We start from the raw sequence: 482,244 nt of genomic DNA on the forward strand, positions 1-482,244 counted from the left end.
CGCGACATTATTCCCCATCCGTGGCCTCTGCGTGTCTCTGCAGCTGCGAAGGCCTCCCCTCTGCACTTAGCGCGGACCTCGTGACATCACATTGGAGGGCCTTGCACGTCACAGGATTTCCACTACCAGGATTCTGCTGCTGTTGCCAGCATGGACCTCGTGAGATCACATTGGAGGGCCTGGCCTGACACAGGTGTTCCACTCGCAGGATTCTGCAGCTGGTGCTAGCGTAGACCAGGGGCGTAACACAGGCCCCCCGTCCCGCGCTCCAGCGCCCCCCTGACTCGGCGGAGCCCAGCTGCAAGCAAGCCTCTTCATTCCCAGCCAGCCGGCCGAATACCTACACTTTTACATGTTAATGTATTCCGTCGACATACAACATACACACATTTACCTGCTTATCGATATTAGTACGGGTGAAATGGGCAGAGCAGGAAAAGGACTCTGTCTTTTCCTTCATGCCCAAAGAAGACAAAGACATTGTCTAGTTACGCTGGCAGCTGCCCCCTACTTCTTTTTGTTCCCCCTCTCTCTTCCCTCTCTTACTGTCGCGCTCCTCCTCATTTATTAAAACCGAGACTTCAAGAAACTGGTATTACCTTCTCTTTCCTCCTTTCGTTTATTTGCTCCTCTGTGAAATGGATCCAAAAAAGAAAACCACTTGCTGGATAGTCGGCTTTTTCCGACATTTTTTCAGTTTCTAAGTGGAGCCTCGGGGTGGAGAGAAATAAAACATTCAAAATATGAAAAATAACTAAGTAACTAACTAAAGCAAGACAGAGTGGTTGCAGGGTGGCCAGATTGAGTTATTCACCCCTAAACACATTAGCACCACTTTACAGTGTTTTCAGTGAAGCGCTACTTATGTTTTCTCCTAGCTCTTTGAACAACATTGTTTTTCCTGGGTGGGAAAGTGCACTATTCCTGGAGGTACTGAAATACCTGCTTGATGGGTGAATTGGAAAACAAAATGCATACTGCGGCTCTGTATTCACAAACGTGGTCTTTTTAAACCACACTGCTTACGTTTTGTAAGGATATGAGCAATGGGCATTGAAACGGGTCCCTTCTGGACCCTGTAGTCATGGACTTAACTTTTCAGGCAAAAGCACTCACTAATTTCTGAATAATGAGTGTAAAAAGAAAAAGGTAACCATGTTGTTCCTAGCTACATTTCACATGCTTTACTTAACTCCTTCCGTGCTCATGACGGAACCACGCCGTCATGAGCCACGGTTGCCGTGTGCTCATGACGGAGTGGTTCCGTAATGCTGCGGCCGTTGGCGGCCGCGCCGCACACGCGGCGCTAATTCCCCGCCTGTGCGGGCGATTAGCGCTGTGGGCGGAGTCATGACGGAACCACTCCGTCATGAGCACAGCCCAACCGTGGCTCATGACGGAGTGGCTCCATCATGAGCACCGCGCCACCGCGCTGCCCCCCCCCGCACCCTCCAGCGCTGCGGCGGAATTTCCGCCGCAGCGAAGGGGTTAATATTGCATTCTCTATGAGTGTTTGCTTTTTCTAGGATGTTGTTAAAAAAACATTTAGGCAGCATATTGCTCCTATTTAGTGTGTCATTTGAATTAAGTTGCATCCAATTGTTTATAGCGGGTCAGTGCAGTGCAAGTTTCTCTCAGGGGGACAGGATGTGGCACTATGGTCAGAGCTGCTGAATTTGGAACTGGGGAACCAGGTTCAGCCTTCATGACCAGTCCACCAGACCACTCCGCCTGAGGGAGCACATTCCCATGCTAAACCTTAGAAGGCCCCACAAGATCTTAAAATCCCTGGTGTCTTAGCACCAGCAGGTGGACCCTAGCAGTGGCAAGTGTAGGTTAACCTTGAAGGCCTGTCCGCCACAATTCATTCTGAAGTTCACCTCCAGTCTTGCAGGCAGGCCTATGAAGCAGCACACCATAGAGTGACAGTGACTCTGCCACTGAGGTCACAGGATCCTTGAGCAGGGTGGCTCTAGGGCAGTGTGACTGCACCAGGCGCTGACTAGCAGCGGTCCGTGCAGGTAATAGCAGTGGGGCAGAGGGGCCGGTTAAGGGGAATTCTAAAGGATGATGCAGAGGGAAAATTAAATAATTAATTTTCCCTCTGCATCGTCCCTCTAAATCCCCCCCTCACACGAGCCCACCGCTGTTACCTAAATGGACTGTGGCTGGTGCTGACTTTAGGTGGGGGTGCCGTGTTTGCAAGTATAAAATGGTTTTAAAAACACTTCCTGGCTTCCAACTATTTTCGGCAACAATAAAAATGTCATAACTCCAGTAATTAATGTTCTTATTAGAGAGATGGTGTTTTGTCTAGTGGACGTTTTGACTCATGGAAATGAAGTGCAGAGGGTTAATGTGCCTACTGCTAAGAACATGTACCATGCAGATCACAAAGTGCACATAATGTAAATAGGTCAGTGGGTTACTGCTTTTGTCAGAGAGACCCTATTGTTACTTGCAGTTAATAAGTTAAAATCCCAACATAGAACAGTGAACTCTTAATTGTTGTGTAAGAGCTGCATGCAAACTGCAAGGTATAAATTAGAGCGTTATGGTTTTTTTCCCAGTTTTTGATTATCCTAATGTTGCAGAAAAAGGGTTGGTTTGGGTAGAAATCAATTCTGATTATTAAAGAGAACCACCAACCATGGTATTACGTTTTAAATTGTGAGTTTGTGTTTCTCCAGACCAATCACTATTAAACTATGCTGCCTACTAGTATGGTTGTCATGTGACTCCTCAACCTTGTAGTCCTTTGTCTTATGTAACATTTCCTATACAGTGATTTACACAAATAAGATTGATTGTCTCTGTGTAATATGTGTGATGTAAAATGCTCTAACACCCTACATTGGTATTAGTGGTGCTGTAAATTTTCTGATACTTTATTATTTTGTGATTTTTACACATGCTAACAGTCTCGGCAAAGATTATTCCTTATTAGTACCAGTGGAACATACAACTGCAGCAGTGAGAAAAGTGACCAGTCAACCTTTGCAAAGGGCCCTTCACTTCACAGCAGCACAAGTCACATTTTTTTAGGAACGTTTGATCCGTTTGAGCTATAAACAATTTACTAGTTAAAAATCATCACATTATGCAGATGATGTATTATGTGGCAAATATGGCAGAGCCATAATTATGTGGAAAACAATTGCAAAGTAGGATATTTTGCCATTCATGTTTTAACTGCTCTTGTGGAAAAAGGGAGAAGTGCTGATGACAGAAACAAATGGCTTGCGATTCCACTTTTTTTTTTTTCTTCTTTTTATTAAACATACTCGACATAGAGGTACAGTTTCACTCAGATCGGTTACAGGGAACACAGCAAAACCAAGGTGTACATGCATAGTAGGATGATATTTGGAAGTTACGGTGAGGGGGGACTATCACATTCGGGGTCGCCTGGGGGGGTGCAAATGTTGCCACGGTATGCGTTCCAGGGAGCCCAGATCCTAGACCACTTTCGGGAACAACCCCTAGCCGTATATACTGTCTTTTCCCGCAGCATACACCTGTCAAGATCTTTTTCCCAATCCACGACCCTTGGAGCATGCGTAGCCCCCCAGAGTTGAGAAATATTTCAATCATGCAGCCCAATGTGACCCATTGTATAGCGTGTGAGTTAAGGTCAGTAGGTTCCGAGATATTAATGAGGCATCTGGGGGCCTCGGGCCTCACAGTGAGTTCCAGTGTTTGGCTCATAATGTTGTGGATATTGCACCAGTAAGTCTGTATTGGGTCGCAGTGCCATATTATGTGCATGAACGTGCCCAGTTGGGTGCATCCCCGTCTGCAAAGCCCGTCCGTTGGACCACCCATGTGTATCAGTTGGGGGCCCGTGATGTAGACTCTATGCAATATTTTTAGCTGCACTAGACGGAGGCGCGCCGGGATGGCGACAGTTTTGGTGGAGGAGACTACAGTCTGCCAATTTTCGTCGTCCAGTTCGATACCGTCTTCAACCCTTTTCTCTCGTAGGGCCAACAATGGGTCATCCATATTGTTGATGAGTTTCCTATAGGTTAGGGATATGGCCTTCTCGGACAGATGACCATCTAGTAGCCTGTCCTCTAATGGTGAATAGTCAGGTGGGGAAGTGTCACGGGGCAGAGTTGTTTGCAAGGCGTGGCGTACTTGTAGGTAACGAAAACGCTCTGTCTCCGCCATGTCATATTGTCGTTGAAGGGATTCAAAGGACTTGATGCCATTTTTATCCCACAGGTCTCTGATGTGGGAGATGCCAATTCGGTCCCATTTATCAAAGCCTTGTGAGGTGCCCAGGTCCCCGAGTTTCTGGGAGTCCCACAGGGGTGTGGATAGGGTCAGTCTATTGGTCCAACCCAGCGACGCAGTCGCCACATGCCAGATATGGACAGTATGTTTGGTGGGGCCAGTGAGGGGGTATCTGTTAGGCTTGGAGTAGAGGGTCCGGGTAAAGGAACCGTTTGGGAGGAGCAGTCTGTCCATGCTAAACCCTGGGTAATCGGGCCGACCATAGTTGCTGTGATTTATTGCTGTTAGGTGTGAGGCCCAATAGTATTTCTTGATATCAGGCAATCCAATTCCCCCATCAAACCAGTTGAGGGTGAGTTTTTGTAAAGCAATACGAGGCCTTCCATCCCAGAGAAGGTCTCGTTGGAGCCCCTCTATTTGTTTGAAGTACGAGTTTGGTACTGGGTCTGCCGAATTTTGAAGAACATAGAGGAAGCGGGTTAGGGACATCATTTTGAAAAGGGCCGCCTTGCCCAGCAAGGAAAGAGGGAGTGACTTCCAATTTACGATATCTTGTTTTAGTCGTTGTATTGGGGGAGTAAGGTTTCGGGTAAAACGAAGAGTCTTGTCCAGCGAGATGAAAATACCCAAATATTTAAAGCCTTCTGAGACTATTGGTATGGGGCAGCCTCGGGGTATCGGAGGGGGCCTCCCACACAGGACATACAGGAGAGATTTCTGCCAGTTAATGCCGAACCCGGAGTATCTACCGAATACGGCCAAGATGTCAAATACAGCGATAAGGGATCTTTTGGAGGATGCAAGGTATAGTAGTATATCGTCCGCGTATAGGGATATACGGTCCTCCCAGTCAGCCGACCATCGCAGTCCACGGATCATTGCATCCCTACGGATCCAGGCCGCAAGGAGCTCAAGAGCTAAAGCGAACAGTAAAGGGGAGAGGGGGCATCCCTGGCGGGTCCCTCGGCTAAGTAGAAAGGATTCAGACTTCCTGTTGTTTACAACTACCTGAGCCATTGACAAAAGCCCGGTCCAAATCCCAGCTTAGTGAGCACGGCGAAGAGATAAGGCCATTCAAGCGTGTCAAAGGCCATAGTGGCATCCAGGGAGACCACGATGGCGTCTTCGCGCAAAGTCGATGCCCTGCCCAGGACCCCGTGTAGTCTACGTAGGTTCAGAGCGGGTTCCGCCGAGGCATAAACCCCGATTGGTCAGGATGCACCAGGTCCCTTATCACCTTAACCAGTCTGTTGGCGAATACCTTGGCTAATATTTTGGGCTCAGCGTTCAACAATGAAATAGGCCGATAGGAGGCACAGTCATTTTTAGGTTTCCCTTCTTTATGGACCGTAACAATGGTTGCGATTCGTTGGTCAAGGGGAAGCGATCCCTGTTCTAGACTAGTCTCAAACATAGATTTCATATGATTCCACTTTTAGGGATATTTGGGACATTCTGTGATTGGAAACGTATCCCACTTTGTGAATGTATTTTCGTGTCAATTACTCATAATAAACCTTAAGTAAACATGTGTATCCATTGGTTAAAATAAATAACGTAATAAGCTGCAACTGGTCAGTGAAGTGGGAAACGAATACAAAAAATTGGGATATTTTGCTCTTCCTGCCACACCTCTGACTCCGCCCACTGATCCAATGTACGGGTTATTCCTGCCCTCTGATTCTCCGCCCACAGTTCCCCTACTTTTTTTCCCCCACTTTGACCACTGGATATCACATAGTGTTGGTGTGTGCCCTGAAATAAAATGCCGGCCTCACATGTTTACTTTGTGGGTTATATGAATAAATTCATGGGTAAAAAAATGCATAAGAAAATCTGCCACTGAAGTTTCAGTATAATGGCTCTGAAGATGATATAATAAGCAGAAATCTGTTACAGCCTTCTTACAAGTTCTTTGTTGTTAGAGAGCAAAACTGGCAGCAACTGCAAACGCCACTTCCATACTCTAGTCTATGTACACCACACCCACGATTTTGCCTGGTAGTGGTACTTATATGTGCACTAATTCCATGCGGTGTTACTGAGTGCAGTAAAACTGTACAGAATTAGCACATATACAAATACACCATATGTGTGTCTACCAGAAGTCACGCTAGTGGGCATCTTGATCTGTACAACAATAGTTCAGGGACAAGGGAGGGGGGGGGGCTCTGTCTACATTTAGTCCATGCCATTCCAATTAGTGTCATGGAGGCAGAAGACTTCTCAATCATGGCGCCATTTTGTGTGTTTTTTTTTTTTTTTTTTTTTACACTGTGTCTTTCAGTGAAGGAAAGGCTGGTGGTTATCATGGCATGGTGGTGCTGTCTGGATTCATGCTGTGCATGGAGGACGCTCTGTGCAGTACTGTGCTGGCATGCATGGTGGGCGCATTGTGCTGGCATGCATGGAGGACGCTATGTGCAGCAGTGGGCTGGCGTGCATGGAGGATGCGCTGTAGGCGCAACCTACATCGTGTGCCGGACAGAGTGCTTTATTTCCAGGAAGGTACAGAATTTGCAACTCTTCGTTGTGTGTGCTTAAGTGTCTGGTTCATCTCATCATATCACACACCAGACCATGTGCCTGGATTGCCTGGGCATGACCCTGATGAACGTGTACCAGAAGGGGTGCTCCTAAGACCCCGTGGTTTCCCTGTGTTATTTCCCATTCATCGCTTGTACCTTCCTGGCACCATCACAGGCCTCATCACAGTGGACCATTTACCCTCTTCCCACCTGGCCCTCCCAGAGATGTCATGGAGCCTGGTAGGTGGGTGAGTAAGTGACTAGGCTAAAGGAACACTTCTGAGAAGGTTCGGAAGCAGGTGAAGCCACTGAGTGACCCCCTTGTGCTTCTCAGAACTGGGCTGCTGTCAGAAGGCTTGGGCGGACCCCTGTTTCTAACCAGTTATTGCCCCAAACCTGCTTCTGCTTTACAACCTATTGGTGAACTTCTTGAGTGTCGCCAAGACCCCTTTGTTTTCGTCTACCTCTTGTTTATTTAGAATACTTATCCCCACCTGCTTTCCTGGGATCCAGACTAAGTGTGACCTTGACCGCGTGTAGCCTAGTATCTGGAGGGAGGGGCTGGTGATCTTCCATCCAGGGTGTCGGGGACAGTGGGTTTAAATAGGAGGGTGGTGGGAGACTTGGAGCCATGGGGCTTTAGTGTGTTATCTATTGACATGCCGGGTATTAGTGGCACCACATATGGGTGTCGGTGTGTATGTGTACAAGAGTGTCCGGTACAGACTGGGCTGGTACCTGCTGCATCGTGTAACGGTGCAGAGTTAGTGTGTGGGAGTGATCGTCTATGGACCATCTGTGATTAACGATACTAAACGGCTGTGATGGTTTATATGTTGATTTACTGTTTTACCCGGGTGTCCCCAGCCTGCGGTGCTGCTAAAAAGTGTTATCATTCTTTGTATGTACATATTACTGATGCCGTTGAGGCCTAAGGTGCACCCTTAGACTGTGTGATATTGCAGTAATAGGATTGTGGGGGTGGGCTTGAGACTGACAACGTGTTGCACCAGATACGGGTGCTGTGTGGGGTTTAAAATACAACTTTTTCTCATGTGTGCATATATATTGAAATCCTATCAACACGATTGGGCCTAGTAATGCTAAGAATATTGGCAAGTGTGATTTATGCCCATAAATACAAGATATTCATGTTGCATTGATTATTGTGTGTGCTGACTAAAAACAATATTTGGTGTGATGTCTCTCGTTTGTGACGTGCCGTGTACTTACCATGGTGGCATGCTATGCATTTGCTTTACACATTGCTCAGTGCCAAGCTACCCGAGGGTGAGCGTGGGTAGTACAGTTTGTGTAATAACCTGCCCTTGACAGGAGCGGTGGATTCTGCCTGGCTGGGGGTACCCCTTCAGCCAACCAGAAGGTGCTGGTTCCAGTAGTAGTCCCATTCAGAAGTTAACCAGGCTGGGATGCCAGCAGGTAACCCTTTGTTAGCCAATGGAGCTACTAACTTTCCTCAGCAAAACGACAACTTTTAGAGGTTTTGCAGCTAACCCATATATAAACCTATGTGCTTAACAATATAAAGCTCCTGGCCCTAGGGCTCTATAGGCCTTCCTTGGAGTAGACTTACACATACTGGTGGCTTTGCCATTAGTTATACTGGTAAAGTTGAACTTGCAGGGAGACAACTGTCTTTCCAGTCTCCAGGGGCGTAACACAGGCCCCCGCAGCTCCTGCGGTGCAGGGGGACCCCCAATCTCCAAGGGGCCCCCTCAGCACTGCACTTCTGCCGGAGAGCTCCAGATTGAGTCCGGAGGGGGCCCCTCCACGCACCCTGCAGGGGGGCCCCCTCAAGTTTTGTTACGCCACTGTCGTGGACCTCGTGACATCACATTGGAGGGCATTGCACGTCATAGGGGTTCTATTCACAGGATTCTGCTGCTGGTGCCAGCGTGGACCTTGTGACATCACATTGGAGGGACTGGCCTGTCACAGGTGTTCCATTCACAGGGTTCTGCTGCTGGGAAGGCGCGGACCTAAGGCTGATTGTCACAACTTGCTTGCACACACACATCCATACTAACACATACACAGACACTTATACAGGGGTGTCACTTCTGGGTATCTCGAATACTCATTTTGGCATATCCACTCCTATGAGCTGCGAGGTCTTACATCGTCTTTAGAGAGAGGGGTAGTAGCCATAATCTTAAAGGACAGCTGGGACTTCGTTACTATGCGTCTGGATAACTTTGAGGGAGCTGAGGTCCTAAGTTTCTCCTTGAGGAAGCGGAAGGGCAGCTCTCTTTCTGGAATACTGTGCTTCTGTCCTACGGGCTCTGCGGTTTCATTTGTGCAAATGTTCTCCGTTTATATTTCAAATGTATTCCTCTCACACTCCCAACTTTTTTATTCTGGGTGATTTTAATATTTGAGACAGTGCAATACTCGAAGGACCAACAGGGTTCTTGTGAAATGCTGGGAGTACAGCAACTTGTTTCTCGGTCCACCATCAGGAGAGGCATAAACTGGACCTTAGTTTTGCATAGGGAGACCTTATTTCCATGGGGGGCTGTTACACCTCTGAGTTAATTAGACCAGAAGGGTCGCCTTCTATATTAAGTGTCCAAAGTATTCAACTCCAGGCTGGGGGTCTACAAAGCCAGTTCCTCGTAGAGCATGGGCCAAACTGGCCCACATAGTGGAAACTAATACTTCTGATCTGGGAGCATGCTTGCATAGTGAAGTGTGAGGTCGAGCCAACTACAATGGAGGATTACAGAGGCTCTAGATAAAGCAACATCTCTTAAAGAGGTCAAAGCCTGCTTAATAACTTCTGCACCTTGGCATTCCTAGACTTTAAAACAGGCTAAATTAGCTTGTAAAAAGTCGGGGAGAAAATGGGACATGTCTTATTTAGCGGAGTATAAACAACAATTAAAGTCTGCCTTAAACAGCTATGAAAATATGTGTGCAAGGCCAAAGCCATTCTAGGAGCTTCAAACAGCACGAAAAAGATTTTTGATATTGCTCGTGAGTTATCAGACCCAGAATGCACTAAGCAGGCCTTCTCAGACTTTGTGTCACCTTAACGATTTTACTCGACAATAAGATCAAGAACATTATTATACATATAAATCCTCCCAGATCCCCTTTGTGCTTTTCACAGGTGGAGGATGCCACTTTGGACCAAATCATTGCAACCTGTACAAATAAATTTGAATCCTTCGAAATGTTGACCGAGGAAGTTTAGGGCCGCAACAATGTCCTTCTCTTCGGGATATTTACTAGACCCATTACCGCCAAAAGCCTGGAAACTGTTAGCAGATCATGTGTTTCCGCCACTCTAATCACCTTTTGAAATGGACTACGTTCCTTGCGCCTTGAAAAGAGCACTAATAAGTCCTATTAAAAAAAACCTTCAGCGGACCTGTCTGATCTTAGCAACTACAGGCCTATATTTCAGTTGCCTTTCCCAGTTAAAATTCTTGAACGATATGTCAGCAAGAACTTATCTGCATATCTGGAAGTCCTCGACCTCTTAGAGGAAGTATAATCTGTCTTTAGGCCTGCTCATGGCACCAAATCCGCTTCAGTACTGGCTTTGGATGAGTAGTGGATCAGGGACAAATGGCAGCATTGGTGCTACTGGATCTCTCAGCTGCCTTTGACACAGTTAACCACAAGATCCCAATTTCCGGATCATGGGAGATCGGGTAGGTGGGCGAGTACTTGACTGGATCCAATCATATGTAACCGATAGAAGACAAGCTACATTGCGCACCTTTTTTCGCTCTGTGTTTAAATCAGTTGGACATGAAGTGCCCCAGGTCTCAGCACTAAGCCCAGTTCCTTTCAATATATATCTGCGCCCGCTTGCGCATCTTATTAGATCTTAGTGTATCAACTTTGTCAACTACGGTGATTACAACCAGCTGATCCTTTCTTTGGATAACTCTCAGTCAGAGCTACTGGATTTGTTTCACAACTGCCTAAGAGATTTTGTGAGCAGCTCCTTAAAGTTTAATGTAGACAAAACTGAGATTCCCTGTTGCTCGACTGATAAGCAAGACGTCTTTCCAATTTCCATCCTTGGTCGAACAGTGTCAGCCTGGTGGTGTCATCCACAGTCCATAATTTAGGGGTCTACTTTGACAACAATTTATCCTTGAAGCCCAATGTTAACAAGGCTGCTGTTACTTTTTTTGCCCTGCTCCGCACTTTTAGTAAAAGCTTACCTGTTTTATCACCATCTGCAAGGGTATTTGTAGTACCGTGTACGATCCTGAGCAGACTTGACTATTGTAATGCTCTTTTGTTAGGTGCCCCAGAATTCCTAATCAAAAGACTCTTGAGTACAAGCGAAGGCCACTAAGCTCCCTCTGGATGTACCTGGTCACTGTTCGTCTTCTCGAGCTCTGGCAGGGCTCCATTGGCTTCCAGTGAAAGACAAGATTGCGCTCAAATCATTATGTATTTTTAGAGCAATTCATTAAATTGCCCTGTTTTGCTGCAAAGGAAATGTAACAGTTATATATCGCCGATAGATCTTCGCTCCTCAAACCTTCTATGTATTCCTAAATTTCAGAAAGGTAGACAGGGTGGCCAAGAGTTATCAGTCAGGGCCACACAACTCTGGAACAATCTTCCTTCTTGTAGGAGAGTAGGATCTGCTTCTTATAGTTACCCCCACTTTCTGCTGATGTTTCATTGTGTTCGACTTAGTCTGGCTGGGATCCTGCTATCCAGGACCCCAACCTAGCTGCTTTCTCTCTAAATTGATTGCATGTACTTTAGGTACACTTCAGATTGGATTCTGGGGTACCCTTATAAGTCCCTAGTATATGGTATACTATATACCCAGGGCATAGGTACCCCAGAGGCCTCCCAGGGGCTGCAGCATGTATTATGCCACCCCTGGGAGACCATTCAAAATGACACAACAGGTCTGCTACAGCAGCCTGTGTAAGGTAGTGCATGCACCCCTTACTTCGATATAGGTTCACTATATCTATCCATATCACTGCACATATAAACCTATCAGTCACCCCTATGGCAGGCCTTATTAATTCTGAAGGGAGGGTGCTGGGTTTTATGCGAGAGGGTGCAACTGCATGTGCAGAGCCCCTCTGCAGCCTTCTGAACCTCTATTACGGGGTTGTTTGTGATGCAGCCTACCATATACTCTTAAGTACATTATAACCTCGCGGTAAATGCTAACTTTAAAACGGCTGCATGGAAACATGTTGTGTTTGGTGTCAAACACCTTGGAATCAAACCTCCACACCAGTAACTGGGAGAAATATGACACCCGGTACCAGCTTTGCAAGCCCTTTCATCACAAAATGGATGCTGCCAGCCACAGACACGAGTCTGCCCTCCTGCTGCTGGACGAAACTCCGGCAGGGGACGGCTGGACAATAGGTTTCCTGTCACAGGGAGGCTTTAGTCACAGAAAAACAATCAATGTTATCCTATGGAGGAAAATAGTGTTATCGGTTAGCAGGTAAGTACTTTGTTGTGTGAGTTGGTATTCCCGGGTTAGACTCAGGGGTCCCCCAGGGTCAAGGATGCACTCTTGGTACACCCTCAGCAGCACTACGGCAGCTGGGTACAGAGTACTGAGGCTCAATGTTATCTAATGGGGGATAGGGGGCCTTCGGTTGGTGGCTGCTGACGAGCAGGCCACTGGGTTGTGGGAGCAAAGCTCTTGGGTTTAAGCTCGGGGGAAATGGGGGTTTAGGCCAGAACAAAAGGTGCACCCTCAGCAGCACTGGGGCGGCCGGGTGCCGAGTGCTGTTTTGGCTTTGGGTGCCCCGTAGCTTTCGATGGGGAACCTCCGGTTTGCAAACACACTGCAGGCTTGGAGACGAAGGTCTTCTGGGTGTGACCACCACTTGGAGAAGTAGGTTAGGATACTGGGGGTTGGTTAGACACCGTCGGTTGGGCCACCCAAGGCCGTGGGGCATCGGGTGCAGGGGTGCCTTTTAGGGTCGGATCTTCTTACCCATCGCCTGGTCACGGTTGGGGGGGACCTTCCGTATTTAGGCTGCAGGCGTTGGCTGGAGGCAGGTCAGGGATCACTGGTTCGCGGGTCTGGATCGCTAGTGTGTCCTCCTCTTGGTATTGGGCCACTCGAACTCGGGCCGGGGAGTCAGGTGCAGTGTGGTGCAGACTCGCGGATCCTTGCTAAACTGGAGTCTGTTGTTGGATTTGAACGAGTCCGGTGTTCACGGCAGACTATGGAATTGAAGGTGGGCTGGTCCTCCATGTTTCTCGAGGTTGCTGGCTGCAGGACACACCGGGATTTTGCTGGAGCAGGTTCGATGTGGGGGCAGGACAGTACGGCTGGGGCCAAGTCAGTGGGCATCCTCCTCTTGTTAGCTCCGGCACGGCGTTTCAGTCCTTCTTCTTCTTTTCCTCTTCTGGTTTCTTGTCTGAGGAAGCACAGTTCAGGGGTGCCCCTAAATACTAGATTTAGGGGCATTACAGGTAGGTAAAAGGTTGGGAACAATGGGTCCCTTCCCTGGGATGGGCACACCCCTTATTATGGCACTCTCCAGTGACAGGGGGGCGTAAGCCTTTCCCTGGTTGGTTGGGTCCCCTCATCTGCAAGATGGCGGGGACTGAAAGTTGTGCTTCACCTCAAGCTCCCACCACCATATACTCTTAATGGCTGCACTGCACTTACAATGTCTAAGAATGGACTTAGACTTTGTAGGAGTACAGGGCTCATGCACCTATACCCTCATCACTGGTATAGGGCACCCAGCTAGAGGGGTGACCGACCTATGCCAGGGCGGTGGGTTGTAGGCATGGCACACAGGGATGTGTGCCACGTCGACTCTTCACTTTGTTCTGCACCAAAACATGCAGCCTCTAAGGGTGGCACAATTAGTGCTGCAGCCTTAGAGGTCTTCCCTGGCCACAGTGCCCTTGGTACCCATGGTACCTTTAACAAGGGACTGACATGTGGCCAGAGAGGTGCCAATTGGGGGTACAAGGTACAGTTTTGGGGAAAGAACACAGGCCCTGGGAACCTGATTGGCAGGGACCCAGGGCACATCAAGTCAAAGTGCATCAGTAGTCTGGCAAAAAGTGGGGGGCTTACTTCAACAGAAAACCAGCTTCCTGCACTTAGTCATATTTAAAAGTATTTCTGTATGTTTTCATAAACGTGCTGATCTGGTGATCAGTGTGCGGTTCTATGCAATAGTCCCTATTTCATGCTTTTTGCTGATATATAGAACTATAATGTCCAGTGTTACCAATGTCATATCTGGTTCCCATGTGATCTCAGTTAATGAACTCAAAATATTTTTTGTATCCTTTATATAGGATGGATGGTTAGACACAAAAGGTTGCAGTAAAATGTCCATATATTCCCGGAGTTTTTCAGTCATGCCACCTATACTTGAGACTTTGGGTCTTCCCGGTGGAAACGGGAGATCCTTGTGTATCTTAGGAAGGGTGTAAAGGCATGGTTATCTTGGACGGTCCACCCTCTAGTATGTGTATTTGTCGTCATCTAATAGATACCTGTCATGCCACTGTTTCAGTGATCTATTGATTTTAGTTGTCATGTCCCAGATTAGATTACCAGTCATGTTTCCATAGCACAGAGGGTCATTCAATTGTGTTAGTATATCATGTTCATAGTCCATATTAATCATCACCACGATGTTCCCCCCCCCTTTGTTTGGTTCACGAATAGTGATATCAGAATCTGTTTTAAGTAATCTCAAAGCTTCATGCTCGCCTTTGCTAAGATTATCTCCCCTCATTTGGTGTAGTCCTCGTCTTTGACTATACTTGTCCAAATCACCCAAAATCAATCTGTGAAAGATGTCTATGTTATCCCCTCCTGGCACAGTAAGTGTCCACTTGGACTTATTCCTAAACCCACTTGTGGCATTCAAATCCATCTGTACATTCAAGTCATCTAATATCTTCCTTGTAGTGGTGGGATCCCCTTCATAATCAGAAATAGACAACAGGGTTTTAGTGTCATATGTATCATGTAGATAGAGCACTGGACACAAAATTAGTTTGCAATGTATTGTAGATTTTATTCCCTTGAGGATTAGGTTTGACATTTTTTTAATCTTCAGACGTCTGATAAATATAAACAGATCTATTTTCATGCTGTAAATATCCCCAGAACTCCTTGGGCAAAAGCACATTCTTTTCGGCAGAAGTGAAATCGTCAGAATTTAAAGTTTTTGCCTGATTGATCACAGAGACATCATCTAATTTTTTCTCTCCCATAATCTTGTTTACATGCCCTTTCTTTCTACCTCTTTTTTTCCCCTCTTGAGTTTTTTTGTGGTATCTATATGCCTTGTCTGTTCCCGATTCCCTCTCTTGATCCTTTGTTCTTCTCTTAAAAAAGAATTTTCTGACGGGGTCTGTCGTGATGTACCTTCCTCTCCCTCTCTCACTCTCACTAGTTACTGGGGTATATAGTGATGTATAGCTTGAGCCTACTGATGCTAACTCAGTTGTCTTATCTCTCGTGTCACTTGGAATTAGATGGTCATATTTCTTGGAAAAAGTGAAAATTCTACTACTGCTCCTGTAATCTATCTCATCCTTTTTAAATGTTTTTGCTTTACGTTGTTTTATCTCATCCTGATGTTTGGCTATGATCGCGCTCAGAATTGTGTAAAGTTTCTCAGTTGCATGAACAAGAGTGAGATTTTTAATCTCAGATTCAAGTTTGACAAATGCTGTCTGTAATTCAGATACCTTCCTGTCTGCGTTTTCAATGAGGATACCCGCTAGATTCATAGAATTTGTTGTTAGCTCCTTCTATCAGACAAACAGCAGGTCTTTACCCACATCATCCTAGGTTGGGATGATTTGTGATCTCAACCTTCTTGCGATCCTATTAAGTTTTACATATTGCTTTAGTGTTGCATCGTCCTACAATTTTGACATTTCCTTTTTCTTCAGTCTCTCAAGTCGTATACATGTATAAACCTCTGTGCTGTGGGTTGCCACTCCTTGCTGCCTCCCCAACTGTACTACCTCTGCATAGGTTGCTGAATAGTTCCTCTGTTTCTCTATCTCAGTCCATCGTATTATCCATATCTATATTATTTACGTGTGTCTCGGGCTGCCCCTAGTAAAAGCAAATCTGGTCTCGTATTGGTGATCAGAAAAGGGATCTGGCACTCAAGATGTTATTACCCACAATATTTTGCACGATGACAGTGCTGATGCAGTGCTCACAAAGGTAGTGAGATTCAACCCACTCCCCAATCATGTGATCAAGAGATCATTGTAAATATCAAATCTTAGCAAGCACATGGTTGTATATAATGTTTACAGTATTATTTCCAAGTTGTTTTTTAATTGTGCAGACTGATCACTTCTTTGTTTCTACCCATAACGCTCACACGTGTTTCGTCATTATTGGGGATTAACCCAAGACTTCCCCAGGGCTAAAACATATAGAGAAAATGTGCTTGGTTATAATGTTACAACTCTCTACATTACCAATTGCACCCTTAATTTAGTGACATTGGTGTCAATGTATATATCGCCTGATGTCCCTGTCCATGACATATGTGTGGAAACCCATGCACAATATATTATATATACAGGTGATATATAGCTACAATGATACATCATCAACATATATGGTCTCATAGACTTATTGTGTATAAAATAGGGGTTCTAATTGACACCTTCACGATTGTGGAAAATAACATAGATGGCAGTACACAATGTGCCGATCCTAAAGCATGTATCCTAGGTCATCATATCTCAGTGCTTAACAATAGCACACATTATCACTACTAGTACAACACCTATCGATGAAAAATAAAAAGTACCTGTCTGTTTCAAAAGAATATCCATATTTAAAAGAAGGGAATCAAAACCCATGGAATGATCACTTCATGTTGCAATAACTAAAAAAAGCGAATCCCTTATTATTGTCCTGACTATATGCATACATTGTTGACGGTTTTACTTATATCCCGGAAAAAATCAGTATAATGCACACTTCAATTTTCCCTGTGACTATGTAAAGTAGCCATCAGACGCTACCGATAAAACTCCCAAATGTACGGAAAATCAGAATCAAAACCATAATGCACTCACCCCTTAATGTCATCAAGTGTCCGTATTCAAACGCTTAGCTATAGTCACTTAAATTAGTGCTGGAGGGATGATGGAAATTCAGAGATCCCGATCCTTAAAAAAAGAATTATAGCAAACAGTAATATTAATTACTTATCCTGTACCTATGCTTAAAATATCAGTGTTCCCCATCTTAATGAATCAAAACAAGCCCCTGTCTGCTTACCATTTGTGAACATTTTGGTCTGAGTAACGATGAGCGTGTACACTTGAGAATCTGCGTACAACTCAGGCGCCATCAAACACATCCTTATGTGTTGTGATGATGAAGACGGACTAGCCAGAAATGCCAGTGCGGATGCTTACCACGAAAGGCCGCCATCTTGGAATAGGCAAAAGAAGCCTCAGGATTATAAAACTATTTTGAAAAATAAAATGTATCCAATGGCCCTGATTGTTTTCTATTTGTGGTGAGGTAGAATTAATATATTCACCTCCATATATGAATATGTTAAAAGCATCAATATAATTCCTCTATCTATAAGGTGGCGATATCGATCATGAGTTTGAGGACAGTTGAATTAGGCCTCAACACGGATCATGAATAACATTATTTTTCGGGAGAATGAGCCAATGACTATGGGTAAACGTGGGGTCCTAAATATGAGACTCAAGAAGGCAGAAGTTGTTGGTGCCCTTTAGATTACATTATTTTATTTTTTTTAACGACCAATCACCTTTAAAATTCACCATTCAAATGTAACAAAAACATGACAAGAAACATATGTGCACACATACACGCAATGATGAAGTAGCTATTTAAAAAGATGAAATACAAAACTGTGTAGATTAACAACAATACCAAAAAAACAGAAGGAAAAAAGCACCCGTTCTGTAACCACCCACTTAAAAAACCCTTTCCACTACTTCCCACCCACCGAATAAAACAAAACAACTAACCCCCATAGCTAAATGGCTTTCTTTGCAAAAGGCAGTTAACTCGAGATAAACAGATGGGACAATTGGTGCTAACAGTAATATGATGTTGACGACCTTTAACGACATAACTACGGATACTATGCTTTTGCCACCACCAACAAATTCAGGACAGCCAACGGGAATAGTTTTTATGATGTTGAGAGAAGAACATAACTGAATAAATACCACCTTTTGTAGATAAGTTTCACACAAAACTAGGCAGGAAATACACTGAAGAACAGTGTTTGAGCGCTGTGGTGGTCTTTCAGCATTTGCATGCCAACAAATTACATAAACGCGTCAGTAAGCAAAGCCGTTGACACTACCCTCAAACAGGTTGTGTCTTTTATTTTGGAAAGCATTATCTTTAGGGAGCCAGCTACCCGAAGCGAAGGACGATGTCCAGTGGTCGAAGGAGTCAGCACCAGCGTTAGCCATGCTACAATTAGCTGAAAGGCCGGCCACTAAAGAGCACACCACTGATGCAAAAGCGAAACACACCCTGTGGATCAGAGAAACATGCTGAAAGCCACAAGGAAGGTGAGAATTTTAGAAAAAGGCCTCAGGGGGGTCAGAAGGGAGGCTGGGAAGATCACCACACTAGATTATTCACATGGGGTTCTCCAAGTATTCTACTAAGATCAGATGGGAGCCCCGCTACAATTTCCGAGAAGAGAAGGAATCTCTCTTATAGAGAGAAATATTTCAATTCAGGACAGGAGATCTTAACTCAGTATAAAGGTCTCAAATATATCAAGACCTCTTAAAGCAAATGATTATGGCTTCATAAATAGCATACAGGGGGTGGTGCTTTGTAAAGATGTATCAATTCCATAATTTCTCATCATATTTACCAAAAAAGTATACTCAGACATTTATATTACTGGCACCTATAGGGCCAGTATTTCGATATATTAGAGAAGCAGTTTTCTCTTTTTTCAATTGGTCCTCCTGGGTTGGTGTACCATTTCAAATGCAGCATGCCATATGTATGTGGGCAGGTGCCACCCCAATCACTGGACAGTTTTAAAGCCCCATTATTAAGCAGAAAGACACGTTGTCCTTCCCAATTTCCAGAACATGACAAATCAGTGTAACTACTATGGTTCGACACCGTTTTAAACCCAGTGTGGCATTGATTGCTCAGCAACTTGGTCTTTACAACAGCTACTAGCATTAAAAAGCAAAAGAGAATAGTTGTGCAGTTAAATAAAGTTATCTCATTTAAAAATATATATACTTGTGTGTGTGTGTGTGTATATATATATATATGTAGGTGAAGCGATGGGTAGAACACATTAAAAGTCTTTTTAGTTGACCCCCTATTTATACTGGGGGCGTCCCGCGAAAGGAAAACCTAGAAATCTTAAAAAGAATTAACAGCAAAACCACGCACTCAGCCAAATGCCTTTTGTACAACAGAAAATATAACTACCACTGCAGCGTCTAATGCTGCAGCGCCACGTGTCGATGAGCTAACCCGCTAACTACAAAACCTTTGTTTTATAGAAAATGAAACACTTGAATCACCATGCACGAAATACCAAATGAACAACTAGTATTAACATTTCACATTATGAATATCGTCTCCAAAAAGAAGCAGTTGAATGGGTGCGACCCACACACGCGCACACACAAGACTCCATTCAGTCGGCTGGGTGGCAGAGAAGATGTCAAGACTGGGCATGGGAGATCCATTGGCTTTCCATGGGTCTCCGCAAAAGTTCTTCCACATGTCGGGCAACATCCATGGTGTCGTCAATGTCGAAGTCGCCATCCGGATCCAGAATTGAATCAGCGCTTTGAGTGTAGATATTATAATGCTGTTCGGAGCACACTGCGGGTGAGGGTGCTTGATCCATGTAACTGCCTGTCGGTGTAAGTTCAGCAGAGGATGTCGCAAAAGCTGGCACAACCTGCTTGATCTGTGGCGTCACATATCCGTCGTTACCTTTCGGAGTGCACAGGACCGGCGTGTAGTATTTTGAGTACACTTCATCCTTGGGCCTGTCTGGGTACACGTAGATAAGGTAATTTAGATCTCCTAGTCTATCAGCCAGAGATCGCACAGAAAAGTCCCGCGTGGTGAATGGCATCAAGTTCCATAAGCTCCTGTCGACTGACTCAAATTTCCATGCTATTGTTATGCCCCCGATCTCCGAGTCGCTAAACCGTAGAAGGAAAGTACCATCTCGCTTATTCACCAGCAAATCATGGGCCTGGGTCTTATTCACAAATCCTAGGATTGCTCCATCATTCCAATGTGGTTTCAAGTGTTTTTTTAACACTTCCATGACTCCGTCAAACCATTGCCAGAATGTGTAATTACATCCAGGTAGATTTTCCCGGTTGAATTGTGACCAAGACACTGTCATGTTGCTGTAGTCGTCTTTATGACTGCTAGTGCTGTTGAATAGTTTCTGCGCCAGGAACACAAAGTTTTCATCTGACAATCCTCGATTACTCTGCACTTCAGCTTTAAATTTGATATTCAGAGCTTCACATAACTGTGGCCAAAGCACTTTGTCTGGCACAACAAATGGTACACGACCAGATTCAGAAAATGCGTTGTCCCATAATACGGTAGCTGTGGCATTGTTATCCTGGCTTCCGTGAACGATTACAACAACTGGTAGTGACAATGTCTTCACTTGAAACACCAGTTCGTTTCCGCCCACACTAAACTGTGACTCAAACAGAATTGTGAACTTTTCTTCTGTTACTGATTCGGCTCCACGGCGGTCTGACCGTTTGATTCTCTTGAGAGACATATTCCGAAAGTGTGCGCTGAGAGTTCCTGTTGCTTGATGATACTCCATTACACAACAGTTGTTCAGGATCTCACCACTGCTCTCATTTCTGGTGTTCTCGTTCTTCAACAGAGCCTTGGCCTGCTGTTCGCTGATGATTGTCGCTTTCACCTGGGGTGGATTCATGTGCACATTTAATTTTCCGCCAACCAATAAACGCACTGTAGCCACAAACTTAGTCTGCGTCTTCAAGACTTGAGGCGGCTGCTTCTCTATGATAAAAGTGCTTGTAACAAGTGCTGATATGATGTCGGTGATTGTCGCATTGAGTTCTGCAAGCAGCTCTTCCACTGGTCCTGGGATGGGGAGTTGTTGGCAGAGATGCTCAGCCCGGCGGATCTGCTGACGATTCTGCCAAATTAGTTCAGCCAACTTTTCGCACCAAGTCTGAAGTACGTCCAAGCTTCCTTCTGGAGGTCCACCATTCCCTGCGAGCTGCTGACGTCGTTTCCATTGGATCAGCTCATCGTCTGAGATTATAGTCTGTTGTTTTCGTAGGAGCTGTAACGTCTTCTGGTGCTTTTCTGATAAGTCCAGTCTGTACTGCTGTAGTGTCTGTGCTTCCCTTTGTAACCATGCCTCTAATGATGCCTGCCTTTGCTGCAGCGTCGCTTCTCTTGAGACACGCTCCTGGGGACTAAGCTGGGGCAATTGAGCAAACTGAGCTTGGATACGAAGACTTTCTTGGTACTGAATGATGAAGTACTCCTGTGTCTGCTGGAGCTTCTTGAGGCCGTTCTCAGTGTCTTGCGTGATCAGCCTCAGCTCCTCGAATGTCTGATTGATCTGCAAGTGTTTCTGAGACAGCACATCCACAATACCACCCACTGGAGAACCAGAATTTGTTGCTTCTCGTACAAGCCTCTGTTCGTGATACAATATATGCCGGATACATCTGACAAGGTCAAACGGACAACGCTCGTAGCTGTTCTTGAGTTGTGTTGCGTAATGCCCCAATTTGATCTTCAGTAAAAAGCCATCTTCGCCGACTTGATTATCTGCTTTTTTCTGTAGCTCCTGTATTAAGCCTTCCAGTAGCTGCGTGGCTTTAATACTATCTTGTGGATTTTCCAGATCCACCGAGTCCCATGCTTGACTCTCGATCCACTGTGATAAATAATGGCGAACCTCTATGGGAAAGTGTTGGCCATACAGAGCCTGCATTTGTCGCAAGGCATCGCCCTGCAGCTGCTGGGCCTGGATCCAAACAGCCATTGCGTAATGTTGCCACTTTTTTCACTGGCAGCCTCGGCTAGCCTGGGAAACAGGCAACCGCAAGGCGCAAATAAGCACAGTCCTCAAGCGCTGCTCCCCATAAAGCATACACGTTTATTTCAGGCTAGGAAGTTAGCAGCAAATCTGCTGCGGCAATGCTTTCGTCTCCTGCCCCGGCCGCCGTCGCCGTCCAGTCTCGGGTTCGTTCTCCCCGTCGCCGGTGCTGTTTTTCCTCCTCAGCCACCGTATGCTACGCTCTCTCAGTCTCTAGCTCCCTTCACGATCCCCGCCCTTCTGACCGCGGACCCCGCCCCCTTCCTCTCAACCGTCAAACCCCTGTGGTTCTTTTTCCCCGTGCTCCTGAACGCCGCCAAGGGGCGGCACCTTCAGCCTTTTAAGAGAAGTAGCAATTACATTATTTGTGTTCTATCTTTAGGGTGACCAGATTCTCAAAACAAAAAACGGGGACAGGTCATAGACATAGAAGTAGGACTACGGTTTGCAGTAACCATCGACATAAGGGTAGGACTATTTGACAGCTGCCATGGACATAGAAAAAGGACTAGAAAGACAGCTCCCTCCACAGACCGAGATGAAGCATTACAGACGACAAATCAGAGGTCTTTTATTGGCTGTAACCATTAATTCCATTTAAACAGACTTTGCCTCAACATTTGCTATAGTTGGTGACCACGGCTTTAGTGCTGGTGGCGCCCTGTGCGACAGTGTTTGTTGGCGCCCCCCCAAGACCACCTCCACCACGGATTCTCTCACTAGCACCCTTTAACAGTGACCAAGTCTCCATAACCACACTCTCTCAGATGCATTGAATTAGTTATATAGCGCCACTCATACCAGTGTAGGGTGTCCGAGCACTTCGCATCACACACACATTACACAGAGACAATCAATCATGCATGTGTAATCAGTGTATAGGAAATGTTACATAAGCCAAAGGACTAAAAGTGTAGGGAGTCACATGTCATCCATACTGGTAGGCAGTATAGTTTAAGAGTGCTTTGTGTGGAGAAGCACAAACGCAGAGTTGAAAAAGAAACAGCATAGTTGGGAGTTTTCTTTAATAATAAGAATCGATTTCTAGCCAAATTATCCCTTTTTGCAACATTAATCAATGCTCTAATAATGTATACTTTGCAGTGTGTATGCAGTTCTAGGATGAAAGTTAATAGCTCACTATTCTATATCAGGACTTTAAGTTATAAATTGCAAGTAACAAAAGGATATCTCTTTTGAAAGCAGTAATCTGCTGATCTGTTTACATCATACGCACTCTGTAATCTACTTGGTACAGGTTCTTTGCAGCAGGCATGTTAACCCTCTACACTAACTTCACCGAAGTCAAAACCTCAACTATACAAAATGCTGATCTCTCTCCAGGAAGATTATTAATCACACGAGTTATCTTGACATTTATGTGAGGCCTGGTAATTGCTGGGGGTAAAGAAACGCTGCAGCAGGTGCTTCAAAAGCATAATAAACTAACACGGCGCCCCCAGGAAGCCAGCCCCCGGTGCGGTGGCACCGCTCGCACCGCCCTAAAGCCGGCCCTGGACACGAAGTACAAACAGGTTACTGTTTCTAAACAAGGATATAAGCAGGTCCTGCAAGTAGGCTTTTACAAAATAAAGACATTCAAAGACGCACTGCCATCAGTAGCTGTTGGAGCAGGGGCGCTGCATTAACAAAACAAAGGTATCTCTGGAAGCACCCTAAGTGACCGGCATTCAGGTGTGAATGTATGCAGATTGCATCCTTTGACTTCTCGGCAGGGAGACAGAGGTCGCATTCAAAGCGCTGAACCTCACGCTGTGGAATGAAAGGAGCACCTCTCCCCACCCCCCATCCCATTCAAAGCCCGATTTCCCTTCCTGCTACAACGCTCACCTAAACGTCACGCTTTAATCAGTGCAAACAGAGCATGCACGCGCATGCTCAAACAACCGAAACAAATAAAAAACCGGGACATTTGTATGTTTAACCCGGACACTGTTTAAAAACCCGGACATTTCATTGAATTGGAGAAAAGTGTCGGGACACGGGGACACTTCTCCAAAAACGGGGACCGTCCGGGGAAAACCGGGACGTCTGGTCACCCTATCTATCTTGAATATGAACATTACCCAGTGGCGTAGCTAGGGGGGGGCGAGGGGGGCGGACCGCCCCAGGCGGCACTGTTTTGGAGGCGGCGGCCCATTGCGGCGGCCTTTATAATTTATGTGGGGACCAGGGGCGTAACACAGGCCCCCGCATCCCCCGCGTTGCGGGGGGGCCCTCGAGCTACAGGGGCTCCCTCGGCACACAGTACATTTGCCGACAGTAGGGTACTTTTAAAGTTATTCCCGCCGCCGCGCCTCATAAATAAACCGGCGCGTACGTGATGACATACATTATGCGCAGCACGCAGCGGCGTGGTTTTCAGCTTCAGGGGGAGGCATAGGGTGGGGCAAGGCTGGGTCAGTGTTGTCTGTGTAGGATCTCGAGCATAATCCCTCGAGGCTGCAACTCCTGCTAATGGCTCTGCATACACTCACCCAGGTGCCAAAGTAAGCTGAAATCCCGTGACGCTGAGCAGGCGAAAAGAGAATTAGGTCTATGCCCGAAAGTCACAGCGGTAATTGGTTGGTGATGGCCTTTCAGATGCATCGGCTGGTGGTCAGAGGGGTCGTGAATGTAGATCAAAGCTAAGGTTAAAGGGCCATTTCAGAGAAACACCATCCCGGTAACGCTGCTGCTGTAGAGGGGTCCATTCCGATGGGACAGACATGCCATGGACAGAGGGAGGGGGTGACTCAATTAGACCCAAGAAGCTTTTACCTGTGCCTGCTGCCACCCCTTCTGAACATCGCCTGTCACCCCCTTTTCCCAAACAATACCTTGTAATTCAGCCGCCAGCTCTCCAAACGCCACATTTCAAGGACAGATTAACTTCTTCCAAAGGGAGGGATCCAGTCTCCAACTGGGCCACCCCAGCACATTTACCAGAATGAAAGTAGAATTGTGACGCAGTCCTGTGGCCTCCTTTTCTCCAACAGCCAGCCCTTTGCCCTCTATAGTTGTTCTTAGATCTCGGTGTTGCAGGTTCTGTCCCCGGCTTGGCAGATTGAAACTCCACACAAATGGAAACTTCCAGGTGCCAAGACTATTGGTAGGGGTATTTCATTATTTGTATTTATAATTGCAGTTTATACAGCGCAAACTTTACCCAAGGCAATAGCGCTATACACGAGAACCAGGCATTCCACATGAATGCCTTAAGTTAAAATGTATTTTTTAAAGGTACGGGGAGATGAGGATGAAGTGATATGCCCAGGGTTACAATATTGTTGAGCCGATGCCGGGACTCTAATTTGGTTCCCCATTTCCAAATTCTGCAGCTCTATCCAGTTAGGCAGGGCTTTAAGTGGGCCAGGTCTCACCGGGTCTGAGCACCGGCAGTTTTTTTTAAGGAGGCATCAAAACTGGTCTCTATCGGGCTCTGTTTTGTGTCCTGGCACAGGCGGTCCATTTTTTTTCCGGACTCCAGTGACCGCAGGCACATCGATGTGCGTGTGGTGAGGGTTGTAGGTGAAGGGAAATCCTTTAAAAAGAGTCATTTTCTCTCTGGATTTCCCTTTTTTTTTAATCTCAGGAGAAGCAACATTGCCGTGGTGTCACCAGAGCTTTAAGTGGAAGTTTTTTCAATATTAAATACAAGCCATAATTGCTGCTTATTTATCTTATGCAACTACCATTGACAAAGCCAATAGTCCTGACTTGTAGGTATGATGTGACTTGTTGTATCATATATCTGGATGCAATGACAGGAACAGCAAAATACAAGTCGTGCGGCACGCTTAGCTGATATGTTTTTAAGCCATGCCCTTAATTACATTGATCTAGCCCCTTTGAGAGACCCCCCAGTTTCTTCATCCCACTTAAAGCCCTGGTTACACTTAGTTCACTTTTCCCAATGTTTGTCTCAAAGCCCTAAATTGAGGGAGTTCCGTATTGGGCATGCCTGAATTTTATGGTTAAAAAGACAAACCTATTTGGAAGAATGCATTCTGCTCTTAGGTTAGTGATTTGAGTCCTGTGCGCCTTAAATGTGTGCGTTCAGCACTGCAGCAGTAATTATCACCTGCATGCACACATGCACTTTTGGAGAGTCTGAAGAGGGACACCGGGTAGCAGGAAGACAGAGAATCATATCTACCTTTCCGATCTGCTTTGCAGTAAAAAAAGGCCACTTTTCAACGTGGTTTTGCCTCCCACCCGCTCTTTCCGGTTTGACCAAGTGCTGTGATCCTGGGCAAATACTTAATTTCACTGGGCCTACTTCTATTTATTGTTACATATGAGAGCACATTCAAACTTGTGAGTTATGGATTGTGCGCAGTGCAAACATTTCTAATAAACTGTACTACAGTGAAATGCAGTTGGCAGAGCAGATGTGTGTTGCAGTTTAAGACCACTGCTGGCAGCTGTTACATTTCCCTGGTTGCTAAATTAGAGGCCAGTTCAAGAGCTCAGCAAGCTTGTGAAGGAGAGTTGTGTTGGCAGGATGTTGTTTTCCCTGCAGTCTGCCTGCGTATCGAGGCCTGCCAGCCCTCACCTACTCAGGTGCTTGACTAGTTATTTACATCGAGGGACCCTGGCCGACGGTCCTAGAGGAGAGAGGCATGCAGCCACCTACAACCTGCTACTTATCTCTCAGCACTGTGTGAAGCTTACTTGCCCACCCTGACCAACAACCTGGCCGAAGAAAAGACGCTCGCTGGGCTTCTGGTGGCACAAGAGGTGAGAGTCCAGCAGAGCACAGAAGGTGAAGTGCTGGATAATCATGGGGTAATAATCATGTCTTTCAGAGTGTGTTTGTGGGTGTAAAAGACATCATATGGCTATTGAATGTTCTAAACCTATTCTGGTCTTTGTTCTTCAGGTAACCATATATACAAACATGATATGCTTTAATTTAAAGATGCTCATAGATCATGCAAATTTAAATTGATGGGAAAATGAATTATTTTTTCTTTTACGTTTACCTTATGAAACTTCAACTGATTAATACAATCAAATGTAGGTTGTGTGTGTAACTAGAGAGAGACAGATTTGTGCCCTGTTTTGTGCTTTGGGAATTACTGATTTCTTTATTCATAGTGCCATGAGGTCCTAACCAGCAAATAAAGGACTGTGTGAAAATGCAATAGTCGTCTTAAAAAACAGCTGTACTTTAGTGATCTTCTATTTCAAGGATTTTGCAATAGTTTAAAAGGTCTTTTTTTTAGAGCTTTTCATTGCTCAATAGGGTGTAATTTCTGATATTAATGTCTTTCTGTGGACTACATTGCTTAGTTTTACGCATGCAAAAGGAGTTTCTCGTTACTCAAATGGGTGTAATTTCTGATATTTATGTTGCCTTTGTTTCTATTGCTTGATTTTCCTTGCGAAAAAAGTGTCACTCATAGTTGTTGAAATGTCACTCATAATTACGCTGACATTATAAAAATGTCACACTTAGCAATCTGAAACCTTGGCAGCTATGCTTCCTTTATGTCCGGCCTGCTACTGTTAGCTGTACTTCCGGGGCCAGCTGCGCCCCTCCACGTGCACAAACCATGAGCTGAACATTGCAGGCATTGCCCTGTAGAAACGTAGACATGGCCGTCGGTTGTACAGTGGGGTGTCGGAGAGCATTCCATAAAGTATAGAACCCTGCGAATGCTGGTAATTTCTACGTTTTTATTTCTTTATTTGAAATTTTATACCACACGCAGACGATGTTAAAGTACTCTACAGTTTTTTATTTTTACAAAAAAATGTGAGAAATGATTCCAAATAATAAACATACATATTTACAAAGAAATGTTCAGGATGATGTCAGAGCATTTTGCAATTTGTAGATACATATTTTGAGAAATGCATCCAAGTCATATAAATCCATGTTAGCAAAGACGTGTTGTCTTATAGTGAACGTTAAGTAGTCAGTTTGTTCTTCACGCTACAATATTTGATTTAAGAATGACACTGCATATGTGGCGGTGCAGGTGCTGGAGAGAGCTGCAATTAAATGTCACAAACGTAAGTGTTAGGTATTATGAGGCATGAATATGGAATTGTATTGGATAAATAGAAAATCCATATTCTGGGTGCTGTTATTGAGATGGAGTAAGGGCCTACTTTGGAGTTTGGCCGATGGGATGCTCAGACACAAATGTATTACAGGTGCATTGTAGCCTATAGCCTTTGTATACAGAGCACAGGATATGTGCCACTGTGTGGCAGAGTATTCCACTCACCAATCTCTAAATAAGGCCATACGATTTGTTTATGTTGAATTTCAGAGCTACAAGCATCAGTGCTTCTTTGATTCTGGGGTTTCTGTTTTGCACAGTGACGTGTAATTGCTGATGCTAGGTAGGTTGGTGAAGGGCTTTGAAGGTTATGCACACTGTCCTGAGTATGCAGTGTTTCTCTACTGGGAGCGAGCTCAGACATTCTCTAACTGATGAGCTGTGGTCTGCCCTTTTCCATGTTTGCAGTAAGCCTTGCTGCTAAGATTAATAATAATGTTGGGGAAGCCAGGCTCGATAGGCCAGTGAGTAGGGCAGTTTCACATACCTACCTGATGACATCTAGAGAATGGACTAAAGTTTGCAGATCTTGTTTTTAACATAAGGCACCAACGCATGCACAAATCTTGCACGGAAACAAGATCTGCTATTCTCGAGTTAGGGCACGAGATAGGGGTTGCCTTAAAGCTGGTATTAGTGTTTGAGTTGGAGTGACAGCCAATATTAGTATTAGAAAGAATTAGGTTACAACTAGGATGAGGGTGATGGTTAGATGAATGGGATAGGGGTGGAACGAGAACTGGAGTTATTAGCATCGCTTGGATTAACAATAGGTTTAGAGATACATGTATGATTATGCTTAGATTGCGGGTTAGTTTTAAGGTTTGGATGAACACAAGTGTTTCGATTGGGTCTTACCGCAGGTTTGTGGTTAGGGTTTGTGTTCTAGGTTTAGAGTTACAGTTAAAGTAATTGAGCCAACAATTGTGCAAGGAGGAATCCAGACTGCTTAACACCCAGCCTTAGCACAAAGGCCAGCAATTTACAAATAAACATAGAATTGTCAGAGACTGTATCAAGCTCTGAAAACTATAAAGGGCCTACCACAGCAGGCTTCTTTTTTTGGTCACTCTGGTGAGACACTAAAAACACACACAACATGCGCCCCTCTTTAAAAATGCTAATGAGTAAAATATCTGGTTACCACATTATCAGGCCAATACCTGCCTTAATAATGTCCAGAGGGCTTGTGATACATTCATATGGGAGGGGGACTAGAATTTCGTTGAGTCAGAGAAGGTAATAACCAAGAGAAACAGGATTGGGAACACCCAGTGGTGCTCGAACAATTTTCAGAGTGGCGTCGCTGCCATCAGTGCTTCATCACTGAATTCACAATGTTGAACATATATCATTAAAGCATGGTGTGTTCGCGCAGTGTCATTTATAGACAGCACAATCTCCATTGAAGTGGTCACTTAACTTGCAAAGACATACAATTTTACAGATAAAACTAATGTAGCGCACAAACGATGTGTGGAAATCGGGTGTCAATCAATCAAACAAACAGGATTTGCATAGCGCTACTTATCACTTGTGAGGGTATCTAGGCGCTGGAGGGTGGGGGCGGTGCTGCTGATTAGGGACGTTAATCGAATAACCATGTTTTTAGGCCCTTCCTGAAATCCTGCAGGGTGGCAGTCTGTGTGTTCTCCTTTGTACTGCCGGTCACCGGTGTATTTAACTGTGTAGCCTTGGACGGTGTCATGTATGTGCATGTAACTTGCATGATCGAGGTAACTATTAGCGGCGATACTATGTGTCTCTCGGTCCTTTTCCCCAGCACCCCTCATCCCCCTCTCCAGGGGCGGCAATCTGAGGGATAGCCCCGGGCGCCACAAGCTCTAGCTACACCTCTGACATTACCGCCATCTATATTAGAACAGCTGAGTTCCTATTATTTATATGAGGACACATGTATGCACACAATATTTCAAATTCGATTAGTTAGATCCAATATTTATGAGGTAAATATACATTTTTATGTTGCTGAATAGTGTCAAGAAATGATGGGATAATGACTCTATAGTACAGAGTACGTCCAATATGGGATTGTACTGAACGAGAATATGAGTCGGTATTTATTATAGAATAATTGCATTTTCAAGTTAATACAATGCTAGGACAAAGTTATGTAACACTGTGATGACAAACTGCTTGTGAAAAATTACTTTATGATTATATTACAGTGCGATGATAAACTCTATGTATAAGGGTTGCAGCAATCCTAAACAAGATAGCAATGATGAACATTGGATAGCGCAATAGGGTGATATGAATAAGCAATTATCAATGAAAGAGGTAGGTCATGCTTAAAATTCACATTAGATATAATATGGATGGCACATAATAGTCTTATTGAAATTTTAATCGATGACATGGAATCCATCTTGCTTTCTAGTAAATGTGAAAATCTATATCTTATTAGGTATGGCCTTTACAAGCCACACACCCGTGGGTCTTTATTCACATTACGGTAGTTTTAGGTACAATTTATGGAGGAATATAGAAGCTGGAAATATTTAATTATGGGAGTAGAAATGTGATGTAAAGTTGGAATAGCAGTTAATTAACTGTCCGTTAGGTAACAGATATTCAAAGATTACAGACGTTTTTCAGGACTAGTCATTGTAGCCTGTTATAATAAATAGTGAAATTATATGGATGCTTTTAATATATTCATATATGGAGGTGGCTATATTAATTCTACCTCACCATAAATAGAAATAAAATCAGGACCATTGAGCAGATATCATATGTCAAAATAGTTTCATAATAATCACAGAACTCTATTTTGGCCTATTTCAAGATGGCGGTCTTTCGCCGTAAGCATCAGTGTGGGCTTTTCTGGCTAGTACATCATCGCAATACATAAGGATGTGTTTGGCGCCGAGTTGAACCCAGATTCTCAAGCGTACACGCTCGTCGTTACTCAGACCGAAAAGTTCACAAATGTTAAGCAGTCAGGGGGCTTGTTTTGCTTCATTAAGATGGGGAACACTGATTTTTTTAAGCCTAGGTCCAGGACATGTAATTAACATTCCTGCTGTTTGCTAAATGGTTTTTTAAGGATGGGGATCTCTGAATATCTGAGACCCCTCAGCACTAATTAAAGTGACTACAGCTAATCGTTTGAATAATGACGCTTGATTACATTAAGGGGTGAGTGCATAATGGTTTTGATTCTGACTTTGCGTACATTTGAGTGTTTTATCTATAGTGTCTGATGGCTACTTTGCATATTCACATGAAAAATTGAAGGGTGCACGGTATTGATTTTATGTGGGACGGAAGTAAATCCGGCAACAAGAGATGCATATAGTCTGGACAATAATAAGGGATTTGTTTTTTTAGAGTTATTGCAACATGAATGGATTATTCCATGGGTTTTGGTTCCCTTCTTTGAGATACGGAAATTCTTTTGAAACAGACAGGTATTTTTTATTTGCCATTGAAAAGTTTTGTACTAGTGGTGATAATGTGTGCTATTGTTAAGCACTGAAATGTGATAACCTATGATACAAGCATTAGATAGGCCCTATGTGGAAGATAACATAGATGGTGGTACACAATCTTCGAGGTGTCAATTAGAACCCCCTCTTTTATACACAATAAGACTGAGACGATTTATGTTGATGCAGATGTTGTATCAGTGTAGCTATTTATCCACTGTATATATAATATATTGGGCATGGGTTTCCACACATGTCACGGACAGGAACATTAGGCGATATATGCATTGACAGCAATGTCACTAAATTAAGGGTGTAATTGGTAATATAGAGTTGTAACATTGCAACCAAGATAATTTTCTATATGTTATTTTTTTTATCCCTGAGGAACGACGAAACACAGGTTGGCTTTATGGCTAGAAACAAAGGGATCAACAGGCTTAACAATTAAAAAAGAACTTGGAAATACAGATTGGGATTTTTTAATATATCTATATGGACTGTAAACATTATATACAGGCGCGCGCTTGAGGCTAAGATTTGATGATCTTTTTAATAACAACTCGACCATTTCTATGGCTTCTATTTAGGACACACTGGTGTAAAGTGCCTCTATGTCAAGAGTTACTAGAATGTCTCTGTTGTCAAAAGGGATGTTCTCCATCTTACCAATAAGGTCACCTGTAGTCCTGAGGTAAGATGGAAATGTTTTGACCACTGGGCAGAGGTACGTTTCTACAAATTTAGATAATGGTTCCATCAGAGCGTTGATAAATGAAACTATTGGTCTTAAAGGAGGATCTGTCACATTCTTGTGTGTTTTAGGGATGCCCTATAGAGCTGGAATTACTGAATTTTCTTTTAATTAAAAATTCATGTTCCTTCTTGCAAGAAGGAACATGTGAATAAGTTGACCACCCGAGTAGAGCGCTGTATCTACCTCCCACTTTCAATGGCGGGCCGCATTGCTGTTTTAAAAATGATTGTTCTTCCCCAATTTGTATATCTGTTTCAAAGCATCCCTATCCCATTAACGAATTTGTTCTTTGCAACATTGCAGAGTATATTAACACGGGTCATTCGGGTTGGTAGGCAGCCTCAGGTTGGGTGGAACACCTTAGTATTTGTGTACGAACACGGAGGTTTTGCAGTTCCCCAAATGCATTTATATTCTCTAGTCGCGCAGTGTAGCTTTCCCCGACACTGGTATCAGATGCCCTCATACCGTACACCAAACACTAAGTAGATCTTGCAGCCCCAACACCCTTAAAGGCATTGTTGCCAGCAGGTCTCCCACCAGACGCAAATGACATGCAGACGCTGTCTACAACCAGCTAAAGCGGCTGATTCGGATGCTGGGTGAACAGCTCCTATACTCTCCTGCGATCCTCCTAGCTGACAACCCCAGGCTGCCAATCACACAAGAACGGTTGGTCCAACATACATTGACGAAATATACACTACATACCTTTGGAGATCTTTTTTCTGTCGGGCATGTGTTCTACCATATGGAGGATATATGATTTCAAGATGCTCCCTAAATGGATAATTTTGTGTTGCAACAGCGTCAGAGGGCACTCAGGGCTCGGATCCAATCTTACCCGTTGGCCCCTGATGAATTTACACCATTGACATTGATGATCGATGACATGAATGTGGATAGGCTAATCTCCAAAATATATCACACTGTTTAGATCTTTTACCAGCCCACGACTCTAGACTTGGAGCTAAACGGGAGACCGATCTGGCACATTCCTTGACTGATAAGGTTTGGTCTGCTTGTTGCTCGCAGACGCCCCTGGTTTCCTTTAATCATCGCCATAAGATGATACACTATAAATTCCCGTATAGAACCTATGTCACACCCACCAAACAAGCCAGGCTTAGTCCCTACCCGATCATCCGATTGCCCAAAATGCTAAACAATTACAGCAGATGATGCACATATGACGTGGACATGTTGTAGAATTGCACCATATTGAAGGAAAGTCTTTGATAAGCTTACTATTATGAGACACATCACCATCAAACCGACCCCTGTGCTAGCTCTATTGGGCTACGTGCAGGACATACCCAAATCCCTGCGCCACCTTGTCCCCATTGCATTATTTCTCACCAAAACGGGACATAGCAATACACTGGTGGAAAAAAAACACCTGCAACAGTGGCATGGATTAAAAGCCAAATGCACTGTGACACTAATAGCAAGCTATACGCATCCCTGCAACCACTTCCCTCCAGACCGAGGATATCTGGCACTGAGAGACTATCTCCTGACATTAGACTCCTCGGAGACCACCCAACCTCCATGAGCGGCCACACTCATGGACTATGAGCACTTTTTGCTCCACCCCTGAGCCTGCCAAATACATTGCCTATGCGTCTCATTCCTGTACCCTTACAAGATGAACTGTGGTGTTCTTAGACTTATTATTGTCATACCTATTTGTTTTTCCGTTTTATGTAAAATGAAACAACAACTTTTTTATGACTACTCCTTTCTCAGGAGAACATCTTTCTGTTTATGCTATCATAAAACCAGAAAATAAAGTTAAAAAAAAAAGGAAGTAGGCTTTTCATTTTATACGTGAAACACAGGTGAGTCCATTGTTGGACTTGTTTGCATCCCCAGAAAATGCTGTCCTGTTGCATTTCTGTTCATAGTAAGGATTTGTGGTCGGCGGATGGGATGTTAATCCAGTGGCCACCAGGTATTCTGTTTGCATTACCCCAATATCTCTCCTTCTAGAGATTTTACAAAAGCTTCTGAACAAGCAGGTGCACGTAATTTTGGCAGCTCCATTTTGGTCTGACGCAAAGTCAGCTGAGAACATTATGTCTCATGGTATGGAAATTTAGTGGCTAGTCCTTCAAGGTTTGGGAAGTTCAAGTGAGGTGGCAGTGGACATTTAGGCCTGTAGGAATCAATCAATGTTGAAAGTCTACTCAAGACACAGGAACGATTTTGAGTTGTGGTGTCAAGATAAAGGAGTAGAAGCAAGGTCCTGTCATCAGTTTCTTTTTTTCATATCTCTTTATTCAACATATTAGAGCAGGTTTGTGCTAGAACTCATATAACACAGCTAGGGCCAGATGTACGACCCTTACATTTTGCAACTCGCAATTTGCGACTCGCAAAATGCAATTTACAACAGTGTCTCAGACACTGCCAGCGAACCCTAATGGTCGCAAATTGCCTGCTTCATTAATATTCATGAGGCAGGTGCTATTTGCGACCCCATTAGGAATGGCCAGCACTCACAGGGATGGTGGCCTGCTGGTCTGTGACTGCTTTTTTAATAAAGCAGTTTTTTTAAATGCTGCCCGTTGTCCTTAACGCATTTAAAAAAGAAAAATGAAACGTTTGTTTCATTTTTTAAGAGCAGGCAGTGGTCCCTGGGACAACTGCCTGCTCTTAAAAAATATTTTCGCACACACTCACAAAGGGAAAGGGGTCCCCTGGGGACCCCTTCCCCTTTGCAAGTGGCTCACCACCTACTTGAAGTAGGTGGTAAACTGCAAGTGTTTTGCGGCCACAAATGAGGTTCCAAAACAATGGTACATCCCATTGTGACTTGCTATTAGGAAGGGACGCCCCTTACTAATAGCAAGAGTCGCAAATGCTATTTTGCAAATCACGACTCGCAAAATAACGTTTGTACATGCCAGGACTCTTTTTTTGCGATCACAAACAGATTTCCCGTTTGGGACTGCAAAAAACAGTCATACATCTGGCCCCTAGTTCCTTATTGCGGGTTTTGGTAAGAGTTTATTTTGTTAGAATTATACCCCTCAACACTGTTGGAACAATGGGCAGCAATTAAATGTTTCATGAAAACAAATGGGGAGATCTCTAAAATAATCCCGCAAGATTTGAAATGTTTAAACAGTTTCAGATTGTTGAGGCCAGTCGTTCATACTCTGGTACCATCTTAGGACTTTTCAGTGCTTATTAAGGGTTTGCAGGCGAGCATTTGAACCTTCAGAAACTTATGACATTTTCAGGGTATCAGCAAAAGTGTATTTTTGGTTGACTATAATCTCACCTAAGAGGTTGGGAGAGATAGGGGCACTGGTGAATATATACCCCTACTTGAAGTTCCTGCTTGACAATATGGTTTTGACACTTGACGCTAAGTGTAGTCCCAAATCCAGAAGCATTTTCATTGTTCTCAAGAGACTTTCAAGGGAATATTTTGTCAGTGATTGAGGGAGATTTGGATATTCCTGAATCACTGGACATTAAGAGTGCGTTTTTAGTTTATTTAAGAAGAACTAAGGATTTTTGTTCTTCAAAGCTTTGTTGGTGGCTTATGGAGCTACGAACTAGAGGAATGAAATGACAACAGGGACCCTGGGTAGGTGCTTAAAGCAGGCAATCAAGCAAGCTTCTATCTAAATAGGCTGTGTCGTTCCATATTGTTTGCAAGGTTGCTTTACCAGGGCAGTATCCATCTCTTGTGCAGTCAGGTGGGCTTGTTGGGCGACCACTTGCGCCACTCCTAACACTTTCGTAACAGACTATTGAATGGATTTCAATAAGAATTTTACTGCAGGAGTATTTAAAGCTGCATTAATGTAATTGCAAGCATATTCATGGGAGGAGTGAACTATTTAAATAAAGAGCATATGAAAGGTTATAAGTGCACTGGGGAGTTTTATATAGTCTCATTAGTAAAGACTGGGATGAGGAATGAGGAGGTAATGAACCTATTACTTACCAGTAATCTTCATTACTCTGATTCAGGAGCTCCTAGTCTCAGTCTGCTTCTCTTCCCTCCCTCCCGACATGGCACCAATAACTTTGAAAGCAGAAACTGCAGAGGGAGGGTCCTTATGAGACGGATGAAAACTAAAGATGGACTAGTTTTAAAAAGAGGCCTTTTTCAACAAAAGAACAGCACAAAAGAGATATATTAATTTAAGGGGAACTGACATTTGGTATACAGTGCTAATTCTTAAGATTAGCTTTAACCTTCCTTAGTACGAACTCATAGTTCATTTCAATCCGTTTTTTCGCATGAAAGGTAATAGTGTACCCAAGATATTTAGCAGATGGAACTACCTGTTGATATTTGGTTTCTGGCCCTGAAGACAATCTGTTTTATTTTTATTCACCAAGTACCCAGACAATTTCTCAAATTGTGCTGCTACTTGTTCTATTCCATCAATAGCGATACTGTCATGATGTCAACCACATCTACATATTTGAGGACCTTGGTTTTGTGACCCATAGTTTCATATGCAATGATATCCTTGTAAAACAGTAAATGACTTAGGTTCTCGATGCAGTGAAAATAGAGGAGAACAGGAAATCACTTGTGGGTGAGGACCTCTGGTAATCTGTACTTGGGCTGATATTTTTTCCCATTATTAGCACATTTGCAGTGGGTTTCCATTAAAGCACATGTAGATTACAAATATGTTTTGGACCAAAACTCTTCTTTCACTTTATCTGCCAGAGGCATCACCAGTCTATCCGATAGAAAGCCTGTTCTGCAGTGACAAGCATGATTGCTAATGTGCCGTCCCAGAATGCAGCAATGTCAAATAATGCAACTGCTCCATTAATATGATGAGTTGTGCCTTGACCATGGACAAATCCATGCTGCCATGGAGATTCAATATCAGTAATGACCCTCTCAATCTAATTTACATTATTTTAGAATATATTACTGTGCAATGTTTACACAGAAGATCTTTTTTTAATGTTTAATCGTTTTAATATTTTAATTGGATTTTAATGCCAAACTAGGCACCAATCACCCAGTGCTTAGCTGTTCAAAGCACACCAGAAGGATCATATGGCTGGCAATACTGACCGAAGGAGTGAAAACTTATACAAGTACCTATCAGAATTTAAGTTGTATAACTCAATAGAATTATAGGGAGATATTGACACTGAAAATCCAACATTTACCGATCATAGATTGTATCTTTGTCTCCCCCTTATGGGCATGTTACCACGCTCAGTAGGTATTTCATCAAGTACTTTTAGCAAACTAGGCACCGCCGCCATGGGAACGCCAAATGACCGCCCACCAGACCAAGAAGTAACTCACAATCTGGAGGGCGGCTGGTGATGAGATTTGACGGTGTGCGTGCGGGGTGGTGGTGTGGCAGCCAGCTCCCACATAACCAAACCCATAATCAGGCACCAAACCCATAATCAGGCCCTACGTCTGCTTCAGTACCGGCCCAATGCTGTTTTGTTATCTCGCACCCCTATTGGTTTGAGGGTTTTAATTAATAGTTTTGTCGACTTAATGAACAATTTAGATTTGGAAACCGATATTTCTAAAAGGAAATATGATATGTGGCTCAGGAGCACGTAAAACGGGCCTCTTTTGTATCAAGGGTAAGCATATTGTGCGGGTTGTTAATTTTCCAAAACTAGGATTTATATTTGATTCTAAATGCTCGTGGATGCCCTGTATATCTATTAGGTGTATATGTTTAAACAACTCTGTTGGGGCTCTGTTTGACTTTGCAAAAAGAGTAGACAACAAACCGATCCGGCCTCTTCTGTAAGCCTGTATGTAAAAATGTTTATCTGTTTTAACGTATAGTGCTGGAGTTTGGGGCTACCGAACATTACCAAGTGGCAGGTTTAGTAGAACCGATTATGCCAGCATTTGCTTGGTCTTCCCCCATCAACTCCTCACTTCTTCCTAAATGAAGAACTGGGTAATACTTATGTATCAGACTTTTTTTAAATGATTTGTATTGATTTTCAACAGTTCGTGCTAATAGGTTAGACTAGTAATGATATGCACATTATTTCACATACAGTTACAAATACAGACTTGGTGGGGTGCTAAGTAATAATGATAATATTAACCATGCAACAGTATTGTCATTCTATGTCGCAAATATATAGTCTCTAACATTAGTAACATTAACAGTGGCATCTGTCCGTTGCTTTCCGTTCGTGTCTGTCATGTGTCTATGTTGTGCGCCCAACCCAACATAATCAGGTGTATATGTGTGCCTACTAGGCAATATTGAGTAGGGAGTTCTGCGTTTTGTGCCGTTATATATGGCTCCACCTATACTAAACCTGGATGCTCAAGTGTGGCCTGTATACATGCGTGTTATGCCGATCGTACTCCTAATGTGTCACTATGGAGGCGTAGTTTGGTGATGTGTTTTACGATGGGATTGGGTCTGTAATGTTCAGCTTTGATTCTATGGTGGTTAAATAATCTTGCCATTGAATGGAGTTCGCCGATGGGGGCAGTCGTGTAGCATTAGTCAATTGGGTCTTGTGCTCTGCCACTAATGCCCTGGGGAGGTCTAAAAGCCACGCCTGCATGCTGGGGCCCGCAGATGACTTCCAGGTCATAGCTAGATTGCGTTTAGCCAAGCCCAGTGACAGATCTAGAAATCTGCTAAGGTTCTTGCGTTGTGCATTGCGTTTTGTGATTCCGAGTATCAATTGTAGGTCCCGGGCTTCTACTGGGGTTCCCGCTGCTGCCGTCAGTATCTCAGCTATGCTATTCCAAAATGTCCTAAGTTGGGGGCATCCCAAGACCATATGGGGGAATGTGGCATCTGCGGCTTGGCACCTGGGGCAAATGGCGGTGGAAGTAGGATACATGCATGCCAGTCTATGCAGTGTTGAATATGTGTGATGAAGGTAATTGAATTGCATGTATTTCAGTCTAGCGTTCGTGGATATTGGCGTAGGATATCCAATGCACTGTGTCCACTGCTTATCAGTGACACTGGTGTCAGTGCTGAATCCTAGTATTCACACAGCGGTGCCAGCAGGGGATCGGATCTGAGGGAGTTGTAGATGTCTGTGATTGCTTTCCTGCCCTGTCCATGTGTCAGTAGTGTTTGTAGTGCAATGGATGTGGTAGGTTCAGTTTGCGCACTCCCCCATACCGGGAGGAGTTGCTGTGTCAGTGTTGCGCTGAGCAAGAAAGTTCCTGGTGGCACTCTGTAATCATCCATCAAGACTACAAAATAGCATAAGTTCGAGTCCACAAATAGATCCCCCCCATATGTCGAGTCCTGTGTTCTGCCATACTTCCAGTTCTGATCACTTAAGCCAAGTGTAAGAGCCAGGGAGCACTTTGAGGGGGCAATCTGGGGCATACGGTGAAGATTGGTGGCTCGACAGCACATATCTCGACCAACTATTATGGGCCGCCATCATCAGAAGGTTGCCCCGCTTCTTTTGCAGTGCTCTTTAGGAACCGGACAGCCATTCCAGCATGGCTGGCTGTCGCAGTGGCATTGGGGAACTAATTCGGCGAGATTACTGCTCGCCAACCATCTCATAGGCTATTGGAGTTGCGCCGCAGCATAATGCTCGTATTTATGTGCCCCCAACCTCCTTCTGAGAGGGGGAGGTATAGGTTCTGGAGTGACACTCTGGCCCTGGGGCTGCCCAAAATCAGATCAGGGACACCAGAAGCGACTCGAAGTCCCTGAATATCTTGTGCGTGAGCCTGTAGGGGAGAGCTGCAAAAAAACATATGAGTCTGGGAAGCAAAAGCATCTTAGAAATGGCAACCTGACCATAGGAGATAATGGTAGTTCCGTCCAGAATGGAAGCGCGTCTCAGGCTCAAGTAATTAGTTTGACCAAGTTACCTTCTATCAGATCTGCCGGAGAGTGATAAATTTGAACTCCCAAGTATTTAAAGGAGTCGCAAGCCCAGGAGAGTGGAGTACTGGGTAGAGTTCTTCTCTAATCTATGGACAGTGGCTTCATTGGTAATACTACGGACTTGGACCAGTTCACCCTCAGGAGAGAAATTTAGGGCATGCACATCCAGTAACTTCATTAGGTCCTGTAGTACCATATTTTGGCAACGAAGGTAGGCAGCGAAACGATGTGCCATTGCATGTATTCTAGTATGCCCCAATCTAGGACACAGCTACGGAGCACACACGCCATGGGCTCCAGGGCCAGTGCGAATATGATGGGCTATATTGGGCATCCCTGTCTCGTTCCTTGTTCTATTTCAAAGGTGGGAGAGGTGGCGCGGCCTGTCTTTACACTAGCTTGCTGTTTAGTGTACAATATCTTCACCCCATCGTAGAAACTTAGGGCCCATACCAAATCGTGTCAATACTGCCAGTAAGTATTCCCATCCCAGGGTATTGATTGCCTTTTTGATATTTAGAGCAGCTATCCATGGCAAATCGACTTCTGTACGTGCCCATCTCATAACTTGAAGAGCCGTCGTAGATTTAGGCCAGTGTTTCTCCCTGGAATCAACCCGTTCTGGTCAGTATCGACCAGTATTTGTACAGCTTCCATTAACCTATCGGCCAATATCTTGCCCAAGATTTTGTAGTCCGAATTCAGTAAGGACAGCGCGCACTACGAGCCCATTTGAAGTGGGTCCCTGCCTGGCTTTGGTAGTACCACCAGTATTGTCTCTCGCAGAGAGGGTGGAAGTGCGCCATGATTGAACGCCTCCTTATAGATGGTGCATAAGCGGGGAATCAGCTGTTCAGTGTAGGTCGCGTAGAACTTCGACGGCCATCCATCTGCTCCTAGGGCTTTGCCTCTTGCTAGCTGTTTAATAGTCTCAGAAATCTCAGCTTCAGAAGTGGGAGTCTTGAGCATTGCATATAGAGTCTGCGTTATCTGTGGCAGGGTTGCATGTTCCAGGAATTGCTGAATTTCTTGTGGATAGCAAGGGTCAGGCACTTTATAAAGGGAGGCGTAGTACTTATAGAAGGAATCGCTAATCTTTTTCTGCGTATTTACCAAGTGGCCATCTGAGGCCCATATGGCCGCAATGGGAGGTTGTGAGAAGTCACTTTTTAGTATCCACGCCATGTCCTGCTCGCTTTGTCACCTTTAGAATGTTGCCGGGCCAGATATTGCTTGTAATCTAGAGCACAGAGTCTGTCTTGCTTATGTATCAGACTTAACCCCTTCAGCGCTGCGCGGATTCCCCCGCGGTGCTGAAGGGTTCGAGCGCGGGCGGGGCCATGACGGAACGGTTCCGTCATGAGCACAGCTCAACCGATGCTCATGACGGAATCGTTCCGTCATGAGCATGGAAAGGGTTAATTAAGGTTGCATCATTATTGCTCTGGGTCTCTGTCTGGTTAAATAAGCATACCACTTTTAATCAGGAAGTTATTACAGCCTGCTTGAACTGCGAGAAGGGTAACGTTATCCCTTCGCTAAGTTATTTATTTTATTTTTTATTTTATTTTAGGTTTTTATAGAGCGCGTAGTCACCCTCGAGTATCCCAGCGCTGAAACCTCGGACTCCTAAGGAGGGGGCAAAGAGAGGCTGCTGACGAATCAGGGGAAAAGAAGAGTTTTGAGGGACTTTCTGAATCGTAGGAGGTTTGGTTCAGCTCTGAGATTCGGGGGGAGCGCGTTCCATTTTCTAGCTGTGTTGACGGAGAAGCGGCGGCCGCCTATGCGGGCCTTCTTCACCCTGGGGACAATGATAAGGTTTCCCTGTTCTGACCGGAGCGCTCTCGTTGGTCTGTATGGAGTGATCCAATTATTCAGAATAGGGGGGCCGGCGTTGTGCAAAACCTTGTGGGTCAGGCAAAGGGCTTTGAAAACGACTCTTTCCCTCACGGGGAGCCAATGAAGTTTCCTCAGAGCTGGTTTGGCTGATGTTCTAGCTGGGGTATTCGTGAGTAGGCGCGCTGCGGCATTCTGAGTTTTTTGCAATATTTGGAGAGTGGCTTCCGGTGCTCCGAGGTAAATGGCATTGCTATAGTCCAGTCTGGATAGAACTAAGCCTTGAATCAGCAGAAGACGGGACTGGGATGGTAGTAGCGGGAGCACCTTTCTACAAGATCTAAGTAGGCCATAGCAGATGCCAGCTGTTTTCCTAGCCTGAGTCCTGAAGGTGAGATCTGTCTCCAGCCATACTCCCAGACTCTTAACCTCTGTCTTGGGAGTAGGGGGTTCACCCATACAAGCGGGCCAGAGATTGGAGGGAAGGCTCCTAGTTTTGTGGCCTAGGAGCAAGATCTCTGTTTTTGACCCGTTTAGTTTGAGGTCTGAGTCATTCATCCATTGATGGACGTTGGAGAGGCAGTCTCGAAGATTGGCGGGCTCTAGCTTGGGGTGGGAAAGTGTCACCACCAGCTGAGTGTCGTCAGCATAGCTGACGATAGTGATTCCGAATGGTGAGACCAGCTCCTCCAGTGGGGCCATATACACGTTGAAAAGCGTGGGGCTCAGTGAGGAGCCCTGAGGCACTCCACACCGGAGGGGGATCGAGGGGGAGCGGCTTTCTCCTTCCCAGACTTGGAAGGAGCGTCGGGAGAGGAAGGATGCGAGCCATTTCAGCGCGCTGTCTTTCACGCCGATGTTATCCAGGCGCTGGGCTAGGACATGGTGGCTGACAGTGTCGAATGCCGCGCTTAGGTCTAGGAGGACCACTGCCACTGATCCTCCGGTGTCGATAATTTCTCTTGCCCTCTCTACGGCAGCCAGGAGGGCGGTGTCAGTGCCCTGTCCTGGTCTAAAGCCTGTCTGGGAGTTTTTAAGGAGGTGGTTTGCTTCTAGGAAGTGAGATAGCTTTTTGTTTACAAGCTTCTCCGCGACCTTACCTATCCAGGGGAGGAGCGAGATGGGTCTGTAGTTGGATAGGTCCGCGGGGTCTAACGAAGGCTTCTTGAGTAGACCTTTGACGACAGCCTCCTTCCAACTTTGTGGGACTTCTCCTTGGACAAGCGAAGTGTTAATGAGGGCAGTAAGTTTAGCTGTGATGGTCCGAGTGATGTCTTTAGCGAACCGTACGGGAACTGAGTCACTGGGGGCACCACTCTTAGTAGATGCTAGGGTTACTGCCACTTCCTCCTCGGTGACTGGTCCGAATGACACTAAATGAGGTGCGTCGGGTTTATCAGGGGCGTTCCCTAACGCAGGGGATGAATCCTTTACTTTGTCTGGGGTAGCGGAGTTGGTAGCAGGAAGGGAGGAGAGAATTTTTTTAATCTTATCGTCGAAAAAATTGGCGAGGTTGGTACATTTTTCTACGGCTGCTTTGGGGTCCATGGGTATCTGCGGGGGGGCTGGAACATGGAGAAGCTCTTTGAGGATAGAAAAAGTCTCTTTGGCTAAGCAAGAGGAGTTCTTTATTTTTTCCTCATAAAAAGAGCTTTTTGCGTTATGGAGGGCTTGTTTATAGGCTTTCATAGCTGTTTGATAGGCGCTTTTCTCCGTCGCCAATTTGTTTTTTCTCCATGTACGCTCTGTCTTTTTGCACTCCTTCCTTAGCATGTTCAAGGGCGGGGTGTACCAAGGAGCATGGTTGATCCTTTTTACATGCTTAAGGGAGCTGGTTAGCGGGACAAGGCTGTCTAGGGGGTTGGAGAGCCAGCTGTTGAATTCTCTATCGGCGGTGTTAGGGTCGGTTGAGAGGGGGCCAGCGGATTCCCGTAGTTTTGCTTCCCATTCTTCTGGTATTAACTTATGCCATCGTCTAGTTATGTCCAATCTATCTCAAAAGCCATAGGATGGATTGAACTGTTTAAATCTCTAATAGTTAACTAAAACAGATACTCCCAGAGCTAGAAAGCTTTTTATGAGTTATTGTGAAACATCCAGGGAGCAGGAGAACTTGAGGAAACCCTTATTGTGGGAATATGTCAATGTCCAAATGCCATTAAACCTACATCCTTTTTTTGACCTGTGTAAAAAGCCCCTGGGAACAATCACTTTTAGCTCAATTTCAGCTTGGAACAACAAGATCCCAGCTTTGCTTTCCCCCGAGAACAATATGACAAAGAATCTGTTTTTATTCTGTCCCAGGGATGAGACCTCCATGCAAACTGTATAACATTTTGTTTTTTTTCGGTGAACATCACGAACTTCAAAGCAAGAAGTTTTGAAAAACCTTCGCTGCTAGGCCCCCTGCACCCCCTCCCCCCCCCCCCCCCCCACACACACACCCTTCCTGTGCTAAGCCTCTTTTTTGGCTATTTGGGGTAGTTCGTGCTTAGGCCCCTGTAACTTTTTGACCACATAAGGTATTCACGTCAAATTTGTGTCCTTTTCTGTAAACATCATGGTGATTTTAAAGGTACCCAGGGTTTATTCATTCCCCTGGAGGGGACCCAGAAATGAGCCAAAATACAGCTAAATGTTTTTGTTTTTTTTGGGGGAAAAATGGGAAAAAAGTTCTGCAGATGAAAGCGCCTGTGTTGTTTTCCCCCTGTAAATGGTATTAACCAAGGGTTGGTGGTGCTGAAATCAACATCTTCCCAGCTTTCAGAGACTGACAGACTTTTGTCAGAAAATCAAAACGTTTTACACAGTTGCGGCATTCTACTGGGACTCAGCCCATTCTTGCTATTTTTTGTGCGTTCAACCTCCTTCCAGTAAATGGTAGAAATGGGTATGAAAGCAATAATGGATCCTGGAAAGCTATACGTTTCTGAACAGTAGACACGTTCTGAATTCAGCAAGGGCTCATTTGTGTAGATGCTTCAAGTTTTTTTAATAGAAACTACACAGTTGAAAATAGGAAAAATTGAAAATTAGCTAAAAAAAAAAGCAGCCATATGTGCCAACGTTTTCACCTGTAACTTCTCCTAAATATGACAGATTTTTTAAAGCAATATACCATTACATTTGCCAGACCCTTTCGGTTGTGGGGATATATAGGACTTGTAGGTTCACCAAGAACCCGATGAACCAGGAGCCAATAACTGAGCAGCATCTTGCAATGGTTTTTTATTGTGTACCAGGTACATAGTAATTCATTTGGGAAAATATAAACAGTGAAAAGTGGATATGAAAGACACTTATGTATTTCTGGAATGGAAACAAAATATAGAGTTTAGAAAAAGTAGCTATTTGCACATCTCTGAAATTGTTGATACCCATACTAGCATGTGAATTATAGGATATTTTTCAAAGCAATTTCTTTTTTACACATTCATACATTTGGAAGGCAGAAATTCATCGAAAGTCAATAGGTACTAACAGGTGCTCTACAATTCTGTGTTTCCCTAAGTCTCCCGATAAAAGTGGTACCTCACTTGTGTGGGTAAGCCTAGTGCCTGCGGCAGGAAACGGCCCAAAATGCAACGTGGTCACACCACGTTTTTACAGTGAAAACTGGCCCTTTTTTTATAAAGTGCCTAGCTGTACATTTTGAACCCTAGCTCTACCGGCACCTAGGCAAACCTAGCAAACCTATATATTTTTGAAAACTGGAAACCCAGGGAAATCCAGTATGGGGTGCATTGTCTGGCTCTCACCAGGATCTGTTACCCAGAATCTCTTGCAAACCACCAACTTTGCCCCAAAAATACACATATTCCTCATATTTCTGTGATGGAAAGTTCTGGAGTCTGTGTGGATCCTCAAAATTCCACCCACCCCGCATTCCCCAGTGTTCCCATGAAAATTTTACCTCACTTGTGTGGGTAGGCCTAGTGCCCGCGAAAGGAAAGGGCCCAAAAAGCAACGTGGACACACCACACTTTTACAGTGAAAATTGACCCTTTCTTGGCAAAGTGCCTACCTGTAGATTTTGATCCCTAGCTCTGCCAGCACCTTAGGAAACCTAGCAAACCTATACATTTTTTAAAACTTAACACCCAGGGGAATCCAGGATGGGGTGACTTGTGTGGCTCTCACTAGGTTCTGTTACCCAGGATCCCTTGCAAACCTCAAACTTTGTAAAAAAAAAAAAATAATAAAAAAAACTAATTTCCCCCGCATTTCTGTGATGGAAAGTTCTGGAATCAGCGTTGGTCCACAAACTTCCACCCACCCGGCATTCTCCAAAGTGTCCCGATAAAAATGGTACCGCACTCGTGTGGGTGGGTCTAGTACCCGTGACGGGCAAGGGCCCAAAATGTAGTCTGGAGACATCAAAATTACCTATCACAAAACAACCTGGTTTTGCAATGGGGGGGGGGGGCACCTGGGCTTTTGGCTCAGGCTCAGCGGCCATCTAGGGAAACGCACCAAACCGACACATTTCTGAAAAATAGAGACTCTGGGGAGTCCAGTGAGGTATGGCTTGCGTGTATCCCCCAAAGTTTTCCTACCCAGAATCACCTGCAAACTTCAAATTTAGCTGTAAAAAAAATGTCCTCACTTTTCTGTGTGGGATGTTGGACTGGAAAATACTTCCGGTCGACTCCTCCTATTAGCATTATGCTTAAGTTAGCATTTGAGGCACCATTTTTGCCCTTAGCTGGCATTTTGTGCCATGTTCAAAATGAAGCTTCTGTCTCATACTGTCTGCCTCAGCAGAAAAAGTAGCCTCGATTGTTTCTTCTTATTGTTCATAGTTGAGCTTCGTTGCACTAATGAATAGCTCTGTTCTGTGTTTGCATGCCTTTCTTCATATGTAGCCCGGCTCCCATTCTCCGAGAGACGGGCACAATCTGAATAACCTTGAAGCTAAGATAAGGTGTTCCTGGTCTCAGGATGGTAGCTCTTCCTTCTGTGCCTCCTTTGTTAACCTGCTCCAACTGGAAATTTCCTGTCTGGGCGGGTCCTGTTTGGTATTGGAAATGTATAACATCTGATGTTATGTTGGAGAGGTCAGTCCTTCGGCAGCTATCTCAGGAGGCTGGTCAGACCGGACTCCACTCGAGCTCATACTAGTAAAATAACTTTGGTTTATATTCTCTACCGACTCTTCATTTGTATGGAAGGCTGAGAGGTGGTCGCGAGTGACCCGGGTGGCCCTAATCGAGTCACTTCCTTCAGTTGGCGCCTGAACAGGGAATCAGTCAGGCTGACCCATCCTTGCCCGTGGACGGATGAGGAGGACCGGGCCACGTCGGGGAGGATTGGGGATCCCTGCACGGTAGAGCCTAGTACTCGCAGCTGCCCCGCCTGTCTGATCGGGTGGTGCCTCGCCCAGTAGTCATCCCGGCTGGGGTCCTGAATGGCGAAACCCTCGGAATTGGCCATTTGGTCTGAAGAGTCGGCAGTGGAGAATAAATTTGTTCAACCTGTGTGCACCAGGTGAGTTTGTCTTGGTTTTTTGTGAATGTGGTGCCATTTTGAATAATCGTTGGTATGGTCTGAGGACCATTTGATTTGTACTTGGGAGGTCTGCGGACCGATTTGGATACAGAGTGTCTGCGTACACTTTGTCAGGCAACATAATGGATTTGGCTTACTTTTGAAAATGCCTGGGATTTGGCCTGCTTTTGGTATTGAATCTGATTTGTTTCTTTGGTGCAGTCTGAGGACTTACTTTTTGTTTCCTTTGTTTGATACGGTCTGAGGACTACCTTTTGAAAGATATTTGCGAATTATTCATCTGGCACGAATAGTGAACCTGTCCCCTCTTAAGAAGCCCTGCTTGAGCAATTTGTGTTGTTTGGGTACCGTTGTTGTTCCGCTGATGCTCGATTGGAGGAAATACAGCCTGCGCCTCAAGAAGGCACCACAAACTTTGACGTGTATGTTAAGCATGGCCTTGGCCCTATTATGTTTAGTACATTATGGCACAAATATACGAGGGACAATGCCGAGTTGCAGTGGCCGCTAACAGGTACCTTTGATGAACAAAAACTGAATTTCCTGCAGGATAAATTGTTTGCAAAACAAAGTAGGCAGTCTATGTTTGATTATCTTCAGGTATGGCAAAAGGAAGCTAGGCAAAGACGAATGAAAGCAGAAAAAGAGGCCCGAAGAGGAAAGATGCAGACAGTGACCCAGAAAGCAGTCACGTATGATAGAGAGAAAATAGAAAAAGGTATAGAGTGTGCTGATAGAATCTTTCGATTGGAATATGACAAATCCTATGTTGCCCGAGAGGAAGGCGATACATTCGTGGAGGAACTGTTAGACACTCGACCTCCACCTCCATATGCCCCTCAGAAAATATACCCTGCTGTCACGCAGTCCCAGTCTTCTGCCACTCCTGCCTCTACCTCTGGTTCTCCTGCTCTTGACCTGTCTGCTTCGACTACAGCACCTTCTGTTCTTTCTCTGGCTTCACCTGCCCCGGCTGCGACAACTGCAAGTCTCCCTGCTAAACCTGTTGTTTCAGCTTACTCACTCTCTCCATCCCTCACACACTCAAAACAGCCATTAATAACTCTGGTGCCTGCCCCTTCAGCTATTGTGTCTTCCCTGCATCTCCCTTCCCCAACCTTGCTGAGTATTGGGATGCCAGTTCATGGACTGGACGAGGGGGACTGGGTGACTGCACAGGAGTAAATGGGGCGGGTACTGATTCGATCTGATGTGGGTGATGCGGAGAAAAAGATGGTAGCTAATCAGGCTGCCCAGTGGGCTCCGAATCCGATTTACAGCGTGCAGGATGTGTGGAGTGTGTTAAGAGTATGAACCGTTTGTACAGCAACATGCCCTCAAGCATATGTCGGCTACGTTAATTGGGTTGTGGGAGCAGTGTTTCAAGGGTGTCGCATCTCAGAGTATTTGACATCCAGGACTGTGTGTACGCTGATGACGTGGCCCCTATGACATTTTTAGTAATGTTGCAACACTGATTGGTTAACGAGGCAGGTTACATCAGAAGAGCCCGACAACAGGGTCCCAGTATCCGATGAGGGAAGTACATCCTATTTTTCACCCTGAGATACCGGAGCTGCGTGATCAGCATGATGTTGTTGTCAGACAGCGAGTAGAAGCTCATTTTCAAGAACAATGGGTTTACACTCCATGGAAAAGGAGTGAGGTTTTGTCTCTTAAGACTCAGTTACCTGAACCTAGGAAAAATCAGACTGCAAATTTTAAACAATTGACAGAGGCTGCATCGTTGACAATGATGTCGTTGGCAGACATTGAGATGTTTTTTGGTTTGGTGGTACCAGTTGATATTTTGCGACCGGTGCAGAGACAGAATTATGTTGTGGAATTGGGCGGCACTTGGGACGAGATCAGAGCATGGGATAAGGAGAGGAAGCCTGGTGAGAAGCCTAAGGCTGGGATACTAACTTTGCCTGGTCACATTATTACCTACATGCACGCTCTTATTCCACCTAGAAGTTTAGATTAGGACAAGTGTACTGCTCGATTTTCCCGGCCTTTCTTGTGTTAAAGAGGGACCAATATGACTTCAGTCTCTTTCCATTCAAGTTTAAGGGTTAGAGTAGTGTATAGAGCCTATTTACTAGGCACTTCAACATGATCCTGTGTTCTTCCCCATAGATCAGGGCTTGCACACATAGCCTAGGGGATAGATTCGTTAGTATTAGGGGTAACCTGTCCTGTAGTGAGGGTATTTCATGGAGCCGTGCTGAATTCAGGCCTGGTAGGCCTCAATCAGGAGAGACTCCATCTTTCTTTCTGCTCTGGCAGCTTGGGATGTTTTTAGGTCGAGGGTGATGTTTTAGTTATGAGGTGTTATTCGCTTGGAGAGAACCGGTTCAGGCCGGCCCTTATCGAAGGATTGTATTTTTCTTCATGCCGAAGACACTACATCAGGCCGGCCGGCTGGGAACGTGTCCTTGGCACGGGGAGGTACAAGAATTTGGTGGGCGGCAGGTTACGGGCTGGAATTTTCCATGAGGAAATGCACATCTATATTAGTAAAAGTTTGAGGCAGATACTGGCACTTGCTTTTAGTCCATAGGCGGCACCTGGCCGTTAGCAGTAAAGCTACTACTTATTCCAGGGAAGACAGATGACAAACTTGAAGGTGGAGAAAAACCGAGAAATAGATATTCCAAAGAGAAGAGAGTAGCCGATGAGGAAGAGGTCCCAGTGACTCGGAGAGGGAGACGGGAGTAAATCCGTGATTGCGGAGGTGTGACTTCCAGGCGAAGCCGAGGCGCAGACGAGAAGGGAACCTAGATGACCATTGAGTGCAGGCTACATACGACCAAGGTGATGTCAACCCCTTACTGTTAGAGTGTACAACTTAATCTTTCACTTTTCTTTGCAGGTTATGTGATATGTATTATGTTCCGTGAGCGTGCATGTAGTAACTAAATAAAGTATTCAGTTTGTAGTAAAGCAATATGTGCTACGTGTTCTTGTATAAGAGGGTAACCTATTCTTCTAGTCAGCTGTGACTTGACATGAACAGATGTTAATCCTGATCAGGTAGGTGGTAACTGAATAAGGGAGAAAGGAGCCCCTCGAACTGGGGAACAGGTTGTGCTCAACTAGCCGTCTTTGTGTGATCTGATACATAGTAACACTGATTCCCTTGTTGTTAACTCCCTTGTTGTATGTCGTGGTAATTATAGGATGAACTCGTAAAGGCTGCCGTCTGGGCAGGAAGTCCTGGGTCCGTTTGGGACCGCGAGGCTGTGGCTGCCGTCTGGGCAGGAAGTCCTGGGTCCGTTTGGGACCGCGAGGCTGTGGCTGCCGTCTGGGCAGGAAGTCCTGGGTCCGTTTGGGACCGCGAGGCTGTGGCTGCCGTCTGGGCAGGAAGTCCTGGGCCCGTTTGGGGCCGCGAGGCTGTGGCTGCCGTCTGGGCAGGAAGTCCTGGGTCCGTTTGGGACCGCGAGGCTGTGGCTGCCGTCTGGGCAGGAAGTCCTGGGTCCGTTTGGGACCGTGAGGCTGTGAGGTACATGTATGTAATAGGAATTCCCTGTCCTTAGGTGGTATATATGTGGTTATTTAGGTGTAAATAGGCCCTAGGGAGGGGGTAACGTTCTGGTTTGGGTTAGAGAGGCTCTGTTGAGCGGGTTCCGAAAACCCAAGCAGAACATTTGGCGTCACGAACCGTTTACGAAACCTGTGTGCGTTGTGTTGTATTGTGTTTGCTTTCGGCGCGTGCGTGGTTTTGTTTGCATTTTATTTTTGTATAATTGTGCGTGTAGTTTTTTTGTTTTTCTTCTTTTTTTTTTTTTTTTTCTCTTCTTCTTTTCTTCTTTTTCCTTTTTCACGATGTTTTCTAGAAGGTCTAAATCTACTTTTAAGTTGCCCGTTGATATTCCCGGATGGGATTCAACGCCTTATGAAGCCTTGGCCCGTGAGTGGGCTGATTCTACTGGTTTGAGTGAGAATTGGAATTCTTCTTTGGAGCTGGCAGAGCCGGCTAATGTGATTGCTTGTTTGCAGAAGGCACCCGTATCGAAGGGTGAGGAGATTCCCATTTTGGGGCGCAGAGGTTGGATTGTTTTGTCTGCGTACAGGATTCTACATGAGAGATTGTTGAAGTTACAGACATCTCTTAAAGATGTGGAAGCGCACTTTGTTGAGATTCAGAATTCTCATACTTTGTTGCGGTGTCAAAATAGGTTGCTTGCTGATAAACTTGAGACTTACCAAACTATTGCCGAACGGGCGGCTGTGCGAATTGCTCGTTATAAATATAAGAACAGGCGCGTCGGGTTTCGACGCGAAAGGTGCGTCTGGTCGTGGCGACAGCCGGGCTGGATTGGAATCCTGATGAATGGGATGGTAATATCTGGAACTCGACTGATTCTTGTTCCTCGGGTGAGGAGTCTGCCAAGCGCGAGTCTTCTCGCTCCCGCCATGATTGTAAGTCTGCTTCACGCACCTCTGATGGTGCACCCCGTGATTACGCTCGTTCTTCGAGTGGGATCAATGCCTCTTACACTGATTGTCCCTCTACGAGTACTGATCGGGCTCCTTGTGATGCTCGTCCTGCGGTTTCTGCGCATCCAGTTTTCCGTCGGAAGTTGCAGCAGTCTCCCAATGCTCCGCAGGGTATTTCTTTGGACTGTTTAGAAGACTTTACTCAACAGGAAATTAGTGATATTTTGCAGCGATTTCGGCAGCGAGCTGGTGAGTCCTTGCTCACATGGATGGTGCGCCTTTATGAACTGGGCGCTGCTGGTATTATGTTGGATACTGGCGATTGTTTAAAGTTCTGTTCCTTGAGTTTGGATTCTACTGTGCAGGATCATTTTCGTAACTATAATGGTGGTGGTCAGATTTCTTTACTCCAATTGGCGACTGAGGGTTGTAATCAAAAATATCCTACTGAATCTGACTGGCCTGTGAATGACAAGCCGTGGTATACTTTGCGTGATGCTGCTCAACGTCTCAAAGAGGAGGTGATGAAAACGGCAATTTTTTTGGGTACTGCTGACAGATTGCTTGATGGTTTGTTGACATCTTCTGTGCGGAACCGTATCATTCGATCTTCCCCTGTTGCCTATAAGCAGGTCATGATGACTTTATTGATTAATCAGACTGGTAACGTGTTATCTACGGTTTTGGAATCGGTGCGCCAACTCGGTGAGTTGGGTGAGTGGTTTAAACCTGAACGTCAGTCCCGGCCTGACACTCGTACTCCTGGTGAAAATAAACTTACTAGACGTGATATTTTTTCTGGTCTTCTGGCTGATGGTGTGCGGAGGGAGGACATTGATGGTGAGACTACCGCTCGTTTGTGGGAGTTGTTTCGCAAACGTGGCTTGGATCGAAAGGAGGGTGCCCGGCGTGTTCGGACCACTGAGTGTGATCGTGCTGGTTCTGACGGTAGCGGTGATGACGACCGCCGTGGGCGCTCTGTTCGTCGTGATGATCGACGTTCTGTACGTGATGTGTCCCCCCGTCGAGAGAGAGACAGGGAGAGAGAGGGGGAAAGAGAAAGGGGGAGAACTGACTATGTTTACAGCAGACGTAGAGATGATAGGGATCAATCCCCTGAGTTGAGGAGGAGAGAGGATCGTCACAGTTTGGTCGATCGTAACCCGCAGTACAATGCAGAAGATACGAATCCGTTCCGTACTGGGAATGGATATGAACAGGAGGTACCGATACCTAAGAAGCGTGAGAGTCTTTATCCTGATTTATCCTGGTACACAGAATGCAGTAAGAATGATTAGGAAATAGGTCAAGCTCCGGTACACAGATGGGCTCACAGAGATAATAGACCCTATGTAGATATTGACATTTATTGGAGACATCGTAATATCCAAAGGGCCCGAGCATTGGTAGATACAGGAGCGGAGGCCACTCTTATTCATGGAAAATCGAAGAAGTTTACAGGTCAGCCTTTTACTATTACCGGATTAGGTGGAAAAGAAACCCCTGCAGTTCAAACTTTGCTTGAAATGAGAATAGGTAGAATTCCTAGAAAAGAGTATTCTGTACTAGTAGTGCCACTCCTAGAATTTATAATTGGGATTGATATTTTGAAAGGAATGACTTTGCATCTAGATGACGGATGTTACCAATTTGGAACAACACATTATATATCGTCCAGACCTATACGGGTTGGTCGTTTAAGAATGCCCCCCATACAAGTTCCCCAGGCGACAAAAGTGGTTTGTCAGAAGCAGTATCGTATTCCAGGTGGTCATGAGGAGATTAGTACCACTATTCAGGAGTTGGTGGATGCAGGAGTCATAACCCCAGTTACTTCTGCTTGGAATAATCCTGTTTGGCCGGTGCGTAAGAGTGATAACTCTTGGCGCATGACCGTTGATTATCGAGAATTGAACAGACACACACCCTCTTTGGCTGTTGCAGTACCGGATGTTATTACACTAATTGAGAGAATCCAAAAGCATCCAGGTACATGGTATGCGTCCATTGATATTGCTAATAATTTCTTTTCGATTCCGATTGCCCCAGAGTGTCAGGAACAATTCAGTTTTACGTGGAACGGGCGTCAGATGACGTTTAGAAGTCTTCCCCAGGGCTATGTGCATAGTCCTACGATATGTCACCGGCTGGTGGCAGAGCATTTGGCTGAGGTACCGGTTCATCCCCAAATTCAGATATGTCATTATATTGATGATGTTTTGATCCAAGGCGAAACACAAGAGGAAGTTCAGACCCAATTAGACAGAGTCATTGAGTGCCTGCGTGAGAAAGGTTGGGAAATCAACCCAGATAAATTGCAAGGTCCGTCCCAGGCTGTAAAATTTGTGGGTATTAATTGGCATGAAGGGCACCGTGAAGTGATCCCTCAGGTTAAACAGAAGATTCTTGATTTTGCAGTTCCTAGAAATAGGAAAGAAGCCCAGAGCTTCATTGGTCTGTTTGGCTTTTGGCGCCAGCATATTCCTCATTTGAGTCAAATATTGGCCCCCTTGTACCGGGTCACGCGTAAAAAGAATGCATTTGAATGGGATAAACCACAGCAAGATGCGTTTAGTCTGGCAAAAGAGGCAATTCAACATGCTCTGGATTTATGGCCTGTACGTGATGGTGACGTGGATTTGAATGTGTCTGTACAGGGCCTTTATGCAAATTGGAGTTTGTGGCAGAAACAAGGCAGGAGTAAAGTACCGTTAGGTTTTTGGACCAAAAGGTTACCTGATGCTGGTGAGCGTTACACACCCTTTGAGAAACAGTTACTTGCTTGTTATTGGGCTCTGGTGGATACCGAGCAATTGACTTTGGAACATGATATAGTTCTGCGTCCGGAAATTCCTATCATGCAGTGGGTTCTGAGTTCGCCGAAAACTCACCGAATTGGACACGCTCAAGAGGCGAGTGTGATTAAATGGAAATGGTACATACAAGACAGGGCACGTGTGGGCCCGAAAGGAGTTGGTTCTTTACATGAGCAGGTGGCGCGTGCGCCATCGACTGAGACTGAGAGTGAATGTTCCGTACCTTTAGCACAGGAGTCTCCTGTCAAGTGGGGTAAGCCTTTTGATGATTTGTCCGCAGCGGAAAGAAACCATGTTTGGTTCACTGATGGTTCAGCGAGGTTTATAGGGATGACACGGCACTGGAAGGCGGTGTCCTATAATCCGATTACACAGAAATTGTTGAGCACAACTGGTGAAGGTAAAAGCAGCCAATTTGCCGAGCTTTACGCTGTTTACCAAGTTTTGAAACAAGAGTTACCTGGTACATGTCATATTTTCACCGATTCTTGGTCTACTGCCAATGGACTGGCTGTTTGGTTGCCAACTTGGCATTCCCATAATTGGAAGTTACATTCCAAAGAATTATGGGGAAAAGAGTTATGGCAAGAAATTTGGGAGATGCTCCCACAGAGTACTGTTACAATCTTCCATGTGGATGCTCACACCCCGATAGATTCTCTTGACAAATTTTTTCATAACATTGCAGATGAGAAGTCTAAAATTGCTGAGGCAGTGGTGGACAGGCAAGATTCTGATATTGCGGGATTGGCGAAATGGGCACACCAGAAGGCAGGACATTTTGGAGAGAAGGCCACTAGCAGGTGGGCTGCTGATCGAGGAATTTATATTCCCCTAGATTTAATTAAAAATGTTATTTTACACTGCCCCGTTTGTCAGCATATCAGACAGCGTAAGGTGCCCCAAATTGTTAAAGGTCATTTACATCGCGGAAAACTGCCCGCTCAAATTTGGCAGATTGATTACATTGGTCCACTTCCCATGAGTAGGAATTGTCAATATGTTTGCACTATTGTTGATACATACAGTGGCCTGCTGGTAGCCCTTCCCTGTAAGCAAGCTACCCAATTGAATACCATTAAAACATTAGAATTGATTATGATGTACTATGGTGTGCCATTCCAAATTCAATCTGATAATGCATCCCATTTTCGTGGAAGATTGGTACAGGAATTCTGTGCGGAAAACAATATTGAATGGATATTCCATATACCCTACTACCCACAGGCCGCCTCGGGCCTGGTGGAGAGATTGAATGGCCTGCTAAAGGACCAGCTGCGTAAGTTAACAGATGACAAGTATAAAAATTGGCGAGACTTTTTGCCCCAAGCACTATTGATTTTGAATAATCGTCCTTTTTTAAATGCTGAATCTCCACTTATGCGTTTGTTTCCCCCGAATGTTGAGGCTATGCCTAATGAAACCAGAGAAACTGTGATGTATTGGGACATTACTCCCGGAGCTTTGGCTCCATGTAGAGCGACCCCAGGGTCGGCAGGTTTAGACTTGCATGCTATGGATGACATTGTTATAAAAAGTAGAGATCGAGTCATCATAGAGACAGGTGTTGGTGTTCAGATACCACCTGGAAATTTCGGATTGATCGCCCCTAGATCGGGGCTGGCTGTAAAAGGCATTCAGGTGCTTGGAGGAATTATCGACAGTGATTATCAGGGAGAGATTAAGGTGCTCCTGCTGAATAGCAGTGAGGTTGACTTACTGATACATCGCACTGACCGAGTGGCTCAATTACTCATAATGCCGGTTTTCAGTGGTGCATTAATGAAAGGCACTGCTCCAACGTTGCTAACTGTACGAGGCCAGAAAGGTTTTGGCTCCACGGATAATCCTGGGGCCAGAGTTTGGGTGCAGTCGCCTAAGAATCCCCCTGAACAAGCAGAGGTCATTGCCACCGGTCAGGACAATACCATTTTGGTTATGAGACCAGGGAAAGATAGCTGGGAAGCGGTCCCGGCTGATAAATGTTATTTACGAGAATGATTAATGCTTGTATTTGGTTCTCTTTCAGATCATTCTTTGGATTGTTGCTGCAGGATGTGTCGGAGCCGGACTGTTTTCGGACTGGTACGACGAGAAAGGAGGGATCCTATCAACCCGGGATGAACTGGGAACCCGAGTGTTGCGTTCCTTCGCTGCGTGGGATTCATCATCGAACTTTTGGACAGCACTAGCTAAAAGGGTGACTGACGCCCCTCACTTCTGTTTGACACCGATGAGATCTGTACATGACATTCTGGCGACCTGTCTGGTTGCTGTCCCCGCCTCATTGGAAACTTTAATTCATATTTTTAATGTTTCGAAGGCTCGCCCCAATATTCTCCTGGGTGATTTTGCTACCCATGTATATTGCCCCCTATGTATTGAATTGCCGAACGAGCAAACCCCCATCCAGTCCCAAATACTTACTTATAATATCACACAAGGTGATTTGTGCTTCTTTCTTACGTGTAATCCTAGTGCGATCTCTGAATGTCTACGCCTCAAACTAAAAGGCGCCACTTCATTTACCGCTCATGAACGGACTTTGTGCTTTCAAAGGACACCGACCACATGTGTTTCAGTTCAGAACAATATGACTTGTAATAGTTTGGTAGTTACCCCCAGTCACTATCGCACGATGTTACTACCTGCCGGATGGCTTTTCTCATGTGGTAATACTTCCTGGCCATATGTCCCTGCAAACATTTCCGGAGGCCCTTGTGCCATTACGAGACTCAGTTTGCTGATGTTCGCATCACATCCGAATGCCAACTCTCGTGTGCTTCGAGATACTGTAATGTTACAGGAGGATTGTGACCCATCTTTGCATTTATATTCCAAGTTTGAATACCGTAGCTTAGCTGTTTCAATTATTGGTGTTCCTGCTTTGGCGGTTTATAATGCCAAATCTATTGGGAAAATGGCCTGCTGGATGGTGAAATCTATTAATCATACTTCTACAATCTTGTCTGACATGCTATTAGACGCCCAGGGTGAACGTAGGGCCATTTTGCAAAATAGAGCAGCCATTGATTATCTTTTGCTTAAACATGGACATGGTTGCTCCGACTTCGAAGGTCTCTGTTGTTTTAACTTGTCTGACCATACACAATCCATTTGTGCACACATCGACAAGTTGCGTGACTTAACAGAAGAAGTTAGAAAACACATTGACCAGGGCTGGTTTGACTGGCTCTTTAATTGGTTACCCGATATACACATGCTACGCCAAACATTAGGTGGTATTTTGATTGCTGTTGCTGTTTTGATTTCTATCTGTTGCTTTATTCAGTGTATTCCTTCACTACTTCAATTCTGCACACTTGGTACTAGACATAGATCAGTTAGCTTTGTTTCATATTATTCTTCCACAGATGTTAGCTCCATTTAATGAATGTATAATAGACTGAAGTCAAGGGTGAAATGTACTGCTCGATTTTCCCGGCCTTTCTTGTGTTAAAGAGGGACCAATATGACTTCAGTCTCTTTCCATTCAAGTTCAAGGGTTAGAGTAGTGTATAGAGCCTATTTACTAGGCACTTCAACATGATCCTGTGTTCTTCCCCATAGATCAGGGCTTGCACACATAGCCTAGGGGATAGATTCGTTAGTATTAGGGGTAACCTGTCCTGTAGTGAGGGTATTTCATGGAGCCGTGCTGAATTCAGGCCTGGTAGGCCTCAATCAGGAGAGACTCCATCTTTCTTTCTGCTCCGGCAGCTTGGGATGTTTTTAGGTCGAGGGTGATGTTTTAGTTATGAGGTGTTATTCGCTTGGAGAGAACCGGTTCAGGCCGGCCCTTATCGAAGGATTGTATTTTTCTTCATGCCGAAGACACTACATCAGGCCGGCCGGCTGGGAACGTGTCCTTGGCACGGGGAGGTACAAGAATTTGGTGGGCGGCAGGTTACGGGCTGGAATTTTCCATGAGGAAATGCACATCTATATTAGTAAAAGTTTGAGGCAGATACTGGCACTTGCTTTTAGTCCATAGGCGGCACCTGGCCGTTAGCAGTAAAGCTACTACTTATTCCAGGGAAGACAGATGACAAACTTGAAGGTGGAGAAAAACCGAGAAATAGATATTCCAAAGAGAAGAGAGTAGCCGATGAGGAAGAGGTCCCAGTGACTCGGAGAGGGAGACGGGAGTAAATCCGTGATTGCGGAGGTGTGACTTCCAGGCGAAGCCGAGGCGCAGACGAGAAGGGAACCTAGATGACCATTGAGTGCAGGCTACATACGACCAAGGTGATGTCAACCCCTTACTGTTAGAGTGTACAACTTAATCTTTCACTTTTCTTTGCAGGTTATGTGATATGTATTATGTTCCGTGAGCGTGCATGTAGTAACTAAATAAAGTATTCAGTTTGTAGTAAAGCAATATGTGCTACGTGTTCTTGTATAAGAGGGTAACCTATTCTTCTAGTCAGCTGTGACTTGACATGAACAGATGTTAATCCTGATCAGGTAGGTGGTAACTGAATAAGGGAGAAAGGAGCCCCTCGAACTGGGGAACAGGTTGTGCTCAACTAGCCGTCTTTGTGTGATCTGATACATAGTAACACTGATTCCCTTGTTGTTAACTCCCTTGTTGTATGTCGTGGTAATTATAGGATGAACTCGTAAAGGCTGCCGTCTGGGCAGGAAGTCCTGGGTCCGTTTGGGACCGCGAGGCTGTGGCTGCCGTCTGGGCAGGAAGTCCTGGGTCCGTTTGGGACCGCGAGGCTGTGGCTGCCGTCTGGGCAGGAAGTCCTGGGTCCGTTTGGGACCGCGAGGCTGTGGCTGCCGTCTGGGCAGGAAGTCCTGGGCCCGTTTGGGGCCGCGAGGCTGTGGCTGCCGTCTGGGCAGGAAGTCCTGGGTCCGTTTGGGACCGCGAGGCTGTGGCTGCCGTCTGGGCAGGAAGTCCTGGGTCCGTTTGGGACCGTGAGGCTGTGAGGTACATGTATGTAATAGGAATTCCCTGTCCTTAGGTGGTATATATGTGGTTATTTAGGTGTAAATAGGCCCTAGGGAGGGGGTAACGTTCTGGTTTGGGTTAGAGAGGCTCTGTTGAGCGGGTTCCGAAAACCCAAGCAGAACAGACAAGTTAACAGCATGTTGTCAGAAGAAAGATGAAAGTGTATCTGTTTTTTTTACTAGGTTTGAAGGTGTGTTTTTGGATTTCAGTGGACAAGATTTGTGAATGGAAGGAGGTGTCCGATTGTTCGTTAACAGATTTGTTACAAACCTGCTTCCCGAGATCGCGACTCGGTTACAGGCTTCAGAGAGCACTTGGACTACCTCCTCCCCATCAGTGATATTGAGTATGGCACAGTATTATGAGCATAGGGAGAACAAAGAGAAGGAGAAGGTAGAGAAGAAAAATAAGGAGTTGAAAATGAAGGTGTTGATTCAGCAGGTGCCCACGGGAAACGGTATGGGACGTGGCACTGGTCCGGCCCGACGGCTGCCCCGCACTAGCAAAAATGTTGCGCCTGTGAGGCCGAATCAGTGTGCATACTGTAAGAAGGAGGAACACTGGTGCAGTGAGTGCCCGTCGTTGCAGAAATTCGCGGCTCCTAGAGAATGGGGTCGTGGAGCAGGTGGTCATGACGGGGTTCAGGCAGATGAGACGTGGCAGGGCCGCTCTGGTCCGAGCTATTTTGATGACCCTCGAGGGAAACCGTATTATCACTATGATTTGGACAAGTAACGGCGTTGTCCTACAGTTAGGGCAGCCAGGGACCAGTTGAGATACCTGTAGATCAGCGTGGACCTTATGTTACTTCTGACTTGCAGGGCTCAGCTAAGCAATTCTTTGTGGGTACAGGCGCAATGAACAGCTCTGTTTCTCATTCTATGGTCCCCCGGGCAGCTCTGTCTGGCCATAATAATGTTTCGGTAGGCTTTGCTGGTGTGCCGGTTGTGAGACCCATATCCAAACTCCTTGCCTGGACCATTGGTCCCTTTACTGTTGTTTCACCATTTTTGCTGACGTCCAATTGTGGTGAGAATTTGATGGGATGGGATTTGTTGAAGAAGTTGTATGCTGCAATTTATTGTTCTCCGGCAGGTGTCTATGACAATGGGTCCTAATGTGGTTAGTACTAAGTAGTGTTTGTCCAAGGATGCGCCCCTCCCTCCTGAATTTAAGGATCTGCCGCCCACGTTGTGGGCTACAGGTGATACGGACGTATGACTGTTGCAGATAACTGCAGTTTCTATTAAAGTCAAAGACAATGCTGTTTTGCCTCGTATTTCTCAGTACAAAATTCCGCAAGTAGGGGAGTGAGCTCTATTTCAGATTATACAGGTCTTGATTAAGTCAGGGGTTGTTGAAGAGAATGGATGCGAACGTGTGTAATAGCCCTATTCTTCCCATTCTTAAGAGGGCACCCTCGGGCTCCTCTGATGACCATCATGATGTCTATCGTTTTGTGTTCAATCTGCGTGAGGTTAATAAGATTGTGGTCCCTCAGTTCCCACTGGTCCCCTACATCACTGCCCTTCTGACAATGATTCCTTCTTCTGCCAAATTCTTTTCTGTCATAGATTTGAAAAATGCATTCGTTAGCATTTCGATCCATCCAGATAGCAGACATATATTTGGATTTGCCCTCACCGGCAGAAGCTTTAGATTCTGTCGGGCTCCTCATGGCTATACTGAAAGTCCTAGCATATATAGTCAAGCTTTAAAAGGCCAATTGGATTCCCTAACACTTCCTCCAGGTAATGTATCACTGCAGTACGTGGATGATCTCTTGATTGCTTCTGACACTGAAGAAGGTTGCAAAGATGCAACGGTTAAATTGTTGCTACATTTGGCTCATCACGGACATACAGTGTCCCTTTCACAATTCCAATGTTGTCGACAGGAGGTCCCCTACCTAGGTCACCTACTGTCGATGGAGGGAAGGAGACTAACACCTGAACGCATTAGTGCATTTGTCAAAATGCCCATCCCTAAGACTCAGAGGGATGTGCGAGCTTTCACTGGCATTACTTCGTATTGTCGGCACTGGATACCTAACTTTCTTTACTAACAAAGCCGCTATTGCAGCTAACCACTAAAGTTGTGCATTAACCCTTGCCCTGGACGCCTGAATGTCAACAAGCTTTTGAGCAACTGAAAGTTGCGCTTTGCTCTGCCCCTGTGCTTGGTACGCCGGACTACTCTAAGCCGTTCGTGTTGCATGTACACGAGACGGCTGGTTGCGCGCTTTCTGTCTTAACACAAGCCTTTGGAGGTAAGCAGAGGCTGTGTGCTTATTTTTCTGCTTTGCTTGACAACATCACGAGAGCCCTCCCGAGCGGTTTAAGAGCAGTCGCGGCCCTGGCTGTCTCTGTCCGACAATCAGCAGGGCTCGTCCTTGATACCGATCTCAGTCATGGTACCTCATGCTTTGGATACACTTTTGAACAAAACGAAGACACAGCACCTCACCAGTGCATGTCTGACTGGTTATGAACTGACCCTCTTTGCACCACACGTCACGATCAAAAGATGTGCCACCCTGAACCCAGCCATGTTGCTACCCCTCCCTTCTGAGGGTGAGGAAATAGACATACATGATTGCATTTTTCGGACTGAGGAGGAGACGAAGGGGCAGGTAGACCTGACTGGTGTTCCCCTATCTGAACCACAAGGGGAGCTATATGTCGATGGCTCTTGCTTCAAATTACCGGATGGCACAACAACTGCCAATGCCATCACTACCTTACACACAGTAGTCGAGACATCACAAGTTTCCTATCAATCGACCCAAGCTGCAGAGTTAGTTGCCCTTCTTCGAGCTTGTGAGCTAAGTGAGGGACTGACTGTCAATACGCCTTTGGAGTTGCACACAATTTTGGGCGGCTCTGGGCTGAGTTGGGATACCTGACTTCACGCGGGTTAATGATCCAGAACGGCCCATTGATAAACAGACTTTTGTCAGCCCTGACACTCCCCAAGAAGTTAGCAATAGTAAAGTGCATCACCCACAAGGCAATTACTTTTGATGTGGGGAAGGGAAATGCATTTGCAGATCAAACAGCTGAGGAGACGGCTCGAACGAAGATGAAAAATATGTTTGTGGCAGGTCCTGCTAGATGGGTATCCAAAGTTATTATGTTTGAAAATACACTGGATAGTGTTAAAGAAATACAGAGTGAGGCAACGATTGAGGAGTTAGCAATATGGCAGGAAAGCACAGCACGTTTAGATGAGGATGGGTGCTGGGCGGATAAGTCAGGAAAGCAAAGGGGGATGCTGCCAGACGCTTTTGTCCTCCCTGTAGTCACTATGGCGCACGGGCCAACTCACATTAGCACCAAGGGCATATTCAAACTACTAGACCCTTTGTGGCATAATGATAACATCCCCTGGACCGCTACTCAATTGGTAAAATATTGTATGGTAAGCATGATGTATAATGCCCCCTGGTAATTTTACACACCCTTCCTTCCCCTTTGAAATCCTTGAGATGGAACGGGTCAATAATTTGAAATATGTGTTAGTGGTTGTTTGGGCATTCAGTAAATGGGTTGAGGCATACCCCACTAAGGAGAACACAGCCTTGGCGACAGCGAAAGCCCTCCGAAAGGAGTTTTCCCTCAATTCGGTTTACCCCGTTTGATCTGGAGTGACAATGGCAGTCACTTCAATTCAAAATTAATCCAGTTGGTGTGTGATGGCCTACACATCAGGCAGAAGTTCCATGCTGCACACCACCCGCAGTCAGCAGGTTTGGTTAAGAAGTACAATGGTACTCTCAAACTGAAAATGGCAAAAATTAACGGAAGCACAGGATTGAAATGGCCAGATGCTTTACCGTTAGCTCTTCTGTCAACCTGAGCCACGTCCCACACTAGGATAGGATTGTCCCCGTATGAGGTCGTGTTTGGCTGCACAGCAAATGTTTGGGGTGTCCCGCGTCCAAAACGTTTCTCAGAAATTGAGTATCCTCTATCTCTATGAATTGACAAAAGTTTTGCGTTCTATTCATCAACAGATCCAGGACACCTTTCCATCGCAAACAGAGCGGCCCGGGCATGATATCCGACCAGGTGATTTCATCCTTGTGCGGCATTTCCAGAGGAATTAAAGTTTGGACCCTCTTTGGAAAGGGCCACTGCAGGTGTTCCTCGCCACTAGAAGTGCTATAAAGGTGACCGGTCGCAAAAACGGGATCCACACCAATCACTGCCGCAAGGTACCGTTGCCTCTCCCCTATGATTGGTGGGTGATTGATGGCATAGGTGACCACAAGACGGAGTAAGTACCACGCTTCATCCCTTTTTCGGATGCCCGATTGACGTGGGTGCAAACGGAGGAGGAGAACAACGCAGTTTTGAAGGAGGCGATGCCCCCTGAAATAAGGGCCATCCAGGATTCTCCTTCAGCTGGCCCACCAGTGCTTGAGCCCCAGTCCCTTGACCCCTCTGAATTTGAGCCCCTGTTTACTGATCACTCCATGCCCAGAGTGGCTAGGTACAATTTACGTCCCTGACCGAAGAACAGTGCACCAAAGGAAAAGTCAGATTAGTAGGGATGGACTGCTGGATGAAGAATAGGGTGCATGTACCCTGTCTGTAGTACCAACGATAGGTTAGGGAAAGGGACATTGGTGCATTGTCCAAGACACGGGACAGGATAAGCTGAGGATGTCTTCCCGAAAAGGGGTGGTACCCTATCCTGAACTACGTGGGAGTTCTTCAAAAGGGCTGTGATCGCGCTGCCCCACTGTAGATGAACCGTAGATGAATAGTAGGAGTCTGCCAGCGAAGGCCAGAAGGACGCTGGGAACTTTTTGCCCATCCTCCTGGTGTCCTTGTCACCAACCCCATTGCATTGTGTTTTTCCCCTCTGATCACCATGTATCCTTTTGGTCGCCTACTTGTTTAGGAGGAACAACTTTTTGCAGCACCACATTCGGAGAGGGATGGGGTTGGTTGGTCCAGTTGGTCAAAAGGTGGTAAAATGATTTTATAGTGATTGTCCTGATTTCCCTCATAGCAATACTTGGGATCTAGAAGAGAAATATCCTGTGCAATCTTTGATTGGTACAACACCTGCTCCCCCTGAACATAAGGTGAACACAGAAAGACATATGTAGATAACGTGTTCCTCCAAATGTTGCATCAAGCCCATGGTACGTCTAATGTCACAAATTGCTGGATTTGTGGGTTGCTCTCGTCTGCAACACACAAGAATGATGGTATTACTGTCCATGCTTTTTTATTAACTCGCAAGCTGCGAAGGTTGGTTTCAGCTCTTTACTATGGTATACACTCATTATCATTCTGATACTTTGAATATGACATTAGCCGAGTATGAAACTGTCTTGGAGTATATACGTGTACATCAGGGTTTTACCCCAGGGGAGCAAGGGACACCAGATAAATTGTCCCGAAAGCCTGCATGAATGCATGAATGTGTACGAAAGAGAACAAAATGTAACATGACTTCAAAATGAAATGTCGGATTTCTGGTGTTTTAATGTCACTGAATATTTCAAGTCCTTTCAAATATGTAATATTACTCATGATGTGGCAATGCCAGTGCCGGTAGTTAACACAACAGCGAGTTTCTGTGTTAAAAGGAAAGGAATAGTCAGGGTGGGGGTGAGTAATTGCAATTACACCTACGTACTGAGCACTGTAAATAGCCCACCTCTGCTGCCCCCTCACAATCTTTATTTTGTTTGCGGGTCCCAGGCTTAAGTTTGGCTTTCTCGGGGATGGTCTGGAATATGTTCTCTCTCTTTTCTCCTTCCCCCAGTGTATATAGCGCCATCCAATTATCATAGGGATACCCAACTGTAGTGCAGGAATGCTCGTCTGTTTCGTGTTAGACCAGTTATTCACACAGCAGACATAGATCAGATGGACACCACTTTGCAGCAGTTCACTGATGCTATGAATGGTATTGTTCCCTTTTGGGGACCCATGTCCAATAGTCTCAATATTCGAAGGTTCACTAGAGTGGTGGAAGGAGTAATAAATGCAACGGCTGGAATTCTGACTAATATTACAGCTGAGCTTCAGGCTACGAGACTCATTGCTCTTCAAAACCGAATGGTGTTAGACGTCATCCTTGCTGATCGGGGTGGGGCCTGATGCGTCATCGGCAGTAGCTGCTGTGTATACATACCGGACCTCGTCTGAATGTATATGCTGCTATACAGAAGCTCCATAGGCTTGCTTCTGACATACACCAAGAGAATGGTATGTGGTCTCTCACTGGGTGGTTTTGGGGCCTATTCACAACTTGGGGTTGGAAGATTATCATCTTCCTGGGTGCCTTAACTGGTATCATTTTAACATGTTGTCTGTGCCTACACTGCCTTCCTGCCTGTTGTGCTTGCTGTGTACTAATATTGACACCTCACCCCAAACCCCTGGAACATGACTCTTAAGAATAAGGCCATGGTGATGCAGGACATCCACAACATGATGTGCATTGACAAGGGCATTTTTGAGTATTAATGGTGTATGTCTAGATTTGTAATATACTCATTACTTACAGCAGAGAGTTTCAGCTTTCACTAGTAGCAAAATGAGTTAGCAAATGCTAAAAGGGGGGTCTGTTGGACTGGAAAATACTTCAGGTCGACTCCTCCAATTAGCATTATGCTTAAGTAAGCATTTCCGGCACCGTTTTTGCCCTTCGCCGCCCTTTTCTGCCATGATTGATATGAAGTCTGTCTCATACTGTCTGCCTCAGCAGAAAAAGTAGCCTTGATTGTTTCTTCTTATTATTCAAGGTTGAGCTTCGTTGCACTAATGAATAGCTCCGTTCTGTGTTTGCATGCCTTTCTTTATATGTAGCCCTGCTCCCACTCTCCAAGAGACAGGCACGGGCTGAGTAACCTTGAAGCTAAGATAAGGTGTTCCTGGTATCAGGATGGTAGCGCATTCTTCTGTGCCTCCTTTGTTAACCTGCTCCAACTGGATATTTCCAGTCTGAGCGGGTCCTGTTGGGTATTGGAAATGTATAATATCTGATGTTATGTTGGGGAGGCCAGTCCCTCGGCAGCTATCTCAGGAGGCTGGTCAGACCGGACTCCGCTCATGCCCATACTAATAAAATAACTTTGGTTTGTATTCTGTACTGTCTGACCGACTCTTCATTTGTATGGAAGACTGAGAGGTGGTCGCGAGTGACCCATGTGGCCCTAATCGGGTCACTTCCTTCAGGGAAAGTTGTGGGATCATCAGGCTGACACAAATTTCCTACCACCTAGCATTCCCCCAGGTCTCCAGATAAAAAAAGATACCTCACTTGTTTGGGTAGGCATAGTGGCTGCAACAGGAAATGGCCCAAATCGTACTGTGGAGACATCAAAATTACCGATCACAAAACGACCTGGTTGTGCAAGGGGGCACCTTGTTTTTTGTCCCCGGGCTCCGCGGCCATCTTGGCAAACCTATCAAACCCACATATTTCTGAAACCTTGACACCCTGGGGAGAGTAGTGAGGTATGGCGTGCATGGATTCCCTAACCTTTTCCTACCAAGAAACCCCTGCAAACCTCAATTTAGCTGAAAAGAAATTCACTTTTTCCAAACATTTTTGTGTGGAATCACTGTGCCGGCACAAATGTCCTACCACCTAGCATTCCCCTTGGTCTCCAGAGTAAAATGATACGTCACTTGTGTGGCTGTCCAATGCAGAATCAGCTAAAAGCGTATTTGATTTTAAATATAGCACTTAGAATTTGCAGTACTATACCCTTGATCCATATGTTTTTGGCCCTTCCCAGTGACAGGCCTTTGGCCCACCCACACAACTGAGGTATTATTTTACTCGGGAGAACAAGGGAAACCAGGGTCGTAGCACATTTGTGCCAGCATGGTGATCCCACACAAAATAGTATGGAAAAAGTGATTTTTCTGCTAAATTTGGGTTTTGCAGGGGATTCTGGATAGGGAAACATTGGGGATCCACGCAAGCCATACCTCACTGACTCCCCAGGGTATCAAGTTTTCAGAAATGTGTGGGTTTGGTAGGTTTCCCTTGATGGCCGCTGAGCCCGGGGCCAAAAAGCCAGGTGCCCACCCCCCTGCAAAACCAGGTCGTTTTATGATAGGTCATTTTGAAGTCTCCACAATATGTTTAGGGCCGTTGCCTGTCGCAGGTACTTGACCCACCCACACGACTGCGGTACCATTTTTATCAGGAAACCTGGGGGAACGCTGGGTGATAGGAAATTTGTGTCAGCCCAGTGATCCTACAACTTGATTTGATTTGTTTCAGCAAAATTTGAGTTTTGCAGGGGATTTTGGGTAGGGAAACGTTGGGCGATCCAAGCAAGCCACACCTCCCTGGACTCCCCAGGGTGTCTAGCTTTCAGAAATGTATGGGTTTGGTAGGTTTTCCTAGCAGACCGCCGAGCCCGGGGCCAAAAACTCAGATGACCCCCTTGCAAAAACAGGTTGTTTTGTGATAGGTAATTTTGATGTCTCCACAATACGTTTTGGGCCTTTGCCTGTCGCAGGTACTTGGCTCACCCACACAAGTGCGTTACTATTCTTACCGGGAGACCGGGGTGAACGCTGGGTGGTAGGAAATTTGTGTCAGCCCCGTGATCCTACAACTTTCCTACACAAAAATTTGAGAACATTTTGATTTTTTTCAGCAAAATGTGAGGTTTGCAGGGTATTCTGGGTAGGGAAACGTTGGGGGATCCATGCAAGCCATGTTTCCCTGGACTCCCGCGGGTATCTAGTTTTCAGAAATGTGTGGGTTTGGAAGGTTTCCCTACATGGCCGCCAAGCCCGGGACCAAAAACTCATGTGACCCCCTTGCAAAACCAGATAGTTTTGTGCTAGTTAATTTTGATGTCTCCACAATACTTTTTGGGCCCTTGCCTGTCGCAGGTACTTGACCCACCCACACAAGTGAGGTACCATTTTTATCGTGAGACCTGGGGGAACGCTGGGTGGAAGGAAATTTGTGTGAGCTCGGTGATCCCACAACTTTTCCAAACGGAAATTTGAGAAAAAAATTATTCAGCAAAAGTTGAGGTTTGCAGAGGATTCTGGGTAGGGAAACATAGGGGGATACACGCAAGTCACACCTCCCTGGACTCCCCTGGGTGTTTAGTTTTCAGAAATGTGTGAGTTTGGTAGGTTTCCCTAGATGACTGAAGACCCTGGGACCAAAAACGCAGATGCCCCCCATCTATCAGAAAACGACCTGATTTTGCAAGGGTGGCACCTGTGTTTTTGGTCCCGCACTTTTAGACATTTGTGTGTGTGTGTGTCAGTTCATGCACTAGGGACCTAACATATTTGGGAGTAATTATGCCCTTAACTTGTGGTTTAAGGATGTTAGACCTGTCAGCCCTTTGGGTGGTCCCTCCTCATCATTATTTATTTTGTCCCACTTCTGCCTCAAACCCTGTTATAATTTTTCCTTTTTGGGAACCACCAGACTTTTTAGTGTTGATGCAGGGTCGGGGAGCCATTTTCCCTACCCCTGGAACTTCTGTCTGAGGGCCTGTGAGACACAATGGTGGCCACCCATTGTCACCTGTGACATAACCAGAACCCACTGGAGGTTTCTAGAACCTCCTGGAACATTCTAGAATCCTGTGATAGTGGGAGGCAGTTTAGAATGTTGAGAGGCCATCTCGGAGTGGCAGTTGGCAACTGACTGGAGAAGAGAGAGGACAGAGATAGAAGGAGGTCGGAGTAAGGCAGCAGAGGTGGAAACCAGTGCTTGGAGTGGGGTCCAGAAACCCACCCTTGATGCTAGTCCCTACTGACCAAGCCCAGCCTAAAGCCCTGTGTGGGACCAAGACCAGAAGAACCATCTTAAGGAACTGAACATTTGGAACAGGCCTTAAAGAGGAAGAACAGCAAGCTCCTGACCTGTTCAGCGGTGTCCTCCTGGAGTCCTGACGTCGAGAAGCCTGGAGACCTGGGGCCTGAGGTAGAGAAGCGGCGCTGACAGAAAGCAGACATCGTACCCGGAGCCGCCAGAGGTCGAGTGAGGGCGCCGACGGAGGTCGTGGAGAGGCGCCGGAGGTCGAGTAGAGAGTCACCCGACGGCGCCGAGCGGAGCCGATCATCGTGAAAAGGACAGTAAGTGGTAGAGGGGGCGTCTGAGGCCCCGTGGAGCCCTAAAAGACCATCCTAGGGGTTAAAGGGGTGTTAGGACCAGCCTGGGAGTGCCAGGGGTGAACTGAGACTGGGACAGTGACCTCCGTACAGGGCTGTGTAGTTTGGAGGGCCAGATCTTTAGGTTACCCTTGTTCTGCCTCAGCATAGGCCCCAGCCTTGACCAATCTAGGTGGGACACCCCCATGCCATCCAAATGACCATAAGCTGTGTATGGGCAAAGTAAGACCAAGTGACCTCATGAAAATGATCTGAACTGTAATTGTCATTGATTGTTTTACCTTATTTATTGAAGGTGCTTTATTTATTGTCTTCCACTAATTTATTCTTGCACTGTATTTATTGTCTGACTGTATTTATTTGCCGTCTGTATTTATTGCACATCTATTTATTCTTTGCTTAATGATGACCTGAACCTATTTGTTGAAATTCCGAAGTAGCATTGTTTATTTGACCTGCTCTTTTGAAGGAAAATCCTATTGTATTGTATTTATGATGTGAAGCCTGCAACTAAGAGAAAATAAGATAAAGACATATATATTTTCATCTTGACTTCCATAATTTTTACGGTGTAGTGTCGTTTTTGGAACGGATGAACGCATGGTTATTGTGAGGGTGTGACGTACGCTTAACACGGTGCCTGACCCCCAACCGCTCGAGCCAAGCTACCACTGTGCTGGGAACCTGGTGACTGCTAACCCGGTTGCCCGGTTTCCAACATAAAATTGGTGTTCAGTGGTGGGATAGAGCTGTGCTTGCGTCTACTCGACAATAACTTTGGGTAGTCCATAGGCCTACACCGGGAGTTTTCTCCAAGCGGACTTCCTGATTTTGAGTTTTGTTTTTTCCAAATTTACTTCTGGTGGTGGGAGGAGGTATTACAAAAGGTACCCCCCTGCATAGCTTCTGTAAGCAACTGTCTTCTATCCTGAGTGGGCAAAATGGAGTTTGTGTTGGAGGATGTGGAAACTTACACTGTGGCCCAACTCAGAGAGTTTTGTCAGCGAGAGGGGGTGTTTTGTCCCCAAGGTGCAAAGAAGGGTGAGCTCCAGACCAGCTTGAGGGCTTGGGGGGAGGCACGACGAGAAAGTAAAGTTGAGAAGGAGGACAGGGATGGAGAGCCTGACAGCGAGGGGGCTGGTTTGTACCAATCTGAGGTGGGGAACCTATTAGCGGGGCCCAGAACACTTTCAAGGAAGGGCAGCAGTGTCTCTAGCAACGGCTTATTAGAAGCAGAATTAACTGACCGGAGGGAGAAAAGACAGCTCACATGGGAGTTGGCGAAGCTGGAGAAAGAAAAGGAGGAACGGAGGATGGCTCACGAGTTGAGGCTCAGGGAGTTCGATCTCCAGATCCTACGGGTCGGGGCACACACTGTTCCTAATGGTGGCAGCGAAGAAAGAGAAATCACCAGGGAACCCAAACCCTATTTGCCAAAAGACATAGTAGCCAGCTATAGTGCGGGAGATGACATCGCCAAGTGGCTAGCGGCCTATGAAGTCTCTTTAAGAGTCCATGGGGTTCCAGAGAAATATTGGGGAGGGGGATTGTATAAATACATGCCTCCAGCTGGCAGGGATACATTATTGGCCCTGGAGCAGGATGAGCAGACCCACTACCCCACCATGAAAGTGGCGCTCGTGAGGAAGTTTGGACTAACACCCGAGAAGTACAGACAGAAGTTCCGGGGTAGCCACAAACTGGGCACACAGAATTGGGTGGATTTCCTGGACTATGCAAAGAAGGCATTAGAGGGTTGGATACAGGGCAGCGAGGTGAGGGATTACGAGGGGTTGTTTGATTTGATGTTGAAGGAACATCTGCTCGAAAAATGTTTCCCCGAACTGCGTCAACACCTGGTGGATAGCAAGCTGACCAATCCCCGGAAGCTTGCTGAGGAGGCGGACATTTGGGCTAGTACCCGGGTGTCCACAAGGGGGACTGGAGGGGACTCTCAAAAGACCGGACAGGGCGCCCCCCCAGAAGAAAGAGGGAGGGGAAAAGAAAACGGAGTTCTCTAAAGGCCCCCAAAATAGTTTCCAAGGGAAGGGAACGGGATTCACCCCTAGGGCTAACCCACCCAGAAACCCTAATCCTGGCCAGAGTCAGCAGCCAAGGGTTGTCCATTGCTTCGAGTGCGGTGGTGTCGGACACTATAAGGGAGATGTGAAGTGCCCGAAAAGACCACCCCCTCCCATCGGAGGAAAGGCCCCCGGAGTAGCTAGTGTAGTGCTCGGGGAGGAGATGCCTTTAGATAAGGGAAGGGAGTGGGCGGGTGTCACTTTAGTGTCCCTGGGAGAACGGGAGATGGTTCCTAAGATCCAGGTGCCCGCAAATACCACAAAGTATGGGCAGTGGGTCACCATCAACGGCCAAAGAGGGGAGGCTCTGAGAGACACAGGAGCCAGTATGACTATGGTACGTAGCCAACTGGTGTCTCCAGAGCAGGTAATTCCCGATGTACTCCACCCTGCCGCGATGGCTGACTGCAGAATGGGCCACTATCCGGTGGCCGAGGTTCCATTTGAATGGGAAGGGGTTGCAGGGTTGCTTCGAGTTGCCGTAAGCCCTGCCGTGCCAGTCGATTGTCTGCTGGGGAATGACATGGAGCATAATGCTTGGAAGGAGGTGGAATACCGGACTCATGCTGAGATGCTGGGTACACCTGACTGGGCCTGTGTCAGCACAGGGTCTGCGACTACCCGGAGGGGGAGTTCGTTTAGGCGGGAGCCTGGAACAAAGGCACCGCCGGCTGCCGACCAAGGGAAGAACCGAGGGCAGGAGGAGCCTGCCTCGGCATCCGCGCCCCGTGTGACGGATAGGCCACCGGAGGTGGTGGACCAGGAGTCCGCGGAGGGGGATGTTACCGAACTGGAGAACCTACCCATCCCGGCCGAGTGGCACGTGGAGGGAGGGCCGACCAGGGAGGAATTCTGCAAGGGCCAGAGGGAGTGTCCTACCCTTGAGGGACTGAGGCGACAGGCCGAAGCCCAGGCAGCAGGGAACGTTGAGGGGAATTACAACATTTACTGGGAGGATGGCCTCCTCTACAGTGAACCCAAGGCACCCATGCACGGAACGTCACGGGCCTTGGTTGTCCCTCAACGTTATCGAGCCTTTCTCCTGGAATTGGCTCATGAGATCCCCTTGGCAGGACACCTGGGGCAAGACAAGACCTTTGCCCGGCTTGTCCCGCACTTTTATTGGCCTCAAATGAAAGTGTCGTCCGACACCTACTGCCGGACGTGCGTGTCTTGTCAAGCCAGTGGGAAAACAGGGGTGAAGCTGAAAGCTCCCCTGGAACCACTTCCTGTCGTTAGCACCCCCTTTGAAAGGGTGGGCATCGACATTGTGGGTCCGTTAGATCCGCCTACTACAGCTGGTCACAGGTTTATCCTGGTTCTGGTGGATCATGCCACACGGTACCCAGAGGCTATACCTCTGAGGACCATTACTGCACCTGTTGTGGCTAGGGCCCTGATGGGAATCTTTACCCGAGTGGGTTTTCCCAAGGAAGTTGTGTCTGACAGGGGGACCAACTTCATGTCAGCATACATGCGGGCCATGTGGAAGGAGTGTGGAGTGACCTACCGGTTCACCACTCCTTACCACCCGCAGACCAATGGTCTGGTGGAGAGGTTCAATAAAACCTTGAAAGGCATGATCAGAAGTCTGCCTGAAAGCCTGCGGAGGAAATGGGACGTCCTCCTACCCTGTCTATTGTTTTCTTACAGGGAAGTGCCACTGAAGGGAGTGGGCTTCAGCCCCTTCGAGCTTTTGTATGGGCACCCTGTGCGTGGACCTCTCGGCCTGGTGAGAGACGGATGGGAAAGAACTCCCAGAAAGCTTCCCCAGGACGTGGTGAGCTACATGCTGGCCTTCCGGAGCCAAATGGCTAAGTTGTGGAAGCAAGCTTCTGACAACTTGGAAGCCAGCCAAGCAGTGATGAAGGCGTGGTATGACCACAATGCTCACCCGGTGGAATTGGAGCCTGGCCAGAAGGTGTGGGTGATCGAACCAGGAGAGCTTAGCGCCCTCTAGGATCGCTGGTCAGGACCCTTTGAGGTGTTGGAGAAGAAGGGTAAGGCTACCTACTTGGTGGATCTGAAGACCCCTCGCCAGCCCCTACGGGTGCTGCATGCCAACCGCCTCAAACCCCACCATGAGAGGCCCGAAGTCATATTGCTGATGGTGACTGACGGAGCAGAGGACGTGGAAAGCGAGCCTCTCCCTGACTTATTTGCGTCTCAAGAGAAGGATCGGTTGGTGGAGGGAGTGATTCTCTCCCCGTCCCTAACTCCTGAACAGCAGGAGGACTGCCGCCAGGTCCTGCGGCAGTACTCTTCGTTGTTCTCCCTTGTTCCGGGTAGGACTCACCTGTGCGTCCATGATGTGGACACAGGAGACAGCCCACCTGTGAAGTCAAAGATCTACCGGATGACAGACAAGGTGAAGGCCAGCATTCACAGTGAAGTCACTAAGATGCTGGAGCTAGGAGTGATTGAACCTTCCAGTAGCCCCTGGTCCAGTCCGGTGGTATTAGTACCAAAAGCTGTACCACCGGGTGCCCAACCGGAACTGAGGTTCTGTGTGGACTACCAGGGACTGAACTCAGTAACCAAGACTGATGCTCATCCGATTCCGAGGGCGGATGAACTGATTGACCAGCTGGGAGCTGCCCAATATCTGAGTACCTTTGACCTTACTTCCGGGTACTGGCAGATCTCTTTGACTGATGGAGCTAAGGAAAGGTCAGCCTCCTCCACGCCCAAGGGCCACTACCAGTTCTGCGTGATGCCCTTTGGGCTCAAGAACGCACCTGCCACGTTTCAGCGTCTGGTGAAGCAGATCCTCACTGGAATGGAGAGTTTCTCTGCTGCTTATCTGGACGACATTGCCGTCTTCAGTAACAGCTGGGAGGATCACTTGCGTCACCTGCAAGCTGTTCTCCAGGCCCTGAAACACGCTGGTTTAACGATTAAGGCCAGTAAATGCCAGATCGGGCAGGGGTCGGTAGTGTACCTTGGACACTTGGTGGGTAGGGGAGCGGTGCAACCCCTCCTGGCGAAAATCGAGGCTATCATGGCCTGGGAACCCCCCAAGACTCAGACTGAGGTCCGAGCTTTTCTGGGCCTCACCGGATATTACCGCCGCTTCGTGAAGGGGTATGGGACCATTGTGGCCCCCCTTACGGAGCTTACGTCCAAGAAGCAACCTCGACGGGTAGTCTGGACGGAGGCTTGTCAGCAGGCCTTTGTGAAACTGAAGCAAGCCATGTGCGAGGCCCCGGTCTTAAGGGCCCCAGACTTTTCCAAGGAGTTCATTGTCCAGACGGATGCATCGGAACATGGCATTGGGGCAGTGTTATCGCAACTCAATGAAGAAGGTCTGGATCAACCCGTGGTCTTCCTATCCCGGAGACTACTTCCCAGGGAACAGAAGTGGAGTGCAATAGAGCGTGAAGCCTTTGCAGTGGTATGGGCTCTGAAGAAGTTGCGGCCATACCTGTTTGGCTCGCACTTCCTAGTTCAGACCGATCACAGACCCCTTCGGTGGCTGATGCAGATGAAGGGGGAGAATCCCAAGTTGCTAAGGTGGTCTATCTCCCTACAGGGAATGGACTTTCAGGTGGAACATCGGCCTGGAGTGGACCACGCCAATGCAGACGGTCTCTCAAGGTATTTTCGCCTTAGTGATGAGAACTCCCAAGGGGTTGGGTAGCTCTCCCCACTTTCAGCTGGGGGGGACGCGTGTTAGACCTGTCAGCCCTTTGGGTGGTCCCTCCTCATCATTATTTATTTTGTCCCACTTCTGCCTCAAACCCTGTTATAATTTTTCCTTTTTGGGAACCACCAGACTTTTTAGTGTTGATGCAGGGTCGGGGAGCCATTTTCCCTACCCCTGGAACTTCTGTCTGAGGGCCTGAGACACAAAATGGTGGCCACCCATTGTCACCTGTGACATAACCAGAACCCACTGGAGGTTTCTAGAACCTCCTGGAACATTCTAGAATCCTGTGATAGTGGGAGGCAGTTTAGAATGTTGAGAGGCCATCTCAGAGTGGCAGTTGGCATCTGACTTGAGAGGAGAGAGGACAGAGATAGAAGGAGGTCGGAGTAAGGCAGCAGAGGTGGAAACCAGTGCTTGGAGTGGGGTCCAGAAACCCACCCTTGATGCTAGTCCCTACTGACCAAGCCCAGCCTAAAGCCCTGTGTGGGACCAAGACCAGAAGAACCATCTTAAGGAACTGAACATTTGGAACAGGCCTTAAAGAGGAAGAACAGCAAGCTCCTGACCTGTTCAGTGGTGTCCTCCTGGAGTCCTGACGTCGAGAAGCCTGGAGACCTGGGGCCTGAGGTAGAGAAGCGGCGCTGACAGAAAGCAGACGTCGTACCCGGAGCCGCCAGAGGTCGAGTGAGGGCGCCGACGGAGGTCGTGGAGAGGCGCCGGAGGTCGAGTAGAGAGTCACCCGAGGTCGAGGTGAGGCGTCGACGGGGGAGTGAAGTCCGCCCACCGGAGTCGCCGGAAACTGAGGTGAAGCGCGCCGGAGGTCGGGAGTGGAGATCGCACTCCGGAGACACCCGGAAGCGGTGAGACCGTGTCCCTGCGACATCGAGCCGAGACCGTCCAGCGACATCGAGCCGAGGCCGCCCAGCGACATAGAGTCGAGGCCGCCCAGCGACATCGAGTCGAGACCGCCCAGCGACATCGAGTCGAGACCGCCCAGCGACATCGAGTCGAGACCGCCCAGCGAAATCGAGTCGAGACCGCCCAGCGAAATCGAGTCGAGACCGCCCAGCGACATCGAGTCGAGGCCGCCCAACGACATCGATCCGGAGCCGCCTCGCGGCGTCGACACGGCGCCGAGCGGAGCCGATCATCGTGAAAAGGACAGTAAGTGGTAGAGGGGGCGTCTGAGGCCCCGTGGAGCCCTAAAAGACCATCCTAGGGGTTAAAGGGGTGTTAGGACCAGCCTGGGAGTGCCAGGGGTGAACTGAGACTGGTACAGTGACCTCCGTACAGGGCTGTGTAGTTTGGAGGGCCAGATCTTTAGGTTACCCTTGTTCTGCCTCAGCTTAGGCCCCAGCCTTGACCAATCTAGGTGGGACACCCCCATGCCATCCAAATGACCATAAACTGTGTATGGGCAAAGTAAGACCAAGTGACCTCATGAAAATGATCTGAACCGTAATTGTCATTGATTCTTTTACCTTATTTATTGAAGGTGCTTTATTGTCTTCCACTAATTTATTCTTGCACTGTATTTATTGTCTGACTGTATTTATTTGCCGTCTGTATTTATTGCACATCTATTTATTCTTTGCTTAATGATGACCTGAACCTATTTGTTGAAATTCCGAAGTAGCATTGTTCATTTGACCTGCTCTTTTGAAGGAAAATCCTATTGTATTGTATTTATGATGTGAAGCCTGCAACTAAGAGAAAATAAGATAAAGACATATATATTTTCATCTTGACTTCCATAATTTTTACGGTGTAGTGTCGTTTTTGGAACGCATGAACGCATGGTTATTGTGAGGGTGTGACGTACGCTTAACACAGTGCCTGACCCCCAACCGCTCGAGCCAAGCTACCACTGTGCTGGGAACCTGGTGACTGCTAACCCGGTTGCCCGGTTTCCAACAAAGGAGCACTAAATTAAACTTAGAGATGCATTTCTGAGACCGTCTAGAATCAATAAACAAGCATTGGCATAGCCAATAGGTCTTGCCTTTGGGACCTTATAAGTGTTTATTTATCCAGCACAATATCCTTGGTGCAACAACATCAACTGTTGCATGTATAAACACTTATAAGGTCCCAAAGGCGAGACCTATTGGCTATGCTAATGCTTGTTTCAGATGGTCGGTGCCAAGCATGACTTTCAACCATTATTATAATTTGATGTATTTTGTTTCAGGTCCTCTTTTTGGTCGTGTGAGGGAAGTACGTTTGTTAGGTGGTGTACCAATCTTCTAATATCACTCTTTTGATTTAAATCATAATACATGTACAGTTATAAATAGTTATTAATTTGTGCAGGTGGCTGCAGGTCGTTTGGCATTGCAACTTAATTTTGGGGACTGGAACTTTTTGTGCATCATCAGATTTTGACCGAGAGCAAGAAAGAGCAAAAGAGAATTAGGAGAAAGAAGGAGGAAGCAAAATATGAGAAAACAGTGACAAAGGGAGAAATCTGAGATGAGAAACAGACTGCAAAAGTAAGATAAAGAGACAGGATGTGCAGGGTGGTGAAAGAAAGTGGCATGAGGTGGAAGCAAAAAGATGCTACATTACTATGCAATAACCACAGCATTTGCCAGGGCTGGTGACAGACTCCTTAAAAATACTTTTGGTCCGTGCACTTACTTTTTATCCTTTTTACTGCACTTATTTTTTATCATAAAAAAAAAAAAACTAAGCTCTGGTTATTGAAGATGAATAACTTGCATACATTCTCCCGACAGTGCACCAGGGTGTTGGCCTCTCCTTTCATGTACATATTGAGGCTTATGCCCTGGCTAGCATGGAATCAAGTCACTCCAGATCATTATGGACTCTGTCTTCAGCCCTGTAAGTATCCCTACAAATTATTTGATTTCAGATATGTTAGTCTAATTAGTTCAATGAAAGCAGAGAAAGACCATAACACCCAGAGTGTGTTGGGTGATCACAAGAAAGTTCAGGACTGGACACAGTGTGTTTGTGATGACTTGGAAAGAGGTGGGCATCCTACCGACCCTTTTTGAGACCCTTACCGTCCACAGAGTAAGAGGCCGTGTAGGGGCAAGTCCATCCGGGATTGGTCACTGCTCAGTTACATCCCCATATGGGAGCCTGAGGGAGTTCTAGGCACTTGCAGTAATGGACGTTAGTCTGGTCTATAAGACTGTTTTCCAGGGTTTAATGGGATGTTAGTCTTAACCTCATAAACGCTGTTTTCATTTCAGTATACATTTTGCATCCAATAAGTGTGACAAGAAAAACTTATTTTTTACTAAAGTTGCAGTAGTCTGGACTTTCTTCAAGAGGTGGGAAGATTAGTCTGCATTCAACTAGTCTAAACCCGAATTACTAGTCCTCCGGATCTTGTTTTCCTTTTACTTATGCCCACTATTGATCACCTGCAGTTTTTTGCTTTTCTTTTTTTTAATTCTAGAAAAGTATATTTAGAAACTGGTCTTAATGTGCTTGATCTGAGGAGTGAAAACGTGTTTTCATTGTGAGTGTTTCAGTCGGTTGGTTACTACTGATGGTTCGCTGACAATCTTTATAGAAATCGGGGCTCTACTTTGTTGCTTGGATAACACCCACTTTACATGTTGGAGATGCCACTTTAAATCTGCTGCCCTAACTTCGTTCTGACTTGTATTTAAAATGTATGTCTTCTATTGAAATGAGTGTCACTCCACACAATGCAGTTTTAGTCATTAAGTGTGGACGTAGCTATTAATAGTAACTTGTTCTGCATGTTGGAAGTACTGCCGATGCTCAGTCCCCTCTGACATGTGAATGATGACCCCCCCTACCCCAGCCCTTCTGCCTTTAGAGACGCCGCCACTGCCCCTTTTCCACTGTGCTTTTTGCAGCACTGGCCCTCTAGTGGCCACCCGTTGGAGCCTCCCCCCCCCCCCCCTGCTCTGCCTCCCTCGTGAGGCCGCGCCTCAGGGAGGGGAGGCCCCAATGGGAAGACCGCGACGGCGCCCCGTTAGTCCTTCGGGCGGTTGGGGGGCCTGACCAACTGGGGGTGTGCCATAACACGCTCCGCCCCCGTTAAAAGGGGCGGGAGTATTAGACAGATCACGTGATCCAAAGGAGGATCTGAAAAAAATGTGCCGCACTGCCGGTCATCGACCCACCGTGCGTGCTGGCTCGCAAGGCGGGCGAGCAGCGAGGGGCTGCTTGCCCTGGATCGCCCGTAAGATAACCCACTTATCGTCATACTTATGTTGTATGAAATAAACCTGCAGCAGTTCTTCACCCATAACGAATGTGTCAGTGTAATCTTTGGGTGACGTCTGTGCATGCGTGTTGAGTGTAGCGGATTACGGTGTGGTCACTATGTTAGTGAAATGTGTTGACATACTGTATGCACAGAACACACGTGTTTAAGGTGCGTAGAATGCAAAGGACGTGAGTTTACATACTGTACTAGCAGGGCACATAAAAGGTACTTAGAGTATTTGGAGAGAGTAGGGGCAGCCCAGGCAGGAGGGGCTGGGTTTGGGCAGGTTGAGGCTCCTCGCTCCTGTCACATGGCTCTGTAATGAGATCCCTCACCTTCTGAGGTCCCCGGCCGAGGACACACGCAGACAGACCGGCGAGCCCAGCTGCAGCTGCACAGAGAGGATGCTGCTGTAAGGGAGGTCCCTTTGCCGCCTTCTCCGCCCTCACACCGCTGCCACCTCCCACCGCCGTGCTCTGTGTGTACACCAGTAAGAGGAGCTGTGAGGGGGCGGTCCGGGCAGCCCTGCGTGCTCACACAGCGGGAGCCTAGGAAAGCTGCCCTGGCCCTGGGCAGAGCAAGGAACAAGCACTTCCTGCTACACACCAGTAACTTTTTTTCTGTGCGTGATGACGAATTCCCGCCGATCCTTTATTTTCTTATTTAGTCTTTGCTTAAAAAGCAGAAATTGTTAAAGTTAAAGTGCGGCATCTTACCGACAACGGAGCTCCAGCAAGCTCTTTAAACAAGGAGGGAGGGGGAGAAGGGAGGGGGGAGTGAGAATGGAGAGCATGGTGGAGGAAACAATGAAACCATTAACAGCGCGGCGCTTGTAAAAGGGGGCCATGCTGATTATGTATGCTGATTATGTATGCTTGTGTGTGGGTGTGTGGGTGTGATGCTCGACCTAAAAAGTAGTCCCTAAAATAATATATAAACACTCACAGTAGAGGATGTGGTCCGTCGGCTAGACTGCCGACTTTGGTGCTGGAAACCAGGGTTCGAGCCTCGGGGTCGCGTCCACATCCTGTGATTCTGGGCAAATCACTTAATCTCCCCGTGCCTGAATAGGAATTGTAAATACGGTGCTCATGTACAGCGCTCCAATACCTTCAGGTCGAGTTCGCGCTATATAAAAGATGCAAAAAAAAAAACCCCAAAAAAACAGTGTAGGGAAACTGTAGTTGGTCGGTGCTGCTTCCTACAAAAACGGAAGTGACATGTCGGATCAACAGCCAACAGTAAGCAAGATAAGAAGAGCAATGCCAGAATCAAACAATGGCATGCGACAGGAGAAATTACCCTACATATTGTGTTTACTATAGATCTTGCGACAGCGCATGCGCTGTCTATGCAAGACCTAAAAAATGAATGTGTGAGGTAAAGTGTGGTGTGTAAGACATTATAGAATATATTTCTTGAGCATGTTTATCTTATGGAAAACAGTTGAGCTATTCAGGCCTCAAAGGTAGCATCACAAAGGTCTTGTTAAGAATACATCTTCTTAAGAAGACTGAGGCATGGAGCATTATTATAAAAACATAAAGAGTAAATTAAGGAGAGGATGTAGTCTTACGGCTAGAGCAGTCGACCTCGAAGTTGGTGAACTGGGTTCGAGTCTCGGCAACATCACTCAACATCCTGTGATTCTGGGCGAATCACTTAATCCCCTGTGCTTAACAAAAAAAAATGAATGTGTCCTTCTGTAACAAAACTCATGCTCATGTGAAGTTCTCTGATACCCGATTTCTCGGGTCTAGTTCGCGCTATATAAAACTCTGGAAAAAAAAATGTGTTTTAAACTAAACTATGTAGATAGAACATACTCAAGCATTCAAAATATTATGGGTAATACCAATATAGACTTACTTAGAAACATCCTACATCTGCCCAATGGCCACATTGGTTGTAAAAGTCATGTGCCATTGTAATTCTGGTTTCCAGCTAGGACACATTCAGGAACAATCTAAAGTCTGTTTCTTCCATTTGGTCTGAAACCATGAGTGGGATATTGTAAAAATCAGCACCTGTCGGTTTTCCTCTTTAAAATAAAAAACATCGTGGATTCCAGAGTCTTATGTATTATGATGCACTTCAAAAACTACACCTGGGTGTGCTTAATCTTTCCAATACATTTCTGGCTTTCTAGATTTCTAATGAAGAAAGAAACAAGCTCAAAAACTTCAACCCGTTGTGGCTAATTTTACAAATGTTGGTTAGCACTTGCGACACCCCACACTATATAACCTATCAAGTATGTGTGATTGTTATTACATAACATTAGTGATCATTCTTATTTGTTCTTTAGATGTTTTCTGTATTTTACGTGAACATTATACACATCAGTGTCCCTTTGTCACAGCTTTTAAATATTTGCTCTACAATTATTTATTTGCTCATGCAAGTCATTTACATTAGTAGTTTACATTGTAGTATGCCTTATTGATATTGTGGAAGTGTTTGGGGAATGGCTCTTTTGTATTGATTTTAAAATAAGTTCTGTTTCTTTCAGATTAATTCGTGTGACCATTACGGCTTGATTTATCCATGGTTAACTATAATGTTGCCAGAATCATTACGTGAAGCATGTAACCTGGAACTTACCAAATTGCAGGTAACGAACCAGCACAATGCACAAGCCCTTCAAGCTATCAACATCTACTAAATATCGTACGTATGTCTTAGCACGAGTAAAATGCTTTATATGCGGCCATGCTTTCAGATTTGAAAATCTTGTTTACATTTTCGGGTGGCAAGGTAAGGGAGGTAATATCAATTTAAAGAAATAGATAACTATCAGAAAGATGACTGCTGTTACTGTCTCATATATATATATATATATATATATATATATATATATATATATATATATATATATATATATATATATATATATATATATATATATATATATATATATATATATATATATATATATATATATATATTATCGTTTATACATGCCTGACAGCTCAAAACATGTAGTTTGGAATGCCTAAACAAGCCAGTAGCTATCCCTTTACAGCTTTCCTTGTTTTTATTTGTCATAGATTATGCATAAATAGGTGTGTTGTCATGGCCTAAGGCACTGGACTGGGAGAATGGAGTAAAAAAATGTTTTAAAAAAAATTATCTGGCCTAAGAGAAACCACGGACGTGGATTACCTTGCTCATGCCACCCATCACATGCTTAAGTCCCTAGAGCCCCCTAAGGGCCCCAAACTCTGTTCATTATTCTTTTACATTGTGTTCCTGGAAAGAGACACCTTTGTAGCTGCACTCCATATTTGCCTCTTCTTTCAGAATATGTTTTGTTTACTTAACTGTTCTTTAAGCACCTTCTGAGGCTCTTCTTGTGATCTATTCGGCTAGTGGCCCTGGTTTCTTCTCATCTCCTCTTAAGGAACCCTTTCTTCAAGAGAAATATCCATACTCAGGGCATTGGCACACCCAACATTTGTTTTTAAATTAACATGCGTTGTGTGCTTTATACTTTATTTTCAATTAGAAAATGAAATCTCAATTTTAATGTGACTCAGAGGCTGCATTTGATTGTAAAGTATGGTACCAAAATATTGTAGATTCAATATCATGTTGCTAAACTATTGTAGATTCAAAATGAAGGGACTGAGGGCTTTTCTATGAGGTCCAGCGTATGCGCCCAAGTAGTAGATGCACACAAGAAAGTACGAAGTTCCTCAGTGGATCACCAAAAAGAAATATTTTGATCTATTTGGTTTCCTAAGTGGAGACAGATAGGCAGGTAGTGCTTTAGGAGGAGGGGAATTTCTCCTTGTGGAACTAGGGCCATCACACACCCAGCAAGCTAGGTGTCATGCTTCATCATATGGGCCTGCTCCTCGTCGGGTCGGCGCTGCAGTACCCGACGGGCTCCCATAAAGGGGCTCTTTAGCGGAGATCTTTTGTTCCAGCCGTAAAGGTGCAGTGGGGGTAAGGGGCCTAGTGAGTGTAGATGTAAGTGAAATTATTAAAACAGATGAGGGGATCCCGGGGTAATTTTATTTATTCTGGTGGAACCCCAGTCTGATTAAAAGAAAAATAGGGTAGGGGACAGGCAAGCCAAAATGAGTCTAGAGGCGCTCTACTCCCAGAGGGTCAATATGTTTCACGCCTTGATTAGTCAAAGTGATCTAGTGGCGATTCATCAGGACCTATGGTGATTACTATCTACACAAGTGGTATGTTGGGACATACCTACCACTATATGACGGTACGGGAATGTTACCAGTTTGTTTGCTGGCACAACCTGCATAAGAAACAAATCAAAATGACACAAGGTCGTTTCAGAATTAGCGGGGAACCCCACAAGTTCAATACACTGTCTAGAATGTAAAGGTGGCAACATCATTAGTGCCTAATCAATAATAGTGCCTGCACGTGCATACTGTTGCACGTGAAAAGTGATTAATTAAAATAGCAGTGTATATCATTATATCCACGTGACGTGACTTGTTGTGCAAAGCTCTGTGGGTGAAGAACAGGCTGTAAATACAGTTGGTGGTGTAAAATAATTATCATGGTGGTGAAGTAACAATTGTGATATGTGACTCACCTAACTAATTTGAGGATTGCGCTTCATCAACTGCAGCGGAATACAGACATCTGTATTGGGATGTCTTAATGTGGTAAAGGATTAAAAACACACACAGGAGAAATTGTCAAATTCAATGCGTGGGAAGCGATATCAAAATGCTACTGCAGAGTCCCTGTCCTTACGGGGCTGTGTCAAGGGTGCGGGTAGGAGGGAACGTTATGTCAGAAATGTACGTCCGTCCTTGGTATCAGTGCCCCCTTAAAAATGGCGTACTTTCAGGAGAGCCGGTCTGATCACCGGTCGCACAGAGGTAACCCGCAAGTGAGGAAAACCGCTGACCAACCCGGTGTGGACAAGCACGCAACAAAGTACCCGACAAGGGAGGTCCTAATCCAGGTGCAACGGTCGCACAGTTCAGATCCCAACAGGGCAGCCCATGTACCAGCCCACTTACCTCCGTCGTTGCCGTAGATCGGGGTTCAAACGGGAGCCTTCGAAATACTCACCAGCTCCTTGTAGAAGCGTTGTGCTGGACCTACCCCATTCCGCTGAAGCCGGGATGGTAGCCGGTCATGGTGCGAGGCCACCATAAGTACTGTACCATGCTGGCGGAAGGGGAGGGTTCAAGCTGTCAATTAGCTTCAGCTGTGACTCGTCTGTGTACGCGCTGTGAAAGCGTAGTGAAACATGTCGGCCATCTTGGAATATGTTCAGTTACAACATCACAAATATAGTTGTGAGTTGCCCAAATGTTATCAGGTTGGCGTAACGGGGTAAACCCTCACCAGTGTTGTAGATGTTTTTTAGGAAGTTCTTTAGGAGCGGCGGAAGCGGACAAGCAAAAGACAAGAACCTGAGCGGGATACATCAGATGGGACAGTACGTATATTTCTAATTGAATTGATCCGCCTAGTGAGTTTATGCGTAAATATGCAGTGTCTGACCACAATATTGGATCCGTATATCGGATGAGGGTGTGGCAGGTCGTGCAGACACACATTATCATGAGTTCAGTACAAGTTTTTGGATGACGGGAAAATATATGTAGTTAGGTCAGCCATGTTGGTGTGTGTACTGTTGTGGTCATACGCCAGACCCCGCATATGTTTCTGGAGTCCCCAAGCCATTGCACTCCCTGCATCCTGTTTATATGCCCATGCAATCCTTGATCGAGCACTCGGGGGGGGGGGGGGGGGCTGCTGGTAAGCACAAAATGTAGGTGGGCTCAGTTAAGAAGAATACTATCTGTTGTGGGAATCTTTGTCAAGGGTGCCCGATCATTGTCCCTCATATCTTTTGCTTCTAAGGTTGGGGAACCCATACAGGCATTAAGTCAGTAAGCTCCAAGGGATTTCGTCGTTGAGTCCCTGATAATCGAGACCCAGGCGATGTACCCATCTTTGCTCAATCCTGAAGAAGGCAGTTTGGGTAATCTTAGGGTGTGCTTCCAATACCAGCCAACTTAAACTCTCAGGGGGGTGTTTCTGTTCTTTGACGTGTGTGTACAGTTTTGTATTTGATTTCTGGCAGCGGATGTTGCTCTTATGTTAAGATATCCTTGTCTTCACGGTCCTCATTGTCATCCCGACATATTGTTTGTCACAAGGGCACATTAGTAAGTATATACAATGAGTTGTATTGCAATTAGTATGGGTGGTAATCTTCCTTGTAAACGAATCAGATAGAGATATCTCTTTTGTAGGTCTCGTTTGGGGGCAAGCTGCACATGAGCCACAGGGATAATGGCCCTGAACTGGGGGGAGATTCCACAGTTGTCGTTGTCCACTTATCCCTGTTTGTCTGGGTCTGGTATGAATGAGCGTGTCTTTTAAGTTTTGTGTCCGCTTGAAGGGGAATCTGGGTCTAGGGATTGTAAGAGAACCTGTATTCAGAATACCCCAATGTTTATTGATGATTTTCTTGAGTTGGTTTGACCCTGGTGTGAAGGATGTCACACAGGTCAGGATATCACTGGGTTCTCTTGGTCTAGTCTCCAGCAAGGCTTCTCGATTGTTATTCCTGGCCCGCTTCATTTATCTTTTCACTTGTTGAGGGGGATATTATTACCTGATCAGGTTCTTTGCTAGGGATTGTGCCTCAGTTTTAAAATCACTGATAGAGCTGCAATTTCTCCTAATGCGGAGAAATTGGCCGAATGGCAGGTTATCTCTTAGTGCCCGAGGGTGGTGGCTGCTGTATAGCAGCAGGCTATTCCTGTCAGTCGTTTTTTTGTATAGTGTTGTCTGTAGTTTACCATTGTTTTTGCGAATATGGAGGTCCGAAAAGGGTATATCTGTTGCTGAGATTGTGTGGGAAAATTTGAGGTATTCATTTTTGGTGTTGACCAATTCGCAGAATTTGTTGCATGTGTCTAGGTCACCTTTCCAAAAGATGAGGATATCATCAATGAATCTCTTCCACAGTCTCAGGTTTTTCACATAGGGGTTGTTGGGGTTGTGTGATGTGCTCCCCATGGAAGTACCCTGGACTGGTGGAAGAGTTGGGTCTTATATTCAAAAAAGTTTTCAGTCAGTGCTAATGTAGCACGTGCCATTATGAAGGTAATGGTTGTGGGTGATGTCCATTCCACCTGATTTAGGGCTGTTTCAATGACGGCAAGTGTGGCCCTCTGGGGGATGTTGGTATAAAGTTGTTCCACATCTAAAGTCATTAGCAGATCGATTTCGTGTGTCTCATTCACCTCCCCTATTATGCGTAGGACATCGGTGGTGTCCCAGACGTAGGACGGAGTCAATTTAACCAGAGGTTGAAGGAAATGGTCACAAAACTGTGACAGGGGTTCTAAGACCGAGCCTATTCCTGACACAATTTTTAACAATTTCACTTACATCTACACTCACTAGGCCCCTTACCCCCACTGCACCTTTACGGCTGGAACAAAAGAACTCCGATAAAGAGCCCCTTTATGGGAGCCCGTCGGGTATTGCTGCGCCGACCTGACGAGGAGCAGGCCCATATGATGAAGCATGACACCTAGCTTGCTGGGTGTGTGAGGACCCTAGTTCCACAAGGAGGAATTCCCCTCCTCCTTAAGCACTACCTGCCTATCGGTCTCCACTTAGGAAACTAAATGGATCAAAATATTTCTTTTTGCTAAACTATTGTAGCCAAAATATATAACACCAAAATATTCTCAATGTAAGTGTACATAGTTAAGTATAGGTACACCACCATCCTGAAGTAATCGACGTCTTGATTACACCAAACAGGTACGGACCACCGCATGGATAGTTAATTCTTCGGTTTTATTTTCATTTTTTAGCAGATTCAAAAAAGTGCAAATGCAAGTGCAAAATACAAAATCAATACGAGCAAGTGCCCAGCATGACGCGTTTCGACTGCACACAGGCAGTCTTGATCACATGACGCGCTGGACCTATCAGTGCACTTAAATAATACATTTAAAAAAGCACATGATTACCATTGCCCAATCATAGAGAATTAAGTTACAGAACTGGTTTTGATGGTATCTCCCACACGGGAGTCGTATGTTGAACATAAATATGCAGCTAATACAGTACCAAACAATAATAAGAACATAGTGTTTTTAAATTATGTAACCAGCCTATACATATTCAATTTGAAGCATTAGAGCCAAGGTTATTTCCACACTTCTAATTGAAAAAATCTCTATTGGAAATAAATTTCCGCCAAATAAATAACCACCATCACTGGCCTAAAAACTCATTAAATATATGCATCAGATTCCGTATGCATGGTAAGTCATTGTGTGCAAAAATAGTGCAAAAAAGTGATCTAGTGCTAAAGTGCAAAAACATACAATTTCAGTCAATAAAATATAAACAATCAAACATTCAAAGATTGCAGCAGATAATCAACGTCCCTCATGTAATTTCCTTATCTTAAATCTTTCAGTTAGTATCATCACGTTAAGTTGTCACGTCCCACTCTTCAGTATTAATACCCAGATGTTTCTAATGACAAAAAGGAAAAATAAATGAATTTACAGATATTTGGAAGCTAGTGATCATCTGATTATCACTCTACTTCCTAAAACCAAACATAAACTATTGTGGATATTTAAGAAGATCTACAAAAATTCAATTAATATATTTTTATATATCAATAGCTATCGGTCCAGACAGAATGCATATTACTCAAAAAACTCTGATATATAGTAAATCAAAAACTGGACAAGATTCCCCAGGCTTTAAAACTGGCCAAAAGCTACTATCACCACTTAAGAGATCTAAAAAAATCCTAAAAAGTTTTTTGTATAAAAAATCTAAAACTTATAGAAAACTTTAGTCATAAAACGGTAGATAAAAACCATTGATAGTAAATCTGGGATCCAAGATAGTATATTAAATAATGTTAAAAACCAGTTATTAATTAGAGAAAATTGTGCAAATCATCGCTGTTATTGAGACCGTTGGGCATTTTAGTGTCGAGTAGCAAAATAAATTCCGTTTCAATTTGTCTCAGTCTTTTTTCTCTGTTGCCACCTCGAATATTCTTGGGCACTGCACTGATAACAAAATATTTGAGATCCTCAAGATTGTTATTATGAACAAGTTTAAAATGTCGTGCCACAGGATAGTTAGAGTCTGAATTTACCACAGCTCTAAGGTGTTGTAGAATCCTATTAAAAACTTGCAATTTTGTGCTACCTACATACAATAAATGACAGGTGCACTCTAGAACGTAAACGGCATGATCTGTTCTGCAAGTATAATGTCCTTGTATTTTAATAGGTTCACTACCAAATGCAGTTAAATATTCCGTAGTGTTTCTGCCAAACTTACAAGCACGACATGAACTGCATTTAAAGAATCCTGATCTCAAAGTAAGCCAGGTATTCGAGATTGTCACTTCAGGACTATTTCTCACTAATGCATCTCTCATAGATGGAGCTCTTCTGAAAGTTAGACTGGGAAGCTTTGGTAAGATTTGTGACATTGTTATGTCAGACCGAACAATTGGCCAATTTTTATAAAGAATCTTACGAATCTTTCTCTCCTGTCTGCAAAAGTTAGTGATCAATCTGATATTATCAATAGATTCCATAGCTGTTACTTTCGTGGCTTCTTTGACCTGGACAATTGACGAGATTTCAAACTCCTCCCCTGTCTCACAGGCAACTTCAACACTATTAGCCTTGTCTCTCGCTGTGACCAAATCAATATTCTTATATCCTCTTTGTAAAAATCTATTGAAAGCCTCTTGCTGACACTTTTCAAGGTCCCCCTTATGGCTACAAATGCGTTTTATTCTCAAAAATTCACCAAAGGGGATACTTCGTATCAGGTGTTGAGGGTGTGAGCTGCTAGCATGTAATACAGAATTTCCTGCCGTGGGTTTCCTATGTAGCCTGGTATGTATTTTATTCTCTTTTATATATATTTCTACATCCAGGAATTGTACTTTTTCATTACTGATGTTAGAAGTAAATTTCAAATTCAAGGCATTATCATTCAAATCATTAATAAAACCAATAGCTGACTCAGGTGAACCCTTCCAGATTAAACAAACATCATCAATGAACCTCCACCACTGGAGAACATGTTGATCAAATCTCACTTTATGGGTGCTTTTGAGGACATGCTCCTCCCAAAAGCCCACGTGCCAACACGCGTAGCTGGGAGAGAAGCATGCCCCCATTGCTACTCCGCGTAGTTGTTGGTAAACCTCCTTGTTAAAAAGGAAGTAATTACGAGTTAAACAAATTTCCACCATCTTGGTCAACATCTTATTGTGTTCATACATATGAATGCTCCTTTGATCCAAAAAATGGCGAATTGCGTTAAGTATAGGTGTAAACGTACCTTCACTCTTCAGAGTGCATAGTTGTTGAGTTAAACTATACTTTTCTAAGTGCACCTACCAACCTTGACAATATCCAGACAGTCAATATTGTAAATACAATATTCCTGTAGGTCGATATTAATGTCCACTTTATTCTAGCAAAGTGTTGTAAATTACTATTTACAAGCCTGTGACAAGCCTCCCCTTTCAAGCAAGTACTCTATTGGAAACCTAGTGCTACTTCTCAGAAATGAGTCTTTGTCTGCAATTTGATAAGATTTTTAGTTAATTTGTCTGCGTGAACGTTTACCACATTCATGCATGCACTCTTGTTAGCAGAGTTTTTGTACAGCCCAAAAGGCTTACTGAATAGGAGTAAAATATAAAAGGCAATAACAATAGGGATATTTCAGTAAACAAAAAAATTGAAGAGCGATGCCCTCTTTTTGCCTGAATAGGCAAATTGCTTACAATAGAACAGAATTCATAGAAAAAGAAATACATAGAAAGGAACGAGGAATACCACACTACCTTCTTTAGTTCCCTGAAGCACCTTGTGTATTCCTTCTAACCATGCAAGCCTGATCTCATGGCATGCTTTGGCACAACTGGAGAAATTTGTTCTGTGACAAACGTCACTGGTTTCTCAAAGATGGATTTAAGCACTGTGCAGACCATCCTGTTTTAGGCTCCGTGGGAGAGGACCAAGAATGGCAGGGCATTACAGGAAGGAAAACATGAAAAAATGTCTTCCTTCCGTAAATAATTCAAAGAGCTGCTTTCTACATGATCTGTAGACCTGGACGTAGGCCTATTAGAAGCACATGGCACATGAGATGGCCATAGTCTAGACAGATCCCCCCCAGTGGTTTTTACTACTAAGGTCCTATTATTGGGTGTCTGTTAAAGTAGGACCTATTTTAGCAGTTTAAGCTGATAGAAAATAGTCACTGCACAGGAGACCAGAGGAGCTAGAAATAAGCCAGCAGGCCAGTGGCAATGCTGTAAACCCTTGTTGACTATTCTTTTAAGTATCAACGTGGTGTCTACCTGATACTCAGTCTACGGTCATTGACTGCCGTCAGTGTGACATACTGGATACTCCACTATGGTCCATATCCCACCTAAGGGCTATGAACCTGGTTACCATCCTTAACAAATTAGATGTCCAGCCACTGCCTAGATGAACTAGGCCTAAGGAAAGGCCCCAGGAGCTCCCCTCTGAGCCTCTTCCGGGACCTGAGCATACTTAACAATGGTGTTCCAATTAGGTATCTATTCAAGAGAAATTAAGATTAAGATTTCCTTCGCATATAATGGTATGCTTAATAAACCATATTAACCAACAGCAATGAGCCATGTAAAATGTAGGTAAGTCAGTACATTTAGAAGTAGCTCCAGCATTCATGAAGAAATACAATTGCAATGGATAAATGAAATGAGTAACTTTCAATACAACTAAATCCTGGAGGGTGTGAAATTACACCAGCTCGTTCAACAAGGGTTACTGAGGATTTACATTTAACTCTTACTTCGAACATAAATAAAGGAATTTATTGATGGCCCCAAATCCTCTTCAAACTCACATTTACTGTGAAAATTATTGAAAATGAGTGATCGCCGTTGGCTACTAATGTAGGTTCATGGAATGTGGTATAGCCCAGGGGTTGTGCTAGGACATCAAGTGAAGACTGTGTTCTAATAGACTTTAGATAGGTCTGCTCTGATTTTCAGTACACCCTTTATAATGAGAAACCAGTGTTTGATGGCATGGGTTGGCATACATCAGTAGCAATAAAAGGAGTTCAAGGCTCGGAGCTCAAGCATGGGAGACTAGACGTCGTAGCCATGTTTGGGTGGTAAACGGCTGCCATAATTGGGTAGCAGTGGGTCTCTCAAACTCCCCAGGCTCGGTTCTCGACCCTCTAATTGCTAGACTAATGATGGCTAAAAGACGCATAATAATACTTAATGGGGAAAAATGATATACCAAGGTTGCGTCCTCGACTAATAAATGGCGCTACTGACATGTTATGAAAGAGTCATTCCAAAATGAACTGCAAAAAACCTCTTCAAGTCTGCGTCTATTCATTCTCAGAACCTAGAACAGTGTAATAAAATACCATTTTAAGGCTGCTAACATGCATTTCTTGTTTTATCTCTCCAGGCTCTGCTATGTGGTCCATCAGTTGACATCGTTTCAGTTATTCCTTCCTTGGAATCCATGCCTGTAGACAATAACGCAGCTCTTAGCATTCATGTTCTCTGTAAAACGCGACTGGGAAATTATGAGAATTCCATCGACAGTCTTTTGGACCGGTGTCCTGAAGCCGTCATAACGTATGCCTGCCACGAGTTTAAGGACGGAAGACAGGTGGGATTCTGAAAACCCTTTTTTTTGTTTTAAGCATTTTGTACTGTGTTTGGGTTGTGGAGCATCCACTGCAAAAACAGCAAGGTGGTGGAATGAATGCTTGTATTCATTTCAGCCACTGGTGATTGCTTGCGCTGCATTCCAGACCACCATTTTTCATCCACGGTGACACTCTAGTCCAAGACCTGCCTTATGCAAATCAGTCTTGGTCCTTCTGCAGTAGGAACTGTCCAGCCTAAACTGCCAGGCTAGGTTCCCTCAGATAATCTGCAAGCAGACAGGTTTCCACCTACATTTGGAGCTGCCAGCTAAAGAGATAGGATGTTTGTGTGGTTCCTGGTGAACAGATCGATGGAAAGCCCTACCATTCCTGAACGTCTGCGATGTGAATGATGGTTTACACTCCTGCAGTTGGAATCAGGATGGGTGTTTATTACAAGTAAAGGGAGTCAGAGAGAAACACTGGACTGGATCTCATTCTCTGAATGGATTCATCACGGGTCTGGGACGGCACTGAACAACATAAGAGCTTGAGGAATGGAAGGTTCCTGAACTAGCTGCAGGGGAAAATAAGGACTACACGTAACTATGATGTTATTTATTTTAAAAAAAAGAAAATGTTGTCCTCATCTTACCAAAGACATTGGCAGGTTTAACCAGCCAACTTCTTGTTGTTACTGGGCGCCCTTCGGCTAACTGCGTTAGTCTACACCAGTATGGCCTTCCTCACGTATTTGAGGTCTGGTGTAATCATAGGACCCAGGAGGAGGACCACCATTTAACAAATTAACAATCGCAGGCGCCGTCCCCGACTTAACAATGGAAGCCAGATATTTTGTAGGTTATCCTCTCTACCATCATGCTCTAAACGTGCCATGCTTAGGGCAGCTTTAAGCCAGCCTTCTCTGCCCGGGGGAGTTGGATCTTTCCACCTTATGCAGATCTCCCTCCTAGCCAACAGTACCAGGTATAACAACACGCCCGTGTGGATTTGTGGGAGCACCCCATTGGTAGAATCATTTATACCAAAAATCACCAAGTGGAGATCCATCTCTGTCTGTTTCAAAAATAGATGTTAAAGAGTCTCCCACATTTTTCCAAAAGGAGCTTAACTCCTGACATTCAAAAAAGATGTGAATATCGTCAGCATTAGCAAGTTTACATCTAGGACAGTTTGGAGCCGGGACCCGGGCAAACTTGGCAATCTTGGCCGGAGTATAGTAGAGCCTATTGAGCACAAAAAAGTGGTTCTTCTTTAGACTGGCGGGCTTTATATATTTATAAAGTAACTTAAGTGACGGTTCAAAAAAATCTCCAATGCCATAGGCAAGTGATGTTTGATTCCAAAGCGATGTTTGAGGGGGGATCTCGAGATCCTCTTCTTTCATGGAACCTTGTTTACCAAAAAGATATTTCTTTCTTTTTTGGCAGGGGGTCTTGTAGTATCTGCTCGAGTTCCCAACTCCCAATAATTTCGCCCGCTTCTGCCTCATACCATGATCTTAATTGGAGGAACTTCAACCTTGAAAATGTAGGACCAATCTTAGCTTGTAAGATCTCCCATGGAAGAATCCCATCTGGATCCACCAGATCCGACCACTTCACCAAACCGGCACTTTTAATCTGGGTAGCTAAACTATCACACAAGCAAAGAGGGGTCCCCGGAGAGTCCCAAATAGGGACAAAATCAGAAAAATAACCTATGCCCCAAGTGCGTCTAACTTTGTACCAGATTGTCAAGGCAGTCTTGAGAACCTTAAGGCGAACCCGTTTAAAAAACCTTGTGGCCCCAAATTTATATAGAAACCCTCCTTGTCCACTACCTCCCTCAACCAATGCTATTTCGCCCAGTAGTCTACCCCACGTAGTTTCCTCTGGGGTAGTCAACAGCATCCTAATGCCCTTGAATTGAAAAGCCATCAAATACCAGTTGATGTCTGGTAGGGCCAACCCACATTTTAAGAGTTTCCTGCTTAGTTTTTTCAATGACATCCTCAACTTTTTTGTCCCCATATAAAACTACCAATTTTCCCCTGGATCTTACTTATGTTCTTGTGGGGGAAAGTTAAGGGAATTGCATTAAAAATGTACGTCAGCTTTGGTAAGACACACATTTTCACCAGATTTACCCTCCCATGGATGGTCAAAGGGAGCTATGAAATTATTGGCCAGAGTGAACTGCTAAGACATAGAAGCAATGCGGGCGGTCTGTTTTCGCCCGTGGATGTTGCTATGTTGAATTCCAGAAAAGACCAGGTTACCAAATGGAGACCCCAGAACGCCATCGCAAACCAGACAAGTCAGTATCTGAGACGGTACACAAGAGATTGATACTCTTAGGTATTGAGAGGGGAATGTAATTCGAAGGAACCTAGAGACAAGACAACAACAAAAGTGAGAGACAAATAGGGGTGAAATTGGCATAAAGCAAAGAGCTGCAACAACTCCCATGTTGCCAGGCTAAGATTCCATTTCAGAATGGCCTTAAATATTGCCGCTACCAATACCCCTTGGAATTTTGCCAGAATCCAGGAAGTGAATGTACCAGTCTGTCAGTAAGTGGTCTTGTGTTTTCAGTGTGATTAATTCTCATTGACCCATTATCCAAAGTCACCAGCCCCCCCCTGTTAGCCCTATGCTTGATCACATCATTTTACTGAGACACAATGTAGCCAAGGGGAACGTTTCCGTTTTCTTTGCCTCAAGTTTCCGCAAGTGGGATCCTATTCAAAGCAAGATCCTGGTACATCCTAATATTCACATATAATATTTGGTATTCGTGGTGCATGTGAAACTGCATTTTAAAGTACAACTTCTGGTTTACTCGTCTAGAAGAACACTGTAAATAAGTGTACGTTATTATAACGAACAAATTCGGCTGCCTAACTGTATTTCCTCATTGTGTTGCTCTCATGGGTCTTTACAAAGCCTCACATCCTATACAAACGGTTATTAATTGTTACAAAGAATGCTGGGGCACCATAAGTATTAGTGAAGTAGTGGAGCCGGTTACAAGAAGTATAGTTAATTAGAACAAGTAGGTTGTGGGTAGTGGGTGTAGCTACTCGCAGCTTGAGCTGTTGGGCAAACCAATGTGGGAGCACCACACTCATCCAGAAGGAGGCCGTGGGCCGGTGTTCTTCGGTCTTTGGCTTGTTTGCCTGAATCCATTTTACTTACTGGCCTCCTGGACTGTTATTCAGGTTTCGCTATCCGCCCATGGCATTTGGAAGATATGTACATTTTTCTGAAGCTGAAATTGGTGATGGTGTTAAAGTCCTTTTAAGATCTCACCTATAGATAGCTTTAGCTGTCTAGTGAGCGCTCTTTTCGTCAGACACCCCACACTACGCACCATTTGCAAAATACATAGGCATACACATAATGAAAGTGGCTTGTGCACAGCCCTAATGTGGCTCAGCTGGCTTTGGGAGCTACCCATCAGCCTTTGCGTCGGCCCAAAATATTTAACGGATGTGAATCACTTTAAAAAGCAGTTCACTCGCGCAATGCCTTTAAAGCCTTTTCAAAATATGTCTTAGTGCATCCTTTGTTATGGGGAGGAACTCCAGCCCCAAGCTCAGTCAGTGTGCCGAATTTTTCTCCTACATTTCTCTCTCCCCCACTCTTTAGTTGCAGCCCAGAGTTTTAACATTCCCCTCTTTGTATCTTTAAAAAAAATGATTTCTGTTATGGAGGACCCGGCTGCTGCGGGGTGCTACTGGGCTGCTCCATTTGTATTTACGGACTTCCGTGTACCTGCTTTTGTTTATTTTACCCTTCTAACAAGGTAGACACGGTTGGGCTGATGCTTCAAGATAGAGGTCATGTGAGTGTGTGGAAACATATACAGCAAGGTGCTCATTAATCCATCTCACTTCACAAACATGCGCCTGCAGAATCGGATGGATTGCAGAACAGTTCTCCCTGCCATGGGAGTGTCTTTACCCTCATAGACTAGAATCAAAGGAGCAGACACTTCTTCTAAATTTGTTTTAAAAATAAAAACACAATCTTGGTACCAGTTGTATCTGAGAATCCCTGAATCTAAGCTTATTGGAGCAAATGAGATGGGGCAGGTATTGAAATGCGACTGCACACTTGGTGAGTTCATGGCCTTTAGTGAGAACTACCTGCAGGTTAAAGCCTGCATTGGCTGTGGCAAGAAGGGCGTTGAATAGCAGCTCACCAGTATCCCTAGTTCAAGTTCAATGTTTGTTAATAATGCATGGATTTACAGTGCTCTCCACTAACCTATTGATTCGCTGTCTGAGACTGTGGGTGGGTATGGAGGGGAGGTGGGGTTTGAGCGCTGGAGGGAGGTTGTTATTCAGTTTCAAAGATTAGGCCCTTTGATAGGAGAGACAGATCATGCTTTTAAAATAATAGTGATCCTTCAAATCTGTGCAGCAAACAGGAAGAAGTTTTCTGATCGACAGCCTGCACAGAAATAGTCCTCCCTTTTGATCTGCTTTTCAAGCAGCAATGTGCTGTTCATTTTGGGCTGTGTTCACGCCCTACTTAGTTACACACAGCCAGCTATCAGTCTGAGTGGGTTTAATAGCAGTTTTGATTGTCGGATACTATGGCATGCTGGCAGTCACCTGTGGTGGAAGGTCCTTCAGTGCTCTACTGCTGCAGCTGTATGACGCCTGAGCCACCTGCTGCACGAGAATCGCCCTGACTTTGGGGGTTTAACCCCTGCCCTGGTACTTGTTCTGTGTATGGCTAGCTTCAACTGCAGATCCCAGCCCCATTGGTGTTGTGGTTGGGAAGCTTTCACTCATGCTGCCTGTGCTGTAACTTTTCTGTGTGGTGGTGGCCTGTGCATTACCTGTTCTCGTTGTGAGGGACGCTTGCACGGCTGATACCGGAGTGTGGTGCTTTCAGTATTCGTTGGATGGTATGGTGAAGAGAAGGTTGCACTTTGCTGCCTGCGCAGTGCATTTTATATGCATGTGTAATGGCAATTTTCAATGCGCTGCACATGTGAAGGAAGCTTGCCATGTTCCTTGTGTAATGACTGGAACCATGCACTACTACTACTACTACTACGCGTACAGTACAAAATATGAACAGTGAAACTTCACACTGCAGACGCCCATGTGAGCCCTCTTCTGTGTCTTTCTGCATCTTCAGGAGCCTTTCACTATAAAAGGGAAAACCTGGAATTCCCAGTGCTTTTTTATCTATGGTGTATTACAGTGGATGATCTGGATTCAAGGTCAGCCCAGGCTCTTGTATGTTGTTTATAAAGCACACCTGCACAGCATCAACATGCATTCTTTGGAGGGCGCTAATTTCCTATATGTTCGGTAACTGCGCAATTTGTAAAACATTTGGGGGCCTTTTAGGATGGCGGGCCTAGCAGTGCTGGGACCGGCCGCTAGTGGTCGGCGGTCGCGCACCTGGAATTAGGATGCCACCGTGGCGGTGGCATCCCCTATTCCCAGCATTGTGGCGGGCGGTGCTCACAGCACTGCCCGCCACAATGCTGGGAATGCACGTCGTGCATTGGCATGCACAAGGTGACATGCACCGTGCGGTGCCTGCCACTTTGTCCATGCCAATGCAGGGGGGTACCATAGGGATTCCTTATTTGCATGGAGCACGTCCCCATGCATATGAGGGAGCGCCCCCAAAAGACAGTGCTGGCGCATTATGTGCGCCAGCGCTATCGGTATTACAGAAGGGGTCGCACAAGCGTCTGCAGCCGCATCTGTTATACCAAAGTGCCCCGGGGGCGCGCAAAGTGGGATAAACACCTGTTGTGCCCCCGGGGCACTGTGTGTAATACAGCCCCTAATCGTATTGTTATTTATCAGGTGCAGTCAGTTTCAGCGTGTTAGATCTGCTAACGTCTAGTGGCATAAAATGATAAGCAGATTTTTACCAGCAGTACCCACTCAACCTTGCCTGCCATATATCTGTTCTTGATATTAATAAAAAGATGTGGGACATAACAGAAAAAAACGGTAAAACTGTTGCGCTCATTCATTTTTTTCATTTTTGCTTGAGTGTAAGAAATGTTTTAATTCCATACTTTATTTTGTCTTTTTCAATGGACTAGGCTCTTTGGTGGAATAAGTTGCTCCCCGAGCTTTGCAAACGAATCCGATTAAACGGAGGTCAAGATCAGGCCCTCATCTCTTGTTTGAAAGGTAAAAAAGTAAATATGAATGCAGATTGCGCTGATGACAATCAGTATCCTCGTTGCATATATTTGTCAAGTAAAGGCTTTATTGGTGGACTTTATTTCCTGACCCAGCTTTTGTTTTGTAACAACAACGCTGCATGTGAAGGAACTTGTTTCTTTGCTTTGTTTACCTCTCTCGGTTGCACTTGTATTTCCAGTATTCGTACAAAGTTAGAAGCGTAAGAATATGCAGCATTATTCACCCTTCCTCCAAATTCGTGGTCTCAGCAGGACAAGCGGCCCAGAGAGGATTTCTAACCAGCATAACAAGCATTGGCAATGCCAATCGGTCTCGCCATTAGGATGTTATATGTATTTAGCTATGCAGCATATTAGCGTGGGTGCTGAATCACTTTTGCACTAGAAGTCAGGGTAATTGCTTATCAATAAAGAAGGCACGTTTCTTCTATACTTTCCCTGTCCCTCCATTACCGCCCAGTGCATGCGACCAGGATCAAACATGCAGAATCAGTCATACGTTGACACCTGCAGAAGTGCACAAAGAATTTGAATTTTGTATTTTCTTACATTGTCATCATCCAGTTGTATATCGTACTTCTCTCAGAGAATAAAATAATCTCATAAAAACAATTGTTTCCAGGCTCGTAGCATGCCATAGACATCTCTTCTGTTCACTTCAAAACATCGTCAGCAGACCATAAAAGGACATAAGCAAACCTCCCATGACGTGGCAAGTGTACACTTCTAAGATACACTAATAAGCCATTAGACAGTGTGAAATTAGAGCACGTGAGTGAAATTGTGCTAAAATATCATATGGAAAAAATAAACATTGTAAAAGAAGCTATATTGTAAAAGGCTGAATTAAGGTGTGTCCTCTTGTTTACCATTGTTACAACAAGCATTGGCAAAACTAATAGGGCTGGCCCTTGTATAGTGCACACAAAAGCACAACATGCACGTGCGCGCGCACACACACACACACACACACACACACACACACACACACACACACAATATACCCTTAACATGCATTCAGGCACAAATGTACACTAGTACTTATACAGTCAAATATTAGCACATATTGACATACAAGCACCAACGGTAAAACAAATAACACCTAAGTAGTCAAGAACACACAGCAGATGCACAGAGTCAAATATAGACAATGCACATGTATGCAAACGTACTGTCACAGATACATGCCTAAAGCTAGACATGCACACACAGGGGCATGGATAATGAGTGGCTGCTGGGTGAGATACTTGAAGTCAGTGACAGACCTCTGGATGGCTGTTTAAGCACATTCTACAGCTGAAAAAAGCAATGTGTTCTTGTATGCCAAGCATCCGGGGGAAGTCATTTGGGTCAGAGTGATGGTCTGAGTTTCATGGGAGTGAATATGATGGTGTCATGGTAAAGGTGTGAGTCTGATACTGTGATGCTGCATGATGCAGTGAGTCACTTGTGGTGAATCGGAAGCAGTAAGTGGAATGTAGTCAGTGTGGCCTGGCTGTGTATGACGTGTATTGTCTAACGATGCCTTTTGTAATGTTTGGGCACACGGAAGAAGAGTGAGCTAATAGTTTCAACAAAAGGAGAGAATGTGGCCTAACGGCTCGGGTGGTAGACCTGGGAGCTGAGGGACCGGGTTCCAGCCTCAGCAGGGATGCTGGACATTTTGTGATTCTGGGCAAAGCACTTAATTTCCCCGTGCCTAACAACAATGAATGAGTCTGCCTGTAACGCAACTGGTGCTCATAGATATTGTCTGGAACGGAATCCCTTAAATGTGCCCCACATCAAAAATAAAACCGCTCATCCACTCTCGGTTATGTTCTTTGCATCCTGGTATCTGCAGTGTTTCTCTTATTGTATAAACAGGATTACTACTACAAATCCCAGATCACACAGGGAACAAAACTGGGCGATCTTCTCGCACCCGGCATTGGACAATTCAAAAACTAGGCTAGGAAATGGATCATCTGAAAGTTGGCTAAATTGGATAGCAAGGTTTCATGACAATGGTGTAGAAAAAATGCCCCGCATCGCATTTCTTGCACAATAACGCTGTGTGTTGTGTAATTTGAGTTATGAACAAGTAGCTATTAAAGTGGGCCGGGTCCTGGCGGTGCTCATCACCTGCAGTTCTAAAAAGCAGGTGCCGAGACGGGTCCTATGTACGGCTGTTCATTTTTGCCCTCAGGGTGAATAAAAAATCCTAACTTTGCAGCAGTACCACTTTTCACTGCCTTTGATGTAACTTCGAAGAGACTCGCTGTAGTCTCATTTCAGAACTGAAATATTTTCAATATTAAATACAACAAACCAATCGTTTTTGCTTATTTGTCTTACGCAACTAACAACCACTGACAAAGTCAATAGTCCTAGCTTGTAGGTGTAATGTTACTTGCCATATTATGTATCGGGATGCAATGACAGAAACAGCAAATACCAGTAGGGAGACACACTATGTTAAAGACAGGCTTTTAGCTAAGGGTGTTTTTAAGCTATGCCCTTAATTACATTGGCCAGGCCCCTTTGAGAGATGCCCGCACATAGTTTTTTCACCCCACACCAATTATTAATATACGCCAATATATGTACATATAAACCATGTGCACCAGAATGAAGTGGCATACTTTACTTTTATGATCGCTCTTGGTTAGCTAGTTACTTCAAAAACTGGCAACGCTGCTCAGTGGCTGCTCCGATGACAGCCCTGAAATGGAACATAATGTGCAGGTCTATGCCTTGCCCTTCTCACTCGGTGTGGCATTCAGTCTCGTGTGAGCGAATGTTCAACCCAGCCTCTGCATTTTTGCGTTTTACTCGCAACGGAGAGACTTGGCATTCTGGTACATCCAAAGATCTGACAAACTTTAATGACTCCAAAGACCCACAACACTTTCACAAAATCCTACCACCCAACCCACACCCCGACTCCTCAAACTGTGCAGTCTATAAACCTCCATACTGCAGCTTCCTGGTGCCTGACACTAGAAACGTGTCTCTTGCTGAAGAGTCAGAAGATCCACAGTGACCGCCAACCCCGGCTCACGTCAAGGAAAGGGCAAGCACACCCACCCACTAGTCATCGCACGCGCCTGCCATGTTAAAAGTAACCGCGGTAAAAATAATTACAGCGAAAAATAGCATTTACATAAATTCCTGAAAGCGGTGAAGTGAGGAAGCCCGGCTGTAGGCCGAAAGCGTGCAGCCATTACTTTGCAGACTCCAGAAGCTCACTCTCATCTGCTGGCTGGCTTGAGAAAAAAGTAAACACAACACCAATTCCCAGTATAGCCCACTCACTCGAACCCAGTCCATGCTCACGGGGCTGAAGCGCCGACTGAAGTTATCCGCCACCAGCACGACTTGCAGGGGCGGCTCCTCTTCCTGTTGAGCTCCAGCCAACCCCAGGTACTTGTGCTGTTCCCTCTCCGACTTTGTACAGTGGCCGCCATGTGTAGCTGAAGCCGTAGGCCATGCGCGATGACGTCAAATAGGATCTGCTATTAGTGACAGGGTGCCGTGGACAGGGAAAAGAGACTACAGCATACAGACATGAAAACAAAAACGTCTGTAGTGCGCATGTGTTGTGCATGTTTTGGTCAGGCAAAATGTCTCGGGACATCAAAAAAGAGTGCGATCACCCAGCCAATCCAATAACAAACAAGCATTTCTTAATGCAATAGGGCTCGTATTTACGCGAGACCTATTGCATTGGAAACGGGAGCATGGGGGTCCAGGAAGGCACGAACGGGAGTGGTGGGGGTTGAGGGGGGAAGCCAAAAAGTCACAGACTGCGGGAGGGGGCAGGGGGCGACATAGGGCCAAAAATAGTTTTGGAGTAAAGGGGTCAATAGCCAGGGAAGGATATAAATAACAACATGGCCGTCAGGAGGAGGGACTACCAAGTCGAAAACGAATCAAAATGCAGCATTTTTGCTTGAAGCCAATCAAAAATATGGCTGGGAAGTGGGCGGAGCTTTCCCCCACTGTAGTGTATACTGCATGCCTCGCAAAGCGAGCAGCGCAAGCGCTGCAGCGCTAGGCGAGACCTAAAAAGAAAGGGTTGAAGATCGGGTGCATTGAAGTCCTCCCTGTGTTATAGATCTACCAACATTGGTTTCTTTGGGTTTTCAGTCCATTCCCTCTACGAATTTACATCATCATTTTTTTCGCTAAACTCTGAATTCTTGATTAAGGTGCAGCATTTTTCTACTTCTGTTCTTTTCTTCAGCTCCCTTTGTTTCCAGGTCTTCTAGGTTAATCATGCACTTTCCTGAACCCCCTCATGCCCCAATTAACCTGCCTCAGGCGACGTTGGATTTCCAGTCATCCACTTTCCAAGACTAATCTGAATGGGCTTTTTATGGATCTACAGTCATCCATTTCCTACGGCTGATCTGGAGAGGCCGTTTTTGGAATGCTCTGGCAGGCAGCATTCTTTTTCCAAAGTAACGTTAATGAACTAACCAGATACACCTTCTAGAGCTTAAGGATACTGGAGCTTTCTCTGAATTGCTCTCTTGACCTGAGACCTGGCTTAAGGGTTCCTAAGGTGTAAGCGAGGACCAACACAACTAAATCCGACTTCAAGATTCTCCCATCGGTCTAATGACATGGATTCCTTGCTTTCAGACCAATGTATAGGTGTGTGTCGGGCCAAAGGCCATTAGGGCGTATAGCAAGGAGCGCCAGGACAAGGCTACTCTAGGAGCTTTTGTGGTCAACAAAGAGACCAAAGCTGCTTTTGCTTTGAAACACCAGTGATACTGACCTTGGCAAATCACTGGAAATCGTCAGATTGCCAAAACAAATGAGAAGGGGGAAAGCTTGGTGTTCACCGTCCCTAGTAACAAGTTGCCATTCAGTCTCTCCAATTATGGTCCTGCTGGTGAGCAACCGAGTTGTAGGCCGAGATAAGAACCGGTGGCCCAGTGTTTGCAACTTTGCCAGCTGCTGTGGGAGCTATCTCTGGTTCACCAGATGGTACTCTGGTGCTGGAAATGCAGGGATTTCCCACCAAGCTCAGCAAAATAATTCTCTGTCAGTGTCTTTCCATGTTATATATCCATATTTTCATACAGATGCAAAATCGCACTGCTGCAAATTGACTCTCTAATAGTGTGGGAAAACATCAATTGCAATGGCGACGTGTACAGAGACACCTTAGAAATGTTACCAGGTGTGGTAACAAAAGAAATAGCAATGCAGTGTAGGAACTAAATCCAAGGAGCTTCTTCAAAGTTGACCCAATGAAATGTTTCTCCTGGGGCCCAGAGGACCTCTTGTGAGAGTTAGCTAGTGTTATAGGCAAAGGGAGGAGGGGAGAGGATATGGTCTAACGGCTAGGGCGGTCAACCTCAAATCTGTGGAACCGGGTTCGAGTCTTGACAATGACTCTCAACATCCTGTGATTCTGGGCGAATCACTTAATCTCCCCGTGCCTAACAAAAATGAAATGTGTCCTTGTATAAAGCAACTGGTGCTCATGTAATGCGCTCTGATACCTGATACCTTCGAGTCAAGTTTGTGCTGTATAAAAATCTGAGGGGGAAAAAAAAAAGACAAAAAGGGACCAAATGTCAGCCAAACAAATGACCAACCAAGAACATTCAATTGTGACAATAGGCAGATGCAAAGGAAAGATCTTGATTAGATCCAAACTGCATCTTCACACAGATGTTAGAAACTTACCGAACAACAAAGAAGAGCATTGCAAAGAGTTGCACTGACCTGCAGAGGCAGCCCCTCCATTAGGGCAGGGGAGCCCTGCCCGCCCTGCCACCAGCCACAAATAAAATGATGAAAAAGCAGGTTTCTAACCCGTTCTGCTATTGTTTTATTTTAATCCCCCTGGAAATGCGCCCAGGACTCTGATGAGTCGTGGGGGCGGGTCCAGGGGGATAACACTGTGGTGAGGGAGTGCTGGTTCACTCCCTTGTCCCTTCCCTACGCATGAGGTGTTTGGCCAGCCATTTTAGGCCGGCCAAACACCTCATGTGCAGTGAAGCTTTGTCTAGCTCCAGCTGCGTTGCTGGGGCTGAAATAAGCAAACACCGGCTCCCAGTCTGCCTGGGAGCGCAAAGTTGTAGCGCTCAGGCCAATCCTGACGCTGCTTGCCTGCAGTGTTATGATTGGCCGTAGTGCAGTCTGGGAGCCTGTCCCAGAAGCAGTAAGAGTGGGATGGAGCAGACGGTGGGGGCGGCAGCAATCATGTTAGTTGATTTATTTATTTTTTATTCCACCTGAGTATGACCCCCCAGCCCCCCCCCCCGTCCCCCAAGCTCCCTTCTCCAGCCCGCCCAGTCACTTTGGCAGGGGACGGCCGTGACTGCTGACATGGATCTAAAATAGAGTGAAGTCTTAAGACTTAGTATATCTATGTTGTTCCAGGAACCTACAGAAGCATGACCAACAAGGTAACATGGAAAAAGTATGTTGGATTCAGGGATGGAGGCTGAGAACATGAAACAGTTCGTGTGAAATCAGAGGAAGAAACTTTACTGTCTTGAAGAATAAGCTAGTTCTCAGAAACGTATTATAATTAGTGATGCTGGATATTAATTTATCGAGTTTTGTATAACACAAACTCGACCCAAGGCATCAGAGCGCTTCACAGGGTTGGCTTAGCAGCAATTACATGCGTTACATTTGGAGTAAATATAAATAAAGAGTGACAGTATGTAAATGAAGTATACGGAAGACATCTGGATATGCGAGTGCACAAATTACATATGGAGTAAATAAAAATAAAATATATAAAGGAAAATTTACAGCAGACAATAGTATTGATACAGTGTGTGTGTGTGTGTGTGTGTGTGTGAGTGGGTGTGTATGCGTGTCTGTGTCTGTGTGTCCACACAAAAAGGTTGTCTTCATGAGCACGACCTCCCGGGTAGTATCTCTTTGCAAACACAAGGACTGCAGCCAGGTCAGTGTCAAGCATTTTATTCCAAAGTACAGGCTTTACGCGTTTCGAACTAAGAGTCCTTGATCACAAGCCATTGCACACCGAATAACTGCCAACAAATGTAGAACTCTTGCGTGATTTAAATGTCCAAGTTCCCGCCTCGATGGGCCGGGCTTCCCGCCCATGTGGGCCGCTAAGCATTGTGGAATCCGCAGTTCTACACATATTAATAAAACCCAAGTGGGTGTCGTAGTGTCCTGTGGATCAATGTTCATAAAAAACCACAGTGGGCTGATAAAAAATGTAGGAAACTGAACTGTTGCCCAATACGTCCATCGCTTTTGAACTCTCCGTTCCATTCCGGTGCCTGTGTTTCATGCGTCGCAGATCCGCTGAGATGCGGCGGGTCCGTGCTCGCAGCTGAGCAAAGCCGCTAATAAATCCACACAAAAAGGTTGCCCTCATGATTATGACCTCCCAGGGAGTATATCCTTCCAAACACAGGACTCCAGCCAAGTCAGTGTCAAGCATTTATACCAAAGTACAGGCTTTACACATTTCGAACTAAGAATCCTTGATCAAAAGCCATTGCACACCAAATAACTGCCAACCAATGTAGAACTCTTGCGTGATTTAAATGTCCAAGTTCCTGCCTCGATGGGCTGGGCTTCCCGCCTATGTGGGCCGCTAAACATTGTGGAATCCGCAGTTCTACACACAATAATATATATGTATGTATATATATATTTATATAAAACGGCATTTGAGGTAGCTATAGGGCCTGATTAAGAGTGCCGCAATCCTACATTGCTACACTGATCGTGGTGCACCAGTGGCGGTCCACCACCCGCCGGATTATGACTCGTAGTCGTTTCGGCGGTGGACCGTCGGCTGCGCAAGGGAACCACCATTCCCTGGTGGCGAAGGGGCAATGCAGAATACTGAACAGGACTGGCACAGTCCCGCCCAGCATATTACGAGTTTCTCCACCTCCAGTCTTTTCATGGGCATGAGTCCGCCTTGAAAAGGCTGTCGGTGGGGAAACAAAGGGGGCCCTACAGGGTCCCCATGCCCCCGCCATGGGGATGCATTCAGCGGGGCACAAAATGTGCCCCCTGTCTACTTGCACTCCTAGTTCCAGCATGAACTACACAGTCCATGCCGTGCTGGAACATTTTGGCCATTCCCATTGCGGTGCCTGTTTTTCAGGCACCGCCGTGGGAAAGGCAAAAATACTGCCCACCTGCACGAGTTGAACTTGTGATCAGGCAGGAGTCCTTTGCGCAGCTTGGGTGCTGCTGCACCGGCGGAGAGCCGGCACAACAGCGCCAAAGTCGTAACATATATATATATATATATATAAATATACATTATTTATATATATATATATATATAATATATAGTGCTTTGCAGAGTTAGCACAACAGCAAGTGCACGTGTTATATGTGGAGTAAATAAAATGCATAAAACAATATATAAAGGGATTTTGTGCCAGACAGTGGTATAGATGGACAGTATATATTCTGAGGCAGCTAAGGTAGGGTATTGTGAAACTGGGGAGAAGAGGCACAGTTTACCCCGAGGTAGTGATGCTCCGTTTTATTTAGAAGGTGCGTGTGGGTGAAAACAGACCAGTTGGATGGTTTAAGGCAGAGGGTTTGGATATTTGTTGAAGAGAAGTTATTCCAGTTTTTTCTTGAAGGGAGGAAATAATTGATTGTCACGTAAATCCTAACGCAACAAGTTACAGATTATAGGAGCATTCCTGGGGACGGAGCGGGTGCAAGATTTCTCTTTCTTAAATGTTGGCAGAATCAAAAGTAGACTGAAATAGCTTCGAAGAGGTCTCTTTTGGCCGGCTTTTGATAACTTATTTACAAGGTAGGCTGTTTTTTCCTTGTAGAGAGCTTTGTTGGTTATGCAAGCAGTTTTCAGTATAACTCTTGCCTTGATTGGTAGCCAGTTGAGTTTCTTGAGAGTGGCATTGATGTGGTCGAAGCAACTCTCCCCCTGCAGTAGTCTAGCCGCTGTGTGGCTTTAACGAGGGCTAGGTTTTTTTGGGGGGCACCCGTAATCATTACTTACTGAAGTCTAGCTTGGAGAGGAGCTTGACTTTTTTAAGGTGTTTCCGCGTATAGAGGGCACTTTTAGTAGAGGCATTAATATGTTCTTTCATGCTCAGGTGTCTGTCAAGTGTAATCCCCAGGGATTTAACAGAGTTGGAGATATTTTGAAGTTTATTGTGGTGAGGTTGTCGAGCCAGATATCTACAGCAAAGGACTTCTCTTTGGGTTGGATGGAAAGGCGTTCAGTTTTTTCTGGGTTGAGCTTAAGATGGTTGCTGGTCAGCCAGGATTAAACCAAGGAGAGAGTGCTATTTAAGGGTTTACTGACAAAATATTGAGTACAAAATATGTACTTAAAAAATATTGAGTCCAAAATATCAAGTTTAAAAATATCAACTCCTTCTAATTAAAATCACAAAAATATCAATTAAAGTATCGTTTTCACTAATCTAGTTATCTAAAATATTGTTTTTTAAATATAATAAATTTAAATATTAAACATTAATTAAATAAAAAATTAATACTAATATCAAATATATTTGAAAAATATAACAATGAATTAATAAATGTTAAAAAACCATATATTAATGTGTATATATATATATATTAATGTATTTGCATATATCTAATTTATAAATAGTATTACATTAATATATTTTGATATTATCTTTTAATCCTTTTTAAATGTAATAATATAACAAATATATATATATATCCATTAACAATATATTTAAAAAACAAACCATTTTAATTACAGATAAAAAACTCAAAAATAAAGTTACAATTTACTAAATATAAATAAAATATTAACAGGATTAATAATTATGAATGTTATCATTTTAAATAACCAAAGACATATGAATATAAATGTAAAAGTATGAAGTTAACCCCTTTTAAAAAAAAAATAATACATATACTATTCCCACTACAACAACTAAATAGTACACAATGGGGTCGATGATGTCGTTAGGAAGGGCTTCGGATGGGATTCGGTATTGTCAAATCCGATTCAAAACCCTTTCTTCCTACCGAATCGTACAGTTTTCCCTATAGCCGATTACGATGCTCGGAAACCTTTCGAGCAGACCGAATAGGTTCCAAAAGGCATCCGGAAAGCCTGAGTCTTTCAGAGCCGATTCGTACAGCTCTATGGGCACGGTTTCCAGACGATCGATTACAATGACCGACTCGGACAGCCTTTCTGATTTGGTTTGCCCGAGACAAAACGGCTACCGGAATCTGTCTTGTGTTTTGGGCCCCCCTTCACCCGGAGATGTCCGAATGTAGCCCTTGGGGGTGCCCAAGGGACCCCTCTTCCCAACCATGCACAATGTGGGAGGCACCAAGGGACGCCCGCCACAGGATGCAAGGTTTTTCCCAACCACCCCTTTTTTTCAGTGGGAGCCTGTGTTTGCTTTCGGGACACAGGCTCCCATTGAAGTCAATGCGAGTCCAACCGAACGAAGCTGTGAGGCATCGTGATCGGTCTTCCAGACTCACAGGACCCGATTCATTTGGAAATTAGTTCGGAACTGATTAGTTCAGGACAGTTTCCGAACGACATCGGTATCGGTTCCAAAGTGTCGTATGCAGGAGCTGTAAAATATACAAGTCCCACTACGGTCAATGCAACAGTAGTTAAAGTGTTGGATTGTAGAGGGTAAAACGTAGTATCACCACTGCAATCAAGGATTGCAACAGTAGGGAAAGTGTTGGATTTTGGTCGGGTAAAATTTACTATTCCCACTCGAGTCAGTTCAACAGTAGGTTAAGTGTTGGATGTCAGAGGGATAAAATGTACTATTCCCACTCCACTCAGTACTACAGTAACAGTAGGGAAAGTGTTGGATGTCAGAGGGGTAAAATTTACTATACCACTTTAGTCAGTACTACAGCAGGGAAAGTGTTGGATTGCGGAGGGGTAAATTTTACTATTCCCACTCCAGTTAGTGTAACAGTAGGGAAAATTATTGCAGAGGGGTAAAATTTGCTACTGCCGCTGCGCTCCGTGCAGCATTAGAAACAGACTATTTCACTTCAGGTAAAATACAGGATTTAAAAACTATAGTAAATAAAAATATTTAAATAAAAAAATCTATATTTTTTAAATGAACAAATTAAATATTTATTACAATGTTTAATACATATTATAAATTAATACAAATAATTTTTGTCTTCAAAGTGCCAAAATCTATTGTCAAAATAATAACCAATAAATGCAATATTATTTACAATTAAAAAGCTTAACACAACACAATAATAATTTACAGTTAAAAAAAATACTTTTAATGTTCTTACTTACATAACTTTATACTCAATATCTCTACAAGCCACACACCAAACATCTAAAACGTTTATTTAAATTTATACTATTTACACATTTTACATAATTAAATATCTATCAAACTAATTATAATAATTAACTACTAATAAAACAGTGATATTCAATCACCTTTCCACCCATTATCCATTTAAAACAAACAACCCACTCCTAAAATATAAAAAAACAAATATTAATGAAATTACATAATTAATAATCAATTAAACAATTCATATTACTAATTATCCAAGAATAAATGAATTATATTTAAATAACTTACAATCCTTTACCCCTACAAATAAAACTTACACTTGTAATCTAAACTATATTTTGATTACACATGTACATAATTATCATTTAAACATTTTTTTAAATTACCTATAATTATAATTTCCTACACATCCTTTACCCATACAAAAACCACAAACCCCCCAAAAAATATATATTACACAAATTACATAATTATCAATTCAATAATTATTTATAGTTAATAATTTTTAAATAATTATCATTTACTTCCCACCTATCACCATACAAAACCCACAACCCGCACATTAAATATAACTTTAAAGAAGTATTTAGACAGTTACCATAATGATCAAATAAATAGTTAAAAATTATTTAATAAATTATAATTAACTTCCCACCTTAAACACCTACAAAACACAAAACCCACACCTCAAACTCAAAAAAAAATGTATTAGACTATTTACATAAATAATTCATTTAAATAATTAATTATAATTAATTTACTTCCCATCCTATAACCCTACAAAACCCACAACCCGCACCTAAAACGTGACAACTAAAACTATTAATTATACAATTAACATAAATAATGAACAATTAAATAATTGATATTAATATAAAATTATGTATTAATGGTAGTTAATTTACTTCCCACCCTATACCCCTACAAAACCTAAAACCCACACCAGAAACGTAACTAAAAAAAAATAATTATACAATTAACATAAATAATTAAGAATTCAATAATTAATATTATACACATTTTATTATTTTTAATGAATTTACTTTCCACCATATTGCCCTATAAATCCCACAACCTGCTACGGCACTAAAGATAACAAACTATTACATTAAATCTAAAAACTACCATCAATTTACAAACTATATTAAAAAACGAACAATATTTAAACAAACATGTTAAAACATATACCTATTCTATATATTAAAATACACAAAAATAATAAAAAATCGATATTAACAACAATATTTTTAACATTGCTATTACTTACCTTTAAATCTATATTCTTGTCCACGATATTCTTGCTCACGATATTTCTGTTTTGCGATATTTCAAAATCGATAATTGTGTCAGTCGATATTATTGACTCGATGTTTTTTCTGAACACCCTATTTAAATGCTGAATGTCTTTGACTGAAGAGGTTTTCAAGTAGAGTTCGGTGTCATCAGCATTAAATTGATAGGCAATTCCGCTTGCTTCAGGATCATTGCAAGGGGTTTTATATAGAGGTTGAATAGGGCAGGAGACAGGATTGGCCCTTGAGGGACTCCTTGGGAGGCTGGCGTTGCATTTGAGGTAGAGTTGTTTAGTTTGATTAGCTGTGAGTGTTGTTTCAGGAAAAAAGTGAACCACCGAAGAACTATTCCATTGGTGTCACCCTGTAAGAGGGTGTTTGGTAGGATGTCATGGTTGACAGCATTAAAGGCAGCCGAGAGTTCTTGGAGGACTAGGAGGCAGGCCTGTCCATCATCCAGAGGTCTGTGTATGTTGTCTATAATTTTCAGCATTGCATTCTCAGTACTGCAGCCTCTCCTGAACACAGTTGTGCAGGTGAAGTGGGACACGTAGAGTTGCTACAACAATAATATGTATGAAAAACTGTTCTTGGTTTCCATGCTGCTACGAAGTTGTCTCCTAGCCATTGACCAGTGCGAATGGGAAACAACACAGTTTAGGAATGTTGACCCCCTACCATCCCAATAATGAACTGCAGTGAATATTTAGACCCTAATTGCAGTTGGGCCCGCAAATCAAGATCACTCGATTGCACATGGATCAGAATTCACTATTTACCACAGTCCCTGCAGTTTCCCTCTTGAGAATATCAGCAGGTCAGGTCTGCCTGAAATTAAATGTAGTATTCCCTTCTAAATCTGGAATTTGGTGCTTAAATTAAGTAATTTTGAATGAAATTCTTTATTTTCCTGAGAAAACTACCCATAGTGTTGATGTTTACTGTGATCAGTAAATACCTTCTCTTTTTCCAGCCTCCTTTGAATCGGGGCCGAAAGCTCATATTCAGGGTTTTTTTCTGACCTGATTTCTTATGGCCTGGGAATGCCTTACTCCTAAATTTACACGGTTAAGTCCAACTTTATGAATATGGCCCTCAGAGATCTAGGGATGGCAATCTGCTACTTTCTGTGGTATAATGCATGCTCATAATGTGCTGTGAATGAATTAGTAGCTCTTTTGTTAATTTAGAAAATGAATTATAATGATTTAAATTCTAAAACATCCCATAAAACCTACGTTTTATATTACTCAAACAATATAAGTCGCTAGAAGACTATGATTTTTCTGAATCTACTGTATTTCCCTCCAGCCACAGATGGATCCTTGGTTTCAGTTTTAATACTGTTTTTTTCTGTTTACTTGCAGAAACGTTATCGGTTGTTGCCATGGAATTGGATCTCCGAGACTTCCTTAGTGTTTGTCCAGATGATGGGAATGTAGCATTTTTCCTTCCCTATGCAATGCACCATAGTGCAGAAAGATTGGGTACTTAGGATATCAGCAAGGAAACAAATACATCAAAGCACAACACCTGAACATAAGCTAAACGGCATGCAGCAGCTGGCCCTTCAGTGCTGAACCATGCTGTGAATTGCAGGGCCAAATGTAGCTTTGGCTGGGACCAATCAGTGTGCTGGGTTTGCATAGCATCTCAGGTCTGACCTGGTGTGTTCTTTGCAGTATGCCAGTTGTATCAATCCAGCACAGCACACAGACAGGTGGATGGCTTTCATTAATTCTGCCTCATGAAAATACACGAATCAGAGTTTATTCTGAAGAAGATTACAACCAGCTGGCAATCTGAGGATGAAGGCTTGTTTGGAATTGCAGACATCCACATCTACGTCTCATTGTAAAGTGGTGGCGTTGCTCTTATCCATTAAATGGGATTGCTTTACCAGGTGAATGGCAAATTGCAAAAAGGATATACCTTTGGGAGGTCAGCGGCCCCTGAGGCCATTGTCTACACCATCCCTGCTGCCCCATGATGCTCATACTGCCATACTGGATGTCCAGCATAGACATTGCATTTTTGATTTTCTCCTTCAGAAAGCCGCCTATTTTATAACGAGCAGGATTTGCAACAATATACAGACAGACAAATGTCAGGCCCATTATTGATTATTTGAAGCATAAACATATTGGAAATAGAGTAAGAGAATGTGTTGATTGTTACTTACTCTATGTACTTGTCCCTTCGCAGTGTATACCACAACTTTCACTGAAACAAGCACAAATGCACCTAATAAGCTGTGCAGACTTTCGAATGCAGATCTGCCCAGTTGTATGGTATGAAATTTCTTCCAAGTATTATAACATCTCAAAAGTATAATAATTAAATACAGAAAAAAGTATTATTTGAAAACTATGTAAAGTATCAATGCAAATACTATTTCATATAAATACATGGTTGACTGAACTGCTTTAAACCTTGTTATCGTTTTTTACACATTTTGTTGTGTTAATGTGATACACTAAAAATAAACAAAAAACAATCAAACAATTACATTTCATACGGATATTTTCATCAACAGCAAGAAAACAATATGAAAGGTTGATGGAAAGGTCATGGACAGAGAGGGAAAAGGAATTGGAGATTAAGGAAGAACAAGGGTTTGAATGGTTTAAGAATGAGAGAGCGGTTTATTTCTCAATATGTTTTTTTTCTTTCTCTATAACAGACCAAATCCAGAAATCATTTCCACATATGCCTCACTCTTATCCTGAAGCATATTTCCAATGTGTTTCTAATCAACAAGTATATCCTTGCTCCTAAGTTGTTCTTCCGTTTTAGTACATTTTCTACCATCACTTATATATTTGTCCATACGTTTTCTGCAATACTTTTAAAACATCTTCCTAAAAAATAAAGAGCAGCAAATGCATTACAATTGTTACCATACATTTGATTTATTGACATAAGACAAACAACAGGTGAAAAGGATAGAGAGTATTTTTTTTTAACAAATCCAAGACGTTATGTTTCGCCCAAGCATTTGGGTTCCAAATGACTTTGGAAATATGGTCAAGATTCTAAAACACTTCACCAAATATATGCACCTCCCATCTGTTTTCACAGTAACCTAACACATCCGTCCTGTCTGTGTCCGCGAAAGGCAGACACAATAGTAAATCAAGGATAAAGATTAATCTTGGAAGTGGACAAAAGATATTCATGTCTTATATTCCTCCAAATGTCTAAGCAAACACTGCTTCTTTCTCAGTTGTCTAGGTCTCCACTCTTTTCATCCACTTACTCCTCACTCTTGGCACAGTCCTCTCATAAATATTTCCATTCCATTTCCTTCACTGCCTCAGAACATTGAACAATTTGCTTTTATTTCACTCCTTGCCATCCTTCAATTCCATCACAACAGTCTAGAATTTTTCCAATATCCTCGGTTTTGTTTGAAATCTTTATTTCGGCTCAGACAGCCATACAAGAACATAATATATAAAACAATTCAACAGCAATAAAACATCAATTGTGTTCAATAAAAACATAACAGAGTCCAATCAATCCATATGATTAAAAAGAAAATAAATATTAAATCATTAAAAATCAGGTACATAATAAATATAAAAGAAGTTAAAAACAAGCAGCAAGAGAAAATACTCTAAATCCATCAGGTGGGCATCCTCTGCTGCCTAAGCCTCCACATAAACATCAGGAATCTTGATACAGCATAGATGACACATTGTCTTGTGTCGCTTCTTAATATTCTGGGTGCTGTCCCATAGTCCCTCAGCCCCAGGTAACGACAAGCTGGTAGAATCCACTTTTTCCTTAATTCCTGGTAAATTGGACAACAAAATAAGTGTTCTGTCGATTCTACAACTCAGGCGATCTAATAGGAGCGCGATTGCCTCTATCCCATGCAGCCATAAAGGAGCGAATGGGTACTGTCCCTAAGCAAAATTTTATGAATAAGGTCTTCGCAATGGGGGGGGGGTCAACCTTGTCCAAAATTGATTCTAGACTGTAATCATCTTTAAAGCCCAAGCATGACATAGTTGATGGTCCCACAGTTTTCCGCCCACAATGCAGCCCCCAATACCTGGGCCATATAAATCTCAAGAGCTAACGAGATTGGACGGACAAAGGAGCTACGCTGGGCACTCAGTATTCCTCCACAATACTGTTCAAGCTTGAGAATTTGCTTCTGGACTTGGAATGACCAATCAAAGTGATCTGAGAGAGTGATCCCTAAATAATGAAATGCCCGAAAATGTTCCAAGCTTTCACCATTAAGAGTTGGATTGGAACATGATATTGGGCAAGGGCACCATGTATTTGGTCTTACCGAGATTGATCTCTAGTCCCCGTTGTCTGTAGAAGACCCCAAAGCAGTCCAAGAACTTGCACACTCATGGGAGATATGGATAGCAGAAGAGTATCATCCGCATACAGTAGGGCTGGAATCTTATTACCAGCTAAGCATGGGACATCACCCTCGCGTTTCACTTGTTCAGCTATTAGATCGTTGATATAAAGGAGAAATTGCGCTGGAACCAACACACACCCTTGTGTCACTCCCCGATTAGCGAGTATCTGGTCAGTTAGCTCCCTCTGGGGCCCACATTTGACCTGAGCACAATGTTTCATATGTAATCTGATGATAACCTGGAGAAGATGGAGATTGCCCCACAACCCCAGTAACCCCCTCCATAGGGACTCTCTAGGGATGAAGTCAGAGGCAGATGTAAGATCCACAAATATAATAAAGTCTGCCATCCCTCAAAGAAACATACTTCCAATATAGTAAGTGCAGGTGAAAACCTGATCAATTGTTCTAACCCCGTCTCTAAAGCCAGCTTAGGTGGTAGTCAGGATATGAGTTGATCATCCACTCACTCAGCCTATTAAAAACGATACGTCGTGAACAGTTTTTGGGAACTGTAGATGTGACTGATTGGCCTATAGTTAGCAGGTGAATAACTACAGCCCTTCTTAAAAATTGGGACAATCTCAGCCCCAGATCAAGCAGAGGGCTGAGGCGCACCAGCCATTAGTGTGTTAAAACAACAGGACAAAATAAGGGCTTCATACATCCTTAAATAGCTTAAACAAGTCTCAAAGGCAGTTTATCCAGCCCTGGTGCCTTATTGGAGGCAATCAATTCCAGGGATTTAAGAACCTCTGGCCTGGGCTGAGCCTGGACCACAAGCTGGGCTGAATTAACGTATATTCCCTGGGCAGTTCCCAGACTACATCTCCAGAACATAGCTTGGAAAAATGCTCAACCCATGCATCTGCTGCAATATTAGTGTTGAGCGGTGGGTGGGTTCCCAAATCGTCACCATCGACTATACCCCCAAAAGTTATGATCATTCTTGGTTTTAATGGCATACAGCATTGTGGCCCATTTAATGCACTCCTTTTCTCTTTTTGTTTTCAACATGGTTGCTTTGTAGAGTAACCTCGCTGCCCGAATAGCATCACTGGACCCTGCTTTAATGCCCTTGACAATGCTTGCCTGGCATCCCTACATGATTTAGTGTACCATTTGGCCACCTTGTTTCTTTTCATGCTACCTTTCGACTCTTTAGTACGTAAATTCCTAAGGGAGTCAAACATGTAGTTATGAATTGCGCACAAGTTTATCAAAGAATCTGGGTGCTCACTTGTCACGTTTCCAGCAACCACAGCAACTAATCCAAAAACCACAACCTCTACCACTTTCACCAGGGTTGCTGATGACTCAGCAACCACACTCCACTTAAGCCTATGCCGGTTATTTCAGGGGACCAGCCTTTGATCTAACACCTCATTTTGGGCTCCTTGAAGGCAACCTCCCATGTCTAACAATGTTAAGTCCAGGCCATTATGATCACCATCATGCCTTGGAATTTCTGCCACATCTAGCAAATCTGCCACAACCTAACACCCAAAAGGATGTAATCGATAAGGCTTGTGCACTGGGGGTGATGATACGTATCACTCCCCTCCCTGTCTTATTTTGTTCTTCCATTACAAGTCCTAAGACCATTGTTAAGGGTGAACGCATTCAGCTGCAATACAGCTGCAGCCCACCTTTTCACAGGGGAGGGATTAATACCAGGAACCTCCCCCTGAGACCACCCCCCGGACACTATCCTCATCACTACCAAGATCCTCTTTGGAGTTAACAAGGGTTCAAATCTGCAGTTGAAATCACCAGCCACTATTTTAAAGACATCCTTATTTAAGCCTGTTAAATGACCATTAATTAAATCAATTGCTTGTATCGCCACACTACTGCCTCCTGGTCTACAATACACATCGTACAAATAGTATACCCCACCACCTAGGAATGATAGCGAGACACAACAGGTATTAGGACTGCCCACATCAATTTCCTTAAGCATACATTGCAAGGTAGTCTTTACCCAAATTGTTAATTCCCCCCGACGGCCTACGTTTCCCTGTGGTAGTAGCAGCCAAAAAAGGTCAACAAACCGAGCATGTAATTGCTGAACTAGCGCCACGTCTCCTGGGACAAGCAGATATCAAATCCATCCTCAGACCTGCCCCAATTGGGGCACGTAAGCTTGGAGGCTTGGACCAACTCATTCCAAGAAACAAACTTGGTAACATTAGGAAGAGGAACAATGATCAAGCAGTCCTGGCACTACCAGTGACAAGGGAGATTGGTCGAGGGTGTCCTTGGTGAAATTTGGTATTCAATTAATGGTTGGAATCACCTGAGGGCAGCATGGCTCAAGAAAGGACACCGATGATACATCTGAATGCCCAAAACTAATCTCACCCGGGGAAGAAACCAGCAGAGTACAAAGAGAAGAAGAATATGTTAGCAGAGGTGTCAAATGAGGGATATCTATAGGGCGAATTATCATAGTGGCTGGAACCATACAAGAACCCTCTCTCCTTGGCAATCAGTGTCCTCGAGGCTGGCAAGTGCTGCACACCTATTCCCAATCAAGAGCTGGCTCTGCGATTGTTGTTTGGACTCCACTCTAGGAGACCATGTGCGTCTTGTGGCCAGATGCCTAAAAAAAAGCTATAGGCAGGACCTTGACCGCTCCTGATTTAAATGGTCCAAACTTAGCCTGAAACAAAAGATCACCCACAACCGATGGATCCTGGAAATTGACAATAATACAATTGTCCTGGAACTCCCTCAGAAACGGTCCAAACCCCCCACCCTGTGTACAAAAATAATCTCTTCCTTCAAGTTGCGTGGTGAACCAACTTTACTACAAATCCAACGGACCATCTTATTTTTCAGTGTTAGGGTCAGATCAGTAGCCCCAAGTGTTAAGCATGAGACATTTGCTAAAACAAGCACATATGGGCAAGAGGGGATAGGGTTATCATTGGGAGTGGACTCAGAAAGTTGAGGCCCAGTTACAGAAGCTGGGCCACCGCCCTTAACTAAATGCCCATCATGCATTACTTTCTGTCCTAGGGCAGATGTTGGGTGAGAACCCTCACATTGTGTACTTGCGTGATGCCCTCCCTGTAGGTTCCTGGCATCTGGTCCAATGCCTGATCCAGAAGCATATGGAGGTTTTTGATCTCCACTCAATGGACATCGGCTTGGAAAGAGCCGATGTCCACTGTTCGGCCTTATTAATAAGGGAGCTCAAATGGTCCTCTTCGGCTGTCAAACGATCTTACAAAGGACGTAGTTTAAGATCTGTGCGTTCAGATAGCCTCCCACAAATACTCTCCCACAGGTCCCAGGGGTCTGTGTTAAGTTCTTGGGGACTGTGGATTACTTTAATTTACTGCGCTGGACATGTTTTGGGTAATTTACTTTAGTCTTGGACGGCCCTCTCCTGCGCTTTTGTGTCTGCCCATGTGTGGGGGACTATGAAGAAGAATGTGTCATTACTTGATCCATTAAGTCCCCCACCCCCTCCTTACACGGCACGTCTTCAAAGGTAGTAATTGTGCCAGAGGCACCCACTCCTTCAACAGGGTCTCCATTCCTGGTGGCGATAGCACAGGCATCTGCATCGCTCTCAGCAGTACCACGGATATCTACTGAGGCTTGAGGCTCAAATGTGGATGAATCACTCGACTCCTCAGCAGTGATGGAAAGCCTACGTTCTGTAAGCTGGATCTCTTTTGAGATGGCATCTACTGCACAAACTAAAAAACTGTTCTATAGTAGTTCGTGAGGATGATTAGGCAGGCAAAATAGCCCCATCTGTTTCTTTTTGTTTACTGAGTCGCTCGAGAGGGCTTGGAGAACTATACGAGGAGGAAAAATTAGAACAATAGGTTTGAGGTTCACTATACCCCGTAACACTCCTCTTTCGGGTGATGACGGCCCAGGCACTCTGTCTCCCGAGCATGTCCTGCGGGACGATTCCCAGCACTATAAACCCAATGTAATCAAGCCCTTCTCTCGGGGCCAGCACTGGTTTCTGGGACTGCAAGCCCCCTCCCATACACCTCGAGGCCCACACACAGCGGCAGTGAACAACGCAGCGTCCCATGCTGCGGGAGGATTCCAAGCGCTATAAGCGTGACGTAATCAAGCCCTTCCACACTGGAGACCGTCTGAGACTCGAGCTGCTGCACAAGATGCGAGCCTGGGAGGGAACCAGCTGCACTCTTGGTGGTGAGGGACACGGGGAGAGCGTAGAACTGGCACTTGTGACAGGAGAGGGTGGCAGATTCACTCCCACGCTTTGAGCCATCACACATTGTGGTGTTCTCAGGGTATGAAGAGGCAGGAACACGAAAGAAGGAAGATGCAGGTAAGGTTTATTCAACCTCAGCCACCAACAACCAACGTCATCTGACCAGTTATAGAATCACATTGGTCATCACACAAGTACGTTCTTAAAGAATGTATTGTGAAATTCTATACAGAGATTCTATGTGTTAATAGAGCAATCAGTTAATATCACACATCTTCCTCCTGAACAGTAAAAAACAGAAAGAAAAGACAAAATAAAGCATAGCAAATCATAGGAGGAAGATGTAAGAAAACAAGTACAAAGAAAATGTCATACATAATCTATCATATACACAGGGAGCCTGCGCAACCTTTGACTCCTTTCCCTAACAAAATTTTGAAAGTTAGCAGAACCAGAGGAAGAATACAGTGTACCAAACGATTTGGAATAAGAGTCAACAGCATCACTATGTGTATCAATTTGTGGAACATCAGGATTGACCACTACTATACAACTCCTATTCCATATTCTCCCATCTCCGATCTTGACAGCATTCTTGAAAATTTTAACTACAGGTCTAACATTGGTATACTTGGACCAAGGACGGCAACCAACAGGAGCTTTAATCTTTACAAGATCACCGACTTTTACCTCCTGCGATTGAGCACATTTCTTATCATCAAAGTACAATTTTCTGTTCAACTGTTTATCCAGTTCTCTCCTCCTCCAATCTCCTATCTGATTGTCAACAAAGCCTTTATTTACCCTCATCCAACCTGGACACAATTTTGAGTTGGGAATCCTACCTTTAAAAAGTTCAAAAGGAGATCTCCCAGTAGTCAAATGTGGAGACATACGATAAGCAGTAATCCTGTCCTGAAGAGCCTTTTTCCAACTCAAACCATTAGCTCTGGCTAACTGTATACTTTCTTTGAGGGTTTTATTGACTCTTTCTACTGCGCCATTAGTTTCTGGATGATAGAAAGCACTCTTCTTCTGAACAATGCCACAGTAATTTAAGAAACTTTTGAATTCATTTGAACAAAACTGAGTACCATTGTCAGAGAGGATACTGTTGGGAAAACTCTCCCTCTTAAAGATTTCCTCTAAGAATTTAATCACAGATCCCGTAGAAGTTTCCCTAACAGCACCTACCTCAATCCACCTGGAATACAAATCCAAAACAACAATTAAATAGGGAGTGTCGCTTACACCGTGTAGTGGACCAACAATGTCAATGGCAACCTCATCCCACGGATGGTTAGGTAACTTCCTGCAAACCATGGGCATTTGCTTAGTCTTCAAAATGTTGTCACTGGCACAACACTCAGGACACTCACGAACCAACCTCTCAATATCTATATCCATGCCAGGCCACCAAAATTGTAATCTAAGTAACTCTTTTGTTTTAACTATTCCAAGGTGACCATTGTGAGCAAGATTGAGTAATTTGTTCCTAATACCCTGCGGAGGAACTAATTTTGTGCCCCGAGCAAGCATACCATCAACATCTGAAAGTTCCTCAGAGACCAAGGCCCAAGGCTTCTGCAGACGCTTGTTGTTCATTAACATCTCCATCACTTTCTTAATAACTACATCCTTATCAATTTCAGCCTTCCAATCAACTTCACTTACAGCACCATCAGTAATCTCACACACGTTAATCATATCATCATCAAGACACTCCTCGTCCGCAATGCATTCATTAATGTTAACCAATCTAGAAAGACAATCAGCTGATTTATTGACAGCACCAGGAATGTAATCAACTTCAAAGTTAAATTCTTGAAGAGAGATGATCCACTTCCTAATCCTTGACGAAATGGAATCTAGACCCTTCTTTGAAAATACCTCTCTAAGAGGCTTATGGTCAGACAACACATTCACCCTTGTGCCCCAAATTAAATTCTTAAACTTCTTTAGCGCCCAAAATATGGCCAAAGTCTCCTTTTCTATAACCGAATAGTTGAGTTCTGACCCTCTAAGACATCTGGAGGCACAAGCAATAAAACGTTCCTTTCCATCTCTCTTTTAAAGTAAAATAGCGCCCAATCCCTTCTCACTTGCATCAGTCATGATGCAAGTACAATCACCCGGAACAAATGCTTGAAGAGATGGAGCTTTTCTCAACTCTTCCTTAATGGAAGCAAATTCCTTCATACAATCATCCGACCACTGAAAAACTACGCTTTTAGCGGTGAGTTTCCTCAAGTTTTGTGTCTTATCAGCATAGTCAGGAATGAATTTACTATAAAATTCAACCATCCCTAAAAAAGAAAGAAGCTCTTCTTTATTGACTGGCTCTGATATATTAACGATAGATTCAACTAATTCTTTCTTCGGAAAAACACCCTGTCCGTTAATCCTATGGCCGAGATAATTGACCTCTTCAACACCAAACTTACATTTCTCCTTTCTAAGAGATAAGCCAGCCTCTCTGAGTCGTTCTAACACAGCACACACCCGAAAGTTGTGTTCTTGCTTTGAGCAACCAAAGATCAACAGATAGTCTTGATAACACCTGAAAGTCCTCTAAGAATCCTTGACATAATCCGCTGAAAAACCGAAGCAGCAGAAATAAGACCAAATGGCATCCGACAAAACTTATAAGTCCCTATAGGAGTCACAAAAGCCGTAAGCTCCTGCAAGGATTCATCTAACTCAACCTGATGATAAGCTGATGCCAAATCAAGGGTAGTGAAATATTTTGCACCTACCAAGGTACCAACCATCTCATCAATATGTGGCAAAGGGAACCTGTCTACGATTACCTCCTTGTTCAAGGAGCGCAAGTCTATGCAGAGACGTAATTCTCCACTAGCCTTCTTAGCTACGACTATGGGAGCCAACCACTCTGTGGCTTCTACTGGTTCAATGACCCCCATGTCCACTAATCTTTCAATCTCTTTTTTAACACCAGCTTGTTCATTCAAAGGGATCCTCCTGACTTTCGCGACAACAGGGACAGCACCTTCCCTTAACCTGATGCGATGTTTATATCCCTTTAGACAACCAAGATTGTCTGTAAACACATCAGTAAATTGATTAGCAAACATAGAGGAAGAATCTTCCACTTCTTGAACCTGAACTTGTGGAGAAGCATTGAGATTCAGACGAACACCAAGTAAGCGTTGATGGGGCCACCCAAGAAGTGAATCCCCACGTGTTGTCACATACACTTTTCCAGCAATCATCCGTCCACACAGCTCAATGGTAGCTAAGAAACACCCTGACATCTTAATTGGTATACCTCCATAACCTAATGGAGCAAGATCACTTCTAACAAGCTTAACTTTGTTATGAAAGTGTTGCCGGAAAACATCTTCACCTATCATGGTCAAGTGGGAACAAGAATCAAACTTAAAATCAAGTGATGAACCTTCAATTTCCACTAAGTGAGAGGGATGTTGTGTTTTTTGTCTATTGACCTGAAAGGTAACAACTTTCACCTGTGGTTGATTTTTTGTTGTTGGAAGATCACCTCTCTTCACTCTACTTTTACAACATTTTGCAAAATGGCCTTTCCGACCACAGGTGTTGCACACAACACGTAACGCACGACAAAATGAAGCATTTGCAAGATGACCTAATTGCCCACACCTAAAACATGTAGGTTTCTTATCAAACACAGACATCCCTTTCGAAGCAGACACAGAAGCATTTTTTTCCCTTATCATTTAAGTTTTTGTCTTGGATCTGGCATACAACTTCTTCTACATTTGTACTAGTTGTGGTAGGTTTGCTTTTTCTCACTACTTAGTTCATCCACACATTTCATCATGTGTTCTACTTGCTTTGCAATAGTTATTACTTCCTCTAGAGGAGGTTCATCCTTTAGCCATAGTTCTTTTCTAATGTTGTCATGAGCACACTTCAAAACAAATTGGTCTCTGATTCTCTCTACCGCAGGACCAAACTTTCAAGAGGAAGCCAGTTTCCTTAGGGCTGAGACAAATTCCTCAACTGATTCATCCTTCTTCTGTTCACGAAGACCAAAGTGATACCTCTCCATTATTGTGCTCAAACGTGGAAGGTAGTGACGATCTAGTTGTAAAATACATATCTCATACTCATTGAGATTCCTTTGTTCAGCTGCACTGAGTTCGGGTAGATGCTCTAGAACTTCCTGCCCTTCTCCCCCAAGACAGTGTAACAATAAAGAATGTTTACGTTCAGCACTTAAATTTGTGCCACAAACTCTTGCGTAATTTACAAATATTTTTTTCCACTTCTGCCATTTTACATTGGGCTCCCCTGGACTAGTCAGAAAGAAAGCCGGTTGCGTTACATTCTGCATTTTGTAATGAAGTTAAACTACAAAAAAAAATAAAAAATTAATTAATAAACAAAATAGTGGTAAAAAAACCTACTTAAAGGGTTATCAACAACAATTTTATATGCACAAGGAAATAAAAGAGTATTTACTTATGCTTAAAATAAACTGTAATTCACATACGAATACACTCAAATTATTGTAAATAAAACATAAAAATGAATAACCTACAAACATGCAGTAAAATCTTTAGAAGGCAGACTTAATTCTTTCCTAAGTAAAAGATGTGCTACTTATCAAACACCTGCAATAAATCATGCACAAGCATGAGACCAAAACCTTTCAAAGTAACCCGATACTCCTTTTTGTTTTTTAAACGTGTGCCAGTCACCGAATTTGCTGGCAAAACACAAAAAACGCACTAATAATATAGCTGTATATAGTGCACAAAGTAAGAAAACAAATTATCCATAGGCAAGTAGTAGTTACTGTACTTCAATACTTCTTATCGTTGAAGGTGTGGCAGTCACCGAGTTCTCTGGCTAAAAAAAAACTGCACTATTAACCTACATGGAAGTAGAGCACAACGTGACAAGAAAATAACCATGAGCAAAGACCCTTTAAATACTTGCGTACGGATCACGATAAATAATACAGTCTTGTATCCTGATGGCAGTACAGTCTCTGGTATCCTGATGAGAGAAATGGCCGCTCGCTAACTTACAGAAAAGCACAGCACATTACGCCGTACTTTTAATTTAACAGCATTAAATACTGCCCAACCAACTAAAATGGATGCCTTTCGTGACGTGAAATACAGATTGATTGCCCCAATCTGTCAAAATGGATGTGGTGCGTGACGACGCACGGGCACGTCCTATCACAGCTCCTCTGCAGGCTTCTCCAATTACGTCAGTCAGAGGCTGGAGCGCATGAAAGTCTCGGCCGAAGAGGCCTAACTTTTCTTTCTTAAATTTTGAACATTGGAACACAAATGCGTTTCACTACTCAGCCCACCCTCTATCCTCCTCACCATTCAAATCTGCTCAAGACTCGGGACGACTTCTACTCCGAGAAGCAGATACTTTAATCAGCCGCTGGAGAAGAAGATTCTTCTTGTTTAAATAAGATACAGCCGCTGGAGGAGAAATACACAAAGAGGAATGGCAGCGCCATCTGGTGTTGAGGTGAATCAACTCCCTCGCTCGTCGCCAAGAAATATGTGGTGTTCTCAGGGAATGAAGAGGCAGGAACACGAAAGAAGGAAGATGCAGGTAAGGTTATTTCAGCCTCAGCCACCAACAACCAACATCAACTGACCAGTTATAGAATCACATTGGTCATCACACAAGAACTTTCTTAAAGAATGTATTGTGAAATTCTATACAGAGATTCTACGTGTTAATAGAGCAATCAGTTAATATCGCACACATCTGAGGGGCTTAGGCAGACATTAAGAACCACAGCTTTCCCCACCCGCATTGCCAGTATCCTGCACAGAATTGTACTGGTCGGAAGAGCAAGTGATAATTAATCACTGCTGTATCTAAGGAAGTCTGTCCTATTTGCGGGCCCAGGAAGGGTATGGCGGTCTCCGCCCACTTAAATTGGTACTAGACACGTAACTGGGAAGGGTGATCTGGGGGGACGGTGAGACTCAAAATCTTGAACTTCTGTAGGTTGACATTCAATCAGACAAAATCCCAGAATCACTGAAGCTCGTTTATTAGCGCAGGCATGGTAGCGGCTCCTCCATTCGGGCGTGGGGGCGTCACCCCACTGCTTTCTCGCAGTGCGAAAAGCAGAAACATAAAATGGTAAAATTACTATTTTATGTTTCTGCTTCTCGCACTGCGAGAAAGCAGAAATGCCTGGTTGGGGGCAGGGGGGTGGGTGGTCCTGCACGAGGGCAGTGGGGGTTGTTGTGGGTACTTATTGTTTGGTAAAGCAGTCATGCGCACTCTACATTTTCTCTATGTAGTCACAGCCTACATAGAGAAAATGGCCTCCCAACAGGCGCCCGGCTGGGGCGCTGTCCACTGCACCGCACTAATCACAACGCTGCCATTGCAGCGTTGTGATTGGCTTAGGGAAGAGGAGGGAGGCTGCCTAGGTAAAACGCAGCCAGGAGCAGCAGGAGCTGAGGTGAAAGGTGCGTGATCCGGAGGAAGGTTAGTTTTTTAAAAACATTTTTAATTGCTGTCACCCCGCGCGACCCCTCCCGTCTTGCCGGCCGCAACTGTGAAGGGGTCTGTGAGTTCCACAAGTACGTCATCAGAGAATAGGCTGATGGTTTGCAAATCGTCCCCAAAATGTACCCCTGATATAAGAGGATCATTTCTGACATGTTTGACCAGAACTTACTTTGTAAACAAAAAAAGTGCCAAAGCTCTCCTCAGAAGGCCACTACAGCTTCCACCACACATTGCCCTGCTATGCTGCCAAAGATAGTAACAACACAACTACATACCCTCCCACTTCTACAAGTGTGACAATTCGGACTATTTGAGGCCCCCAAAGCGATAAGAATGGCTTGGGCGGCAGGTAACAGTCATTTTTTGATGAATATATGTCCAGTGTTTGTAAATCGCAAACAATTACCCGAAGGTGTCAAGGCGCTGGGGGACGTCGGGAAGATTAAGCGAGCTATTGCCCAGAGTCACATGGTGCTGGGCTGATCTGCCGCCGGCACCGGGGATCGAACCGTGAGCCCCCAGGTTCCAGAGTCAGTCACCCTGGCCGCTGCGCTACACCTCTTCCACTATAGCATTATTAATTAACTGTTATTGTGGTCTTGTCCAATTACCTAGACAGCGCCACCTTGTGGCAGGCTTTCCCAAGCGCCGGTGCTGACAATCAAGTGCCGGTGCAAGCACCAGAAACCACCAGCTCAAATTAAGCACTAGTGTTCCATATGAACAGCATACAGGAATGACATTATTGGACACCCCTGCTGCATTCTTCTCTGAATGGGAAAGGAGTCAGGGAAGAATCCATTCATTTGCAACGTAGTTCTAAGGGAGCTGTATCAACACAGGATCCTGACAAACGCCTTTTAAGCGTCTATAGCGAGTTACATTGCCTCCCACTGGGACCTCCGTGCCTTCTCAATAAGATGAAGTATCCATTTGGTGTTATCCCCACAGATTATATTCAGAAAGAAGTCCAACTGATCTGGGTCTTTCAGAAGAGCCATCTAGGGATTCAATCTAACTTCAAATTTGCTAGTAAAGAGTTTAGCATCTAAGGATCAGCAGGATGGGTTTATATGAACTACAGAGCTGTTTATTCTTCCCTGATTTGGGGATGTGTGTAGGCCTCCCACATAGATTATGTTGACGTCCCTTGTCCACGAAAGAGTTGAAAATCTGAGTGAGAATGGGAGGTACAGTCTGACAACAAATCTTATAATAGGGGTGTAAAGCAGCCTGTGCCAAGGGAATTAAGAGAATTCAGCCTTGCCATGGCAGAAATTTCTTTGTCAAGTCTGGTAACTTTCTTGAGGTTTTCAGCTTGGCTCTGGGTTAGTTTGATTTCCCGAGTTTTCTTTAAATATGTGGCTATGCATTGGCCATTCAAATTTTGGAATGCATATAGAGAGCAATAAGTCCCTGAAAGTTGTTGCAATATGTTTATCACCAGATGTCTCCAACCACTCTGAGTTCAGAATGGTGTGCACTCTGTTATTTACTTTAGAACGCAATTTGTGTGCGAGCATCTTGCCACACTTGCCCCCCACAGAGAATTTGTGTTTCAGATGGAAAAGCGTAAATTCAGCCCTGTCTAAGTCCAGTGACTTAATCTGTGTCTGTGCTGCATCTAGTTTACGTCGTATTCTTGCGGCCCCAGTTTATAGATGGCTTCTACTTGTCACTTGCCTCTCTAGCTCCTCTCGTTTCTCTATTCTTATCCAGTTATGATTAGCTGACACAGCTATCAGGTCTCCTCCAATCACTGTCTTCAGTGCTGCCCAAAGTGTGTCTATTGAATCCGCTCCTGTGTCACTGTCTCTAATCTAACTATAGCAAGCTGTGTGGACCACTGTGATTTCTCTTTCTGTTGACTGATACTGTCCCACAGTCTCCAAATTCCTGGGACTCTTCTCTCTCCTCCACCCTAAGAATAACAGATAGTGGAGCATGATCTGATAGGACATGGGCTATATACTTATTTTCCGAACATGTTTGTAGCACAGGTGTACCTTAGAAATAGATAATACACACATTTTTTATGAGAAACATGTATAGTCCCTGTGATCGGGGTATACACATTTCAACAGATCATCCAGGCCACTTTGCCTTAGCCTGGCCAAGCCTTTGGAAGAGAAGGCCCCGGTATGACTGAAATGCTGGCCTGACCTGTCTAGGTCGCTATTCATTGCAAAGATGTAAGTCACCTCCTACCAAAAGGGCACAATCAGGGGTTCTATTCTTAAGTAGTATGCTAACATTCTCCCTTTGATTCTTTCAATAATACCTAGCACCTCCCCTAGGAAAGTTGAGATACAAGTATAGCAACCCCTTCTCTTTTTGCCACCCCTGAGGATAAGTGTTGGGGAAACCAGGGTGATTTTAATCTATTCCAGTCCTTTGGTAAAAGGTGTGTCTCTTGGAGTAAGCACTTGTCTCCGGACCCTGTTTTAATGGGAACAATATTGCAGGTTTCTTGATCGGGTTATTCAAGCTTCACACATTGAGGCAAATTATTTTGATATCAGTGGTATCAAGTCATACGTAGCAATATCTGAAAGAGACAATTAGTTATGGATTCCTCACCTTAGAATTACCCCCAGGCGTCAGACTGGATCCAGAGAATTTTTTCCTCAGCAGAACCACTGCATGGCGATAGGTGGCATCGGCCAACTCCGCGTTCGTCGTTGGCGTTGTGATCGCCAGAATGACGTAGCGGTATCTACTTAGACGTCGCCCTTGTGCACTGATGTCAGTTCTTTCTTTTTCCGCACCAGACAGCACAGATTCGGCGAAAGCAGTACCCCGAGTCACTTTTTTACTTTGTTTTTGCGACTTTTGTCAACATCTTTTTTGAGTTGATAGACTTCTGGTGCACAAAGGGATGTCACGTCGGACCGGTTTCAACGTTTGCGACTCATGTTGCAAATTAATGTTGGTTACGAACCTGCACCTCGTGTGCCTTTGGTACCTGGAGCGTGACCACAAACCGAAGTCGTGCTCGGATTGCCTGGCCATGAACCCAAATTCTTTGCGAGAGTGATCCTGAAAGCTTCGAGGCTTGGCAGTCAGCTCTGCGGTGTTCGAAGTCCCAGTCGAAGGGAGGTCGCGGGACCGGTCGCAGAGCCACCACCACTCATCATCAAAGTCTTTGTCTTTGGGTAAGTCGAAGCATAAGAAGAAGGCGAAGGAGCATTGTCGCTCTTTCGCATTCTCCCCGTCCGTCGGCCAACGTTGGAAGTGGAAGGTAGTCATCTGGCTCCACCCGCGGAGCCTGTTGGGTCAACTCAGGCCTTCCCTCCCTTTCCAGGGGCCAGAGCAACCCCTGCCCAGCTTCAAAGCTTTTACGAAGCCTTGCATTCCATCTTAGGGCAGCCCGACTCCGAAGGCGTGCCCTCGGACTCCATGGACTCGGTTGGGGCCTCTAGGCCTTTGATGCCGGCGGTGTAGGGCCCCAAGGATCCAGGCCTGGATCCGGATCGGCGCCGGTCGACCTCGTGACACCTTCTCCGGTGCCGAATCCAGTGAAGACCCCACCACCGCCTCCTCCGACAGCGGTTGTGTTCCTGGCCGGCATCGACCCCGGCCTCCCCCTCGATGAGGACACAGAGGCGGACCGACGTCGGGAGCGGCGCCGACCGGCACTTTTGTACCCCTGTTCTCTCCTGATGTTTCCTACCACCCTGAGTGGCTACCAGGAGAGGGTGAGGAGGACTGTGAGGGGTCTGTGGACACTCTTGCAGACCAGTTGGAGGAACCGGACTGGAGAGAGTAGTTGGGTGAGGCCAGTGATCTGGATACCTCCCCAGACCTTGGCATGCTATCTCCCCCTACCGTGGCTATGGAGGAGGGTACACCGTACATAGTGGTTTTGCATAGCGCAGCCGAAGCCCTACACCTCGAGCTTCCTACGGTGGTGGTCAGGACTCACCTCCTGACAGAGGTGCTTCAACAGGCAGCGGCCTCTTGGGCGCCCTTGCTGCTGTTCAATGAGGCCCTTACGGACATCCTTTTGCGCACTTGGTCCAACCCCAACACAGAGGCTACTGTGGACAGGATGACCCCATTTTCCTGTCTTCCCATTCTACCCCTGGGAGCTTGGTAGTCCAAGCCTCAACGTAAAGGCGCATTCCCTAACACACCACTTGATAGGGAATCCAAGAAGCTGGACCACCTTGGGAAGAAGATGTGTTCTTCCTCCAGCTTGGGACTGCGGTCGGTGAACACCGCAGGTCTATTGGGCCGTTACTCCCACTCGGTGTGGCACACAGTTGCGCAGGTGCTGCCACAGTGCCTGGAGGAGGCCAGGGCCGTGCTCTCCCGTGCTGTTGCCAATGGGAGGGACGCAGCAAAGTTCACCATCAGACTACAGCTGACCTCCTGCATTTGCTGGGGTTTACCATCAATGTGCAGAAGTCACACCTGATTTCCTCTCAGAAGCTCCTTTTCATCGGAGCGGTTCTGGACACAGTGTGGTTTTGGGCTTATGCAGCCGAGCAGCGAGTCTGGGATATTCGGGCTATGATTCCGATCTTTCAGCCTTTATCCTGGGTTTCGGTCAGAATGACCCCGAGGCTACTGGCCCTCATGGCTTCCTACATCCTGCTGGTGGACTATGCCAGGTGGCATATGCGGGCTCTGCAGTGGGACCTTAAGTTCCAGTGGGCACAGCATCAGGGGAATTTTTCCGATTGCCTCCAGATCTCGGAGGGCACTGCACGCCAATTGCAGTAGTGGCTAACGAACCAGGATTGGGTCGACGGCAGATCCCTCTCCCTTCCCCAACCAGAGGTCACGGTGGTGACAGATGCATCACTGCCGGGGTGGGGGGGGCCACTTGGGAGAGGCAGAGATCAGAGGCCTCTGGTATTCGGCGGAGTCTGGGCTCCATATCAACCTTCTGGTGCTTCTGGCGATTCATCTTGCACTGAAGGCATTCCTTCCCTCTGTCTGGGGAAGAGTGGTGCAAGTGTTCACGGACAATACCACCGCCATGTGGTACTGCCATAAACAAGGTGGGGTGGGGTCGGGGACCCTATGTCAAGAGGCTCACCGCCTTTGGACATGACTAGAACATTAGGGCATATCCCTGGTGGTTCAACTCAGCCGCAGCTGCATGATGGATCACGAATGGCGTCTTCACTCTGATGTGGTGCAAGGTCTCTTTCAGCAGTGGGGAGAGCCTTGGTTAGATCTATTCGCCACCGAAGAGAACGCGCAATGTCAGCAGTTCTGCACGTTGGAATTTTCAAGGCGGCACTCGCTAGGCGACACTTTTCATTGCGAGTTGAGTTGCGACCTCCTATACGCCTTTCCGCCTATACTACTTCTGCCCAGAGTGCTGAAGAAGATCAAGCGCAACCGGCCCAAGTCATTCTTGTCTTCTGTCGCAGTAGCAGGAAACGGTCCTCCACCTGAACCTGTCCAACCCCCACCTCCTTGCGTGGAGATTGAGCGGCGACAGTAGACCGATTTCAACCTTTCTCCCGAAGTCTGTAACGTTATCTTGGCAGCCAGGCTTCCCTCCACCAAAACGGTATATGCCTGTAGATGGAACAAGTTTGTGGCATGGTGCGCAGCAAAGGCTGTGCATCCCCTTTCTGCCCCCCTTTCAGAGGTTCTCCTCTACATTCTTTGTTTGGCCCATCAGAGCTTTGCTCTGGGCACTCTCAAAGGCTATCTTTCGGCCATTTTGGCATTCCTTCGGCTGCCTGACCAGCCTTCTCTCCTCAAGTCCCCTGTTGTAAATCGCTTCCTTAAGGGCATTACTCACATGTTTTCTCCAACTCCTTCTGTGATGCCCCAGTGGGACTTGAACCTGGTTCGTACACACCTTATGTGTGCTCCTTTCGAGCCGCTCCATAACTGTCCTCTCTACAAAACCTCCTTTCCTGGCTTTTCATCCGGACAAAGATTTCCTCAGCACTAGGCCTTCTTTCCTTCCCAAAGTTTTTACCTCTTTCCATATAGGATAGATCATCACTTTGCCCACCTTCTTTCTGCCTCTGCATCCTTCTAAAGAGGAAGAGAGGCTCCACCGTCTGGATCCAAAACATGCACTTTCATTCTGTCTGGATCGCAAAAACAATTCCGGGTGGATGACCAGCTCTTTGTTGGCTATGTGGGCACCAAGAGAGGTTGGGCCGTGCAGAAACTAACCATCTCCCGATGGGTCGTTCTTTGCATCAAGATCTGCTATTCCTTAGAGAAAAAGGAACCTCCTGTGGGGTTGCGTGCCCATTCCACCAGGGTGACGGCAGCCACTACTGCTTTGGAACCTGGAGTCCCCCTTCTTGACATCTGCCAGGCAGCTACGTGGGCTTCACTGCACAAGTTTACCGAACACTACTGTTTGGACAGCCAAGTCCGGAGAGACAGCTTCTTTAGCAGTTCAGCTCTCCAGGACTTTCTGGTGTGAACTTGGTTCGCAGACCCACCACCGGCGTTGGTATTGCTGGGGTATCTACTCTAAGGTGAGGAATCCATAACTAATTGTTTCTTTCAGATGAACAAGTTACTTACCTTCGGTAACAATATAACTGTAAGAGACATAGATTAGTTATGGATTCCTTACCGCCCCACCCATCCTCCCCGTTCTGCAAACTGACTTCTAAGGTAAGGGACTCCCTTTCAGAGCCCTAGTTTTCGTCCACCAGTGGTCAGTGTCTTACATGGCTCTGCGCTTCAGCATGGAATGTTGTGTGAAGATCTGACGTCAGCGCGCGAGGGCGGCGTCTAAGTAGATACCGCAACGTCATTCCGGCGACCACCATGCCAACGACGAACGCAGAGTCGACCGACGCCAGAGGACCTGCTGAGGAAAAAAATCTATAGTTACCGAAGGTAAGTAACTTGTTTGTTAGCCCCATGTACTCTTGGAGGGGTGTTGAGACTAGAGTAAGTAAAGGCTGCGCATCATTGAAATTCTAAGTGTGAATTGAGGGCTGTAGAAGGAAGGCTCTGTCATGTCCAAGCTTGTTTGTATAGTTTGCCCCTAAACAACCCCCTATACACAAATGTCTTGATTACGCCCATCAGATAATCTCAACACCCGGCACTGCAAAAGACTTCAACACAGCACCTTTAGAAAAGGGTTTTATTTTACAAAATGCAAGGACTCACTCTCTCTTTTAGAATAAGGCTTGGGGTTTTATTTTGCACAATGCTCTCTAACCTAAAGGCTTTCCCAGATGTCAAATGTACAAGATTCAAATACACAAAGAGATATATATGTTTTTATGCAAGCAATAATAACACACTTGATAAATATAATACATGAATAATACTGATGAATGAACAAGCAGCAAATAATATGAGATAACACTCAAGCAAATATACTGGACGTCCTGCAAAAGATCATAAAGATATATATATATATATATATATATATATATATATATATATATATATACACACACACACACACATATCAGATGATTACTTTGGATGTGCACCTCAACTCACTCCTACATCACAAAGAAAACACCTCAAATGATCAAAGCCACTTGCCAAACATCACAATGGCAATAACCAAAACTCAATACATCATCTGGTGCAAACACCGCATCTCACCCACTCCTGACTGGGGAAGTTAAAACAGCCGGGGTTTGAAAGCCTCAGCAACCAGGGTTCCACTCTGAGGTGGACGCGTCTGCCCCCACTCAGATTCCAAACTCCCGGTTTCCAAGTCAGCAACCCTCAACTTTAAACACAATCTAAGGTTTGAGAAAGACGTCCCCCCCCCCAAGCCAGAGGAATCTTACCAGAACTGGCCAGGTTCCAAGCAAGCATTCCCACGGCAGGAAGGAGCTCTCACGTCTCCTTCTCCAAATCTCGCATGTTCAAGCCTTTATCTTGAAGCTCACAAAAGCCTTTCAGAGTACATAAACAATCCCTCACAAAAAACAAAAATACCTTGAACGTGAATAACCCAAGCAACTTGCAAGCGCTGCTGTGCACGCAGAAAAGCTGAAGCAAGGCAAAGCCAGGAAAAAAGGATGACATGAGGCCATGTCAAAGCTAATAGTAAGAACTTCATAATTCTCATCAATATACAACGAAATGCACAACTGCTTATAGATTCACACACTTCATCTCTCAATGTACAACACCGAGCACGTGTGCATTACTGCCCACAACACTGCCCCTCGAGACCAAAAAGTACATTCCACAACTCTTTCTCCCTTTCACGCTTTCAAATGCACATCCCACACGTTCTATTCTTGGCAAGGCTGTCCTACTCTGTGACAGCTCCCACTGAAAGACTGCAAGATTGCAAGAAAGAAACTTGTAAGAGAAGCAGGCATATGCAGGACCGTCGTACATCCAAGCTAGGATATAATAACACACTAAAGTCAATTAAAATAATGGTAGTCAAAGGTCATCACTGGGTGTCAAACCACAAGAGTGCCTCTAGAACTACAACAACTAAAACAATATAACATTCAACTACTCCATCATGGAAAATGTCAATTGTTGTCCTGCGGGCAATGCCCTGGTCGAGAATCGCCTGTCAGGCATCTGTAGGAAAGTAGCCTCCATCAACTACCTCACCTGTATATTGTTTTATAAGAGCAGGGGACCCTAGGCTGCGTGCAAACCCACTACTTTCAGTGTTAGAAATTGGGTCTCGAGTTGGCAGAAGTATGCACCCTGTCAAAGTAGGGACCACAGTCATAGTCGGGATAAGCTAGATAGACACCAAAAGATAACCTGCGCTCACCCTCTAGTAGTTTGGCACAGAGTTGCCGGGCTTATTCAAAGAGGCAATGTGTAAAGTATTTGCTCAACACACACAGTAACTCAATGGAAAAAACCCAAAAACACTCCACACAGATTTAGAAATAGATTAGATTTGTATGAGTAAAACAAGACCAAAACAACAAAATCATAATATTAGAACTGGAGTTAATAATTTATAAAAATTAATTAAAAATCTAGTGCTTAGAGTTAAATAGTGCTTTGGGTTTACTTGAGGTCGCTGTGGACCGTGGTGAATTCAAAGTTCAGGCTGACTGTGATGGAGGGCAGGCCGGCTACAAGACTCGCGCGGTTCAGGCTCAAAAAGTACCTTCAATGGAGAAAACATTGAATTCTCGATTCAAAGGGGCGCCGCGCCAATCCTGTGAATGCAGGCAAAGTGTCGGTCTGCACAGTTGATGAAGGCTTCATCGATGAACTCATAACCCCTTTATGTCATCAAGTAGCACTGTCTGTGGTTGTTGAGCCTCGCAGTCCTTCGAAGTGATATCGTCGATTAGCTCATGCGTCGGCAGCCAATACATTGGTTCCGATTGGTGCAAAGTTGGCACTACGCCGATTTTCATGGTTCTTGATAGCAAACATCACCTTTCGAGGGCCCAGGACCGGAGTGGCACAACCTGGAAGGGCAGGACTCACAGATGGCAGTGTCCTGGTGCTGTTGCAGAGTTGAAGGAAGTCTTTGACGGCCCTAAGACTTTAGACTAGGGGGCAAGCCAGCAAGCCCTTGGAGTCACTCTGGGTTGAAGTGAGATGTCCTTGTCCTCAGCAGGGCAGAGATCAGCAGGTCAGCACAGCAAAGCAGATAAGCAGCACTTCCAGAGCAGTAGTCAAGCCAAGTGGCAATCCTTGTAGCTCTGCAATCTTTACTCCGGGCAGAGTTCTTCACAGGTCCGGTACTGTACTTTCTTAGTAGGGTCAGACCTCAGTACATATACCCAAATGTGCCTTTGAAGTGTGGGTGACTTCAAAGCAGGCCCTTGAAGTGCACAGGTCCCCTTTCATCCCGGCCTTCCAGGCTACTGTGGTGGGGTTATCAGCCCTTTGTGTGGGACACAGGACAATGCCCATTCAGGTATAAGTGTCCGCTCCCCCCTCTCATCCTGCCTAGTAAGAGCTCTCAGAATGGAAGTGAATTTTCTGGCACATCCACCCTTCCTGTGTATGTGGCTGTCTAGAGAAAATGCACAAAGTGTAGCTGTCAACCCTCCCAGACGGGTATTAGAGACAGCCTGCAGGGACACTAAGCTAAATTAAGAACTTTCTAAAAGTGGCATTTCTTAAATAGTAATGTTCTATCCATCTTTACCACTAAAAAGGATTTCTCATTACTAGTCCAAAGATATAAAACATGATGCAGCTACTTCTATCTAATCCAGAATTACAGCTTAAAAGTGTATTAAGGAATCCCCAATGCTAGCCTATGAGAGGAGTAGGCCTCACAGTAGTGGAAAACCAATTTACCAGTCTGTCACAACCAGGACATGTAAAACTCAAACGTACATGCCCTTCCTTATACTTATTAAGCCCCCTGCAATTAGGGCTACCTAGGGTCTACCTTAGGTGGACTTATGTGTAATAGAAGGCGAGTTTGGCTTGGAAAGTGGTTTTAAATGCCAAGTCGAAGTGGCAGTAAACTGCATACACAGACCTTGCAATGGTAGGCATGAGACCAGTTTGAAAGGCCACTTTTGTGGGTGGCACAACCAGTACTGCATTCCCACTATAAGCATTTAGATGACAGGCCCTCGCTATATGGTATACTATACCCTGCAGCACAGTGCCTGATACCCTCTGGGTAATAAGCAGAGTTATAAGGTACTAGTTGATTGATTGATACCACTTTACAAGGGACTTATAATTAAACAAAATATGCCAATCATGTGTACACCAATTTCACTATGTTTAGGGGAGAAGCACATGCATTTTAGCACTGGTCTGCAGTGATAAAGGGCTCAGTCCTAAGGCCAACAAAAAGATTCAGCCAGAAGAGGAGTTGAGCAGGCAAAAGGTTTTGGGGAGACCACCCTAAGAATGACAGGTCCAACAATTGGTCTCACCCAGGTGATTCTGCTGCTTGGCAGCTCTCTGCCTCTAATAGGCGGTCTAGAACTATGTCTGTTCTTCTGCTATCGTGCTGTGATCAGGCTTCCTCCCCTTTGATGGTATTGACAGTCTTTGCTAGTGGTAGGGGCATCTGGTAGGGGCGAAGTCCAGACCTTTTTAGTCTGTATTGAGTCACATCATCAGGAAGGTCTAATACGACCTGAGCGTCAGACAGAGATCTGACCTAGTGCAGCATGGCTTCCCAGCAGAAGATACGTCTGAATGTGTGACCCCAGCTGTATGAAACATGAGACGTCCTTAGTCCTGAAGCAATTGATGATTGGTATGAACTCTCTGCGCCATTGAAGACTAATCAGGGAGAGCTCCTGGAACACTTCAGCCCCTAGCTGTCTGAGCCATAAGGACAGCGTTGGCAGCATACAATAGTATGGGCAGACTTTACCGTCCCATCTGGGGGCAATCCACTTTTGACTCCAAAAGGAGCTGCTCCAAGCTGTTGACATATAAATGAAAAAGAAAAGGAGCCAAGATGCAGCCTTGCTGAACCCCTGCCTGTATTGAGAACTGTCGGATAACCTTAAGGTCTTTTGTTTAATGAACCTCCGCCTTAGTATCTCTATGGAGGTCCTTCAAAAAAAGAACAATATCTCTATCCACTCCAACTGACAACATGATCTGCCAAAGCTTGGTTCTATTAACGCAATCAAACACGGAAGACCGGTCCATAAAGGCCAGGTGGATAGTACTAAGACGGGCAAAGGTGTACTTGTTAAGGATCATATACAAATTCAAACATTGGTCCACCATTGAAACTCCAGCGTGAAAGCCATACTGAACATCTGATAACATAAAGCCCAATATTATTGGGGCCCAAAAACTGAAACACAGTGCTCTTATTAACCCACATAGTGCGCCCCCTAGTATTTTGGAACCAGGGACTAAGTAGGAATATTAAATTGTGTGTTATGTTGGATAACCCATAAGTTGTGTCATATAAAGAACATTGAGGTGCTTGGTATTCTTGACTTATAATTTGGATATGGCCAGATTGGAGGCTCCATCATACAGGAATTAATAAGCACCATATGCTTTTTATGGGCTTATTGTTGTACAATACCCTATATAGGTATTTTTCTTCACTGATCACTGTTTTGAGTTTAATTTGCAAAAACCGAACCAGGAGTTGCACTTGTAAAATAAACTATTGGCATGGAGTACTATTGCAACTGAGTTACTCTTCAAGAAGTATACTGTGGATGTTCTGGGACCGGAATTTAGGTCCACTTATGGCTGAGCAGCTGTCAGAATGGCACGCACACTCCTTTGAAATGGTGAGAGACCTCTTCCAGGATGTCCAGATCATTACATTGGAGCAAATTGGTCAGGACTGTACATTACCCCGGGACAGCTACCAACATACAGGCAATTGCTGGTGGCACTTCAATCATTATGGGGAGCACTGGACGAAGAACTGCCTACCCATGCAGTGATACATATTCAATACTTCATGGAGGGAGGTCGACACCTCATTGCATGGATATACAAAGCTATTAGAGAACATGCAGACATCCCTCTGGTTTACCTTTGACATGTTTGGGAGGAGTTCTTAAGACCTCTTCACGACACCAACCAAGTGGTCTAGAGCCATGGAGTCCCTTAAGACTGTTTCAAGGAACACTTGTATCCAAAATATGATTCTCCATAGGGCTTATTGTGCACCCTCTCGACTAAATTGTATGTTCCGCACAACTATTTCACTTGTCCTAGATGTCTCACATAGGTTGGTGGCCTTCGGAATATGCTCTGGTCCTGCCCCAGCGTAGCAAGCTTTTTGGCACACAGTACATGCTTCACTAACCAAGACCACAGAACTCACCACATTAAATTAATGGAAGGCCATAACCTTAGTTATTTTCTGAGATAAAAATATATGAAGGTATGGGTGCCCTTCGCCAACCACACCCTCCTGTTGGCCATGCGTCTACTAACCATGCACTGGAGGGCCCAACACCCCCTGGCTCTCTCATAATGGCGCAAGGCACTACTCAGATGGGGAGAGGCAGAAAGCCCTGCACTGTATTGGAAGGAAGCCCGTTGTATACACCGGTGCCCTATAGCCGCTGCCTGGGATGCTATGCTCATGCAGTAAAAGAACCTGGCTGAAGAGGACCCCCTTCCCTCACCATCCCAGATTTAAAGGCCTCTGGTCCCCGGCTACCCACCCCCTTCATCATAATACGCCAGGGTTCAGACTCACTCCGCAACCCCCCCCCCCCCAAAAAAAATTCTGTTTCACATCATTATACCATTATTGCTTGTGCTCTCCCTGTTTTTTTTTCAAGTTCTACAACCCATCCCCATTATTCATTGGGTTCACCCCTCAGCCTTCTAGGACTCATAGTGAGGCAATTTTATAGCATCACATAGCTGAAGGATTTTAACATTTTAGATCACTACAAGCCAGAACAGATCACTCCTAGCCTATTGTTTGTGCAGGTACTGAACCTTGGTCTATTCCATGTACTGAAGTTGAAATGTATCTGAAGATTGCTCTCCGTTTTTGGTCTTATCCTGCTACAACTGTTAATGTCTAAATAAGAATGCTACCCATTTTGGTTCGTATCCTACTAAAACTGCTGTCTAAAGTTGATAAAACCCAATAAAAATTGTTTAATCAGGAGTAGTGGAATACCCAAATCAAGCTAGTTTGTGAGCTTTTGTCAATCTCGTGGCATTCATGTCCCCACACTGGGTTGCCGTAGCTTCCCTAGAACACTCATAGAATTCTCTGTAAATTCAAAAATAGTTGGTTATGTGCTCCAAACTTAGGTATAAGCTGTGGGACGCACATTTACAAATGTCCTTTTGACTAAAAAGAAGTATGTGTTTATAGACGTGTTCTAACAAGTTAGAGCAGCGATTTCAAAGAAATTCCAAGGAGAAAAAAAGGTGACAATTTTCAATTTAACCCTTAATTCTAAAGGGAACCTATCTTGATACATGTACAATCACATATTTTTAAAGGCCTCTCTAAATGAGTCTGAACAACAAAACCCCTTTCACAAACTCCCTAGGTAATATTGAGTTTACTTCCTTTTTAGTGTAAAGAAATGTCAGTTTTTTATTAAATATAACTTCAAATGTATAGAGATGTTACCCTTCAATTTTCATAGGTTTCAGGACTGCCTATCGCTTGTAAGATGACCTAAAAATGACAATAACTTCATTAATACTTCAAGCTATAATTGTATAAGTGAGATAAATTGTCTCATTGTATTTTAGAAACTCAAAGCCAAACATTATTTTTTTTTCATACATATGTATTTAACTTTTTGTTTATTTTATGACAATGGTTTATTGACAGTGAATTTTGTGCTCTGCATGCACTACATAATACACAGGTGACACCTCATTCCCATATTCTGCACTGAACTTTCCTTGTACAACAATATAATTATTTTACTTTTCATGTTTCAAATCTATTGTAATAATTGCAGTTTATGCGCATTTCCTTGAACATACTGGTGCCATGTATTCAGTATTCCTCAAAGACACTACTCATCATCTTGAAATGTAAGCACTGTGGATGTCTCTCCAGGCAAAAAACTGTCAGTGGTTTTAATTCTGCAGTCTTCACTAGTTTGATGTTCTGTTTTGATCTTCTTCACTGCAACATTTGCTAATTGGTTAGGTGAGTTGCAATTCTTCGCAAAATAGATGGTTTTTCTGCATGAGAAAATACATTTTATAAAGATGGTTAGAATAATCAAAAAAAAAATATTGAACATTCAGATCTTCAGTAGTGTCATTTCACTTGATTTATTTGAGGACTTTTTACATTTGACATTGCGTGTATGGCTTTCCATATAAGAGCAAAAAATACAGTCCCCAAAATTTGAAAACATTAAATTTTTAACTGAATATGACTCCTTCATAATGATCCAAGTATGAAGGTAGAGGAAATGCCATATGCAAACATATCCCTGCTAGTGACTATATTTGTGCTCTCAAATAAACCTATGTGGCATTTTATTTTAGTATACTAGAGACTACTACATGAAAACCCCCTTTAAATATTAACTTTTTATGTGCAGGTCTTGAAATGGCCCTACGGCTTACCTGAGATCTGTATACAGATCGGATTTGTCTGCTTAACTAGCATTTCAGTCACGTGATCTCAAGCACTTTATCTTTATGAGCAAATTATATTGACTCAATGAAAAGAAAGGTGACTAAGGCCAAATATATCAGTTTCCAATCACTTCTAATCGCCGATTGAAATACTAATTCCAAATAACCTTCACCAGCCTAGCATTCTTAAATTCAGTGTAGGAATTACCTCAAATGTTCACGTTATAAATGTGCCATTGTTACTCTTATTTAGCGCCTTATAGTAATTGGCAATTTAAGATATTTCTCACAATAACTCTTAACCCTCGGTTGCACAACACGCATAAAAATCATTACTCCATTTTTCACAGATTCACAACATGAAGCATGAGGTTATTTTGAATCTCTAAAAATAAATAAAGGTGTACATCTTTATTTATGGTTCGAGAACAGGCATGACACACTTCTGCTATTCATGTTTTTTTATTTTCATAAATTCATATTTTTTTATATCTTTTTCATGCTTTCCCTATTTGCCAGGCCACATCTTCAATAATAAAATAACACAAAAATGTGGAACAACAGCTGATGATGCTGTTAATCTTATAGTTATCCATTATGCTGTTTAAGCATATGTGAACGTCTGATTCAAAAACAGATTACTTCACTTGTGTTTTCAGTGCTGCTGTGGAAAATGTTATTGCATACAATGACAATAACAGTGATCTCTTGCTTGCCTATGATGCATTGTGGGATTAAAAGTAGCTTTTCTCACTGAATATGGCACACAGAACACCACAATTGTGAATAAAATAGTGCCAATGTCTGTCATGACTATTGCACGAAGGAACAAACTGCACTAAGAAGAAGCTGCCACGTGGTATTGAAAAGGAGTATGCAATTTGCATATTTATAGTGAATTGGAGGATTTAACGTTATTGTGATAATTTGGATGAGCATAGTCCATTTAAAGCTGTTGAAAAATCCTAGCAGACTACTGGAGTACATTTATTGTCAGAAACAGATCCCAGAAAATGAACTGATTGCATTAACCAGATGATACAATTCCTCCTATCCATTAGAGTTTAAGAATGTGGCAGGCTTAACTTGCAAACTGCCTACCACATTTCATACCTATTCATCAAACAGTGCCAAAAGTATTAGCAAATCAGAGCTTTTATGCCCCTTCCTTTAACTTTGCCTCTCCCCTCCCATGATGGATCTACACAAAATTTAACAAGTACCAGTAAGCAATACATACTGAAAGTTTGTTTAAGTCCATGCAGTGTTGCAAAATGGTGTCTAACTGTACAGCAAATTAACTCTTTATGACACCTCTTTAATTGTGTGCTCAGTGACTGATAAGGTGAACTTGTTTGCTCAGCTTCGTCAAACGTTACTAATATAAACAAATCAGAGAATGCCTTTTCAACTGTGAAGATATCTGCAATATTTAACTCATCAAAATTTGGTCAACACTTTTTTGTAATACTACTATATATCAAATAACTGAATTTGACACAAATGCCTATGGTCATATTAAGTTAGGTATAAAAACTGAGAACAAACTCTTTTGGGAGCTAGAATGAAAATGCTTACGTTTTTTAACACTGTCTCTTATCTTTCCCTGCCAGCCCCTGGAAGAATCTGCCGAAATGTGACATGCTGAAGCCTAGGTGGTTGAAGAATCATCAAATGGGCGCCTGATTTATTAGTAATATTTACAAGGCTTTTCAATGGACATCAAATCTGAACGTTTAACCATGCAGTCTGTATGGCCAACTGTTGTAACTGAATCTTTCAGAAGTTCTAGTAAATTTCAAAAGTTCAGTATATAATTATTTGTACCTCTACTGAGATCAACAATTAACATGACATATCTCATTACATCTATTTCTAAACTTAAACAACCCTTACACATAACATTAAAAATTCCTTCAAAAAAACTCTTAAATTTGTACAAGTTAAAACAAACTTTCTTCCTGAGGAAACCTTATAAAACCTATAAACTGATCTCTATCCGTTAATCTTTTTTTATATATAGTAGGTTTGAAAAACATTTCTGTGGCTCTACCAATGCTGTATATATAGAAATTACATGTAAAAAATCTTGATTTCCTTCCCAACATTAAGGACATAGGGCGGCATCCTGCGTTTGGCCTGCCATCTACCTGTATATACCTTCAAGGGGAGGATACCTTATCTTAACTCTAATATACATCTTCTTACTTTATGTTCTAAAATTAATGACTAGTAAATTTGGGGCTGATTATAAGTTACTAAATCAGGGAAAGTGTTATAGAATTTTAAGCCCACACAATGCTTGCTATCTAGAATGTAACTTCATTTTGGGCCCGCATTTCTTATGAAAAGTCTTAATTGCCCGGTTGACCATCCCTGTAGATATCCAACCTACACTCAAATCTTTCTAGCGCTAGTTGAAGATTTACCATAAAGGTAGAATACTTTTTAGGCACAATAAAAGTTTCTGTCTCAAATGTTTCATAGAGAACCGCTAGGGGCGTGCATTATACTATATGCCCAACTAAATATTTATGCTAAAAACTTGGCTAATGTACTGGCATGAACCGGAACAGATGAGCCAAGCATGCAGATTCTTCGAAGGATCTCACTCTCATAGCTTTTCATAAAAGGCCATTTATTAATGGGAGTATATTCAACTGCATAAGATAAGACAGAAGGGATTTTGGTTTTAAATCAACAAATGGCTAAAATGTCTCTTTCCCACTGCAATATAAAACCTGTTAGGGGGCACCGGGAAAGGCATGCGCTTCTATTCCCTAATTATTCAAAATGATGTTTATTTGCAAAGTCTTGCAAAAATATTCTACAAAAGTAGGTATACTGCTTAACCTGCTCCAGTCACTCAACCACTAAATATCTTCTGAACGATTTACAGTGTTTCCTACCCTTTAAAACAACAATTTGAGTTTTGGATACATTCAATTTAAGAAAATTTCTCTTTAGCATGCACGTCCAAAATATCAAGATTGCACTGCAGAGCAATCTGCGTTAGGTCAAAGATAACTGTATTTTCAGTGTAGATCAATTTGTGGAGGGGGTGAGACTAAAATATAGGCGGGAGGTTTTGTGCCTGTAAAAAGAGGGCAGGTTAATTGTGAGGGAATAGAAAAAACAAAATAGTGGCACCAATAGGCATCCCTGTTTCAACCTATTTCTTATTTTTGGCGTTGAACCCTTACTCCCACCTAACAGTATTTTACATCATGTAGATGGATGCAGTGTGAATATTAATCTTAGTAGGTTAGATGGGATGCCTAATGTAGCAGGTTTATTCCACAAGATAGGCCTATCCATCCACCAAAAGCAGATGAAAAATCATAAAAAAATTATAAAGAATTTGAGATTTAAAAGTTACATATTTATCAATAAAAATTTGCAAGATTGCTATGTTGTCCATAACTGAATATTTTGGTCTAAAACCAGATTGTTCTCTTCCCAAAAGTCCAGTCTTGTAGATGACCTAGAATATGTCTTGCAAGCATTTTTCAGTCACATCTAATAAGGTAATTTGCCTATAGTTCCCTGGATCTGAGTGAAGACATTTCTTGTGTATAGGAACTACAATACTGACCACCCAAGACTTTGGCGTGTTCTACAACAATGTACAAATTGTAGTAGCAAAAATGTGTCCCCTGTATCCTGATCACATTTTAAGAAGTGCTGATAACACCAGTGGCAAAACTGCAACCATTTAAGGAATAAAGGAGTGATTCCACTTGGCTTTACAGGATGTGGTTCATGTTTATAGTGGTGGAAGAAAGACCATAAATGGCCACAAAAGGCTAGCAAGTTTAAACCTAGCATGACAGTACCATGACGAAACAGTGTTGTTTAACGTGTTGAATCACCAGCGAACAGGAGGAATAAAAATATGTAAGTTGGAACCAATATAATTTTACTTGAGAAGAACATTCATCCAAATGTGATAAATTATTTCGATGTTGAGAACACAAAATTTAATTGGGGCCCGAAATGGTTGTGTTTACACAGAGGGATAAAGCGTGGTGGTGCGCAGAATATATTCAGTTGACAGCCATATAACCAAACAGGATTCTAAAGAAAATAAAGTTAGGCTGAATCTGTTTGTTCTCATCATTTTCATGCAGGAGTTGTGAAAAAGTATGGGCCTGGGTTTAAAGCTGGGTGGTCACAGAAAGTCCTCCGATTTCTGGAGGTAGTATTAAAGCTGGAATTTACTCTATGGTAGAGCAAATACTGCCTGTAAATTCATATCATGATTTAGCACATTTTCTACACACTGCAGGTTTACTGTACCAGCCATCTAAAATCCAGGCCCAGTAACTCTTCATAGACAACAGTACAGCAAGACATAAAGGGACTGCTTCTCTATGAATTAGCAAGAGTGTACAGATGCTTAATAAGTGTTCAATAGTGAGGAAAATAAAATCCTTTAAAAAAAGACCAGCACACTGGAAGTTAGCAAAATGGGAAGTGAGGTACACACTGTTACCCAATTGTAAATAGATGAAAGAGGTTCTATCTGATGATCTCAAGAGGATTATACAATAGGAAGAGAGAGAAAGACCAATGCCAGTGGTATGAAGGCATGTACTTAATCGATAGTGTGCGTACCTGTGTACATTGCTCTCAATAGAGACATCAACAAAAAAGAACAAATTTAGGTTTAGGTTAGTAAACAAGTGTGCATTTTGCATTATGAATCTTACGGCTTTAAACTTTGGACAGTATGGCTTCCATTTCAAGTGGTCTCTTGATTCCGTGGCGGCCAGTAATAGCAGTTACCGATCCATCAAAATTATAAGTGTTTTACTTTCAACTGCTGAAAATAGCTGAAATCTCTGTGTGAAAGTCCAGGGAAAATGAGGGCTCCCTGGGGTTCAAACCCAGGATTCAGATTCCCCGGATAATTCCTCATTTGTTAGTAGACTAGTAGGGTCAAATCATAATGAGCAGGATTTTACCCACCCCAGAATTACCAGTAATCAACCCCCAAGCGTGCAACAATGGGGTCTGTAATTTCAGGGATGGGGAAAATCAGGCCCATTTTCCATGCCATCCCTGGTGAAGGCCTTGCCCTGATACATTGAAAGAGAGTGATATACATATTTTGTTTGCATAAATGGCATTCCTTATGTGAAAAAGCTTTTAATATGAGGCAAAGTGGATGGAATAGAGCCAAACACATAGGAGTATTGTTTTTCAGCAAAAGTGTAGGATCAGTGAAGCGGAGGTGATAGTAAAACAACAGCATTACACTTTTAAAAGGTTTGGGTTAGACATCAGGTAGGCAAGATGAAGATATGTGGGATCAGTGCAACTGACCAAGGAAGACATCAGGCAAACTAGATGGGCTTAGTATTAGCCTTTTCCTCTGACCCTCTTTCAACACCATAGTGAAGATTATTTCATGTTTAACTCATTACCTTCTTTCTCCATCACAGTATATGTAGTTTCCATACCCGCATGGATGTGATCATTCACATGACAATGCAGCAGCCAGGTCCCAGGATATGCAGCTTTCATTTCCAAAGTTTGATATGATCCCGGGAAAATGTTAAACACATCAGAGCGATGCGCTCCAGTGGTCTAGAAGGAAACACAGACTGTAAGAAGATTCCTTGATAGCTAACATGTTGTTCACCATGTTTATAACAAAATAGATTTTCACTCCATTATTTTTTTGTTAATAATCCTGTGTGTGATCTGAAGGCACTTGAAAGAAGGGAATAGAGGATGTGGACCCACACTATCACTTTAAGGAATTGTCTGACAGATATTGGGTCCTAAATATTTCTTAGAAAGTATTGCCCCTAAGGAGCTAATAACAGAAAATCTACATCCAGTTGGATGATATCTTTGCAATGTTTTACAGTGGTATTTTGGGCAACATATTTCTGTCAAGATATTTCTGTACACATTATTCTGTAATACAACTGAAGGGAGTATGTGATAAAGATTGATTTCGGCTGTTATATGTGTTTATTTGGTTATTGATCAATACTTGGTTTATTAACTGCATTCCAAAAGTAATGCATTGTATGCATTTGAACTATGTGGGTGAATTGAGAAAAGATTCCTCAAAAATAAAAAATAAAAAGTTCACAAATTATTATGTTATATATTATTTTATATTATATGTGTGTTATATTGATCTTCGGAGTTTGCTTTGATTTTGTGCTCTTGTTATGCAGGGCTGAACCGTACTTTAACTTTTTTTGTGGAGCCAGAGCAAAGTAAATCATACAATATTTCCCCCATAATTCAGGCAGATAAAGCAGATACTATAGAAATTAGAATGGTGGGAATTGGATCCTGATTACAGTGCTACCACTACAAATGGAAGAAGAGTCTAGGATCAAAATGTCTTCCTTGCTTGAGCCTGCAGAAGAATCTTTCGAGCCTCAATATCTAATTTTAATGAAAATAGAGAACGTACACACTTGTGCACTTTCTGGTCACGAGTAACTGACCCAAAAGCCCTATACATAATCATTAGAAGCCCTACAAATGTGTAAAGAGAAATTGATAAATGAACTACAGTTACAAACGTTTATCCAAATCCTTTACAATTTGAGCATTGGTATTCTCACGGTCTAAATTATATTAATACAATAAGATTATCTCTTGCATTAATGACATGGAGTGAATGAACGAACTAGCAAGCCAAACTACCTCCAGATGTTTCGAGGTATGAATTACTGTCTCCACTCCCACAGAACATTTTGAAAAAAAAAGGGCCAAATATTTAATTTAACATCATGTTCTTCACTAGAAGTTGCAAAAAAAATTGGCTGTCCATTGTTATGCTTAACATTGTTTATTACCCTTACTGCATGCCAATCAAGCTTTCCTACTACCCTGCTATCTTTGAAAAAAAGAGGGGTCGAAACAATGCCCCTTTCAGCAAAGCTTCCCCCCAAAAAAGTGGCTTTATTTATTGCAGACAGTATGAGACTAGTGTGACCCATCATTTCATTGGTACCCCCAGTATGAAAAGAATTACCACCATTATTTCGAGACAGGCGTTATGTGAGGGGCCATCAAGATCATGTCAAGAGTGTCCACAATATGCCTAGGATTATCACCACTAAGCGTTAGGCCATAACAATTAGGTCAACGATGCTTCAACAGGGAAATATCACTCTCAAACACATAAATGGTGATGGGAGTAATACTTGAAATTTGTTTGACCACTGACAATCGCTTGGGGTAGCATTCCAACCCATAAGTCTTTTGCCCCCCATAGAACCTCAGATTGGATCCAGCCAAGACTAGATTAGACTGTTCCTTCTGGGCAGGGTAAAGACTGCTTTTTAAATGGCTGGGTCCAAACTAAGGTGGCATGATGGGCAAAAGAACAATGGGCTTGAATGCTACCCTGAGCAGTTGCCAGTTGTTGGATGTATTGCTAGCATTCCTCCTATCACCTTTTGTGTGCTTGAGGGTAATTCTTTCCCTGTTGTGGCACCTTTGACCTAGTAATTATGGCCGAACACATATAATGATTGTAATTATAGGCATATTATGTACACCCTTGACATGATGGTGATGGCCCCTCACATAATGCCTGTCGTGAAATAATGATGGAAATTCAATCCTTATGGATGGAAAGATTCTGTGGAATGGTTCGTTGAGCACATAACGTGTCTGTAGACTTGGTTGATGGACCAGAAATGGCCGATATGGAATATTTCTTTGAAAAATGTATGCTCCCTATTCAGTTGGCACCTCAAAATCTTTTTCTACAGGATCTACTGTCTCACAGGGGGTACTTGTTTCCTTTTCTTACTATTCCTGTAAATACACACGTGGAACATAACACATACTATTTAAGTCAAATAGATTTTTAAAGAATCTGTGTTTTACTTGGATGTATTTTTAACCGATTGGTCTCTGGACAAGTCATTTAAAATGCTAATATATGTGCTAAACTTGAATCACTGACAAAAGAAGTGCGGTCACTCCGTATTCTTTCAGGTCCTTCTCACTTTCAACACTAATAACACAATTGTTATCTCTTCCTGAACTACTTGTTTTACTCTTTAGGCAGCATTAGGTCAAGGATGTCTGCAGTCTGCCAAGAGTTATCACAATCATGACAGGAGTGGGCCCCATCGTGACAGCGACAGACCTCATAGGCCCATGTGGTATTAGGAGTCAGAGGGTGGCCATTTGATGTCAGAACACTTACAGGTACAGGGGCACCACACACACGCACACACACTGTGCTCTGTCAATCACAATGTGAGTCTATTGTTGGCTGACTGGACTTTAGGGCACGGACGAAGGCTGCTACACTACACACCTGAGGGCTGTGACTTCAACACGTGAGGGCTGTGACTTCAATCTCCAGCTCCATATCAGAGATATAAAGCACAACCCCCTCAAAAAGCACAAACTGTTCATTATCCAGATCTGGGAATAACCATCACACCAGAGGTGTCGCGGGGCAAAGTTTGCTTAATGTCTGCCACTGATACTTAGGCGGCATTACATAACGTTTTTTCTCATTATGTCTCTTCATACAGAGAGCAGTTATATGTATCTAAATATATATATAAATACATTTTTGTCCTGCTCCAGTCCGAAGAGTCTAGCCCAAATGGCCTAGACAGGAGGCTCACTGTAGTGGGGAATATAAGCAACCCCAGAGTCGTTTCAGCTCTCTTGTGGCTCCTCTGTGAAGTGCAGCTTGAGGCCCATGCCCCAGTGAGTACAGGTCACATGTGTGGGCATACCTGTCACACGTATTCATATAGTAATGTGTTGTGCAGTTTTGTGTAATATAGACTAAGACCAGAGAGTGGCTGAGTGCTTTACACAGTAGCTCCTATAGAGTTAACAATTCAATCATTTTTGCAGACAAGGTGAACACATCTGAAGGTGCAAGACCAGTTAAGAGATTTGTCTACGAGGATAACTATTTAGTGTACAACAATGCAGGCTACCACCTTAAATTTGTAAATAGTTAAAGTTTAGTGATACAAAAGAGAGGATCATGTGTTCCCAGCCGAAATATGATAGACAGATTATTTACAATATTGTCTAGGATGTCAACTTTGCTAATAGCCAGAATGGCTTATCAGAGTTGCAGACACAGTTTGTTTAATCTACTAAGGGAGCTGGAAATGCAGACTGGAAATTAAGACAATTTTATATTTCTCTTTTAAAATATTGTATGATAGTATTGTTTCAGGTTCATATGGGACTAAATGTCATATTCTTGGAGCCTTTCTTGGGGAGAATTGTTTCAGTGTTTTATATTGTCTCAAAATTGTGTTAACAAACAAGAAGGAGCGTGTTATGACTTCTCAAATTGTGAAATTCTTGGAAAAAACTGAGTTTTCGAGTCAAATATTTCAGAGTTGCTTCATGGATTGATATATGCTTGATGCATGCAAGCTTGAAGATGCTCCCTGACTCATAAACCATTTAAGAGAAATCAGAATGGGCAAGATATGATAACATTTACTTGAACCCTTGGTCAAAGACTGCTGCAAGTGTATATTGGGTACTCAGGCGGCGTGGCCAAACGCTGATGGATTAAGGTGCAGAAATCGGAATCTGGACTGTAATTTAGGCTGAGGGGGCACCCATACGGTGGAGGGAATCCTCCAGTGACCGCAAAAAGGCAGAAAATGCAAGTTGACAGATCCATGCGACTCAGAACAATGGCTCGGGATTGAATTTGGTGGCCGTCTTTCTAGGATGGCAGCCTGTTGGGCTACTCCCGATGATCCAGCAGGTGCAGGGTAGTGGACTGGGAACAGAGGCGACCCTGCACGTGGTGCCTGTGGTGGGATAGGATAGCCGCCCAACCACACCCTGTGACTGTCAGCTGTGTGGAGTGGCGAAGGCCGGTTGGAGGTGCCTGGCTACGAAGGCGTCAGAGACGAGTGTCAAAGAAGAACAGACAACGCTACACACTGTCTGGCTCGTTTCCGTGAGTTGGGGAGCTGATATGAGTACTTGGGGCCCCTAAAGGACAGGGCCAGCACTGCAGATTCCCGACTGAGAGGGGATGAGTGCCCAGAGACTCTTGTCTTTGCACCCCTGGGTATGGGGTTGATCTCTGAGGTCTTAGTTGCTGTCCCTGTGCAACGAGGAGGGAGGCGTTTGTCCTAATGGATGGGAGGAGGAAACGGCACAACAGGTACTGTAAAGGGGACATGTGGAGTAGGCGTGTCCTGAGGGCTGTTCTGGGTAAGATACTGGCAACTAGGCATTGTGCTACGAGGGAAGAGCTCTGCCCCACCTACACTCCTCCCCCAGGGTGGTGGGACAATGTTGTGCTCCTGCCTATCGGTACTGCAAGGCGGGTATAATCATGGGCAAAGCCCGCAGAAAAAAGGAAGCGAACCTCGAAGTGCTGCCCTCAGTAGAAGTAAATGATTCTGCAGGAGGTGAGGGACCTGCAGCCCGACAACTAGGGTCTTCCAAAGGAGCCATCCTAAATGTCATATTTCAGGCAATAACTGACTCCAGAGTAGCGCTAAAATCTAAAATAGGCATGCTTTTGGCAGATCTGGGGCTCCTGAGAGAGGACCACAAGTGCCTCATACAATAAATCACAACCATAGAACGGACACTGGTAGAGGTCCCCCCAGAGGTATAGACACAAACGGAACGCCGCACCTCAATGGAGACTAGGGTCAAGACTTTGGAAAACGGAGCAGAAGACGCAGAAAAGATATCCCGAAGAACAACATTCAAGTGATAGGTCTGCCTGAATGCGCAGAGGGGTCTCACATGCTGCGCTTCCTTGAACAATGGTTGAAAGACGAAGTTGCACAGGAGGGACTAGCCCCCTTTTTTGCCCTGGAGAGAGCGCACAGGGTCCTTGCAAGGCCACGGCTGTGGTGGCCAGACTATTGCACTTTAAGGACCCAGACCACATCCTCCAGCAAGCCAGTTCTTATGGAGACCTGAAAGATGGGAACAGCTGGGTCGCGCTATTCCCAGATTTCACCACAGAGGTCCAAAAACAGAGGCCCACATTCCTAGAGGTTAAGCAGTCCCTCTGTCAGATGGGAGTCAACTATGCAGTGCTATTCCCTGTCAGACTGAGAGTGACAACAGCAACAAGGGTGCAGTTCTGCCAAACACTCCATGTGGTTTGAGAATGGATTGACCAGCACCCTCTACCTAAGGGTAATCCGGCACCGAGGAGTAGTAGATCATTGAAAAACAAGCTAAGGCACAGAGCGAGTAGCCTCAGCAAAGTAGACCCCTCAAGAGCAAAGGCTCAACATGAATAGCTGAGTTCGGTGGAAGTGGTGGCAACGATGAGTAGTCAGGAGTGAGCCCCACCATCAACATTAGAGGAAGACGAGGCCAGAAACTGAGACTCCGATTACAGATCAATTTCCACATCGCACTATTCTGCCTTTGGTGATGCCTGGAACGGCTGATGGACTACTATAAAAATAAATGCTCTCAAATCTCCTGGCTGCAGCTTCTGAAGGAGAGTCACTATTTGGGTGCCCCACAAGTCCTCTGGAGAAAAACTTGATCCATTCATTGGCCTGACTACGAACGCTGCATGACACTGAATGGCGAAACGTCTGGCGGGGAAGCTCGGACTTGCCCACCCCTCCCTTAGAGTTTCATGTGGGTTACACCCATGCCTGGTTGCAGCTGGAAGGCTAGTTTGGATGGGGGATGTTGTCTTCTTGTCTGGGGATTAGGGAGTTGGGTTGATTGTTACTCTGTTGGTTGCTGTTTTTATTTGAGCCGCATCCTAAGAGGAACAACAAATAAGTCCAGGTCCTGAAAGAGCTAGTTATACAGTGGTGGCAGCACTAGAATGAGTATACAAGCTATGGCAAAAGCGCATTTCCTGCGGACAAGAATTTGTCCTATCATAAAATGAGGGGGGTCCATATAGCCCTATTACAGGAAATATTTCTCACGGCTAAGGAAGGGTTGGCACTACAGAGGCAATGACATGGTCAGACATTCTACACTACCTACTCCCCATTCACAAGGGAAGTACTTATCTGGGTACATCCCAGGGTACCCATTCGGAAAACTGGGGAACTAGTGGATTCGGTGGGCCATTACATTGTGGTGATAGGATGATTAGCTGGACTAGACCTGGCAGGGAATAGCGTCTATGCCCTGAATGTGGACCAGGGAACATTCCTTGAGGAATTGTCTTGGATGCTGGCACCATACCTGGTGCAGTCGGACCTGATAGGGGAACTTACAACTGTGTTGCTGACCCTACACTGGACTCCCCGGTTAGTAGGATGGCTTCTATATTTGCTGGATGGCAGGCCCAAATGGGACTGGTAGACTCATGGCGCCGCACCCACCCGGCAACCAGGGATTACTCCTTTTTTCAACCCGCCATGATTTGCACATGTGCGTTTAAACACCTTCCTTTGCTCCCCGGATATTCATGAGACGATACAAGACACTGAAAACTTATCAAGGACTATATCGGATCATAATCCAGTATTATTATATCTGAAGTTGAAGCAGACTCAGACCTATGTGGAAACTGAACCTGAGTCGTTGGAAGACCCAGTCTTCCAATCCACGACTGGGACAGTATCGACAATATTTCGAGGACAATACTGCCACTGCATTCATCAAATCAAATCAAATCAAATTTATAAAGCGCATGGCTGCACTAGCTAGTGCGTCCCCACGCTGCGACAAGAACCCGTTCCAGGCAGAGGATAGAACAGAGAGATGTAAGATAGTGGAGTTACCAGATGGAAAAAGCCACGTCTTGAGCTTTTTCCGGAAAATAGTCTCCAATGATTCCAGCCGGAGCTGTATCGGAAGCTTATTCCAATGAGAAGCTGCTAAAAAGCTAAAGGAGCGCCCGCCCATCCTGGCTCTTCTGATGATCGGGATGCTGACCTGACCCGTCCCACTATATCTTAAGCCCCGCTTGGAAACATGCGGGGTAAGAAGGTCATGCAGATAGGAGGGGCCCTTCTTCTGCATAATAAGATGACTGACACACATAGCTTTAAACAGAACACGTTCCCTCACCGGGAGCCAATGCAGGGAAGCCAGGGCCTTACTGGATGAGGCTCTGCTCGGGAGCATTAAAACGAGACGCGCAGCCGCATTCTGGATGCGCTGGAGTCTCTGAACACATTTAATGTTAGCTCCTAAGTACAGAACAGTCCCGTAGTCCAAACAAGGGCGTGGACCATCGTTTTTCTTGCTGACACCGGGAGTACATCTAAGGTCTTCCGGAGAGTGCGCAGGACCCCAACACAGTTTCCCGTCACTTGCCTGGTATGAGTCTCATAAGACTGTTTGCTGTCCAGCCACATCCCCAGGTTCTTTACCTGGTCCTTAGGAGATGGAGTCGGGCCCAGGGTTTGAGGCCACCAAGCAGAGGACCAGATCGAGGTGGCCTTACCTATCACTAGAACCTCTGTTTTATTGCCATTAAGTGTAAGGCAATTAAAGGCCATCCAAGACGTCAACTCTTGAAGACACATTGAGAAGTTTAATGCTGCCTCCTCAGAGTCTTGAGTAAAAGTCACCACAGGCTTTGTGTCGTCAGCATTTGACACCACATTGACTCCAAACTTCCCAACACTCTCTGCCAGGGGGGTAATGTAGAGATTAAAGAGAATTGGGCTAAGTGTGGAGCCTTGTGGGACCCCTTGGTCCAGCTTGAATCCCACAGCTTGAATGGGACACCTTCAAACAGAGATGCTGGTGCCTTTGTATTGCATGTAATTCTCCTCTATTCCCTTCTGTAGTAATTTGACTAAGAGCTTGAAACCTATTTGTAAGCTCTAACCGGGTTTTCAGTTTGTGGGCTGTATGCACTGGTTCCATAGTTGGTGCTAGTGAGGTCAGAATTAGTGGTTTAGGGCTGGACATCCCCCCCTCCTCCCCGCTTCCCCCATCTTCTTTAGCCAATATTTTGAAAAAAGATCACAACAAAGGCATGATTATAACCGTCCCTCCCAATTTCGCTGGTTCCCTTTGGCTCCATGCGCTCACAGGGCCTGAATTCCCCCAATTATGGTGGACTAAAATGTCAGTGGGGAATACACTTTTTAGGCTACTCTGCTGGAAGTGAGCCCTATCTTTTTCCTTGATTAACAACGGTTCCAGACTTATTTGTTTATTTTGTTTGACTATGTCTCCCGCCGTTGTGGGCTCTGGCAGCCGCCACATCTTATCCAGGGTGGGCACGAGTGGGGCTTTACCATGGCCTACACAGGGATCTACAGAGGCCTGGTCATGCGGTGCCTGACCCTAAAATGGCGGCCACCTCTGCCTTCGTTTCCTCTGCGGCCTAAATAGCAGCCCAGAGCTCCTTCTCTGGATTGTTTTTTACTCCCCCCCCCTCCTTTACCTCTGCCCTCTAGTGGGACTTGTTTGTCCGCTACTTAACTATGCAACTGTAGCCTATGTATCTGTTCATAACTGTTTTTCCTGAACGCTGAGACCTGAGTAATTCGGCTGATGCCCGGTGGAGCTGCTAGACAGCTACAGAGGAGATTGGCCCTGGTTTACCCCTCAACCATCACCTACCCAGCCGGACATTGGGCACAGTTTTTCCTCGTCTCCCGATATGCAGCCTCATGCATCAACCCAAAATCCAGTCGTTAAAATACCGATTCGCTAATAGCTCCCGGTATTAAGTTAAAAATACCCAATCCCAATGCATCAACCCAAAAGCAGAAATCGCTATTTAAGGAATCCTTAAATAGCGATTCTTTAAATAGGGATTCCTTAAATACCGATTCCTTAAATAGGGATTCCTTAAATACCGATTCCTTAAATAGCGATTGCATTTAAGGAATCCCAAAGTGAGATTCCTTAAATACAATGCATCAAAGTTAAAAAATTAGCGATTTCGCTAATAGGGGGAGCAAATTACCATGAAGATGAACTGCATGGTAATTTGCAAAAACTTTGAAAAATGCACTTTTGTGCATTTTTCAAAGTTTCATGTTGCGCACACACATGCCCTTAGAGCATGTGTGTGTGCAACATATGTGCACATATCATTTTCAGGGGTGCTATAGGGTGTCATTTTGACACCCTTGCACCCTTGAAATTGCATGAGCAATTAGCGAGAACCTACTGGTACTCGCTATTTGCTCATGCAATCTCCGATTCATTCCTATGGGCCTGGAGGCCCATAGGAATGATTGGGACGGCATTCCTTAATTGCTACTCGCTATTTGCTAGTAGCAATTAAGGAAAGTTAAGGAATCGCTATTTGAATAGCGATTCCTACATGCATAGCCTTTTGCTATTCCTTATTAGCGAATCCTTATTTTTCGCTAATAAGGAATCGCAAATGCTAATGTTGATGCATATGCCCCATGGCTCCTTCCTCCCTACCCTCCTATGAAGTCCCGCAACACTGTTTTGTTTACTGTACCTTACTATTTCATTGTAACTGATGTAACTTTTAACGCAACAATCCTCTATTAAAGAGCTCTGATTCTTCCAGGTCTAGCCAGCGCTATATAAAACTTTTCAAATCATATCAAATCACAACTGTTTTTCCCTGAACGCTGAGACCTGTGCAACATGACTGATGCCCAGTGGAGCTGCAAGACAGTATTGAGGAGATTGACCCTGGTTTCCCCCTCGACCGTCACCTACCCAGCCGGACATTGGACACAGTTCCTCCTCGTCTCCCTGCTATGGCTCTTTCCTCCCCTCCCTCCTACGAATTTTCACTACATTGTTTTTGTTTACTGTACCTTCCTTTGCTCCTGTAACTGATGTAACTTGTAACGCAATGATCCTAAATGTAAAGCGCTCTGATACCCTCTGAGTTCTGGTTCGCGCTATCTAAAACGTTATAAATAAATAAATAACATTTCTAAGGGAGTATCTGCTTTTCTTGCCTTGAGTGTTCCTAGGGTCTGCGTCTTTTCCCCATGAGTCAATCGCCCCCTGCTGTGCTGACTTCCTGCTGGGGACCCTCATAAGTGACACTGGCAAACAGCACGCATCTGGGGGATTTGCTCTGGTGCCTGACACACCTGCCGTGAGGATCGCAGAGAATTGCCCTTCTCAGCAGACTAGAGTTGTTGGGGCTTCCAGCATGTGCTGACACTTCTGGAATGACCCCGTAATCTAGTCTGTGCTTCAGCGTGACATTCCTGCCTGAGCCCCCGGGCAGCCCATTGACATGGTCTCCAACTACTGCCCTGCCGTGACGTTCCCAAAAAAAAGAAAACTGCGTGGCTACCACCTGGGTGCTGCAAACTCTACAGACCCACAACAAGAATGTGTCAGGAAGCCACCGCCGCCCCACACCCCGTAACTTTCTATGCAATTGCACTGTTTAACTTTCGCCCGTAACACCGGAGAAGCAAGCAGCTCGATACCTGCGTGTTAGCAAACTGCCATGTTCCCCGCTACCTCACTGAAGCTGGACACAAAGGATGTGCAGGTTAGATAAATCACACGCACAATGTGCACAATTTAATGACAGCAACAAACTATATACAAATTTTGACCATAACACTTATTTTGCTCATTAGAATTGGCAGATTTGGAGCTTACATGGGAATTCTACAGGCACCACTGACATTTCACTCAGAATATAATTACCTTCTTCAGAAAGGTATCTAGTTCATTCTTTATAATAACTATTTCAGAATTGGTCCAAAATTATATATTTTTAAACTGTCCCATTTGAACAGTGTCTAATGCTCTTTGCTTATAATTAGTGAAGTCCGCAATTCGCAAGCTCTGCCTAGGAACCAGCTCCCTCTTCCACCTATGACCTGCTGTCTATTGAAATTGCAAGTAAAAAGTGGGTGCCTTATCATTTTCATCTTGCAGTGGCATGATCTGGGACGTCATACATGTGATGTGTTTGAAAAGGGACTTTTGTGAAACATAGACCACTAATATGCTGATGTTGCTTCTAATGCTGATTTGGTAATGGCACCTGCTTGTAAAAACGTTTCATTAAATATTAAGCAAACATTTCTTATAGTAGGGGTATGAAACACGTATGCAAATTTGTATAATTCAAATCTGGAAAGGTGATTATGCAACATAAATTAGAAACGTTGGGTTTTATTTACAAACATTTTGCTATGAGTAGGTGGGGCTTACTGTTGTGTTACTCCTGGCTTTTTCCTGGAACTCAGGAGGAAACCAGGAGTACTAGCAATAAATCAAAACAAAATCATCGTGGACTAGGCCCATGGTGCTTAAAGTAGTGTGATAGTTATATTTTACACCAGGCAATGGATAGGAACACACTTTGGGACTTGCCCGAGTGAACATTGATGAATGAATGGTCTCCATGTTTCTTTCTGCTAGGATGAATGATCATTAATGACCAACTATTTTAAGTCTTTTTATGTGACATGCTGTAAACCAGAAAGGTGATATTGTAAAATGATTTTGAATAAATGTAAGTGAAACATTTAAATGTAGGACATTTACCTTATACTCAAAACTATGCGCATGGAAATGCACTGTGTGCAGATCAACTTCGTTCCCCAGTCCCATGAGATGCCAGTTCACCACATCTCCAACGGACATGTTTAGGCCATGTAAATTTCCATAGACTCTTCCGTTGATACCTAGAAAAAGAGACATATGTTATGAGCAATCAAATATTTTACTCTCCAGAATTGACATTCAGTTTTGTTGTATTGCCTGATTGTCTTCACTCATCAAAGGCACTGGTCAAACTGGATTACTGTAAATATCATGAAATGTGTGGTTTTCAAACAAGCAACAAGTGACTAACTGTAATTATATCAAATGTACATTTCTAGAATGTTCTGTTCTGCAAATGTGTCATGAAGCTATGATAATCAAGCAAATAGATCCAACATAGTTAAACATCTGTTTAAGAGTATCAGTTAGACTTATCAACTTCTTGACAATTCTGGTATTACCCAAAAGAGCCTTACACACCCCAGCAGATGGGTAACTAGGCCAATTGGAGAAGATGAGACAACTTTCCAGTTCTTCATTAACAGACAAAGATTTACGTGTTGCTATGCCAGTATACCAATTTCTTTAATATTTGTGTCTTAAAATGATATTCAACAAACGTATTACTCTATTGATTGGGGTAAAAGATGCTGACAACTCAGATTTTGTCATCACAGCCAGTCTAACTTTTACATTCCTTGCACCAGCAGACTTTTTAAATTTCCTCATCGTTGTAGCATCCCTTTTCCTAGTGCAATATGTAGAGATAGCACATGAAAAGGCACATTAATTCACAGTTATCTCGTTTTGTCGAGTCCCAGAAGCTTCTACACTCATCTCAGTCGGGCTTTAAGGCCGGCTTCTCGACCAAAACGGCACTCCTTGGAGTCACGGAACGACAGCGACATCATTTAGATTCTGGAGACACGGTGGTCCTCGTACTACTTGATTTAAGCGCAACTTTTGACACGGTGTCTCACACCGTGTTAGTGGAAGCCTTACAATCCTTGGGTGTTCCTGTGCCGCCACTAAACTGGCTTATTTCTTTTCTCACTGATCTGACGTTCCAGGTCTTCTCCCCAACAGCCAGCTCTGATATTCATTTTCCCCCTATGGGGTACCCCAGGGCTCCATTCTTAGACCTTTATTATTTAATGTGTATGTTAGACCTCTAGCTAACATTGCAGAAGAAGCTGGGTTGTCCCTGTTCTCCTATGTGGGCGACACACAGATAATCTTCTCTCTTCCTGCAGAGAGGGTGTCTGAGACATCTGCTCTCCAGTTGAGGTTCAGTAAAATTGCATCTTGGATGCAGGCAAATTTTCTCAAACTCAATGGAGAGAAAATTGAGGTCCTGATTTTGGGGAAGAATAAAGATCTTTGGGGCCCCCAACATTGGCCTACTGAAATGGGTGTTCTTCCTCAACCTTCACACCAAGTTTGCAATCTAGCCTTCATCATTGATGATTCATTATCTATGAGACACCAAGCCAGGAAGGTGGCTGATACCTGCTTTACCATACTGAAATGGCTTAAAAAGGTTATCTGGATGCTGCCTAGTCCCACCCACAGAACCGTAGTCCAGGCTCTTGTCACCTCTAGACTGGACTACTGTAATATTCTTTATCTGGGGTATAATAAAGATGTGACACGCAAGCTGCAGGTGGTTCAGTACTCCGCCGCCAGACTGATTTTTCAGGTTCCCAGAGCTGCCTCTTATCTTTGGCTCTCTGCGTGACCTTCATTGGCTCAGGGTAGAGAACCGAATTATGTTCAAAGCCCTGAGCTACATGTTTAAATTCAAACCTGGAGCGGCCCCCCATTACCTATAGGCTCTGGTGCGCCCTTACTTGCCTTCACGTCCACTCTGTTCTGCCACCCAGGCAAAATTCTCTGTTCCTAGAACTAGACGGTCACGCATGGGTGGTCAATCTTTTGCCTGCTTAGGCCCCCTCCTTATTGAACTCTCTCCCCGCGTTGCTCCGCAATGAAACTGTTTATGAGAACTTCCCTAAATGCTTAAAAATTTGGCTGTTTAACCAATAATCTCTCCCTTCCTTTCTGCTCCTTTCAGGCTTGGTGCTGGGAAACCCTTTTTGGGTAGCTGTTGCGCCTTATAAATTAAAATTAACATAACATGACATAACATAGCACATTCCATATAAAAATAGCTTTTTCTAGGCCCAAACCACCAGGGCTTCTGCCCTCAGCCTTCAATCTGGAGCTTCTGGCCCCCTGCTCTCACCCTTTCAGCCCATCTTCAACATGCTTTGCTCACTGTTAGCGTTGATACATCAGTTCACCGCAGAAATAGCCATCAAGAAGGGCCTGAAAAGTCAGCTGATATGTAGAGTGGCTAATCCATAACATTTGCAGCAACACACGTGGATCACTCCAGCCCCTCCTACTCCTCACTCACTGTGGCTGAGGAAATGAGCCCAGAAATGTTCCACACACTACAGCCACTGGTCTGGTTCACTCACCAGGGACAGAGGAAATGAGTCCACAAATGTGAAAAATCAATGCTGGTAGAGTCCAGATAGAGTCATCTGTACCAATTTCCATCTTAGTGTTGGCTCTTGAGCAGAAACAGCTGGAGATGAAGCCTTGGATGGTCAGCTGATCACGACAAGTGACCAAGGAAGACACATGAGCTGCTCCAGCGCCACCTCCTTAGGCACCACGGATAGAGAGAATTAATCCATAAATGTGGAAAATCACCACAGGTAGGGTCCAGATAAAGTGCACCGTGCCAGTCTCCATACACTGATCTCCACATCAGCTGGTGGACAGAAATACCTGCTGACCAGGCCTTGCACTCCTTTAGTCAGGTTGAGAAGCCAATTGTAGCTACTCACATGGCCCGCTACAGCCCCTCCTCTTCACTCACCAGGTATAAATCAAATGAGTCCACCAAAGTGCAAAATGTTGGTAGGGTCAAAATAAAGTGTATTATATGAGTCTCTTCACATGGATCTCTGTGTTAGTTCAAGGGCAGAAATAATCACCAGCAACACAATACCCAGTATGTCTCCTCTGCCCAGGAGCTCCCTGTATTTAGCGTCTGGGAAAGCGGAGACGGTCCGGAAGAATGCAGATAAGATTCTTGCTTGGAGTCGAGTGGTGTGTGAGCTGCTCTCTCTCTGAAGAGTAAAAGCCAAACGAGACATCCGGGCTTGGGTACAGTTTTTGAAGGACCACGCCCAAGATGGCTGTTGTTTTAACTGCAGCAACATGAACACCTGCTTCAGCCCCTCCTCCTCTCTTATCAGGGTCAGTGGAAATGTAGACACGTGCAAAACGACGACATTTAGGAACCAAATACAAATTCCACATACCTGTTAGGTTTTGTGTTTGTTCCGTCAATGAATTACATTGATACACAATAAGAAACTGTTTACTTTCACACTAATGTGCATTTATGAAGAGTACTGTACTTCAGGGACTGCACCTGTGCAGAGAGTCTATAGGGGGGCATTAGAACTTTACAGCACAGAAAGGACTCCGGTTCTTTAAGGTTCTTTAATTTCTCATATGGGAGGGAGGGACAAATTACCCTTTCTATTACTGAGAGAGCACCAACTATGTTCACAGGGTAAGTAGAGAGTTACAAATCATTAGTTTAATACTGATACCGTATAGCCATACCAATGAGGAACTTGCCTAACTGCACTCATATAAAAGCACTGGTAGAACAAACTAACCATATATACAATTTCAAATGAAAGGAAAGAAACAGTGCCCAGTATTCATGGTCTGCGATTGTGGAAACCATTCAAACATATGACATGAACTCATTTTGCATTCCATTGATGAAAGAATGAATTATGTGGAAAGCAATAATCTATTTATGGCTGGCTAAGAAGCCATGGTATACCAAGAGACCGACTTAACAACACCTTACCCTTACTCTCTATCAAATTTGTGACATTGAATTTGCGGTCTCCAAATTCTTTAAGTCATCCGAAATAATTTCTTAAAACTTGTAGCACAGTAATGAGAGCAATGTTTAGCTCCTGTGTACTAAAATATCACTCACAACCTAATGTTCCTATTTTTGAGGCTTTGGGGCAATTTACAAAGACGTGAAAAATCTACTTTACAGGCTCAAAAATGCCTGTGCGACTATGCCCGACTTCAGTGTAGGAGAGGTCCATCCAGTACATGAAAATACTGCCACACAAAATCATTTGGATTCTTGGTCTTCTGGAACCACGTGGCCGTGCACCATGCTTCATAAAAGTATTTAGTTGTTTGAATAAATAAGCAGCATCCCATGATTCACCCGAACCAGGATTTTAGGACTAACTCTTCGGATGTGAGATAAGAAAACTCACAACATTAATATGAAGAGGAGATGGCTCAAGGGATCTTAAAGTGACTAAAAAGAAGCATGCCACTTAGAACACAAAACCTAAACAAACCAGAAGGGCATGCATTTTTGACTGGCCCTTAATAAACAATGCGTTTTACATTTGAGATTGCAGCCTCATTTCAAGAATCAATAGGAGGAGAGTTGCCATAATCTTTAGACACTATTTAGAAGTAAAACAACTTCGCATCTCTCCTTTTAGAATGAATCAAGTCCTTGCAAGTAAATATTGCAATTTCTAACTCAGACCAAAAAAGTATAGATATATTTATGGGCTCCCCTAAACAAATAAAGAGATTTTCGAAGAACAACTTCTTGAACCTTCAAAATTTCTTATGAGAGTCCAACTTGGATCATGTCCATATGTAGGTTTACAACTTCGACAGACCTACACAATCATTTAGAATCTGACTGGTTATAAACAATTAGTCCAGAAGCCACCTACACTAAAGGCCTCATTTTGGTCGATATTGGTATTCATTCTTACTTTAGAGATTGGACAGCACTATCACTAAATTGAATTTCATCTCAACTAACAATAAAATTCAGTAGGCTTTTTGAGAAGTTAATTGAGGACAATATGAATTGCTCTTTAAATTTATGCATAACCGTGGTAGCCTTCTCCTATTAGGTTTAACTATCACGAAGTATAACTTGAATACTGCACCTAGTGGAGGCTGTTGCACTACTAAACCAGACCAAAGGGAAGATAAGCAAGCTATCGCACTAACTTCTGCAGCAAGCGGGATGTATAATATACCAACCAACTAGATAGGCCATGCTTTAAAAATTTGCAACACACAAGGATTTATGGCCCATCTCCGAGATATAATGCCATTCTTAGTTAACTTACAGCCAGTTGTTTTGTACATTTTGCCCAGTATATCAACACGGCCGGACTGGGAACCGAAACCAGCCCTGGCAAACGGCTCGGCCAGACCACCGGTGGGTTGTGTGGGCAAGTTGGAAGCACTACTTCCGTCTCACCGCTACAGCTTTTGGTGCAGTGGGACGATATTGCAGGTTTGCTGCCAAAACTGGGCCCTGGCAACAAAAACAGCCTCCCTGGGGACCAAAACCTGCCCCTACCCTAGCGCCCACCGGGAAAATGCCCGCTGCCTGCTACAGCCAGTCTGGCCCAGTATATCAACTAGCAAATTAAATTAGTCATTTTTACACAATGCCCGATACCAATTACCCAAACCAGTTAATTTACTTTTAATTTAAATATGCATCACCGCTTGCGTCCCTTGACTAATTTCCTGATGCACTGCGGTAAGAACACTAAACGTGATGATGTTTACCATGCATTTGGTTGCTTTCTTGAAATTCCTCATCTTCTTTGTTCACAAGTTCTGGATGGGCCGAATAGGTCTGTATATTTTCATCCAAATACCAAGAGTTATTTTCATCAAAAATCATAAATAATAGAGCAAAGCGTTTTATCTTGTTTATTCCAAAATAGTTCAATAGCTGCTTGCGACAGACAACAAGGGGACCCACTAGTCCACTGTAAGTGTCCTGAAAAGAGAAATTATTGATATTAATAAGCGAGTAATTTATGTTATTTCTCCTAATCAGACTGACTAGATAGAGTCTTCATGAAAAGAAGCACTGACAGAGACAATGGATCTGGCCTTGATTTTTGTTTTTATTGCAAGCGTATGCTAAAAATAAAAAATAAAAATATTTTTGATTTTAAGGCTTAGCACAGGAAAATAATATTGTAATTGATCCAAAGAACACATATTATTGGCTTTGAAATACATTAACATGAAAACATAACTTAAAAACAAATAATGACTACAAAACATACATAAAAAGATAAAGAATGGAAAGGTAAAGGCATTTCAAAGTAAAATATTGGCTCACCAGTCCTAGCTCTTTTTTGCGCTACCTTTGAGGCAGATGTGCACTTGTATTCTGGAAAAACAGCTGCCACTCACAGTGCAAAAGAACCAATTGCTAAACAGGGCTGACCAGATGCCCCATGCCATATTCTTTCATGGGCAGCAAAACAATGAGGATGACATTTGAACAGACGAGTGGAGGAAGAAGCCTGAGTCGAACCCTCTCTCTATATGTTTGGAGGAAGAAGCCTGACTCAAGCCCTCTCTCTCTATGTAGGTTTCTATCATTTATTTTTAATTCAATAAATGAGGCTGACAGTGCACTTAAGCTGCCTATAGGAAAGACCTGTAAAATGCTGTTAAGTATCATCCATTAGTTAAATATTTTATGATAAGTGTACATTTACCATGCCTGCTGTTCGTGCTTCTGCTTTATTACACTCCCTGGGTAGTGAAGATTTGTGCTTGGCAAGTGCCATAAGTAGCTTATTATATAAATACTTGATACACTATTCTTTCTGTTTAGGTTGCAGGCACTCTGCTCCATCTAGAAGTGTCAAAGCAAGGATTCTGCTCAAGCTTCCAGGTAGATCTGCTCACTCTCAGCATAGACGTTAATTCAACTTTGCCTTATCCTGAGACAGTTCTTAATTTGTAAAGAAAATAAGTGCCAGGGCTCTAGTCAGCAGGCCACTTCCTCTTGCATCGAATAGGACACTTTACCATGCACACTTTTACTCCGCGTGTCATTACCCCGCAGTTTTTACACTGCAAAATCTTTTACAACGCAGGGCTTTACAACGTAATCCATTACAACGCATTCCCCATTACAATGCAATTTACTATTCTAACTCCACCGGGGCGTTACTTTGGGGAATGCGTTGTAATAGTTTGCGGTGTAAAGCCCTGCATTGTAAAAGATTTTGCGGTTTAAAAAATGCAGGGTTAATGGCACTCGAAGTAATGCATGTGGGGTAAAGGATTTTTCCCGCTTGCATTGCCCATTGCCATTGTCAATTACAGTAACATCATAACTAATTAGTCACACTCCTACAAGTGTTACAATTCTTACAATTTCAGGACCCCATAGGTAAAATAATGACTTTGGCAGCAGTTATTAGTCATTCTTAATGTAGATTGAATTACTTAACAACAGTTATTATGCTCATCTCTGAATTAAAAAAACAGCTCCACCATGTGGCATACTGTCATAGGTACCGATGATGACAATTAAGTGCTGGTGCCCAGCACCGGAAACCACTGGCTCAAAATAAACACTGCCTGAGCATGTCCTGTAGTTTTCTTGACAAAGATGTTAAACAACATGTGGGAGCCCTCGGAATGTCATTGTACCAGGGGTTTCAGAGTATGCTGCATGGTTCCAGCACAAACACATCTCCTATTGCTCTGGACCGATAGCTCAGTGGACTAATGTACTAACTGCAGGGTTCTGTTTTTGGCCCAGTGCTTAATATGTAACAAAAAGAAAATAAATATGTGTCGAACATCTCCCCTGACTTCCAAAGATGGGAAGACCAGATGTATGTATGACAGTTTGTGTCTGGCAGAGTAGCCCACTCAAGGGCGTAGCTACCATTAATGCACTGGTACTCTGGGTACAGAGCCAAGAGCGGACCCATTGATCCCTGATAATTGCCGTATTTACTACCCCAACCACAGTCAAAGGAGCCATTTTCCTTGCTTGCACAAGGGATAATGGCATCCTTGCTATGCTACTGAGCCTACCCTTCCCTGCGGCATCCACATTTATTTGATTTAGGAGTCAGTGGAATTTGGAGGCACGTTTTGCTAATCGATCAAGCTGTGTGGACCTCGGATGGGAATGCAAATGGGACCCATGCATGGTGTGGGCCAGGAGGAGCTGTCTGAAATTCGGGAAGAATTGTTGCACTCCCAACCTTCAATGTCTAGGCCTTCAGATCTGCTCACAAAACAAATTGAACTCTAACTGTGCAGGTTCCAGCCTGAGTGGAATTGATACACTAGACAGCATAGGTTATTCATTCATCCATTGTTCTGCTCTGTGCAATGTCTTATTGAAATCCAGATGCTATCAAATTTGACCTAGTTCCAAGAAAAAATGGCTGGTGGTGCCCACCAAGCAACAAAGAGCACAAATTACTAGGGGTGGGCGAAATATCCCATCTCGGGAATTGGAGGAATTTTGTTGGCTGCACGTTCGTGGAGTTCCAGCCAAATTCCTCCAAATGCCCTGCGGCAGAATTTATTCTCGCACGTGGCTCGAGGATAGTGAGTTAGCAAGTGTGAGTAAGATTTGGCATCCCCTAGTGCGATTTCCAGTTGCTAGGAGGACAAACAGCTAGATTTTTCTGGCGTGGGCAGTTGCGACAGGTCGCAGTCAGAAGACTGCCACTCGAGTAGATTATCTACTCAAGCGCCAGCATCTCGTGCGCTTCGAGGTGCTGTTTGCACTTTTTTTTTAGTGAGGAACATGCTCCCCGTGATTAATCACCTGCGTGAGCAGTGTGACTTGGCTGTTTCTTCCCTTTGGTGGAACTTCGTGGAATCTCATGTAGTGGAATCTCATGTAGTTGTTATGTAACTCAGCAGAATTCCGTGGAGTCAAATTCTGCAAGTTCTGTCCACCCCTACAAATTAACCACTGTTTGTCCCCATGGTCACAAGTTTTGATACCACCGGGCCCACTCATCCTTTTGATGTTGATAACATTAGTTCTGTTGCGGGGATTCTGCTCATACACAGAACTATGCACAAGAAAACAGGACCTCAGTAAATAGGGGTGTACCTCCTACCACCTTAGTACCCAAAATCCCAACTGACTAGCAATAGTGTCTCATTCGGTCTCCTACAAATATCAAGAAGCTACGAATGTTTAGACAAACAAGAACACGAGCACTCCCGACTCACCTCAAGCGTTGCGGGAACAAGACAATCTTTTGCTCTCTCGTACTTGTCCACAATAAGAATAATAAGAGTCACTAAATAAGTTTAAAAAAAATATTTTGACTATAGTGATTCATAAAACAGTATGCGAACCATGACCAGCAGCAAAATGCATACAGCTAGCATCATCAGCATTGTTAAAATACCATAGAATACAAAAGGTGTCGTCATTTTATAAAGGCTGTGAAAAAGGCAAAACAGCTAAGCCTGATCACCCTCCTCTTGGAAGTAAGAAGTTATTTAATATAATAGAAGATCTCTAGGCGTTTTTAGCAGATCCTCTACCTGAAAGCCTAAACGCAAAGGTTTACATCATAGGAACAGCAGAGCTCAGCTCCATGGAACGGCTTTCTTCGAGTGTGCTTAAAAAACATGCAACAACGCTATATCGAAGCACGATTCTTCCATATTGCAGCTGTTGGTAACATGTTTTGTCTAGGTAATAGGGACTGACCAGAACAGAATAAGAGACATTGTTCATCGACCTTGCACATTATGTTCAGACAGAATTGAAGGAAAATCCGAGAACGTGAAAAAATTATCTGTTATTATGCACGGGGCAGAGACAAAGGGTTGCGAAATAAACTCTAGCAGAGGCGTGCGCAAAAGCAGCAGCATACGGCAAGCAATCTCATGCTAACTTAGCAATGTCAACAATGTAACTAAGGGCCACATAACCCCATATATCAGTTCCACTGAGTTGGGTAACAAGAGCTGTTGTCTAATGATAGTGACAAGAAACCCCTTGGGGTGAACGTTCAACTTACAAATACACATTTATGTTAGAATATAGAATAATGCTGCAAACCCAAGGAGTTCAACTGGAGACATGATCCTGGCTATAAGAAATAGAAGCTTGCTGCACACGGTGTCCAATGCTCCTAATAGGATTGGTAATACCAAGGCTGCTAGCCTGCATGATAAACCATACATACAAGGTCACCAGAAACCAAGTCCCTATTATTTCAGAGCTGTCCGTAGGCCTAAACCTTGACAGAAGTTTATCAACAAGCATACATGTATCGGTGTGTATGGCATTCGTATGTTCTAAAGCTTTGATAAAGAAGACCCTTTTAACGATAGGCCAGAGATCGGAAGAGTTGCTCATAATTAGACCTCTGATTTTTTTTATATTCATAATTTTACTTTATAGCACTTTTCCTAATGGAGAAAGGATTTTCCAATGTGAATTTCTGCCCTTTCAATGTAGATCTTTATTTGAGTGGATCGACTATTTCTTCTTTTCTGTTTTAGAGCACAAATCTTGTTTTATAAGTTATCATTAAATTGCATATTGCTATTTCAAAGCAACTTCGTCACCTCCCCTTCCCCCCTTTAGGAAAGTGCTGCATCGCCTTGGCAAGGAAACCACATAGATCCCGGGAATTCCAACAAAAGGGTATACCACCAAATGCTGGTTCGATTAGAAAAACGGACTGGCTGATATTTATGTGTGTTACTCAAAGAAGGGAATGAGGAGTTTAGGTAGGGAGCTAACTGCAAGAAACACCAATTGTGTTGGGTGGTGCCCTTCACCAAACTAGGAGGAAGAGAAGAGTAATGGCCCATATGGTAGTCCTCCATTATGGAAATCATGGTTATCAATCCAAGAGGAAAAAACTATTGGAAGGAGACAGACAGCATGGCAGAAAGGTAAGTGGCAAGTGATTCTGCGTTGGACAAGAGAGATGTGACTCAATTGTTTTCTGCATAGAAGTGGAAGCTATTAGAAGCCATCAAGGTGACCCGCCATCGAGGGTAAAGAAAAGTAACATACCAGTCGAGAACCACATGCTAACAGACACATAACCTTCATGGCTGGGCATAGAGTCCACAAGCTTCCCTAGAAGTACCACTTAGGCTAACACTGATGTTTTGTCATCCACAATTATTCACAGCCAGGCTGAAAACAGAATTATGGCGCCCACTCTTCTCTTTATCACCTCCTTCCCCAGTTTCTGCATCTCAACCTCCATGTCACAGTTATTGAACTAAGTTAAGGGAACATAAGGAGCCAGTTAAACTGAGTAAACAATTCCTTCTTTGCTTCAGCCATTCCCAGGAGTGCCTTTCGGTTGTTGACTTTGCTCATGGTCACAAAGTCCAAAACAGTATTTCTCCAATCTTGGAGATCCTCACTACTTCCCACATCCTCAGTTTAACCTCAAGGAGAACCTAATATGTAGGAACATATCCATCCGAGAGTTTTAATCTTCTTCCGAAGGAACCCCTAATACGCTTTGAGTCTGGGCTTGGCTTTGGTTTTGTAAATCTCCATTTGGTTCTGTAAAGTGATAGAAGTGAGGACACATGATTGAAAGATGGGCAACAAATAGTCACAGCGTGGACTTCCCATGTGGTCTTTTCCTCTGTTGAAGTAGCTGATGTTTCCACCATGTAAAAGGCTCACTTAACCTTCATTTACTCTGGTATCCTGTGCAAAAACCATAGTTCTTAGTGCACCAAAAATTTGGTTGCTTAGCTTGTTGCTCGTTCTGTGGAGTTTCTGCTTTTTTTTTTTGCTACACCAGTTCGCAATGCTGCATTTGAATCTAATGTCCATGACCTCTTTGCTTCTTTTAGAGTTTTTTTCTGGTTTCCAGTTTTCTGTTCTCTAAAGGTTCTGGGGTTTTCCTGTATGTTTCCTGCCTTCATCTAGAACCTGGAGCCAGAAGTAGGAGAAGAAAGAACAAGCCATGTCTTCTTCATAGAAAATTGCATCTAGAGATGTTCAGAAGATCTGCCCTTAACACTTGGTCCCTGTCCAGCTCCCTTGAGGAGCTCTGTGGTGAGGTGACTGAGCTGCAACCTACTGTTCTCCTCTGTGATCATAAATGTGCCCCAGTGAATGCATGTCTGCCCTGCTAACGTTGGCCCAAAACCAGTGTGCACCTCAAGATCCTAGAGCACAGGCTGTAGGGACAACCATGGTTCCACTATGAATTTCCACATCATCTCACCCAGAAAATACTGTAGTGTTCCTTACTCTGTGTTTGTGATACTGACTCTAAGACCCCATCCACTCATCTGAAAGACCACTGCCACCCGAGAACACAAAAGATGAGAGAGGCATTGTTACAAAGGCAAAACATTTGTCGGGTTCAAATCCCACAGATGATGGAGGACAGCGATGACAGAAATGGCCAGTCTTTCACTGGATGGTTTAGTAGATTATTTTATTCATTATTTAATACACAACAGCCAACGCGTTACACCCTTGTGCGCTTCTTCAGGGCTGCAAATAACAATACAGACATAATCAGCAAAACATACTGTTTAATAAAGTAATTTGGAATATTATTTACATAATTATAAATCACCGTATACCGAGACCAATCTTATGACTTTAATATACAAAAGCAGACATAAAGTGCAAATTTGCAATACAACCAAGACGACATCCGTGGTGCAAGAGTCAAACAATGTGTCCAATAAAATATATACATTTTGGTTACTAAAATTTGTATACACTGAAAAAACTGCTTACATGTAACAAAAACATATTTTGAACATTCATGTTTCAGCCACTAAAGATCAAGAAATGGCTAACTAAGGAAGGAAAGAAAGAAAACAGTAGGTTTAAGAAATGCTCCTTATATGCCAAAGATTCACACAAGCTCACTAAATGAGAGGAGAAAAAAAAAGAAAAAGAATGTGGATATTGACAAGAGAAAAGAAATCTCGATGCTATGAATAAAAAAGAAAGAGACCCAAAAACACAACAAAAAGAAAATTGAAATAGAACTGAACCCGAAAGTCAACAAAATTAAATCCAAGTTACTTCATTTGCAACCCCCAACGGGGCACAGACGGTCGATCATTTTTTCAGTTAAAGAAACCACTCACAGGTTATATGTAAGTCAAACAATTTGTTAACCACCAAGTAAATTGTTCACACCGTCGAGAAAGGGAAATCCAAATAGTGTTAGCTCAATTCGGTTGGCACTTTCTTAAGTGTTTTACTTCAATCGCAGAGTCTAAGAAAAGCAGGGCACAAATCCGATAAGAGTTTACATACCGGTTGCGAAAACATAAACCAAGCATGCACTAACTCGTGTACGGATCTAAAAACACACTGTACCTGAAAAAGTGTTTTCAATGTGCAATGATCCGTAATAACTTATCCCATTCAGGGACCAGGGTGTATGGGGTATTGCGCGCTCAATCACCAGCCTGTAGTCAAAGTGAATGCGCAAAATTACACAGAGATCAAAAAGACACTTTAAGTTAAAAAATAACATTATAGATTATGACTAACCGAACTAGCCCAATACCGGTTTGGGGCTTCTCATCACAAATAGCATGTCTCGCCTAACCTCAATCATGCCTTACAGGTCAACATATCGGTCTACAAATCAGTAATGTTGTAGACACGCTACACCATTTAACGTTTAGAAATAACATCCTAAGCACATCAGTTAATCTCACTATAGCGGTGCGAAGTTACAAAACACCCAGATGCCCAAGTAAATCCTAAGTAAAACACTAGCATTTAGAGCACCCATTGCGCAGAGTACAACGCCCAAGCACAACCTTGTTTAAACATTACCTCTTCACGCGTCCATCGGGGAAACTCGTGTCACGTCCAGTGTTTCAGGAAAACTCCTCTCGTTTAGTGAGCTTGTGTGAATCTTTGGCCTATAAGGAGCATTTCTTTAACCTACTTCTTTCGTTCTTTCCTTCCTTAGTTAGCCATTTCTTGATCTTTAATGGTCGAAACATGCATGTTTCAAAATGTGTTTGTTACATGTAAGCAGTTTTTTTCAGTGTATATGAATTTTGTAACCAAAATTTACATATTTTAATGGACACAATATTTGACTATTGCACCACGGATGTCGTCTTGGTTGTATTGCACATTTGCACTTTATGTCTGGTTTTGTATATTAAATTCATAGGATTGGTCTAGGGATATGGTGATTTATAATTATGTAAATAATATTTTTTAAACAGTATGTTTTGCTGATTATGTCTGTATTGTTATTTGCAGCCCGGACGAAGCCCGCAAGGGTGAAACGCGTTAGCTGTTGTGTATTAAATAATGAGTAAGCCAACTGCTTCTGGACCACACACGAATGCAGCTGTAGTAACACAAACAAAAACAGTCCCTTCGCAGAAGGATGATGCTGACTTAGGGAACCTGTCTAGTGAATTTACACAATCGATTTCGAGCTCTCCGGATGTTGACAGGGTGGAAGTAGTAAATGTCGCAATGAAGGATAACAACTGTAAAAACTGCCCTTTAGTCAGACAAGCCAGTAAATCTATTCGCGGACAAGGATCCAGAGGCTTGGGTCAGAACGCTGTGCAAGCTAATCCTCCGGCCTTTCACCTTCCTCCCGCAGCTGCCCCTTTAGTGGTCGTCCTGCTGAACGTTCCACCACTGCGGGAAGCGCAGTCTGAAACTACTGACCAGTTGTTATTAAAATCTTTGCACTGGTTTAACAATCGTCTTAAGGATGTTGGGATTTGGGAGGAGGGAGTTGACAAGCACATGATTATGGCCAGACGAACTCCGTGGATTGGCCCTTCGAGGAAGGAAGGGAAAGGTGATTGTGTTGTTGTTAATTTTAACAATGTTCAAATAACCAGATTTCTTTGGGATAAATTGGGAGGGATGCCAGGAAGACCACTAGGGTTTTTTTTTATAAATCTGGGCCATACTATTCTAATGTGCTGTATTCCCATGGGAAGGATCAGCAACTTTGGGCACCTCTTGGCATAGCACATAGACCATTAGAGGTCCCTTTGACCAATAGATTTGCTCCACTATCCGACCTAGCCCTATGTGATTGACTACACCTACCAACCTCGACTTGGGCTGAGCACAAGGATAGCTCTCCTATCTTCCCACTAACCCCTCTCAAGGGAATCCACAAAGTAGAGGATAAGAGCCAGGTGTGTGCGAAATCCGTATCATGTGCGGGAAAGTCTGCTGATATAACTCCCTCCCCAATTTCCCTGCTATCCTGGAATATTGCCGGTTTACCTTCAAAAACTTTGTCCGCTGATTGGTCATGCTTTATTGAGGGGTATGACATTATTGCCTTTAAAGAGACCTGGTCAGTAGACATGATCTACCGTCCAGGTTATCTAGCTTTTGGTAAAGCGGCTGTCCCAAATAGTTAGGGAAGATCTAGCGGGTAATTGATTATATGGGTAAAGCAACAGACATCGTTTCAAATAGCGGAAGTACCAGTAGATAGCCCAGACATTCTTGCTATTAAGATTTGTGCTGAGGGTGAGTTAGACTTTATCTTATTTAATGTATATGCGAGAGGGATTGCGGGTGGGAAAGCGTCACCAACTATTGCCCTCCTGGATGAAATTATTAATGACTTAGTTGGCACAAATGTCCTGGTGGTTGCAGGTGATTTTAATTGTACATTTGAGCCCCTAAGCCCAGACGCTATAGCTTCAGTATGGAGGAAGACCAGAATTGGGGGATCATCAATCAACAAGTGGACAGAGGCGGCGCTACAATTAAAAAGTTTATCCCTCGGGAGGGGGCTAAGGGCTGTTAACGGGAGATCCCCCTCAGATATAGATGGTACTAATACGTTCTCTACTGGGACTAGAAGAAGTAGAATAGACTATATTCTCATTAGTCTACAGCTCTGGCCTAGACTTGTGGATATGATGGTACACCACAGACCGGAGAGTGACCACGATTCATTAGTACTAACCTTAGCTAGGATGGGGTTGGACCCCATAATGGCTGACATGAAAACTGCAATAGGAGAAGTAACTATGTCACAAGACTTCCGACGGTCGTAGAAGATGAAGGCACCCTCACGCAGATTAAGGCAACGGTGGAAGAAAATTACTAAGGCTCGGCTCATCAGATTCTCCCGATAAATCCTTCTTAGATTTTAAGAAGGCTCATGAGGATCTATTTGCAAAATTTAAGACCCTGTTTACAAAAAATAAGAAACCAATTAGGTACTATATAAAAAAAATCGGCCAATTGGTACAATGAGGCTTGCGGAGTTGCATTTAAGCATCTTTCAAAAGCAATCAAGAAAGGGGTCCTCAAGAGGTCAAATTAGCAAGGGTACATTATAAAAAGGCACAAATAAAGGCGAAGAAGGATTTTGATGAGGACAGATTGGTGAGCTTAACTAATGCTAGTAATAGGAAGAATTGGTCAAAATGTTGGCAATTAGTCAAATGGGGCAGTGGTGTGATAGGGCCCACACCAACGAACAATGTACCTCCCGAACTCTGCGTGGAATACTATCAAGCTCAATTTGTCTCCTCGTCGAGCATTTTTATTGACTACCCTGTGGTGAATTCTGATGTTTTTTTAATTTTTGACAAAGGGGAGGTAGAAAGGGTCCTGGACGGGGTTCCAGCAGGGAGGGCACCTGGCCAGGATTGTATCCCGGCCGATATCTATAAAAAAGATAGAAAAAACTGGACTGAATATATTTTTATCATCATAAATGGTATTGCTAGAGGTGTGCCGATTCCAGATACTTGGTGCGGGGTCGAAATCATTCCCATATACAAAAAGGGTGACCGTGCCAGACCTGGCAACTATAGGCCGATAAGCCTAATTGATACCTTACAGAAAATAGTTGCCAGATTTGTGCTAGGTAGAGTAAATGAATGGATATTAGACCAGAATGTATTAGCTATCTACCAAGCGGGTTTTCGACCCCATGTCAGTACCATCGACCAAGTTTTTAGATTTATGATGACATACTGGAGCACAGTGATCCTAGCAGGGGGAACCCTATATGCAGCATTTGTTGACTTAAAATCAGCGTTTGACTTAGTCCCACGCCACAAGCTATGGGACACACTAAAGGAGGCCGGGATGCACCTAGAAATCTTAAGTTTTATCATTAAACTGCATGAGGCTAATTATGCTCAGGTTAGGTGGGGACAGCAGGGTGAATTAACAGATCGTTGCCCAGTTTACAAGGGAGTGCGGCAAGGGTGTGTCCTTGCTCCTACCCTATTCTCCTTGTTCATAAACAAGGTTATTTCGTATTATACTAATTTTCCAACAGATGCTCCAACTCTTGCCGGCTCAAGGGTTCCGCTCTTAATGTTTGCAGACGATACTTTAATTTTATCTAAAACTCAATGTGGTCTGCAACGTGCCCTCGATAGATTTATAGAGTTCTTCAACGACCAAGAACTTGTAGTGAACGTTGATAAAACCAAGTTCATGGTGCTGCATAAACATAAACTCATTAAAGGGAGAGTTGAAATGAATAAAGCACTTTTGGAACAAACTGATACTTTCACTTATCTAGGAGTGACAATGGGTAGGAAGATGAACTGGACACCCCAATTAGATGTTTTAGTTCTCAGGTACAACCAGTTAGCAGGCGCCCTACTTAAAGAACATCGACTTTCAAATACCAAACCGGTGGGGCCCGCTTTATTCGATTTATAATGGGAAAATCAGAGCTTCCATAATATATGGTGCAGAACTCTGGGGGTTTGAAAATTTATCACCCCTAGTTCTTGCACAAAATAAGTTTCTGAGAACATTGATTGCCTTCCCCAATCAACCCCCATCAAGCCCCTGATGTCTGATCTGGGATGTACCTCCTTCGATGAGGCTGCGGGATTTAGACCCCTAGCCTACTGGAGGAGGCTTTGGACTACTCCTGAACTGACGTCTTACGCCAATGCACTAATGCATATTAGAAATGCCGATCTGTCCTCTAAAATCAAATGGCTCCAGAAGATCAAGGGTAATTTGTTTGACATGGGGCTTCGCCATTTGTGGGAAGATCCTATAGGGAACTTATTTCCCAATAAAAATGAGTACAAAGAACTCTAGTGGGCTATGATTACTAAAAAGACACTGTCAGGGGTGAGCAGTAGTTCGCTCACAGGTATCTTTCTGGAGCATAAGCCTGCAATGGAAGCAGAAGCTTACTGGAATCTGATTACAAAACCTGGTGATAGCAAACTATATCACCAATTCAGAGTAGGCTCTCTCCCCATAAGATTATTCACTGCAAAGTGGAATAAGGCTCATGATACCAATTGCCCTTCGTGTCCCTCCCAGGTTGAGTCGATAACCCATGTACTGTTTGTGTGCCCGGCCTATAATGGCCCCCGTCGAAGGTGGCTCAAGCCACTGTGTTTGAATCTAGGTACCAGATCGTGTATGACAGCTCTGCGTATCTTGGTATCAAATACAAGTCCAGATATTGTGATCGCGATGGCGAAATTTCTTAGCTGGTTTTGGGCACTGAGAAGGAAAAATTTGGAGGCTGGTCCGGTATTTGTACATACTATCTGACTATGCTATTGGTAAGCAGGCATCCCTTTGTCGAATGTGTAAGAATTGGTTTTATGGATGTATTTACATATTTACTATTTTAGTCAATGAGGTTAGGAAATTCGATATAGTTGATATTACATTTTCTAAGGAATGTACGTTTTTAGGGTGCTATCGCTTTTATGATATTTTATGACACTTTTATGTTTGTACTGTGTCTTTTATGGTTGTAAATTATCGAATAAAGACTAATTGACTGACTGAGTAAAAGAATCTACTAAACCATCTAGTGAAATCTGACCATTTCTGTCATCGCTGTCCTCCATCATCTGTGGGATTTGAACCCAACAAATGTTTTGCCTTTGTAACAATGCCTCTCTCATCTTTTCTGTTCTCATGTTGTATTTGAAACCATAGTCGGTGGCTGGTTTCTGGAGGTGGGCATTGAATGTTAGCAACTATACAGAGCAATTTTGAATTATTTATAACAAGCACTGGTAGTTGGTGCAGCATTATATACCGTGCCGCCGTGCTTGCATGTAGTAGACCACTGCCACTCGGCAGTTGACAGAGGCTTCTTGGAAGATCGAAGACAAGCACAGACTGGGGCAGGTAAACTCCATGAACCGAACAATTTAGACACCAGAGCACTTGACTCTTAAGAGAGTGATCTCTGGGTCACCAATTGAGAAAGAAGACACTCACTGTATGCACAGTAGAGTAGTACCTAACTTAGATATTCCCTGTAGCAGCTAGTAAACCCTATAGTTATGATCTCTTGCTTTTCCGCAAGACCTATTTGTGAAGTATTGCATTGTTGGTACAGTAAAAAAATAATTTGGTATACGTAAAAGCATTGACTGACCAATCATTTATTAAGTCATCTAGTGAAACGAGTTCTGAATCTCTAACTACACACTACATCCCTGAACAGACCATGCACACCTTGCTACCTTGAGGGTCAAGTATTAAAGTGGTATACTTGGTGCTCAGTTTCCAGTGTAATCAGTAGAACAGTCCTGAGACATCGGATGTAAACTGACTTAATCTCTATGATTGACGCCTAATAGCTCCCACATGCACTCGGGTCCTCAGACCGGTTCTGACAGCCATTGTGGATTATAAAAATATTACGGCAGAACGAAAAGTTCTATACTGGGAGTTCAGGGCCAATCTGATTATATATTCTCTTTGTCAAAGGAGCCATGGTAATTTCGCTTAAAAAGCTAATGGAAATCTACAATCTGCCTTAAAGTTGAAATATAGAGTTTCTTACATTTAAGGAATTGTTCTTCGGGTGTAACATATCACAAACAAGTTTCAGATATACTAGCTTCAAAAATGTACAAATGAAAATACTAGTCTCCTGATCAAACACAAATGGGGCTTTCAAATAAACATTTATTTTTTAGATTGAAACCTACCACACAGCACAGATGTCTGGTTTGCTAAAGACGTCTTGGGGACATTCAGAAAGCTTCCCTGGGAATGCATTCCACCCATTGCTTACCACAGGCTTTGTTGTTTGTATCTCACATTTCTGACTTTCTATTTGCTGACTTTATATGTTTTAGGCTGTCCAGGGTTAGGTTGTCCCTCGCAAGGAGCAAAGCCATTCACATCACCGTCCTTTGTATTCTTTCATAAGTGTTTGTTTCTGTAAGCAAGCCTTTAACTCTTGTTTTTATCTTGTCACATTTGTTGTGCATTCAAAGACTGAGGTCAATTGTCATGCGGTCTTCCAGGGGAGCTTTGTGTTTTCTTTTATTTCTCTGACTTCAAAGTGAGAGGATTTATGTGACAAATATGCTGAATACTGGGGGTGGGAAAGGTTATTTTTCTAGCACACAACAGCATTGTGCAAGTATTTCAGAACATATCAGAATTAAGAATGCACAAATGAATCCCGTTTTTGTTAATTCTGAAGTCTGTTGGAATCAAAAACTTTAATATGATCAAAACAAATCAATACCCTAGGTGATGCCATTTCCACATATTATCGTTTGTGCGCTGTATAGTTTTATTAGTAAAAGTGTATGTCTGTGCAAATGTAATGGTCATTTCAATTGAAAATATGTTGTCTGTAATGACAGTGTGCTACCACACCGTGCACACTCCACTGTAGTAGTAGTAAATACATTTATTCTGTAATTTTTACAATAAAATATCACACATAAAAACATCATCTAAAATACATCTTCCATTACAATATGATGCAGTAGAATCACATCTTCTATAGGAACAGATAAAAATGTGATAAAATATATTAAAATCAGTTAAAACTATACTTGACTGCATACCTATTCTTCATAAAGTACTAGTACATAACAAGACCATTTATTGTAAACAAGGATTTCAGTAGCTCTATAATGATTTCATGCTCGCATGGCACTTGATTGTGGAACACTAAAGTAATTTTAACCATTGTTAATAAAGTTGCACCTTATACACCAGGTCTACAACAGGCATCTAGAATGTCGAGAAAACCACACACTCAGTATTTTCAGATTGTAATATGTGTATTTCCGATGTATATCGTAACAAGGCTAATCGCCTACATATCAGGACAGTACACTTTGGCCTGGGATTTGCAAAGAGGGAGCAGAAGAACAAAACATTTTCTACGCTTTCAGTGCAAGACAAGCAAGCATGACATAGGGGTGATATACTACTTGTCTGCCACTTATTCTTATGCTCATTCACTGTTAGAATTCCATATCTGAGTTTCAGGAAAAGCGATCGAGCCAATGGTGGTTCAACATGATCCAGAAATTGTTCAAAAGCTGGAAAACATTTTGCATCCATAATTCACCCTGTTAAGGTACCGTATGTCATTGAAAGTAACCATTGCTTCTAAATAAAAGCCCAAAATCTATCCTTCAGATGAGAAACCATCACCTTGCTAAGGTTTTACGGTTTATCCTACACATCTTGCAAGCCAAGGTCTTACAACCAGGTTTTGATGTGTTTAAATCAAGGAATTACCAATTATTTGTCCATCTCTTTCACTTCAGCCACTGCCTGTTTCACCGTGATCTGCCACTTGCACAACCATAGCTTTAACCAATATATCGAGTTGCATGGGGGTTAGTGGGGTACTTGTGGGCAAAGCCAATAATGATCGCATAAATCTGTTCTTTTTAACTCAAGGGCCCTATTTTTGTCATGATCCTATAATTCAGCCCCGCACACTGCTGCACCCAGTCCCTTGGCACAATAAATGTCAAAGACCAAGGATATAGGACAGAAAGTAGACGTATTTAATTTACTCCTGGTTGCAGATTCGATATGCTGTAAGGACATTTGGCTTTTCAGAATTTGGGGGGCCCACGATAAATTACTTGACAATCTTATGCCTCAGTAATCAAATTCTTTGACCTGTTCCAGAAACTTGGTTTTGGTAACATTAGTCTCCAAGCCAAACTTGGAGCATGCCGCCGAGAATTTGTCTAGGATGCTCTTCTATCCCATTGGTGTTTTTGAGATTAATAGAGTATCGTCTGCGAATAAGAGTGCCAGGATCTACTCCTTCGCTAACCTTGGGCAATAACCATTGCAGTCTTAAAAGGTATATGGTTAATTTAGCCATTCCTGTCGAGTGTGAAGAGGTTTGGCGGTCAGAAAAACACCCCTTATCTTACCCCTCTCATTATGGCTATACGATCTGTTAGCTTGCCCTCCTTACCCCATCTTACTCGGGCATAATTCCCCTATGTAAGTGTATAAGCAAAGGCAAAAGATTTAGTGGCACCCCATTTACTTCAAAGTGGACTATAGCTCCCTCTGGGGATCAAGTCAAAACCTGACTTTAGATCCATGAAAACCACATATCCTTTATTAATGACAACAGTTTCCATAATATCAATAGTAACCAAAGTATTTGATCTGTGGTATTTGCGGATGCCTGAAATCCAGCTTGTAAGTTAGCCAATATTTGCTTATCATCTATCCATGATTTAATTTTTCCCAACAGTTTTTTACAGAAATGTTTTTGGGCATTATCAATCAGGCTTATGGGCCAATAATTAGTGGGGTCGCACCTATCCCCTTTTATAAAAATTGTAATTATTTCTACTCCCCTCCAGGTCTCAGGTAATATGCCCGTTTAGATATAGCATTCAATATTGCATTTAGTAGATATCCCCACATAACTGGTTCTGAACAATACAATCCCCTGGTATCCTCTCTAGCGCCAGGAGCTTTCCCATTTTTCATTGATTTAATAGCCGCTAGTGTTTCTGCCATAGTGAATGTAGCTATTATAGTCAGGCCTCCCTCCTTCCACAACTCTATTACCTTCAGCCATCTCCTCAATTGAGTATATGCTGGTAAAGTGTTGTTCCTATCTATTGGGTTCAATGTGCAAGTTATCCTCACTTACATTAAAGGGTACCCCTTTGGCAAGCAAATGCCAGAAAAATCTAGCATCTTTCATTCTGGATGCAAAAACTAGCTCTTTCCAACAGGTTTCTTCCCGCTTTTTCCTGGCTAGGGCCTGTTTCCTTTTATATATCTTCCTCCCAACCCTTATAGCAGTTCTGCACTCATTTTTTATAGCCTTCTCAGGTTTTGTTTAGCTAGGTTACAAATATTATCAAACCACTCCATGTCCTTTGTTCTTATCCTCTGCACCTTGATAGTTCTAAAAAAGTGCCCCTGAATAGAATCAAGGAGATTATCAAAAGTATTTATAATGACACTACAGATTGTTCAGACTTCCCAAGTATGTTTAAAGCTGCGGAGTATATATGAGTATGAGTGGAGTATATATGAGACAGTATGGTCTTATCGGACTCTATGAATGGCCACATTATTCTCCTACAGTTATTTGAGGAAACAATTGGTGGGCTACATGTACCTGGGAGCTAGATGTCATTTGAAATGATGGGTATTTCAACTCTAATTCCAGAGCATTATTCTCACTGTCTGTCCTATCAGTGACCATCATGTCTTGGACAACGGGCAATAGATTTAAATTCAGTAATATATAATCGATTCAACTCTTAGAATTGTCATTCTTATAAGTAAAACTAGCTTCTTTATCTGAATTGGTGTGCCCATTACAAGCACAAACACCCTGCGCTGGTGTGAGGGATGCCATTTAGAGTGCCACCCTAAAGCATTTCTTAAATGGGGGATTTCATAAACTTAGGTATACCCCTCTCCTCCTCTTCTATTTGCGATTCTGAATACAATCTCAAGGTTCAAATGTTGTAGTAAAGTCTCCAGCTAATATAGGGTGGCTTACTTTATTAGTAGTCTCCAAGAGTTTCCCCACAGCTTTTACAGTTTCAGGATCCTGATGTTGGCCAAAAAAAACGATTATAAATATTCAGGAGCCTCACTGCAAGGGACCCTTTTATACTAGTTATGTCACGAAGAAGAATATCTTCGATTGAGAGCTACGTTTTTTTATCTTCCACGCAATTAGGTTTTGACCCATATCGGTCGGCCTCCTGATGGCCATTCTATTGGGGAATGCTCCGCCTCACTGCTAAAATGTATAAATCCTGTTCTAAATAGAGGTTGAAGTCCCTATATCTCTAGTAGAACACAGATATGAAAATGATCAATGTACATTCCCCACTCGGGGACATCGATTTTAGATCTTAGTCCTGCTACATTCCAGCAAAGCAATTTGATTAGGATCTGTTCCCTATTTCTGTGCAGGGATAAGTGTTAAGGGTGTTCCTCCCCAATGTGTTGTTACCTCCTCCTCATTACTCAATCCCTGATGCATTTGTGCAGTAGTGGTCAAGTACCTTACTGATTATATTTGTCCCATCTTATAGTGAATTCATTTTGTTCTGTACAGAAATTGAGGGCACAGCATATCCAAACCACCTGCTATTGTCATATTTGTATATACAATATGTTCTTGTTGTAGGGGGATGGGTTGATGCCTTACTATTATCGCACACCCAGATCTCTTCTGCAGTCAGTCAATTTCATCGAGATCTACAGCTTGTTGCCTCTCTTTTGGCACTGCTGATCCCCCTGTGAGCCCTTCTCTCTTTGTGGCCAGTATGATTTCACTCGGTGTACAATCACTACATTTAGGGTACCCTACGGGAGGACTAAATTTAAATGTATTAGAGAGCCCTTAGTCGGGGAGGTTTGTAGGTCAAAGTTTACTAGCCCATATGCGTATTCCTCTTTGCTCAATTCTATGGCTATGTAATCAATCTTTCCATCCTGCATGCAACAGCATTAACCTTTACTAGATCTGACCTAATTACTGAAAAGCAGTGTCTGTTATTCCTTATCCAATGGATAACTTTGTTTTTTAATGATCTGCTGTCTTCTCTAATTCCAACTGTTAACCTAGGGACATTGGTCATATATATCCTTCTTGTTGGATTCCTTAATGGACCATTCCTTGGTGGGGAATTACCACTCTTTATTCACCAGGATCCTAAGTCCCTTAGGACTTCCTGTTACCTCCAGCCTGCCAGATCATTTGATGGGTATCGAGATATAATACTTCCACCCTCTACATTCTCTCCTCCCACTACTGAAACCACTCATGGGGAGTTGTTAGGCATGCTCGTGCAGGGCTCAGCGACTCTTTTCATGATCAGATAAAACAAGATAGGAAAAAACTGTGGAACACATATAAAACAGAAATTAAAAAGTGAAGTGAGAAAATGGAAGTAAAAGAACAAGAGACCAAAGAAAAGGGAGAGACGTTTGTGAAAAATGGGGAAGTAGAACAATGTGTAGAGGTGCAGCTGCTCTCTGCAATGGCATCAAGAGTAGATTCATGTTCAATCGGCTGCTTTGAAAAGGGCTATGGAAAGCTTTAGTTTTCTGGTTTTGCACTTCCATGTAAAATTCATGGCTGTGACAATTTCAGCCGCACATATCAACATTTAATTAAGAAAATGGTTCTGCACCAGTCATAACATGCAGAAAATAGTTGGGTTCTCATTACAAGTTGGGCAGGAGATGGGGTGACAATACTGGGCTCATGAACAATGATTCTGGACAGTACTAACATACCAAATACTGGATATTACAAGTTTGAGACCCAACTGGGGAACAACATGTATAGATCCGGGAATTGCTAGGGCCATATCACATGTTTTTCAGACTTAAGGGCCATTTTCTGTTCAAATTTCCTCTTGCTATCAGTTGGAGGGAACGTGAGCTGAAAAGTAAGTGAATTTACAGGGATACGAGTATGCACTAGTAAAACCGGGAATTGTGTAGGGTGGTGATTTCACGGACTCCTACGGAATAACCACTCTGCCTAATTCAGAACGAGAACCTTAGTGTTCTTCCCTGTGCAATGCAACTACACAGAAAAGCTCTACTAAAGATAAACATGAAGAGAAAGAACTTGCATATATTTTGCAATTTGTATGGGTTAGAGTACAGTGAAAATGATCCAGTTATGTGGTGAAAATGATCTTGCTACTTGGTAAAAAAGTATTTGGTTTGTGAGAAAGCTGTGTCCTAACTTAAGCTGCTTACCACTCTTGGCTTATTGTACTGCTGAATTAAGTCTCACAAGTTGTTAATTCTTTGAAATTGCAATAAAATAATTTTGACAAAAAAAAGGTATTTGGTCAGGGGACAGTAAATCGAGAAACTTCTTAGAGGGCAAAAATCAGGAACTTTGCCAAATTTAGCAATTAAAAAAATGAGTACTATAATTGTAAGTAATTTGTTCAGCTCATAGTTGTGAAGTTATTAGAGCCTGCCCCAAAGTGTGCTTTTGGTCTTATTAGCAGCACTTTAATATCTAACTGCTAAAAATAGATGTTATTAGCCAATAAAGTTTTACCCATTTTATCAGCCTCTGAAGGATGACAGGCGGCATAGTCTGAGGTTCAATTTGTAAACACACAAGGTGCATTATTCCACTTTCCTGCTTTACCAACAAGATCCTGCATTAATGATGCCTATGCTTAGCATCAGTAATGTACATTTCCCGAACTTTGTCTACAGTATTATGCAAATATATGCATAATGTTTACTACTGCAAGTGACCCTCCTAAGAACTTAAATAGCGATACTTATATGCTAATTGGCATGAAATGAAAAGCCAGTTTGGCTTGTGAAATGCAGTTTTGCCACCAACACTAATGTAATTTGGTCATTGTACAATGTGCTGGTTTGCTTAAAGCAAGGGAGTATCTATGCCACCCCCTCGATTACCTTTGCTGGTGGCACAGGGTTATCCTCTATGAAACATTGATGGTTATCTCTCATGTTTTGAAATCAGCTGCTGTGTTATTGCTGATGCTGGGACTGAATGTGAAGCACAAGAGAAGGTACAATATATTTGTCCTACTTTCCTTTTGTTTAACCACTTGCTTATTTGTTTATACAAAACTGGGGTTCTCTGGCATTTTAATCACTGCTTAAGTGGGCACTGTCCTGCCTAGGCGGCACCCTGGCACAGCAGAACATGCAGTGGCAAAGCCAATACGTCAGATTTATTGTTGGGGGTTAATTACCATGGCCCTTGTTATCAAGACCCACAAATTCTATCCTGCAGACTTCCATCCAGTGCAGATATACCCTGGGCATCTTCCAGTATTTAAGCAACACATAACTTCACAGTGAGACAGTTTGGGTGGCATGTAATTGTTACAATTTGCCAGGATAGATAAAGGAAGCAATACATCCCTGACAAACGCAGAGACCTGAGGGATATATTACACATTTGCACAATGATTTAACTGAATTAAAAGTTGGTGGTGCAAGGGAGAAACTTGGTAAGAGTTTTTCCTCGATAGATAATTACTTTTCGGCGATAAGTATCAGCTTGTTAGGATGAATACTAACACCAATAATTTCTCTTGCTGCTGGTATATTAATAGTAATACTGACATATAAGTGTTGTAAGTGTAAAGCAAAAGACAAAATGAAGAGCAGGAAAAAGGAAAAGAGATGAAATAGAGTTAGAACATAAAAAGGGAGCTTACTATGAGGTATTGAGAGATGTAAAGGGTGTTAGACTAAAGCAAATGAGAAAAAGTGCATTCTGAAAACAATCAGATCATAATCAGATTATGTAGATTGTGTGATGGCTTGAATCGCCATCAGATGAGGGATTGATGGGGCATGATTTTTGAGAATAATCATGTTTGATCAAGTCTGCTCATAAGGGTATTATTAATAAACATAATTAGCAGTGTGAAAATTATTAACATGGGAGACTTTTGAAAGTACAACGTGAAAATGTGCAAGAAAGGCACGACACGTGTAGTAATCAGAAGCTGCAACTGTCAACGTGCAGAAAGCATAGAAAATATGAAGTATTTTAGAAGAACTAAAAGGATACGAGAGAGAAGGTTGACAAATGTGCTAAATAAAAATTATAAGTAGAATGTTGATAAATAATAATAATAACAATGATTAGAGTACATTTTTTCATGATTATATTTTTGCTTCAAACCAAGAGAATTATTTGATTCAAATAATAACTCATATTTTGAAATTGGGTTACGCTTTTGAAACGAAGTAGAATAATGAATTCTTAATTTCCGTTTTCTTATGTATTCTCTTCATTTCTCAAATAGTAATTTGTGTGTTTTATTCCTCAGAAAAATGAAGATTTATGTTTTTCCTATGAAGGCCTCAAATCCATGCTAGAGTTATTTTCCTTTTGTTGAACTAGACCTCAGAATGAAAGCACTTTCTCCTTCATTATTTCCAAATTGCTGATTTATTTGTTTAGTTGTCCTAAGCATATCACTAGAATTTCCTATTCACCGTTAGAGTATTTCTTTCTATGAATAATTGTGTTGACTATGTTGCAAGCTGATGTGGAAGCGAGCATGAAGACATGAAGAAATTTCATATTCCATTCCTACTTCCATGGAGTGATGACATCTTTCATTTTAACAATAGACTGTCTTGTTAAAGTTCTGGATGACATACCCTAGAGAATGATCATCTCATGAACTTAAACAATAGAATTGTGTGGAACTGTGAAAATGAAACATTTGGGGGCTGGTTTATGAAAATGTTGTGGTATTGATAGAGCGCCATGTTATTCAGAAAATTGTAGGGGTGCATCATAATCACAGGTAGTCCGCACCCGCATATCTAGAGAAATGTATTAATGTGTGGTCATTAGAAATGTAGTTTTAAAGTAGCATACATTAGTGCGAATAGAAATGTAATCATTTCATTTATGGAGATCAATGTAGTGTTTAATCGAAAAAGTATTTTAGATGATGCATATTGAATTAGTTCACGTACAATGTGACACATTAGGTTTAAACGTGCTCCATATTAAAGTCTGCACGTATAGTTTTGTTTATTCATGTAGGAAGTGTAATGAAATCAATGCTTATAATGTGATCTTAGAATTGTGTGTTTAAACGTGTAAAGGCCTGATCGCATATACGTTTAAGAGAAAGGCTTATTTGTTTCTCATGTTAGCTGAATATTGTAGACAGAAAAGTGTTACCTTGGGAAGGCTCTCAGTTAAAAGCAGTTAGCGAATTCTGCAAGTGGAAAGTTTTTCGATTATTCGTTTCTGTTGCAGGTGCAAGGACACATAGCTTGTTTGGAAGACTAACCCTTTGTTTTAGGAGTTAAGATGGTAGGAGAAGCCAACATGGAAGTACACTGGAATGCAGATACGATACTTTCGACAGAGAAGGTGTCTGGGACCCAAGGTCACTCCAACGGTCTTTGGATGAAGTAAGAGTTTCGATGGAAAAATAGAGAACGAAGAGCTGGCCGAAGAGGTGTAACAAGGGCGTGTTATCCTGTTTTGTGATTTTGTATTAGTACCTGAAGGGTGGAGCAGTTGAGGATTAGATGGGAAGCTAGAAGGAGCATCTCAGAATGAGCTCTATAGCTTTGGCTATTGATTTAAGAAAAGTGAGTGCACTTCTAAGGAAGTCTTCACTACTGACACCTTTCCTCTCTTGCCTGGGAATAATGCTAAGTAGGGAGGTCACCTTAGAGATAGTGTAGGGATAGACTAATTGCTTTTTCTTTTTAGGTTAATGAAGTCTAACATAGAGATTGGAGCAGTTATTGGTTGCCTGATGCTTTAGAGTTAACTATTCTTCTTATTCTGAGTCGGATGAGACTCCTGCGTAGGATATTCTTTGTATTAGTGGCCATTTATTTTCTTAACCTCGTGATGAGGTGCTTGTGTGTGCTACTATTTTTGGCTTTGTAATAAACCCCTATATTTGGAATTCGGAGTCAGTGATCTTTGGAGTATAAATTGAAGTTAATTGCCTATATAGAGAAATTGGATGTTCTTCCCTTCACACTATTCAGCAGGTAAAAAGGTTCAGTCGACCTGAGGATTCTTAGAGATGGTAAGATACGATAAGATAAGAATCCAGTTTTATCAGTATAATTATTTTCCATGGGAAAAGAATTTGACAGTAGCTGTTTCTAAGAGAAGAGAGCCTTTTGCTACTGTATTCTCTCTATGCTACTCTGGCTGGCTATATTCCTTGCAAATACTGGGCGTTACATTCTGTCAGTCCGAACCTGATTACCTTGCACTTCATCGGCTGGTGATATTGCTCAAGCTATACCTTCTTGGCTGAAGGGTTAGCTATTTCTGACTACTGCACACTGTGCATTAATTCATTGACTCTAGATTTGTATGAATCTTGTATTGCTTACTGATATTGCAATGTATTGTTTCCTTTGTTTTTCTCTCTCTGTATCTCCTCATACTTGTAATTTAATTTTTGATGTGCTTGCCATGAACTATATTTCATTATTGTGATTTTACCTGTAACATTGAACATATCTTGAATTGACATTACTAATGTATTTGGTGTATTGACCATTCATATTCTGATGATTTAGATAAAAGTGACTTGAAAAGTATACAGAGTTAGACTTATTATTTAATTATTTGACATTGATGCATACTGTGACTGTTATATTTGGTTAAGCTTTTTCTTCATTATAGGTCCTCATGAAGGAAATAGCATCTGTCTCTTATTATTTAGGTCCTATTAGCTCTCCAAAGATCTATCGAAAGACCAGATATTAGAAAGTGGTTATTGAGTTTCTATGGACTCAAACTCTTAGATGTAATAAAAGTTTCACACCTGGTATTAGAGATATTGTGAAGGAGTATAACATTTACAGCACTTCTGCTTTATCAATAGATAAAAGAAGCAATTCACACCATGGGAAAGGATGTTTCTTCCTTCCTTCCTTTTATACTAAACACGTCTCAAAATACAGTACAGGATAGAAACTGAAGACACACTTAATTTACCTTCACTTGATCCACCTTTGAAAAGTATGGCCATGTCACACAGTCACATTCACCTTTTCCGGGGCCAGATCTCTCTGGGAGTTTCCAAATATATGTTTCCACTTCTCCTGAATTATTAAAAAGTAACAGTGATTAATGTTATGTGTCAATACCAGCCTTTACAAGATACAACACTGCATGCTTCTGTTGGGACAGCAGCAGCTTGGAGAGCATCCTGTGTATCAAAGTCCAATGGTATAGTGCCCAGACCTTTACTTGTGCATTGATATCTATAGCTATATATCTATAGCTATAGCTATATTTATATATCTACATATCTACATAAGAACACAGGTGTAGCTTTACTTGCAAATCAACAGACATCCCCTGAGAGTCCAGGCAGACATCTGTTCTCGGTAGTTGAGGGGTCTAAATGTGCATTGTTTGATCAAGTTTATGCTAGACAAGACGAGTCGTCTCCAGGCCCGATTACAATTGGGGTGTACTGGGATACATATCTACTACTCACTAATAGCAGGCCAGGTGCAGCAACAGAAGACTTGGAAAATGCAGCCAGAAAAATTACACGGGGATCGGTGTGCAAGTTCAACCAAACCTTGGTCGCTGCCCAAATCCTCTTCTATTGCACAGGGGAGCACATAACATTCACTCCACCTCACACACGCCTACTCTGATGCCCTCTCCACCCCAAAATCCTTCGTTCACCCACACAGTTCCCACTTTCATTTGCCACCTGCTGATAGCAGGTGTTAAATGAGAACATTAATCCCCATGCATGCTGAATTTCAACTAGAAAAAGGGGACTACTTGAGTAGTCCCCATTTCAGGGGATTAAGCCATAGCAGCTGGATTTAGGTGCAGAGATATTATTTCTAGCCACAGAGTACCCCTTCATGAATCCAGCTGACTCGTAATCCAAGCCTTAGTCCTGTGCCCGGTGATGATGTCTAAAAAAAGCAATGGTGGGTTCTGTTCTGCAGGCTTTAGTCATAAGTTCCTGGATCTTGAATTAAACATTTTCCTTGACAGGCAGTCAGTAGACACCCTTCAAAATTACATTGGTAGGTGCTTCTGTTAATGAGGGAATTCTAATAACAATATGTAATTTAGCTAATGCAAAAGAGGAATTGCTAATAATACAGTTAGCAAGTCAAAGGATCCTGGTGAATTTTTCTGATTTCCACATTTTTGATAAAGTGGTACTTCATGTTGTGTATCCATTTCAGACCATTACAAAACAATAGGGAACCCAAAAATCAACGGGACCTGGGTCAGGTAAGTTGCAAAAGCAAGATTGGTCCAAACGGAATCTCTTGAACATTAAACATCTATAGCACCCAGACGAAATGATTTTTCAGAAAAGTTTAGAAAATCTACTTTTCAAGTTTATGTTTTTTTGTACCAAAAAATCACTTTGTACATCATACTTATAATAGAAAGGTGCTCCAAAACAAGCGGATGGAAGCAAGTGCTCAGAGGAGTGCCCGTGGAAGGTTGGGAATGAAAAAAAACAGTGCAATGAAATTACAATATTTACAAATGAATGGAAGAAAAACCTGTCTAAAACATATTCTATATTAATCTAGCATAATCAACTGACAGACGATACAGTAAACAAATTCCCATTATCTAAGGGTGGATGAAACTGGAGTACAGATTGATGTGAAAAGTCGACGTTTCGACCCCAATGCGAATGGAAGAACCGATAATTCCTTAAGGAGGGGTCTTCATCAGGACAAAGGGAGCAACCTTGCCCACTGTAGCCAAAACAGCAGGGATGGGAAACGATGGGCCCCAAGGCTTCTGGACAGAAGAATGATGAATGCAAGCAGCCACACAGTGGTCCATCATGATTAAGGGAAACAAGGCCGATGTGAGAGAAAAAGGGCTGCAAGCTGCTAAATGCCCAGGATTTCAATTGAACATATCCTTAGTATTTAAATCCAATGCTGTGAGAGGCGATTTTGAAAAACCCGAATGAATCAGGTCCGACTTTCTCATATTTAGATTTCTCTGGAAAAGGCTTGTGCCTCTGCAGGGCATGCAAGCCAAAGGGGCAGAGACATGGACAATGAAAACAGGACAGTAGTAAAACATGGCTCCATCACGTACATTTTTAGTGGTGAGGATATTATCAACAAAGAGAAAAGTGTTGCAGCATATGGTGCTACAGTTAAATATAACTATGACACATCCTAATTTTCTAGGCTGTAGTGTGTGCTTACACCATTAAGAATGACTGCAGGCAATGAAAAGGATCTTGTAGATCCAAGTGTCAAATGTTTTGACTGATCTTGGAAGATCAGTTAAGTACTTACACAAGAATTAACTTGGTTGAGGATGTCAATAAGGCTACTTTACAGTTTGTTTGTAGTAATATGATAGACAATCACATTGAAAGAGGAAAAAGATGAAGTGTTTGAGAAGAATGGTCTGCAGTTGAACGATGAGAATTTTCTATCAGACATTTTGTCCAGATAATGTTTTCTGGTTGGGTTCTCTGGCCTCCAAACCTGTCCACTTCATCGTCCCGCCCTACTTATTCAGTTATTCAGACTGCTCAAACAATTGGGTACCTTCAGAGATTCAAGAGGCAAAATTAACTCTCTTTTTGAATCACCCTCCTTTAAAACTGCTCATGTTCAACAGCAGTCATTCTCAGGTTTACTTATGTGTAAATAACTCCTGATGGATTTGAGATTAAAACCCACACTGATGTCCTTCTGCAAGCACCTAAAATCTAATCTCTTCTGAAAATATTTGTCATGTAAGACTCCCGCCTCCCGTTTCAACTTCTGTTTTTTTATACCTATTGTTCTTCCTCTTTTGTTTGGCTCTTTTCCATCCTCTATTCCCCCTTTCTCTCATCTTTTTTTGTTTATATATCTTTATTAACATTTAACATGGTTATCACAAGACATTTATACATTCTCGGAGTCATACACTAAATTATGTCATATAATCATAGACGCAAGGATTGATGGGCTGTTTACGTTCCACAGCTTCGTATTAGTTTCATAACGAACACTCTAGCCCCATCGACGTGGGCTCTGTGGCATCAATCCCCTGTTCTATAGAGCCTATCTGCCTTGTCCAGTTCTTTAGTACATTCAAAAACATTTCTTCAACAAATTACCCGAACTCCCGTAACCCCCAACCTATAGCTTTAGCCCTCCCCAACCCCCCTGTCTGGCATACGTCTCTATAATATAGCATCTGGGTGTCTGCTAATTGTACATTTCACTGCGTCATCCAGCACCTCAATCATGTATGTTCTCCTATATCCGTCGGTTATCTCCCGGCTCACTACCCGACCGCACAATTCCAGTAGCCCCCTCCCATGGTTCCTCATCTCTTCCATAACTATTAAGATCTTCTATCATCACCTTCCACGCCCTCAGATCATCTTCGAGCCTTTCATCGTGCCTGACCTGTTTCATGCGGATCACCTTACATCTTTTGTGTGAGGTATGTCTGGTGTATATAATTAAATTGGATCAGTTTGAACCGTGCATTTGAGCTCACCTGTTTAACCCCCTCGTGGTTTTTGGTCCTGTCAGTTTCTGTTATAGTGCCCTCTGCCAGTGCCAGTGTCTCCATCTGTCCTGAATCGGCAGCGCCCGGACCGTCTTATCATCCCGAATAGCTTGATATAGGTGGGATATCAATCTGCGCCCTTTAGATATCGCTATCAGGGTCTGTAACACCCTGGACACGTGGGGTTCTTCGGGGAACATCGGCCAGATCTCTCTAGCTACCTGGGATATTTTTGTATACTGTAGGAACTGTCCTGGGCCCAACGTAAAGGCCTCAACCACCTGTTTGCGCATGATATATTGTTTATTAATGTATATGTCACCCAGGGTAAGGCATCCCCCCTCCCACCATCTACGCACAGACATAGATGTGGAGATCGGGAGAAAGGGACAAACAGCCCAGAGGGGCATATCCGGGGGATATGGGGCCCTTTGCAGCACTCTTCGGACGACAAACTCCCAAACCTCTGCCACATGATGTATGATATGTGGGCTCGTTGACGGTATCTGTACCCCCGTCATTAGCAATTCAGGGAGTGTTTCATTTCTGTAGGTCCTCGCCAGCAGGGCCTTCTCCCAGTTCCCCTCATTATCTAACCAGTGTACCACATGTTGCAGCTGAGAAGCTACGTAATAAAATTGCAGACAAGGAACCTCTAGCCCTCCATTCTGCAAGGTTCTTTGGAGAGTGGCCAAGCTCACCCGCTTACACTTAGGCCCCCACAGCTTGTCGGTCAGAAGTCTATCTAATGTAGTAAAAAAGTGTTGGGGGAATCTTTAAAAAAGAGTGTTGCATTGTATAAAGGCATCTGGGCAGGACGCCCATTTTTGAGAGGGCTATTCTTCCCGTAAAGGACAGAGGCAAATCTCGCCAAAAGCGCACCAAGATTCGTAGTCCCTCAATTACCTTTCCGATGTTAAGCGTCAAATATTGTTCGGCCATTTCCATCAACCTAACTCCTAGATATTTAGGCGCAGTTCTTACCCATGGGAGCCCCACCCTTGGTAGTTCTCCCTCCGGAACCCTTTCTGTCATCTTGTCCTTGCTTTGTGCCCTTCCACATCTGTTGTCTCACAAACCCTCTTAGATTCTCTCTCAGTCCACTTGCTCTCATTTTACTCTCCTCTCAACCATTTTCTTCCTCTTCCCCTCCTCCTCCAACTCTCTCCTCTAGCACTTTCCGTGACATCCCTTACTAGTCATGTCCTCCTTCTTCCTTCTGTCCTTTCAGGTCCATTACTTTCATTCTTCCCATCAGATGTCTCTCTCCACCTCCTATCATTCTCCTGACTGACTCTGCTCTTTGCCTTTATTCTTGTACTACCAGTCTCTCTGCCTTCCACTTGCCAGTCGATGTTCCTCTTCCTTCACCCCTCCCTTAGCTCATTCCTTTCTCTACCCTCTTCTCCTCCTTCCCTTCTTTTTGTTTGCCTGTCTCTCGCCATCTACTGTCTCTCCCCGTATCCATGAATCTTTCTTCCCCGTGCCCCCTCTTCTCTTCCACTCACGCTCTCTTTGTTACTTTCCTCCTCACATCTCTATAACTCGTTCCCTACTCTATCCATTCAATCTTTCTCACTTTTGCTACCTCTTCCACCACCCATCCCCATTCATCCTCTCTCCCTTCATTCTGAGCTCTCTGGCTTCCCATTTCCTTCTTTCTGGTTACTCATGTGGTTGTAACCAATTCAATCTTCATGAGTGATCTTACCTTTATTATGCTATCCGTTTGACATTCAGTTTGACTTTCTTCTCTTAGATTTTGTTACATGAAAGACCTTTACATAATCGCTGTTCCCTGCTGTGGCATAGCTAGGCCTTTTACCACCTGTGGCAGTCCCGGCCTTTGCTGCCCCGTGGCAGCCATAAGAAAGGGGGGAGCGGGTTGGCCACCGCCACCAAAATTCATGCCGCCGGGGGTGATTCCCCACCCTTGGTATACCACTGGTTGCCTGTAAAGCACTCTCATAAATTTCAGAGTCTAGCACTCTATAAAACTGTTAACCTAATTAAAAAAATACATAAATAAATGAATGAATAACTAAATCCAGAACACCATAAAATTAAATGCTCTAACACATGATTTTAACTGAAACAAGTGCCAAGGTGTGCCTCCACCCTTCTTGCTTTTACTCTGACATCACCATTGGCTTGATTCCCTTCCGTGTTTATGATCCATATTCACCTGATCCTATGACCTTCCTTTTAGATCACCTTGATTCATTTCCATCGCCATCACCTGGTAATTGCTGAAAAACTCAGCAGGAAGCATTGAATAAGGTCATAGGTTAAATGTCAGTGACCACCATCATAAAGGCTTTTCTAGTTGAGGTTAATAGATGCAGAAAAAAAATCTACCTGGCAAAATAAGTAGCACCTCAAGTAATCTGTTCAACTACAGATGCATTCATGTAGAAGGGATTGGTAAGGGGTACCTGGCATTGTTTCTTTAACCGTAGAACTGTCTGTCTTTACACCTTGGGCATGGATGGAGTAAGGTCTGCTCGCATTGTTTTTAAAAACAATGATAATTTTTTGTCCAACTTTTGCACGAATCATTGGTCCTGTCAATGAAGTGAAAAGAATAAGTAAAGGCGGGGATCATGAATGCAGTACTTAAACATACAAAGCAATTTACAAATTCAAACTATAAACTGAAGGATATGAGCAATGTTATTTAAAAGTGAAGTCCTCATTATGGAGCTTCTTCACAGAGCATTGGACAGTTAGCTTGAACAAGAACAAGAAAAATGCTAAACCAAAATGCACAAGGTATTACAAGCTCATTATTGAGGTGCACATGGAAATAATGCAGTGTAATCAACAAGAAATAGCCAGTACATGCTCCAGGTAGGACAAGCACAAAAAGGCCAAGTATGGTGTGGTGGTATTTGATCTATTATGACACCAATAGCTCATGAAAGTTTTAAAGTCCACAACTGTGGACCCCGCCTACTGTCACAAATGTCCTATGAGAAGACATAAGACAGGAAGGGTGTATCAGACACCAAATAGTTGCCTTATTGCCATTCCCCATCAATCCCGGCTTTCCAGTATGTTGCACATTAGCCTATCATTGACTGCTAGGTTTTCCTTCCCCTACCCCCTTTCATCTATAGCTGCCTAATTACCTCGGCTGGACAGAGCAGTTCTGCTCACTCTTTCAGACTCACTCCTGGGTGCCCGACTGAGACTTCCTTCTCCGGCTCATTTCCCCGGTTTCCACTCTGACCACAGATTTTAGTTTCTGTTCCCTAACCAAGGTGGTTTCTGCCTTCGGCGTTTTGTTGCCGGGGTCTTTATATTTGGTCGTGAGCTGGTGGCATGCAATCTGACCACCTTGAATGCCACACAGCATCCAGGACCGTTCACTGTGTGATAAGAAACCTGTGCAGCTAAAGGTATCCCTTCCTGCCTGTAACACACAGACCATTGCACCATGGCTCAAGGGTGCCTGCATTGGTGCTAGGCAGCTCACAGTGTGCTAGTGCAGGAAGTGAGCAGGAATGCATCATATCTTAGTAGATATGGCACATTACTGCTCTCTCCCGGTCACACTGCACAGCTCAGCAAGTTGTCTTGCTGCGTTGCATGACTTTTTTTGTAAATCTGGGCATTAGTGTTTCTGGTTGAGTTTCAGAATATTCACAATGAGGCAGTAGGTAGCTGGATGGATGGATGAGCGAGTGTATGAATGGATGGATATATGAGTTAAGGAATTTGTGTATAGATAATGACTAAGTGAGCATATGGCTTGATAAATCGTTTAGTGCATAGGTGAAAGGTCGAAATAACAAGTGCATGGGCAATTGAATGAATAAGTAAGTGCATGAAGAAGTAATTGAGTTCATGGATGAAAGCAGGCAGGTGACAGCAGTCTTAGAGGAAGAGCTCTCAGACATCAGTAGTGATAAATTAAAATAAAATGTAAAGTAATACCAATATAGTCCTAGTACTAAGCATTAGCCAAGGGCTAGACACACTTATGACAATGGTGCCCACAATATACAAGTACACCAACTTTAAAGGAGTTTCACACAATTGTTTTGTCAGAATGCTAAATTGTTGTTCAATCTTCGATTACTCCTGTGGTTATTAACATATCTCTTTTGTTATGGATACAACACACTTTTAACACAAATCGATTCCTAGCCTGTTTTTTTTGTGACAGATTGAGCTTAAAGGCACGGCAAGTGTTTTTCTTGGCGTGCACTAGTATCTTCCAAGAACAAGTATATTTATATATAGCCTTTTTTGGGAATGCGAATTTCAAAATTAAAAGCAACACTTGTAAAAAGAAATGGTTGCTTGAACTATGATGAAGAAGAGCAAGTAAGTGCATTGTAGTAATCAAGTCCACTCTGTTGTGATGATTCAGGTAGGTTTATTTGAAGATGGAACAGGATCCCAAGTAGATTAGATTAAGATAGTATAAAGACCAAGTCTAGATCAGATAAAGACCCCACCAGGAGCAGCCAGCAGGCAGCTCAGCCCCAGTCAACTGACATTACTCACTGGAGATTCCCAACATTCTGACTGCATCATCACATGAACATTCCACTGGTGGTAGACTGGCATTGCATCAACATTAGCAAGATATAACATATCTCCCTTTCTTTACCGAAAAACAGAAAACTAGAAACATAAGAGAGAACCTGAGAATGTGACAGCAAAGTGATTATAGAAAACAAGGAGAACAACGATCATAGAATGTGACACCATAGTGATTATAGAAAACAAAGAGAACAACGATTATAGAAAACAGTGTGAGAACAGTCATGGAGAAAATAACCTGAAAGAAGACTCCAACATAGAAACCAACATAGAAAAACAACGATAGAAACATCATCCCATCTTGCAACGGGAAAATAAACGAATGTAGAAACTCCAAAAGACTGCCCCAATACATACCCACTGGCCAGAACAGGAATGTAAAAAAGCAGAAGAGGAATGAACCAACAAAACTTAGAGCTACAGGATGTGGAAACACAAAGAAAGAAAACACGGTATAAACCTAGAAAATGCAGAATCCACAAACAACACAAGAACTCTGAAGGAAACAGAAAAGGACATAGAAAAGAAAACACGGTAAAAACCTAGAAAATGCAGAATCCACAATCAACACAAGAACTCAGAAGGAAACAGAAAAGAACATAGAAACAACAAAGAGAAAATACAAGAGTAATTCCCCTTCTAAACACCACCATCTTACAGCAATGACAAAAATTGTAATGCAAAGATAACAGTGCAAAATAGCAAATAAGATATAATTTCAACAAAGCATACTTAGCATTGAAAATTTGAAATATATTCAAAATAAAGTAAGCTAAGTATGTGAACTAAACTGGATGGGTAAGAACCCTTGACAAAACTCTTCAAAATAGCGATGTGTTGTGCACAAAACAGGAAACACTACCTACACTAAAATAAATGTAAAAGCAAACATTGTGTGGGAAACTCCAACGTGCACCGAAGACGTAACTGTGTTCAGGTCGAAACCCACACTTATGCAACAGGACTGAAACCCTTACATAAAATTGACAGTGTGTGTGGGTCGGAACCCCCACATATGCAACCGGACTGAAACCCTTGCATAAAATTGAGTGTTTTGAGTCGGAACCCATAAAATTGATTCATGCGAAAGGACTGTAACCTTTGCATAGATACACCTTGTAGACAGGTAGATTCGAAAGCGTACTGGTAAAACCCGTAAATTGATTTATCCGGAAACACTGTAACCTACGCATAATTGCCCGTGTCATGGACTAGTCGAAAATGGAACAAAACCCCTTTACAACATGTATGACAATAAAAACTAGTAGTACATTTGTTCACGTTCCATATGACAGTCTGTCAAGGTGTGTGCAACCTCTAAAAAAAACTAGTGACAATGCAAAACCTGCATACCTTTGTGACAAAAGAATGACTGTCTTTGACTAAGCTTGATGTAAGAAAGAGAACGTGGATTAAAATACATTCAATATAAATACATAAGCGTCATATTACATTTTGTCAGTAGATGGCAGTACAACACATGGCAGTGTATATGGAAAAGCTTAAAAGGAAGATTTCACCATGTTTAACATTACACGCTGCACTCGAGTACAGAAATGCCACCACCAAAAAAAAACAAGTCACTGTTCATAATCGAATGAGACTTGGTTCCGATAACCCTTGCGATAGCAGGTTTTTTCCCATTACCTTTATATTGAAGAATATAAAACGCTGAAAGAACATAAAACCTCTGTCAGCTGATAGAGTTCAAACCTCCAACCTTACTGACATCCACGAGCAGACAATAAGTTAAGCAGAGCATCTAATTGCTGCTTCCACAATCGCTCTACTAACCACATAGAGCTTGATTTAACTTTATTGACACACACCAACTGACAAACGTGGTTGGCAAAGAGAAGATAGATGGACATTTCACGTTACGAAACAAACACTCTGTATGGTTGAATACTCCAAGTCCAAGATGGCGTGACGTTATCCACGTTGTGCAGGGTGGTTCGCGGCACGCCTTTGTCTCCAAGCGTCGGTGGAAAACTAAAAATAATGTCATGAGGGTTCTCGTGCAGCTCCGCGGGGCATCAATAAGACGGTAAGGTTGCGCGCGCTCACTGTTTTAAACTTTGAAAAGCCGCCCAACTGTTTTGCCAGCAAAAATGTAAAAGAGACATTTTATCTTGTAAAACACATTTTAAACAGAAAGTGTCTCACAGATCCTCTCACACACAAGGAGGGAAACTCATTCAAGCAAAATAGCGTACATCCAATTCACGATGAGTGCAGCTCCAGTATGATTGAAAAGTCAAGGAGAGGCATCAAAGTGTTAATATAAGAACAGCAGGTCCACTGCAGGTTGAGGTAAAATAACAGGCTGGCAATAGGACAGACAGGCGGTAACTTTCTTTTGAAAGAAAACAGTTTGGCCTCACAAGAAGGTACAGCAAAAGACGTGTAGATAGCTGTGATTCGTTGAGTAGCATAAGAAGTCTTTGTTTTGCTAGACCATGACCATGACCTGAGTTCGTATCACTGGAAGGCACTGGTAGGCAAATTACCTTGTTGCATACATCTGGAAGGCACTGGTAGGCAAATTACCTTGTTGCATACATGTTGAAACGTTGTGAGGCTGAGAGCAGGAAGCAGATAGGAACTGGTACATAGATTTGAAAACTCTCTGCGCTGTGTAATGTGGAACTGGCACATTGATTTGAAAACACACGTGCTGTGCTGATAGGAACTGGAGTTTTGAATTGAAAGTACAGCAAAAGACACATAGAAATAGCTCTGGAAAATAGATGCCCAAGACTGAAAGTAGACTTCACAGAGGGTTTTCCTCACAGGAACAACTGGCAGATAACATTTCCCAGACGTTAGGCTTACCCTCACATGAAGGCGCAGCATCGATAGAAGACTTGAAAGTGTTGGCAGGCTTACTCTCACTGAGGGCACAGCACTTGCGCAGACACAAAGGAACAACTGGCAGACTGGTAGTGGGCGACCGATGGGAGGTCACTGGTGGGGTCAGGATGCCAGTTGAGATGACTTGAGTTGAGTTGATATTTTGAAGTTGCTTGAAGATCTTGAAGAGGTGACAGGAGTAGGTCCTTGAAGTAAAATCGTCGCCAAAATTCTGTAGTAATCAAGTCCATTCAGTAGTGATGATTTAGGTAAGTTTATTGAAGATGGAACAGGATCACAAGTAGATTAGATTAAGATAGTATAAAGACCAAGTCTAGATCAGATAAAGACCCCACCAGGAGCAGCCAGCAGGCAGCTCAGCCCCAGTCAACTGACATTACTCACTGGAGATTCCCAACATTCTGACTGCATCATCACATGAACATTCCACTGGTGGTAGACTGGCATTGCATCAACATTAGCAAGATATAACATGCATCATAACACTTGTCTTGACTACTTATTTTTCAGTAAAATTGTCGTTTTATGTTTGATGTAGCAATTGTTTGCACTTAAAATATGATTGTCTTGATAAATCACAGTTGGGAAACATTAAGATACATTTGCTCAGTAATCTAGATCATACCAGGAATAAGCCTTTGTTAACATGCACAAAATAAAAGAAAATGTGATGCTTTTAGTGGCTGAAGCCTTATTTTCAAGATGGTGTCCGTATTTACCCAACAATTTCGGCCCGATTGTGAAAACAATGCACCTTATGCTACGCGATGTAAATATTTCGTGTAAGCCTAGCCCCTGGAATTATGCGACACTCCAGTAGCAGCATTTACAGCATACTCATGTATTGGCCAGACTTGCCAGATAATTCAGTATTTTCTGCATAAACAAACAGGGGCGGCTCCTCTGCTAAGGCGGAGGAGCGTTGCCCTGCTGCTATTTGGACAGGAAAAATAAAATGATAATAACGTAGTCATTATTATGTTATTTTTTGGAGGTTCGTGGCTTGGTTAGGGTGGGTTGTAGCTTGTGGCACATTGGGAGTGGTTTTCATACTCCAAGTGCCCATGACTGATTGGCCAGCCATCTCCGGCCGGCCAAACAGTCATGCGCACTTGGCACTTTCCCCACCAGGCTGCATTACGCAGCCTGGTGGGGATCATGCCCGGGCCCTCAGTCGCCATCTGAGCGCTGATCCACGGAACTCAGACCAATCACAATGCTGCATTGCAGTGTTGTGATTGGCTATCGGGGGCCTGGGTGCTTCCTGGTTCCAGGACTTGCCATTGTCGGAGAAGCGGAAGAGAGATGGGACCGGCAGATTAGGTAAGTGGTATTTATTTGTCCTGCACCCTCCCCCCACCTCTCCACCCTCATTCCCTGCAAGCCGCTACTGTAAACAAAACATATTTTCCCCTCTGCAAGCTCAAAAGTGACTTTAAATGCTGTGACATGGGTTGCTTTGCAGTGCAGGCCTCTTCCTGCTCAAAGGAAACTTGCCTTTCAGTTGCTGAATGCTGTATTTAGGCGTTAACCTAATGCTAATAAGATGAAACCTTTGTCCAGACATTGATAACATACTAAAAAGTGACAAAACAGTAAACACTGCCAAAAAATGTGCTCCGCTATGCCACATCATTTGCCTTTTCTTCCCGCAAAATGTTGGCAACCCTGCAGCATAATTTTGGCCTTCCTGCCTCATAATTTGAGTGACTCGGTCTGTAAGGTAGATTAGAACATTGGAATGTTGGAAGCTCCATTGAAAACAATGGAGTGCTCCGGGCTTATAATGGCTGTTATGAGCCCAAAGCTCCAACATTCCAATGTTTGTCTTTGTTCACAGCTCTGGCTGTGAACAAAGGCTTCAGGGAGCCTGAGGGGATTTGAATCCTGTCGCGCTCCCTGAAGGCTTTGTTTTATTTGTTAGAACATTCTGCCCTCTAGTGGCAGAATGTTCTAATAGCCTTATAGCCCTTCGTAGCAGGGCTATACCAGCTATTAAAGTCCCGCTGCTTTGTTAAAGTCCCTCGCCTTCGGCTCTGGCCTTTAACACTACAGCGGGCCTTTAATAGCCGGTATGGCCCGCTATGGTGATGTTGAGAGAGAAATAGTCCACGGGCTGATGGAAAATGCGATTGAAGTTGCCTCAAAGCAATGGCTGATCGGGGCTGTCCCAAGGCAACCAATGGTTGGAAACAGATGACCCAATGCTCACTCTCTAAGAATGAATAAGATGCAGTGCCATATTGTTACATTGTATACATTACCTAAAATACCCAGATGCTCCTCCTCTGCTTTCCTTTCTTTGCGAGTGCTGAAACTCCTGTCGGTATATTCGCGGTACACAGCCTTCCTATACGTTGATCCAATGAACTTATCGCCTTTATTTAAAAACACATCCCCGGGGCTTGGAAAAAGCAGACAATGATAAAGAGGAAATCAGTGCACTGTAAAATTTAAAACAAAGTATTTACATTTTTGATTAATTCATTCCATTAAAAATGCTAAGCAGTGCATGTTGACTTGGCAGTAGAGTCTGAAAATTTTAATAATCACAAGTGCTTAGCAGAATAATGCTGTAGTAATTGTAAGTGGTAGAATGGAAAACACTAGCGCCTGGAAGCCTAAAATAGAATGAATGACAAGCTTCTTTCATTCCTAACACTACCTTGTGAAAAGTCCCCCTCTGAATTCATTTTTTTAATGTGTTTATTCACCAGAGAGGAGCATGTCAAATAAATACAATATGACTATACAATATATAAATGATGCCAATTTGATACAATAAAAAAGATTGGAAATTCATACATTAGTATATATAAACTGTAAAACTTGAACCATTAATATAAGTTAGTAAATTGCTACATCAATTAATTACAATATTCCTTCTTTTTTTACAATGGGTGGACATCACTATGATACTAAAGGTCACAGTCAGACTCCTGAATTATATTCCCTGTTTAACCAATTTGATAAAGGGAACCAGATCTCTTTTCCCCACTTCCTAGCTAGTCACCCCTTACCATCATTTAAGGTTTGTTCTAGATTGTATATCGCAATTAATCGGGCCAACCATGCTTAAAACATTGAGGGGTCACGGTCTTTCCATCATGATGCAATGAGCAGTCTAGTGATTGTAACCGATATAAAAACGAAACTCGTCTGCCTTGAATCTAACAGACTGCTGTTATCTTGACCCATAACATTAGGGAGGGAGTAAGACAAACCCTCCTGCCAAGTAGCTTCTCCCAAAACTCCTCCAAACCTTTTTTTTAAGGGTAGTAGATTATTACAGCCATAGGACATATGAACCACCTCAGCCGGGCCATTCTCACACCTAGGACATCTATCATTCTCCCGCTTATTCCAGCTGAACAATTTGGCCGGGGTGAAATATAAGTTAAAAGCTGTTTTAAAATGTTGTGTCTTCAAATTGGCTGAGAGAAGGTTTTTTTGGCCAGTTCTAGTGACATATCTAAGTCCACATCTCTATTATCAAGTTCAAAAGCCCATTTTAATTCAGTTTTCTCTATATCGTCTGGGACTTGATCCAAAAGTATACTGAATAGATGCTTTAACTTACAATCCATGTTATCAATTGCCTCGAGCAGGGGGATGTTTGTCGAAGATAATCCCGATCTGAGTTTGTTAAGAAACTCCTTAACTTGAACATACTTAAAATAAGATCTGTCTGGTATTTCATAATCCCTCTGTAATTCAGAAAAGGAGCGCAGTTGATCTAATAACAAGATATCCCCTATCTTAGTGAGTCGGTGCTGCTCCCATTGTCTACCCATCACATCATAAAAGATAGTGGGGAAAATACCATACCATACCAAGCAATTTATAAAGCGCTTGGTTACCACCAATGGCAGTATCCCGGCGCTAAGTGGTCAGAAAGGGAGGGAAGGGACACACTAGGGTAGTTCAAAATGCCGATCACCAGAGTGGTGTTTACCTACTGCATTTTTCAATCTTCATAAACTTTCGGATGTCCTCCCAGATTTTCTAGACATTGATGATCATTTTAAATCAAACCTTCTTAAAGTAGCTGGGCTCCAGTTGACGAAGTAGCAAAGCCTCTGCCGCTTCTCCGACTGCAAGCTCATAAATAGTTGGGGGATCCCGGGCCCTTCAGAACGCTTGTTGAAGCCTCTCTCAAAAAAGAGTATGCTCATCTGCTGTAGTAGTGCAGCCCAGCAATAAAACATAAGGTTAGGGGCAGCCTATCCACCCCGTGCCTGGGGGAGAGCAAGAAGTTTCAAAGATCTTCTAACCTTGCCATACTGCCAAATAAAATTTATGAACATGGAGTTTAACATCTTCAATATAGATCCTTAAATTTCTATAGGTAGGGATCTAAACAGATATAATACCTTAGTTAACATTACCATTTTCAGAATGTTGATCCTGTTGATAATAGTCAAATGTAGTGCATTCATACACCTCGAGTCGGATGACATCTTGCTAAGCAGAGCGTTAAAATTAAGTTAAGTGATTGTCTCTACATTTGAATTAATCTTTCTACCCAGATATGTAGCGGTGTCCACCCGCTAAGTATCCTGGAAGGAGTTACTATCTGTACATATTATCTGGGTCTTTGCTTTATTCAGTAGTTATCCTGAGCTATGACCTGAATTCAAGTGTAACTGCAAAGTGAAACAAGTATTGGTAAATGCATTAGGTTTCGCCTATGTGATTAATAATACATTGCTTTTTGTCATAAGTTGTAGTTTGATGAATAGTTGTACAATATCATTTATTGAAACTGTGTTGAAGTGTTAGGACTTGTTTTTTAAGAAAGGCAATATATTGTGTTGTTACTTGTTTTATTATAAACAAAACAACAGTAAATTAGCAATACCAAAAGTCTGGAATAAAAGAAGACAATGAAATCCTTTGAAGCTTGGTTTATTAAGAAAACAGACAGCTCTGCTGGTAACTGTGGGATTTTTGGGGGGATGATCCCCATGCACTTGTCATCGCTGCTCAGGCACCTGTCTCCTTACGGTGGAAATGCACTGTATTATTATTAATTGTAATGCGCTCAGGGGAATGGGGCTGCAGGTTTATCCTCGTGAAGGGTAAGTAGTTGATTCGTGAATGCACTATGAAATTATTAGGCCCTGTTACACCACAAGTTTGCCCAAAAAGCCCTTTTAATATGGACTTCACCTGCAACAACCATGCATAAAATTCATGCAGCTGTGACAACAATATTTCACAAGTTGAATTGTGCCAAAAACAAGAAAAGTATTTGCAAGGCGTGGTGGGCAATAATGTAATAAATTAAAGAAAAGGCCAAAGACAAAGCAAAACCATCCTGAATACGCATAAAATGTGTGCTGCTGGCACGACAATATTTGACAGAATGCATAGTTCAAACAACTAAATAATTTGTTTAAAGGCCTCGGAGTGAAAAATGTGGAAAAAACGTCAATATGCAGACAGCCAACACGCTTAAAATGCATCCTGCTGCCCCAACAATATTTCGCAGAGTGCTTGATAAGGAACGAGATAAGTACTTTAAAGGCATCGGAGGAAAATATTTGGAAAAAAACAAGAACATGCAGGCAACAAAAACACACATAAAATGCGTGCTCCTGCCATGACAATATTTCACAAAATGAATATTCCCAAAACAGGAGATAATTATTTGAAAGGAGCCAGCGGCACAAATGTAATAAATTAAAGAAAGCTCCATAGTTAAAGCAAAAAACATGCAGGCAGAAAACAGGCAGAAAATGTGTGCTGCTGCCTCAAATCAAGGTTTTCCCGAATGTGTAGTACAAGGAATAAACTAATTAATTCAAAGGCATCACAGGGCAACTTTTTTCAATGAATCAAAATCTACAGTCAGCAATCACTCATTAAATGCATGATGCTGCCATGACAATATTTCACTGATTGCGTGGTAGAAAACACGATATAAGTAGCTCAAAGGCATAAAGGCATAAATGCATGGTTCAACATATGACATATTATTTGCAAGACATCAGAGGCCAAGAATGTAACAAGCTGATTCGAAATGAGTGCAGACAGGACGAAAGAAACAATAAAACACAAGCTCACTCTAAATGCGTGCAGCCATGGAAACATAACAAAATGCAAACAGTAAATGCTGTGCAGCCTGAACCAAACATTCCAGCCTCCAAAGTGGATGGTAATGAGTAGTTGGAGCTAGGGAAACTGATAAGAGAAATACAAAAGGGAGAAAAGGCTACAACCAATAAAACGGAGGAAAAGTGAAGTGGCAAGCACACTGACCAATAAGAAGAGAAGGCGGGATGTAAGTCCCTCTTAAGATATATTACATACAAGAGATTTCACAGGCACAGCACAAGTGCTGTGCAGCCTAAACCTAAACATAATTGGTACATTTTGTGATTTCTTTAAGAAAACCAACAAACCATGCAATTGCTGGCAGACCATCACTTGTGGACATGGGTGATATATGGTATCCAGCTACTGTGTCCGGGCATTGGGGGAAACAAACTGGGAGTAAGGACAGGAGATGTGAAGTGAAAGCAGCAAAGTAAGACATATATGCCAGTTATTATGGATTACGTTTTCCCATGGCACTGGTGTGTTGAGGAATGCTATTGAAAATGGCACATGAAATTGACCCAGGATGTACCATGGGAAATGGAAATGAATGGGTGGAGTGTGATGGTTGAGATTCTAATGGAGAAGGAAACAGTGTTAATAAATTTTCCATCCTGTGTCCTGAAATATGAAAAATCAAACCAGGCACCTGACTATAATGGGACTGTAGAGGCCTAGTCATGGAGTAGGGTCAGTTAGGGGATGCCAGGAATTGGTTCGTCCAGTCTTGCTTTATATCTTCATGTAAACCTCTCTGGGCTGGATTGGAAATAGCCAGGGAAGGTGTGTGATCACCATGAGTGTGTACATCAGAATGGTTTGTGCAGCCTACAGCACAAAGAAATCTGTCCCTCAACTAACAAAATAAGATATTTTATTTCTCAAACTGAAGGGATGAAATGTTGATTTGACTCTACTGAGGTCCACACAGATCTCCAATGAGCTTTGTTATTAGCAGGAGTGTCCATGAATGGATGAGATCTACCCGTGTCTCAAATCTCCACATAGCTCTCAAGTCACCTGCTACTTTCATGAGGTAGGGCTGACCTCCATTACATACATTTCATTCTTATTCTTCCCAAAATTACGGCAGATCTCTTTTTGAAGTTTTAGATTTACTGGTTACAACCAGGGAATTACTCCTTAATATAAGGGAACATGGTATATGTCCGAGATGTTTACTTTTACTTTAAATATCCTTCTATATTAATTCATAACACTTAAAATAAAGAGGAGGGAGACAGAGCGAGAGAAAGAAAAAGAGAGGTTATTTATTTTATTTATATAGTTTTGTTAAGCTCAGAAGATGTGTGCCAGAGGTCAGTACGCATGTGGGATATAGGAACACTATCAAAACAATATGATGAGAAAACTTCATATATTATGAGAATCTGGATATAGTGATCAATGACATCAAGGACAAGAAAAATACAGTAGGGGATAAATACAGTTATTGCATTTATGCAAACTGAGGGCCAGTTCATCTGGTAAATCCTGGCGCCAAAACTGTCCTACTTGTGGAGGTGGCACTATCGATTATACAGGATGAATCTCTCTTTATTAGGGAGGTTTGGAGTACATCCTTAAATATGTTCATTGTTGTCTGTAGCTCCAGAGTTTCGGTATGACTTGCGGGAAAGCTTGTTTGATGGTTCTTTGTTTCAGAGTTTTGGGGATTTACAGGCACAGTCTGCTCTTGCTTCGGGAAGTACTTGTGTCTTTAGAAATCTAAATCTTCTACGCGAAGTAGTGTCTCTTTAACATTGTATAGTGTGGTTGGCCAACACCCAAGGATCAGGCAGGACCCCATCACAAGTGACCTTTGTGGAAGCCACATTAACCCGTCACCCCACAATCCTCTCTGGAGTTATTGGTGTAGGAGGCGTTTGAGCAAATGTAGGAGGGGACCTCTAGGAAATGTAGGAGGGGACCTAGAAGACCACTTAGTAATGAGGAATTACTGGGTGAATTGATAATTCAGGTCCCAATTACCCTGACATTCCTCATTAACACCCCAGTATTTAACTTGGAGATGTTGGCTGCTTTTGGTATCTGAAATCTACGGGTGGAATTGAACGTGCCTGCAAATTTACTGAAGATCCCGTAATCCTAATAGGGCCAGTAACTCCCATTACTAGACCCCTTTGGCATTAACAGTGCACATTTAATTGACCTCTTTGTTTATATCAATATCGTAAATAAACTCAATAAAAATATAATTGTATGCAGGACTGACAATTCCAGAGGGACTCATATGTCAAATTTGTAAAGATTTGAGCTGAATGGTAAATAGAAACATTTCTGGAAAAAGTACTCTTATTTTCATTAGAAACATTGAACTCTAATCTGGTTCATTACCCTGCATCACCATTATTTAGATTTATTTCGTCATTTTCTTGTAAATTGTTACCTTTCCTCATGAATTTGATGTCTCTCCCTTTCCCAGGCCCTGCTGGGTGAATAGTCCCATTCAATTTCCTCAGCAGCAATGTAAATGGTCTTTGTGGGTAAGTAAAGATCGGGAAGGGACCAGTGGCAGTTCTTCACTCTGTAGTGCTGCTTCATGCCACCTGTGAAGTGGTCTGTCGTTAAGCATGCCACTTCGAAAACACCTAGGGAGAGAATGCAAACACAAACTCATGTTCACAGTCCTTGTGGCCAACTGCCATCTAGCATTCACTTGTGAATTAATCAAATTTGTTTTAAGTAAACATCTTAGACATGCCCTTTCTTTGCAAAAAGAATACACTGCATGCAGAAATGAAAGTAAGGCCTTACTAGAGGCTGCTTTAGTATGCAGCCTGCATCCTACAAAACACAACTCATAAAATATAAACAACGTGCACATGTACATACAGAACAAGGCTTTTGGTCATCGCCTTCGGAATCTGGCTTGTTTGGATGAGTCCTCTTGAGGCACTGGCTCCCTGGCTTGTCCATCATACCTTGGGACCAGCCCACGGACATTTCACTGATGCTTACACTTATGCTTTCATATATTCTATAAGTGATGAGGCAAAGAAAGTAGACCATTTACAGTCCTGCTGCTCAATGGGTTTGAGCTGTCAAAACACACATACAGGCACACTAATAAATATATTGATACACATGTTGTAACACTTCTATCTTCGGCATTACTTTCTATTGCCCGGTGTCTGTTATGAGCAAGACATGTGCAGGATTTGGGGCTCATTCGAATGGTGAGCACCATGTGCGATGCATTGTTGTCACAGCATGCGCATTATGCAGCCCCCCACTACCACGAACGTTTGCTAGTGCGGAGCTGTGACGTGGAAGTGCTGGTGTCTCCACTCAGAGGCACTGCGGAGCTATTAGTGTGGTTCCTTGTCCCTGCACATGCAGAGTAACTTTCAAGCTGTATTAATGGTGGTCAGCCCAGAGCAGGATCTAAAGTGCATTCTGAGGCCAAGCGCCATCGCATACAGCTCATACTAGCACTCCAACCCATACTGACATCACAGAAACCATGGAGACCCCACCAGAAATAGCACTTCAGTCGTGAGGGGTGTATGTGTCAGTGAACCACTCCGCAAAGTGTAAAAACTCCTAGTACGAAAGGACACTACAAGTTTGAGTCCCCAAAGCGTGAACCCACTACAGTGACAGAGAACTGTTGGGATCTCTGACCGGATCCAAGGCTGATTACAGTGCACAAAAGAGCGACTGGAGACCTTAACCTCTGCTTGACAGTGAAGGGGACTAAGAGGGGTTTATTTTAGAAGAGGATACACTGCTAACACACTCTCTATCATAGCTGGCTGAGAGACACCAACTAGTGAGTGAAGCATAGTCTTACAATGACATCACCCAATGGCAGCCTCTGTGTATGTCCCCATCAATCTACCAAGATCATTGAGGCCCAGACGAAATGTGATCCTTAATGAACTCTGCGCTGTCTACCCATTTGTTCTGTACTCTACGCCCTTATGCTGGCCCTTCCCTTTCAACTATGAGTGTATAACGATCCTGTTTCCCCTACCCAGCCCTTCCATCTAACAATGACTGTAGGCTTTCAGTTTTTGGGCTACGGGTTTCCGCCCTGGCTATCTCTTCTCACTCTTGTGACTATAAACGGAGTTGCCCGGCGCTTTCTTATCCCTAAATCTCTGATTTGTACCCTGTGAGTGTGTTTTCATTTGCATTTTCTGGGTGTATCAAGTCCTCTGTCCCCTTTGCTCTGACTGTATGGCATGTAGTTCAGGTATGAGGGTCTATGCTGTGCCTATATGTGGGGTCATTTTGTCTGAGATCTGGCTTCAACCAGTATTGTGTTCTGTTCTGTCTACTGTGACTGCACGGGGTGAGTTGTGTCTAAGTTCTCACTTATGAGGGGCTACTCTGAGATTTGACAGGATAACAGTTTGTTATCTGTGCCCTTGCTGTACAACTGCCTATTCTAAGGGTCTGTCCTCTAACGCTGACTCGTGGAGGGTCTGTTGGGTCTGCCAGGGTCTATTCCCCTGTTGTAACTGTGGGCCAGATGTACGATTCATTTTTGCATGTGCAAACGGGTTTCCATCGCACCCATGCTCCGCCACACCATCTACTGCTCCCTGGCAACCGCATTGTTCCCCGACAACTGGAAACACGCAGAGATCAACCCCCTCCTCAAGAAACCTTCGGTGGACCCCACCGACCTCAAAATCTACAGACCCATCTCCCTGCTCCCCTTCCCAGCGAAAGTCACAGAGAAAGCCATCAACAGCCAACTCGCCACATTCATCGAAGAGCACAACATCTTTGACTCCTCCCAATCCGGCTTCAGAAAAAAACAGCATGGAAACCGCCCTCCTCACCGCAACAGATGACATCCACACCCTACTAGACACAGGAGAAACAGCAGCCCTCATCCTCCTCGACCTCTCAGCGGCGTTCGACAGTCTCTCACAGCACCCTAATACGCAGACTCCACAACGCAGGGATTCAAGACAAGGCCCTCAAATTGATCCGCTCCTTCCTCTCCGGCAGAGCGCAGCGGGTCAGACTCCCCCCTTTCCTCTCGGACCCTACACCAACCACCTGCGGAGTCCCCCAGGGGTCATCCCTCAGCCCTTCAACGTCTAAATGGCTCCGCTCGCCCCCATCGTCAGTACCTATGGACTAAACATTGTGTCATACGCAAACGACACCCAACTCATTCTCTCCCTATCCAACAAACCCAACACCGCCAGACACAATTTTCGAGAAGGCATGGAAAGAGTCGCAAAATGGATGAAAAACAGCTGCCTTTAACTAAACACAAACAAAACAGAAGTACTTATCATGGGCCCACACCCCAACGCCTGGAACGACACCTGGTGCCCCCCCGCCCTTGGAAGTCCTTCCACCCCCACGGACCACGCACGCAACCTGGGAATCATCCTGGACTCCGAACTCAAAATGGACCGCCAGATCAACGCCGTCTCGTCCTCCTCGTTCCACACCCTCCGCCTCGTATGCAAGACCTTCAAATGGATCCCCCACGAACACAAAAAGACCGTCACTCACGCCCTGGTCACCATCAGACTCGACTATGGCAACGCACTCTATGCCGGAATAAACAAAAACCTCACACGCAAGCTACAGAACACCGCCGCAAGACTAGTCCTCAACCTGCCAAGACACTGCCACATCTCCCAGCACCTGCGCACACTCCACTGGCTCCTCATCGAAGCTAGAGTCACCTTCAAGATGCTCACCCACGCTCACAAGGCCCTCCATGACACCAGACCAGCATACCTGAACAGCCTACTCAAATTCCACGCACCCCAAAGGACCCTACGATCAACCCAGCTCTCCTATGCCGTGGTCCCCCGCACCAGTAAGACCAGATCAGGCGGCCGCTCCTCCTTCCTCACGAGCCAGAGCCTGGAACGCCCTCCCCCTCCACCTCAGACAGACAACATCTCTCCCCATCATCACAAGAAACCTCAAAACCTGGCTCTTCGACAGATCCTCTCCTTGATGGACTGGAACCTGCGAAACCCCCCTCCCCTAGCGCCTTGAGACCCTAACGGGTGAGTAGTAGGACTTAACAAATGCGCGATTGATTGATTGATTAATTGATTGATTGACGGTGATGCTAAGGATTAGGGTACAGGCAAGAGCTGAGGCTATGGTTGGTTGTATATTGAATCTAAGGAGTAGAACCATAAACCCAGTGTGGAAATGGGATCAGACAGTGTTTATATCAACACTCCATTGAGATACATGTTAAATAACTGTTTAAATGACTTGCCCATATCGGGTTTCTTTATACTATGATCAATGAATCGAAGAAGGTAAGCACACGGTATCTCGTAATAAGAGATCGATTTTATCAAACATTATATGGGTGAATGATTCAAATATAGCAGTGGTGCTCTACACAAAGGGGTAAACACGCAGATTCATTGTTTAAAAGCAAAATACCAAAACACAACCCAGAAGTGTTTGAAGAACAAGCAGCGGCAATAGACTCAGAAGTAAGATGCAAAGTGCCTAAAGCTATTAATGTCCATTACAGAGGCACGCTCTGCTCAAGAAACCTTGAAGTATATCTGTAAAGGGCTTATGGATCAATGGCATTTCAACCACTTGGTGACTTTCTGGTCATCTTCATGATGGGGAAAGCATTCAGAGCATTGTAATTATATACAAAGATATACAAAAGGATTTTAATAATTATTTGGCAAATGGAAATTTGTAATGCAACAAAAGTGGCCACTTGTGCTCACATGGCCTGATTCGTCTAACCGATTCCATCCTAAGTCTTAAAAGAAAGGTGTGATAAAAACAACACTGCACAGAAATGCAGGGAGTAAGTGGATCAATCCATTAATATGAGGGTGAAAGGGTGGAACTCATTCGGAAAACAAACATTTATATTAATTGTCTCACTAAGGGCCATATGTAGGTAGCATACAATTTACCACTTCTTAAATACCGAACTTTACCGATTCGGTATTTAAGAAGTGGTAACTCTTTCCATTCCATTCCATTGTATGTAGGCAATCATTCGGTAAATATTACCGAATCGGAGAAATTCGGTAATTACCGAATCGGTATTTACCGATTCGGTAATGAGGCATACCTTCCCATTAATTCCTATGGGCCTGGAGGCCCATAGGAATTACCGATTCGGTAATGGGGGGAGCACATTCAAGGGTGGCAGGGTGTCACATTGACACCCTGTTGCACCCTTGATTCCTGCATGTGTGCACATGTGGCGGACATACATGCCCTAAGGGCATGTATGTCTGCCACATGGCGCTCTTTTTTCAGCAAAATATTGCTTTTTGCAATGTATTCGGTATTTAACACCAACCTATATTTGGTGTTAAATACCGAATTTCAATTCCCCGACAACACTCATTAGTGTTACCTACATCTCATTTCAGGATTCGGTATTTATTACCGAATCCTGAAATATGCCCCCTACATAGCAAATGCCAAAATACCGGTCGGTAACGGGATAATTACCGAAAATCGTCCGTTACCGACCGGTATTTGGCTTCCTACATATGGCCCTTAATGAGAGGATTCTGGGGATGCGGAAAAAAAAACTGTGTGCCTCTGAAAAAACCAATAAACAGAACAGAACAACGATAACAAGAGCTGCCCTTAAAACAGCGGGAACCTGGGCTCATAACATATTTAGAACAATGGTTCACCTGAATTTCATTTCGGCAAATTCCTCAGTAGGCCAAAACAGATTTTTTGGCAACCTACTCAAGCAAACAACAAAACCTAGCTTAAGTCTAACTCCTAAATTACTTCCTGAACATTCTTTAAGCCAGGGAAGCCACTGTCCATATATAAGCGCTTCACTCATGGTTATTCCATACCACTTGGGTGGTAAGTGCGCCTTCTCAACCTTTCACCCCATTACATGGTTTATTTGTATAGTTCCTTTTCTATAAAGTTTAATTGTCTTATCCATTTTTCTGGCACTCGCACCATCCAAGTGAGTACAATCAATCATTGTCCTTTTTCAGCAACATTTGGTGTTATTGGCCACTCATTCTTCAGGTGAGTGCTAATGTATATCCCACCTTACATATTGTATGCTTTTTGCAACACTGTGTTCATGGTTTTGTGTATCATGCCATCAGGTACCCTGAGACTTAATCGACCCTGTGGCTCTCCTGTTCTCGGGTAAATATTCCATCTTTGATGGAAGGTCATAGCTCACAGTGCCATATTACGAGTGTAACTTATGAACTGCAAGTAACAAAATAATGGCTGACAAAATCAGTAACCCACTGGACTGACAAAATCAGTAACCCACTGAGCTATCCACCCAAAATAAATTTATGCATGATACAGTGAGCTGCATGTTCTTTGCAGCAGGCATGTTAACCCTCTGCGCTACTTTAGATGAGTCAAAACTGCCACTAGACATAACTCTGATCCCTCTCCAGCAAGAGCATTAGTCACTCGAGTCATCTTGACACTTTTATTGTTGCCTGAAAACTGTTGGATATAAAAGGAACAATGTAGCGGATGCTTTTAAAGCAATGACAATTTGCAAAACTCAGTGTCCTCAGCTCAGCGATAAACTGACCCCCTGTAACTAAACCGGCCCCACACTTCCAGCCTCACACAGAAACGCCCGATGCCCACCACGGCCAGAATGGGCTTTGCATGGTTGAGATTGATGAAGAGTAGCAACGTACCAATGAGTACGTTTAAGGTGCGCCGTGAATAGTTAGGTGTAATGGAAATGGAAGAGGGATGGGCAGCGATGTCAGGTACTGAAAGGGAAGCTTGAATGGAAAAGGGAGGGTCCAAGTTGAACACAGAAAAATCACTGGAAGAGCTCCTGCAATTACATTGGGATACAACTAATCAAGGTTAATACCATAATGCCAAGTATATTCATGATACAAATAGCTCACAACTGGTATATGTAATGATTGAGACACCCTATTGTGGATCCGACACAGTTGGTTTCACAGACAGTATGCACAATGTCTATTGGGAAGCTTAATAACTAATACTCAATATGTTTGCAATACCATTGCTTCACGATAACAATTTGCAATGACTTCATTAAAACTTAATATGGATCCATAATGGTTAATTTCGGGTCACTGACAGTTCACACAATGTCCATTGGGAAACTTCATATCTGAAGCTCATGGTAGAGGCATGAATTGTAAATGAATATGATGAAAGGGCCATGAGACCATGTGGCCTTCAAGCGGATAATAAATCATTTGACTCACAACCAATATAAACAGTGTCTTGGAAGGAACTTCATGTTTTCAATTTGGAAACCGCGGGAGACATAGATTATAAATTAACATAAAGGGACATATTTAGGAAGTCTTGCATCACGTTTGCCCCACGCAAAGTGGTACATGTGTGTCACAAAGGGAGATCCATTTGCCTTCACATTTATGCAGTATTCAGGACATGTTACCTCCATGTGGTAAAATAACTCTTTCTATCACCTGCCAACAAATATATGTTTACTATGTGGTTTGGGGGTGATAAATGTGAAACCAGGGCAGCATTCTTTTTTTGTGTGTTGTATTGTACTGTTGTGTTGTTGAATTCAATCCTTCACTTTATGCCATGCTGTCCAATGTAAACTATGATAGATTAAATTACATTGATAGAATTAAATTTGGAAAAGTGTTGATACCTTTGTTTGATGGAGCTGTGTTTCAATTTCTTTGTGTTCAGAGTTAGGGGGCATTCGGAATAGTTGCTGCATTTATAATGTCCTTGAATGGGTTGGGAGTTCCACATCCCTATGATGGAATTACACATGGATTCCAGCTGCATGCTCTCTCTAATTGATCCCCTACATTCTTTTCTTTATAGAATGAAAACAATGGTGCATCATTGACTAAATTGGCCACTATCAATATTATCCAATGTTTGTGACAATTTTAACAATTTTTGTTGGCGCAGGGAGTAAATGTGGTAATGCGTGGTATTCGTTTTATTTATGTCTTCCTTCTGATTTCTATAAGATTTTCATTTGTTTAATAGCTTTAGTGACAGGTTGGTGGGGATATCCTATGGATTTCAGTTTTTCAATAAGGATTTGGGCTTCCCCAAAATATTCCTTCTTTCAAGTAGAGTTCCTCCTGATAGGGAAGAACTTGGCATACGAATGGTAATCCTTGTTTGCCTGTGGGTGGATACTGGAATAGCCTAAGTCAGTGTTGCCATGTTTGGGTTTACAGTAGAGTTTAGCGGACAGTTTTCATTCATATGAGATAATCTTAAGATCCAGAAAAGGGGGTGAAGGTGATTTTGAGCCAATCAAGGAAGGATAGCAAAGTATCTACATGCCTTCTCGATATTAAAAAGATGTCTATGTAGCATTTCCATAGATGTATGTGATGTGGGTATGGATTTCTCTCTGGTAGGGGAGTTGTTTGGTTAAGACTATTTGTAGTAATGACATTGGAAAATCTCTGTGCGTTAGTACGAGAGTTATTCTGGACTCCAATATACTTTCACAATAGAGAGGCCGTCTTCTTGAAGTATATTAATGTAAACATGATTTGATGCAGAAACGTTCAAAAATATTGTTTGACATCACACTGTATATCCTCTGTCTGGTTGATCAGATCAAAGATGTCCCAAACAGTGTGTTGAAGAGACAAATGGTTACAGAAAACAACTGAATCACAGCCAGACCCTATGAGCCTCCTGGGTGCATGTTCTGTGTTCTTATGTATTTTCGGATTGGCTGGTTTGTGTGGGTTTTTGTTGTTAAGGAATAAAGACTCATTCTGTCTTAAAAAGCCAGTGTTGAGTGCCTCTTTTGTGAGAATTGTGAATGCTCCCTTCTTTCTCTTCTGTAGAATTATGACCCAGTGCCTGATATTCATTATTGACTAGCTGACCAGGATTTCTTGTCTATATTTCGTTTTGTGTATTTTGAGGTCACCCGTTATTATGGTTTGATGATGATATCAACATTATCTCATAGAGACTGTAAGGCAGTATGTTATTCTTTTGAGATTTTATATGGAACATATTCATAGTATTTTTTATATTTGGTTAAGTCCTTCAACCTCAGTTTCCCACGGGTCAATACCTCTGGTGCAATCAATGATTTGGGGGGATTAAAGGTTGAGAGTGGACGAAGTTTAAGTCCTGTGTTATTAATGGAAACAGGACGTGTTTTACATTAAAAAAAAACTTTAAGTCCTACCCAATGAAAAATTGTACAAATTGGCATTTAGTTTGAAAAAATCCACCACTTCAGTATTCACAAGGGAAATACCCTTCCTTAGAAACATAATCTCTGATTCCTTCAGTACACGTTGGGATAAGTTGATGCTATGCCCTTTCAGTCATTGTTTTTGCACCTTACATTACCGCCGACCCTCTTCCGTTTTCATTAAGCATGAACATTCACTCTGCACTCTAAACCTATTCATCGATACATCGCTACACTTCTTCCATTTCGATTACGCCACGTCCAAAGCCTATGTATTAATACAACAAACCTGTGTATTAATACAACGCTATCCTTCAAAATGCTAATTCTAATTGATCACTCCCACAATAATTTTTAGGTCGAGCATTCGAGACCTCTTGTATATACTTTAGTATATACTTACATGTGTATGTACTTTGTGGGCTCTGGAGATCAGCCCTAAGACTTGTCTGCTTCCACATAGGGACGTTTTTTCAGTTCAACTGCCTCTATTTAACTGTCTTGATAGAAAACGACCAGTAGAGGTTAGAAAAATACCATAATTGCTTTCTGTAAAGGGACTTTATTTTTTTTATTTTTCTGGCAACTTCCTCTATTTAACTTTCTTGAAACAAAACGACCAGCAGAGGTCAGTAAAATACCAGAATCACTTTAGCATTCTCTAGATTCCAGTCCATAGTAATTGTCTTCCACGAGCACCCGTAGACAATAATATTTTTTTAACATTTTGTATTTTCACTGATATGACCACCGAAGGCCCTGATTTCATATTAAAAACAGAGCTTTGAACTATACCATTTCCTGCTGAAATGCAATATTTCTCTCCATGTGTTCCCATACCTGGCGTGTCACGCAGTTTGGTGCTTACTTTCCCTCCATGTTAAAGAACTGTAGATGTTTCAGCACCCAGGCTAATGTGCTGCATAGCTAAATACATATAAGGTCCCAAAGGCGAGACCGATTGCTTTGCAAATGCTTGTTTCTTTCTGGGGCCGTACACAACATCTATCATGTTAAGTGTGTTTGACAATCCTTCCTTTTTAACTAGGGTTGAACCACTTCTTCCTCACAGATAAAAACTATTTGTCAGGCGTAGGCTCTAATTGTTTTAGTGCTGCGTCATGCAATTTTAGTAGAGCTGAATACCTACCCTCCTGGCGAGATTACTTTCTTCTTCTGACGCACACCTCGATTTTTCAATGTAACATTTCCAGCTCCTCTCATCCATTGAGTCTATTAATATGAATGTTTGTTTTCTGTATGATTTCCATCCTTTTACCCTCTTTTTGATGCCTGTATCTTCTTTCGCCCTGCCATTCCATTTTCAGAAAAAAAAACAGCTTCTCCGTCTCCCCTCCCCCTTCTTTTCTTGTTAGGTCTAGTGGGGAGTCAATTAGAGGAGTCAGATCATGTAGGCACATATGGCAAATTTTGTAAAACAAAAATCATTACAGATATTTTCAAGTTCTTTTTGCATATATCTTTATAGGCAAAGTCAATGCTTTAAATGTTTTCCTCGTCCTGATGATGTCCAGCAAAACATGAAATGTTCGATGTGCCCTAGACGCATACGGGCTTTAAAGGTATACTTCAAGTTTAATGAGCAGAATTTGTCTTTACAATTGACATTAATAGCTTTAGGCACTCTGCATTTAATTTCTTTTCTACGGCCGATTCTAGTGCCTCACAGATTTCTGATGTGTTTTTTAGTTTTAAACTGTTGTTATCACTTTGCATGTTCCCTTGTTTGTGTATAAGCACTACTTCTATAATTAAATGTAAATGTAAATGTTGTAGACTTGTAAAGCACACAGCTGCCCCAGCAACGGGGCGTCCCGGTGCTGTAGACCGCTGGGGAACCCGTCCTGGCTATCCCTGTGAGATGGTCCCTTTCTGGGTATCTCCACGGTGAAACCAGGCATCCCCGGCGTCTGTGGGGGGCCGTTGTAGAGATGAGGCAAGCTTAATGCCCAGAGTTGCCGAGTGTGTTCCTGGTTAGAGTAGGTACCGAGGCGAGAATTATCGAGTCCGTTTTGACCCTGGTCCACGACCCTGCCGCGTCGGGAATTGAACCCTGGTCCCTGGCCGATTCTCTGCTTACGGGTCTGCCGCCTCTAACTAGTGAGCCACACCTCTCCACGAGTGTATTACTCAATATTACCGCAAGTCATTTAAACCATTATCTAACTTGTACCTCGTTAGAACACTGTTGATTTAAGGCAGTTGAATCTGTTGTGTGTCAGGAGATTGAAGTAAAAAACATAAGAACCTAAAAAAATATTGACTCCATAATATTGACTATCACCTTATCATCAAGGTAAGTCTATAAGGGTAGTAATACGTTTTCTACTCTAAAATACACATTTATGTACCCTGTGTGTCTATATATATATATATCTATGCATATATATTGGCACGGAACATAAATGTGGAGTAAAGAATAGTAAATCTACACTTACCTATATATACTTTCCTTGATTTGGTAGTAGTTGAAGTCTTGGAGACAATATTTTTGTAGGCTGAGCTTAAAGACTCATTATTGTGGTACTACACCTAAACATTATAGTCTGGGTTAGGGCTGATGCTCTATTTTCATCAATATGACTTTCCTTAGTATTGATGCATCATTTGTATGCAGCTGTAAAAAAGTGTCATTATAAATTGCTGATTTTGTATTCACTGTTGTTCTATGTCTACACTATAGCAGTATTAGTTTCTTCACAGATTCTTTTGCAGGACCTCCATGGATAATATGCTGCCTCTACAACTTGTACAAGATGTGCAGCATTGCTTTTGTTTTCTCTTGTCCAATTGAATCAGTGATGTTTCTTACAGAGGTTTGGGGAGCTTCCCAGACATGCAGAAAATGGAAGAGTTAAGTGGTGAACTGTGAGGAGACCACAACTTTGATCATCTCCCTGTTTCTCCATTAATTGGTATCCTCTGTCTTTACTTAGCTAACCTCAACCTGGTCCCCAGTGGGGCATTCTCAGAGGGTCTCAGCCTGCCCACACAGCCTTTACTGCATTGCCTGCTTTGACTGCAAGGCAGTACTGGGTTCTGTCTCCTTCTGTGCTGGCTTTTTATGTAACAGCGACAACACTTCAGCAACCAAGCTCAACAGCCACGTCACCCAGACCCCACTTCTTCGTCACGGAAAAAGTGCATTCTTCCGTTTTCTGCATTACTAGGCAACTAGAGCATGAAGTGTAACCTTCAAAAGGCATATATTGTCATGCACCACTGTATAAAACTACATCATAGGACTTTAACTACTTTTAAACTTCCAAATTTAGAGGAAAGTCATGCCATTATTAAATTATTCACCTTCACTGTCCGGTGCCATGGTGACTGTCAAAGACGAATGTGGAAAAAGACTGACAGCGTTCCGATGTGTCCCTTTACTTGATAGAGTATTTCCAGAGAAGCTTATCCCGTGCATATCGACTTCATTGCCCATGCCAATGAAATGCCAAGAAACACTGTCTCCTTCGCACATGTCCAGTCCAGGTTGGTTGCCATACATATAACCATTTATAGCTGAAAAGAGAGTTTTAAAAAGGTGAGAGGAAAAAATTAAAATCCATTACTAAATGTGATGGACATGCACATATACTATCTGTGTTTAAGATTGTGTTCTATTTTTTCCTACTCCACCTACGTGGCATTAGATACATTCTATGATGAAAGTAGAGGATGGAAAAGAGATCGGGAAGACAACTGTGAAAAATTGTCCACTCAGTAGCAAGACCAATCAATTTACACTCTCCATCAGTAGTGCCTTTTTGTCAGAACTCAAAATGACAGCATATGGCAGGTGTTTCTTATCTTTAATATTTCTAGGATGATCATAGGAGATGTTTGAGAGTGTAAGGTTTGTGGAATTCAAGTGTAGTCAAGGGAGGAGAATTGAGTCCCTCTTGTCATGGATGGACCTCCTGAGTCTTTCTTACCAGTGCATGGTCTCCAGCCTCACCATTGGAGTTCCAAGGTCAGGCTAGATACCATTGAAAATCCACCCAAAAATGTAATAAGAAATTAAGACATTTTGCAGGTGTTGTGAGCATAGGCAACTGGTGAAAAGCAGGTTGAGTTGAGCCAATGCGTAGGCTATTACAGTAGCTGTCCTTGCCCATAACAAGACCATTGATTCGGCCTTTGGTTGTGTCAAAGGGAGTGCAGATGATTTTCCATATGTTTAGTAACTATATACTTGCGGCACTGGTCAAGATAAAGGTGTCCATATTCCTAATTTGGCCATAAATACTTCTGAGATCCGTCATGGGAAAAATTAGTATGTGACATTTTAAAAAAATGGGGTTGGATAAAGTGGGGAGCTGTTGTGTGAAAAAAGAAAGAAATCCAGTTTTGAAGAGTGTCACATGAATAAGTGGACAGCGATTCAGTGGTACGTAGCTTTAAAAAATCCGAGAGACAGGATTAGAGGTGGGTACAAAATGATCAGAAAGAAATTAAGATGTGGGTGTCCTCAGATTGCAGGTGATAAGAGACACCTAATGATAATGAGGGGCAGAGCGGTATGATGGAAAGAGGTGCTAAACGCTTGAGTTGAGATAGAGTGCAGTTTTAGTATAGTAGAGGGCGGCAAGGCCATAGGGAAATGCGCAGAGGAGGGGATGTGCTGAAAGGGTGTTTTCAAGATGGGTGAACACAAGTTCTTCAAAGGTCTTTGACAAGAATGGTAGGTGGGGGAGACACAGCAGTAGTTGGAACTCACATTGAGACAATAAGGCTTTAAGTAAGAATTTTCTCTCTGTGAAATGTCTTTAAAAAACAGGTGACCTTGAAGGATCAACAGCTGTAAAGACCATCCTAAGTGTAGGTGTGATTGTGGCGCAAGGTGTCTCAGAACTGGTAGAGGGGGAGACACCCTCAGTGGGTGGCTGGATTCAGGGTTTAGATAGAAGCTTGATCATGAAATAATTACATACTGAGACAGTGTCTGCCCTCAAAAGTAAGACAAAATACAGGACATTGCATGTCTCACTTTAACATTTCCTGGCGTTCTTGAAATAGAGGGGTTTGAAGCTGATGCAGGAGGCTGTTTTGTCAAGTGTATGCATGTACGTATATATGTATGCATGTGGTATGGTATATTGCCAGACTAGCCGGAAAGGAGTGGACTTCTATACAGGGTCACAGACAAGCATAAACATGGACATATTGTATGGACTAAGAGTTTTGCCTTATAAAATTTGGAACCTTCTTGTATTGGTATGCCTGAAATGCTAACAAAATGTATTTATGTTTAAAAAAAATTAAAAACATGTTTCGTAAATGCTTCTGTTCTAAGAAATCGTCTCACTTGAGTTCTCACTTAATCATAAGGTGCATATAGCATCTGAAGGGGTCCTTACAGTGCATCATATTAGACTCTTGGAAGTCAGGGTTCTCCTTGTCTGTGACATTAGAATGTTTTGCAAACATCCCAATATTGTCATCCAGGTACCAGCTCAGATTTTCATCAAACACTGTAGCGAGCAAGGCAAAATTCTTGTGTCTTTTGCTTCTTGTGTCCTGTGGGTAAAAATAAGCAAATTACAATGAAAATATACCTAGTAAAATAGTTTAAATTGCTTGAATTGCTTTAAATCTGTGAATCAGTACTTGATCCCTTAGAGGTTTAGCCTTTTGATAGTGATCCAACAGCCCGTGGGGCTGCACAGGCCCTGTTCATGAATGCCTAACAAAGAACTAACAGCCATATTTACAGATCCTCTCTTGTTGTATGGTATTTTGGTCCAAATTGCTCCTGCCGGCATCCCAGAAGACTATACTACTGAAAACTGACCCCAGAATATCATGACACAAGAGTATCGAGGAAAGAATATCAAGGGACAAAATACCAAAAGGACTCTGCATATAGGGAAGTAATATTTACTATTTCAGAAACAATCCTGAAAAGCAGGTATTTCTTTCTGAAATATAAAAAAAATGGCTCTGATGTGCTTGGACCCAACAGCCTATGCGTGGAGTTCCACTGATGAACTTTCCTGCCTGGTGCCTCCATGCCCTTCATGGTAGACTTCGGCAGGAAACATCCGCGTCAGAATGCCTGTCCTAAGCATAGTGGGGGTTCTGACGGTAGCAGCCCGATACCGGCCTGAATTTTTCCCCCATCTGTAAATGAGTCATGGAACCCTGACTGTGGCAGATGAGGGCATCAGCCACTTACAATGGTTGTCCCGCTTCTTCTAAACCACAGAACAGGTTCCCATTGCACTTTCAGAAAAGTTTGGGAACAGTGAGATTTGGAAAGACCTTTTGATTTTATATACTTATATAGAATTCCTACATGGACTTCTTTTCTCATCTGAAAGTGTAGTGACACAAACTGCTATAGTAGCCCGCCACCATTAATCTACATGGGGATTTATTAGACTAGAAGTATGTTATTTGTTTATTGTGTTAGTCAACAAGCATTAGACCTGGCACACTAGTTTGGTTGAACTATTCAAACTCAGCAAACCTTTCAATAAGTTATATACTTATATAGAATTCCTACATGGACTTCTTTTCTCATCTGAAAGTGTAGTGACACAAACTGCTATAGTAGCCCGCCACCATTAATCTACATGGGGATTTATTAGACTAGAAGAATGTTATTTGTTTATTGTGTTAGTCAACAAGCATTAGACCTGGCACACTAGTTTGGTTGAACTATTCAAACTCAGCAAACCTTTCAATAAGTTATTAAATTTGTAGCAGATAGATCATATCCAAGTTTTACTGAACAAAAGGTAAAAAGCTCACAAACACAACTGCCTGTGGATAGTTACAGTAATCAATACTTGGCTCACTAGTTATATGCATATTATGCACCTCTGGATGGTGCTTACCAGGTTTGGCACACACTGCCCTAGAGTTTGAAAAAAAAGAAAACACAGCCCAAAAACAGATGAAACTACACACCAACATCTTTGTCATAACTGATTTAAAAGGCCCACATCCTGCTCATGATCAACAGCACCACATGGTGTAACCTCACCGTTTCAGTTCCAATCAGTGCTTATTTTTAGCCGGTGGTTTCTAGTGCTAAGCACCTGCACTTTATAGTCAAAACCGACTCTTATAACAGCTGCCACATGGTGGCGCTGTTTGTCGATTTTTGTGAGAAGCACAACAGTTGTTTAATAATTAAATCTATATTAAAATCAGTAATACATGTCACCCTAAGTTATAAGAATAGCTTGGGCAGCATATAGTAGTCATTTTAAAAGTATATTTTAAGTCTGAATTGTCACACCTGTATGAGTGTGATGGTTAGTTGTGATGGTACTGACATCGGCAGCACTAGTGGGGGCAATTGGTGGTCCAAGCTGCAATGGCCTCCTGACAAGGGCCCTGGAACTTATTGTTTTACAAATGAAGTACTGGTCCCAATATTGCATTGCCAGTGGTCAGGCACGTGAGGCCCTTCCTGAGTTGTGTATGTACAGGCTTAGTCCTCTGTATAAATCTTTGGACAGACAATCAGGGCATCCACCTCCTCTCATTTGGCTTGCAGGACACAAAACAGAGAGGACCACTGCACATGCACACATAGATGCACACTAGAACCTGACAGCCCCATCAAAACATGCACCCACTCTCTGGCCACTGTGACCACATCCACAGCGAAAGAAAACTTACAAATAGTTATGCTCCGCATTGAGGTGGCACAAAACCCTCAAAAAGTTTGAAAAAGTCACAAACAGGAAGAAATAAAGACGCTAAATTGTAAAAATGTTTTCTATATTTGATTGCGAATTAAACAAAATATTTCAATATTTGTTCAGTGCATACTCATTTTAGCATTTTTGTGTAATGTTTTGAGTTTCAAATCATAGAAATTATTTAGATCGTGGATCACAGGCTTACAATAATGACTCAGTGGGGGGTCCCCGAATTCCAGTAATGATTCAACAGAAGGTCCACAAAAGTAAAAAGGTTAAGAACCGCTGACCTATAGATGTAAAAACTGAGGATGCCTTTCTCCAGAATGAGACTCACTCTTAGTGACTCGTGGTATTTGATGTGATGATGATATATCGTGATAGGATAATTTTATTTTGAGAGCACTGGCATGTCGAAGCTTCTTGGTGCTGAAGCTCTTAATGTAACAATTATTTTTTAATGTGGCAAGTAACGGCTGTCCACTTTGAGTAAATCTAGCTAAATGGTATGACCTGGAAGGGCATGATTAAAATTGTCTGTCTTATGCATCGCTAACACAAAATATTATCCATGTAGTACTTGTGTGTATTCAAAGGAAACCTATGCATTTTAGTTTCCTGAGAATTAAGTTTCGATGAAATTAAATGTGTGGTATACTAGCTACTCTCACAATTACAGACCATCTTTAGAATTTGTAACATTTGGAATCGAATCTAAAGACACTTAGGGCCCGATTACAATCTTGCTAGGAAAGCCCTCCATATGGCTCGGATCCAGAGGGCTTTCCGAGCGAAGCGTGCTTCGGGAGTCCGACCGAGCAAGTACGATGCATCCGTATACTAACAGAGTCGGTTCGCTCTGATTCCCATTGAACTCTATGGGAGCCTGTGTACCAATGCGTAGACAGGCTCCCATAGCAAAAATGGGTGGTTGGGGAAAAGCGTACACCCTGTGGCGGGCACTCCATGGTGCCAGCCACACTGTACATGCTTGGATCAGGGCAACCCATGGGTGGGCACCCCGCTGTGACTGATTTGGAGGGTCTCGGGTGAAGAAGGGCCTGCTATGGCCCCCCGAAGTATGATTCTGACAGCTGTTTCGTCTCGCTGAGACCGAGTCGATGCGGCTTTTCTAATCATGCATCGTACTCGCTCGGTCGGAATCCAGCTCCATTGAACGACATGATTCGGCTACGAATGAGTCGTACAGACAGGATCGGATTCGGAAACTATTTGGTTGACGGGTACACAATCTTTGCATCGTACTAGGTCGGTCGGACCTGTGTACGATTCGGTTGGAAACCAGGCCTACGATTCGGATCCAGGAAAGACAAATCCGATTCAGAGGCCATTCGAACGACATCGTAATCGGGCATTAGTGGTAGAGTTTCATTTTCTGTGATGTTTTATGTATGTGGTAGTTTTTATGACATTTCTGATTGCTACTTGTTTGTAACGGGTATTCAACCTTTTTCAGATTTATGTTTTATTAAATGGTTTGTCTACCGCTTTGGGTGGTAAACATGAAAAATAATAAATAATTTTTTTTTCATGCTTAATTCTGAGGAATAACCCATCGTAAGGCATACCATTTTCGTGCAGTCTAAAACGAATAGCGAAGTTCTCATCTATTTATGCAAAGAAAGCAAGTGGACTTAGCATGGAGACGAGCAGTTAGGGTGTTCCAGAGCTTGGCAGCTGTCACAGATAACACCCTTCCACCTAAACTTGCAAGTCTGTACTGTAACATTGCCAGTAGATTCCGATTAGGTATGAGGAAGATTGACAATTTTGTAATGTAATAAATATAAAAATAATTCCTATATGTAAAGCGCAAACATATCAACCCCTTAAGGGTTTCAAGGCGCTGGGGGTCGGACTCGTAGGGGAGATTAAGTTGCACTGGGGGCCATAAGGGAGATTAAATGAGTTATTGCCCAAAGTCACATGATGCTGATCTGAGCAGCCGCCGGCGATAGAACTGTAAACTACGCAGTGGTAGCTGGCATGACTAGAGAGTGGAGGGGCAGGCGCGGGAGGGGTCACGGGGGGAATAAAAAGAAACGTACCTTGTGACTGGGTCCTGCGTCTCTGCTTCTGCTCTCTTGCCTCCGACTTCAGGAACAGGAAGCAGGCAGCCAGGCTCCCTCCCCTAAGCTAATCACAACGCTGCAACACGGCGCACGGGGCTGGTGGGGTGGGAATGTTTTCCATGCAGGCTGTAATGCAGCTTGCGTGGAGAACAGGGAAGGTGCGCATGATTGGGAGGGCCGACCAAAAAGTTATTGCGCACTTAGTAGGGGGCAAACCACTCCTCCCCTGCCCTGCTCCGAGAGCGAAGCAACCGCACCCACCCACCCGCCCCAAAGCAGCAGGAAGCGTACCATAAAATTATAATAACTCTAAGTTATTATCATTTTATATTTCTACTTGGCACTGCTTACAAACAGTGGGGCCGCCACTAGAACCACGTGTTCCAGAGTCATCCGCTCTGGCCGCTGTGCCACACCTCTCCTTGAGAAATAATAAAATCACATCACATCAGCCACTGAAAAGTCCCTCGCCTCTGAATTTACACGTCGATACCCTGGTACATGAGGGTTAATGAGGAAAGCACATATGGTGTTAATGTTAAATCATAAATATTCTGGCGCACTAAACCACCGCAAGGTCACGTGCATTTAGCTTGCAATATCTGTTTCTTTACCTTCATGGTGCCTTTCTTACAGACAATGAGAGGGCCCACGAGGCCGGAATTCGTGTCTTTAATCGCATCCACTGCTGAATAGTATAGCCAGGTCACACAGTCGCTGTCTTCAGAGGTGGGGCCCACATCTTCTGGAATGTTCCACACGTAGGTGAATGACTTGCCTGGATCCACGTGCGCGCTAGGAGCTGGGTTTGCATGAACACCTGCCAGACACACAATATAAAAGTACAGTGAAAAGTACAAGCCATAGCAGAGTTCATTTTAATGGATTGTGTTACTTAAGTTTTTCTTCTGTATGTTTCATTTAGAAAAGCTGAAATTATAAATAGTCTTCCCTGACAAAAAGATACAATTCTTGTCAGTAGACAGTTGTGAACCGCAGTTATTCACCTTGGACGTGCATGAATGCGGGTTCGGTGATGAGGAAGGCTTGGAGTGATGAAGATTACTGCTAATTTAATTGGACCATTCCCGCCTCGTGTGTCTTCCTCGTGACAGCCCTTCGTGAAAGAGGAACTGCTCGAGCGGTATATGGAATTCAGGGAATTTAGCTGTAGAAAGCACGCACAGACTGCAATATAGTGCATTAAAACCGGAATGAGAGAAATTCAATCAATTTTGTGTACCATAAAAGATTTCCTTCCCAAATAAAGTTGCTGAATAAATGAATGAATCAAAAGGGCACAGAGTGTAGTGTTGTATCCATCCCTTAAAGATACTAGCTAAAACTCTGACCAGAATACTGTGTGTCAGTTGTGGGGCAGACTTTACTAAGGGCAGATCTGTGAGTATTTAGAGGTTCAAAAGTAACAAAGCTGGACTCTGTAACCTGAAAACAGCCCGATGAAGTCAGGGAACCCTGATCCACTGGAGAGAGCGATCAAGGATGGATTCAAAACCGATAAATCTGGACTTGAATAATCAAGAGAGGGAAAGCTAGGGTCTGAAGCAAATGAAAAGCAGAGGAAGGAAAAGACACCCCTATATGATGAAACAGTCTACAAAACAGATCAGCAACATGACTCAACAAAACACACAATTCACTGATGCTATGGACCAAATATATGAATGCGGAAATCATCCTGCTGGTGCAATGGTGGCCACAGATTGAGCCTCAAAGGCTTGCAGTAGATGCCGGAAACATGAACCCTTTACAGATGGACCACAAAACTTGACCTGAGGTGAAGAAAACTAAACAAATTGGTAAATCACCAAGACTGGGGTTTATGTTTACCTTTGAACACCTTGGATACCTACTAATTTAGACTTAGATAATTTAGCTTCTACCCATGAAGCAGTACACCTCCCTATCTTTTCTAATATCAAGGATCTCACCACAGACCCTTTGCTGTCTTTAATCTGGTCAGATCATCTGGCCGCCAATTCTCAGGAACCAGGACACATTTTTTGTAAAATCTACCACTGCCTGGAGCAAATTGCAAAACTGAAACATTACTACCAGCTCTGCAAGGTCACTAGAGCAGCATTTTATTCTAATAAAATTGCTAGTGCCCAAAATTAACCTAAGATGCTATTTAATGCAGTCAAGGAACTTTCGCACCCCCCCCAAAATATCTCCCGCTCCTTTACTGTCCCAGAACCAGTGGGAAGAACTGGCCAAATTCTTTGATAAAAAGGTGGCCCACATTTAGTCACATCTTGCGAATGCTCCTAAGGCAGTTGCACAGTCATCTAGCACTATTGTTAGAAGTGGTACTGAGGAAGACTAGGTACCCATCTGGCGTGTCCCTAGTGCTGCTCCCCCTGATAGGCCTCTTGCAATTTTTGTCCATACTATAGTTGATTAAATATGGTTCTCCACTGGACCCACTCCAGCCAGACAGACTTAGTTCTATAGACCCCGATTTACTCCTAAAAGTGATTGGAGTTTTGAATTTCTCACTGAGATGAAACATGCAATGATCTTACCACTGCTAAAAAAGCCCAACCTTGACCCGACTAGTTGGTCTAGTTTTAGATAAATTTCATTGTTGCCTATTCTCTGTAAGATACTGGAGAAACATGTTAACTTGCAGCTTAAGAATTTTGTGGAGGATCGCAATGGTCTGCATCCATCTCAATCAGACTTCAGGGCAGGGAACAGCATGGACTCCGCCCTCCTAGGGGTCATGGAACATCTTAGAAGGCTCCTTGATGAGGGTGGACCAGCTGCACTGATTTTTATTAGACTTAAGTTTGGCTTTCGAAATTGTCTCCCATTCCACTCTCCTGAAAGGTCTCACATCATTCGGTTTGCAGGGCACAGCACTAGCTTGGTTGACCTCGTTTCTTGAAAGTAACTCATTTCAGGTCTTCTCTAACAGTGCTAGATCAGAATCCCATGCTCTCTCCTGTGGTGTTCCTCAGGGCTTGGCCTTAAATCCAATGCTTTTTAATATATATGTCTGCCCTCTTGAGGAAATGGTGGAAAGCTATGGGTTTACCTTATTTTTCATATGCAGACGGTACACAAATTATCTTTGCTTTGCCATCTGTATAGGGAAACTGTACCGGATCTGTTAATTTATGCTTGAGTAGGATTTCCCTTTGGAGGAGTACAAACTCAAGCTGAATGGCGAGAAGACTGAGGTTATGGTCCTAGGAAACAATCCCCATCTATGGGGTCCTCAGTCCTGGCCAATGGCCTTGGGTAATCTGCCGGATTTGTCATCTAAAGTAAAGAATCTTGGCTTTTGGCTGGATGTGAGACTAACCATGAAGCCGCAGGTGGCCAAAGTGGCAGCCACCTGCTTCGCTGTACAGAGATGGGTTTAAAAGATCATTGATATAACACCTCCTGCAGCCCAAAAAACTCAAATTCTAGTGCTGATCTTGTCCAGAATAGACTATGGGAACATTCTATACTTGGGGGCTGAGAAGTCAGTTATTCGTTGCATTCAAGTAGTCCAAAATACTGCGACCAGACTACTTTTCCACCTCCCCAAGTATGCGTCAGTATCAAATCTGCTCCGGGAGCTCCACTGGTTGTCCATAGAGAAACAAATACAATTCAATGCCTTGTGCTATATGCCCACGGCTTGATTTGGCATGGCCCCACGGCTTGATTTGGCATGGCCCCAAGATACTTCCAAGAGCTGGTGGCACCTTACCAGCCCGCACGGTTGCTCCGGTCATCCAGTTAGTCCCTCTGTGGAGTGCCCAGAATCTGCCTAACATGCATGGGAGCTGGAAATTATCATATCTTGGCACAAAGTTAGGGGATAACCTTCCAGAAACACTGCAAAGCTTTTCTTTCCTAACTGGGTTTCGCAGGGGATTGAAGACCTGGCTGTTTTAGCACGGGCTGCTTTTCTTTTTACCTTAGTGGATCTAGTGCCGGGAAACACCTTGGGGTAGCTGTGCGCTTTATAAGATGCAATAATAATGATAATAATTATAAGACACAATAATAAGTCTTATTTTTTTCATGTATTTAAGTTATTTTTTAGTTAATATTTATTTAACATGCAGTGCACTTTTATTAAAACAACTGAACTATTGGCTTTAAAAGAAAATAACCAATAGACCTTGCCGCATAGTGAAATCTAATCGTCAGTAGTAGTAGGGGAATGCAATGAAACATATTTAATGCCAAAACCGAAATCTGAGTCATTCAAGCTAAATTGTTTACATTGTATTATATATCTCTAACTTTGAGCTACTTTGCATCAAGGGGCCGTCCTGTGTGTGGGACATGGGTGTTCCCATATAACTACCCAAGGGTTTTGATGCAAATCCCTATCTATTAACATTGCTAGACATGGATTTGCACCTAAAATTATGGGTCCTTGAGGCAGGCATACATTTGGAGCATAGTTTAAATGTCTCCAAATGCTGAATGTGTGCTGCCCTGTACAGCACATAACCAGTGTGGCAAGAGTTCTAAAGCATGTCAAAGTATAGTATTTTGGACTGAAGGGGTACCCTTCCAGTATGAAACTCATGTCCCCCATCATACAGAAACCCTTGGATTATGGTGCAAGGGTGTCTGTGTGTGGCGTAAGGTGGTCTAAGAGCGGAAGTACTAGGGGAGTGAACAACAGTGGAATATCTTAATATCTTAATATCTATGGCGCTCTCCTGCTCTCACCCTCTCACGCAATAGACCACAGCCCCTTTGATGCGCAGTGTGACTTCAAGGTAAATTTGCCCCAGAGATTTTGTTATGGGCATCCCGATCCTCAGTATCTTCGCATCTGGCCCCACCCTCCTGCTTGAGCCTAAGACAGGATTATGATCTGTTGAAGGACTGCAAGATTTCTCTGCAAGGGTGTGTTTCTGCATTCTGAGGGCTGAATTTCATCCCCCACCCATAACTTGTCTTGTACAAGAGAGAGTTTGCAAAGGTAATATTGCAGGTACACTGAAATGTAAGGGACATTTTACTGGATTAACTTCAGTACTTGGTGGATGCAGGTGGACCAAAACTATAAGTAAAATTATAGTAGGATTCAAACAGGTTTAACATTAATGGCAGACATAAAGACATTTCACATTTAAATTCCATATTATTTCTGCACTGTGGCAGTAGACTGCCACATATGGTAATATCTGATCACATATTGCACGGGTTGACATCTATCATTTATCAGTATGTAAAGGGGATGACCATCCACAGAAACCCATCTTCGGCATTTGTAAGAACTGAAAATGACCAATATAGAGATCTTAAGTTTGTAGCATTAAAATAGAATGATAGTGTGCTCACCTTCGGCCTTGACCTCGGTGTTGTATAATGCACCTTCACTGTTCTTGCTGTAGCTCACACCATGAGCCTGGATGCTGAAAGGATGGCTTGCTTTGTTTTTGAAAGTCACAATGAGGACATCTCCCACTTCCGCTTTTATGAATGGCCCTGGTAACAACAAAGCAACCATCGCCATTATGTATATACAAACTGGATGGAATACTGAATAACACAGTCCACGTATTATACTAACATACATACATGCAGACAAACAGTCCCCTAGGCTTGTCTGAAGCTTTGGCGTGGCCATGGGACAGAACGCTTGCTTGGCCATTCTCAGGTTTATGAACCAAGAAGCAATTTGTAGTTAGGAAGACATGCATGTACTCTAAGAAAGTGAAATCACGGTATGTGCACCTCCTAGTGGTATTACTTCGCTAACTCCATTAGGAAGGAACAAGTCGACCATTTTGTTTTATTATAAAAACATGTTGAGACAGGAGTGTAGGTGTTTCAGCTCTTTAGCCGAAGGAAAACAATTTCTGATAAAACTGTCATATCTTCAAGGCAAAAATGTCGACATTTGAGCCCAATTGCTTGACATCCGTTTTGACCGATACAATTTCAATTAGGATTTCTCCAAGTTGTGCATCAAGTAAAGTAATCAAAGATTGTATATTCCATACCCCCAATAACATTATCATGTGCATGCATTTGGAAAACATAGAATTAAGGGGCTTACTTCCAAGGCCCATGCGCCACTGGTGCGTTACTTTTGACATAGGGAAAAGTGTGGCAAGGGTGGCGCAAGCGGTTTGTAAATAAGACTTAAGGACATATATATTTTCCCATTGTCAAAAAAACGTTCAAGGGTCACAGGGTAAGCAGGAAATATGGGGCCCAGTCTTGAGGCATTTTACTCCTGATGTGCCGGGCCCGACCTACTATAGATCCTGAGGATCCAGACCAAGAACCCCTTCTGCACTTGACTCTCAGTGGTAGCCCGGGTCGAGCAGTTCACAGCTTCCCGGGGAGAAGAGAGGGGGGAGGGCTGGAGCGGTTTAAACACATAGTGATCACAGGCTCACAACTCAAAATACATTCAACAGGATCAATAAATGCTTATCCAGTCAAATACTTGATTTAATGAAAAAAGGAATATTTATATACAAACAAACAGAAAGTAAAATACAACATTCACAAACAGTACACGCAGTCCCCTGAGGTCAGAACTCTACTATTTTATAGGCGGGTCCCTGAGTCCCACTCCCGTCTCCTAGCGGTTGTGGTTATTCCCAATTCACCATTGGCAACATTCAAGTTAAGCCCTACTAGCAGTCCGAGTCTCAAGAGTCCCACTCTGACACCAGGCTAGTTCCCCTAGGGACGTCTGGTCTGTCAGTCAATCTTAACCGCATCAGACGGTTCAGAGCGACTGGAGTGTCTAAGCGTGCCCCCTTTGTGGGTGCTGAAGTTACAGAGGCTGCCTTTGGTAACTCTCACACACGTTGCTCGGTTGGGGCTATGGTTGTGTGTCCTCAAGTTCCTGACACAGTTCTTCAGCTGCAGCTGTTGGGAGGTTCCAGATGCTCCTCTGTTGCTGGTAAGATTCTTATGATCCTCCCCACAGGTTCGGAGGGAGTGGTGCAACACTCCTGGTGCTGGTCCTCAGACACAGCTTGGGCCCACTAAGGTCACCAAGATGGCCTCCTACTGATAGATTTGAAATTCCTTTCCTTTAGTCACATCCGCCATGTTGTGTTAGGTTAGCAGTGTGTGGCTAAATTATATGCACTGATGTTCGTGTTTGTGGCCTATTGAGTTGCGCCTGCAGTATAAAGGCCTGCTTGACTAATGTGCCTCCATATTGGATTTCGTAATTATTGCTAGACTGTCTGTTTTGCGCTCATGTCAGGCCCAGAACTGGAACAACTTGCTTCAGCAGAACATTGCATTTTGTTATATTTTCTGTACATGGCCAAGGTTGTAGCTGTCCTTGCTAATGATAATAAGATTGTTTTACATTCCATTGGACACACTTCATGATGTTCTCACTTTGGGAAGACGCTGAGATTCTGCACAGCGGCCTTGGATGCTGATAACATGACCCACTGGCAGATGCGGGCTCATCTCTCTGTGCCTCCTTTGTTCGTGTCCGGCTCCGGCCGGTAGTTTTCCACTGTGGGCGTGACCGAAGTCTCCCGAAAGGTTTATCATCTATTAGCAAGTGTTGGGTCATCAGTCCTCTCGATGCACTCCTTTGGATGAGGTTCTGACGGGGCTCCTCCATAGAGATTTATGGTAATAAATGCTTGTTGTAATTTCTCCACTGTCTGACCGACTCTTCATTGGGGAAGGCATAGTAGGTGGTTGTAAGTATGACCCACGTGGCCCTAAGCAGCCATGTCTCTCAGATGGTGCCCGAACAGGGACTCCGCGAAAGGGCTTCCTCCCCCATAGTCAGGGCATAGGGGTTTGGTTCTTGCAGCTGCTTCGCCTCCCCGATTGGGCGGATCCCCGGCTAGTGGCCCTTGGCCGGAGTCCTAAAGGCGAAACCTTGGAGCTGACCGTTTGGTCCGAAGAGTCGGCAGTGGAGAATAACTTGTGGGACCTGTGTGCACCAGGTGAGTGATTGGATTCATGGAAAATGGCGCCATTGTATGGAACTTGGTGGGTCTGCGGACCATTGAGGAACACAGAGCGCTTGTGAGCAGTCTGCCGGACCAACTGGAAATTGGCCACTTTGTAAAAGGTCTGGGACTGTTCGCAGGTAATCTGCCAGACTAATGTATTTGGTGAGTTTATTGAAGATTTTTGGAATAAGACACACGGTGTTCACAGTGAAGGTGCTGGGTGTGAACAAACTGCCGGAAAGTCTTCGGAAAGGTCCGGGGCAGGCTTCGGAAAGCTCTGGGAAAGGTCTGGAGCAACGCTAGACAGAAGGGTCCCAGGGAGGTCCGGGGAAGGTTTCGGAATGGTCCGAAGAAGGTCTGTGGCGGAAGTCTGTCTTTTGGTCTCTGGAGCAGTCTGCGGACTGGCTCGTTTTGGTCTTGTATCGGTCTGGGGCTGAGGCCAGTCCTCTGGTGTAGAAACTAGCCGACGGGCTGTGTCCTGTGTTGTACTTGTATGGTGAAGACACGTGTTCTGTATCGTATCGACACTAGCCGATGAGCTGTGCCTGACACCTGTGACGGTTTTGAAAACCGATCCTGGTCTTGTATCTGACGGGTCTGTGGACTCGGGTATGATTTTAGGAATTGTTTTTCTTTTTTGAGTATGGTGCGATATTTGGGTTGCTGAGTTGGGTGACTGAAGTTGAGAGTGGTGTGGTTTGGAGATCAATGCAGATGATGACGAATGACGTGAATGTATGTGTGAGAAGTGACTGAATCTTCGAACAGTTAGTTTCGCTTTGTGGACGATCCTTGTTGCTTTATTTTTTCCTTCCTTCTTTTCTTTCCTTTTGTGTTATAATTGTGTGTATTGTTTGATTGCTAGAAGACGGTGCATGCATCCTATGTAAAAATGCCTTGTTTTAGTAAGTTTGGATGTTTTGGATGTCGCTGTTGCTCCGCTAATGCCCGGTTGGAAGAGAGCCCTCCCGCACCTCCGGAGGGTACACCGAGTTTTGATATTTATGTCAAACATGGTATTGGCCCTGTTATGTTTAATACATTATGGAATAAATATTCCAAAGACAATGCTGAGCTGCAATGGCCACTTACTGGTCCGTTTGATGAACAGAAAATTAATTTCCTGCAAGAAAAATTGTTTGTTAGAAAGTGTCGACAGTCCATGTTTTATTCTCTGAGAGTGTGGCAGGAGGAAGCGACGCAACGACATTTGAGGGCAGAGAAGGTGGCTAGGAGAAGAGAGACGCAGACCATTACACAGAAGGCGGAAGCCTATGACAGAAAAGACCGAGAAAGTTATAGAACGTGAAGACAGGAGGTTTCGATTACAGGTCGATAAAAGCTATGTTGCTAGGGAGGAGGGGGATGAATTAATTGAGGTACTTCTAGACTCTCGCCCACCACAGCCTTATGCCCCGCAGCATATATACCCCACAGTCCCCACTTCCCCTGCCCCGGCTGCGGGGGCTGCCCCCTCTGGCACCCATAACATTACTGCATCAGCTCCCCGTCCTCAACAAGTGGCTGACGCCGCCACTTTTCCTGCAACATCCCTTCTCTCTATTGATCCTTCCCTCGAGCCTGTCTTGATCGTTTCCCCTCCCTTTACACCCCCAGTTTTGAATGCTTATGCGACAGTGCCTATCTCTGCATCAGCTTCATCCTCCGCAAGCACCACGCCCCAGTCATCAATGCATACAGAGACCCCCCTGCACGTGGACCCCCCCCCCCCCCCCCGACGCCGGCTGGCTAGCAGCGCCGGATTGTGTGAGGAGAGTACTAGTGCGTTCAGTGATGGGAACAGAGGAGAAGCAGGTTGTAGCGAATCAGGCAGCTCAGTGGGCTCGGCACCCGATTTATAGTGTGGAGGATATCTGGAGTGTGATGAAAGATTATGAGTCTTTTATACAGCAGCATGCTCTTAAGCACATGTCGACTACTCTGATTCAGTTTTGGCACCACAGATTATTTATGACATTCGAGACAGAGTGTACATGATGAACATGGCCCCGAACAAAGTTTTTAGTAATGTAACAACCTTGGTGGGTTATAGAGGTCGATTACGTCAGAAGGTCCCACTACTAGGGACCCAGAACCCTATGAGAGAGGTGCACCCCATCTATCACCCTGAAATGCCGGAATTGCATGACTCTGCAAACACTGCAATTAGGCCGCTAGTTGATGCTCGGTTTCAAGAACAATGGGTTTACACTCCTTGGAAGAGGAGTGAGCTTCTTTCCCTGAAGGGCCAGTTAACAGACCTGAGGAAAAATCTGACTGCATATTATAAGGAACTGACAGAAGCAGCCTCTTCCACTGTGATGACATTAGCTGACATAGAGTTATTTTTCGGCTTTTTGGTACCAGTTGATATATGGAGAAAGGTCCATGGGCAGGACCATACGCAGGAGTTGGGTGGTACATGGGATGAGATTAGAGCATGGGATAAGGAGCGTAAGCCCGTCGCGAAGCAGAGTGAGGAAATACTAGAGTTACCGAGACGTATCATCACCTACATGCACTCCCTTATCCCACCGAAGAAAGTAGACTGGGATAAGTTTACTGCATGTCGACAGAGAAAGGACGAAAGTTTGTCTGATTTCTTTACCAGATTTGAAGGGGTGTTTTTAGACTTTAGTGGCCAGGATTTGGCACAGGAAGGTGGAGTTTGACTATTTATAAATAGATTTGTCACTAACTTACTTCCTGAGATTGCCGCTCGATTACAAGCTGTGGAGAGTACTTGGATGACGTCCTACCAGTCAGTGATACTGAGTATGGCTCAGTACTACAAACATAGAGAGAATGAGGACAAGGACAAAGTAGAGAAGAAAGCAAGGGACCTAAAGATGGGGGTATTGTTACAGCAGGTTGCGAGAGGAGGCGGTAGAGGACGTGGTTCAGGTTTATGTCCACGAGGCCCCAGGTCTAGTAGGGGTGGTGCCTCAAGTGCGCCTTTGGGAATAAATTAGTGTGCGCACTGTAGAAATGATGGACAGTGGCGGAAGGAGTGTCCCGAACTGCAGCTGAGAGGTGAGACCCCGAAAGACAGAGGCTTCGGGGGGAGGGGACGAGGAGACATGCAGAGGGAGAATACAGCAGGAAATGGACAGAGCAGGAACTACTTTGATGGGTTAGGGGGAAGTCAGTACTATCATGACGACTATGACATGGATGGAGTGATGGGACTCTCACACAGCTAGGACAGCCAGGGACAGAGCGAGGGACCATTTCCGGTGTCTGTAGATCAGCGTGGACCTTATGTTACGGCGGATCTTTAAGGTTACACCGAGAAATGTTTAGTTGATACATGGGCTATGAATAGCTCTGTTTCCCATTCCCTGGTCCCGGGGGCAGCTCTGTCTGACCAGAACAACATTTTGGTGTTTTTTTCAGGTGTACCGGGTGTTAGCCCCATTTCCAAGCCCCTTTCTCTGACTCTTGGTCCATTTACAGTTGATTCACAGTTCTGATCGATGTCAAATTGTGAGGAAAATTTAATGGGACTGGACTTGTTTAAAAGATTACATGCAACTATATATTGTTCTCCAGATGGTGTTTACATGACTGTCGGTCAGCGAGTCGTCCTTGCCAAACAATGCTTTGCAAAAGACGACCCTCTTCCCCAGAGTTCCATGAGGTGCTGCGTGCGTTATGGGCTACAGGTGACACAGATGTTGGGTTGCTAAAGATTTCACCTGTTTCTATACAAGTTAAGCACAATGCCAGGTTGCCTCTGACTCCCCAATACAAGATCTCCCAGGCAGGAGAAAAGGCCTTATTACAGATTATAGAGGTTTTGATCCAGTCAGGGGTAGTGGAGGAGGCAGTATTGAATGTGTGTAACAGTCCTATTCTTCCCATTCTTAAAAAGGCTCCCACTGATTCTTCTGATACAGATCCAGATGTTTACCGTTTTGTAATTGACCTGAGAGAGGTCAATAAAGTCGTGATTCCCCAATATCCTGTAGTATCTGACATCACCACAATACTGACTGTGATCCCACCAACTGCAAAATTCTTCTCCGTCATTGATTTGAAGAACGCCTTCTTTAGCATACCAATCCATCCAGACAGCCGCCATCTTTTCGGGTTTGCATTCGCCGGCCGGAGTTTTAGATTCTGTTGTGCTCCACAAGGCTATACCGAAAGCCCCAGTATTTACAGTCAAGCTCTAAAAGCACATTTGGACTCCCTGGAACTCCCTCCTGGTAATGTGTTGCTGCAGTACGTGGACGACCTGTTGGTGGCTTCGGATACTGAGGAGGGTTGTAAGGAAGCTACGGTTAAATTATTGATACACCTGGCACACAATAGGCACAAGGTGTCCCTTTCTAAATTCCAGTATTGTCGACAGGAGGTCTCCTATTTTAGTCACCTACTGTCGAAGGAGGGTCGCAGACTAACACCCGAGTGCATAGCAATCATTACTAACATGACTGTCCCTAAGACACAACGCGAGGTACGTGCGTTTCTGAGTATAACTTCATATTGTCGTCAGTGGATCCCTAACTTTTCCCCACTAACGAAACTCCTTCTTTACTTTACCACTAAAGATGTGCATGAACCTTTGCCCTGGACACCTGCATGCCAAGAAGCGTTTGAACAATTGAAGATTGCACTTTGCTCTGCACCTGTGCTTGGCACTCCTGATTACCAGAAGCCTTTTGTGCTTTACGTACATGAGGCAGAAGGTTGTGCGCTCTCTGTACTAACACAGCGTTTCGGTGGTAAGCAGAGACCCTGCGCTTACTTTTCTGCCATTCTTGATAACATCGCCAGAGTGCTCCCGAGCTGTCTGAGAGCTGCAGCGGCGGCTGCAGTGTCTATCAGACAATCGGTAGGGCTCGTTCTTGATACTGACCTTACAGTGATGGTACCTCATGATGTGAACACACTGTTGAACAAGACAAAGACACAGCACCTCACCAGTGCACGTCTTACTGGATACGAACTAACTTTATTTGCTCCACATGTCACTATCAAAAGATGCGCTACTCTGAACCCAGCCACGTTACTACCGCTCCCTTCGAAAGGAAAGGACAATGATGTCCATGATTGTTTATTTCGGACTGAGGAAGAAACGAAGGCATGGGTAGACCTGACTGATGTTCCCTTATCTGACCCCCAAGTGTCACTCCTGCACCTTGACTTACTTGTGTAACCACAAACGAATGCCAGCATCCACGGGAGCGAAGATCAAGATCTCGACTCTCCCCTAGAGTAGGACCATCTACAGAGATATAGCCACCTGAGAGACGGACAATACTCTAAGGAAGAACCGGGACACGAAAAGAACCTCAAGGAAGCCCTCCAGGAAGACAGCGATTTCTCAATGGGTAGGTGTAGGGAACTAAGGAGCAGCGCTGTAGAGGAGATAAAACAAGAAACAGAGAGAACAGACAATGATTAATCCTGTTTACAGACAAGGTGAAACAGCAGAATGTGTCTCTCTCAACTAATAGGAATGGTTGTGTACCTCCACAGACTCTGTAATAGTACGAAGAGGTTAGACTTAGGGGAAATGAAATTTCTCTTAATAGAAGTACCAAAGTTCATCCGGAATCAGAGAGCAACTCCCAGCCAAAGGAAATCAAAAACGCAGGTTTTCAAAGGAGCACAGAGTCTGCTGAATAAAGTTTGTTATGTTGTTTCAACGAGCACAGTTCAAGAGCACTTTGTTACCCATGTGAGGTTTGTCAGCAGCAGTCCAAAACTTCATTAAAGAAAGGAAATACAAATCCTCTGGAGGTTCTCAAACAAAGAAAAAAAAGGAAGAATATGCACCAGGTATGGAGGCACCTTCACTCCAGGAAACCCACAAGAGTAAAGCAGTAGAACCGCTATCCAAACACTGCGGTATCGTAAGATGGTTCGGGTTTGTCAATAAAGTAAACAACAAAAAAAAATTGTCACGCGAGCAATGCGTGTCACGTACCCGTATTGTATGTTGCCGTACGGATCCGTGAGAAGTGTCTTTAGTCCCGTTGAGGATTTGTTTTCAAGGGGGACTCAGGTACAGGTGAGGACAGAGCCGGATAAGTTTGAGCCTGGAAGAGCGTCTTCGTCCGGCAAGCAGTCGAGAGAGCTTTCCGCCAGAAGGGGGAGGGGTCGAGGATTGACCGGCACTGCGGATCGGACTCCGGTGATACCAAAGGGACGAAGCCAACCCGCGGCAGTCAAGGAGGACGAGTGCTCGAAGGGAAAACGGACAGGTGAGCAATCCAACGTAGCAGGTTCCACCGCACTCAGCGAGTACAGCATACAGGTCCAGGGCGAGGCAGAAGTCCGGTAGCGCACAAGAGCTTCGAAAGCCAAGCGCTGGAGTTAGGGAGGGTCTTGTGTTTAAAGAGCTCTTGACCAATGAGCTTGCTTGAGGGAGACTGGGGCGGTACACAACCCTGCATTCCAGTGAGGGGCATTATGGGAGTTGTAGTGGGTGTGTGGGGAGCCTCGCTACGGCACAGGTAGAGGATCGTGTAACACCAAGGAGAACTATATGTCGATGGCTCTTCTTTCAAATTGACGTATGGCACTACCACTGCAGCATATGCGATCACCACATTACACACGGTAGTTGAGACATCCCGTGTCCCTTATCAGTCAGCGCAGGTGGCAGAGTTGGTTGCCCTTCTATGGGCTTGTGAATTGAGTGAGGGATTGACTGTTAACATTTATACCAACAGCTATTACGCCTTTGGCGTAGCGCATAATTTTGGGTGTCTCTGGGTGGAGAGAGGGTTCCTCACATCTCACGGGCAGAAGATACAACATGGCCCACTGATACTTAGACTGTTATCGGCATTGACACTACCTGACAAGCTGGCAGTAGTAAAATGCAGTGCACACAAAGCTGTGGCGGACGATGTTGGGAGGGGAAATGCGTTTGTAGATCAGATGGCCAAGGAAACGGCCAGATTAAAGCTGAATACAATGTTTGTAGCAGGTCCTGCTAGGTGGGTTTCAGACAATGGGATGCTTGAGGACACTGTGGAAAGTGTGAGAGAAATACAGAAGGAGGAGACTACGGATGAACTGGCAGTGTGGGAGGAGACGACAGGACGCTTAGATGAAGACGACTGTTGGACTGATTTGTCGGACAATCGTAGGTGGCTACTGCCCAATGCGTATGTTCTTCCTGTAGTTACCATGGCCCATGGTCCAGCACACATAAGCGCAAAGGGCATCTGCAAATTGTTAGACCTGGTATGGCAGAATGAGAATATCTCTAAGGTTGCAACACACTTAGTGAAACACTGTATGGTTTGCTTAAAGCATAATCCTGGAAAAGGCACCCCTGCTCCTGCTGGTAATTTTGCCCCGCCTTCCCTCCCTTTCGAGGTCATCCAGATGGATTACATTGAAATGGAACGTGCAAATAATTTAAATTATGTGCAAGTGGTAGTATGTGCGTTCAATAAGTGGGTGGAGGCCTACCCGACTAAAGAGAATACGGCCATAGCAACAGCAAAGGCACTCTTAAAAGAGTACTTCCCACGCTACGGATTGCCACGTGTGATCTGGAGTGACAACGGGAGTCATTTTAATGCTAGAGTTATCGAATTCGTATGCAAAGACTTTGCAGATAACACAAAAATGTCATGCTGCGCATCACCCCCAATCCGCAGGTCTTGTTGAAAAGTACAATGGTACTCTCAAGTTGAAACTAGCAAAGATACATGAAAGCACAGGATTGAAATTGCCAGATGCGTTGCCCTTAGCTTTATTATCCACAAGGGTGACAGCACACTCAAGGACCGGTTTATCACCCTATGAGGTGATTTTCTGGCGCCCTGCTAATGTGTGGGGCATCCCGAGACCAAAGTGTTTTTCTAAGATTGAATATCTCCTTTTGATTGATTATTTGTATGCCATGTCTATGGAACTCCGTTCTGTTCACCAACAGATATTTGCTGCCCTACAACCACTTCCAGAGGGGCCCGGGCACCAGATCCAGCCTGGGGACTTTGTCCTCGTCCGGAACTTTCAGCGCAAGTCCAGCCTAGAGCCGAGGTGGCAGGAACCAGCCCAGGTGTTGCTGGCGACTAGGACAGCGGTGAAGGTGGAAGGCCGGAAGCACTGGGTTCACGTCAATCACGTGAAACGTATACCCCTACCACTGCCGTATGATTCCTGGGTGAAGGATGGGATCGTGGACCAGGAAGGAGAGCAGATTTCTCGTTTTGTTCCCTTTTCTGATGCCCAGACGAGAGAGGCACAGACCGATAAGGAAGGCGAAGAGGCTTTGCTTGAGGTGATCCCCTCTGAAACAAGGGTTGCTTCAGATACTCCAGTTTCTGTGCATCAAGCCCCTGAGTCCCGGTCCCCAACTGAATGCGAGCCCGCACCTTTGTTCGTTGATGAGGATGTGCCTGTGCATACTAGATACAATCTGCGCCCCGAAGAAAAGACAGTACACCAGCAGGGCAATACAGGAGCTAGGGAAGGACTTGAGTTCAGGGTACAGGCGCTGTGCCTCTGGTGCCTGTTAGATTAGAGTGAAGAATACTGGTGCACTGCCTGAGACACTGGACAGGATCGTTGAGGGTATTTGCCCCAGAGGGTGATTGCCCTATCTAGAAAGAAAGGCTTTTCCCCTAGCCTAGGCTGCGATTGCTTCCCTGAGTTGCAAGTTGTGCAGCTCCCCCGTGGGAGAGTTAACACTTGATGAACAATAGGAGCCTGCCTGTGAGGCTCAGACGGACACAGTGAGAAGACTCCCCTCTGGCTGGTTGTAGTGTGGCCCCAATTCCCAAGTATTTTTTTGTTAGCAATGTACCCCTTTGGTCGTCCCATTGCTGAGGAGGAGCAGCCCTTTGCGGGTCCTCGCCCTAATCCTCATGGCCCCGTTTGGTCCTCCTGCTCCCCCAAAACAAAGATTGTTTTTGTGACGATAATTGTGTTTGCTTTGATCTTTGTATTTGGAATACTGTTTTTTCTGGAAGAAAGATATCCTGTGCACACTTTGATAAGTACTACTCCGACCCCCCCGAACATATCATTGGTACTCTAGCCCCTCATAAAGCAGAACACCGGAAGGCCTATAAAGATAACATTTTTATTCAGACATTGCATCAGACACATGCTGTTTATAATACAACAAACTGCTGGGTGTGTGGGTTATTGCCTTCGTCCACGCATAAAAGTGAAAAATTATTGCCTGTGCCTTTGCCTTATGGCAGCAGTTGTGAAGCTTGGTTCACCCTGATCAGCTTGGTCCGATTTTTTTCCCAAGCACATAATTTGGATTACAAAGGTACTAGATCCCGGTCATCAGCGACAATGCAGGTGCGCCCTCAGCATAGAACGCCATATGGTGCTCCCCCTGGCAATGAGCGTTTTTGCCACTTCCTGTTACAGAGCAATAGGCAGGAGAATGAAGATAAATGAAACAGATGTAGATGGAGACAGATTCTGCCAGCTCAACATATCTGAATACTACCAAGCTTTCCAAGTCCGCAATGTAACAGGAGATAAGCCCATGCCTCTGGCTGTTGTGAATGTTAAGTCCTCTTTCTGTGTCCAGGGCATGGGGGATATTGAGGTGGGAAACAGCAGTTGTAACACTACTTCCATACTGAGATACCTAGGAGTCCCCCATTGATCCCACCTTCCAATGTCTATTTTGTTTGTGGAAGCAATGGTTATGTGTGGTTACCTGAAGGGTGGTCTGGGTGATGCTATGTCTCTTACCTCCTTCCCTTAGTATATGTGGCCCCTTCTGACTATCACAAGACACATCGACTGCAGCGTAGACAGGTTTCCTTTCCTCAGGTCAAGAGGGTTATTAACACAGATGATATTGATCAAACAGACCCATCCTTGCAGGAATTCACTGACATTATGAAAGGGTTGACTCCATTTTGGGGCCCTATGTTCAATAGTCGCAATATACGTCGCCTTGCCAGAGTAGTAGAAGGAGTCATCAACACCACTGCAGGTATACTAACGAATATTACAGTTGAGCTTCAGACTACAAGATGTGTCTCGCTTCAGAATCGGATGGTTTTAGATGTTATCTTAGCTGATAGGGGTGGAGCATCCCACGTCATCGGGAGCAGCTGCTGTGTTTTCATACTGGACACTGCCCCGACTGTTAATTTATTCAGAAGTTACACAAAATGGCATCAGAAATACATGAGGACAATGGCTCCTGGTCGTTGACAAGATGGCTCTGGGGCCTATTGGCATCATGGGGTTGGAAGATCCTCCTAGTTTTGATAGGTATTGCGGGTGTCATCTTCTCCTGTTGCCTTTGCATCCATTGCTTTCCGGTGTGCTGTACATATTGCATAAGTAAACTCACTCCTAGTGTTCCATTGCCCAAGAATGCAAATAAATGTTCTCAAATGATGATGCAAGAAATACAGTGGCTCATGTTAATTGATGAAGGCATATTTGAATATGGAGTACAATTTCTTTGAAGGTTACGTTTGCTTTATTTTTGCGTTGATCAATAGCTAATTAATAAAGATATCCCACCTACCCCTTAGAATGATAAAGGCCCTGCCGGATAGCCAATAAAGGCGTTGCTTATGTTAGCCCCACATGCAAAAAGGATGGTCTGATAGATTTGAAATTCCTTTCCCTTAGTCGCATCCGCCATGTTGTGTTAGGTTAGCAGTGTGTGGCTAAATTATATGCACTGATGTTCATGTTTGTGGCCTATTGAGTTGCGCCTGCAATATAAAGGCCTTCTTGACTAATGTGCCTCCATATAGGATTTCATAATTATTGCTAGACTGTTTGTTTTGCGCTCATCTTAGGCCCAGAACTGAAACTGCTTGCTTCAGCAGAACATTGCATTTTGTTATATTTTCTGTACATGCCCAAGGTTGCAGATATTCTTGCTAATGAGAATAATATTGTTTTACATTCCATTGGACACACTTCATGATGTTCTCACTTTGGGAAGACGCTAAGATTCGGCACAGCGGCCTTAGACGCTGATAACACGACCCACTGGCAGGTGCGGGCTCATCTCTCTGTGCCTCCTTTGTTCGTGTCCGGCCAGTAGTTTTCCACTGTGGGCGTGACTGAAGTCTCCTGAAAGTGTTATCATCTATTAGCAAGTGTTGGGTCGTCAGTCCTCTCGATGCACTCCTTTGGGTGAGGTTCTGATGGGGCTCCTCTATAGAGATTTATGGTAATAAACGCTTGTTGTAATTTCTCCACTGTCTGACCGACTCTTCATTGGGGAAGGCATAGTAGGTGGTTGTAAGTATGACCCGCGTGGCCCTACGCAGCCACGTCCTTCACTACCTCTGATGATGGTCTCGACCAGACCATGCTCCTCGGCTTTTCCAGGTGGCTGAAATGTAACTGAGAATACTGTAATCAGAGATGTCTTCAAAGGTAAGTTTATTTCATGCCCACGACACAGCATGTCCTGTCAGCTCGGATCCCACCAGCTCACTGGTTGCTGTAACAGGATCCAAGCAGACGTTTTAAACTGGGCATGTGTAATTATAAGTCAAAACATAACAATGTATTGTTATTACACATCGACCTGCGCGTGCCTGCTCAGCTCGTGCAAACAGTAAACATTCAAGAATGCAATCTATTACAGTGTACCCCTATGCCATACTGGGTCACCCTTCCTCCTCTTCACAAGGGTTATGGTCCGATCAGCAATGGAGATATTTTCACTGTGGCCCCTCCTGCCATATGGGGTCACCAACTTGGTTTCCCACATGGGCTACTGTCTTATTGGCACGGCAGCAATCTTCTTGGATTCCCTTGGAGATGTCCCCTCACCCAGCTGAGCATTTTGGGGGTCTCCTAGTCACCTTCTTATAGTCTATTTCCAGACACCAAATGTGATTTAGTCTGAATTTTTGAAGTTTATTTTGGGGGTCAGATTCCTTTAAAGTGTTCTCTCCTATGCCCAGCCCTTCCTCCAGTGGGATGTCTGTTACACCAGGGGCGACTCCAAATCTGATGACCCCGCAACACAGGCCATGGAAGTGACAAGAAGTTCACAACTGGATGTCTGCCACTGTAAAAAGTCTGTCAAAATGTTTCCCCAGGGCTCTTTATGATTCTCTTATCAGTCCCATCTTCTTCCTGAGATGTACTCAAGTCCCTCACAGTGATTATTGGAGAGCCTGGCTCCCCGTCCCTCCACATGTGTTCCACCCAGCTTACAGAAATGCAGCAATACACAAATCTGTCTGAGGGGATTCCTCTACCTCCTTTCCTCATGTTCCTCCAGTCAGCCTTGGGTCTCCCAAAATGGAACCCAGAGTCTTCCATGTATTGTGCCCTTCGCAGGCACCCATACACCCAGCACATGCATATAGCATACATGTACTGCACTGCACTGCATCCTTCATCGACTGTACCATTAACAGGCACAGAAACACCCAGCACATTCATATCATATACACGTCCTGCACAGCACTGCATTATCCATTCACAGGCACACATATACTCAGCACATGTGCACAGCACTCCACGCCAAACCAATGTAGGCTAAAGGTGAATTAGGCACACAGAACTGGAACCTGTAAGTCTCACTCCAATGACATAGGCAAACAAGCATTGGCATAGCCAATAGGTCGCGCCTTTGGGGCGTTATAAGTGTTTAGACAGAGCTATTGGCTGTGTTGTAGAGCATTGTTAATGTTGTGCAGCATGTTGAAAATGTATAAATTATAATAAACAAAGTGTTATAACTAGTAGAAGTATTGCACTAAAAAACAAAATTAATACAAAAAATTTGTTCTAGTTTATTTGTTTATGCAATGCTGTCAATTTTTCCTTGCTTGTTGGAATTAATTTGTTATAGTTTTATTGTTAGGTGTGGGATATAAACAATGGGAGGGTGGATGTTGTGAAATAGTATTTTAATTAGATAGGAGTAGTGGAGAGTTATTTGTGGAGAATTAATAGATGTCAAATTTGTATGCTAACCTGAAGTGGTGTGGAGTGATGCTGAGGTGGTTGTGAGTAGTGGCGGAGGTGATGCTCAGGTGATCCGGAATGATATTGAGGTGATGCTGAAGTGGTGGTGTGCTGGGTCCGAGGATTTGCTTTTGTGATGCTGAAGGATACATATGTGGTACTGACTGATGCTGAGGTGGTGCTGAGTGATGTTGTGGTGATGAGTTATGCCGATGTTGTGTAGCTGAACTGGTGCTTATGTGGCGCCAAGTGATGTTGGTTTTGTTCTGTGTTGAGGTGTTGCTGTATTGATGCTGAAGTGGTGCTGCTTTGGTTCTGAATTGCTGCTGGTGTGGGGCTGTGCAGGTGCTGAGCTGGTGTTACACTGGTGGTGGTGCCCTGATGTGGAGGTCGCTGTGCTATAGCTGAGATGGTGCTGTGTTGATAATGAAATATTGCTGCAGTGCATCTGAGGTAGTGCTGTGCTGATGGTGACTTGTTGCCGCACTGGTGGTGGTGGTGCACTGATGAGGAGGTGTTACTGTGTTGATGCTAATATTCTTATGTGGTGATAAGGTTCTTGGGTGGTGCTGTGCTGGTGCTTAGGTGGTGATGAGTGATGCAAAGGTGCTGCTTAGTGGTGCTGTGGTGGTGCTGAGTGTTGCTGTGGTGGTAGTGAATAATACTTAGGTGGTGCTGAGTGATGTTGAGGTGGTACTGAGTGATACTTTGTTTGTGCTGTGTTTGTGTTTAAGTGGTGCTTAGTAATGTAAGTCTGGTGCTGTTCTGGTGCTGAGGTGATGCTGCACTTGTGTTGATGTGGTGCTGTCTTAATGCTGAAATGGTGCTGCATTAGGGATTATTTGCTGCTGAGGTGGTGCTGCGCTGGTTCTGAGTTGGTGCTGTGCTAATTCCGTGGTGGGGTAAGTTGGTGCTGCATTGCTGCTATGCTGGGCTGGTGCTGTACTGGTGCTGAATTGGTACTGGTTGATACTGAGGTGGTGGTGTGCTTGTGGAAGGTGGAAGGTGGGGCTTGTTGGAGCTGAGTGATATTGAGGTGGTGTTGTGTGATGCTGAGGTGGTGCTGATTGATGGTGAGGTGGTGTTGAGTGATGCTAAGGTGGTGTTGAGTGATACTGGGGTGGTGCTGACTGATGCTGGGTGGTGCTGAGTGATGCTGAGGTGGTGTTTTGGTGATATTTAGGTGATGCTGCACTGCTGATGCGTTTGTGCTGAGTTGCGGCTGAGGTGGTGTTGTGTTGATGCTGTGGTGGGGCTGTGCTGGTGCTAAGTTGGTGATGAGTTGGTGCTGCACTGATGCGGAGGTAGCGCTGTGTTGAGGGGGTGGTGTTGATTGATGCTTAGGTAATGCTGTGCTGGTGGTTAGGTGGTGCTGAGTGATGCTGTGGTAACATTGAGTGATGCTGTGCTGGTGCTGTCTGATGGTAAGGTGGTGGTGCTGCACTGATGCTGAGGTAGTGCGGTGGTGCTGCAGTGGTGCAGAGGTGGTGTTGAGGTAGTGTTTTGGTGCTGAGGTGGTCTGCGCTGGTGCTGAGGTCTGAGGTGGTGCTGCATTTGGACTGAGTGAGGCTGAGGTTGGTGTTGTGGGAGTGCAGTTACTTGCAGTGGTTTTTCATAGATGACTGGCTTTAAGGAAACTCTTCTTATCAAAAACTGTGTGCCTATGCAAAGACGTGCTTTTCTTCTATGATATACTTTTATAAGCTTAACAGAAAAGTGAATTTAATAAAAAAGTCCTTCACATAATTGGAATGTACCATGTAAAGTGTTTTCTTTTTAAAGACTGAAATATTTTTTCCTTTGGAGCACTTCCCACTTACTTAAAAACACATTTGCTCCCTTTTATTGTTATTTGGCATCACAGATACGCTGCTCTCTTACTTTGCACTATGAAAAGAGGACGCGCCTTGTAAGGAAAGCTGCAAGGTCCAGCGCCTTGGTGCTTCTGTCAGTGCTTTATGGCGGTGGAGTCTGTCCCTCGGCCAGGTGGAGGGGACGCACCTTGTAAGAAAAGCTGCGAGATCCAGTGAGTTCACAAATGCTAACATCGGAAACCTGCGCATCTGTGTGTGAAATTTGTTTATTAAACAGAAAACGAGAGAACCACGTGGGTGTGATGGAGAGGGCACGTGCACTGGGGTGAAGGAAACACGCACCACAGCTGTGCACTGTGCAGTGTTTTGAAAGGAAGCACGCGCCACTACTTTGCAGTGTGGTAAAAGGAAGCACGCACCACAGCTGTGCATTTTGCAGAGATGTTAAAGGTAGCACACAACACAGCTGCGCAGAGATGTGAAAGGAAGCACGCACAACGGTGATGACAAAACGCAAATGTTAAAAGGTGCAGCCCATTTTGAAGCTGTGTATTGTGCAATGGCGGGAAAAGAAGCACACACCACATCTGTGTACTGTGCAGAGATGTCAAAGGTAGCACGCACCACAGCTGCGCAGAGGTGTGAAAGGAAACGGGCACTACGGCGCTGAAAAAACGTGAATGTTAAAAGGTGCGGTCAATTTTTAAGCTGTGTACTGTGCAATGGGGGAAATGAAGCATGCACCACAGCTATGCACTGTGCAGAGATGTGAAAGGCATGCACGCACAAAAAGCAAGTGCTAATAATTAAGTGCCCATGTGCGCACCAGCAGACACCGCCTCAAATTAAGCCCCCAGCAAGGGCCTGCGTTACGCCCCTGGATCGAGCAAGCACCAAAAGCAATGTGGGGAAAGGAACCACGCACCACAGCTGTGCACTATGCAGAGATGTCAAAGGTAGCACGCACCACAGCTGCGCAGAGGTGTAAAAGGAAGCACACACCACGGTGATGAAAAAATGCTAATGGTAAAAGGTGTGGTCAATTTTTAAGACGTGCCGAAAAAGAGGCGACTATAGAGGCCAACTACAGAGTACAGCAAATGTCTTTGCAATAACATACTAATACAAAGATAACGGTGCAGGAAGAGAGTGCTGACATAGATGAAATGCAAGTGCTGGAAAAAGAAGCGCGCACTCTTGTGGCGGTGGGGTCTGTCCCTCTGCCAGGGTGGAGGGGACGCTCCTTGTTAGTAACTTATTGTCATGAATGCGAGTGCTGGAAAAGAAGCCCGCACTCTTGTGGCGGTGAGGTCTATCCCTTGGCCAGGGTGGTGGGGTCGAGTCTTGTAAGGAAAGCTGCAAGGTCTTGAAATGAAACTGATGGCACGCTGCGCGCCGTTGCTCGCTCCCGACAGCTAAACGTTGTGGGAGTAAACATTTTCAGAAAAGGTGGGACATGCACCCGGCTTTGGCCAATTGCGTGCTTTCATTTCTGAAATCCACATGCAAAGGCCAATAGCATGTGTGGAAAATTGAACACCACATGCACAAGTTTTTCCAAGTGATTCCAAGAGGCCTTCTCCTACAGTGGCGCATGCGCGCTGCGCTAGGCTCGACCTAATAAGGACCTTTTAACTCCTACTGATCACTACACGGTATGCAGCAACCACTGCCCTTGTTCTGCTTAAACCCATCGCCTTACGAAGGGCTTTTCCGTCCCAACACCCACAGTCATTTGGTTGATTAACGAAGAGCTATTGCCTATCTTTCCCTTACTAGAAACCTGTTGTAAATTTCACAAACAGAAAAGAAAAATGATCACCTACAAAGCTACCCTCCTCATGATTTTATGATTTGATATCAGCACAATGGGCCATTAAATGCCCGCGATAGCCATATGCATGTGTACTGCACTTGCAACTCTCTGTTATGAGCAATACTCCAAAGCAGTTAAGAGCAAATTTATTACAATCAAAGTTGCTGCACTACGTTACACACACAGAAGAAGGCAGTGCAGAGCCATATGTATTATCAAGCTTTGGCAAAATCAATAGGCCTTCCTTGCCTGTGCAGGAGTTTTTGGCATTGTCAATGTCTTTTAACCATGTTGTACAGCAGTACGGTTGCTGTGCAGCATGACTGGAAAAAAAAGTGCTATAACGCGGACAGCGCTGATTTCGAAGAGCGGCCATCCATTTTCTTAGAATGGGATTATTCGCTCCCTTCACAAAAGAACTGAAAACGTTTTCAGGAAAAAATGATGCTAACACTTTGTCAGAAAATGTAAACCAACAAGAAATTAAAATACACATTTATGCATCAATCTTCTTTTGATTGGGGCAGGGAAAGTGAGCCGAAGAGTGGGTGAAACACAAATTGAACAAAAACAACAACAAAAAATGATAACTGCCATCCGCCAAATGGGAGCAAAGCTGCAATCTACCTAAAGTAGTCTGAAGATGTTTAAAAGTGAGAAGGAATATGTATATAAAATTAAAGGAAAAAACTACTCGTTTAATTATCTTACCTCCGAGATGAAGTTCGCAGTGTTTGCCCCACATGAAGTCAGTGGCAAAAATGCAGAGCAGGGAGTGCAGTGTCATCTGCATCTTTGTAGAATATTAAAACCCACTGGCATGACTTTTGGACGTTTATTTTTCTGGTGGGATGGAAGGGGGCAAGTAACGAAAGAGATAGGGAGAAAATGGGGCCGACAGAACAAGATACATGGAAGGAGGGGGTGGACTTGACAAGCAACAATGCAGTAGGTGTATAGGGGCGGGGCAAACAACCATATGGGAGGGGAAGATTGAAAGAGTTCCAATTAAAAGAAAAAAGGTACCTCCGAAAGCACTGAGCAGTGGAAGGGCACTGGGCATGGGAAGCAGTACTTGTGCCCATGTTCCTTAGTGAGGACAAACACAAGAAGAGGTTAATCCGGCACTTGCTGACCAAAGAGAAGCAAGGAAATAAGAGTGATGATGAAGCCAACCAATGGAAACAATGGGTGGGCTCTAAGCCCCCTGCTGTAAGTAAGCAAAATGTCTCTCAAACGACAGCACATGTGCTGTCTCAGGCGAGACCTAAAGTATGACGAGAGGTGGTAAATTGGTATTTTAAACAAGCTCTTCCTCAGCAAGGAATGCATCTTTAAATAGTGCAGCAAAAATAGCTTTTAAGTGAAGTCATTTTCACAGTGTGCCTGCTTTATTAGTCATACCAGCCTTTGAATTACAAAGCAAAGGAAAACTACTGTTTAACACACGTGAAGGCCACAGCCCATTTTAATATTTTACTGCAGAGGTCTACATTACCACAAAGGGCTTGCTTTTCAAGAAAAAGATTAGCCTCCATAATAAATGATAGGAAAAGGTAAGCACAGCTACGAAGCAGGTCCACAACTGCTTGCTATAATGCACAATAGGGCACAGGGTGTAGGGCACTGCAGTCTCATTAAAAACAAAAGTTAGAAAAAAGTGTGATGGCGCAGCCAGCGCTGGCTGCGTTATATCGCTTTCTTTGTTATTGTTGGCCAACAAGCACAGCAGCGGGAGGGCGGGGGTAGCAAGACGAGGGACAGCAGGAGGAGGAGGACAGCAAGATGAATGAAGGCAAGAGGGAACAGGCTAAGTAATGATGGGTAGGGTGGGAGACAGACTGCAAACACATGCACTCTTACAGAGTGCAACATAAAAAAGTACCTCCAGACGTGCCCGGCCAGTGGAAGGACACTGACTGCGGACAGGTAGCTGTACTTGGTCCATGCTCCATAGAAGGTACAAAATCATGGAGAGAAAGTGAGCCCAGGATTTGTTGAGCAATGAGAAGCAAGGAAATGTGAGTGACATGAACCCAACCAATGGTAAGTAATAGTCAGTCTCTAAGCCCTTTTAAAGTTTTTTTTAGTTTACAAGCGTCTTGCAAGTGACAGCGCATGTGCTACAACAGGTGAGATCTAAAAAGGAGGGTGGCACAGCTGCTTCCCATTTTCCAGCGCAAATCAGCAGGTTGACTATACTCCCATGCCTACACCCCTTTTGCAAAGTGTGTGTACTATACAGCCGGTGAACATTAAACCTGATGTTTATCTTGGTAAGATGATCCTTATGATCAAGGTTATAGCTTCAACTCAATGTAACTGGGTAGCAGTAAACTGCCATCTTTTGTCCTGCCTCTGTCCTACCCACTCCACATTTCTCTACCACTGAACTATCTTTGGAGCTGCCCAGTTGTATAGTAGAGGTGCCATGGGCCCCAATGCAAACAAACAAATTGGCCCAATTGCCCTTTGATTGAGTAGTAAAAGGCATTCATAAATTGGGTGCAATGAACTCCTCACACTGCTGGGCCCCCGTTTCACAATACCTGCTGCACCATTTATAGATATGCCCCTGGTGTTTCCCATTTGTCACTAGAAAGGGAAATACTGGGGGCTGAGTTAATGATTCCGCCTCTTATCTACAACCACGTTACAGGGCATAACGAGTTCTCAAGCCCAGAATTGGGGAAATCATATGGTTCCTGGAGTCACCTTCCCTGTTCCCTCATGTGGTTCCCAGTTTTGCAGCCCTTCACTGCACAGGTGGGAAATGTGCATGATAATGCATGAGGTAAATTCACAGTCAGGTGGAGGCAGCTCAACTTATAACGAGGCTTAAAAGCCATGCACTACATTCGAGAATTATTTTGATTTGGACCCACGACCTGAGGTTCACCACTCCTTCAGCTTCACAGCCTTGGCTGTCACCAAGCCAGCAGCAGTGGCATGATTATTTATTACCAGACTTCCAGTGGCAGACCAATAGCTTCCCCAGCCCCTGTGGTGGGGGGGGGGGGGCTTGAGCTCTAGGGGGCCCCTCCAGTATTGAGCACGGGCACCAGGACCCTGACTGAGTCCAGAGCATGGGGGTGCCCTCTATTCACTTTGCAGGCCCCCCCCTCAAGTTTTGTTAAGCCACTGCAAACTTCATGTTAAAGTTATCCACAGAAGCAATTATGACACCCTGCATTATAAAGTATGCCCACATGTCCCTTCTGATACTGGCAGATCTTGGCATTAAAATGAACAGTGAATGTATTGAATGGTATAACATGCTATCACAACTTTACTCCAGGCTAGTTAAAAGCAATGTGTTGTCATTTCTAATTTTAATTCAGAAAATAGTGGTTAGATATGAAATACCCACATAATGAGTTCACTCACCTGCACACACATTCGCTATCTTGTTTACGCCCTAGCTGCTCATCGAAGTGCACTGATTTAGGTTTAAAAGCGCAAATGGATTGTATGCTGCATTGCGGACTCACTTTCTGCTGAAGTGTATGCACTAAATATGCACTGAATCTGATCTCCCCAGGAAAATATCATATTTAGTAACTTACCCATGATTCCAAGGTGCTCTTCTTCAGGGGTCCTTTGCTTGCGATTTGTGAAGGTTTCATCAGTGTACTCCCTGTAAACAGCCTTCTTATATGAGCCTCCAATTCGGTTTTCGCTTCTTTCAAAAAATACAGTGGATTCACTGTGGATGGCAATTTATGAAATTAAGAAACGATATCAGATTACATAATAACAATAAATGTTAAAACATTCTGGCCTGTCACAAACAAGTCCCAAACGGAAATGCCCAGTGGCATCATTTATTCAGTATTTATTTGAGAGTTCTAACTTTATTCAGTGTGCAGCACTCATTATCTCAGATCATCTTGCAAGTATACTTGAATAGGCATGCTACTTGTGAAGTATTTTCCAACATCACCTGTCAAGGTAATATTCCCTAAAAACCCGGTTTTATAAAGTGGTCAACATGTTTCTGCCCGATGGCCCATCCGAGCCATTGGCATTTGTAAGGACCAGTCACGGGAAGCTGCAATACAAATACAGCCTTTTGGAAGGATTTAACTATTCTGATCTGTAGGGCAAAGCACATGCATACACATATATGACAATTGCAACACATAGAGAGGCAGGAATATACTAAACCAGATAGTCTAAAGACTCTTTGGACCTATTAGAAACATATAAAGGAACAGGAGATGTTTCACACCCTTCATAATGGTGTGATCAAGGCCCATTGCCCATACAGACAAATAATAAAAATGTAAATAAACATACGCCACAAAGTGTTAAAACAAGCGGTTGTCTGGTGGACTATTCAGAATTTAGAGAGCCCATTGTAGTGTCAAAGAAAATATGAGCAATTAATATCTGCAGTTGAGAGCTATTGGGTGGCATGTATCCCCTGAGGAAATTTCAAGATTATAGCACCCATTAGTGTTTAGGTAATGTTCAACGAAAGGACACTTTTTGGTACCACGGTTCAAAACTAAGGGGCAGATTTACAACTTCTGGCGCATCTCTGCAAATCAGTAGGGATGCGCCAGAACAGATGTGTCACGTAATCCCCCCCTTGCACCACCACAGATGCGTCGCATTTACAATGCGGCGCACCATGGTGCAATGAGGGAAGATGCGTGACGCATCTTGTGGCGTACGGGTGGTGCATTGCTGGAGTCACGTCGCAAGTGCAACACAACTCCTGCAATGCACAGGGGCCGCCAATACTTAACGTGGTGCGTCACTCCTTACGCCTGCTCGAAGCAGGCTAAAGGATTTGACGCAGCAGCATCGTAAAACTGACTCTGTGAAATCTTGTAGATTTCACTGCATCAGTTTTATGGGGATTTCCTGCGGGGGAATGCCCACCCTGCGACAGAACGCCCACATGAAACCTGACGCAGGTTTCATGTGGCGCAGGGCTTTACAACGTGACACATCTGCCTAGATGCGTCACGTTGTAAATAAGTCACAACGTGGCACATGGTTTACGGCGGCGTAAAAGTGTCGCAAGGGGCTTGTAAATCTGCCCCTAATTGTCTAAGCTAAACGGAAACTAAAGGGCTCAACAATTGAGAGCTGATGCTGGTCTACTCATGTGAGGCCAACCTTGTATCATTGCACTAGCAGCAAAGGGGAATATCGATAAAGCATTCACGAGTAAGGAAAGTAGAACTACAGAAGTACTATTTTTTATACTCTTACTAAAATGATGTTGGATGTTTCGTGTCGATTCACAAAGGCATGTAAAAGTGCAAAGAAAGAACAGTCCTTTCAGTTTGTAATAGTTGTCCATGAACATTCCCTGTAAAAATGGGCATAAAATGAGAACATTTGGGGAATGTTCAATTCTTTGTCTTTATTCGATCTACTTTGGAAGATCGGATAAAGACAACGAATTAAACGTTTCCAAATATTCTCATTTTATTCCCATGTTTTTAATGTTTTGTGACCAAATTCTCAAATGCAAGTACGAGTACAATAAAGTGTACTACTTTATGCCTTCCAAAATGACTTTTTTCATAGGGCCCTATTGTTTGTGAATCGAATTTCAGTTAAGAATGGTTAGCCTTGTCAAATGAGTGATGGCATAACAGCATTCATTGAAAGTGAAGTACTTTATTCATACCCAATATGTGAAATGTGGATATTTCCATTTGATACAAAATGTGTGCCTGAGGTAGAAAGAGAGATAGTAAGATGGGAAATAACCTAAGGTTTGGTTACTCCTCACAGCAAAGAGTTGAAAATCAGAATGGTTGTTGATAAGAAGAGGATACATTTTTATTCTATCAAGAAACCCATGGGGCATATTATCAAGGGCAATATCGCCGCTTTAGCGGCACTTTTTGCTGCTAAAGCAGCGATATTTTTATCGCCCTATTAGCAAGCTGTCGCTAACAGCTGTTAGCGACAGTTTACTGGCAATAGTGCCCGTTGTTATGCCTCTTTGCATGTCAGCGAAATTTATCGCTAATAACATGCAAAGTAGGCGTTCCTCACTAAAAGTAAATGGAAACAGTCTCCAAAACAAGTTCTCCCAATTATCAATGCCCGCGTTGCGATAAAAAAAGTTGCGCTAACCGCGATTATCGGCGTAAGCTAACGTCTGCAAAAATCCAGACTTAGCTATACATATAATGGGAGGTGGATTCTATGGCTGAATCCACATCTCCCTATCATCAAGGTTTTCCATATCGCTGCAGGAATATCGCTGGATTTTCAGCGATATTCCTGCATTTTGCCGCTATCGCTGGATTTTTTATCGCCTTAGAGATAAGCGTTGATAATAACTTGCTATTTTGGAGATGTAATCCAGCGATAGCCGGCGATAAATAAACTCGCACTAAGCACGCTTAGCAGTAATCATTGCTAGCCGTTGATAATATGCCCCCATGTGTTGACAATAGTATCAACACTCAGGGGCATATTCTCAAGGAACTATCGCCGAGTTAGCGGCACTTTATCGCCACCAAAGTGGTGATAAATTCATCGCACCATTCTCAAGCTAGTGCGAACAGCCGATATCACCAGTTTTCCTGTGATAGGAGCCGCAAAAAACATCGCCTCAGATGACACCGGCAACTAACGCTAATGAGATACAGAGTAGGCGTTCCCGTGCAAAAAGCTGCGACAACATCACTTCGCAACATTCTCAACGACCAGCCAGATTGGCGAGAAGAACACCAAACATGCGATAAGACGCGTTAGCAGCAGGGATTTAACACCTGCTCTGACCTGGTTTTAAGTCTGATGACAACCCGCACCATGAAAGGGAGCCCAGCCCAGAGCCACACCTGAAGAACAACAGATGCCATGTAGCTACTGATCATGCAGCTTGGAGCCCCAAGAGGGCCACAACACCCACCGCCACCATCACCACCCTCAGGCCCTCCAAACCCACCCCGGACCACCACAGAGGCAGTGCAGACAAAGACAGCGGACCCACAGGAAACGCACCAGCCTCACAGACTCAACACCAGAGGATGTCATTGCTCATTACAGGCTCAAAAGGACAACCATCCTATGCATCCTGACCATCATTGTCAACAGGCTGACGGTACCAACACAGCGGACAACCAACATCCCTCCGCAGACAAAGCTTCTCGCTGTGCTGCACATGTTGGCCTCTGGGACCTTGCAACCAACAACTGCCAGAGTCAGAGGAGTCTCACAGCCAGCCCTATCCAAGTTCCTCACACCTGTCTTGGATGCCATCATCAGCTTGGTACCCCAGTGCCTTCACTTCCCACACACTGCGCAGGAACAGCTGGAAACCCAGCAAGGCTTCTACGCCATAGCTGGATTCCCGCACGTGTTGGGGGCAATCAACTGCACACATGTACTCCTCGTGCCCCCTGCCGCCACTACCCACAATTACCGCAACAGGAACCACACGCATTCCATCAATGTGCAAGCAATAGTGGACCACCGGGAACTCTTCAACAATGTCGTCGCCAACTATACAGGCAGTGTGCATGATTCCTTCATCTTCCGGATGTCCATCATCAACCAGCTCTTTGAGGCTGGCACCTATGGGAATGCATTGCTCGTTGGTAATTACCAAATGAACACACCACACACCTCAACTCCACAATCATGCAACTCACAACTCTGGAAATGCACACATTACAAACTCACATACAACATGCCAAACAACATGCACACCCACCAGTCATGACAGCACAACTTACTGTACATGAGCCATCAACGGCATGGCACGTCAGCCATACAATAGCAGAATGTGGGGAGAGGTGGGAACCAGGCATGTGCGAAGGAGGCAAGTGATCCATGATTAAGAATGTAGACAGTGCCAAGTATGGCGTGGATGTGCTGGCCAGACTGCAGTATGCAGACCTCAGACATGCCCATGTCGACATATACTACTGGTGTTTGGAGTGTAGTGAACAGTGGACGCAAACATGTTACCCCAGGCAGTGGGGAAGAGCGCTGAAATGTAGCCTGTCTCGTCCCCCCGTGTAAGCGTGAGCGGAGTGGGCTGGTCCGGCGTACGCCAGGCCAGCGTAGGGGTGTGAATAAACAGCCCGTAGCTCTGGGCGTGGTTCTCTTCCGGAATGGCCGACGAGTCTGCCAGGGCGGCGCCTCCCAGCCCACCTCACGGACGGTGCCGTGAGCTGCGGTGCCTACGATCATGTGCGCAAGTTGCACCTCAGACCGCTGGTCCCCAGACCTGTCTTGGCCGCCCCTTCACAACCAGTCCACACTGCTCACCTGCCGACACCGGCGTGTGTCAAAGAGGGCCCACCATGTGCCTGTGCAAGCTTGAGGCACGCGACCTTGGCAGCCTTCTCAGACCATCGCTGTCCTCCTCGAGACAGGCCTGCAGCACTTCTTTCTCGTTGACGTACTCCACCGGCATACACAGCGGTCAAGTATGTCACACATTTGGAACTGAGTCTTGATTATACAATGGCAGAGTACATATTTTATGGCAGAGATTATATCACTATACTCCCTTCGATGTGGTGCCACCAACTCTGTGCATAGCATTCCAACTACACGTGTCTGTGAGCCTTTGCGGACTACTGCCTTCGGCCTACACTGCGGTCCAGCAGGCCTCACACCAATCCAATCCAGTCCATACCAGGCAGGACACAGCATCGTCGCAGGCTGCACACCCGCTCAGCTCTGGTGCTTCTACCTCTGTCACCCACAAATCATCTCTACATGTCATTTCAACGTTGTGTGTTAGAGTTCCAGGAGGAGCTGGCTGAACAGCGGTTGGCCCGCATTGACCGCTGCCTTTGGCCTACACTGCGGTCGAGTAGGTCACACATTTGGAACCGAGTCTTGATTTCTTCATGGCAGAGTTCATATCATTGTACACAAGGAGAGGAGTAAGAGGAAGAAGTGGTTCAGTCCAGAGGAAAAAAGGATCTTTGTTACGGAGGTGATCGAACACTACCAACAACTGCCCTGGTGCCACTAACTCTGTGCATCGCAAGCCAACGACATGTGGCTGTGGGCCCCTGCTGACTGCTGCCTATGGCACACACTGCGGTCGAGTAGGATACACAATTGGAACTGAGTCTTGATTTCTTCATGGTTTGTATCATTGTACAGGCATCATCTCAGACTGCATCCCCTTCCAGCTCTGGTGCCACTGACTCTGTGCCCCGAAAGTCATGGATATTCTCTAGTTGAACTTTGGTGGAGTCTGAGTCTATGGCCTGGGGGTTGTCTTCATCATCATGTAGCTGATACTGACTTGGTGGTTAAAAAGGAGTCTGTAGCATTCTACTCCTCCATTTGCCTGTTTCTGCTTGCTTCTGCCCTCTGCATCATGCCCTGGAAGGATACCTTCCACTGTCCTCCATAACACTCCGCGACATTCTCCTTGAACATCAATAAGGACCCGCTCACCTTGCGTGGTCCTCCCTCAGTGCACCGCAAGTCACCGTCCCGTGGCGGTGTGCCTGTGCAGGCCGCAGTGCATCCGGGGCCACTAACTCTGTGCAGCTCAAGTCATGGACCTTTGCTGTTTGAACTTTGAACTTCTGATTGTCTGATCACTGTTGTAGTTGTTGCCAGCACCAACCATTCTCTGAGGGGTGGCTTACACTACCCAACACCCATCCAGCACAGGCGTCACTGGACATGTGACCCTGGCAATAAAAGGTGCCGGGCTCGCGTGCCTGTAGCCAGTTCCACAAACTATCTCAGTGTGTCCGTGTGGTTATTTTGTATGCATGAGGGCCCCAGGCCTTACCACATTGCATTGTGCTGTGTAAGGCGGATGCAGCCATGTCACCTCAGGCAGTGGGGCAGACCTGGGACATGTAGCTGTGTTGTACCCCCCTGTAAGTGTAAGCGGAGTGGACCGGCTTATGACAGTACAGCGTAGGGGTGTGGTTCCTCTACCTGGGGCTCTGGGCATGATTAAGTTTTGGCTTTGCCAAGGTGGTAACTAATGAGCGTGTCTCTGTTGTAGTGTCTGTGCTACCCGTCCCGCAATGGACAATGTTGCAATGTAGCATGCCCCCGGAGTGCGGGCTCGGCTGAAGGGGTAAATGAAGGAGCGCAAACCCGCTCGGGGTCAGGGATCATACATGCCAACTGTTGTGTGTGTCGCTATTACCGCAGCATAAGTCAAAGGTCTACCCTCAACTGCAGCGTGCGTTCAGTCAGCCATGTACTGGATATCTGTGTCCGCCCTGTCCTTACCATAGGCCTACACACACGTGGCTGCCCACCTTAAACGCACAGCATCACAGTGTTGTCAGGCTTGTGGACATGCGCAGACAGGCATGACAATGGTGTGCCGTAGGTGTGCGAGTGATGCAACCGCGCTGCGCACACTAGTGAATAGGCTCGGGGGAGGGGGAAGCCGCAGTGAGGCTACGTGTTACACATTGGTGCCGCTCATTTGTTACAAGCAGTACATGTCAGACAGGAATCACTAAGTCACACATATCACACACCAATGTACCAGTAAGCCTGCAGACACATCATGCAGAACCAACTATTGACTCATGTCTCGCTGCACTGTCACAGGTGACCAAGGATATGCACTCTGCCCTTGGATGATGACAACCCTCCGAGGCACGAACACACAGGCCCAGAGGCAGTACAATGCGGCCCAAAAATGCACCAGGGGCATCACGGAACACACATTTGGCGTGTTGAAGACACGTTTCAGGTGCCTAGACATCACAGGTGGAAGGCTCCTGAACAGCCCAGACATCTTGTGCAAGATGATCGTTGCATGTTGTGTGTTGCACAACATATGTGTACGCACCAATGCCCCTGGATAAAAGTTCCAGATGCACCGGACGATGATGAGGAAGATGAGGCAGGTGGACCACACCCCACTGCAGGTGCAGCAGGAATAGCCCATAGGAACACCATAATTGACAATTTCGTCAGATGAGCACGTCACATTGCCACCGTCCTTAGCAATCATGGGACAGTAAAAAATTAGCACAGGCACAGCATGTGAAGATGTATCCATTCCAACACACATTCCCTGAGTGCATGTCACCCCTCTGTACAAGCACATCACTCTGACAGGTGTAGGTGCAACATGTAGTGCTAACAATATCATTATTTTAAAATAGATGGTGGGTGTGTCACCTCTATACAAAGAGGCTGTTTGGGTATCATATATTCAAAATGCCATTTCTATGTGTCAGGGACAGTACGGAATCCCACACATCAGCGTTTCACATGTGTCCCAAATGCTACTGGAAGTGGGGTGCGGAGGTTGTCCATGTACTGTTGGAGTTCGTCTGTGTCGTTGTCCTGGGTGTCGTCTCCATCATCACTGACGTGATGTAGGGTCTACTCTGCAGGAGGTGTTGATTGTACCTCTGCAATGTAAAGGGGAGATGCAGGTTCACAGGGTGTTCCATGTATGTTTACGCATTGGCGAATTTTACATACAGACTGCATGACAATGTACAGTTTGACAGTTTGTAAGGTGATGCCTATTTGATGCGGGACAGTGGACATTTGTACTACATCATGGATGTGAGGTTGTACTCGTACATTGTCATCTCACAGTTTCCTGCTATGCCCGAAGTGATTGGCCTTTTTGTACAACCATGCGGCACCAGTTGTGTCCTGTGCACTGTTGTGAAAGTGTTGCAGTTGGTACCCCATTGTTGTCAATGTTGAGGTGCTCTTATTCTTATGGGTGAGTCGCCCCTGCAGCTCTGATTTTATGGCCCCTCATCCCTTTCAGGTGGTGTGCCTTTGCCTTCTATGCTTCGACAGTGCTGAGATGTACTGGTCTTGGTTGCTTAGGGCTCTTGGTCGAGTTGTGACTCTTGCGCATGGTTTGTTAGCAGATGTGTTGTTGACGTCAGGGGTTGTTTGTGCATGTGGATGTGTCAGAGTGTGACCTGCTCCTTTCCAGATGTGGCCCACACTCAGCCACCTCAGTGTCGTGGCGTGCACAATGTCATGATGATTGGCCTACAGCCATGCTGATCGTCATGTAGTGTCACTTGCATTGTCAGTGTGGCTCACAAATAGGCATCTTTGCTGGGTTTCGCACGTGTGCATGTATTGGTGGTGAGATTGGTGATGTGTGGTGTGGAACCCCTTTGGGGACATGGGGTATGGGGGACTACTTGGTGTTTGTGTGTGTGCTGCGGTGTGCCACGGAGATCAGAGACATGATCCAGAGTCATTGTGGGTGTGCAGTGTGCTCTACTTGTGCATGTGTGCCATTGTGCCCATCTCCTCCCGTCCCCACAATCCCTGGTCGGTACTCACCCTGTTGATGTTGTGTCAGGTCATGTTGAGCAGTGTCCGTATCCCCAACTCCTGGCATCCTGTCCCGACTGATGACTGTGGCCACCATTTTCTCCATGTCATCCAGCTCCTGGTGTGCCGCTGGACCCCCACGACCAATCAGTGTTGCTACTTTCATGTTAGCATTGAGTTTCTTCTTGGTTTTGGCCTTCACATCATTCCAGTGCCTCTTGACCTCTTCCATTGTCCTCCTCAACGCTGCAACTGCATTCACATGGTCCAAGATAGTCTGCCATATTTGCTTCTTTTTTGCCATGACACGCTTGTGGTGCCGAACAGTTGTTGGTAGTGTTCTATCACCTCCGTAGCGATGATCCTGTTTTCCTGCGGACTGAACTGCGTCTTCCTCTTCTCCTTGGCCTTCCCCGAGCCCGTGGTTCCTAGCTGGTCGTCTGTGGGGCTTGTGGGGTTCGCGTTGTCCTCTGCACTCGGTCTGGGAGCATCAATGGTGCTACGCAGTTTATTTTATTTTGCCTTTTTTTTGCTTTTTCTTTTATAGTGCATTTTCCCACATGACGTGGGCTCTTCGCTCATCTACGGCATCTCTGTTCACAGTGCCACGCACTAAAACTGCCTCTTGGGGCGATAAACGTTTCATTGTTGCGACTGCTAAACTTTGGAACTCGCTCCCATTACAGATCAGATCATCCCAATCCTTATTAACCTTCAGGAAAATGACGAAAACATGGCTGTTCACACAACAAGTTTCCTGGCATAAGTTTCAAGCTGCCCGTCCTTAGCGCCGAGACACCCATGGGTATTTGAGCGCTTTATAAATCTCATAAACATAAATGCAGGCCTGTCACTGGTTACCGCTGATTTTTGTAACGCGATTGGCCACATCACAACTTTTTTCGCGTTCATATTTCTAATTTTTTCGGCGTCGCGTTAGTTTTAACGCGGTCATTTGGCACGTTATCGTGAAACTATTGCATGGTGCTGCCGGGTTGAGAATACAACGTTAACACAGCGTTATTTTCCCGCGATAGACTGCATTGCGTTAAGCAAATTTTGCGATAGTTGTCACACGCTCTTGAGAATATCCCCCTCAGTTGTTAAATTAGCACAGTCGTGTATTTTGTTGGCAGAGGCAAACAATTCAACAGACAGCATATGTCCGTATTCAGAAATGTTTCCCAGAAGGAAAAGGTGTGTAGACCATAGTACTTGTAATGCCTCCTTGGAAGGGAATTGTGAATGTAGGTTTATATACCAGTTACAGATATCAGGGAATTTTCAGATGTATTAAATCCTAAGCAAGTCATGTGCCTAACACTTGGAAGGGACAATGATAGTGAATTTCCTCAATTGTAAATGATATCGAAGAAAAGAATAACAGAATATAAAGCAGGAAACATTTATGCAAAAGTTCTGTTTAGCCTGCCACCTACCAGCAAAGGTACCATTGCATACCGTTATGAAAAAGACAAGACACCTATGCCCATCTATTGAATATTGAGGCAACTATGATGTTACTTTATGGGATCACAGCCCTCTCCTTCTAATCCAATATTTTTTATGGAATTGCAAAAGGCTACTATATTCTCTGAATTGGACCTTTCCATTGAATGCAATCTTGTGAAAATACAAGCTCCAGTTAGCAATAAAAAACTTTTAAACTCGCCTAGGATCATGCTTTTTGTTTCATGACATTTTCTTGCTGAGGTAGAGTATAAAACACACTGCCTAGATTCTCAGAGGATCATGCTTTTAGTTTCATTCCATGTTCCTGCACTACTTCAACATATTCTGGATTGTCTATTCCTGTAGTTTCTGGATACCTTTATTTTTAGGTCTCGCCTAGGGATGCAGCACGAATGTGCTGCCATTGGTTTGCGAGGCATGCAGTATACACTATAGTGTGGAAGCTTTGTGGAAGCTCCGCCCGCTCTTCGGCCCATCTTTTTCATTAGCTTAGGTCCTAAATTCTGCCTTCTGATTGGTTTTGGGCATTGTTAGTCCCTCCTCCTGAGGAGCATGTCGTCATTTGTATCCTTCCACAGCTATCGGCTCCTTTACTCCTGCACTATTTAATTCCCTGTCTCCCTCCCACCCCCTCCTGCAGACTGTAACTTCTCGGGCCCTGCCCGCTCGCCACCGGTACTCTAGGAGCAGCGTTGTACCTTTGCCAATGCTTGTTATTTTCTGCGCACCGTGCGCGCTTTCACTTTCATTGTCTTTTCACAATGGCGGCCGCTGCACACACCAATCGCGGCACCCTGCCTGTCTCTGAGCTCCCGCACAGCCGGTAACATCAATGAACCCACTTTCTTTTCACTTCCGCCTGCCTGCAATGATTTTGTTGTGGTGAAACTAATATTCAGAGGGACAGAAAATTGCAGTGAGTGGCTCGGCTTTGACGTTGTTGATGATATATCAAGTCGATGCGGGATAGGTTATTACGTACGTGCGACGCTGACTGTGTACGCGAGGGCAGTAGCTCGAGCCCGTGGACATGGGCTCTGCTCACCATCGGTAGCATACATGCGAGGCGCACGAAAGTTAACACGGTACGTATTAGTTTCTGCTGCGCGCACACGTTCAGACCCTGTCACATTGGGCGAGGAGCACGGAGTGCTGCACAATCTTGCTTTCAAAAGACGCCCATCAAAGCAACACTTTTCGGAGAGATACATGAGAAACGAACCCCTTACTCTGTTCTTGCCACACTGCCTTGCAGCATAGACACAGGCAGCTGAGCTCTAATGTTAGGTGTGCGGTGCTAAACTCAGGTGTGTGGGCAGCTCGCACACCCTCTGCAGCCTGCTGCTACACGTGAAACACTGCTGCCTCCGTGAGTGCAGCAGGTCAAGTGCCAAAAGAGGGTGCAATGGGGACTGTTATGTATCACAGAGGAGAAGAAACAAAAGCTCCATGGCTATGAATCCGTTCGGAGTATTTGGCTGGAACTAGTGATGTCAGGGACAGTTTAGGACATTCGACCATTGCAAACTAGCCAGGCTTAGTGCTTTAGAGGGGATACCGGGTGTCTGGGAAAACGGTGCCTGGACTCGGATCTCTCCACCAGTGTCCGTTCAGGAAACTGTCGTTCACGTTTTCCTAAAATATAGTTATGTACTCATTTACTACAAAGCTAAGAGCTGGAATGGAGCCAGCTTTCTTCACCTCTGTCCCACCGCCAGTTTTCAGTCCTAATTCGTCATGTGCCGGGCTGCTCTCTCTGATCAGCCTCTGGCTGTCACCAGACATGGCGGAGCCACTGAAAGCTTTGAGCAAGAGTCCTGGCTCCGCTCGAGTCCTCTTGGAAACAAGTCTAAAATGAGTCCAACTTTCATGTGAGTTCTGTCTGCCATCCACGCTCTTACCTCATGCACAACGAATTAAAACAAAGCAATGGCTTTTTTAATTTTTCTTCAAAAAATGGTGGGGGGAGGGTGCGTAATATACCCATCTGGTGGCTGGATTGCACAATGTGAAACCGGAAAACTTGGGGACAATCCCGGCTTTACCACTCTGTGTAATCTTAGGCAAATATTTTATTTCACCAGCTTCCTTTTTCTTCACAATAACATATAACCGCAGTTTCAAATACATGATTTCAGTTCGTGCTCTATACAAGAGCGTTTTGTGTTTTTGATTTACTAAACTATAGTGTGGCTCCATGCATAGGAATTTCGTTGTCCTATAAGGTACACATGCCAATTGACAAGTCAATTAGTGGCATTGTTCTCAGGGTAGGGTACTTGAATGTTTCTGAGTTCATGTGTCAAAATCATCACTCTCACTTTTAACAAATGCCTTTGGATGCAGTGAAATAATGAAAAGACCAACGTCACCAATGACCATAATTCGAGGCTAGGTGGCACGAGTTTGTATAGTGCCACACAGCTCCATCACAAGAAGATCAATACAGAAGACTGAAAGTCAGTCTTCAATGAGGGCAGACGTGGAAATTGAATTTGAAACCGCAGACCTGGAGAGCAGATTTAATATAGTGACTTGCTCACTGTTGCTTTATGCTGCGTTACTGCGATAATGCCACAGCTAGGTATACCTACAGATTTATTTGGTTCTACATTATGATGTCTGCGTTGACTTCATATGGCGAGCTACTGAGTCAATGGGGTGAGAGGAGGAGGGCATTTTGAGGTTAATTGGCATATTGAGCTTGATTGTGTTCAGGACGTTTAGCCTTTGAGATTGTGGTGAAAGAAAGTGTTGATCTGTGATCACAAAGGATCTGATTTAGACTTTGGTCGAGGAGTTACTTGATATTCAATCTGCCTTACTACAAAGGAATATGCTATGGCACTTGTAATAGGGCTGAACATATTTATTTCACTTTTGTGACAGAGTACCCTTCCACTAGACACTAAATCAGGCCAAAATCACTAAAAGTATTCAAGTGTGTGGATCTGTTAGAGGCAGAGCCAGACTGTCTGTAGTGGGCACTGGGCATTTTCCCGAGGGGGTCAAAGGGAGGGAGCCGTTTTTAGGTCTCGCCTGACCCAGCGCATGCGCTGGTCTGGCGAGTCTTATTGAGAGGGCTCCAAAAAGTGCTACCAGGCCAGCCCAGAGCTACAGTGCATGTGTGCGGGCGCGCGCGCCGCGCTTTACCGCGATTACTTTCACTTTCGCTGCTTTGATGTTTGATCGTGATCGCGATTACTTTCACTCTCGCTTTTGGGACCTTATAAGTATTTAGTTATGCAACTGTTGCATGGCTAAACACTTATAAGGTCCCAAAGGCGAGACCTATTGGCTATGCCAATGCTTGTTGTTACTGGGGGCCGGTTTTGCAGCAGTGCTGCAATATCAGCCCCCTGTACCAAAAGTAGCAGCAGTGCTTCTCACTATCAGCCCCACCTCCCCGGGACTGTCCAACTGCATTGCCAGGGCTGATTTGCGCTGCCAGTCCGGCCCTGCATGGACCACAGGCTTGCTTCGAGTCACGCTCCTCTGTGAGGCAAACTACAATTCAGAGGGACTCTTCAGACCACTCCATTGAAAGAATATCCCATAGTCACCAGCACCTCCTCCAAGAACAGGGCTTCACCTCTGACATAAGCGTTCTCGTTAGTGAAATCCAGAGTAAAAAAAATGACACAACTGGCAAGCTCCAATTAGGCTTTTAACGGCTTCAAGACTAAATCTCCCTATGTGTTCAGGAGCAGGTTTAACATTTCGATCAGACACGCCCTCCTGCAGTACCAATAAGTGTTACATAAATGATAGAGTAGGGTGGTTGCTATTTCTCCAATTAATATATTTAGAAATTAACTTGATTTACCTACTTGTACGAATATCATAGGCAATTACACACCCACACGTGCAACATACACGTTCACAGAACGGCAGCGCTCGCCCTTTATCAGTTTGCTTGAGATGCCATTTCGGTTTCTTTTTCAATTCTTGAAAAGAGGGTGACCCTCAGGTGATTGGCGGTTAAGGCGTCTTGCGGGGGTGATACAAGGTTAAATGATCAGGGCTCGTCATAGATTGGTCACTCTACATGACCCCAATAGGTCTACCCAATAAGGACTAAAGAAAGGTGATTGCTATGTGCATTGGTGATGAAGTTAGAAACGTTCAAAAGTGCAGTTTCTGTTGAGTGAATGGTATGGAAGCACAATTGAGTTGGGCTGAGCAGATTGTTACCTGAAAGGTTTTTTGTTAGACAACCGAAGATCAGCTGTCTGAGTTTTTTTGGGGGGAAAAGGGTAATTCTGATGAAGGTAGTTCACTGGAAAAGAGGGATGGCATAAGCGATACGACCAGAACTGATTTGAAGCATTAAGGGTATGTGCTACACACTCAGTCCCCAACACACTGTTTTATTTAGGGCTGTGGCGCACGCAAACATTTCTTAAACAGTGCTGTGCTGCGCCTGTCAACTTTATTAGGCACAGTGGGTGAAGCAGGAGTCCGGGAGCCGGTGTGCTCTGAAATCTTGGCAACTCTTGGCAAAGTTAAGGTGAGCCAGAAACTAAATCATAAGAAATCCAAGCAAAAGCAGAAACAAGGCATGCGTTTCTATCGTTTCAATAGAGTGCTTTTGCGGCAGGAGTTAGCTCCGTTCATCCCTCCTCCCGCATCTATTTCTCATCACCCCAAACCCCCTTCTCCACCTTTTGTTGCATAATGCCCAGGATTTTTCACACAACCCATCTCGAAAAAACCCCAAAAAGAAACTCTTTTAAATTGTTTTAAAACATTGGGGCATATCAACAACAACCGGCGATAATTATCTCTAAGCGCACTTAGCGCTAGGATAATTATCGCCGGCTAGCGTGAATTTTTATCTCTGAGATAGCGTGCTATTAGCAACGCTTATCTCAATAGCGATAAAAATCCTCACGCTAACAGGCTAACGTGAGATTATCGCTGGAAACCCAGCGATGATCTCACGTTACCTTGTTGATAGGGACAGGCAAACTTAGCCATGATATCCTCCTTCCATAGGATATCATGGCTAAGTCAGAAAAATACCAGATGTAAAAAAGCAGCGTTAACCGCGGTTAGCGCTGCTTTTTTTGTCTCTAACAGGGTTAGCGACATTCTTGATAATAGGAGAAATGTCGCTTAGCGACATTTCTCCTATTATTTTACTCTGGAACGCCCCCTTTGCATCTCATTAGAGATGCAAGGGGAAGCGTAGAGTAAAAGGGTGCTAACATGCAAATTTGCATGTTAGCACCCTGTTGTTGATAGGGCGCTAGTTTTATCTCTCCTTTTTTAGCTTTTAAAGCCAAAAAGCAGAGATAAAGCCCTTGTTGATATGCCCCATTGTTTCTAATTAATGTGCTGCCTCCCTGTGGTCCGAGAACGGGCTGTTTGTGGTTTGTTGCAGGTTCTGTTTGTTTTTTCCACTGCCTAAAACAACCGAACTTGAAATATTGCGCGTGGACAGTTCATGAGGACGCTAAACCAGCGGCCCCTCTTTAACAGGGACATTTTAAGGATTTTGGAGGCCGCTGTTTGAAAGAGCTTTGAATTTATGATCCAGTTTCAGCTCTTTCATGCCCTCTTTGGCCAGGTCACTGACAGTGCACAGGTCCACGCGTATTCTATTTGCAGTATATGTGTGGCACAGATCTAGCCATGTAAAACAGTGGAGTGCACAGCACAGTGAGCGTGCAATATCATGGTGTGTCGTAAAAATAAACATCAAATGTATTTTATTTAAACACTTTATTTACAACATTTTGATTTGCCACCATCCGGTTTAAAAGCGCTTGTCAGCACCTCTGCCTACCAGCAGCGCTAGAACAGAGTGCGCTCAAGAAGTTGCCTTAATTGCAAAGCCACGCCTCACACGTTTGGACTTCTTTGGAGTCTTCACCTTTCACGATCTTTCTCCATTTCTCTTTGTACCTGTCTGTAAAAGTCTCGTTGTCTCTGCCTTGTCTCTCCTTCCACTTCTTTTTATTCTGTGCGTATCTCAGTCCCTCCTTGCATTTCAGTCTCACTTAATCTCAGTGCTAGTTTCTCTTTCTCTCCCTCGCTTCCATTCTGTTTTTATCTCTGTTTATCTTTATTCCTCCTGTTTCTCCCTTTCTGTGCCATTGTCCTTTTCTTTCTTTGCCAGTCTTTTTGCTGTGACTCTCCTACTCTCTCTGTATGTTTCAGTCGTTTGACATTTTTGCTTTCTTCACTTCTCTTTTTCATCATTCGATCGTTAGTGTCCCGTTTCGATTTCCCCCTCTATTTTCTTTTCATCCCAGTTATCCCCTTTCCTCAGATTCATTCCGTCTCCGTTTAATTTTCCTCCTTTGTCTAGCATCCTTTCTGTTTCCATATTATTTCCTCTTTCATTCGTTTGGTAGGTAAAAGACATTGTTATTTACAACGCTACATCGAACTCTAAAAAATGCGAGACCAATTTGCATTGCAAATGCTTGTTCTACACTGGTATCTGTAAAATGATTACTCAGTAGGCCATCTAGGTTCAGTGGGTTATGATATGATATGGGTGTCATTAAAAATTGCATGTGTGACTTGAGTGCTAAATGCTGTAGAAGCAGTGCATTATGGAACTGTTTTGGTGTAGGTATTTTGAAGAGCATTTTAGAACTCTGTAGGGGCTTTAATACCATGCTGCTTCTCGATAAACTTTTATTACAAATTTAGGAATAGTGCATTTATAATTTGATGTGTTTTTTGATGTTTTTTATTGATAAAATCTCCATTATACATTTCAATAAAATTATTTTCTTTGCTCAGTGATTTAGTTTATGTTGTTTATTATACATTGAACAAATGAATGTCTGAATGTTAACGAGGGAAGATCTGGAAGCCAAACTGTTATGCTTTGAAAAGCATTAAATATTAATATATCTCATTATTATTCACAAAATTACGATGTATGTGGAATAAGCATCAAGCTGTGACATATTTTTGAAAAGTACTTAATTAGTTGAAGAAACAATGTGTTAAAATGTTCTGAACTTGATTTAATTAATTTGGAGCAAACTGCTTCAGTCCAGAGAAACTGAAATGTTCCTTCAAGCTCTTTAATGTGGTGAGTGCGGTCTTATTACAGGTGCACCTTAACGGGGAATATGTATCCTGTAGCATAAGTCTCAATGAGACTGCAAATTGCAGAATGCTGACATACATTTGTTGAAAAAACTGCATTGATTATACCATATGTTTTAGATCATTGCCATTGGAATTTGCAGTGTGCTGAATGGGCGTCTGAGATATTTACATATTACCTGAAGTGTGTGTATCAGAAGACAATAACGTTGGTGGATCACAGGCAGGCCAATTGGATGCTCCTCAAGTTTAAAATTAAAATACCCTTTTGGCCTGGCACAAAGAATAGTGAAACAGGTTTTTTAGCCGAGCATCAAAGAATATTATTAAAATGAACTCTTATTAGTAATTAATTTTCATTATATTTACAAACCTAACAGGCTATTCAGCTGTTCAGCTTGAAAAAGTTCCTTTGCTTCTGAAAGTGTATTCTTCTCTGGAAGGATAAAGAAATATGTAAAAGGTGAAACTCACAAAATGGGAAAGACTCTTTTATACCATGTGATCCTAGAAAAAATTCCCACTGACATCATGACTGGAGTTTGTATAAGCACATCATTCATCCACTTTGGGTGAAGCATTCCAGGAGCTCCCAAGTGTTATAGTGACTGAAGCAAGCTGTTCCTGTAAGCTGAAAAGACCCAGCTCACCATGAGACTATGGGAGGATTAGGGCACATCCTCTTTACCAATCAGCTCATTGCACAGGATGGTTTAATCATGGATGTATATCAGTTTTCCACAGTTTCACCCCAGATTAGGTAGACCAACCTACATTTTACTTTGTGTGATTCAAGCGCGTTGACTTTGAAACCGCGACTAAAGATTTGGCGTGAGGGGGGTTGATGATGCGTTGCCCATGCCGAGTAAGAATACTAAACACAATGCATCTTTAGAAAGGAGTGGACATCTCTGACCACCTTGTTTAATGTCCCAGTAGTTAACGCATATTACAAATACAAATAGGTGCTGTAATTATATATTTTACAGTCCCTAATCATGGACCCTACCTCTAAATCACACACAGTGTCAGCCTGCTGATTTGCCGTCTGCAATTGATCAAGTTTATAAAGTCTCTCCTTATTTCATCATCCAGATGTCTTCTCTACAGGGGCTATGAAACCTTCCTGCCTATCCATGGACTAATGCATTCCATACTGATTGCGATCTTCTTTGCCATTTGTTGTGCTCTTAGGTATTCCTGATTGCTTTGCCCTGACACTGAGCTATCCGAATATGCTAACTGTTGCTGGGATGTAGGCTTTGGAAGTGTTCATAGTCTAATCCTTACCTTCAAGATGGAACTTAAATATACTAGTTTCAAATTTTTGGACATCTGTGTGGTGTCAATGCTCTTCTGGTTCATGAAATCCACATTTCTAGATATGTTCACTGCTTAAAGACCAAGAATTGGTTAGAACCATTTGGGAAGCAGCAGGTGGGAATCTTTATGACCATATCCCTTTCTCATCCATTTGGTACATTTGATGGAGGCTTCTATCAAACCAATTCACTACTTGGGCCTAGTTGTCGTCTGAATTCTTCTAACAGGATCAGTACATACGTCTTGTGAATGTTAGAATTGTATCCATGACAGGTCTCAATCCTGACTTGTGGTATGTCAGGGATAAAGCAGTATTGCAGTAAATAAACAATAACTCCCTCACTCATCAAGGGACAATACGGCAAACCACAGATATTGATACCACCAATGTGCAGTGTTCACCAGGGGCCGTATTACGGAAGTGTCCTGGTGTCGCAAACAGCAAAAGTGTGCCCTTTCTGTAATAGGGCCCAGTGAAGTTTTACCACATCACTCTGCGTACAGCACATCAGAATGGTGGATTATGTGATAATATTCAATTTTTACCTCATTGCAAGGAATGCAAATCAAGATTTTGCCCTTTTAACCTGCAACTGTTTGTCAAGGTTTTACCTGGTGACATTTTTCAGGGAAAAATGTGCCACCTGTGGTGATTTTCTTCTCATCTTGCACACTGATTTAGGTGAATATTACCAGTTGCACCCACGACTTGTGGAATGATAGCCTGAGAAGTGACTCTGGGAGTTGAACAATATGGTACTGCATTCTTCCTGCTCACTTTAGAGAGACATCTAGTAATGCCTTAAGGTGCTGCTCCCTTGTGAAGCTGGCAGAACAAGGATAAAGAGACACATGCAGAAATGGATGCTGGAGAATGATAGGGGGAGTATTGCCATCAGCATAAACACTGTTATTTACATAGCAAAATACCTTACTGCAGTAATAGTAAATGTGGTGTTTTCTATGTTTGTAAATGGAATGTGGCACTGGTATTGGTTTCTACTGGGATTAGTGAGTGTTGGTGACTATCTCACAATGCACAAATGATTCCTGAATGATGGTGCAAACTAGAACGTGTGCAAGGACTAATGAGTGATGCTTCATTCTCAAAATGATACAATAGAATAGAGTGGTAACGGTTATGCATGACCAGCTGCGGCCGGCACAGGTAAGCGCGGTGGGGTGGGGCTGGGCAGGGCGTGGCAGGGGGGAAGCCGACAGACGACAGAATAGATGTTATTTATTTAACTATGCCTATACCGTCGTCTGTCGATTTCCCCCCCACCCCCGCTTCCACCCCGCACCGCCCCGCCGCGGTTACCTGTGCCGGCCACCGCTGTATATGACCAATTTTAAGAAATGCTTTAGTTCAAAAGTCCAACCATCAATGCTTCAAGACCCTCCCGGCCGATGTCATTTAAAAATATTCTTCATTCATTATTCCTTCATATGAAAACAGCCAACCCAGAGAGGTAGGCAACGTTTCGACATAGAAAAGGGAACTCACCGGTAGTGCGATAGTGGCCATTAACTCTCCTAGTTATTTGGCTTGATTCATACTCAAAATATCGAAGGTCATATCTGAACAAGCATTCAAGATGAATCAGTAATGATGTGAACAATGGCTAAGGATTACTGAATGAAATGGGATATTTAAACTGAGCAATGGAGTCAATCTAGCTATGCAGCTAGGCTTAATGAGTGATGATGAAAATATGAAATTTACCAAGGATAATGTAGTGACAGGATACATCTTGAACATGCATAATGGTGGTAATGGTCATTCTTATCACGACCGAGCCCACTCCTGTGGAATTCTTTATCCTGGGATATGGGCACTATTTCTTGACATATTTTAGACACTCTTGGAACGGTGTCCTCCCTGGGTGTACAGACTGTACAGGCTAAAGGTTGATTATTCTTTTGTATAATATACACATTCTTGATATGTCTGTGCCCATCCCCAATTATTTGTTTGCACTGGTATATTACTAGTAATCTGTAACATTTGTATAACAATGTTAATACTGATGTCTGCGACCCCAGCCTGTAGGCTTGATGTAATCTGTCTGCATTCACCTTGGCATCCACTCATTAATCAATACATATGCTCAAACATTCATTTATCAAGTCATGAATCCATTCATTCATTCAGTCAATCAATCCCCAATCCATGAACTCACTCATCTTATGCTTACCCGCTTATTCATCCATCCATGTATCCACTGATCCAACCAGTTATGGACTCATTATTACATTCATCTACTCATCCATTCACACACACAAACAAAACAATCAGTGAAGAATCGCTGTCTCTTCTAAAATAGCCAGATCAATTGACTTTCCCAATGCTTCTTTTTACATAATCACATGTACACTTTTGTGCATATTTAACAAAATAATCACGCAGCTTAGCGCGGCATGTCACCCAGCAGCGCTGCGGTATAGGGAAAGGGTAGGAATGTACCATACTTAACACTGTTCGGCGCATAACTGGCTTTAACCCGCGCTGGCACAACATGTGCTGTTTAGAGTTGCCTGCACCATGGTGTAAGGGTGCCTATGTTGTAAGCAAGATTATTTTTGGGCAGGAAGGGATACCTTCCTGCACAAAAACAATCCTGAGAGGCATGTTCCTCTATCTATGTGTGCTGCAGAATGCAGCACACTTAGAAAGAGGAAGTAACAAGGAGAAATAAACATATTTCTCCTAGTTACGCCTCACCTTGGGAGGCGAAGGCTTTTGACATATTCCAGATTTACCAGTAATGATGAATCTGGGAATGCATCAAAATCCATGGGTAGACGCATGGGAACACCCATGCTCAACCCATTGAACCCCTTCCCAGGACAGAGTAATGCAATGCAGAGATTTGCGTTGCGTTATTCTAGATTTATCAAACCAGGTTAGACCATAGCTTGATAAATCTGCCTTAAGAGTTTAATTGCTCTTGCACCCTGTTGCATGGTTGAAGAGTGACACAACTCTTTGATATATATGCCTCTTTGTTTCTAAGTAAAGTCAAGGTTGTAGGGCATTGCACCTAACTCTGAAGTGCCTGATTGTGTCTCTTTCCAACTTTCTATAAAAAACACTATTGATTTTCAGTCACTAGATTTGGAAATTTGTGCTGTAAAAGGAATGGCTAGGCCCCATTTATGAAAGAAAATGTCAAACGGGGGACTGTGACAGCGCTGGACTTATTCAAGGCACTTACTATGATTTTAAAGCATAGACTGCGGCTGTTCCGGCTCACAGTCAGTCCATGCTTCCTGCATGTAGAGGAAGGTGACTGTTTTATTCCTATCAATGTACAAGCATGCGGTACGCAACAAATATGAATTACTCTACCTTTCTGGGTCATCTAATGCCTTTCCTGTAAACTGGTCTGTTCCACTTGGACCATAATTCCAAATTATCTCTTCCGCTGCAATGTTGTATCGTCTTATCGGGTGATCACTCTTACGCTCTTGAACACAGCTTGTACATGGACTTACTTCATAAATGGCTTGCATCCCAGCTGAATTGTGGAAGCAACAACAAGAAAAGAATATGTAAATGATCAGCTTGGAAAAACAGGAGTTGATAGACAAAGGCTGAAATCTGTAGCAGATAATAAACAAAATAAGGGACATGTTTCTATAGAATATGCATTGCAAATGCATTTTACATCGTTCTACGCAAGTCACACAAAAATGCAAACTAGTCAAGAAGTGATTGCCAAATTGTTCGATGAGAGAGTATAAGCTCTGAAAAGGATAGACCACAGACCAGACAGAACATGGATTTCACTTAATCTGGAGTTATCCAAAACACAATGAAAAATTTACAAGGTAGACTAAGACGATCATCAATCAGAGAAAAGAACAAAAATACTATAAATAGAATTATTAAATACCCAAATCCAACAAATGAGATGGTCAAAATCGAATGGGCTCTTCAAAATCTGAACAACCTCAAAAATATCTGTTGCACTAAACAAACTATGGCGAGATCAATGGACTCTTCACAACCAAGATCAAAAATATATTTTAAACAATTAGCTACAAATGTAGAAATAATGCAGATCCACTAACATGTCTTCATACCAAACTCCCATAACTTTTTGACAGCTAGGAATCCTATTGCAAAAGGCCACCAGGTCCAAATCACTCAACATAGCTAAATGACTAAATTTCCATACTTCCATTGACAGTCCACTTTCAGATCCTTCAGTGGAACTGAATCTATCGTAAAAGATATCCGAAGCCTATTCCTTATCATTCTTCCCCACCATTTGGCTTTTCAAGACACAACAAATCTCCAAATGTTTCAATTACTACTTCGAAAATGGATGTAAATCTCCGACACACCCCTTTGGCCAAGTAAAAATCCATCTTCATAGAAAGAAAAAGTCAACGCGTAAGGTTCAATAACAATACACATACTACCCTCAAATCTTCTGTATAAGCCATGGAAGTACATCAAATTTTCCAAATGTGTGCCGATAACACACAAGTGCAACGGAATTTGTGAATAGGGCTGAAGATCTAAACAGACTTTATGGTTGGAAGAAAGAATCCTATGCCTTCCTTTGCCTAAATGGGTTGTAAATTACTATCACAAGCTTCCACATTCTCCCCTGGATATTTAGTGTGTAACTGGGTCACAAATTAAAAACAACAATACATTTGCTTGCAAATGTGCATAGAGGACACGCAAATACATTCACCTACAATTTGAGAGAGAACAGAAGAGCCATTCTGTTATCTTTTCTACAATGAAATACTACTTCTGGATGAAGAAGAAAGTCTTCGATGTTTAAGAAATACTCCTTGACTATTACAATCACGGGAACTTTGCGTTGTCTCCCCCTCCTCTAAGTCAGTATAGCATTGACGGGTACAATCTCACAGCTACATCTGTTCCAAAAGATCAACGTTTCTCCAACCAAGTCACTGAGTAACTCTCAGCAGGGCTTAAGTCATTCTAGATCAGACCACCGCACTAATATTTATACAGGTCCAGATGCTTTCTAGCATTCAAATCATGACTATGAAGCTCCTTCTTGCCTTAGAAAACAGTGTCAATAAACATGTTCGTTCACAGTTGCTCACTGGATCTGATTTGTGCAAGGGATTAGCTGTAGATTTATGTGCACCACCAAAAATTGATTCTGTGTCAAAGGACTTAACTACCTTCATAAACTGAGGTACCATTGCTGCCTGGTCCCTAAGATTTGGCCATGCATCATTTACCCTATGGCAGAAGTGGAAGTGAATAAACACAGTGAAGTGAAACTCTATGACATGCAGCTGTGGAACACACTGCGAAATTACACTTGGAGTCTGAACAAACTATCAGAAGTTCAGGAAAGAGCTGAAGACTGTGCTGTTTGCGAAATGTATCTATTTATGGTTGTATCTAAACACTTATACAGCACATTCCAGACCAGTGGGTATGGGCATGTTATATGAAATCTCAGATATAGAATATGGATCAAGGCCGATAGCACGGGGTGGAGAAATCAGCTGCTAGATTGAGACAGAAATGCAAATAGCTGAACTTGCATCATAAAGGATGGTGATGCTGATGATAGGTGTCCTGGATTAGAAGAAATACATAAGAAGAATGGCTAACAGGATACTGTGCAAGTGCTAACTTGGGACAGATTTTATAACAAAAATAAAATATGATTCAAAGAAAGATCTTCTGAAATCATTGTGTCAGAGAACGGGAGATGAAGACAGCATGGATTTAAGGACTCAGGAATTGATCTGATTTAATCAGGCAAGCTCTCTGTGGACATCTACTGCCTTACCAAATGACCAAGTCCTTTGACCTGCCAAACCACAAGTTGTACACTGACCACCACATTTTTCAGGGGACAAAGTGTCCTGAGCACCATATATCCCGAATAAAAACCTCTATCACTTCACAGAGAAGGCCAGCTAAACAGAATACTTCTAGTAGTCAACCATCTAGTAATAATGTAATTGCCATGCAACATAAGTAGCAAGAAAGTGACATGTACTGTTAAAACACCTCAAATAGGTTTATAAAAAAAGGATAATCTATGCTTTTAACAGTTCTGTGCCTTGCCAAACAGTCTTTTTTCTTGTTTTGCAAGAATACTTTGGCACCACATTTCCACAAATGATGTTGGTGCCTTTTCTTGATTGTATTATGTTACATTGGAAACTTACCAAAAGATAAAGCTAGGCTTATAGTCATATGCATTTTGTTTATATTATTCCGTAATTAAGATTTGGTCTCATACCTTCCATATGGTCATTCACTTGACAGCTGAGCAGCCATTTTCCAGGAGTTGTTGCTTTCATAACTGCTTCTACGAGTGTGGCAGGAAAGAGGTTGATGGTATCCACACGATGGCTTCTGTCTATTAGCGTTTGCCCATGAAAATAGGCTGAATGGATGTCAACTTCATTTCCCATACCAAATAGATACCAGTTTACTGTCTTTCCTGAATTCATGGTCAATCCGGGGAGGTTCCCATACATGTATCCATTGATGGCTGAATGAACGAAGACACTTTCTTAGTACAATAGCGATTTCTGCATATATTTATTAACGTTTCTAAAAATGTTCAAAGAATGGAGTAACAGTGGAGTCAGCAGTTCACCAAATATGTTAACCCAGCAGGATTTATGTACACAATTAAAGAAGCGATAACACAAATATATATAACTCCAAATGCACTACAAAAGTGAAAAACAAAGAATCTTATGCACCCTTATCATTGGCAGAGACTTCAGGGTGTCAACGAAATAGGAGAAGAGGTGAGATCTGGGAGGGAGAAAATGTGACGAAGCCAGTGCTGCCTGTGCACAATTCTGCCTTCACTAGTTAATGCTTCCTCTGGCTCTGTTGTCCCGGCTTTACCTGCACCTTCGCCTGCCAGCCCTGGCCAGGTCCCTCAAGACCTAGCCTGCTCCATGCAGGTGCTAAGCCTTTGCAGGGCTCGGGAAATGGGGATCTGTAGGTGTAGCACTCAATTTTGTGAGCCCTGGGTAGGCCTTGCAACATGTGCACCCACTCAAGACTGGCTCAAACAACTTACAGCACTCAACTGCACCCCTCATGTTGTTGACTCTGCGAAATCTTTAGGCAGCACTCTGTACAAATCGCTGACTATGCAATGTCACATCACTGCAACTACAAGGGGAGCCAATCATCAGCTCAACACATTAAGGATTGTCAAGCCATTCTTGCCTTCAGAGGACATTCAGTCTGCATTCCAATACCTACTTATGGAATGGAATGGTGACCCTAGCTTGGTTATGCAAAGCTGGATTGGCACCTCTAAGAGACACTCTGAACTCTCTGGCCAGACTCATCACTGGTTCTAGAAAACATGACCACATCACACCAGACCTAGTTCAAGTCAACTGGCTGTTTATCGAACCAAGGATTTGTTTCTAGATAGCCTGCCTGACACACAAAGCTATTCACTACAACACCCCTGTTTACCTGGCAAGAAAACTTGAACTATCTGGTTTGAATCGGACTCTAACATCCTGCTGTTGAAACCTCCCAAATTCAAAAAGAAAATAACCTACAACGAACCTTCTCTGGTCTTGCACCAAGAATAAGGAACGCTCTTCCTCCCGAGATCAGATCTAATCCCTTTACCGCCTCATTCAAAAAACAAGTTAAAAGGTTCCTCCTGAATGACCATCTACAACAGTAGTCCTGAGGCCACCTTAACTAACTTTTATCTCCTGTGAATACTCTTCGATACCTAGGTTTGTGGTTGTAATTTTGTCTCTCCACATGCTCCATAAGATTTGTTGTTCTACTTATATTTTATATATCCCACAAGATGGGTTGTTGCTCTTGTTTTTTGTATTTGTGCTTTTGAAGGTCCTTTATGGTGTTGTATTGATGCCTCTACCTCCTTTCGCGTCTGCTCCTTTGTAAAGCGCTCTAATACGCGTACAGATCATGTTCCCACTTTATAAAACCTTTCAAATAAATAAACAAATAAAATATGGCATTGCACCAATGCTCACCGCTCTGTCCTCTCGCCTGCAGTGAACTAGGAGGGACCCACAACAAAGTCACCTAGCTGAGATCAACTTCACTGTCCAGTAGGTACATTAGGAGGGTGACAGTGACAGTGGTTGAAAGTAGTGAATGTATATCTGTGTTCACTCAAGTACAAATGAGTGTGTGTTAGTGAGTATGTGAGGCAGCTAATTCCTGTTTATGTATATGTCTTTGTATAAGTGTGTGCGTGTTTGGCAGTCTGCTGGAGGGTGGGCTGATGACTTAATGGTGCCCGTGGCAAGTTGTGTCCATTTGTGTATTTGTGGCATAAATAGACATATTGGGGAAACATTTGACAACATTTTGGCAATCCAAGGCAATCCTTGCAATGGAGATGGTGGCAAAATAAAAGGACACGGAAGGAAAGATTGAAGAATGGTGCTGTATTCAATTTGGAAATGCTAGGCAATGTGAAAAGGTAGCCAATGTTGTGCTGAAAATGTACTCTTATGTCACAACATTTTTAAAAGTATTTTTGGAAGGGTGTCACAGCGTTTTAGTTTTGGAGCATTCCATTAGAGTCCCTTCAGAACCTCTCAGTTTTTACCAAATGTGTGGGAAATTGTGCAACGCAGAGCACCAGTTCACCCTGTTTTTTTTCGGAATGTTTACGAGTGTGGATATTCCTTAAATCTCCTAGAATAGGTTGGACTCATTCATTAGTTTGGCTCACCTGTTTGGTGCATTTTGTGGGACGTAATGCACCCCTTCACTTTCAAAGTCCACCAGCCACCACTGGCACTAATTAGAAGTGTCAGTACTATGAGTATAATTCTGGTTGTACTATTTAATAATCTCTTTACATCATAATTCATCTTACAGTTCCTTTCCACCATCCAGACGTTTCAATCCATATCAAAAACAGACATGATGACTCTAGTTACATGTCCTATCGAATTATGCATTATGCCACCTTAGACATTTGGGAATACACACTCACCATTCATCTATTAACAACCAGCAATGTTACAGGACATCACATATACTGGCTCTGGCTATTCTGCCTTCATTCCCTTGGGTTTCCTGCCTAGATACTTGGAACTAGCTGTCTCCAACAAGCCTGGTGGCTGGAAGAGGAGCTAGTTTGTACTGCTTTCTACTTTGTGGTTCAGAACAGATGTGTTTGTCTTTGATGATCTTGATAAGGTGACTTGAAAGGACATCCTCACAAAGGCATCTTCCTCAGGAGCTACACAATAATAGGCATTTCTCAACCAATATATGACACTCTTGTGGATTTGGTAAGATTTTATAGAATTAATTTATATCCGTAATTATTGTTTTCCTACTTGCCCAAAACCTGGAAGAATTTCTTCTTCAAATGCACTTTCATATCACTTGCCATAATATGTTATGCAATAATTGCAATCTATCCTAGGCTAAACACTAGCTTCTCATTTCTAGTCTTAAATAAACTTATTTGGGTGAAATGTATTAGTTGCTGATCAATTCCATTACCAATTCTAAATTCATTCTTGGTGTTAATTTGATTCTGATGAGTCTCTAGGAGACCTTTGTCACACACTTGTATTTTTTGTTCCTTTCGGCTACTCTAGTCATGAATAATTACTGTAACTGTGTGCTTCAAATATTGTTTGCACTGTGCTGTCTCCAAATTATTTTTATTTCCCTAGTTCCAACTTCTGTTTGTTTGTTATAGGGTCCCTCATTCCAGGAGCAGCTCTTGCAGGTAAGAGTGGTGGGGTGGAGGACTTAACAGACGATGATGAGTGAAAATTCATGATGTATTTCATTTTCCCTCGTCATCGTCTGTCGAGCTCCCCCCCAGGCCACCCCACCACTCTTACCTGAATGAGCTACTCCTGCCTCCTTCTTGCACTTTGAGTTTTACCTTAATATACATTCTTTACCTGTTGTAACCCTTTAAACTTCCACAACAAATGCTACTATTGTCCTTGGCATTTCTAGACGCCACTGTGGACATTCTCCAGGCAACGTTGCAATCAATTTGAAAAAATAAAATGTGATAGACCTGCTTTAATTCACCTTGTGCCCGCTGCTAATCACTGAATTATAAAAAAGTATAGATTTAATTTCAAGACCCAACTTTCATGTGGTTGGCTGGTGCTCCAACACTTTGTGACTAGTCGGTTATCTTCTGGTACTCTTTACTTGCTGTTTTTCAAGCGTGAGAGTATCTAATCAAGGCTTCATTGAAAATTAAGGGATACTGAGTGGAATCTTGTTTGTTGTGGAGGAAGTGCTAAAAATGAGAATGTGTCCTGCTGATGGCTCTTACAGTCATGCCAATTGTTAAACCTATTTTAGCAAATCTGTGTCAATTGCTATGTGTAATGAAAACTGAGCATTTGAGATAAACTAAAAGCATAAAAATTATATCATGGAATTCACAGCTACAACTTCATGGAAAAATACACTTGTCACAATAACAAAAGTTAGAAGTGTTTACAGCAATCCTTCCTGCCTCACAAAATTATTTTTTTAGGGTGTGACCCTAAATATCACTTAACCCACTGTAAAGTAGCATTTGTTCAGGATCAGAAAGCAAAGCCTCATTGTTGCCAAATACAGTAATTTCTGCTCATCCTCTGTCATTGCAAAATCAGTAAACAAGGTTCATAATTAGTACTTGCTAGAAAATTTCCTTTTGTATGGTCATTTTAATTCAACTGTCAAGTTTAAATCACTATTTTAAAAATGCCACTTTTAGAAAACTGATACTTTCCAGCCTGAACCCTCTAGTAGCCTTTCCAGAGTTAATCTACCAGCTGTCACTCTGATGCCCCCCTGCAAAGAAGTGTTAATGGCTGCTAGGAAAGTGAACAAAAGGACCTTGGCTGGGAGGAGGTGTGATTTCCTCTTGACAGCATGGCGTGGGGCGATGTGCCCACCAACTGCAGTAGTTTCAAAGGGGCATCCCCTGAGACAGACAGATGTAACTCACACCTAGGCCCGCCCCTGCCATTGTCAATATAGCCAGAGTGGCACCAATCCCAATAGGAGGAAAACCTATGAACTGGCTTGGAGGGGGAGTTTCACATTTTTCCCTAGATACACTTCAAGGATGTGTCCAGAGCTCTGCCCAAAGGAAGAAAGGTTTTGCCAAGTTGTATTTGGCAGAACAGTGCACTGTGGGATTGTGTACGGCCAAATCCCCCAGAAATTGATGCTAAAGTGGATAGGGTAGCCTCTATGATTTTTTTCCATGTAGGTCTTGGAGTCTTCCCCACCTACAAGCTATTGCCAAACACAAACATGACACCCCTGGGTATCATCTAAAGAGCTCCTCTGAACCTATTGGAGACAAGAGAAGGACTGCACCTGTTATTTATCCTGTGGAGAGAAAAGCCAAGGGCTGGACCTGCAGCAGAGTGGGCTTCAAGGGCCAGTTGTTGAGCCTCCTGTTCAGCCCCAGGAACACAAATGATGCAAGAAGCCCAAACCGCTGCTGGGCTCAGGTGAACAGTTTCAACTGGATGTGCCTTGGACCCTGCTAGTAGCTTCTGGGAAATTTAATCCTAGCCCCAAAGTGGTGCCAAAAAGGTCATGGATCCTAGACTATTTTTGTAGTGTACTCCTTCCACCTCCAAAACTGTAAGATGGGACACTTCGAAACTTCATCCAGACTTTCTGCAAAAAGAACCAAAGGCTAATACGGGACCGCCACAAAGCCGCAGCCGCCAACATCGAATTGCCAGGTGAACTCAACTGGTTTGACCCGCTGAAAGGATTTAATGTTAATATGGAACAAATCAATGATGATATGAAAAATGATACATTAATTTATGTGAATGAGCTTACGTCTTTATCAATGAATTCACCTGTTGTGAACTCCACATCAACCCTGACTCACAAATACGTAGCCAGGATAGCACTGTGACCTAGGTCCGAGGTTATTGATTGATAGGTCACAGGTGGAGTGGCACGTAGCCAGCAGACAAATGCATGGACTGGAAAACTTAGATCAATCCCACAGATAGGAGCAGTGACACTACAATGGTCAAGGGAGATTGGCCCTAACAAAGCACACATGACAGGAGGGGGTACGGGCGCTCCTAAAACCCCTTAAAGTTAGATGGCACATGAATTAGGAACATATTGCCAATCAGAACTCGGCACACGCAGTGATCACGCGCTCCCCATGCCGGACATCTGGACACGTTACCCATTGGCCGCATTGTGTCCACACAAGTTTGAGGACCACCTGTATTATCCATTAGACAATTAATATATGACTCCAAAGGCAGTAACTTACATTCCTCACCATACAAGCATCACTGGAAACATTTTATTGCCTATGATGAATTGTATATAAGAAAGCCACAGACCAATTGTAAATTGAGACAGTCCTCAGACCCTGTGCCTGTAACTGTTCTACCGGCTGCTATGTTTAATTAAATAAACTGTTCCTGTTTTGCCAAACACCTCTTGTCTCCTGTTTCTCAAGGTATTTCATGTTCAAGCTCTATAAACTTCTAGAAAAGTTTCTAAGTCCAAATGTAGGGAACTTCACCAGGGTCAACGCCGAGCAGCACCTCGACGACAACACCACCTTCCTGGGCCTGGACTTCGGAATTTCTTCTAGTTTTCTTGCTGTTGGATTCGAGAGCCTCAAACTTTCTGCAGGAGCCAAGGCTCTCACTGAGGTCCTGCGCTTCAGCTAGCTGCTGTCTGTGACCCTCTCTTCAGATTCAGCTGGCACACTGACCTGGTGACAAAGACTTTTTATAAAAATGACTAAGTCAGTAGGTAAACTTTCCACTGGGACGAACCTGATCCCTGTATCTAACCCGTGCTCAATTACAGTCCGCCTAAACCTTTGACTTTGATCCAGTCTAGTGCAACCAGATACCCCCAGTCGGTGCTTTGTCCTTTTTGGAGCTAGAACCTTCTAAAATTTTAAAAAACATATTTCCGGCTCCCTGCATCCGATGTTTGTCATTTTGTTGTTTATTTGTTCATTAAAATGTTCTCTACTTTAGTAAATTTGAGTTTTTTTATTGTATTGGATTAACTACTTTTTAACTGTTTTGGTACTGATAAATGTTTTGCACATTTCTTCTAAGTTAAGCCTGCCTGCTCTGTGCTGCAGCATCATTGGGTTGCATCAAGGGTTGAGCTCCAGTTTAAATTATTAAGACCCAACAATGAATAGTGCCATTATTAATTAATACATTTGCTCACATTACTTTTTTGTAAGTTCGAGACAACTTATTTAATCTTCACAAATGTTGCAGCAAAGAATGCTAACTTTCCCACCATTGTATTCACCAGAGCTTTCAGAACTGTTGTTGTTTGGAAGGGTCTTTGCTCTTGAGACTTGGAAAGTATTGACTTCTTCAGCCTCAATGATGCCTACTCTTTAATTGGAAGATACAATGCCTGCATCTTGGCGGAAACTGATTAATTCTGTAGTTGCTAAATGTTTGCTTCCAGGTATCAATACTTTCATTTTCCAAGTTACCCTTCATAATTGCAGTTACGTTGCAGTTAAAAAGGGATTGATTTGAATGGGGCAGCAGGGGCAGTGGTACTGGAGCCAAAATCTCTAGGGACCCCACTAAACCCAGATTATTGCTAAAATCTTAAACTAAACAGGCAATCAAAAGTGCAGTTACCTTGTAGGCAACAGGGTCATGATTTCAATGGTGCACCAGGTGCAGTGACACCAGGACGTGCAGCTCTGGACACCCCTCTAAACACCTGAAATTGCTATATTTTACTACTAAACAAGCAGTCACAAGTGCAGTTACCTTGCAGACAACAGGGTCATGATTTAAATGGTGCAGCAGGTGCAGTGGCACTGGGCCAAAAAGTTCTCAGGACTCTTCTAAACACCTAATATAGCTATATTTTACTACTATACAGGCAGTCACAATTGCACTTACCGTGCAGGTAAACGGGGCTTGATTTAAATAGTGCAGCAGGTGCAGTGGCACTGGGCCCAAAAGTTATCAGAACTTCTCTGAACATCTAGTATTGCTATATTTTATAACTAAACAGGCAGGCTCAAGTGCAGTTACCTTGCAGTTGAAAGGGGCTTGATTTAAATGGTGCAGCAAGTGCAGTGGTACCCATGCCAAAAGTTGTCATAACTCCACTAAACACCAAATATTTCTATAATTTACTACTAAACAGGCAGTCACAAGTGCAGTTATCTTGCAAGCACTAGGGTCATGATTTCAATAGTGCAGCAGATGCAGTGACACTAGGACCGAAAGCTCCAGGCACCCCGCTAAACACCTAATATTGCTATATTTTATTTCTAAACAGGCAACCACAAGTGCAGTTACCTTGCAGACAACAGTGTCATGATTTGAATGGTGCAGCTGGTGCAGTAGCATCTGGCCCAAAGGTTGTCAGAACACCTCTAAACACATAATATTGCTATTTTGATTACTAGACTGGCAGTCACAATTGCAGTTACCTTGCAGTTAAAAGGGACTTGATTAGAATGGTGCAGCAGGTGCAGTGGCACTGGGGCTAAAAGCTCTACGGACCCCACCAAACCCAGATTATTGCTTAATTTTACTACTAAACAAGACCATCACAAGTGCATGTATCTAACAGGCAACAGGGTCATGATTTGAATGGTGCAGTAGGTGCAGTAGCAGCAGGACCAAAAGCTTTAGGCACCCAGCTAAACACCGAATATTGCTAGATTTTACTACTAAACAGGCAGTCACATGTGCAGTTACCTTGAAAGCAATAGGGTCATGATTTGAATGGTGCAGCATGTGCAGTGGCACCAGGCCTAGAACTCCTCTAAACACCAAATATTGCTATATTTTACTACTATACAGGCAGACACAATTGCAGTTATGCTGCAGTTAAAAGGGGTTTAATTTGAATGGTGCTGCAGGTGCAGTGGCACCGGGGCCAAAAGCTCTAGAGACCCCACTAAACACAGAATATTGCTACATTTTACTACTAAACAGGCAGTCACAAGTGCAGTTACCTGTCAGGCAATAGGGTCATGATTTCAATGGTGTACCAGGTGCAGTTGTACCTGGTCCAAAAGTTGTCATAACTCCTCTAAAATACCAAATATTGCTATATTTTACTACTAAACAGACAGCCACCAATGCAGTTATCTTGGAGGCACTAGGGGCATGATTTGAATGGTGCAGCAGGTGCAGTGGCACCAGGCCAAAATGTTATCAGAACTCCTCTAAACACATCAAATTGCTATTACATCAATGAATTCTATTCTTTCCCTCTTTCGTTTCATTTTTCCAAATGTTGCTACTACTTACCTGCACTATACCACTAGTAACACAACAATATATTGCCTTTTAGTACATAATAGACTTTCTGAAACTTATATTGTACAACTCCTCACCAAGTTACAACTTCCAACAAAAAACTGCTTATTAGTAATTACATAGGCGAAACCGAATGCAATTACCAATGCTTGTAAGAGAATGCTGTTTTTTCCATTGCCCGAGTTGTTGTAAATGCCAGCAGATCCACAATCTTACCTCCTTTTTTAATTATTTTATTTGAATGTTATTAAGTATTACACTGCTAGGCATATATTTTTTAAAAGAATAGGAAGATTTTATATGGATTGTAGAAACATAAAAGTAATAAAATGCCTTCCGTTTTTTGACATGTAGGACGTATATGCATTTGAGAAGAATGGTTTTGTAACTGCTTTCAGGGAGAAGAATAATCAGTTATGTCAAAAGACAGAAACTCCGGCACAGATTTACTATATTTGTAATGCAAATTCGGCACAAAGTGTTTTGGTGGTATTTACTTTTCAACGCAAATTAGCATTTGCATTAGAAAGTTGGTCACAGTAATGCAAAGTAGCGATTTGTGCTACTTTGCATCAAGGGGGTGTTCCATTGGTGGTACATAAGAGTTCCATGCAACCACCCATGGGTTTAATGCAAATCTCTATCTTCTAACATCGGTAAACAGAGAATTCCTCCAGAAACATATGCCTCAACATATGCAGCAAGATTCAAAACTTTCAACTTGTTTTTAACGATTCATGTGTGCTGCACTGTACATCACAAATACAAAGTAGGAAAAAACGTTGAAGCATAAACCCCTTTCCAGTAGAAAGCCACTGCTTAATATAACACCCACCCTTGCACTCTGGGATGCAAGAGTGTGTGCATTGGTGCATGCCAGACAAAATGCTCCATCGTAGGGTGGGAAGAAAACAGTGCCATATCTTGATAGGTTGCTTTGCTGTGCTGTGTTGTGTGAAACAAGTTCCTAAATCTGCCCCTCCATGCATAAGGTCTAAAACAATACCATGAAAATCACGAATCATGTGGGAAAACGATTATCCTTCCTGCAACAGTACTAATTGATGCAGACTTCCACACGATGACTCCACTAGTGTTTTCTGTCACAAATTTTACCTGATGAAAACTGGTGTAATTTGGGGGCATATCAGCAAGGGCCAGCGATAATTATCGCTAAGTGCACTTAGCGCTAGGATAATTATCGCTGGCTATTGCTGCTTTCTATCGCGGAGATAGTGTGCTATCAGCAACGCTTATCTCCAAAGCGATAGAGATGAAAGTGTTAGCTGGAAAATAGTGTGATTAGCACTGGAAATCCAGCGATAATCGCACTGTGACCGGCGATACCTTGCTGATAGGGCAGGGTGGTCTTAGCCATGTAATCCACCTCCCATTGGATTACATGGCTAAATCAGAACTAAAGCAGGCGTAAGGAAAGTAGCGATAATCATGGTTAGCGCTACTTTTCTTATCGCTATGCTGGTTAGCGATTCCCTTGATAATTGGAGAAATGTCGGTTAGCAACATTTCTCCAGTTATTTCGGGAAAGAACGCCCACTTTGCATCTCATTAGAGATGCAAAGCTGGGCGTTCAGTACACAGGCGCTAAGGCAAGGATTCACGCGATAGCGTGACCTTGTTGATATAGCGATAAAATTATCGCCGCTTTTCGTCCGAAAATGGCCGCAAAAGCGGCAATAATTTTTTACCGCCGCCTTGTAGATATGTGCGTAAATAGGCCCAGAATTTGGGCACTTTGCATTCGAAAGGAATTCGTAATTCCAACACCTGGGTGTTATTCCCCAATCTGGGTGTGTGAAATCTATTAATTCCACAGGACAAGGACCTGCAACAGTAATTCCACACCTAGTATTTCCATGCACCATGTACCGTACAACTTGCAGCTAGGCCCTAAGAAAGCAAAAGAAGCATAAGCGTTAATTCCACAGATTCATAACAGAAGTCAAAATAATTTTGAAAATCTTATATGTCATTAACCAATAATTTTGAGTACTTTCTAAGGGCAAAATAGAACACAAAAAACAGTAATAAAATGTGCCAAAGTATCTTACAGTGCATTTTGTTGCTTTCTTGGAAGTCCTCATTTTCTTTGTCAACCTCAACAGAACAGTAAGTTGCAATATTTTCATCGAGATACCAACTCAAATTTTCATCAACTACTGAAAACATCAGCACAAACTCAGTATTTGGTGGTTGCTCCTTCTTCCAGCTCAAAGTACCTAAAAAAGACACAAATATTTATTGATATAAGCTGATGGTCCAATAAAAGTATAAGCCAAGAACAGCCATGTCAGTAGTTTTTACAGGCCCTAATCAACAAAATGAAGTAATGCCCATAATAAACAAGACCTATTTCAAAATTCTAAAAAAGTCATGTAATGAAAGAGACAACAAGGTAGATCCAACATAAGCTGCCAACCCATGACATTAGCGGTGTTAGGTGCCTGAGTCATTAATAACTATGGTGGCTTGTCTATAAAATATATGAATAGATTTTAAAGCACAAGCAAGGGGCCATCAGCAGTTTGTGGGCTCGATGGATCCCGCCATTGCCTACATTACACTTCAGAGAAGATTACAACAATGAAAGCTTATCATTGAAAAATCATTTAACCTGCTTTATAAAAGTGCTTCCGAAAGCAGTGGGCTATTGTCGATTTTAACTATTGTGCTGGGCCCTGTTTGCAGACTACTTGCTGTGATGAAGTAGGGTTCGGAAGGTAACTAGTGGGCTACTAGATATCACATATGTGACTTTGTGCTCTACTTTGGAATTAAAAAACACAGGAAACTAATAGGCATAGGCTTATATGACAAAAAGCAATACCAAGGCTCTCATTACAAGTTACAGAGAATTTGGTGCAGGGTCACCATTGAACTCGAATCTCTGATATCCCAGCACCATATTCCAGCAATTACAAGTCTTCTTCCCAAAATGGGAAATACCTACATGGATCAAGTAATAATGGGTCCTTTCACATGTACTTTGGCTCCATCCCACTGAAGAAAACCTAGGCAATTGCCCACTGCTCAAAGTTGTGAAAAGTGCCTGCATGAGGGTGGGGTCACAAGTAGCTGAAGTTCAGAGAGAGAGTTCAGGACAGGCTTGACATTTTTTGTTTCCTACATGTTGCTTAAGGGGTCGGGCTGGGTTGAGGCCATGCTTCTGCGAACAGCCCCGGCAGTTTGAAACAAAGGGCCCATTGTTCTTCTGTTATACTAAGTGTTAGACTTGAGGGTCTCTAGTTGGCACAGGTATGCACTTGTGACAAATAGGGACCTCCTCCTCTAGTCAGGGTAAAGGGGTACACTCCTAAAATAACCCCTGCTTACCCCCTTGGTAGCTTGGCACGAGCAGACAGGCTTATCTCAGAGGCAGTGTGTAAAGCATTTGTGAACAAATACAGTAATCAAATGACAACACTACAGATGGACGCCACACAAGTTTTATATCAGAAATAAGTATTCTTTATATAGATTTACCACAAGACCATTAAATGAGAAAAATCCACAATACTGTTACTTTAGATGGTAGAATTTAGCTTAGTTCTCTTAAGTTCTTAAATGCGACACTTTAAGTCAATGTACCTTTTAGATGCGACACGCAGGGCAACAAAAGTGTTGCAAGGATGTTAAAGCATTGAAGATTTTGGTGCAAAGTAATAAAGACGTGAAGATCTTCCAGATGCGGCACGCTTCTCCGATGTTGCAAGAAGACTCGACTCGATGCGTCAGCTAAAGGTGCGGCATCCCTTTACGCGATGCGACGACAGCGGCCTTGGCGGCGACACTCTTCTCCGACGTTGCGAAACGCTTCTGCTCGATGCAGTGCTTCAGCGGCGACACCCCTTTACGCGATGCGACGACAACAGCTCCGACGGCGGCATGCTTCTCCGTGGTTGCGAGGCACTTTCCTTGATGCGGTGCAATGCGACAGCTACAGCAACGTCATCCAAGATGCGACGGCAGCGGCTGCGACGGCGACATGCTTCTTCCTCGATGCGAGACTCTTCTCTTGATGCGGTGCAATGTGTCAGCTACGATGGCGACACGCTTCTTCAGCATTGCGAGACACTTCTGGGATGATGCAAGACGCTTCCGTTCGATGCGACAACTGCAGCGGTGACACCCCTTTACACGATGCTACGACAGCGGCTCAGACGGCGGCATGCTTCTCCTTCTTGAGTCGCACTTCCAGCTCCTTGCGACACGCAGTCCCTCAGAAGGCCCAAAACAGCAGCAGGCACTTCCAAAGAACTCTGGGGAACTGGTGGTTGAAGTCTGTTGTTCCTGAGACTTCAGCAGGAGGCACGCTCTTTTCCAAGCCCTTGGAGATCCTTCACAAGTTGAGCAAAAGTACATACACAGTTCCTTTTTCCTCCCTTTGGCAGTAGGCAACCAATGCAGGCCAATCCCCCAGTTTCAGGGATAGTCTCTCCTCAGCTTCTTCTTGGTTCTTCTCCTCAGCAGAGTTTTCTTCTTGTTTCCCAAAGTGATCTAAATTCTTGGCATCAGGGTCCCAATACTTATACTCCAAAATCCTTTGCGCTCTGAGGGCAGAGGGGCCTTTGCCTTGTTCAAACCAGTTCTGGTCAGTCCTGGAGCACTTTGTTTACAGGACTCCTTCTCTCCTTTCAGAGTTCAGGGCAGAGACATCAGACGCACCACAGGAGGTGGAGCCAGCATTGTGGAGGGAAGGCACAGCCCTATTCAGGTCCCAGGTGCAACTCCTCCCACCCATCTAGATGCAGAGATCTCTATTCACCACTGGGACACCTCACCCTGACTCCTGGAATTCCCCAGCCCTGTCACTCAAACTCCAGAAAAGGAATACACAACCTAGCAGAGGCAGGTTTGAATGGTTAGACAAGAAAATACCTACTTTCTAAAAGTGGTATTTTCAAACACAGAATGTTAAAACCAACTTCACTAAAAGATGTATTTTATCATTCTGAGTTCAGGCATACTAAATTCGAATTTCTACCATGTTCCCTGAGTCAGTTAGGATTATAAGATGTAATAATCAAACTGCCCATTCTGGCCTATGGAGAACAGATAGATTTGCAATAGTGAAAAACGAAAATGGCTGTAATTCACTATTAGAACATGCCACATACACCAGGGCATGTCCTACCTTATCCTTACAATGCACCCTGCCCTTGGGCCTACCATAGGGGTGTCTGATATGAAGAAAAGGGAAGGTTTAGGGACTGGCAAGTGGGTGTACTTGCCCAGTCAGCATGACAGTACCAGACTGCACACAGGCTCTGCAATGGCAGACCTTAGACACACTTTTACAGGCTGCTTCTGTGGGTGGCACAACCAGTGCTGCAAGCCCACCAGCAGGATTTGGATTTACAAGCCCTGGGCACTCCTGGTGCACTGTACTAGGGTCTGACAGGTAAACCAAACCAACCAATCATGGAATCACAAATTCATACATTAATTTGCAATAGGGAGCACTTGCACTGTGGCACTGGACAGCAGTGGCACAGTGCCCTGAGCAACTAACACCAGCAAAAACACATGAGGCAACAGCAAAAAATGGAAGGGAGACCCACCCCAATGTGCCAGGTCTAACACTAAATATATAAGGTAAGCATACCGGGCCTAGAGACATTGGGACACTTGTAATAGTGTGTAGTTTAATTCCTTCTATCGCTTTAGGTGAAATTCTGTTACTCATAATGGGGGCCTAACTAGGTGCAAGGCACGTCAAGAACCAATTATGATGAAGCTCATGAATCCCTGAGCTCTGGGAAAAAAGTGAACTGGCCACTGTGCAGAAAATTTGTAATGTTAAAGATTTTGTTGATCTTGTCTCTAGCCGAATGTAAAGGATTTTGTTGATCTGGTTCCAGTGGAGAGATCACCACCAGGTTTATCATATAAAACAGCTCAAGTCATACCACCTCAGGATGGAAATGACTGTGATTCTAGTTTCCAGAGAAGTGGCTCAGGCGGAATCTTAACCTCTGCACAACCTGCTCGAGGGGATCCAAAGTGGAGGGAGTCAATTTCTTTCAAGACAAGAAACCTGCACAAGAGGAGTAATGTAGAGTAGAACTGACACAGTTTTCAAACCTGTCTAGCTGACCCAGGGCCAATGTCCCAGTGTCCTCATGATACAGGCATTGGCGTAGTGTTCCTGCGAACAGCAGAGTATACAGGAGGTCCGATGACTTCCAAGACAGGATCAGGGCAGTAGTGGCTCAGATGTAGGTCTTGGAATGAATGACAAGGTACTGTGTCCATGGGCATATAATATGTCCTTGGTCCTAAACATGGGATGATAGATTTGGTCTGCCTGGGTCATTTAAGGTCATGAAAATAAATGCACATCATAGTTCTAAAACAAGTAGGCTGTGGAAAAGGTCAGTGTTGCAGATAATTTGGGTATATTCGATTGTATTCAATGGCAGAAAACACTGACTTTTAGCACGAAAGAGAAAACATAATTTCAAATTTTGATGAGGCTGTACCAGGTTTTGCTTTTTGGGTGACAAAGACCTGTGTCACATATCAAAGATAGGCAAACTAATTCCTGGCTGAAAAAGAGAAGTTCTTTGTCTACTATCTAGATGACATGAAGGTGTTTGGTTCCAGTTGAATAGACTATCAAACAAACAAGAGAGTTGAGGCAAAGCTCCAGTTAAACGATGGGCATCGGGTGGGTGGACATAACATTCGGGCTTAGATGCCAAAGTCCAGAGAGTGCTGAACAGTGAAATTCCCTAAGGTCTGACCCAGGTGGCAGCTTTTCAATCCATAACTTGTTACTATCAAAAGTTTGTAATTATTGAACCAAAGTTGCTCCTCGCCCCAGTTTGACATCCATACAGCAGCTTAAACTGGTCACTTTGAGTGGTAATTCTGAAGATGACTTTGACAGTCAGAAAAAGGATCTTAGTGAAACTTGTGTGCCAGATGCTCGCATTTACAGGCAGCACTTCAGGGCTCAGAAGGGTGCCACTGACAAAGATTTTGATGCTAGCCTATCACAACTCAATGGCATTTGTTGGTGTTAATCTGTCATCAGCTTCATTGCAGTGGATGTAATTAGACAACAATCAAGAATGAGACTTACACAATTGTCTGAGCATTGAAAACCTTCTGTCCTTATATTTTTGCTACTAACTTCACTATTCATATACCCCACAAATTACAAAGCACAGTGATCGTTCACCACCAGGAAACATGACCCTACAACACAAAGGGTGGATTACAGCATCGCCTACCTATCAAATTATAACACAAAAAAAGGATGGGTAAGCTCTGGCACATTTGGAAATACTCGCAGTGTTCCAACTGTGCAGCTTTTTTTCTGTGATATTGTCCTGGTTTCTTCAGATTATGTATTTGTATTGCATTAGATAACTGATTGAATGAAAAATGACTCTGTTGAGTCCTTGGTCATTTTTTTTTTTTAAACGGATGCTACATCGTCAGGATTGCTATTGTGCTAGCACCAAATTGGAGCTGTGGGGGCTCAACCAGACTCTTGAAGTTTTCTGTGTGCGGAAATTTGGTGGAAGCGAGACCAGGGTCTCAATCTTGACTGTTACAATTATATTTTGGTAGGTGAAGTAAACTAATTTTATTAGTGATGATTAGGAAACGTTCCCTATAGAAGGTTAAAAACTAAAGGACTGGGAAAGCTAGGTAGTGATTATGACTCCTACCTCAACATCCTGTTATGTCTACATTTTAGTCTGAGGGCTTTTGTCTTGACCATTAACCATAAAACCCTATCTATAGTACTATGTAGACCACATATCCTAAGTGTGTGACAGTATACTTAAAGTCCATCTTAGCTTCTCTTTTCTGTAAACACTAGTATCCTAACCAGGTAGTCATTAAGCGATTCATCATACTGAAGGGTAAATCAAAAACCTACCCCACATAATTCTTTTCAAGTGCCTGGTTATCAAGTACCGAAGAACACTTGTGGCAAACCATTGCCACACATGCCAATAGACCCCATTCAGGTGGGAAGCTCCCAATCTTTGAAGCAAAAAAATGCCTTTATTTTGACTGATTCTTGCCTGAAATTGCCTCTGCTTCAATAGAAGACAATAGAGGAAATATATTCCCCCACTTATTTTTGTTAAATCTCCCACTTTCCTCTTCTAAAATGTTGGCATGTGTGCATTTCTTATCTTCTGGGTTACCCCAGTGCTCTGCCCTCTTGGCATTTGTTCCCCCAATATGCCCTGTAGGTCCGCTCAGCATTCTCCATCATCTTCGCTCATTCTGTAAACAAGATGGTACCAGTGAAGTGCGGGAGTTGTGCAATGGGCAGATGTGGTCATCTATGTTTTATGTACTCTGGAACAAATATGTAGCGTGTTTCTATTGAGTGGCGTGTTTCGAATATTGAGCAAGCTGTGTGTCTGGCTGTTGGAAAAAAACACTCAAGTTACAAATGCTGAATCAACCAGATGGGTGGCTTATTCACCACAGAGCATGTGTGAGGGAGAAGTTTCATAAGGAGCCATGCAAAGTGTTATTGGTATTTAAAATGCATGGAGAGTTCATATGATGTTCAGCAGGATTTTAAACCATTGTCATTGTGCATGCAGTGCAGAGTATTGATCCTCAAAGATGTGTGCATCCTGTTAAAGTGGAACAGGGATTCTGTGAGATCGCCCAGGGGGTTAATGAATGTTCCTTGTGTGGAATATGACATACAATACTATGTTAAGAGACTAATTGGGAGCCCTGATTGTAATCAAATAGATATGAAGCTCTAAGAGAAGCTCCATTAATATTAACCTTCCGGAAAGGGCTGTTATCAGCTGGACAATTCATCAGAATGCTTCCTTTGCAGGCCATAATACCATTATATGTCAACTCAGGAAGGATTGTTTAGCAACCAGCTCACTGACTCTCTGTTGTGTGCTCCCCAGTTTTTGGTCTGTCTCAGCCCCCTTATTCTTTCAGGGATTTTCAGGTGCCTTCACAGGCCCCAACTCACAGCAAGCATGTGAGAATTCAACACACCGTGTCATCTTTTAATTGCTTCTCTGTATATCTCTGCTCCTTCACTGCCATGGTGTGCTAATTCCTACTCTTGCTTCCCTGCAAGGGGAATGTAAACCCTAATGCAGCTAGCAGTTTAAAAATAAACAAAGCAAGAGACTGATTTTTTTTCTTATTCTGTGGAATTAAAGCTTACTTCTCCCATTCAATTTTGTTAATGGTTACGTCTGTGCTTCTGTGTCGCATCGACCCACTTCAGCGAATTCAACTATATCCAAACAAAATGTAATACTTTGATTAATTAGAAAATATGTTTTTCTGTGCATGGTTAATTAAATAGTAAATGCACTCACAATTGGATAGTATGTTATGATTAATCAATGTTTTTAAGATCAACATGCTTCAAATGCAAATGCATTTTAATGATAATGTGCTGTTTAAAGATTGCTCACATATTTGCTAGACTAGGCCTGTCATTTGACTCTGAGGGCCAGAGTCTGGTTCTGAGACCTAAGCATGCATTCTAGCTGACACAGGACTGAGTTCAATTTCCTGGCTTGTTGACATTAGTGTTCTCATTATACCGTGTTTGTACTTCTAGCATTGAACAGACCATTTCCTCTGATTCAGCAATGTGGCAACTCCAGGCCCCTCTTGTGTAAACATCTGCTTGTATGAGACACCCAGACCTTTGGACTGACATCCCATTTGCATGTCAAGTGCTTGCCGTGTAGGGTGTTCATAGTTGTAGGACTATGTGTGGATGGGAGTATAAGGTTGCTGAGACCAGAAGGATCCATTTTGGATTTTCCCTGGTTTTTCATACAAAAAGAACAATTGATGGACGGAATGCTGAACAATGTCAAACATTCCCCCAGTACAGAGATCTGGGGCAGAATCCATCATGTTTTTGCTCTCCATGCTATTCCAGTTTAAAATAGCCATATGCAAATCAGTCTTAACCCTGCTCCCCATGGGAACAGTCCTGCCCAAACTGCCAGGCTAGGTCCTCCCTTGTTTCCGGTCCAGAGAGACCTCGTCTGGCAGTTCAGGCTCGACTGTTCCAATGAGGAGCAGGGTCAAGACTAATTTGGATATGGCTGGGGTTGAACTGTGGTGGCATAGAGAGCAAAAGAACAATGGATTCAACTCAGATCTTTTGACGGGGGGTGAGAGGTTGAAAGGTTTCAGCCTCCCCAGAGAGTGGATATTTATTAAATGTATTCCTGAGCTGAAGGGTTTAAACCTAGACACTGAAGTGTGGTAGGATAGAGACAGAGCTGCCTTTAGAAATTCTATGCCAAAGAAAAAATTAATGAACAATGCAAACATTCACCCCAAGTCACAAGGATCTGGGTTAATTCCATCATTTGTTTGCTCATTACACCACCCCAGTTTGGACCCAGCCATATGCAAATCAGTCTTAACCCTGTTCCTTGTGGGAACAGTCCAGCCCGAACTACCAAGCCAGGCAAGCTATGGCAAAAATTTTAATAGGGAATTACTGTTTAGTCCTTTCTGAGCACTGCTATTTGGGTTAATGATGGGGGTTGGGCGAGTCAGCAGATTTTGTTGTTAGCAGTAGGAAAGCTTCTATGCAGGTCATACGTCTCCTTGAGTGCTACTTCAGGAATCCTGATGATGTAGGTGATAAAGTCTGATGATGTAGGTTTGGCTAGAGGTGTATATGATGTTAAGAATTGGGGGAGAGACCATTCAAGTCTTTGAAAAACAGGATCACTAGATTCTACATCACTTGATTTTATTTGAAAGCTAATTTGGTGATGATATTAAGACAGAGGGCAGCGGAGTAAATATTAGTGGAGCAGTTAGTGCAGCTGCACCTGGACCCAGAGATGGGAGAGGACCCTGCGTACCAGGCATGGACTGCAGTTATTTTTTTAGGTTGTCTGCTCAGTATTTTCTAAACACAGACACTGCCTGGGACTAGTTGTCTATTTTCTCTTTGTGGAGAGGAGGTAGGGCAAGAGGATTTAGAGGAAAGGGGAGAAATGGAGCAGAGTAAGGAAGGAGATTAATAAAAAGGAGAGGGTGAAAAATAGAAAGGAGAGAAGATGGGGAGTACTGATGCGAGAGAAAGAGAGAGGAAATTAGGACAGGCTAAATGTTAAAGGGCCGAGGAAGAGAAAGGGGCCAGAGATATGGCGGGAAGGACATAATCAGAGAGAAAGAAGAGGGGATAAAAGAGACAAAAGGGATAGAAAGGAGAGAGTAAAAGGGATGAACGAGATGTTAGGCTAGAGGGATGGAGATAGAGAGGAGAGGAGAAACAGGTACTATGAGGAACATGAAGAGTCTGCAGCTGGGTGGAAGCTGTTGCTGGTGCAGCAGGAGCAGTGTCACTCGGGCCTAGCAAAGTGAGTGGTCCACTGCCTTCAAGTATGTCTGTATTTTGATATAGATCTGGTGTTGGCATGGGGCTTGTTTTCTTAGTTGCGTTTTGACCCATGGCACCTATGCTACATTAATGAGTGCGGAGATGGCAGAGGGCTCTGCTGGCAAAGTGTAATAGTATAATATATATATATATATATATATATATATATATATATATATATATATATATATATATAAAGTTCCACAAGTGTCCACACTTCAGGACACACTCACCATCGGCAACTCCATTTCATAAGGCAGCAGCGCATACAACAATCCATCGGTAAAATCACTAGCCTTACGCGTTTCAGACATCTCATTTGTCCTTGATCACAGGCAGCGAGCGGCAGTAAAATGGAAGGCACAAAAACGGCTGCTTAAATACCATCAATAACTTTATTGGCCCCAGGTGCAGCCACATTGTCCACAGATGTCTTATGGGAGCAGTAGTCTTTGTTATTAAGCCTCAATTCGTGTTAGAATTCGTACTGCCACTCGAAATAATCAACACAATTCAGCCATAAATGGGCTCCCAATGGAGTGTGTAATGCGTTGCCAAGTAAATAATTGCCCTGCCAATGGTCCGATCGGCTCGAATTTCACAGAGCCTCCAGGCCGCTTCTTATGCGTGGTGCAGTCCCCACGGCTGGACTGCCGTGTTTTATACAAAGTTCCACAAGTGTCCACACTTCAGGACGCACTCACCATCGGCTCCCATAAGACTACTGCTCCCATAAGACATCTGTGGACAATGTGGCTGCACCTGGGGCCAATAAAGTTATTGATGGTATTTAAGCAGCCGTTTTTGTGCCTTCCATTTTACTGCCGCTCGCTGCCTGTGATCAAGGACAAATGAGATGTCTGAAACGCGTAAGGCTAGTGATTTTACCGATGGATTGTTGTATGCGCTGCTGCCTTATGAAATGGAGTTGCCGATGGTGAGTGCGTCCTGAAGTGTGGACACTTGTGGAACTTTGTATAAAACACGGCAGTCCAGCCGTGGGGACTGCACCACGCATAAGAAGCGGCCTGGAGGCTCTGTAAAATTCGAGCCGATCGGACCATTGGCAGGGCAATTATTTACTTGGCAACGCATTACACACTCCATTGGGAGCCCATTTATGGCTGAATTGTGTTGATTATTTCGAGTGGCAGTACGAATTCTAACACGAATTGAGGCTTAATAACAAAGACTACTGCTCCCATAAGACATCTGTGGACAATGTGGCTGCACCTGGGGCCAATAAAGTTATTGATGGTATTTAAGCAGCCGTTTTTGTGCCTTCCATTTTACTGCCGCTCGCTGCCTGTGATCAAGGACAAATGAGATGTCTGAAACGCGTAAGGCTAGTGATTTTACCGATGGATTGTTGTATGCGCTGCTGCCTTATGAAATGGAGTTGCCGATGGTGAGTGCGTCCTGAAGAGTGGACACTTGTGGAACTTTATATATATATATATATATATATATATATATATATATTATATATATAATATATATATATATATATTACCTACTGGCGGTCGCCAGTAGGTAGTTATAGTTAGGACCATGTTTCCATAGGAAATCCGCAACATTCTATTTTGAATAACTTTTGCGCCGGTCGACGAATCCTTGCGAATTTTTCAAAATAGGTGGGGCGCTACGCTCCGCTCCTACCCTGAAAGTCTCGGGGGATTCGTCAAGCGGGGGCTGAGATAAAAGGGGGGTCCCAAAACGCGTTTTTCCCATGCATTTTTCCATAGGACCTTTAGACACAGCTACAGCCCGAACGGCTGAACAGAATTACTTGAAATTTGGCAGAGAGGTAGTCCTCAGGTCAAGGAAGTGCCTTTTGTAGGTTTGGTGTAAATCTGTTCAGTAGATTCTGAGAAAATAGCCTTTAAATCAATATATATATCTGAGCCAGCTTACGGTGCGCTTACGGTGCGCTTACCGTACGCGTACGGTGGCGTGTGCGAGCGCGATTCTGATTGGCCCTTAGATCTTAGTAAACATTCGAATCGGTCGAAACCAGGAAGCGGCGGCCGCCATTTTCTCTCTCGCACTCTGAGGGGGGAGCTGATAAACAAATGCCAAAAACATATAAAGGGGCTGTTTAGACAGCGCCCATGCACATAACCATGTTAGTTGAGTCTTTAAAGATCCCCCAAGGCAAAAAACGGTAATTTTTTATTTTTCGAAAATTTCGCAGATTACGCTTACCGTACGCTTACCGTACGCGTACGGTAAATAATTATTAAAAAAAAAAAACCCCACTCTCTCCACCCCATGTGCAAATGGTGGCCGAAGGTCACCATTTGTGCATGGCATGTAAGAGCACAGCATTTCCCCCAAAAATTTCAACAGATTACCTATCACAAGGAAGCGCATAATATGTCCTCCATGTGCGCACGGTGCGTGAAGCGCATCGTGCGTACATGGCCCATCTAGCGTAACGTGGGCACGCGGTGCGCGTAGCGCACCGCGTGCCCACCGTGCGTGCACGGCACTAACTGCGTAAAGTGGGCGCGCGAAGCGCACCGCGTGCTTACTGTGCGCGCACGGTGCGCGAAGCGCACCGTGCGCGCACGGAACGAACTGCGTTAAGTGGGCGCGCACGCCACGAATGGCGTAAAGTAACTTAGCATTTAAAAAACCGTACAAATTCACTGAAAAAACCATAGGTTTCACACATGTTATAGTTAGCGGAAATTTTACTGATAAAAAACCAATGAAATTCCCCCGTTATAGTTAGTGCAGGAAACTATAACTCACGCGACCGCAATCTTCTGCTGATGACATATGTGTCTTTATGAAAAAAAAATATTTGTAATATATGTATAGCTAAAAATTTATGGAAGAAGACATGGGCAAATAAGTGTCTAAATACAGTATTAGCATCAGCAGAGGATTGCGGTCGCGTGAGTTATAGTTTCCTGCACTAACTATAACGGGGGAATTTCATTGGTTTTTTATCAGTAAAATTTCCGCTAACTATAACATGTGTGAAACCTATGGTTTTTTCAGTGAATATATATATATATATATATATATATATATATTTTTTTTTGAAAACAGTTCGCACGCATCCAATCTGCACAAGTATGTTTATGTTGCTTTTACAAAATGTTATAATCAGTGAAAGTACAAAATGTTTTGAATAAGAACTTGTGACGAGTTGACCATTACAAAATGGATGCCAAATTTGAAAGCCCTTTTTGTTGAGTTGGGACAGGTAGTCCTACTTTTATGTTTATGTTTTGTTTACACACTATATGTAGCACTTTTCACAAACTACTGACTACCCGTGACCAAGGTGCAGTGGCACCGAAACGCGTCGGGCGTTTGTTTGCTATTTCTAAATAAATAAGCACGCTAAGGAACTGGGCTCAAGAACGCTTTTTTCATTGTGGAAAGGCTCGTGGAGAATATATATATATATATATATATATATATATATATATAGAGAGAGAGAGAGAGAAAGGGAAGACACACACATTGTAATGACGGCGTGGAAAAGGCATGTGTGGTAATGGCATGTTTGGTTCCATCATACAACCCAGAAGAATTAAAGCATAGAGAGTAGGGAGTAGGTCTCCTGTGGTTTAAGCGTAATGTCAGGCAGAAGAGGGCGAGTGATGCTAGTGCAAGGTGTTAGATGATTTGAGGGCAGAAGGGATCAAAAGGTGCACAAGAGGACTTTGCTTATAGGGATGAGTTGAGATTAGTACAACAGTGAACCATTTTATTGTATTATTGAGTGAAGGTGGGAAGAAGCTTTAGAGAGAAGCAGCACAGCAGATAACATTGCTGCACACTCGATTTTATTCTGTCATTCTTATAGAGCGCAATGCTACCCGGGGGCCTCCCAGTGCTATAACAGGTCATCCTAATGCCAGCTAGCCAACAATAAAAAAAAATGTAGAGCCAGGTTTTCACGGCCTTACGAAAGGACAGGCTATTGGACAGCTGCTGTAGTTCCAAAGAGAGAGAATTATAAAGCTTGGAGGCCTGATAGGTAAAAAACTGGCCTTCCCGCAAGATCTTCTGGGGACCTGCAGCAGATGGTTGGAGGGGGATCTTAATGACCTTTCCTGAATATATGGGCTGGCTAGCGATCTTAAAAGAGTGGGACCTCTCTTATGATAGAAACTATGCAAGATGCTCAGAGCTTGAAATTGAACAAGGTGCTTCATTGGAAATCAGTGAAGATTATTTAATGCTTTCTTAGCATATTGGTGCCTGGGAAGATTCATAAGAAGCCAAGCAACATCAATCTGGATAGTAGTCTGGACAATGAGTCTTCTGGCTAAGAAAGTTAACACATTTAGAACCTTTCTTAGAATTCTAAGAACACCAAAGCAGCTAGCTGCCAATTTGTTAGGTTGGTGCTCCATAGTAAGCCTGGAATCCAGTAATCCAGTCACACACCAAAACTCTTTATCTCCTCTTTAGGACTGGTAAGACTTTGCAGACAGTCAGGCAAGGGAGTTGGAACATTCTTACCTAGGTTATTGCCCAGTACCATAATCTCGGTCTTGTCCTCATTGAGCTTCAATTTACAATTAGCTATCTATCTGGCCACTTCCTGATGACAAGGGGACAGACTGAGGTGGTTGGAGCTGGAATCAGGAGAGATGGAAATCACCAGCTGGGTGTCATCTGCATAAGAAACCAGAGACAACCCAAAAGAACAGACAATTTCAACCAAAGGGAGCACATACAAGTTAAAAAGAGTAGGGCTCATGGAGGAGCCTTTTGGCACCCCATAGCTCAATGGGAGGCTCTCAGAGTAACACGAATTGTCAAGAGTTCTACTCTTAAAAAGGAAAGAGCCATTTCAAGGCTCGGCCTCCAATACCCATTTTCAAAATCCTATGGATAAGAGTGAGATGGTGAACCATGTCGAAGGCAGCGTTCAGATCTAATAAGATAATGGCTGCCAAGCTGTTTCTGTGCCATATTGAGGTCGAAAACCCATTTTAGTGGGGTGGAGGATATCACTGGACTCAAGGAAGGTAGAAATATGGGGCATATCTACAAGGCGGCGATAGTAAATTATCGCCGCTTTTACGGACGTTTTCGGCCGAAATGCAGCGATTATTTTATCGCCTAATTAGCAAGGTCACGCTAACACGTGAAACCTTGCTTTAGCGCCCAGATTCTTAACGCCCAGCTTTGCATCTCTAATGAGATGCAAAGTGGGCGTTCCTGACCTAACATGACAGGAGAAATATCGCTAAGCGACATTTCTCATATCATCAAGCCCCACGCTATGAAGCATAGCGGCAGGAAAAGTAGCGATAACCCCTGTTATCGCTACTTTCCTTACGCCTGCTTCAGGACTGTCTTAGCCATGATATCCTATGGAAGGTGGATATCATGGCTAAGTTTGTGAGGCCCTATCATCAAGCTAACACCACATTTCATGAGATTATCGCTGGGTTTCCAGCGATAATCTCACGTTAGGCAGTTAGCGCTAGGATTTTTATCGCTAATGAGATAAGCGTTGCTAATAGCAAGCTATCTCAGCGATAAAAATCCACGTTAGCCAGCGATAATTATCCTAGCGCTAGTGTGCTTAGTGATAATTATCGCCGGTTGTTGCTGATATGCCCCTATGTTTAACATGCTTTTCCAAGAGCTTTGCTGGACGACGTGAGAGAGAGATTGGCCTATAATTGTTGAGACAGAGAGGGTCAAGTCCTGTTTATTCTTACAAGCGGTTTAACCACCACATGTTTCCATTGTAAAGGACCTCCCACTTGAAAAAGAGAGATTCAGTAAATAAACCACGTTGGGGGCAATGCTATCAAAACCCTGGCGTAAGATGTGAAGGGGACAGGGTCAAGAGGGGAGCCAGATTTTACCATCAGTAAAAGATCAGTAAGTGAGCTTGTCATTGGAGTAGGAAAGACCATAAGAGCTACCTTCAGCTGAGCAGTAGGAAGCTCATTTTCTGAAGGCTGCTCAATTAAAGGCATCTGCAGGGAAGGAAGAGTAAATTTCCAGGATCTCTCTCCGGAAAAATAGCACCAAATTATTGCAATGCTCAGCTGAGGCTTAAAGGGCGGAATCAACAGAATTAGGCTCTGTGATATCCTTCAAGACCCGAAAAATCTCTTGCGGAGAATTGGCAGAATGCTCGATTCTTATAGAGAAGTAAGCAGCTTGAGAAGTTATTTCGACATGGTAATGCTTAATAGCGTTACTGTATTTTAGTTTGCTTGCCTCATCTTAGGCATTTCTCCAACATCTTTCTAATCATTTTCGTTCCTTTTTCAAAGCCAAGAGGTTCATATTGAACCAAGGGGATTTATTTCCCATCAGGAGGACTTATACCTCTTGGCAGGAAGGACCTGGTCCAAGGATGTAATGATCCATTCATTAAAACAATGAGTGGACGAAATGACACTATAGAGAAAGGTCAGGTTTAGTAGTCTGTAAGACCGCTTACCAATCATCAACATTTAGCTTAGACCAACAACGTTCCCAACAAGTAGTTGAAGGCATAGCTGAAAGACTGGGGAACTGTTAGAATAAACTGGATCATAAATAGTCGGACCAGTTTAAGGGAATGGGAGGAAGAACCCACCCAGAGGGAGGAACAAATTGCCTCCTGCCAAAAGCTAATGAAAACGAAAATATATTGCTATAACTTAATAGATTCAACTCAAAGCTGGCATGGATCTAGAATTCAAAGAAATAACCATTTGATCATATTGTTAGTCCTTGTATGGTTTATTGGATCATAGAAATATCATATCAAAAATATAATGTATAATAAATAGTTAATAAAATGATAAGAGTGCCAAAGACGTGTCAAAAATCTTCTTTTTTTCTTTTTTACTTTCTTTTTTTTATAATCTTTTTATAACCCCTTAATATTCTTTCTTTCACCCCACAACATTCATGATAAATCACTCACACCCCAATCAGCAAACGACCTCATCACACATCTATATTCAATCAGCTTTAAGGTAAAAGTTTATAAATGCATCAATATAAACAACAGGAATAAGGACAAAAATGACATATATGGCTGTAGTAAATTAATTAAAAGGAAATAATTTCCATGGGTCCATAAAGTCAAACTCAGGGCCTTGTATATACTTTGTCTCGAGTCAGTTAACTTTGATGAGAAACGCACTGTTTTTTTGCATTCATATGTGTGTTAATGAGGCGTCTTCTTCATACCTGATTCCTTAGAAACATAACAAATATTCCTGTTGCACCCAGACCTAGTGCCTATTTGAGTCTGCACCCGGAGGAGGTCACGGTTACAGAACACTAAATGTAGAGTATGGCCTTTTCAATGGGTGGGTCCTTTGACTAATTGCTTTAATTACAAAGATGCTAAGTCAGATAATACATTCATAGAGGCCGCATATAAGACACTTCAGTATGTAAATTAAGATTCCCAAGTATAGTAAAAATGTGCCCTATTCACAGCAAAATCAGCAACCATATCAGGCATAGTGTGCTAAAATTTCGTGGAAGTAGGAGTAACGGTTAGTGTAAAGAGAAGACTTTCAGAACTTGCAACCTCAAGGGGAGAAAATGTGCCTTTTAAGGTATCGCTGTGCATAATAGCTAGAACCCCCCCACCTTTATCTGACCGATCTAACCTAGGAATGCTTTAGCCAGGAAATAGAGCTTGAACAACATCAGGAGCAGAGCTATCATGTTGTCAAGTCTCTGTAAGAAAAAGTACATCAGGAGAGGAATTAATAGGTAGAGAGAAGATATCTAATTATTTTGTAAACAAGTTGCGACAGTTAACCAATAACATACACCATTCTTTGACATGTGGATGACTTAATTCAGATGAAGGACGAAAGCCACAGAACTCACAAATTAGTGAAGATTTATTAGGGTTAATAGAATGGAGACAAGAAATGGCTAAGGGGACTTGAAGAGCTAGCAGTTGATTGCCAGTATAGCAAACCTTGTTAGGAAAGGAAGAGGCATAGTCCCTGGCCCCTGTCCACAGGCACTGATGGGCTTGCCTTTGGTACACCTTTAGGGCACTGACCACTGCACACACCCATGCCCATGCCTTTCATATTAAAGAAGGCCAGCGGGAGTGTATTGGGACCAAAGATGGTGGTCAAAAAAGTCCCAATTCGATCGGGTACAAATAAAAACATCAAACTCTAAAAATATAGGTCGCCTTTGAGGTTTTGCACATGCATACTTTGGCACATTTGCACAAATAAATATATCATGCATTTGTGGTGCACAAGAAACGTACATATCTTCTAGAACTAACTACATTTATCTTTCAGGAGGCTAAATGAAGCACGCATAAGGAATCTAATCTGATAGAGTTGGTTTTCCAATCTATTTTTAAATTCTTGCAAGAAAAAAAGGAGAATTAAAAGCAGAACAATTTCTCAACAAAGGTAGTACTTAACAAAAAGTAGCATTAAAGACCTTACTTGAGCTTGCAGTAATACACCTTATAAGTACTTTTTCTTCCCTGCCATATTAGAAATTGAATTAAATATAAAGCACAGCATACATTACCTGTCATACCTGAATACAGTTCCATGTCTGTTGGCGAACTGAACAACTTACCTCGTTTACAGATTATAAGAGGCCCAATAAGTCCAGAAGAGATTTCTCTTGGGGCATCAATGTGTGAATGGTAAACTCTTGTCACACAGTCTTGGTCTCCTCTACCTGGACCATGCCCCTCCACCACATCCCATGTGTATGTGTGGACATTTCCTGGAGCCACCATGTCGTCTTCCTTCATTGACTGTGTTGTGTTGTCAGGGTATAATGCACCTAAAAACAATAAGAGGAAGAGGTATACTGTATTACTATTACAATGCATTATGATGAAGACTATGGGACTTATTTAAAGTTTGGTGGATGGGATACTACATCAAAACATGACCTATATCTTGGCCGCCGCATTAAAAGTGATTTAGGCTATACATCTGTTGAGTTTGTTGCAGAATATCTCGACTGCCAAACACTAAATATGGCCCAATGGTTGATTGGAATTACAACAATATCAAGGTGTATATGAGATGTCTCTAGAATACGTGTCTTATATTTAACAGAAATGGGCAAAAAAACTAATACAATGTATTAATACCTCAATCCAGCATAACTAAACTGTTGACAGAAATGAATTTTTCCAGATATTTGAAAAGGATTGTTTAGCCTAGGTGTGAGGATTGTGGTGTATTATAAGTGTGGTTGTGTGAACTCACCTTGTAATACACAGACTAAACCATCTCAGGTCAAGTCAGGTTCATTGGTAAAATCTCCAGCACAACCTCGGGTAGCTGTGACTTCGAGTAGCAAGGCTTAAACAAGGGAATTAGTGAAAAGCGTTTGGGAAGCACCAAAAAAAGAAATAAGAGACAATCTTCAGGACGATGAGTATGTTGATTAAAAGACCCTTATTTCACAGTAGGTAGTTCTATATAATATTTGAGCACTAATTGTTAGACAACATCAATTTCTTCATTGCATCATGAATTGATCATTAATTATTTTACCGGCTTCTAACAGTAAGGTCAGATAATGAATCTGAAGTGCAAAACTCCAGGAAAAGAAAAGCTCGCGTTCGCATTGCGATCAGCGAATCAATTGATACTCATCGTCCTGAAGATGGTCTAATAGACTGAGCCACAACTAGACCGAAACGTCTACTACAAAACCTATTCTATAGTTTAATATATTGAAGGCAATGTTTGTTTTGTATAAACTTTCCAAATTGCCTTAAAAATTTCTGTTGAAAAGCTGTCCACAATTGTAAACTGTGAAGGAGATTTAATCCTGTGTATACTCTGACTTCCGGTTACATTGTGTTGTTTGTTTGATTTTCATGTACCCTATTTAATTGAACATATTGGAATCAATAATAAATTAATTCTTGAATAGATACACCTGTGTTTTATGTAATTCTTTTGTTGTTTGATTTAGTCACTGATAATTTGATCGAACTACTTTCTGAACAAATCTACTGAGAGTTACAGTTATAGAACTCACTCAAGTTACGTAATCTTTGTTAAAAAATTTTTTTTTAACAAATCCCTTGTAGGCACACTTACCTGCTCATATCAAACTGCCCAAGCCATCAAGGGTTTATTGGGTATCCCACTTTTTGTGATTTCCTTTAAAGTGACATTAAATTCGACTTGAGCATCAATGAGGTTTTAATGCCACAAATTACTTTGATACCTTGTAGTACCCATTCAGAATTTAGCGGGGCTGAGGTGTCAGTCTGTCGCTCAGTATTAACCAATGGGGCTACTAACATTTCCTCAGTCAAAATGACCATTTGAAAGTATCAGTGTTGGGACATTTTAAAAGTACATATCCTACTTAATAATATACAGTTAACTGCCTTACTGCTCGAAAGGCCTTCATAGGGGAGATTTACATATACTGTTCAGGGAATTGGGGGCTTTGCCATTGATTCGAATAGCAAAGTCGAACTAGCAGATTTAAAACTGCTCTTCCTGGTTGCAGTAACACGCTGGAAGCAATTTTGTATCTTGTCACATGCAGGATGGCACCATCAGTGCTACAGCCCTGGGTGGACACTCTAACTTACATGCCCTGGGCACCCTTGCTACCATATACTAGAGACTAAGTGAGCTTATGTCAATTGGGCAATTAGGGGTAGCCAATTTAACATACATCTTGTAAGGGATTAGAACACTGGAACTGACGTCTGGTTAGCAGGCCTCAGTGCACTTTCAGAGTCAAACAATCAGGCGCATCAGTTTAAAGCTTTGGGGGTGATCAAAGAAAAAGGAGCATTCCTTACACTAAGCATAGTACTGGACAAAACTTGGAGCAAAAATATTTTCACTGAAGCAAATGATTTATCCATGAAAATGCTGACAAAACATTTCAGTTTAATTAACAGATCGAAATATTGATCAAGGTTCCTGCTACATATATAGAACTGATACAGGCTATTTGTATAGTTGGCACCCTTTCACACCCTTGTACATCACAAGCTTTCAACAGCATCCAATGCACCACCTATGTCAATGGTAAAGAAAATCAACCTTGACTAAGGAGGCCCAGCCACATTTTGATTGATCCAGAGTGGCCAACCGACGATGCCCATGGAGTGAACTAAAACAGTATTTGACCCAATCATTTAGAAAATAAACAGGTTTACTATCAAATGGGAGAAAGTTGATCTCCCTACCTTTTTTCCACCGGTCATTCAGCAGACCTTGCCAGAGATTTTTCAGTGCCTTGATCCGGAGGCTGACCCTCGAAATGTTCTAGATTCATATTCTGCCATCACCTGTAGCGTGAAACAAGCTCTGACCCGCAGTAAACTCCCGACCAATGCTCGTGAGGGAGGTTGGTTTGATTCAAAGTGTAGACGCGCAAAAAGACATCTTCAGCAAGCACTAAAACAGACCGCAAAGGATGTGCTCGCTGTCAAATTGGCTTGTGTACACTCTAAACAGACCTTGGCAAATAGGAAGAAGCATATTAGAGAAGCAGCCTGGGAGGGACTAACACCGCTAGGACCCTAAAAGATAGCAAACTATTTTGGAAGGTAATTAACAACAGCTATTTTAAGGGCCAGAATGAGCCATCCATGGAGGCCCATTTGGCGGAAGAAGCATGGGTAAACTACTTTTCGGTCATATACGAAGCACAACCACCAAAAGGTCTCGATTATGCAGTACCCCATAGTATACAAAATGTGGAACCGCAAAATAGTACTACCTTGTAACACCTCCTTCAACCCATGATCTTGTATGAAGTGGAAAGAGCACTGGATGAAAGTAGCAAAGGGAAAGGCACCTGGTCCGGATGGCACACCACTGGACCTATACAAAGAGCAGCCAGATTTATGGTCTCCCCTGCTTACCAATGTCTATAATGCCTCTATAGCTGTGTAGACCGCCCAATTCCTGGAAAACTTTAACTATAGTCCTGATTTACAAGAAGGGGGACAAGTCTTTACCGAAAACGTATTGCCCAATATCATTACTTGACGCTACTGCTAAAGTTATGGGGTACATTCTACTTAATAGATTGGAAGAATGGGCAATAGAAAATAATACTCTGGCTGATATACAATACGATTTAAAAAAGGCTTGAGTACTGTTCACCCGTGCTAAATCTAAACACTATTATTGAGAAATTTACAGTGGCGAAGAAGGCGCCACTGTACTTCTCCCTCATGGATCTTTCCGCAGCTTTTGATTACATTTCCCATTCAAAGCTGTGGAAAACCAACAAGGAGATGGGGATTGAGTCAGGGATCATACGTTTCATAAGGCAACTTTATGTGGATGCAAAGGCTCAGTTATGTTTTGGAAGGATAGGTGAGTGCTAAGTAGTTTTAATATCACTGGGGGCTAGCCTCTTTTTTATTCTCCCTTTACATTCATAGGCTAGAATCCTGCATAACTCCATCCACTAGAGATAAAGTAATGATGGGCTCCCATCTCCTCCCAGTTCTACTATGTGGAGATGATGCCGTATGAATTGCTAGAACCGGGCGGGGCTGCAAGCACTTATAAATGATACGGTATTTTTATGGTGGACCTGGAATTGAGAGTCAATAGCTCCAAAACGTACATAATGATAACTGGGGCCAAGCCAAAGATAAAATCCACTTTTTTTTTGCAGAAGGGCAACAACTGACTGAAACCTCTACTTTTTGCTATTTGGGGATACTTTTTGATAACAAGAATCTGGGGACCCAAATGATAGTTAACAGATGTGCACAAATGGAGAAGGCCATAACAAGGTTACGTTCAGTTACAAAGAGGTTAGGTTTTAAAGTGGTGAGGGAACTTCTTAATAGATACCTAAGCAAGGTAGTGGCTGCGGCCACATATGGATCAGGGGTTTGGGGAATGGCCAGTACGCAAAATATGCAAAGAATTGAGGACTCATTTTTTAAGTCCATTCTCTCCCTTCCCCCAGTACGTCAAATTATGTAGCCCATGCGGAACTTGGCATGCCGTTTATTTCCGACAGACTGAAGATAGCCCCCATAATGCTTTGGCACTCGATTTGTTCACAAAAGGACACTGGCATGAACAAATTGATACTTAACGATGCCATGAATTCAAACTACTCGAGGAAAATCCCATGGCTGGGATGCATTAAATCCACATGTGAGCTGATCGGTTTACCAAAACTCTTTCTTGAACCAGAAAGTAGTAAATCAGTAGGGAAAGACTATCTGAAACAATGTCTTTGGTACAAGCTCTCAGAAAAGAGGTAACTGGTGGAGGGGATAAATTATAATGCAACAAAACAATAATCCAAAAGCGTTATCATTGTAGTATAACCTCTTTCACTTCTGCAGCTACATAAGTCTTAGGTATTTATTTTTTTTACCTTCTTTTGCAGTCAGTATACCTATGAGATCTATAGTAATGAAAGACAGCATAGAGAGCCACCTAATCCGCGTATCCGCCCGAAACCACGACATGGAAACAAAAAGTCTTCTGTCACAAGACCAGGAGAGTGGTGACCATTGAAGAGAAAATATTGCTGCATAAAATATCAATGTAAAATACCTTCATTATCTTTTGTGTACTTTACACCATGGGGATGCATAGTGTAATTCCTTGTTGCAAAGTTTTTCAGATGCACGACCATGGTGTCTCCAACCTCTCCCTTGAGGACCGGCCCGAGAAACCCCAGCCAGGCTGGCTTTTCAATTTCCTGGGAGTAGGATGCATCGGTGTACTGTTTGTAGACAGCTTTCTTATACAGACGTCCTATTCTGTCTGGACCCCTCTGGAGGAAGACACTAGCATGTCTGGAAAATACAGAAAGTATCCATTATATATAGTAGAGAAAAGAAAACAGGAATCACTGAATAGCATAGTTCAATTCAATTCAATTCATCGTCTTTATTCGATCTCACGAAAGCAGATTATAAAAGATACATACAGTGATGAAATCATGCAAATATAAAACACATATGTTATAAACATCCATGATTAGAAAAAAGGCGTTATATATTAATTTACAGTTTGTGAAGTGACAGTGCATACAGCTCAATTCCGAGGGCATCAAATCTACTAAGACAGTGTAACGGATAGGGTTTGAGTTGCCAGGAACAGAACAACATACAGCTCAATTCCGAGGGCATCAAATCTACTAAGACAGTGTAACGGATAGGGTTTGAGTTGCCAGGAACAGAACAACATGCTGTCAGGATCGCGCGGTCCAGTCCGAGTGTTCGCAGATTATATGCGACCGCGGCCTGATTATTTCCCGGTAACGCGCTAACCGCTCTGGGACTACATGTCCCATGAGCGTTAGCGGCAACTAGGCATGCGCGCGCAGACGCGGAAGGCTTCATAGAGGACTTCCGCCCTGGCGGCATTGCCGATTATTTGGATGCGGAGGTTGCGCTGCGCGTCCTTGGTTCGGTCCCAGTCCTCCCTTCGTGTTCCGGTCCGGAGGCCACAGGAGCCTTGGGGAGACGCGTGTTGGCACGGTAAGGGTGCAGTGCACCGCTTCAGTTCCTGTCGTGCCCATATTGAATCTAGACATTAAAAGACTTATTCCAGATGCCAGGATAACCCGGATACCTTACTTGGAACCTAGTAAGGCACACCATAGCAGGATGGTTTACAGGGCATTACGTGAGTGGTCATCACCTGGTGTTCCTCCTCGTTGGCGAGCCACACGTATGTAGGCTCATGCAAGTAGCAGGAATACTGGTGCATGGCAGAAATCCCTGTGCCTGGGCATTTAAGTACTTAATATAAACCAGATAGAGCTGTGTGGGGTAAAACACGGATTGTTCGCCAGAAGTGAACCACAACTACCTGTGTTGAAGTTTGGAACTTTGTTTACCTGCATAAGTGAAAATGTTCAATCTCAGATAAAGTGAGATCTACATTGAACCGTTATGATTATGTTTCCCTAGCAGGGGATTGTGGTTGAGTCGAGAAGAGCTCATGCAACCTCTGAGACGCTCTAACCAATAACAATTGGGTATGTTTAACTGAGAGGAGGGGTTATCTCTAGTGAGAATACTTCGAGCTTAGCACTGGACTGCAACTAATACTGTCTTCTTCATTGTAGTGGTGCGAGTGTGTATTCTTAATTGAGACAAGGCCTTGTCTTGCGGACCTCCGATTCGGGGGTGAAGCACGAGGCCTGAAACCTGAGGAACCACACCTATCTTTATTTTCTTTTACAGGTGGTTACTCTTCAAACTTTGAGTTACACACACACGGTCAGGGGGCAGAGCGGTGGGGGAACAGTGAATGATAACGGTGTTGTCTTTGTGTCTTTACAGGTCTCCTTCCCTGCTGTCCCCTTCTTTTCCTTCCCTCGCTCGATCGCTTCACTGATCTACGCTATAATAGCCCTCAGACTTGAAGCTATCGAGAGGTGGACCCTAATGAGCATTGTTCCGATCCTGAGGAGCTGAGGAGTCTGACACATGCTCCTTCTTTTAGCTAAAATGCTCTTCAGGAAGCTAGCAACTGCATGGCATACACATTGGTCATTACGTTGCAACAGAACAAATGAAGCAGCTTTGCACTTAGAGAATTTATGTCTACGTAGAAGAAGTAATAACATTTTTCTTATAAATGGCAGATAAAATTGACAAAAGAAAACAAAATGTTAAATAGTTTGACTAAATTGCTCATCACATGGACAAGTGTAAATAGAGGCAGAAGAAAACTGACCTAGGGGGAAACATATTAACCAATGGAAGGAACCTAACCTAAACCTTGCCAGCAGTGTCCCCTCATACACATTAAGTCACATATATGTAATAATATGTGCAGTTGACTTCAAGTCATTTCATATTACTAACATATTGCCATCTCTGCCCAGGGGTTTTCAACATTCAACAGCAATGAACACTGCACAGCAGGAAATGCCTCATATGGATTTGACAACCAGGTTTTAATATGCTTGCATCGTTAATACAGTTTGCAATTACAGTCTAATAACCTGATTTTGAAGAGGGTAATAAGGAAGAATCCAAAAATAATGGCAGATTTCTCATCTTTACCTCCACCTGTATAACTAGCTTATTGAAGTCACCCTAGATGGAGAACATGATGCTGATGTAGGTACTCTGACTCTGCCATTAGATCCGCCCAGACCTGGAATGCACTTTGTGAGACATAGTGCCACACCAGCAGCCCAATCTAGGGCGGTTGGTCTGTCACCATGTGTGGCAGAGATAACTTCATGGAAAACCACAGTGGAAATGCAGGTGGACATTCTGGAAAAAATATGTATAGCCTACATGTATCCGTAGCGTTTTAGGGAGACTACTGTGGAACATAGACTGAATGCCCCTACTGAGGAGCATGTTCCTTGTACCCACATTTCCACCAACATAGACAGACATTGCTAATAATTTCACTACACTGTTCCTCCTCCAAAGCAAGCAGGTTGTTGCCTGGTGGATGCAATAAAGGGGAGGAACTTGATTCACACTTGAATATTATTTCTCTGAGGCTCTCATTACAAGTGGCCCAGAAATGATCTGGAATCCACCCCCGGAATCACTGATACTCGGGGGAAAATCCATCCCTCTACGGGCCCACTAGGAAATGAGGAAATATCTAAGGTTTTGGTAATTGAAATGCATCTCCACAGATTTTCAAAATTCAGACATGCCCCGTAATTTCCATCGTAATTGGGTCGTCACGCATAATGAGGGCCATTACTGGGTGACTTTTTATCAGCTGTACCAGCAGAGGTTGAGTATATCACAGAGATTACGAGTCTGCCAACATAAGGGATGAAACATCACCAATAAAACTCCAAAGCCCTGGGCACAATTAAAACCATTGTGGTCTCCCTAAAAGGTTGTAATTTTAATTGTTTTAAAAATTTGTAAACAGTGCATAAGAACCCACCTAAGTCACAAAGGCCATGTAAAGCATTATTTCACTTAGCACTCTTGGATTGTGGAAAGCAAAAGAACGAATACTCAAAGTTTATTCAACATTATCTTTATATATACAGGAGTGAATGTTAAAGATGAAATTTGGGCTTTGTGCAGAACTCTTTTTTTTCAAATGCTGTTTTTTAATTCCGTGCCACCAAGAATTGCCTCCAAACAATACTTTTCAAAAACTTTCCTTCAATCAATTAATTATTGATTTGAATTCAATAATTAGATCAGGAGTCTCCAACTTTTTCTGTAGTAAGAGCTACTTCTGATCAGTGAAAATCATTGTGAGCTACTGAAGCCCAAGTGTTATCAGACACTCCCACGCCCAGCTTCTTTGATTTTAAGTCTAATGTCAACAGAGCCAGATAATTTGGCTTGAACAAACTTTGACTAGGGGCACTATGAGAGGGCTACCCTGTGTGTCAGTGAGATCATCAATCAATCAATCAATCAGTGACACTTGTAAAGCGCGCTACATACCCGTAGGGTCTCAAGGCGCTGGGGGGGGGGGGTGGGGGGGTGCCGCTACTGCTCGAACAGCCAGGTCTTCAGCTTCTTCCTGAAGGAGAGGTGGTCTTGGGTCAGGCGCAGGTCGGTAGGGAGGGAGTTCCAGGTCTTGGCGGCCAGGTAGGAGAAGGACCTTCCTCCTGTAGTCGCTCTTCGGATGCGGGGGACGGCGGCAAGGGCGTGGTTGGCTGATCGGAGGTGGCGTTTGGGAGCGTGGAAGTTGACTCGGCTGTTGAGGTAGCTCGGGCCTTGGTCGTGTAGGGCTTTGTGTGCGTGGGTGAGGAGGCGGAAGGTGATTCTTTTGTTGACGGGGAGCCAGTGAAGGTCTCTCAGATGTCCGGAGATGTGGCTGGTTCGTGGGATGTCGAGGATGAGTCTGGCTGAGGCGTTCTGGATCCGCTGGAGTCTCTTCTGGAGCTTGGCGGTGGTACCGGCGTAGAGGGCGTTGCCGTAGTCCAGTCGGCTGGTGACGAGGGCCTGGGTGACGGTCTTCCTGGTCTCGGTGGGGATCCACCAGAAGATCTTCCGTAGCATGCGTAGGATGTTGAAGCACGCCGAGGAGACGTTGTTGACTTGCCTGGTCATGGAGAGGGAGGAGTCCAGGAGGAAGCCCAGGTTGCGTGCATGGTCTGTCGGTTTGGGTGCGGTGCCCAGGGCGGGAGGCCACCAGGAGTCGTCCCAGGCGGAGGGTGAGGAGCCCAGGATGAGGACCTCCGTCTTGTCCGAGTTCAGTTTCAGGCGGCTGGTCGTCATCCACTCGGCTACCTCTTTCATCCCTTCGTGCAGGTTGGATCTGGCGGCGGCGGGGTCGTTGGTCAGGGAGAGGATCAGTTGGGTGTCGTCGGCGTAGGAGATTATGCTGAGGTTGTGTTTGCGTACGATGGCCGCGAGGGGGCTCATGTAGACGTTGAAGAGGGTGGGGCTCAGAGATGATCCTTGAGGGACGCCGCAGGTGACTTCGGAGGCCTCTGACTTGTACGGTGGTAGGCGGACTCTCTGTGTTCTTCCGTCGAGGAAGGAGATGATCCAGTCCAGCGCCTTGTCCTGGATTCCGATGTTGCTGAGGCGCCGTACTAGGGTGCGGTGGCAGACCGTGTCGAATGCCGCAGAGAGGTCTAGGAGGATGAGGGCCGCTGTTTCTCCATTGTCCATCAGGGCTCGGATGTCATCGGTGGCGGCGATGAGGGCGGTCTCGGTGCTGTGATTGGCTCGGAAGCCGGACTGTGAGGGGTCGAGGGATCCGTTTGTCTCGAGGAAGGCGGCCATCTGCTTGTTGACGGTCTTCTCGATGACTTTGGCTGGAAACGGGAGGAGCGAGATGGGGCGGTAATTCTTGAGGTCGGTGGGGTCCGCTGTAGGTTTCTTTAGTAGGGCGCTGAGTTCGGCGTGCTTCCAGCTCTCAGGGAAGATGGTGGTGTCGAAGGAAGTGTTGATGATGTCTCGCAGGTGGGGTGCGATGACAGCGTCGGCCTTGTTGAAGACGTGGTGAGGGCAGGGGTCGGTCGGTGATCCGGAGTGGATGGAGTTCATCGTGCGGATGGTGTCTTCGGTGCTGATCGGGGTCCAGGCGTGGAGGGTGGTGGTGGGGGGTGGTGGTTGTTCGGTCATGGTGTGCGTTGGTTGGTTGTTGAAGCTGTTATGTATGTCCGCGATCTTGTTGTGGAAGTATGAAGCGAGGGAGTTGCAGAGGTCTTGCGATGGGGTGATGTCGTTGTTTCCTGCGCTGGGGTTGGAAAGCTCTTTCACGATGTTGAAGAGTTCCTTGCAGTTGTGTGCGTTGTTGTCCAACCGGTCTTTGAATGCTGTTTTCTTGGCGGCGCGGATCAGCTGGTGGTGTTTCCGGGTGGCAAGTTTGAAGGAGGTCCTGTTGTCTGGTGTCGGTTCCCTTCTCCAGACTTTCTCGAGGGCTCGGCAGTTCTTCTTGGAGCTCTTGAGTTCGTCGGTGAACCATGGGGCCTTCTTGCTGCCGGGTCTGCTAGGCGGGGTCCTCAGTGGGGCGAGTTCGTCCGCGCAGTTGCTGATCCACTTCGTGAGGTTGTCGGCGGCTTGGCTGGGGTTCGCTGAGCTGGCAGGAGGGTGCTGGTTCAGGGAGGTGGCGAGCTGGTCTGCTGTGATCTTGTTCCAGCTTCTGCGGGCTGCCTGTTGCTGGTGTTGGTGGGTCGTCGTTCTCTTGAAGGTGAAGTGGACGCAGCTGTGGTCCGTCCATTGAAGCTCTGTGGCGTGGCTGAAGTCTATGTCTGTGCTGGATGAGAAGACTGCGTCGAGTGTGTGTCCGGCGAGGTGGGTGGGGGTGGACACCAGTTGCTTGAGTCCCAGGTTGGCGAGGTTGTCGAGCAGGGTGCTGGTGTTGCGGTCGTTGTTGTTCTCCAGATGGAAGTTGAGGTCTCCCAGGAGGATGTAGTCAGCGGAGGGGAGGGCATGCGGGCTGACGAAGTCGGCGATGTCCTCGCTGAATTGTGTGCGTGGTCCAGGGGGTCGGTAGATCAGGGTGCCTCTGAGGGTGGTGTTCGGGTTGGTGTGGATCTGGAAATGCAGGTGTTCGGCGCTGGTCAGGGTGTTGTCGGTGCTGGTCGTGAGACGGATGGTGTTCCTGTGGATGATGGCGATGCCTCCTCCCATCTGGTTGGCGTTTCGGTCCCTCCGGACGACCTTGTAGCCCTCTGGGATAGCGATGGCGATGTCGGGAGCTGAAGAGGCGTTCATCCAGGTCTCCGTGAGGAAGGCGACGTCAGGGGCTGTGGCGTCTAGAAGGTTCCAGAGTTCGATGGCGTGTCTGTGGACGGAGCGGGTGTTGAGCAGGATGCACTTGAGGTGGGTGCTGCTGGTGTTCGACTTGGTGGGTGCTGGTGCGAGGCTGGTCCGGATGCAGGTGAACTTGCAGGCGTGGCAGCTGAAAGGTCCGTGGGTACGTCGTGGAGTGGCTTGATGGCATTCTGGGAGTCGGCCGGTGTTGAGTGCGGTGAGGGTGGCGGCGGAGTACGTCAGGCGGGTCGGTCGGGATCTTCGTTGGCCAGGGGTCCTGGCGCTGGGCACGGTCCGGTCGCGGACGGGCTTACCTTTGGCGCGCCTTCGGCGCACAATCGGCGCGCCCGCTGCGCGTGACCGCTGCGCGTTCGCACGGTCGCCATATAAGGCGAAGTGCGCGGGTGGGCGGGGCAGCTGGGAGGCGGGAGCGGGGAGGGAACAGAAAGGAAAAAGGGGCGTGGTCAGCGGTGGTGGCGGGAAGCGGGGAGCGGGGAGGGAAGGCGGAGGGCGGCGAGGTAGGCGGGCAGACAGGCAGGAGAACGCAAAGGGCTGAAACTTATTAGAAAAAAATACAGGCACAAAAGTCAGACAAAAGCTGCTAACACGGGAGGAAAATGCAGTTCAAACAAGCACAAATGCTAGACAAAACAAGCAAAAACAGACGCCAGCGGCGTCAGCCGGCAGCGAGGCAGGCAGCGAGGCAGAGGGCAAGGCGAGGGGGCACACACAGCAGCTGGTGGCCGTGCGGCACGGGGGTGTCCCACAAGTGGGTCACACTCACCTGCGTCGCACGGTCGCCATATAAGGCCAAGTGCGCGGGTGGGCGGGGCAGCTGGGAGGCGGGAGCGGGGAGGGAACAGAAAGGAAAAAGGGGCGTGGTCAGCGGTGGTGGCGGGAAGCGGGGAGCGGGGAGGGAAGGCGGATGGCGGCGAGGTAGGCGGGCAGACAGGCAGGAGAACGCAAAGGGCTGAAACGGACTAGAAAAAAATACAGGCACAAAAGTCAGACAAAAGCTGCTAACACGGGAGGAAAATGCAGTTCAAACAAGCACAAATGCTAGACAAAACAAGCACAAAAGTCAGACAAAAGCTGCTAACACGGGAGGAAAATGCAGAAACTGACTAGAAAAAATACAGGCACAAAAGTCAGACAAAAGCTGCTAACACGGGAGGAAAATGCAGTTCAAACAAGCACAAATGCTAGACAAAACAAGCAAAAACAGACGCCAGCGGCGTCAGCCGGCAGCGAGGCAGGCAGCGAGGCAGAGGGCAAGGCGAGGGGGCACACACAGCAGCTGGTGGCCGTGCGGCGCGGGGGTGTCCCACAAGTCTTTGGTCTTCGGGGGTCTTTGGGTATTTATGAACATGTGTGTGTATGAATGAGATATATGTGAATGGGTGACTGAGAGCCTCTGTTGTATGTACTTGTGGCACAGGGCATACCTTTCACCATATGTGTCCATGTACGCCATTTGGGATTAGTCAGGGATCCTCTGAGGCCAGGGGTCGCAAAGTAAATGCCAGGAGTAGCAGGGAGCAAGATAGAGGTCACAGCTGCGACCCCTGACGACTCCCAAATGATGTCCATATATGTGGCACTGTTACATGCATAGCACACAGATACAATCCTTTTCTTCAAGTGGGAGATATTTAAAGTGCAGAAAAATGTTTTGCATAACATTTAATAATATAGAAAAGTTTTCTGCACTTTAAATTTCTGGGAGCAAGATACTTACTGGTTGTAAACGTAACTCTTTGAAATGGGAGAAAATTTAAGTAAAAAGTTAACTTAATCATTAAGTTTAAGTTTACTCTACTGTGCTTATTTAAAAATGAACTCAAGGCTACTCTAAAATGTCTGTGAGCTACTGGGAGCTTGTGATCTAGGGGTGGAGACTCCTGAAATAGATATTAACATTAGTTCAACTTCAAAAACAAAATCATTATAGACCTCATGAAAGCAATCAATATTAGGAGGAAGCTTGTGCAGATTTGTTTTTAAAAGTGAAGCACAAATATGGTAACTGAAACGTAAACAATAACATTCAGCTTTCAGTTGTCTTTTCTCTATTTCTACTATAACTCTAAATAGACAGAAGAAACACAGAAGGAGGACACAGCAGCTGGGCAACAGCATGGGAAAAAGTTCAACAGAAAGGGTACAGACTGGAAGAAGAAACACAGCAAAGGTGCATAGGAAAAAAGGGGTTAAACATAAAGAAAATAAAATTTGTTATATGAGGTATGAATGAAAAGGCTGGCAGAAAACAAGGGGGAAATAGGGAGGTTGGTAGCAGGGCCCTCCAGCTAGGATAAACAGCATACACAAACATCTTAACTATATCGATGTTGAGAAAGTGAATATGGAACCAGGCATGAGTGAAGAGGTATAAAAATGGAGCAGGGAGTAACGCAGGGGAAGGAAGAGGGGTTCACGAGTCTCACGTGATCTGACGCAACCAAATAAAACAGGCAAAAAACAGTATACGAAGTGTGTGATATGACTGAGAGAGCAAGCAGGACAAACTAAGAATTAGTCAAATTAATGTCTCCAATTCATATTTCAATGTTCAAGGAAACAGTTTTAATAAAATGCAAGTTCTTTTTACATTAAGTTCACATACAGCTGTCACTGTTGGCCGGTCCTTGGTACGTACTTATGGTTCAGGCTGGATTCCCAAGGAGGCTCCACTCTTGCCCTGTAATACTGTCTGACAGGCTTTGGCAGTGGGTTTGATTAACAAGGGGTCTTATTAACAAGTTGACGTCTGTAGACAAGTTCTGGAGATGTTGTCCTCAGCTATGTATGGCAAGGTTGGTAGGATCAATAAATAGTCTTGTCCAACTTTTTAGACGGATCCAGGCACAGGGGCAAACGTCACAGAATATAGTGCCGCGCACGGGAATAGGTAAAGCTACATCATCATCAGATGTGCAAGTAACTTAGGTGCTGGTCATGTCTGGTCCCTCGATATGGATGAATAGAGCTGCTTTTTGGGAGAAGGCAAACCTTTAGCTCTATTTCTCTGCGGGCTTAGCAAATTCAAGAGTTATGATGGATGAAATGTCTACCATTTGAGACAGAATGGGTCATAGTAAACTCAACTTAATGTCCGCAAGGGAACAGTGGCATATCCAAGTTACCGCCATCATATTGTCAAGATTCACATGCAAAAAGTGAAAGAAAATATTTAATGCGCTTTCCTTGTTACCTAGTGGTGTGAGACATAGCCGAAAGATTAATAGGAGAACTATTGTAATATTAACAAGGCGTGGGTGGAGAGAGCATTAGTTTTCATTATATTCTAGGGCACCATGTGAGAGATTAAGACATTTGTGGATAGTAGAATGCCAGGTTTAGCCAGATGGCTGTCAAAAGGCAGAATGCTCTATGGGATCAGAAAAAGATAGACATCTGGTCATTTCAATTGACTTCAATGAAATGCATCATGAGCAGCTTAGCGTCATTCAAAATAACTCCCAGACAGTGGGCGGCCATTGTATGACAGAGGTATTGTTCGACAGGAAGTTGTATTCACTCACGTGTGAGACGAGATTAACTGGCAAGAGTATACATAAATGAATTAAAGTCACTGAGAATTGTTGTGCAAGCACCTGTTGCAACTGTTAATGAACCTAGGGGACCTCCTGGCTAAACATTTAGAAATTGCATGTTTTGGAAGGTGGATTTTTTGACATTGGACTATGTCCGGTGTAAAAAATAAATCTAAAGGTTCAGTGTTAAAGGAAAAACCCAGCTACAACATATAGACACTATGACTTACTAATTAACAGTTACAAAATACGAATTAAAAGAACTAACATGTTCTTCAGAGACGGTTAATGCCATTTGTAACTGGAACTCCCCACATAGGGAGTTGAAGATTAATTTGTCTTTCAAAGCAATCCACAGGAACTCAATACATTTGAAGTGGTAATTTGGTCTACAGCTGCTTTACAACCCACATGTGCCTCAGTAAGTCATGGGTGATATCCTGTCGATGATTTTCTGAGCTCTCACTACTTACTAACACAGTTGCTGTCTAGTTTGTGGCACTATCCATGATATATTCCTGGATGTGCACATGGCCTGTGCACTAGGTGGTGTTGGCCTTCACAGATAGTAGTGTCCCTCGGGGCATGAGGGTGCCATCCCCATTATCTTATAGCCTGAGGAATTGATTTAAGACTAGTTTATTTATCACATACAAAATTCAGTGCACTGAGAATTTCTGTTTACACTAAAATAGGATGCCAAAAAATGTACTGATCCTCCAAAGAGGAAGAACTGGAATGAGCTTACAATAAAACATTGTTCTGCTGCCCTTTAAAAGACAAATCCAAAGCCAAAGGAATACTGATGAGAAATAACAGCAGATTTAATTTTAACATTTTCAAAAGTGAATTACAATCACAGATGAGCTGAAACTGATGGTAGTTTAACTGACACCCTTTTGCAGACATGTTTTTCACTGAAGCATAATTTAGAAATAGTACAGAGAAACAGTAAATGCATTATGAACGTTTCAAATAAATATATCGATTATTGGCAAGTCATTAGGTCACGCCTATAAAAGGCCAGCATTTTGGCTTTTCCATTACTTTTTTGTATTGATATTAGCTAATGTCAAGATGGCTTCAGTATTGATGCACAAATATCTGAAAGTATCAGCATGGAATGGGTTCTCTATTAAAAAAAAGCCATTGCAAGATGTCTGCCAATGCCTACGCATGCGTGCACATGTGTTGTGATGCCTGTGTGCGCATTGAGCTGTTCCAAGAAGGCTGGCAATACGTGATGCATCAGTGACCATTTTGAATTTACTGTTCCAATATGGCTGGCAGCCATTTTAGAATGGCAAACTAAAGGTAACAAAGAAAGTGCGGTGGAGAGCGAACATGGCAAGAGTGACCCACTTTAAAGCTGCCAGGCCCTAATAAAAAAATGAAGAAAGGTGTAAAAGCTGGAGTCAGGATTTGGAAGCAACAGATAAGTGGGGTAGGGGAAGGGTAGAAAGAGTTAGCCACAGGAGGATCAAGATAATGAAAAGAGCAGCGGAGGAGCAATGGATTAAAGGAGATAGAAAGCAGGAAGAGAGAGAGAGGCAGAGAAGGGATGTTAGGAGGCAGAAAGAAAAACATGCACTCCCAAGTGTGAAGAGCCACCCGGCCTCTATAGAACGTTGCTGCCACTTGTAACACTCCTTAGGCCGTGCCCGACCTGGGGAGTGTTAAAGGTGGCAACAGAGTACTATAGAGGTCGGGTGGCTCTGTAATACTTTGTTGCCAACTGTATCACTTCCAGGGCTGGGCAAAGCCCGAGGAGTGTTGCAAGTGGCAACAAAGTACTGGCTCTCTACACCATGGAGTGCTGAAAGGGAAAGAAAAAAGAGTCCCTTCAAGTCAACATTGGAGAGATACAAGTCATCTTATTAAAAGAAAGTGAGATCGAAATGCTCTGGGCCCGGCAATCATAAGAAGTGGGGAGGAAAGCCATCAAATCTAGAGCAGAGAGCAGAGAGACGAGATAGACAATAACCCATCCAACATAGAGAAGGAATCTTACCCAAAATCCATTCTAAGTATATGTAATATAGTGGAAACAATTGGTATGCAACATGTAGCAGAGACTTAAAAAACACTGCTACTATGAATGTATAGAAAGGGGAATGTAAATTTGGTAGCAGACAGAAACTTTTGTAGAGTCGCACACGATGGCATAAGCAGAAAGGACAAAACCGAAGAACTCACATACACTAATCAAATCCCCCACATTTCTGAATTCAGTGTGTTGAAGTCCAATGGATTTTCTACTGGATCTTCCCTACACATGTGTGTCTGTTGTGCACTGCTTTGAACCTTCTTTTAAATGCTAAGAAACTGATCAATTAGAGTGTTAATTCGACTAGAAGGGAAGCAAGGTAACAGGGCTATGGGCCCACTCTTTATTATTATTTAAATTTGTAGCGCGCACAGCTACTCCAGGGAGTGTCCCGGCGCGAGCCAAAGAAACGGTTGAAAGTAAAAGACACCTAAAAGAGGAGGGTTTTGAGCTTTTTCTTAAAAGTGACAAGAGCTTGAATGCTACGTAGGGCCAGCAGGAGAGCGTTCCAAGCAAGAGCAGCTTTCCGAACGGCGGAACTCCCGCCAAGCCTTTGTTGGTTGAAGCTGACTGTCTGCGCAAACAATTGTGAAGAAGAGCGCAGTTATCTCCCAGGGACATAGAAGGAAAATCTCCTCTGGATGTATTTAGGCCCCCAGCCATAAAGAGCACTGTGGGCAATCGTCAGAATTAAAATTTCACTCGAGCCTCCACTGGCAGCCAATGCAGAGAGCGCAGATGAACGCGCACACTACTCATGCTGGAAAAACCCAGCAGGAGTCTGGCATCCGAGTTTTGTACTATCTGAAGTTTATTCAAGAGGTAGCTCAGGATGCCAGCGTACAATGCATTGGCATAATCCAGACGGGAGAGGATCAGGGCACGAACAACAGTTTCCCTAGCCGACTTAGGGAGAAAAGGAAGAAACTTCCTTAATGTTTTCAAGATGGCAAAGCATGTCTCAGCTAGCTTTTTAACCTGGACTGAAAAGGTCAAGTTCTCCTCAAACCATACCCCCAGATTCTTAGCACAGCCTACTTTTGTACTAGGCAGGGGGGAGCCAGTAGGCCAAAGTTTCTCTCGAAAGTTTGACGGGAATTTACCGTACAAGAGTATCTCAGATTTCTCCTCGTTCCATTTAAGCTGTGCATGAGCCAGCCAATGAAAGACGGAAGAAAGACAGTGTTGGGCAGAGGAGACCGAATCATCATCCTTACCCCAGGTAAATAAAAGCTGGGTGTCATCCACATAGGCCATCACCCTGGCCCCTAGTGACTCCGCTAAGTAAGCCAACGGGGTGACATAGATGTTAAACAAAAGGGGACTAAGCGATGACCCCTGCGGGACACCCGTAGCCATAGGCTGGGGAGTAGAGGCACAAGGTGACAGCCAGACCTGCTGCAATCGGCCATCGAGAAAAGACCTAATCCAGCCCAAGGCTGACCCCGATATGCCAATCTCTGAGAGGCGGTCAAGAAGCAGGGAATGGGGCACCGTATCGAATGCCGCCGAGAGGTCGAGCATGACCAAGGTCACCCGCCCGCCTGCATCCAAGCAATCCCGGAAAACCTTCGACACCTCCAAAAGCACTGACTCCATGCTATACGAAGCTCGAAATCCAGACTGAGCTAGATGGAGCAGACCCATGGCCTCAACATACTCCGTAAGTTGATTAGAAGCCACCTTCTCGCATACCTTAGCCAGACTGGGTAGGAGAGAGATAGGGCGGTAATTTCCAGGAACCAATGGGTCCAAAGTAGGCTTCTTCAGGAGGGGGAGGATTTTTGCATGCTTCCAAATTGCCGGAACCAACGCATCCTGCAAGGAGGTATTAATGATCCCATTGACTTCAGGATTGATGATATCAGCAGCTGAAGCCAGGAGTTTGGCCTCGCAGGGGTCGGTGGGCGAGCCAGATTTTAATCCTTTCAAGATTTTAAGAGTGCAGGACAAATCTACTGGCAAGAAAGTTGGCAATGAATGGAGGGAACCAGCTGAAGGCAAAAGGGAAGGGGGGGCCGTAAATGGATTGAGACAGGAAGAAAGGGCCGCCTGAATGCTACAGATCTTAGCCAGAAAAAGCTTAGCAAGAGTATTACACCAAGGCTCAGAAACTGGGACAGAGCGTGCTTGAGCACTCAGTGACATAAAGCTCTGCACAATGGAAAATATTTATTTCGCATTTTTATTGGCCTGATCAATACGCGATGAAAAATAACGCCCTTTAGCTAGAGCTATAGTAGTATAATAGATTTTTTGTTTGATTCTGAGTGTGTATTTAGCAGCAGAGCAATAACCACTGGCCCGCCATGCCCTCTCCAGTATCTTACACTCATGTTTCAATACTTTGAGCTCCAGCGAAAACCAGGGTTTAGAGGGAGACTCCCTAGTAATCTTGGGCCGGCGAGGAGAAGATAACGCGGCCACTGAATCAGAAATCCAATCAGTAAAACCCAAAATACTTGCCAGCAGATCTTTCTGAAGAGAAGGCCGAGAAGCAGCGAAAGTGCCATTAAACCGCAAAGGATCAATTTTGTCAAATGTTGGGGGACGGTGGCATCGAGCCGGCGGAGCAGGCTGGGGGACTTCCCAGGAAAAATGAATAGGGAAGTGATCTGACCAGGAGACGGGAAGGGGCTTAACTACCTGGATGGAAAAGTTAGCGCAAATGGGGTCCAGAATGTGGCCCTCTTGGTGTGTAGGGTGACTGACTCATTGAGAAAGTTGGGCCAGTTGAATGGAATCGAGAAAAGCGATAGAATCCCTTGCCTCACCTTGATCAAGGTGAATATTCACATCTCCTAACAGCAAATAATGAGCGAAGTGAAGAGCTCGCTCAACAACAGCGTCCCCACATGCTTTAAGAAAAGCAGTAGCTGAACCGGGGGGACGGTAAATGAGGGACCTACCTAATGTAAAGTGAGCAGAGACATAGATACTAAAATCTAAGACCTCGCACTTGGCCCAGGAGCTAGAGATCTCACTTTTGAGAACCCATTTATCCTTGTAGAGGATAGCCAGACCGCCTCCCCTGCCAACTGGGCGGTCAACCCGGCATAGCTTATAGCCTCCTGGGGTAGCCAGAGCAACAACTGGATTAGAGGATGAATCCAGCCAGGTTTCGGTGATAAATAATAAGTCCAGAGGGTTATCAGCCACTAGGTCAAAGACATCAATATGATGTTTCCTGAGTGATCTAGCATTAATAAGAGCAGCCCTAATGCGAGGAGCACTAGCAGAATTGCTCGTCACATTGCAAGATGGAATATCTAGTATCGGCGCAAAACCACAGGTTCTACAAACCGCTACCACGTGGTTAGGCAAAAAGCACAAGCCAGACGAGGGACAACAGGGTGCTCGAAGTGATTTCAGGGATACACCCGAATATTGTAATCTGTCGGCAGCAGTTGACTCAAAACAGGCAGAATGACTGGCCCTGGCCGCTGTCTTGGCGATGACGGGCGCAGACGGGCTTGCCTTAGGCGCGCCTCTGACGCGACAACGGCGCGCCTGTTGCGTGCGTCCGCTGCGCGTACGGACAGTAACCATTAAATAGACTGGTGTCAGGATGGCGTGGAGCGACTATAACGCTGACCAGGAACGGTGCGTGGCCCAAACAAGATGAACAAAATATCACCTACTCAATGGGATTGTGTCACCTCTAACATAAGAGAGCTCTATACAAAATGGTGCCTTGTCTCTTAATAAATTAGTTATGACTTTTCTCAAAAGCAGGGATTGGTTAGCATTTTCCATGATATTGAGCTTGACACATGTGTGGAAGCTTAATCTCTTTTCAAGATGTTTGAGTTTTGAGGAATGCCACCATTTTTATCATCATATATGAAATGTTTGCACCAGGTTATCCTTCAATTAATTTTCCCCCCCCAGCCTGTGAAACAAAAAGCATAAGACTGTGTTTAGGGCTTTAATTTTAGTATCCGGGAGGACTTAAATGAGTTATTTTATTCTGATTAATGTGGCATAATTATTGGAACACAGCAACTGAAAATAGATCTACGGTATTTCCTGAGCCAGGATCTATTGGAAATATTTGTTTTTCAAGAATAAGTGAGACTCGACACGAGGGAGCCCCTTTTTAACTAGGAACATTTTTAGGAGATTAAGACTTTACCCTTCTCTTCTGAAAAAAAGACACTTTACTCCTCCCTGTGGGTAAATGAACTTCCCCTTCTGAGGCAGTGCTGCTGCATTTGGCATAGGAAACCCTATTCTTGAGTGATTTCAGTGCTAGCAAGATGGCCATGCTTACAATACTCTATCAAGCAAAAGAATCATGATCATTAGGTGTCAGATTTGGTCCAAAATGTTTGATGTGTGGCTAGATCCAGGACGGAATGGTTGACAAAAGTGGTGTGGCTGTAATTGTGTAGAATATTTGGCTAAACTTGGTGACATATATGGGTATCTGAATAGCATGTATGTGTAAGGCTGGCTCCAGACCTCAAAACTACTTGTTTATACGGATGACTCGCTAGAATGTCATTGATTGAAGTGTGAATTATGCCGCAATGTTTTTTTCTATCAATTTTGCTTTGAGATTTCCACAGTGGATGTGGGTTAAACCCACGGTGGTAAGTGGTGATGTTAAAAGCTAAACGTATTTAAGAGATAAATGTTGTCATTCCTGGTGAGGGATATTATTTGTAATTTAATGTAGTATTTGACAATGGATGGCATTAATTTCTGTTTTTCAGGGAAAGTAAACATAGCCAAGGGTTCAGAGCTCTGAATCTTTTCCACCAATTGTGTCTTAAATTCATAAAAATTGTTAAGGATCGTAGGTAAGTGCTTGTTGGTCAGCCAGCCATAACTCCATGGCCAATGCATTGGTGCAGTCTTGTTTACTCCAAATTTTGAGATGTCTGGCAGCAGAGAAGACATCTCTTTACATTGGCAGAATATGCAGTCATTGCTGTTCCTGTCAATGTATTAAAAATTTGATGGACAGTACCGTCAAAATGACAGTACCGTCCGTCAAACTTTTTAATTGTTTTTGTTTTTTCAAAGGCAAAATACCAAAGCGGGATTGTGTTTTGAAAAACAAAACTAATGACAACCACACCATGAGTGTTTTCTCCCATAAAATGGGAATCATTCAAATGTTTTAATGCCCCTTACTACCATATTTTTATGGCCATAAGGGAGAGTAAAAACTGGCCACTCTAAATTGAGCGTTCAGTCGAATGGCTAAACCACTTATGGCCTCTACTCCATAGGGCTGTTGGAGGAGTATGTCAGGGACAAAGACAGAGGAGTCTCCGTGTATGACATATTTAAGATCTGCTTATCTGTAAATGAGGTGGGTGGACCTTCAGTTTGGTGTAGGGGGTACTCCATCGTGGTTGTGACGGAGTACTGTCCACGCCAAAATCGAAATCATCCCTTTAAGTTTTATTACTCAGTCTCTGGATTTAAGTTGTGCATGCTTTTATCTCTGTAACATTGTATTAATTGTTTATATCTCTAAAACACTTTGTAACTGGTTATTACAATTCAATAAATTAAAAACATAGTGGCTAGCTTCTAATTTGGTGTACCTTAATGGGATCATACCTCCACAGTCCTTTCTAGTCTCCACTGGCTTCCCAACATAGTGAGATCGATGTTTATGGTCCAGCACTCTCTCCAGAGGTCCTACAACACGCGGGTACCTTCTCTGTGTACTAAGGTTAATATATTTGTATTTCCTAGTTCCACTTCTTTGAGGCCCTTGGCTGTCTCCCTGTCAGTAGGAAAGACTGAAGTTTTTTTGCTTGTAAGAAGGGAAAGAAGGGTTGTTAACCCTCCGCAGTTGATTGGGACATAACTGAGTTACTCTGTGCCAGTGAGGCATTGATAGGCCATATATGGCAGTTTCATATTATGCAACATTTATTGGTTTTGGAGTTTAAAAAAATAGAATATCTCTATATCAATAAGTACATCCACTAATGCACAAATACATACATGATAAAAAACAGAAACAATTGTTATAATCAGCAATACAGTTCATCACTACTAACAATTATCTACTGAAGATTAGATTTGCATACAACAAATCATGGATCAATACATATTTTCCTCCTATGCCAGGTAAGCCATAACAAAATAGGATTCAAACTTAATAAGGCCAGAATCTTCACAAATATACTATCCCTTTTACCTACCCCCTGTCCCAGCTGCTGAAGAATAGGTCAAAGCCATTGTTGTCTGATATTATCATGCAAACAACACAAAAAGTAAATGTTTCTAATCTGTAACAGTTACAACGTCACAATTGCACATAAGGGCTGTTACCTGACCCTATCAATAGGTAAATGCATTCAACTGAAGGATCCTAAGCTAGACATTTATGTACAGCAAACCCGGGTGTTTATGCTTTACACAATCATCCCATAAATCTCGACTATGGGTTGTCAACTTACTTGAACTACAGAGGAGAATCATTTTCATGGACTAAGAAGAATTTTGTAAATGGCTAAGATATCTGTGTCTGTGTGGCACAGAGCCCCCCCCCCCCGCCTGATGAAAGGAGCAGCACTATTAAACCAGAAAAGTATGTGCTACACTTATCCAGAAGAATTTCAATAATAATGAAAAAAGTGAATGATTGTAAAATAATGGTGTGGCCCAGAACCTCTCCTTGCTTGAATAGTAATGATCTATGGAACAATGTTAAGTTTACGGATACCAGAAAGCCTGGTGTGGCTTACAGCAGTGGCTAGTACAAGGTGAATGCTGGAGTGCTGAAGAAGAGTGCTGCCATAATAAGTTAGATGTTAAATGCCACCTTTGAACCAAGCCTGCTTTTCCTAGTACGCCCACCCTTTCTTGTAAAATTCCACAGTGGTCTTCCATCAAAACCTTGTCGCTGCTAGATCTTACCGGCATACTCAATTTCCTCATTGCCATTCCTATGAAAATAATGTTTTACTCTTGTCCTTCCACAAAGCTCTTTCTGGAAAAGCTCTCTTACCCCTTTTCATCATTCTCAATGCCTCCTTCACTCAAGGCATCTTCTCAACAAGGTCATCCTGGCAGGTGACTTTAACAAACGCAATCTAGGCCAAACAGGAGGGGCTCAAAAGAATGTAAATCAAAATCCCCTAGAGGCTTGCACCAAGGAACTTGATCTTCACACATGCGATCAGCAAGGATGCTTAGAGAGCAGACAACAGCCCACATTTAAAAACACTTCAACACTGGACTATGTGTTTTTGAGTGGTCACCTGAGCAAGTGGTGTGCCGAATATAAGATCCCAACTTCCGTCTCCACCCACAACTCGGATGAATTTTTGTCCCGGGTTACACCAAGCACATCGGATGAGAATATTTGATGTACCTATCCAGATCATGAATGCCAGGGGTCTAACTGAGTTATGCTTGTCTGTGAAGACAGAGATGCCTGTTTTTCTTCTAACATAGGGTTAAATGTGGGTATGGCTATCCTGTTTTCTTCCTTAGGATGGTGTGATGTGAGGCGTCTCAGAAGGCACATCCCCCATATTGTAGTTGTGCTTGTGATGCATGCATGTGTGTTGGATGTTCTTTTACTGGTTTGGATGGAGTAATCTTCTTCTGCTCCTGGAGATGGGGAGTTGGGTTGGTTGTTTTTGCTTGCAGGATTTCTGCTGGGCTGCCTCTGCCTTCTGTTTCCAGATCCCATGGATATGGATCTGTGTCACTGATTTGTGGGAGGGATTGGGTCCTCTTCCTGGATAATTGTCATGCATAAGTGTTTCTCACTAATGGCATCCTCCATGATGAATAATTTAATCTCCTAGAATGTTCAGGGTCTTAATAACATGTCCAAAAGAGTGTACTTATCTTAAGAGTAGAGGGACGCATATCACCCTCCTGCTGGAAACCCACCTCACTGCGTCTGAGGGATTGGTGCTCCACAAGAGGTGGCGGGGTCAGATCTATGCTATGGCCTACTCAACCTTTGCCAGGGGGGTTCTGTTGTGGATGAGACTGGCAGTTCCCTGCCAGAAGACGAGTGACTGATGGACCCTGACATTAGATAAGTATTGGTCATGGTTAGCGGGACACAATTATGCCATAGTTGGCATTTATGCTCCTAATACGGTGCAGGGCTTATCCAAGGTCTTGGCCCCATATCTGACACAAGCTATACTCTTAGGGGATGATTTGAGTGAAAAAGCAGAAAGGAGCTATAGTGGAAAGAGAGCTAAAAGAGGCAAGGAGAAAACACAAAAAGATAGCTTGGGCCATAAAACAAAACAAATAGTGGAAAAGTTGTTGCACATCTTCACCCTCCTTGTGCCAGTCAAGTCACGGAAATTATAGGCATATGTAAACGGCCTAGTAAATAAAACCACTGGCAAAGAGAATGTTGTCTGTGCAGAGAACTGGATAGCCCATGTACATTGCACATGCGTGGATACTGAGATCCCAAAGGGCACACTGCATAAATCGCTTAGTGAATTGACAGGGACACTTCAAGATGACCAAATTGAAGTAACAGAGGAGGAGAAAGCAAACATCCTTAAATCAATTAACAAGGATGGGGTTCCATGGCCTAACGGCCTGCCTGGTATTGTGTGCAGGGAAGAGATTGAGTTTTGGGCACCTCACATGCATACTCTCTTCAATTAATGTGTTATGTCTTCTAGTGTTCCAGACTCATGTAGGGGTTCCATCTTGTATCCTTTTCATAAAAAAAGGCAATGATACAACACCAGAGAATTATAAACTAATCACGTTATTGGACATCGAAGGGAAAACCTACGTGAAGCTGCTCCTGCGTGAACTAAAGTAGAGAGGAACAATGGTTCTAGTTGGCCTAAAAAGGTCCAGGGAGAATTGACCCTGTAAAGGGCAATGAGGTCAGTAGAGGTATAAGAACTTAATTCTCAGAGGAGAGCAATAGTTAATATAAGGAGGGACATGTAGGTCAATGTATGAAAAGCATTTATTACACATTGATAGAATTCAGGTGCTCACACAGTAAGTGACAATAAGCGTGACGTGAGAAGTGAGGGTGAAATGAAAGTAAAGACATCGCATTGACAACAGTTGTAGAACCACCTTTAAAGATTTTTTACACAGTTTAAGGAGTTCATGTTTTGAGGGGTCGACGACATTTCGAACTCAATTATTCGAGTTCATCTTCAGGACAAAATGTGAGCAACTAGGATTAGGAGGGTTGAAACGGTAAAAATGTCCGTGTCTGTAGACGTCTGCAGAGGGCTTTGCTGCCAACCGGGGACGGGATAGCCTGCGTTTTAATGCGCGTTAGTGCTGCCCGGGGTGGTGAGGAATTAGTAACGTGGGGCGTAATCAAGGAGTCACTTTGCCGCTGAGTGGCAACGTGCATGCACCGGGGAATTAATTATTTTTGCCGGTCACATTTCAATAAATGAAAGCCTGGGAGTCGAAGGGACCGTGTCCTGCTCAGTTGAAGATTCGCGCTGAGAGCAAAAATTATTAATTCCCCGGCGCATTTTCAAAGTACGCATGTCTTTTTGGCCGCTGTCTTGCAACGGCCAGCCAAACACGTGAGCTTTGAAACCTCTAACCCAGCTGTCTTAAGAAAGCTGGGTTAGAGCAACTGCAGGCCTCCATAGTACTGTGGAGCGCCGAGACAGAACACTCCCTCCAATCAGGGCGCTGCTTTGATGCTGGTCAAAGCAGCACCCTGATTGGTCAAGGAAGTTTCCTGGTGTTTTAATATATCTTAAGTTTCAATTTGCACGTGCGTCCCAATTAATTTTGATTTTTTTTGTATTTTATTTGAGTGCGTCAGATCCCCTTTCCCATTGATGCCAGCCGCCACTGGAATTGATGGCCACATATGACACTCTTAAGACATGGAACTGTCATGCTCACCGGAGCTGTGGATAGCCGCAGGGCGCGCTGCGAGCGCACGGGCAATATCGCCCGCAGAACTACATTTCCCAGGCTTTACTTCCGGGCTAATGACGCGCCTACCCAGAATCCATTAGGTTGGGTGGACGCAGCGATCGGTACTGCGAATTCAGATCGGTGAGGAAACGCGCTGCGAGGAAGACCCACGGCCGGGGATCCTGACTCAGCCTGACGCTTCCCTGAAGGGCGGTAAGGGTGACGTTGTCACCGCTTTGGGGGGCATAACGTTACGAAAACCTCTCACGGAGGTGCATCAGACGCTGGGTGCAAGCGCACAACATTGGTCCTACTGATAGAGGTGTATCAGACGCTGGGTGCAAGCGCACAACATTGGTCCTAATGATAGAGGTGGGAAGCTATACCTCCAACGTAGGCAGTGTACCGTTGTGTTGAGCATTTAAAACAATGTACGCCTTAATGTTATGAAAAGGTGAAACACTTTATTGACTGTGCTGAAACCGCAGAGGAATGCTTGGCATCGAGATTCATGTTACTTACACTGTGCTGAAACAGCAGAGGAGTGCTTGGCATCGTGATTCATTTTAATTAAACTGTGCGGAAGGAATAGAAGAAACGCTTGGCATGAGGATAATGCCAGTTTCCGCGTATTTCATTTATGTTGATGAGTATCCCTAATACTACCGTATATGGTCTTGTGCTCTCTCTCTCTCTCTCTCCTAGTAGGGGCTTTGGTGTGAGATAGGTTCAACCCCCTCTGTGATGCACGTAACAACAGTCCTTGTGGTGGGTACAGTGTGTGTATGAGCAGGTGTGTGTGTGTGTTATTGTTTAGTGTTTCGATACTTTCCTTGAGCATTTGTCTCCTTTATGTTGCATGTAAAAGAGCCAGCATATATGCGATATCTTCATCAAGAGCTTGGTTACGTTTTGTTTTCCTTTACCGGTAGTTATTGCTCAGTATGATGCTATTGGTTATTGGTTAAGGATTACTGGAAGTAGAATAGGCTGGTAATTTTGTTCTATCTTGTCTTGTAGGTCTCCCTCCCCGCTGTCCCCATCCTTTCCTTCCCTCGCTTAATCATTCTTACCCTCTGCGCTGTTATAGCATCAGAGGGTGGAGCGATTGAGAGGTGGACCCATTTGAGCAACGCACCGATCCTGGGAGTTTGGAATAAAACCTTGACAGAATTCGCAGCCCAAGAATTTATTCTCTCCTGATCGGTGATTGGTTGATGATGGCCACTTTAGAGGATGTTATGGCGGCCTTAGTAATGGTTCAGCAGGAGTTAGCTGCTTCTAAGGCGGAAACCGCTGCGTTACATGACCGAGTTGATAAATTGCAAAGGAACCCGTTTGATATAAGCGCAAGTAAAGGTGGCGGTGCCACGTGGTCCTCAGGTTCCTTTGCAGGAGTAGCACCACCGCTTTCAGTGGAATTTCCCACACCTATACCTTTAGCGGCTCCAGAAAGGTTTACAGGGGATGAGAGTAAGGTACAGGTTTTTATGACACAGGTGTTGTTGCACTTTACCTGTAAACCTAGGGCATTTCCTACTAATCAGGCAAAGGTGGCTTTCCTTATTTCATATCTGGCTGGAGACGCCGCCTTGTGGGCTGTCCCGTTGGTTCGTAATGATGATCCTTTGTTGTACGATTGGGACGGTTTTCGAAAAGAGTTTGAGAAGATCTTTGATAGACGTGCCCATCGTTTTTTAGCTGATAGGGAGATGCTGGAACTGAGGCAAGGCAATAAAGATCTAGTTGTGTATTTTAACACCTTTCAGAGATTGATTTCAGAGACCGGGTGGCCGGAGGAGAAGAGAGCAGCCTTATTTCACCAGGGGTTACGAGAGGAGCTCAAGGATGTAATAGCTCAGGTAGATCCTCAACCAGACACGTGCACTGATCTGATTAATTTGGCCTTGAGGTTAGATAGCAGGATGAATGATCGTAAGTTTGATAGGAAAAGACCTGATAGGATTTTTTTCACGATACGAAAGACCAAGGTTTTCCAAACCCAGCACAGGCTGAGGGTCTGAACCTATGGAAATAGGGACGGTAAGGGCTCCTTTGTCACAGGAGGAACGAGACCAAAGACGCAAGAATGGACTGTGTTTGTATTGTGGTAAAAAAGGCCACTTCGTAAGGGTCTAGCTAAACCCAAGAACAAACCCGGGTTTGGTAGCGTAACTGTACCCGTGTCCTCCAAGTCGGAAGCTCAAAGGTACTAGAGGGGGGCTTTTTGAGCAGTTTAGTAATCCCTTCCACTCAGGATAAGCAGGCAAGTACGTCAACACATTTTAGGATCCCAATCAGTATCCAGGTGACTAATGGGTGGAGAGACCTGGAAGCTATGATAGAGTCAGGGGCCACTGGGTTGTTTATGGACGAGACCTTGGCAGAAGTCTTACAGCTGTCTTTAGTTAAGAAAGAGGTACCTGAAACAGTTTTGGCCATAGATGGGAGGGAATTGAGCACGAGACCCATTCGGTTCTCCACAAACGCCTTATCCATGCGCTGTGCGCCTTCACATGTAGAGTCCCTGACCTTCAACATCATACGAACCCCGCAGTATGGCATCATTTTAGGATTGCCTTGGTTGGTCATGCACAATCCTTCCATAGATTGGGTTGCCAGGACTATTCTTTTTAATAGTTCGGAATGCAAGGAGCATGGCAGTCAAGAACCCCGTGATTTTCCTGTAAAAGCTTTAGCCACCCTTCTGCACGTTGCTACCACAGCAGAGCAGGACATTACTTTACCAGTGCAATATGAACAGTATAGGGACGTGTTCAATGAACAACAAACCAACGTGTTACCCCCTCATAGGACATATGACTGTCAAATCGACTTAGTGCCAGGTGCGGTGGTACCGTGTAGCAGGATATATGCTCTCACGGACATGGAAAACGAGCATCTTAAAACATTTTTGAACCAGTACTTAGCGAATTGATTTATAAGACCTTCTAAGTCTCCTACAGCCTCTCCTTTGTTTTTCATACTGAAAGCAAATAGGGAAAAACGTGCGTGCATCGATTTTAGAGCCCTAAACCACGTTACCATCAAGAACCGGTATCCCCTACCTCTCATCCCTGTTCTGTTGGATCAGGTGAAAACAGCTCAAATATACACACGGCTGGATTTAAGAGGCACTTACCACCTAGTCAGGGTAAGGAAAGGGGATGAGTGTAAAACCGCGTTTCGCACTCGTTTTGGGTTGTTTGAATATACAGTGATGCCCTTTGGGCTGTGTAATGCACCCGCTGCGTGTCAGTTCTTTTTTAATGCAGTGTTGCAGGAGTATCTGGACGTTTTCACAGAAGTCTATATTGACGATATTTTGATTTCTTCTGACTCAGTGGATCAGCATTACCAGCATGTGTGTTTGGTCCTGCAAGTACTGTGTAACAATGGATTATTCTGCAAGCTGAGTAAATGCGAATTTCATGTTCAGAGGGTGGAGTTTTTAGGAGTAATCATTTCACCACACGGATTGGAAATGTCTGATCGTAAAATAAGAGCTGTAAAAGACTGGCCACAACCAAGCAATGTAAAGGAAGTCCAATGCTTTTTGGGCTTCACTAATTCTTTATATACGGTGTATACCACAGTTCTCAAAGGTGGTTACACTGATAACGAAACTGTTAAGAAAAAACGTTCCTTTTGAATGGACTACAGAAACCGAATCCTCCTTTTCTCAGCTGAAAGATGCCTTTACTTCAGCCCCGGTTTTGGCTCACCCAGATCCGGAGAAGCCGTTTGTAGTAGAAGCAGATGCTTCAGACAGGGCAGTGGATGCAATACTGTCACAAAGGGATACACAGACAGGACAGCTACATCCGGTAGCCTACATGTCTCGCAAACTCAATGAGGCGGAAACTAGGTACACCATCGCGGAAAAGGAGCTACTGGCCATTAAGGATGCCTTCTCTACATGGAGACATCATCTGATGGGGGCCAAGCATGTAGTCACAGTATACACGGACCTTTGAAATCTACAGTTTATGAGGTCAGCCTGCTTATTATCCCCCCGGCAAATGCGCTGGATGCTGTTTTCTTCTGAATTCGATTATATCGTTACCTACAGATCAGGTGCAGAAAATGGGAAAGCGGATACCCTTACCAGACTGGAAACAGGGAATGGCCAGGAGAATAAACAAACCTTTTCCATATAGGCCCCTGAGCAAGTCATAGGCGTGGTGCACTCTGAACAGTTTTTACATTCTGTGGCCCGTGCCAGCACAACTTCCTCATGGAGGAAATGGCTCAAAGAACATCCTCAATGGAAGATGCGGCAAGGGGTGCCGATCAGAAAGCGACAAATGTTAATACCCTCAAAAGCTTTACAAGAAAGAGTGCTCCATTGGTGTCATATGGTTCCCAGTGCAGGTCACAATGGCATCAACAAAATGCTGGATAGGATTCTGAGGTATTTTTGGTGGCCTTCAGTTAAGACCGATGTGGCACTTTTTGTACGGAAATGTGAAACCTGTGCTAATGCAAAAACTGATCACAGGAAGACTCAAGGGTTGTTGCAGCCGTTACCCACTCCCTCGATTCCATGGAATACCATCTCCATAGATTTTATAGTAGGATTGCCTAAAGACCAAGGGCACACTGTAATCTTGGTGGTAGTAGACAGTCTCACAAAAAGGGGGCATTTCATAGCTTGCAAGACGCTACCAACTTCTGGGCAGTTGGCAAAAATCCTTCTAAGTCAAATTGTGCGATTACATGGAGTGCCCTCCACTATTGTAACCGATAGAGGGTCTCAATTCACGGCGCACTTCTGGAAAGAGTGGTGTGAGGCCTTGCACATCGAATCGGCAAAATCCACAAGTTTCCATACGCAAACGGATGGGCAGACTGAGCGTTTAAATCAAACCCTAAAAGAGTACCTGCGGTGCTATGTACAAGAAAACACGGATGAGTGGGTGGATCTGTTGTGGGTGGCAGAAACAGCTTACAACAGTGCTACCCATCAGTCCACCAATCACATCCCTTACTATAGCAACCACTGGTTTCATCCTAGATTCTTGCCCTTGGTTCACCCTGGGATGGAACACCACTTACCTGAAGTACAGAACAGAGTGAAACATATATAACACACTATCAAAAAGACACAGTTGAATCTTCAGAAAGCAAAAACAAGATATAAAAGACATGCGGATGTACGCCGTAGGGAAAGTCCCCTTTACAAGCCAGGCAACGTGGTCTGGTTTTCCACGAGGAACATTAGATTCCGCAGATATTGCATCTTTAACCCACGCTACTTAGGGCCCTACAAGATGATGAAATGCGCCAACCCTGTCTCAGTTCGTTTAGCCCTGCCAAAATCCATGAGGATCCATCCGGTGTTCCATGTATCCTTGCTGAAACCCTCCTACACACCGGTGAAGAAATCACCCACTCCTGTGTTTGTGGATGGGGAACCCGAATATGAGGTTTCTAGGATACTGGACTCCAAAATGAGGGGTTCCGCCTTATGGTATTTGATTTCCTGGAAAGGATACAGCGTGGAGGAAAATTCCTCGGAAACAACGAGAAGAGTTCATGCTCCCAGATTGGTGCGCGCCTTCCATATGCGGTTTCCTAATAAACCGCGCCTTCGTCGGCCTCTGTAGGGAGGGAGATGTACTGTCACGCTCTCTGGAGCTGTGGATAGCCGCAGGGCGCGGCGAGCGCACGGACAATATTGCCAGCAGAACTACATTTCCCATGCTTTGCTTCCGGGTAGGTGCACGCGCAGGCTAATGACGCGCCTACCCAGAATCCATTTAGGTTGGGCGGAGGCAGCGATCGGTGCTGCGAATTCACATCGGTGAGAAAACGCGCTGCGCTGAAGACCCACGCCCGGGGATCCTGACTCATCTGAACGCTTCCTTGAAGGGAGGTATGGGTGACGCGGTCACCGCTTTGGGGGCATAACGTTACGAAACCTCTCACGGAGGTGCATCAGACGCTGGGTGAAAGCGCACAACATTGGTCCTACTGATAGAGGTGTATCAGACGCTGGGTGCAAGCGCACAACATTGGTCCTAATGATAGAGGTGTGAAGCTATACCTCCAACGTGGGCAGTGTACCGTTGTGTTGAGCATTTAAAACAATGTACGCCTTAATGTTATGAAAAGGTGAAACACTTTATTTACTGTGCTGAAACCGCAGAGGCATGCTTATCATCGAGATTCATGTTACTTACGCTGTGCTAAAACAGCAGAGGAGTGCTTGGTATCGTGATTCATTTTAATTAAACTGTGCTGAAGGAACAGAAGAAGCGCTTGGCATGAGGATAATGCCAGTTTCCGCGTATTTCATTTATGTTGATGAGTATCCCTAATACTACCGTATATGCTCTTGTGCTCTCTCTCTCTCTCTCCTAGCAGGGGCTTTGGTGTGAGATAGGTTCAACCCCCTCTGTGATGCACGTAACAACAGTCCTTGTGGTGGGTACAGTGGGTGTATGAGCAGGTGTGTGTGTGTGTTATTGTTTAGTGTTTTGATACTTACCTTGAGCATTTGTCTCCTTTATGTTGCATGTAAAAGAGCCAGCGATATCCTCATCAAGAGCTTGGTTACGAGAACGCAAGTTTTGTTTTCTTTTACAGGTAGTTATTGCTCAGTATGATGCTATGGGTTATTGGTTAAGGATTACTGGAAGTAGAATAGGCTGGTAATTGTGTTCTATCTTGTCTTGTAGGTCTTCCTCCCCGCTGTCCCCATCCTTTCCTTCCCTCGCTTAATCATTCTTACCCTCTGCGCTGTTATAGCATCAGAGGGTGGAGCGATTGAGAGGTGGACCCATTTGAGCAACGCACCGATCCTGGGAGTTTGGAATAAAACCTTGACAGGAACGTACTGGCGGGTGCCCCTGCGGATGCATAGATTGCTTCAAAATACCAGCATGGAGTGAATGCAAAATATCTTGTCAGGGCTACTGTCTTTCACATTGGACTTTATGGTTTATATCTCTTTATTGGTTTTCAAAAAAGAAAAACAAATTCACCACCTACAACCACATGGCCGGTGGGAAGACGTCAGATATTTAGAACAGAGAGAAAGGATAGAGGTTAAGTGTGTTGATGAAGAGAAACATAAACGGAAATTGTGAGGGTCAGTCCGTGGTGTTATCAAGCTTGACTAGTAGGCTCCATTATCCATCCTGTGATTCTGCTGCATGGTTGTCGTCTGGTCTTGGTGGGGATCTCTAGTGAGTTCAAACACACGTAGGTACATCGGGCAGGTAAGCTAATTAAATTCAGTAGATAAGAACTCCAGTGTGGATTTCCAGGTTTTATCGAAACGGGGAAGACTATTAGATATGTTGGCTGTGATTATCTCCATTCCTACCACCTCCTATAGTTTATGTAACCAATCCAACCGGGTGGGAACCCCTTCCTTGCCCCACCTAATTAGTATCACCTGTTTGGCTGCCTCTAACGCTAGTGTAATGGCTCTCCCCCTACAGGAATTCAAGGGGTAGGTTAAGGTGTTTGGGAGACCTAGTAAAATGTAACTTGGAAATTGTGGTAGGTCAGTATCATAGTTGTTATTTATGTCAGGAAGTAAAGAGTCCCTGAAGGGCTGTATCGTGGGGCATTCCCACAGTAGGTGGGTCAATGTACCTATCTGACCGCACTGATGCCAGCAGAGAGTGTTTCCAGCGTGCCATCCTTTCTGGAGTGTAGTACCAGTAATGCGCTATTTTAAGGAACATCTCCTTGCCGGCTGTACTACAAGAAGATGACCTGGCTCTGTGTACAATGTCATGCCATTCTTTAGGGGAGAATTCTTGTGCACATTCTGTTTGCCATCTGTGCTGTGCTGGTGTTTTACCTTGATGTGTGGCCATAATTAAAAAAGTATATATGACTGACATAAGCTTTTTTCAGAGGATCTGGTTATAAACCATTTCTCAAATTTCGTTAGAGGCCGCCCTGCATGTATACGAACTGTTGGTTGTGTGACCCAATGTCTTAGGGCCAGGTACTGCCAGTACATGGTTTTAGGTAGCCCACACCCTTCTACTAGTTGGTGAAAGTCCATTATCCCATTCTCGTCAAAGAGATCCCCCACCCTCTTGCAATTAGCCTTCTGCCCTGTAAGAAAGCTTTGTCCCTGACAAGCCAGCGGGAACTCCGTGTGGCCAATGAAGGGAGTCAATGGGGACATAGGGGTTGATAGGCCCTGTGCGACTTGTACCCTGTCCCAAGCCGTCATTGTGGATCTCAGAACCGGCGAAATATACACCCCCACTGGGTTACATTTAGTGAGCCAAGGGACCTTCCACATATGTATACCCGCTATTGCCCAGTCTATGAAACACCAATGTTTTTCAGACATTAACCTATACCATTAGACCATATAGCGTAATTGGGTCGCTTGAAAGTAGCGCTCCAGATTGGAAAGTCCCAGGCCTCCACCAACTTGCTTCAAATAAGTTTGCTGGCGTGCTATGCGCGCTTTCTTCCCGCCCCAGACCAAGTAGGTTAAGATGTGCTATAGTTTGGCGAGTATCTGGGGAGGGGGCTGCAATGGGAGAGTTTGCATGACGTATAGTATACCACATTGGACTTTAAACAAAACTTTATTGCATTCTTAGTGAAATTGCGGATGAATGTTTGGTATTATGGTTGGTTCTTTTTTTATATCTGCCTGATTTTAAAGCACTAATTACCATCCATGACACTTTTAATGCATGAAGAGTTAGGAGGTGCCTCTGTTGGACGTTAGAGTATAGATTGTCATAGATGACACCTTCAGGCATGGAGCGTCCGGGCTTGTGCTTCCACGCTTATATAAATTGCTTTAAAACGCCGGTGTGGGGCGAATGCTAAATATCCCCTTGGGGTTTTGGTACTTCACATTGCACTTTTATTCTACATAAAATGGTATTGCTCCCCCAGTGAAATTACTTTTGAATGCTTTGAATCCTGGTAGGTTCTCTTTATATTTGTTTTAATGAAATGTACCAGAAACATGTTTTATGTTTTGTAATGATATTGGTAAGATTTGAACTAATAGTACAATAAACTATTATGCATACGTCACAAACTCTTCACTAAGCATGTGTGGCTTCTTTGCACATTTTTTATAAGTTTTTACATTTTGATATGGGTGTACATGTAAGCCACAAAGCCAAAATATTTTGTGAGTGTTGTAGAGAATGTTACAATAAAAATGTGGGCACAGTTTGCATCACCTTTTGCTCTACTTTCAAAGAGTGCACCATGCAGCTTCGCACAATAAATCACAGCCCACTACCTCTTGTTTAGCAAAAAAGGCCACTTTATTAAGACAGGTGTATCTCGTAAACTTCATGTATACAACATTGTAAACAACTCAACCTCACTAATGCATGAAAAATATCTAACCATTTCCCCCACCCTTAAACTCCCCAAATTAGCTCAACATAGCTTTAAGAAAAACCCCCATGCTCTTCCACCTTTTCCCAATTTACCTTCCTTCCGACTTGCATATCCCGATCTCACGATCTCCGGTCATCAAGCATCCTCAATCGAACTGCACTATAGTTGTTCAAGGCCCCATAATTTCTTATCCCCTTCCCTGTGACCTGTCCCCCCCACCCCCTCGGGATGGATAAGCCCGCTCCAGACTATCCACCCTCCCAAAAAACGCCACCCAGGAAAACCAAAGAGTTTTCCTGACCCCCACCCCCAGCCTCCCCCCCACCACCAAGAGTTGATGAAAAAACTTAATGGCAATTATAGAATTTTGCTGGAGCACCATAAATTTTACTTCAAGAGCGTTGCAAACAATTCTCTCATTTCCAACACATAATATGCTTGCCCCAGTTTGGATAAATGAACGCCATCATCACGAAATAAATGTCCCTCAGTTCCTTTTATATTACCATGAGACAGCACTGTTATGCCCATAGTGTAACAGAAAACTCTCATTGCCCTGTTGAGTTTATGTCCTGCTTTTTCTACTGTTGCATAACTCCTCGCCCCTCTCCAACGCTTCCGAGTTATAAATTCAGTCCAAATTAAACATGTACCACCCCAGTTATTCTTTATGACGGCTAAGTCCAAGTTCATTTGTTTTATTAATGACAAACCTGATGAATGCACTAAATCATTTTCTCCTAAAATGAATGACTACCATCTCAGGGCATCCCCTAGTAGAGCATATCAAAGCTAAGATATTAAATAAGTTTCCCCAACACATTCCACTTTTGCCTTTCCATACCACCTCATGCCTAATACTTGGTAGTCCAAGGTATCTGCCATAAATTTGTTGTTCAGCATACAGAGCGGCCCATTTTACGAAGGAATCTCACACTATCCAAGTGTTCATTTTTCCAGATAATGGACCCTGCACACAACCTAAATAGAAAAAACTAAATATTAGCAAAAGGAAACTCGGAGATTAACTTTATTTTCTAACGTATCTTTCACAGCATTTTGATTTCCATCTCCCAATTCTGCGTATGTCTGACTATGACCAACCCAGTCTTACAGCCTCAGTAGCTACCCCAATACAGAAGGAATGAGTGCCAAAGCGCAAAGAATCTTTCCCCAAACTGCCTAAAGCCTTGCTCAATACTGTTAATAGGTTTGCAATAGAAATTCTGCTGCCCTTTGGATGGCAAAAAATTACCCCTGTTCTGAACCCCACTGAACTTTGGAAATTCTTCCATTCCTCCATCGGGCAACAACCCTCCACCCCACTCTTGTTTAAAGATACCCATTTTCCTCAGCCCAATCGGTCCGTTTTGGGTGTTCTCAGACAAATCCTTAGGGCCCGATTCACAGAACTAACTTAAGACAAAATCCTAAACTTACTACCATTTTGGTATTCACAGAAGGCACTTACTCATTTTGGTATTCACAGAAGACACTTACTCACTTCGGTATTCACAGAAGTTAAGAGTCCTAACTTTGGGACTCCTAAATGCCTTCTGTGAATACTGAAAGTCTTAAAATTAGGATTTTTCTCAGTTTAAAGGAGTCCTAAAGTTAGGACTCCTAACTTTACTACTACTAAACTGAGAAAAATCCTAATTTTAAGGCTTTCGGTAGTCACAGAAGGCATTTAGGATTCCTAAAGTTAGGAGTCCTAACTTTACTACTACTAAATTGAGAAATATCCTAATTTTAAGACTTTCGGTATTCACAGAAGGCATTTAGGAGTCCTAAAGTTAGGAGTCCTAACTATACTACTACTAAACTGAGAAAAATCCTAATTTTAAGGCTTTCGGTATTCACAGAAGGCATTTAGGAGTCCTAAAGATAGGACTCCTAACTTCTGTGAATACCGAAATGAGTAAGTGCCTTCTGTGAATACCAAAATGAGTAAGTGCCTTCTGTGAATACCAAAATGGTAGTAAGTTTAGGATTTTGTCTTAAGTTAGTTCTGTGAATCGGGCCCTATATCTTTGCTGCTTCAAAAATATCTCATCACTTTGAATGCCCACCTGACCTCCTAAAGCCAACAACTCTGATGCCCTAAAGGCGCAAAAGAATAACCACAACATGCATAACCTAGACTTAAAACATTCAAACTCGTCATAACAGCACAAAGGCAACTGCAATACCAGTTGCTTTAATAAATCAAAAGTCACTGGTTCTCTTAGCAGTTTTTTGTTACTTTGCTACCTGCTTAAACCTTTAAAACTTTTCTGACCAGGACTCCCTCCACACGGTCCTGACCCCATCATAACTGACCCTAAAAGGAAATTCCTGCTAATTTTCCTGCAATAGTTGTGCGTGATAAACCTTTGTTTATCAAGTGCAGAACGAAACCTAATAAGAGCTGTTCCTTTTTTGCCACATTCCCAAACCAAGCATCAAGGTTACCATAACTTAGGAATTCTCTCCAGGCTTGCTGATAACTTCTTCTGGTAGATGTGGCTACTGACTTTTCTATGAGCTCGACTATCCTCAATCTCCCCACTCCCAAAAACGCTCTGTGGGATCTGAGTCTTGTTGGTGTCTGTCCCTGGTGCCAAATTGCAAAACTTCTGCCAAGGGAATCGAGACAGAGCGTCTGCTATACTGTTACTTGTTCCAGGAATGTGTCTAGCCTTAAAGACAATATTAAGTTGTAAACATTTCAAATTAAAGACTCGTAGGAGACGCAGAACTCTCAGATCTTTCGCCTTCTGCTTGTTTATTAATTCAACAACAGCCACATTAAAAAGAACTGATCTGTTTCTGAATTCCTCCCCCAAACGAACAATGCAACAACCAAGGGGAAGAACTCTAAGAAACCCTTGCTGAGCCCCTGCTGCAACCACTGATCAGGTCAAGTCTCAGTGCACCAAAGTCCCTCCCAAAACAAACCACAACCTTTTGCACCTGATGTGTCAGAAAAAAATTGTATTTGCCAGATCATGTCTTCCTCGACAAAATACAATGAGACTCCATTAAAGTCAATAAGAAACTTCAGCTAAATGTGCAGGTCTGCCCTGATAGCCATGGATATCCTTATTCTGTGATGAGGAAGATAGGCACCAGACACATGGACATGCCCAAACGCTTATAAAAAGTTCTGTCCACCCTGACCACTCTACATGCAAAATTCAGGTAACCCAATAAACTCTGCACCTTTCTGAGTTCCAATTTTCTTTCCTCAATTACTGACAATAAAAAGGACCTTACCTCTTGAACTTTCTCAGCAGGTAGCCTGACCAACATCTCCACCGTATCTATCTATTTTGATCCCCAGGAATGTTAACCTTGTGCTTGGGCCTTCAGTTTTTTCCGGGGCCAATGGTACACCAAGTTTTTTTGCCATTTCCTGGAAATTTTGGAGTACATTCCTGCATTGATCAGTGTTCCTTGAACCTATGAACATGAAATCCTCCAGATAATGACAAACCAGATTGGGTCCACTAAACTGTGTAAAGACCCATTGCAAAAAAGTGCTAAATGTCTCAAATTTGGCGCAAGATACTGAACAACCCATAGGAAGGACCTTATCCACGTTAAAAGTGCCATTGAAATTCATGCCCAGCAACTCAAAACCAGTAGGATGTATAGGTAAATGTCTAAAAGTTGACTGAATATCTCTTTTTGCCAGTTCTGCTGCTTTCCCAGCTGATCTAACCAATTTCATGGCATCATCTATCGATGCATAGGACACACTTGAATCCCAGTGAGAAATAAAGTCATTTACTGACTGACCTTCTGGCCTTGATAAATGGTGTATTAGATGATATTCACCAGCTGCTTTCTTGGGCACTACACCCAAAGGGGAAGCAATCAAGTGATCAAGAGGTCAGTGTAGGAAAGGACCTGCTATTCTGCCTCCTTTTAATTCTGAGTTTAGCTCCTGTAGCACTACCTGTGGAAGCTCTTTAGCAGATTTTAGGTTATCTGACCAGCGCTTCCACCTGGGCCCTTGATTTCCAATTTTAAAACCATCTTTGAACCTCCAAAATAGTTTGGATGCTGCCTATGACTCTGGATAGAACTTCAACCAATTTGCTAATACCTCAATTCTAATCGGTGTACGAGCCCTTTGATGTATACTGAAATGGCTGATCTCTGCCCCACGCATTCTCCCTTGCTCACCAAACTTTGATCCTGCAAAACATTGGGTGAGTGGATGATCCCCCCATATTGTGAGCACTCATGTTTATAACGGCAGAATTACCTGTTACAAAATCCTGTGTTAAAATGCCAGCATGCTCCTGAAACAGGTGTCTGTCCTCCCATACCACCCTGCCCCAGCCTGGGTGGAACGATACTAAAAGGGCTGGTAAAAAATTAAAATCTGAAAGTCCACAAACTATTGTTCCTGCAGTAGTTTAAATACTGTAATGAATGTGGTCTTCTATATATATTATAGTTAGGGATTGACCATTTGGAGTGCTGTGCCCTTTTTAATGTATCTAAAGAAATTTTATGATCCTTTTATGATTTTGTTATGAACTTCTTATGTGTCAGGACCACAATGTATGATCTTTTAAATATATTCGTTTTTAGTTGTAACTGTGCTTTTTTTATTGTAAATTTGTATATATGTCTTTTTATGGTTTTATTACCGATAATAAAAGCCTTTGACTGACTGACTGACTCTATTGTAACCATAATTCAGAGTCAACGTCACCCCATGGTTTATAATTGAATATACTAACCCTGACTCTAAACTCTTCGTCATAGCTTAACCAGCGTAGCCACCAAAATGCATTTGTGCCTTGCGAATTATGTCCATGTATTTAAACATTGCAACTGCTCTGTCCTGATGCCTCTCACAATATATGCTTGCATAGATAAGGAACGCAAATGTCCAATTTCCTATAGTGTTGGGAACTCTAGGTCTTTTTGCTAACTCCCACTCTTCCTCCTTGGAACCTTCTTTTGCTTAAATATCCCTATGCAATAATTTAAATACATCAACAAACTCATTTCTTAATATCCTATTCTTAGTCTTCGCTGATAATTGAGAACCTAAATGGCATTACAATACCCATATAAGGCAGCTTTTTATATATATTTTTATCCTCCTTCTCATCCTTTTGCTTATCTTTTGTAACCTTATAAACCTTCTTTGCTTGGTTAGTGCTATTTCTTTCTTCTCTGTCCTTTCCTTTGACGTTTTCTTGAATAACATCCATATGTACATACTCTCTAGTGTCAGTGCCACAATCATTGACCAATTTTCCCTCACCAACACCAATATATCTTGTTTTAGCTGCTTTAACATTATCACATTTCTCCCACACTGCCCACCATGATGCCTTACCTTTTGGCAATTGTGATGATCTCCCTTGAAATTCCCTGGGGTCGTCTTTCTGTTGTCTGACTTTTTGCTCGTCTTAATCAATTGCTCGGTCTGCTCTTGACTTCCGCAATATACTAAGAACACTTGTTTGTCCCAATAAACCCCTCTGTACCCCATTCTTTTGCATATGATCTTTCTCATATTCGCCACATTCCCCATCTCTAAATTCGCCCTTCTCCAATTCATCACTGTCATCCTCATAGTCCAACTATTCTTCATGCACACTAAGACAAGCATCACTCACACCTGGCTTCCCTCCATCACCCACACCACCATCATACAACCTCTATTTAGACGCAGATATTTGTTTAAACTGTTCGGTCGATGAAGAAAAATATGCTTGTGATCTTCCTCTGTCTTCTGGCCGACAGGTAAGAGCTGCTTCATGCTCTGTTGGCAACCTTCCTGCGCCTCCCGATTCCACCAACTTTCTTGCTGTCGCTCTTTTTCTCAAGCCGCACTGACCTGATCGATCCTCTGTGCCTAGGCCCGCCCCTTTACCAACTTGCCACCCTTACCCACTGCTGAAACCATGTCTTCACGTTTGACTCATACCCACTGCACTGACTGAGGACCCAATTCATTATCAAAACCGGGAAAAGGTTCTTTATCAACTGTTAAGCCCGTGGGAAAATTAAGCTTCTCACCATGACCTTCACTAATTGGTTCAAAATGATTAGGTACATCCATGTGCTGAAATAGTTGCCCCAATTCGTACTCATTACCAGTCCGTATGCTTTGCTTAAAAAACAATTGTTTGTGTGATGCCTTGTATTTATTAATGTCTTCCAATGTTGGAACTTCGACAGAATGTGCATGCGCCGACAACACTGTGACCTCCGATAGAATAGCGTTGCCCCCGATTCTTTATTAACAAAACCTTCCCCACGGCATGGCGGCTGCAACATATCTATTGAGGGTGGAGCTGATATTAATTCCCTCAATACAGGGCCTTCCTCCTCACCAACGCTCGAATAAGCTACAAGCGTGTATGACAAAGGCACACATTTAGCTTTCGGTTCTATGTTCCCATGGTATGTCTGGCCAGGCGAATCAGTAAAATCCCTGCTGCCAGCTAAATCAAATCCTGGACTCCGCCCAACAGGGGAGGGACTCGCCTCAACCAACCCACAGGAGTCAGGCACCCTAGCGGCCACACTCTTAGCCCGCTTCCCTCTTCCGCAGGATACCGACGCCACAGGCTCCACCCCAATGGCTCCTCCTTTCCGTATCACTGCTCCTCCCAAAGAACGCCCCCTGCGAGTGCCGGAGATAGCGAGTCGAGTCTGTACTGCGCATTGGTCCTCATGAACCTCCTTCCCTAGAGTCGTAATCCTCGAAAACCGCCCCGGAAGCACCACCGGAACTTTCTCTTTACCATGTTAAACGTTCACTACTTACTCATTATTTGGCGTATTTTTAATTTTGCACGACACCGGCAAACACGCCATGACAGCTGCCGCAACCCCACACGCCAATTTCCTTTTTGGTCGCTCCAAACCACCTCAAGCCTGCCCTGGGACTCCTGGCTTCAGTTGGTCCTCCTTGCCTGCCTCACATAAAACCCTTATCGCGTTACGAATATCCTCATTTCCTGCCATAATGTACGCCTTAAAAGTACTGTATTACCCAACTAAACCCACAAAATTTACCTGACTAGATGAATTTCTGACAACCCTAGGCACAGCTGTCGTGAGTACCTTCCTGTCCAAACATCGCTATATAAAACCTCCCATTAAGTCCCGCCCCCTCAGCAACCTGCACCTATCCCATGGATAGTCCGCTCCATTGCGCGAAAACACCCAGGGGGAGACGGGCTTGTGCCATGCCCCCCCTAGGTCCTCCATTGCCTTTGGATGCAGAGTGCTATGCGTGCCTAATGACGTTGCCTCCTTGTGATTGGCTGCCTGTTATTGTTAATGAAGTCGCCATGTTGAAATTATTCTCCTTGCTAGAATCATATTTGCTATCTTTTACAGAATACGAAAGTGGAAAGCTCTTGAAAGCCGCATGTCAAGCTCCACAAATTGTCCCTGTTTGTATTAGCAGCTGCAACTATTATAATGATATTTTTAATGCTGCGTTCTTGTTCGGTGCATCAAAGTGAGCGTCCTAAGGGCTGAAGCAGCCTACCTAGGAGTGGCTGTTCCATTATAAAGATATCAAAGTCACCCTGACATTCACTACACAGCTCATTTATTTTCAGAAAGCATTGAGCCATTTATTCTGTTTTGTCCAAGATGAATGGCCTCTGCCGCTCCCTTTCATGGAAAAATCCTTCAAACTAAATAAAATACTGTAGCACTGATTAAAGCAATGTTAACTCTGGAAAATAAAAAAAGGGGTATTTATAAGGCGCTGACGTGTTTTTTTCTTTTTTGTTTTGTTATATTTAATTGAGTAAATTAACTTCACAAGAAAATTAACTCAGTTACTCTCGGCAGGTTGGCATAGCGATTTACACAGGTACAAGAGTGCTTTCAGGTACATATAGGAAGGTATATATTAATTAACTAAATTAAAACGTACATATTATAGAACTTCATGAAGATCGAGTTGGAACATTAACAATCCAAGGTGCTAAGGGTTAATATTGGGGAATTGTCAGTCATTGGTAACGTCTAGACTTTTTCTGTAAGCGGAAGCTCAGCAAGTGCAGGTTTTATATCAGATGGTGGCAAACAGTAGAACACCATGGTATAGCAAATAAGTCTGATTTCATGATTTTCTGTTCCATCTGTGCCACTTTTAAAGGTAGCAGCGCATGAAGGATCTGGCGTAGGGGCATAGGGCGGGTGAAATTCCAGGCTCCCTGTTTGCACCCTGAAAAGGTTTTTTAAAGCATGGTGTTTCCAGATGGAGAGCATCTGAGCTTTGGAGTGAGCAGATGCCTCCTGAGATGACATGGTGCGGCGGGCACAGGTAAGCGCTGTGGGGTGAAGGGGGACGGCGCTTACCTGTGCCCGCCGCACCATCACAGACTGGAAACACCATCCTTTAAAAAATCTTTTCAGGGTGCAAACACGGAGCCTGGAATTTCACCCCCCCCATGCCCCTACGCCCCCAGGTATTATTTATTAATTTAATTATACCTATACCTATTCTGTCGTCTGTCAACTCCCCCCGCCCGCCTCCCCGCCCCACCTAACCACCCACCGCGATTACCTAAGCCGGCCGCCACTGAGAATGACAAGCTTATGAGTCAAGTGGACTGCTGACCCATCACGCATAGCCTCATGGACTATACAAACCATCTTACATAAACTTCTCACCTCTTTTGGAAGCCAATTTAGAGTGATTAGGATTCAGGTTCTGAACTTACGGAGCTAGATACCACCTGGGCTAAGGCATCGAGGGCTGGTTTTCAACGGACAATGTGCACTGTGGGGAATCCAGTCAGTAACGACTTGCTGTAATTAAGTCTTAAAAGGACTAGTGATTGAGACATTATTTGGAGGTCATCTACTGGAGTAAAGGACTTCATTCATTGATTTAGCACTTTCAGCAATTATAGGCTTGCCGTGGAGCAAGTTTGTTGCATCAAGGCAGGATTGCATCAGAGTTTGTAAGTGGTTGGGGAGAAATGTTGTTGGTAATGCATGTGCCCTCCTACATGAATTTATAGCCTCTCTGGTGCAATAGGTATTTCACTAGGGACAACCATGTGGCTTTTATACCATTGCTTCAAACCAATATATCAAATAGACTCAATTGCTATACTCCTCCCTTTTGATTTAAGTATATTTAAAACCGTTCAAGATCATTGACATTTCTGGATTATCCTATGTATATGTGGCAGACATTGTGAGTACAATTATCATTCCAAAACTGATAGTACATGTACAATGTACAAGAAATGCAATAACAGTGATTCAAGCTGGACGAGACTCGTTCACATTTTTATTAGGCATGTGCCAAAATGAATATATAGCCTCTTCTTTTTTTTCTTTTTTTACAGAGCTTCATATAATGCAAACTTGACCCGAAGGTATCGGGTATCAGAGAGCTTTACACGAGCACCAGTTGCATTACATGAGGACACATTCATTTTTGGTAGGCACAGGGAGTTTAAGCGATTTGCCCAGAATCACAGGATGATCTGAGTCACAGCCGAGACTCGAACCTGGTTATCCATCTCCGAGGTCAACCGCCTTAGCTGTTAGGTCAACTCCTCTCCCCCTTCGTTTCGGTTTTTATACTTTGGTTTACATGGGCATTTGAGCCAAGAAGGCAAAACATTTGGTAAGTGACTTAGAGAAAGGGACAAGGGCCTTGAGCCAGAAGCCCTGTTTCACTTAAACTTACAAGGTTAAGATATGACCATATGCTTCACCCAACACTCAATATCGCCTTCTTGGGCAACTTATACCTTAGAGACAAAACAAGCTCCAAAAAAAAACCACACTCCTCAACCACATTGACCTTATTGACACACTCATCGTGGTGCAGCATGTCCAACTTGACACACTAAAAGGACTAAATACTTGGCCTTGTTGTTTCAACATCACCAACCATCCAATGTAAACCACCCATGTCCCTAGACGGGACCGACCCCTTCGGATAAACCTAAATGGAGCAACTCATATCTTCAATGCCCATAGAGACCTGGTGAGATTCTTAAATTAAAAAGAGGAAGCAGAGATGGACACTTCTCAGCCAAAAATGACACCGGATACATAAACACGTTGATCTATCAGGTTTGGTAATCAGACTGTTGAATTGTTCAGGTAACCAGATGTATCCAGTCAGTGGTAACCTCAACTCTAATTGTCTGTTGGCGCCGTGAAATTACACCTACACTGCCAAGCCGCTGGCACTCGTTCAATAGAGGGACTTACTTGTTGATTTGATTGTTCATATTTAATTGTTGGTATCAAGGTTATTGCTGATTTTACCACGTACGGCCCGCAAGGCATTTCAGGGACCGCGTACTGCTAGGTAACAGTTTGGTAATTAATTTGTCAATATATGAATTGTTTGTAACATCACCCGATGGCCTGAGTTTTTAGAAAGGTCCAAGGCTGCGTAAAATGGATATATAAAAGTTCTTTATTAGGTTTGTTATAAGGGGCAAATGATTACGTCAGTACTATTCATTACTCAAAACTTAGACAAGTCTAGTCAAGACCACTAACCTTGTAAAATCCCTGCTAAGAAATAAAGCTGTAACTCCAAACACGAGAGAGCGACTTCTCTATCATTTACCTAAGTTTACCATCAGCACAAACTGTGGGTATAGTAGGTCTCTCCTAAACACCCACCTGCATGCAACTAAGGGCAAACAGGGATTCACACCTGGTCTAAGGACAACTAAGCCCTTAGATTGGTAAGCACGCAAATATAGGACCACCCTTATCTCATACATCATCCCAGCCATCAACAACGAATTGGAGACATAACCTGCACTACACTTTACAAGGTGAGCAGTCATGTCAGTACAACTTCAATTAAAAGTTTCCACACTTGTATGAGCAATGGCAAACACACCTGCCTACTACGCTATTACTCTCAGGGTAAGCTGCAAATCCCCTGATCGCCATGTTCTACAACGACAATTGGGGAGGATGGGGAGGGTGTCTACCTAAGACAGTCAACCGGGTTAATTTTATGGTTATTTGCATTTGTATTTGTTTTCATTTTCAGTTTGTAAAATACAAGTGATCGATAATATTGTGACTGCTCGTACATCATATGCAGGTTTACAGGATGGATCTAACATCAGCACAATGCGTGATACACACTCTGATAGGAGGTATGATAAGTTTACAACAGAGAACTGTATGACAGGTATGCCCCTACCGCTTTGGTGGACACATGACCACATAAGATGCTTCTCTCATTGCACTGTTACATCCGGACACTACACGATAACAGCACTTTAACATGACACATAAACCTCCAGCACTAAAAGTCATATCACTAAACACCAAAGGCTTAAACCACCTGGTGAAAAGAAAGAAAATACTAGACTATACTTGCAAATTCAAGGGAGACATAATTCTCTTACAAAAATGCTAATTTAATCAAGAAGTCGCTTGTTCTCCGGGGATAGGGAAAAAAAACGAGGTGATGACCTTGACCTCTCATGTCTCCAAAATTAATATGCTTTCATCCAAGGTAGATATGGAAGGGAGATGGATAATATCTAAAATTTCCATCATTTCTATGTTGCTAATGTATATGCTACGAACATAGAGGATCAAAAATTTTGGACCAAACTGACGCAAGACTTTACAGCTATCCACAAGGACTCCTTAATCATACTAGCGGGAGACGTCAACCTTCCTTTGGACACCCATAATTAATAGGGACTCAACGTACAAATACAGACATTCGAACTCGCACAAACTCCTAAAACTACTTTGTGTTCAAATTAACCGAAGAGATTAATGGAGACTGCAACACCCTTCTGAAACGGATTACACATTCTTTTCCCCCTCACTCAATGTATTCACACATCGACTACATACGGATCTCAGTAGACCCTTCACACAATATCGACCAAACAACCATTGAGCCGAGACTTGTTTCAAACCATTCTTGTGTAACTCTAGCACTATCAAGCTTAGAAACTAGGAATAAAAATCCACTATGGAGGCAGAACGACAAAATTCTATTGTGCCCCAAACATATCTAGTACACAAGATGTACTATAAGAAACATCCTTAATGATTATTCTGAATCTCCCTAAAAAACAATAAGAGGCTCACTGATACAGATAAAATCAAAATTGGACAAAGAAACTAATACTAAATTGTTAACCTTTGAAAATGAGATAAAAAACCTAGAACATGGGCCCATATTCTACAAAGACGAAGCGTTTTCTCGAATTATTATCAACAAAATAATATGAATATAACCAGATCCTAAGTAAGTGGGCGGGGGTATGGATAAATAAACCAAGAGTTTAAGACTCTGTGAAGCCAATGAGGCAGGAAAGGTGCTGCAGGCATCTTGAGCACACACAGCAAAACACACAATATCACAGCCATTAAAATTAATTTAACAAGACTAATAAACCCGGAAACAATTTCAGACACCTTGAAAGAATACTGAAGCCCTATACTCCCCAAACATGGAAATCTCAGCACAAGAATTAGATCAATACTTACAAAACCTAACTCTCTCTTCACTCAATGAAGAGGAGATAAAGGAGCTGCATACTCTCATTTCTAGACAAGAAATTAAAAAAGTAATTAACAACCTGAAAACCAGTCAAGTTCCAGGGCTGGATGGCTTCTCAACACTGTTTTACAAAACATTTGGAGACCATTCTTAATGAGTCCCTTCTTAAGATGTACACGCAATTTTCCGAAATAGGTACGGTTTCGGGCACGCCTACTGAGGCTATAATCAAGGTATTACGAAAAGAAGGGAAATACACACTGCTGACCAACAACTATGGACCAATATCATTGATCAATATTGACTGTAAAATGTATGCTATGAAATGTGTTAATACAATCCAACAATGCATGCAAAAACGTATACACTCCTCTCAAATGGGCTTTCTCAAAAATTGCCTTCCCAGTGACAACACCAGACTACTTTGTCATGTTATAGACAAAGCTCAAACAATAACAACACCAACAATTGCTATCACAAGTGTCTTTTTGCAAGACTACGAAAATGTAATCTCTGCACCACTTTTATCCAAATGGTTATGGCACTATATACTAACCCCACTGCAAGAGTCCAGGTCGGTGGCTTTCTTTCACAAGCCTTTCCACTGAGCCAAGATACAAGACAAGGATGCCCACTATCTCCCTCTCTATTCCTCCTGGTGTTGAAACCAATCCTTTCAAATATCAGGTACAAGAATAACATAACAGAAGTTAAATTTGGCAACATAACTGTAAAGTAGCTTCTTATGTGAACAATAGTTCGATAGTAACAGAAAAAGCAAACCATACTATCCCCCAAATAATGAACTCCATATCCGTATTCCCCTAAGACTCAGGCTAGCCCTCAATAAAGAAAAACCGGAAGTTATATTGTTAAATAATATAGGCCCCAGAAACCTACAGGGAGACTCCTGTCTGGCTTGGCAACTAAATCATATTAAACATCTTGGCCTGGAACTCTCTAACAGCATGCAAGTCACTCAAACACAATGAATCCCTGACCCTCAAGAAAGTAACAGATTTATTAGAGAGGTGGCCCCCAAAGTTCTTGGTAGAGAAGGACAGAACCATGGAAATGATAATCACGCAGATCAAAAATTATCTAATTTGCATGCTCCCAGGGTCCCTTTCGGCAGAATTCTTGAAAATAAATTGACAACCTCGTTAGCAAGTTCCTATTGTTGGGAAAAAGGTCTAGAATATCATTGAAAAAGATCAGACTTTTCAAGGACATGGTGGGAATCAATTTACTCAACTTCAAAACTTATCAAGCTGCTTTCCTATTCAAGAAAAGGCACCTACTGGTTAACCAAAAGAGCAGGCTACACACCAGTATAGCTATATCTTAAAACAACCATTATACCAAGTGGAAACCTCACATCATTCATCTCAATGTAGAATGTTACCCTCCTCCATTCAAAATATATTCTAAACAACACTAAAGAAGCTACTCTAAAAATTGACTCTCGGCAGAAATAGGTTAAGTTCTTCCAACCTAGCATCCTTATGCAAGCATAGGATCAAACTAGAAGGTTCCTTGATTGAATGGGAGGAATGGGCATCACAAGGCATCTTCACCATCAATCGACTAGGATCAAACAAACTTCTGCTAACATTTGCGAACCTTCAACACACATATTCCCCAACCAGTTTGGATATCTACAAATTCCTAATGCTTAAATTGCGCATCCGATACCTATCATACCCTGATCTAATAGCTTTGCTACCTTAATTCATCAATAAACTAGTCCAAACAGGGCACGAAGTCTCAAACATCCATAAATATTTATCTCCAACATCTCTTAAACCCATGGACACTATGCAGGCCAAATGGAGGGAAGATGGACTAACAATTGAAAATAATAAACAGTATGCCAAAATATTAAAGTCCCCCTTTGTGTACACAATTACCCCAGTCCTGGTTCAAACTCAATATATGTTGATACATAGAACTTACTTGACTCCTGCCCGCCTATACAAGCCAAAACTCAAAAATACACCCACATGCAGGAATTGCAATCAATGAGCTGGTAATCTCATACACATATTCTTCTACTGCCCATCCCTAAAGAAATACTAGGACAATGTTTTTGAACTGCTTCTCTTTCATCCTCGCAGATACTTCACCTTCCTACTCACAGGTCCACTAGATCCTAACCTTACCAAAGAATAAGATGTACACTTACAGGACCTCCTGCTTACACTAGCTGGGAAACTCATCCTTAACAACTGGATAAACACAGCTGCGATGTCCTCTAAAATATGGGAAAACGAGATCTCTTTCATTAGGAGGGCCACCAGCATTTCCCTACAGACCACTTCCTGGAAAGTGAGAACAGCAATTTGGTCCACATTAGACAACTTTATGACTAACACACCCCCCCCCCCTTAGATATATCCCAGCTTACTAAACACCACTGCCAAGATCCTTCAAGATACACTTATCAAGTGGTCACTAAATACTTGCTTCATTAACGGTCACCTCTACCACTTTAACTATTCTTTTCATCATGCTATGTCACATTTTATGTTTCAGTACAGTGTGTTACAGTACTTAGTTTTATTTTTTATGACCTAACTATAATAACAATGACTGTACTGGGCACTACTTAAAATGAGTTTAGAATCTCTGCAACAATACGCCAAGCTCTATGAAGAGGTGATCACCAAAAGCCCGTGTTAAACTCAATATGATGAGCTCATCACAATGTTTGATTGTACAATTGTATTTATTTCCACTGCTGCAAACACTGTGTGACCACCTGGCAACGTGTTCAACCTTGGAGTAAAAGTAGGTCTTCTGCATTCACATAAGAAAGGAAAGCAAACCAGGCAGCCATGATCTGGCCAGACCTCTCATGATAGCCCATATTAAGTATTACATAAAGAATACAGGCAGGGCTGGACTGGACTGGGGAACCAAAAGAAGCCCTGGCAAAAACGCTCAAACCAGCCCCACTCTCATGGTCTCCTCATGCAATCTCCCTCTTGCCATCCATTTTATGTCTCTTTTTCTCTCCCTTCCTTCTCTCTTGAAGCCTCCCTGTACGTGCTGCAATTAACCTCTATGTACTAGAGAAAGTGGCAAAGGCACCAGGTGCTGCCCTCTGCTTATAAAACCGGCCTCCATTGTCTTCATCTGAAAGGGGAAATGCCAGGTGGAATAAAGGGCATGTCTGGACTTGAATCCAGGTCACAGAGAACAAGAGTCGGCAAGTTTAACATTCCTTCGATGAGTGAACGATGAGTGAACGGCCATTTTTCAATGCAGCACGCGCACAGACATAGTTTATTATGTTACATATTTAACTTTAAAATAAATGCTACATGGGCTGTGTGTGTTAACAATCCTCACATCAGGTTCTCCTTCTTGAGAATGAGGCAGGCATGTTCGGGGACTCTTCTTTACCCCCCCCCCCCCCTTCCCCGTCTAGTCAGCATACAGTCACAACAGGGGATTTATAAAGTTGTCATGGTGAAAACTGAGTACAATTCTTGCCATGCTGGGCAATGTCACTATATGTCTAGGAATTATGCAGCACAAGAGCCTGACAACTATCCACATTAGTCAGGCATGTTTCCACTGCACCCCATTCTATAAACAAACATAGCTAGGCCTGGATATTTTATACCCAACAATAAGTCAAAAGTAACAATACTGGTGTAATCCTAGAAGGTAAACAAATACCATACAGGGCTGTCTGTGGTTCTTTGCTTCCGGATACGTACAAACTACAATGTCTGCAACTTAAAATGCCACTTTTCATCTCATGTACAGGCCTCCCAGGCAGAATAAGGTCTTCATGGATGAATTCTAAGATCTCCTATCCACCTCATCCCTCCGGCATGCCCAAGTCATCCTCTCGGGTGACTTATACCTCCCAGACAACCTAAGCTAAAAAAACTAGAGACACTCGCCTCAACCTCATTGACCTCATTGACTCTTATTGCGGTACAGCATGTCAAACCTAACACACTCCAAGGGCTACATACTTAAGCTGGTCATCTCAATCTCGCCAACAGTTCAATGCAAACCACCCATGCCCCTGGACTGGACCGACCAATTCGCCATCCGTACTCCCTGTTCAACGTCCTACCAACAAACCAGGGTCAACCGAAAAGAGAACCCCAAACCTTCTGATCCTTGAAAGACTCCTCCATAGACAAACTAGGGCCAGATGTAAAAATAGGTCTGCCCCATCTAATAGTGACTTGCTATTAAGAAGGGGCAGGGCAAGGGTGTACCTTCCTCACAGCGACTAGTACTTCAATGTAAGATTGTTTTGGGGCTGCAATTGGGGCCACAAAACACTCACAGTTTACTACCCATTTCAAATGGGTAGTATGTCACTCGTAAACAGGGAGGGGTTCCCAGGGGACCCCTTCCCCTTTGTGACTGCCATTACAAATATTTTTTAAGAGCAGGGCAGGCATTGGTCCCATGGACACTGCCTACTCTTAAACAAGCATTTGCAATGTAATCGATATCGAATCTGCAAGAGTTTTATTTATGTTTTCAAAACCAATACGTAATAAAAAGGCATTGTCATTTACAATGCCAATAGCTTAAATTCTCTCAAATGCAAGACCTATTGCATTGTGAATGCTTGTTTTCATTGGCTGGGGGTAGTTGAAGGGTGATGGGGGCAAAGGGGGGGGGGGGAAAGAGTTATGTTTAAACAGTAAATGGTTTGAGGTGGTTTAAATGATAAGAGCTGTAGGAATCCTCAGGGTAAATTAAAAACCAGCATTGGCATAGCCAATAGGTCTCGCCTTTGGGACCTTGTGTGTTTAGCCAGAACTTTTGGCTATGTTGTTGAGCATTGTGGCTGCTGTGCATCATGCTGAAAAGTTATAATAAAAAGTGTTAAGCATTTTTTTTACTTTTATACAAACCAAGGCGACATTATATACAACTGAAAAACCTGATTAAAAAATGATTTTAACATAGTAAATGTCTTCTCGTTTTTTTGTAGTTGCACTGCTGGCAACTTCTTCCTGCCTGTTCTCATGATTGTTTGTTATAATTTTTTTTGTTATGGGGGAGCGGAACATAAATAACGGGGGAGTGGAGGTTGGAAAACAGTAATTTAATTAGAACACGAGCAGTGGACGGATACTAGGGAAGAATCAACAGATGCCAGATTGCGAGGGCAGACTGACTTGATGCTTAGGTGATGTTTAGGTGATGCTTAGGTGTGTGTAATTATCTAGCACCGAGTGGTAATATGTGGAGTGTATTTATGTTAAATTGAATATACTAATTGTGACGTGTGATTATGTGGTACTGAGTGGTATTATGTGGAGTGTATTTATGTTGCATTGAGTTGAGTGTAATTATGTGGTTGTGTAATTATGTGGTACTAAGTGGTAATGTGTAGAGTGTATTTATATTGCATTGAGTAGAGTGTAATTATGAGGCTTGTTATTACGTGGCACAGAGTGGTATTATGTGGAGTGTATTTATGTTGCATTGAGTAGAGTGTGATTATGTGGCGTGTAATTATATGGCACTGAGTGGTATTATGTGGAGTGTATGTTGCATTCAGTAGAGTATAATTATGTGGCGTGTAATTATGTTGCACTGAGTGGTATTATGTGGAGTGTTTTTATGTTACATTGAGTAGAGTGTAATTATGTGGTGTGTAATTATGTGGTACTGAGTGGTATGTGGAGTGTATTCATGTTACATTGAGTAGTGTAATTATGTGGTGTGTAATTATGTGGTACTGAGTGGTATGTGGAGTGTATTCATGTTGCATTGAGTAGAGTGTAATTATGTGGTGTATAACTATGTCGCACTGATTGGTATTTTGTGGAGTGTCTTTATGTTGCATTGAATAGAGTGACATTATGTGACGTGTAATTATGTGGTACTGAATGGTGTTATGTTTATTGTATTTATGTTGCATTGAGTAGAGTGTAAATATGTGCCGTGTAATTATGTGGCCCTGAGTGGTATTATATGGAGTGTATTTGTGTTGCATTGAGTAGAGTGTACTTATGTGGCGTGTAATTATGTGGCACTAAGTGGTATTATCGGAGTTTATGTTGCATTGAGTAGAGTATAATTATGTGGCTTGTAATTATGTGGTACTTAGTGGTATGTAGGGTGTATTTATGTTGCATTGAGTAGACAGTAATTATGTGGAGTGTAACTATGTCACACTGACTGGTATGTGTAGTGTATTTATGTTGCATTGAGTAGAGTGTAAATTTGTGGCACAGTGTTATTATGTGGAGTGTATTTATGTTGCACTGAATAGAATGTAATTATGTGATGTGTAATTATGTGGTACTGGCTGGTATTATGTTGAGTGTATTTATGTTGCATTGAGTAGAGTGTAATTATGTGCTGTGTAATTATGTGGAACTGAGATGCAGTGGTCATGATGAGTGATGCTGTGGTTGCGCTGAGTGATGCTGTGTGATGCTGTGGTGATGCTGTGTGATCCTGTGGTGGTGCTAAGTGATGCTGTGGTGGCGCTTAGTGATGCTGAGGTGGCGCTGAGTGATGCTGAGGTGGCGCTGAGTGATGCTGTGGTTGCTCTGAGTGATTCTGTGGTTGCGCTTGCATTAATTCGGTCCCTTGGCCCTTTGGGCCGGCATCGACTGCTATGGTGGTTTCCTTCTGGTCATCAATGTAGACCAAGTCATGCCCACTGAACGAGCATCTTTGGCTGCTTGAAATGCCACTTCCTACTCTGGGCCCCAGGACCAAGGAACTGATGACTTGGAGAGATCCTGTGGTAAATATTTCATTACCGGTACTATTTTTTATGCGGTAAAGTCTATGAGGAATAACTCAGTAAATATAAGAGGCAGAATCCGTGGTATTAGAGGTTTAAAAAGGCTTTATTCCTATACAAAGGAATGTAATTCGAATTACAGGCTTCTATTCCATCACCACGAAAGTTCAGGAAGGAAGGGCATACATTATTGACAGGTAATCATTTTTATAAGAATTACATTATAGTGTAACAGATGCAGGAGGCGTAACAGCTGATAAGAGAGATAAAATATGCATACGTAACCAAAAAAGGCGTAAACATGGGTGTAACTAAAATACGTCATTAAACATGATGTCACAAATGGGTGGATCCATAAGAGAATCCTGCAATGTCAGCAGAAATATTTGGCAGAGATGCGTGCGCAGCCGCATGACGTGTGATTGACGTGCAACTAGAGGGTGAAGGGGACTTGACATTTAGCTCTACATGTGGAGACAGAAGTCTGAGGGTTATGTCAACCTAATCCCAAATCATATCTAATATCCTATGTTTAAAGAACTGTGTTATCCAAAAGGAAAGGTCTCTTCGGACGGAATCTATTCTATACTGACTGTTAGTGCGTGTACGGGCGTCTAAGTGTCTACATGAGATGCGAGGGGGCAGGAATTTTACAGGGTAACGGGGCTATGAATTACTTACACGAGGACAGTGAGGCCTGGCCCTTTGCACGGTAGCTAGAGGAATGTTTACCTAAACTACTAGACAGGAACGCATCGGATGAGGAGCGAAGCAGATAATCTTGAAGGCGAAATACAGTTTTTGGCAGGCAACTGGCTGGATCAGGCACCGTTAGCCGCGCAGGGAGTAGGACAAAGTTCATGGATACAGAGGCTGGCTCAGACTGGAGCTTTCAGAGGCAGAAGGCAGGAAAAGGCTTGATGACAGAATTCAGGGCCTACTCGCCTGAATCTGTAGAATGTGGAAAGTGAACCACATAAAGTCGGTGGCCTTTCATACTTAGGAATGGAGTATCTGACCCATTCATGGCGGATCTGAAAGAGGACATGTTAACGGTGGACGCACATGTATTTGCGTCTTCAAAACTGGAACTGGAGGGAACATACATGTACTTATAGCATGCACATGGAGCCGTTGGGGTCTACGATAGGGGACATAACTGATCACAAAATTCATATTTCCTCATTCCCTCCTTGTCCCCTACGGACCCTCAGGAGATATCGATCTTCATCAATCCATCGATCTGTTCATATAGCATCATTTGTTCTTCTTTCTTCTTCCGGGATCTTGAATGAAAACTTGGAGGTGGAATACACGATGTGGCACACAGGCCACAAATCGCTGGCCCACATTGTAGACATAAGCAGCAACTGAATAGTATGAGAAAGCCAATACCTAGGAAGGATAGGATTCTCCATCCCCAGGCTGACAACACGCCCCAGAACCAACCGGACCAAGTCCAGGTGCCTGGACTCTGGTGTATCTGGCTTATAATCTTATGAAGGCGGGTTATGGCTTTATATACTGACGGCGAATTTTCTGGTATGAAAATGCAGCAACTTGATCCGATGACCCTACAAGCTCCGCCCCTATCGGCCAGGATGACGTCAAGGACAAGACGATTTTGAAGTACAACAATCCGCATAGCAGACTGCTCTTCTGTTAAATTGCCTAAGGCGGAAATAGTTTCGTTCACTACTGCTTCAAGGGTTCTGGTTAATCTACGTATCAGCTTACTATTAGTGACTGTACCTATATATGGAAAGAAACCTTTATTGAAATCTGTGTATTTTTCCCATGCTGTTTCAGTGTAATTGACAATTGGGAGATCTCTCTGTTGTCTATTGTGTACTAAATGGGTATTTCTGTGATAATCAGGCGGGGCTAGGAAAACAGGTGGCAGAAGGAATGCTATGTAACAGGTACCATCCCAATCTAGAGGTAGACATATATATGCGGTCTGGCCACATATGAAGTAGGAATGATGGGAAGCTCTAAATGTAGACTTGCCTTGATCACTGAATTTTATTACAGTGGTGCATTTACTATGGCCCATATGTATGGAACCATTCTTTCTTATACATAATACCCCTTTTACTGGGAATACTGACATGGCGGGCAAGATTGGTGTAGCTTCAGATTCAACGTTCAGGATCATGAGGTTAAGTGTAAAATTACCTAATCCATATACTTCATTTTCTAGATCAGTTCCTGTTCTTTTGGGAAGTCCCTCCTTGTTAGGGTAGCAGACTTTAAGCAAAACTAGGATCAGGTTTCCCCATACCCAGTTGTCTTGGTAAACTACGGAATTAGAATCTAAGGAATTAATCAAACTAAACCATGCTCCACAGGAGCCATTGTGTGTGAACGGATATGGAAAGAGGGGCAAAACTCCCTTATAGTTTTGATAGGGAGGGAGTCGGCCACATATCCAACAATTTGTGGCATTGCTGGTCTGATGGGAATGATGTAACATACTAATGAATGTGTTATTGCGCAGCGCAAATCTATAGGACAACTCATGCGGAGGTAATTCGCTAAAAGAATGTTCTGCAGTTATATTGTAAGCACGTTTTAGAATAGGGTAATACATATGCAATAGTATGCTGAAAATAATGATCAGAAGACTTAGAAAAAACAAAATTAATAATGTTACTGTGCAGTGACTACGAAGTGATTTACAATATGCATGTTTTTTCAGCTGCACCTGTTGATTACTTTCTCTATTCCGGTCTAGAGGATACATGTCAGAGACAAATTCAACCGATTCACCTTGGAGAGGACTTAAACAATCAAATTGTCTGACTTGCTAGACCTCAATTTTAGTTTGTACAGTTCTTGTTTTGATTTCTCAACCAAGGGGAGCTTTGAGTCTGTCTGTGAGGGAATACAAGGTTGAGTATTCACGCTGGAAGGTAGTCCATAAAATTTCTTGATATGACTCGAGTGCAACCACCCTTTGCGACCCTCAATCTTCACGGCAGTCCTTGGGTCTTCCGGTCGAAATTCCTGACCAAAACCAGGTCACCAGGAACCACGTCATGGGGCTTCCCCTCAGTATTATCGGGAAAAGCTGCGGCTACCTGTGAACGACAAGATTGTAGTGCAGACATCAAGGAAGCCAGGTAATCTGTCAGCATATTACAGTCAACATCAGTTATTTTGCGAGGTATAGGCGTCCCCCACATATTTGGTGGTCTACCGAAGATCACCTCATACGGGGATAGCCCTGTTCGAGAATGTGCTACCATTCTCATGTAAAAGAGCGCAACTGGTAAGGCTACTATCCAATCGACACCCTTTTCTCTACATATTTTGGACAATCTAATTTTCAGGGTTTGATTATGACGTTCCACGAGACCTGCTGCCTCGGGATGTCGGACACAGTGGAATTTCCATTGGTAGCCTAACAAAAGGGAAACGTGTTTCATTAGTTCGGATGAGAACGGCTGGCCGTTATCTGAGTAGACAACACGTGGTAAACCGTACCGTGGGAAGAATTCTCGAACTAACTGTTTGGCAGTAGTCGGAGCAGTGTAATCTGAAACCGGGTATGCTTCTGTCCAACGGGAAAGAGCACAAACAACTACGAGAACATATTTGAATCCTCGACATCGTTCCATCTGGATATAATCCATCTGGAGGACTTCAAAAGCATGATCGGGAAGTTGAAATCCACCCTGCTCTACGGGGATGCTTTTACCTGGATTAAACTGACAACATATCATACAGGTACGAACTTTCTGTTTAGCTGCTGCTCGCAAGTGTTTGTTGAACCAAATGTGTTGAATGCTGTCTAGCATAGCTTTTTCTCCTAGGTGCGCTGGACTATGTATTGTATTAATGATGACTTGAACCATAGAGTCGGGAAGAAACCATATAGATTTTTCCTTCGTCATCCATCCTTGATCCGTTTGGATCCCTCCTAATTCAGTCCATTTCTTTATTTCTTCTAGTGTAGCATGTGTCTGTATGTCAATTACATCAAGGGCGGGATCCTTAACTGTCATGCAATGTGTTGGTGTCGGAACTATTGTCTTTGTCATGTCAGTTGTGTGAGTCTGATTCTGAGCAGTCTGTTTAGCTGTTCTGTCAGCTAGGTCATTACCCTGAGAAATGATATCGGTAACTTTTGTATGGGCTTTGCATTTCATAATCGATATTGCAGTAGGTAGATGAATCGCGTCTAATAGGGTTTGAATGAGGGGTCCGTGTTGGATGTGGGCACCGTGAGAAGTTAAATAACCTCTCTCTCGCCACAGTACGCCGAAGTCATGGACGACTCCGAATGCATAACGTGAATCTGTGTATATGTTGACTTTCCTATTTTTGGCTTGAATACAGGCTTGTGTCAGAGCGATGAGCTCTGCTGCTTGAGCTGACAAAATGTTAATACAGTTTGTTTCAATGACTTCAGTGTCTGTTGTGACTGCGTAAGCGGCCACTAACTCTCCTGTACTTGTTCTCATACATGACCCATCTACATACAATGTCAAGTCTGGATCTGACAAAGGGATATCTGTCAAGTCTTGTCTGGGTTTCGTCGTGATAGTAATGACTTCGACACAATCATGTGCCAATGGATCTGTTCCGCCCACTGGTAACAGTGTGGCAGGATTTAACGTATTACAACGTCTGATTTCTATATGTGGCTGAAATAATGTCAGTTCGTAACCGGTGAGTCTCGCTATAGTCAAGTGTTGTGTTTGTGTGCGGTTCAAGAGAACCTCTACTGCATGTGGTACTTGTACTGTCAATTGATGTCCTAACACTATGGCATCGCTTTGTCTGATTGCTAAAGCTGTTGCTGCCACTGATTTCAGGCACGCAGGAAGAGCCTGAGCTACTGGATCCAATGTACTAGAGAAATAAGCACATGGTTTGTGTGATCCTGCTTGTTCCTGAGTGAGTACTGACAAGGCAGTACCTTCGCGTTCTGTAACAAAGAGTGTAAACTGTTTACTGTAACATGGTGTTGCTAAAACAGGTGCTTGGCATAAAGCTTTCTTTAAGCTTTCAAAGGCATGTGTATGTTCTGGAGTCCAAGGGAGGACAGTCGATGTGGCTGCCTCCTGTGTTGTCAACTGGATGAGTGGTTTTGCTAGAAATGCATATTGAGGGATCCACTGCCTACAGTATGAAGTGAGGCCTATAAAAGCCCGCACCTCCTTTTGTGTCTTGGGTGGTGGCATGTTAGCGATTAACTGGATGCGGTCGGGTGTAAGCTGCCTTCCCTCCTTGGACAGTGAGTGCCCAAGGTAAACAACTCGCTGGACACAGAATTGCAGCTTAGAAGGGGACACCTTATGCCCCTTGTCGGCCAGAAATTTCAAAACCGTCAGTGACGCATTTTCACATTCAGGTTCGCTTCGGGCGGTGATCAGCAGATCATCGACATATTGAAGCAAGGCAGTGTTAACTGGCATGTGGATACTGTCAAGTTCTCGTTTCAGAGCTTGGCTATAGATGCTGGGGCTTTCTGTAAATCCTTGAGGTGCGCGTGTGAATTTAAAACTTCGTCTATTTAAACTGAATCCGAACAGATATTGACTTTCCGGATCTATTGGGACGCTAAAGAAAGCATTCTTGAGGTCAATTACAGTGAAGAACGTTGCTTCCGAGTCAATAACTGTTAATAATGAAGAGATATCTGGGACCACAGGGTATTGTGGTACAATACATTTATTTAATTCGCGTAGGTCAATAACTAATCGATATACAGGTGGTGCTTTTGGATCCGTTCTTTTAAGAATCGGAATTATCGGGGAATTACATACATTGGAGTCGGTTTCGACAACCACTCCTTGTGTAATGAGCTCGTCAATGATTTGCAGCAAAGCCACAACAGCATCGGGTGGTAATTTGTATTGTCGCATTCGTGGTAGTATTACTCCTGTTTTTAGTGTGACACGATATGGTGTAATATTCATGCAACCAACATCAGTGGGGCCTTGTGCCCATAAATGTGTAGGTAAAGTTTGTAGTCGGTGATCCATGTCTCTGGACACGTAGTGACCTTTGAAGTCACGTAGAAATAGTCGTACTCCTTCCGGAGAACAACATATTATAGCTCCTAGAGCTTTCAATGTTTTTATACCTAACAAGTTTTCTGGACATGATTTAGTAAGCAATAAATCTGTAGTACGTGTCAATGGACCAATCGTAAGTGGAAGAGGCTGTGTAACTTCATTAATTATAGGTTTTCCTGAGAATCCAAGGGAAATATTTTGCGAGCCTGAGAGGGGTGCCCCTGGAACTTCACTGTGTCTTATAGTTGTTCTGCTTGCCCCTGTATCAAGTAAAAACTTTCTGTCTTCCCCTAATAGTTCACTATGTACATAAGGTCCCTCTTGGTCTACAGGAACCTCAATAAGGGGTAAGCCAACTTCCCTCTCTAGGCTATCTCATGAGTATCGCTGATAATCGGGATAATCTGCTTGTGCATACTGATACATTTGTTGTGTTGTCGCTTGTGTTGCAGCAATAGGCTGCGCTTGCGGTGGTGCTACGTTCTGTGGTGCAGCTATTTGTTGCGGAGCTAGTTGTTGCGGAGCTAACCTAGGTTGTGCATGCTGAGGGATTGGTTGTTGATTCTGATCCTGTCTAGGTGGACGTGGTCTCTCCTGGGTTCTACCTGTAGCAATATTATGTTTCAGGACTGGACAATTGTGTATATAATGACCTTGTTGTTTACAATAGTTGCATGTCCCTTTCGTAGGACCTGCGGAATCACCCTTTTGATGACCATTAGCTGGTACTGACTGAGCAACAAGCATTTTCATTTTTGTATCTTTCATACGTCTTTGTTCGTGTTCTTGTTCTTCCTTTATTCTGTTGTGGTGATATTGTAACATCTGTAACATCTGTGATGGGGTATTACCTTGCCAGGTACTTTCAAATTTCAATACTCTATTCTTAACTTGCAGCAGAGAATTTTCAACTAATTTTGTCACAAACAGATGTGGATATGACTCACTACTGGCTTTTATACCACTATTTATACCAAAACATTTTTCAAATCGGGAATAGAAATCACTAGTGTCTTCATCTGGTTTTTGTTTACAGGCTGAGATTGCACCCCAGTCTTCCTTTTTCGTAGTTAATAAACGTGGCAGTACCTGCACTAGTAGTCCTGCTAGTGCTGTAGTCTTTTCCCCAAGTCCTGCTCCTGCAGCTCGGGCCCTTTCTTCGTTTTCTAATGCTGTCCAATCTATCTTTTGGTCTCCCACCTCCCATTCCTTTTCTTTAAGTTTCTCATAAACACCGGTGGGTAATAGGACTTTTAATATCTTCATAATGTCGGGATAGGTATACTCTCCCATGAGTAACATGTCTTTTATTTCACGGTGGAAACCTGCTGGATCCTTGTCATGGCTGGGTACTACTTTCTTCATTTCTAACAATTCTAGTTTAGTTATAGGCGTGTACACAAACACGCGTGTAAAGTTATTACCGTCACCTCTGATTGGGTGTACTTCGCGTAACGGGTTCTGTCTATCTATGTGATACATTTTTCTTCCCATAATGGGAACTGGAACGTGTTCTGGACATACGAAATTTAAATATTGATTTCGGAATTCTAAAATTTCACTAATCAAATCAGTACCTGACCCTCTCCATATATTCGTGAGTAGTTCTGTCAATATGTCAGGTAAGGGTCCTTGATCGGAGTGTTGGCTTTTATATAATATAAGGAGGTGTTGAATCATGTATATACTAGCTAAACGCTGTTCGTATGGGTCAAGATTCAGAAACGTGTGTGCAAGTACATCATCATTGTAGTCGCTGGGACTGTCAGCCCATAGTACTGCTGACCTGGCTAATTCTTGTTCGTCCATGGAATCGAGCATATGGTACCCCCTTCGATCTCGGAGTAATTTATCCGCGGCTTGGAATAGGTGTTCGGGGGATTTGGTATTTAACATAGGATTTGGAAAATGTCTATTATATTCTGGACGTATTGGACGTATCTGATCATTAAAACCTCTAGTATTATTATGGGGTCTTCCTCTACCTACATAAGCTATCGTTTCTATTTGTACTGATTCTTGCTCCTCCTCCTCTTCTGATTCTACTCTGTCTGTTTCTCGTCTTTCTTTATGTATTCGTTCTACTTCTTTGCGGATCTTTCGACACATGGCGATTATACACGCCTGTCTATCATGTTTCTCTTCTGATATGTTCTGACCCCATTTGACAAGTCTTTGCATGGTATCGTGATCTGCCCCGGGCCTGTCTTGATTCCTAATTACACAATTTATGAAAAAACGTAGTAGTTGTCTTTGTACGTCCACTTTCTGATATTCCATAGCTTCGTTGATACTTTCTGAACCTCGCCCTGTTTGGACAAAGCGATATATATTGTCTAGGTGTTCAACCATTCCTGGTATCGTCATTAAATATAATGTAGCTCGTCGCATACGTAGTGATGATATGAGCAATTTGTCCTGTCTACCTGGCACTGGATCATATCTACAATCCACAAGTTGTTCTTTAAACATGTCGGAGGTCGCTAATTGGGGTGTACGTTGGAGTGCTAAATCTCTAAGGGTCTGTTTATTTCGCGGCGGGGTGGCAAACATGTCTGTCGTACCTCCTGTAGCACCTTCTGAAGCGCTGGGCATGAAAGGATTCGTTGGACGTAGGATAGAGATTGTGGATGCGGGAAAGACTGTAGAAACGGACGGACCCGTGGGAACTTGTATAGGAGTTTGTAGTTGCGGGGATACAGACGGATGCTCTTGGTGTTGAACACCATCGGCAAGCGGTGTGGGTGGCATGGCATTAGCATACTCGGGAGCTACGTCATCTAAATAGGAAGAAAGGAAAACGTCCTTTGCTGTTTTGGGATGTGTTTTGGGATGTGCTTTTATCGGGAGTAATGGAGGAGTTAAGTCTTTTGGTATTTCCGGGATAGCCTTAGGTAACCCTTCGGTCAGAAGAGGATACATACCATTCATAAGAGTGTTTCTTTGTCTATCTATTTGTTCTGAGTTTACTCGGGTACCTTCCTCAAGTAATAGATTTTCTCTGGTTTTATTTGAATTCTCTCTACCTTTCTCGTCCTGTCTGAGTGCTTTTTCTGTACGTCTGTATGATTCTTTACGCCATAATTCAATGGCATCTTTCTGCGACTGTCTGGCTTTCTTTTTCCATAATTCTTCTTCTACTCTCATGATGCAATCTGCATCCCAGGTCCCAGCTGCGGGCCATCTCTGATTTTCTGGCAATTCTTTGGTGTAGTCCACCCATAAATCAAGAAATAATACGGCATCTAGGCCATGTTTATGATACATAAAGTATCCTGGAGTGTCCCTAGGTGGAATGGGAACAGCTTCTTCGAGTACCCCTTTTCTAGTTTTGATCTGTCTTAGTTTCGAAAAGAGCGGCATTTTTAGATCTTATTATTAGAACACACTTAGTACAGTAAACACAATAATGAACAGTCATTCACACCACAATGTATAGAACGTATTAAAACATTTTAACATTTAACAGTTTTTAACGAACAATGATAACTAATAGAAAACTAGTTACTGACATAATACTGACACTAGGTAATACTTATTTATATGCAAGACATACTATATATACTGCTAAACAGTACAGATACACTGCTGAAACAGTGCAGACCGGATTTGTGTACCCAAACCCGTCTTGACCGGCACAGACTATGTGCACGTAAAATGCCTCCCCGGTAATGGTACTCACCGGGTAGCTCGGAACGGAAGGCCTCGGAACGGAACTGAAACTGGACCGGACTGGACTCGACTGGACTCGGAACTTCGGAACCTGGTGGGTCTCTGTATACCTCGGATCTTGCTCTCTCAGCTAGGCTCTGGTCGGGATACTTCGCACTTCTCACCGCCTCGTCTGGGTGTTGATCGCAGCCTCAGTTGCCCCCGCTTGGCCGGAGGGAGATACAGGAAATCCTGCGGGTACGCGTTTTTGTCCGTTCAGCTGTGGCAGGAGACCGGGCCTGCAACGCACCGCCGGCGCGTGAGATGAGAAAGTGTCCCTATTCGGGCGCCAATTTATGTGGTAAATATTTCATTACCGGTACTATTTTTTATGCGGTAAAGTCTATGAGGAATAACTCAGTAAATAGAAGAGGCAGAATCCGTGGTATTAGAGGTTTAAAAAGGCTTTATTCCTATACAAAGGAATGTAATTCGAATTACAGGCTTCTATTCCATCACCACGAAAGTTCAGGAAGGAAGGGCATACATTATTGACAGGTAATCATTTTTATAAGAATTACATTATAGTGTAACAGATGCAGGAGGCGTAACAGCTGATAAGAGAGATAAAATATGCATACGTAACCAAAAAAGGCGTAAACATGGGTGTAACTAAAATACGTCATTAAACATGATGTCACAAATGGGTGGATCCATAAGAGAATCCTGCAATGTCAGCAGAAATATTTGGCAGAGATGCGTGCGCAGCCGCATGACGTGTGATTGACGTGCAACTAGAGGGTGAAGGGGACTTGACATTTAGCTCTACATGTGGAGACAGAAGTCTGAGGGTTATGTCAACCTAATCCCAAATCATATCTAATATCCTATGTTTAAAGAACTGTGTTATCCAAAAGGAAAGGTCTCTTCGGACGGAATCTATTCTATACTGACTGTTAGTGCGTGTACGGGCGTCTAAGTGTCTACATGAGATGCGAGGGGGCAGGAATTTTCCATGGTAACGGGGCTATGAATTACTTACACGAGGACAGTGAGGCCTGGCCCTTTGCACGGTAGCTAGAGGAATGTTTACCTAAACTACTAGACAGGAATGCATCGGATGAGGAGCGAAGCAGATAATCTTGAAGGCGAAATACAGTTTTTGGCAGGCAACTGGCTGGATCAGGCACCGTTAGCCGCGCAGGGAGTAGGACAAAGTTCATGGATACAGAGGCTGGCTCAGACTGGAGCTTTCAGAGGCAGAAGGCAGGAAAAGGCTTGATGACAGAATTCAGGGCCTACTCGCCTGAATCTGTAGAATGTGGAAAGTGAACCACATAAAGTCGGTGGCCTTTCATACTTAGGAATGGAGTATCTGACCCATTCATGGCGGATCTGAAAGAGGACATGTTAACGGTGGACGCACATGTATTTGCGTCTTCAAAACTGGAACTGGAGGGAACATACATGTACTTATAGCATGCACATGGAGCCGTTGGGGTCTACGATAGGGGACATAACTGATCACAAAATTCATATTTCCTCAATCCCGGAGTGGCTGGGTCAGAATTGTGAGGTCTTTGATGAATCGACCGCAGTAATTGACCATTCCTAAAAAATTGTATACTTCTGTCACCGTTGCTGGTGGAGGCACTTCCTTGATGTCCCGTACCCAGTTGGGGTCAGATGCCACTCCCTCCAACGAGAATACTTATACAAAAAAGTGAAGTTTCTGCTTTTGGGGACTCAATTTTTGCTGCGATGCAGAGTGAGGCCAGAACCCTTAATCATTTGGAGAACTTTCCTTAGTTTTATATTGTGTTCTGCTTAGAGATGTGCCAGGACAGTTAGAAAAAGTCATAGAAAATGCATAAATCCAAAAAAAGCCAAGTTCGTGTTGCAATCAAAACGTGTTTCGCCCCTTCACACTGGCATATTAGCCTGGGGCTTCCTCAGGGCTCCCCATTTAAGAGAGCAAATATTGTAAACAATTACCGATGAGGTTTGATTATGTTTTACATCAGAGACAAAAATTGTCATTAGATTTATACATGTATACACAAAGACATTTGTTCATCATGGTTACAAGTTTCCGCCATTTTATGAATTTTATTCCTCCTGAAAGACTCTGAAGTTCTAAAAAAAGAGTCACAGTGATACACAAAAATTACAAAAATAAATGGAATTATCTCCACACAGACTACGACTGACTTTTTCTACCTATCCTGGCACATCTCTAAGTCTTGCAAATTAATGGGGAAGGGGTCTCTCAATGCCAAGGACTAGTAGCTCATTTCAAATACCCTCCATTATATGCAGGAACACATAAGATCTGGATCCTTTGTTTCCTTTTCTCCCTCTTATATTGTGTTCTTGTATGGTGTTTGCATGTATCAGACTGTCATCTCTGACATTGATGACCCCGGGGAGGTCAGCTAGGAGTTTGTGTATAACATTTTAGAATACTTCAGCAGCGCTCGACATGCTGAAACTTAGTCTCTTGCAATGCTGCAGACCAACATGGGTTGAAAAAGTAATGACATAGCAGGACTCTTCTGCTAGGACAAGCTGGTGGTAGCCTGATCACAAATCCAGCTGACGTCAATTAATTTTCTGATTAGATAACTTATTGTGGGGGGTTAGGTATCGCTTCCTCTTGATGGCAACATTGGCAGGTGCATATTGATACATGTGCACACCTCAGCGGGTTGCTGGGGCTTCCTGGTTACCATGATTGGGAACAGCCACAGGATAGGCCCGTTACTTTGTCAATTATACCAGCGGCCTCCAGCTTTTCTAGCTCCTTCTCCACTTGAGGCCTCATAGGAAAGGCTATTCATCTGCCCTAGGGCCACCGGCTGCACAGACTGGATTATGTGGATTGCTATCTCCTTGCCTCAGGCATCTGATGTCCTCAAATACTCTGGGGAATTCCTCTAAGAGGTTGGTTATCGCTTCCTGGTAGACTCAAAAAGCAAAAGACCCAATGCCAAAGGCCTCAACAGCCGGGCACCCTAGTAGCATGCCGTGTCCTTCTTCGGCGACAACATTTGGGCGTCTACTAATTGAGATCCGTAGATTGTGGTTGTTCAGAATTTCCCTCTCTTGACGAGTGGTTTGTCTTGGCCATATGCAAATACTTTGGTCACAGCCTTGTGTAGACTTGGGGGCGGCAGCATAGTATGATAGACTTCGGAGGGCACTGTATTGATGGATGCCCTGTATGTACAATTGCTAGTGTAGGATGAGTTCCCATGCATATTTAGCATTGAAGCAGATGACGTAGTGCCTGAGATGCAGCACTAATGGTGAATATGGAGTAGATGGTCTGTTCTTCGCTGTCATCATCGTCCATGTCACTGCTCCGCTCTTGTCAAGAACAGCGTTTACAGTTGTGCATGAGGTGTACCTTTTACTTGATCATCAAACTTTCACAAAGTGGTTGAACTTTCCACAACCCGCGCATCACTTGCCTTTTGCTGGGCATTCAACGGGGTGGTCTTCCACAATAGCGGCATGTCCTGGATGTTGCGCCACCATTCCTGGGCTTGCTCGGGCTGGGCGTAGGAGCAACAATGTTAACTGGTTGTGCTTTTATTGATTTGTCTAGAGCAGCTTCCATGCACAAGCTTATGAGAGTTCTTTTGTCAAGCCCAACATCAGGATGTCAGCTAGACATTTTCTTGACTCTTCTAAAACAAAGTTTCGCTGATGCACACCCATGAATATTTTGGCCCCTTATATCTTCATTCTAGCATGCAAAACTACACGTGCTGGTGAACTCCTTCAAGCGAGTGTAGATAGTGTCAATAGACTCCTATGCTTGCTGCCTGGCTTGGTGAAATATGAACCTTTCATAGTCTTGGTCCGCAATTGGCTCGAAGTAGCATTGAGAGCTGCGATGAGGGTGGCGTGTGTCTTGCGACAGTGGCCTGAGCATGACGAATATGGACGCAGGACAGAGGCTCTCTGCTTTGCCTCTGGATGCCAGCAATGCAGGCGTTCATGCACAGCTGAACATGCGGAGCGGGTGAGCCCTGAACCCTGCATACGTGCGCTTCTGGGTTGGATGCTGACAGCCGGTTGCACATGACACAAACATCGCACACCCAGAAGAAGCACATGGCTGCCACGGCACACCAGGGGCCAGGTGAGTGGCACCCCTCTTCGCTAATGTTGTGTCGGTGCTCTTGGATGGTGAGGAGGGCACCGGTAGCAACTACTGTGTGAATCTTGGAGTCATAGGTCAGCGCAGCCTTCAAAAACAAGAAGAAGACTTTGTGCTGTATGGTTAGGACTCTCTGAAACCATGCTTGACCACTCCCATATTTATTAATAACAACCTACATGGTCAAGGGGTCATACCACAACCCTTCACACTGACGAGGGGTGACAACAGGAACACCCTCTAGCAATTAAAAGCCAGTCCAAAAGACTATGGCTCCAGTTGCGTCACTGGAGCAACATTAAAATGCCCAGGCTTCTCAGGATAGCCTATATCAAGCAATACATAAAAAATACAGGCAGACTGGGGAACCAAAAGAAGCCCTGGCAAAAATGCTTAAAACAGCCCGCTCTCATTGTCTCCTCATGCAGTCTCCCACTTTCCATCTATTCTCTGTCTCCAGCAGCAGCCGGTGCAGGTAAGCGCGGTGGGGCAGGGCGAGGCGCTGCAAGGGGGGATGTCGACAGACGACCTAAAAGGAGTTAGTTACTTATTAAATTTGCCTTATTCCATCGTGTGTCGACATCCCCACGCAGCACCCTGCTCCTCCCCACCGCCCCACTGCACTTACCCGCACCGGCCGCTGCTGTCTGTCTCTTTAGGTCCTCTGTCTTTCTCTATCCCTACCTTCTCTCTTGAAGCCTCCCTGTACCTGCTGCAATTGGTGTTGAGACGGAATATCGAGTTGGAAATGTCGACTTACACAAATATTGAGTTGGAAATATCGTGATTCAGAAATATCAACAGCAAGAATATCGTGGTCAGGAATATCGAATTTAAGGAAAGAAATATTGTTAAAAAAATTATAGAAGTCATTAATATTGTTTGCAAACATATAGTTGTTTAAAATATTGATTTCTTAATTAGTGTTATGTATTTTAGTTTATATTTTAAATGTATGTGATGAATGTTTTTTGTGTAAGTATTGTTTATGTTTTTTAATATATGTGTTAAATTTTTAGTAGTTATGAATTTACTTTTAATTACATTTTGGATTTTTTTGTTCCACAGCAGGTTGTTGGTTTATTGGGGATTGGGTGGGAAATAATTTAATTATAATAAATTAATGATTATTTTGTACTTATTTAATTTAGATTTTATAGTGTTAATTGTGGGAAGTAATTTATTTGTAACTATTAATTTGTTGTTAATTAATATTAATTAGTTGATTGAAATGAATTATGGGAATTGTGTACTTTTTTTAGGTGCAGGTTGTGGTGTTTATAGGGGTAAAGAGTGGGGAGTAATTTATTTTTGATTAATTATTAATTAGTTGTTAATTTATATTAACTAATTGAAAATTGATTATAGAAATTGTGTAATTAATTTCAGGTGCTGTTGTGGGGTTTATGGGGTAAAGGGTGGGAAGTAATTTATGTTTAATTAATTGACAATTAGTTGTTAATTTATATTAACTAATTAATTGATCATTCATTATGGTAATTGTGTAATTTGTTTTAGGTGTGGGTTGTGGGGTTTAAGGGGTAAAGGGTGGAAAGTAATTTATGTTTAATTAATTAATAATTAGTTAATTTATATTAACTAATTATTTGATTATTAAATATGGTAATTTTGTTTAGGTGTGGGTTGTGCGGTTTATGGAGCAAAGGGTGGGAAGTAATTTATGTTTAATTAATTAATAATTAGCTGTTAATTATTATTAATTAATTGACAATTTAACATGGAATTAAAATGGAATTTGTGTAATTAATTTTATGTGTGGGTTTTGGGATTTAGTGGGGTAAACGGTGGGAAGTAATTTATGTTTAATTCATTAAAAATATGTTGATCATTAGTATTAATTTATTTATCTTTAATTAGGGTATTTGTTTATATTTTTTGTGTGTGAGTTTTATTGTTATAGGGGTACGGTGTAGGAAATGCATTAATTTTACTTACTTTATAATTAGTTGTTAAATACTATTAGTTTTTCAATTGAAAAAAGGTTTTAATTATGTAACTATTTTCTTTTTACAGTTTAATTGTAGCTTTGGGTTGTGGGGTTTATAGGGGAAAAGTGAGGGAGGTTGAATAATTTTTATGAGTTTTAATTTGTTTTTTAATTAAAAATATTTCTTTAATTGGTAATAATTTATTATGTTAATTATGGAAGTACATTTTTCCTTTTAATTTAGATGTGGCTTGTGAATTGTTTTGTGTTATAGGGAAGGAAATAAAAAAAGTACATTTATGTAATAATTAATGTTTTTGTTTCTAAATAATTTCTAATTAAAAATATGTATTTTGAAACTATTTTCATTTTATTTAATATGTATTTAACATTATCATATGCTTTTTTTGAAATTTTACTATTAAATATATTTGTATTTTATTTTTAACATATTTATATATGTTTTACTTTGTTTTTTTTATATTCTTGTTAAAATGTTCTTTGTTTTTCATTTTAAACGGACTAGAGTGAGAATATTAATTGTTACTCCTCCCCTATTCTACACATTCACTACTGTTGCACTCACTGGAGTGGCAATAATAAATTTAATCCTGCCACTATCCAACACTTTCCCTACTTTTGCACTCACTGGAGTGGGAATAGTAATTTTCTCCCCACCGCTATCCAACACTTTCCCTACTGTTGCACTGACTGGTGTGGGAATAGTAATGTTTACCCCTTCGGTATCCAACACTTTCCCTACTGTTGCACTCACTGGAGTGGAATAGTAATTTTTACCCCTCCACCAGCCAACACTTTCCCTACTGTTGCACTGACTGGTGTGGGAATAGTAATTTTTACCCCTTCGCTTTCCAACACTTTCCATACTGTTGCACTCACTGGAGTGGGAATAGTAGTTTTTACCCCTCCACTATCCAACACTTTCCCTACCGTTGCACTCACTGGAGTGAGAATAATAATTTGTACCCCTCCTGTATCCAACACTTTCCCTACCGTTGCACTCACTGGAGTGAGAATAATAATTTGTACCCCTCCGTTATCCAACACTTTCCCTCGTGTTGTATTCAATGGAGTGGGAATAGTAAGTTTTACCCCTCCGCTATCCAACAGTTTCCATACTGTTACACTCACTGGAGTGTGAAATTTAAGTTTGAAGATTTTTAAATTGTTTTCTGTTTTAATGTATAATAGAATGTTTTTATTAGATTTTATGTTATTAAATATACTTTTTTTTATTTCACATATTTAATATTTATTATTTTATATATATATACATAAAATTCGATATTTTGTACAACGATATTTTTTTTCTCAATATTTTTGGACTTACCTGTTTAAGTATAGGGAGTCAATATTTTTTCATTCTACATTTTTCCATTGATATTTTTTACCTCGATATTTTGTCAGTGAACCGCTGCAATTACACTCTAGGACCTGGAGGAAATGGCAGAGGCACCAGCTGCAGGCCTGGGCTTGCACAACCGGCCTCCATTGTCTCCATCGGACTGGGAAATGCCCGGTGGAATCAAGGGCTTGTCCGGACATGAATCCAGGTCCCAGTGAACTAGAGTAAGCAAATGTAACATTCCTTTGATAGGTGCACTGCAGGGGAAACAACAATCTATTCTGATAATGGTTTATGCCACGTTTCAGTGCAGCACGCGCACAGACATGGTTTATTATTTCACATATTTAACTTTAAAATAAATACTACATGGGCTTTGTGTGTTAACAAACCTCACATCAGGTTCTCCTTCTTGAAAATGAGACTGCTCTTTAGACCCTGCCCCCTTCTAGTCTGTGTACAGTCATAGGGGATTTATAAGGCAGCCATGATGAAAACTGAGTAAAATGCTTTGCATGGCTGGCAATGTCACCATTTGTTTGGGAATCACCAGCCCACTCAGAATCAGGCAGAGTTGAATTCTATCTGACGATTCCGCTCCAACTGACTCATATCCAGGGCCTATCAGCAGTAGCGGTCCGGGGAGGGAGTTCGGTGGGCAGTGAGGCGGGCAGGGGAGGGGCAGAGTGGGGAAATGTAAACACCTGAATATGGATGAACAGATGTAAGTACACATTTAACTAAATAAAACAAATTCCTTTGCACGCGCTGCATCATAAAATGCGATGCAGCGCGCGCAACGAAATTCGTTTTATTTATTTAAATGTGTACTTACATCCGTTCATCCATATTCCGGTGTTTACATTTCCCCACCCTGCCCCTCCCCCGCCCCACTGCCCCACCGAACTCCCTCCACGGACCGCTACTGCCTATCAGGGTTGTGTATGAGGGCAAATTTTAGTGGGTTGGTGCAGATTACAGATTGCATTTACACTGTAAAGTGGTGAAGTTTGAGTTACTGGAGAAACCATATTTGTTGAACATGGGCCTCTCTGCAGGGTCACCCCTAACCTTCTTGCCTTCACTCCTCCTGTTTTCTGAACCCATTTTTGTTGGGTTTTAGGACTCTGTGCACTTTACCACTGCTAACCAGTGCTAAACTGCTTGTATTCCCTCCTTTAAACGTGGTAACATTGGTTTAAACCCATTTTTTCACATTTAATTTACTTATAAATCCCTGGTAAAGTTGGTACTACATCATTGTGCCACACATTTAAGTAGCCTTTTCAAACATGCCCTAGGCCTGCTATTGCACCATATGAATGAATGAACGAATGAATGAATGAATGAATGAATGAAATGAGATTTATAGAGCGCATTTCTACCCTGAGGCCTTGTAGCGATTAGGACCGGACAGACAGTAAGCAAGGCAAGTTAATGGGTGGTAGTGAAGAGGTGAGTTTTAAGGAGTATATGGAAGGTTTGAAGGTTGGATTCCCTACGAAGAGTGGGGGGCAGAGAGTTCCAGAGAATGGAGGCATTCCAAGAAAAGGAACGTCCACCCCATCTGGATCTCCGAACTTTACTCGTAGTGGCGAGGAAGGCGGCGCTAGAGCGAAGACTCCTAGAAGGTTGGTATGGGGTGACCAGAAGATGGGTAATGGCTGGTCCAGTTTTCCAAATGGCTCTGTGGGCCAGGCACATGGCCTTAAATCGAATTCTGGACTGAATTGGCAACCAATGAAGTTCTCTCAGTGCGGGTCTCGCTGATTGTCTCCGTTGGATCTCAAGGAGTAGGCGAGCCGCACAGTTCTGAATTACTTGCAGTTTTTAGAAGGTGGCCTGAGGGGCACCCAAATACAGGGCATTCCCATAGTCCAAGCGGGATAGGATAAGGGCTTGCACCATGATCCTCTGCGCCTGAAAGGGAAGTAAAGGGAGGATTTTCCTTAACATCCTCATCAGACCAAAGCAGTTAGCTGAGAGCATAGTGGGTTGATGATTAAAACAAAGTGAACTGTCGAGCCATATACCTAAGCTCTTGATCTGGTGCTTTGGGGCAGGCATAGTGCCAAGACAGGTCGGCCAGGAGAAGGTCGAAGAGGGTGAAGTAGATTTGCCTAGAAACATAAGTTCTGTCTTGTCCCCATTTAACTTAAGGTGAGATAGTGCCATCCATTCGGCTACCGCCTCTAGGCAAGTGCCCAGAGCGCACGAGGACCCCACGAGGGGGTTTAATGCCACCACCACTTGGGTGTCATCCGCGTAGGTAATGATTTTTATGCCGAATTGAAGCTCTATCTCAGCCAAAAGGCGCCATATAGGTGTTAAAAAGCGTGGGGCTCAGGGAGGAGCCCTGAGGAACCCCACAGCTGAGAGGCCATCGAGCTGAGGTGGCAGTGCCCTCAGAAACCTGGAAAAATCGGTCCTTCAAAAAGGACTGAAACCAGATGAGAGCCAGATCCGTCACACCAAGACTTTCTAATCGTTCAAGCAGGATGTTGAGATTCACAGTGTCAAAAGCGGCACTGAGGTCTAGCAAAATAATTGCTGCTGAGCCGCCCTGATCTAAAAGTCTCCATCCTTCCTCTGTCACTACCAAAAGGGCCGTCTATGTCCCAAGCTTGGGACGGAATACTGTCTGGGAGTCGTGGAGTAGATTGTTGGACTCTAAGTAGTGGACTAGAGTGGAATTTATGTGTCTTTCAACCAGCTTGGTCAGCCAGGGAAGGAGAGAGATGGGGCGATAGTTGGCCATATTACAAATATCTAAGTTAGGTTTTTTCAGCAAGGCTCTGACCTGAGCACATTTCCAAGCTGGTGGTACCTTTCCCGAAGTAATAGAGGCATTAAGAGTATTCAAAATTACTGGGCGGATAGCATCAATAACTAAAGTGAGATGTTGCAGAGGAGCAGGGTCCGTGGCGAACCTGATGTTACCCTGAAGATAAGTGTGCTCAGCAAACCGTCATCAAGCAGAGGGAACTCCGCTAGGGAGCAGTGTAGATCAGAATGAAAGCTCTCAGTGCGAGAGGTTACAGACTCACTCTGGCCAGGAAGGAAGGACTGAGATATCAGCTGAATTTTTGATGGAAGTATTCCGCCAGATTGTTACAGCGAGCTTGTAAATCCTCTGGGTTGGTGGGTTTTTGCGGTATGGAAATAAGAGATTTGGCAATCCTGAATATCTCCTTAGGAGAGTTGGCGGCTGCACTAATCCTGTTCTCATAAAATGCAGATTGCGTGATTTTAATCTCGGCCTTATAGTTTCTAATTGCCTCTCTATAAACATTTTTCCTCTCGTCTGCTAAATTCAACTCCATTCAAGTTTCCTACAAGTTTGCTTGAGTTCTCTTAATTTGAGGGAAAACCATGGTACAGGTTTTTGTTTAGATTTCTTATGGAAAAGTTTATTTGGAAGTAGTGAATCTAATGACTCCAGGAGTTAAAATTACTGTCAGCCTTTCCAGGGTCTAGATCAACGATGGGGGTAGTGGCGGCTAACATTGTAGACCACTGACTGACGGGGAGATTTGACCATCAGTTTTAATCTGACATTTCGGCCTAACAAAACTTTGCCAGGCCTAAACCTTCCTTTTTAATACATATGCCACCCCTAGGTTAGGCCCTAAACAGCCCATAGGCAGGGTGAATTGTACTTAGAAAGTTGAACATGTACTTCTACACTTTACGTGTCTTGATAGCAGGGGTTGCTCCTCCGCTAAGGTGGAGTAGCGTTGCCCCACTGCTCTTTGAGCAGGAAAAATTAAAATGATAACATAGTTATTATCATTTTATTTTTCGCAGGTTCGGGGCTGAGCTAGGGCAGGCCTGGAGGCACAGGGAGAGGAGTGGTTTGCACACTCCAAGTGCGCAGGAATGCTTGGCCGGCCGTCTTGGCCTGGCCAAACAGTCATGCGCACTTTGCATGTTACCCACCAGGCTGCATTGCATAGCCTGGTGGGGAACATGCCCAGGCCCCCAGTTCCCATCTGAGTGCGATCCACGGTGCTCAGACCAATCACAATGCTTCACTGTAATGTTGTAATTGGCTTTGGGGAATCTAGGAGCTTCCTGATTCCAGGACTCGCCAGACAAGTGGAGGAGAGACGCGGCCGGCGGAAAAGGTAAGTAGTATTTGTTTTGTTTATAGTTTCCCCCGCCTCTCCACCCTCATTCCCTTCCAGCCGCTACTGCCTGATAGTGTAAAACTCCCAAATTCCTTTTTCACTACTGCAAGGCCTACCTCTCCCATAGGAACAAATGGGGTTACCTTATTACATTTATTAAGTGAAACTTTTTGTTTGGGTGGAAGTAGGAACACCATGTTTGGTTTCTGAGGAATTGTAACTTAAAACATTATTTAATGGTATAGTCGGATTTTAGGCCACAATTTTGAAAATGCCACTTTTAGAATACTGCCAATTACATGTTCTAGCTATTTGATGCCTGCAACCTGATCCTGGGTCACATGACTAGACCTTTGTGTATTCCTGCCAGACAGTATCACAGTAGGGTACTAGGTTTTGGCAGGATGGGCCATCTCTGGCGGGCTCTCACCTACTACACTTGCACTTCGAAGGCACTGGCTCAGCTCACAAACAAATGACTACACACTAGCCTATTGTGCCCCCAGACAGACAGGGACCAGGGCAGCTAGGCAGGAAATTTCAGAAAGTTCTGTAGGAGGAAACTCCGGAAGCTTCTCCAACTTCAAAGTGGGCACAGGTATAACAAGCATTGGCATAGTCAATAGGTCTCGCCTTTGGGACCTTATAAGTGTTTAGCTATGCAACAGTTGCATAACTAAATACTTATTAAGGTCCCAAAAGCGAGACCTATTGGCTATGCAAAGCGGCCCTGCGGCCGCCAAAGTGAAAGTAATCCCGGTGAAGCGCGCCGCGCGCGTGCACCCGCGCACATGCACTGTAGCTCTAGGCTGGCCTGGTAGCACTTTTTGGAGCCCTCTCAATAAGTCTCGCCAGACCAGCGCATGCGCTGGGTCAGGCGAGACCTAAAAAGGGGACCCTCTGACCCACTCTTAAGTACATTCCTGGATCTGTGAATACTCCAGAAGAAGGAGGCCCTGTGCCCTGCTCCTCGAGGCCTGCCCTGCTTACTAAGAAGGAGAACTGGACCTGCACCCTCCATCCCAGGCTGAAGTGACTCCAAATGTCTGCTTACAGATCCCCACGAGGTGCCTCCCAAGATCCTGGACCCTTAGCTGGCATCAGAGTGCACTCCTCTGACTCAAAAAGGAGAAATCCTGAGGTTTTGGGCTCTTCACGGCCGTGAATGGGCCCGTTTGCACCAAGATGTTAGTGCCCGCACCAACCGCCAATGCAAAGCTCCATGAACCAGACTCTTCACGATACAGCGACTGCCAGCGACAATTGGAAATGTGAGATCTGCACTTCACGCTACAGCATCGACAGTCTGCGCTTGACCACCAACACGAATCGCTAGCAATGACCGTCCGTGACACTCTACAGGATCTTTACACTACAGCGGCGACCGTCCATAATGCCTGGCCTGTTCTTTGTGTTACAGCGACGACCATCCACGATGATCTCCAAGCTCATAGCTGTCTCCTCCACTGCAAACAGAACTCTCTGCCCTGGGCTTCAAAATATAACTTTTTCAGCTGGACTAACCTGGTCCCTGTATCTGGCCAAGGCTCTATCGCAGTCGCTCTGAAGTTGTGACTTTCATCCAGTCTCGCATGACCAGTGGCACTGTGTGTTTTAGGCGCTATACTTGAATGAAACCTTTGAAATTGCATATCTCTGGTACTACGGATTGGAGTTTTATCATTTTAGTGCCAAGAAATGTATTAAATGTTACTTTATTTTTCTAAATTGGTGAGGGACTTTTTCTTGTGTTATCACTTTATTACTGTTGTATAAATGCTTTACAAATTGCCTCTAAGTAAAGTCTGACTGCTTTTCTGCCAAGCTACCAAAGGATTAAGTACGGGTTAATATAGTGACTTTTTGTGATTTACCCTGACACGGATTGTGGCTGTTGCCTGAGTAGAGTTTTACCCTCCTCAACCAACGACTCAATTTCTCACAATACTGTACTTAATTACACAATCCTGGGGGAAGGGGGGGGGTGGACTTTGTGTTCACAAACACTCTGAAAGCACACTACATTCCACTGTGTACAGGAGATCTTTATACTTGGTTTCAAGGTCACATTCCTGGCCCATCCTGAATAGGTCTGCAACATGCAGTTGTATTTTATCATTGAGTAAGCTCACGATTTTGAATAAATCTGGCATATGGTATAAGTGAGCCTTAACTCAATTTTCATTAGAGATATTCTTTATCTCATAATATCACGGGGTCGCTTTTCTTCTTCTTTGTGACATTACACAACATTATTTACACCTTTATTATTTGTACTGGACACTTTCTCTTTTCCTTCTCACAGGTGAGATAGCTACCAATGATGAGAAACGAGGGCACAACTGGTGAGAACCTACCAGTAGCTCCTTGGGTGTAGCACACGTGAGGGGCCATCTCACCTACACACAATTTGTTGTTGTTTATACACCTGTATAGTTGGGGGTATACTTGGAAAGAGGTGACTGACAAACCAAAGTTTTAACAAATACAAAAATGTACTGTGGGCAATAAGGATTGAGTAAAATTGAGAAATGTACAAATCAATAGGTGGGTAGAGGAAGTTGAACACCCACTCTCAATCCTATAAATGAAAGTGGACTAAGCCCCTGATAATCAGCTCTTTTGGTGTTTCTTTGTTATTCAAGGTCACACTGACAAACTGCTTTGGTAATTGAAAAGGATGCAACCCATATTGGTTTGAAAGCAAGCAGCTGACAATATGCTATAGTTCAATGCAGTAATGCAGCATGGTAGGATGCCTTGGGCAAGGGGGAAAAGTGGAATATCCTAGCCCTTGATTGAGAAGTAAAATAGACATAATTGGTAGCAATGGGCTCCAAAAACCCTAAGGCCCCGGGACCCCTGAACGAACCTCTCCAAATATAGCTTTTCTCCTGGCTTTCGAACATTTAAAAAGTTGCACCCTTGTAACATGCAACTGTTTTTGTTGCTTTCGAACTAAGTACAATTTCAGCTTAGCAAAATAAATTTGCATTTTAGTTCATAGCAACATGGTGCACCAGACTGCCATATTAATAGGAGTGCTGCTGCAAATACACAGGGATGGACGTGCATGGACACTTTTGCATGTGTAAGTACATCTTACACATGCAAATGGCTTACTTACCTGTTAAAGTGAGCGAAAATCTGCAAAACCAAATTTGCATTGGTAAATCTATTTAGTCCCACATTATATTAACCCAAGTCGGTGTAATATTACTAGGAAGTAAATCTTCCTTTCCAGGGCCTAGATCACCTGGAAAGCTACGGAGTTTATGGGAATTCTCAAATGTATGCCAGTTGATTCCACCCTGGAAAAGGCTGCTGATGTATATGTGCGTGGAGGGGGAGATGGGAAGGAGGGGGGGGGGCTAAAGGAAGGATTAGGAGCAGGCACGCAACACCCATTGGACTCACAGGGCTTCAGCCCCCCCCCCCCCCCCCCCCCGTCGTGTGTGGCAGCCCGGGATGAGACAGCTTCCCTGCGCACACACAGCCGCACCCGAGCAATTCACAGGTCTTTAAAAGACCATTTGTATGTTAATGAGGCCTCGCTGTTGTTTCACCCCTTCTAAGAGCCCCTGCAGCTCCACTTTGCCTATGGCTTAAAAGATTCAGCCCCTCCCCCCCCGAAATATTTCTTAGCCCCCCCGAAATTTGGCTCTAGTTGCGCCTCTGAGTAGGAGCCTTGCGTAACGTTTGGCAGAACATAAACCGGTGATTCCACCTCCCCACCAAGCTCACTGTTCACCGGTCTTATTAAGAATTGGGGAACATTAGCCTGCTGTGCTATGGGAATCCTCTCATCTGCAGCCCGTACCACAGACCCCCAGTCACACAGTTCTTCAGAAAGCCCAGCCTGCCTGCTTTGGCGTCATTTTCTGACATGCAGGGTTCCTGCCTGAGACTAGACTGGGCATGAAACATCATTAATGGACCACATGCTCAAAAAGGAAACTCTCTGTGGCTCTAAGTTACTGATTTTTTTTTTGTTCTGCAGAAAGAAACATCAACTTTGGGGGGTTTGTTTCGGCTGTGTTGGAGGTACCACTTTAGTCAAGAATTTCAATTCAGAAATATGGGGCTGAATGGCATATTGGCACTGCTGGAAAGAAGACAGTGAGGTGGCCCACCCGCCAACCTGGCCCACCCTTTTTGACAGCTGCTGAATTACTTTGGAACACACTCAAGCACCAGTTTTAGTTATGATCAAGAAGTCACTGAAATTATGGAGATGTCCTTACTCACTTCCCCGTACACTTTATGACAACTTCACCATTGTGAACAATGGTATAGCGCCAAGATGTCTTCGATTGGTGGGCAGTCAATGGTTGGTGTGTTTTTCTAAACTTACCACTGAGGTAGGTATAAAAAAAACACACCCGAGGCAGAAAAAAACACAGAAAGCAAAAATAAACAAGTGTAATTGCACTCAAGCAAGATGTTTTTGCATGCCTACTATTCTGTACATTTCAGCACGTGGCAATGCCTTTGTATTAGCTTAAAGAAGGCATTCACAAAAGGTTTCAAGGAATACGATTGGCAAAGGGAACCTGCGCGTATTTTAAGATGAATGGAGGGGGCTTTGGGAACGCCAGAAATTCAAAAATCTTAAACCCATTCTTCGTAAAGCTACATCCAATGCTTGTGTACATTTCACAAGAGTGTAAGAGTGAGTGATGGTTTGCAAATGTCTTTGTAAATCGAGCCAACTCTGTGATCGTGCTGTGTTTTAATGTAATGGAACCCGTTGTCCCTTGGGACAATTCCTGTTCAATCATTTGTGTCAAATACAGTATGTACACATTTCCGCGACAGTGTGTTGACACCCTTATCTGATTGGCGGAGGTTCAGAAATGCTAGGCGATTATTGGCCTAACAGCGAAAAAAGCTCAAACACAGCCGAAATACGTGTCCCTACACGTTTAATTGAGTCAATCAGGCGCGCAACACCCATTGGACTCACAGGGCTTCAGCCCCCCCCGTCGTGTGTTTGGAGCCCGGGATGAGACACCTTCCCGGGCAAAAAAGCAGCCGCACCCGAGCACTTCACAGGTCTTTAAAAGACCATTTACATGTTAATGAGGCCTTGCTGTTGTTTCACCCCTTCTAAGAGCCCCTGCAGCTCCACTCTGCCTATTGCTTAAAGTTCAGCCCCCCCCCCGAAATTTTTGCTCAGCCCCCCCGAAATTTTTGCTCAGCCCCCCCCCGAAATTTGGCTCTAGTTGCGCCTCTGGAGTCAATGCATGTGACAAAAATAGTTTTTTCCTTGAAGTTAATTTATCAGACGGAGTGTTTTATAAGGGAGAGATTTATTTCTGGAGATTACACAAACGATGCAAAATACGTAAACTGTTTAACAGATAATTTAATATGTTTCTGATGTGCACATCAAAACACACCTTCGTAGACACGGCTGACACGTGCCCTTATTTAAATCTTCAGGCAGTCGTTTTTCTAAGGCAACAGACTTGCAATCGACATTTTTTTTGCATATACTTGGAACGTAGAAATCAGAACTACAAGTCCCACAATGCAACATTCGACTGCCTACACAGTCAGAAGTAGGTGATGTTGTCACACGTCTCATCGAGCCGCTTGGCAATTATGGAAAAGGCGGACCCAAGAAATGAATTCTGGCATTTCTCTGCCTGGCATAATAACGGAGATCTTTGAAAAAATATTATAAAAGTACCTATACGCCTTTTTTTATAATAAAAAGCTAAACCTATTTAACAAATACATATTATTTCTATCACTGTGCTTTACGAATGAAGCGTCGTCACTTACTCGTCTTCAGAGATGGGTTTGCCAGAGATGACGTTCCTCCCACTGGGGCAGTAATCCCACACGACCTCTTTAATCCCGATGAAATAAACTCTCTCCTTCGCCCATGCGTGGGAGACCCACGGCAGCAGCAGCAGACACGCTGTGAGTAGCTGCTTCATGGTCCAGATGGGTACATCCAGGGTTGAGTTCCCTTGTCCTGCCTGGTTCTTTTATACTCACACAGCAGCAGCCAGCCCCTCTCCAGTGACCCCAGCAGCCACCGTCGCGCATCGACACGTTGCGCAAGCGGGCCCTCTGCTGTCTGAGTAAACAGTGCACACTGTGGAAATCACCGATGGCATCCCGGAAGGTCAGGGCATGATGCCAGGAATCAGCTCGGGACACTCAATTCAAGGACTCTTGCCTAAACGAGCCTCTTACCTTCCGCTCACAGAAGCCAAAGATACCTGTCTGCATGCCAAACCCATACGCAGTAATAAAGAGAGAATACCTCACAATTGACATGCACCGCTCAGAGAAAATCCTATTCACGAAATTACTAAAGACGAGGCCATTGTTTTTTTTTAAATTCACAAAACAGCACCAAACTCGAATTAAGGAAATAATTTCATATATCAATACGCTCTAAACTAGTCTAGCGTGCAAGAAGCATTCTCTCAGCTCTTTCATTTATACTGGAGTCATAACCTGCGCAAACTATAAATCAGTATATAAAAAAAAAGCATTGGCAAAGTCAAGAAGTTTGGTTAGTAGGCTAATACATGCAAACAGCATTGGTCATGCCTGCATAGGAACATATTAGCCAAACGTATTGGCTGTGGTGGTGGTGGGTGTAATAGTGGGGGTGTTAATGGTGGTGGTATTTGTGGCGGTAGTGGGTGGTGGCTATCCTGGTGGTGGTACTTATAATATTGGTAGTAATGGTAGAGGTGCTAACACTGGTTATGGTGGTGGTGAAGGTAATGTGGTGGTGATGGTGGAAGTGGTTTTGACAGTAGCAATGGTGGTAGTGATAATGGTGATTGCAGTAATGATTTTTGCAATGGTGATAATGGTGGTAGTGGTATTGGTGGTTATGGTAAGGGTGGTGGCAGTGGTAATGGTGGTTATGGTAAGGGTGGTGGTAGTTACAGCAATGGTGGTGCTAACTGTAGTGGTGGTAATAGTAGTATTACGAATGATGGTGGTAATGGCCTCAAAGAAGACCTGTGTGAAATCAATTAGTTGAACATCTAATGGCCAGTGTCACACTCTTAGGCACTGGCAAACATCTTTAAAAAGCCTATTAGAGTAAAAACATAGCCAGTGTACATTGCAATGCTAATAGTCCCTAGAAGGCGGAATGATACACAATTATCTCCCAAGCCAGGGAGCCATGAAACTGATGATAACAATTAGGAGCAGTGCAATAATTATTTTATCCACTTTGAGCAAGAGTACAAGAGCTGGTCCTATATGAGACATCTCTGCCGGGATGGGGTAAGCAGTTTTAAAGGAAGGTAACACAAGGTGATGATGGACGGAGCGCTGAAACTTTTCAGATACTCACCCCCAGTCACAGATCTGGGTTGAATCCATCATCATTCTTTAGCTCACTTTGCCACCTCAGTTCAGACCCAGCTATATGCAAATCAGTCTCAACCCTGTGCCTCATGGGAACAGTCCAGCCTGAACTGCCATGCCAGGTCTTCCCTGAACCAGAAACAAGCATCCTGGGACCGATTTCTGGGTAACACCCTTCATCAGCCAGGCTTGCTTGAATCCAGTGGCAAAGTGAGCAAGGTACTCAGGTCTGGCATACCCTGCCAATTTAGGGAAAGCAAAGCAAACACAAGGAGATGATGGACGGAGCACTGAAACTTTTCAGACACTCACCCCAGTCACAGATCTGGATTGAATGCATCATCATTCTTCAGTTTACTTCACCACCTCAGTTCAGACCCAGCTATATGCAAATCAGTCTTGACCCTGTGCTTCATGGGAACAGCCCAGCCCAAACTGCCAAGCCAGGTCTTCCCTGAACCGGAAACAAGCATCCTGGGACCGGAAGAGGCTGGGCTGGGTCACCCCTCTTGTTTGCACCAATTTATAATCCCTCTCTTGCCACCAGGTAGAGTTTACTACTCCTTTGTTTTCCTTTGATTTTCTTTTTCTAACAACAACCAGGATTTAATCTGCTCTCCCATTCTATTGGTTGGGCTGTTAAATCCTGCCAGCCTATACTTTCAATGGGGAAAAGATAAGCAGCCGACAGCCCTTGCATGCCAGTGAAACCAAAAAAACCTGTACGACAAGCTGAGGCTAACTGTAAATCTGAAGCCATTAATGATCTGATAGAAGAGTTGTAATCAATTCTAATACCCGGGACACAGGCATAAACTTTACAACTCAGTCTTAGGGTTCCAGCCATCTTTGAGAAACCTAAGCATGTGAGCCAAAAGCAATCATAAAGCCCACACATGGAGCCACAGGAACTGGGTAACAAAGGCGACATAGTTCACTTGTCGAATTTCTTAAATTTGCTTTCAGATATTGCCCTTTTGGTGGAAAAGCCTTTAAGTCTTCTGAAGGAAACCCCGGCAGGTTCAGCCAAAGCATGTGTTTCCATGGTAGAATGCCACAATAGTTTTGAACTCCTTGAGACATTGGAGCCCCCTACTAGTAGTGCTTCAAGCATCAGGCCCCCGAAGTGGGGAGACGTGCAGATATGATGCACCTCATGAAAAGCCCTGATGGTGCCAGCTAAGTTATCAATTGTGCAGAGGAAGTTATGGACATTTTCATATTTGCTCAGTGGGAACATTACACATTAAAGAGCCCTGGTGCAAAACCTATCCAGGAAGGTGGATCACAACAAAGCCAGATTACTTCAAGTAAAATGTGGGTAGAGAGGATGGCTGTCATGTCAATTTCGAATTAGTCAGGGGACCTAAATTACCTCCTGCTCCTAGGGGGAAATCACTGTCAGGAGGAATCCCCGTGGTAAGGTGAGAACTGATTGGATCTATAGAGTTACGGGTGCATCAAATGTTGTGTGCTACCCCAAACTATAAACGTTTTCCAGGCAGTTTCCAGGTTGAGGGAATGGGAATAACACTTGGAAGTATGTTCAAGACAGTGGTGGATCACCGTGGGTGTGCTGCGGGGCGTTGGGGTGGGGCGGGGGATGGGCAAGGTGGGGGATAGAAAACTCCGGCATATGGCCGAAGGGAGTTAAGTAAATAAATAAATAAATATAACAATTTACATTGCACGCGCCGCGCTGCAACGTCAACCCGGCGATGCAGCACACGCAATTTAAATTGTTTTATTTATTTATTCATTTATTTATTTACTTAACTTCCTTCGGCCATATGCCAGAGATTACTACCCCCCACCCTGCCCCTCCCCCGCCTCGCTCTACTGCCCCGCAGCACACCCTCGGCGAGTCACCACTGGTTCAAGCTATTAACTTACGAAGTGTCAAACAACGTATGCAATCTGGTAGCACCGTATCACAGTATGCATTAGACAGTCCTTGGAGACAGACATTGTATGTGATAAATGTTCCCAAAATTCCGTCTACCTCAAAAGTTGATAAGGATTCATTGAATAAGAATATTGTTATTGAAATTGGGGGAGGTGGGATAGTAGAGGGGCTAGTGAACATTGACTTATGAACAAACCCTAGCAATGTTTCTTGTATTCGTTTTAAATTAAGGCTCTCTCCTGCTTAGTAAGCTGACTCGATACCTATTGATACCCCGAGTATCCCATGGATGGAGCGGGGTTGTAGATCCTCTATCACCGAATGCAATGTTAGAGTAGCGTTTGAGTTCTAAATTAAGAGAAACAGACTGACATACTAATCGTCAACAGCCATAGATAGGCCGCACACCTCCCAATCCTTTTGAGGATGATTCCCCACTCACTGGAGTAGGCAGAACGTGCGATGAATCACATTTATTTTAAATCTGCAGATATCTCATATGTCTCAAAAGCATATTTAGAACTTCTTAAAACAGGGATAAAGTATAGTACCTCTGTGACAATATGACCGGATGTACTTGAATGTAATGTTAAACTGGAAATCAAAAAGGGGTTTCAGGAAACTCGCAGTATAGTTTGATGAAGATATTTTGAAGATAATGCTGAAATTTAGACAGAAATCGGTTTATGTTAGAACGGAGGCCAGAAAACTTTGACCAGACAATTTTTCGTGGTGTTAAAAGGTCAAAAGGTAGAAGCTCTTTTTTGCTACCCGAGCACAAGCGGGAGTGGAATAGAATAAAACAAATAGTTTTTAGCAGAATGATGGCAAATTAAGAAGAAAGTGGAACTAGTGACACAATTTATCTAGGTCCCATGCTATACAGATACAGAATTCAATGGAATACATTATTTCGAAAAATAAAAGTCAAAGATAGCTATATGTGTTATTTTCTCTCTTTTAGCAGCGCAAATCACAGCTAGTATAGATCAGACAAAAAATGGGCGTGTACTGGCATCTAAACAACCTAGGTACAAAGAAAAACAACAGAACTGCTAAAAAAACACCCGGAACAGATGCAACCAACTCTCGGGAATTGCGAAGTAATCTCTGATCACCGGTATATGCGGGTCTCTATGGAGCTTAGTTGAAATAGACCGGTCATATGTGCACAATTAAGAGTCCTGAGATACCGTGCTGCAGCCTGCAATACCGCATATCTATAGATCTCTGTAGAGCTTCAATAGTGAGGCCAATAGTTTATACAGAGTCAAGACTGCCAATTTTTTTGTATTAGAATTACTGCTTTGCACAATGTATTTTGAATGTAATTGCATATATGTGTAAAAATGTGTATCTATGTTTTTAGATGAACCTTAATGATTGGAACTATCAGATTAAAGAGTTTTTTTCGATAGTGAGAGACCTCATGCTCTTATGCCCACGCGCCTGTGTCATGGTTTAATATTGACCCTGCGGATAAGGGTGTCGGGGCAGGTGGCTGTCCACTGGGCCAGTTCGATGGGAGGGCAGGTGAGGCTCAGTGCTCCAGGTCGTGTGTTTTTTGGGGGCCCTCCTGATCCTATGTCAATATGTGTTCATTTACTAGAATGTCGGCCAGGCCTGTTCCTGTGTGATGAAGCTAACACAGCAACGCCACTACGAAGTGCTAAATACTGGCTTCTTGTCTGTTAAAATACAGCACTTTTTATTTTTTAATTGACCCATGAGCAAAGAATAAAATTATGATGGCCATGGTTCTTTATCAATTTTAATTCAGGACTATGGTGTGTGTTGTTCACATACTTTCACCTTTTTTGTTGTTGGTCGAGTTATCCAATTTTCTTTGAGCAAGGTGGCAACCTATGATGAGAAACGTGGCAGTACTGGTGATGATCTAACCAGTGTCAGCCCGCTAAGGTGTTGCGCACGTGAGGTGCTACCTTGTTCTGCACATATTTTTCTTCACTGATATTCACGGTGTGGGGTGTCATATCCCTGTGATTGAATTGTTTTTTTCACACGTTTATAAAAAAATTTTTGGGGAACACAGTGACTGCTACATTGATCTAGGGTTCTTGCAAAACTTTTTTATAAATTAGTACAGACCCTGGTAAATTGGGAATCCACCCCACAAATCCAGTCAATTGGGGGTGGTTCTGAAGAGGTTAATTTGATACCTCTTGATTCCTTCTGTTACACAGCGTGTAAATTATTCCTGTACTTAATAGATTGGGTCCTTTTTGTTGGAAAACTGTTTTGAGTGGGGGATGACCAGTCTTTTTCTTTTCCCCTTTGGCTCCTTATTGCTATGCCGGGCTGTCCACTGGGCCAGTTCAATGGGAGGGCAGGTGAGGCTCAGTGCTCCAGGTCCTGTGTTTTTGGGGGCCCTCCTGATCCTATGTCAATATGTGTTCATTTACTAGAATGTCGGCCAGGCCTGTTCCTGTGTGATGAAGCTAACACAGCAACGCCACTACGAAGTGCTAAATACAGTTTTTTTCTATTCCAGCAGCATACATTTCCCCAATTGTGAGCATCACATATGATCAGAACCAAAGAGAGGCCCCACAAAATGTGTGGTCCCCAGCACCAAAGCATCTTCTCCCATGCCTCTCAACTGGAATTGTCTCCATGTGAAGCCTTTGTCTCAATACCATCACAGATATTAGGACAAGTATTAGGTGACCTTATGACGTCAGTGGACCATACGTTTAGTAATGAGAATACTAGGTTTATGAGTTTGCTCCCACCCAGTTCACAACATTACAAGTTTCAAGGTTATTTTATTTGATTTAGTTCGCTACTGAGAACAACACATTTCTAAAAAGATAATAAAATACATTTGTTATTTAAAATTGGTAATTGATCATTCTAATACAATTTTAAAAAGATTTAAAAAAATGTAAATAATACTGTTTTTATATTTGTTTTGGGAATTCATTTGGAAATACAAGAGTAAAGATTTTTTTTTAATGCAAATAGGGTTTCTGGCCTTGGATTTGTTAGTGTCACATTTCATGATTGGAGTCTGCTATGCCAAGGGCCACTTGAATTATGCGTCAGAAGGATGCCAAATTATGCAGCAGGGTTGACCGAATTATGCAGCAAGAAAATGCAAACTATGTGGCATAATGCAGCACATTTTCTGATAGTTTTACTTCACTATTTTCTCATTTTTACGCTTGTTGACCCGGTTTGGACATAGGTTGCACCTCATTAGTACCAGTTAACACTCAAACATAGCCATAAGCAGCAGAAAGGTGACCAGTCAACCTTAACAATGGGCCTCAACAACAGCAACAAATGACACTGCGTTTATAGTAACTTTTGAACCATTTGAGCGAGAATCAAAGTTACTTTCATGCTAAAACCTGCAGATTTTGCAGCAGATGATGAATTATGTGGTAAATGTGAGAGATCGATATTTAGGCAGAAAAACGCACAGGCTGCACAATTGCATAATTCCAGTGCCCCTAGCTGTGCCTTCTTCCTATGCTATCCGCTTTTAGTGTAGCATCAAGAGTCTTGAATGTCTTGCCAGCCTCATGCTTTCCTTATCTTTCAGGGGAGACCGTAACAACACCTTAGCACCTTTGTACCTGCACATAGCACTTTCCTGGAGGAGAAGAGCGGGGGACTACATTTCCCGGCAGGCGTACCGGTGCAAGTGCCGTTGCATGCAAGTGAGGCCACCCATGCGCCAGGAGGCGCATCTCAAGCCGCCGGTCCTCCTGCAGCGTGGGACGCGCGCGGGCGTGCCCTGAACGTGCCTGGGCAAAGTCCGGGCCAAGGGCGGCCCAGTCTGTGCCCATCAGCTGCAGGCGGAGGCAGGGCTGGGCCCCCTCTCTTGGCTCTGCGCCTTGAGAAGATTTATCCAGCTATCCTGGTTCGTAATGATGAGCAAGTAGTTGGTGCTGTAAGTTTGACTCTCTAAGTGTTTCAGCCACTGGCTAGATTTATATGCCCTATTGTTTTGCTACGACCTACTTTGGTGTTAAGTAGAGGTATACGATATGGGAATGGGGAAAAGGAAATACCCAAGCTCTGCACTGGCAAAGTCCCCACCAAAGTCGAGGCAGTCTATATTGAATTACATAACAGAGGCAATGGGGGCTATTGAGAAGCAAATTCTAAGTGTGGAAGAAACTCTAACTATCTGCTCTGAGAATGTCCCTGAACCAGTAAATTCATTCTCCATGTCCCCAAATACAGCTCAAAGGTCTGAAATGCAGACCGAGGGAACTGGTTCTTTGAATAAAGACAGCAACAAAACTGTGCAATGTAATCTTACCGGGTATATCGAATACCCATTTTCTATCCAAACGACCAAAGATTCCAAGGAACTGCCCCGCCAATCCCATTATGGTTCCTTCAGATGGGCAAATTAAGGCTACAAAAAAAGGGTCCTTGTGCAGAAGCCGGCAGCAACTCCAAAGCCCCCTAGAACCGTCAAAAGATTAGTACCTGCTGCACCCGTGGACTGCGCTTCACTGGCGATATCCATCCATGCCCTGACTGACCTCATTAAGACCTCTGTTTGCAGTCTCACAGATCAACTGAAAGCTATTGAATGTGCTGTGTTAACCTGTGTAGAGCGATTAGGCTCGGTAAATCCCCATTGTGTGGCAAACAATAGTGTAAGTGTTAATATTGATGATATAACCCCTAGACCCGCTGTAACTTTACAGCAACAACAACCTGTTAGAAGGACTTCTGAGTTAGATACACGACCAGTGTCAAACCTGCTGCTGCAGCCTCACTTAGTCCAAGCCAATGACGTTGACAGGTACAATAATGAAGTAACACCACTAGTTCCCCTGTCTAATACCTGCTGTTGGGGATCTGCCTCTACTCACCCTACTCACCCTACTCATCCTTTGCCTGTTAATGATCGATTAGATCTTCCCTCAGCTGCTACCCCGTATATGATAGTTTTGGTCAATCTCCCAACCTTAGGTGTTTCTTCACAAGAAACATGGGACTCGTTGAGAAACAAATCTCTCAATTGGTTAAACTCTAAAGTTGGGATGGGGGAAGCGCTTTTTGCGGATTTTAAGATGGAGAGACGGGTAGGATGGGTTGGTATGGGCCCCAAAGAGCTTCAGGGTGAATACTTGGTGCTTTCTTTTAAAACCCCAGAACTAGTCAGCACGATATTGGGAAGGGCAAACTCAGTGCCTATAAATTCAAATCAAATTTCTGTTTTACAGCTTGTTTTTTTTTTTACAGGCCCCCTTTACAATTGCACAGACAGTTGAATTTTGAGACGCAGCGATCTTCCCAACTACAACCAGTTTTCCAGTTACCAATTTTAAACTCGAATAAGACCTGTCCCCCGATGTATTCTATTGCAACATCCAACAGATATGATTGCTTCTCTGGTCTTACAGGGATAGATTGACTACAGGCTGATTTAGTGGTAGGGTCATCTTTGTATAATCATAACCATACAACCTTAATCCCTGCTCGAAATGTACAGACCGAGGGGAACGTACTGGATGCCAAACAAACAGGGGAACAGGTTGTGTTGAGTGCTGAGACAAATTTGGATTCTATAACTACTGACTTAAGCACCATTACCGTTTTAAGTTGAAATGTAGCGGGCTACGTAGCATGAACAGTCTACCCGAATGGTTAGATTTTGTGACCGGTTCTAACATTATCTGTTTGCAGGAAACATGGGCTGTGGAACCAATACATTTGAATGGTTACAAAACTTTTAATTCATCAGCTGTTCAATCAAGACATGGCAGACCTAAGGGGGGTATCTGTATCTATGTTTCAAATAAATTAACATCCTCTACTGTAAATGTAAAAGTCACTAACACCTTTTACCAAATTGTTTCTGTTGAATTACCGCTCTTCACAACTGATTTTAGTCAAATTCTACAACAATTCTTGCAATCCAGATGTACCATCCATTTTGGACCAACTTAATATTGATCTAGAATCTTTGACTTCTAAAGGGAATGGAGATGAAATCTTAGTGTGGGGTGGGGATTTTAATATCCAACTGTGTAAAATGTCATTGAGTAAAATCTGTGGTTTTACTTCACCAACAAATGACGATGTTACACATTTTGTGCACACTGAATATGGTGCGAAACTCAATGAGCTTATTTTTAAATAGGATTTGGGTTTCAGCAATTAATTTGGGAACAGACCAGTTGTGGTACTTTTGATGGTAGTATGGGTAAAAGTGTATTGATTTTATGCTTTTTCTCAACCTTTGCTCGGCTTTAGTTATTGATTTTAAAATCTATGATTTAGCAATGAGTGACCACTTTCCCCAGAGCCTAATGTTGTACTCTGGCTCCATAAAAGAACAAGGGGATCCTCATCACACTATGTCTGTAGAGAACATAGAATTGTCACAAATTAATGGCTATACCTTACAGTGATCTATTGTCGAACCAAATGGTTTCCTAGAGCAACTAATTCATCAGCAAAGAAGGGCCTTTGATGTTTGTTTGGCTGATACAGCAGGAGCCTATGTAATTATGGAGTCATTTGGTCTTATCACCGAGTCAATTAAAGTGGGCCTAACCTCCAACCAGAAGCGAGGTCCAGTAAAGAGGAAGCCCTGGTTTGATCATGTATACACAGAGGCACATCAAATAAAAAAAAAAGCTTTAAAGTGTACTCCTAGGAATTATTTGGAGGTCCATCATAGGAGACTGCTGTACAGGCTTGCAAAAAAAAAAATCGCAAAAGAAGTCTGAAAGCGGAGGCATGGCAAAAATTGTATGATGCCAGCTGTAATAATAAAACTACCACATTCTGGCATGTGGTTAACCCTTTTGTAGAGAGGACAATAAGCCTAAATTAGAGGTTGCAGTGAACGAAGAGGATTGGATAGAGCACTTCTCTAAGCTCTATGCCGATTCTACAAAGTGTGGTAGTAATAACCCTATATCAGCCCCGTTGGTGGACACTTCATTCTTCACTATTGCATATGACTGGTATGATCACAATTTTACCCTGGCTAGCGTGGAGCTTTGGGGGTCCCTCTTGACCCTTGTTTTTAGATCATGCCAGAGCATTGGGTTCCCTTTTTCATATTGTACCAATAATGAAAAAAAGTGACTGCAACTGCCCTGCACATTATAGACCTATTTTCCTGCTAGATTCTCTAGTTGAGGTTGTGGGTCGTATAATCCTATGTAGACTGCAAAATTGGGTGGTTTGCAACAATATCATCTCGGATCTGCGGTATGGATTTCGAAAAGGAATTGGGACCATGGATCAAGCCATCATTTTGAATTTGTTTCTGGGCAAGTACGTTCATATCAATAGAGGTAATATATTTTAGTTTTTTGTCAACTTTTTGACTGCCTTTGATTGTGTAATCCATGATAAACTCTGGTCCGTTATGACCTCAATGGGAATAGACGGTGCCATTGTCAACTTCCTAAGATATTTAAATTCAACTAGCTGTGCTAGGGTTCGCTTTAGTGTAAAGGGCGAATGTACACATTCCTTTAGTATTGAAAAATGGGTTTGCCAAGGATGTGTGCTTGCCCCCTTTTTATTTAATCTGTATATTAATGATTTAGGTAGCACTCTTGCCAATGCATGTTTGGACCTGCCACAAATCAAGCAATGCTCAATACCCGTCCCGCTATATGCGGACGATGCAGTACTCATGGAGCGTACTCCACTGGCTCTGCAGCATCTCCTGCATAGTTTTGTGCACTTTATGGAGAATTTGGGTTTGCCAATAAATATGAGCAAAACTTTCGCTATGAAAATAGGCCGAAGTTCTATTAAGATGCGTAATGTTTTTATAGGGAAAGATATCATTCCACTAACTCCCACTTTTTCGTACCTCGGCATTTTATTTATGTGTGAGGGGAGCTGAGAAAGCTCTATTAACTCAAGAAGGCTGCAATTTGTTAGATCTTTTGCCGCCCTGTGTAACTTTGCAAGGAAACTGGGTTATAAACAGCCAAAGGAAATGCTAACTATTTATAATGCAAAATGTAGAACCATTGCTATGTACAGCTCTGAGCTGTGGTGGTATGCTAATGTGGAACCACTGCAGGTGGTGGAAAATCCCTTCTTTAAAAATCTTTTGGCGCTTCCTTCTAGTTGTTCAAATTTTGTAAGCCACTCCGAACTAGGTGCTACCCACTTAACGGATCTGATAAAGTTACAGCCAGTCCTTCTTTGGCAAAAGATCTGGACTTCAGAGCATATGGAATTTAACCATGCCTTAATAAAGGACTACTGTCACTCTGAGTCTGGAATAAAAGTCCCATGCCTAAAGTTTATTAAGAACTTCATGTTAGATATTAATCATTTGGAATATTATGAGCAACCGGAAACCCTGAACAGCATTACGAGGAAAGAACTTAAAGCAAAATGTCTAAATCTTTTGGAGGAATTGAGATTATCAGTGGAATTAGCCAAACCAACTGTTCAACATAATCAAATAGTCTTGACTACATTCTGGATACAACCATATCTTTTTAATGTTTTAAAGCACAACATAGATTTGTTGTAACTCGTTTTAGATCAGATATATTTCACCGTCTGACGTCTTTTCCAAGTGTCAACAATTGGTCTAGTGAATTAATGCCTTGTCCATGTGATGATATGTCTAAGCAATCAACGATTCACATCTTGTTCTTTTGTACATTTCATATCGATCTGAGGAGATCTTTTATTGTACCTCTATTGAAATCTTTAAGTTTTAAACAATGTAGGCCGGTGTTTTTATATTTGCATTTACTCCCTAATTTGTTTACATGTGTGGTATTAGCACGATTTCTCATGTCTGCACTAACTAGAAGAAAATCATTTCCTGCTGTATGTTAAATTGTGTCCGTTTTTTAAAATTACTGTTTCTTGATTTTATATATAGAGTTGTTTATAGGTACACTTTTATGATACACTTTGTGAATCGAATAAAGATGAATATCCATCTATCCATCTATCTATCTATCTATGTATTCTATCTATCTGTCTATCTATCTATCTATCTATCTATCTATCTATCTATCTATCTATCTATCTATCTATCTATCTATCTATCTATCTATCTATCTTACTTTGCATTAAGAAATATTTTACAAATCCTCTGAAGAAAATCAAACATTAAAGGGACATTGTAGTTAGGTGAAAATTTCAGTTAAAACATACAATTTTAAACAAACAAGACAACTGATATTCAACGATTATAGTTATCTCAAGTAACTATAAGTCACGCCCGCCATGCGCAGTGTTGTAATTTCAGATGTTGCTGTCATGTTATCAGTGATATAAATATAAATATTATAGCAGCTGGTCTCCTGCTGTGTTCAGGAGCCTCCAACCGATTATTTTTTGCATTACTAATTTCTTCCTTATTAAATGCTGGGTGCCCGAGTAGGGTGGTGATAGGGGCAGCGTGAGAAGCCCACTCCCAGCTGCCCCTCTGGCTCTGTGGCAGTTCATACTATTTCAGTAAGACTGCATGTTTGGGTAACATAAACATCAAAACTATGCAGGACTAAGTCCATGCATATCATCAGAATATGTTGACCTAAATCCTGGCTAGCTCACAGTGTGCCATCTCGACCTCCAAACCTTACAAGGGACTGGATGGTGTCTGCAACCTCAGAACATGACAACCCTGACTCCTCAAGGATTCATGGAAATAGATCTACCCTTTTCCTTAGTAACTCAGGCATACCCAAAGGGAGACACAAGAAACACTCAATTTCAACCATCTATTGAAGCAGTAAGAATCTTGGGTAAAATTTGTGCACTGCAATGATTCATAGAAGGAAACAAAACAGTGCAATTGCATTATGAGAATGGTAAAAAAAATTAAACAGTTCAACTATTGTGCTGTTACATTGACTACATGAATACATATCATAGTATCTATATTCCTACCTAGATCTTCCTATCCTTATATGCATACGGTGTGTTGATCTGTCAGAATACCTTGGAGTTGTCAAACTCCCCTTTTACCTGCGGGAATGTGCATCTGGGAGCCTGTCTGGGTTTAGAGCAGACCTCCGTTCTTCTCAAGAGGGTAACAGGATTCAGCTGAGCTGGAATTCCAGCATGGAGCAACTTCAACAGTGCCAGCGAAATGTCCCTCTCCCAAACCAAAGGGCTGGAATTTTTTATAATGAACTTCAACCATACTCTCTATGCCAGAGTTTTAGTATGGCTATTATTGTTTATTCTTCCCTTGCAAAGTTGTTGCTGAACAGACAACAACAAACAGCAACATTGTGCGCCGTGAACTTGGTTCTTGTACAGAATTGTCAAGGTCCTGATAATATGCCTATGAAGAAGTGTAATTGTAAGCAAATATGTTTCTGAGAATATTATGCCATATGGGTGAGCAAACAAATGTGTGTTAAAAATTATTGTTTAATAAAGATATCAACTTTAAATGTGACCATATAAAATGGTGGTGTTCTGTACTTGGACCCTATGTAACCACACAACAGTCTTTTGGTGCTCCTCCAGGCCGGAGCACTACTGCCATGTGGCAGGAGTCCCCAACACTTCCTTCAACTCCCACTGGTGGAGCCCCCCGGCAGGACAAAAGAGATCTGCTCACTTCCTGCTGCTTCAGCCACTGTGGTCCCGGGTATTGTGTCCCAAGCAGGGGTGTCTCCTGTTGAAGCGGGTAAATGTCACCCCACTTAAATGCCCCCAAAGTCCTCTGAGATGAGAAATAAAATGGCAATTCATTACCATTTTATTTTTAATCGTCCTGCCCTAAACCGAGCATCAGGACAGGACGGGGCCTGCTGAGTGACATCAGGGAAAAGTGGTGGGCAAAGGGCTGCCTTTGCACTGTTTAAAGTGCGCATGTGCCTTTGGCCAGCCATCTTGGGATGGCAAGCCAGACGTGCACTTTAAACCTCTCAACCCAGTTGTCTTAGGACAGCTGGGTAGGGAGTAAGAGCAGGCCTCCAGTGTTCTGTGGAGCGCCGAATGTGGCCACACTCCCTGCAATTGCGCTGCTCACATGATGCATGTGAGCAGCGCTAGGATTGGGCAAGGGAGTTTGCTCATGCCCGCAGTCCCACTTTCGAGAATGAAGAGGTCCGGAACTCAGGGCATGTAAGGTAGGTGTTTATTTTTTTTAATTGTATTTGTCCGTACACCCGCCCCCTCCCGTAGATGCCAGCCGCCACTGGTCCCAGCGCCCTGCTTTCCACTCGCCGACTGGTTGCACTGCCCATCCTTCCTTTTGCATCAGGCCCGATGGGGACAGTGTCCCCTGGGGGTAATTAGGGATTCTGTGAGGGTGCACCATACACTCCCCCTCCATGGAGAAATAATTATATAAATCTTGCGCTGTCCCTTGGGCTCTGACCCGCTCATGTGTTCTTTTTATTGCGCATGAGTCAGATTGCGTGTGGCCCCCTCCCTGAGCCTTCTAAAGACCCCGGGGACAACTGTCGTTGGGACTGATTTCTTTTTTAAATGAGAAGAGGTGTAGGGCCACACTCCCCAATGCATTTAAGGGCCTGGAGACCCCATCTGCTGGGCCTGATTTTATTTTTTGCAGAGTGAGCATGGGTTCACCTCCCTATGCCAATGAAGAGAAATACCTGCCAAGATAATTCAAAGAGGCCCTATACAGGGTCCATGGATAGGTAACCACACACCGTAGGCAGACCAGGACATAGGGAGTCAAAAAATGTCAGAGGTACCAGGAGTGGATCTGGGCTCTCAGGCTTCAGGCCACCAGGGAAATGCCCAGTTGAACAACAAGCCTGTCTGGCACTAAGGGCCTTGGCTGTACTGTCTGTGCTACGGAGCTTTTCTATTTGAGTGCATTCACTGCACTAGGGTGAAACCTTTACAGTGTGCATTTGTCTCACTTTTGGAAAAATTATTTTGTGAACATAAAGAACAGAATACAATTACATGCTTTTGTGTAGATTGTATTTCAATAGCAGTTGATGAATTGATATTTCTGCTTGGAGTGAGGCAGACGTAAAGGTGAAGAACAAATGAAAGAACTTCACCGATCAATTGGCTGATGTATGACAAGTTGTATATGAGTGAGCAGTAAACTCACAAGAAAGCTTAGCCACTTAACCACCATTCGCTTCTGCATATCACTGCTGTTGTGATATATTAATATAAATATCTTCTACATTAATGTCAAAAAAATCTCAAAATGATGATAGTAAGTGCGACTGAAGAATTTCGGTCATCATAAGTCACACTTATGGGTATCATCTGCATCTTGGTGGCTTAGTCCTCTCCCTTACTTTTGAAAGTTGAGGTTCATGCTCCACTGTTGCTATGTTCAGGAGTTTGTCTGTTACACCTCATGAGGTTTCAGGTTTCTTCTCTATATTCAACGATGGCTACTTTCTTATCCTTGCAAAGCCCTGCTTGTGTTCAGAGCTCTCCCAATTCTTCCTTTATTTCTGTTCATTTAGGTCTAATTGACAGTGCCCAGACATGGTTTTGCTAAGTCTGATTCCAGGATCCTACCTGAGGTTGTGAGCCAAGTTCTCAGAAGTTTTATTTTCTGCTGTTCACACCCCGCTATTGGGGAAGAGAGTGGCCCACCAGTGCCTGTGTGTTCTTCATATTCAATTGTCACTCTGGACATCGGGTATGCAAGGGTGGTCTGGAACAGGTGTGTGCACTCTTCTCCTTCAGAGGGGTGCAGCTATTTTACAATCCTTTGTAGTAGATTGGCTCAGAGGTTTGGCTCTCACCTATGGATTATGCTTTGATTTCAGTTCATGGGATTAGGTCACAGTACGCCCATTTGAGATGTTTAGCTACTTCATGTCAAGGAGGAATTCATCATTTGCTGTAGTGGTACTCTTGTTGGATGTCATGTGGAGTGCTGATGTGTTTTCCTCCTGGTGGGAATGGAACAACTCTTAAAGAATCCTGATGCCTTTGTCTTGGTTTTATCCACATTCATCTTTGGGTGTGTAACGCCCTGAACGTCTCAGGATCGTTTAACAGACACGACAATGAGGACGCAACCACTTGTGAAGGGTTAGTTCTTTTAATGAAGGCAAATAAAATACAAAGAACAAACAAAAGTTATAGTCACTGGAATCCTCCAGGCTAAGTACGTTACCAGCCCACAGCACGGATGGTCCTAACCGTCCTCTGCATATACGCCGATCCCGGCGTATGCCAACAGAGGGCAGAAATGAAATGGCCGACAATGCCAATCGGTAGGCTGTGAGGGGCACGAAGAGTGTTGGGGAGAATCGAGGAGTCAGGGAAACACCCAGCCGGGGTCTCTACCTGAAGGGAGCAGCCGCTCAACCTCTTCCTCAGACTGCACCGGGACGCGGAGTCACCTCCTGGTGATGCGTCACCGATACCCCAATCACAAGCAAGAAGACTGAACCGAGAGCAGCCGCTCGATCGATCCTGTGGACTTCCGAGTCTGTAACGCGGCAAACACCACCTGGTGTGCGTTACAGCTGGCAGTCCCTGTGTCTCTGGTCGGGCTGGGAGTTACGACTCCAACCAGCAAAAGCGCCACTGCGCTTGGACTCAGCCGAGTCAAAAAGCGAAGCTCAATGGTTGACCGGTAGAGCTTCCGGGTCCTTCACAGGTGACGATGGGGCAAGACACGGCCCAGGGAGTAACGGCTCGACCTACCTCCGTTCTTGCCTTACTGGAGCACCACTCCGGAACACTGCTCTTCACGAAGCAGGTACGTCGGTGTAAACACAATATCCGACAGCCTTGTACCTCCCGGTTCCTCCCTTTATAGGGCGTGTTTTCCTTGAGTTATGTAACAGCTCTCCTGTTTACATAAGGGCGTGTTTCCCTTGAGTTATGTAACAGCTCTCCTGTTTACATAAGGGCGTGTTTCCCTTGAGTTATGTAACAGCTCTCCTGTTTACATAAGGGCGTGTTTCCCTTGTATGACAGGCATTCTTGACAGGGTGTTTAAATGTAGACCTGCCACTATCAGTTCATGCCTGCACATTTGATTTCATTCCTGCTGGCATGGGGTACACAAGAACCTTTGCTCAAACACTGTATACTCACAGGACTTCTTCAAGCTATGTGGTTTCCTGTCTAAGCTCCAGTATTCGTCTTTTTGCCTTGTTGGTGGTAAAAGCCTGCCTGATGCCATTGGCATTAGTGGCTTGGGATCTGGCTAGTTCTAGCACAGGGCTCTCAGGGCAAAACATTTCTCCTGTCTTAACTGGATCTGATCAATGCTGTTTGCTCTTTGCTGTTGCTGGTTGGCTTCTACTGCGCACCCCTTTTTTCCATCTGAGTGATCATGATGATCAGTAGGTACATGTTCTTTTTCCTTGGAATTAGATTAATTCCATAGTCGTCCTGTAGTTCTGGCCTTGAAAGCAACTTGATCTATGACCTTTCAGGTATTGTTTCCCATAACGAGGATCTCACTAAGGGAGCATATACATGAGTATTCACAATGCTTTTTCTGGTCCATGGGGTAGCCAGAGAGCCTATAGTGATTTAACTCCATGGAGTGGGTTGTTTGCTAGATTTGAACACTTTCTTGGGGTTGTCCTATAGTAGCATTACCCATCTTGCATTTGTCTGGGATTTGTTTGACGTCCATTGCCCACATGGACCCCTTTTCATTGTTATAGTTGTTACTGCTCGGTTTATCTTTGTGGAGAGAATGCCACTGTGCTCTCTGATGGTTAAGGGTTTAAGAGCCATCATTACCATGACCATTTGCTTGGTTGTATGTCTGTTCCATCAAGTGACATTTTAAGGATCCTTCTGGTAAGGATCAGGGATTATATTTTGTCTTCTTAAATCATTTGATCTTCTTTTACTTTCATTTTCCATCCTCTGCTTTTTTTAGGGGCTTGGGTCCTTCTCCTTGCATTTGGTGTTGTTGTTTGGGAGCACCATGTTCATGGAAGATAGCCCCTCCCCTAGGGCCTGATGGCAACAGTGTCTCGAGAACCCCATCCCCTGGGGCATTGCAGTTTCCTGCCTGCAAGGGCGTGGGCAGAGACAATTTCAACTCCCTGCCTGTGCTCTTGCAGGCAGGAAACACAGGTTTGCTCCCACCTGGACAAAGCAGAGAAAACCTGCTCAAGGAGCATACAGATGTAGCCGGCTCCCTCTATTACGTAATTGGTGTAGGTAGCGGAGCTGGCTAGGGCCACCAGGACTGGGGACGTTCCTTGGACTGCAATTACTGTGGGTGTCCCGGGTGGGCACTGCAGTATCCATGCAATTTTTTAAAGTGTTGTGACCCCTGGGAATGGAGTCCCTGAAGCCTTGTTATGGCCTGGGAGGCAGGACCCATGCTTTCCCCTCCAGCTAAAAATGTGATGGGGCTGTTGAGTCTCTGGGGACTTAAATAGTTTGGGCAGAGAGGCTGCATGTCCCCCTTCCCTTACAGATGTACTTTGTAGAAATCAAAAAGGGGTTCCTTCAAGGATCTGCGGTAATAATTAAAAAAAAAGCTTTTTGAGCCTGGACCCTATATGTTTTTTCATTTATTTCCAGGACAGGGGACTGAGCCCCCGAATCATAAAATAGCTGCCGCCACATCTTTGTTGATGTGGTGGCCAATCAGATCCTATCTCTATATCGGTTCTGCGAATGCTCCACATTCTGAAATAAACAGAGATTGTGAACCTTAATTTCTCAAACTGAACAGATTTTCAACAAAGCACACTTTCTGGACCAAAATCTAGCTTTCTGCCAATTTGGTGTAATTCTGTTCCTCCACTTTGGCTGTAGTTGTGTCTAATTTTGCAATAGAAATTTGCATTGAGAAAGCACTCTTTTGGGAACCCCCTTCTTCTCAGCCCGTGCTTGATTGATCACCCCAAAGTTTTTTTAAAAAGTTTCGGGAAAATTTGGCAAATGCTGTCAACGTTATTAGCAAACCAAAAAATGATTATTCTATGGAAAAGTGGTTCTAACTATAACTACCCAGCGCTGACCGCCACTGGGTAATTTATAAAAGGGATTACAATATGAGATTACATAAAAAAAACAACTAGAAATTCACTGTGTCATTGCAACTTCAACAAACTATAATGTTACTTTAATAAGTTTTTTAGTGAAGTTCTGGGGACATTTGATCATATTTACCTTTCCCATGCAGAGTCTGTATTTTGACCAAGCGCAACACTGGATTGGCCACAGGGCCTGACCTCTGGTGAGGCCTTGCAGCCACCATGCACCGGAGGCAAACCGCAGGACACCAACCCCCCTCCATGCATGGTTTTCTACTGTGTGGCAATGGGTTTGGCCACATGGTCTGGTACCAGCCAGGCCCAGTGGCCAACTCCCCATGGGCGACCAACCTCCCGCCACACATGGATGTCAATTGAAGTCACCAAGGACGTAATTGCCACCCATAGACCACCTGTAGAGCCACCTGCCACTTTTCTAGCATCCCCTGGCTCCCCTTACTGTTGTAGCACACAGGGGTGTTAGACCTGTCAGCCTTAGGGTGGTCTTCTCTTAAACATTTTGCCTTTCCCTTCACTTTTTGCCGAAATTCATTTTTTTTTACCTTAGCACTTAGCACTTCTACCCAGTAATAAAATGCTTGTGCTTTCTAGCTTAAACATGGTAAAATTGGCTTACACCTGATTGGGATATTTAATTTAATTATAACTCCTTAGTAAAGAGGGAAACCATGTACCCAGGGCCTGTAAATAAAATGCTACTAGTGATCCTGCAGCACTTATTGTGCCACCCACTTAAGTAGCCTCGTAAACATGTCCCAGGCTTGACATTGCAGCCTGAATGCGGTTTTAAACTGCAAATTCGACTAGGCAATATACCCCCTTGCCAAACCTTACACTCCACCTTTATTGCATATAAGTCCCCAGGTAGCCCATAGGGCAGGGTGCATTGTAATTAAAAGATTAGACATGTACTTTTAAGTTTTACATGTCCTGGTGTTGAAAAACTCCTACATTCATTTTTCACTACTGTGAGGCCTTCCAGTCCCATAACATTGGGTGTTCTTATTACATTTCATAAGTACTAACGTTTGATTGAGAACTAATAAGCATTTCGTGTTTGGTGACTGAGAAAGTGTGATTAAGTATCCTCTCTAATGGTGATGTCGGATTTTAAGTTACAATTTAAAATATGTAACTTTTAGAATGTTAGCATTTTTCTGCCCTAAACTATTTGGTGCCTGCAACCTCTCCTGGGTAACATGACAGGGTGTCCTTGGCAGTGTATTCCTCCCAGGCAGCCACTCAATAGAGGGGTATGCTGTGCCTGGATGAGTCATTATCTTGCAGGATAGCGGGACGCAGATGGGCACAGCCCCACTTGCAACTTAATAGGCTGTGCTCTGCCTTCACACAAAGTACTTGTCAACCCTGCATTATCCATGCAGTGAGTTTGGAGTCAGGGCATGGGAGTCAGGAAACTTCAATCAAAACCAAAATAATTCTATGAAAAATGTCTTAGTTCAAAGAAGGCACATATATAAAAAGAGGACCGTGAGACCCACTCATCAGTTCACTTTCTGGCCCTTCGGAAGGACTCTCAGAGGACTGCCTACTGGTGCCCTGATGTGTACTCCATAAAGACTGCTCTGCTGCACCTGGAAGGACTGCTTTGCTGCATGGAGGCTGCCTGAACCCTCAGATGCCTGCCCTGCTCCTTGAGCCCTGTTTCACTACCTGCACCTAGGGCTACCAGAGTGACTCCAAGGGCTAGTTTGTTTGCCTACTGGTCAGAGCCTCAGGGACAGAAAAGGCTCCCACCATCTTCAACCTGCATCTGTGCCTAGCCTGAGTGAGTCCTAACCCTCAAGTGGTACGCCTCCAGTCCTGGATCTTGATAGTGGTGCTAAGGGTGCCCAGATAGCCAAAATCCAAAACTTGGGACTTATACAATTTTTGTCTAAAAACTGCCCTGAGAACTGAGCGAATACCAGGACAAACCTGCTCACTACACCCAAGGTGCATCGCCGGTTGACCTGACTTGGCAGCAACTCCTGCTACGTTCTTCTCCACAGCAGCAAATCTCGTTCAGCAGTCCTTCACCACAAGGGTATCCGACCTCATGGAACTCTCATTGGTTACAGCATCCTGCCTCGTCCCGCTGGAGATTTATGACTCCGAAAAAAGGGACTAAGTCCAAACCTAGACATTTCCACTGCAACTTTGTCCAGCGGCTCCTTGGTGAGGACACTTCCTCCTTGGATACCGCCTGCAGCCTTGCCCCACTGAATTTAACCTTCTCAGAACATTTTCTTCAAAAAAAGTTCTAAGCCAGAAGGTAAGCGCTGTCAGGCCTCATATACGTCTGGTATCTGACCGGCACTCCATCGGGGTCAGCCATTTTTTAGTCTTTGACCCTGTCTTAATTGACAAGATGTCTGCGGTTGGCGCTTAGATTTTGCAGGTGCTAGATATTTATTTAAACTTTAAAAATGTATAACTCTGGTTCTACTGATTGGATTTTGGTCATGTTGATGTCAAAACATTTGTTACAATTTACTCAATTTTTTTAAATTGGTGTGGGATTTTTTGTGTATTTTCACTATATTACAGTTTGTGTGCTGCATAAATACTTTACACATTGCCACTAAGTTAAGCCTGACTGCTTTTGTGTCAAGCTACCAGAGGGTTAAACACAGGTTAATTTGGGGAATGTTTGTGTTTCATCATGAAAAGAATTGCGGTTGTTGCTCGAATAGGGTTTCACCTCCCTCAACCAGTAACTCAATTCTTTTACTACTTACTTTAAAAAAACCTCAATATATTCTTTTTTATTTTGGGCATTTTGACAGTCCCATATATTTACCGTTAATTCCAGGCTTTCACAATGAGTACTGTACGTACCACTGGTAGTGTCATGGCAGGGAAGGGTATGGCACATGCGCTTGTCCTCTCCGCATGTCAATGTAAAAGCGTGGCCGGGTGGGTATCTGTCAGGAGCATCCTCAGCCCATGTATTGAAGTGACTGAGCATGGGTCCTGCCACAGCCGGTGCCCTTGACTGCCAAAACCTACAGCTGGAAGAGTGAGACACCGAGCAAGGCCCTGGCACAGTGGCAATGTTTATCCTAGCCTGCCTCTGTCTGCTCTTCACCCATGGCAATTGACTCCAATGACTACATTTTCCTGGAAGACCTGAATTTCCACTTCAAGACCCCAAAGACACCAACCCCGCCACCCTTCCTGGAGAGCATGAGCAACATTGGCCTCTCACTGCTGGTCTCCACCTCAACACACATCGCAGGACACACTCTGGACCCTATCTGCTCTCCCGGTGACATAATCAAGTTCTCGCACACAACTTAACCGACCTAGACAGACAACAGCGCCTTCCACTTCACCCTCATTGGCTCCCCAGAACCCCCAACCAGATCATCAACCCGACCCTGCCAAAAGTGGAACCTAGTCACAGAACACATCTGGATCTCTGCCTTCAAAACAACCAGGCTTGACCTCTCCGACAACCTCAAACTCAAAGTTCAGAACTTCTTGAACTGGATTGCCCCCGCGGCAGACATCATCGCTCTCATGAAAGACATCTCCGGCAACAGACCCACTAAGCATGTCAACTGGTTCCCCCCCCCCCCAAATACAGGCCCTCAAACACAACTGCCAGGAACTAAAGAGATTGTGAGGCTCTAGCAAGAACCGCTCCGCAATTACTACCACCAACTTAGGGAGACCAAAAAGAATGCGCTCACCAACCACATCGAGAATAGCATCAACCATGCCAAAGAGCTCTTCACCCTCCTCAGAGAGTTCTCCTGCCCAGCTGCCACTGAAAACTCGAATTACCCCTTCCAAGCCCTCGGCGACACCCTGGTGGACTACTTCCACCAGAAAATCCCAGACATCTAGAGCACCTTCGACCCCCAACCCACCAACTTCATACACCTCTGCATACTCGCCGATGCCGCAGACACCGGTGAGTGCACTTTCCCCCAAGGCAGGCTCACCCAGATTCAGCAGCGTTATTGGCACAAGAGCCAGCAAGCTCATACCCTGTAACAAATATGTCACCTCCTTCAGCCACCCACTGTAACCTTCATTCTGATACTCCTAACGCCCCTTCCTCCCCCTTTGACAAGGACCACACAATGTGCAACAGCTAATGGCAGACCTCCAGGGCTGTCGCAAACCACAACTTTCTCATATTCTGCTGCTAGTGAGTGTCAGTGACTGTGAGTGTTACTTGACGCCTCAGAAGGGAATGAAGGCCACTGATGCGTTTTTGTTGCCTTGTCTATATTGTTTTCTGTATGTGAGGGAAGCTTGCACTGTTAACACACTGCACTTCTTCTTTGTGAGGGAAACTCTGCACCTTTGGTGAATGTGTAAAGGAAGCTTCCAATAATGATGCCCTTGTGGTATCTGCAATATGTGTTTGGATGACGCTCGCACCGCTGAGACATGTTTTAATCCATGTGCTTACGTACTAAGAGGCCGAGCTCATGTGTGACACTTTCAACTATTTCCAGCTGTTTAGTTAACAGAGCTGTATTCTAGCCCATGTAGTTTTGCTTATTTCATTAGAACAACAGGCTTACAATACTAGTGTGTAAAATGTTGCATGCCCAGAGCTAGGACGGTATGCAGATGTCACATGTTAATGACCACATGCATGATTTGCCACATTGTACACCACAATGTACACACAACATGCATCACCATGTACCCCCTTTGAACTGTACATGGTCCAGTGCTCCTCTGATGCACACAATTCAGTTCTCAAATAGTGCTCCTCTGATGCACACCATCCCTCAGCACTCACCTGATGTCTAGCAGATAGTTCTCATCTGAGGCACAGCTCAAAGAGCTCCGATGGACTCATCAACCATTAACACGTAAGGGGCGTAACTCATTGCTCACTTGAGGTACTTACCCCGTGCTTCCCTGAGGTGTATCAATAGGTGCCCCCCTGAAGTGCATCACCAGTGGTCTCCTGCTTCACGTTACTGTGTGCTCCCTTGATGCACCTTACCAACGTCCAATGATGGGCATCATCCAGTACTCATCTGATCCCCCTACTCACAGGTAATGTATTACTGCTGGTCTCTCTACATTAATGGCTGGACATGTTGTGCCTGTTTTTCTAGGTGCCTCTAAATCTTCTGAAAACTATTTCTGTAGTTCTGTTACTCGGTTTGTTGGTGGTAGGTTTGAGAGATGCAAGATGGAGATTGGATCCCTTGGGTTTATCAACAATACATCACGTTCCTCCTGGAAAGTGCAGTTCTGAGGTCTAGTTTGGCATTAATTTCAAAAGCACCTTCACATTTTTTCACATGAACCGCACAGTCCCATGCCTAGATTCTGTTTTTCCTGATGAGTTTCTAATACATACAATACCCTGTTCTGTATGTGGCCAGGGTCCATTGACCTATACAGTCCGTGTTCTGTATATGATCTGCGTTCATTGACATACATTCAGTGTTCTGTATGTGATGAGGGCCCATTGGCTCACACATTCAGTGTTCTGTGTGTGGCCTGGGCCCACTGACTTATACATTAATTGTTCTGTATGTGGCCTAGGTCGTCGGCTTATACATTCAGTGTTCTGTGGTGGTCTGGGTCTGTTGACTTTTATTATTATTATTTATTTGTAAATGCTCAGTTATTAAATTGTTGACAGAGTGATTGACCAATAACAGGCTTGTCTGGCAATCATCCTTCAGTGAGGCAGGCTGAGTGAGCTCAGCTGGAAGAGCCTTAAGTTTCTTCACGCCAACAATTTGACAAAGCAGACAGTTAATCTAGTCGCTGAATTGCAGGGACTCGATCACAGCTCTTCTGTACTTGCGGATACCTTTTGTTAGAAAGATGGGCTTTAGTCAAAATCTACGTTCCATTTGCAGGGCTGGACAGAGGCATGTTATATGCCGTGGGGAGGTGTAAAAAAAAAAATCACTTACCTGGTCTGGCTTCCGCCTCTCCTCAGTCATCTCTCTCCTCTTCCTTCTGGGTGAATGGAAGCAGGAAGCACACAGGCTCCACCAAGCCAATCACAACGCTGCTGTTAGTAGCTTTGTGATTGGTCTGAGCGCCAGACCGAAGACGGCCAGCAAACAGTCATGCGCACTTAAAGAGTGCCACCACTCCTCCCCGCTTCTCTGCCCCTGCAGATATTTTCAGAATCACCTCAAGCAAGGCTTTGGTTTGTATTTTCCCCACGATGTGCGCTCTTTAAATTAAGGTATAGCAGGCTACAATTGAAAAAAAGAACTATGGGGCACATGCATCAAGCCTTTTCCCTTTCGCAAATATGCTGATTCGCAGAATCGGCCGTTTGCTAATGGAAAAAGGCCTTTTTCTATGCATGGAGTTTTGGCATTCGTAATTTAGGTAATCACAATTATTTGCGATTACCTAAATTGCAAATACATTTGAGGAATCACAATTTGCGATTCCCTAATGCCGATGCATGTAGCGTTTCCTAAGTGCGAACTGGGCACTTAGGAAACGCTAATTACCATCAACTTCAAGTTGATGGTAATATGTGCATGCTTTGAAAAATGCACAAAAATGCATATTTCAAAGTGCCATGTAGCGCACACATGCATGTGCTTTACATGTGCACACCTACCCTTTTTTGTGGGGTGCTTCAGGGGGGCCTTAGGCCCTTGGGCCCTCCTTGGATTTGCATTCGCCATTTGCGATTACCAATTTGGTAATCACAATTAGCTTATGCAACAACATTCGTTCCTATGGGCATGTAGGAATGACTGGAGTCACATTTCTTAATAGCGATTCGCAATTTTCGAATCGCTATTGGGTAATGTTAAAGAATCGCAAATTGTTTTGAGATTCCTACATGCACAGCAATTTGCGATTCCCAAATAGCGAATCGGTAACATTTGTTATTTGGGAGACGCAAAATACAGGCTTGATGCATGTGCCTCTTTGTGCTGTCAAGTGAGCCGATAATTGTATTTATTAAATATGATGTTTTTGTGTACCTTCCCAAGGTCTGTTTTGTGTTCTATCAAATACTTTAAGCAAAGACATCGAGTAACAAACTACAGGAGAACGCAAAAGCCTGATAGGAATTATTGTAAAATACACACCTCTGTGATCTAAACACATCTACAGTGTGTTTAGTGTATTTATACTGGCGATGCTTCATAGGGTGAAATGAAGAAGAGATGCTTGACTGCAGCTGCGCTGAACAAAATGTATTTTTATACATGCAGTTGAAGAAAATGCCACGGTTACTTACTGGTAATCTTCATTACTCCCTTCCCTGTTGCATATGTCTTCATTTTTTTTGTGATTGAGGCTTTGAAGGCAGGATGTGCTGTGGGTGGACTTCCTTTGTATAGGAGGAAGAGGAAGTCGGCCATATTGGAGGGATGGGAAGCTAGTATGCAAAACTTTGACTTGGGAGTTTCTGTGGGAGGCTAAAGCTCATTGTGCAATTACTGTGGCAAGGTAGACGTACAAGGAGGTAAACTAAATTACAAGGCAATACAAAGCAGTGATTTAAAAATACATTTGGTGTGTTTTAAAACTAAGCATTATGTTATGCTTATGTCAAGCAGTACCAGATGCGAGAACACTTGGGTTTAGCAATATCACTCATTATCAATCAGTTCATGAAAATAGTTTGCATTGTGTGTCAACACAGTGGACACTGATCACTGCAATGCAGCAGCTCTCGCTCAGAAACATGACTTTGAGCTTCAATGCGTCACTTCCAGGCACCAGTGATTTAGAAGCCCTTAACATTGTAGGTCATCTACTTACTCAGAGCAGAAGGCCCTACATTGCACAAATAGAAGCAAGCAACTGATAAGAAATTGCAAAATCAGTGCTTGAAAGCACATCAAAAGAGAGTGCTGAGGGAAATTAATCATTACCCTTCAAAACCAGGAATTTCATTTGGCCATGACAGCTGATGCTATAAACAGAGTTGGCCAAAACGACATTTCATAAACACTTTTTTTCGCAGCTTGTTTAGTGAACATTTGTTTGTGAAGGAAACAACGTCATATTTTTGTAAACAGTTGTTGATTCAGAATTGATCCTTTTAAACAGTTGTAAGGAGTTTGGTTCAGCTGCACACAAAGAAGTCTTTCCATCAACACTGAGCATTTATTCAATAACTGCATTATTGCTTATCTTCTTTGACCTGCTAACATTTTCATAATTTTAGTTATTTTGATTGGAGGCGCCAAGATATATAGATATATATTCACTGAGAAACCATCAGTTTTAGGCACGTTATCAAATTAGCATTTAAAAAACCTTAGAAATTCACTGAAAAAAACATAGGTTTCAGGGACGTTATAGTTAGTTGGACATTTTACTCGTACAAAACCAGAGAAATTCCCCCATTATAGTTAGTTCAGCTAACTATAACTTGTGCCCCCGCAATGCACTGCTGATGACGTCACATATTACATCATTCATGACATGGTCAGTGACATCACTGATGACATCACTGATGACATCACTGATGACATCACTGGCGGTCACCAGTAGGTAGGTATAGTTAGGACCTAGTTTCCATAGGAAAAGCGTTTTTTGATTTGCCAATAACTTTGGCGTTTTTTGAGGATTCTTCGCGAAATTTTCAAAACTAGTGGGCCGCTCCGGTCAGCTTGGTGAATAATATATATATATATATATATATATATATATATATATTCCAACAGCGCTGTAATTCCTCCTTCCTCGAATCCCCAGCAACCACGGACAACAATGAGCTTCAAAACGGTCATTTAATGAGAGCAAATAGGCAAAACAATTACTCCAGGGAAGGCTAACAGTAGCGGTTTCGCTATTATTGCGGTTTTTGATATATATATATATATATAATCTTATCCACCAAAAGCATTTTTAATTAAACTATCCAGTTTATTTAAAAAGGAAATCCAGCATCCTCATTCCAGTCGTTACAAATCGTCGTGCCTGATGTGTTTCGGGGTGTCAACCTCTTCATAGGCGGCTTGTAGTGTGAGTGTAAACAGGGAGCTCTGATTGCATGCTGTTTTATATCGGCCCTCAGTGGGTGTGGCTAAGTGCGTTCAATTTCACTGTTCTCTTTTGACGCTTGCCTGGAATTGTAGTCCATTGAGAGCAATTATTCCCCTAAGTGGGTTCTGTTTTAATATTCACTCTTTGCAGCATTGTATAATCCCTTCAGTAGGGCTCCAGATGAAGCGCCGGATGAAACTTACCGCATTAGCTTTGCTGCATTCTGGGTATGGCATCGTTCCCACCATGCAGCCTCTTCTTGTTCAAGATGGTTCTGTCCTCCACAGCAGGGCCGCCGTGTCAGTTAATTAGTAAGACTGGAATGATGATGCTGGATTTCCTTTTTAAATAAACCGGATGGTTAGGCATTACCTGTTCAGTGTGTCCTCAAATGCTTTTGGGCTTTGGTGAATAATATATATATATATGTATTATTTTGTCAGGATAAAGATCAGTTCAATATTAAATCGTTTTATAGAATCGTGTTTGTATTGGTTGCATAATTCTATTTAAATGCAAGGCAGAAATAATGTATGCATAGAGCCTTCTGCACATCTATCTGCATCAAGACTTGCTAATTTGGTCTCTCAATTAAGAACAACCAAGTGGACACACTGCAGGGATTTCCAAACACTATTGTATTGCTTAATAGTGAGTGATCATCTGAACATAATCCCCAAACACTGTATTTATTTATTTTGAGGTTTTGCATTGCGCTGCTCATTACCTGAAAGATACTTCAGAGTGCTGTACACTTAATATTAAATGTACAGGATTGTAGGGTAGCAGGAATCGTATCATCGACAGGGAATAGCGCTGTCAGATATTCCTCATTTAAAGGCAACATTTTGGTGAATCACTGAAATCCTATTGTCTGCTGTCGTGCACACTGTTGTCTGCTGTCGCCCACACTGTTGTTTTGAGATCTGATGGTCGAGTTGAGAAAATTCTGCAGCTTTGGTGCTTGAAGTCCTTGGGATCTGTCTTCATGGTTCTGCTTCCTGAAGGTCTGTTGAGTGATTGGATGCAGTGTAGCTCCTTATGGATTGCTTGGTTCGGTTGAAGTCTGGGACAACGTTTTGCTTGCGTTGCAGACTTCTCTTCCAAAAGTCCGAAAAGGTCTGAGATTGACAGCATTTTCATGTCAACCCAATATATTCACTTACCAACTTATAGTGGACGATCGCTTGCTCCCAGGTCAGCACTATGCCTATGTAAACATTCAGGGGAGCACAGTAGAAACAGGGCCAACATTTCTTAGAGTGTTTATTCCATCCTACAACCACACCAGACCTAAAAGTGACAAGAATGACAAGCACATCATTTATCAATACAATAATAGCGTGAAACAAGTCCAAATTCTGTAGGTTTGGCCCATCCAATTGCTGATCTACATCAAGGAAAACTTTGGTGCCTCATATACAACAACGATTTACGTTCATTTTACTTTATTCAGTGCACAACAATCTCCATCTCTTTCTGGTTACACTTTTGAGGCACACAACATTTCACACCGCATGTGGCGTGCCTTCATAGTTATAAATAGATGGATGCAGCAGGAGTAAGAGGAGGCGGAGCCTCTGGCAAGTGGTTGGGGTGTAAATTGTTGCTTCTTCAGTGGTACTTCTTCTTTGTTGGATCATCTGTGCTCACAGTACTGTTTTTTTGTGTAGTGTTTTGAAAGGTTGGCTCAGAAGAGAAGTTGACAAAGACTACCTAAATAGACTTGAGAAAAATAACTTGAGAGGAGTCCCACGGCACACAGCCAATGTTTCAAGACTCTCTGACTTTTAATCATGAAGGAACACACTGATCGCATTAATAGCACAGTTTTATTGATTTTAATTTGTGTTTATTTTAGTTCATCACAGAAAACTTAAAACGTGTGTAGAACTTCCAAATTGATCCACATTTTTGACACAATCGATCCATATCATTCATCACACAATTCATATCTGATTCCATTCCACAGCAAATTGAGTATTAATGCCCTTTAATCCTCATCCCAAAATGGCCAAGGTAATTCATTGGGCATTGCAGTGAAAGGAGTCAGGACCTGTATATTTCAAAGATGTCCATGTCCACTGATTTCTAGTAAGTCTCTACCTATGCCTATACAATATCACCATTCCAAGTTTCTAGCCAAATTTATATCATGTTAATGACATTAAAAAAAATTCATTTTGCAGTTTAAAGCAAATCATTATTCATCCTTTGCATTAGTGTACTTGCCCATAGGTTTATCTGTGTTATTCTGGTTGATAGACAGTGGAGTGTGTATTCCTTGTGTTCTGCATTATCTACTGGCAACAACCTTGTTCCTTCATCACATTCTTAGGGAAGCCATCATCTGCTTCCTTTCTACTTTCTCTGTGATTGTGTGACAGTATTCCTGATTGAACCGCACAGGGTATGCACAATTTGACAAAGTCATCTTGGTGTTTAGAGTTCAGCCTTCATGTAGATCGTTTTTCACAAAATTAAAAACACTGGAAACATTTCACAAGGGAAACCCAAAATGTTTTTTGATTGTAATTGGGACGCTTGCTCCAGCTCCATATGGCGTTCTGTTGTATCATCTTCAGTATAATATTTATCGATTTGAGAGTTGTCTTACTGTTCAATATTTATTTCTGCATGGGGATATAGATTGTTGAAGGTGATCAGAATCATCAAAATATATTGTTTTAGCAGACATACATGGTTTAATTATGCTTTAATATTTAGTCATTCTCTAAACATGAATATTAGCTTGACAGTTTTGTAAAAACATAATTTTTATAATTTCGAAATAATGACACAACTTGTAGCTGAGAAATGTAGATGGAAGAAGATTTGTCTCTGCATTCCAATGTAGGGAAGTAAGAGAGTACAACAGATTGTTGGTTAGTTCCATGCCAGCAGCATCAGTATAAAAAAAGTGTTGTGCTCTGCTGGGGTACGAGAGACAGCGGGTCAATGTAAAACAATATATGAGAATGACATGAGCTATGATTGTCCAGTGTTGTTCCTGAAGGGCCAGATCCATACCACAATATCAGGACATCCACATAAGAATATTTACATAGGATGAAAAATTATTTACTTCGTTTGTGGTTATCCTGAAAACGTGGCATGGTTTCTAACCTGTCTTGACCTTTTTTGGATACCCTTAACCTATGCAATAATGTAGTAAATGGTATTGCTCATCAATAGAGATCTTTGGAGTTCTATAAGCAGATCTGAATGTCACAGCTCAGGGGCATTCAGCAGCATTCAGGAGGGTATGGTTGAAGAAGGGATTGAGTCTTAGTTCATCTCACATTGAAGACGCCTTGATGGTGATGATATCAGAACAGCGATGGTTTAAGGGGAAGGCACAAACTGGGACACAGAAATATTGAGATCATCATCAGAGGTAGTTAAAGGTAAATCATCCAAAACAATCTACACTTTTCTGACACATTTAGCACCATGGATAACAGAGGAACAACTGAATCATTACACACTATAAACTGAAAACAATACTCATGTAGTTGCATCGACAATCACCTACTGCATCCTGGCAACTGATGAAAGACTTTGCGCTTCCTGAAAATCAACAACTACGTACAGCATCTGCTATGAATAAGAGAATCAAGGGGAAAGGTGTCACCCTAGCTTCCATGTGTTCTCCTTAATACTGGCTGCGTATTGTGTCTTGGAGTGATGTAGGGTGCTAAAATCACACTGTGCCCTATGGTGATGTTCTGTGCTAACATCAAATAAATAAGTAAGCAAAGAGTGAACACTGTAAGATTACTCCTCAAAGCCATTTATTCATGTAAGACAAATGTAAAAGAGCAAATAGGTGCATTTAAGGAATTCAGAAGTGTGAACATGCTCACATAATTCCCTTCACTCATGCCGTGTGTTACACCAAAGTGTGAATATTGTGTGAGTAAATACCTCTCAAAAGGAGGTGGGCATTTCAGGGCAGTGGGTCACTGTTAATCTTGGTGACCCCCACAAACTTCAGATTTTGTGGTTATTCTCAAACTTGTCTGAGATCACTTTCCACCCTGAAAATGGTCAGAAATCCACGCTTGCGATGGGCAGGAATAAATCACTTTCCAGGTAGGATGAGGAAGGCAAGAGCCCTACGCTGGTGTACCAGAAAAGAAAGTGAGAGGAATATTTACTAAGATATCGCACAGCACAGCACAGCACAGAAAGTCTATCAGTATCAGTAAATTTGGGAATGCTTCAGGATCCATTGGCGGATGCGTGAGAACACCCATGCTCCACCCATAGAATGCCTACCCAGGCCAGAGTAACGCAACGCAGGAATTTGCGCTGCATTACATTACTCAGGATTTACCAAGGCTTTCAGGGTCCCACAAGGTGACTTTGCTTGACTTGATAACTCCTACTTAGGCTTTGCGTCGCCCTTGCATGGCACAAGGGCGACACAAAACCTATATAAGTATGTCCCTAAAATTCTGAGCAGGTGTCCCATGAATCACGAAAAGCCTGTGATAATCGACCCAGTAAATCTGGGTCAGGTTATTCCCATTTTGAGGGCTTTAACTCACATTCTTGGGGCAGTACCACTCTGTCCCACTTAACTCATAGTAAGATAGTGCCCAGAAGCGTAAATCCCCTCTCTGGTATCTATCAGTGGCGTTAAGAAAGACCTTGTGGCAAGGTGCACCCTAGGAAAGCCTGCGGCTTTTGCTTTGGAATGGCCCAGCCAGCAGGCAAGAAGATCAAAGAAGTCAAAGAGAAGGAGAGGTGGTCTACTGCAGTGTGATCCTCGAGGAAGGTTGCCCCAAACCATCCTTCAGGTGGGTGAGCCATAGTCATAGTCACACAGCTTTATTCGATCTTTTTAAAACGGATCATAAAAGCACAAGTTATCTAAAATTTCCAACACAATATATACACATATATACACATTTAAAATAAGAATTAAACAGTTGCGGTGATCCAGGTAAATTCATATAAAAACGTTTAGGAAAAAGCAGTTCAGAATTTAAAATTAATTAATTAATTGATTGCTACTAAAATGGGTGAGCTATTCATGTTGATTATCAACCCTCTGTCTGAGTTGGGCACTGGGACAGTTTCCTACTAGTCTTTCCTGGATGTTCACTCTTTTTGCTCATGTCAGGTGCTAGTCCAAATGTCATAAATTACGACTCATGAGCAGGGGTGCATAAAAGCTCAACATGAAAAGAGAAGCTGGTGATATCTTGCTTCTACTGCCAATAACTTGTGTGCTGAGATCAGTATAGTACAATATGTAAGTGGGGTTAATGTCAGTTTAAGTTTGAACTAGACCTCTTTCCAGGTAGGCGTGGGAGGCTGTCATTCAACTGTAAAGGGTCCACTAACTTGTGTTTCTTGATGAGTTCGCAGCCTCTAATGTAACATCACCATATATACAAATTATTAGTCTTGTGGTAAGACACATTCTGTATTCTCTGATTTCTGATGAATCCAGAGAAGGACTGGGCAGAGATGTCCATTTTTCTTGTGGGTTTTCAGACTTTTTGTGCAGCTTCTAGTGGGTTTGATGAAACTACGATTTGATGACAGTGGAGACAGTGGAATACGTCACATAATTTCCATGTCTACGGAATGTTAATACTGTATGCCAGAAAACCATCTGTGACTATTCTGGGTAGGTTCAAATATGTGGAGGTGTTAAGCCTGTTGCATTGGTTTCACCTGCATTGCGTAAAATCCATTATGTATCCTCTTCTTGAGTGTTGTTGAGAAAACGTATGTCTGTGGGAAATTTGGTTGGTGGTTGAGCAAGGTGAAACCCATCACAAGCAACAGACACAATCCTTTTCAGGGTGAACCACAAAAAGTAACTAAATTAACCTGTGTTTAACCCCTGATAGCTTGGCACAAAAGCAGGCAGTCTTAACTTAGAGGCAATGTGTAAAGTATTTATGCAGCGCTTAAACAGTAATAAAGTGTAAACCCGACACAAGAAAACACCCACACCAATTTAGAAAAATGGAGTAAAACTTAATAATGTATTTGGCACCAAAACAACAAAAATCCAATCAGTGGAAACAGAGTTTTTAAAGTGTAAAATGTAAAATAGAGCCTAAAATATCAAAGCACCAACTGTCGCACCGGGTAAAGTCAAAAGTTAGGGCCAACCACAATGAAGCACTGTTCCAATGCACCAGGTGGATTGGACCCAGTCTGTACTTACCTTCGTACTTAGAAGACATTTTGGAAGAAAAGGTCTGAGAAAGTCAAAGTTCAGCGGGGCAAGGCAGCTGGTGATGTCCAAGGAGGAGACGTCATCATCGGGGACTCGCCTGGTGAAGATGCGGTGAAGATTCCCTGTTTTTGAAGTTGAAAATCTCCAACGGGATAAAGATGCAGGCTGTAGATGGGGAGGGCTGCATGAGGTCGGATACACCTTCTGTGAGGAGTCGTTGAACAGGATTTTCTGCTTGGAGAAGAACGTAGTGGGACCTGCCACAAAGTCAGGCTGACCAGTGATGCACCTTGGGCTGATCGACAAGCAGGTAGGCCATGGTCTCCTCTCAGTTATCAGAGCACTTTTTTGGACAAAATATTTCCAAGTCCCAAGCTTTGGACTTTGGCTAGGGCGAGGCCTGGAGAGTCACCACTTGGAAGGCCAGGGCTCACTCGGGCAGGGTCAAGGTGCAGGTTCTAGATGGTTGGAGCCTTTTTCTGTCCCTTAGACTCTGATCAAGAGGCCAATCAACTAGCTCATGTCACTCTCAAAGACCTGGGCTCAACTAGAAGAGCAGGGCTCAAGCAGCAGGGCAGACCTCTGGACCTCTGGGGCTTAGACCACAGCAGGAGACTGAATGTTGAGTCTGGTGAAGCTGGAGAAGAGAGGTGTGAAAAGAAAAAGGACCAATGAACACTGAGCAAGGTTGCACTTAAAGATTTGGGACATACATTTGAGGAAGTTATTAAACCAAGACAACACCTGTTGAGGGCAATTGAAGAAGACCTCGAATCAAAGGAGAGGAAAGATTTACTGTAATGGAAATGTGTGAGTTCTATGCTAGTTTGTGAAAATTGTGCTTAAATTACTGAGCCATGGAAAAGATTGCTAGGAAGGGGAAGTATAATTAGAAGGGGAGAGATCAAACCAGTTTGATTCAAATGTCTCTTTTGCATCTCTATATTGCAGCATTATGCTACATTTGTTGCCGGTAAGTATGGACTTGTGTGATGTGGTCCCAAATGCAGAACTTCGGCAAATATCTGATAGCATTTGCTTCCTGGGTGTAAGGTAGCAAGAAGACCAGTTTCAGGTGTTTCTTAGACACTAAGACAGCAAGAACACCAGTTGCGTGATCAAAATACAAATACTATTGTGCACATGGGTTGTTAAAAAATGTAAATCCTATGTTTGGAGTATGAGTTTTTTGGCCATACCCAATATAAATTAATGTTGTGTATATATTAATTGAATAAACCTGCACTTTTGTATACCATGGCCAGGTTGGCAAGACTGGCTCCTAGCTCCTTGAGAATCATTCTGCTCTAAAGCACTGCTGCCCTTAGGAACAAGGTTATTTGTCAAAAATGACATTACCAGAAAGTGAAGAAGTGAAAAGCACAGACATGGCGGAGGATTTCGAATGTTTAGTAGCAAGTGTTGCGTTAAGGGGAGATTACTGTGCCTCAGAAGCAGAACAAAGGCCTTGACTAGTTCATTGATGGAAAGACATTTGATTTGCGGACTGAAAGCTTATTGGAAAGTGTCTTTGGAGTTACACGTGGAAGAAGGATTGACGTTCAAGATAAACAAGTTATTTCCAACTGTGAATATGAGGCTAAAATAACTGGATCTGGCATACATGGATAATTTGACATAATGCTAAACAAATTTTAGTGGATTTATTTGTAGAGTGTCATGTATGCATATCTAAGTGAAAAAGATTTCCAGTTGGTGTCCCCCTCATGGAGGCAGTTTAATTGCCAGGAATGATCTGGTAGACCTTTGGACAACTCCGTCAAGTTCATATCTTGTGAATTGAAAAGTTTTCTGAAGGGCCCAGCATCAATCACAAACTATGTAGTTCATAGTCTTGTTTTATGCTTTTATTTATGTTTGCAGAAATACGCAAACAAATCAGTGACTATGCAAAAGCAATAGGCAGTGGACCACAAGCGGATGCCGCACCCACATTGTTATCTCCCAGAAAGTTATATGAGAGAATCTATTTAGGACTGTGTGCACTCCCTGTAGACACCCTCTGCCCAAAAAGTGGCAACCTAAGTTAGCGACAACAGACAAACATAACAATCAGAGGTGCACCACTTTTACAATGTCAATGTTAATTCAAAGTATATCCAGGAGGCTGGTTTAAGGTACATACTTATGAAGCAACAATAAAGAGAAGATTTCTAATGACTTTTGGAATTTCTGTGCCTATACTTTGAATTATCATAGACATTGCATATGTGGTGCTCCTCTGATTGTCATGTAAATTAGTGACCATGGTCTACACCAGAATAACATAGGTCATGAGCAATATGGAGTTGTGTATTATAAGGAGAAATGGCCTACTGGGAATTCAATACCAGTTAGACCTGCCATGAGATGGATGTGGTCATAATAAAGGAAAGGTCAATCTTAAAAAGGAGAAAAGGAAAACATCATAAACAACAAGGCAATGAAACAATGACAGTTAACCATGAGACAATCTCGATTGGTACAATCAAGCAATATGCATAGTTAACATAACTGAACGCTGGGAGACCAAGAAGATATGTCCTTCATAGAGGGGCCCCATTACAGGTTGATAGGTGTACGTGTGCATACTAAGAGTAGATGGGTCAGGGGGTTGGTGAGTTGTGTGATATTTGTTGTTAGTTCTAGTATCCACACACATTATGGATCATGTGCGAGAAAAGGAACAGGTTATGGATGGGGTGGGTCAGAATGTGAGGGGGTTGCATTACATGTGTAGATACAGAGATCGAGTTAGCGGGGGAGAACAACTGGGTGTTCTAGCGCTGATGTCAACCTGCCACCAGACCTTACAGACCAGCATCAGTATCAATATCCAGGAAGAGCGACCCTACCACAGGTAACAGTAAACAGCAGTTCTGGCTTGTACTTTATACATTAGGCTCTCAATGGAGGCCTTTGTTACATCTCAGCTATTCAGTCATCATGAGTAGGGAGATGTGGCAAGCACCAATGATGAAGGATGCAGATCTTTGTTGCCATGAACGTTGTATCAAGGAAGCATCACTTGTGCACAACAAAGCTGCCATGTTTTCCAGGACCATGCATGATGTGCTGTTCCAGTTCACGTTTTTTAATGTTTGAATTGTGGGACTTGTAGGCCCGTTTTATAATGCAATAAACAAGACTACAAGTCCGAGAGTTCAAAGAAAAAGCCCTTACTGGAGCAGCACATCATGCATGGACTTGGGAAACTTGGCAGGGCTGGAACCATCAATGAAGGGTGGTTAGTCACGTTGTAGAGCATGATCAGCTGTTGTGGCATTGCCAGGGGGTTCTGAATGGTCTGAGGGTATTCATTATCTCATGCAAAAACACAAAAATGTGTGGGCAATCATGCAGAATGTGAACAATGTTGCACCCTTTTTGGTTACATCTTCAGGAGTTTGAGTGTTGAGTGTGCCTGCTGAATTCAGTTTTTGTGGTGTCCAATACCAATCTTGAAGGATTGTGTATAAAGGAAACTTCATTTGAGATTCCAGGACCCCCTTATCCAGGTCCTTGACTATGTCAGTATACTCAGAGCTATATATATGAAAAAGTGGCACAGCGCAGCAAGTCACCCTGCTGCTCCACTGGGAAAGGGCAGGAATATGCCGTATTTAAAGCAAGAAGGCACATTCCTGTCCTTTCCCCTGCTCTGGCACACAATGGGCTGTCTAGTGCCAATGCAGGTACCCTTGCACCATGGCGCAAGGGCACCTGTGTTGTATGCAGGATTGTTTGCACCTTCCTGCACAAAAACAATCCTGAGAGGCTTTTCAGTCATTCCTAGTGTGCTGAAGAATGCAGCACACATAGAAAGAGGAAACAACGAGGAGAATTAAATAGGCCTGGGCGATAAATTTCATTCCGCTAGCGGAATTTGCGGAATTTGGGTAATTTCGCGTTTTGTGGAGAACGCGAAATTGCCCAAAAATCTGCGTTTCGCGACTTCGCGAAATGTTTTGCTTGTTCGCGTTCTCAAAATGCGTGTGCGCATGATATTTCCCCCGAGCATTCAAACAGCAATTGCGGACAGGAAAAAAGCATTGCGAACAAGCAATTCCGCGTGTTCGCGGAATTTCTGCGCGTTCGCGGAGATTTTTTACCATTTCGCGGAGATTTGCGTAACGCGATTACGCAAATTCCACCCACCCCTAGAAATAAAGATATTTCTCCTCGATATGCCTCTCCTTTGGAGGCAAATCTTTTTGGCGCATTCCCAGGTTTACCTGTTCTTGTAAATCTGGGAATGTGTCAAAATCCATTGATGTTGCATAGAAAAACCCACACAACACCCATGGAAACTCCTACCTGGTGCAGAGTAATGCAATTCAGTGATTTATGCTGTGTTAAATTACTGGAGATTTATGAAGCCACTCGGAGCCATGGTGCATGAGCAATGCAAAAGTGGCTCATAAATATGCCCCACAGTGTGTAGAAATACCGTCATGTTTTGCCCAATTTGGCCAGCTGACGTTAGGCATAGTGGTGAGCTGTTAGTAGGTTGTATTAACCCACCTTCATGCCTCTCAAAAGACATCAGCGTGCCAGATAGCATTCCATAGGGAAATTTAGTATGACCCAGGGTGGTGTCCCCAATGCAATCCGAAGGCAATGTCGCTATTGGGCATTGTCCCATCTCTGACTAGCAAGCAGTCAAAATTTGTGTTGAAATGATCCAAAAGGTTTGAGTTCGCCCTGCGAAATGAACTGTTCATTTTGCGTAGTCTAGTTTGACTCAGGCAATGAGTGGGTCAATATTGTCAGATATCATCTTCTCCAATCCTGACAATTCTGACGTATGCCTCTCCGTAAAGTAAAGGTATTAGAAAAGAAGTTTCACTGACATAATATCGAGGTGTAAAATATCGACCTACAAAATTATCAAGACAAACATATCTACTACAAAAATACCAACAACCTATACTTAAAAAGATAAGTACAAAAATATGTAAAAAAATATTGTTTTCAATAATATTGTATTAAATATCGATTTTTAAATATATATATATAAATTTAAATATTAAATAAATAAGTCCTAACATTAATTAAATACATTTTTCACATATTTAATGTATATTGTAACACATATAACAAACTTTATTTACAAAGGTAGACACACATACATATATATTTAACAAATATCTAGTAAAAAAAAGTATTATACAACTAATTATTTTAAATTATATTAGGATTTAAAAAATATTAAATAATATAATAATGTAACATATACATATATATATTCACTGAAAAAACCATGGGTTTCACACACGTTATAGTTAGGAATTAGCATTTAAAAAACCTTAGAAATTCACTGAAAAAACCATAGGTTTCACACACGTTATAGTTAGGAATTAGCATTTAAAAAACCTTAGAAATTCAGTGAAAAAACCATAGGTTTCACACATGTTATAGTTAGCTGGACATTTTACTCGTAAAAAACCAATGAAATTGCCCCGTTATAGTTAGTTCAGCTAACTATAACTCACGCGCCCGCAATGCACTGCTGATGACGTCACATATTACATCACTCATGACATGGTCAGTGACATCACTCATGACATCACTGATGACATCTCAAATGACATCACTGATGACCTCACTGATGACATCATCCAGTGAATGTGTGTTTTTCTGAAAATTAAATATGTTTTATATATGTATATCTCAAGGTCGATGGAAGAATAAATGGGTATATAAGTGTCTAAATGGATGATTTGTTTTTAAAAAATTGATTGTGTAACTGACTGATTAAGTGTATCTCTCACTTTGTGTATAAGTGGCTGCATGGGTTGGTGAGTAGCTACATGGGTGTCTATATAGGTTAGTAGTTGTTTTTTTGAGTATCAGTCTGAGTGTCTGTATGGTTCGGTGGGGGGTATTACGTAGTGCATAGGTGCATGAATGAGTGACTCACTGTTTGTATGTGTTGAAGACAGCATGTGTGCAGGACTGTATGGGTGGATGAGTGTGTGTATGGGTGTGTTAGTGAGTGAATGACTGTCCCAATAGTGTCTTCAGGAGTAACTACATATGTTTTAAGCTAGTATATGTGACTATTGGTGTATATATGTGAGTATATGTGAGAGGGAGAGATTGAAAGAGTTCCTGTATGAATAAGTATGTGTTTCTATAAGTGATTGTTTAAAAGACTAAGTATGTGTAAGTTTCCGTAGAAGTAAGTGTGGTGGTGTGTGTATAACTGTATATGCAGGTGAATGTATGTTTGATTCTTTATTAGCATGAGTGACTATGTGTGTGAGTAACTCTATGGATGAGTGGCATTATGTAACAGGATGTATAGGTGTATGAGTACATATGATGAGTGAGTACATGTATGAGTGACTGTATAGGACTGTTGGTGAATGAGTGGATGTGTATGTGGATCTTAGAATTACTGAAGAGGTTGTTGTAACTGGTATTGGTATGTCCATTGTTTTGAAAATTTTAGTCTCTATTTTTGAATGTGTGTATCAAAGCTTATATTAAGGTGAGAGGAGGTCTGCCACTCTATCACAAGGATGATGTCATCAGTGATGTCATCAGTGATGTCATTTGAGATGTCATCAGTGATGTCATGAGTGATGTCACTGACCATGTCATGAGTGATGTAATATGTGACGTCATCAGCAGTGCATTGCGGGCGCGTGAGTTATAGTTAGCTGAACTAACTATAACGGGGCAATTTCATTGGTTTTTTACGAGTAAAATGTCCAGCTAACTATAACATGTGTGAAACCTATGGTTTTTTCACTGAATTTCTAAGGTTTTTTAAATGCTAATTCCTAACTATAACGTGTGTGAAACCTATGGTTTTTTCAGTGAATTTCTAAGGTTTTTTAAATGCTAATTCCTAACTATAACGTGTGTGAAACCCATGGTTTTTTCAGTGAATTTGCAAGGTTTTTTAAATGCTAATTCCTAACTATAACGTGTGTGTAACCCATGGTTTTTTCAGTGAATTTGCAAGGTTTTTTAAATGCTAATTTTTTTTTTTATTCTTCATTTTTTTCAAACATATTTTTAATTTAATTTTCTTTCATTTTATAAAGACTATGCTTAAATTTTTAAAATCCTTAAATATTTTTTTTTAATATATTTTTTAAAATAAACATGTAAAATTTATTACCAGATTTTTTTTTTGTTTTTTTTTTTTTTTTTTATAGTACGCGTACCGTAAGCTCACGGTAAGCGTACGGTTTACGCAACGTCCGTAATCTATCTACGCTGCTTGCGTATAGTTACGCACTTTGCGTAGCCGCGCGTACTGCGCGTGGGACGCGTGCGCGCTTACGCCACACGCGCACGTTACGCGGAAGTGCCGGGGAGTGACTGTTATGCGCATGCGCGCAAGCGCGTGTCTTTTGTACGCGCACGCGTACTTTTTGCCGTAAGCGTACCGTAAGCGTACGGTAGGTCATGTGATCTTGAAACACAACTTTTGATTGGTTGAAACTACTTTCAGTTCTAGAACTCTCCTACACCACACCCATTCCCCTCATTTCTGCTTGTGATCCCTTGGGAGAAGGAGCTGGTTTGTCTTTGGGATACGATGGCAGAACAGCAGAGCTCTTCTGAGAGTGAGGCTAGCACCAGCAGCACTGTCTTGAGGCAGAGATCGAGGAAACAAAAGCCTTCTTATGTTTGGGATTATTTTACTTTTCCAGAAGGCCAGCAAAAGGTGAATGCACCCTTAGTTACTTGCAAGCTGTGTAAGCGTGTACTTTCTAGAGGTAATCCTAACAGGAAGTATTCCTTTGGGAATCACACCATGAAGAGACACCTCCAGGATGTACACAGAAGGACACATGGTCATCTTTTTGGAGGTAACTCTTCAGAAAGACGAGCCAGTACATCCACAGCAGCTCAGCCTGGACCATCATCTGCAGGGCTGACTCCTTCTTCTGCAGGTCAGGTGAGCCCTTCATCTGTGGGGGGAGAATCTCCTTTTGCTGGCCCTCTGGAAATGAACCTTCGATTTCGGAAGGTTGATATTCATTGCACATTTTGTAAAGGTCTAATTTGTCATAGGGAGACCAGTGTTTCCCTAGTGAACAACAAAATAGATCAGCACATTTGTAGCTTTGAATGATTTTCCCATGCTTCCTTTCCTCTGTCCCTGCATGAACACAACGGTTCTTTTAAGAGCCAACCTTATCTTTCATCTTTTTTTTACATATGTTTTTTAAAACCTTTTTTTTTTTTTTTTACCGTACGCGTACGGTGCGCGTACCTTTTTTTTATTTTTTAAAAAAAACACTAAAAATCAATTATCACATTACAAGGTCCTTGAGAGACTACAATTATTATTATTGACTTACCATACTCACTCAAAAAAATATTTATTCATTTGTTTTTTTAAAAAATAGTTTTAAAAATGGTTGTAGTTTTCGAAAATTTTCTATATCGATCTGAAAAAAAAGAAAAAAGTATTAATATTTTTTTAACAATTTATAATACAGTATACATATTTACATTTTTTTCAAAAAAATATTTTTGCCTTATTTTTGCTGTTTTCAGAATATATTGCATTTCACTATAAATTGTGAAAGCAATTGCATTCATCATTTTACAGCGGGCAAAAAAATATAACAATCTCAAAGATTGTATTAAAAAAGCCCAGAATCTCTTCTCACTTAAACTTATCATTACAGAAATGCATATTATTCTAAAAAAATATCATCTAAAAACAATACTTATTTCTTTAAAATACCGTCTGATATGTTTGTTTCAGAAGTATAATCACAATATTATATCTCAAATAACTCCAAAATACATCTGATTTCATTTCCTTTAGGCCAAATAGTATTTTTTTTTTTTTTTTTGGAATAAATTTCCAAGGGAAATCCATTAAAATTCTAAAGTTTAATCTGTCCAGATCTCACCGATTCTCTGTAACATTTTGGTTCACGAAAATTTTTTGAATAATTTATTTAGTCCACAATAGAATTGCTTACTTTTCCACATGGCCAAATAGTAATTTTTTAAATCATTTTTGAAAAAATTTCCAATGGCAGTCCAATAGCATTCCAAAATTTAAAATGTGCAGAAGTTACCGATTATCTATAAATTATTGGTTTTTCAAAATTGCATTAAAAATTAAAAAAGTCCACATTACAATTGGTTATCTTTCCTTTAGGCCAAATGATAATTTTAAAAATATTTTTTCTACAAAATTGCAATGGTAATCCAGTAAAATGGTAAAATTATTTTGTCCAGATCTTGCCAAGTCTCTCTAAAATTTAGGTTTCAGGAAGATTAGATAGGAATTTGCTAAATCAAAAGGCAAACGTTGTTTGAAAATCAATTGGGAATCATTACACAGTGTCCAGCCTTTTTCACATTTTAGATAAACTGTGTAATGTCCAGAAGTAACAGTAGGTCCATCATGGAAAATTATTGCAACAGTTACAAAAGTTTTTCCTGAAATTGATAATTGCTGTCCTGTAAACTTCTTTATTAAAGTATCCAATTTTGAACCATCAGCTCTACATCGTTGCATCATTAAAATTACATACTGTCCGTATTCCCTTAAAATTAATGTTGAAAACATGTCAGAATTACACTCACCACATTTCATGCTATGATTAGCATCTTTAACTAATTTTGCAAAAGTGACTGTTTTACTCTCTGGCAATGTCAAATAAATAAACCTTTCATTATCAACAATAGAGCCACATATATTATAACAATTATCACAACTATGTTCCCATTTATAAGAGAGACCAAAAAAAATGTCAATGGGAACTCCTTCTTCTTCCACTACCTGAAGAAAATACATCAAAAATTCGTGTGCATCTTGCTGTTCATTTTGAGAAAACTGTGTTCGTCCTGAACATACATCTAAAAGTTTTCTAATATCAGTAGCACTTTCTATTTGAGTTTTATCTTTACTCAGCTTTTGAAAAAGGAGACTCAGCTCTGAACAGAATCTTTTTCCCTGATTTACTATTATCTGCTCTTGCAAACTTTCCAGATAAAATGCAACATTCAGCACTACATTAGCGTAGCAGTTGACACCAGAGCTATTTTCAAAATGACATCCTACAACCTGTTCTTCATTGTCCTTTTTCTTTTTGCTTGCAATTACATCACTCCTCTTTTTTTTCCTCTTCTCTATATCTTCATTACAGATATTCTCATTTCTCCTTTTACGAGAAACTACACGTTTCTCCAACACAGGATACTGACCTAAATGAGGAGCATAGCTTCTTCTTAATCTATTATACTCCTTTACACAGTTTGTATCAGCACTAACTTTTGAGTCATCAAAGTCTATCATGAATAAACCTGATAATGTTTTGACTCGTGACAAAGCTACATATGCCATACCTTCTTTGAACACAGTTGAACCAATGTTCACAAATGCACAATCTACAGTCAATCCTTGAGACTTGTGGATAGTTACAGCATATGCTAGAGAAAACGGAAACTGCTTCCTACGTACATATAAGTCTTTCACAAGCATAAAACGAACTGTACAACGACAAATATCTTTAACTTCATCTATCTGATCAAATTTTATCTGTAAACATTCAATTCCTTCTTTTTTCTGATAATTAATAAAACCCACAACTCTTCCCATCGCTCCATTCACTAAGCCTTTCTCAACATCCAAATTTCTCCTTAAAAATACTCTACAGTTCATGCAAACATATAGATTTTTTTCTAATCCTGCTGTTTTGGAGATGTTCTTCTCTAGTGAGTCCAATTTATTTTTCAGTTTGCCTGTTACTGTGACAGTAATTCTTCCATCCTCAATTTTGTCCACTGCTTCCAATTTCCTGATCTCTTCCTTTTCCAATTTCAAAAGCTCCTCATTAAATATTGAGCATTCACGTAGAGTTGGCATTAAGCAGATGACACTTTTGTTTTCTGCAATATTCTTGTATATTTTCTCTGCAACTATTTCTTCCTTTGGAAATAAATTATGTAGCAGCCGACTCTGTAATGCTTTTTTCCCAACTTCTGTGAGTAGTCCAATTCTGATATCTTTCAGAATACTTCCATATTCTTCATCGTTTGCTTGCCTCATATTAGTTGTAAGTTCCTTGTACTCAAAGAAGGACCAAATATTTGTATTTCCAATGCTTCCCAATGACTTCTTCGTGTCTTCATGTGTCACAGTATTAAACACTGGTTGTCCTTTAACTGGAGTAAGTTGCAAAAGATCCCCAAAAACTATGACGTGTTTTCCACCAAATAACACGTCATAGTCTGTCTTCAAAATTTGCTGCATTCTTAAATGCACAAAGGCAAGCATTAAGTTTGATACCATGCTCACCTCATCAATAATGAGAACTTGCATCTTCTTCAATACTCTTGAAACTTCCAAGGATGCTTCTCCAGTTAGCTTGTTGAATTGTATTTTGTTCTCATGCTCCACTGGTAACATTAGCAAATGATGTAAGGTGATTCCTTTTATGTTATATGCTGCTAACCCAGTTGGAGCAGTAACCACACAAGACAAAGTAGAATCCGTTTTTTGCTTTAGGTAGCTTCTGATGACTTTAATTAGGAAACTTTTTCCAGTGCCAGCTTGTCCGCTTACATACATCCTGATTGGATGAAATGATGTGCATGAGCACTCTTTTTTTATATGTAGAAATCCGTGATCAATTTTGTTTTTGATCTCTTCATAAATGTGTTGCTGCTCTTGATTCAGTTGTCTTTCCAAATTTTGTAAGTCTATAAATTCTTCTTGAGCTTGATTCATAGCCGTTTCCACTTCATTCATGGCTATTGATGCTTCATTTTCAACGATTGGTTGTCCTAGGGGATCTTGACTGTATGTTCCTGAACTTTGGCTGTCCTGAGAACTGTCTCTAGCTATTTCTGCTGCAATTGTAGTTTCCTGTTCAATTTCTTCATTTAACATTTGCAGATAAGTTGAGAATGTACTGCATTGTATGCTGTCTTTGCAAGCATTAAAAGAATCTTCATAGCTCTGGAATTCTCCCAGTAGTTCATCCTCTGTACGCCATGGTTTAAACAACTGTAAAAGAGCCAAGTAGTAAAATTCTTTCTTGTCGGTTGTGTCGCAACTCAGCTTCCGGTGATTTATCAAACTTCCTTTGGTTTGCTTCACCAAACATCCTTCTTCACCAACAACTTTATATTTTCCACTGTTGATGTCTTCTGCAGCTTTCCGTGAATAAATGTAGTTCTGCAGCACTTCATAGAGACACATGTTCTCCAGATGATGACTTCTCTTGGGATAATATGTGTCCAACATGTTTGTTTTCAATATATCTGTACTTTCTGGGTCATTCTCGGCCAAATATTCAATTTCTCCAACAGATTTCAGTACCCGATTTCTCATTGCTGCAAGGCCTAAACTTGCCCAAATTATTCTTCTTGACTTCGAGTAGAGACTTGCAGAAGATAACCTATCTGAACATTCGTAGGATCCAATTTCTCGATGCGATAACATCTTCAAACTGAAACTGTACAGCTTCTTACTGACAGTCTTCTCGTGAGAAATCTCTTCCCACATTTCCTTCAATTCTGTTTTTTCTGATTTCGTAATGTAAGACGTTACATATCGTGCAACAGCAATGGAATTGTCAGCTACATACTGTATATCCATGTTAGCGTTCCACATGGATAAAATGACTGGGTTGTAGTCATTTATATTTTTTGATTCTTCTTTTCTTTTAAGGTTGTAGGTATTCTTAGGTGATTTTCTTGTGATAGTATGTCTCACAGCTGACATAAAACTGTTGACTCTTCCATTTGAAAGAACAGGTCTAGGAAATCCAAATCGACATTTAGTGTAGTATTTTTCTTTGCTCTTGTATTTCCGTCGACAGTATTTTCCACACCGATGACTTTGGAAACGTAGAACTTGCTCCTTTAACTTGTTCTCTTCTTTGCTTTTTGGTATACCACATGTTGCATATTCTTCAATGTAAGATAACACTGCTTCATCAGTATCTGTTCCAAACTTTGGGGCATCCTTGATCCACAGCAGCATATGAATATGAGGAGCACCTCTTGCCTGGTACTCTTTTCTCCAAAAGAAATCCACTACTTCTCCAAGGGGTGGATTTTTTTTATTGCAGATGAAGGACATCATAGCCTCAAATCTATGATTGAAATATCTGCAAACATTAACCGGATCCAATGAGCACAGTTCTCCTGCTGTCTTGTATTCGATGTTTTTAATGTTTGAATTGGCCTCTCGTAGAAAATCCAGTAAATCATCCCAAGCGTACTCGGCACAGCTTAGGGTAAGGAACCATGTTGGTGTTCCTAAATTGCGTAACATGCATTTTAGTTCACCATGGCGTCGGTACCAATATTCATTTGTCCCACGCTGACAAGCCATCAGATTGATCAGTTGTGTTTCCAAATGATCATCTCGGTGCTGCACTTTCTCCATAAAATCCTTAGCAGACACATTTTGTAAATGTACTCCACTTTTTAAAATGTGATTTACTGCATAAGACAGTGCAGACAAGTCGCTTTCAAATAAAAGATGGAACAAATAAGGAATACTTTGTCGAAATCTGGGATCTTCAGCATATAGTCTTGTAGTCCGATACTCTGAAGCTGGAATCTGTTCTGGACGTTCATCGTATCGTCCTCCTTTTCCTTTAGGAAACAGCTGGGGAAAACATCGAGCTTCCAAGCTCTCCTCCCATACACTCACGGGATTTCCTTTTGCTTTCTTCATCTGAAAGAGATCAATATTGTCTCCCATAACTTCTTTCGAATGGAGAGGATGTATGCTAAAATGTTCATAAATTTCTTCTTCCTTTGACTTGTCCACTTTTTCAATTTGTCCAGTTGGTGTTTCTGTGTGTTCTTGAAAATCTTCTTCTTCTTCTTCTTCTTCTATATAAATTGATTCATACCATTTGTTATTTTTTTTCAAATACAAATTTGCTCTTTGTACTTTCCGCACATCTACCAGCTCCTGCCAAATCTTCTTATTCTTTGTAGGTACACCATTAACCAGAATAATTAATGGTTCAGTTTCCAAAGTATCCGCATCAATAGTTTCCATATTTTTTTTCAAATCCAAGGGCAAATACACCACTCTACCTTTTAAACCTCTCAGTAAATCTGAAGGAGGTAATTTACCAGTTTTGGGCTCCATACGTACTATGGTCTGGAACGGATGAACACATTGAATGAGTATAGACTCATATGTATTTAATTCAGAAAGTTCAGCAGGAATAGCATCCAATTCTAAATTATTATGTACAGCTCTGGTCGGCATTCTATTTTCCTCTAACTTGTTGTAACAGTATTTACAAATACGCTGATCTTCACCCAATTCAAAACAATTTTCAAGAAATATATATGTGGCAAAATCCATCCACTTATAATTATCTTCATTTTCACTCTTTCTGTAGAGATCAACATTCCTAGTTTGTTTTCTATAATGAGTTCTGCGGCAACAAATACAAGTAACATTTGGTCTTTCATTAGAGACTATTGCAAATTTTGTTATGTGATCATTAAATGTGTTACTTACAGAGGGTTCTACATTCTCTTCCACTTCTGCCTCATTTACTGTGTCCTTCTCTGCACTGTTTTGTTCAGGACCAAAGTAACAAAACTGAATTTCATCAACAACCTTCTCTACATCTGATACCGTTCCTCGGAACAGAGCCCTATTCAATTCATTTAACTTTATTGCTGGACTTTTGGCAAAATACAACCGTCTCACAAACTTTCTCATTTCAGTATGATGAACAGCCAGCATCCTAAAATGATGGAAAACACTATTGCACACTTTTCTAGATAGACAAGCAAGAGAATGACCCTGCAAACCAGTATTCTCTCTCACTCTGCATGGATCCAGACTTTGAAGCACCTTAATCTTTTGTTTTACACTTTTTTTACTATATTCTCTTAGAAACTCTCGAAATCTGTCAATAGATTCCTGACGCACAGTGCAAATACTACTACAATTCCAAGTGTACACTGGGGCTTTAGGACGTCTCCCCATTGCCTCATCTGCCATCACTTGTACCTCATCTCTTGGAACCATTATCTCCTTCTCCATTATGCAACCATTTTTTACTTCGTATGAACGACCTCTGGTGTCAACTGCATGCAGCAAACTATTACTTTGAAAATAGCTCTCTTCATTAAAAAAAGGTTCACTACTTGAACTATGCATCCACTTTCCTAAAAACACTTTACAAAAGTTTGTTCTGTTCACTACTCTTTTGCTTTTGCTTTGTGATTTCAGTACATTAACCATTTTATCTAATGTACGCATCTTATTCAAAATTAATATGAATAGTTTCCTTTTTAATTCTAATGCTTTTGCTGCAATGGCTTCAATTTCTTTTTTTCTCTTGTAATATTTTGCCTTTTGCTTATATTTCTTTACATCCTTTATCAAATTGGACATAACTCTTCTCTGAAACATTTTTCTACGTATCTCTTTAAACGCTGTTTTTCTGTTTATGTTAAACTTTTCAATTGCAGAAGGTATATTTGCATTAACTAAATTCTCAATTTTTTGCTGTTCTCTATGTTTTGTTACATTTTTCCGAGGACAGACATTTTGTACATTTTTCTTTGTTTTGAATATTTTGTTAAGAAATTGTTTTTTCTGCTTACCAGAAGATTTTTTCTTTTTCCCAACATGAGCATCTTCTACTAACTTTGGTCCTCCAGTTGTCTTCAAATATAGTTTTTTTTTTAGCGTTTTTTGAGCTCGAGATTTTGTAGGCATCTTAAATTTTGTTCACTGTTCTTCAGCAATACCTGAAAAAAACTAAAAAAAAAATCCTTTATTGTATTTAAATATATTACTACATTTGTTTTCACAATAGTCATAAAACAAAATTTCTTTGCCAATTTGAATGCACACAAACTGCTCTTTTTTTTGGGCAAGTGAAAATCTCTTTTACAAACTGTCACATTATGAAACCACTTTTCAGATTTTTTAAAAAGCCCATGTCCACAGTGCTACACTCCAGCAAGGGCAACCAGCCTTAGTGAAGCTCAATGTATTTGCATTACAGACTGAAACCTGAAAACCCCACTCGCTTGTAAATACTTTGCATGACTATACACGGCAAGCACATGGGTGTGTGCTAAGACTCTGCTTCTTCCCCCAAAAATTCGCTCCCCCTTTCCATCTAATGCAACTGTGAAATCACCAGAGCAAGACGCAATAAATCTCTGCCTATAATTCCTCTATGCACACAGAGTCATGTTTTCACATTAGTCCCAAAACGAAATTTCTTTGCCATTTTGTAAGCACACTTACTGCTCTTTTTTTTTCGGGCCGAGTGAAAATCACTTTTACAGACTGACACATTATGAAACCACTATTTTTGATTTATTTAATTGCACGTGTACAAACTGTTTTTTTTTCAGACCACCACCATGTGCATTCTCTGTGACTGCCTACACTCCACCAAGGGCAACCAGCCTTAGTGATGCTGAATGTATTTGCATTACAGACTTAAACCTGAAAACCCCACTGGCTTCTAAATACTGTGCATGACTATACATGGCAAGCACATGGGTGTGTGCTAAGCCTCTGCTTCTTCCCCAAAAAATTCGCTCCCCCTTTCCATCTAATGCAACTGTGAAATCACCAGAGCAAGACGCAATAAATCTCTGCCTATAATTCCTCTATGCACACAGAGTCATGTTTTCACATTAGTCCTAAAACGAAATTTCTTTGCCAATTTGAAAGCACACTTACTGCTCTTTTTTTTTAGGGCCAAGTGAAAATCTCTTTTTACAATTTGAAATCACTTTTACAGACTGACACATTATGAAACCACTATTTTTGATTTATTTAATTGCACGTGTCCAAGCTGTTTTTTTTTCAGACCAACACCATGTGTATTCTCTGTGTCTGCCTACACTCCAGCAAGGGCAACCAGTCTTAGTGATGCTGAATGTATTTGCATTACAGACTTAAACCTGAAAACCCCACTGGCTTCTAAATACTGTGCATGACTATACATGGCAAGCACATGGGTGTGTGCTAAGCCTCTGCTTCTTCCCCCAAAAATTCGCTCCCCCTTTCCATCTAATGCAACTGTGAAATCACCAGAGCAAGACGCAATAAATCTCTGCCTATAATTCCTCTATGCACACAGAGTCATGTTTTCACATTAGTCCCAAAACGAAATTTCTTTGCCATTTTGAAAGCACACTTACTGCTCTTTTTTTTTCGGGCCGAGTGAAAATCACTTTTAGAGACTGACACATTATGAAACCTTTTTTAAAATTTATTTAATTGCACATGTCCAAGCTGTTTTTTTTTCAGACCACCACCATGTGTATTCTCTGTGTCTGCCTACACTCCAGCAAGGGCAACCAGCCTTAGTGATGCTGAATGTATTTGCATTACAGACTTAAACCTGAAAACCCCACTGGCTTCTAAATACTGTGCATGACTATACACGGCAAGCACATGGGTGTGTGCTAAGCCTCTGCTTCTTCCCCCAAAAATTCGCTCCCCCTTTCCATCTAATGCAACTGTGAAATCACCAGAGCAAGACGCAATAAATCTCTGCCTATAATTCCTCTATGCACACAGAGTCATGTTTTCACATTAGTCCTAAAACGAAATTTCTTTGCCAATTTGAAAGCACACTTACTGCTCTTTTTTTTTCGGGCCAAGTGAAAATCTCTTTTTACAATTTGAAATCACTTTTACAGACTGACACATTATGAAACCACTTTTTTTTCTTTTATTTAAATGCACATGTCCAAGCTGTTTTTTCAGACCACCACCATGTGCATTCTCTGTGACTGCCTACACTCCACCAAGGGCAACCAGCCTTAGTGATGCTAAATGTATTTGCATTACAGACTTAAACCTGAAAACCCCACTGGCTTCTAAATACTGTGCATGACTATACACGGCAAGCACATGGGTGTGTGCTAAGCCTCTGCTTCTTCCCCCAAAAATTCGCTCCCCCTTTCCATCTAATGCAACTGTGAAATCACCAGAGCAAGACGCAATAAATCTCTGCCTATAATTCCTCTATGCACACAGAGTCATGTTTTCACATTAGTCCTAAAACGAAATTTCTTTGCCAATTTGAAAGCACACTTACTGCTCTTTTTTTTTAGGGCCAAGTGAAAATCTCTTTTTACAATTTGAAATCACTTTTACAGACTGACACATTATGAAACCACTATTTTTGATTTATTTAATTGCACGTGTACAAACTGTTTTTTTTTCAGACCACCACCATGTGCATTCTCTGTGACTGCCTACACTCCACCAAGGGCAACCAGCCTTAGTGATGCTGAATGTATTTGCATTACAGACTTAAACCTGAAAACCCCACTGGCTTCTAAATACTGTGCATGACTATACATGGCAAGCACATGGGTGTGTGCTAAGCCTCTGCTTCTTCCCCCAAAAATTCGCTCCCCCTTTCCATCTAATGCAACTGTGAAATCACCAGAGCAAGACGCAATAAATCTCTGCCTATAATTCCTCTATGCACACAGAGTCATGTTTTCACATTAGTCCTAAAACGAAATTTCTTTGCCAATTTGAAAGCACACTTACTGCTCTTTTTTTTTAGGGCCAAGTGAAAATCTCTTTTTACAATTTGAAATCACTTTTACAGACTGACACATTATGAAACCACTATTTTTGATTTATTTAATTGCACGTGTACAAACTGTTTTTTTTTCAGACCACCACCATGTGCATTCTCTGTGACTGCCTACACTCCACCAAGGGCAACCAGCCTTAGTGATGCTGAATGTATTTGCATTACAGACTTAAACCTGAAAACCCCAGTGGCTTCTAAATACTGTGCATGACTATACATGGCAAGCACATGGGTGTGTGCTAAGCCTCTGCTTCTTCCCCAAAAAATTCGCTCCCCCTTTCCATCTAATGCAACTGTGAAATCACCAGAGCAAGACGCAATAAATCTCTGCCTATAATTCTTCTATGCACACAGAGTCATGTTTTCACATTAGTCCCAAAACGAAATTTCTTTGCCAATTTGAAAGCACACTTACTGCTCTTTTTTTTTCGGGCCAAGTGAAAATCTCTTTTTACAATTTGAAATCACTTTTACAGACTGACACATTATGAAACCACTATTTTTGATTTATTTAATTGCACGTGTACAAGCTGTTTTTTTTCAGACCACCACCATGTGCATTCTCTGTGACTGCCTACACTCCACCAAGGGCAACCAGCCTTAGTGATGCTGAATGTATTTGCATTACAGACTTAAACCTGAAAACCCCACTGGCTTCTAAATACTGTGCATGACTATACATGGCAAGCACATGGGTGTGTGCTAAGCCTCTGCTTCTTCCCCAAAAAATTCGCTCCCCCTTTCCATCTAATGCAACTGTGAAATCACCAGAGCAAGACGCAATAAATCTCTGCCTATAATTCTTCTATGCACACAGAGTCATGTTTTCACATTAGTCCCAAAACGAAATTTCTTTGCTAATTTGAAAGCACACTTACTGCTCTTTTTTTTTTCGGGGCAAGTGTAAATCACTTTTACACACTGTCACATTATGAAACCACCATGTGTAACTACAACAAAAACAATTCCCATTTCTATTATTCATTTCTTAAGTTACCACATACATCCCCTCTCAAACTCTAAACTCACCTTTAAAATTAGTTAGTTGTGAAAGAAATGTGACACTCAAACAGCAGATTATCAGAGCCAGGATCTCTGTTGTGTTCACCTCTCTCCTCTCAGCAGAACCAGATAATGGCAAACTTTCCCTCTATTTTTCCACACATATACATGTAAGTTTCAAATCTCAGTGCTTCCCCCTTTTTTTCAAATGTAATCACACATTTCTATTGGTTGAAAACCAACCCTTTTCCAAAAGTACCCTGCCCCCAACTTGACTTCTGCCTAGTACACTTCCCCCAACTTGACTTCTGCCTGCTACCATAGCAACAGCTCATGGAACACTGCTGTGTGCAGTTAGGTCAGAAGTTCGACACACAATGTTTCAATTCCACAGAGCAAGAGTGCTTGACTTTTCAAACCTTACAGCAAATCCATAGTACTGTTCTTTGGTTACACATTTTTTTGTACCAATACAAAACATGCTTCTATTAATTTTCACATACAGCCTAGTTTTTATTCTAGAATGGTATGAAACAGCCAATCAGTTCTTTTTGTTTTAAAAAAATATGTATGCCTCCATTTCCAAACTGTCTTTCTTTTCATATTGCCATTCTACTGAAAGACACCTCCTGAGTGCATCCAGTTCTCCTTTGAAGATGTTCACAGTGTGGATTGTAGGGCACAGCTATGTCTTCTGGAGTGAAAAGTTTGCAGAGAAAACAGATATGGTGAGAGACCTTGCTTTGCCAAATGTAGACATTAAATGGATTGGTCAGAGAGGGTTAAAGTGGCACCAATTGATGCCATTGGTGAAATCCTTCATTCAAATCCAACACCCTGACCTCATAATAGTGCACTGTGGTGGCAATGACCTAGGCACTTTGACTGGGGTAGGTCTGGAAATGCTTATGAAGGACACCTTTGCACAACTGTTTACACTTTTCCCTAAAACTGCCTTTGTGTTTTCCAACATATGCCAAAGGCAAAAATGGAACTGGTCCAATCATTTCTGTCCACAGATTGACAAAGCAAGAAAGCACGTCAACAAATCTGTTTCTGCTTTCCTCCGTGACTATGGTATGGGTGCCATTTACCACAACAACTTGCGTTATGACATGCAAGACATTTATAGAGGAGATGGTGTGCACTTCAATGATGAAGGGAACAGAGTCTTCCTCTTGAACCTTAGACTCTGCATCGGTACTTACTTGTAGGTACCACTAAAAAAATGACTTCATAAACACAACAGCTCTTTTTAGAGCTCCCTAATTTCTAAACTCTTAAATCTGCTTTTCATTTATCTATTTTTATTTTTCTACCGTACGCTTACCGTAAGCTTACCGTACGCGTACCCCGTGATTTTTTTTAAAATCAATAAATGTTTTTTTTGTACTTTTCTGTCCTTCTTTGACCCCCTTACAAATGTTAGGGGGTCTGTAACTCTCCTCATTGCCCCCTTTCCTTGTTTTCACTCTTTTTTTTCAGAGTGAAATACACAAAATGGCGGCCGCCGCTTCCTGGTTTCGGCCGATTCGAATGTTTACTAAGATCTAACAGCCAATCAGAATCGCGCTCGCGCACGCCGCCGTACGCTTACCGTAAGCGTACGGTAAGCGTACCGTAAGCGGGCTCAGATATATATATTGATTTAAAGGCTATTTTCTCAGAATCTACTGAACAGATTTACTCCAAACCTACAAAAGGCACTTCCTTGACCTAGGGACTACCTCTCTGCCAAATTTTGAGTAATTCTGTTCAGCCGTTCGGGCTGTAGCTCGTTCTAAAGGTCCTATGGAAAAATGCATGGGAAAAATGCGTTTTGGGACCCCCCTTTTATCTCAGCCCCCGCTTGACGGATCCCCCCGAGACTTTCAGGGTAGGAGCGGAGCGTAGCGCCCCACCTATTTTGAGAAATTCGCGAGGATTCGTCGACCGGCGCCAAAGTTATTCAAAATAGAATGTTGAGGTTTTCCTATGGAAACGTGGTCCTAACTATAACTACCTACTGGCGACCGCCAGTAGGTAATATATATATATATATACATATATGGAAAACCAAAAGTCCTGGAACGGGTTTAGATAGAACCCAAAAGCAGGTACGGACCACAGCGTGGGGTTCAAAGTTTTCTTTATTTAGTTTGCAGATTTAAAGTGCATGGTGCCTAAAATTCACTCGCAAGTGCTCAGCCTGACGCGTTTCGACTGCCTCACGGCAGTCTTGATCACATGACGCGCAGGACCAATGAGTGACTATATATATATATTCACTGAAAAAACCATAGGTTTCAGGGACGTTATAGTTAGTTGGACATTTGACTCATATAAAACCAGAGAAATTCGCCCGTTATAGTTAGTTGAGCTAACTATAACTCGCGCGCCCGCAATGCACTGGTGATGACGTCACATATTGCATCACTCATGACATGGTCAGTGACATCACTGACATCTCAAATGACATCACTGATGACTGATGTGACTGACCATGTCATGAGTAATGTAATATGTGACGTCATCACCAGTGCATTGCGGGTGCGCAAGTTATAGTTAGCTCAACTAACTATAATGGGTGAATTTCTCTGGTTTTATGAGTCAAATGTCCTCCCTGAAACCTATGTTTTTTTCAGTGAATTTCTAAGGTTTTTTAAATGCTAATTCCTAACTATAACGTCTGTAAAACCTATGGTTTTTTTCAGTGAATTTCAAAGGTTTTTTAAATGTTAATTTCATATTTTAATATTTATAAAACCTATATTTTTTTCTCTTTTTTTTGTAATATTTTGGAACTCTATTATCCTTTTTTTTAAATGTGAAAAATTATGTAATTTTTTATATCTTCAAAAAAAAAGTATCTGTATATATATATATATTTTTTTTAGAAAACTAGACTCCCGTACCGGTAGTGTACCAAGCTCCATCACCACGCGAATCCTATCCGCCATATTGCGAAACTCGTTAAGGATGCGCATTTCGTATCCGACGGCTTCGTAGCACCGTGTCCTGCCTAACATCATATACGTATAAGGTCGCGTCAGCTCCTAGTTTGGTATGCGATGGCTGGGCGGTACCAATATGCACGTTACGTCATCTACGTATAAGGTCGCGCCGGCTCCACATTCCGTATGCGACGAGTGCACGCTCGCAGGCCCTGTGTTATGTCATAGAAGTATGGTATCGGGCTGGGTACGCCATTCCCTCATTTATTGTTTTATGTCTCAAAACTATATCTAAATACGTTTAAAGTGTATATGAGAGCAAGCGATAATCTAAAATATTTTCCACATTTATATATTTCTAACTGTAATAAACTTATATTATGGTAAATATATTTTCTCAAAATCCCGTCGGGTGCGGCCTCCTTGTGCGCTCGGTGCGCGATTGCCATGTGACCTTAAAAAAAAGCTTTTGATTGGTTCATAACATTTCCCATTGTAACAGTTGGGGGACCCCACCCATTTTAGTCATTCTCTCTACACCGTTTGATAAGAGACACCTCTTCTCCTTACAGAGCTTTTTTGAAAACCTTTTTGCTGTGTACACATATCTTATAGTACACACAACATGCAACGATCATCTTGATAAATAATCATGCTCTGTACAGTAGCCTTCCACGTGTGATAGCCATGCATCTGAAACGTTACATCAAAAAACAAATGTGTGTTACACGATGCCCCTGGTGTGTGTGTGTGTGCGCGCATTATTGTGCTGCCTTTCGGCCTGGGTATTGGTGGCTCGAAGGGGTATCATCAGCCACGGGCAGAGTGCACATCCTAGATCACATGTGACAAACAGTAAAGAGTAATGTGTAGATTTGTGTTGCAGTATGCTCTGTTGTCAGGCTTTACCAGTATAGTAGTGTGTCATATGTGAGACTTTCAGATTCACGTTTGACATGCATTGCTTGACTGTAATGAGCGTTATCACTGTGTATGACGTAGCCTCACTGCTGATCCTCCCTCCATCCTAGCACATTCACATGTGTGCGCTTCGCGATAGCAACACTTTCAATAATACAGTACACCATTGGCATGCGTGTCTGCGCATATCTACAACCTTGACAACGACATGTGATGTCCATTCAATGTTTTCGGACAGCATCTCATTAGCGATAGTTGCCGCCCTCCTGGTACATGCTACATTAATGTAAATTGCGGATTGTGCGACGTCAAAACTGCAACAGGGACACACACATAAGTACACTTCCTGGCCAGGCAGGAACTGAACAATGCCCTGGTCCCCGGAATAATTATTCACACCCCTACGCTGGCCTGCCATACGCAAGCCCAGCCCACTTTGCACACATATAAATAGTATAACGACGACGCCACATGTCCCAGTTCTTCCACACTGCTTCAGGTGATATGGCCGCATTCACCTCGCATATCACAATGCGCAATAAAAAAAGGGATCCATGAGGTGTACATCATCCTGGCAATCAAAACTACATCTGAATTATGAACCCTGTTGGCCGTTGTGTTTGGACACACACCAATGACAGTAGGTGAGCAGTGGGACCTGGATGCACAAGGGCTGCAATTGTGCGCGGTGCAGCGGGAGGGGTGGGGTGCATCAGCCTGGGTGCGCAGGTGCAAACAAGGAATGTTGCTGTGCGTAATGATGTGATCTCTGACCTCATTCAGTCACATCTCTGTCTCATTTTAAGGACCTGCTGGACGGTACTGTAGGCCTGAGCCAGCGGGCAGCGCTGCCCTACAAACACGTGGCGTTGGCTTTTGGGGCGCTGTAGTGAGCTGACTACTAAGTGTACATGCACGCAGGCTTGCGCCACTGCATTGCACGCGCACATTATGCTTCTAGCATGCGCTCTGTTCCTTTGTATGTAAATGTTGGCATAACATATTAGTATTTACCCTTGTCTATTCTCATGCACTCAAACTCCTCTTTGAACCACGATTACCACTAACAGTTGGTAGATCGTACTTCAAGAAGGAAGGATGCACTCAACTGGTGTTCTCTCTTAAGCTTGAAATAAACCTTCATTTACTTTAAGACGTTTCCACCATTATATTATTTCTCCCTTTTCAGACACTGAGTTAGTTGCACGAAAAAGCACGCAATAGGTGCTCAACTGGTGCTTATGCTCTGGCCTTTCTGACGCCTTCTATCGTGGTATAAAGACACCGTCCCAGACCGGAGACCTGCTGTGCCACCCTGAGAGGCACCCCGGAGTCGGAGCTCGCTCCGGCACGTCGTTGGACACACCGGTTGTGGCAGGTGAGCAGTGAAGCCTTGGTGCGCAGGAGCTGCATTTGAGCACGGTGCGGGGGAAGGGCCTGCAGTCCAGCAGCCTGAGTGCACAGGTGCAGGCAAGCGATATTGCCGTAGATAATAATATAATCTCTCGCCTCATTCATATCTCTGTTTCATTTTAAAGACTTGCTGGACCGCACTGTTTCTCGCGGACCTCAGCATCCCAGACCCACGGGTGATGGGAGGTGAACAGTGAGGGCTGGGTGCAGTAGGCCGACGCTCTGTCTCCTCCTCCCTCTGTTCCTTTGACTCTCCCTCCCCTTCTCCCTTCCACCCACTCGCTCTCTGTCCCATTCTCACTTTCTTCTTTTCATTCTGACTACCTTTCTTTTTCTCTTGGACATGGCACACATACGTATGTTTCTTTTTTCTCTTGCAGGTTTTGTACGCTGCTTCCGGAGTAGGCCCACCCACTTCTTTCATGTTTTACTGTTTGTTCGAATAAAGTTACATTTATTTGTGTTGTTTTAATAAAAGTTATTTTTTTTACCAATAAATAAGTGAGTGTATGGGTCTTCTTTTTCTGACAACACTTGTCTGTAGTTGATTGTGAAAATCGGCGGTTGATAGGAGGTTATGAGGGAAAACATTTGTAATTTTGCGGTGCACCTACCAAATATAAACCAACAGACTATTACATAAATGAAGCCTGGGTAATTCTACAATGGCAAGGGTTCTATGAGTGTATCACTTTTTAACACCATGAGTACTACCTGTGTGATTACAGAACCAATAAGGCACTGCCTAGGGCCACCGAGGCTTCAAGGACTGGCGAGGCCCACCCTGCATATTTAAGTAAAGCCCCAGAGGTTGCCGATCCCCGGTCTTGAGTTGGCCTCGAAGCCCCCCAAACAATTCGTAAAGAATACCCGGGGAGGTGTCAATCCCCTAGTCTGCGAAACGTCTCTGTGCCCTCCCGCGCCTAATTTACATGTGAGATTAAGGTCCACAGTGCTGCAGAGACCCCGCAATATATTAATAGGATTGGCCCCGGAACATTACCCACCAGTGGGCTCATTTAAATGTACGGGTGAGACTCTGCTTCATTTTTCTCTCTCCATTTTTACCATCCGGATCCGCTTAATTGAAACGATACAAGGTTTTCCTCCTCTCGCTTCAACGAGGCAAACAATAATTTACTATCACAGGGTGGAAGCAATGCTCCTGCCCTGTAATAGCAAACATAAATGTCCTGCGGATGCACACCCTGGGACATTGTATGACCTGCGCCTGGGAGGTGGCGCTCCATAGGGCCATGATGCATTGGTTAATGCATAACTACATAATCAGTATAAACGCATACTAACACCACTTGCACACGTGTAGTACAGCAATCAGAGTGTAGTAAAGAGGCAGAGGAAGCCCACAATCAAAAAATATAAATCCTACCAGAGGTAGGATCACATAGTTCGATGAGCCGACGACCCTGGGATGAGTAGAAACAGCTTCACCAAGAAAACGGGTCTTCAGCAGAATGCAAGCAAGCTCAAAATCTTGGTGAGGGCTGGCTTCTTTTTACCTTCTCACGCCCGTCGCCAAATTTATGTAGTGAAGAGGAAGACAGCAATGGATCCAATAAGTAGATTTATTGCAGGAAAAGACAGCTTAAACAGCCACCAAAACTGGTGATGTCCCGACAATAAAAGGTAATTATCTCCCCGCTCTGCTATACGCAGACGATGCGGTCCTCATGGGCCGCACCCCAAATGCACTACGCACTTTAGTGAATGGCTTTGTTGCACATATGGATTCCCTAGACTTGAAGACTAATTTAAAAAAATCTTTCGTAATGTCTTGTGGCCCGAAGAGGCGCCATATTGGCAGTATTGGTGTGGGGACAGAGAGACTGGGGTCAACTACCAGTTTCCCGTATTTGGGTGTGGTCTTTGCTGCGAATAACTCCTGGAGTGGGCATATTGCCCACGCCAGGAGTAAGTTCTCAAAGTCCATTAATTCCATTTTGAGCCTTCCCCGCCCAAAATTGACCGGGGCATTGCCTGCTATTCTAAAAATATACAAAACTCAATGCGTCCCGGTTGCCACATACGGTGCCGAGGTCTGGGGTATTGCCAGATGTTCTGATATAATTGCTGAGGAATATAGATTTTGTAGGAAGCTTCTCTGTGTTCCTATTACTTCACCACATTTTATATGTCATAGGGAATTGGGGCTGCATTTTATAGGGGATTTTATTCGTGCTCGTCCAGCCCTCTTTTGGCTGGCGATTTGGAAAAATCCTGCTGCCAAATTGACTAGGGACATCATTGAGGACTGTTTACTCTGCGACAGGGGCACGTCTATCCCCTGGTTATCAGGGGTGCTGAGCGTATTTCGCAGCGTGAACCTTGAAAACATTTTCCTAAAACCTACCAGTAGCGCGCTTCCCACTAAATGTGAACTTAAAAAAGTACTTTATATGTCATTTAATGCTGAAAGGGAAGCGAGGGAGTCTTCGAAATCTAGCGTTTCCAGATACTTAGCTCGTAATCTTTCAATTTTTCCCACACCCAGTTATCTAACTCTCCCATTGAGTCATTGGGAGCGTGGCCTTTTATTCCATCTAGGGCAGGCACTATTAAATATGCAGTTAGTTTCCCTTTATGGAACTTTAATGTGCTGAGCCATGCCCTTGTGACTTTCAGAGTAGGCAAACAATTTTACATTTTTTATTTTTTTGTAAATTTTATATGAAGTATATTAAATGGTTTTTAATTCTGTATTTTAAAAAATTAAAACCTATTAGCCTGGATGCTGCATTTTTAATGATTTTGTCCCTGGAAGACCATGAACTCGTGTTCCGTGTGAGCTCTTTCTTAAAAACTGTGGTTCGTGCCCGGTTAACAATGTGTTAAAATTTACATGGACTACTCTCATGTATAAAACAGCATTTTATTGTATAATTGTATGTCTTTTTGTGCTTTTATGGATTGTTAAGAATCCGAATAAAGTTTCTTTGACTTGACTTGACTTGAAAAGGGGGTACAATAAGTTTTAGCATTAACTCCAAACGTGCACGCCCGGCAAGAGCTGCATTTGTAAAAACCCCTTTTAGGGGAAAGCCTTGTACTTTTGTTGTCTAATTCGGGACTAGTTTTAACTAAGTCACTGCACATAGAATGTGCCTTGCGGTAAGTAAAGTTAGGCTTTATTGGCAGTGTCTGTGAAAGTACCGCATCAGTCAAAACTATAGGCCACTGTGAATTGATAATAGTTTGTATTGCGTTTGCTTGCCTGCTATAGGTGGAAACAAATCTACAGGTAGCATTGTCTGCATTAGCATCATTGTCGTCATCAGAAATATGACTCAAGGAAGATATGGTGTTAATGTTAGTTTCAGATTTAGTTTGCAATAATGCCTGTCTATCTTTACTGTTGGCCTTCCTTAGGGCTATATCAAGTTTTTTGGCATTGTATCCTCTTTCTAGGAACCTAATTTTTGCTGATCCTTGTGCTGTTGTCAATTTTTCACTGGTGCTGCAGGCTCTACGAATTCTCAAAAACTCCCCATAGGGAAGACTAGAGATTGTGTGGTGGGCGTGAAAACTAGTGGCATGAAGTAAGGTGTTACCCGCCGTTGACTTTCTGAAAAGACATGTCTCGATTGAACCATTATGTATGTAAATTGTGAGATCTAAAAAGTTCACTGTTACAGGGTCAATGTGTAAAATTCAAATTCAAATCGTTGCAGTTGATCACATCAATGAAATCATTGGCCTGCGAAGATGTACCGTTCCATATAATAAAAACATCATCGATGTATCTCCACATTGTTACCACATGCTTATCATACAATTCCTTATGGTTGACCTTAAGGACATGCTCCTCCCACCAGCCTACATGCAAGCATGCATAGCTGGGAGAGAAGCATGCCCCATAGCCACGCCCTGTTATTGTCTGTAGATCTTACCATCAAACATAAACATGTTATTGTATAGACACCAGTGTATCATTTTCTCAAGAACTTCATTATGTCGATACATTGAAATGCAGCGTTTCTTTAAAAAATGATTACCTGCGATGAGGCCATCTCTGTCTTATGCTTGTATAAAGAGACGTGATGTCTAGTGTCAACAACATATACTCACTGGACCACTGAATGGAATTCAATTTGAGCAGAAAGTCTTTAGTATCTCTAATGTAGGTAGGTAATCCCACAACATGTTCCTGTAAAAAATGATCCACATATCGTGAAGTATTTTCGAAGATACTGTCTTTTGCTGAGATAATAGGACGTCCAGGAACTGGGTCAATTTGTTTGTGAAGTTTGGGAACAAGATAGAAAGTGGGTAAAACCGGAAATTCTTTATATAGAAAATTCAGTTCGTCTTTGGTTATCAGCCCTTCCCGTTTCCAGCTGTTAAGATCTTCTTTGTATTCTCTATTAAGTCTCCTGACGTCTGCAGCATTAGATAGTTCATAACAGTCCTGATCATTAATATGCCTAAATGCTTCCTCTCTGTATTGTTCTTTGCCCCACAAGACAATATTACCTCCTTTATCGGAGTTGTTAATCACAACAGAGGCATTGGATTTAAGTTTATCCATAAATTGAAAATATTCCTGATTATTCTTGGATTTAGAGTTCAACTTTGCTTTTCTGGTTTTACGGTAAAGTTTTTTCAATTTATCAGTGACACGCTCGTGAAAAATGTCGAGCGCATCTTGGGGCATAATGGGAGCAAATGAGGATGGCGCCTTAAACAGACTGTTGCCTGGAACCGCTAAATTAATTCCTTCAGCATCGGCAACCACTTGTGTATTGGGCGTACACTCAATTCTTTTCATAGATTCACTATGCAGGGCACGTAGCGTAGACAGTAATGGAAGCTCTTCAACAGTTAGAACAGGATGGGCCCTTCTCGATGATTTCGCTTGGACAGTCTTGCCATGCTTTTTGATTGTGAAAAATGTGGTTAGTTTGAGTTTACGGATAAATTTGTAAACATCGACCGTTGTTTCCACATACTTGAAGTTACTTTCAGGACAAAAGCTCAGTCCAAGTGCCAGGAGTTGTTTTTCAGCTAGATTGAGTTGGATGTCGGTAAGATTAACTATTGTTTGATCGATTGTTTGAGGGGTCATTACCAGTTTTTCTTTCTCCTCTGCTGCCCTCTGCCTTTTGTGTTTGTTGCATTTGCGCCTTTGACGCCTTCGATGGTTTCTGTTCTTACGTGTTGTGGATTTGGATTTCTCGGTCGTAAAGACATTTTTCTCTGTTCCCTGATAAAATCAATTTCCTCTGCAAAGGTTAGGGGCCCCAGGTTGCTTCTGGTATTTACTTCCATTGCTCCACTGCGATCTGAATCAGTGTCACTAAGTATATTGCTAATATCAGAGGTGGAAGACATGAGAGTATCCGATGTACCGGGAGTCGCTTGTGTTTGTTTAAGAACTTGAACGATTCCTTTTTGTTTTTTTACATAATCGTACTTCCGTGCAAACGTAAACACTTGACCCTGCTCATAGTCATTCTTATCTCTGGCGAACTTGAATGCTTTTCTGGCTTTAACCACTTCCTCCTGTTTTTTAATCCGATCAGACATATCCGACATACTTTTTTCAATGGAATCTTTATTGCTCGGCGTCTTGAGCTGTTCTATTTCTTGTTTAATCCGGGCAATTTGAAGAATGTCCACATCCCTATCAATTTTGGCGTACTTGACTACTAAACATACAAGACGCATTGACGCTTCCAAATTGCTGTCTGCCCACTCTTTTAGCAGTAACGGGTTAGGACTTTCAAAGCTGGGTGCCAGCATGATTCTAAGGCCCCTTGGAATACGTCCAACCTCATAATACTTTTCTAGAGATTTAATCTCCCACCATTTAGTGAGTTCGCTTTGATTATGTTTTTCCAATGTTTTAAGTAGACTTTTCACATCTGAACCTTGTGTGTTATCGGTAGTTCTCTGATTGCCATTGATAGTGATTCTGGGTAAATTACTAAAGAGTTCATCCGCTGCCTTCTCTCTCTCTTGCAACGCCTCATCGGACATTGCACCAAACAGTTAATTGATGATGATTAAAGCAAAAACGGGGAAAATATACAGTTCGTAACCCCGAGGCTCTGCAGATTACAGCACCTATATATACATAAATAACATAAAATATTTAAAAACGAGACTACTTTAATTAAAAATTTAAAATAACATACTTTTTTACAATTTCATACAATGCTTTACAAATAAAAAACATGAATAATTATAAATATTAATATTTGAAATAAACAAAAACATAATGATATAAAGGAAAACAATATAAAATGAATTATTAAATATTACAATTAATACATATAAAATTCCCACTACAATTTACACAAAAATAGACAAATTCTTACACTAATAATATATTCAATTTACTACTCGAACCTTGTACAACACAACAGTAGTAAAATTGTTACATCACACAAAAGTAAAATTTACTACTCTCGCTGTAATAAATGCAAAATTAGATACAATATTGTAATGCAGAGCACTTCAATTAATAGAACACTAGGAAAAGTTTAGATTACAGAGAAATAAAATGTACTATTCTCACTCCAATAAGTGCAACAGTCGGGAAAGTGTTGGATTGCAGAGGGATACAATTTACTATTCCCACTCCAATGAGTGCAAAAGTAGGGAAAGTGTTGGATTGTGGAGGTGTAAAATGTAATATTTCCACTAGAGTCAGTGCAACTGTAGAGAATGTGTTGGATTGCGGAGGGGTAAAATGTAATATACCCACTCCAGTCAGTGCAAAAGTAGGGAAAGTGTTGGATTGCGAAGGGGTTACAATTTACTATTACCACTCCAAATAGGTGCAACATTAGGGAAGAGTGTTGGATTGCGAAAGGGTAGAATTTACTATTTCCACTCCACTGAATGTAACAGTAGGGAAAGTGTTGGATTGCGGAGGGATAACATTTAATACTGCAGTCAGGACTTCATTAGAAACAAACAAGTTCTCTGCAAAACAATACATAATTTCAAAAACCAAATACATTTTTAAAAAATATAAATATTACAAAAACCACAAATATATTACATATAAAAAAATTATTTAAAATATATACATTTTATATTGTTAAATATATTATAAATAATTACAAACATTACTAAAATTTGAATCCAAATATAATTTTCATATAAAAAATATTTTTATTTAAAAATAATCTATTAACAAAAATAATTTATTAAATAATTTTTATTTTAGTTACCACCCACCATATACCCCTACAAAAGTTACAAGCAACACCTAAAAAACTTAACTTTAAACACCTAATTATCTATCAAATTAATTATCAATAAATAAATAAATAATTAAATATTTAATTACATTTCATTTACAATCACAATATAACCCACAAAACATACAACACACACTTAAAATTCGTTACACAATGAACATAATACATTGTAATTTTAATAATTATTATCATTTAATAAATTTATTCTAACCTAATTAAAATGTAATTTACTTCCTACCTTTACCCCAACGTAAAGTTTTAGTTAAAAAATGAAATTACATAATTAACATAAATAATTATAAATTGAATAGTCATTATTAAATAAAGATTTTAATATTTATTACTTTTTTTTTTTTAAACTTTATTTATCTTTTGTAATCAAATCAACAAAAAGATCTCTTCAATGGTTACAGGAATCTTAGGTGTGAAATGTGCATTTCGATAACACCCCAAGTCTCCATTAACAATATATACTCCTAGCTCTGAGAGGCCCGTCTTAGCACAACAGCAATCAGATCTGTCTGACCCTGTGCAGTGTAATATGTGCGCCGCTGTCTCCCCACATGTCCACCCCGAACACAAATTCCTGCCCTCTAGTTCCTGCCTCATCTAACCATAACACCCCCCAAGGAGTATACCTAGCTTGAGGCGGCACACTGCACCTCTGACACCTCCGGCCCGCCCAGCCTCCAAGCGTCGCCACCATGTAAACTAACCAACCCCCGTGGGGACTATCCCTGAACTGGAGTGGGAGGGGGAAGCCGCGGGTAGGGTCGCGATGTATGTTCTGTAGGGACCCCAGATATCCCTGGGGCGTGCTATACCAGGAAGTAGACCGGAATAAATCTCGCTGTTTATACTGCAATAGGCCAAATCAAAAAGCCATGCCTTTGTCATGGGCACCGCACTACGTCCCCAACGCATAGCGATTCCTCGCTTCGCTAATAAAAAGCACAGAGACGCTAATCGCCGCACTTCCTTGGGAAAGTTGACCGTACATCCCAGTAACGCCACTTCCAGGGTGGGAACCAGTGTGAGCCCAAGCATCTCTCCCATTATTTCGTGTATCTGTACCCAATATGCTTGAAGGCGTGGACAGGCCCAAGTCATATAGGCAAAGTCAGCTTGAGGGGCGCCGCATTTCCAGCATGAGTGGGGCCTCTTGGGGTCAATCGCGTGGAGTTTAGCCGGTGTCATGTAGCTTCTACGGAAAAATTTATAATGCAAAAGATTATGGCGACTATTTAGTGATATCTTTTTGGTGACCCTACAACAGACAGACCATTGTTCATCCGTGATGGGCCGACCTAGGTCGTACTCCCATTCCTTACGCAGATTGTCATCTATGCAGGGAACCTGTGCAATATACAGTTTGTACAGTTTAGAGATAATATGCGCCCCTGATTCTTTTTCAATGAGGAGAGTAAGTGGTTCGAAAGAGGCCGGTTCCAAGGGGAATCCCCTTATCTCCGATCTTGCTGTTAAATAAAGTCAATTGAGAATAAATTTGTCCATGAATGTGGCATCACTGAATCGTGCCTCTTCCGATATTGAAAATATGTGCCCACCCGGGTATAAATCACCAATCTTGGTGATACGAAACTTCGTCAACGTGCACTGTACAATTTTCTCACCGGTGGCCGGGAGCCATCGTCCATTTGGTAACGGGAGAGAAGTGGAATATAAAGTGGGCTGACCCATGTAGCGCAAGAGCCTACTCCAAGCCCAGCTCGTGGTCGACACCGTTTGTATGTCAACTGGGCTTCTGGGTACACCCTTGGGCAGCACCGCCGCCAAACGGTCCGGGAGAACAAAGTCAGCTTCCGGGCGAAGGAATGGAATCCGCGCATCTGGGTGATACCAGGCGTAAGCATGGGCACATTGTGCAATCAGATAATATAGATAAAAATCAGGTATTCCAAGTCCGTCTCTATCGTACGGGAGTGAAAGTGTCTTCCAACGGATCCGGGGCTGCTTCCCTCCCCAGACCAGCCTGATCAAATGAGCTCGTAGCGTGGCGAAAAAACTTTGAGTGAGGGTTATGGGGATATTATTAAAAAGGTATAGAAATTTAGGGAGAACTATCATTTTTATGATGGCGATTCTAGCTGCAATGGATAACGGAAGCCTTATCCATTTGTCCACCTGTGATTCGAGCTTCGCAATAGCGCAGCCATAATTAAGACGAATAATCTCTTCTTTACTCAGGTTTATGTGTATGCCCAGGTATCTTACAGTGTCTGTACACCATTCCAGCGGACACTCGCATTGCCATGGGGATGTGCCGCTGGTTAACGGAAAAATTATGGACTTATGCCAATTGATACCCAGGCCGGAGTGGCGACCAAAGCGAAGGATTTCGCGTATCAGAGGCGCAAGGTTCAGATGTGGCTCTCTAACATACAGTATGGTGTCATCGGCGTACAGTGAAACCAGCAGGGGACCTGTCCGGAATTGCAACCCTCTGTGAAGGTGCCGCTCCTGAAAATGTCGAATCAGTGGGTCCATTGCGAGAATGAACAACAGCGGTGATAGCGGGTAACCCTGGCGGGTGCCTCGGGTAAGAGCAAGCGGGCGCAACAACGTGCCATTAATGCGGAGTCTCTCCATGGGTCTGCTATATAAGAGCCTAGTGGTGGCAATAAAGCCAGCCGGCATGCCCATTCACTGCATTATGGAGAGAAAGAAGGGCCACTCTAGAGAATCGAAAGCTTTTTCTGTGTCAAGCAGTATTGCCGCGGCAGGAGTAGCGGGGTTTATTCTATGCAGGACTGTGAACAAAATTTGCAAATTCAGTGATGTCGAGCGATGGGGTACAAAGCCAGATTGAGCCGGCGCAATAATAAATTCCATCAACTGTGAGAGTCTGTTTGCGACAATTTTGGCGAGAATCTTGTAGTCGTTTTCAATAGCGAAAGGGGCCTGTACGACCCACATAGCGCCGGGTCTTTATTCAGCTTTGGAAGTAGAACAATGACTGCTTCACTCAGAGTGGGCGGAAGGGTTTCCCCTCTCAAGGGCCTCGGCATACACCTCAATAAGTTTGGGTGCCAACAGATCAGAAAAAGCCTTGTAAAATTTGCCCGTCAGGCCGTCCAGGCCGGGAGCCGAGGAGCACCGCAGCACTTTAATCGCCCCTCTCACCTCAGTCACCGTAATGGGCTCTGCCATTAATTCCTGCATGCCTTTCTCTAAAAACACTAGCGCAATTTCGGATAAGTAGTCCTCCCGTGAAGAGGTGTCACCATTCTGTCTGGTCGTGTATAATGCAGAGAAGTAGGTCAGAAACTCATCCCTAATCTCAGAGGGTGTCGTGTGTAGCGATCCGTCCTTGCTGCGGATTTCGGTAATGAACGACTTGCTGTACGGCGGTCTAAGAGCCTGCGCTAATGTACGACCAGGTCGGTCGCCCTCTCCATATCTACGGGCAGTTTGGTATTTACCCAGATATAAGATCTCTCTGTCTGCGGTATCCCTGTATTCGGAGAGGAGGCGAAGCCTCCTCGCCTGTACAGAGCCCGCCGCCGCATGCCGCGCCTCCGTATCTATCGACTCTAGCTGAGCTTCCAATTGAGTAAGTGTTGTACGCAGCGCCTTGAGAACCCCTGCATGTTTGGCTATACAAACCCCCCAAATGTAGGCCTTGAACCCCTCCCATAGCATGGCCCAGGAGTCCACCGATCCGGTGTTGATCACAAAATATTCCTCTATCGCCTCATTAACCTCGTGACAAAAAAGGTCGTCCAGTAGCGCTCGTCCAGGGAATCGCCACGGTCGCTCAAAGCCCTCGGGGCGCGGTACGTCCAGACATAGCAACACAGGCGAGTGGTCAGAATACGTCCTGGGGAGGGTTTTCAATGTCCGGAACCAGGGGGACACACCCGGAGAGATCAGCCAGTAGTCTATCCTCGTCCAGGTGTTTTGTTGGCCGGAAAAGTGTGTGTAACTAGTGGTGTCAGGATTGCGCCTGCGTCAAATGTCAAGGAGGGAGAATTGCTGACATAGCTCTCTGAGTGCGCGCCACGCTCTAGGCTTAGTGTCGACAGCCTCCGAGGAGCTGTCCAAGCCCGCATCCAGCAACAGATTGAAATCTCCACCAAGCAGGAGCATAGCGGGCTCTAGAGATGTAAGTTGAGCGTTTAGCGTGTGGAAGAACTCCGGGGAGTCAGTGTTAGGGGCATAGACGCAAACCAAGATGACCCCGTGTCCCATCAGCACTCCTCTCACTATGCAATAGCGTCCCTCTCCATCCCCAATGACCTGATGGCAATGAAACGGAACTCTTTTATGGATCAGTACTGCAGTGCCTCTGGCATAGTTGCTAAAATTGGCGAAGTACCTATGTGTCCCCCAGCCCACGGCAAACCTCACTGTGTTTGTAGTGTGTAAGTGCGTCTCTTGGATAAAGGCAACATCCACCTGATGCCGATCTAAAAAATGCACCACCTGCCTGCATTTACGTTGATTATTTAGGCCCCTGACATTCCAAGACATCATCGATAAGTTTATGGGGGTTTCATTCAAGCCTACCCGAGCCATCCAGGTAGCTGACTAAACAGTCGGAAACAGGTGTCATCCCTACTCACATATATCACCATAGGAGCCATACCCCAATGTTTGCGTTTGAGATCAGAACAGCTGAACCCAACCCTCCTCCCCCCACCCAGCCTTATCACCAAAACGTGAGGCAATCCCCACCCCCTAGGCAAAAAAAAGAGCTCCAAACAGTTTCGCCATGAACAACCATTCATTAACAAAAGGAGCATCGAGTCTAACATAAATCCCCAAGGTATCCACCAGAGGGGGTGGCAACGCCCCAACAGCAACCCAGCAATACATAGCAAAACTGCACAACAATTGTCTTGAGTCCCCAGTCTGCAAACAGTGGAATAGTCCAGGTCCATACAAAAGCCCACCCTGGAGCCCGCAAAAAGATCCTGACTGGCCATCGAGCCACTGAGCAGAGGAGACCGCCCCCTTCCCCCCGACGTCCCGAGGATGGCTTTTGTTCGGTTTGTATGTACGACAAAAGTCCTGCACCTCCGTGGGGTTGTCAAAGAAACGAACCCGGCCCTCGATTTCAACCCGCAGCCACGCCGGATAAAGCATGCCATACTTTAGGCCAAGATAGCGGAGCGCCGCCTTCACCCCCGCTTATTTTCGCCGGGCTATCTGTACCATGGCTGTGAAGTCCGGGTAGAATGCAATTTTTGAGCCTTGCCAGGTTATATCTCCCTTCTCTCTGGCTAATCATAAGGCAGTGTCACGGTCACGGAAGTTCATGATACGGGCTATCAGCGGTCGAGGAGGAAGTCCCGGATTAGGACGCGGCCCCAGGCAGTGATGCGCCCTCTCCACCACAAAGCCAGTCGTGAAAGAGTCCCTTCCAAAAATATCAGCCAACAACTTTTCCACAAATACATCCAGACGACCCGTCGCTGTGGATTCCGGAACCCCAAAAATACGTACATTATTGCGACGACTGCGTGACTCAAGGTCCGCCGCACCGTCCTCAATGTCCGAAATCCTGGCCTCCGCCACATCTAAGCGTCGATCATGAGTCTGTATCTTAGCACCCATTGTTTCCAGCGTTTTGTCAAGGGAGCCAAAGCGACTGTCTATGGATCTGAACCCAGCTCTCATCTCCTGCAACCAGTCCGCCGGCGGAGCCTGGGCCGACGCCCCAGCAGCCGCGTTCTCGGCTTGTACAGCCATGTTAGGGGCACCCTCCGACGTCCCCTCAGCGAGCTTTTCGAAGGGAAGTGTTTTTTGTTTAGGGTCCTTGCGACCCATGCCTCAGCAAAAACGACTGGGTTCTATCCAGTCCTCGCAGGGGCCCAGTGGTGGCAACGGGCCAGGACAGTGCCGGATCCACAAGGCTGCCCAGGCAATCAAACGCTGTACGGGCCTCTGTGCGTCTCTGTCTCCCACGCAGTGCTCTGCACGACCCCTTCACACTGAGCCCTGTGCACGTGTCGCAGCAATGCAGAGGCCGGGCAGTTCAGCAGTTGTGTTACTGGTCCGGACCGAGCATCATCTGCACCTCCCTCCAGCACTTCGTGCATAGCCCATCGAGACAAACGACAGGAGAGCCGATGGCCAGCCCCGGCAGCGCAGACACCACAGGGGACGCTCCTCAGGGGGCAAGAACCAAGCGCCGTGTCAAGCCAGCAGGACCATCCACCACTTCCGCTCCGTGCGCACGTCACCCACCGAATAAGGCCTGGTAGAGGGGGCAGGAAAGCCCGGAGCGCCCGGCATCAACTGGTATCCCCCCCGCCCCCCACCGCTGCAGCCAAATCGCCGCCCGCTCCAGCCAGCCCAACCCGCTGGAAACAGCGAGACACCCGGGGAGCGACGCGGACGGAGCCGCTAAGCGACACCGGTCACCTCCAATCACCCGACCGGCACCGCTCTTGCAGCGGAGGGAGGGCAAGGCAGACCCCGTCTAGCCCGCGTCCCGGCAACCAAACCCCCTAACCGCCCCCATGGGGTACCTGCGTCAGCACCGGGAGCTGCAGCCTCCGCGTCCCGCCAGCAGCGTGATTTCAGGCCGCCATCTTGCCTCCACCGCCGCTCGGGGAGAGCAGCCTCCGAGCCCACATCAAACGATACTGCAGACCAGCCGTCACCAAACTGGAATCAAGGGGACCGGTGGACGAAGCGGCATCGCCTGATGTCAGTTTTTCGGTCTCATGTAGCCGGGGACATCACTACTTTGCTGGGCTGACGGTGGAGCTTCAACACCGCGCAGCCATCGCAGCTCGCGGCTTGGCCACACCCCAATATTTATTACTTAGAATTAATTTACTTCACACTCTGTACCCCTATAAACCCCACAATCCACACCCAAAATACTTTCTTTACTTAATTAACATAACTAATTAACAGTTAAATATTTAATATTAATGAACAATTTATTACAAATAAATTACTTCCCACCCTGTACCCCTATAAACCCCACAATCCACACATACATTATATTAAAAAAATATTTAACACTATTAACATAATTAATTATCAATTCAATAATTAATATTAATTAACAATAAGTTATTAAGTAATCCAAATTACATTACTGCCCAACCTCTACCCCTATAAATCCAACAACCTGCACATAAAATTTAAAGAAAACAAAAATTAATGACACTGTTAACATACTTAATAATATTAAATAAAAATGAATCATTAATATATTACAAGTAAATAACTTCCCACCCTGTTCTCCTAAACACCCACAACCCACTAAGGTACTAAAATAACAAAAATTACTTACATCAAATTTAATAATTCCTAAAAAATGTAATAATACATTAAAAACATAAACAATAATTATACAAAAAAGTATATCATATACATTTTAAAAATGTACCAAAATACATGACAATAATTAAAAAATAAGATTATAAACAACTATATTTTAATAATCAATATTATTGACTTTGATATTTTAAAAATTGATATTACTTACCTTACAATTGATATTCTTCACAGTGATATTCTTTCTGATGATATTTCCATGTCACAATATTTTTTACTTGATATTTTTGCAAGTCGATATTTCCAACTCGATGTTTTGTTTTAACACCATACAAGAAGCCACCACAGTTGGCATGAGCCGCTGGATCTTCTTAAAGCCATTTGACTTTGGCAATTCATTTATCCAATACATCCCCCAAGCCAAACCTCTTAAGGATGTTAAATAAGTAAGACCATATAATCGTATCAAACGTCGTTTTGATATCGATTGAGAGGGCTGGAACATCATATGGGAGGTCATTAAATAACTACAGCAAGTGGCTCAGCATACTAAAATTGTTAAGGGTTGTACTTCCCAGCACAAAGCCAACTTGGTCATGATGGATAATCGTGAGGATGAACCTTTTAAGGTGGGAGACCAATATACTAACCAGGAGTTTTCCGTCATTATTAAGAAGGGATATCGGATAATAACTGCGGCAAAATTATGGGTCCTTCACTGGTTTAGGGATGACAGCAATTAACGTCTTTTTAGGTAGAGATGATAATCCGCCAGTCTGTTCTACCACCTTATACAAGTCAAATGGGGAGTCCAGTATTTCCTGCTTAGTCTGCCTATAAAATTCTCCTGGAAAACCATCCTCACCCAGCGCTTTATTATAGGGATGATTGGATCTTCTTTTAAGTATTTCTCCTCTCAGAAATACTCTACCATAGCTATTAAGATGTGGTAGCTGCACTGTCTGAATAAATTAGTCTTCTCACGCTTTACATTCCATGTACTTTAGTACACTGTGAACTCTGAGGTTACTTCCTGGGGGATTTTGACCAGATGGCCTACTGCAGTGTGGATACCAGAATTTGCTGCCACCTCCTCACTTTGCTTTAGCTGGGCAGCTAATAGCTGATCCGCTTTCCTTGTTTGTAATAACATGCCCAGAGCTTATAGAGCACATATTCCGCCCTGGCCGTATATAAGGTATTCAGCTCCATTGGAGCTCATTCAGCTCCATTGGAATTACTTAAATGACCCTATTCTTAATACCTTCAAGGCCTTCCTTACGGGCCTTAACCTCACCCAGTCTTACAATGTCCCAACACACATTATTGGGAATATTGATAGGTCCAGAGCGACCCATAATTAGGTGCGGAACTAAGTTCCAGTCACCACCCAATAAAGGTGCCGATTACGATCCGGTAGAAAAAATCCCCGTGCGACTCGTATCCGGTCTTTTTACCGTACGAATCGTACAAGTTCCGTACGAACTGGCAATCACGATTCGCATGGTAAAAAGTCCATACGAACCGCATTTGGAATCATTCCCCACACGTCCTCGGGTCGGAAAATGTGTCCGACACGTCCTCGGACGATTTACCGTACAAACGTGAAAAGTCAAGTCCGACCGAGGAATCACGATCCCACCCGTGCGTCCGAACTCACAACCGTATGGTTAAAACACCGTCCGCACCGAACTCCCATTGCAACCATGGAGATATGTGCCCGCATACGCGCCAAACACTCCCCCCGGCACCCATACGTTCGAGTCGTACTCCCCGTTAATGTACACCCCCCCCTGTATGTACACCCGTGTACGTGTCGAACCCCCACCCATGTATGTATACCCCAGTACGTGCGAGTCGCACCCCCACCCCTGTACGTGTCAAACCCCCGTGTACCTACACCCCAGTATGTTCGAGTCGTACCCCCACCCCTGTACGTGTCGTACCACCGTCTAAGTACACCCCAGTACGTACGAGTCGTACCCCCACCTCTGTACGTGTCGTACCACCGTCTAAGTACACCCCAGTACGTTCGAGTCGTACCCCCACCCCTGTACGTGTCCGACCACCGTCAATGTACACCCCAGTACGTTCCAGTCGAACCCCCACCCCTGTACGTGTCGGACCCCCATGTATATACACCCCAGTACCTTTCGAGTCGTACCTCCACCCCTGTACGTGTCGTACCACCGTCTAAGTACACCCCAGTACGTACGAGTCGTACCCCCACCTCTGTACGTGTCGTACCACCGTCTAAGTACACCCCAGTATGTTCCAGTCGAACCCCCACCCCTGTACGTGTCTGACCCCCATGTATATACACCCCAGTACGTTCGAGTCGAACCCCCACCCCTGTACGTGTCGTACCACTGTGTACCCACACCCCAGTACGTTCGAGTCGTACCCCCACCCCTGTACGTGTCGTACCACCATCTAAGTACACCCCAGTACGTTCGAGTCGTACCCCCACCCCTGTACGTGTCCGACCACCGTCAATGTACACCCCAGTACGTTCCAGTCGAACCCCCACCCCTGTACGTGTCCGACCCCCATGTATATACACCCCAGTACGTTCGAGTCGAACCCCCACCCCTGTACGTGTCGTACCACCGTGTACCCACACCCCAGTACGTTCGAGTCGTACCCCCACCCCTGTACGTGTCGTACCACCATCCAAGTACACCCCAGTACGTTCGAGTCGTACCCCCACCCCTGTACGTGTCCGACCACCGTCAATGTACACCCCAGTACGTTCCAGTCGAACCCCCACCCCTGTACGTGTGATACCCCCGTGTACCTACACCCCAGTACGTTCGAGTCGTACCCCCACCCCTGTACGTGTCGTACCACCGTGTACCCACACCCCAGTACAGTCGAGTCGTACCCCCACCCCTGTACGTGTCGTACCACCGTGTACCCACACCCCAGTACGTTCGAGTCGTACCCCCACCCCTGTATGTGTCGTACCACCGTCTAAGTACACCCCAGTACGTTCGAGTCGCACCCCCACCCCTGTACGTGTCATACCCCCGTGTACCTACACCCCAGTACGTTCGAGTCGCACCCCCACCCCTGTACGTGTCGTACCACCGTGTACCCACACCCCAGTACGTTCGAGTCGTACCCCCACCCCTGTACGTGTCGTACCACCGTGTACCCACACCCCAGTACGTTCGAGTCGTACCCCCACCCCTGTATGTGTCATACCCCCGTGTACCCACACCCCAGTACGTTCGAGTCGTACCCCCACCCCTGTACGTGTCGTACCACCATCTAAGTATACCCCAGTACGTTCGAGTCGTACCCCCACCCCTGTACGTGTCCGACCACCGTCAATGTACACCCCAGTACGTTCGAGTCGTACCCCCACCCCTGTACGTGTCCGACCACCGTCAATGTACACCCCAGTACGTTCCAGTCAAACCCCCACCCCTGTACGTGTCCGACCCCCATGTATATACACCCCAGTACGTTCGAGTCGCACCCCCAACACAACCTCCTAAGTACGGAGCGCACCCCAGGCCCCAACATCACAACCGCATGTACGAGTCGTACCAAGCCACACACAAGGACAGCACCGTACAACCAAATGGCCCATGTACACACCGTACACACGCTCAAAACGCACGTACACAACCAGGACAAAACAAAACAACACAAGAATACACTATACGAATGGCACAAAGCCACTAAACATGGCCAACAAACACTACAAAAACACCTTCACTGACCTGCAACTGCCAAAAACAAACAGAGGCCCAAAACACCACCACTCCTTATAACACACCCACCCAAACTTCAAACACAGCCACACCCACCAATGGACCAATAAAAAGGGCCCACACACACAAACCATGAGCCTTTGCAACAGACTCACTGCTGCCAGACACCACAGAACCATACTACAAGCTTCACCACACCTTACACTTGCACACCTTCACACAACCACCTTCACAAACACCCCCTCATCACATTCACACACACACACCTGCACAACCACACCCACACACCCACAACCATCCACACACCCCCCCCACCATCCACACCCACACCCCTCACCATGCCCACTACCAAGAATCCAAAGTTCAGTAACCGAGAGTTGGAGGTCCTTGTTGATGAAATCCTCAGAGTCGAGCCACAGCTCTTTGGAACATTGGTCAGACAGACCAGCATCGCAGCAAAAACAGCCATGTGGCAGACCATCGTCGAGGCTGTGAATGCTGTTGCGGACACCAGAAGGACCAGGCAGGAATGCCAGAACAGGTGGTACGATCTGCGGAGGAGGGTCCGAGCCAAGAGGCAGGAGGAACACAACCAGGCCAACGCCACAGGAGGAGGGCCCTCCCGCAGACCCGTACACTACCAGCCCTGGGAGGAGAGGGTGATGGCCATACTGCCGGTGGAGGCAGTCGAAGGATTAGAAGGACTCCGAGACCCGGGTGAGTACACAAACAACGCACCTCACATGGGGGGAACGGCATCCACAACCAAAATCACTAACAGGCACGCAACCACCCCAAGCCATCGCATGACTCAACCACACTCCATGAGCACGCACATGCCACTGCTGCCACCATGCCCCATGCACCCAGCTGGACAATGTCAAGTCACAGGCCACAGAAGACACCAACACATGACACGGTAACCCGGATGGCGGGAGGCTGGGCCCCAAAAATCACATAGTGCAACTCCGAAGCAGACAACAATGCCCTCTGCCCATATGGCCTAGGTCACAGCCAGACAAACAGTGTGTCCCAACACAGGAATGACTTGCCAGAAAATGGCGGACGCCTTGCATCAACACATGGGGGTGAAGGCACTGTTTTGCACATGACAGCAGCTAATGAACAGCCAACATTGTGAAAGAGTGGCAGCACACACCACCACAGCAGCAGCGCACAGACACACATCACACCCAATGGGTGCCTGGAGATCAGAAACAAACTCACATCAATAAGCCAAGGGCCACTCAAAGATCTGCTAACAGTGTGTGCCCAGGAAGCTGGGCTGAGGTGACAGAGGGTGACACACAGAGGGAGGGAGAGAGGGACAGAGAGGGAGGGAGACACAGGGAGACGGACAGAGGGAGGAGGCTGACACACAGATGGAGGGAGAGGGGGACACAGAGGGAGGGAGACACAGGGAGACGGACAGAGGGAGGAGGCTGACACACGGAGGGAGGGAGAGGGGGACAGAGAGGGAGCGAGACACAGGGAGAGCAAATCAGCCGTGTGGCGTGTGCGAATGTCTGCTCGTCAGCAGGTAGACTGCGTGCATGTAGACAAGGGTGGCCAGTCCCAGAACCCCCCCTCTTCCCCATGGCAAAACACAGGGCCATGTCACAACCTGTTCACGAGCACAACGACAGCTACCTGGATCATATAAGTGTGTGGATCCACTCCATGTGCACATGTACAGTGCTACACGGAAGGCGCCAATGCATGGATCGCCACACCTGCCCACTCCACTGCTGACTGCAGTCACACTTGACGCAGCAAGTAAGACCGTGCCACACATAGTTAAAGGGGCCAACGTGGTGCCCAAGGGACACACCCATGCACAAGTGCACTGTGAGTGGACTGCAAGACAGATCCCAATTCCAAGAGGAAATGTCCCAACTTTGAAACTGATGAAACATGGATGTTGCATGGACCAAAATTAACATTGTATCTCTCACACACAGGTCAACGTCGTGGTTCACCCCCCCAACACTGGGGGGGAAGACTCACAGGACCCGGATCTGCAGGAGCCCGATCCCACCGGCAGCAACCACTCTCACCACTCTGTGGACGACCCTGACCGACCTGGCCCCTCTGGTGTCCAACCACCTGCAGCACCTGCGTCAGGTACAACTGTGCCAACCACCACCCCCACTCCTGCCACATCCCAGGAGACACCCAGGATCCCTGCCCCAACACCACAATGCAGCCAGGCTGGCCAGGAGGGACACGGTGTCCCGGGCACCCAGGAGGAGGCAGGCGACAACGCCAATGCCACCCCTCAGGGGTCCCGGAGACCCGATGTGCCCACAAGGGCAGGCCAGGTGCAAGTGGGCAGGGGTGGTGGGAGTGGAGGACGGCGGAGGCGCGAGCCTGACCAGTTGGCTGGGGAACCGGTATTTTCCCATGTCCGTAACATCCTGGACTCATACCGGCAGGACACCACGGGCATGGCCCAGGTTGTGTCCGTCCTCGAGGGGATCAAGGCCCAGCAGGCCCAGCAACATGCGGAGCTACATGCCTGTCTACTGCGACACCAACGGAGGATGGAGGACAGACAGGCTGAGCAAGTGACGGCGTTCCAGGGGATTCACGATACACTCCGTCAGATGGCCGACAACATGGCCGACCCTCCCTGTGCCAGAAGGCGGAGAACATCACCACCCACAGGGAGGGATCAGGAGGAGGAGGAGGAAACATCCGATGGAGCATCCCAGACGTCATCACGGCCTGCTGCTGAGGGTCCCCGCAGGAGGCCGGGTCGTCCACGGAAAGGACCGTGAGGGTCGGCGCTACATCACCATCTCCCAGGACACCTGGCCTGGCACCTGGCCCACTGGAGCAACAGCATCACAGCATCAAGCGACATTCTCTGCCACATGGCCCTGCTGGTCACTGGCTGACCAATGTTGACAAAGACTGTGGCATGGACTCTGAGGATTTCAAATGGCAAGGACACCAACTCCCCTACTGAACTTTGGATTCCAAAATCCCGGAAAGCCCCTCACTTTCCCCCCCCCCCCCAATAATAAATCACACTATGAAGAGTAGATGCCTGCTGGTAGCATTATTACCTAACATGTGTCATGTAAAGTCTAAACATGCCTGAGTCATCTTTTGTCTTCAACCATCCACACCCTGGGGCCTGAGTCTGGCACAGGACACATGGGTCACAGTGTATTAGGCAAGACAGACATGGAGCACCATACACACCCGTGATTGGCCCAACCAGCTGAGCGGGTGGCCGAACAACCGTGCTGACAGACACATTGAGTACAGCAACAGTCATGCGCAGAGGTCAGGGATCCAGTCCAGTGTCCTGGGGGGCACCCAGGTATGTGTAGACAGGTGGCAGAACCATGTCCTGCAAGCTTGAGTCCGGTGGATGCAGAGAATGGGGGCCTGGACAACGTTGGATGCATGGGGATGGCACATGTCACAATACCCACACAGTCATGGACATCATGCCCAATACACAGTCTCAGCCCACACACACAGCTTGCATCTTGCTACTCGACACATTGACACATAGCCACAATCAGGGAATACCATGCCAGACATGCTGGATGCACCGTGGCAACACACCAGCATTGACTGAGAAGAGGCACCTTGGAGGCATAGGGACACCTTTATTAGTCATGTTTTCGGGATTGCAGAGGCAACTTGAAGTACACATGAACACATCATGTGGAGTAACATGTGGGTCCAACACTGGCACCCCCCTTCTGCAGCACAAATGCGTGTTCGCCATGGAACTGGCACACAAGCGTCGGCTAACAGCTAAACACCCACAGCTGCTCACGGAGAGCCTGTCATACACCATAGATCCGCTGATGTGGAAGTTCCACACCATGTCAAGCCAATGCTAACCGTATGTGTCCGAGGGCAGTGTCACACACATTGATGCCATCATCACAATCCCCTATCCCATCACTGATGACTGTCAACCAGGCAGACCATCTATTCAGGTGTACACAGCTGCATGTCGTGTCCCATGGTGATGCTACATGGCTGCAGAGGAACTAAACATCGACAGGGGCAGTGTGCAAACATCGTGAACAACTGCCACACCCAATACACCCCAGATGCATCCCTTACCCTATGGAGACTTCCAAACGTGTCCTTGCCTGTAACGCTGAGTCAGCCCACGATGTCATGTCCATGAGGAATAGCAGTGCCACAACAATGCAAGCAGCAGACGGCATGCGCAAGTACCTGGGGAAGAGAGACACGCAAGAAGTCAGCCACAAAAAGCACAGCCACTTGCATGTGCATTTACTCGACACATGTATGGATCACAACATGCTAGGTCACAATTATGACTGGGGAAATACAACCATCACTGTCACCATCACTCCAGTGACACACCCACACACACCTCTGACTCACATGCCATACATGCAGGTGGAGACACACATCACAACACATGCCACACGGGGACCAATGCGTGCACACTCAGACACTGGTACTCACCACTAAGCAAAGAAGTCACGTATGAGCCGAGTCCGGATGTCCTCTTGCGGCTCCACATCCTCCACATCACTAGCCCCATTGCCAAGCCCTTCGTCCTCCACGGGTGGATGGTCCTCGTCACGTTGATCCAGGATGAGTGGCACAGCTCTTTCAACTGCCATGTTGTGCAGCATGCAGCAGACCATGAAGATCTTGCAGACCTTCGCCCGGGCATATGGGAGTGCGCCGCCGGTCTTGTGGAGGCACCTGAATCGGCTCTTCAGCATGCCAAACGTCCTCTCTATCACTCGCCTTGTCCGGCCATGGGCGGTGTTGTAGCGGAGCTGGGCCGGCGTGATGGGGTTGCGGAGAGGTGTGAGCAGCCAAGGCATGTTGGGATAGCCAGCGTCCCCTACATGGGAAGCACATGGACATCGTTAGAAGTGGTGAAGCGGTCGTGCTGGTAGGCTATGCAAAATACAGGACAGAGAGACTGTACCCACCAACAACACATGCCCGTTCGTTGCGCAGCTGCATCATCATTTCATTGATGGAGTGGTAGTGCTTTCGATTGCGGTACGCCACCTCCCGTGCGTGTGGTGGTACCAAAGCTACATGTGTCCCATCTATGGACCCAATGACATGGGGCATTCCTCCCAGGGCATAGAATCCACGCTTGACTGCAGTCATCTGTTCAGGGGTTGGGAACTTGATGAAGTCATCCAGGTGAATCAACATGGCCTCTAAGAAATCATGCAGCACACGGCAGAACATGCTCTGGGACATGCCACCAACATTAGCTATGGTATATTGAAAGGTACCCGTGGCAAGAAAATGTAGGGCAGCCATTACCTTCAGCTGGGGTGTCAGTGCCGTAGGATACCTGTGCTGCGGTTGCAGGTGTGGTGCCAGTCTCGCCGTCAACTCCAGAATCAACGGTTGGGTGAAGCGGTAGAGCCGGATGCTGTCATTCTCCTGCATGGCAGCCAAGTCCGGAATTGGTCGGGCAAGAGGCGGCGCTCTGCAGTAATTTGGAAGTGACAAGGAAGAGTGAGTGCACTACGACAACAAATCATGTGTACTGAGCACATGTTAATCTGTCAATACACATATGCTACATAGGGAGTCAGGTATGTGCTACATGCCCAGGACACGTATGGATGCAAGGTGACACTCCTACCAAGACCCAGCTACACACGGAGATTGAGAACCTCCCCATGCCACGCCATGGGAATAGCTGTGTCCCAGTGCAAGTGAACAGCCAGACGCAAGACAGGAGTGACATACGCCCACACATCAGCAGCAGTAGGATGCCGATTGCAGAGACTGGTAGCGGAACACTGGAGCCACAGGTCACATGACATTACACTAGGACAGCCCACACACCTTGCCATGAAGGTGCACATGTCATGACTCACCACACATTCCTTGTGAGGATGCTGACATGTCCTTGTCACGCTACTCCGTGTCCCATGCATACATGTGCACCTCACATCCGATGCCACATGTGGCATGGTGTGCGGAACAGTGTGCAATGACAATCTACACACAGACACATGTTGGTTGCTGCAACGGCTGCAGCTTTTGAGGGTGCTCCAACATCAACCTGATGGGAAGCCCCCACACATACATGACATAGTCACATTGTGCACCGGGGGTAGTGACAAGTCAGGTGTGATAACCCCTGTACCGGGCATCAGGGGACACTTCCGTGTGTTGGTGTCCGTGCCATGCCAGTGACGCTCACCCCAAGTGTGCAGTACGACATGCACACATGTCAAAGGAGTCAAGGGCATGCCTGGCACACATTGCACCATCACACAGTACATCTGTACACATCTCATCATACATCTGGTGCCTTCTCGACTCAGGAGTAATGTTCCACATCACAGGCCATCACACCTGTGCCCCACACATGTAGTAATGCACAGACGATGCCTTGATGTCAATTAATGGACAAGTATGTCCATTCATCGACAAGTATGTCCATCCATGGACAAGTATGTCCATCCATGGACAAGTATGTCCGCCCTATCCCTACCTGTGTGCCGCCTGTCACCACTGTGATGTGTGAAAACCGCTGTACTGCTGCGAAGAGGGCCTGTGTACGTTCCCATATCACTATGGGAGTGCTGCCGTATGTGTACCCATCGTGATGGCGAGCGTACAGGCATGTGTACGGCCCGTACCACTACGAGTAGGCATACGCAAGAACACCCATAGTGGTACGGGCCGTACACACGCCTGTACGCTCCCTATCACTATGGGTGGCCTCGCGTATGCGTACTCGTAGTGGTACGGGCCGTACACACGCCTGTACGCTCCCTATCACTATGGGTGGCCTCGCGTATGCGTACTCGTAGTGGTACGGGCCGTACACACGCCTGTACGCTCCCTATCACTATGGGTGGCCTCGCGTATGCGTACTCGTAGTGGTATGGGCCGTACACACGCCTGTACGCTCCCTATCACTATGGGTGGCCTCGCATATGCGTACTCGTAGTGGTACGGGCCGTACACACGCCTGTACGCTCCCTATCACTACGTGTACGCATACGCGAGGCCACCCATAGTGATAGGGAGCGTACAGGCGTGTGTACGGCCCGTACCACTATGACTATGCATACGCGAGGCCACCCATAGTGATAGGGAGCGTACAGGCGTGTGTACGGCCCGTACCACTACGACTACGCATACGCGAGGCCACCCATAGTGATAGGGAGCGTACAGGCGTGTGTACGGCCCGTACCACTACGACTACGCATACGCGAGGACACCCATAGTGATAGTGAACGTAGGCACGCGTGTACGGTCCGTTGCAATGCATTTGGGGTGCCCTAGGGCCCCAGAACGCACCGTACCTGTGTGTGGAGCTCCAAATTACATAGGGGACACATGAGGGACAAGTATTGAGGCCTACATGCATGCTGGTTGTCATGGAGACCAAGTTCAAAATTTGAATGTGTTCTGGAAGGTGCACAGCAGTAGTCAGTTGGAATTCTTCTACTTTGTTGCAATGTGTTTGTGGGGCTGACATCATGCTGGAGAATGAAACCGATAGAGAACCCACAGACTGCTAGGTTTGAAGGGATTGGAGGAAACATAGGATGCAAATGTGAGTGACCAATCACTCTGTACTCCTGTGCATGAGATGGGCCAGCAAGGCAGATATAAGGCAGCCAGGTCCCATGAGGAAGCACTTGCCTGCACATCTCTGTATTCCACGACCCAGCTGCTGCTACTGATTCCATGGAACCATGTCAAGGGCTGTGGAGAGGTCACAGCCATTCACCCTAGAGGAGAACATGGCTTTGGTGGATGTGATCCTCCCACGGTACCCCATGCTGTATGGGCGACCAGGTTATCAGGTGAGTTCAGTGTCCACTGGCACAGACTGTGTCCCTTTTTAGTGACTGTGACGTCTGCCATTGTGTCCAGGTGTGACACACATGCTTTGTACTACAGGGAGGTCCCGGGGGGGGGAATGCCTGATGTCTCCCAGCAGTGCCCTGAGACAGGAGGGGTGGGGGCCTATCACTCCCAGCAGTGCCCTGAGACAGGAGGGGTGGGGGCCTATCACTCCCAGCAGTGCCCTGAGACAGGAGGGGTGGGTGCAGAGTCCTCCCAGCAGTGCCCTGAGACAGGAGGGGTGTGTGCAGAGTCCTCCCAGCAGTGCCCTGAGACAGGAGGGGTGTGTGCAGAGTCCTCCCAGCAGTGCCCTGAGACAGGAGGGGTGGGTGCAGAGTCCTCCCAGCAGTGCCCTGAGACAGGAGGGGTGTGTGCAGAGTCCTCCCAGCAGTGCCCTGAGACAGGAGGGGTGGGTGCAGAGTCCTCCCAGCAGTGCCCTGAGACAGGAGGGGTGGGTGCCTATCACTCCCAGCAGTGCCCTGAGACAGGAGGGGTGGGTGCAGAGTCCTCCCAGCAGTGCCCTGAGACAGGAGGGGTGTGTGCAGAGTCCTCCCAGCAGTGCCCTGAGACAGGAGGGGTGGCTGCAGAGTCCTCCCAGCAGTGCCCTGAGACAGGAGGGGTGTGTGCAGAGTCCTCCCAGCAGTGCCCTGAGACAGGAGGGGTGGGTGCAGAGTCCTCCCAGCAGTGCCCTGAGACAGGAGGGGTGGGTGCCTATCACTCCCAGCAGTGCCCTGAGACAGGAGGGGTGGGTGCAGAGTCCTCCCAGCAGTGCCCTGAGACAGGAGGGGTGGGGGCCTATCACTCCCAGCAGTGCCCTGAGACAGGAGGGGTGGGTGCAGAGTCCTCCCAGCAGTGCCCTGAGACAGGAGGGGTGGGTGCAGAGTCCTCCCAGCAGTGCCCTGAGACAGGAGGGGTGGGTGCAGAGTCCTCCCAGCAGTGCCCAGAGACAGGAGGGGTGTGTGCAGAGTCCTCCCAGCAGTGCCCTGAGACAGGAGGGGTGGGTGCAGAGTCCTCCCAGCAGTGCCCTGAGACAGGAGGGGTGGGTGCAGAGTCCCCCCAGCAGTGCTCTGAGACAGGAGGGGTGGGTGTGATGCACAGTGTGAGCCAGGATCATTGATTGTGTAGTTGCCCTTATTCCACCTGTGTCCTTCCAATGGCACGTACTGCTTTTGGCCTTCCCCCAGAGGATCATGTCCCTATGACAAAGGTGCGATGCGTTGGATGCATACTATGCCTTGTTGTAGACTGCAAATGTGTTCTAATCTGTGTCCCCGTGACATGTGCAAGGTGTATTGATGTAGTGTCACTTGTTCATCCTCACAGGTAGACGCCTCTGCCAAGGAGCAGATATGGCTGGACGCCGTCAGCGCCGTGAGGAGTGCGGATGGTCGGAGGCGGCACCTGTCCCAGGTGAGGAAACGCTGGCAGGATATCCGGTGCTGGACGCGGAGGATCGCACGGCTCCTGCTGGGGGACTCACCTGAGAGCCACAAGAACCGCGGGCGCCGCCGTCTCTCCCACATCCAGAAACGTGTGCTGGCGGTGGTCTTTCCTGACTTGGACAGGCGTCTACAGGACATGCAGCAGCCGGAAGGGGGTAGGTACATGTGTGTGTTTGTTGTGTTTCACCAGCATTTGTAAGTGCACTGTTCCATGGATACACTTCCAGGGTTTATGGTGTTGTGACGATCCTGTTACCCACAGTGTTGCAGGCCTCACCTGCCTCCCTTCCCAACCTTGCAATGTGTTCCCTGGTCTCTGTGTAGTCACTCCATCACAAAGTAATGTAGCCTGACACCTTCTCCAAGTGTACAATGCCTGCAGCGTCATGTGTGGGGGTGGTGTGTAAGAGGTTTAGTGACCTTGCCTGTGCCCTGTCCAGTTCTGGACTTGTGGGTTCCATGTCAGTTGGCACTAATGCTGATTTCAGACATGGGAGTTAATCTCTTGAGTGCGAGGCCTTCCAGCAGGCATGTCCCATGTGGTGGCCTGTGACATGATGTGCATGAGTGTGCGTTACGCATAGTGCAGGGATGTTAGCGTGTGTTGCAGTCATTTCCATTCAGGAGCATGGAGTTGTGTGGCCACTACTGTCCCCAGGGGCATCTTTTCCGAGGTATCATGTGTGTAATCCGCGAATGTCGACAATCTCTGTGTCTACAGCATCGCTTGTGCTCTGTGCCATTGTCCCCTGGCACCATGTTTATTGACGTGAGATGTATTACAAGTGTCCACTGTCCAGCCTGACATGATTTTCCAAGTTCATACTCACGGTGGCCATTGCCTGTGTGTCTCGTAGCAATCATCTGATGATGGCCATTTGTACATGATTCTTTGGACAGCCGCACCTTGGGTATTTTGTGTGCAATCTTGAATTATTGCATCCCATGTGTATTTCACCCAGACTAAGAGATGTAAGTGCTTCCTGTGTCTCCACAGATGTGTCTCATGTAGGGGGTGGGTGGGGCGGCCATGGCCTACATGTCAAGACCTGTCATCTCCTTGCTCGGACTGGCCAGTGTGTGATGTGTGTCTGGACATACACTCAAGGTGCAGCGTGGCAGTCAGGGTGGGCATGTTCTCAGTATTACCTATGCTGCATGTGCCTCTAGTTCCTGGATTTGGTCCCTGCTCATCCCAATTTCCTGCCACGCTGTGTGGTGCAGATGCAGTGCTGTATTGTCCCCAGGGCCTTGCTCCTCAGTCAGAATGCCATGTCATCTAATTTGCTATTGTGTCATGCTCTCCATAGTTTTTCCATGCCATGGTGGGTCACACAACTGTGTCTTGCAGGCCCTACGTATGTACCTTGTTTTGTAGTTGTAACTCATCCTTTGTTTCAGGCTATGCACTGTAACCTACGTAGATTGTACTCATGTGACATATGTATACAGGTGTATGATTACTTTCTGTCTCTTCACCCTGCCCACAGCATCGTCGGGGGACACGGTGGGAGACATGGACACAGACGGCGCAGAGGGACCGAGCACCAGTGCCAGCGGTGACATCGGGGCTGGCACTTCGAGTGGGACAGAGGCGGTGGAGAGTGACCCCGGGGACCTGTCGACTGGCACAACAGACTATGAAGCGGACGGGTCCGAGGATGATCAGTGGGCGGTGGCTGCACCACCATTTGACAGCAGCCCTACATCTGGCACCGCCCCCTCCATTGGCATCAGCTGCCTCCCACGTGCTCGTGTCCCTTCCCAACGTGCCCGGTCACCACATGTCTCCTTCCTGCCAGGCACCGCACCCCCTGCCCCTGTCTCCACTGCTGCCGCCAATGCTGAGTCTGTGGACATCCAGCGGCAGTTGCAGATTGGTCAGACTGCGATCCTTAATGTCCTCCATGGCCACAGCCAGGTCCTCAACAACATGGAGGCATACTTGGAGGGCATTCATTCATCGCAGGCTGACCAACGCAACTTGCTGAGGTCCATAGACTCCACACTGACTGCAGCAGTGGGTCTCCTGCAGCGCTACGTCCCACCCCCTACCCCTGCTTCTTCCACACTTCCCACTCCCATGCCTGTCCAACATACACCCAGACGTAAGCATGCAACCACCACAACAGACACAGGCACCACACCAGCAGGGAAGGTCCGCCGCACACCTCCTGACACGCACACACAGGGTGCAGTAGGCACACCCACTGGGTCGGGGGGCAAACGTGTGACACGCAGCCAGAGTGGGAGTCCGCATTCCACCCAATCCACTCCCTCCAAATCCCCTCCCCTCAGCTCTCCTGGCCACATCTCCCCCAAAGACTCCTTCATGGCCGCTCTGTCCCTGAGCCCCACAGTGACACCACCCCGCAAGCGGTCAAGGAGGTCCCCGGTCATGGTGCTTGATTCCCCCCCCCGTCCACACCCTCCCACAGTGGCGCTGCGACCCATCCCTCTGACCCCCCCCCCCTCCTTGGGGCCTGTGGTTCCTTCGGGTGCAGGGGAGTCCCTGGAGGACCTTGCTAAGGTGTGCAGCGAAATCCTGGCCCACCCCCTGTGGTGGAGTCCTCCATCCCTGCACCCACGACACCTACCCTTCACCCTCCTGTCCCTGCGGTGCCTGTTTCTTCCCCCCCACATGCTGCCCTGACCCCTGTGGAAGACGACGGATTGTGACTGTGCAGGCAAGCTAGGGGACACGCATCCCACTGTGTCCCCCATCCAGTTGGGACTCCTGGACTGCCCTATGGCCTTTGTTGACATTGGACTCACGTCATACTAGTTTTTTTATCATGCTGAATACAGCTATTTATTTTTGCCCTTGGAACACTCCTGCATTGCTGGCCTTGCTGTTGGTGGGGCTGCTACATGGTTGTGGGTGTTGGTCATGTGTTGGGTGTGTGGGAAATGTAGTAGTGTGCTGCTCATAGGGGGGACCCTGGGATCTGTGTGCCATCACACCGTGTTAGCTACCTTTCTCCATTCATGTATGCAGCTGCTGCATGTTGCAATTGTCCCAAGGTGTATTCCTTCCTCTGTGTACCCTGACTTCTTCCCTGCAGGGTGTCCCCTGACTTAGGCACAGAGCTGTGTGTCCATTAGCTGGGTGTGTGACGTAGTCCTTCACCTTTGCACATGCATGCTGAGCGATGTCTCCACCTGCGTCATTCGTGGCATCCTTGGTAGTCATCGTACTTGTGTATGTGGCCTATTGACATGACTTCATGTGTACATGTTTTCTTTTCTGCGCTATGCATGCGTATACTCCCAGCCTCGAACACATGTGGTACATGTACTGCAGGGTCTTTGTGCACCTGACTGACATTTGTGGGCATGGTATCTGTGACTACTCCACCCTTTGCGTTCCATGGGCACTGCTGGGAGTGATAGGCACCCACCCCTCCTGTCTCAGGGCACTGCTGGGAGGACTCTGCACCCACCCCTCCTGTC

General features: G+C 43.7%; 3 protein-coding genes across 3 annotated transcripts in view; 1 reads left to right on the top strand and 2 right to left on the bottom strand.

The window, feature by feature from the left end:
- The window catches only part of HPS3 (HPS3 biogenesis of lysosomal organelles complex 2 subunit 1), a 472,707-nt gene extending 359,150 nt beyond the window's left edge, over positions 1-113,557 (top strand). Inside the window, exons 14-17 of the mRNA XM_085635071.1 lie at positions 82,174-82,275; positions 92,171-92,377; positions 98,448-98,538; positions 112,494-113,557. Coding sequence (XP_085491197.1) covers positions 82,174-82,275; positions 92,171-92,377; positions 98,448-98,538; positions 112,494-112,621 — 528 coding nt within the window. The 3' untranslated portion in view covers positions 112,622-113,557. The remainder of the gene's footprint in view (positions 1-82,173; positions 82,276-92,170; positions 92,378-98,447; positions 98,539-112,493) is intronic.
- On the bottom strand, positions 17,509-22,561 carry LOC146785797 (signal transducer and activator of transcription 5B). Its single transcript, XM_085635072.1, has one exon. The coding sequence runs from the start codon at positions 21,821-21,823 to the stop codon at positions 19,472-19,474; it is 2,352 nt and encodes a 783-aa protein (XP_085491198.1). The 5' UTR covers positions 21,824-22,561; the 3' UTR covers positions 17,509-19,471.
- Positions 113,558-140,150: 26,593 nt separating the features above from the next.
- LOC146785798 (ceruloplasmin-like) lies at positions 140,151-392,159 on the bottom strand. The gene is made up of 19 exons (XM_085635073.1): positions 391,850-392,159; positions 314,067-314,311; positions 309,109-309,321; positions 291,218-291,385; positions 280,109-280,363; positions 277,201-277,369; positions 255,293-255,432; positions 232,579-232,725; positions 227,868-228,073; positions 222,863-223,022; positions 220,812-221,024; positions 208,725-208,926; positions 202,477-202,616; positions 195,220-195,348; positions 189,248-189,354; positions 164,280-164,496; positions 158,604-158,743; positions 146,612-146,774; positions 140,151-140,777 (listed from the first exon to the last, which is right to left on the bottom strand). The coding sequence occupies exons 1-19, from the start codon at positions 392,005-392,007 to the stop codon at positions 140,731-140,733; spliced, it is 3,219 nt and encodes a 1,072-aa protein (XP_085491199.1). The 5' UTR covers positions 392,008-392,159; the 3' UTR covers positions 140,151-140,730.
- Positions 392,160-482,244: the final 90,085 nt, after the last annotated feature.

This window comes from Triturus cristatus, chromosome 11 (genome assembly GCF_964204655.1).
Source record: "Triturus cristatus chromosome 11, aTriCri1.1, whole genome shotgun sequence".
NCBI lineage: Eukaryota > Metazoa > Chordata > Amphibia > Caudata > Salamandridae > Triturus > Triturus cristatus.

Coding starts and splice junctions, on each gene's coding strand:
- LOC146785797 (XM_085635072.1), bottom strand. CDS start 21,823: ATGGCTGTTTGGATCCAGGCCCAGCAGCTGCAGGGCGATGCCTTGCGA.
- LOC146785798 (XM_085635073.1), bottom strand. CDS start 392,007: ATGAAGCAGCTACTCACAGCGTGTCTGCTGCTGCTGCCGTGGGTCTCC. Junction 277,370..280,108: donor AGTGAATGACCATATGGAAG/GTATGAGACCAA, acceptor TCCACAATTCAG/CTGGGATGCAAGCCATTTAT. Junction 232,726..255,292: donor AGAGCACCTTGGAATCATGG/GTAAGTTACTAA, acceptor TGTTGTTACCAG/GGCCATTCATAAAAGCGGAA.